Source organism: Macaca fascicularis, chromosome 2, assembly GCF_037993035.2.
Source record: "Macaca fascicularis isolate 582-1 chromosome 2, T2T-MFA8v1.1".
Lineage (NCBI taxonomy): Eukaryota > Metazoa > Chordata > Mammalia > Primates > Cercopithecidae > Macaca > Macaca fascicularis.
Genome location: NC_088376.1, coordinates 112,467,834 through 113,031,165, shown reverse-complemented (window position 1 = coordinate 113,031,165; position 563,332 = coordinate 112,467,834). Strand labels below are relative to the sequence as shown.

Here is a 563,332-nt window from a genome sequence, read left to right as displayed (position 1 = left end):
CATACGTCTCCCAGAGTTATCTTCTATAAGGGCACTTTAGTGACTAATTTGGCCAAATAAGTACAGACAACAAGCATCACACCAGCATATTTGAGAAAATAAAATGTTAATTCCTGCACATCAAATGCCAACAGTCTGAGAGGGCTAGTACTCACAACTGGGCAACCACTGAAAGGGATTAACATTTTAACACAATACTTCTTACTCCCCTCCCCAAGTCCCAGTGCAATGGCACACAAAGCAGGGGATAATACGTACCCTCAATCTCCCAGAGACTTGACAACAAAGAAAGCCAAGGGCATATGACAGGGCTAGAAATACACTTTGCAGGAAGGGTGGAATGAAAGGCTCTGCCTGACAGTGTTTGCTGGCTGCCCCCTTCTCCTAGATGGAAATGGTGATGGTATAGGCTAACAGATTCATACATTCTTATTTCCCCAGACAGACAGCTGTTGCCTAAGTGATACCCTGGTGGGTCACCACAGCCACAAAGCTCAGTACTGCTGCAGAGCATTTTACTGTTTGACAGCTTGATATAGGCACTGGGAAAAGGCTAGAGGGACCGTGGTTATCATCTTGAGCAACTTCACGAAGGCACACCTACCCAACAATATTTGACAAAGCAAGCTAGCAGAAAGTTCCTTTATTTCCATCCCCTAGGCCTACAAGTACCCAGCAATGAAATAAAAGACATTTCACATCAAGTGTCAGGATAGCAAAGAGTTACAAAAAACTCAACCCAAAGTACTTTGGAGTAACCTTCTCAGAGGCACACACACACTCAGGCTCTAAGAGTTGCCAAGCAGACCGTGGTGACTCAGAATCTGTACCAATTTGGTCTGTAAGTAAAACTGGGGGAAAAGATAGACAGAGACTTTTTTTTTTTTTTTAATTTAGACAGGGTCTTACTGTTTGCCCCATGCTCATTTCAAACTCTTGAGCTCAAGTGGTCCTCCTGTCTCAATCTCCCAAAGTGGTGGGATTACAAGCTTGAGCCAGTGCCTGGCCTACAAACACATTTTATCTTCCACAGATATTTACTTTATCTTTTTATTTATTTATTTATTTATTTATTTATTTATTTTTTTTTTTTTTTTGAGACGGAGTCTTGCTCTGTCAGCAGGCTGGAGTGCAGTGGCGTGATCTTGGCTCACTGCAACCTCCACCTCCTGGATTCAAGCAATTATCCTGCCCCAGCCTCCCGAGTAGCTGGGACTACAGGCATGCGCCACCACGCCTGGCTAAATTTTTTGTATTTTAGTAGAGACAGGGTTTCATCTTATTGGTCAGGATGGTCTCGATCTCCTGACCTCGGGATCCGCCCGCCTCAGCCTCCCAAAATATTTACTTTATTCACCCTGAGGAGTCAGGACTTCTTCCCTCACATTCTTTTTTTCTTTTTTTTTTGAGACGGAGTCTCGCTCTGTCGCCCAGGCTGGACTGCAGTGGCCAGATCTCAGCTCACTGCAAGCTCCGCCTCCCAGGTTTACGCCATTCTCCTGCCTCAGCCTCCCGAGTAGCTGGGACTATATGCGCCCGCCACCTCGCCCGGCTAGTTTTTTGTATTTTTTAGTAGAGATGGGGTTTCAACATGTTAGCCAGGATGGTCTCGATCTCCTGACCTCGTGATCCGCCCGTCTCAGCCTTCCAAAGTGCTGGGATTACAGGCTTGAGCCACCGCGCCCGGCCAGCCTCACATTCTTATGTCTCTCATAAGATTGTTTACTATGTCGTAAGGAGCTTAATCCACATCCATTTCCTTAAAGAATTAGTTTTAATAAACTTCAGATATAAAAATAAATTTATTTTCTTAGAATTATCATTGGAGGCCAGGCACAGGGGCTCATGCCTGTCATACCAGCACCTTGGGAGCCCAAGGCAGGCAAATCACCTAAGGTCTGGAGTTCAAGACCAGCCTGGCCAACATGGTGAAACCCCATCTCTACTAATAATACAAAAGTTGGCAGGACATGGTAGCTCACCACCTGTAATCCCAGCACTTTGGGAGGCCAAGGCAGGTGGATCACCTGAGGTCAGGAGTTGGCCAACATGGTGAAACCCCGTCTCTACTAAAAATACAAAAATTAGCCAGATGTGGTGGCGGACACCTGTAATCCCAGCTACTCAAGAGGCTGAGGCAGGAGAATCACTTGAACCCAGGAAGTAGAGGCTGCAACGAGTTGAGATCGTGCCATTGCACTCCAGCCTGGGCAACAGAGCGAGACTCCATTTCAAAAAAAAAAAGAAAAAAAAATTTACCCAAGCGTGGTGGTATACACCTGTAGTCCCAGCTACTGGGGAGGCTGAGACAGCAGGATCTCTGGAACCCGGGCGGTTAAGATTGTAGTGAGCCAAGATTACACCACTGCACTCCAGCCTGGTTGGACTCTGTCTCGCACACACACACACAAAATTTATAATTGGAAATTACTTGACATGTGGAAGAGGGTAAGAGAAAGAAAGAAGGACATCGAATTTCAAACTAATTCAAATGCTACCAAGTGCAGGGTACTATAGTAAGTGTTCCGGATACATTATTCACCATGAGTCACAACTCAAATGTATGTCACTCCTCAAGAAGTTTCCCTGACTACCCCTCTAAAATTGCCACCATGATGCATTCTCCTGATACCCTGCTTCGTTTTCTTTACAGCATTCAGCTATCAGTTATTACATTGAGTACTTAGTACAGAGGCAAAGGACTTAATCACTATTCACTGATAAGAACAAGTTGCTTATGAATTAATGAGTGTTCTCAAAATCGGACAGATTGTCAGAATAGGATCCATCGTAAGCACACAGATTGGAAGCTTTTTTCTTCTCTTCAAAATTGGCATGTAGCAGTTTCTGACACGTGATTAGTACAGTTGTCCCTTGGTGTCCATGGGGGATTGGTTCCAGGACCCACAAGGACACAAAAATCTCAGGATGCTCAAGTCCCTTATATAAAATCATATGGTATTTGCATACAACCTACACACATCCTCCAATATACTTTAAACCATCTCTAAATTACTTATAATATCTAATACCTAATAAAGACTATATAAATAGTTAACTGTACTTTTTTGTTTGTTTTTTGAGACAGGGTCTCGCTCTGTCACCCCAGGCTAGAGTGCAGCAGAGTGATCACAGCTCACTGCAGTCTCAATCTGGGCTCAAGTAATCCTCTCATCTTAGCCTCCCAAGTTGATAGGACTACAGGTTCACGTCACCACACTTGGCTACATTTTTCACTTTTATTTTTTGTAGAGATGGAGTCTCCCTATGTTGCCCAGGCTGGTCTCGAACTCCTGGCCTCAAGCAATTCTCCCATCTGGGCCTCCCAAAATGTTGGGATTACAGAGGTAAGCTACCACTCCTGGCCTGTATTATTTTTTATTGTTGTATTATTAATGTATCTTTTTCCTGAATATGTTCAATCAGCATTTGGTTGAATCTATGGGTGTGGAACCTGTGGACAGAGTGTCAACTGTATTTGGTAAGTGATTCAGTGATGGACACTGAACAAATGGTCAATGAGAACCCTCTTAAATCTAGGGTATACAGTCCTAAGCCCGTCATTCTCTAAGGATCTGATAAGCTTAGACTACTAACAAGGTAAGGACACAACAAAAGTCTTCTCTAATGAGTGCTTGCTCCCAAAGCATTTATAGCATGTCATTTCCATACCCATAAGAGGAGAACTTGGCCAAGAAGAGAAAAGTACGTATAATGAGCCACAATGAGTTAAACAAAGCTGAACAAAGCATCAGGCTACAGAAGGAGAAGAGTTCTCATGTAATAACTACTCTTCCCTGGCAGAGCCTTCTTTTAAGATTCTGGGCCTGGCTGGGCACAGTGGCTCATGCCTGTAATCCCAGCACTCTGGGAGGCCAAGGCAGGCGGATCACTTGAGGTCGGGAGTTCGAGACCAGCCTGACCAATGTGGACAAACCCCATCTCTACTAAAAATACAAAACTAGCCGGGCATGGTGGCACATGCCTGTAATCCCAGCTACTCGGTAGGTTGAGATAGAAGAATCGCATGAACCAGGGAGGCGGAGGTTGCGGTGAGCCGAGATCGCACCATTGCAATCCAGCCTTGGCAACAAGAGCAAAAAAAAAAAAAAAAGATTCTGGGCCCACTGTATTCACACTATTAAGTACAGGCAGTGGATACATTTAAAAAAAAAAAAAATCAAACTACATTCCTGTTTCTTTTCCTACTTTACAGACGGAGGAACTGAAACAACTCAAAGAAAACAACTTTCCCCAAGGAAACACCGTAACAGGAAGGATTCTACCCATTTATAAATTCCTCCCAAAACTACCAGGCAGGGTTCAATTAAAGACATAGATGAAAAATCTAGGTGGCAAGCTGAATCACTCCAGATAGTTCAAACGTAAGGTGAGTACAGATTCTGATTCATCAGCTCTGACTATACGGAGCCAAGGACTTGAGTATGCAACTCCAACTGGCTAAGAACAATGATGAATGCAATAGACACCAACAATCCACTCCTCTCTCTTCCCTGATAGCTCTCTTTTGGAAGTAGTCCCTGCAGGCAGGACCTGATGCCATAGGAGTCACCATCTGAGGTCTTCACCCTAGGTCTGGGTGTAACTACTGACCTAGAATTTCCGTGCTAGGCAGATCCTTGGGGTCACAGACAATCAAGGATCATTCTTTGCATCAGGATTACCATCTCAGTCACACTCCAAGAGGAAACATTCCAGATGTGTCATTTTCCCCCCCCCAACTATTGTCTTTGGAATCTAATCCAAAAGCAACTGGGCTCTAGCTTTTAAAATGCACTCTGTGCCCATTAAGTTTTCTAGAGAAAGCTTTCCAGCCTTTTTAAAGATTTTCCTCACAATTGATGGTTGGAATGCAGTATGCTCCAAAGATAGACTTCTTGTACCTTTCCAAAGTGAAATCATTTGAAACCCTCCCTCCCCATATATAAAAAAATATATCCTTCCAGCATCATTTGACCGAAGTATAAAGCAACCTGGTTGGCCTCCATGCATCCGATGGCATCTTCCAAGAGTGAAAACTCCACGCAGACATAGCCATAGTCGTAACCTGGGGACAGCATTTAAATACAGACGGGAGTGGTGTTAGTGCCTTGCAAACACAAAAGACACACTTAAATCCCCTGTTTCTGAACCCCTTAAACACAAGCCCTCCCAACTAACCCGTCCCTCCCCTACACTAAGTAAAGTTGCTACCCCAAATAGAAAAAAGTACTGAAGGAAAGTCTCGATGTTTCTGGACTTTGAGATTCATTCCAAAATAGTCTTTTCTATTAACCAAGAAGATCCTTTGCCCTCTTTAGCACTGGTGATCTGGTGAAGGTACCCCAGAATTGGGTAATCCCACAGAGAGTTCATGTGGGGACCCGAAACATTTTAACCACAGGCTAAATCTTTCAGAAAAACAAAGTCGACAAGAGCAAGAAAGTATCTAGAAAAAAAAAAAAGTATCCCGAAAGAAAAAAAGCAAATATCCCCAGGCTATGCTAATAGTCACCACTTTTCAAGCAGAAACCACCTTCAAAGACAGAAGTGCTGACAGACTGAGGCAACTATTCTGTTTGGATACCACAGGAGGCTTCTGGTTGGCAGGGGACAGACCATTTCAGGTCTCCTCTTTCTTTCCTTGTTTCAACTCAAGTCATAAACCAGCTAAAATCTTTATAAAAGGAAGAAGGTGTAAAAGCATAAATAAGTACAAATAACTGTGTCCAAATTTGTGCTTATGCACAAAGACTGGTGGTGGGGCAAGCTGGGAGAAAGACAGTAGTTGTTAGCAATCAATACATGTTTAAGAATTGTACAAACCATTAGAGCTATAAAATACCCTTCACCTTACTCCTAAGCAAGTGTCACTTGCAGCACTTTGGGAGGCCAAGGCAGGCGGATCACCTGAGGTCCTATGATCCACGAGACTGGGAAGTCCTGGGATTTATAGGTTGCTGAACTCGAATCTAACCAGTTCCTGTAATTTCCCTGATACTGCCACCATGTGACTACAAAAATAAACTTGTCAATGCAATGCTCCCCATGTGGTTTCCATGCTTCCTCCACTGCCTCAGAGGATAAAGAAGCTCATCTCTAAGAATGACACTGTGTAAATGGAACAGCAAGAAAAAGATGTGATGTTCAGATGAGAAACAAAACTCAGGCAAAGAAAAACACAAAACCCTATGATAATTTTGACCACAAAGTATATATAACAATAGGAAACTGATATCACTGAATCAATGTATCAAAGATCAATAAAACTAGAGCAATAGAAAGTATAAGTTTAAAAACATACCACATTTGGTGAAATGAGTTAAAATTCCTTGTCACATGAAATGAATGGCTTTAAAATGTTTTACTACTAATAATAAACTTTGATTTTAGACTTGTTAAATACTCCAAGTTCACTATGAAACATTACAATGGTATGGGTTGATCCTTGCTTCGAGTTTCAGAAAATGACTAGGAAGAAGAAAAACAATCTACTAGAAACCTCAGCACTACTGTAGGATGAGAAACAGATTTTCTAATCTACTTTCACGACTTTGACCAACATGGATTAAAACTAACCCCTCCAAACTTACCACAAAATCAGTCTCCTCTGCTTAATAACTCTGAAGAAATAAAAGTACTTTAGAGAAACAGCGTGCATATCCTATTAACAATGGAAACTGTTTTGTTACTTAATTCCTTTCAAGTGAATCTTCTTGGTCAAACTCAGTGAACTCCTAATACATAAATCACTCTGCATTTTATAAACAATTCTGAATATTCTTGGGAAACATTATAGAATAACAGAAGGAACTAAGACACCTGTTAGCACCAAATATCCACTGCAAACACTCAAATGTATGTCCACAATCAGAAAGGGTTAGCCACGGAACAAGCAGGTGTACTCTCGAGTGTGTTGATTACTTCTACAGAACATATCAGTGGAGTACCCAGATGTGTGGAAAGCAACCCTCCCCATAGCTGCCCGGATGAAAAACATAGGGAACAAACACCAAAACTGGCAAAGCTCTAAGTTTCCTTTCTGTGCTTAAAGAAGTAACTACTGTGGCCCAGAGACGCACACAGAAACTGTGGACAGAGAGAGAAAAGATTCATGACAATGTTCATACTTTGCTAAAGGACAAGTAGACACTGGGAAGAAAAAGATACAGAAAACATTATGGGAATCTAATATAGCATTTCTAGACATCAACCCTGCAATACCGTATGTTGACAACATACTTCAGATTTAATATTATATTCACAAGCCCAACACTAAATTTATTCTGACTGAAACTTTAGCTATCAAACAAGAACAGAAATTTAAGGTTTAACTATACTGTCTAAAACTTTTACAAAAAAAAAAAAAGGTATTTTGTGTGTTCAAGACTCATGGTTGTGCCATAAGGATTTTCAGCAATTAGAAAAATAGACAATGAAAGTAAGTAATATTTACATAGAACTTGTTGGTTCAAGATTTTATTCTAAATACTTTGTATATACTGATTTAATATTCACAATACTATCTTACGAGGTAAATATTATTAGCCTGATTTTAGCCATGGAGAAGAAGGCAAAGAAAGGATAGATAAATTGGTCAAAGTAACCAAGTAAATACCAATACTGAGTTTTAAATGCAAGCAGTCCAGATTCAAGTTGATGTTTTTAACCACTACACTCTAGCCTCTCACTCTTCAACAAGATCACAGACTAACTTAAATAATCTTAATTCTAAACTCTACAAGCTCAGTTACAGAAAGAGTCCCATATGCCTGAAAACATACATCTATGCCCCTGTTAATAAGCCTAGTTAAGAAATATTCAACTTAGCAGCATAACAGTTGCTTCTATTTTAAAATATCTATGGCAGAACTATTGTGAGTAGACCTGAGTATGCAAATTAGAAAGCATTCTCAGGAGCTGATTATACCAGTTCCCAAAATTCTTCTGAAAAGATGAAAACTAAAATGTCCCGTTATAAATGACGGCTACAAAAATTGTATAGCAATATGGAAAGATACTTGATATAGTATATTTTAAGAGCCTTAAAAATGAACATACCCTTATGGATAATTATGTAAAATGTATATAGGAAAAAGGACTGGAATTAAATTGCATCTAACTCAGGGGTTAAAGACAAAAGTCAGCATGTGAGATAAAAACCATGCACTGTCAAAATCATACTTGAAGACCCCAAGGTGAAGAACAACATACCATCTTTCAATTTAGGTAAGTCCAACATTGCCAGTTTGTCCTCCAGCGCTGCAACAAATCACTTTTCCTTTGGTTGACACCAGATGAAGAGGTTGGCTTGCATTTAAGGGCCATAAGGTATGAAAATATATTGCTTTAAATAACAGAATCACAGCCAGCACAGTGAATGCCCACTCAGAGAAACTTAGAAAAGGAAACAAACTGAAGCCACAAGCAAGTCTCATCCCCACTGCCCAGGCTCACTCCAGGAGTGAGAAAACAGGGTGTGGGAAGTGGGGAGGGGATACAGTTCAAATGAGCACAGGTGGACATACAAAAATCAGAAAATTCACATAATGCAACACAACTGCATACCAAAATGATTACAGTGGTTGTATTGCTGTAGTGGGATAATCAGGGATTTTTTTTTTTTTATTTCCCAAATGTAATTTTACAATTCACAGAAAAGGCACAGAAGATATTCTACCCAGAGACCTAAACATTCTGCCCACCAACCTTGAGATCAGAATTGCTAGGAACCATATGGAATCATCAAGATAGTAAACTCAGTGTTAACCTTCTCATGGACAGATTTATTTTTACCAATGAGAGTAACAAAAAATCTACTTTATTACCCTTTTCTTCCACTGTCACGTGCTGGAAAGAAGGATGGAGGGTCTTTGTGCTTATTTATATGACTATTACAAAACATAGCTAACTAAATTTTCTAACCTAAATTTACAGATCTCATAGAAATGTGAATACTCCTTATACTTTTCTTTTTTTTTTGAGACGGAGTCTTGCTCTGTCATCCAGGTTGGAGTGCAATGGCACACAATCTCAGCTCACTGCAACCTCTGCCTCTTGGGCTCAAGCAATTCTCCTGCCTCAGCCTCCTGAGTAGCTGGGACTACCACACCCGGCTAATTTTTGTATTTTTAGTAGACACGGAGTTTCGCCATGTTGGCCAGGATGGTCTCAATCTCCTGACCTCATGATCCGCCTGCCTCAGCCTCCCAAAGTGCTGGGATTACAGGCGTGAGCCACCGCACCTGGCCGGTTTAATTTTTTAAAATGGGCTGGGCGCAATGGCTCACATCTGTAATTCCAGCACTTTGGGAGTCTGAGGCAAATGGATCACTTGAGGTCAGGAGTTCAAGATCAGCCTGGCTAACATGGTGAAACCCTGTCTCTACCAAAAAAAAAAAAAAAAATTACCCAGGCATGGTGGCGGGTGCCTGTAATCTCCGCTACTCAGGAGGCTGATGCAGAAGAATCACTTGTATCTGGGAGGTGGAGGTTGCCAGTGAACCAAGACCGTGCCACTGCAGTCCAGCCTGGGAGACAGAGTCAGACTCCATCTCAAAATAATAATAATAATAATTTTTAAAAATGAAAATACAACGTTTTCTACACATAGCACAATGTACTGAACTGAGACTAAGAACAATCAATTATGAATTATACCAGCAAGGTATAAGTACCAATCAGTGGGCTGTTAACGTTTTTGCTGAAACTTTGAATATTCTCTGTACTTATGAAAACACCTTTAAGAAATCAATATTTACATGACTTAACCAATTTTCAAAAAGGTTTTTAAAAATTGATATAATTTACCACGCATGGTGGCTCACTATATAATTCCAGCACTTTGGGAGGCTGAGGCGGGAGGATCACGAGGTCAGGAGATCGAGACCATCCTGGCTAACACGGTGAAACCCCGTCTCTAATAAAAATACAAAAAATTAGCTAGGCGTGGTATGGTGGCATGCACCTGTAGTCCCAGCTACTTGGGAGGCCAAGGCAGAAGAATCGCTTAAACCCAGGAGGCGGAGGTTGTAGTCAGCCGAGATCATGCCATTACACTCCAGCCTGGGGAATGGAGCGAGACTCCGTCTCAAAAAAAAAAAAAAAAAAAAAATACAGAATACAAAAATTAGCCAGGCGTAGTGGTATGCACCTGTAATCCCAGGTACTCGGGAAGCTAAGGCAGAAGAATCGCTTGAACCCAGGAGGCAGAGGTTGCAGTGAGCTGAGATTGCACCACTGCACTTCAGCCTGGGCAAGAGTGAAACTTCATCTCAAAAAATAAATAAATAAATAAATAAAAATTGACATAATTCACATACCAAAAACTCATTCTTAAAAGAGTAAATACATACAATTCAGTGATATATTGACAAAGTAGTGCAACCATCACCACTATCTAGTCCTAAGAAGGCTTACATTTAAATCAGACAGAAGACCTAAGAGATAACCTAAGCAAGAAACATGGAACCACGCAAAAATTAATTTACACTGCAAGGGTAGAGAATGTAACCTAGAAACGGTGAGCAGCATAGGTCTCATCAGATGTTCTGTTGCAAGCAGAAGGTTAAAGGCAAAAGCCAATGTCAATGTATTTTTAAATCCTGTAAACAGTTTTTATAGATGGCCTCTATCTGGTGCTCATTTAAGGTAACTGTATAAATAAACTCCCCTGCCTAGACTGAACCTGGGAGTCAAGCAGCCCCTGCACTATACAAGCTGAGTAATGACCCTTTTCTTCTTGTCACTCTAGCAGAAGTACCTCTTCAGTGACTTCTAGCTACCAAAAGGCACAGGAAGCCCTATACAGCCTTATCAAACCTGGAAGACTCAGCCAAAGCTACCTGAGCATTTGGCAAAAGAGGTAAGTGAGGACTACAGAAGCCAACAGCAATTCTATCTAAAGAAGGGTGAGAGAACTCGGCAAGGCAGTGGAACTGACAGAGGGCTGTAAACAGAGTTCAAACACCTTCCCCAACCTCAGAGAGGCAAATTCCATCTCAGCTAAATGGTTTTGAGGAAGAGAATATAACCTGTCTGTGTCTCAAAACTGGTAAGTGGCATCCTCTTCCTCAGAGCCATTTAGCTGAGATGCCAGAAGATGCAAAATCTGGAAACTTCTTTAATTAGTATCTGTCTTCTTGGCTTTATCAACTGCCGAGATTTCTGCGCTCAGGACCATGTCCTTGTCAACAAAAAGTAAGGCTGACTACAAGATTTCTGCCTTGAAAATTTATATGTTACATTATGTTACGTTACGATGTGATGTGATGTGATGTGATGTGATGTGATGTGATGTGATGTGATGTGATGTGATGTGATGTGATGTTCAGACAGGGTCTCACTCTGTCATCCAGTCTGGAGTGCAGTGGTGTGATCTCAGCGCACTGCGACCTCTGCCTCAGCCTCCCAAGTAGCTGGGATTATAGGCATATACCACCAGCCCGGCTAGTTTTTGTATTTTTAGTAGAGATGGGGTTTTGCCATGTTGACCAGGCTGGTCCGTAACTCCTGGCCTCAAGTGATCCACCCACCTCGGCCTCCCAAAGTATTGGGATTATAGGCATGAGCTACCATTTTATTTTACATTCACCATTTTATTTTTTTGAGACAGGGTCTCTCTCTGTTGCCCATGCTGGAGTGCAGTGGCATGATCTTGGCTCACTGCAACCTCCACCCTCATCTCCCTAGCTCAACTGATCTTCCTGCTTTAGCCTCCTAAGTAGCTGGGACTACAGGTATGCACCACCATGTCCAGCTAATTTTTTTGTATTTTTTTGGAGAGATGGAGTTTCACCATGTTGCCCAGGGTGGTCTCGAACTCCTGAGCTCAAGCCATTCACTGGCCTCGGCCTTCCAAAGTGCTGGAATTACAGGTATTTCCCACTGTGCCCAGCGGGAAATTTTAAAAATAAAATAAATAAGCCAAATCCCAGGTCATTCCAAAAATGACCAAATTAACCCTTGTTCCAGAACCTCTCTCACCAGGGTCACCTGATCCCTGCAGCACTGAATCACAGATTCTTCCCTAGGCCAGCCAACAAAAATTAGCTGGGGCCGGGCGCGGTGGCTCATGCCTGTAATCCCAGCACTTTGGGAGGCTGAGATGGGCGGATCATGAGGTCAGGAGATTGAGAACATCCTGGCTAAAATGGTGAAACCCCGTCTCTACTAAAAATACAAAAAATTAGCTGGGCGAGGTGGCGGGCGCCTGTAGTCCCAGCTACTTGGGAGGCTGAGGCGGGAGAATGGTGTGAACCCGGGAGGTAGAGCTTGCAGTGAGCCGAGATTGCGCCACTGCACTCCAGCCTGGGCAACAGAGCAAGACTCCGTCTCAAAAAAAAAAAAATTAGCTGGGCGTGGTGGTGGGCACCTGTAATCCCAGCTACCAGGGAAGCTGAGGCAGGAGAATTGAACTCAGGAGTTGGAGGTTGCAGTGAACTGAGATTGCACCACTGCACTCCAGCCTGGGTGACTGAGGGAGACTCTGTCTCAAAAAAATTAAAAAATAGGCCAGACATGGTGGCCCACATCTGTAATCCCAGCACTTTGGGAGGCCAAGGCAGGTGGATCCCCTGAGCTCGGGAGTTCGAGACCAGCCTGGCCAACATGATGAAACCCCATCTCTACTACAAAAATACAAAAAATTAGCTGGGCGTGGTGGCAGGAGCCTGTAATCCCAGCTACTTGGGAGGATGAGGCAGGAGAATCGCTTGAACCCAGGACGCAGAGGCTATAGTGAGCCGAGATCATGCCACTGCACTCCAACCTGGGCAACAAGAGTGAAACTGTCTCAAAAAACAAAAAATTTACATTAACCACTCATGGTGGCACACGCCTGTAGTCCCAGCTACTCAGGAAGCTAAGGTGACAGGACTGCTTGACAGGAGGTCAAGGGCAGCCTGGGCAACAAAGCAAGACCTTGTCTCTACTTAAAAAAAAAAAAAAAAAGAAAAGAAAAAAAGAAAAGAAAGAAATGCAGAAGGTATAGGGCCTTTGCTACAATGTCACTTTCAGTAGACCCAAAATGCCAGGCAGCAGACCAAGTGACTGACCTAGTCATTGCAAACACCCACTTTCCAAGAATTTTCCTTTTCAAGAATGCAGAAACTGACCATTCACCACAAGAACACTGATAGACTAAAGCAAGATATTGTTTCTTCCTACTAACACCACCTTGGTAATCCTGTAACTTTGTGACATTAATTAATAAACCAGTACTAAAGTAATTCTGTAGCACTTCAGTTACTATAATTTCTTTCTATGTTTGAGCCTTATTAGGAAACATAATACAGAAGCTATATCATTTTTGCTTAAATGATATTAAATCCCTTTGGAAAAATATCACAGCAAGCTTATATACTACGTAGTATGCAAATAAACCTAAAAATCAAAAGCAATTCTGCCTGCATTAATATGTCACAGAAACACTGTGTGAATGAGAAGACCTACAACCATTCCAAGATTTCTGGAGGAAGTGTACTATATATAAACAGAAAAAACAACTAAGTTATATGTCCTTAGTTACATATAACTGAAGTCATAAGATAGTACCAACACTACTATAGCTCCTCCTGCTATGCAGAGCAGGAGAACTGATATTAGGTAGGCAAGGCATGTGATCAGCTGTGATGAGCATTGGCTCCTAAAGCACATAAGCATTAACTCTGTCTACTTACAGAAGGTCCACTTGCTAATTAAGTCACTTTTAAACTATGCAAAAGTTCAAGAATAAAGAATCTAAACAGTTTACTGCCGGTGGTCCTCAGGGTACATTAAAATTATCAGGAGGACTTCTTAAAAGCACAGACTACTGGGCACCACCCCAGAGTTTCTGATTCAGTAGGTTTAGGATGGCGCTTAAGAACTTGGATTTCCAACAAGTTCCCAGGTGGTAAAGAGATGATGATGGTCCAGGATCCACTCTGAGAACAACTGCTCTATAGTTTACTTGTTGATAGAAGCTGTTCATTGTAGTCTTCAGCTTACAAGGTTTCTGCTGATCATTTAAAAATAAAATATAGGCCAGACGCAGTGGCTCATGCCTGTAATCCCAGCACTGTGGGAGGCTGAGGCAGGCTAATCATGAGGTCAGTTTGAGACCAGGCTGGCCAACATGGTGAAATCCCGTCTCTACTAAAACATACAAAAAATTAGCCGGGCATGTTGGCAGGTGCCTATAATCCCAGCTACTGGGTTGGCTGAGGCAGAAGAATCGCTTGAATCCGGGAGGCGGAGGTTGCAGTGAACCAAGATCGCTCCACTGTACTCCAGCCCACGTGACAGTGCAAGACTTCGTCTCAAAAAAAAATAAAAAATAAAATAAATCAGCTTTGTCAGTTTTTCAACTTTTTATTGGAAATAATTTCCAATTTACAAAAAAATTGCAATAATAATAGTACAGGAAAAAGATTCATATATGCTTTACCCAGGTTCAACCTTATTTTTTTTATTTTTATTTTTTTAAGATGGATTCTTGCTCTGTCGCCCAGGCTAGAGTGCAATGGCATGATCCTGGCTCACTGCAACCTCCGCCACCTGAGTTCAAGTGATTATCCTGCCTTAGCCTCCCGAGTAGCTGGGATTACAGGCACCCGCCACTGCGCCCGGCTAATTCTTGTATTTTCAGTACACAGGTTTCACCAAGCTGTCCAGGCTGGTCTCAAACTCCTGATCTCAGGTGATCTGCCCACCTTGGCCTCCCAAAATGTTGGGATTACAGGCGTGACCCATTGCATCTGGCCCCAGATTCAACTATTAATAACATTGTGATCCATCTACTTTATCATTACTCTCTTCCTCCCTTCTCCATTTATAGCAAGTATTTTTTTCAAAACCATGAGAGAAAGTTGCATACATCACAGTACTTTATTTCTAAAAACTTCACTATGTATTTTCTAAGAATGAAGATGCTCTCAGCTGGGCATGGTGGCTCACGTCTGTAATTCCAGCACTTTGGGAGGCCGAGGCGGGCAGATCACTTGAGGTCAGGAGTTCAAGATCAGCCTGTTAAACATGGTGCAACCCCGTCCCTACTAAAAACTAGAAAAATTAGCTAGGAGTGGGGGCAGGTGCCTGTAATCGCGGCTACTCCAGGGGTTAAGGCAGGGAGAATTGCTTAAACCCAGGAGGGAGAGGTTGCAGGAAGCCGAGATCACACCATTACGCTCCAGACTGAGTGACAAAATGAGACTCCGTTTAAAAAAAAAGAAAAAGGCCGGGCGCGGTGGCTCACGCCTGTAATCCCAGCACTTTGGGAGGCCGAGGCGGGCGGATCACAAGGTCAGGAGATCGAGACCACGGTGAAACCCCGTCTCTACTAAAAATACAAAAAATTAGCCGGGCGCGGTTGTGGGTGCCTGTAGTCCCAGCTACTCGGGAGGCTGAGGCAGGAGAATGGCGTGAACCCGGGAGGCAGAGCTTGCAGTGAGCCGAGATCGCGCCACTGCACTCCAGCCTGGGCGACAGAGCAAGACTCCGTCTCAAAAAAAAAAAAAAAAAAAAAAGAAAAAGAAAAAAAGAAAAGAAAAAAGATATTCTCTAACATAACCACAGTAGTTATCAACTCAGTGAATTTAATACTGATACATCATTACCACAATCAAGATATAAAACAATTCCATTATGCCCCAAAATTCCCTCATGCTTCCACTTCATAGTTAACTCCTCCCCCAATACCCTGGCCACCACTATTTCCAATCCCTAAAATTTTCCCTTTTTCAGAATGTCACATAAGTGAAATCACACATACACATCTAGTATGTGGCCTTTTTTAAAAAATTGTAAGCTGACTGGGCGCAGTGGCTCATACCTGTAATGCTAGCTCTTCGGGAGGCCCAGGCAGGTGGATCATCTGAGGTCGGGAGTTTAAGACCAGCCTGGCCAACAAGACGAAACCCCATCTCTACTAAAAATACGAAAAATTAGCCAGGTGTGGTGGCACACACCTGTAATCCCAGCTACTTGGGAGGCTGAGGAAGGAGAATCGCTTGAACCCGGGAGGTGGAGGTTGCAGTGAGCAGAGGTTGTGCCACTGCACTCCAGCCTGCGTGACGGGAGCAAGACTCTATCTCAAAAAAAAAAAAAAAAAAAAAAAATTGTAAGCAAATACACATCAAATAAAATGCACCGTTTTAAAGTGTACAATTCAGAAGCATTAAGTACATTCACAATGTTGTGCAACCATCACTACTACCTAGTTCCAGAACACTTTTATCAGCCCAAAAGAAGTACTATAACCATTAGGGAGGCATTCCCCATTCCCCCAGCCCCTGGCAACCACCAATCTGCTTTCTATCTCTATGGGTGTGCCTACTCTAGATATTTCATATAAACTGAATTGTACAATATTTGGTCTTTTGTGTCTGGCTTCTTTCATAATGTTTTCAAGGTTCATCCAAGTTGTAGCATACATCAGTATTTCATTCCTCCTTATGGCAGTGTATATATCCTTATGAGTCTAGTTTCTTTCACTCAGCATATTGCCACTGAGATTCATCCATGTTGTTGGGTGCATCAGTAGTTTCTTCTTTATTGCTGAGCAGTATTCCATTTTATACATATACTAGAGTTTGTCTAGTCACCAAAAGACATTTTACTTCTGGTACTTTTTCCAGAAATAATCATGTAACTCAAGATAATTTACAGTTCATGGGGTTATAATGTATTTGTAAATGGCAAAAGAAAAATTCAAATATACAGAACACATATAGGTCCAAAATCTCTTATCTACAATTCCAAAATCCCATAAATGTCAAGTTTTTTGGTAAACTTCAACAAAGTCATTTTGAGGCAAGTCCTGGCCTACACCATAATGAGTCGCTTTAGTCTTTATTTACTCCTCTTAGTGACAATATTAATAATTTTGCAGCATATTATGTCTCAGTACACATTCCCCTGGAAGATATAATTTCTATATGATCTATGTAAATTACATTTCTATAACTTGAAAAATTCATAAGCTCATTTAACCTCACAGTTTCTATATAAAATTGTGACCCTGTACTTATACAGCTCTAGAGGAGACAAAAATCACACTAATACATTACTAGAGTCAATGAAGAGGCATTAATCTTCTCTCCCGTGTTATAGATCAGCCCTCCATTACATCAACTAAAAGGACAGACTGTACTCCACAATTCCCCTCTTATGAGCAATATCCATCCTGCATGGTCTCTGCAGGTCATCACTCAGCCTAAAATATTGACTGCCAGTTTTCACCTATGAAAGTCACCTTTTTGGGTGGACATACTGGTTCACATCTGTAATCCCAGCACTTTGGGAAGATGAGGCAGGAGAATCACTTGAACCCAGGAGTTCGAGACCAGCCTGGGCAACATAGTGAGACTGCGCCTCTACAAAAAGTTTAAAAATTAGCCTGGCATGGTGCACACCTGTAGTCCTAACTACTTTGGAGGTTGAGACAGAAGGATCACTTGAGCCCAGGGGTTTGAGGTTACAGTAAGCTATGATTGTACCAACGAACTCCAACCTGGGCAAGAGAGTAAGACTCTTTCTCTTATAAAAAAAAATTTAAGTCACTGTTACTACTAAGATTCACATTTTTTTTTCTTTTTCTTTTTAAGAGACAAGGTCTTGCTATGTTGCCCAGGCTGACCTCAAACTCCTAGGCTCAAGCAATTCTCCCATCTCAGACTCCCAAGTAGTTAGGACTACAGGTGTGCAACACCATGCCTGACTACCACATATGATCTTTTAACAGTAAACACTATAGTTCTCAGAACATCTGATTGTTCCAAGACATATTCTTTAGCAGATATGTAAGACCTAAGCTGCACTGCTGTGAAACATACACTACCCTTTAATGCTCCTCACCTGAGGGGAAATCACAGCTGCTCTTCACAAACATCATAAATAATAATCTATTCCATGCATACAGAGAACCTACTGAATGTCAGTCACTGGTGGAAACAAGAAGGAATAAGGCTCCTGCTGACATTCCTCTCTAGTGAGAGAAATAAGATACACAAAACCACTGAGAAAAGTATCAGTGATAGATCCAATACCACTGACAGATTCAATCCAATCAGTGACCAGTGATAGATCAGTGATAGACCCAACTGAAAAATACCAGTGATAGAAATATCCAATCAGTGATAAATCCACTGAGAAAAATATCAATGATAGATCCAAACAAGGATATGATGGAAAACAACTACCAGATGATTTCAGATTTGAGGGTGACACAAGGCCTCAGAGAGGTGAAACTGAAGCCAAGAACTAGACCCCAGAAGACAAGTAAAGATCAGAGGGAAGAGCAGTACAAAGACCCTGACACAGAAAGAAGTTTATATGGGTCAAAGACAAGAGAAAAGCTCAGTGTGGCTACAGTAAAATAGAGTAGGTGGAGAGTAGTACTGAATGAGATCAGACTGCCAAGGGTCAGCTTATGCATGGGTTTGTAAGACAAAACAAGAAGTTGGGAATTTCTTCCAAGTGAAGATGAATGCCCTAAGAGGGTTTTAGACATGGGAGCAACATGATCTGGCTGATATTGTCAAAAGTTCATCCTGTTTGTCACATAGAGATGTAATACAGATAATATGAAACTGGTAATCCAATCATTTCACTAAAAAATGAAAACAAACAAAAAACACAACTTAATAGAATGCCAAGAAAAGACTGCATTTGCTGAAAGGTGTTTCTCGTTTTATTTTCAAGCACTGTCTTGAATGATTTCCCATGTGTACCAATGTCTTCAGTCTGCCAATTCTAATAGCTACCACAATCAGCAAATTTAAGAACTTCCTCTCTAGACCCTATATGTTAATACAATTTTTACTGTGCTGACAAATTTGACAATTAGACAGTCAACGAATACTAAAGAAACTGGAGTTTGAACGGCTATTTAAATATTAAGACATCTTCTTTCCAAACATATCAATACTTAATGAAAGCACAGTTCATGAAACCAGACTGAGGTTATCATCCTGAGAGTTAAAAAGCATCTCCAGCCTGTAAATTCTACTTTGAGTTCCCAAAGAAAGCATGTATGAGGCATATGCAAAAAATAAATATAACCAACAAAAGTGAGATACCAAGAAGAACAATATATCTACTCTTAGTCATGTTTCCACAAATTCAGGGTTCATGTTTTTAAAACAAAAAAATAATTGGCTCTCTGAGAAATAACACTTCCTGAGCTTGTTCTCAAATTACAGAACAAATTATTTCTGGACTTAATACCGTATTCTTTCAAACACCAAAATTTATTTTGTGGACAATTTTCCTCTGCAGAAGCATTCTGAAGAAGTTATCTAGTTAATGCAAAATTTTTATCCCATGATAAACTGCTAATAGTAAATTATATCCTCAAAATATGACATGTTCTTACTTGAAGATGTCTTTAACTAAATTACTGAAATTCTAAGTTCTGTGAAGACTCATGCTCTATTCTCTTCCATTTAAAATTCTGCAAAATAGGTCACCTAAAGATTACCTTTATTTTTAAACCACTTATTATTATACATAGTTCTAAAAATATTGGTCAAAAACCTTGAGTTCTTGACATTTCACCTTTGCCTACTTTCACTGTAGTAAGATGTAAAGGAAATGACTGAAATTGGTGCTGTGAAATACGACTAGGAGGATATTCTGAAAAGTTTAATCCACCATTCAGACCACAGAACAGATGTCAAAGGGAAAGCTCTTCTGGATCTATTCATGGATTTCAACAAAATAACTGTAACAGGACTCCATTCTCAAAGAAAAACTGAAAATTAAAGAAACCACTAATTTGTACAATTTCTCTAGGAAGTTATAAATTTTACTCTGAAGCAATGAATGTAAAGTTTTACATACAGCAAGCTTATTAAATCCTACTAGGCTCAAACATAAACATTCCACCACCATGAAGAACATCCATAGCAAGTTAAATAATTATATAAAATATATTCAGGGCAATTGCTGCGACACTCTATATATCACAGGCATTCAGAAGAACTGGAACATGCATCCTCATCACCCATGCGTGGACAAACATCCACAAAGAACCACAGCTAAGATTAAAGCTGGTTGTTATTTGGAGGCACCAATGGGAGGCTTCTGGAAATTTTAATTGTTTTAAGAAATTTGTTTCTTAAAACAAATTTTAAGTAGCACATGATGCAGAGATCTGACAGAGACTTGACTCCTCCTAACCCAAGGCCACATGCAAGTTAAGAAACTCACCTGTGTTATACTCCTTCAACTGCAAGTTCTTTACAGGCATGCCATCAGGAGTCCGAAAAGCATTAAGAATCTGCAAAAATATGGCATTTACACTAATGACACAAATCATAATCAAACACTGAATATTAGATTTTCCCTAACGATTTTTATCATACATAATTTAAAGCCATGATACTTTGTAAAAGCAAAGTTAAATTATGAACACTCAAGACATTCACATATTGAATGAGTAGAAGATAATTATTCAAAAATCAGTGGGATACAGTGGCTCAAGCCTATAATCTCAGCACTTTGAGAGGCCAAGGTGGGAGGATCGCTTAAAGCCACGTGTTTGAGACAAGCCTGGGCAACATAGTGATACCCTATCTCTACAAAAAAAAAATTTCTTAATTAGCCAGGAGACTACATGGTGGCTCACATGGTAGCCACATGGTGGCTCACACATGTAATCCCAGCACTTTGGGAATCCAAGGCGGGTGGATAACCTAAGGTCAGGCGTTCGAGACCAGCCTGGCTAACATGGTGAAACCCCATTTCTACTAAAAATACAAAAATTAGCCGGGTGTGGTGGCACACGCCTGTAATCCCAGCTACTCGGAAGGCTGAGGCAGGAGAATCACTTGAACATGGAAGGCTGAGGCTGCAGTGAGCGGAGATCATGACACTGCATTCCAGCCTGGGCAACAGAGCAAGACTCTATCTTAGGCCGGGCGCGGTGGCTCAAGCCTGTAATCCCAGCACTTTGGGAGGCCGAGACAGGCGGATCACGAGGTCAGGAGATCGAGACCATCCTGGCTAACACGGTGAAACCCTATCTCTACTAAAAAATATAAAAAACTAGCCGGGCGAGGTGGCGGGCGCCTGTAGTCCCAGCTACTCCAGAGGCTGAGGCAGGAGAATGGCGTAAACCCGGAAGGTGGAGCTTGCAGTGAGCTGAGATCTGGCCACTGCACTTCAGCCTGGGCAACAGAGCGAGACTCCGCCTCAAAAAAAAAAAAAAAAAAAAAAGACTCTATCTTAAAAAAAAAAAAGGCCGGGCATGGTGGCTCAAGCCTGTGATCCCAGCACTTTGGGAGGCCAAGAAGGGCGGATCACGAGGTAAGGGGATCCATACCATCCTGGCTAACACGGTGAAACCCCATCTCTGCTGAAAAATACAAAAAACAAGCCGGGCGAGGTGGCGGCGCCTGTAGTCCCAGCTACTCGGGAGGCTGAGGCAGGAGAATGGCGTGAACGGGAGGCGGAGCTTGCAGTGAGCTGAGATCCGGCCACTGCACTCCAGCTTGGGCGACAGAGCGAGACTCCGTCTCAAAAAAAAAAAAAAGGGGGCCAGGCGCAGTGGTTCACGCCTGTAATCCTAAACTTTGGGAGGCTGAGGCAGGCAGATCACGAGGTCAGGAGATCAAGACCATCCTGGCTAACATGGTGAAACCCCGTCTCTACTAAAAAATACAAAAAATTGGCCGGGCGCGGTGGCTCACGCCTGTAATCCCAGCACTTTGGGAGGCCGAGACAGGTGGATCACGAGGTCAGGAGATCGAGACCATCCTGGCTAACACGGTGAAACCCCGTCTCTACTAAAAATATAGAAAACTAGCCGGGCGTGGTGGCGGCGCCTGTAGTCCCTGCTACTTGGGAGGCTAAGGCAGGAGAACGGGGTGAACCCAGGAGGCGGGGCTTGCAGTGAGCCGAGATCGGCAAGCCGAGATCGCGCCATTGCACTCCAGCCTGGGTGACAGCGAGACTCCGTCTCTAAATAAATAAATAAATAAATAAATAAATAAATAAAATATAAAAGTAAAAATTAAAAAAAAAAAATTAGCCAGGAGTAGTGGCTCACACCTATAATCCCAGCTACTCGGGAGGATAGTTTGAGCCCAGGAGTTTGAGGCTGTAGTGAGCCTTGATTGGGTCAAGTTTGAGGCTGTAGTGAGTTTGAGGCTGTAGTGAGCCTTGATTGGGTCAAGTTTGAGGCCGTAGTGAGCCTTGATTGATCCAGTCTGGAGTACCCTGTCTCAATAAATAAATAAATAAATAAATATTTTAAAATACTCAGGTACATAAGAAAAGCAGGGCCAGAAGCGGTGGCTCACATCTGTAATCCCAGCACTTTGGGAGGCTGAGGCAGGCGGATCATAAGGTCAGGGGATCGAGATCATCCTGGCTAAAACAGTGAAACCCCATTTCTACTAAAAATACAAAAAATTAGCCGGGCGTGGTGGCACTTGCCTGTAGTCCCAGCTACTCAGGAGACTGAGGCAGGAGAATTGCTTGAACCCAGGAGGCAGAGGTTTCAGTGACCCAAGATTGTGCCACTGCACTCCAGCCTGGGCAAAAGAACAAGACTCTGTCTCAAAAAAAAAAAAAAAATGCCAGGTGCAGTGGCTCATGCCTGTAATCTCAGCACTTTGGGAGGCTGAGGCGGGTGGATCACTTGAGGTCAGGAGTTCAAGATCAGCCTGACCAAGATGGTGAAACCCCATCTCTACTAAAAATATAAAAATTAGCCGGGTGTGGTGGCAGGCGCTTGTAATCCCAGCTACTTGGGAGGCTGAGGCAGGAGAATCGCTTGAACCCTGGCAGCAGAAGTTGCGGTGAGCCGAGATCGCGCCCACTCCAGCCTGGGCGACAGAGTGAAACTGTCTCAAAAGAAAAAAAAAGAAAAGCAGAAGAGCATAACCTTCAAAGGCTCAAGCTCTGAAATCATACTGTGTGCCTTCCAAGCTCTCCACTCACTTGCTGTGTAACCTTTTAGTGTCCAGTTTCTCATGTGTTAAACATAAAATGATATACTGGGTTCATTACAGTCCAGGGCCACAGCACTTCCTCAGCATGAACTGCCTGGGCAGTTCATTTCCCCATATTCAAATGAACTGTTCTCTCACTGCATTCAGGCCTGGGCTCAAAGGCCTCTTCCTCAGTGATGCCTCCCTAACTACACAATACAGAAAACAGCCCCATTAGCATGCACACTTGTGGTCCCAGCTACTCAGGAGGCTGAGGTGGTAGGATCAATTGAACCCAAGGGGTAGAAGCTACAGTGAGCCGTGATTGTGCTAATGCACTACAGCATGGGCAACAAAGTGAGACGCTGCCTCAAAAAAATTAAAAATGGGCTGGGCGCGGTGGCTTACACCTGTAATCCCAGCACTTTGGGAGGCAGAGGCAGGGAGATAACCTGAGGTCAGGAGTTCGAGAACAGCCTGACCAATATGGTGAAACTCCCGTCTCTACTAAAAGTACAAAAATTAGCTGGGCGTGGTGGTGTGTGCCTGTAGTCCCATCTACTCGGGAGGCTGTGGCAGGAGAATGGCTTGAACTGGGGAGGCGGAGGTTGCAGTGCACCAAGGTCGCATCACGCACTCCAGCCTGGGCGACAGAGCAAGACTCTGTCTCTGAGCTACAGGCCGAGCTACCATGCCTGGCCTGCACTTTAGTTTTCTTCAGAGTATTTATTCTCTGACTAAAATTGTGTAATCCTTTTGCTTGCTTTTTCATTATCCATGGAGGCAGTGACTTTATAATATAAACTGCTGTGTCACTCAGTATCTAGAACAATGTCTGGTATACAATAATGCTTACTATTTAGAGTGAATATATTAAATATGTGGTAATTAAATGAACTAATGCTTGTAAGTATCACACAATGTCTGGCACAGAGTGAGCCCTGCCATAGTTCAGACTTAATTTAGTCAGCCAATCCTTTGATTATCGGGCAGTTAGGCAGTTTCTAGTTTTTACTATTGTAAATAAACTGCATCCTTATGTACATACTCCAGAAATAATATGCTCTAAAGGATGTGATCAGGTCTAAAGAGAACAATCATTTGTCATAATTTTTTTTAACCTCACCTCAGTGACTGCATGTATAAATGGTGAAATCTGAATAAACTAATCTGAATAAACTTCATGAATTATACCAGGGTCAGTTTCTTGGTTTAGATACTACACCACAGTTGTGCAAAATATTAACACTTAGGGAGGATGGGAGAAAAATACACAAGACTTCTCTGTGCATTTCTTTGCACCTTCTTGTGAATCTATTTCTCAAATTAAAAGGTTTTTTAATTTTTTTTTTTTTTTTTGAGACGGAGTCTCGCTCTGTCGCCCAGGCTGGAGTGCAGTGGCCGGATCTCAGCTCACTGCAAGCTCCGCCTCCCGGGTTTACGCCATTCTCCTGCCTCAGCCTCCCGAGTAGCTGGGACTACAGGTGCCCGCCACCTCGCCCGGCTAGTTTTTTGTATTTTTTAGTAGAGACGGGGTTTCACCGTGTTAGCCAGGATGGTCTCGATCTCCTGACCTCGTGATCCGCCCGTCTCGGCCTCCCAAAGTGCTGGGATTACAGGCTTGAGCCACCGCGCCCGGCCAAAAGGTTTTTTAATTTTTAATTGACACAGAGAAACAGGAGAGAAGACATGCCTTACCTCTTCTTTTGTGGCATTTTCGGGCACCCCACTTAATCGAATAAGCCTGCTGGGTTTCTCCTCACTTGGGCCAGTCCTATAATCTTGATCCTTAAATTGAAAATGAAAAATTATTTCACAAATAAATATACTTTACTGTACAAAATACAAATCAACATGAAATTTTCTCTATTGTTCTGAGTGCCAGAATGTGACTTCAAATCACAAGAATGTAAATGTGCTAAGACCAAGGCTCACTGAAAGAGTCTTGAAAGTAAAGCGGCCGGGCGCCGTGGCTCAAGCCTGTAATCCCAGCACTTTGGGAGGCCGAGACGGGCGGATCATGAGGTCAGGAGATCGAGACCATCCTGGCTAACACGGTGAAACCCCATCTCTACTAAAAAAAATACAAAAAAACTAGCCGGGCAAAGTGGCGGATGCCTGTAGTCCCAGCTACTCGGGAGGCTGAGGCAGGAGAATGGCGTGAACCCGAGAGGAGGAGCTTGCAGTGAGCTGAGATCCGGCCACTGCACTCCAGCCTGGGCGACAGCGGGAGACTCCGTCTCAAAAAAAAAAAAAAAAAAAAAAAGAAAGAAAGAAAGTAAACCAAAAAATTACGAGACACAAGACTGAATAAGACTTTAATAACCAGAAAGACAAACTAACATATTCTCACAACTGTAATTTTCTCAGCCTGGGCAACATGGTGAAACCGTCTCTACTAAAAATACAAAAATTAGCCAACTGTGCTGTGCGCGCCTGTGGTCCCAGCTACTCAGGAGGCTGAGGCAGAAGAATCGCTTGAACCTGGGAGGCAGGGGTTTCAGTGACCCAAGATTGTGCCACTGCACTCCAGCCTGGGTGACAGAGCAAGACCCCCATCTCAAAAAAAAAAACAAGAAAAATTTCCCTGGTCTGAGAGCTGGAAAATGGGGTGTAAACTAGCAGTACTTCATACCTCTGGTGAGAGAAGATGACTAGATAATTTTTTTTTTTTCTTTTGAAACAAAGTCTCGCTCTGTCACCCAGGCTGGAGTGTAGTGGCACAATCTCAGCTCACTGCAGCCTCCGCCCCCAAGTTCAAGCAATTCTCCTGCCTCGGCCTCCCAAGTAGTTGGGATTACAGATGTCTGCCTCCACACCTGGCTAATTTTGGTTTCTGGTTTTTTTTCAGATGGAGTTTCGCTCTTGCTGCTCAGGCTGGAGTGTAATAGTGCCACCTCCGCCTCCCCACCAACTCTGCCTCCCGGGTTCAAGGGATTCTCCTGCCTCAGCCTCAAGAGTAGCTGGGATTACAGGCATGCACCACCACGCCCAGTTAATTTTATATTTTTAGTAAAGACAGGGTTTCTCCACGTTGGTCAGGCTGGTCTCAAACTCACAATCTCAAATGATCTGCCTGCCTTGGCTTCCCAAAGTGTTGGGATTACAGGCATGAGCCACTAGGCCCGGCCTAATTTTGTTATTTTTAGTAGAGATGGGGTTTCACCATGTTGACCAGGCTATTCTTGAAATCCTGATCTCAAATGATCTGCCCACCTTTGCCTCCCAAAGTGCTGGGATTACAGGCTGAATAAGACTTTAATAACCAGGCGTGAGCCACTCTGTGCCTGGCCTTATTTTTCTTTTCCCCGGTCACATTCTCTCCTGAGGTTGCACCACACTGGTCTCAAGCTCCTGGCCTCAAGTGATCCTCCCACTTAAGCCTCCTAAAGTGCTGAAATTACAAGCATAGGCCACTGTACCGGGCCAAATCTACTTTAAAAGAGAATACCTTCATTGTAAAATTATAAATATAACCCTCCTTGCTTAGATCATATATAAAGAAGTTTTAACATTTAAGTTAATTACGTTAGCTGCAAGAGGATAGTTGCAACATTAATATCAGCTCCTCACATTAATATTAGCTCCTCAGGACTAGGGAGACTCCTAAGTATTATCTCAACAAATTTAAATAAGAAAATGATCCCTAAACGATCACAGGTCTAACTAAGCAAGAGTTGCAAGAGTCAACTCCCAAAGACATATACTTTCAAACTAAATTATCCCAAGGCATATAAATCAGCACCATAAAACAAAATAATGAATAAACACACATCAAAAGGGTAGGGGCAGTGGCTTACTGCTGTAATCCCAGCACTTTGGGAAGCTAAGGAGGGGGCACTGCTTGAACCCAGGAATTTGAAACCAGCCTGGATAATACGTTGCAATCTTGTGTCTACAAAAAAATACAAAATTGCTGGTCAGGCATGGTGGTGCATGCCTATATCCCAGCTCTTTGGGAGGCTGAGAAGGGTGGATCATTTGAGATCAGGTGTTCCAGCCCAGTCTAGGTAACATACCTAAACCTCATCTCTACAAAAAAATACAAAAATTAGTCAGATGTGGTGGTGCACGACTACAGTCCCAGCTATTCAGGAGGCTGAGGCAGGAAGACTGCTTGAACTCGGGAGGCGGAGGTAGCTGTGAGCCAAGATCGCGCCACTGTACTCCAGCCTAGGCAACAGGGCGAGACTCCATCTCAAAAAAGAAAAAAAAAAAATTAACTAGGCATGGTGACATATACCTGTAGTCCCAGCTTCCTGGAAGGCTGGGGCGGGGGAACCCCTTGAACCTGGGAGGTAGAGATTGCAGTGAGCCGAGATCACAACATTGCACTCCAGACTGAACGAGAGTGAGACTCATTCTCCAAGGGAAAAAAAAAAAACTAGCCAGGCATGGAGGCTGGCACACACCTGTAGTTCCAGCTACTCAGGAGGCTGAGGTGGGAGGATTGCTTGAGCCTGAGAGGTCAAGGCTGCAAGGAGCCATGATTACACCACCGCACTTCAGCCTGAGTGACAAAGTGAGACCCTGTCTCAAATATATATATATATAGTTCCTTCATATATACACACACATATATATAAATGGAAAGTGAAGCAGAAAGAAAAGAATAAAAGAAAATAATATATATGATCTGAGCTAAAGGCCTTTTCTCTAGAGATTTACATTCCTACATTCCACTCCTGAATACAAATTTTGCTTTCTAATGGTTGTGCAAGGATAAAAATAAAATGAAAAAAATTTTTAAATAAATAAATTGGTCAGGCACGGTGGCTCATGCCTGTAATTCCAGCACTTTGGGAGGTCGAGGTGGGCAGATCACGAGGTCAGGGGTTCGAGACCAGCCTGGCCAACATGGTGAAATCCCATCTGCACCAAAAATACAAAAATAAACCAGGCATGGTGGCACGTGCCCGTAGTCCCAGCTACTCAGGAGGTTGCGGCAGGAAAACTGCTTGAACCTGGGAGGTGGAGGTTGCAGTGAGCTGAGATTATGTCACTGCACTCCAGCCTGGGTGACAGAGCAAGACTCCGTCTCAAAAATAAATAAATAAATACATACATAAATAAATTTCACCCTTCACAAAAGTCTTATTTAAAAAAAAAAAAAAAAAAAAAAAAGGCCAGGCGCAGTGGTTCACGCCTGTAATCCCAGCACTTTGGGAGGCCAAGGCAGGCGGATCACAAGGTCAGGAGATCGAGACCATCCTGGCTAACACAGTGAAACCCTGTCTCTACTAAAAATACAAAAAAAAAAATTAGCTGGGCCTGGTGGCGGTCACCTGTAGTCCCAGCTACTCGGGAGGCTGAGGCAGGAGAATGGTGTGAGCCTGGGAGGTGGAGCTTGCAGTGAGCCGAGATCGCGCCACCGCACTCCAGCCTGGGCGAAAGAGTGAGACTCCACATTTATTTAAAAAAAAAAAAAAAAAAAGCAGTCCACTCAATCAACATACCTGAAGGTCCCGTTGGGCATCTCGGGCAGTTTTGCCCTCTGGAAAAGACTTGCTCTGGCCATAGCCAAACATCTGGCTTCCTGGCAGCCTATGATCCACATCACGGTACTCCATGCTTCTGTAATCAGTGTCTTGCCGCCCAAGAAAGTCCAGACCGCCTTCTTCTTTAAACAGACCAGCATCTGAACTCTGCTGTTCACCTCCAGAAAGCTGTGACTTATCTTGGTCTTGAACTGGACTCTGGCTGTTCCGAAAGTCTGCTGAAGACTCATGTTCAAAGGCTACACCTTGTGTTTCTCCTTCTCTTGTTTCTGAATGCTCAAATTCTCCCTTCTGAATGCCGAAAGCAGGCCTTTCTATCGTATGGTCATGTGTGGATTCTTCTCTCCTGTTCACATTCATACCAGAATGTTCTCTATCTTGTGTAGAGGGCTGAATGTAATCCAAAATATTTGGATCCACAGGAGGCATCTCCCTATCTTTAAATTCCATACAAGTTCCCATCTCTCTGCCCCTAAAATCCTGATCAGTCCTAGACCGGTGTCTACCTCTGAAATCTGAATGTGGCGTATCCCTGTCCCTAAAGTCTAGATCAGTAGTACCTGAACCTCGGCCTCTAAAGTCTACTTGTGTTCCGTCTTTGTCTCTGAAGTCCAAATCAGATACATCTCTATTCCTAAAATCAGAACGGGACTGTTCTCTGGCCCTAAAATCCAAATCTGATAAATCCCTTCCCCTAAAATCTGCATGGGATCCATCTCGGCCTCTAAAATCTAAATCATAAGTGCCCCGGCCCCTGAAGTCAGATGGAGGAGCATCCCTACCTCTGAAGTCAACAGCGTGAGCATCCCTGTCTCTGTAGTTCATATGAGGTGCCTCCCTACCTCTATAATCCATAGAAGTACCATCTCCACCCCTATAGTCCATAGGTGGTCCTTCTCTATCCCGAAAATCCCCAGAATGTATGTCCCTACCCCTGAAGTCCAACTGTGATGAATCTCTGCTCTGGAAATCAGAAGACGAAAAATCTCCCCCCCTGAAATCATGTCCAGGTCCCTCCCCTCCTCGATAGTCACCATGCGGTCCGTCTCTAGCTCCATAGCTGAAAGAATGCTCCTCTACATTTGCAAAAGGAGGCCCCGAATGCCCCTGGAAATCAAAGGGAAGTGAATCTCTGCCAGGAAAGTTGCCAGAGTGTCTCTCTTGAGCATGACTCTTAAGGGGAGGAGGAGGATAATCCCTGTTCCACCCGGGAGCAAACCTTTCTTCTTGGCTCCCACTGTAGAAACAAAGACAGTGTTATTCATATTGTCCAGAGAGTTTGAAATCTACACACCAGCATATTCTTCTCTAATCACAGCACATTCTTCTGTAAACATTTTTTTTTTTTTTTTTTGGCAGAGTTCTGTAACAAGGTCCTAGATCTGCAGAAAACAGCAAAGTTTTGCTATTTTAAGACGAAGTGGCGGAGTAAACTTTTATGCTCCCATTTCAGAACACGAGGAAAGTCAACACAAGGTTTTCAACATGACTGCTGCAGAAAAAGCTTTCACCCAGTCCTGCAACAGGGAAAATCCGCAATACCAAATAAGCTAACAATGGTGACATGCTACAAAAATTTCCATTTCCTACAGCCAGGGAACTTAAGAATTCCAAGGTCAACATGACGATTCCTATATATCAGAAAAATCAATGCACTGTAAATTTCTTACAGTAAGTTTCAGGAGGTATCTTTTCACTGCTGCATCCAGTGGTAACTAACATTCCAAAATATTTTATTACAGATACAGCATGGACACCACCCAATCAAAATGGATGCAGGCCCAAAGGGAACACTGGTTGTAAATCACCAGTAGGAACAAGCATACCAGTGTTCACCAGCTGAGCATCAGCCCTGGCTGCATCTAAATCCCAGTTCTGCAGTGGCTCCACCAAGAAACACTCTAACCTGGGTCCTATTTAACTACCCAAGGGTATCATAGAAGGTAGTATGAATCATGCCACAAAGTATATGCAAGTCATTTAAGCCACGCAACAGCATCCAGGGGCTTAATGCTGAGAGGGACCTAGAGAGAGCATTAAGCCTTAAAGCATGATCCCCATGACCCAAATGAAGAAGCTGATATTCTGTATTTCAATGTCTCATGCTACTTTTTCATGGCAATAAAATGCATTTTAAAAATAGGCATAAGTATTAAATTTACATTCTCAATTTACAGAACTCAAGAGATAAACAAGATGTGACCTAATCTTTCATCCTACCCAATTTCTTTCCTTTGCCTAAATTTCAGGACATTTTACATGTTTTGGCTTCAGTCCAAGATTCCCTCAACTAGTTTAAGTAGGCAATTAGGCACCTGGGATCCTAGGTAGGGAGACATGAAAAAGGAAAACATGAAAAGACCTGAAGGGTCATCTGTTATTTAGCATTAAAACAAAAGCATTAAGATATTAATACCAGCTCAATTCTTGCCTCCCAGAACATACAGCGTCTATCATAAGGCCCTTCTGAGCTCAGACTGCACTACCATAGTAAAATTCAAAGGACAACTGAGTCTGGGTCACTCAGCTCAAGAGAAATAATTGCAATGCCAAATCCTTTCTTTTTCTTTTTCTTTTCTTTTCTTCTTTTTGATATGGAGTCTCGCTCTGTTGCCCAGGCTGGAATGCAATGGCGCGATCTCGGTTCACTGCAACTTCCGCCTCCTGGGCTCAAGCAATTCTCGTGCCTCAGCCTCCCGAGCAGCTGGGATTACAGGCACATGCCACCATGTCCAGCTAATTTTTATATTTTTAGTAGAGATGGGGTTTTACCATGTTGCCCATGCCGGTCTTGAACTCCTGACCTCAGGTGAGCTACCCATCTCAGTCTTCCCAAGGGTTAGGGTTACAGGCGTGAGCCACCATGCCCAGCCAACCCTTTCTTAAAGTAATAGGAATTTAATAACATTAACCTAAATGCTAGAATGATGTACATTTAATGGATTTTCAGAACATGACGACTTCCACTGACTCCCATTAACACTAGTTATGTCTATGTTGTTCATGATAAGAGGAGCAAGTTGGCCGGGCGCAGTGGCTCACGCCTATAATCCCAGCACTTTGGGAGGCCGAGGCGGGCGGATCACAAGGTCAGGAGATCGAGACCACCCTGGCTAACACAGTGAAATCCCATCTCTACTAAAAATATTAAAAAATTGGCCAGGCATGGTGGCGGGTGCCTGTAGTCCCAGCTACTCGGGAGGTTGAGGCAGGAGAATGGCGTGAACCCGGGAGGCAGAGCTTGCAGCAAGCCAAGATCGCGTCACTATACTCCAGCCTGGGTGACGAGCGAGATTCCATCTCAAAAAAAAAAAAAAAAGAGGAGCAAGTTTAGATGTTCTTCTTAAGCAATACAATTTAACACTAAAATTAAGATGTTACCACTAAATACAATGTCTCCCATGTTTAAAATCAATTCAACTCTCTTGCAGGAAGATTTAAGCTTCATCAGACACTCATGAGATGAGGACTGAGGTATGAAATCCACATGTTTTCTGACAAGAACACATCCAACACAGCCTAAGGATTATCTCTCACCCTTCTAAATTAAGACCAAATAGATTTAGAGTAACTTACTGTAGCAGGGTTCTTAGATCTGTATTTTATACAGACTAATCAAGAAACCGTTCTACTAATATAAAATATCAGTAGTTATGAAAACTATTTTTAACCAAATAAAAACAAATTTTAAAAGAAAAGTTCAAAGGAAATGTAACAAAATCATTTTCCTGTATCTTTTTTGGTTCAAATTAGTTCCCAAAAACTGTGTCTCCCTCCTGGTCAAAGATCTTAAAAAACAGCATATAATGACTTACATTTAAACTAAAATTAAGGTGGGAAGATATAATTTTAAATAAGTTTAAACAAGTCAAAGACAAACGTTCTAAATTTGAAAAAAGTTAGACAACAGAGCTAAATTTACCTAACATTTCTGAATGCTTACCTAAATCACGTTAATTCTATAAGAAATATCCTTACTTACAAAATAGTTACCCATAAATATAAGTAATAAGAGGATAGATTACAACCTAAATATTTTTAAATGTTAACATACAACCTCATTGATCTAGACGAGAGGTCAGGAAACTTTTTCCACGAAGAGCCAGTTCGTAAATATATTGGATTTTGTGGGTTATACAATCTCTGTTACAACTATTCAATTCTGCCATTATAGCTTGAAAGCAGCCATACACAATCTGCTAACAAGAAGAGCTGCTGTTTTCCAATAAAACTTTATTTACAAAAACAGGTTATCAGCTGTAGTTTGCTGACAACTGATCTAATCTTTTGTATTTTTAAAAGAAAAAAAAATACCCAACATCACACAGCTGTTTTAATTTAAAGACCACTGAAGAGAAAATAAGGATCTCTGTCATTCAGCATTTATGAAATACTAGTTTTACTAAACATTATATGGATTTTCTTTCTTTTTTTTTTTTTTGAGACGGAGTCTCGCTCTGTCGCCCAGGCTGGAGTACAGTGGCCGGATCTCAGCTCACTGCAAGCTCCGCCTCCCAGGTTCACGCCATTCTCCTGCCTCAGCCTCCCAAGTAGCTGGGACTACAGGTGCCCGCCACCTCGCCCAGCTAAGTTTTTGTATTTTTTAGTAGAGACGGGGTTTCACTGTGCTAGCCAGGATGGTCTTGATCTCCTGACCTCGTGATCCGCCCGTCTCGGCCTCCCAAAGTGCTGGGATTACAGGCGTGAGCCACCGCGCCCAGCCGGATTTTCTAAACTCAGTTCTCTACCTAAATTTTTCATTGGAACTCCAAGCTTCAAAATAATGAATGAGAACATCTGTTGAATGTAAGTAATAAAATCTTGCAGACTGCCAATCCAAATGAAAATTTACTAGTGGCAGGTGCAGTGGCTCACACTTATAATCCCAGCACTTTGGGAGGTTGAGGTAGGTGGATCACTTGGGGTCAGGAGTTTGAGATCAGCCTGGCCAACATGGTGAAATGCCATCTCTACTAAAAAAACACACAAAAATTAGCCAGGCGTAGTGGCATACATCTGTAGTCCCAGCTACTTGGGAGACTAAGGCAGGAGAATCACTTGAACATGGGAGTCAGAGGCTGCAGTGAGCTGAGATCGTACCCCTGCACCCCAGCATGGGTGACAGAGTGAGACTCCATTTCGAAAAAAGGAAAAAAAAGAAAATGTACTAGTAACAGAATTTTCAACTGGAGCATCAATACTTATGAACGCACACATTTAAAGGTCAGATTTCTTTGCTATGTACCAAGCAAAATCAAAAAGTCACATTCGTGTAGCATTTCATTAACTGTAAACACAATACAAAAGATGTTTAAATACTAGTTAAAATACAGTGTGTATTACACTAGCTATAAAAAAATTAACTCCCTATAAATTTAAAATGCAATCCATTTACAACTAAATGGTACCACCTTCTCCACTCTTCTTGGTACCCAGTAACCCCTAAAATTGAGAGGTGGCTTAGCAAACTGCATCAACATGCCACAGACAAGGCACAGCTCTGAATTCTAGACATAAATTAGTGAACTCAATGCAACTTTTATAAACATTTATGTACATTTCACTAGCTTTCCTTACAAGCCAAATACGTATTCCTTTGCTAAGAGACAAAAAGAAACAAAATATTTGGATATTTTTTAATATTAAAATAATGAAATTAGCCGGGCATAGTGGCACGCGCCTGTAATCCCAGCTACTGAGGAGGCTGAGGCAGGAGAATCACTTGAACACGGGAGGCAGAGGTTGCAGTAAGTCAAGATCGCACCACTGCACTCCAGCCTGGGAGAGAGAGTGAGACTCTGTCTCAAAAACTAAATAAATAAATAAAAATTTAAAATGTTATATGACAAAACATTTGGCATGCTGGGTATTCAGTCTCACAATCATTTTCGAAATTATTTTCCAAATCGATTTTCTATTTTTTTTTGAGACGGCGTCTTGCTCTGTTACCCAGGCTGGAGTGCAGTGGCATGATCTCGGCTCACTGCAAGCTCCACCTCCCGGGTTCAGGCCATTCTCCTGCTTCAGCCTCCCGAGTAGCCGGGACTACAGGCGCCGGCAACCAGCCAGGATGGTCTCGATCTCCTGACCTCGTGATCTGCCCGCCTCAGCCTCCCAAAGTGCTGGGATTACAGGCGTGAGCCACCGCGCCCGGTCAAGTTTCTGTTTTTAAAAAACCAAAAACTATTTCTCCACAGAGAAATCATCTGCATTTATAGTAGCCCAAAATGTTACATATTTATAATTAAAACACTGGCAATTTCAATATTAAAATTTCAGAACTTACCGAAAAGGTCCAGTTCTGTTTGCAGGTCGAGAATCCCCCCACATCTCTTTTTATCAAGAGGGCCCCAATGAGTAGATCCTTTTTCTACCAAATTCTGGTTATAGCAGTACCTGTACAAAATAAACCACAAAAATTAGTATTTTAGAATGTGAACTAAAAGCTAAACTAGTTTCCCACTGCTTGGTTTATCAGGGACCACATCAACAGCAATAACTCTGAAGGTCTTTTGTTTCTTTTTTTTCGAGACGGAGTCTCCCTCTGTCGCCCCGGCTGGAGTGCAGTGGCCGGATCTAGGCTCACTGCAAGTTCCGCCTCCCAGGTTTACGCCATTCTCCTGCCTCAGCCTCCCGAGTAGCTGGGACTACAGGCGCCCGCCACCTCGCCCGGCTAGTTTTTTGTATTTTTTTTAGTAGAGACGGGGTTTCACCGTGTTAGCCGGGATGGTCTCGATCTCCTGACCTCGTGATCCGCCCGTCTCGGCCTCCCAAAGTGCTGGGATTACAGGCTTGAGCCACCGCGCCCGGCCTCTTTTTTTTTTAAGAGATGGAGTCTCGCTCTGTTGCCCAGGCTAGAGTGCAACAGTGCGATCTCAGCCCACTGCAACCTCCAGGTTCAGGCAATTCTCCTGCCTCAGCCTCCCGAGTAGCTGCAGGCACACGCCGGCCCGCCCAGCTAATTTTTTTGTATTTTAATAGAGATGGGTTTTCACCGTGTTACCGAGGCTGGTCTCAAACTCCTGAGCTCAAGTAATCCGCCCACCTCGGCCTCCCAAAGTGCTAGGATTACAGGCATGAGCCACCGCACCCAGCTGGAAGTCACTTTTAAACATTTATATAATAAATTTATAATAATAAAAATACTTTTTTTTTTTTTTTTTTTTTTGAGACAGTGTCTCTCTCTGTTGCCCAGGCTGGGTCCAGTGGCATGATCTCGGCCTACCGCAACCACTGCCTCCCAGGTTCAAGTGATTCTTCTGCCTCAGCCTCCTGAGTAGCTGGGACTACAGGCATGTGCCACCATGCCCGGCTAATTTTTATATTTTTAGTAGAGACGGGGTTTCACCATATTGGCCAGGCTGATCTCGAACTCCTGACCTCGTGATCCACCCACCTCAGCCTCCCAAAGTGCTGGAATTACAGGCGTGAGCCACTGTGCCCAGCCAGAAAAATACATTTTTAATTAAAATGTGTACTCTGGGGTCGGGCACGGTGGCTCATTCCTGTACCTCAACACTGTGGGAGGCCAAGGCAGGCAGACCACTTGAGCCAAGGAGTTTGAGACCAGCCTGGGCAACATGGCAAAACCCCATCTCTACAAAAAATACAGAAATTACCAGAACTTTGGGAGGCTGAGGCAAGTGGCTCACTTGAGGTCAGGAGTTTGAGACTAGCCTAAGCAACATGATGAACTCTCATCTCTACTAAAAATACAAAAATTGGCCGGGCGTGGTGGCTCATGCCTGTAATCCCAGCACTTTGGGAGGTGGAGGTGGGTGGATCACGAGGTCAGGAGATCGAGATCATCCTGGCTAACACGGTGAAACCCTGTCTCTACAAAAATACAAAAAATTAGCCGGGCACGGTGGCAGGCACCTATAGTCCCAGCAACTCAGGAGGCTGAGGCAGGAGAATGGCATGAACCCGGGAGGAGGAGCTTGCAGTGAGCCAAGATCGTGCCACTGCACTCCAGCCTGGGGGACAGAGCGAGACTCCGTTTCAATTAAAAAATAATAATAATACAAAAATTAGCCAGGTGTGGTAGCAGGCACCTATAATCTCAGCTACACAGGAGGCCGAGGCAGGAGAAATGCTTGAACCCCGGAGGCGGAGGCTACAGTCAGCCAAGATCATGTCACTGCACTCCAGCCTGGGCGACAGAGCGAGACTTCATCTTTAAAAAAAAAAAAAACAGGCCGGGCGCGGTGGCTCAAGCCTGTAATCCCAGCACTTTGGGAGGCCGAGACGGGCGGATCATGAGGTCAGGAGATCGAGATCATCCTGGCTAATACGGTGAAACCCCGTCTCTACTAAAAAATACAAAAAACTAGCCGGGCGAAGTGGCGGGTGCCTGTAGTCCCAGCTACTCGGGAGGCTGAGGCAGGAGAATGGCGTGAACCCGAGAGGAGGAGCTTGCAGTGAGCTGAGATCCGGCCACTGCACTCCAGCCTGGGTGACAGAGCGAGACTCCGTCTCAAAAAAACAAAAAAAAAAAACAAAAAAAAAAAAAAAAAAAAACACCACAAACATTAGCCAGGCATGGTGACTATGTGTAGTCCCCGCTTCCTGGAAGGCTGAAGTGGGAGGATCGCTTGAACCCGGGAGGTTGAGGCTGCAGTGAGCCAAGATCACACCACTGCATTCCAGCTCAGGAAACAGAGTGAGACTGTCTCAAAAAAAAAAAAAAAAAAAAAAGTATTCTGGGCACCACAAACTTTTCAATGAACTATGAATGCTTCACATTTACTAAATGAAGTAAGTATTTACTGATTTTTCTAGCGCTCATTAGCCCTTCCTTTTTGGAAACGGCATTGTAGTATCAACCCCACTGTCTCAGACCTGATCGGACACCATCCAGCATGACCAATCAGAATAATCTATCACCCTCACCACAGTCATTGCTTTGAAGACAGACATATACCTCAAGTCAAGATGAGAAGTTATTTCCAGGACCTTTGTTATAGCTACTGAAAAAGAGGCAAATCTTTATGACCTTGGATTTGGCAATGATTTCTTAAATATGACCCCTAAAGCACAAGGAACTTTAAAAGAAAAAGTAGATAAACGGACTTCATCAAAATTAAAGACTTCTGTGTATCAAAGGACACTATCAAGAGAGTAAAAAGACAGCCCATAGGTCATCAAAATGGCAGACTAGGAAGTTTCAAGGTCTCATTCCTCCATAGAAACATCAGAAAAACAAGCAGTAACTGTCTGAACCAACTGTGACTGAGTTTTAGAAAAGAGTCCAAGGTTTACAAGCAAATATCCAATCAAGAAAAAGCCATCTTCAAAACAGAAGGAAAGTTTTGTAGTGTTTTTATTCACCCTTGCCCTACCCCCTTTCCAGCATGGCAGTGGTTTTTGTCTTAAAGCAGAAGAAGCCCAATTCCCAGCTCCTCCCTCAAAGAGCAAAGCAGACCTTATTTGCAAATTATCGTACATATCTGTTCTACCCTGTCTCGGGGGGTATTTGAAGGACACACATAAGGTGCATGCTTCTATTTCAACCTAACACAAAATTCAGGCAGAGAAAGCAGCAGGTATTGCTAATGAAAGCTGCAAAGCAGACTACAGACTAACAGGCACTTGGGGCAAGAGATTACAGATAGATGCCCACAGAAGTTGAGGTGAAATTCTTCGGCAAATTAGGACATTCCAAAGCAACATGTATATGGGGAAATTCAGAAAGCCATATGAATGCCAAGGCAAAATGTATGATCATATAAGACCTAGGCAGGGCGCAGTGGCTCATGCCTGTAATCCCTGCACTTTGGGAGGCTGAGGTGGGTGGATCACTTGAGGTCAAGAGTTCGAGACCAGCCTGGTCAACATGGTGACATCCCGTCTCTACTAAAAATACAAAAAATTAGCCGGGCATAGTGGCGAGCACCTGTAGTCCCAGCTACTTGGGAGGCTGAGGCAGGAGAATGACTTGAACCCTGGAGGCAGAGGTTGCAGTGAGCCGAGGTCATGCCACTGCACTCCAGCCTGGGCAACAGAGCAAGACTCCATCTAAAAAAAAAAAAAAACCCTAAATATAAATTGCCAACCAAGAATTCTGTATATGGCTAAACTGTCCTTCAAAAAAATAAGGAAAAACATTGGCCAGGCATGGAGGCTCACACCTGTAATCCCAGCAATTTGGGAGGCCAAGGCGGGTGGATCACGAGGTCAGGTGATCGAGGCCATCCTGGCTAACACAGTGAAACCCCGTCTCTACTAAAAATACAAAAAAAAAAAAAAAAAAATTAGCTGGGTGTGATGAGGGGCGCCTGTAGTCCTAGCTACTCGGGAGGCTGAGGTAGGAGAATGGCTTGAACCCAGAAGAATGGAGTGAACCCGGGAGGCGGAGCTTTCAATGAGCCAAGAGCACACCACTGCACTCCAGCCTGGGTGACAGAGCAAGACTCTGTCTCAAAAAAAAAAAGGAAAAAAATCAAGACATTCTCAGATAAACAAAAGCTGAGGGAGGTTCATTACCACTATACAGACCCTGTAAGAAATGCTAAAAGGTAATTCTTCAGTCCAGGCGCGGTGACTCACACCTGTAATCCCAGCACTTTGCGAGGCCGAGGTGGATGGATCACAACGTCAGGAGTTCAAGACCAGCCTGGCCAAGATGGTGACACCCGCCTCTACTAAAAATACAAAAATTAGCCAGGTGCGGTGGCAGGCGCCTGTAATCCCGGGTTACTCAGGAGGCTGAGGCAGGAGAATCACTTCAACTGGGGGGGCACAAGTTGCAGTGAGCTGAGATCATGCCACAGCACTCGGCACTCCAGCCGGGGCAACAGAGTGAGACTCCGTTTTTTTGTTTTTAGAAAAAAAAAAAAACGGAATTCTTCAAAATGAATTTTTTTAATTTTTTTTTTTTTTTTTTTTTTTTTGAGACAGAGTTTCGCTCTATCGCCCAGGCTGGAGTGCAGTGGCCGGATCTCAGCTCACTGCAAGCTCCGCCTCCCAGGTTTACGCCATTCTCCTGCCTCAGCCTCCAGAGTAGCTGGGACTACAGGCGGGCACCCGGCTAGTTTTTTGTATTTTTTGTAGAGATGGGGTTTCACCATGTTAGCCAGGGTAGTCTCAATCTCCTGACCTCGTGATCCGCCCGTCTCAGCCTCCCAAAGTGCTGGGATTACAAGCTTCAGCCACTGCGCCCGGCCTTTTTAATTTTTTTTGAGATGGAGTCTCACTCTGTCACCCAGACTGGAGTGCAGTGGCGCGATCTCGGCTCACTGCAAGCTCTGCCTTCCCGGTTCACACCATTCTCCTGCCTCAGGCTTCTGAGTAGCTGGGACTACAGGCGCCCACCACCACACCCAGCTAATTTTTGTATTGTTAGTAGAGATGGGGTTTCACTGTGTTAACCAGGAAGGTCTCGATCTCCTGACCTCGTGATCTGCCCACCTCAGCCTCCCAAAGTGCTGGGATTACAGGCGTGAGCCACCGCGCCTGGCCCAGAATGAATTTTAAAAAGCTAGACATGAAGCTATGTGAAGAAATAAAGATCTCGGCCGGGTATGGTGGCTCACACCTGTAATCCCAGCACTTAAGGAGGCCGAGGCAGGTGGATCACCTGAGGTCAGGAGTTCAAGACCAGCCTGGCCAACATGGCAAAACCCCGTCTCTACTAAAAATACAAAAATCAGCCAGGTGTAGAGGCATACAACTACAGTCCCAGCTACTCAGGAGCCTGAGGCAAGAGAATCTTTTGAATCCAGGAGGCAGAGGTTGCAGTCAGCTGAGATCGCACATGCCATTCATTGCACTCCAACCTGGGTGAAAGAGCGAGACTCCATCTCAAAAAAAAAAAAAAAAAAAAAAAAAAAGAAAGAAAAGAAAGATCTCTGGTAAAGGCAAATACAGGGGCAACTGTAAAAACTAGCATTATTGCAATTTTGCTTGTAACTCCTGCTTTTCATTTTCAATGTGATCTAAAAGACAGATGCATAAAAAATTATTAATCTAGGTTACTGAGATACAATTTACAAAGATGTAATCCATGACTTAACAGAAAAGGGAAGAGAAAGGAGCTGGATAGGAGCAGAGATTTGTATACTATGGAACTTAAGTTAGTATAAATTCAAATTAGATTATAACTGAGATGTTAAGTGTAATTCCCATGGTAACTGCAAATATATCTTTAGAATACACACATAAGAAAATGAGGTTGCCTCCTTATGCACTAAAAAGAAAAAAAGAAAATGAGAAGAGGCTAGGCACAGTGGCTCATGCTTGTCATCCTAGCATGACAAGCACTGGCGGGCCGAGGTGAGAGGATTGCTTGGGCTCAGGAGTCTGAAACCACCTTGGGCCATATACTGAGACCCTATCTCTACTTTAAAAAAAAAGAAAAGAAAGAAAATGAGAAGAGAGTCAAAACATTTTCACTACAGGCCAGTGGCTAACATCTGTAATCCCAGCACTTCAGGAAGCCAGTTGCTTGAGTTTGAGACCAGTCTAGGCAATATAGTGAGACCCCATCTCTATGAAAAATTAAAAAAAAAAAAAAAAAGGCAGGTGGTGTATGCCTGCAGTTCCAGTTACTTGGGAAGAATGAAGCGGGAGGATTACTTGAGCCCAGGAGTCCAAGGCTCCAGTGAGCTATGATCTCACCACTGTACTCTAACCTGGGCAACACAGCAAGACCTTGTCTCTTAAAAAGAAAAAAAAGATAATAAAAATTTTAAAAGGGTGAGTCAGGCGTGACGGCTCACGACTGTAATCCCAGCACTTTGGGAGGCCAAGGCGGGCAGATCACCTGAGGTCGGGAGTTCAAGAGCAGCCTGACCAACATAGAGAAACCCCATCTCTACTAAAAATACAAAATGAGCCGGGCTTCATGGTGCATGCCTGTAATCCCAGCTACTTGGGAGGCAGAGGCAGGAGAATGCCTGAACCCGGGAGGCAGAGTTTGCGGTGAGCTGAAATCGCACCATTGCACTCCAGCCTGGGTAACAAGAGAGAAACTCCGACTCAAGGAAAAAAAAAAAAAAAGAAGGGATGAGGGTTGGGGGCGGAAAGTGGCTAATGCCTGTAATCCCAACGTTTTGGAAGGTTAAGGCAGGTAGATTTTTTGAGCCCAGTTCGAGACCAGCCTAGGCAACATGGCAAAACCCTATCTCTACAAAAAATACAAAAATTAGCCAGGCATGGTGGTGGCACACTTGCAGTATCAGCTACTCAGGAGACTGGGACAGGAGGATCACTTGAGCTGAGTTGCAGTGAGATGAGATTGTGCCACTGCACTATTTTGCTCACCAAAGCCTAGGCAACAGTCTCACGCTCTCAAAAAAAAACAACAAAAAAAAATTTCACTACAAAAAAACAATCAGCTAAATATAACAGTAGTAGCAAAATGGCAAAAGTCCCTACTTATCAGTAATTACTTCAAATGTAAATAGTTTAAACTCTCTAATCACAAAATATTAGTAGAATATATATAATATATATATACATTTTTTTTTTTTTTTTTTTTGAGACAAGAGTTTTGCTCTTGTCACCCAGGCTGGAGTGCAATGGCACGATATCAGCTCACTACAACCACCGTCTCTCGAGTTCAAGCGATTCTCCTGCCTCAGTCTCCCAAGAAGCTGAGATTACAGGCGCCTGCCACTACACCCAGCTAATTTTTGTATTTTTAGTACAGACAAGGTTTCACCATGTTGTCCAGGCTGGACTCGAACTCTAAACCTCAGGTGATCCAGCCGCCTCAGCCTCCCAAAGGGCTATGATTACAGGCGTAAGCCACTGCACCCAGCCTAGGATACATTTTTTAAAAACAGGGCTGGGCGGGGCGCAGTGGCTCACGCCTGTAATCCCAGCTACTCAGGAGGCTAAGGCAGGAGAATTGGTTGAACCTGGGAGGCAAAGGTTGCAGTGAGCCAAGATCATGCCACTGCACTCCAGCCTGGGCAACAAGAGCAAAACTTCGTTTCTATATATATACACACATATATATATACACACACACATATATATATAAAATAAAGCGTAAATGCACATCAGTAGAGACCCTGTATCTACAAAAAATACGAAAATTAACTGGGTGTGGTAGCAGGTGTCTGTAGTCCCAAATACTGCAGTGGTTGAGGTAGGAGGATCCCAAGGCTTGATCCCAGGAGGCAGAGGTTGCTTAAGCCAAGATCACACCACTGCACTCCAGCCTGGGCAACAGAGCGAGACTCAGTCTCAAAACAAAAAGGAAAAAAAAAACACTATGCAACTCTAAGAATAAATAAAGTAGTTATGTTAATTGATACAGGATAAGCTATTATGTATTAAGTTCTAAAAACATGTGCAAGGCGGGGCGCAGTGGCGCACGCCTGTAATCCCAGCACTTTGGGAGGCCAAGGCGGGTGGATCACAAGATCAGGATATCGAGATCATCCTGGCTAACATGGTGAAACCCCGTCTCTACTAAAAATACAAAAAAATTAGCCTGGCATGGCGGAGTGTGCCTGTAGTCCCAGCTGCTAGGGAGGCTGAGGCAGGAGAATGGTGTGAACCTGGGAGGCAGAGCTTGCAGTGCACCAAGATCGCGCCACCGCACTCCAGCCTGGGTGACAAAGCAAGACTCCATCTCAAAAAAAAAAAAAAAAAAAGTGTGCAAAATATTTGCAACCCGGTAATATCTGAGCAAAACAGAAAAGAATATATACAACAGGCCGGGCGCGGTGGCTCAAGCCTGTAATCCCAGCACTTTGGGAGGCCGAGACGGGCGGATCACGAGGTCAGGAGATCGAGACCATCCTGGCTAACACGGTGAAACCCCATCTCTACTAAAAAATACAAAAAACTAGCCGGGCGAGGTGGCGGGCGCCTGTAGTCCCAGCTACTCAGGAGGCTGAGGCAGGAGAATGGCGTAAACCCGGGAGGTGGAGCTTGCAGTCAGCTGAGATCCGGCCACTGCACCCCAGCCTGGGCGACAGAGCAAGACTCCGTCTCAAAAAAAAAAAAAAAAAAGAATATATACAACAAAGTTAGAGGACTGACACTTCCCAATTCCAAAACTCACCACAAAGCTACAGTAATCAAGACAGTGTGACACTGATATAGTATAGACATACAGACCAAGAAAACAGAATTAAGAGTCTATACATAGGCCAGACACAGTGGCTCACACCTGTAATTCCAATACTTTGGGAGGCTGAGGCACAAGGATGGCTTGAGCCCTGAAGTTTGAGAACATCCTGGGCAAAATACTGAGACCTTGTCTCTACAAATTTTTTTTTTTTTCTGAGACCTTATCTCACTCTGTCACCTCAGCCTCCTCAGTAGCTGGGACTACAAACATGCACGACCATGCTCGGATAATTTTTTTGTGTATTTCTGGTAGATACAGGATTTTGTCATGTTGCCCGCGCTGGTCTTAAACTCCTGATTCAGGCGATTACCCCGCCTCCACCTCTCAGAATACTAGGATTACAGGTCTGAGCCACCCCGCCCAGCCTATAAAATTTTTTTTTTAATTAGCCAGGTCCAGCTGGGCGTGGTGGCTCACACTTGTAAGCCCAGTACTTTGGGAGGCTGATGCGGGCAGATCATCTGAGGTCAGGAATTCAAGACCAGGTAGGCCAACATGGTGAAACCTGTCTCTTCTAAAAATACAAAAATTAGCCAGGCGTGGTGGCACATGCCTGTAATCCCAGCTACTCAGGAGGCTGTGGCAGGAGGATCACTTGAACCCAGAAGGCAGAGGTTGCAGTGAGCCGAGAATGGGTCACTGCACTACAGCCTGGGCAACAGAGTGAGACTGTCTCAAAAAAAAAAAAGGCTGCGTGCAGTGGCTCACACCTGGTATCCCAGCACTTTGGGAGGCTAAGGCAGGCAGATCACAAGGTCAAGAGATCGAGACCAGCCTGGCCAACATGGTGAAATCCTATCTCTACTCAGAATACAAAAATTAGCTGGGCGTGGTAGCACACGCCTGTAGTCCCAGCTACTTAGGAGGCTGAGGGAGGAGAATCTCTTGAACCTGGGAGGTGGAGTTTGCAGTGAGCCAAGATTGCTCCATTCTAGGACGGAGCAAGACTCCATCTCAAAAAAAAAAAAAAAAAATTAGCAAGGTGTGATGGCACGCCCCTATAGTCCCAGTTACTTGGGAGGCTAAAATGGGAGGATCACTTGAGCATGGGAGTTTCAGCCTGCAGTAAGCCATGATTGCACCACTGCACTCCAGCCTGGGCAACAGAGCAAGACCCTGTCTCAAAAAAAAAAAAAGGAAAAGAAAAAAAGGTAAGCTGGGCACATCGGCTCATGCCTATAATCAGAGCACTTTTTGAGGCCAAGGTCAGAGGATCACTTGAGACCAGGAGTTCAAGACCAACCTGGGCAACACAGCAAAACCCCCATCTGTATAATTTTTTGGTTTAAATGAGAGAAAATTTGTGCAAATTACATATTTGATAAGTGACTTGTATCTAAAATATATAAAAAATGATTTCAACTCAGTAACAAAAAGAAAAATAGGCCAGGCGCAGTGGCTCACGCCTGTAATCCCAACACTTTGGGAGGCCGAGGCAGGTGGATCACCTGAGGTCGGGAGTTGGAGACCAGCCTGACCAACATGGAGAAACCCCGTCTCTACTAAAAATACAAAATTAGCTGGCGTGGTGGTGCATGCCTGTAATCCCAGCTACTCGGGAGGCTGAGGCAGGAGAATCGCTTGAACCCGGAAGGCAGAGGTTGTGGTGAGTCGAGATGGCACCATTGTACTCCAGCCTGGCAGCCTGGGCAACAAGACTCTGTCTCCAAAAAAAAAAAAAAAAGAAAAACAAGTAACCTAATTTAAAACATAGTAAAGGGGCTGGGCACAGTGCTCACATCTGTAATCCCAGCACTTTAGGAGGCTGAAGTGGGCAGCTCACTTGAGGTCAGGAGTCTGAGACCAGCCTGGCCTACATGCTGAAACCCCGTCTCTACTAAAAATACAAAAACTGGGGCTAGGCGCACTGGCTCATGCCTGTAATCCCAGCACTTTGGGAGGCCAAGGCGGGTGGATCACGAGGTAAAGAGATAGAGACCATCCTGACCAACACAGTGAAACCCCATCCCTACTAAAAATACAAAAATTAGTTGGGCACGGTGGCACGCACCTGTAGTCCCAGATACTTGGGAGGCTGAGGCAGGAGAATCACTTGAACCCGGGAGGCAGAGGCTGTACTGAGCCAAGATCGTGCCACTGCATTCTAGCCTGGGTGAAAGAGCAACACTCCGTCTCAGACAAAAAAATAAAAATAAAAATAAATAATAATAATAATAAAGCAGGGCGTGGTGGCTCACGCCTATAATCCCAGTACTTTGGGAGGCCGAGACAGACAGACCACAAGATCAGGAGATTAAGACCAGCCTGACCAAAATGGTGAAACCCCGTCTCTACTAAAAGTACAAAAATTAGCCAGGCGTGGTGGTGGGCACCTGTAGTCCCAGCTACTGGGGAGGCTGAGGCAGGAGAATCACTTGAACCCAGGAGGTGGAGGTTGCAGTAAGCTGAATTTGCGCCACTGCATTCCAGCCTGGGCAACAGGGTGAGACTCCGTCTCAAGAAAACAAAATAATAATAATAATAATAATAATAACTTGAGGCTGAGGCAGGAGAATCACTTGAACTTGGGAGGCAGAGGATGCAGTGAGCCAAGATTGCGCCACTGCACTCCAGCCTGGGCAACAGAGTAAGACTTCATCTCAAAATAAATAAATAAATAATAAATAAATAAAATAAAATATAGTAAAGGCCAGGCACAGTGGCCCTTGTCTGTAATCCCAGCACTTTGGAAAGTTGAAAAAGGTGGACTGCTTGAGCTCAGGAGTTCGAGACCAGCCTGGGCAACACGGCAAAACCTTGTCTACACACGCACACATACACACACACCACACACACACACACACACACACACACTAGCCAGGCGAGGTGGAACATACCTGTAGTCCCAGCTACTGAGGAGGCTGAGGTGGGAGGATTGCTTGCACCTGGGAGGCGGAGGTTGCAGTAAGCCAAGATCATACCACTGCACTCCAGCCTGGGCAACAGAGCAAGAACCCATCTCAAAAAACAAAAACAAAAAAAAGAAATAGTAACTGCTGATTCATCCCTCACACCATCCCTGACAACCATTTTGTTTCTATGATTTTGACTACTCAAAGTGTCTCATATAAGTGAAATTATATGGTATTTGTCTTTTACATGACTGGCTTATTTCACTTAGCATAATGTCCTCAAAGTTCATCCATGTTGTAGTATGTCAGAATTACCTTCCTTTTTAACACTGAATAATTTTCAGTTACATGTACATACCACATTTTCCTTTTCTATTCATCCATCAATGAATAGTTGGGTTGCTTCCACATTTTAGCTAATGTGAATAATGCTGTTGTGAACATGGGTACAAATATCTCGTCGAGACTCTGTTTTTCTTTTTCTTTGTTTTCAATTATTTTGGATATATATCCAGAAGTAAAATTGCTAGATCATATGGTAATTCTATTTTTAATGTTTTGCCTTTCATTCTTTTTCCCAAAGTAAATGTTGTGGGCTACACAGGATATTCAGCTAAGAGCATCAAGGAGACACCAATAAGCAAGGGTTACTCTGACCACCTACCCACTCCCTGGATCCAACTACAAGTTTTTAAACAGTAGCAACTTTAATATGCACTCAAGAGCTGGAATTAGTGGCTGCAAGAAGCACCCTTGCCCCCCAAAAGATCTCAATTTGAATTTTTTTTTTTTTTTTTTTTTTTTTTTGAGACGGAGTCTGGCTCTGTCACCCAGGCTGGAGTGCAGTGGCGCGATCTCGGCTCACTGCAAGCTCCGCCTCCCGGGTTTACGCCATTCTCCTGCCTCAGCCTCCCGAGTAGCTGGGACTACAGGCGCCCGCCACCTCGCCCGGCTAGTTTTTTGTATTTTTTAGTAGAGACGGGGTTTCACCGTGTTAGCCAGGATGGTCTCGATCTCCTGACCTCGTGATCCGCCCGTCTCGGCCTCCCAAAGTGCTGGGATTACAGGCTTGAGCCACCGCGCCCGGCCGTTCAATTTGAAAATTTTAAGTGTAGTCTGGGCGCAGTGGCTCATGCCTGTAGTCTCAGCACTTTAGGAGACGGAGGCAGGTAGATAACACTTGAGACCACGAATTCAAGACCAGCATGGCCAACATGGCGAAACCCCATTTCTACTAAAAATACATAAATTAGCTGAGCGTGGTGGTATGCGCCTGTAATCCCAGCTACCCAGGAGGTTGAGAATAAAATAAAATTAAAAAATAAAAAGGCTGGGCACGGTGGCTCAGGCCTGTAAGCCCAGCAGTTTGAGAGGTGGGCTGATCACAAGGTCAGGAGATCAAGACCATCCTGGCGAACACGGTGAACCCTTGTCTCTACTAAAAATACAAAAAATTGGCCGATCGCCTTGGCTCATACCTGTATACCCAGCACTTTGGGAGACCAAAGTGGGCAGATCACAAGGTCATGAGATTGAAACCATCCTGGCCAACATGGTAAAAACCCTGTCTCTACTAAAAACACAAAAATTCGCTGGGCATGGTGGCAGGCGCCTGTAGTCCCAGCTACTCGGCAGGCTGAGGCAGAATTGCTTGAACCCAGTAGGTGGAAGCTGCAATGAGCTGAGATCGCGCCACTGCACTCCAGCCTCGGCGACACAATGAGACTGGGTCTCAAAAAAACAAGCAAAAAAAATAAAAATAAAAATTGTTGTCCTGAAGGATTTTCCTCTCTGGGAGAATGTACTTCAGTTAAGTTTCAAATGAAATGTTTTCTTTGATAAAGTAAGATGGGGTAAATAGGGGGAGGTAAGTAAAAAGAAGAATCAACAAGACCTATTCTTTTTATTTCATAATTTTTTTATGATTCAGCAGAGCATTAACAAAAGAAGATTGAAGAATTTAAAAGGAAAAAATAAAAATAATAAATTATTTTATAATTATGGTAAAATATTTGGGTAGGATCGGGTGCAGTGGCTCACACTTGTAGTCCCAGCACTTTGGGAGGCCGAGGCCAGCGAATCACGAGGTCAGGAATTTGAGACCAGCCTGGCCAACATAGTGAAACTCCATCTCTACTAAAAATACAAAAAATTAGCCAGGCATGGTGGCAGGTGCCTGTAACCCAGCTACTTGAAAGCCTGAGGCAGGAAAATTGCTTGAATCCAGGAGGCGAATGTTGCAGTGAGCCGAGATCATGCCACAGCACTCCAGCCTGGGTGACAGTGTGAGACTCCATCTCAAAAAAAAAAAAAAAAAAAAAAAAAATTGAGTATGTAAATAGTCTCACCCTGTTGCCCAGGCTGGAGTGCAATAGTGCAATCTCAGCTCACTGCAACCTCTAGCTCCTGGGTTCAAGCAATTCTTCTTTTTTTTTTCTTTTTTCTTTTTTGAGACACAGTCTCCCTCTGTCGCCAGTCTGGAATACAGTGGCGCAATCTTGGCTCACTACAACCTCCACCTCCTGGGTTCAAGTGATCCTCCTGCCTCAGCCTCCCAAGTAGCTGAGACTACAGGTGCACACCACAACACCTGGCTAATTTTTTTGTATTTTTAGTAGAGACTGGGTTTCATCACATTGGCCAGGATGGTCTCAATCTCTTGACCTCGTGATCTGCCTGCCTTGGCCTCCCAAAGTGCTGGGATTATAGACATGAGCCACCGCACCCGGTCTCAAGCAATTCTTGTGCCTCAGCCTCCCGAGCAGCTGGAATTACAGGCACATACCATACCCGCCTAATTTTTGTATTTTAGTAAAGTCAGGGTTTCATCATGTTGCCTAGGCTCGTCTCGAACTCCTGAGCACAGGCAATCTGCCTGCCTCAGCCTCCCAAAGTGCTAAGATTATAGGTGTGAGCCACCATGCCCAGCCTATTTTAACCATTTTTAAGTGTACCATTTAGCTACAGCCATCACAACAGTGCAGTAAGGACATAAAGATAGACATAAAGACCAATCAACTGAATGGAGTGACCAGAAATAAATCCTCACATATATGGTCAATTTTCTTTTTTTTTCTTTTTTTGAGACAGATTCTCATGTCTCACTCTGTCGCCCAGGCTAGAGGGCAGTGGCGCGATCTCAGCTCACTGCAGCCTCTGTCTCCCAGTTCAAGCGATTCTCCTGCCTCAGCCTCCTGAGTAGCTAGGAATACAGCCACACACCATCATGCCCAGCGAATTTTGGTATTTTTAGTACAGACGGGATTTTGCCGTGTTGGCAAGGCTGGTCTTGAACTCCAGGCAATTGATTTTCAACAAAGGTGTCAAGAACATCCAATGGGGAAAGTATAATCTTGTTCCCAAATGGAAAATGGCACTCCGAAAACTGAATATCCACATGCATAACAATAAAGTGGGACTTACACAACAAAATATATAAAAAATTAACTCGGGCCGGGCGCAGTGGCTCAAGCCTGTAATCACTGCACTTTGGGAGGCTGAGACGGGCGGATCACAAGGTCAGGAGATCGAGACCATCCTGGCTAACACGGTAAAACACCGTCTCTACTAAAAAATACAAAAAACTAGCCGGGCGAGGTGGCGGGCACCTGTAGTCCCAGCTACTGGGGAGGCTGAGGCAGGAGAATGGTGTAAACCCGGGAGGCGGAGCTTGCAGTGAGCCGAGATCTGGCCACTGCACTCCACCCTGGGCGACAGAGCCAGACTCCATCTCAAAAAAAAAAAAAAAAAAAAGAGGATATGCAAATAGCCAATGAGAACATGAAAAGATGCTCAACATCACTTATCATCAGGGAAATGCAAATCAAAACCACAATAAGATACCACTTCACATCCACTAGGATAGCTACTGTTGGGGGAAAAAAAAAAAAAAAAACAGAAAATAGGCCAGGTGAGGTGGCTCATACCTGTAATTCCAGCACCTTGGGAGGCCAAGGTGGACAGATCACTTGAGGTCAGGAGTTCAAGACCAGCCTGGACAATATGGTGAAACCCTGTCTCTACTAAAATACAAAAATTAGCCAGGCATGGCACTACACGCCTGTAATCCCAGCTACCCGGGAGGCTGAGGCATGAGAATCTCTTCAACCTGGGAGGCAGAGGTTGCGATGAGCCAAGATCATGCCACTTCACTCCAGCCTGGGCAACAGATTGTGAGATTCTGTCTCAAAAATAAACAAAATGCCGGGCCCGGTGGCTCATGCCTATAATCCCAATGCTTTGGGAGGCTGAGGCTGGCAGATCACCTGAGGTCAGGAGTTCAAGACCAGCCTGGCCAACATGGAGAAACGCCATCTCAACTAAAATGCAAAAATTAGCTGGGCGTGGCAGCGGGTGCCTGTAATCCCACTACTCAGGAGGCAGAGGCAGGAGAATCGCTTGAACCCGGGAGGCGGAGGTTGCAGTGAGTCAAGATTGTGTCACTGCACTCCAACCTGTGCAACAGAGCGAGATTTTCTGTCTCCAAAAAAAAAAAAAAAGAAGAAGAAAGAAAATAACAAGTGTTGGCCAGGATGTGGAGGATGCAGAGAAACTGAACTGAAACCTGTATTATACAGTATGCTAGGACCGCCATAACAAAATACCATGGACTGGGAGGCTTAAGCCACAGAAATTATTCTCACAGCTCTGGAGGCTGGAAGTCCAAGATCAAGTTGTCAGCCTCCCCACAGCTGGGACTACAGGCGCACGCCGCCACACCCAGTTAATATTTTGTATTTTCAGTAGAGGCGGGGTTTCACCGAGTTAGCCAGGATGGTCTCGATCTCCTGACCTTGTGATCCACTCGCCTTGGCCTCCCAAAGTGCTGCAATTACAGATGTGAGCCACCGCGCCTGGCCCCTTGTGATATCTTCTAACTTTTTAATTTCTCTTTAAAGGTACTATTTCCAAATACAGTCACACTGGGGCTTAGGGCTTCAACACATGAATTTTCAGGGGGACACAATTCAGTCTATAACAAAACCTTTGTGCACTGCTGATAGAATGTAAAATGGTGCAACCAGTGTGGAAAACAGTAAGGCAGTTCCTCAAAAAATGATACATAAAGCCTGGGCAACCCAGCAAAATCCCACAGCTACAAAAATAAAATAAAATAATTAGCTAACCGTTGTGGCGTGCACCTGTAGTCTCAGTTACTCAAGAGGGTGAGGTGAGAGGATAGCTTGAACCGAGAAGGTCAGGGCTGCAGACAGCTGTGACTGCACCACTGCACTCCAGCCTGGACAACAAAGAAAGATGCTGTCTTAAAAAAAAAAAAAAAAAAAAAAAAAATTACACATAGAATTACCATTTGACCTGTCAACTGTCAATTCCATTTCTGAGTATATATACTCCCAAAAGAAATGAAAGTCAAGACTTGATATTTGTGGCTGGGCTCGGTGGCTCACACCTGTAATCCCACCACTTTGGGAGGCTGAGGCAGGTGGATCACCTGAGGTCAGAAGTTCAAGACCAGCCTGGCCAACATGCGAAACTCCTTCTCTACTAAAAATACAAAAATTAGCTAGGCATGGTGGCACACATCTGTAATCCCAGCTACTCAGGAGGCTGAGGCAGGAGAATCACCTGAACCCGGGAGGCAGAAGTTGCAGTGAGTCGAGATCGCGCCACTGCACTCCAGCCCAGACGACATGAACAACATTTAGTCTCAAAAAAAAAAAAAGATATTTGTACACCAATATTCTTTTTTTTTTTTTGGAGACAGAGTGTTACTCTGTCGCCCAGGCTGGAGTGCAGTGGCCGGATCTCAGCTCACTGCAAGCTCCGCCTCCCAGGTTTACGCCATTCTCCTGTCTCAGCCTCCCGAGTAGCTGGGACTACAGGTGCCCGCCACCGCGCTCAGCCAGTTTTTTGTATTTTTTAGTAGAGACGGGGTTTCACCGTGTTAGCCAGGATGGTCTCGATCTCCTGACCTCGTGATCCGCCCATCTCAGCCTCCCAAAGTGCTGGGATTACAGGCTTGAGCCACCGCGCCCGGCCTGTACACCAATATTCATAGCACCATTATATTCACAATAGCAAAAAGGTAGAAGCAACCCAAATGTCCATCAACAGATGAATGGATAAACAAAATGTGGTATATACATACAATGGAATATTACTCAGCCTTAAAAAGGAATAAAATTCTGATACGTACTACAAGATGGATGAATCCTGAAGATATTATGCTAAGTAAAATAAGCCATACACAAAAGAACGAATATTATATGATTCCACTTACATGAGACACCTAGAGTAGTCAAATTCATAGAGACAGAAAGCAGAATGGTGATTGTCAGGGGGTAGTGGAGGAGAGAATAGGGATTTACTGTTCAATGGGTACAGGAACTCAGTTTGTGAAGATGAAAAAAGTTCTGAAGCTGCATTTTTATGATGGCTGCACAAGAAGAAGAATGTACTTACTACTACTAAATGGTACACTTAAAAATGGTTAAAAAGGTACAAGCAAGCAAAAACCAAGAAAACACAAATGAGATACCACTTCGCACCCATTAGGATGGCTGTTATAAAAACAAACAAATAAAAAACCACATACACACACACAAATTTACCAAAAGAGGAAAAACAGAAAATAAGTGTTTGGGAGGATGTGGGAAAATTGGAACCCTTGCGTATTACTGGTGAGAATGTAAAATGATGCAGTCATTGAGGAAAACAGTATGGTGGTTCCTCAAAAAGCTAAACATGTAATAACCAAGTATCAACTGGGTACAGTGGCTCATGCCTGTAATCCCAGTACCTTGAGAGGCCAAGAAGGGAAAACGGCTTGAGGCCAGGAGTTCGAGACCAGCATGAACAACATAGGGAGACCCTGCCTCTACAAAAAAATAAAAATAAAAAAAATTATGGGCCAGATGTGGTGGCTCATGCCTGTAATCCCAGCACTTTGGGAGGCCAAGGCAGGAGGATCACTTGAATTCAGGAGTTCGAGACCAGCCTAGACAACAAGGCAAGACTTCATCACAAAAAATAAAAATTAAACAAACAAAAAAATTAGCTGGTTGTGGCAGCCCATGCCTGCAGTCCCAGCTACTCAGGAAGCTGAGGCGGGATGACTGCTTGAGCCCAAGAGTTCGAGGCTGCAGTGAGCCATGACTGTGCCACTGAACTCCAGCCTGGGCAACAGAGCAAGACCCTGTCTCAAAAAAAAAAATAAAATAAAATAATTAATAATAATAATTACCATATAGCAATTTCCCTTCTGGGTATATACCCAAAAGAATTCAAAGCAGGGACCCAAAGAGATATTTGTACACCAATGATCACAGCAGCATTATTTACAATAGTCAAAAGGTAGAAACAACCCAAGTGTCTACTACAAATGAATTAATAAACAAAATGTGGTGTATACACACAACAGATTAAGCCATAAAAAGGAATGAAATTCTGATACACGCTCCAACATGGATCAACCTTGAAACCATTACACTAAGTGAAATAAACCAGACACAAAAAAGAACAATACTGTATGATTCCATTTAGTATTTGCAGTAGCTAGAACAAGCACACTCAGAGAGACAAAAAGTAGATTAGAGATTAGAAACAAGAGGAAATGGGAAGTTAACTTGTTTAATGGTTACAGTTTCTTTTTTTCTTTTTTTTTGAGATGGGAGTCTGGCTCTGTAGCCCAGGCTGGAGTGCAATGGCATGATCTCAGCTCACTGCAACCTCTGCCTCTCTAGTAGGTGGGGTTACAGGTACATGCCACCATGCATGGCTAATTTTTGTATTTTTAGTAGAGATGGGGTTTCACCACGTTGGCCAGGCTGTTCTTGAACTCCTGACCTCAAGTGATCTGCCCGCCTTGGCCTCCCAAAGTGCTAGGTTTACAGGCGTGAGCCACCATGCCATCTCCGGTTACAAAGTTTCTGTTTGAGATAATAAAGTTTCAGAAATAGTGGTGTTGCTTGTACTACATTGTGAATGTAATTAATACCATTGAATTGTATACTTAACAATGGTTTAAAGGGCAAATTTTGTTAAAATATACATAAACATACATAAAAATATGTATTTACCACAATTTGTTTTATTTATTTATTTATTTATTTTTTTTGAGACAGAGTCTTGCTCTATGGCCCAGGTTGGAGTGCAGTGGCATGATCTACCCTTACTACAACCTCTGCCTCCCCAGCTCTAGCCATTTTCCCATCTCAGCCTCCTGAGTAGTTAGGGCTAACAGGAGCATGCCATCTTGCCTGGCTAATTTTTTTGTTTTTTTTGGTAGAGACAGGGTTTCGCCATGTTGCCCAGGCTCACGGTCGAGGTAGGTGGATCACCTGAGGTCAGTAGCTAAAGACCAGCCTGGCCAACATGGCGAAACTCCACCTCTACTAAAAAAAATACAAAAAATTAGCTGGGCATAAGGCAAAATGCTGCCTCTACTATGTTGGTTTTTGTTGAGTTTTGTGTTTTGGTTTTTTTTGTTTTGTTTTGTTTTGTTTTTTTGAGACGGAGTTTTGCTCTTGTGGCCCAGGTTGGAGTGCAATGGAGCAATCTCAGCTCACCACAACCTCCGCCTCCCGGGTTCAAGTGATTCTCCTGCCTCAGCCTCCCGAGTGGCTGGGATTACAAGCATGCACCACCACGCCAGCTAATTCTGTATTTTTGGTAGGGACGGGGTTACTCCATGTTAGTCAGGCTGGTCTCAAACTCCCTACCTCAGGTGATCCGCCGGCCTCAGCCTCTCAAAGTGCTGGGATTACAGGTGTGAGCCACCGTGCCCGGCCCTGGCTATTTTATTTTTTGTAGAGTCGGCGTCTCGCTATGTGCCCACGCAGGTCTCCAACTCCTGAGCTCAAGCAATCCTCCCACCTCAGCCTCCCAAAGTGCTGGGATTACAGGCGTGAGCCACCAGGCTCAGCCTGGTAATAGAATTCTATAAGGAAAGGTGCTACAACTATCAAGAGAGACCTGGGACCTGTCCTGCAGGTTAGGTAACTAGTTAGGTGCTAGCTTCTGAGACAAGGTTCAAATTCAACTTTCGTGTTTCACCAAAATGGTAACATATTATTTAGTTACTTTCTTCACTGCCAGTCCTACCATCACGCACCAGTTCTCGATACTCCTCCTTACAGACCTCACAAATTCAGTAATGGTGACATACTTAAATCATTCACACCGGTGGCATTTCTCAATAGGAAGGTGGAAACTAGCAAGCCAAGGGCACAATCCAGGGTTCAGAAAATGAACCAGGTGACCACCTGCATGTCTACTGAACTCCTTCACTTAAATCCAGCTACTCTGACCTTCACAGGCAAACCTGGAATATGCAAAAAATACAATTATGCTCACGGTTTATGTACCCTACAAAACAGAGCCCTTCCTTTAAAAAAAAAAAAAAAAAAAAAAAAAAAAAAAAAAAAAAGCATTCCCAAAGTTGAACCCATTAGTCTAACGTCAATTCTAAACTAAAGAGAAAAACACCTATTTACACCGCTAATGGAATCTAAAGAGTGAATACGAGAAGACATCCTTCTCCTTCATTGCCTAACGGGCGCAGAATCCACCAGACCACTCCCCCGCCTCCAGGTTCTACCGCGCCGCCGACCGGGCTCGGAGCTCTTGTGCCCTCCGATGCGGCGGAGCCTCCCTTGTGTCTGTCCAAGTCTGAGGACGAGACTACGCGCTAAGCACAAGAACTCCCTTCCTAGTGATGCCTCAGAATTGGATCTGAAACAGGAAAACCGCAAGAAGAGCCCGCTTACAGCTCCGAAGTCTACGAGCAGAGCCGCAACCACGCGCCGGCCCCAGCCTCACAGCTGGCCGCTCCGCGGCGGGACCGGTAATCTACCGCCGCGCCGGGCCCCGCCCCGGGCCCGCCACGGGCGGCGCCTCCCTCACCTCACCGTAGCTTGGTCTTCTTCCCGAGCGAGGCCGCAGCTGCCCCGAGACACCGAAACCACAGCTTTCAGGCCGCGCAGGCCTGCAACGTCTAGAGTGGGCCCGTCTGCAGGCTCTTCCCCCGCAGGTTCTGGCACGCCCTCTCTCCAGTCCCGGGCCCCTACCAAGGCGGCGAAGCCTCCACTGCCCGCTCCTCCTTCTCCTCAGCCTCCGCCACCGAACCAGCGCCGCGGAGACCGGAACTTCCTCCGCGCGGGGCCACCGCTACCACAAAGGCGCCGCGCCGCTGCCTTCAGCGCTCGGCCCGCCGGGAGATGAAGTACAGCTGCAGGTCCCGCAGACTCTTACTCCCGCCGTGCCCCGCGCGCAGGGGGCTTGCCTTCTGGGGTGGGGCGTACGAGCACGCTGCCCATCGCCATCCAATAAGAAGGCGCGCTTGCCCGCCCTCCTCCGCGGGACGTGCTAGGGGTTGCGGTTGGGCCTCTCTGCTCTGTGACACCTGGTCGGTCTTCTTGTACTTTCCTCTCAGTTTTTTGGGCTTAACTTTCCTGAGGTTTGCACCCTGCCAGCAGCTTGGGTACGGCCCTGGCCTGCCTACCTCGAGGCCTCCTTATTGTCCGTTAGTGTGAGAGAAATGGAAGGGAGCTTCTTCGGAACTAAGTTTAAGCCATCTCCAACTGATTGGAGGGGCGCGGTGGCTCACGCCTGTAATCCCAGCACTTTGGTAGGCCTCGGCGGGTGGATCACCCGAGGTCAGGAGTTCTAGACCAGCCTGGCCAACATGGTGAAACCCCATCTCTACTAAAAATACGAAAATTACCCGGGCGTGGTGGCGCGTGCCTGTAATCCCAGCTACTTGGGAGGCTGAGGCAAGAGAATCACTTAAACCCGGAAGGCAGTGAGCCGAGACTGTGCTACTGACTCCAGCCTGGGCAATAGAGCAAGACTACGTCTCAGAAAAAAAGAAGGAAAAGAAAGATACCGGGCTCAGTGGCTCACGCTTGTAATCCTAGCACTTTGGAAGGCCGAGGTGGGTAAATCGCGAGGTCGGGAGTTCAAGACCAGCCTGGCCAAGATAGTGAAATCCCGTCTCAACTAATAATACAAAACTTAGGCTGGGCGCGGTGGCTCACGCCTGTAATCCTAGCACTTTGGGAGGCCGAGGTGGGTGGATCACGAGGTGAGGAGATAGAGACCATCCTGGCTAACATGGTGAAACCCCGTATCTACTAAAAATACAAAAAAAAAAAATTAGTCGGGCGTGGTGGCGGGCACCTGTAATCCCAGCATTTTGGGAGGCCAAGATGGGCGGATCACCTGAGGTCAAGAGTTCAAGACCAGCCTGACCACCATGGTGAAACCTCGTCTCTACTAAAAATACAAAAATTAGCTGGGCATGGTGGCAGGCGCCTGTAATCCCAACTGGTCGGGTGGCTGGGGCAGGAGAATCCCTTGAACCCAGGAGGTGGAGTTTGCAGTGAGGTGAGATTGCACCAGTGCACTCCGGCTTGGGGCACAGAGCAAGACTCTGTCTCAAAAAAAGCCAAAAAAAAAAAGTTTCATCTGTGTTAAAGGTTTGACCCATAAAGGAAAAGTCACTCGGCTTCCACAGGTCTTGCTAGCTCTTGGGCAATAAATCTGGCCAAGACTGATTTGTGCAAGGTCACAGAGGAACTGGAAGGAAGCTGCAAGTCAGCAATCTAGCAGAAAACGGGGCAACACAACTCGGTTTGCAGATCATTTCCAGCATCTTCAAGCTAATGTTCTTCCAACTGCCAGCTTCAAGTTCTTAGGTGTATTGTCTACATTGTTGAAAGACTTGCTAGTCTTGGCCATCTGGTGTTCCTGTCAGTGGACCCTTAGGGAAGGTAACCTGATTTTATAGCCTAAATTCAACATTATGGGATCAAAAAAGTCTGCTGCAAGAAAAGCCCATTAAGCATTCAAAAATAAAGCAGACTTAGGCCGGGAACGGAGGCTCACGCCTGTAATCCCAGCACTTTGGGAGGCCAAAGTGGGTGGATCATGAGGTTACAAGTACAAGACCAACTTGGCCAACATGGTGAAACCCCGTCTCTAGTAAAAATACAAAAATTAGCCAGGCATGGTGGCCTGCACCTATAATTGCAGCTACTAGGGAGGCTGAGGCGGGAGAATCACTTGAACCCGGGAGGCAGAGGTTGTAGTGAGCCAAGATCACGCCATTGCACTCCAGCTCTGGGCGATTGAGCAAGACTGTCTCGAAGGCTGCGCGTGGTGGCTCACACCTGTAATCCCAGACTTTGGGAGGCTGAGGCGGGCAGATCACGAGGTCGAGAGATCGAGATCATTCTGGCCAATATGGTGAAACCCCATCTCTACTAAAAATACAAAAATTAGCTGGGCTTGGTGGCGTGTGCCTGTAGTTCCAGCTCCTTGGGAGGCTGAGGCAGGAGAATTGCTTGAACCCTGGAGGCAGAGGTTGCAGTGAGCTCAGATCGTGCCATTGCACTCCAGCCTGGTGACAGAGACTCCATCTCAAAAAAAAAAAAAAAAAAAGATACACAATCTCTCTGGTGGTGGTAATGCTATGGAAAAAAATAAGGGAGGGAAGGAGAGTGAGGAGTTCGGGGCGGGGGGAGTTGTAACTTTAGAGCTGTGAGGGAAGGCCTCACTGAGCTCTTGGAATAAAGACCCAAAGAAGATGAGGAACAAAGTTATTGGGATACCTGGGGAAAGAATGTTCTGGACAGAAAGAACAGCAAGGCCAAAGGCCCTGAGGTGTGAGCATGACTAGGATTTTTAAGGATCAGTAAGGAGTCTGAAACAGAATTGTTTTGGGAGAAATGTGAGGTTCAGGAAGGTGTGGAGGTTGCAGTACAGTGGCACAATCATAGCTCACTACAGCCTTGAACTCCTAGGTTCAAACAATGTGGTTGGATTATTGCAGCAGCCTCCCAACTAGCAGTTCTGCTTCTCCCCTTTCCCACCTTCAGTCTGTTTTCCACACAGCAACCAGAGGAATCCTGTTAACGTGGAAGTCAGGTTATGATATTTCTCTGTTCGGAGCCCTCTGACAACTTTCCATCTCCCTTCTTACAGAAACCAAATTCAGCAGCCTACAAGACTTGGGAGGTGGCCGGGCGCGGTGGCCCAAGCCTGTAATCCCAGCACTTTGGGAGGCCGAGACGGGCGGATCATGAGGTCAGGAGATCGAGACCATCCTGGCTAACACAGTGAAACCCCGTCTCTACTAAAAATACAAGAAAATTAGCCGGGCGAGGTGGCGGGCGCCTGTAGTCCCAGCTACTCGGGAGGCTGAGGCAGGAGAATGGCGTGAACCCGGGGAGCGGAGCTTGCAGTGAGCCGAGATCGCGCCACTGCACTCCAGCCTGGGGCACAGAGCAAGACTCCGCGTCAAAAAAAAAAAAAAAGACTTGGGAGGAGCCACAATCATGCCACTGTACTTCAGCCTGAGCAACAGAGCAACACCCCATCTCAAGGAAAGAAAAAATCCAACCACAGAAGGATGGTACTTGCAGCAGTGTGACCACAGCAGAAACAGGAGACAGACCTGTTGGACTGGAATGAAGGAAGAAAGGGAAAGATATGGGAGGAACAGTTTTGGTAGGAAGAGCAGGGGCTCAGTTTTGGGTAGGTTGAGTTTTCTGATAACCAGTAGACAAGTGAGATGTGGAGCTAGAAGTCGGTTCCATCAGTCTGGAGTTCAGGATAAAGATCAGTACTAGAGATGCAAATCTGGGAGGTATCAACATATTGCTAATGTCTAAAGCTACAGGCATGGATGAGATAACCAAAGGAGTAAAGGAGTAAGCAGAGATGGGAAAGCAAAGTTTAAGCCTTGAGCACTAAGGCCACACCAGTGCTAACAGTTTTCAGGGAAGAGGAGGAACAGAACTGTGGGTATTTTGGCTAGGTGAGGTGGCTCATGACTGTAATCCCAGCACTTTGGGAGGCCAAGGTGGGTGGATCACCTGAGTTCAGGAGTTCGAGACCAATCTAGCCAATATGGCAAAACCTCATCTCTAATAAAAATGCAAAAATTAGCTGGGCATGGTGGTGGACACTGTAATCCAGCTACTCAGGAGGCTGAGGCAGGAAAATCGCTTGAACCTGGGAGGTGGAGGTTGCAGTGAGCCGAGATCACGCCACTGCACCCTAGCATGTGCAACAGAGACTGTGTTTCAAAAAAAAAAAGAATTACGGGTATTTTGACTTTGCTTCTCAAACTAGGCCTTTATTGATGGGTCTTTCACTTATCAGATAATACTTTATCCTCTTAAGAGGTATACCATATTAAGGAACTAATTATTATTGGTTTAAGCCTAATCTCCTGGGGTAATAATAATTGCTACACTTTATCACACCATGTGCCTGGCATGGTGCTGGCACTTCATCTATTATTTCATTTAATCCTTGTAATAACTGCATGACATTTTCCCCCTTTTTTTTTTTGAGACGGAGTCTCACTCTGTCGCCAGGCTGCAGTACAGTGGCACGATCTTGGCTCACTACAACCTCCGCCTCCCCGGTTCAATCAATTCTCCCACCTGAGCCTCCTGAGTAGATGGGACAACAGGCATGTGCCACCACACCCAGCTAATTTTTGTATTTTTAGTAGAGACAGGGTATCACCATGTTGGCCAGGATTGTCTCGATCTCTTGACCTTATGACCCACCCGCCTCAGCCTCCCAAAGTGCTGGATTACAGGTATGAGCCACCGTTTTTTTTTTTGTTTGTTTGTTTGTTTGTTTTGAGATGGAGTCTTGCTCTTTCACGCAGGCTGAAAGATCTCAGCTCACCGCAACCTCTGCCTCCGCCTTCAGGGTTCAAGCAATTTTCCTGCCTCAGCCTCCCTAGTAGCTGAGATTACAGGCTCACACCACCACGCCCAGCTAATTTTTTTGGTAGTTTTAGTAGAGACAGTGTTTCAGCATCTTGGCCAGGCTAGTCCCGAACTCCTGACCTCAGGTGATCCACCTGCCTCAGCTTCCCAAAGTGCTGAGACTACAGGCATGAGCCACCGGGCCCAGCCTCCCCTTTTGTAGTTAAGGAAACCTGAGCCCAGAAAGGTTAAGTAACTTGCCATAGCTGAAAAGTGAAGGCTGAAGAAATGTAACAATTAGATGTGTTCTTCCCCATATTTCCTCTCTTTTCTAGCTTTAGTGAAGATGTTAGAACCTGAGGTGCTACAAGGTTGTAGCTAAAGTGTATCCTTGCTGGGTGTGTCGTCTTAATTACTCAGGAGACTGATGTGGGAGGATGGCTTGCGCCCAGTAGTTCCTGGCCAGCCTGGGCAACATATTGAGACTGTCTCTATATAAAAACAAAAATCCAGGCACAGTGGCTCACACCTGTAATCCCAACACTTTGGGAGGCCAAGGTAGGAGGATTGCTTGAGCCCAGGAGTTCCAGACCAGCCTGGGAAACATAAGGAGATGCCATTTCTACAAAAAATTTAAAACTTGCCCAATGTGGTGGCACACAACCGTGGTCCCAGCCACTCAGGAGGCTAAAGTAGGAGGATCACTTAAGCCCAGGAGGTCAAGGCTGCAGTGAGCCACTGTACTGCAGCCTAGGTGACAGAGTAAGACCCTGACTCAAAAAACAAAGAAGGCTGGGCATGGTGGCTAACGCCTGTAATCCCAGCACTTTGGGAGGCCAAGGCGGGTGGATTGCCTGAGGTTGGGAGTTCGAGACAAGCCTGACCAACATGGAGAAACCCCATCTCTACTAAAAATACAAAAATAGCCAGGCGTGGTGGTGCATGCCTGTAATCCCAGCCGGGAGGCTGAGGCAGGAAAGTCGCTTGAACCCGGGAGGTGGCGGTTGTGGTGAGCTGAGATCGCACCATTGCACTCCAGCCTGGGCAACGAGCAAAACTCCATCTCAAAAAAAAAAAAAAAAAAAAAAAAAAGTGGATTAAAACAAAGTTTTAAGTAATAACCTAAGATGTTTTAGTAAGTAGCCACCTTGATTTGGTCTATGAGAATGTCTTAGGCACAAGTCTTAGCAAGAAATATATGAGATATATGGCCACTTGCTTAGCTAAGTAGATGTAATACTTCCAGATGATAGTGGTACTATCTCGTGGAACTGATGTGCTTAACAGGAATAGTAAGATTCTGGAAGAAATCCTGAGGTCAACATGGAGACTGTCAAGAACTAGTTAGGTGGCCGGGCGCGGTGGCTCAAGCCTGTAATCCCAGCACTTTGGGAGGCCGAGACGGGCGGATCACGAGGTCGGGAGATCGAGACCATCCTGGCTAACATGGTGAAACCCCGTCTCTACTAAAAAATACAAAAAACTAGCCGGGCGAGGTGGCGGGCGCCTGTAGTCCCAGCTACTGGGGAGGCTGAGGCAGGAGAATGGCGGGAACCCGGGAGGCGGAGCTTGCAGTGAGCTGAGATCCGGCCACTGCACTCCAGCCTGGGCGGCAGAGCGAGACTCCGTCTCAAAAAAAAAAAAAAAAAGAACTAGTTAGGTAGAAAACTTTAAATTTGGTCGGGCGTGGTGGCTCACGCCTGTAATCCCAGCACTTTGGGAGGCCAAGGTGGGTGGATGCGGATCACAAGGTCAGGAGATTGAGACCATCCTGGCCAACATGGTGAAACCCCATCTCTACTAAAAATACAAAAATTAGGCCGGGTGCAGTGGCGCACACCTATAATCCCAGCACTTTGGGAGGCTGAGGCGGGCGGATCACTTGAGATCAGGAGTTCGAGATCAGCCTGGCCAACATGGTGAAACCCCGTCTCTACTAAAAATACAAAAATTGGCTGGGTGCAGTGGCTCACACCTAAAATCCCAGCACTTTGGGAGGCCGAGGTGGGTGGATCACAAGGTTGAGAGATCGAGACCATCCTGGCCAACACAGTGAAACCCCTTCTCTACTAAAAATAAAAAAATTAGCTAGGCGTGGTGGTGCATGCCTGTAGTCTCAGCTACTCGGGAGGCTGAGGCAGGAGAATCGCTTGAACCTGGGAGGTGGAGGTTGCAGTGAGCTGAGATAGTACCACTGCACTCCAGACTGGGTGACAGAGCAAGACTTTGTCTCAAAAAAACAAAACAAAAAACTGGCCAGGCACGGTCGCTCATACCTGTAATCCCAGCACTTTGGGAGTCTGAGATGGGTGAATCACGAGGTCAGGAGTTCGAGACCAGTCTGACCAACATAGGGAAACACCATCTCTACTAAAAATACAAAAATTACAAAAATTAGCCAGACGTGGTGGTGCACACCCAGCTACTCTGGAGGCTGAGGCAGAAAATTGCTTGAACCCAGGAGGCGGAGGTTGCAGTGAGCTAAGATCGCACCACTGCACTCCAGCCTGGGCGACAGAGCAAAACTCCGTCTCAAAAAAAAAAAAAAAAGAAAAGAAAACTTTAAATTTGTCTTCTGGGCCGCGTGTGGTGGCTCATACCTGTAATCCCAGCACTTTGGGAGGCTGAGGCGGGTGGATCACGAGGTCAGAAGTTCAAGACCAGCCTGGCCAAGATGGTGAAACCCTGTCTCTACTAAAAATACAAAAATTAGCTGGGCGTGGTGGTAGATACCTGTAATCCCAGCCACTCCGGAGGCTGAGGCAGAGAACTGCTTGAACCTGGGAGGCGGAGGTTGCAGTGAGCTGAGATGGAGCTACTGCACTCCAGCCTGGGCGATAGAGAGAGACTTCGTTTGAAAAAAATAAGTAAATAAATTAAATTAAATTAGTCTTCTATGGAGATGAATTCTATAGGGTGTAACTTCAAGTTAATGAAATACAGGCAGGATATTAGCCAGGCATGGTGGTTTATGCCCTGTAATCCCAGTACTTTGGGAGGCCAAGATGGGAGAATTGCTTGAGGCCAAGAGTTTGATACCAGCCTTGTCAACATAGCATAATGAAACCACCATCTCTAAAGTGGAAAAAAAAAAGAAAGAAAAAGAAAAGGAATATAGTCAGAACATTTCTGTACCAAGCAGAGAATGTTATATCTTGACTTAAACTCTCCTTCCTTCTTTCCTTTCTTCCTCCCTCTCTCCTTCCCTCTCTCTCTCCCTCCCTCCCTTCCTCCCTTCCTTCCTTCTTTCTTGACTCTCTCATTCTTGTTGTCCATGGATCATGGCTCACTTCAGACTTGATCTCCTGGGCTCAAGCAATTCTTCCTGCTTCAGCCTCTGGAGTAATTGGGATTACAAGCCTGTGCCACCAAGCCCAGCTTATGGCTCAAACTCTTATAGTGTAATAATTAGAGAAAAAAACTGTATAAATGATTCTTGCCCTAAGGGAGGGAACGTGGACTTCTGAGCTAATGAGGTGATAAAATACTGAGTGACCTGTGGAAACCTGGAGAGACTCTCAGTTAAGGAATAGGGCATTTTCTTATGTCCTTACCTAAAAGTGGGGGACAGGGGGGTGAGAAAAGTTCCCTTAGACTATGTGCAAGAACTTGATAGCCTTACGCAAAGCCATCTTCAGTGAAAGGCCACCGCTTTTTCACCATGTCAGTCACAGGTCAGTGTTGCGGAAGCAGGCTATGGTGGCAGCCATGTGAGACTGGAAGAAAAGCCCAAGGACGGAGCTCTACCCTAACTCCAGTGTAGGGCTCAGAGAGGGACAGGACACTGCCCCCAGGTGCTTGTGGAGCAGGAGGGAAAGTCAGAGGAGTGATTTGACTTTTTCTTTCATCCTATTAACTGTTGGGAGAATAAACCATAAGGCTGTAAAGTGAATTAATTCAGAAAAAAACATGAGCAGTGGTGCCGATCCCTAATTTTTGCTTTTTAAAACCATCTCTAAAAATAAGGGCCTTTTGGGAAAGCCTGTTGTTGCCTGTTTTCCTGTTGTTTTTATTGCTTTGCATCTAGGAAATTACAAATAATGATTCTTTGCAATGGCAAATCCCCTGGGGTACTTTTAAAACAATAGTGATGCCTGGTTCCCCAACACTCCACCTTACTCTAAATTCAATTAAATCAAAATCTCTAGGGCTGGTGTCCAGGCATTAGTTTTTTGTTGTTGTTGTTTTTGAGACAGGGTCTTGCTCTGGTGCTTAGGCTGGAATGCAGGGGCATGATCAGGGCTCACCGCAGCCTCGACCTCCTGGGATCCCACCTCAGTCTCCCGAGTAGCTGGGACTATAGGCACGAGCCATCAAGGATGGCTAGTTTTTGTATTTTTAGTAGAGATGGGGTTTCACCATGTTGGCCAGGCTGGTCTGGAACTCCTGACCTCAAGTGATCCGCCCACCTCGGTCTCCCAAGTGTTAGGATTACAGGCGTGAGCCACCTCGCCCGTCCTAGTTTTTGTTTTATTTTGTTTTGTTTTTTTAAAGCTTCCAGGGATATTCTGTGTGCCGTCAGAGTTGAGAACTACCGTTCTAGAGCATTATACTGATACATTAAAACGTGGCTACAAATACGGTTTTAGAAAAAATTAGTGCGACTTTTGCGCATGCCCACATCCTTTACAGCCTGTGTGGCTGGGCCCACTGATGTCATTTATCCAGTCCCTCAAACTTGCACTGTCCTTCCACAATCAGTGGGAGAAACAACCCTAACGTCCCTTTCTCTCCCTTGAAATGAACTGCTAGCTGGCTCGGAGGGTGAGGCCCAGAGTCCAAGTCTGCGGTCTGTGTGGGGCTCTAGGCTCTAAGGAGGCGCCCAGGTCCCTAGAAGGCGGCGCCGGGTGAGGCAATCCTGGACGCGGGTCGGGACCTGCCCGCAGCTACGCTGGGACGAGGAACCCAGAGCCAGTCCCGCGGCGCGGCAAGCGGCCGGGCGCTAAGGACTACATTTCCCACAATGCACTCCGGGGGCGGGCCGGGTCGGGCTGTGCGGCTGGAGCTGGGCCTTGGCTGCGAGAGGCCGGAGAAAGCTGTCTTCCTGCACTGGCGGCCGGCTGAGGGCGGTGGGAGGGCGCGGTGCCTGCGCTGTGGCCATGTCTGTGTACGCAGGGGGCCGGGGCCCCGCGAAGCTGTGCCCTCAGGCCGGGCCCAGCCGGACACCCTTACCCCCCCAGGGCTCTGGCAGAGGGCAGTGACCGGCACCTTCTGTGCGTCCTGGGCCCCTCTGAGAAACAGGTGAGTTGACTGCCAGCCCACGTGGCCTGGAGGCACCTAGAGACTGGAGAGCTGTCATCTTTGGAGGGAGGGGCTTGAAGACGGCCATCAACGCTATCGCTTGCAGTGGGAAGACTGTGTCTCCCTGGGGTCCCTCAGCTGGCTGGCCCCCAGCTGGGGAATACAAAAGGCGAGATCTGGAACCCATACTTAGGCTGGGAGGGCGAGGTCCGGTAGGGGGCAGTGGCCAGGTAGGACTCTTCCCCACCCCCCACCCCCACCCCTCAACAAACGAACACATATTCGGCCGGTAGAGTCTTCTCAAAAAGCAACAGAGGTGACTGGGATGAGCGGGGCAGCACCTGGAAAGGGCTTGGGGCTTTGCTTTGTTGTTGTTTTTAGACGGAGTTTCACTCTTGTTGACCAGGGTGGAGTGCAATGGTGTGATTTCAGCTCTCTGCAACCTCTGCCTCCCAGGTTCAAGCGACTCTCCTGCCTCAGCCTCCCGAGTAGCTGGGATTACAGGCATGCGCTACCACGCCCAGCTAATTTTTTGTATTTTTGTTTTTTTTTTTTTTTTTTGAGACGGAGTCTCGCTCTGTCACCCAGGCTGGAGTGCAGTGGCCGGATCTCTGCTCACTGCAAGCTCCGCCTCCCGGGTTTACGCCATTCTCCTGGCTCAGCCTCCCGAGTAGCTGGGACTACAGGCGCTCGCCACCTCGCCCGGCTAGTTTTTTGTACTTTTTAGTAGAGACGGGGTTTCACCGTGTTAGCCAGGATGGTCTCGAACTCCTGACCTCGTGATCCGCCCGTCTCGGCCTCCCAAAGTGCTGGGATTACAGGCTTGAGCCACCGCGCCCGGCCTGTATTTTTGTATTTTTTTAGTAGAGACGAGGTTTCACCATGTTGGCCAGGCTAGTCTCGAACCCCTGACCTCAGGTGATCTGCCTGTCTCAGCCTCACAAAGTGCTGGGATTACAGGCATGAGCCACTGTGCCCAGCTGGACTTTGTACCAGTTTGTCTGGTGCAACTGGGTTGTCCCTTGTACTAGGTGAGCCACGCTTTCTGGGCACAAGTTTGCAGAGGGAGGGTAAGCACCCTTTGTCAGGGAGGGAAGTAACCGCCAGAAGTGACAAGGACCAGACTATGATCTCAGCATGGAGTAGGCATCCTGCTGAAGCAGCCATAGCACAGTCTCGAACCTGGGCCTTGTCTGCCACACATCTTGTATCCTGGCACCTCCTTCCCAGACAGACCACTCCAAAGGGTTAAGGTGAAATGAAGTGCTATCCAAGCAGGAAGAGGGAACAGGAGTGGTAGGGAGTCAGTAGGGAGTGGCTCCTGAAGGCCTTCTTGGCTCCAGGGCTGCCTGAGTGAGAGAGGCACACTAAAAGGGCTGACTGAGCCAACTTGTTTGGTGACATTGCTCACAGGCATAGCAGGGCACTTTTAGGAAAAGCAAGGCCTGGGGCTTCTGAGAAGGGTCCCCTAAGAAGGGGCATCTGGGGCTGGTTCTAAGAGACCTCCTTTGCCTAACTTCTTCAATTCTAGCCTCCCAGGAGCTTCAGTTGCTCAGTTGTGGCTCCAGTGGGGGTTGGGGTGGATTTTGCTGTGATTCATTCAGCCTCCCTGTTTGAGTGTCCAGAGTAAGTATACAGAGAGCTGTTTGCTTCATCAGGCCTCTGGCTGGACCCCAGACTGACCTAGGAGATGCTGAGATACTGTATGATCTCAGGTGGCAGGAGAACTGTTGTGAAGGAAGTATCCACTAGCTCTGGCCAGCTGATCCTGCCCCCGCCAACCCTTCCCCAGGCACGTACCATGCTGGGTACCACTCAGCCACTCTGGACTTAGTCAGCTAAAGCCCACAAGGGATCAGTGGAGAGTGGGCCCTGAGGACAGAATAAGTAAGCTATTGTATACCTTGTCTGGTTCTTTGAACCAAAAGTGCAAGGTCACAGAGCAGTGGCATGTGGCAGACCAAGGAGTTTTGTGTTTTTTTGTGTTTTTTTGTGGTTTTTTTTTTTTTGAGACAGAGTTTTGATCTTTCGCCCAGGCTGGAGTGCAATGGCGTGATATCAGCTCACTGCAACCTCTGCCCCCTGGGTTCAAGCGATTCTCCTGCCTGAGCCTCCTGAATAGCTGGGATTATAGGCGCCCGCCACCACACCTGGCTAATTAAGGAGTTTAATTTAGGAGAGACTTCCAGGAGCAGCAGAGAGCCAGTTGTCTATTCCTGCAACTCCAGAGCCAGTGAACAACCAGTTAGCCTGGAGGAACTCCCAGCTATCTATAAGACAGCTCTTTGACCTGACTCCCAACTGTCTATAGACAGCCCTAGCCTGAAGGTGAGTCGCTTCAGGCTAGGGCCCACCTGGCTTTGCAAGGTCAGAAGCATATTTGCCCATATGCCATTGTAAGCTGAGCAAAATCTCAGAGGCCTGATTTACATGGCACAGACCACTGGATTCATGTGGTATTATAAGTGCAGTCACACATGGACTGAATGCTAAGTAAGAATAATCAGGATGTGCTAATGGGAGCAGCTGAGTATGTAATCAAATTACATGGATTATTTCATTTAATCTTCCCACAACCCAAAGAATCAATACTACCATCCCATTTTATAAATGAGAAAACTGATACCAGGCCAGGTTAATCCAGGTCCTTCTAACTTCAAAGCCATTGTTCTTGAACACCTGACTACTACCAATTATAAGTCTTCCCCACGGGCAGGGATTTCCAGAGGCCACATGATAGATGTGATGGAACTGGGCATTCTTCAGAGATCTTTCAGTTTTCCTTTCCATTTTTCTTTTTTAATTGCCTGAGGGATAAAAACACAAGTTTGGCTGGGCACTGTGACTAATGCCTGTAATCCCAGCACTTTGGGAGTCCAAGGCCGATGGATCACCTGAGGTCAGGAGTTTGAGACTAGCCTGGCTAACATGGTGAAACCCCATCTCTACTAAAAATACAAATATTAGATGGGCACGGTGGTGCACACCCATAATCCCAGCTACTCAGGAGGCTGAGGCACAAGAATTGCTTGAACCCAGGAGGCAGAGGTTGCAGTGAGCCAAAATCACACCACTGCACTCCAGCCTGGGCGACAGAGACTCCATCTCAAAAAAAAAAAAATCTCCCTCCCAAAGATGTTTGCTGGCTGGATGTGGTGGCTCACACCTGTAATCCCAGCACTTTGGGAGCCCTAGGAGGGAGGATCTTCAGCTCGGGAGTTCAAGAACAGCCTGGACAACATACTGAGACCCTATCTCTACAAAAATAAAAATTAAAAAATTAGCCAGGCGTGGTGGCACGTGCCTGTAGTCTCAGGTACTCAGGAGGCTGAGGTGGAAGGAGCACTTGAGCCTGAGAGGCCAGGGCTACAGTTAGCTGTGATCACATCACTATTCTATCTCAAAAAAAAAAAAAAAAAAAAATAGAACTCCTTCTGCATGTGGCTTAAAGCCACACTGAAATTTGTGGCAGGTAACCTTCAATCCAGAGAAATAAAGCAGGGCAAGAGGGGTAAAGAGCAGGGATATTGATAAGGTAATGCTTGAATAGCAACCTGAAGGAAGTAAGGGACTGAGTCACATAGATAACTAGCCCAGGCAATGGAGTAGGTCAAGTGGGGTGGAGGGGGAAAGTTCAGCAAGGGCAAAGTTCTAAAGTGAAAGTGCCCAGGAGGCTTAAGGAAAGCCAGGAGGTCACTGTGACTGGACTGAATCACAGTTAGTAGGGAAAAAGGATAGGAGATGAGGTCAAATAAGTAATGGGGAAGGAGTTATGTTGAGTGGGGCCTTGTGCACCACTGTGAGGAAATTGGCTTTCTTACTGAGTAAGGTGGGACCATTGCAGAGTTGTGAGCAGAGGAACTGCATGACCTGAATTTTGTATCAGGAGAATCACGTTGCTGTAAGAAGCACAGATTATGCAGGGACAAGGGCAGAAGAGGGGAGACTGGATAGGAGACTACAACAATCTCCTAGAGTGACACTGGTGGCTTTGACCACAGTGGTAGTTGTGGAGGTGATAAGTCGTCAGATTCTGGATATAGGCATTTCCCACTTAACATCAGTAATCTGTTTCATGAAAATTGGACATTCTGTGTGAAATCATTAACTTAATATATTTTCCATTGATTGACTGATTGAGACAGGGTCTTGCTCTGTTGCCCAGGCTGGAGTACAGTGGCACAATCATGGTTCACTGCAGCTTTGACCTCCTGTACTCAAGCGATCCTCCCACTTTAGCCTCTTAAGTAGGTGGGACTACAGGCATGAGCTGCCCCACCCAGCTAATTTTTTATTTTGTAAAGACAGGGTCTCACTATGTCAGCCAGGCTGGCACTCAGTAATTTTCTATCAATTCTATTTGGAATGTAATTTGAAGCTTTAAATGCACATTACTTTGTTAAAAATATAGATAAGATTTTAATGATGTAAATATACATATTTTCTGTATAAACATACACTGGGCCAGGTGTGGTGGCTCACACTGTAATCCCAGTACTTTGGGAGGCTGAGGCAGGCAGATCACTTGAGTCAAGGAGTTTGAGACCAGCTTGGGCAACATAAGGAGACCCTGTCTCTACAAAAAATTTAAACATTAGCCAGGCATGATGGCACATGCCTGTGGTCCCAGCTACTTGGGAGGCTGAGGTGGGAGGATCACTTGGGCCTGGGAGGTTGAGACTACAGTGAACCGTGATCACACTATTGCACTTCGGCCTGGGTGGCAGAGTGAGACCCTCTCTTGATAGATAAATAAACATAAGCTGAATCAATATAAGTTTGGTATATTAGTTAACTATTGCTGTGTAACAAATTATCCCAAAACTTAGCAGCTTAAAATGACAGTATTTATTATCGCATACAGTTCTTGTGGGTCAAGAATTTGGGAGCAGCTTAGCTGGATGGCTCAAGCTCAGGGTCTCTTATTACTTTGAAGTCACCTGAAGGTTTGACTGGGCCTAGATGATCTGCTTCCAAGATGACTCACTCATGACTAGCAAGTTGGTACTGGCTATTCACAGGAGGTCTCAGTTCCTTGCCATGAAGTTCTTTCCATAGAGCTGCTTACATGTCCTTAAAACATGGCTGATGGCTTTCCCTAGAGGGAGTGATCCGAGAGAACAAGGCAGAAGCCACAATGTCTTTTATGACCTAGCCTCAGAAGTCACACATTGTTTTTTCTTTTTTTTTTTTTTGACAGGGTCTTACTCTGGCACCCAAGCTGGAGTGCAGTGGTGCGATCTTGGCTCGCTGCAACCTCTGCCTCCCGGGTTCAAGTGATTCTCATGCCTCAGCCTCCCGAGCAGTTGGGATTACAGGCGCCCACCACGACACCTAGGTAATTTTTGTATTTTTAGTAGAGATGGGGTTTCCACCATGTTGTCCAGGCTGGTGTCAAACTCCTATCTCAAGAGATCTGCCCATCTTGGCCTCCCAAAGTGCTGGGATTACAGGCATGAGCCACTGTCCCCAACCACACATTGTTATTTACAGCGTCCTTTTGGTTGCATAGGTCAGCCCTGCTCAGTGTGGAAAGGGAGTATGCAAAGGCATGCATAGCAGGAGTTGAGGATCATTAGAGACCATCTTGAAGGCTGACAACCACAGCTGGATATTAAAAACGAAAAGGCATTCTATGGTGAAAATGTTAACCAGAGACATTTTGCTCGATGTGCCTGTATTCTGAAATAGAACTGACAGGATTTGCTCATGGTTTGGTATATGAGGTGTGGGGGAAAAAAGAGAGGCATAAGGGTTGACTCCAAGGTTTTCCTTTTTTTTTTTTTTTCTATGAGACAGAGTCTCACTCTGTCGCCCAGCCCGGAATGCCACAGTGCGATTTCGGCTCACTGCAACCTCCACCTCTCCAGTTCAAGAAATTCTCCTGCCTCAGCCTCCTGAGTAGTTGGGACTACAGGCATGAGCCACCACACCCGGCTAATTTTTTGTATTTTTAGTAGAGACGGGGTTTCACCATGTTAGCCAGCATGGTCTCAATCTCCTGACCTTGTGATCTGCCTGCCTCGGCCTCCCAAAGTGCTAGGATTACAGGTGTGAGACACCGTGCCCGGCTGACTCCAAGGTTTTTCACCAAATAACTGAAAGGATGAGATTGTCTTTCTTGGCCAGGTGCAGTAGCTCACACCTGTAATCCCAGCACTTTGGGAGGCTAAGGCGGGCAGATCACGAGGTCAGGGGTTTAGACCAGCCTGGCCAACATAGTGAAACCCTGTCTCTACTAAAAATACAAAAATTAGCCAGTGTGGTGGCATGCGCCTGTAGTCCCAGCTACTCTGGAGATTGAGGCATGAGAATCACTTGAACCTGGGAGGTGGAGCTGAGATCACACTGTTGCAGTGAGCTGAGATTGCGCCTTTGCACTCCAGCCTGGGTAACAGAGCAAGACTGTCTCAAAAAAAAAAGATTGTCTTTGTCTTTTTCTCTTTCGTTCTTTCCTTCCTTCCTTGCTTCCTTCCTTTTCCTTTCCTTCCTTTCTTCCTTTACTTCCTTTCCCTCCTTTCTTTTTTTTCTTTTCTTTTTTTTTTTTTTTTTTGAGATGGAGTCTCGCTTTGTCGCCCAGGCTGGATGGAGTGCAGTGGCCAGATCTCAGCTCACTGCAAACTCCGCCTCCTGGGTTTACGCCATTCTCCTGCCTCAGCCTCCCGAGCAGCTGGGACTACAGGCGCCCGCCACCTCACCCGGCTAGGTTTTTTTTTTTGTTTTTTTTTGTTTTTTTTGTTTTTTTTTTGTATTTTTTAGTAGAGACGGGGTTTCACCAGGTTACCCAGGATGGTCTCGATCTCCTGACCTCGTGATCCACCCATCTTGGCCTCCCAAAGTGCTGGGATTACAGGCTTGAGCCACCGCGCCCGACCTTTCCCTCCTTTCTTTTCCTTCCTTCCTTCCTTCCTTCTTTCCCTTCCTCCCTTCCTCCATTCCTTCCTTCCTTCCTTCCTGACAGAGTCTCACTCTGTCACCCAGGGTGGAGTGTGGTGGCACAATCTCAACCTCCGCCTCCTGTGTTTAAGCGATTCTCCTGCTTCAGCCTCCTGGGGTAGCTGGAATTACAGGCATGCGCCACCATACCCAGCTAATTTTTTGTATTTTTAATAGAGACAGGGTTTCACTGTGTTAGCCAGGATGGTCTCAATCTCCTGACCTCATGATCTGCCCACCTCGGCCTCCCAAAGTGCTGGGATTACAGGCATGAGCCACTGCGCCCGGTTGTCTTTCCTTTCCTTTCCTTTCCTTTTTCCTCTCCTTTCTTTTCCTTTCCTTCTTTTTTTTTTTTTTTTTTTTTTTTGAGACAGAGCTTTGCTCTTATTGCCCAGGCTGGAGTGCAATGGCATGATCTTGGCTCACTGCAACCTCTGCCTCATGGGTTCAAGTGATTCTCCTGCCTCAGCCTCCCAAGTAGCTGGGATTACAGGCATTCACTACCACACCTGGCTAATTTTGTATTTTTAGTAGAGATGGGATTTCACCAAGTTGGCCAGGCTGGTCTTAAACTCCTGACCTCAGGTGATCCACCCCCCTTGGCCTCCCAGAGTGCTGGGATTACAGGCATGAGCCACTATGCCCAGCCATGAAATTGTCTTTTACTGAGATGGTGAAAACTCTGGGAGAAGTGGTAAGTGCCTGTAGTCCCTGCTACTCGGAAGGCTGAGGCAGGAAGTTCACTTGAGCCCAGGAATTTGGGGCTGTAGTGCATGGTGGGGTGGTGATTCCACCTGTGAATAGCCACTGCACTCCAGACTTGGTGACAGAGCAAGACCCCATCTCTTAAAAAAAAAAAAAAAAAGTGCTGCCACGCCTGGCTAATTTTTTGTATTTTAGTAGAGATGGGTTTCCCCGTGTTAGCCAGAATGGTCTCCATATCCTGATATGGTGATCCGCCCACCTCAGCCTCCCAAAGTGCTGGGATTACAGGCGTGATCCACAGCATCTGGCCTTTTTTTCTTTTTAAAGACAGGGTCTCTACCGGCTGGGCATGGTGGCTCATCCTGTAATCCCAGCACTTTGGGAGGCTGAGGCGGGCGGATCACGAGGTCAGGAGATTGAGACCATCTTGGCTAGCATGGTGAAACCCCGTCTCTACTAAAAAATACAAAAACTTAGCCGGGCATGGTGGCGGGCGCCTGTAGTCCCAGCTACTCAGGAGGCTGAGGCAGAAGAACGGCGTGAACCTGGGAGGCGGAGCTTGCAGTGAGCTGAGATCACGCCACTGCACTCCAGCCTGGGCAACAGAGCCAGATTCTGTCTCAAAAAAAAAAAAAAAAAGACAGGGTCTCACTCTTATCGCCCAGGCTGGAATGCGGTGGCGCGATCTTGGCTTATTGCAAGCAAGCTCTGCCTCCCAGGTTCCAGTGATCCTCCCACCTTAGCCTCCTGAGTAACTGGGACCACAGACACGTGCCACCACGCCTGGCTAATTTTTGTATTTTTGTAGAGGCAGGGTTGCCATATTGCCTAGGCTAGTCTTGAACTCCTTTGCTCAAGTAATCTGCCTGCTTTGGCCTCCCAAAGTGCTAGGATTACAGGTGTGAGCCACCACACACAACCAGGAGCAACTTTTTAAGGAGATGACCTTTTTCTTTTGAGACAGAATCTGGCTCTGCCACCCCGGCTAGAGTGCAGTGGTGTGATCTTGGCTCATTGCAACCTCCGCCTCCCGGATTCAAGCAATTCTCCTGCCTCAGCTTCCTGAGTAGCTGGGATTACAGGCATGCGCCACCACACCCAGCTAATTTTCATATGTTTAGTAAAGACAGGGTTTCACCAGGTTGGCCAGGCTGGTCTCGAACTTCTGACCTTGTGATCCACCCTCCTCAGCCTCCCAAAGTGCTGGGATTATAGGCGAGAGCTACCGTGCCTGGCTAGGAGATGGCTTTTTTTTTTTTTTTTTTTGAGACGGAGTCTCGCTCTGTCGCCCAGGCTGGAGTGCAGTGGCCGGATCTCAGCTCACTGCAAGCTCCGCCTCCCGGGTTCACGCCATTCTCCTGCCTCAGCCTCCCGAGTAGCTGGGACTACAGGCGCCCGCCACCTCGCCCGGCTAGTTTTTTGTATTTTTTTAGTAGAGATGGGGTTTCACCGTGTTAGCCAGGATGGTCTCGATCTCCCGACCTCGTGATCCGCCCGTCTGGGCCTCCCAAAGTGCTGGGATTACAGGCTTGAGCCACCGCGCCCGGCCGGGAGATGGCTTTTTTAAGGAGTTCAGTTTGAGGCATATAACCTTGAGATAACGTTAAGTAGACAGTTAAATGTGTGTGCCTCTTTAAGTCAGAAAAGAGATTGGGGCTGGAGATAAAAAAAAAAAAAATTATTAATATGTAGAGGGAATTTAAAACTATGAGACCAAATGAGATCACCAAGGGATTGAGTGAAGACAGAGAAGAGGTCCAAAGACTGAATTCTGTGCCCCTTTACAGTAAGAACTGCAAAAAGGACTCAGAAGGAATAGTCCATGAGGTCAGAAGAGAGCCAAGAAAGGAGTGGTGTGCCATAAAAGAGGAGAAAATGTTTCGAGAGAGGAAATAACCAAATTATCTATTGTTTATGGGTGAAGTAAGATGATCCTGGCAGTCGTTGGTGACCTTGATGGGAGCAGTGTTGGTGGAGTAATGGAGGTGAGATTCTGTTCAGAACTGGTTTAGAGAGAATGGGAGAAATGGAGAGGCTGTGGCAGGGACAATTCCTGCTTTCCAGATATCCATGAGCTTCATACATTTCCCAGTCCCTCTGGCCACATCACTGGTTCTGGTCAATGTGAGCTACAAAGTATTTAAGAGCTGGTATGTGATCCTCCATCTCTGTCTTCCCCTGCCAGGTGATGCGGAAGGCATGTGTTTCAAATGGCTACTATAGGGTGCTAATAGCTTGGATTCCTGAATCACTGCTTGGAATGGAGCTACTGTGAATTGCTACCAGTCCCACAGTAGATTTTGTGTGAGCAAAAAATACGTCTTTGGGTCTGGGTGCAGTGGCTCATGCCTGTAATCCCAGCATTTTGGAAAGCCAAGGTGGGCAGATCACCTGAGGTCAGGAGTTTGAGACCAGCCTGGCCAACATAGTGAAACCCCATCTCTACTAAAAATACAAAAATTAGCCAGATGTGGTGGTGGGCGCCTATAATCCCAGCTGCTCGGGAGGCTGAGGGAGGAGAATCGCTTGAACCCAGGAGGCAGAGGTTGCAGTGAGCCGAGCTGGCACTACTGTGGTCCGGCCTGGGTGACAGAGTAAGACTCCGTCTCAAAAAATAAAAAAAGATCTTTGGGTATAAAATCTCTAGCATTTGGCATCCATTTGTTACACAGAATAGTCTAGCCTACCTGACTAATGCAAACTCCAAATATTATTTGCCATTTTGAGGGCGTTTGTTTGTTTTTTTATAAAGGGCAACAGAAAAATGGGTTGGTAGCTAGTGGGGAATGTAGAGTTAAGGGGAAGTTTGTTTTGTTTTAACTTTGAAATAAAACAAACATACAGAAAAGTTCACAAATCATAAGTATAGCTCAATGAATTATTGCAATGTGAACAGCCCCAAAGGAGGGTGTTTTTTGTTTGGTTTTTATTTTTGAGACAGGATCTCACTCCCTTTACCCAGGCTGGAATGCAGTGGTATGATCACCGCTCACTGCAGCCTGGACCTCCTGGGATCAGGTGATTTTCCCACCTCAGCCTCTCAAGTAGCTGGGACTACAGGTGCATGCCACTACACCTAGTTAATCTTTTGTACTTTTTGTAGAAATGGGGTTTCACCATGTTGCCTAAGCTGGTCTCAAACTCCTAAGCTTAAGCGGTTTGCCCACCTAGGCCTCCCAAAGTGCTAGGATGACAGGCATGAGCCATCAAGCCCTGCTGTGAGGGGGTTTTGAAGACAGAAGAAATATCACCATATTGGCCGGGCGCGGTGGCTCAAGCCTGTAATCCCAGCACTTTGGGAGGCCGAGACGGGCGGATCACGAGGTCAGGAGATCGAGACCATCCTGGCTAACACAGTGAAACCCCGTCTCTACTAAAAAATACAAAAAACTAGCCGGGTGAGGTGGCGGGCGCCTGTAGTCCCAGCTACTCGGGAGGCTGAGGCAGGAGAATGGCATAAATCCGGGAGGCGGAGCTTGCAGTGAGCCGAGATCCGGCCACTGCACTCCAGCCTGGGCAACAGAGCGAGACTCCGCCTCAAAAAAAAAAAAAAAAAAAAGAAAAAGAAATATCACCATATTGGTAATGGATAAGGGAGGAGGGGAAACTGATGAGGAGGGACAGCTGCTGAAGCCATGTACCTGAGTAGGACAGGGGCTGGGATCTGGTGTACACATGGAGGAGTTAGCCTCTATGGAGCATGAACAGCTCATCTTTAGTAAGAAGAGGGGGCCAGGCCGGGCGCGGTGGCTCAAGCCTGTAATCCTAGCACTTTGGGAGGCTGAGACGGGCGGATCACGAGGTCAGGAGATCGAGACCATCCTGGCTAAAACGGTGAAACCCCGTCTCCACTAAAAAATACAAAAAACTAGCCGGGTGAGGCGGCGGGCGCCTGTAGTCCCAGCTACTCGGGAGGCTGAGGCAGGAGAATGGCCTGAACCCGGGAGGCGGAGCTTGCAGTGAGCTGAGATCCGGCCACTGCACTCCAGCCTGGGTAACAGAGCAAGACTCCGTCTCAAAAAAAAAAAAAAAAAAGAAGAAGAGGGGGCCAGGTGTGGTGGCTCATGCCTGTAATCCCATCACTTTGTGGGGCTGAGGCAGGTGGATCACTTGAAGTCAGGAGTTTGTGACCAGCCTGGCCAACACGATGAAACCCTGTCTCTATTGAAAATACAAACATTATCCGGGTGAAGTGGTGGGTGCTTGTAATCCCAGCTACCTGGGAGGCTGAGGCAGGAGAATTGCTTGAATCTGGGAGGTGGAGGTTTCAGTGAGCCAAGATCGTGCTCCTGCACTCCAGTCTGGGCCACAAAGTGAGACTCTGTCTCAAAAAAAAAAAAAAAAAAAGAGAGGGAAGGCCTAGTCTGGCAGATGAGGCGAGGAGGTGGTGGTGGTAATCTCCGGAAGTTCTTTTCTTTCTTTTTTTTTTTTTTTTTTGAGACAGAGTTTCGCTCTTGTTGCCCAGGCTGGAGGGCAGGGGTGCGATCTCAGCTTACTGCAATCTCCACCTCCAGGTACAAGTGATTCATCTGCCTCAGCCTCCCGAGTAGCTAGAATTATAGGCATGCTCCACCACCCCGGCTAATTTTTTTTATTTAGTAGAGACAGGGTTTCTCCATGTTGGTCAGGCTGTTCTCAAACTCCCGACCTCAGGTGATCTGCCCGCCTCGGCCACCATACCCGCCCTGGAAGTTCTCTTCTAGAATGACTTCTGTCTTCTCGGTGAAATGGAAGGCAAGGTGATTTGCTGATAGTGCTAAGTATGACCATCAGGGAAGGAGATGATGGACATTTGAAGAGACAAGAGATGTGAAGTTAACTAGAGGAGTAGGAAAGTGAGGAGACATAGAAATGTAGGGCATTCCGGCCAGGCGCGGTGGCTCACGCCTGTAATCCCAGCACTTTGGGAGGCCGAGGCAGGCGGATCACCACGTCAGGAGATTGAGACCATCCTGGCAAACACGGTAAAACCCCATCTCTACTAAAAATACAAAAAGAAATTAGCTGGGCATGGTGGTGGGCACCTGTAGTCCCAGCTACTCTGAAGGCTGAGGCAGGAGAATGGTGTGAACCCGGGAGGCGGAGCTTGCAGTTAGCTGAGATCGCACCACTGCACTCCAGCCTGGGTGACAGAGCGAGACTCCATCTCAAAAAAAAAAAAAAAAAAAAAAAAAAGAAATGTAGGGCATTCCAGGCTGGGCGCTGGCTTACACCTGTAATCCCAGGACTGTGGGAGGCCAAGGCAGGCAGGTTGCTTGAGCCCGGGTGCTCAAGACCAGCCTGAGAAACATGGCAAAACCCTATTTCTACCAAAAAAATACAAAAATTATCCACGCATGGTGGCTCACGCCTATGTTCCCAGTTACTCAGGAGGCTGAGGTAGGAGGATCGCTTGAGCCCAGATAGGCCTGGAAACCCTGGCCACAACCCTGGCACTGTCAGGAGCAACTTGCTCTCGGCCTGCAGACTCATCTCTCAGAACCCACTCTGGCTTTTAGGATAGCTTTGGAATTACTGGTCTATGATTACACATGGCCTGTATGTTCTTGCTCAAGACTTAGACGTGCCCTGGTTTCCCTGGCATTCAGCATCCTGGGCCTTGTGGTGTTGCAGTGGTTGTTTTGGATTGCTCCTCTTAGTCTCAGCCTCAGAGGGGACCTCTGTGGATGCTACCGCAGGTTCCTTGTTGAGGGCATGCAGCCTCTTAGTTCCTCCGGCCCACTGTCTGACAAGGCAGCCTGCACCTTGGCCTTCTGGGCTCTGACCCTTGCTGGGAACCATTACTCTTGATTGTCCTGATGGATGGGATTGGGGGGCTAGAAAATCCCCAATTATCTCCCCAACCTTCTTTCTTTGGTTTTATTCTGTGTGGGGTGATGCTGTTGGCAGTGGTGCCCAACCCCCCATGTCCTTCAGGCTCAGTGCAGGAGTGGCCACCAGGCCAGCTATCAGGATACAGGCTCTGCTTCCCTGTCTATTTGCACATGGAGCTTCTGCAAAAGATTCAATTAAAGAAAGAATTACATAACTTGGCTGGGCACAGTGGCTCAAGCCTGTAATCCCAGCACTCTGGGAGGCTGAGACGGGCGGATCACAAGGTCAGGAGATCGAGACCATCCTGGCTAACACGGTGAAACCCCGTCTCTACTAAAAAAATACAAAAAAAAAAAAAGACTAGCCAGGCGAGGTGGTGGGTGCCTGTAGTCCCAGCTACTTGGGAGGCTGAGACAGGAGAATGGCGTAAACCCGGGAGGCGGAACTTGCAGTGAGCCGAGATCCGGCCACTGCACTCCAGCCTGGGCGACAGAGCGAGACTCTGTCTCAAAAAAAAAAAAAAAAAAAAAAAAACATAAAGGTGACAAAAAGAAGAGGTTGAAAATTAGTTCTTTGGGCACATACATAGGAGCTGCCTGACTGGAGCTATGCCAGGTCCAGAGAGAATGTTCTTGGACATACACTGGCTGGCACCACACAAATGCTACTGATGGTGAGGCTGTCTGTTTGGGACTACCCTTTTCATGAACTTTTTTGAACACCTACTTTATGCCATGCTCAGGGAAGAGTCGTTTGCCCAAGATTACACAGCCAGGAGGGGACAAGAGCTCAGTTATTCCCACCAGACTCTGTGTTCTGGGAGGCAGGCTCAGGTCTACTTTGCTCACACTAACACCAGTGCCTCCTGGGCCCCTGGCCTGCCTGCAGTGTTTGCCCCATGAGTTTCTGCCCTTCTAATCCATCCACCTAGATCCCTCTTTCTTAGAGTATTGGTACCTGGAATGGATCCCCTCCTGGGTGAACTATATGTTGCCTGACAAGTGAGGATCCTTCAGCCTGCCATTGAAGGACTCTAGAGGTGACATAAGCCTTGCTACCACCCTTGGTGAGCCACCCAGCTGGCTCTGTTACCACTGACATTCACTTGTGGCCACCTCCACCTGGGCCTGGGGCTGTGGAAGGACAAGGAGATCCAGCTGAATCTATCCTGGCCATCATATGGGCACTGAGAGTTGTCATGTCTATAGTTGTTTTTAATTGTTAAGACAACTTGTGCCAAATTCAAAAGGTACAAAAGGATATTTAGAGAAAAGCAGGGCTTCAGCCTGAAGACAAGCCTGTTGGCTGTGTCTCACTTCTTTCTCTGCAAACACCTAGATATCCAAAAAGAACTATTGGTCAACTCCGTTAATTTTTATTTTTATTTATTTTTAGTTTTAGTTTTTTGAGACAGGGTCTCACTCTGTTGCCTAAACTGGAGTGCAGTGTTGTAGTCATGGCTTATTGGAGCCTTGACTTGCTGGGTTTATGTGATCCTCTCTCCAGTAGCTGGGATTACAGGCACATGCCACCATGCCTGGCTAGTTTTTTAAATTTTTTGTAGAGACAGGGTCTCACTTTGTTGCCCCAGCTAGTAAACTACTGAGCTCAAGTGATCCTCCCTCTTTGGCCTCCAATCTTTGCTAAGATTACAGGAGTGAGCCACTGGATACAGGATACAGAGTTGTTTCAACTCCCAGATCCAAATCCAGCACTTCCTTCCTGTAGTAATATTGGGCAAGCTGCTTAAGCTCTCTCAGTGTCAGTTCTTTCATCTATAAAGCTAGCCTGACGGGAGCATCTGCCTCATAGAGGCGTGATCAAGATTAGGTAACTTAATCCGCAGAAACTTCTTAGCATGATATGCTGACACTGAATAACTGTTAGCTGCTGTTATCAGTTTGTTTAATTATTTACATTTTATGTACTTTTTCTAAAAGACTAGGCTGAGCGTGGTGGCTCTTGCCTGTAATTCCAACATTTTGGGAGGCTAAAATGGGAGGACTGCTTGAGCCTAGTAGTTTGAGACCAGCCAGGGCAACATGAAAAGACCTTATCTCTATAAAAAAAAAAAAAAATACAAAAATTGGCTGCGCACAGTGGCTCACGCCTGTAATTCCAGCACTTTGGGAGGCCAAGGTGGGCAGATCACGAGGTCAGGAGATCGAGACCATCCTGGCTAACACGGTGAAACCCCATCTCTACTAAAAATACAAAAATTAGCCGGGCGTGGTGGCGGGTGCCTGTAGTCCCAGCTCCTCGTGAGGCTGAGGCAGAAGAATGGCAGGAACCCGGGAGGCGGAGCTTGCAGTGAGCCGAGATTACACCACTGCGCTCCAGCTTGGGCAACAGAGCGAGACTCTGTCTCCAAAAAAAAAAAAAAAATTAGGCCAGCGCAGTGGCTCACACCAGTAATCCCAGCATTTTGGGAGGCTGCGGCAGGTGGATCACAAGGTCGGGAGTTCAAGACCAACCTGGCCAAGATGGTGAAACCCTGTCTCTACTAAAAATACAAAAATTAGCGGGGCATGGTGGCAGGTGCCTGTAATCCCAGCTACTTGGGAGGCTGAGGCAGGGGAATCTCTTGAACCCAGGAGGCAGAGGTTGCAGTGAGCCAAGATCGCGCCACTGCACTCTAGCCTGGGTGACACAGAGCAAGACGCTATCTCAGAAAAAAAAAAAATTTAGGCACAGTGGCAGGAGGATGAGATGGGAGGATGGCTTAAGTCCAGGAGGCAGAGGTTGCAGTGAGCCAAGATCGTGCCACTGCTCTCCAGCCTGGGCAAGAGAGCCAGACCCTGTCTCAGAAAAGAAAGGCCAGGCACGGTGGCTCACGTCTATAATCCCAGCACTTTGGGAGGTCAAGTCGGGCGGATCACTTGAGGTTGGGAGTTTGAGACCAGCCTGAACAACATGGAGAAACCCTGTCTCTACTAAAAATACAAAATTAGCCGGGCATGGTGGTGCATGCCTGTAATCCCAGCTACCTTGGGAGGCTGAGGCAGGAGAATCTCTTGAACCTGGGAGGCAGAGGTTGCGGTGAGCCGAGATCGTGCCATTGCACTCCAGCCAGGGCAACAACAGTGAAACTCCATCTCAAAAAAAAAAAAAAGAAAAGAAAAGAAAAGAAAAAATTAGCTGACTGTGGCATGTGCTACTGGGAAGGCTGAGATGGGAGGATTGCTTGGGCCCAAGTCAAGGCTGCAGTAAGCTGTGTTGGTGCCATTGCACTCCAGCCTTGGCAACAGAGTGAGACCCTGTCTCAACAACAACAACAATAATATGCCAAGAGGGGCAGATCACTTGAGGTCCAGAGTTCGAGACCAGCCTGGCCAACATGGTGAAACCCCATCTATACCAAAAAATATAAAAATTAGCCAGGCATGATGGTGCACACCTGTAGTCCCAGCTACTTGGGAGGCTGAGACACAAGAATTGCTTGAGCCCCAGAGGTGGAGGCTGCAGCGAGCCAAGATTGTGCCACTGCACTACAGCCTGGGTGGCAGAGTGAGACCCTGTCTCAAAAAAAAAAAAAAAAAAAAAAAAAAAGACTAGAAGGAAATACACTAATGTATGAACAGTGAAAGATCCTGAATGGTAGGAAAATCTTGATATTTCTTTCTACTTTTCTGTGCTTTCCAAGTTTTTTTTACAATGAATATGTCTTCCTTTTATAATCAGAAAAGGAACAGTATATATATATATATATATATTTTTTTTTTTTTGAGACGGAGTCTCGCTGTGTCACCCAGGCTGGAGTGCAGTGGCCGGATCTCAGCTCACTGCAAGCTCTGCCTCCCGGGTTTTTACGCCATTCTCCTGCCTCAGCCTCCCGAGTAGCCGGGACTACAGGCTCCCGCCACCTCGCCCGGCTAGTTTTTTGTATTTTTTAGTAGAGACGGGGTTTCACCGTGTTAGCCAGGATGGTCTCGAACTCCTGACCTCGTGATCCGCCCTTCTCGGCCTCCCAAAGTGCTGGGATTACAGGCTTGAGCCACCGCGCCCGGCCAGTATATATTTTTTTGAAAGGAATTTTCAGAATCCATTTTCTAGAGATTTGAGTTAGTGGAGTCCTGATAAAGGACACTTTCCTTTACTTAGTACCACTGTTGATTATGCCTGTGACCCTGCCAAAAGCCATCGATGTTGCCTTTGCCCCACAGGAGAACCCAAAGGATGGCTGCTGACATGCAAAGGAAGAGAAGCAGTGAATGCCCTGATGGCACATTGACTCCTTCTGATGGACACAGTGTGGAGAGAGCTGAGAGCCCCACACCAGGACTGGCCCAGGGAATGGAGCCAGGTATGGGCAAGTGTACAGCCTCAGCCAGCTGCCAACCAGAGCAGGCTCCGGGGGGGTGGGGGAAGAAATTAGCATTCCCAACCACTTTTTGCTTTCCACTTATTCATGCATTTGTCAGTCACTCATTGGATATTTGTCAGGTTCTGGGGAAAAGGCAGGAGGCCAGGCTCATTCTGCATGTGGCTTTCCTCTCCACTTCATATTACGCTGTTCGCCCTGAGCTTTCTGGCTGCCATTGTGGGCTCTTCTTCTGTTCCCTGTGTCTACAGCACACCTCCCCGGCTCCTTCTCCCCTCCTCACAAGTTAGGCCTGCTCTGACCATGCTCTGTATAGGACACTAATTATTTCATAATTTTATCTCTTTATGCATATATTGCCCATCTCTCTCTTCCAGAAGATTGTGAACACTGAGCATAGGGCAGTTATATCCCCAGTGCCTGATACAGGGCTGAATTCGTAAGAGAGACTCAAAATATATCTGTTAAACTATTTTGTAAAAAAACCAATAAAGGAAGACTGACCTGGTCCCTGCTGTGAGGCAGTCACAGGCTGTGGAGCCATTACAAGGGGTCAGTCAGAAGCTATGGCCTAAGTAGGGTAGGGGAGCTTTCTCCCAGAGAGATTCATTGAGTATGGGTGGTGCTCCAGACACAGGGTGAGGTGCTACGTTCCTGCACCTTGCTGGGTACCATTGTAGCTGGGGAGAAGGACGATAATTGGCAAGTGCCACAAGAGAAATCAAAGAGGGACATATAGAGTGCCTGGGGTTGGAAGTCAGTAACTAACATCTTCCCTGAAAGCTGAAGTGTGACAATTAGCCAGCCACGTGGGGAGATAGGAGACAGCTGACAGCAGGTGTGGAGCTCCCGAGGCAGGTGGGGGCATGTTGAAACTGTCTAAGAGCAGATCTTGGCCAGTGTGACCAAGATGGGCAAGGGAGTAGGGTGGGAGATGGGAATGAGAGGTAGGCAGATACCAGCCACCACTGCTGCCATGAGTGGTTTCGGTCTTCTTTCCAGTATGATGGGAGGAGACTGGTGGGCTGTAAGTTTCAGAGAAGCATCATCCATGGCAGACAGTGGCAGAAGGGAACAGTGGCTTGACCCTGACAAGTCAGGCAGTCATGCTGGAGTGACCACGTTAGGCACCTTGCTGGTAGGAGTGTCTGCCAGTAGCTACCCCTCTAAGCACCAGTGCTTTTGGCCTGCAGGTGCTGGGCAGGAGGGTGCCATGTTCGTCCATGCCCGTTCCTACGAGGACCTGACTGAGTCAGAGGATGGGGCAGCTTCTGGGGACAGCCCCAAGGAGGGTGCCAGGGGTCCCCCGCCGCTGCCTGCAGACATGCGTCAGATCAGCCAGGACTTTAGCGAGCTAAGCACCCAGCTGACGGGTGTGGCCCGGGACCTGCAGGAGGAGATGCTGCCAGGAAGCTCTGAGGATTGGCTGGACCCCCCAGGGGCAGTTGGCCGACCAGCCACAGAGCCCCCCAGGGAGGGCACAGCCGAGGGGGATGAGGAGGATGCCACGGAGGCATGGCGCCTGCACCAGAAGCATGTCTTTGTGCTGAGTGAGGCAGGGAAGCCTGTGTACTCCCGCTATGGGTCTGAGGAGGCACTTTCCAGCACTATGGGTGTTATGGTGGCCCTGGTGTCCTTCCTGGAGGCAGACAAGAACGCCATCCGCTCCATCCATGCAGGTGAGCCACCTGGAGAGGGAATGGGGTGGGCTCCCCTGGCCAAGGTTCATTCATAGCAGGTTTTGGACCCCTGCAGACCAGAGGGCTGGGATGTGCTATGTGACTGAGGGTAAGCCCCTCTACCTCTCTGAGCCTCAAGGTCCTCACCTGAACAGAGGATAACAACACTGCTGGCCTCATGGGGCTGTGGTGAGGACCAAAGATGCCTCTGACATGGGCTTTGCCTTTGGAGAGAGTGAGAATCTCCCTGGGGAGGTGACAAAAAGAAAGAAAGAAAAAAAAATACATATATGTATCTCCCAGGTCCTGAGCTCCACCCAGCCAGCCCTTGCCAGTTGACTTAGCACTTAGCATAAGAATGTGTGTTTCAGAGGGAGCTAGTCTTTGAAACAAGTGGCAGGGATAGGCCCTGAGCCCTCAGGGAGAAGGAGCAATGGGTTTTTATCCTGAACATCCTTAAGCCCCTACTGTGCGCAGAGCTCTGAGCGAGGAAAGGATGGGCGAAGCGGTGTTCGGAGGGAGCTGCGGCTGAGGCTGATATCCCTCTTTCCCATCCCGCCCTCAGATGGCTACAAGGTAGTATTCGTGCGCCGGAGCCCGCTGGTGCTAGTGGCAGTGGCTCGCACACGGCAGTCGGCACAAGAGCTGGCGCAGGAGCTGCTCTACATCTACTATCAGATCCTGAGCCTTCTTACCGGTGCGCAGCTGAGCCACATCTTCCAGCAGAAGCAGAACTATGACCTACGGCGCCTGCTCTCGGGCTCAGAACGCATCACTGACAACCTGCTGCAGCTCATGGCACGAGACCCCAGCTTCCTGATGGGGGCGGCACGGTGCCTGCCCCTCGCAGCAGCCGTGCGCGATACTGTGAGTGCCAGCCTACAGCAGGCACGGGCGCGCAGCCTGGTCTTCTCCATCCTGCTGGCCCGCAACCAGCTCGTGGCACTTGTGCGCCGAAAGGACCAATTTCTGCACCCCATCGACCTGCACCTGCTTTTCAACCTCATTAGTTCCTCCTCGTCCTTCCGCGAGGGCGAGGCCTGGACGCCCGTGTGCCTGCCCAAATTCAACGCAGCCGGCTTCTTCCACGCACATATCTCTTACCTAGAGCCTGACACTGACCTCTGCCTGCTGTTTGTCTCCACTGACCGTGAGGACTTCTTTGCAGTCTCTGACTGCCGCCGCCGCTTCCAGGAGCGCCTTCGCAAGCGTGGAGCCCACCTAGCCCTGCGAGAGGCGCTGCGCACACCCTACTACAGCGTTGCCCAAGTGGGCATCCCTGACCTGCGTCACTTCCTCTATAAGTCAAAGAGCTCGGGACTCTTCACCAGGTGAGGGAGGGCCTTGAGGGCACTGCTGTAGGGGGACAGGGACATGTGGAGTTGGGAGGCTGTTTGCTCCTGAGCTCTGAGATGTAGCCATGAAGCTGCCCCCATCTTTGGAAGCAGACCAGTGTGCTGGGTCTGTTTTACTCTGGCACCAGAGACTCACACTCTCCATCACCCTATGAGCATACCCCTCTCTACTTTATTACCCAGAAGGCCTGGAAATGCCCAGTATACCCAGGGAAGGAAACTGGAACAGAGGTCTCTCAGGTCCCTTGTCCTAGAGCAACTCTACTTTAGGCGTCAGTTTGGTCCAGCTCAGGAAGCAGAGCCCTCCTCTACTCCCTCCCCCAGCAGAGGGGCTGGGAAGATATGGCCTTCCTTTGTCGCTTTTGGCCCACAGGATTCCTAGTTCACTTTCCTCTACTCCAGATCTGTCACTCTGTCTTGGACATCTAAACTCAACCTGGCTTCTCCAAAGAGGAGTCACCAAAGACACCATGAGCTTAGGGGGTAAGAGGGGACACAGCTCTAGTCTCAGTGGGCCCAGCTCTGTCCTGGAGTGCCTGCTGTGGTGGGGAGACAATGCCCTGTCCTAAGGGAGTATTTGGAGGGTAAGACATATGATAGAGTCTTCCTGGATAGGAAGAGTGTTTCTAAATCTCTAGAGAAGACAGTGGAAGTCATTCCTTTGCAAACCTACTCCCCCCAACCCTGTCTGCAGCCCTGAGATTGAGGCCCCGTACACCAGTGAAGAGGAGCAGGAGCGGCTGCTGGGCCTCTACCAGTACCTGCACAGCCGTGCCCACAATGCCTCTCGCCCACTCAAGACCATTTACTACACGGGCCCCAACGAGAACCTCCTGGCCTGGGTAAGGCAGCCCTGGGATGGGCTGGGCTTCACAGAGGTCCTAGGTGTGGGCCATGAGGGGCATCTAACCTAGATGACGACCCTTTGCCCCTTCTCCAGGTGACAGGCGCCTTTGAGCTCTACATGTGTTACAGCCCCCTGGGGACCAAGGCATCAGCTGTCAGTGCCATCCATAAGCTGATGCGCTGGATCCGCAAAGAGGAAGACCGCCTCTTCATTCTCACGCCCCTCACCTATTGATGGGAATGTGTGCAGGCTCGGCCTTCCCAGGCACACTGGGTGTGGGAAGCCGTAGGAGCCTCCAGATGGGGGCTGGCCTCTCTTGCCCAGCCAGCAGGCAGGGACTGTGGGTTGGTGAGTGCATTAAAGTGCTTTGGGGAAGACACTTGTCAAGCCCTGTCACTTGTCCCTTCGCCCATCCACCCTCACTCACATACAGACACTGGATCCTCCTCCCTAGCTCCTGCACAGGGGCACAGGCACATTTGAGCCCCTCTTCTCCCTCCCTTGCAGCAGCATGAGGCCACACACATTCTCAGTTGGATCTTGGGCTGGGGCTGTTTTGGTTCGGCTGAAGTCTACCATATGTAAAAGGCTCTCAGGCACCATACTGCCCTACCCTACCCCCACCCCCATACTCAGTCTGAGCTTCTGCTGTCTGCCTCTCTTATCACTCCTGGGAGGGGCCCCCACTGCATGCCACAAAAGACTACCCAACCACCTTGGGAGCCCTCGCTGTGGCTCTGTTTAATGGGTTGCTGTAGTTCAGCAGGAGCTGAGCTGAGTAAGATAGAGATGGTCAAAATGGGGGGAATCTGAGCCCTGGTACTGGAGGGAGCCCCTGGTGAGGCAACTCAGTCTTCAGCTGAAATTCAGAATCTAGCCTCCCTTTAGCTGCAGGCCTCTGAGGAAACTGTCCCTGCTTAGGCCTTCCCATGAAGGGCTGTGTGCCTCAGTTCTCCTACCTCAGCCAGTGCAATCCTCCAAATGGTCCCCAAGAGTGAGCTGAGGGTCTGAGAGAAGGCCCAGTTGACCCTCTAAGGCAGTGGGCCTGTCATAATAAGAGCTAATGCTACTGCGTGCACTGGGCTCTCCTTAGTCACCCTAGTCCCTAGTATGGCATAGGCAGACCTGCATGGGGCACCATGGACATCCAGGAGGCTCCGTAGTGAAAGCCGAGCCCCATTTACTCTACCACAGGACCTAGGGCACAGTGCAGAAAGCTTCCACTTTGCTGCTGGGGGATCTTCTAGTTCTGGCCCCAGGGAGCACAAGGCCTAGGAAGTACTTATTGAAGAAAACTGTCCTCTGAATGTGGTCTTCAGACTGTCAGAGAGAATCACCCTCATGCAGTTTCTGAGAGTTGGGCCAGTATTTTCTGCCACTAAAATCAAGCCATGTTGAAGAATAAGCCTGTGTGGGTGGCATGGGCCCAGGGTACACTGGAACAGTTGTATTTATTGTCCCAGAAAATGGCAGCACAGCCCCTGCCCTTGGCCCCACTGTGGCTCACATTGGAATGGACATGGCAGCAGGCTACCAGCCCAGATTCCAAAGCCTCTGGGGAGCAGCTATAGGTTTGGTGGGTGCTGTTCACCCTGCCACACATGCCCTGGTTCTCTTTTATGCCTGTTTTCTGCTTTTGTTCCTCTTCTGCTCCTAGTAAGAACATCAAACCACTGCCTCTGGGGCCTGGGTGATGCCAGGCTAGCTGTCCCTGACTGTTACTGGCATTCTGGTCAATAGTGAGCCCCTAAGTGCCTCTTTTGCTTGCCCTGACTCTTGTAGGTTTCTGTTTCTCTGTAGTTCAGCATATATTCTGGGGAGACCATAGTTGGACCATAGTTGGATACAGACCTAGGACTGTAGGCACCTAGGAGCGTGAGGTATACCTGCTTGGAGATCACGGGTGGGACGACAGGCAAATAAGGAAGGTGTTCCTAGTGAAGGAGCCAGCATGTGCCAATGGAAGGACATGGTAAGAACCCTGTACGGGCCGGACATGGTGGCTCACACCTGTAATCCCAACACTTTGGGAGGCCAAGGTGGGTGTATCACTTGAAGTCAGGAATTCGAGACCAGCCTGGCCAACATGGTGAAACCCTGTCTCTACTAAAAATACAAAAATTAGCTGAGTGTGGTGGCGTGCACCTGTAGTCCCAGCTACTCAGGAGGCTGAGGCAGGAGAATTGCTTGAACCCAGAAGGCAGAGGTTGTAGTGAGCCGAGATTGCGCCACTGCACTCTAGCCTGGGCGACAGAGAGAGACTCCGTCTCAAAAAAAAAAAAAAAAAAAAGGAACCTAATATAACTTGTTTGCAGTGAAGCTGGAGGAGTCCATAAGGGCTGGGGTTCTCAAACTCCAGGTAACCTGCAGTGTGATGTGGTCATATTACAGTTGGAGAGACTACCTTGCTACTGCTAAGGTGATCTTGGGATTAGAGAAAGAGGCTAGACCTAGTCCTCTAGAACAGTGTTCAGAGGGGACTGAGAGCTCAAGGAGGGAAAAGTGGCTAGCATTCCTTCAAGCCGTCAGGTGCTAAGGGCAGTCGAGCAGGTTCTTAGCCAGCTATGGGCCAGGCCTCGTGAGTTTACCTTGGGGGTGCCCTTGTACTTGGCACTTAAGAGCCCCATTAGCTGACTTCCCCCACACACCTTGACTGCTCCCTCCTACAGAGGCGGCAGATGGCGAGACGGGGAAGGGGTGCTCCTGTGTACCCGTGCTGTTGAGAACCAAGGCTGCCTTAGAGGGGACCTCAGCCTGGGGACAGCCATTAGCGTGGCCACACGGTGGCAGCAGAGAACTAACGAATGGTTGCTGCAACCCCACCCCCAAAAAGGGGTGGGTGGGGTGATTTAAGAGGTCTTGTGAAGTCTCCTCCCAACCCCCAGAGATCCTTCTGAAAGTCTGGAGGTGGGATTTGGGTCACCAGAACCCCTGTCTGGGCACCAGGCTGAGAATGTTTCATTTTAGTTTTGCCCTGCCTATCTTTAGATGTGTTGACTGTGGAATGCAGGAACCATGCCACGGTTTTCTCAGGGTGTTTATTCATTTCCTGGCCAATTCTGCTTTGGAAAAGGAGTGTCTTTTGTGTCACCTCAGGGCACAGTATCAACCCTGCACTGGGTGTGGCTGCCCCCAGTTCCATTTCCTCTTTCAGTCTTCAGGTACTCATGGAGCTCCAGGCTGGAAGGAGGGGGAAGTCCTGCACTGGGGATGGAGGCAGAGTGAAGTATCCAGAGTAAACTGTGCTGGGGTGGGTGTAGCACTGGGTCTGTGGAACCCAGGAGAGGGGCCTGGCAAAGTCTGGATCAAAAAGGCTTCCTGGAGGAGGTGCCATTTAGGTGGCAAAAGGAGGAAAGGGAAAGAGTGCTCCTGGAAGGAGGAACAGCACTTACAAAGGTTAGGTTAGGAAGGGGATGCAGGCACAGAAGTATGGACTGAAAAGAGAGTGAGGAGATATAGATACCCAAGCCAGGCTAAATCCTGTTGGACCGAGGGTTCCTCTCTCCCCTAGAATCCTTATCCTCTACAGCCTTGGGGCCCATAGTTCACAGCCCAAAGCCACCCTGTGGACCTTCCCCTTCTTCCAGGGTCCAGGCCCACCTAGCTGAGGGGGCTGTCAGGCTAAGGTTGTCCCCCAGGGGCCTCAGTCTAGTGTTGGTAGGACCAGTTACCAAAGGGCAGCTGCTGAGATCCAGGTGTGGGACTAGGCTCCCCCACCCCCACTCCTCATAAATAGAGGAGAGAACTCTGGGAAATCACCTAATCGGAACTACATTTTCTTTTTCTTTTTTTTTTTTTTTTTTGGAGATGGAGTCTCGCTCTGTCGCCCAGGCTGGAGTGCAGTGGCACAATCTCAGCTCACTGCAACCTCCACCCCCCAAGTTCAAGCAATTCATTCTCCCTGCTCAACCTCCTGAGTAGCTGGGATTACAGGTGCCCACCACCACACCCGGCTAATTTTTGTTTTTAGACCATCTTGTTTCACCATATTGGCCAGACTGGTCTTGAACTCCTTACCTCAAGTGGTACACCTGCCTCGGCCCCCCAAAGTGCTGGGATTACAGGCATGAGCCACCATGCCCGGTCATACATTTTATTTTTAAATTTTTAGCAGTTTTTTTGTTTTGTTGACTTTTGTTATGTTGCCCAGGCTGGTCTTGAACTGCTAGCCTCAAGCAATCCTCCTGCCTTGGCCTCTCAAAGAAGTGCTAGGATTACAGGCATGAGCCACAGTGCCCAGCCCAGAACTACATTCTCACATTCTCATTGCAGAGAATAAGATCCAGCAAGGCCTACAGAGCAGGTTGGAAGTGTCCTGAGAGCCAAAGCTCATGATTCCTCCATATCAGGGGTGCACTGGGCAGAGCCAGGAAGGGGGAGTCCCCAAGGCCCATATTGTGGATTGTAACCCCATTATACAGCTTCTATATACTGAGGCTGCAGAGGAGGTACCAGAATTAGGGTTGGGCCTCCACTTATGTGACTCTCTGACTCTGAGGTCCAGTCAGCAAGGCCAGATCCCATCCTAAGACCCTTAGGGCCCTAGGAGAGCAGGGCATAACACACCTTCCTCTGAGACCATCTTGTTGCTGATAGCTCAGGAGAAGCACATGGAAGAATGGTCCCCACCAGGCGCGGTGGCTCACGCCTATAATCCCAGCAGTTTGGGAGGCCGAGGGGGGCAGATCACCTGAGGTCAGGAATTTGAGACCAGCCTGGCCAACATGGTGAAACCCGTCTCTACTAAAAATACAAAATTAGCCAGGCGTTGTGATGCACGCCTGTAATCCCAGCTATTCAGGAGGTTGAAGCAGGAGAATCGCTTGAACCTGGGAGGCGGAGCTTGCAGTGAGCCGAGATCGCGCCATGGCACTCCAGCCTAGGTCACAGAGCAAAAAAAAAAAAAAAAAAAAAAAAAAGGACAGTCCTTTCCCACAAAGGGTGGCGCCCCATAACATCTCTTGTTAAGTGCCCCACATCTCCCCTCTGGTCTTCCACACAATCCTGGTCTCTGTTCCCCACATGGCGGGCCCCCAGGAAGCCTCTGGGCACTAGCCTCTGAGGGTGTTGCTACTAAGTGCAAACTAGTTCCACCACAAGCAAAGAGCCCAGTGTCCTGCCCCCTCTCGCTGCGAACCAGTCGGTAGTGGGGGGATGGGATGGGACGGTTCAGAGCGGCTCACCTCTCTCCAGGCCGCACCATGCGCATCCACCCACAGGCCGCTGAGAAAAAGGCGCCAAGACGCCAAGAGAAGGTACAGGAGCCAGGCTTCCAAGGGGCGGAAGAGTCGGATGGGTGGAGGGCCTGGGGTAGGCCACGCCTCCCTCGCGGCCCCGCCCCCACGGCCCGACCCCGCCCGCCCAGCCCGGCGCCCTCTGGTCGGCTGAGCGCTAAGCGCCAGTGTGCAGCGGCTGCTGGGGCGGCAGGTGAGGCGGCTGGGGCGTTGCTGTCCGTGCGTCCGCGGGCGTCAGGTGCCCAGACCCGAGGGCCGGGAAGGGATTTGGGTTTCACAGGAACCTGGGACGGGGGTCCGCTATCTTGGGGCTGTCGGGACCGCCGCTTAAAGTTGGCCCAGTCCAGACCTCGAGTCGGGCCCCCAACCAGGTCCGGGTCCGGGCCCGGGCCCAGGCCCAGGCCCGTAGGGATCCCCTAGGGTCCCAGCTCGCCTCGATGGAGCTCCTCCCTCCGCTGCCTCAGTCCTTCTTACTGCTGCTGCTGTTGCCTGCCAAGCCCGCGGCGGCCAAGGAATGGCAGTGCCCGCGCACCCCCTACGCGGCCTCTCGAGACTTTAACGTGAAGTACATGGTGCCCAGCTTCTCCGCCGGAGGCCTGGTGCAGACCATGGTGACCTACCAGGGCGACAAAAATGAGAGTGCTGTGTTTGTAGCCATACGCAATCGCCTGCACGTGCTTGGGCCTGACCTGAAGTCTGTCCAGAGCCTGGCCACGGGCCCTGCTGGGGACCCTGGCTGCCAGACGTGTGCAGCCTGTGGCCCAGGCCCCCACGGCCCTTCCGGTGACACAGACACAAAGGTGCTGGTGCTGGAGCCCGCGCTGCCTGCCCTGGTCAGTTGTGGCTCCAGCCTGCAGGGCCGCTGCTTCCTGCATGACCTAGATCCCCAAGGGACAGCCGTGCATCTGGCAGCGCCAGCCTGCCTCTTCTCAGCCCACCATAACCGGCCCGATGACTGCCCCGACTGTGTGGCCAGCCCATTGGGCACCCGTGTGACTGTGGTTGAGCAAGGCCAGGCCTCCTATTTCTACGTGGCATCCTCACTGGACGCAGCCGTGGCTGCCAGCTTCAGCCCACGCTCAGTGTCTATCAGGCGTCTCAAGGCCGATGCCTCGGGATTTGCACCGGGCTTTGTGGCGTTGTCAGTGCTGCCCAAGCATCTTGTCTCCTACAGTATTGAATACGTGCACAGCTTCCATACGGGAGCCTTCGTCTACTTCCTGACTGTACAGCCGGCCAGCGTGACTGATGCTCCTGGTGCCCTGCACACACGCCTGGCACGACTTAGCGCCACTGAGCCAGAGTTGGGTGACTATCGGGAGCTGGTCCTCGACTGCAGATTTGCTCCAAAACGCAGGCGCCGGGGGGCCCCAGATGGCGGACAGCCCTACCCTGTGCTGCGGGTGGCCCACTCTGCTCCAGTGGGTGCTCAACTTGCCACTGAGCTGAGCATTGCTGAGGGCCAGGAAGTGCTATTTGGGGTCTTTGTGGCTGGCAAGGATAGTGGCCCTGGCGTGGGCCCCAACTCTGTCGTCTGTGCCTTCCCCATTGACCTGCTGGACACATTAATTGATGAAGGTGTGGAGCGCTGTTGTGAATCCCCAGTCCATCCAGGCCTCCGGCGAGGCCTCGACTTCTTCCAGTCACCCAGTTTTTGCCCCAACCCGGTGAGCTGAAAGAAGGGGCCCTTACTTGTGAGCTGCATGCACGTGGCTGAACACAGGCTGCTTCCCTTCCATCACTGAGGGGATCTGGGAGGGGGAGGGCAGGTGGAAAGAAGCATTCTCTCTCACCCAGTTCCTAAGTGCTGGGGTGGTGTGAGAAAGCAGCCAGACAAAGGCTACACTGGAGGCTCGGCTCCCAGCCAGGCTGGCCCTTGTGACTACCTCATTTTGCCCTTTCTCCTATCTGCCCATCATGGCCTCTGGTTTTTTAGTTTCCCTGGCTATGTGAGGATGGGGTTACATAACCGTGTCTCTGTTAGCATAGCTCCTGAATGCTGGGTAGAATGATGGGCATTCCCTCCTACTTGTCCACCATCCATATCCTCAGGGACACACGCAAAAAAATAGCGCCCCCCTCGCCCACCACCACCACCACCACCACCACACACAAATACACAGGGAGATGCTCACAGATTCACAGACTCACAGCTGCTTGCCAACAGTTTCACTTTCCCTTGTTTTGCTCTGCTTTCCAAAGAGGGTGGGACAAGAGTTGTCAGAGAATCTCCCCTTCCTCCACACCCACCCCCATCCTTCTGCCAGCCACCACGTTCCAGGGAGCCTCCTGGGCCTTGGAAGTTGGCAGCTTGTTAGGGAGCCTGCATGTCCTGGGCTTCACTAACCTGTTTGACATGATTGGGGGTGATTGGGGGGAGTACCCAGCACTCATGGGATGGCAGCTTGGTTCTAGAAAGTTCCGGGAGCCTCACTCTAGTCTTGTGCAAGCTACTATAAACATCTGGGGAAGGCCTAGGAAGGGCTGGTTGGAATTGGTCCATCCCAGACTTTTTTTTTTTTTTTTAAACCATATTTGGAGCCCTGCCCCAGGCAGGAAGTCTCAAAGCCCGTGCTGAACTGGGGGCTCCTTCCAACAGACTCTATCTAGGCTCTCTCCAGCCATCGTGTAGGCAACAGCAATAAGATTGGACCAAGGAATGGGACCCACAGCTACTGCTCTCATATTCTCTAGCCATCATCCTGTGGCCCTGGGCCTGCTGTGACATTCTCGACAGACTCCTTTCCACTCCTATTGATGCCTCGGAGATGGGAGGAGAACTTACACCCAATGTGAGGTTGGGGGTCTTTAGCCTCCCTCCCTCTGCTGAGTACATCTGGGTTGAGAGGCTTTAGGGTTGGGGACTCCTTGTCTGGGCCTGGGCAGGCCTGCCTGGCCCCTTCTCCTTCCCAGTGGGGAGTCAGAACCTCTCCCCAGCTTGGCTAGTGGTCAGTGGGTCAGAAGACACCCAGCACGGCTGGGCAGTGCCAGGCTCCAGGAGGACTAATCTTGGTCCCTGCCCACAGTCTGGCCAGGCCCCCAGGAGGTGTGTGAATCACCCTGTACAGTGTTTGCCTAGCAACTGTGGGCATGCAGCCACTGGGGCAGCACCCACGTAGTGGTTGGCCTCAGGAGGCCTGAGGGACTCAGAACTGGTGCCTGTCCTCCATAGGACATTGAACACTTATGTGTTTTCAGGAGCCTGGAGCCCCTACCTAAGCCTGGGAACCTAGAGCTAAGGTCCTGGGGCCTAGAGACAAGCAGGCTAGGGTGTGGGCCTGGCTAAGGTAGGGCTCTATTCCCCGTCAGAGCCCCACCTGTCCCTGAGTCATGCTGGAAACACCTGGCAGGCTTCCGGCTCGGGCCAAGCCAAGCCGATTTCCTGCCTCAAGTGAGGACAAAATCCCAGTCCCCCCCACCCAAGCTGTAGGCGCAGGGTGTATGGGGTTTCAAGGCTCAGCTCCACATCTACTTTTGCCTCCAGGGCTGCTAATCAGTGCTGAGATCTCAGGACTGGGTTAAGTCTCTGTGGTCTGATGGAGACTTCAGAGGCTCCTGCTTCAAGGAGTGCCCTCAGGGCTGGTGAGGGAGAGTCCTGAGCACCTAGGGCTGGCTACTGAGCCCCGTCTGCACCTCACACTCAGCTCCAACACCGTGAGTTCATACCCTGGTGTCCTGGTTTCCCAGAGCTTCCACAGTCTGCCCTGGGGCATGACTGCAGCCCCCAAAACACCCCCTTGCTAAGAGCAGGGGAGAGGTTAGTACCCCTTAGCTTCCAGAACTTAGTTCTGGCACCCAGGCTGTAGGGGTTTGGTTTATCCCTTTTGTACCCTAAAGGGGGGTATAGGAAGCAGCCAAGGGTACAGGAAGACCTTTGGAGTCTAGGGAGAAGGACCATGTTCCCAACCTTGTGCTGGCCAATTAATGCAAGTGGGGAAACCGAAGCCCAGAGGAGACAGGGTTTGCTGAAGTGCACACAGAGAAGCAGAGAAGAGCCAGCAGGGGGCAGGAGAAGACTCTTGTGGAGCTGAGACTTCCAACTTGGTTCCCCTCTTGAGCATTTATGATGCCTTGGACAAGAGACCAAACCTCTTGAGCCTGTTTCCTCATCTGTAAGATGTATGGGGTGGGCCAGCCACAGTGGCTCATGCCTGTAATTCCAGCACTCTGGGAAGCCAAAGTGGGCAGATCACAAGGTCAGGAGTTCGAGACCAGCCTGGCCAACATCGTGAAACCCCATCTCTACTAAAAATATAAAAAATTAGCCAGGGGTGGTGGCGAGCACCTGTAATCCCAGCTACTCCGGAGGCTGAGGCAGGAGAATCACTTGAACCCGGGAGGTGGAGGTTGCAGTGAGCCAAGATCATGCCACTGCACTCCAGCCCCGGCAACAATGTGAGACACTGTCTCAAAAAAAAAAAAAAAAAAAAGATATACGGGGTGGTTGTGAGGATGGAATGGGGGTAACTCACCATCAGGATGGACATGGCAAGGTGGGGCAGGGAGAATGGGGAGCGGGCCTTCCAGCCTGGACCTTCTGCCTGCCCTTGCTACACTGAGAGCCCTGTGGGGGCAATGCGAGATGGTAACCGGCAGGCCCAGGGCCTTCTCCAGTCAGGCCAGGTGAGGGGTGAGAGTGTTGGGCTGCTGTGGCCAGTGACAAAGGCCCCAAAGGGTCGGGGCACAGGGCTGAACCCTGACTCATTCCCTTACCTGACTTTTCCCAGCCTGGCCTGGAGGCCCCCAGCCCCAACACCAGCTGCCGCCACTTCCCTTTGCTGGTCAGTAGCAGCTTCTCACGTGTGGACCTATTCAATGGGCTGTTGGGAACAGTAGAGGTCACTGCACTGTATGTGACACGCCTTGACAACGTCACAGTGGCACACATGGGCACAGCGGATGGGCGTATCCTGCAGGTGGGTCCTCATCCCCACAGCCCCCTGGCCCTGGGTCTTTGTCTCCATCCCCATTTTGCTCACATCTAACCTGTCCTAGGTGGAGCTGGCCAGGTCACTCAACTACTTGCTGTATGTGTCCAACTTCTCACTGGGTGACAGTGGGCAGCCCGTGCAGCGGGATGTCAGTCGCCTTGGGGACCACCTATTCTTCGCCTCTGGGGACCAGGTGAGGTGGGCAGGGGCAGGGCCTGGGGCCAGGGTTGTGGGATCACAGACTGTCCATCCAATCCAGGGAGGCATTGATATGCAGGCCTTACCACCCTAGCCTACAGTGTACCAGGAGGGTCTATAGGGCCCAATCTCCCCCTCCAGGTGCCCCTAGTCACCTGTCTTCTACCCCCAGGTTTTCCAGGTACCTATCCAAGGCCCTGGCTGCCGCCACTTCCTCACCTGTGGGCGTTGCCTAAGGGCACAGCGTTTCATGGGCTGTGGCTGGTGTGGGAACATGTGTGGCCGGCAGAAGGAGTGTCCTGGCTCCTGGCAACAGGACCACTGTCCGCCTAAGCTTACTGAGGTATGGCTTCCCTGGCAGGGCACAGGTAAGAGTGGGACAGGCTGGGCCTGGGGTGGTGGTCAGCAAGTCTTGATCACAATCTTTCTCAGGTCTGGGAGTGTCCTTCATATCTACAAGGAGGGCATTCTTGTCAGAGGGGATGACACATGCAAAGACTTGGAGGCAGGAAAGTGCTTGAATGAGGACTAGCAAGTGACTCCAAATGGCTGGAGCATGGGGCAGGCAAGGGGTATGGCAGGAGACTTTGGGGAAGCAGGTGGGGCTGAGAGAGCCCAACCCCACATGAGGACTCAGGCTGTTTTCCCCATTTCAGTTCCACCCCCACAGTGGACCTTTAAGGGGCAGTACAAGGCTGACCCTGTGTGGCTCCAACTTCTACCTGCACCCTTCTGGTCTGGTGCCTGAGGGAACCCATCAGATCACGGTGGGCCAAAGTCCCTGCCGGCCACTGCCCAAGGACAGCTCAAAACTCAGGTACAATCTGGTCCCTCCCCTCCCTTTCCCTGAAGGGAGCAACCAAGCAGCCCCTTCCCCATGAGACCCTGTTCTCTGCTTATCAGAGGCAAGGGGAGATGGGGGCAGCTGCGGTGGTTCTGACTGTTTTGTGTCTCGGGAGATGTCTCTGTCCCTTTTTGAGTTTTCATGTGCCCTTCCTGTCTGTTCACTCATGGACCAGCCAAGGTTAATCTCTGCCCCGCCGGAACCTTCCTTCCCTGGAGGGAGGCATGGGTGGAGAAACGCCATTCTCTGGCTCAGAGGAGCCCTGTGGCTTGTGGCAGACATGCAGCTAGGCCTGTATAATTCCTGGCTGACCTCAGGGGTTCCCCCTGGTGCCCCAGACCAGTGCCCCGGAAAGACTTTGTAGAGGAGTTTGAGTGTGAACTGGAGCCCTTGGGCACCCAAGCAGTGGGGCCTACCAACGTCAGCCTCACCGTGACTAACATGCCACCGGGCAAGCACTTCCGGGTAGACGGCACCTCCATGCTGAGAGGCTTCTTTTTCATGGTGAGGTCACCTTGCCCTGTCTGTGCCCTTGGCCAGTGCGTGGTACGGGAAGGGAGGGGCTTGGAGTGGAAGACCTATTCCACCTAAGCCACCTCTATATCCTTTTAGGAGCCAGTGCTGATAGCAGTGCAACCCCTCTTTGGCCCACGGGCAGGAGGCACCTGTCTCACTCTTGAAGGCCAGAGTCTGTCTGTAGGCACCAGCCGGGCTGTGCTGGTCAATGGGACTGAGTGTCTGCTAGCACGGTAAGTACCACCAGGCAGGCATGGAAGGCCACAGGGTTCTATCCAGGTGGAGACCTGGACTCTGTCAGGATGGAGGGAAGAGTGCTCGTTACATGGTCAGTGTGGTGTGGAGAGCAGGTCCAGGAAGAAAAGACTACTGCCCTCTTCAGCCCAGAGGCAAGAGAGCCCATCACAGAGTCCAGTGGCTCCAGCCAAGGCTGTGGGGAACTTGTTCCCTCCTTACCCTCTTGGAATGTCTTCCTGGGACCACCTTATCTTCAGACAGACCATGGAGTGGGGCAGGTGGGAGAGATAACAGACAAACTGGGAGAGGGCAACAGGCCCCTGGAGGAAGTGGGCCCAGCCATTACAAAGGGGGTAACCCTGAGCCCAATCTCTTGTTCCTGCAGGGTCAGTGAGGGGCAGCTTTTATGTGCCACACCCCCTGGGGCCATGGTGGCCAGTGTCCCCCTTAGCCTGCAGGTGGGGGGTGCCCAGGTACCTGGTTCCTGGACCTTCCACTACAGAGAAGACCCTGTCGTGCTAAGCATCAGCCCCAACTGTGGCTACAGGTAAGCGCCACTTCTTTGCCCACTCTGGCCTCTGGGGAATGAGAGAGCCAGCCTTGGAGAACACCCAAAGCCTACCATCCTGCCCTCTTCCACAGCAACTCCCACATCACCATCTGTGGCCAGCATCTAACTTCAGCATGGCACTTAGTGCTGTCATTCCATGACGGGCTTAGGGCAGTGGAGAGCAGGGTGAGTGAGTGCTGGCCAGGAGGGAGGAAGGCTGGATGAGTTCCCTGAGCTGCAGCCCAACCTTGTGCTGGGCTGAGGAGAGGAGCAATCACAGGTGGGGTTCCTGGCTAATCACCTATTTGTCCCAGCAGTGTGAGAGGCAGCTTCCAGAGCAGCAGTTGTGCCGCCTGCCTGAATATGTGGTCCAAGACCCCCAGGGATGGGTGGCAGGAAATCTGAGTGCCTGGGGGGATGGAGCTGCTGGCTTTACACTGCCTGGCTTTCGCTTCCTAACCCCACCCCATCCACCCAGTGCCAACCTAATTCCACTGAAGCCTGAGGAGCATGCCATTAAGTTTGAGGTAAGTGTAAGGGATAGGGGCAGGGACAGTTGGGGATCTGAAAGTAGGGGCCAGCCTACTGGCTGGTCCTCATGACCCTCTCTGCAGTATATTGGGCTGGGTGCTGTGACTGACTGCGTGGGTGTCAACGTGACCGTGGGTGGTGAGAGCTGCCAGCACGAGTTCCGGGGGGACATGGTTGTCTGCCCCCTGCCCCCATCCCTGCAGCTTGGCAAGGATGGTGCCCCACTGCAGGTAGGCAGCCCAGCTGGACCTCCCTGGGAAACACGGGCAGAGGGCCTGCAGGCTGGGCCTGAGTTGCCACCTGCTCCCAGGTCTGCGTGGATGGTGAATGTCACATCCTGGGTAGAGTGGTGTGGCCAGGGCCAGATGGGGTCCCACAGAGCACGCTCCTTGGTATCCTGCTGCCTTTGCTGCTGCTTGTGGCCGCATTGGCCACTGCACTGGTCTTCAGCTACTGGTGGCAGAGGAAGCAGCTAGGTGAGTTCTCTGCTCCTACCTTTATTCAGCCCCTACCCCCAATCAATGGCATCTTCAAGTCCCTACATCCTCTCTCTGCCCAGGACTTAGGGATCTAAGTCCTCCCCAGAGGGGTTGGCCCCTGGGAGCTTGGAAAGCCAGGCCACCAGGGATTCTCTTTCCACAGTTCTTCCTCCCAACCTGGATGACCTGGCATCCCTGGACCAGACTACTGGAGCCACACCCCTGCCTATTCTCTACTCGGGCTCTGACTACAGAAGTGGCCTTGGTAAGATAGTGGAGGCACGAGAAGCTAAAGCCACCCCCTCTCCCTACAAGCTCCTCACTCCCTCTCCCCACAGCACGCCCTGCCACTGATGGTCTAGATTCCACTTGTGTCCATGGAGCATCCTTCTCCAATAGTGAAGATGAATCCTGTGTTCCACTGCTGCGGAAAGAGTCCATCCAGCTAAGGGACCTGGACTCTGCGCTGTTGGCTGAGGTCAAGGATGTGCTGATTCCCCATGAGCGGGTGGTCACCCACAGTGACCGAGTCATTGGCAAAGGTGTGGGGGCCAGGTGGGGCTGGGGGCAGAGATGGAGTCTCAAGATGACATAGGCTAGACCAGGCATGGTGGCTCATGCCTATAATCCCAGCACTCTGGGAGGCCAAGGCCGGCAGATCACGAGGTCAGGAGATCGAGACCGTCCTGGCTAACACGGTGAAACCCAGTCTCTACTAAAAATACAAAAAAAATTAGCCGGCCATGGTGACAGGCACCTGTAGTCCCAGCTACTCGGGAGGCTGAGGCAGGAGAATAGCGTGAACCCGGGAAGCGGAGCTTGCAGTGAGCCAAGATTGCGCCACTGCACTCCAGCCTGGGCAACAGAGCGAGACTCCGTCTCCAAAAAAAAAAAAAAAGACATAGGCTAAAGGGACAGTTGGACCAGATTCTGCTCTAACCTTCTCACCAACCTGTGTGACCTTGGTTATACCACTTAACCTCTCTGAGCCTCCATTTGCTCATCTGTAAAATGGATGAGAAAAGTTCTGTTTTCAGTGGGTTCTGGTGTGGATCAATCAGGCACAGGAGGGTTATAGCCTCTGCCATCATGTGGCTGCTGTTTATTTTTGGTTTTATTTATGGTTTTGTTTTTGAGACAGGGTCTCACTCTGTTACGCAGGCTGGAGTGCAATGACACAATCATGGCTCACTGCAGCCTCGACCTCCCCAGGCTCAGGTGATCCTCCTCCCTCAGTCTCCTGAGTAGCTGGGACTACAAGCATGCACCACCATGCCTGGCTAATTTTTTGTTTGTCTTTTGTAGAGATGGGCCTCAAATCGCGTTGTCCAGGCTGGCCGCGAACTCCTGGACTCAAGCAATCTGCCTGCCTAAACTTCCCAAAGTGCTGGGATTACAGGCATGAGCCACCAAACCCAGCCTGTTTTATTATATTTATTTTATTTTAGTTTTATTTTTATTCTATTTTATTATTATTATTATTATTATGAGACAGAATTTCACTCTTATTGCCCAGGCTGGAGTGCAATGGCATGATCTCGGCTCACTGCAACCTCCACCTCCTAGGTTCAAGCAATTCTCCTGTCTCAGCATCCTGAGTAGCTGAGATTACAGGTACCTGCCACAACACCTGGCTAATTTTTGGTATTTTTGGTAGAGACAGGATTTCACCATGTTGGCCAGGCTGGTCTCGAACTCCTGACCTCAGGTGATCTGCCCGCCTCAGCCTCCCAAAGTGCTGGGATTACAGGCATGAGCCACCACCCCAGACTATTTTATTTTCCTTTTTCTTTTTTTTTTTGAGACGGAGTCTCGCTCTTTTACCCACACTGGAGTGCAGTGGCGCTATCTCGGCTCGCTGCAAGCTCTGCCTCCCAGGTTCACGCCATTCTTCTGCCTCAACCTCCTGAGTAGCTGGGACTACAGATGCATGCCAGCACACCCAGCTAATTTTTTTTTTTTTTTTTTTTTGTACTTTTGTATTTTTGGTAGAGACGAGGTTTCACCATGTCGGCCAGGTTGGTCTCGAACTCCTAACCTCAAGTGATCCGCCCACCTCGACCTCCCAAAGTGCTGGGATTATAGGCGTGAGCCACCGCACTTGGCCTATTTATTTATTTATTTTTGAGACAGAGCCTCGCCTGTCATCCAGGCCAGAGTGCAGTGGTGTGATCTCGGCTCATTGCAACCTCTGCCTCCCAGATTCAAGTGATTCTCCTGCCTCAGCCTCCTGAGTAGCTGGGATTACAGACATGCGCCACCATGCCCATCTAATTTTTGTATTTTTAGTAGAGATGGAGTTTCATCATGTTGGCCAGGCTGGTCTCAAACTCCCAACCTCAGGTAATCCACCTGCCTTGGCCTCCCGAAGCGCTGGGATTACAGGCGTGAGCCATCGCACCCGGCCCTGCTTTATTTTTTTTTAGTTTTTAGTTATTATTATTTTGAGACAGTCTCGCTCTGTTGCCCAGGCTGGAGTGCAGTGGTGCGATCTCGACTCACTGCAACTTCTTCCTCCTAGATTCAAGCGTTTCTCCTGCCTCCGCCTCCTGAGTAGCTGGGATTACAGGGGCCTGCCACTGCCACCACACCTGTCTAACTTTTGTAGTTTTACTAGAGACAGGGTTTCACCATGTTGGCCAGACTGGTCTTGAACCCCTGACCTCAGCTGATCCTCCCACCCCAGTCTCCCAAAGTGTTAAGATTATAGGCATAAGCCTTTTTTTTTTTTTTTTTTTGAGACGGAGTCTCGCTCTGTCGCCCAGGCTGGAGTGCAGTGGCGCGATCTCGGCTCACTGCAAGCTCCGCCTCCCGGGTTCACGCCATTCTCCTGCCTCAGCCTCCTGAGTAGCTGGGACTACAGGCGCCCACAACCGCGCCCGGCTAATTTTTTGTATTTTTAGTAGAGACAGGGTTTCACCGTGGTCTCGATCTCCTGACCTTGTGATCCGCCCGCCTCGGCCTCCCAAAGTGCTGGGATTACAGGCGTGAGCCACCGCGCCCAGCCAAAAAAAAATTTTTTTAAAAAGGCTTATGCCTGGCCAGGCGCAGTGGCTCACGCCTGTAATCCCAGCACTTTGGGAGGCCGAGGCGGGCGGATCACAAGGTCAGGAGATCGAGACCACGGTGAAACCCCGTCTCTACTAAAAAAAAAAATACAAAAAATTAGCCGGGCGCGGTTGTGGGCGCCTGTAGTCCCAGCTACTCGGGAGGCTGAGGCAGGAGAATGGCGTGAACCCGGGAGGCGGAGCTTGCAGTGAGCCGAGATCGCGCCACTGCACTCCAGCCTGGGCGACAGAGCGAGACTCCGTCTCAAAAAAAAAAAAAAAAAAAAAAAAAATTTTTTTTTTAAAGACAGCATCTCACTGTGTTACCCAGGCTGGCTTTGGACTCCTGGGCTTACGCGATTCTCCTGCCTCAGCCTCCTGAGTAACTGGGATTATAGGCGCACTGCGCTTTGCTTCTGCTGCTTTTTTTTTGGGGGGGGCGATGGAGTCCCACCCTGTCTCTCAGTCTGGAGTGCAGTGACACGATCTTGGCTCACTGCAACCTCTGCCTCCCGGGTTCAAGCTGTTCTCCTGCCTCAGGCTCCCAAGCAGCTGGGACTAGAGATGGGGTTTCACCATATTGGCCAGGCTGGTCTCAAACTCCTGACCTCGTGATCCACCCACCTTGGCCTCCCAAAGTACTGGGATTATAGGCATGAGCCACCACGCCCAGCCCTGCTGCTTTTTTAAAACGTCAGATTGGGCCAGGTATGGTGGCTTACACCTGTAATCCCAACCCTCACCTTTGGGAGGCCAAGGTGGGTGAATCACAAAGTCAGGAGTTTGAGACCAGTCTGGCCAACATGGTGACACCCAGTCTGTACTAAAAATACAAAAAATTAGCTGGGCTTAGTGGTGGGTGCCTGTAATCCCAGCTACTCAGGAGGCTGAGGCAGGAGAATCACTTGAACCTAGGAGGCAGAGGTTGCAATGAGTTGAGATCGCACCACTGCACTCCAGTCTGGGCAACAGAGTAAGACTCGATCTAAAAAATAAATAAATAAAAATTAAAAATAAAATGTGAGATTGGCCAGTTTAGTGCTCTGAGGTCTGGTTGCCAATGAGAATGTGTGGTATGAACCTTGGGCCCTGGAGCCCCTCTCATCGACTCATTATCTACTTCCCACCAGGCCACTTTGGAGTTGTCTACCATGGAGAATACATAGACCAGGCCCAGAATCGAATCCAATGTGCCATCAAGTCACTAAGTCGTGAGTGGAGCAGAAGATGGGAGGGCAGAGGGAGGGGCCTCAGGCTGGGAGGATTCTTTTTCTCTGTGTTCCCACCTTACTGACTGACTGAGCAGGAGACCTTTATTTCCCATTTCCCCATATGAGCCTTGTAAAGGGATGCCCTGCCCTGTGCCTGACTTGCACTGCTCTGTAGGCATCACAGAGATGCAGCAGGTGGAGGCCTTCCTTCGAGAGGGGCTGCTCATGCGTGGCCTGAACCACCCGAATGTGCTGGCTCTCATTGGTATCATGTTGCCACCCGAGGGCCTGCCCCATGTGCTGCTGCCCTATATGTGCCACGGTGACCTGCTCCAGTTCATCCGCTCACCTCAGCGGGTCAGTGCTCAGCTGGCTCTGGGTTGGGGGCTGGGCAGCAGCTGGAGAAGGAGCTGCTATCCCCTTGCCCACCAACCCACCTGTGCCCCCAGAACCCCACCGTGAAGGACCTCATCAGCTTTGGCCTGCAGGTAGCCCATGGCATGGAGTACCTCGCAGAGCAGAAGTTTGTGCACAGGGACCTGGCTGCGCGAAACTGCATGTGAGAGTCCAGAGTAGCTGGGGTGAAGCAAAGGCACAGGGCATGAGGGTGTGCGGTGCTTAAGGCCGCCTCAGGGAAGGGCCCACTCCAGCCTTGTCCTCCTCTCTCTGCACCTTACTTTTTTTGTCTGCCCAGTACAGACTTGGACTGGACACTGTGGCTTTGAAATTCTGTGGGCGGGTACCGTGGCTCACATCTGTAATCCCAGCACTTTGGGAGGCCGAGGCGGGTGGATCACGAGGTCAGGAGATCGAGACCATCCTGGCTAACATGGTGAAACCCTGTCTCTACTAAAAATACAAAAAAATTAGCCGGGTGTGGTGGTGGGCGCCTGTAGTCCCAGCTACTCGGGAGGCTGAGGCAGAAGAATGGCATGAACCCGGGAGGAAGAGCTTGCAGTGAGCAGAGATCGCGCCATTGCACTCCAGTCTGGGAGACAGAGCGAGACTCCATCTCAAAAAAAAAAAAAAAAGAAATTCTGTAAGGGCCTAGAACAGGTGGGTTCGGGGCCTGGTAAGGGCCAGTCCTAAGTGTAATCCTCTCCCTACCCCCAAGGCTGGACGAGTCATTCACTGTCAAAGTGGCTGACTTTGGTTTGGCCCGTGACATCCTGGACAAGGAATACTATAGTGTTCGACAGCATCGCCACGCTCGCCTACCTGTGAAGTGGATGGCGCTGGAGAGCCTGCAGACCTATAGATTTACCACCAAGTCTGATGTGGTGAGGCCCCATCTGCCCTATAGTCCACATGGCTTTGGCACCCGAGAACACTGGGCCTCACCCATTCAGCTCTGGATAATCTGAGCCCAGGGAGTCCCCGGGGTAGATGACTCCCAAAGCCCTTCTGCCCACCTCTTGGGCAGATGTAAGATGGAATCTGACACCTGCCAGGGCAAGAGGAGGCTGGGAACTCACTGGCTCCTCACAGATAATCCAGGGCCTGCCCAGCCCCAACTCTGGGCAGGATGAGGTGGTGGGAGGAGACAGAGGAAAGACACTGGTGACGTATTGAGGAATGAGCTCTCAGTGGAGGGTGGGGTCTTCCATTTCCAGCTGAAGGACTCTGGGAGATAGAAGCCCTGGGGGACCCACCTGCCCCCAAATTTGGAGTGAGTTGAGTCCCCTTACCTCCCCCTTTCCACAGTGGTCATTTGGTGTGCTGCTGTGGGAACTGTTGACACGGGGTGCCCCACCATACCCCCACATCGACCCTTTTGACCTCACCCACTTCCTGGCCCAGGGTCGGCGCCTGCCCCAGCCTGAGTATTGCCCCAATTCTCTGTAAGTATGTGGAGGTGGTAGTGGGGAGGGAACTGGGCCCCAGAGACATGGAAGAGGCAGGAGACAGAGCTCCTGCCTGGCTTCCTGACTGAACTTCTGGTTGACTCGGAAAGGGAGTCTCGCTGGGCCTCAGTTTCCTCATCTGTGAACTGGTCCCACCCACATGCAGGATGGGACACTGGGAGGACCTCACAGTTGCCATGGTAACAGCATTCTGAACTCAGAGTTGGGGTTGAGGCCAGTGGTTTGATTTTCCCAGCACTCCTCCTCCCCGCCTCCCACTAATGGGGTCTGCTTTCCACCTTTTCCTCTCATTTAATCTCGAGGAAAGATTCCAACCCCCACAGCAACCCCCTCTGGATCTCCAGATCAGGTTTTTTCACTGGATGTGGTTTCAGATTCCCCATTCCTGGAGGGATGGCGGCAGCTGCGTTGTCCTCAGTGCCTACGGGGTGGGTTCGGTTCTGAGGTTCAGCTTCATATGTAGCAGGTGTGCCTGAGCAGTGTCCAGGTCTGCTGGGTTAGAACAGAGAGAACCAGGACATAGGTAAAAGTAGTTGACGCCTCCTGTCTCAGGCTGTGCTCCAGGAAGGATGCGAGTAGCCTTCCTCACAGTCCTACCTGCTTTGGGTTTGCTCTTATTATTCATTTCTTTAATTCACTGCCTACCCGTATCTAGATTGGGCTCCTGGAAATAGACTCAGCTGGAGATTTATGTATGGGGATTTACTGAGAGGTTGGGGGCAAGGGAAGAAGGACTGGGACAGAGAAATGTCACAGAAACTGCAGCCCATCCCACAGGGACTGCTTGAACTGGGATGACCCACCAGAGTTTTCTGAAATTGAGACCAACAGGCCAGGTCTTTGTACCAGGCATTAATCAGTTACTAGTCACAGGCTGTCCCTGGTGAGAGGATGTGAGCTTGGCAGAGGCAGTTCTCTTCTGCCTAGGGCAATTCTTAGAGAGAGCCTCAGTCAAGAACCATCAGCAGGCAACACACCCAGCCACTGGGAGAGGAAAGGGGGATGTGGGTGGTACACCATAGGGTCCACTTCAGCAGTCCAGCCCTTCTCCTCTCTGGGCCTCAATTTCCTCATCTGTAAAGTGGAGACAATAGTACCACCCTCCGAGAGCCTGAGAATTATATGAGATATTGTGTGTAAGGTACTTAGAGTATTATTTCAGGCAGGAATGACATCCCCAAGATAATGGGGCATGCACTAGGACCCAGCAGGTAAACCTGGGGATCCTCTGCTTCAGGACCAGCATGCCACTAGTGCTGCCCCACATGCTCTTGCTTCAGGATTTTTTCTTTTTTTTTGAGACGGAGTCTTGCTCTGTTGCCCAGGCTGGAGTGCAGTGGCACAATGTTGGCTCACTACAGCCTCTGCCTCCCATGTTCAAGTGATTCTCCTGCCTCAGCCTCCCGAGTAGCTGGGACTACAGGCGTGTGCCACCATGCCCAGCTAATTTTTGTATTTTTAGTAGAGATGAGGTTTCACTATGTTGGCCAGGCTGGTCTCGAACTCCTGACCTTGTGATCTGCCCACCTCAGCCTCCCAAAGTGCTGGGATTACAGGCATGAGCCACTGTGCCTGACCGCTTCAGGATTTTTAATTCCTGCCTTGCTATACCCAGGCTTCCTTCCTGGAAGAACTGTGATGATGACCATGGTACCTTGTGAGCTGGGCCTTGTGCTTAGCACTTCACAGGCATCAGCCTATGTGCCTACTGCTCTGTGATCAGAGGACGACCCAGAGGCACAGAGAAGTTAAGGAACTTGCCCAAGATCACATAGCCCAGGGCACAGGGCACAGGAGTCCAAGCTCTTAACACCTGAGGTAGTTGGACCTCTGCCGGGGTGGGGAGGCAGGACTGGAACAGCAATCATAGGGATGAGAAGAGCTGCCCCTGATTGGGCAGTGCTAGGTACTAGGTCCTGTCACCTATCCTCATCCCTGTGTGACCTGCCAGAGGTTTAACAGCAAGTGGGTGGCCCAGAATTCTTGGGTGGAAGTTGCCTTAACCTGACATGCCTTTCCCCCAATAGGTACCAAGTGATGCAGCAATGCTGGGAGGCGGACCCAGCAGCACGACCCACCTTCGGAGTACTAGTGGGGGAAGTGGAGCAGATAGTGTCTGCACTGCTTGGGGACCATTATGTGCAGCTGCCAGCAACCTACATGAACCTGGGCCCCAGCACCTCACATGAGATGAATGTGCATCCAGAACAGCAGCAGTCCTCACCCATGCCAGGGAGTGCACACCGACCCCGGCCACTCTCAGAGCCTCCTCGGCCCACTTGACTTAGTCCTTGGGCTGGACCTGCTTAGCTGCCTTGAGCTAACCCCAAGCTGCCTCTGAGCCATGCCAGGCCAGAGGGCAGTGGCCCTCTACCTTGTTCCTGCCCTTTAATCTTCAGAGGCAATAGGTAAATGGGGCCCATTAGGTCCCTCACTCCACAGAGTGAGACAGTGAGGGCAGTCCTTCTGCAACATGTATTTATGGAGTGCCTGCTGTGGACCCTGTCTTCTGGGAACAGTGGACTCAGCAGTGACCACACCAACACTGACCCTTGAACCAATAAAGGAACAAATGACTATTAAAACACAAATTGTGGCAAATAGTGTGAAAGAATGACAGGAGGCTGCTATAAATAGCTGAATAGAGAGGCAAGGGAAACCTCCCAGGAGGTGACATTTTGCTGAGGCCCTATCACTGGGGAAAAACCACCAGAAGCAGTGTTGAGGAAAGAGAGTTTTTGGCAGAGAGTCACACGTGCAAAGGCCCTGAGGCTGGAAAGGATATGGATCAGCAAGAAGGCTCTAGAGAACGGGGAGGGTGAGCAAGGCCCAGATCCAGGTAATAGGGCCCTGGGGACTGTTAGATGGAACCAAGGAAGTAGGCTGAGTACCCAAGCATGCAGTGACTAGGATGGTTTCTTCCATGAGTCAGGTTGCTTGCTCCCCTTTCCCCAGCCCTAGCACTTCTCCAGGGCTCCCTGCTCGATCTGCAGTGCCCACCGTCACACCAGCTGGGATGGAATGGGGCCTGCCATCGGGGCATAGAGGCTTGGGTCCCTGCAACACTGCAGCATTGATTGTACTTGTAGCCTTAAGAGAGAGGAGCCAGCAGCAAGGCCTCAGCTCCACACTTTCAAGGAGCCAACTTCAAAGTGCCAACTGCCCAGGCTATTTGTACTTGTAAAGGCCACTGCACAACAGTTCATAGAGGGGCATGCTCCTCTGAGAGGGAGACCTCCCCCTCCTCCTCTTCCTCCCTACACTGACTGCTAAGGGGGTAGCTGAGGCGCCAGGGTTCCTGTCCCAGGACCTGGATCACAGTGTTCCTTCTCCCTCAGGAACCCCATAGCCTCCATCCCTTCAGTTAGGAGACTCCAGCTGACTGTAAGAGGGTAGACTTCCTTCCTCGGAGCCCACAGCTCTGTGCCCTGTCACACATGGAACCCTGGGTTTGGAGCAAGAGCTCCCTGCTAATCAGAGTGGGAGTCTCCTTGGGACCAGAGCTGCCCAGCTTTCTCCATCCAGCTGCTGCTCACTCTGCCACCTCAGGCCAGAGAGAAGTCCAGACCTGGGGACCCTAAGGACTCTGAGGACAGGTGGGTAAGGCTTAAAAGGAGATTCTTGCTTGAGTGCAGGGATCCAAAGATCAGGAACCTGTATGCTGAAGGGGGACAGAGACAGACTGTCTGTTTACTGCCGTACCTTGGGTGACTCTCAGTGCCTCAGCAGGCACTGAGGAGGTTGTAGCCTCACATGCTTAGCCACTGACCCTTTGTCTCTCTGGGTGTGCAGGAGACAGTTGTGCACACTGTCTCCTGAGGCTGAGAGGGAGGTAAGTGGAGTATCCTGGAGCCCATCCCCACCCCAGTTGGAAAGGACTGCCTTCATCCCTCCAACTTGTAGTTCTCCCCTTTAACCCCATCCTGGGGTTCTAAGGGTCACCCAAACCTCTTAAGCCCAGGAGTTCCTTCCCCATTGAGCTTCTACAGCTCATGGACCACTGGCTTATCTGTTCATGTGAGGGGCTCAGAGAGAAAGGGAGTCTCTGGACAAGAAGGGAGCTTAGCATGGGAAAGGCTCCCAGAGAAGAGAGATAGGAGAGAAAGAGGGTGTCAAGTGCAGCCAGAATGTAGGGCTTTGGGCCTGCTTCTGGGCCAAGGGCCTCCAGGGCCAGAATTCTCCAGGGAGGGGACCCAGTTAGGCACTTGGGGCCCTGGATTGTGGCACAGCTGCCCCCACTCTCAATTTCTGCAGCCCCTAAGCTCTGAGCTCCATTCTCAGAGCCACCTGATAGTCCCAACCCCATCTGGGGTGTCAGGAGCTGGGACTATTTTAGGGCTTCAAATCAGTGACTGGGCTACCAGGGAGAACAGGGTAGGGAGGGTTAGTTCTAGGTCCCTGGATGGGCTGGGGGACCATCTGGCTTCCAGGGCTTATGAAGGCTGGGCTGCCTCTCCTCTAGGGGAGGCCTGGGCAGTAGCTCAGCTACAGTGGGTGGCCAGTGCAAGGGGAGGGTTGCTAGTGGCCATGGGAGGCCTGGGCCTGCCACCAGGGTGGAATGGTGTGGACGGAGGTTTCTCCTAGGGCTTTGGGAGACCAGCCTTCCCACCAAGAGCTGTGAAGAGTAGGTACCTCTCTGTCCCATCTCCCTCCATCTCAACCCAGTAGGGCTAGAGGCAAGCAGATGCTAATAAAGGCTGAGGCAGGCCAAGGTGGGAGCTGGCACTGAGGAGGCAGCAGATGCCTTCCTGACTGCCCATTGGTGTCACTGTCCTCTGGAGCCTGGAGGTCATGCATGGGGCAGAGTGACCTGCTTTGATGGGGTACCATGAATCTGGCCTAAGATTCCCCTTGTGTCTCGGCCTCAGCCCCAGCCTTTCAGGGAATATTCTGAGGGACCCAAAGGCTCTCTGGGAGTCTATATCACTCTAGGTTGCTAGAAAGAAATACCTAAGACTAGGTAATTTATGAGGTTTACTTGGCTCACAGTTCTGCAGGCTATACAGGAAGCATTGTGTCAGCATCTGCTTCTGTGTAGTCCTCAGGAAGCTTACAATCATGGCGGAAGGCAAAGCAGGAGCAGACACTTCACATAGTGGCAGGAGGAGGAAGAGAGAGAGAAAGACAGAGAGTAGCAGGGAGGTGCCACATACTTTTAAATGACAGATCTCAAAATAACTCACTGTTATGAAGACAGCACCAAGCCATGAAGCATCCACCTCCATCACCCAAACACCTCCCATCAGGCCCCGCCTCCAGCACTGGGGATTGCAATTCAACATGAGATTGGGGTGGGGACAAATATCCAAACTATATTAGGGTCATACCCGTGGGCTCCAGATATAGCCCCATTCCAAACCCAGTCTCATTGTTGCTCTATGGGAGCTCAGGGACCAGGCCTGTGGTGGTTCCTATTTTGAGCTCAGGTGGTAGGAGCTGAGGGAAGTTGCTTATTCCTTGGTAAGGCTCAGCATGTGCCAAAGCAGAGGGACCAGTGAGTACCAGAGACTCCCAATGCCAGGGGCATCTTCACCTTCTCACCTCTCCACTCTCTTTCAGGTTGGTTTAACCACCTGCATACTCTTTTTTTTTTTTTTTTTTTTTTTTTTTTGAGACAGAGTCTTGCTCTGTCGCCCAGGCTGGGGTGCAGTGGCCGGATCTCAGCTCACTGCAAGCTCCGCCTCCCGGGTTTAGACCATTCTCCTGCCTCAGCCTCCCGAGTAGCTGGGACTACAGGCGCCCGCCACCTCGCCCGGCTAGTTTTTTGTATTTTTTAGTAGAGACGGGGTTTCACCGTGTTAGCCAGGATGGTCTCGATCTCCTGACCTCGTGATCCGCCCGTCTCGGCCTCCCAAAGTGCTGGGATTACAGGCTTGAGCCACCGCGCCCGGCCTTTTTTTTAAACAGAGTCTCACTCTGTCACCCAGGCTGGAGTGCAGTGGCATGAACTTGGCTCACTGCAACCTCTGCCTCCTGGCTTCAAATAATTCTCCTGCCTCAGCCTCCTGAGTAGCTGGGATTACAGGCGTGCACCACCATCCCCAGCTAATTTTTTTTAGTTTTAGTAGAGATGGGGTTTCATCATGTCGGCCAGGCTGGTCTCAAATACTTGGCCTCAGATGATCCACCCACCTCGCCCTCCTGAAGTGCTGGGATTACAGGCGTGAGCCACCTCACCTGACCAACCACCTGCATACTTTTGTAGCCTTTCTTGCACTGGGCATTTGGGATCTGGAGATGCATTAGGCAAGGCAAGGGGCTTGAAGCAGCAGGCGGTCAAGATCATGGGATTCAATCACCTTTGAAGCCAGTGATCCCTCCCTCATGCCACAGGTCCCTCATGGGACATTGCACCCTGGACCATGGAGAATCAGAGGCCCCAAAGGAGTCAGCTCCACCCCTGGGCTCCATGGCAGTGGCAGCTTTAGCCAAGCATTAATCCTGCTGACATGTCCCTCCAAGCCAGGGAACCTCCTCTTCAAAGAGGAAAAGGAATCTTTTGGGTGGCTCCAGTCACTCTGTTCACATGGGCTCCTGCCCTGGTCTCTTCGACCCAGTCATCTGTTTAATTTAGTCACTCCCAGCCGGGCGCGGTGGCTCAAGCCTGTAATCCCAGCACTATGGGAGGCCGAGACGGGTGGATCACGAGGTCAGGAGATCGAGACCATCCTGGCTAACACGGTGAAACCCCGTCTCTACTAAAAAATACAAAAAACTAGCCAGGCGAGGTGGCGGGCGCCTGTAGTCCCAGCTACTCGGGAGGCTGAGGCAGGAGAATGGCGTGAACCCGGGAGGCGGAGCTTGCAGTGAGCTGAGATCCGGCCACTGCACTCCAGCCTGGGCGACAGAGCGAGACTCCGTCTCAAAATAAATAAATAAATAAATAAAGTCACTCCCACCATCCACTGGACCTGGGTTCCATAGGAACCCTGAAAGAGGGCAGCTCTGCTCACATTCCCTCTGCAGGTGTGACTAGAGGTCAGCTCTGCTCAGCAGTCATGAAGCCATGTGTACTTTTGGCAGTACCACCTTTGCCTCCACTTTTGCTGGCTTCTGGATGTGGGGGCTGCTCCCAGGGAGGGTGAGGAGCTCTCCCAGCCCCTAAGCCAGCTGTGGGCAGCAGTCAGGGCGGCTGTGCTGTTGCCTTCCCTCTGGGCTGATGCAGCTGGCCATCTTTCACGCAGAGTTACGTAAGCTTGAGTCAATTGGGGCTCAGAGCAGTTCATTGTGGGCTATTTTTAAGCTGCAACACATCACAGCAGAGGGGTCACTGCACTGCCGGCTTGCAGGGAAGGTTGCTTAAACATCTGTTATTTAAATTTCCCTGTGCCTTAGAGCTCAGAAGCCATATCCTCCTGGTACTAGTGGGTTCGACCTTCCACATCTCAGAATAGGAGTGAATTATCTCCCCTCATCCTGCCTAAGGTTCCCCTAGGGCTGGGGTTCTCTGGTGCTTTCTGTCTTCCTCTGGGGTCAGACAGGGGGGTCATGGAGCAGGAGGTGCCAGCTCCTTTAATCATGGTCCTGCCTCTGTGGAATGGGTGTATCCTGGCCAGGGGAAATGTCAGGGAAGCAGGAGGTCTAGGTCTAGGGTTCACAGGTCACTTGGATAGCTCCAGGGAGGAAGGTAAGGTGTGTGGGGCATAAAGCTAGGAGACCAAGAGTGCATCCCTTCCTCCTTGGGGGCCTCAGCTTTCCATCAGCACCAAGAGAGGGTTGAATCACAGGATACTTTTGAGTCTATTCAGAAGTCTGCCTTTGCTTGAGCTGTGCTCCCAGCTGGAATGCCCTCCCTCTGCAGATCTAAATGCTACCCATCTGTCACCTCTGAGGTAGAATGGCTGATGTATGAACCCCTGGACAGTGGCTGGTATGTGAACCCCTGGGGAAACATGCCTCCCTTTTTGCTCCATTATCAAGTGAATGGCTGCACTGGGAGTCCTTTAAGGCTTTTTCTGATCCTAGATTTTTGGAGGTGTTCAGACCCTTCCCAATGCAGTGGAAGGCAGGCAGACTGGAAGGGTGCAAGTCCAGGGACTTGACAAAGCTAGCTGCCTCCTGAGAACACAAGGGAGCCGAAAATAGGTCTGTATTGAAGCAGGTGTGGGAGCCAGCTGTAGAGCTCCTAATGGGGTGTGGCGCTGTGCCTGTCCCCTTGACGCCCTTCTTGCCAGCTCTCTACCATCCTCAAGACCTCCTAAATGGGAGGGTTCCAGCCTGATCCACAGGGGAGAAGGGTTTCTCACGGTGATTTGACCCTCAACCCTCTCTGCAGAGGTTGGGGCCTTCCCAGCAAGCCTGCCTGGAGGGGCGAGGTGAAGTGGGAGGAGAAGGCCATGCAGGTCTTGCCCTCACAGGGACTCTACCTGGCCTCACTCTCAGACTAAGCTCCTCCCAGCTTCTCCTTGCCACCTCCATTCCACCCCACAGCCCTCAGCCTGGGGAATGGGCTCAGTCTGGGGGAGGGGCTCTCCAGGTTGCCATGGCAACACGTTGGCCCTCCTCACTTTCCAGATTCAGAAATAGAATTGGACGCCCTTCTTCCTGGTGAGACACTATTTAAAAACATGTTGGGGGAGGGGCTGAGGGGCGCTATCCCTAGGGGCTGGGAAGAAGGGACCCAGCCTGAAAGTCTCTTTATTTGCCCTGCTACTCCTCTCCCCAGCTGGATGAGATGAGCGGGCTTTGGCCAGCTAAAAATTCTGAGTACGAAGAATTCAGTCTGGCCCATACTCAGCACCACCAGGTTCCTGGGAGGGCCTCCTCTCAGGCTTGAGCTACCTGATAAGCTATCAGAAGGAGGAGCAGGTCCATGCAGGACCCAGCTTGGGTATAGGGCTTGGGGCTGCAGCACCCACAATGGAGTCATTTTAGCTCCCATCCAGCAGGGTCCGTGACTGCCTGGCCTTAAGCATGGCACCCCATGGTGGCAACACAGGATCCTGAAATATGAATCCAGAGCCTGATGGCCTGGCTTCAGTTTCTGGCTCCACTACACGCTAGCTGAGACAGACCTCTCTCCCTTTCTGTGCCTTGATTTCCTTATCTGTAAAATGAGGTATGACAGTGCCCAGTTCATTGAATTGCTATGAGTCTGGGTTATGAGTGCTCCACACTGTACTGGCAGAGAGGAAGGACCCCATCAATATCAGTAATTGTTATTACTACTATAAGGGGTGTTTGCTATAAGGACCTTTGCAGCCAGACATGGTGGCCCATGCTTGTAATCCCAGCACTTCAGGAGGCTGAGGTGGGAGGAAGCCAGGAGTTTGAGACCAGCCTAGGCAACAAAGTGAGAACCCGTCTCCATCCAAAAAAAAGCCAGGTGTGGTGGCTCATACTATCCCAGCTACTCAGAAGGCTGAGTCGTGAGGATTGCTTGAGCCCAGGAGTTCAAGGCTGCAGTGAGCAATGATAATGTCACTGCACTCCAGCCTGGGCGACAGAGTGAGACCTTGCTTCTAAAAATGAAAATAAAAATAAGGGCCTTCTCTATCCTGGCTGCTTCCTTTGGGCCTTCTTTCATGGGCTAGCCACTTCAGCCAGTTCTGGTCCCTTCCCCCAGGAGACTTCAGGCCAGTTGTTTACAAAGGACCACAGTTCTGGAAAGGAGGAGGATTATGCCCCACCTCTGCAGGAGGTGGAGGATGGCTTAGTGGTAAGACAGTCCAGGGGCTCTCAGGACCTCTCTCCATGCCTCTCCAACCCTTCCAGGCACAGTACAGCTCAAGTGTTCCACAGGCACTAGAGGCTGTTACTAGCATCTCTATTGTAAACAGAAAACTAGCTTGCTCAAGCCAAAGATTAATGACATTAATAATGGTCAGCAAGTATGTGTGTACATGAATGTAGGCACACATATGCACAGGCAGACCCTTGGGCTTCGGACATTCGAATGAGGATGAGCAGCTCCCCCTTGGTGTGCAGAGCTATCGGTTTCCATTCTTTTTTTAACTTTTTTTTTTTTTTTGAGATGGAGTCTCGCTCTGTCGCCCAGGCTGGAGTGCAGTGGCCGGATCTCAGCTCACTGCAAGCTCCACCTCCCGGGTTTACGCCATTCTCCTGCCTCAGCCTCCCGAGTAGCTGGGACAGGTGCCCGCCACCTCGTGCGGCTAGTTTTTTGTATTTTTTTTAGTAGAGACAGGGTTTCACCGTGTTAGCCAGAATGGTTTCAATCTGACCTCGTGATCCGCCCGTCTCGGCCTCCCAAAGTGCTGGGATTACAGGCTTGAGCCACTGCGCCCGGCCTTTTTAACTTTTTTAAGAAATTATTTTTAATCCTAGCACTTTGGGAGGCCGAGGCGGAGGGATCACCTGAGGTCAGGAGTTCAAGACCAGCCTGGCCAACATGGTGAAACCCGTCTCTACTAAAAATACAAAAATTAGCGGGGCATCGTGGCGGGTGCCTATAATCCCAGCTACTTGGGAGGCTGGGACAGGAGAATCACTTGAACCTGGGCGGCAGAGGTTGCAGTGAGCCGAGATCGTGGCATTGCACTCTAGCCTGGGCAACAGAGGGAGACTCCGTCTCAAAAAAAAAAATATTTTTCTAGAGACTGGGTCTCGCTTCATTGCCCAGGCTGGTCTCAAACTCCTGGGCTCAAGCAATCCTCCTGTCTTGGCCTCCCAAAGTATTCGAATTGCAGACGTGAGCCACCACACCTGGCCCTGTCCCCATTCTTAACCAAAGGCAGCATCAAGGGAAAGGGGGTGGGACCCCAGGGGGCCTGAGATATGGCAGAGCCTGGCTGTGCCCAGTGCCAAGTTAGCAAGCTGCAGATGCAGCACTGTTGTGTTAACTTTGGTCCCTGGTCACACAGCCTTACACCCCACAGCCAACTGTAAACACTATTTTTAACCTCTGTGAAAACAGTTTCAGAGAACAAACCTACAGTTATATTGTCTACAAACCTGTTTCATGGGTGGAAAGACTGAGACCTGAAAGAACACAGCCTTGCCAGAGAGAGGGAGAAGGCCCAGAGCTCAGAGCTGGTGGGAGGGAGGAGGGCCTGACCCTACCACAGGTTAGAACCTCCAGACCTGGACCCGTGGCAATGTGCAGCTCTTCAAACTGTTGCCTAGGCCTGTCCTTGTGGCTAAAGGGCAGCTCTGAGCCTAGGCTGCTGCTCCAGGCAGGTTCCACTCCTCCCTGCCCTTTTTTCCCCCTCTATTTAAGAAATGGAGGGTGGAATTGCCCACCTCGTCTTGTAGCTTATATTTCCTATGCATCCCCCTGTCCAATTCTTTGTCTGACTTGTCCTTGCTGTATATGCAGCTCTGTGCCCACTGTGTACTCAGTCCTCCACCCACTATGTCCCCACTGTGGAGCTAGCCCTGGGACTACTGTGGTCTTACCATCCTGTAATTGCCACTTGGCTGGCCCTGTGGCTGCTGTGGCCCAGCCCTGTGCCCAGAGCTCTGCCCCCATTGTGGCCAAGATGAAGCTGACACAATGTGACAAGAGCTAGAACATTCTGACTTGAGAATTCTGAGCAGAGGCCCCACCCCCACCCCTGCCAGCCCCATCCCTACCCCTGCAGGATACTGGTCCTGGGTTTTAGGGACATGTGGCTCTGGGGAGGGGGCTCTGTGAGGCGCAGGCAGAGGAGAACCATCTGGAGCAGCAGAGACTGCCAAGGAGCTGCTGTCCCTGGAGCGGGAGCCGGGGAACATAGGGAGGGGAGCTTGGGACTGAGCATGGGCCCCTCACCCGCTTCTGCCTCCTAGGACTGAGTGGTGAAGGGACTTTGCCCCTCATCCAAAGGACCTCTGCCAGGAGCTTCCTAACAGTCTCCCCTGCCTACCTTTTTCCTCTGGCCTTATCCTGGCTGTCCTCACTGTGAGACTAGCCTGGGCAGAATGTGCACCAGGCTGGGAACGATGGGGGAGGCTGGCCTGCAGCTGGCTGACTTCACTGGTGTCCCCTGGCCCCCTGCCTCCTAAGGTTCCCTGGGCAGGCCTCCCTTCTTCAGGAGCATGGGGCCCCTGGTTTCTCACACTCTGTTATCCCCAGGTCACTGTGATGTCACCCCCTCCCCAGAGCCACATGTCCCTGAAGCCCAGGACCAGTATCCTGCAGGGTTAGGGATGGGAGCAGCAGGGGTGAGGGTGGGTCCTCTGCTCAGAATCTTCAAGTCAATCCCCAGGGGGCTGTGATGTGTAAGGTCACCATGGCAATGGAGTGGGGGCAGGGCACCTAGGGCATGGAGCAGAAGGACTATGGAAGCCACCAAGAAGGTGGGGGGCCCTGATCCATCGGGTCCCCAGGACCACCCCTCAGTCAGCAGCCAGCAGCTGGGGAGTGGCCTCAGAGGGTCTCAGGGACCATGGATAAGCTCAGAATCCCTATACTTCAAGCAGGGGTTGTCATTGTCTACTGAGACCATCACTGATGGTGCCTGTGGCCCAGCCTCCCAGGCCTGCATCCCTGAGCCCATTTGCCAGCTACTCCAGGATCCTGCTCTTGTTAGCTCCCGGTGCTGCTGTAAACAGGCCTCCCAGGATGCCCCGAGACTCTCCTCCACTAGCGTATCTCCAAGCCCCATCGTGGGAGCCCAACAACATCTCATCATGGAGGATGTGACCCTGACCTTACCAGTGTGCACGCACAGTGACAGCACTAGTGACATAGCCCAGCGTGGACCCTGCTGCCTTCAGCTTCAGGTGCAGAATTTGGGGGAAGGCAAGCCTCCAGCTAAGGTCCTGGTAGGCTGGGGCAAAGGCCCCTGCAGCTCCGACCAGATAGCCTCCTTGGGCAGCAGGAAGAGTTGGTGGGTACCCTTCCTCCTCCCAGGAGAGAATGGTGCTCCCAAAGCCCAAGGTGCTCTTCTGGCTCCAGCTCAGGATCTAGCCCAAGATCAGGACCAGGGTAAGTGTCCAGCTCAGACTGCTGCCCTAGTTACATTTTCTTTTCTTTTCTTTCTTTTTTTTTTTTTTTTTTTTTTGAGACGGAATTTTGCATTTGTTGCCCAGGCTGGAGTACAATGGCGCAATCTCAAGCCCACTGCAACCTCCACCTCCTGGGTTCAAGCGATTCTCCTGCCTCAGCCTCCCAAGTAGCTGGGAGTACAGGTGCCCGCCATCACACCCAGCTAATTTTTGTATTTTTAGTAGAGACTGGGTTTCTCCATGTTAGTCAGGCTGGTCTCAAACTCCTGACCTCAGGTGATCCACCTGTCTTGGCCTCCTGAAGTGTTAGGATTATTATAGGCGTGAGCCACCGTGCCCGGCCTTACACCTTCTTTTCTGTCACTGATTCCTCCAATTCCAGCTTGGGCTACGACTCCAGCTCTGGATGTGACCCCAACCCCCACTGCAGTTGAAACTGCTACCCATACCATTGACCACCTGACTGACACCACTGCAGTCACCAAGGGCCCATCTCAAGACCTCTTTCTCAGGAAGTGTGGCAATCAGTGGTCAACTGTCTTGGAGTCTTCCAAAATGGTCGCATCTTGCCAGGACAAAGTGAATCTCCACTCTAAAGAGGAGCCTTCCACCCCAGTGCCTAGTCTAGAAGAGCGCCCAGACCATGCCCAGGAGGATGAGGTTACCAGAAGGAAAGTGCCAACCGAGGAGGCTGAGAACCCCATGAAGAAACTTCCAGTCTCTACCTCCAGGCCAGGCAGCCCAATGCCAGGCCCAGAGCCCCCAGTTATCTCCAAGTCCCATAGGAGTAGCCAGGAGATCTGTAGCTCTCAGCCACAGAAGCAGGCCCCCAATGTCTGTGAGAATACCAACTCTAATGTGCCACCATCTGCCTACGAAGTAACCTGCCACAAGCAGTCCCCATTCCAGTCTCTGAAGGAAGCCATGCAGATCCCCTTCTCCAGTGCCCCAACCTGCCAGCTTCAGGAAGCTGTGGAAGACCGTGTGCTGGGATTTGATATGGCCACAGGCAGCACCAGGATGGGGCTGCTGTGTCATGACCCTGTGGGCTCACGGGCAGTGCTTGTGGGCCTCATGCCCAGCCACCCATCCATCTATGTCCCTGAAAATATGCTGTCCACCCAGCTGTTGGCCAAACCCATCCTGTCTCCTGACAGCAATCACTCCAGCTTTTGGTCTATCACACCCATGCTGTCCAGCCCAGTGCCCTCCAGCCTCCGAGAGGTAGCCCTGCTTCCCAAGGAGGCCAGGCTCAATCTGGAGTCATGGGACTCCCCTGGTACTGAGACACCCATCAGGGTTGGGATGTTCACTGGGCCTGTTCCACTGGGGATGCCCCTCCAATTTGATGAGAGGATACTGAGCCATGTCCCTAATACTAGCTGGTCCAAGCCTGATGGTGAAAAAAATGAACCTAGTCATACCATCTGGATGCTAGACCCTTCCATGGCACCCTCTAGGATGCCAGATGCCTCCATAGTCCAGACCAAGAAACTGCAGTGGATTAACTCAGAGCCTGCTGCACCAGCCAGTACCCAGGAAGTGCCCAGATCCCTCCTCCAGGAAGACATAAGCAGCCAGGAAGAGGTCATTCCTGCTCACCCTGATAACCCTCAGGCCAAAGATGCTGGACAGACTCTCACTGGGCAGATCCTCCTTGCTAGACAGCCACCCCTACCTGAGCACCCTCTTACTGATCAACCCCCTCTCACTGGGCAGACACCCCTTGCTAGGAATCCCTCTTTATCTAAAGAACCCCCCATCACCAAAGAGCCCACTCTTTCAAGATGGTCTCCCAACCCTGGAGAACCTGGCCAGGTCTCTACCCAGGAAGATGAGCCCTTAGGCCTGCCTACTCATGTAGGGATATTTCAGGTGCCCCTGACCCCTGAGGAGACCTGTATCTATATAAGTAGAAACAAGGTTGGTGTCAGTAATACTCAGCACTCCATCATGCATCAGCAGCAACCTGGCAACTCCCCTAGGGCCCAGGAGGAGCAGCTTCCCTTGATCACATTTACCACACCTGGCACTGGACGCAAGGTCTTGCCCATGGCCATGGTGGCCACTGAGCCCCAGAATGCCCCATTCAAGCTGACAGCTGAGGATCTTACACGCTTATCAGTGGTTGCACACCTTGGCCTGCCCTGCAGGGCCTGCTATGAACTGGTGTCCACCATGGATGCTCTGCCAGTTCGGTCACCAGTGCTCTGCTGCCACTCACTGGGACCCTTCGAGGACATGGCGGCCGTGGTGATTGATACAGGCACAGGATTCACCAAATGTGGACTGGCTGGAGAGGACCATGTCCTCAGTGTCGTACCCTCACGAGTTCAGCTGCTGCAGCACCCAGCCCAGGGCCAGCCACTGTATGCAGTGCCTGAAAACCAAGAGGGATTCTATTCAGTGCTGAACCGAGGTGTGGTCTATGACTGGGATGCACTGGAGGTGCTATGGCAACACCTGTTCTATTGCAGGCTGGGTGTGCAGCCCGAGAAGCTGGCTGTGCTCATAGCCGACTCACCCATCTCACCACACACCAACCGAGAAAAGGTGGCTGAAATACTCTTTGAGCATTTCCACGTCCCAGCCATGCAGACAGTGCATCAGGCCCTGCTGGCACTCTATGCTTATGGACGTACCACTGGGTTGGTGCTGGGCAGTGGCCATGGTACCTCTTATGTGGCACCCATCCTTACTGGGGATCTGGCCCCACTTGACACCTACCGGCTGGATGTGGCTGGTGCTGACCTTACTGACTACTTGGCCCAGCTGCTGCAGAGAAGTGGCCACTCACTGCCCCAGGTAGGACTGATCAACCAGATGAAAGAAGCCTGCTGCTATGTGGCCATGGATGTGGCAGCTGAGAGGGCCCGCACCCAAGTGCAGGCCCAGGTGAACTTTGTGCTTCCAGACAAGCAGGTTATCACGCTGGGTTCTGAGCGCTTCTGCTGCCCCGAGGCCCTCTTCCAACCCAATCTGATAGGTCTCAACCAGCCGGGCCTCCCACAGCTGGCCCTCCTAAGCATCAGCCGGTTGGAGGCCAAGCAGCAGGAGCAGCTACTGGCCAACGTGGTACTTGACGGTGGCAGCACCCTTGTGAGTGGCTTCCCCGAGCGCCTGAGACAGGAGCTGGGCCCTGGTGCCGCTGTGCTGGGGTCTCCCCACCGTGCAGTTGCTGCCTGGCTTGGGGGCTCCATCATGGCATCCCGCAGCTCCTTCCAGAACCTGTGGCTCAGCCGCCGGGAGTATGAGGAAGAGGGCCCATGGGCTATCTATAAGTACCAGCTGTAAGCAGATAAAAGTTCTGGTTCTGCTTGCTTTAAGCGCCGTGGCATGTTTCAGCCACAGGGTGGTGTGGGAAAAGCAGGAGTCCAGGCATGGGGTCATGGATAGGGGCCCTGGCTCTCCCAAGGCATGCTCTGCCTCTGCACTCTGGAACTCCATGGGCCCTGGCAACCTACCCTTTCTAGACAGCCCTGGAGCCCCTTGACTGGCATTGGCTCTGATCTGGTCTGACCTTTACTGCACCCCAAGGGCAACCACAGAGAGTGGCTGCTGTGGGTTTTGCCCCGTTGCCCTGACGACAAGTGCAATTACCCTTGATTGCCAGCTTGTTGCCATGGCAATTTCAAACATAATGTAATAACCCACACAGCCTGGAGTGAGTCACAGGGTGGGGGGCGGGGGGGTAGCCCCCTCCCCTGGCTCCAGAGGAAAAGACTGCTTGCCTTCCCTATTGTGGGCCCTCTTCTAGGGGCTGAAGCCAAGCAACATGGACAACAGTCAGGCAGTTTCAAAGATGGCTGGGGGCCTGGGGCGGGAGGGTTCTGTCAGAGTTCAGGCTTCTTGGGAGAGCTGCACTGGTAATCTAGGTACCTCCTACAGTCTGAACCTTTGCTGGAGCTCTATGCTGGGTTAGCAGGGGCTTCTATCAGCCAGCCAGAATCTAAGGGCATGGGAGTGCTGGCCTTTGGTACCCTAGGGCAAGGAGTTGGGGGCGCAGATAAGTCCTGAATCCTGGGTAGGGCACCCAACCTGAGCTGAGGGATGAAGTTCTGTGGATACTGAGGCTCACACCTTATTATGCCACTCGGACTTTCTAGCTTTGGTGGGAGCCAGAACTATGAACTTGGGCCCTCTTCTCCTCCTCAGCCTCCCAACCCAGGCAGCCCCTGTCTTCAGGGAACAGGCCTCCTTAGGAGTATCCTCATAAAGGCTACTAGGCAATGCCAATCTCAATTGCCTCTGCTCTTCTCCCAAACTGTGCTCTGTGCTAAAGGACTTCCTGCCATCCCTCTGGCCAGTGGAGTGGTAAGAAATCATGTCCCCTGACCCCATCTGGCTTTGAATAGTAGAAGTAAGAACAAAGCTCAGCATTGGTCCAGTCCCTGCCCTGGAAGAGCTAAGAGGATGGCATTCAGCTGGTGTTACTATCTCCTGCCTGAAAGGCAGCTGGAGGTGAAGCCAAAACATTGAAGCCGGTCCTACCCTGCCTGTGCCTTCCTGTCTGCGGGCTGAGGGATAAGCCATGGCTCAATCCTAGCCTTGGGTTCTTGTCTTCAGATTGCCCTCCACAAATGGCAAAGACTTGTCTATCTTCACATACACCAGAGATCAAGGGGCTGCTCTGGTGGGGAGCCTGAAAACAACCAATGATGTAGGGTCAGCACAGACCCTGCCCGCCCCTGGACATGGTCCAGCCCCCTTCCCATGTCCGGCTCTCAAAGCCTGATTCAGTCTCCACAATCCTGAGACTTGTGTCAGGCAGGAAGGGGACTGACAACTCCAGGGACCAGCTACAGAGTCCACACACACGTGCCAGCAAGCATGCCTGGGTGCACAAAGAATGCAGACACACGTGCCCCTGGGCACCATTGCATACACTATGCTGTTGCATCTCCCTCGGCAAAAGACAGCATACACACACGTACACGTGTGCACACACACCCTGCCACGTGCTCTCACCCACATGCACAGAGCGTGCTTAGGACCAAGAAGAGGTGGAGTACTGCCAGCAGCAGGCAGGGCGCTAAGAAGCCACCCCTTCCCCTGCCTAAACATCCCCATTCCAGCTTCTCCTTGACCCCATGCCTGGATAGCCATGACCCTCAGGAAAGACAGAAAACAAGTGTGTGGCATGTGTGGGGTCAGCAAGCCACAGCTTGGCTACACCATAAAACTCAGAGACCCATTGTTTCAAGAATAGTGGGCAGATGGCAGGAAGGACTCAGTGCCAGGCCATTCATTCACTCTGCAGACATCAGCCGAGCATACTGATATGAGAAACGGGTTCTGCCTTGCAGATACCCAGCCTGCCAGGAGATTCCTACCCAGTGGTGGGGTGGATCCCATAACCCGAGACCACTCAGAACCCAGGGACCCCAGAAGTGGCACCAGCCTGGCCCAGAGGAGGTAACCCCAAGCCAGGGAGGAATGTGAAGGGCTCAGTACCCCCTCTGGAGGAAAATTTTGAGGAACCTTGTTTGAGGCGGTCATTTCCTAAGCTAGCCTTCCAGTCTGAGCCCCAGCCCCAGCTTCTGGACTTGGACAGTCCCTCCTGTCATCGGCCATGGGTGGCCATGCAGGGGAGCCTCAAGATGGCTGAGGGTTTGGGGATGACCCCAACTCCCTCTCCCACAGCAGGGTCAGGAGGCTTGCTGGGAGGAGTGGGGTGGGATAAAGCCCAGCTCCAGACACTGAGAGGCCTGAGTCTGGCTTTCAGATACTGGCCTTAGGATGGTCCTCAGGGCTTGTGAGGGGTGTGGGTCAGGCTTTGGGTCCATGAGCCTCACTGACAAGGGACAGAGAAATGGCCAAGGACTTCCTTCAAAGCTTCCTCCTGGTGGTTCTGAGCCTCCTCCCTCTGATTAGCGCCCAGGCCGGGTGAGATACCTTGGTGCCACAGTTCTCCTGTGTCCCTATATCCCAGGCCAGGCCACCTAGAGTGATGCTAGTCATGAAGTGTTTGAGAGTGATTAGACTGAAAAGAAAGCAGAGGCCACACCATGTCACAGGTGACTTTTATAGTTTGGGAAATTTGGTGCCATACAGGAGGGGGCTGACTGTGCCAGTCACCCTTGCTGGGGCTTATGGTTGGGAAAGACTGGCCTTGCAGGAGTTGGGGGTGGGGTGGGATAGGAGACTTTGCTTCCAGAGTCTAGGGCACTCACTGTTTTCACACTGACTACCTGCAAACAGACACCTCTGTGTATTAACTGCTCCTAGCTAGGGGATGCCAGTCTGTAGGGGAGCCTGCCCTAGCCCGACTGCCCATCTGGTTTTTCTAAGTTGGTCCTGCCTTTTGGGTCGGGTTCGGGGAGCTGGGCAAAGCCCCGGTTCCCTAGAGACTAATGGCTGGCAAGCGATCCTATGCAGCTCAAGGACTCAGGCTTTCCCCCAACTCTCCACTCCCCACCCCTTACATTGGGCATAGGAGGCCCCCTCCGACCCCAGGCTGAGGGCCTAAGGAAGCCGTTGAGAACCTTAGCCAGGGCTAAGCAGGCCAGTGCTCACCAGCACCGCTGCCATCCCGCGCGAGCCTGCTCTCCAGTGGGATTCTGCCCTTAAGGCTCCGCCAGGGTCGGGGCGGGGCCGGTTGGGAGGCCCCGCCCCCAGCCCGCCCCCGGCCCGGGGTGCGAATCCGGTGCCGGCAAGCGGCTGGCGATGCTGGAGGTTCGCTAGCCGAAGCGGCTGCATCTGGCGCCGCGTCTGCCCCGCGTGCTCGGAGCGGATTCTACCCGCCGTCCCCGGAGCCCTCGGCGCCCCGCTGAGCCCGCGATCACTTCCTCCGTGTGACCAACCGGCGCTGCAGGTGCGGGGCTGGCCGGGCTGGGGGCGCTTCCCGAACTCACGTTGTGGGGCCTTGGGGGATTGGTTCCCTGGCTCGAGGTTCGGGATGCAGAGTGCGCGGGGGCGCAGCGAGGGCTCGAGGTCCTGGCGGGGTCAGAGCGCGCGGGCTTTGCAGATTTGGGGGACGGAGTGCGGGGTCGGGCTAAAGTTCCCCATTACCTCGGACGGCTTGGGGATCCTGGGGGGAAGCCTCTGCGGCTCGGAATTATGAAAAGATTAACCCTCGAAGATTCGTGGTCCCCCGTGAGGATAGGGGCCGAGAGCTGAGCCGTCCCTCCCCGTTCCCAGAGCCGCCTCCAGCCCCTCCCAACTGTCCCCGGGCCCCTTCCCTCCCGCTTAGCAGTCACTAATTTCCATGACAACGGAGAGTTCTTTATGGGCGACAACCCGGAGGGGGCTGGGCGGGGCTGCCGCGGAGTGGGGGAGGAAGCTCCAAGCCCCTGGGGACCAGCAGCCCCCCAGCCAAAATTCAGCTTCTAAGCCTTCACCTGGGGGCTAGCCGGGGGTCCAGTGCATGGACCCACGTGCACGGTGGGGGTGGGGGCGCACATGTTCCTGCTGGGAGGTGCGGGGCTTGGTGCTCACACGTGTGCTTTCCGCATGTGTGTTGCTGTGCCAGCGGGGGCGAGCCAGCAGCACTTGGGAAGGGGGTCAGGGTGGCACCACGGTGGGGAGCAGGGCCCCTGGCAGGAGGTGGCTGGGATAGTGACAGCGTGAGCTTCTGCCTTCCCCAGCTTGTACTGTCTGGCAGAGACCCTGGGCTCTTGAGCCCCAGCCCCCTCCCCGTGTAGCTCTGCCAAATTGCTTTTGTCCTCACCTCCCAGGCAGAGCCTGCTCCACCAGGTTCCTTCCTAAGGATCAGGGCCCTCTGTCCCACACTAAAAGCTCAGAGTCTGCAGTAGTCCAGTTCCTGTGCTGTACTCCCCTTACCCCCAAGTCCAGGCTTTGAGCCCCCAGGACTACCTTCAGAGACCTGGTGCCCTCCCCCACCCTCAGAGTTGATTCCTGGCAGCTCCAGCGACTTCTGAGCCTCAGTTTCCTCAACTGGGAAATTGGTGTCTCCACTCCCCTCAAGGTCAGGTTGGTTTCCAGGGTGGGGCAAGGGTCTCCCTTTTCTAATACAGTATTTGGTGCAGACCCTTCAGGTGTCCCTCCTAGGCTGGCTGTTCACATATCTCTGATGGCCTTACTCTCCAGCCCCATGCCCTGGCCACCATTCACAGGCAAGCAAGCAAGCAGTGGCAAGCAAGCAGTCCTCTGCCCTGGGAGAAGGCCAGATTCCATGGTTTCTATTTGGGGAAACTGAGGCATGGGGAGGGGAAGGGCTGTGCAGTTATTCTGTTTCTGGGTTGCTTGTGATGCCATTTCTGGCATTCATGGCAGGATCTGCTGTTGGGGGTGGTGAGAGGGGATTAAGCAGAGCTGTAAGAGGGGCTCTGGGGACCCAAAGCCTGGAGAGCATAGCAGATGGGGGAGGGGTTGGCTGGGAGGGTCTAGGTACAGCTGGGCCAACTGAGAAGAGGGACTATAAAGGGAAGCAACTAGGCATCCAAGCCTCATTTCCATCCCCCTATGCGTCTGCCTTCAACATGTTGGACCTGCTTTACCTAAGCTGCCGTGATGGCAGAGAGATGGGCTGGGAACTGTCCTGACTGGGGGGCTGTAGCAGTTGGCCTCTTCCTCACCAAGATGCTCCAAGGAGCTGGCCTCCTTTTGGCTGTGCCTCCTATGCCAAGTTCAGTGTATGTTTGGGGGATACAGGAGGGTGCAAGCTGGAAGGTCCAGGTACCATGGATAGCTCCTGGCCCAGCGATTTAGAGCACATAGCCATGGAGGCCTTAGGGCTCTGCTGGGCACCCATCCGTCCCCTTCAGAACTCCCGTCCACCTCCCCTTTCCTGCCCTTTGTGCCTGTGTCCCTTTTACTTTGTCATCTCCTTGCTCCTCTTCCATCACAGGTTCTGTCTTTGTCTGTGTCTCTGCCCCATTCTCTTTTTTCTAAATTCTCTCAATCTCCCCACCTCCTCTTTATTGATGGGGACCTGGGTCACAGAACCTTGAAGAAGGAGCCAGGCTAAAGTCTCAGGGAATTCTTGAAGAAGGGACCTAACCAACACATCTCCCCTCCCCCTCCCCTTGTTTTAAAACTTCCATCACCATAGCAACCCTTTACTCTAGTGCCTTCCTCTGCATTTCCCCTCCTCCACCCACAGGGAAGCAGAGCCTCCAGTGGATTCTCCTTCAGGGGTTCAGAGATTTGGACCCCAAGTGCTTGGGAGGAGACAGTTGACCTTTGCCTCTGCCTGCATGTTGAGAGCCAAACTTTCAGGACGTAGCACTGGACTGCATGCCCACCCCCAAGATTGGAGAGACCTCCCCACAATACTCCTTCATTAGATGGGCAAAATTCAGCTGTAGGAACTTCTACCATGATTTAGCTGGAGCCTGAGGCTCAGTCAGGGCAGCCCCTTGACCAGTCCCCTGAAGCAATTGGATGGTGGTCTAGAAGCTTGGCCCTTGTTCCTAATAGACCTTGAGTGAGGTCTTCAGCTCCCCTGTTCCTGTGGGTGACACCTCAGCTGTGAGTTAGGCAGGGCTTGGGCTTCAGCATGTTCATTGCAGCAGGAAATCCAGCCCCAGTCCTTGAGAGAGTAGAGCAGCAGAGAGTAGGGGGTGCCTGCAGGCTGGTGTTCACAGCTACCACTAAATTGGGAGGTGCTGCCTACAGTTGTTGGGAGGCAGCTGGAGGCCTCTTGGGCCTCTCCTGGCCTCCCTAGATTTACTGCAAACTCTGGAGTCCCACATGGCAGGGGACCAAGGTAGCAGGAAAGTCTGTTTATGTCTATGACAGGTAGGGCCTGAACCAGGATGATCTCAGTGGAGGAGGGGACAGGACCCCAATGTGGGGCCTCTGGACCTCTTGGCCTTTATTTTGTTTGGGCTTTCCCTGGGTCAGACTTACCTAAAGATGCAGTAGAGTCCTTGGGGGACCATTTGTCACCAGGGCAGCAACAGAGGACCCCTCAGGATTGCTGGAGGCTCAATTCCCTGAGCCCAGTGGTCGGGCCCTGGGAGCAGGCTGTAACTGGGGAGTGCTTGGCTGTCAGGCTCCCTGAGAGCCAGCTGGAGGGCAGTGGCAGCACCAGGGCCTGCACTCCCCACAAGCTCCCTTTGGGCAGCCCGCAGTGCATACTGTTCAGTTCCTCTGCAGAGAGTGGAGGGAGCCATGTCTCTAGGGAAATGACTGTTGTGGGGCTCCCGTGCCCTTCCATGGCCTAAGTGTACCTGAGGAAAAGCTCAGGTCCTGTGTTGCTGAGAGGAGAGCTCTCCATTGTTGAGTGTTGGGTCTGGGCCATGGGGGTGAGAAATGCACACCCCTTCCACCTGGCCTCCTCCCTTTCTGAGAGCTGTCCCTTGACTGTTCCTCCCAGTTCTCCTTTGTTGCAAGCAGGTGCCCAGGGCTTGGTGCACACACCGGAAGCCTCCCAGGGAGCAACAGTGGATAGCAGATGGTGGAGTGGGGGTGGGCAGAGGGAACCAGGGTGCTAATTGAAAGCCAGGCCCCTCTTTCTCCTCTCCTTGCCCTGGGGCCAAGTCCGGGGCCCCAAGCCAGTATAGTTAGACTGGTGAGGAGGAGGAGGAGGAGTGACTGGCTGAAATTTGGGCAGCCATAGTAGGGGGCAGGGGAGACAGATCTGTTCCCATCTCAGCCTTGAGGCTGCAGGACATGGCTCCAGGCTGACATTATGGGGTGGAGGCCCAGCTTTCTGTGGTAGAGATAGACCCCCATGACCAGCCCTGGGCCCCAGTGGGCATGAGTGCATATGCAGAGCTGAAAGCTGGGGCCAGGATCAGGGACAGGCATGCACAAAACCTCCCGCCCACACCACACTGGTAGAGCCGGGAGCTGTTGGAGTGGGGTGGGGGGTGGGGCATGGAGGTTGTGGAAGGTATCTCAGAAAAGGACCATTTGAGTCTGGCCTTGGAGCATCAGGATTGTTTTGGACAATGTGTTGCACAAACTACCTTACAATGTCAGCAATAACAATGAAAGAAGAGATTCAGTTCTGCTCTCAGCACCTTGCTCATGTGGCAGCTGCTCCACAGGAAAGCCAAGGTGGGCAGAGCTCTTGCCAGTGCCCACACTTCCTACCATTGAGTGGACACAGTTGAGCTGGCGAGTCACCTGTTGTTGGACATTTAGGTAGTTGCTGAATTTTTTTTAATGTTATAAATAACTCTGCCGTGACAAATAGGAATCTGACGGGAGGCTTTTGGGGGAAGGGCACTCTTGCCAGAGGGAATGGTGTAAGCAAAGCAACAGAGCTGGGGCACAGGTCCCTCCCAGCCCTCTTGGGAGACTGCAGTCTAAGGTACCACCCTCCTGCCCAGTACATGGCCCTTAGACTGAGAGGACTGTTGCAGGCCCCCTCCCGCAGATGTTGTGTGAAAATGTGTGGCCGGCAATGGTAACTGGCTATGCCTCTGCTCTCAGCTGTGAGGATGAGATTCTGGCCACATGCTTCTCCCCAGTGGAGGAGATGCAGGGTTGTGGCCATGGTGGCAGACATGCAGTCAGTGACGATCTTCAAAGCCTCTCCTTTGCCTCGCTGTGCCTCACAAGATGGCTTAAACCCTGTCTGGAATGACGCTGATGAAATGCATTTGTGGCCTGGCGCGGTGGCTCACGCCTGTAGGCCCAGCACTTTGGGAGGCTGAAGCGGTGGATCACGAGGTCAGGAGATCAAGACCATCCTGGCTAACGTGGTGAAACCCCGTCTCTACTAAAAATACAAAAAAATTTAGCTGGGCGTGGTGGCAGGCGCCTGTAGTCCCAGCTACTTGGGAGGCTGAGGCAGGAGAATGGCTTGAACCCAGGAGGTGGAGCTTGCAGTGAGCTGAGATCGCGCCACTGCACTCCAGCCTGGGCCACTGTCGCAAAAAAAAAAAAAAAAAAAAAAAAAAGCATTTGTATTCCCTGAGCCCAAGAAACCCAGATTAAGGAATTACAGAGTTTGTTCCCTAATGCTGAAGGCAAATCTGAGGGAGAATTTCCAGGGCTGTGACTCCTGGGAATCACAGCCCAGTGGCTGGCTTCTGCCTGAGAGGAAGCAAGTAGCAGCCAGGGTTGGCCATGGGGCTTTGTTTGGGTCCTGGTCTTTGACTTTGCCTGGCAGAGTTCATCTTGCCAAGCTGCCTCCTCCCTTCTCCACTACCTTGAGGCTGTGAGTGCCTTCAGGTCGGGGAACATCTAGGTACCCCCAGGCCCTAGCTCAGGCCCTGCACATAGCAAGTGCTAATTGGCATGGAGGGAAAACATGCATAGTCAGCAGAGGCAGAGCAATTTCAGTGCAGCCTCAGTGCAGAGCTTGCTGTAGTCTGTGTCACACTGACCAGGCATTATGGAGGCACACCCTGGCGTCAGATCTGTGAAGGTCTAGTCACTAACCCCCCACCCCCACCTTTGAGCGTGGTCTATGAGTGCCTTTTCCTTTAGACACTGGAGTCAGCCCACCCACCACCACAGATGAGGATTGGGCTGTAATTGGCAGGATTGCAGACCTGTGGGACACCGTGCCCCAGGTGGAAAGAGTGCCTAGAGCTCACTGAGCCAGCTGTATCTGTTCTGTTTGGGGGCCTTGCACCTGGACATGACAGCCAAGGTCCCCTGAGGGGCCCCAGTGGGCGTGAATGCATATGCAGAGCTGAAAGCTGGGACCAGGAGCAGGCTTGTTTTGCTCTTCCTGACCAGTATACCTACATACCTCCTGGCAAATCCTTCCCTTCTAAGTCCTAATGCTGCCTCCAAAGCTTTACCTTGCCCCTCCACCCAGATTATCCCTCTGAGGAATCACCCAAGCACTATGCCTGAGTGCAGTATTTACTAAATTAATCGAAGTCATTACAGTAAAATAGTAAAAATTCACACAGAAAATTAATAAACAGAAGATATATCTGCCCTTTTGACATCCAATTCTTTGCCCAGGAGAGAACTCTTATTTCCTTCAGCATTCTTCCAGAAAAGAGTTTGTGAGTGTATATCAGTATGTAAACTTTAAAAAATTTACCCAAGCCAGGTGTGGTGGCTCACACCTGTAATCCCAGCACTTTGGGAAGCTGAGGCGGGAGGATTGCTTGAGCCCAGGAGTTTGAGAACAGCCTGGGCAACATAATGAAATCCTGTCTCTACAAAAAAATTTTAAAAATTAGCCAGTTGTGGTAGTGCGCACCTGGGGTCCGGTCCTAGCTACTCAGGAGGCTGAGGTGGGAGGATTGCTTGAGCCCAGGAGGTTGAGGCTGCAGTAAGCTGTGATCGTGCCACTGCATTCCAGCCTGGGTGACAGAACAGCCGGGTGTGGTGCTGGTGCCGGTAATCCCAGCTGCAGTGGGAGGATCATTTGAGTTCAGGAGCTCTGGGCTGTAGTATGCTATGTCAGTTGGGTGTCTGCACTACGTTTGGCATTAGTATGGTGACTTCCTGGGAGCCGGAGACCATCAGGTTGCCTAAAGGAGGGGTGAAGCAACCAAGATCAGAAACGAAGCAGGTCAAAACTCCTGTGCTGATAAGTAGTGGGCTTGCGCCCATGAATAGCCACTGCACTCCAGCCTGGGCAACATAGTGAGACCTGTCTCTAAAAAAAGAAAGCAAGAAAGAAAAGAAAAGAAAAGAAATAGGTTTTCCAGAATCCCCCCATGTGTCCTGATTCAATCATAACCCCTCCTTTTCTCTTAGAAGGGACCATTATCTGACTCTGCTTATTTCCTAGCTTTTCTTTATAGCTCTACTGCTGTGTTTGTATCCCCAGTACGGGTTTGTTCTGCCTGTTGGAACTCTCTATCGATAGACTCATACTATATGTATTCTTTTGTGTCTTTTTGCATTTAACGCTGTGTAAGAGTCACCAGGTGGTTGGGTATAGCTGTAGTCCTTTTTTTCCATTGCTGTATAATATTCCATTGTGTGACTCTACCACAATACATCCTGTTGGTGGTGGTATTTGGTCTGTTTTCAATTTTTGGCGATTATGTATATGGCCACTCTGAGCATTGTATGACTGTCCTGATGCACGAATATGTGCACTTCTGTAGGCACGTATGTAGGAGTGCAATTACTGGTTCATAGGGTATGTTTGTTTGATTTTAGTGGTTTTACCAAACGGCTTTACAAAGGGGAGGTTGCCTTCTCCTAGCAGTGCTGACGTTCTTCATATATCCACTAACACTTGTTAGCTCTAGACCTTCAGAGATGATTAGCAGGTGGGTGGGTGGTTATAGCCCCCTTCATCTGTAAAATAGCTGAAATTTAAATAAACTGTTTGATAAGCCTTTTTTTTTTTGAGTGTATAGAATACAAAACTATTCCCTTATATATCAGTTTAATACATTTTTCTTATGTAGGCTGTTGTAGTTCAGGCAGCCAAGCTTAGTAGCTGGATGTCTAGCCAGAAAAGCAGGGGTAGGATCTGAGCCTGCCTATCCTCTAGCCCCTCCTGGTATGGTCTCTGCTCCTAGCTTGTCCTGAGCCAGATTGGGGTCTCCCAAAAGCAGCACCTATGTTGTGGAGAAGTGGAGAGTAGTACAGCTAAGCCAGACCCCATCGTGCCTGCAGGTTAGAGCCCGGCAATGCCGTTTGGGTGTGTGACTCTGGGCGACAAGAAGAACTATAACCAGCCATCGGAGGTGACTGACAGATATGATTTGGGACAGGTCATCAAGACGTGAGTGCCGGGCCTGTCAGGCAGGGCTGGGTGGGCTGGTGGGCAAGGGCTAGGGAAGTGGGAGTGGAGTGCAGCTGACACTGAGACCAGGCCTGAGTGGGTGCCTGTCGGCTCCAGTGAGGAGTTCTGTGAAATCTTCCGGGCCAAGGACAAGACAACAGGCAAGCTGCACACCTGCAAGAAGTTCCAGAAGCGGGATGGCCGCAAGGTGCGGAAAGCTGCCAAGAACGAGATAGGCATCCTCAAGATGTGAGTTTGAGGCCTGGGATTGGGGCAGCGTGGGAGGCAGCAGGGAAGGGCTTAGAGGGCAAGTGGCCTCAGGCAGTCCCAGCCTCTGGCCAATTAGTCTGCTGTGGCCGCTGTGGCGACCACAGCCTCTCCCAGGGGTTCATCCAGCCTTAACTACTGGCTCCCCTCCCTGTCGCCAGGGTGAAGCATCCCAACATCCTACAACTGGTGGATGTGTTTGTGACCCGCAAGGAGTACTTTATCTTCCTGGAGCTGTGAGTGTGGGTCTGGGGTCCCAAGATTCCCCAGCACCCAGGGCTTTCACCTCTCCCACCCTCTGCAGCTAAGGAAACCCCCTTTCTGGACGCTTGGCGTCCCAGGTCCCTGTGCCTTGCTCAGCCAGCTGCCTGGTGCAGGCAGCTCACCCAAGTGCTCCTGCCCTACCCCCGATTCTGCCCACACCAGGCTCAGGGGCTGGTGTCCCTCAGGGCCACGGGGAGGGAGGTGTTTGACTGGATCCTGGACCAGGGCTACTACTCGGAGCGAGACACAAGCAACGTGGTACGGCAGGTCCTGGAGGCTGTGGCCTATTTGCACTCACTCAAGATCGTGCACAGGAATCTTAAGGTGAGGTCAGAGCCAGAGTCAAAAGGTCATTTGGCAACTGGGCTGGTGCTGGGGTGGGCAGAACCTCGGGGCCTTGGTCTAGCCTCCGAGGTCCTCATGGTGTCTTCTGCTCACCCACATGCTATTCTCACATCACAGCTGGAAAACCTGGTTTACTACAACCGGCTGAAGAACTCTAAGATTGTCATCAGTGACTTCCATCTGGCTAAGCTAGAAAATGGCCTCATCAAGGAGCCCTGTGGGACCCCCGAGTATCTGGGCAAGCAGGGGGTGGGGCAGGGCAGGGGGAGAATGGGGGGCAGCCTTCAGGGAGCTTCTCTGGGCAGGGGGAAAATGTACTCATCTCAGGAAGCTGGTGTGGATGGTACTGGACCTGGCTAGGCCCGATACTGACCAGCAGATGGGTGCTGTGTTTGTAGCCCCAGAGGTGGTAGGCCGGCAGCGATATGGACGCCCTGTGGACTGCTGGGCCATTGGAGTCATCATGTACATCCTGTGAGTAGACAGACGGACAAGCAGGCTTGCAGTCAGATGGGGTGGGGGCATGTGTCTGTGGCCTTTCTGTGTGACCCTTCCCCCATGCAGGCTTTCAGGCAACCCACCTTTCTATGAGGAGGTGGAAGAAGATGATTATGAGAACCACGATAAGAATCTCTTCCGCAAGATCCTGGCTGGTGACTATGAGTTTGACTCTCCATATTGGGATGATATTTCGCAGGCAGGTGAGGAGGTGCCTGCCCAGTACTTGGTAGAATGCAAGGGAGTGGGGGAGGGGGTCCTGCTCTCAGCTTTCTCTGTGGTATTCTGCTTCTGTCCCCCAGTCCATTCATCACCTCTAGACATTGAGATGGGGTGCCCATGCCTAGCCCCTCCTTGGTTTTGTCCACAGCCAAAGACCTGGTCGCAAGGCTGATGGAGGTGGAGCAAGACCAGCGGATCACTGCAGAAGAGGCCATCTCCCATGAGTGGTAAGCAGGGTCCAGGGGAGGGTGGGAGAGGCCAGGGTCCCCCTCACACCTAGCAGCCACATCTTTGAGGCCTAGAAGGGGTGCAGGCACCTAGAGCTCAGGCCAGCCCAGAGGCTCTGCGTGGTAGCCCCTGGATGCCACATGGAAGGGCTGGGCAGAGTCTCCACAAAGGCTCATTCTCTTAGATCCAGACACACTTGCACCCTTTCCAGGATTTCTGGCAATGCTGCTTCTGATAAGAACATCAAGGATGGTGTCTGTGCCCAGATTGAAAAGAACTTTGCCAGGGCCAAGTGGAAGGTAAGGCTTGGATAGCTCCCTTCTTGGCTCTATCCCAACTATTCCTTCTGGCACTCAGTTTCTTGCCTGCATCACACCCCTGCAGCCACACATAAGCTTTTCTCAGGCCATCAGGTGTGGGTGTAGCCACTGCGATTACCTTAAGTAGGAGTGCTGAGCAGCTGGGTACTTGGCCCTGGGGTGGATGGAGGTGGCCGGGGGTACTATGGAAGGAGTTTGGTCTGGTCACTGCCAAGCAATGGATCCAGCAAGCTTCACCCTTAGCCTTTCTCCACTGTGCTCCTTTCAGAAGGCTGTCCGAGTGACCACCCTCATGAAACGGCTCCGGGCGCCAGAGCAGTCCAGCACGGCTGCAGCCCAGTCGGCCTCAGCCACAGACACTGCCACCCCCGGGGCTGCAGGTGGGGCCATAGCTGCAGCTGCGAGTGGAGCTACCTCAGTCCCTGAGGGTGATGCTGCTCATGCTGCAAAGAGTGATAATGTGGCCCCCGCAGACCGTAGTGCCACCCCAGCCACAGATGGAAGTGCCACCCCAGCCACTGATGGCAGTGTCACCCCAGCCACTGATGGAAGCATCACTCCAGCCACTGATGGGAGTGTCACCCCAGCCACTGACAGGAGCGCTACTCCAGCCACTGATGGGAGAGCCACACCGGCCACAGAAGAGAGCACTGTGCCCACCATCCAAAGCAGTGCCACACTAGCCACCAAGGCAGCTGCCACCCCTGAGCCGGCTATGGCCCAGCCGGACAGCACAGCCCCAGAGGGCGCCACAGGCCAGGCTCCACCCTCTAGTAAAGGGGAAGAGGCTGCTGGTTATGCCCAGGAGTCTCAAAGGGAGGAGGCCAGCTGAGTAGGCAGCCTGGTGAGGGGGGGCGGGGGATGGGCAGGAGGGTGGGAGAGTGGATGAGGGGCTTCTCACTGTACATAGAGTCACTGGCATGATGCCCTCGCTCCCCCATGCCCCCACATCCCAGTGGGGCATACTTAGGGGTCACGGGAGAGCAGTCTCGTCTCCTGTGTGTATGTGTGTGAGTGGTGGGCAGGCCAGTGGCAGGGCCAGCCCCAGCCCCTGCATGGATTCCTTGTGGCTTTTCTGTCTTTTGCTAGCTTCACCAGTTTCTGTTCCTTGTGGGATGCTGCTCTAGGGATACTCAGGGGGCTCCTGCTCTCCTTCCCCTTCCCTTCTTGCTTCACCATTCCCCTAGGCAGGCCCTGCAGGTCCCACACTCTCCCAGGCCCTAAACTTGGGCGGCCTTGCCCTGAGAGCTGGTCCTCCAGCGAGGCCCTGTCAGCGGTCTTAGGCTCCTGCACATGAAGGTGTGTGCCTGTGGTGTGTGGGCTGCTCTAGGAGCGGATACAGGCTGGTATAGAGGATGCAGAAAGGTAGGGCAGTATGTTTAAGTCCAGACTGGGCACATGGCTAGGGACACTGCTCTCTAGCTGTGGGGGTCCTCAGGAGTGGAGAGAATGAGTAGGAAGGCAGAAGCTTCCATATTTGTCCCTCCTAAGACCCTGTTATTTGTGTTATTTCCTGCCCTCCTGAGTCCTGCAGTGGGCTGCCCTGTACCTTGAACCTCATGAGCCTCTAAGGGAAAGGAGGAACAATTAGGATGTGGCAATGAGACCTGGCAGGGCAGAGTACAAGCCCAGCACCCAGTGTTCCAGCCTAACTAGGTCCTTACCCTGGGCCAAACAGGGAGGGCTGATATCTCCTTGCTCTTCTTAGATGTCCACCCCCTACAATCTCAACCCACAAGTCCTCTCCACCCTAGGGGGCTTGCTGCATGGCAATACCCCATAATCTGATTTGGGGGTTTGCCCTTTACAGGGGCAGATTTTCTGCTCAGTTCAACAATGAAATGAAGAGGAACTCCCTCTATTTTTACAGCTCACTTCTATCAGAGGCCCAGGTGCCTCAGAGCCACATTGAGTTGCTGTTGCTGGGAAGAGGAAGTAGAGTTAAAGTCCCCAGTTTCCTGAGGGAGGCTCCTGACAGGTGCCCTTTGTCAGACCCAATCACAGCCTGGACAGGCAGCCACATTGGTCCTCGCCCTTGCTTGGCACTCCTTGGTGGTCCTGCCCTTCTCCCTGCATGCCTGTGGGTCTGCTCTGGTGTGTGAAGGTCGGTGGGTTAACTGTGTGCCTGCTGAACCTGGCAAATAAACATCACCCTGCAAAGCCTCTGGCCACCCTCTTGCCTTTGCTTCCTCTGTCCTACTGGGGAGGAGCCCCTGGAAGGCAGTGGGGAGGGGAGAGGCTGGGAGCAGGTTCATAAGTAGTGGCTGGGAGTAGTAGTGAACAGTGCCCTGTGGATTTCTTGGGCTGAGAGTGAAGATCATCCTCACCACAGTGTATTCCTCAATGGTGGTGGTGGTGGGGGTCCTCTGGACTCTAGAAATCCATGTGAGTAGTGGGTCTTGGGCTGCATTTGGACCGAGGAATACTCCCTGGGCTGAGAGCTCAAGTAAGGGCTGCTGTTTTTGACTCCTGTTGACCGAGGAGCCTCACTCTTGATTTAGGCATAGAGCTGGAATCTACCTGGGCCAGCCACCACAAGGACAGACCCTGCTATTAGCCAAAGATAGCTTCCCTGAGCTGGGGAGAGGGTGTAGGGTGAGCAGTGCACAAAGATTCTATAATGCTCTGCGTTCTTCCTGTGAACACCTGTGCTTTCCACATATGCCCCAAATGAAATCTCACTCTGGGTCTATTTCAGCTGGAGCAGATCAGCTTTATATTATGGGGCTATGCATAAGGTTTCTTCTGGGTAGAGGGAGTAACATTGCTACAGATACTAAACCTAAAAACCCAAAAGTTTACTTACTACACCCCACGTGGGCCTGGGTGAACTTACCAGGGATGCTGCTCTCTGGGAGGACCTCAAAGATAACCTCCTCAAAGATAACTTCTCTGATGTGGGAATAATAAAAAGAATTTGTTAGTCTCTAGTCTTTGAAGCATCTGGGCCTCCAAAATTCCAACCCTACTACAGTCCCAAGCATAACCGATCCTCCTGAGAGTTAAGAGCTAAAGTCAGGGTACTGGCCCTAGTGTCTCCAAACTCAAGGATAGTCATGTCTTACTTGGATGAAGCCAAGGTTGGCCTGGGGTGACCTGAGGGACTGGGGCCTATGTGTCAATCTTTCCAGAATCGCCCGGAACTGATGACTGAGAGGGTAGAGTATTTTGGTCTATGGGAAATATAGACCACAGCGCATGGTCCAGCACTGTCCAGAGCCCAAGGGACCCATCTGGACCATTGTTCTATTCCCTTGCGGCTGCAGTTTTCTCTGCCTTGGCCCAGCCTGCCTCGCGCCAGCTCTGGCGTGGGACTACAATGCGCTGCCTTGCCCTGGAGAAGGGTCCAGCTGGCAGCCTCGCTGCTCCCCGCCTTGATATAACGCTGCGCTCTCAAGTGGCAGGTCGAGTCCTCCCAGAAGACGCCAGAGAGCGACCGCGTTCCGCCCAGGATTCTCTACGGCCTCGGGGCCACTAAGCCCCGCCCCTAGTTCCGCCCACCCGAGGATTTGTCCAATCCAGACGAAATATTTACGCTCCGCCCAAAGTTTTGTGTTGTCACTTCCGGCCTGCTCCAGGAAGTCGTGCTGCGGAGCCAAATTTGAAGGCAGTGGAGGCGCGGGGGAGCGTCTGCGAAGCCGGACCTGTAGCAGTTTCTTTGGCTGCCTGGGCCCCTTGAGTCCAGCCATCATGCCTATCCGTGCTCTGTGCACTATCTGCTCCGACTTCTTCGATCACTCCCGCGACGTGGCCGCCATCCACTGCGGCCACACCTTCCACTTGCAGTGGTGAGTGACTGCAGTGTTGGGGCCCGATGTTTGCCCGGGTACCGCTTCAGGGCCGCGAGGTGTCGGGCCTCCAGGCAGTCCTTCCCCGGAATCCAGACAAGTGATGAGAACCTTCCTCCTAAACGAGGCCCCACGGGAGCTTCCCAACTTGGACAGAAGTGGGTCAGGACAGGCTTTCTGGCAGAGGTGATAGCTGAGCTAAGCCTGAGGGGGACTGAGATGGCTCAGTGAAGACAGATGCTTCCTTGATCACCTATACAAACAGATGTGATTTCACAACCGTTAGCCTGGGCAAGGGTGAGCTTTCACTACATCAACAAATCCTTTTATTTCTTCCAGATAGAAACCTGGTAGGTTTCTGGCAACCCAAGAGGGTAGGGTTACTTGATGGTTTGGAATTAGGACACCCCAGTGTATTCGCCATGTCAGCAAACCCGTTTAACATGGGGAAGGCAAGGAGATGCTCCCCCTATCCAGGGGTCCTGCTGACCGTGTAGGGCCATTCTGTTGAGTGTACAGCTAGTGGGGAAAGATTCCCCTAGCAGATGTGGACAGGCTGGTTTGGACCTCCTAGCAAAAGAGATAAGGCAGAGTTACCCCTGGGAATGGTGGGTGATAATAATCACAGGGGGCTTGTAGGGCTAAAGGCCCTAGGAAGCAGAGAGGCAGGCATGACCCTGATGGCTGCTGGCTTACTGGCAAAGCTTTGTTTAGACCTGTGTTGCTGACAGCCTGAGCCCCATGCTGAGGGAGCCACTGCTGTTTGGTTAGACTAGAAATTAAGCTCGCATCTAAGAGTACTGTACTTTATTTTCTATTTGCCTACTCTATTTTCTTCTATCCTTTTACTTTATTTGTTTATTTTTATTTATTTATTTATTTTTGAGATGGAGTCTCGCTCCTGTCACGCAGGCTGGAGTGCAGTGGTGCGATCTTGGCTCACTGCAACCGCCACCTCCTGGGTTCAAGTGATTCTCCTTCCTTAGCCTCCCGAGTAGCTGACATTACAGGCGTGCGCCACCACGCCCAACTAATTTTTGTATTTTTAGTAGAGACGGGGGTTTCTCCATGTTGGCCAGGCTGGTCTCAAACTCCTGACCTCAGGTGATCCACTCGCCTTGGCCTCCCAAAGTGCTAGGGCCTGTCCTTTTATTTTAAACTTTTCTGTGTACTTGTGTTTTACATGTATCCCTTGAAAACAGCATTTATTTCTTTTTTTATATATTAAAAATTACTTTAGCTTACCCCAAAGATCTTTATTTTATTTTATTTTGAGACAGGGTCTCACTCCGTTACCCAGGCTGCAGTGCAATGGTGCCATCTTAGCTCACTGCAGCCTTGACCTCCTGGGCTAAGGTGATTCTCCCACCTTAGCCTCCCAAGTAGCTGGGACTACAGGTGCCTGCCAGCATGCTCGACTAATTTTTTTTTTTTTGTATTTTTAGTAGAGATGGGGTCTTGCTATGTTGCCCAGGCTGGTCCCGAACCCCTGGACTCAAGCAATCCACCCACCTTGGCCTCCCAAAGTGCTAGGATTACAGGCGTGAGCCACTGCGCCCAGCCTGGGAAAACAGCATTTAGTTGGACTTTTTTTTTTTTTTTTTTTTTTTTTTTGAGAGGGAGTCTCGCTCTGTCTCCCAGGCTGGAGTGCAGTGGCGCAATCTCCACTCACTGCAAGCTTCGCCTCCTGGGTTCACGCCATTCTCCTGCCTCAGCCTCCTGTGTGGCTGGGACTACAGGCGCCCGCCACCGCGCCCGGCTAATTTTTGTATTTTTAATAGAGACGGGGTTTCACCGTGTTAGTCAGGATGGTCTCGATCTCCTGACCTCGTGATCCGCCCATCTCGGCCTCCCAAAGTGCTGGGGTTACAGGCGTGAGCCACCGCGCCCGGCCTAGTTGGACTTTTAAAAGTCCAGTCTGATAATCTTTGTATTTAACTGAACCATTTAGTCTACTTAAAATTGTTGCAATTACTGATTAAATGAAGAGTAAATCTATTGTCTTTAGTCGATTCTGTTTTGTCTTGCCTATTATATCTTATTCTCTCCTTTCTTGCCTTGGTGGGAATTGGTTAAATATTCTGTATTTCTCCATTTTCCCTCAGTTAGTTTGGACGTTATGTACCCCATTTCCATTTATAAGTGGTTATCCTAGAAATTAAGGTATGTATCCTTAACTTACCAATTTCAAGGTTAATCAACACCTTTCTCATTTTCCCAGGCAACTCAAAGAGCTTAGAATAGTAACACTCTCTTCCCACTTCTACATTATTGTTGAATGTTTTAATTGGTGTATTTGTGGTATTTTTTTTGTTGGTGTTATTTTTGAGACAGAGTCCTTCTGTCTTGCCCAAGCTGGTCTGCAGTGGTGCAATCTCTGCTCAGCCTCCTGGACTCAAGCGATCCTCCTGCCTCAGCCTCACAAATAGCTGGGATTACAGGTGCATGTCACCATGCCCAGCTAATTTTGTTTTTTAGAGACAGGATTTTGCCATGCTGCCCAGGCTGGTTTGAAACTCCTGTACTCAAGCGATCCACCCTCCTTGGCCTGCCAAAGTGCTTGGGTTTACAGGCATGAGCCAACACGACCGGCCAATTGTATGTTTTTAAATAAAGTTTTTGTTTGTAATAATTTTTTTTTTTTTGAAACAGGATGCTGCTGTGTTGCCCAGGCTGGAGTTTATAATTGTTTTTTCTTGCAGGATTGAACTTTTTGTTAATGTTCTTCTTTGTCCTTCTTTGTCTCTTGTAACTTTAATTCAAAGTCTCTCTTTTTTTAAAAAAATGTTTCGTTCTGTGGCCCAGACCGGAGTGCAGTGGCGCAATCTCGCAATCTCGGCTCACTGCAACCTCCGCCTCCCGGGTTCACATGATTCTTCTGCCTCAGCCTCCTGAGTAGCTGGGATTACAGGCGCACACCGCCATGCCCGGCTAATTTTTTTTTGTATTTTTAGTAGAGATGGGGTTTCACTATGTTGGCCAGACTGGTCTCAAACTCCTGACCTCATGATCCGCCCACCTCGGCCTCCCAAAGTGCTGGGATTACAGGTGTGAGCCACTGCACCCGGCCTATCTTGTCTAATTTAAAGTCCATTTTATCTGCTATTGGTATAGCCACTTCAGCTCTCGTTTGGTGACTGCATGGTATATCTTTTTTCACCTGGTTTATTTTATTTTATTTTATTTTACTTTACTTTATTTTTTTTTATTTATTTGTGAGACAGAGTCTTGCTCTGTCACCCAGGCTGGAGTGCAGTGGTGCCATCTTGGCTCACTGGAAGCTCCGCCTCCTGGGTTCATGCCATTCTCTTGCCTCAGCCTCCTGAGTAGCTGGGATTACAGGTGCCCACTACCATGCCCGGCTAATTTTTTGTATTTTTAGTAGAGATGGGGTTTCACTGTGGTAGTCAGGATGGTCTCTATCTCCTGACCTCGTGATCTGCCCGCCTCAGCCTCCCAAAGTGCTGGGATTACAGGCGTGAGCCACCATGCCCGGCCGTGTGAAGCAATTTCTTTAATAGGTGCTGGAAAATTATGAGCCATTATCTCTTCATACATTGCCTCTATTCCATTAACTTTTGTATCCTGTATTATTATTTGTTTTTGAGGCAGAGTCTCACTCTGTCGCCCAGGCTGGAGTGCAATGGCTCGATCTTGGCTCATTGCAACCTCCACCTCCTGGGTTCAAGCAATTGAAAAAATTAGCCGGGCATAGTGGCATGTGCCTGTGGTCCCAGCTACCTGGGATGCTGAGATGATCATCACCTGAGCCTGGGAGGTAGAGGCTGCTGTGAGCTGTGATTGCTCCACTGCATTCCAGCGTGGGTGACAGAGTGAGACCCTGTCTGAAAAGACGCCTCCCTTGAAAAAAAAAAAAAAGAAAGAAAACAGGAAAACGCAGGCTATTGGCTGGGAGTGGTGGCTCAAGCCTGTAATCCTAGCACTTTGGGAGGCCAAGAAAAAAAAAAAAAAAAAAGATAGCTACTGTCTTGACTTTGAGAGTATAGATGAATTTTGCCTACTTTTTTTTTTTTTTTTTTTTGAGACGGGGTCTCACTCTGTCCCCCACGCTGGAGTGCAGTGGCGCGATCTTGACTCACTGCAACCTCCGCCTCCCAGGTTCAAGCAATTCTTCAGCCTCAGCCTCCCAAGTAGCTGGGATTACAGGCACGTGCTACCACACCCGGCTAATTTTTCTATTTTTAATAGAGATGGAGTTTCACCATATTGGTTAGGCTGGTCTCAAACTCCTGACCTCATGATCCACCCGCCTCGACCTCCCAAAGTTCTGGGATTACAGACGTGAGCCACTGGGCCTGGCCTGCCTACTTTTAAACTCTGTGTAAATAGAATCATACAGAATATAACTTTTTGTGTCTGGCTTCTCTTCCTAAGTTATGTTTTTGTGATTTATTCATAATATTGTTCTTAGTTGTAGACTCATTGATTGTTGCTGTGTAGTATCCCATTGTGCCTGGTTACCCTTGATTATACGTTGTACATGGTATTTGAAAACTTACAGGAATTTTAGCTGGGCGTGGTGGGTGCAAGCCTGTGGTCCCAGCTACTCGGGAGGCTGAGGTGGGAGGATCGCTTGAGCCTGGGAGGCGAAGGTTGCAGTAAGCCAAGATCACCCCGCTGTACTCCAGCCTGGGTGACAGATTGAGACCCCATCTGAAAAGAAAAGAAAAAAAAAGAAAAGAAAAGAAAATAGAAGAGAAGAGAAGAGAAAATGTATTTATAGGAATATTTGAGGCCAGGATGATGGTATCATTTTCCAGAGAGGACTTAGTTTCTCCCTGGTCCCTAGGAGTAGGGGAGTCTACTAGTAGAAGACTAATTAAAGTTTAAGGCTTGAGCTTTGCTAGACCACCTAGCTATGTTTTGCTTTTACCACTACTTACTTTTTTTTTTTTCTAGACGGAGTCTCGCTCTATTGCCCAAGTTGAAGTGCAGTGGTACAATCTTGGCTTTGGCTCACTGCAAGCTCTGCCTCCCAGGTTCACACCGTTCTCCCGACTCAGCCTCCCGAGCAGCTGGGACTACAGGTGCCCGCCACCAGACCCCTCTAATTTTTTGTATTTTTAGTAGAGACGGGGTTTCACCGTGTTAGTCGGGATGGTCTCGATCTCCTGACCTTGTGATCCACCTGCCTCGGACTCCCAAAGTGCTGGGATGCTGGGATTACAGGCGTGAGCCACCACGCCCCGCCCCTTTTTTTTTTTTTTTTTAATTGAAAAACTTTTTTTGACTGGGCACAGTGGCTCACGCCAGTAGTTCCAGCACTTTGGGAGGCTGAGGTGGGAGGAGCACTTAAGCTCAGAAGTTGAGACCAGCTTGGGCAGCATAGTGAAACCCTGTCTCTGTTCTATAAAAAACAAAAAAACAAACACAAATTTCAATTTAAAAAAATTTTATGGCTGGGTATGGTGGCTCATACCTGTAATCCAGCACTTTGGGAGGCTGAGGCAGGTGGATCAGTTGAGGTCAGGAGTTCAAGACCAGCCTGGCCAACATGGTGAAACCCCATCTCTACTAAAAACAAAAATTAGCTGGGCGTGGTGGCGCATGCCTGTAATCCCAGCTACTTGGGAGGCTGAGGTAGGAGAATTGCTTGAACCAAGGGGGTGGAGGTTGCAGTGAGCCAAGATGGCGCCACTGCACTCTAGCCTGGGTGACAGAGCAAGACTCCATCTCAAAAAAAAAAAGTTATGAGTACGTAGTAGGTATACATATTTCTGGGATTTATGAGATATTTTGATGCAGGGATACAGTGTGTAATAATCACTTCAGGGTAAATGGAGTAGCCATCACCTCAAGCATTTATCATTGTTTTATGTTACAAACATTCCCATTATATTCTTTTAGTTACTGTAAAATGTACAGTAGATTATTATTGACTGTAGTCACTCTGTTGTGCTATCAAATACTAAATTGTATTCATTATATCTAACTTTTTTTTTTTTTTTTTTTTTTTTTTTTTTTTTTTGAGACGGAGTTTCGCTCTGTCACCCAGGCTGGAGTGCAGTGGCCGGATCTCAGCTCACTGCAAGCTCCGCCTCCTGGGTTCACGCCATTCTCCTGCCTCAGCCTCCCAAGTAGCTGGGACTACAGGCGCCCGCCACCTCGCCCAGCTAATTTTTTGTATTTTTTAGTAGAGATGGGGTTTCACCGTGTTAGCCAGCATGGTCTCGATCTCCTGACCTCGTGATCCGCCCATCTCGGCCTCCCAAAGTGCTGGGATTACAGGCTTGAGCCACCGCACCCGGCCCATTATATCTAACTTTATTTTTGTACCCTTACTTACTTTTATTTCTGGTTGATCCTCACCTTGAAAGTGTAGTCTTTGGAATTCCAGCTTAAAATGGGAGTGTTATCAGAGTCCCCATCCCTGAGGGCCCCTGAGCTTTGACTATATCTCTCCCAACCCCAGTCAAAGCCCAGAAGGTTGCCTGAAGGACTGCTTTTGGCCAAGCCAAAAGGGCCAAAAAAAAAGGGCCAGCTGGCTGGAGTCGAGTACCCGTCAGGCCTTGAGGGAGGTTCTGTAACTGTCCGTGCTGCTGCCCTCTTATTTGGGCAGGCATTGGGTCAAGGAGGAGCAGAACAAACCCTTTCGTGGTGAGAATGTTTGCCTGGCTTATGTCCCCAGACAAACCAGGGCTCATCAATCTATTGTTCTGCTTTTCATTCCAGCCTAATTCAGTGGTTCGAGACAGCACCAAGTCGGACCTGCCCACAGTGCCGAATCCAGGTGAGAGTATTAGGGTGGGACCACATCAACTGAAGAGATCTCCTTAGCAGACAACAGGAATGTGAAAAGAGCTCTGAAACTGCAATATATCTGACCTTTTTGGACCCTTCTGGTTTAAGGCCAGTTGAGCCGCACTTGTGTCCTTGAGTTGGTTGGGGGGCCTGCTTACACCCACAGGTAGCTGGCAGATGGACTTGTTGCCTGGGCCAGTTTTCAGTTGGATAGATTTGGCTGGCCTCCTTCACTGTCTTTTCCTCAATGACTCAGCACCTAAAGTTAGGTATCTTTTGAGCACTTAACCATGTAGGTCTGTAGTAATATGACTTCAGTGACCACCAAACCAGCAGCCCCAGCTTGGGGTACCTGCAGGGGTAAAGAGGTCTTTTGACTCTAAAGGATGTACTTTGAAAAGTTAGGTCTGAGAACAGGCCTGACATGCATGTCAGACAGGTAGTCAGACCCATGTACAACACTCTCTTCCTTGCGCATGACCCAGCTACACAATCATACTCTTATCTTGTTCTCCCATCCAGGTTGGCAAAAGAACCATTATCAATAAGCTCTTCTTTGATCTTGCCCAGGAGGAGGAGAATGTCTTGGATGCAGAATTCTTAAAGGTAGCTAGAATTTATCTGATTCTACTGAACTCTAAGCCCTCTGGGAGTTCACTTTCTTTCTTTTTTTATTTTCTAAGAGACAGAGTCTTACTCTGTTGTCCACACTGGAGTGCAGTGGTGCAATCATAGCTCACTATAACCTCAAACTCCTGAGTTCAAGGGATCTCCCCACCTCAGCCTGCCTAGTAGCTAGGACTATAGGGGTGCACCACCATGTTCGGTTAATTTTTTTATTTTATGTATGTATGTATTTATTTATTTATTTATTTTATTATTTTTTTTTTTTGAGACAGAGTCTCGCTATGTCGCCCAGGGTGGAGTGCAGTGGCCGGATCTCAGCTCACTGCAAGCTCCGCCTCCCGGGTTTTTACGCCATTCTCCTGCCTCAGCCTCCCGAGTAGCCGGGACTACAGGCGCCCACCACCTCGCCTGGCTAGTTTTTTGTATTTTTTAGTAGAGACAGGGTTTCACCGTGTTAGCCAGGATGGTCTCGAACTCCTGACCTCGTGATCCGCCCGTCTCGGCCTCCCAAAGTGCTGGGATTACAGGCTTGAGCCACCGCGCCCGGCCTATTTATTTATTTTTGAGATGAAGTCTCACTCTGTCACCCAGGCTGGAGTGTAGTGGCGTGATCTTGGCTCACTGCAACCTTTGCCTCCTGGGTTAAAGCAATACTCCTGCTTCAGCCTCCTGAGTTGCTGGGACTACAGGCACGTGCCACCATACCCAGCTAGTTTTGTGTTTTTAGTATAGACGGGGTTTCACCTTGTTGACCAGGCTGGTCTCGAACTCCTGACCTCAAGTGATCCAGCCGCCTTGGCCTCCCAAAGTGCTGAGATTACAGGCGTGAGCCACTGTGTCCGGCCCTAATTTTTAAAAAAATTTTTTGTAGAGATAGGGCCTTGCTATGTTACCTAGGCTGGTCTTGAACTCTTGGGCTGGAGCAATCCTCCCACCTTGGCCTCCCAAAGTGCTGAGATTATAGGCATAAGCCACTGTGCCTGACCTGAGAGTTCACTTTCTATTTCCACATAAGTGGAGGGTTCCTAGAGCATGGAGATGAAGTTATAGAGGTGAGACTTGGTACAGTTTTCAAGGTGGGGACACAAAAAGCAGTGGACAAGTGATGAGACACAGTCATCAGAGAAATACACTGTGAGGGAAGAGGGGAGCTGTTTGACTGTAAACCCTCCCCTTGTGATTTCAGGTCAATTCCAACCTTAATTCTCTCCTGCGGTCTTGTTTCCTCATCTTTTAAAGAACCTACAGCCATCCTGTATAGCCCACTTTGCTGGTTGGATAGTTAGTGACAGATTAGAAAACTCTTCTACTCCCCAGTCACAGAAGATTTTTGGACTCAGTGTTCCCTAGCCTGCCTGTGCCTCAAAAGTGCCTGGGGAGGCTGGGCGTGATGGCTCATGCCTGTAATCCCAACACTTTGGGAGGCCAAAGTGGGCAGATCACTTGAGCCCAGGAGTTCAAGACCAGTCTGGGCAACATGGGACCCCATCTCTATTAAATAAAAAAAGTTAAAAGAAAAAAAATTACCTAGGGAGCTTGGTGTAAAGTCGGATGCCTGGGCCTTCCCCAGACCAGAGCTCTTGGAATCAAGATTTGCAGCTCAGGTGGGAATGGAGGCAAAAGTGGGTAGTTTCCCTCCTGTAAATCTACTGCTTCTCCTCCTAACCTAAAATTTAGCTTTTTTTGTGTGCAAGCAGGCTGCATTGGCAGAGAACTCTTGAGGAAGTTGGATTGGGATTCACAAATGATCCCTGGACTCTGAGGGTTAATTTACTGGGTATCTGTCAGATCAGAGTTCATTTGGCTCTGGCCCCAGGATGTCATGATGTCCTTGGAACCTCACTGCTTCAGGAACATGGAGCTTTTGTGCTTAGAGCAAGCATGTTCATCGTCATGGTAACTGCTCCCAGTTTTAAGTAGTGTCTTCCCTGTGATGAAAGCAACAAAGGCAGTTTCATTTATTTCCAGCTTTCAAAGCCAGATTTGTGAGACAGGTAGCACCATCTTGGGTAGTTTGGAGCAAGGGCTTGGAAGCCCCTGCTGGAGTGTGGAAGAAGCCAGAGGACTATGGGTAGTGGTGCAGCAGCCATGGCCTAGTATCTGTTCTCAGGCAGCCCCTGCGTGCTCTTCCTTACCCACCACTTCCACTCCCAGCTGTTCAGCCTATACTAACCAGCCCAGCCACCAGAAGCTCCTGCCCCCAGAGTCCTCGGTGGAGAGTTTGACAGCAGGGTCTTGTTTACCCACTGGGCCTGGGCCATACTGTTGGTCACATGTGAAATTCTGAGTCTTCTGTTGACCTTAGATGAGTGATCTAGAGTAAGATTTGCCTGGATTCCATCTAGCTACCACCATGGACCCTTGGTCAAGCATTTCAGTTTTGTAAAAATCCTTGGCTTTCTTTGTTATGGAGCAGGCATCTCTCTTGCTCATGGGGATGTTGAGTTCTCTGGCATCCTGAATAGGAACTGGGTTCAATTCTGCCACAGCTTCTCAGTGATTCTGTGGCATGGCTGTGGAACATTTGCAAGGGCTTTGAGAGGCTCACTTGATCCTCACGACAGTCTAGTTAGAGACTAGACACATGGGAGGTTTCATCCAGGAGTACAAAGCTATTCTGGCATACCTACCTCCATTTGATCCTAGGTCTGGAAGGACTGTGGTACACAGAGCCAGTTCAGAGCTTGGAGGAAAGTAGACTATGAATCAGGAAGACCCAGCGTGGGAGAGGAGGAGTAATGGCCCAGGGTCCTTGGCCATTCCTATTGTGTGTCCCTGGTGAGGCAGCTGATACCCAGAGGGAATGAGACCAACAGAGCAATGAGGCCAAGGAAGCGATAGAAGCTTCTGCTATGGAGACTGATCACAGGGGCCCAACTTTACTTCCCTTCCACTATTCTACCTCTTTACCTGTCCTGGGGCCTTGTCCCTGAGATTATTCCTCCATTTTACCTACTTTTCAAAAGGGCACATAGAGCTAAAGCAGTGCTTATCTTTCCATTGTTAGCTTAGCTTGGCCTTGAGGCACTGCAGGATTCATGCCCTAGAAGGCCTCATTGTTCAATCCTGGGGCTCCCCACAACCTTATGGGAGACAACGTGGAGGTCGGCTATGATGCTTTCCTGCTGCTTATTGTGGGTATTGCCTTTCAGAATGAACTGGACAATATCAGAGCCCAACTTTCCCAGAAAGGTGAGTTAGCAAGAGACAGGGGGTACTGGGAAGCCCCTGACTTGGATGCTGCAGGAAGGGGGCCCTAGGAGGAATGTTTCAAACTGTTTGGGAGAGCCAGGGCCTTTCCCTGCTTTGTATGTCCAAGAGTCCTGCTAGCTCTTGTGGCTGGCAGAAAAAGAGAGGGAAGGGAGGTGACTGAAGCTGTTCACCTAGACCAGGTGAGCCTCTTGTCTCTGAGTGCAGCTTCTTGCCCAGGAACCAAGATGGGAGGGGGCTACCTGATGGGACAGAATATCTTTGGGAGAGGACTCAGCAGCTGAGTTTGACTGGAACCTGCTTGAGTCCTGGGATGATGAACTAACTGGACCCATGAGGGGTGGGGAGTGGGCAGTAAAATATTTTCCTGGCCGGGCGCGGTGGCTCACGCCTGTAATCCCAGCACTTTGGGAGGCCGAGGCGGGCGGATCACGAGGTCAGGAGATCGAGACCATCCTGGCTAACACAGTGAAACCCCGTCTCTACTAAAAAATACAAAAAAAAAACTAGCCGGGTGAGGTGGCGGGTGCCTGTAGTCCCAGCTACTCTGGAGGCTGAGGCAGGAGAATGGCGTGAACCTGGGAGGCGGAGCTTGCAGTGAGCCGAGATCGCGCCACTGCACTCCAGCCTGGGCCACAGAGCGAGACTCCGTCTCAGAAAAAAAAAAAAAATTTCCTAAGTAGTTCAAGCAGCAGAAAGTGGGCTTTTACCTGAATGAAGGCTGTGGCTCAGCTTCTGTGGTTTGGCACGTCCCAGAGAAGGAAGCGGGCCACCCAGCTTTCAGCTCTGAGTCTTGTTTCTCACCTGCCTAAGGGATCAGGCACTGAAGCCAAGGGCCCAAGTTCTTATGCTGATGGATGGACAGGCCTTTCCCTTTCCCCCACCCACTATCCCTGCTCCAGAGAAGGAGAAACGAGACAGCCAGGTCATCATCGACAATCTGCGGGACACGCTGGAAGAACGCAATGCTACTGTGGTATCTCTGCAGCAGGCCTTGGGCAAGGCCGAGATGCTGTGCTCTACACTGAAAGTAGGTCCTCAGGTTTTATGGGTACAGAATTAGTGGGGAGGTATTGCCCCAGAACTGGACTCCCCATTCTGGGCTTATCTTCTGGTTCTGCTTCAGTCAATACCTTGGTTTGGGGAGTTGTAAAATAGAGGCAAATCACTTCTTCCCCTTGCCCTCCCATACTGTACCCATCCATCCCATTAGAAAAGGACCATGTTGGCTATACTTGGGGTTTTGTGCTAGGTAATTTGAAGAGGCAAGGCCTTCCCAGTACCTCACAGAAGGGATGCTCAACTAAGAGCTCATGGGCCATGTTTCCAAAAGTGGTTCATACTCTACTGATGAGGCCAGCCTGAAGAACCTTCCATTAGCACTCCAGTCCTTGGCTGGGCTGCTCTCCTGAGCCAGATCAAACAGCACCCTAGGGAGGAGCAAGGGCCTTTGAAGTCAGCTGTGCTGAGCTGACCAGCCAGATCAAAGTCTGCAGAGTGAACAGTCTTAGACCTAGATGAATTTTGCATCAGCCTGGGTTGGTGAGCCTCTTGCTCTCCAAGGGGCATGAGAGGTGATTGATCTGAACCCATGATTGATATTCTGGCCTTGTAGGCAGGAGCAGTCCTTGCTGGATGCCATTTGAAAGGGAAAGGGAGCCATCCTTGTGAACAGACAAGGCCCCAGGATATTCATTGTCTCTGTTCCTGCTTGGGGGCTGGGTTGGATCACATGGTCTGGCTGGTGGGAGGGAGCAAACTGGCACCTGACTACAGAGCAGGAGTCTCTAATGGTATTCTCAGGTCAGAGACAAGTGGTCTTAGGCTGAAGGTAGGCTGGCCAGCTTCCCCTGGCTCAATTCTTCATTCTTGGCAACTGTCCATGGGTCTGGGTGGTGAATGGTGAGGCCTGGGTTTGTGCTCTGGACTTCTTCAGCCACCTGCACAACATGTACCATGAGGCCCAGACCACTGGACCTTGGCAGCCCACAGTGGGCCTATAAATGCTGGCAGTGGGCTGTGCCTACTGTAAGAAACCTTTCAGGAGGAAGCAGGCAGGGAGGTGAAGAAGCAGCTGGCTTAGAGCCTTTTAGCAGAAGCACAAGTGAGAGTGGGACCCAGGAGCTTTACCTCCTGGGGTTTGGGAGTACATGGTTATCAGCATTTTCAAAACATAAGCTGCAGAGAGTTCTGGAGCAGTTTTCCTAGTGACTTTAGCAATGGCTCCTGAGGGCCTCCAAGCATCAGATATGGGTGTATTTGCTTTTCAGAAGCAGATGAAGTACTTGGAGCAGCAGCAGGATGAGACCAAACAAGCGCAAGAGGAGGCCCGCCGACTCAGGAGCAAGATGAAGACCATGGAGCAGTGAGTTTGGAGCTGGGTCCTGCACTGTGCCTTTGCCCCCAGGGCCTGCAAGTTCTTATGACTGCAACAGGGAGTGGGATTGGGTCATGTCCGAGGCTCGAATCTCCATAGGCCATGGAGGGCTGAGGTCAGCTGGGTGTGGGCACAGATCTTAGCCTCTATGAACTCTTCCACCATTCCAAGGAATGGGAGCCCTTGCCACATTCCTCCCTGTCTCTGTTGCCTGTGGCCAGATGACCTGGTGGGTTTTTCCCTCCAGGAACCTCTCTCCAGGAAATCCCTCACCTTGAGACCCTCTTTCAGCACCTCTTCTTTCTCAGCAGCATCCTTGGAGCTATGCTCATCTCTGCTGTGGGGCCTTTCCTTGGGCACACCCACCTGCTAAACATCCTAGCAGCCTAGCCTGTTACCTTAGCAACGACAGCAAAGGAAGGCAGAGCTGCACTGGGTACCTACCCATCAGCCTCCAGATTGCAAATGCCGTGGGCTGGGTGTGTTTTTCAGGATTGAGCTTCTACTCCAGAGCCAGCGCCCAGAGGTGGAGGAGATGATCCGAGACATGGGTGTGGGACAGTCAGCGGTGGAACAGCTGGCTGTGTACTGTGTGTCTCTCAAGAAGTGCGTACTGTGGCCCCTCTCAGCAAACACAGGAGATAGGCCATGGGGCTCCCGCCATGTCATTGCTTCCCATCTCTTGTAAAGCAGATAGAGCTAAGGGGCAAACTCTGGAGCCATGCTGCCTTTGAACCCTGATTCCACCTCTCAGCAGCTATGTGGCCTGGTGCCAGTTTCTTGGCTTCTTTGACCTTCAGCTTCCTGAATGGAGATAGTAGTAGACCTGCCTCATAGGATTGTTGAGAGGATTGAGTGTGAATCTTTTTTTTTTTTTTTTGAGACGGAGTCTCACTCTGTTGCCCAGGCTGGAGTGCAGTGGCGGGATCTCGGCTCACTGCAAGCTCCCCCTCCCGGGTTCACGCCGTTCTCCTGCCTCAGCCTCCTGAGTAGCTGGGACTACAGTCACCTGCCACTGCGCCCGGATAATTTTTTTATTTTTAGTAGAGACGGGGTTTCACCACGGTCTCAATCTCCTGACCTCGTGATCCGCCCGCCTCGGCCTCCCAAAGTGCTGGGATTACAGGCATGAGCCACCGCGCCCGGCCTGAGTGTGAGTCTTAAGTGCTGTTTCTAAGGGAGTTGACCTAGCTCTCTGAGCTATAAGCCCCATTGTGATTGATATCTAGAGCCTGTTCCCCTTTAGCACTATGATCCTGCCTGGCTTGGATCAAACTCGTATTCTTACTCTGGTGGGTGTAAGGTTGGCAGGAAGGGTGGAGGGTCACTTAGCTGAGAGGCATAGAGGGTCCAAGATGCTTCCTTTAAGACCAGGTGGTAGGCCGGGCGCGGTGGCTCAAGCCTGTAATCCCAGCACTTTGGGAGGCCGAGATGGGCAGATCACGAGGTCAGGAGATCGAGACCATCCTGGCTAACACGGTGAAACCCTGTCTCTACTAAAAAATACAAAAAACTAGCTGGGAGAGGTGGTGGGCGCCTGTAGTCCCAGCTACACGGGAGGCTGAGGCAGGAGAATGGCGTAAACCTGGGAGGTGGAGCTTGCAGTGAGCTGAGATCCGGCCACTGCACTCCAGCCGGGGCGATAGAGCGATACTCCCTCTCAAAAAAAAAAAAAAAGACCAGGTGGTTTAGGGGGCCCCCTAGTGAGACTGGGGCTTTCTGCATGCCCTCTCAAGTCACCAGTGCCTGCAGGACAGGCAGGAGGAAAGAGTCACTTCCTTGCGTTCTCTGCAGGACCCTCCACAGTGCCACCTGGTACTTACTGGGCTCAGGTGTCAAAGTAGGAATGAGAATGAGTTGAGGGGTTGGGCAGTGCTTTGTGTTAGATTAGTGCTGTGGCTCAGTCTGACCTGCAGGTGTTCTTTTCTGGCATCTCTTTCCATGGCCACATTGCAGAGAGTACGAGAATCTAAAAGAGGCACGGAAGGCCTCAGGGGAGCTGGCTGAGAAGCTGAGGAAGGATTTGTTTTCCTCCAGAAGCAAGGTAACTTAGCAGTGAACACGGGTTGAAGGAGAGGCGGCTCTCCTTTTGTCATGCTCACTCTGGTCTCCTGAGCAAGGCCATGGGACCTGATGGCACAGCTGACTCCCTGGGGCAGCTGGATGACTTATAGAGATTTGTTACCAGTCCTTACTGGGCATTGGTCTGAATATGTGACTTGTCCAGTAGGGATAGACAGATCACAGAGGTGTCTGCCAACATGTGGACACTCATGCTCCCCTCTGCTCTTCCCAGCTCCTGGGTACCTCTCAGCTGGCTGGAGAGCACAGGCCCCAAATGTGACAGCGTCAGGGGCCTATTTTTGCACCATGTCTGGAGTAGGAGGGCTCCTGGAACCTCATTCGGTCAGCATAGCTGCTTTTACTTCTGGCATGGTGTAGCCACAGGCTGCAGGATATAGGAAGCAGCCTTTGCTTCTGGGCAGCTCCGGATGTGCATTGCCAGACTGAGGCCTAGCCTCAGAGAGCTGGGATCTCTTCCCATACCCCTAGTCTCTTCTAGACTCTAGGCTACCTTGATCACTCACTGGGGAGCAGCAGGAGGGGGCAGGGAACAAGGCTAACACTTGGCTTGTCCTTCACTCCCTACACTTTCTTATAGTTGCAGACAGTCTACTCTGAATTGGATCAGGCCAAGTTAGAACTGAAGTCAGCCCAGAAGGACTTACAGAGTGCTGACAAGGAAATCATGGTGAGGAACATCCCTGGCTTGACAGGAATGAGGGGTGGTTTGTGTGCCCTCCCAAAGCAGGGCTGGGCTATCTCTGCCCAGGACCCTTGCACCAGTCAGTGGTGGTTCTGGGCCCCTGCATCTTCCTGGGTGAGGGTGTGCCCCTTGGCCCTGGTCCGAACTGGAACCTGGGCCTCCTCAACAGAGGGCAGATAGCACCATGAGTCTTCCCTCATAGTCTGTCCTGTACTTACATCCCTGAGGTCCCTCATCAGAGGAGGGACTGTAGCTGGGGCTTGGCCTCCTGAGCCTAATAATGGGGTATCAGGCCTTGCTCTGTTCCCAGTGGGCCGGCCTTTCATGCATGCTAGTCATGTCCTCTGCATTATCTCTGGACTTGATGCCTCAGCCTTTCTCTCACACACTTTTTTTTCCCTCCCCAAGAGCCTGAAAAAGAAGCTAATGATGCTGCAGGAAACTTTGAACCTGCCACCAGTGGCCAATGAGACTGTCGACCGCCTGGTTTTAGAGAGGTTTGTTGAGCCCTGGGCGGTACAGGGGTCACAAGGTGGGAGAGCCTTCTGGTAACAGTCTTTACTCCTTCTGGCTTTGGTGGGGTGGGTGACCTTTGTGGACCTGATGTCTGCAGACAACCTGCCCTGGAAGCCAGCCAAGATTTAGCTGGCAGGCAGCTTTGAAGCAAATTAGTCTCTGACACGGAGAGGCCAGAGAAGGCCAGAGGACCTAGAAGTGGTCTGAGAATAGGGCAGGAGCACTGACTGTCTTGGGGCATCCTGTTTATGGAGTAGCTCCCCACATGTATCTGTCCACCCTAGATTTTGAAACAAATATGAAACCACTCTAAAATAATTCCCCTACTGCCAGGAGTGCATGCTTTAAAGCTGCCAGCAGAGGGAGCCAAGAGGCAGAAGGATTGGTGTCGCCGCAAGCATGGGCATCTGTTTCTGCTCCTGAGAGTTTCACAGAAACAGACTAGCTGAGAGCATCCTCAAGGCTACTTCCTGCCTGCCGAAAGTCCCCAGCAAGGACCCAGATAGAAGGCACACAACTCCTGTCAGTGGCCCCAGTTTTTTTTTTTTTTTTTTTTTAATGGAGTCTCACTCTGTTGCCAGGTTGGAGTGCAGTGGCATGATCTTGGCTTACTGCAATCTCTGCCTCCTGGATTCAAGCGATTCCCCTGACTCAGTCTCCCAAGTAGCTGGTATTACAGGTGCACACCACCATGCCCGGCTAATTTTTTGTATTTTAGTAGAGACAGGGTTTCACCATGTTGGCCAGGATGGTCTCGATCTCCTGACCTCCTGATCCACCTGCCTCGGCCTCCCAAAGTGCTGGGATTACAGGTGTGAGCCACCATGCCTAGTTGCTTTTGTTTACTTTCTTTACCTCTTCAGTGTGCTGGAAGGCCTGGACTCCTACAGCAGGTCCTTGATGAGTGCCCACTGCATGGCAGGCCTTCTCTGTTCTCTTGGAGCTTATGTTCCAGTGGGATAGATGAGCTGGGAGTTTCGATGGCTAAGCCCACAGCCCACCAGCTATATACTACATTATAGAATCTGGTCTGTAGCTCCCAGATGGGGACAGGCCCACCTCATTCTGAGTAAGCTTCATGCCAGGGCCTGTAGCCCATTTGGTACAGGGAGGACAACAATGGTCTCCCTTGGCTTTCAGGCCAGCAGGACACTAAATTGACAAACCTTCGTAAGCTGGGCTGGGCTTGTCATCAAGCCACATGAGGATGACTTCATTCATTTTTGTCTCCAGTATTTTTCTGGGCATAACTATCGAAGTGGTTGGCTGAGTGCATTGACTCATACCTGTAATCTCAGCGCTTTGGGAGGCCAAGGTGGGAGGATTGCTTGAGTCCAGGAGTTCAAGACCAGCCTGGGCAACATAATAAGACCCTGTATCAAAAAACTCAAAACTGGCCGGGCGCGGTGGCTCAAGCCTGTAATCCCAGCACTTTGGGAGGCCGAGGCGGGTGGATCACGAGGTCAGGAGATTGAGACTATCCTGGCTAACATGGTGAAACCCCGTCTCTACTAAAAATACAAAAAACTAGCCGGGCGTGGTGGCGGGCGCCTGTAGTCTCAGCTACTTGGGAGGCTGAGGTGGGAGAATGGCGTGAACCCGGGAGGCGGAGCTTGCAGTGAGCCGAGATCACGCCACTGCACTCCAGCCTGGGAGACACAGCGAGACTCCGTCTCAAAAAAAACAAAAACAAAAACAAAAAAAACTTAAAACTTAGTCAAACATGGTGGCACACACTTGTAGTTCTAGCTACTCAGGAGGCCAAGGCAGGAGAATCACTTGAGCCCAAGAGTCGAGCTATGATTGTGCCACTGCACTGCATCCTGGGAGACAGAGTAAGACCCTGTCTCTCTTGAGAGACCAGGCACGGTGGCTCACGCCTGTAACCCCAGCACTTTGGGAGGCTGAGTCAGGGGATCACCTGAGGTCAGGAGTTTGAGACCAGCCTGACCAATATGGTGAAACCCCATCTCTACTAAAAATACAAGAATTAGCTGGGTGTGGTGGTGGGCGCCTGTAATCCCAGTTACTCGAGAGGCTGAGGCAGGACAATCGCTTGAACCTGGGAAGTGGAGGTTGCAGTGAGCTAAGATCGCACCACTGCACTCCAGCCTGGGTGACAGAAAGACTCTGTCCCAAGAAAAAGAAAAAAAAAATTACAGTGGCAGGTCTGTTTGTTTTTAACAAAAGCCCATCTTTTAACTAGGCATTAGGCAGCACCAGCATAGTCTATTCTTGTTTTTGTTTGTTTGTTTGGAGATAGGGTCTCATTCTGTTGCCCAGGCTGGAGTGCAGCAGTGTGATCACAGCTCACTGCAGCCTTGACCTCCTGGGCTCAGGTGATGTGATCCTCCTGCCTCAGCCTCCTGGATAGCTGGGACTAAAGTGCTGGGATTACAAGCATGAGCCACCATGCCCATCCTAGGCACAGCATCTTCTAAACTCAGAGCCTCAAGCTCTCAAAAATGGTTGTTGAATCCTCAGCAATAGCATTGCCCTGTCTTCTTTGTGTTCTGATGGCAAGACCCTCACAACTACAAGTGACCTCAAAGACTGCCTCTACCTTTCTCCTGTGACTGCTAATGTGTTACTACAGAGGTCTGGAAGAAGTCTTAAGTTTTCTTGGGCCACCTGCTCGGGAGGCTGAGGTGAGAGGATCACTTGAGCCTGGGAGGTCAAGGCTGCAGTGAGCGATGATCATGCCACTGCACTCTAGCCTGGGCAACAGAGTGAGACCTGTCTCAAAAAAAAAAGTCATGTCAAGGAAGGTGGAAGAGTAGAAAGCTCCAGGAATCCATCTCTCTGTGGCAACAGTTGAGCTGGCTGAAACTATCTGAAGCAACCACTTTGGAAATCTGGTCTAGTAGAACATTTTCAGCATCCAGGGAAGAGGTTGATGAAGAAGCTGGTAAACTTCAGTAAATTTTCTCATAGCAGCTCCACCTCCTGGGCTCAAGTGATCCTCCTGCCTCAATCTCCTGAGTAGCTGGAATTGACTACAGGCATGCACCACCATGCCCAACTAATTTTTTGTAGAGACAGGGTCTCACTTATTGCCCAGGCTGGTCTTGAACTCCTGACCTCAAGCGATCCTCCTGCCTGGGCTTCCCAAAATGCTGGGATTACAGGTGTGAGCCACCTTTTCTTTTCCTCTCCTCCCCTCCCCTCCCCTCCTTTCCCCTTCCTTTCCTTTCCTTTCCTTTCCTTTTTTTTCTTTCTTTTCTTTTTGAAATGGTGTCTTGCTCTGTCGCCCAGGCTGGAGTACAGTGGTGCCATCTTGGCTCACTGCAACCTCCACTTCCCGAGTTGAAGCAATTCTTCTGCCTCAGCCTCCCGAATAGCTGGGATTATAGGCACGCTCCACCATGCCCAGCTAGTTTTTTGTATTTTTAGTAGAGACGGAGTTTCACCATGTTGGCCAGGCTGGTCTTTAACTCCTGACCTCAAGCGATCCTCCCACCTTGGCCTTCCAAAGGGCTGAGATTACAGGTGTGACCCACCATGCCCAGCCACCACCATTTCTTGATTTAAAATTAGGAAAATTAAGAAATTTCTGGCTGGATATGGTGGGTGTACTAAAAATACAAAAATTAGCCAGGTGTGGTGGTGCATGTCTATAATCCCAGCTACTTGGGAGGCTGACGCACGAGAATGGCTTGAACCTGGGAGGTGGAGGTTGCAGTGAGCTGGGATCGTGCCACTGTACTCCAGCCTGGATGACAGCGAGACTCTGTCACAAAAACAAAAACAAAAAAAATTAAGAAGTTTCTTAGGTTTTTTAAGAAACTTCTTAATTTTTATAACTTTTTACTGCAGCAATATTTTTTGTTTGTTTTTGAGACGGAGTCTTGCTCTGTCGCCCAGGCTGGAGTGCAGTGGCTGGATCTCAGCTCACTGCAATCTCTGCCTCCCGGGTTCCCGCCATTCTCCTGCCTCAGCCTCCCGAATAGCTGAGACTACAGGCGCCCGCCACCTCGCCTGGCTAGTTTTTTTGTATTTTTTTAGTAGAGACGGGGTTTCACTGTGTTAGCCAGGATGGTCTCAATCTCCTGACCTCGTGATCCACCCATCTCGGCCTCCCAAAGTGCTGGGATTACAGGCTTGAGCCACCGCGACCGGCAGCAATATTTTTTATTGTGGTAAAATATAAACAAAATTCACCATCGTAACCATTTTTAAGTACATTTCTGTGGTGTCAAGTACAATTACTTGCTGTGCAGCCATCACCACCATCCCACTCCAGAATGTTTTCATCTCCCCAAGGTGAAATTCTATACCCATTAAACAGTAACTCTCCTATCCCCTTTCTCCTCAGCTCCTTCACTTACCTTTCTACTTTCCGTCTCTATCAATTTGACTACTTTAGGAGCTTCATATAAGTGGACTCATACAATATTTGTCCTTTTATTACTGACTTATTTCACTTAGCATAATGTCTTCAAGGTTTATCCATGTAGCATGTATTAGAATTTTCTTCCTTTTTAAGGCTGAATCAGTAATCATATTTAATTTAAATTTTTTTTTTTTTTTTTTTTTTTTTTTGAGACAGGGTGTTGCTTTGTTGCCCAGGCTGGAGTGCAGTGGCATGATCTCGGCTCACTGCAACCTCCGCCCCCTGGGTTCAAGGGATCCTCCCACCTCAGCCTTCCAAGTAGCTGAGATTACAGGCATGTGCCACAATGCCCAGTTAATTTATTTAATTTTATATTTTGTAGAGACAGAGTCTCAATATGTTGCCCAGGTCAATATTGAACTCTTGGCCTCAAGCCATCCTCCCACCTCAGCTTCCCAAATTGTTGGTATTACAGGCGTGAGCTACTGTGCCTGGCAGTATTCATGTTTTAAATTTGCAAGCATTCTTTCTTGCTCTTTGGGTATGTCTGTTTTGCAAAGCATGATGTTCTTGTTTTTTTGTTTTTTTTTTTTTGAGACGGAGTCTCGCTCTGTCGCCCAGGCTGGAGTGCAGTGGCGCAATCTCGGCTCACTGCAAGCTCTGCCTCCTGGGTTTATGCCATTCTCCTGCCTCAGCCTCCTGAGTAGCTGGGACTACAGGCACCTGCCACCATGCCCGGCTAATTTTTTGTATTTTTAGTAGAGATGGGGGATGTTCTTGTTTTATGGTCTCATATTTCTCTTTGTATCAGAGTCAGTAATTGTGCACCGTGGACTTTCTCCTGGGCTCCTCTCCCATACCTGGTAGTCCTTGGCTACTTTGGAGGCCAACCTATGTGGGTAGGGTTTGGGGGAGATGTGCAGACAGCTCACATCATCTTGAGTCTTACCTGAACCCAGGATGCAGAAGGCTTTACTGTTGGGGCCAATAATACTGACTGCCCTAGGTCACTCTACATGGTTTGTTTAGTGTCTTCGAGAAAAGCTCTTTTATTTATTGGCCCAGGGCAGCAGCCTGACTGCCTAGTGTTCTACCAATGCAGATTAGGATGGGGTGGAGCCAAGCTCACAATTTCATCAGTGTTCCAGTTTTCAGGCCTGTTTAATGCTTTTGCAAGGCCCTCCCTTGCCTTTATGGACCCCTCCTTGTGGGTTCTGGCTGCTGTGTCAGTCTCTTGTCCCCTGGCCATGCTTTCTCTCCCAGAATTTTTTTGGAAATCTCTGGGGGCTGATGGTGGTTGCCCTTTCTACTTATTGCAGTTGGATTACCCTTCATATCTGTCATTTTAGGGAGGCATCAGCAGGTAGCCACCACCCCAATTACAAAGTCAGTGTTAGGAAGATCTCTCTTATGGGCCCCAAGGGCCCCTGAACTCTAGGCTGGAGAGAGCCAGGGAGATCTTTCCTTAGGGTAGGGTAAGGCTGCCAGGAGCCATGAGTTCATGGAGGAGACATTGACTAATCCCATGCCACACAGGCAATGAGCTGCTCAAGGCCTTAGCTATGTTCTGGAAAGGGGAGCTTTGAGTGTCTTACCTGACCCGCTGAGGCATCTGGCATGAAGCCCTGTAAGTTGACCATGGGTGCGTGTCCCAAGGGTGATAGTGTCACTCAGGAGGGCCTCAAGCCAGCCTCAACCAGTGAGGGAAGGACTACTAAGCCCTAGGTTCTTCCTCATAGGACAAACAGAAGGTGGGAAGGAAAGAAAGTGGACCTCTGGCAGAAGGGGAAACAGGTTTCAAGCTCATAAAGGAAGAAGAATAGGCCAGGCGCGGTGGCTCAAGCCTGTAATCCCAGCACTTTGGGAGGCCGAGACGGGCGGATCACGAGGTCAGGAGATCAAGACCATCCTGGCTAACGTGGTGAAACCTCGTCTCTACTAAAAAAATACAAAAAACTAGCCGGGCGTGGTGGCGGGCGCCTGTAGTCCCAGCTACTCGGGAGGCTGAGGCAGGAGAATGGCATAAACCCGGGAGGCGGAGCTTGCAGTGAGCTGAGATCCGGCCACTGCACTCCAGCCTGGGTGACAGAGCAAGACTCTGTCTCCAAAAAAAAAAAAAAAGGAAGAAGAATATAGAAACAGTCTAAGAGAAAGCTGGGCCCAGTGGCTCACGCCTGTAATCCCAGCACTTTGGCAGGCCGAGGTGGGCAGATCACAAGGTCAGGAGATCGAGACCATCCTGGCTAACACGGTGAAACCCCATCTCTACTAAAAATACAAAAAGTTAGCTGGGCATGGTGGCGGGTGCCTGTAGTCCCAGCTACTCAGGAGGCTGAGGCAGGAGAATGGTGTGAACCCGGAAGGCAGAGCTTGCTGTGAGCCGAGATCGCACCACTGGACTCCAGCCTGGGCAACAGAGTGAGATTCCATCTCAAAAAAAAAAAAAAAAAAGTCTAAGAGAAGAAGAAATGTGTCCTTATGATCCAGATGTGGATATGGGGAGTGAAGGAGGCACCATGAGAACCTCCTGAGTCTTGAGTTTAGTGTTGTGGATGACCAGGAGGTGCAAGTGAATAAGCCTGGCTTGCCTTGAGCTTGGGCACCACTAGGCAACGCCTTAGGGGATGGCTGGGAGTAGAAAGTCCTGCCTTGGCCGGGCGCGGTGGCTCAAGCCTGTAATCCCAGCACTTTGGGAGGCCGAGATGGGCGGATCACGAGGTCAGGAGATCGAGACCATCCTGGCTAACATGGTGAAACCCCATCTCTACTAAAAAATACAAAAAAACTAGCCGGGCGAGGTGGTGGGCACCTGTAGTCCCAGCTACTCAGGAGGCTGAGGCAGGAGAATGGCATAAACCCGGGAGGCGGAGCTTGCAGTGAGCTGAGATCCAGCCACTGCACTCCAGCCTGGGCAACAGAGCAAGACTCCGTCTCAAAAAAAAAAAAAAAAGAAAGTCCTGCCTTGGGCTACCTTGAGGGTAAAATTCACAGCACCCAGCGAGATCCTGCCTGCCTCTTGAGTTTATCTTTCCTAACCTGAGCCTCAACTTGCTGGGATTGGTAAATGGTGGCAGAATATGGATACTGCAAAAAAGATGGCATGAGTGGTCCTGGCTGCTGTGGTTCCTAGAGGAGGAAGCGAAGCAGCCAGCCTGGAGTTGGTTTGAGGTGGGTTTGTGCAGCCTTCATTTTCACTTGCAGGCAAGGACAGAAGTAGAGCTTCTAGGGTCCTGGACAGGGAAGGAAGAAATAGTCCAGGTTGCCTGGATTGCTTAGCCACCCAGATCAATGCAGGTAGCCTTCCTCCCTCTGATGTGTACATCCCAGTGAGAGTGGGACTGTGGTGCAGCCCTGAAAAGTTCCTGAGGAAGGGAAGAGAGAAGGCATCTTTGGAGCTACCCTTGCCACTCCCCAGGGTTCTCCTTGTATGGCAGGAGCTGGGGAGCCCTGCCAGGTCTGGGTGGGCTGGAAGAATCCTGTGGGCTGTAGTTTTTAATAGAATAAAACTTCACTCCCCCCCCCCCGACACCCACCCGTTATAAAAGTAAAAACACACTCATTGAGAATTTGGAAAATAGGGAATTACAGAGGTAGTTACAGTTGACATGTGGAATATTTCCTTCTACTCCTTTTTCTGCATGTGGGGGTGGGGTTGGGAGTGGTGGGGGGGGGTGCCAAATCATGTAATTGCACTATACATGGAGTTTTGTGTGCCTTTTAAATTAAATTAAATTTTTTTTTTTTTTTTTTTTTTTTTTGAGATGGAGTCTCGCTTTGTCGCCCAGGCTAGAGTGCAGTGGCCGGATCTCAGCTCACTGCAAGCTCTGCCTCCTGGGTTCACGTCATTCTCCTGCCTCAGCCTCCCAAGTAGCTGGGACCACAGGCGCCCGCCACCACGCCTGGCTAATTTTTTGTATTTTTGGTAGAGATGGGATTTCACTGTGTTAGCCAGGATAGTCTCGATCACATGACCTCGTGATCTGCCTGCCTCGGCCTCCCAAAGTGCTGGGATTACAGGCATGAGCCACCATACCCAGCCAAATTAAATTTTTTTAAGACAGAGTCTGGATCAGTGCAGTGGTGCAATCAGGGATTACTGTTGCATGCTTTTTTTTTTTTTTTTTTTTTTTTTTTTTTTTTGAGACAGAGTCTTGCTCTGTCGCCCAGGCTGGAGTGCTGGAGTGGAGTGCAGTGGCACGATTTTGGCTCCGTCTCAAAAAAAATAAATAAATAAATCTAGCATACAAACATTTCTCCATGTTATTAAATTTACTCTCTGGAAACACTACTTTTTGCCTACGTCATATTTAAGCTATGACTGCCAGTCCCCTAGGGAATCATTTTGATGGTTTCTATTTTTATTTTTTTTTTTGAGACGGAGTCTTGCTCTGTCACCCAGGCTGGAGTGCAGTGGCCGGATCTCAGCTCACTGCAAGCTCCGCCTCCCGGGTTTACGCCATTCTCCTGCCTCAGCCTCCCGAGTAGCTGGGACTACAGGCGCCCGCCACCTCGCCCGGCTATTTTTTTGTATTTTTTAGTAGAGACGGGGTTTCACCGTGTTAGCCGGGATCGTCTCTCGATCTCCTGACCTCGTGATCCGCCCGTCTCGGCCTCCCAAAGTGCTGGGATTACAGGCTTGAGCCACCGCGCCCGGCCGATGGTTTCTAATATTGTACCATTTGCCGGGGTAAGTAGCAACATCACAGGGAGAGGAAGGGAGACCTTCCCTCCACATCAATCTGTGGTGACATCTCTGACTGGCTCCTTACATTGCATTCTGAGACATGAGGCTATGTGGTCAAAGGGCAGTAGGCTTTTATTTATACATTTAGGTTTTCTCTGGGTTTTGGCTTGCTTCTTTCTTTGTCTTCCAGACTTTCACTGGTCCCATGACTATGCAAAGGACTGAGTCAAGTGGTTTGTTCTCTAGAGAGTAGGGCTTTTTTTTGAGACAGTGTCTCGCTCTGTTGCCAGGCTGGAATGCAGTGGCGCAATCTCGGCTCACTGCAACCTCCGCCTCCCGGATTCAAGCAATTCTCCTGCCTCAGCCTTCTGAGCAGCTGGGACTACAGATACGAGCCACCACGCCCAGCTAATTTTTGTATTTTTAGTAGAGACAGGGTTTCACCATGTTGGCCAGGATGGTCTCGATCTCCTGACCTCATGATCCGCCCACCTCGGCCTCCCAAAGTGCTGGGATTACAGGCGCGAGCCACTGTGCCTGGCCGAGAGTAGGGCTTTCTTGAGGGGTGGCCTTCAGTCAGGAGTGGGCTCCAGGTCCCTGGAGCTGAGTTGTCTCTGATGCTTGAGGAGCTGTTGTCCTTCTGGGTTACCACTGTGGCCCCAAGTAACCAGGTCATCTCTGCCTTCAGCCCAGCCCCTGTGGAGGTGAACCTGAAGCTCCGCCGGCCATCCTTCAGTGAGGATATTGATCTCAATGCTACCTTTGATGTGGATACTCCCCCAGCCCGGCCCTCCAGCTCCCAGCATGGTTACTCCAAAAAACTTTGCCTAGAGAAGTCACAGTGAGTGGTAGTCCCCGGCACTGTCCATGGGCTGGTGGGGGATAGCTAAGACAGCTCTGCAGGCCCTGTGCTGTTAGCTCTGAGTGGCTGATGGGGCAGTGAGTACTGCCTAGGCTTGGCCATGGCTTTGGTTCCAGCTACCTCTTGTTCCCTTACCTGAGCACTCAATCTGTGCAAACCCCTTCTCTTATTTCATTATTCCTCACCATCACACTTCAAGAAAAAGGTATTGGAATGCAACTTAGAGAATGTAGGGATGCCAGAAGGGGTGGGTCTGGGCCGGTGGAGTTGGAGAGGGTGCTCCCAATACCTTTAAGGCCTGCCCACCAGAGTTCTGAGCCAGGGACTCTGAACTTCCTCTCTATGTTTGCCTCTGAGGCTCATGCCTGAGGGAGGATCATCTCAAACCACAGAGCCCAGGGCCTTACCACCCAAAGGGGTGACCCACAGGGGCAGGCATGAGAAGCTGTCTGGAACTCCAGTGGGGCAGGTGGAACCTGCTCTGGGGTACTGTGGGACCAGAAAAAGGGAGGCTGTCTCCTTGACCAGGTTTGCCAAGTGTGGTTCACTGTGGAGACAAGGACTAGACTCATTCATACAGGTACTGTTCAGGTGAGGCTGGTCAAGGGCTGGGCAGGTTTCCTCTTATTCAAAGACTTTGGACAGAAAGAAGAGAAAGAGAAAGAAATTGAGATGCTAGACAGTGGAGGTGGAAGGGAGCAAGAGGGCAAGCCAGCTGGGCTGTCTAACCTCCCAAACCTCAGGGGCATGGGCATCCCTGTTGTAGATGGCCAAGCCTGGTAGCAATGAGAAACAAACCTAAGACACGTGGGCTGCAGTCCCCAGGGATCCTGTCAGTGTCTGCTGCGTACTCTGGCTTCCTCCTGTTGCCCGTCTTCTGCTGTAAAGGTTGAAGGTGGACATCTGGGGTCTTCAGGCTGCCAGGCCTTTCAGAGACATTTCCACCACCTTCAGGGCCTGTGGAGGTAGCGAAGGAGGTAGTGAAGTTCAGAGTCCCTAACTCAGCTCATCCATTCTGGAGCCTTGGTTGTCATGTAGCCTTACCACAGGCCATTAAGGCAGGAGCAGAGGAGTCAGCCACCAGGCCCTGATCCCATGCCTGTCCTTATGACTTGAGAAGCCACAGGGCCAGCCTTAGATCATCGTCTTCTCAGGCCGGTTGCGGTGTCTCACGCCTGTAATCCCAGCACTTTGGGAGGCTGAGGCGGGTGGATCACGCGAGGTCAGGAGATCGAGACCATCCTGGCTAAAACAGTGAAACCCCGACTCTACTAAAAATACAGAAAAAAATTAGCCAGGCCTAGAGGTGGGCGCCTGTAGTCCCAGCTACTTGGGAGGCTGAGGCAGGAGAATGGCGTGAACCTGGGAGGTGGAGCTTTCAGTGAGCCGAGATCACGCCACTGCACTCCAGCCTGGGCGGCAGAGTGAAACTCCACCTCTAAATAAATAAATAAATAAAAATCACCATCTTCTCACCCACCAGGGAAAATGCCAGGAGAGGGTATCCAGCTGCTGGGTTCCCCAGGAATTGGATGGAAATACAGTTTCCAGCTCTGGGGCTGGGATTGGGAGGCCAGGGCCTGGGGCCATGCGCTATTCTGCCCCAGGCCCTTCCTACACACACTCTTTAGGGAGATGGCCTGGCCCTGTGTTCTGAGAGGAGTTTGTGAGTGATTTTACTGAAAGGCTAACTTACTGAGGCTCTCATGGAGGTAGTGTCCCCTCTCTGGGAAGGCATATCTAGGCCTGAGCTCATAAGATGCCTTTTGCTCATATCAGGGCATGACTGGCTTTCCTCCCGTGGGTGGTGAGTTGGTTGGGCTCTCCAGCCCCATACAGAGCCTGGGACGTGGTGAGGTGCCCGAGGACTTGAGGAGCATTGGAATTTGGCCTTGAGTGGAAGCCACAGGATTGGAACACGGTCCAGTCATCCCCAGTCATCCCTGTCTCTGCCACCCTACTAGCTGTGACTGTCCAGCTGTTAACAGACCTGCACTTGGGGTGGGATCACTGAGGTGCCTTGCCCAGAATGCAGGCATGGCAGCAGTAGTGCCACATGGTAACTCCCCAAGGTACGTGTGCTGAGCCTGGTTCACCTGCCCTCATGTCTTTCTTACCTACCCCTTGCCTTCTCTCGCATTCTTGTAGCTCCCCAATTCAGGATGTCCCCAAGAAGATATGCAAAGGCCCCAAGAAGGTAAGAGCTTTCTAGAAGAAGCACAGTCTAACCGTTGCCAGGACTGGACTTTTGGGAGGGCATGGTCTTGCCAGAGCCCTGTCACTCCTGGTCCAGAACTGAGGTACTTTGGAGCCACCCTTGGGATTCTACTTATTATCCCTCCTGCCTCCTAGTGAGGCATCAGAGATCCTGATCTTGTTCCACCACCACTATCCTCCCTCCTTTGCTGACATCTGGCTTATCAAGTCTGGCCCTGGGGTCTTTCCTGCAGGAGTCCCAGCTTTCACTGGGTGACCAGAGCTGTGCAGGACAGCCAGATGAGGAACTGGTTGGTGCCTTCCCTATTTTTGTCCGGAATGCCATCCTGGGCCAGAAACAGCCCAAGAGGCCCAGGTCAGAGTCCTGTCGCAGCAAAGATGTGGTGAGTACGGCTTCTCACAGTGGCAGGAGCCAACCCTTTTGGGTAGAAATGGGTGGCCAGCCACCCAGCCCATTAGCCTGGCCCACTCATCTCTTTTTTCCACCCTAGGTAAGGACAGGCTTCGATGGGCTCGGTGGCCGGACAAAATTCATCCAGCCTGTATCCTTTTTCTGTGGTGTTGAGCTGAGCTGAGCTGTGGAGCCCATACTATGCCTCACCTATACTCCCAGCCTGCCAGTGCCAACAGCCTCAGGTGTGCAGTGCTGGGCCTCATTCTGTGTACCAGGGCTGCCCAGCCCCGGCTCAGAGCTTTTCTTGCCCTGCATTGCAGTCCTTTCTCCAAGCCTCTTCCTTGACAGCTCCTCCAGACTGACACAGCCATGATCCGCCCATTGCCTGTTAAGCCCAAGACCAAGGCTAAGCAGAGAGTGAGGGTGAAGACAGTGCCTTCTCTCTCCCAGGCCAAGCTGGACACCTTCCTGTGGTCGTGAGAACAGTGAGTCTGACCAGTGGCCAGACACATGCCTCCAACTTGTAGGATTTAAGGACTGTCCAGGCAGGGGGTTTTGTGGGCAGAGCCCCACTTTCGGGACCAGCCTGAGGAGTAAGGGCAGACAAACAGGTGAGGGGGAGTGTGACACCCAGAGGCTGCTCTTCCTGCCCTCACCCTGCCCCACTCCCATGACTGGAAGCTGACATGACCAGCCCACTGATCCTGTCAGCAGGGCCTGCTCCTGTTGCCAGGCTTCTGTTTATAGCCATGATCAGATGTGGTCAGACTCTTTCTGGGCCTGGAGACCACGGTCGCTTGTTGACTGTCTCTGTGGACCAGAGTACTTGAGGCATCTCAGGCAGCCTCAGCCTGAGCTTCTACCTGCCTTTGACTTGCTGCTAGGCATAGCCTGGGCCAAGCAGGTTGGGGAATGGAGGATAGAATGGGATGTATGGAGAAGATGGAAGATTTTCATGTAAAATAAAATTTTAAAAAACAATAATAATAATATCTTCTTCCTGGTTCTGAGAGTGTAAATTTGCACCAACACTTTAGAAAACTGTTTGGCATGACTTTCTAAAGCAGGAATATCACCTAGCCTCAGACCTAGCAGTTCCTTCCCTAGGCATGTGCCTTCTCATGGGGCACAGGAAGACTCTAGCAAAAATGAGATCACTTCTGCTTTTCTCACAATCTCTAACCTAGGCATAGCCTAAAGGCCATAAGTAGGAAAGTGAATGAGTAAACAGAAATCTATCTATACAGGGATACTCACAGCAAATAACCAACGACCACTACCTTCCGTTCCTCCCCACGTTTAAACACTACCAGCCAAATTACTAGCTTTTGACTTTTGGCTGCAAAGGCACTTTCTTTCTTTCTTTTTTTTCTTTTTGCAACAGGGTCTCCCTCTGTCTCCCAGGCTGGAGTGCAGTGGCACAATCACAGTTCACTGCAGCCTCAACCTCCCAGGCTCAGGTGATCCTCCCACCTCAACCTGTAGCTGGGACTGCAGGTATGTGCACCTCACCTGGCTAATTTTTTTATTTTTACTTTTTGTGGAGACAGGGTCCTGCTATGTTGCCCATGCTGGTCTCAAACCCCTGAGCTCAAGCAATCCTTCTGCCTTGGCCTCCCAAAGTGCTGGAATTATAGGTGTGAGCCACCACACCCAGCCAAGGGCACTTTCTTTCAAGTGCTTCACTTCTTGACCCCCAGCCTGAGTGAAGTCCCCTAAATTTCCCTCTCCCACTATTAGGTAGGAGTTCACCTGTTTTCCCAGGACCCAGCATGGGGATTAAGAGCACAGGGAGTGAGTGAATGCTGCAGTGGAGGTTGCCCAGCTGATCTCTAGCATATCTGGAGGAGTATGGGGCTTTGTGGCAAGGAGGTACCATTCTTGGTTATGAGTTTTGGCCCCTCTGCAGCTGACTTGAGCCAAGGAAGTTTAGTGATGTGAAGTGAAGCATCAGGTTAAGAGTGTAGGGGCTGGCCGCTAGCACTGTCCAGCTGAGTGACCTTAGGTAAATTACCTGGCCTCTCTGTGCTCGGCTTCTTCTGTTTTTTTTTTTTGAGACAGAGTCAGTCTGTTACCCAGGCTGGAGTGCAGTGGCACAATCTCAGCTCACTGCAACTTCCACTTCCCGGGTTCAAGCGATTCTCCTGCCTCAGCCTCCTGAGTAGCTGGGACTACAGGCACGCACCACCATGCCTGGCTAATTTTTGTATTTGTAGTAGAGACGGGGTTTCACCATGTTGGCCAGGCTGGTCTCAAACTCCTGACCTAAGGTGATCCACCCACCTCAGCCTCCCAAAGTGGTGGGATTACAGGCGTGAGCCACCGTGCCTGGCCCCTGTGCTCAGCTTCTTTATCTGTAAAGTAGGGATCTGGGCCAGGCATGGTGACTCACACCTATAATTCCAGCACTTTGGGAGGCCAAAGCAGGTAGATTGCTTGAGCCCAGGAGTTCGAGACCAGCCTGGCCAACATAGTGAAACCCCATCTCTCCAAAAATTCAAAAATTAGCCGGGCATGGTGGTATGCACCTGTAGTCCCAGCTACTTGGGAGGCTGAGGTGGGAGGATCACCTGACCCTAGGAGGCAAAGGCTGCAGTGAGCTGAGATCATTGCGCTGCACTCCAGCCTGAGCGACAGAACCAGACTCCCCAAAATAAAAATAAAGTGGGGATCTGTGTTGCGTATAGGTTAAGAACTTATGGCAGCTAGGTGAAATAAGCCAGACACAAAAAGACAACTATTGTATGATTCCACTTACATGAAGTGTCTAGAACAGGCAAGTTCACAGAGACAGAATAGAAGTTAGCATGGGATAGAGGGAGGGGCCAGGGGAGTTACTGCTTGATGGTCACAGAGTTTCTGTCTGGGGTGATGAAAAAGTTTTGGAAATAGGTGTGATGGTTACCAAAAATTGAACTTATGACCTGAATATATGGACATCTTGTGTTCCTGGATTAGAAGACTTAATATTAAGATGGCAATAACCCCCAAAGCATTCTACAAATTCAATATAATCCCTATCAAAATTCCAATGGCCCTTGTTTTTTGCAGAAATTTGAAAACTAATTCTCAAATTTATATGGAATTACAAGAGGCTCTGAATAGCCAAAACATTTTTTTGAAATTGTTTTAGAGAAAAGATAAAGTTCTTCCCAATTTAAAAACTTAACTATAAAACTATAGTAATCAAAAGAGTGTGGAGCGAAGGCATGCACAATGGTGGAACTGGAAGCTCCAGGGGTTGGTTCCTGGATCAAAGCAAGCATTGAGCTGAAAAGAGCAGTGATTATAATCAACCGTTTCAGAACTCTGGTTCCTGATCAGACATTTAACAAGGGGGTTGCTGGATGAAGAAAGTAATGTGAATCAAGCAGCTACTACTCCCATTCCTCAGCCCCACCCGGCTGTGGGGATAACAGCACCAGTTCTGAAAGCAGCTGACTGGTGCCAGAACAGGTCTGGGGACCTTGCCCTCCAAAAATTTGGGGGTTGTGTGCTTTGGTGGACCTGGAGGTACTCTGAGATGCTTGTCTTGGTTTCAGCCTCTTAGATACAATTCCTGCATTAATACCCCACTCCACCCCACCTTGGCAACATATCAGAAGATTTAAAGGACCCGTGCCTTTTTTTGTTTGTTTTTTAAGCCAAAAAATCTTTGTGAGCTCACTCACTAGCTGACTACAGAGATAATAGAAGCTGGGCACAGCGGCTCACACTTTGGGAGGCTGAGGCAGGAGGAATACTTGAACCTAGGAGTTCAAGACCAGCTTGAGCAAAACAGTGGGACCCTGTCTCCACAAAAAATTTAAAAATTAGCCAGGTGTGGTGGTGCATGCCTGCAGACTCCCAGCTGCTAGGGAGTCTGAGGCAGGAGAATTGCTTGATTCCAGGAGTTGGAGACTGCAGTAGCAGTGATTATACCACTGCAGTTCAGCTGGGGCAACAGAGTGAGACCTTGTCTCATAAATAAATAAATGAATTAGGTTGCTGCAAAATAAAATATTAGATTGGTGCAAAAGTAATTGAGGTTTTTAGCATTATAAGAGATAACAAACTTCAGTGACAACACACACACAGGAGACACACACTTTGCATAACTAGTTTGGAAAAATCACAGATGGCTCCAGCCCTCAACAAGCAAAAATTTAGGCCTGGTGCGGTGGCTTACACCTGTAATCCCAGCATTTTGGGAGCCCGAGGTGGGCAGATCACCTGAAGTCAGGAGTTCTAGACCATCTGAGCCAACATGGTGAAACCCCGTCTCTACTACAAATACAAAAAATTAGCTGGGTGCAGTGGCACATGCCTGTAATCCCATCTACTCAGGAGGCTGAGGCAGGAGAATCACTTGAACCAGGGAGGCAGAGGTTGTAGTGAGCCGAGATAGTACCACTGCACTCCATCCTGGGCAACAGAGTTGCCAGTGTCAAAAAAAAAAAAAAAAATTGAACAATCCCTGAGGAATTTGAGAATAAGATTTCCAGAGTTACCACAAAAAAATACTCGGAATATTCCGTTTTGGGTGGTTTTTTGTTCTATTTTTATTGTTTTGTTTTGTTTTTTGAGACAGGGTCTCTGTCACCCAGGCTGCAGTCTCCCGAGTAGCTGGGACTACAGGCATGGGCCACCACATCTGGCAATATTATTTTTTTGAAACAGAGTTTCGCTCTTATTGCCCACGCTGGAGTGCAATGGCACAATCTCAGCTCACTGCAACCTCTGCCTCCCAGGTTCAAGCGATTCTCCTGCCTCAGCCTCCCGAGTAGCTGGGATTATAGGCATGCGCCACCACACCCGGTTAGTTGTTGTTGTTGAGACAGAGTCTCGCTCTGTTGCCCAGGCTGGAGTGCAGTGGTGCAATCTCGGCTCACTGCAACCTCTGCCTCCCAGGTTCAAGCAATTCCCTGCTTCAGCCTCTCAACTAGCAGGGATTACAGGTGCCTGCCACCACACCTGGCTAATTTTTGTATTTTTTTTAGTAGAGACAGGGTTTCACCATCTTGGCCAGGCTGGTCTTGAACTCCTGACCTCGTGATCCACCCCCCACTCAGCTTCCCAAAGGGCTGGGATTACAAGTGTGAGCCACTGTGCCTGGCCTAATTTTGTATTTTTAGTAGAGATGGGGTTTCTTCATGTTGGTTAGGCTGGTCTTGAACTCCCGACCTCAGGTAATCCGTCTGCCTCGGCCTCCCAAAGTGCTGGGATTAGAGGTGTGAGCCACGGCGCCTGGCCTAATTTCTTTGTAGTTTTAGTAGATATGGAGTTTCACCATATTGCCCAGACTGTTCTCAAACTTCTGGACTCAAGGGATCTGCCCGCCTCAGTGTCTCAAAGTGCTAGGGTTACAGGTGTGAGCCACTGTGCCTGGCCAGAATATTCAGTTCTCAAAAAAATTATAAAGAATATGAAGAAACAGGGAAGTATGGCCTACTCACAGGAATTTTTTTTTTTTTTTTTTTTTTTTTTTGAGATGGAGTCTCGCTCTGTCGCCCAGGCTGCTGGAGTGCAGTGGCGTGATCTCAGCTCACTGCAAGCTCCGCCTCCCGGGTTCCCGCCATTCTCCTGCCTCAGACTCCTGAGTAGCTGGGACTACAGGCGCCCGCCACCACACCCAGCTAATTTTTTTTGTATTTTTTTAGTGGAGACGGGGTTTCACCATGTTAGCCAGGATGGTCTCGATTTCCTGACCTCGTGATCCGCCAGCCTCAGCCTCCCAAAGTGCTAGGATTACAGGCATGAGCCACTGAGCCCGGCCTTTTTTTTTTTTTTTTTTTTTTTTTGAGATGGAGTTTCACTCTTGTTGCCCAGGCTGGAGTGCAATGGTGTGACTTCTGCTCACTACAACCTCTGCCTCCTGGGTTCAAGCAATTCTCCTGCCTCAGCCTCCTGAGTAGCTGGGATTACAGGCATGTGCCACTATGCCCAGCTAATTTTGTATTTTTAGTAGAGACAGGGTTTCTCCATATTGGTCAGGCTGGTCTCGAACTCCCAACCTCAGGTGATCCACCCGCCTCGGCCTCCCAAAGTGCTGGGATTACAGGCGTGAGCCACCGCACCTGGCCACAGGAAGAATTTTTTTGACAAACTATCCCTGAAAAACTCTGAAGTTGAAAAGTAAATAGGTTTTCAGTGAGCTAAGATTGTGCCACTGCACTCCAGCCTGGATAACAGAGCAAGACTCTGTCTCAAAAAAACAAAAAAGAAAAAAGTCATCACCAAACCAAGGTCACCTAGATTTTCCCCTATGTTATCTTTTAGGAGTTTTATAGTTTTGTATTTTACATTTAGGTCTATGACCCATTTGAGTTAATGTTTGTGAAAGGTCTAAGATATGTCTAGATTTTTTTTTTGATTTTTGCATATGGATGGCCAATTGTTCCAGGACTATTTGTGAAAAGATTACTCTTTCTCTACTGAGTTGCCTTTGCTCCTTTGTCAAAGATCAGTTGACTATATTTGTGTGGGTCTGTTTCTGGGCTCTATTCTGTTTCATTGGTCTATTTTTGCCAATACCATACTGTCTTGATTTTCTTTCCTTCTCTTTTTTTCTCTCTTTTTTTTTTTTCAAGATGAAGTTTCGCTCTGCTGCCCAGGCTGGAGTGCAGTGGCGCAATCTCGGCTCACTGCAACCTCCACCTCCCAGGTTCAAGCAATTCTCCTGCCTCAGCCTCCCAAGTAGCTGGGATTACAGGCGCCTGCCACCATGCCCAGATAATTTTTATATTTTTAGTAGAAACAGGGTTTCACCATGTTGGCCAGGCTGGTCTTGAACTGACTGAGGTGATTTGCCTGCCTCAGCCTTCCAAAGTGCTGGGATTACAGACATGAGCTGCCACACCCAGCCCCCCACCCTTTTTTTTTTTAACATAGAGACCAGGTCTCACGTGTAGCCAGGCTGGTCTCAAACTCCTGGGTTCAAGTGATCCTCCTGCCTCAGCCCCCCAAAGTGCTGGGATTACAGATGTGAACCACCATGTCCAGTTCTTACTGTCTTGATTACTATAGCTTTGTAGTAAGTCTTGAAGTCAGGAAGTGTCATTCCTCTGACTTTGCTCTTCTTCAATATTGTATTGGTTATTCTTGGCCTTTTGCTTTTCCATATAAACTTTGGAATTAGACCAGATGCAGTGGCTCACATCTGTAATCCCAGCACTTTGAGAGGCCGAGGCAGGAGGATCGCCTGAACCAAGGAGTTGGAAACCAGCCTGGGCAACATGGCGAAACCCCATCTCTAAGAAAAAATACAGGCCAGGCACTGTGGTTCACGCCTGTAATCCTAGCACTTTGGGAGGCCAAGGCAGGCAGATCACGAGGTCAGGAGTTTGAGACCAGCCTGACCAACATGGTGAAACCCCGTCTCTAATAAAAATACAAAAATTAGCTGGGTTTGGTGGCAGGCACCTGTAATCCCAGCAGGAGAATTGCTTGAACCCAGGAGGCGGAGGTTGCAGTGAGCCAAGATAGCACCATTTTACTCCAGCCTGGCTGACAAAGTGAGGCTCTGTCTCACACACAAAAAAAGGAAAACAAATAACTCAAATTTTATTTTTATTTATTTATTCATTTTGAGACAGGGTCTATGTCACCCAGACTGGAGTGCAGTGGCGTGATCTCGGCTCACTGCAATCTCCACCTCCCAGGTTCAAGCGATTCTTATGCCTCAGACCCCTGAGTAGGTAAGATTACAGGTGTGCTCCACCACACTTGTCTAATTTTTGGCATTTTTAGTAGAGATGGGGTTTTGTCAGCATCCACCAAATGCTGACAAGATGTGAAGCAATAGGAATTCTCATTCATTGCTGGTAGGAATGCAAAATGGTATATGGCCATTTTGGAAGACGCTTTGGCAGTTGTTTGTTTGTTTGTTTGTTTTGAGACCGAGTCTTGCTCTGTAGCCCAGGCTGGAGTGCAGTGGGGTGATTTCACCTCACTGCAACCTCCACCTCGTGGGCTCAAGTGATTCTCCTGCCTCAGCCTCCCGAGTAGCTGGAATTACAGATTCTTGCCACCATACCTCAACAATTTTTGTATATTTATTTATTTGAGAGGGAGTCTCGCTCTTGTCATCCAGGCTGGAGTGCGGTAGCGTGATCTCGGTTCACTGCAACCTCCACCTCCCAAGTTCAAGTGATTCTCCTGCCTTAGCCTCTCGAGTAGCTGCGATTACAGGTGTGTGCCACCACACCTGGCTAAATTTTGTATTTTTAGTAGGGACAGGGTTTCACCATGTTGGCCAGGCTGGTCTTGAACTCCTGACCTCAGGTGATCTGCCTTCCTCTGCCTCCCAAAGTGCTGGGATTACACTGCGCTCGGCCTTGTATTTTTATTATTATTATTATTTGAGACAGAGTCTCACTCTGTCACCCAGGCTGGAGTGCAGTGGCCTGATTTAGGCTCACTGCAACCTCTGCCTCCTGGGTTCAAGTGATTCTCCCGTCTCAGCCTCCCGAGTAGCTGAGACTACAGGCATGCACCACCATGCCTGGCTAATGTTTTTGTATTTTTAGAGGAGATGGGGTTTCACCATGTTGCACAGGCTGGTCTCAAACTCCTGAGCTCAGACAATCCGCTCACCTAGGCCTCCCAAAGTGCTGGAATTACAGGTGTGAGCCACCGTGCCCGGCCTAGCCACCACATCTGTGGCATTCTTACAAAGTTAAACGTAGTCTTAATCCCGGCATTGCCACCACACCCAAGGCATCCTTACAAAGCTAAACGTAGTCTTAATGCAGCAATTGTGCTTTTCATTATTTTCCAAAGACCAAAATGAGTGTTTGTTTGTTTTTGAGACTGAGTCTTGCTCTGTTGCCCAGGCTAGAGTGTAATGACATGATCTTGGCTCACTGCAACCTCCGCTTTTTGGGTTCAAGTAATTCTCCCTGCCTCAGCCTCCTGAATTACAGGCACTTGCTACCATGCCTGGCTAATTTATGTATTTTTAGTAGAGACGGGGTTTCGCCATGTTGGCTAGGCTGGTCTCAAACTCCTGACCTCAGGTGATCTGCCCGCCTCAACCTCCCAAAGTGCTGGGATTACAGGCGTGAACCACCGCGCTGGGCCCCAAATAAGTTTTTAAAAACCCAAAGTTAGCAAATGCATTTTAAAAAATGATGTTTACACAAAACTCAGTACATAAATATTTATGGCAGCTGTATTTATAATTGCCAAAACTTGGGAGCAACTTCAATAGCGGAAACTGTGTGTGTAGAAGAAAGGTTCTATAGGAGCTCTCCACGTAGATGTTTATCACTGGACTGGAGGCAGCAGCTGCTATGAGAAAAGTGAAAATTTACTGAAGTTTACCAGCTTCTTCATCAACCTCTCCCCTGGATGCTGAAAATGTTCTACTAGACCAGATTTCCAAAATGGTTGCTTCAGATAGTTTCAACTAGCTCAATTTTTGCTGTGGAGAGATGGATTCCTGGAACTCTCTGCTCCTTCATCCTCCTTGATAAGACTTTTTGTTTTATTTTGTTTCTGAGACAAGGTCTCACTCTGTCACACAGGCTGGAGTACAGTGGCATGATCATGGCTTACTGCAATGTCGACCTCCCGGGCTCAAGCGATCCTCCCGCCTCAACCTCCTGAATAGCTGGGACTAGTAGTGCACACCACCACACCTGGCTAGAGGGTTTTTTTGTTCTTTGTTTGTAGGGACAGGTTCCCACTATATTGCACAGGCTGGTCTTGGACTCCTGGGTTCAAGTCATCTTCCTGCCTCAGCCTCCTATGGTGCTGGGATTACAGGTGTGAGCCAGCATGCCCAGCTCACATGACTTTCAAACAACACACCTTAAACAATCAATAGGTCGAAGAAGAAATCACAAGGGAAGCCGGGCGCGGTGGCTCAAGCCTGTAATCCCAGCACTTTGGGAGGCCGAGGCAGGCGGATCACAAGGTCAGGAGATCGAGACCACAGTGAAACCCCGTCTCTACTAAAAATACAAAAAATTAGCCGGGCGCGGTGGCGGGCACCTGTAGTCCCAGCTACTCAGGAGGCTGAGGCAGGAGAATGGCGGGAACCTGGGAGGCGGAGCTTGCAGTGAGCCGAGATCGCGCCACTGCACTCCAGCCTGGGCAACAGCGTGAGACTCCGTCTCAAAAAAAAAAAAAAAAAAAAAAAAAAAAAAAAAAAAGAAATCACAAGGGAAATTAACACTTTGAGATGAATGAAAATGAAAACACAATACACCAAAATTTATGGGATGCTGTAAAAGGGAAATTTATAACTGTAAAAACCTGTATTTTAAAAAAAGATCTCGCTGGGTGCAGTGGTTCATGCCTGTAATCCTAGCACTTTGGGAGGCCAAGGTGAGAGGATCAGTTGAGCCCAGGAGTTTGAGACCAGCCTGGGCAACATGGTGAACCTCTCATCTCTACCAAAATAAATATACAAAAATTATCCTGGCGTGGTGGTGCAGGCCTGTAGTCCCAGCTACTTGGGAGGCTGAGATGGGAGGATCACTTGAACCCAGGACACAGAATTTGTAGTGAGCAGTGATCATGCCACTGCATTCCAGTCTGGGCTACAAAGTGAGGCCCTGTCTCAAAAAACAAACAACAAAAAGATCTAAAATCAGTAACTTCACTGTATACCTGAAAGAACTAGAAAAAGAACAAACTAGTCTAGGCAAGGTGGTTCACACCTATAATGCCAACACTTTGGGAGGCTGAGGCAGGTGGATTACTTGAGTCCAGGAGTTGGACACCAGCCTGGCCAACATGGTGAAACCCCAACTCTACTAAAAGTACTAAAATTAGCTGGGTGTGGTGGCACGGGCCTGTGGTCCCAGGTCCCAGGTCCCAGCTACTCAAGAGGCTGGGATGGGAAGGTTGCTTGAACCCAGGAGGTTGAGGCTGCAGTAAGCTGTGATCATGCCACTGCACTCCAGCCTGAGAGACGGAGCGAGACCCTGTCTCAAAAAAAAAAAAAAAAAAAAAAAAATTATAAGAGGATATGGTGAACAATTCTATGCCAACAAATTATATAACACAGTCGAAATGGATAAATTCCTAGAAACACAAAAACTAAAAAAACTGTCTCAAAGAAGAAATAGAATACCTGAATAGACCTATAACTAGTAAGGGTATTGAATCAGTCAAAATCTCAGCCGGGCACAGTGGCTCACGGCTGTAATCCCAGCATTTTGGGAAGCTGAGGCAGGCAGATCACTTGAGTTCAGGAGTTCGAGACCAGCCTGGCCAACATGGTAAAACCCCCGTCTTTACTAAAAATAGAAAAATATTAACCAGGCGTGGTGGCGCATGCCTATAATCCCAGCTACTTGGGAGGCTGAGGCAGGAGAATCACTTGAACTGCGGAGGTGGAAGTTTCAGTGAGCCGAGATTGCACCACTATACTCCAGCCTGGGCAACAGACCGAGACTCTGTCTCAAAAAATAATAATAATAATAATCTCGGCTGAGCATGGTGACTCACGCCTATAATCCCAGCACTTTGGGAGGCCAAGATGGGAAGATCACTTGCTTTCAAGAATTTGAGGCCAGCCTGGACAACATGGTAAGACCCCGTCTCTACACAATTTTAAAAAATTAGCTGGGCATGGTGGTGCACGCCTGTGGTCTCAGCTACTTGGTAGGCTGAAGTGGGAGAATTCCTTGAGCCTAGGAGTCTGCAGTGAGCCATGTTTGCACCATTGCACTCCAACTTGGGAGACAGAGTGAGACCGTCTCAAAAAAAAAAAAAAAGAAAACTTTATTTGGCTTACAGATGTCTGGGCTGTACAAGAAGTGTGGCAGCAGCATCTGCTTCTGGTGAAGACGTTAGGCTGCTTGTACTCAGCAGAAGACAACATGGAGCTGGCATGTGCAGAGACCACACGGTAAGAGAAGAAGCCAATGGGGGATGCAATGCGGGGATACAATGGGGGGATGGGGAGAGACACACTTTTTTTTTTTTTTGAGATGGAGTTCTCGCTCTGTCGCCCAGGCTGGAGTGCAGTGGCGCCATCTCGGCTCACCACAAGCTCCGCCTCCCAGGTTCACGCCATTCTCCTGCCTCAGCCTCCCAAGTAGCTGGGACTACAGGGGCCCGCCACCACGCCCGGCTAATTTTTTATATTTTTAGTAGAGATGGGTTTTCACCATGTTAGCCAGGATGGTCTTGATCTCCTGACCTCGTGATTTGCCTGCCTCAGCCTCCCAAAGTGCTGGGATTACAGGCGTGAGCCACCATGCCTGTCCCCCACCTTTTTTTTTTTTTGAGACAAGGGCTGTCACCTAGGCTGGAGTGCACTGGCGTGGTCATGGCTTATTGCACCTTTCACCTCTTGGGCTCAAGAGACCCTCCTGCCTCAGCCTCCTCCGTAGCTGGGACTAAGGAAGCACACCACCATGCCCAGCTAATTTTTTTTTTTTTTGAGATGGAGTCTCACTCTGTTGCCCAGGCTGTAGTGCAGTGGTACAATCTCAGCTCACTGCAACCTCTGCCTCCTGGGTTCAAGCAATTCTCTTGCCTCAGCCTCCTGAGTAGCTGGGATTACAGATGCCCGCCACCACGCCCAGCTAATTTTTGTATTTTTGGTAGATACGAGGTTTCGCCATGTTGGCCAGGCTGGTCTCGAACTCCTAACCTAAGGCCGCCCACCACGGCCTCCCAAAGTGCTGGGATTACAGGCATGAGCCACCATGCCTGGCCCATGCCCAGCTAATTTAAAACAATTTTTGGCTGGGCATGGTGGTTCATACCAGTAATTCCAACACTTTGGGAGGCTAAGGCAGGCAGATCATTTGAGCTCAGGAGTCGGAGACCATCTTGGGCAATGTGGCGAAATCCTGTCTCCACAAAAAATACAAAAATTAGCTGGGGCGTGGTAGCACTGTGCCTGTAGTCCCAGCTACTCCAGAGGCTGAAGTGGGAGGATGGTTTGAGCCTGGGAGGCAGAGGTTGCAGTGAGCCGAAATGGCGTCACTGCACTCCAGCCTGGGCAACACAGCCAGACCCTGTCTCAAAAAAAAAAAAAAAGATCTAAAAATAGATAGTGGTGATAGTTACACAGCATTGTGAATGTACTTAAATGTCACTGAATTACACACTTAAATGTGTAAATGGTAAATTCTATCTTATGTATATTTTACCACAATTTAAAATTTTTATCTCTTTCTATTTTAATGAGAGTTTTAAAAAGCAGGAATGGATACTGAATTTCCTTAAATACTCTTTGGAGTCTATTAAAGATAGCATTTTACTTCAAAATCCAGCCCTGGTTTCTGTACCTAGTACTTCTGTCACACCCAGTAAATGTTATTGAATGAAAACAAACAGGCCGGGCGCGGTGGCTCAAGCCTGTAATCCCAGCACTTTAGGAGGCCGAGGCACTTGACCCCAGGATTTTGAGACCAGCCTGGGCAACATAGTACTTGTTCAAGAATCAGGCTGGGTACGGTGGCTCACACCTGTAATCCTAGCACTTTGGGAAGGCGAGGTGGGAGGATCGCTTGAGGCCAGGCATTCATCGAGACCAGCCTGGGCAAGATAGCAATACCCACCCCCCAATCTCTACAAAAACAAGTAATTAATTAAGAAATTAGCCAAAGCCAGGTGCGGTGGCTCACACCTGTAGTCCCAGCACTTTGGGAGGCTGAGGTGGGCAGATTGCTTAAGTCCAGAGATTCGAGACCAGCCTAGGCAACATGGCAAAACCCCGTCTCTACTAAAAATAAAAAAAGAAAATTTGCACTTTGGGAGGCCAAGGCGGGTGGATCACCTGAGGTCAGGAGTTCAAGACCAGCCTGGCTAACATGGTGAAACCCCATCTCTACAAAAATACAAAAGTTAGCCAGGCATGATGGCAGGTGCCTGTAATCCCAGCTACTCGGGAGGCTGGGTCGGAAGAATCACTTGAATCCAGGAGGCGGAGGTTGCAGTGAACCAAGATCGTGCCATTGCGTTCCAGTCTGGGTGACAGAGCGAGACTCCGTCTCAAAAAAAAAAAAAAGAAAAATTAGCTGGATGTGGTGGTGCATGCCTGTGGTCCCAGCTACTCAGGAGGCTGTGGTGGGAGGATTGTTTGAGCCCAAGACACTGAGGCTGCAGTGAGCAATGATCATACCACTGCACTCCAGCCTGGGCAACCAGAGTAAGACCCTGTCTCAAAAACAAACAAACAAACAAACAAAAACCACTTTAACTGAGTGTGGTGGTGCACACCTCTAGTCCCAGATACTTGGGAGGTTGAGGCAGCAGGATCACTTGAGCCCGGGAGATTGAGGCTGCAGTGAGCTGTGATTATGCCACTGCAGTCCAGCCTGGGCAATAGAGTGAGACTCTGTCTCAAAAAATAAATAAATAAATAAATAAATAAATAAATAAATAAATAAGGACATAGCAGCACTATTCACAAATCCAAAAGTTAGAAATAACCCAGATGTCCATCAAAAGATGAATGGATAAACAAATTGTGGTATGATACATATAATGGACTGTTATTCAGCCATTAAAAGGAACAAAATATTGATACAGGCTATAAACTCTGTGAACCTTGAAAACATTCTAAGTGAAAGAAAATAGACATAAGAGGTTACGTTTTGCAATTCTTTTTTTTTTTTTTTTTTTTTTTTTTTTGAGACTGCATCTTACTCTGTTGCCTAGGCTGGAGTACAGTGGCTTGATCTCAGCTCACTGCAACCTCCATCTCCCAAATTCAAGCAATTCTCCTGCCTCAGCCTCCCGAGTAGCTGGGATTACATGTAGGCACGTGCCACCATGCCTGACTAATTTTTGTACTTTTAGTAGAGATGGGGTTTCACCATGTTGGCCAGGCTGGTCTCGAACTCCAGACCTCAGGTGGTCCACCCGCCTTGGCCTCCCAAAGTGTTAGGATTACAGGCGTGAGCCACCATGCCCAGCCACATATATGGTAATTATTGAATGTGTTTGGTATGTTCGTTGTGGGTGATGAAAAATTATGGAACTAGATAGACGTGATGGTTGAACAACACTGTGGATGCACTAAATGCCACTGAATTGTACACTTTAAAATGGTTAATTTTATGTTACATGAATTTCACCTAAATTAACAACAACAACGAAAAAGAACTTAAGACAGCACTTGGTTTGGCTATTATGAAGTTTCGTGAGAAACAGTGGTCCATCTCCCAGAGAACTGGCCCCAGGTTCCTAAGAAGGCAAAAGGGGCCGGGCGCGGTGGCTCAAGCCTGTAATCCCAGCACTTTGGGAGGCCGAGACGGGCGGATCACTAGGTCAGGAGATCGAGACCATCCTGGCTAACATGGTGAAACGCTGTCTCTACTAAAAAATACAGAAAATTAGCCGGGCGAGGTGGCGGGCGCCTATGGCCGCAGCTACTGGGGAGGCTGAGGCAGGAGAATGGCATGAACCCGGGAATTGGAGCTTGCAGTGAGCTGAGATCCTGCCACTGCACTCCAGCCTGGGCAACAGAGTGAGGCTCCGTCTCAAAAAAAAAAAAAAAAAAAAAAAAGAAGGCAAAAGGACACACCTGTGAAGGGTACACAGGCCCTCTCTGCACTATTTTTTGTGCAACTTCTTGCAAGTCTATAATTATTTCAAAATAAAAGTCTAAAAGGAAAATAAGAACATGTATGAATGTGGCTGCCCCATGCCTCCCACCCTCAGGTCTGACACTCAGAGACTGATCACCTCTTGGAGTCCTGGAACTCATCCCAGGTTTTAGACCCTGATTGGCCTGTCTGGGGCCGGCGTCTGGAGGCAGGATCAGGAGCCTGCTCAGAGCGTAGTTTCACTTTCACTTTTCTTTTCTCCAGAGGAGCCAGGAAGAGAGCTGTGACCAGCAGCGTCCCTTATTCCCTTGGCCTTGGTTCTTGTTTGCACTAGCTACAGCAGGGCACTGGCCCCTACTGTCACCGCCTTCTAAACAAAGACCCTCTCTCTGAGCGCTGCAGCCTACTGTTCGGCCCCAGGTTTGAGGATGGATGCCCTAGATGCTTCGAAGCTGCTGGATGAGGAGCTGTATTCAAGACAGCTGTGAGGCCCGAGGTGAGGGGTGGAGAATGGGGGATGGTCTTCAGACCTTGATCTGCAACTGCTTGCCTCCTGCTTCCCATCCACAGGTATGTGCTGGGCTCACCTGCCATGCAGAGGATTCAGGGAGCCAGGGTCCTGGTGTCAGGCCTGCAGGGCCTGGGGGCTGAGGTGGCCAAGAACTTGGTCCTGATGGGTGTGGGCAGCCTTACTCTGCATGATCCTCACCCCACCTGCTGGTCCGACCTGGCTGCCCAGGTAAGTGTCCTGGGGGGCTGTGGGCTGCCAGACCAAGGTGGGGGCATGGCCCAAGAGGACTCCTGTCTTTGCTCAGGCTGCACTGGCTCTCTCCCTAGTTTCTCCTCTCAGAGCGGGACTTGGAAAGGAGCAGAGCTGAGGCCTCTCAAGAGCTCTTGGCTCAGCTCAACAGAGCTGTCCAGGTCGTTGTGCACACGGGTGACATCACTGAGGACCTGCTGTTGGACTTCCAGGTCAGCTCAGGCCTGCAGCCCTCAAGAGCAGGAAGGGCTGGGCAGTGGTTTTAGCCCTGCTGATCACAGTGTCCACCCAGGTGGTGGTGCTGACTGCTGCGAAGCTGGAGGAGCAGCTGAAGGTGGGTACCTTGTGCCATAAGCATGGAGTTTGCTTTCTGGCGGCTGACACCCGAGGCCTTGTGGGGTGAGTAAGACTGCCTGCCCGGCCTACCGTATTATAGCCAGCAACTGGCCCCATGCTGTCCTCAGCTCCAGGCTTGCTCCAGTGCCCCTCCAACCAGCCTCAGGTCTATACCAGCATGCCTTTCTGATTCTGGTTCCCAGTCCTGCCCTCTGGTTCCTCCAACCTAACCTCCAGACCTGCTCCAGTAACCCTCTCAAATTCTAGTTCCCAAGCCTCTCCTTGCATTCCTTTCCCAATTCTGGCCCTCTGGCCCTGCCCTAGTATCCCCTATCCTTAAGTACAACCTGTAAGCTGCCTCAGTGACCCCTACCACCCCATCTCAGGCAGTTGTTCTGTGACTTTGGTGAGGACTTCACTGTGCAGGACCCCACAGAGGCAGAACCCCTGACAGCTGCCATCCAGCACATCTCCCAGGTGGGTGCTGAGCTGTAGACATTCACTTGCTGACCAAGGAAAGGCTGCCAGGGCCTGTGGAAGGCAGGTCCAGGCACCCCTGAGCCAAGCCTCCTCCTACTCAGGGCTCCCCTGGAATTCTCACTCTGAGGAAAGGGGCCAATACCCACTACTTCCGTGACGGAGACTTGGTGACTTTCTCAGGAATTGAGGGAATGGTTGAGCTCAACGACTGTGATCCCCGGTCTATCCATGTGCGGGGTAAGCCAATCCCATTCCAACTCCAGGCGCAGCACCCAAGCCTCCACTGGGAGTGAGCACAGCCTGGCCCTTGGAATGGGTTTTTCTCCCTCCATCTTCTATAGGGTGCAGCAAGGTCTGGGACACAGATGCAAGATAGGATGGGGTGTGGGAACTACTCAGGCTCAAGGATCATACTGACTAGACTGGACCTCCCTCAGAGGATGGGTCCCTGGAGATCGGAGACACAACAACTTTCTCTCGGTACTTGCGTGGTGGGGCTATCACTGAAGTCAAGAGACCCAAGACTGTGAGACATGTGAGTGCAAGTGCATCTGAGGTAGGGGAGCTTGGTTGACTTGAGGGGCCCGTAGCATTCTGGACTAGACCCTGAGCCAGGTGCCCTTGCAGAAGTCCCTGGACACAGCCCTGCTCCAGCCCCATGTGGTGGCCCAGAGCTCCCAGGAAGTTCACCGTGCCCACTGCCTGCATCAGGCCTTCTGTGCACTGCACAAGTTCCAGCATCTCCATGGCCGGCCACCCCAGCCCTGGGATCCTGTGAGTGGCCCTGTTGCTCCCACCCCCAGCCTCTGTCATTTATTGGGGTCCCATCTGCCAGAGGTAACAATGACCGTTCACAAATCCAAGTTTGATCTTCCAACACTGCAGCCTTTAGAGTAGAGGCTGGTTCCATGGAAGTGCCAGGCACACATCCTGGGGACCCCTGCTACACCCTGATGCCTCAGATCTGTGTTGGAAGCTGCACTTAGATTAGTGAAGCCTCTTGTGCTGCTGTCTGGTACTGGACATCCTCTGGTGGTGCTGCACAGGCTGGCAGCAGGGCCAGGCCTTCCCACCCAGGCTTCTGCTTCCTCTTCTGTGGAACAGGGTAGATGGAGGGTGGCTGGAAGGATTTGAGTCAGGAGTGGAGCTCAGGCTGGGGCTACTGTGCCACAGAGTCCTACCAACAGGTTGATGCAGAGACCGTGGTGGGCCTGGCCCAGGACCTGGAACCACTGAAGTGGACAGAGGAAGAGCCACTGGAACAGCCACTGGATGAGGCCCTAGTGCGGACAGTTGCCCTAAGCAGTGGAGGTGTCTTGAGCCCTATGGTGGCCATGCTGGGTGCAGTAGCTGCCCAGGAAGTGCTGAAGGTAGGCACAGGCATAGGTGTGGGGGGTACTGGGAAGATGTGGAGATCGGTGTGTGTGTCAGAGGGCACCCAGCACCAGATAGCAGCCCTGGAGGCTTCACCAACCTGGGTGTAGCCTCCAGCCAGGATCTGAAGGGGTCAGGAGGTGGCAGCAGTGCCCAGCCTGAAGTGCTGCCCCTAGGCAATGTCCAAGAAGTTCATGCCTCTGGACCAGTGGCTTTACTTTGATGCCCTCGATTGTCTTCCGGAAGATGGGGAGCTCCTTCCCAGTCCTGAGGACTGCGCCCCGGTGAGAGCCTGGGATAGGGGTACAAGCCTTGTCCAAAATCAGGACTAGGGGAGAAACATAAGGAATGGCCTCCCGGTCCTGATTCAGAAAACTCATTGTAAGAAGGAGATGCAGGCCAGTAGCCATCACTGACCCCTATCTCTGTCCCCTAGAGAGGCAGCCGCTATGATGGGCAAATTGCAGTGTTTGGGGCTGGTTTTCAGGAGAAACTGAGCCGCCAGCACTACCTCTTGGTGAGCTGTGGGGTGAGACTGGGAGTGCCTTTAGAAGAGCCAGCCCAGCCTCTCTGGCTAAGGCTGTTCCTGCCAACAGGTGGGTGCTGGTGCCATTGGTTGTGAGCTGCTCAAAGTCTTTGCCCTAGTGGGACTGGGGGCCAGGAACAGCGGGGGCTTGACTGTTGTCGACATGGACCACATAGAGCGCTCCAATCTCAGCCGTCAGTTCCTTTTCAGGTCCCAGGACATTGGTGTGAGTACTGATCCCTCCCCACACTCCTGCATCCCAGACCGTCCTCCCATACAGCTTCCTACCCAACATCTTCCTGCCGTCTTCCCAGAGACCCAAGGCAGAGGTGGCTGCAGCAGCTGCCCGGCGCCTGAACCCAGACTTACAGGTGATCCCGCTTACCTACCCACTGGATCCCACCACAGAGCACATCTATGGGGATAACTTTTTCTCCCATGTGGATGGCGTGGCTGCTGCCCTGGACAGTTTCCAGGCCCGTGAGTGCTTGACTTTGGAGATCAGTCCCTTGCCCACAGCTGTGCCAGCCCCACTTCTGACCCGCTGTTCCCTTGCCAGGGCGCTATGTAGCTGCTCGTTGCACCCACTATCTGAAGCCACTGCTGGAGGCAGGCACATTGGGCACCCGGGGCAGTGCTAAAGTATTCATGCCACATGTGACTGAGGCCTACAGAGCCCCTGCCTCAGCTGCAGCTTCTGAGAATGCCCCCTACCCTGTCTGTACCGTGCGGCACTTCCCTAGCACAGCCGAGCACACCTTGCAGGTAGGAAGCACCCTGGAGACTCCCACCCTACCCAGCTCAGCCCTCAGCTGCAGACCTGTTCTCCACCTGACACCTCACTCTTCCTCCCTCCTCCACAGTGGGCCCGGGATGAGTTTGAGGGACTCTTCCGACTGTCTGCAGAGACCATCAACCACCACCAACAGTAAGGCCACCAACAGAGGCAGATAGGAGTCCAGGGCTCCAAGTACGAGTCTGCAGGACTCAGTCTCACACTTCTTCCTCTCTCTGCAGGGCACACACTTCCCTGGCAGACATGGATGGGCCACAGACACTCACTTTACTGAAGCCGGTGCTTGGGGTCCTGAGAGTGCGTGCACAGAACTGGCAAGACTGTGTGGCGTGGGCTCTTGGCCACTGGAAACTCTGCTTCCATTATGGCATCAAACAGCTGCTGAGGCACTTCCCACCTAATAAAGTGTGTGGCTAGGGGTTGGGATGCTGGGGGCTCAGAGGGACCAGACTGAGCCCAGCAACTTCTACTTACCTACCTAGGTGCTTGAGGATGGAACTCCCTTCTGGTCGGGTCCCAAACAGTGTCCCCAGCCCTTGGAGTTTGACACCAACCAAGTGAGTGGGATTCTCTAGGGAGCTCCAAGATAGAGATGTGGCCCCTCAGAGCAGAGGTTGGCATTTCTGCATTCTGCAGAGATGCGCAGATGCCCAGAGACAGCCATGCTTGTGCACATATGGGTGTCTACATGTGAGGCAAAGGCAGGCACTCAAACAGATCCACAAATGGAGAGTGACCCCTACCCCATGCACCCATACATGCTCACTCACACCCATGCCTCTGCTCCTGTTCTTGGTCTGGCTGCAGGACATGCACCTCCTCTACGTACTGGCAGCTGCCAACCTGTATGCCCGGATGCATGGGCTGCCTGGCTCACAGGACTCAACTGCACTCAGGGAGCTGCTGAAGCTGCTGCCACAGCCTGACCCCCAACAGATGGCCCCCATCTTTGCTAGTAATCTAGAGCTGGCTTCAGCTTCTGCTGAGTTTGGTGAGGCTCCTGGCCCTGGCCCCCCATGCTGTCTTTCAAAGGCCTGAACCTGAACTGTCCTCAGCCTGTGCTGCAGAAGGAAGATAGGCCCTAGGGGATCTACAGCCAATTTGCTACCTCTCAGGCCTCCTAACCTCACTCCTCCATAGTTTCAGGCTTATTCTCTGGTCCCTCAGTAGGTCTTCTCCCTGCTGCCTATACCACATCCCAGTTCTTGTGGCAGATTCTTGGCAAAATAAATAAGTAAATAAATCCATTGGCTCCTGGGGAGTGCCTAGCTATGGCCTGCAAGTGAGGACAGAGTCACAGAGGTCATGCACACAAATGGGTGAAGACTGGGGCTTCTAGAGGGGAGATTGTAGCATTAATTAAGGGGGCTTCTTGATTTGATCAGGGAATAGTGACAGGCTTGGCAAAGACCAAGAATAGGCACAGGGCTCCAGGAAGAGTGCAGGAGACAGGGGCTAAGGACTGCCTCAACATCCCCTCCCCTGACAGGCCCTGAGCAGCTGAAGGAACTGAACAAAGCCCTGGAATTCTGGACTGTGGGCCCTCCCCTGAAACCTCTGATGTTTGAGAAGGTGGGAGCCCAAGTGGCAGTGAGGAGTGGGGCTGGGGAGTTTGTGGAGAAAAGTCAGGAGCTAATAAGGTAGTTTTGGAGCCCCTTGGCCTGAATTCTCCCAGCAAGGCCCTGGAAGCAGCTCACATTCCCTGAACCTCAGCCTGTCTGATCAAGAGGAGATGGGGGGCACCCCCCCACAGAACTGTGTGGAGACCTGTGCAGTGGCACACAGTGGGCCATGGTGAGGGGCACGGCTGCAGTGTTAACACTACTTTGACTTGGACCTTACAGGATGATGACAGCAACTTCCATGTGGACTTTGTGGCAGCGGCAGCTAGCCTGCGATGTCAGAACTATGGGATTCCACCCGTCAGCCGTGCCCAGGTAACCCTACCCCTTGAGGCTCGGGCCTGGAGGTGGGGGCCAAACCCTGGCCCTACGCCTTGGGCCCACACAAAATCTCTTGTTCTTGGCAGAGTAAGCGAATTGTGGGCCAGATTATCCCAGCCATTGCCACCACTACAGCAGCCGTGGCAGGCCTGTTGGGCCTAGAGCTGTATAAGGTGGTGGGTGGGCCACGGCCTCGTAGTGCCTTTCGCCACAGCTACGTACATCTGGCTGAAAACTACCTCATCCGCTATATGCCTTTCGCCCCAGCCATCCAGACGGTGAGCCCATGATACCCCACCCTTAGCCCCACTAGGCCTAGGTTTCCCCTGCACCTGCCCACACAGGCCCCAATCTAGCTGCCAGCTCTCACTGAGACTCAGACTGTGCAGGAGTCCTGAAGACTCCCTCCAGCCTTCTTCCTGCTATGAAGCCAGGCTGGGACCCGTCAGACACAGGAAGCAGCCGTCAGCCATCCCCACCCCCAACCCTCCAAAGCCCAGGATCTGGGGGAGCTGCAGCTTTAACTCATTAGTGGAGCCAGACATCCCCTACAGTCCCCTCCTTCCTTGGAGTACCCCTGAGGGGTAGGTGGGGGGGAGGGGACCAGGGCCTCAGCCCCAGAAAGAGTCTAGCTTCCCCCTGCATGGTACAGGGGCCCTGGCCTACCTCCTGCAAGCTGAGTTAAAGGGTAATAGGCTTGCCACTAGAGGTGTGGTGTCTGCAGCCCTGTGTTTGTGTCACAGGTGTGAGTGCACCCGGGGTCTGGGTATCCCTGGAGTGTGGGTATAGAAGGAGCAAGTTTGCACATCTGTGTGTCAGATGGGAGTGCAGGGCTTCCATCTTCCTGTGTCCTCAATGTGGGTCTGCATGGAGATACATGTGGGCACACGTGTGTGTTCCTGGGCTTGTGGGGATTTGTGTTCTTGTGACTGCAGGGCTGTGAATGCCTCCAGCCATGTGCTCAGGCTCTGCAGCTGGCATTTCCTTGGGGCAAGGATGGGGGTAGAAGGAATGCCCTCACGAGGGGAGAGGGCAGAGGTCATGGGCCAGCACTGGGCTTCTGCTCAGCAGCCTGGGGTCCCTCTGGACATAGTACACAGAGCCCCTTTGTTAAGGCACCCTGCCCCTAACCAGCACACAGGCTGCCTTTGTCCACGGAGTGGAGCAGGGCAAGGAGAAGCCCCCATCTCACCTCTAGCCTAGTCTCAGCTTGACCCCAGTGTTTTCTTGGGGGCTGATAGGCACCCCCTGTCCTTGTCTCTAGATACCTGCTAGCTGCCCTTCTGTCCTTAGCTCTAGGTACCAGAACCCCAAGACTCTTGGAAGGAAAGAGGGGACAGGAGGAGGAAGCCTGTATGCATTGTATCCCTGCTGGGGTCTCTGGGACAGTGGGGCCCTGGTGGTCACTGTGGCCTTTGCCCGTGTCCCAATGAGTAGCCCAAGACACTGGCAATACATATAAGATTGGGGGACAGGATGTGCCCCTCAGCTTCCAGCCTTGTCTCTGAGGAACAAGCAGCTTTATCAGAGGCTGCAGGGGCCCTGCTGTGGGTTTCCTCAGGAAGCACCACCCCCTCATCCCCCACCCTCACGACTGGCCCATGTGATGGATCGTCTGTTTCCCTGTGCGGGCCCCATAGCCCCATTTCCTGTGCTGGCCCCAGCCTGGGCGGGGAGGGGGCTGAGACTCTGGGCCCAGATCCCACCTCCCCCCCACCCTCCACCCCTTGGCTCCTGCTTCCTGCTAGTCCAGCTCTTCCCCTAGGAAAGGCTGCTGGTAACTGGGATGGGGGTTGGGGGTAGGTAAGAAGTCTCTCACTCCTCCTCTACCTCATTCCAGTTCCATCACCTGAAGTGGACCTGTTGGGACCGTCTGAAGGTACCAGCTGGGCAGCCTGAGAGGACCCTGGAGTTGCTGCTGGCTCATCTTCAGGTGTGCCCTGTCCCTACCCCAACGCCCAGGCTCAGCCCAGCCCGGCCCAGCTGGTGTCTGACCTTTCTCCCTCTAGGAGCAGCACGGGTTGAGGGTGAGGATGCTGCTGCACGGCCCAGCCCTGCTCTATTCCGCCGGATGGTCGCCTGAAAAGCAGGCCCTGCGCCTGCCCCTCAGGTGAGCCCACCCGGGGCTTTAGACAGGCCCCACCAGTCCCTGGAGGCTGGGGCTAGGGGCCACACAGCCTTCTGTCTTCCCAGCCCCATTCTGGGCTCCTCACATCTTCCCAAGCATTCTTTTGCCAAATGGAGCCAGCAAAAAAGGCTGGAGGTGGGGTGAGGGCTGAGAGCCTGAGGAGGAGTCTTCAGGAGCTGCCTACTTGGCCAGCCCCATGGGCTCCCCACACGCTGCACAGCCCCCCTTTCACAGCCCACTCCCAAGGGACCCATAGCTTCCTGCCTCCTGCTTGCCTCACCAGCTGCTCCTAAAATAGTTTCAGATGTTTCCTGTCTTGAGTAGCTCTTGCTCCTGGCTTGGGCTCCTGATGGCCTGCCAGCACCCTCTCTAGTCCATGCCAGGCTGCCCACTGCCTGCCACTGCTCACCTCTCCAATCTCCCCTAAACCCCACCCCCACTAGGGTGACAGAACTGGTTCAGCAGGTGACAGGCCAGGTACTTGCTCCTGGGCTGCGGGTGTTGGTGCTGGAGCTGAGCTGTGAGGGTGAAGAGGAAGACACTGCCTTTCCACCTCTGCACTATGAGCTGTGACAAGGCAGCCACCCCATCACCTAGCTCAATGGAGCCCTGGATCCCAAGCACTGCATTGTAAGCCCACAGTAGGCACTCAATAAATGCTTGTTGAAGGAAGGCATAGTGGAGAGGATGGATGATAGAACACAGTGCACTAATGCACACAGGTGTGACATGGGCATGACAGGGACCTTCACACAGAGACAAAAAGCTCTTCAGATTTGTCTGCCTGGGCAGTGCCTCACAGGGCTGGGGCTGCCTCTTAGTGCCTCAGGGGTATGAAGCCAGGACAGTCTAGAAAAAAGGCTTTTATTGTCCCAGGCTGGAGGGCAGGGTCAGAGGTAGCTGACATCATTGCAGATGATGGGCTGGCGACTACGGCAGCTCATGAGGGCTGCGAAGCGTGAGACATCCGCAGGCATTTCAGGTTCTGGGCGAGGTGGGCATGACAGCCGCTTTCCTGCCATAGCTGTCCGCCGAGCCCTGGCCAGCCGGCGCCGAAGCTGCTCGGAGAGGCCAAGCAGGAACTGGGGGGGCCGAGCATGGGCACGGTGCCCACCTCCATCACCTCCTTCACTCCCTGTCTCAGGCAGCTCCATCCAGTTGTGCACCAAGTCAGCAAAGCAATTGTCCCCCAGTACCAGGGGCTGGCGACTGCGACCCCTATTCAGTAGGGCTGCTGTCCAGTCCTCTGCTTCCAGTCCCTGCCAGTGCTCCAGGCAGGCGTCTGGGGTGGACTTGGGCCGTGGACGGTGGACAGGTGGTACACTGGCTACAGGGGCCCTGCTGGGCATGGGGAGGCCACTGACTGAGAGGCGCTGCCTACGAAGGGGCTGTGCTGAGGGTGCTGGGCGCTGGGGAACAGGTAGTTCTTCCTCTCGCCATGTGCTGCCTGACACCTCCGAGAAGCCAGAGTCCCAGTCCAGGGCATGCTCCCTGGGGCCTCCCAAGGCTGCACCCCTGTCTTCTGTCACCACTGCCTCTTCTTCCTCCTCCTCCACACAGCAGACTGAGTCTTCTTCCAAGGCACCTGAGGCCCTAAGCTGGTGGCGGGGCTGCACATCTGGGCCAGTTTGGGGGGTTGGCTGCAGGGGACCAGGCATTGGGGGTGAGCCTGTGTCCCGACCACACAACTGAGGGGAAGAGAGGGCAGAAGTCAGAGAGGTATCACTTGTCACCAGGTCAGCCCAGAGTACAGAGGGTCCAGGAGGGTTAGATAGGCCTGCTGGCCTGGGCAGCAGGGTGCTAGTGAGCACAGGGCAGGCGTGGGGTGCTGGCACTCGAAGCTGGTGTGGTTCTCATTCACCGACCTGGTGGCAGTCCGGCAGGCTGCAGCACGCAGGGCTGGGCAAGTCGACACCCGCCACCAGGGCGGGCGGGCGGGCAGGCAGTGTTGTGGGCCTGAGCAGGGAAGTAGGTCCTGCCCAGGACTGGAGGGGGATTCAGCTTCCAAAGCCCAAAGCGTTTTTCACAGAAAGAGCGCTTGCTAGGTGAGGGGTGGAGAAGGGAGGCATAGGCCAGCCTGAAGTAGGGGGCGTTCACAGCAGTGCTAGCACCTCGTTAGTCCCTTGCCGCCCCATGCCCCACCCCCAAAGAAGTTCCCCTTCCACTCTCTCCTCCCGCGCCGTTCCAGCAGCACGGCCAGCTGGATGCTGTTATCTGATGCTCAGCGCAGTTCCCAACCCTCCGAAATCCGACGCGGACCATCTGAGCCATATGAGCCGCGCCGCCCCCACCCCGCGCCGCCCCCATCCCGCCTCGGACGGGCACGCTGCAGCCACCCCGCACCCGTCTGCTGTTCCGGCCGGGCAGCAGCCTGGCACCCCGCACGCGTCCTCCCTAACCGCACCCGCTCCCGAGCCTCACCAGTTCCCAGCGGAGCTGGCTGAGGAAGCTGTCAAGCCGAGCGCTGTGCATGTCCGTGCCGGGGCCCCAACTGAGCCTACTGGCTCCTCTGGGAACCCCGGCGGAGCCGCGCGGAGAGGGCTGGGCGGGCCGGCCAGCGGCGCCCTCAGCCTCCGCCTGGCTGCGCGGCTCCTCGCTCTCCGTAGCTCCCGCCGCCGCCGCCCCGACATCTGGCAGCCGCGCCCCGCCCCGGCCCCACGGCCAAAGGGGGAGGGGCTAAAACCCGGCGTCCCTCCGGACTCCGCCGCCGTTCTTGTGGGGAAGGGCGGGGTCGTAGCTGGAAGCCGGACGGGGTCGGGCCCGGGATACCCAAGCCCCCAGATGGTTGAGTGGACCCTGCATTTGCTGCGTGACGCAGGACAGGTCGCCTCCGTGCGGGGGCCTCATCCTCCCCATTTCTTCAATGGTGAAATAGCGGTCCCTCTCACGGGGCGTCATGCTGCGCCCGCACATAGGCAGAGCGCCCCGTATGGTCGGACCCAGAGAGGTTGTGGCCCACTCGGGGCCTGACCCACGGGACCCATTCCTGAGGCTGGCCTCGGCACTCCCTGAACAGGATGGAAGTGGGGTTCGGCCTGAGGACTCAGAGAGGGTGGGACTTTGTGGCAGCGCACTGGCGGGGCCTCAGCCGCGTTCCAACTGAGCTAGACGGGACTGCCCTCTAGTGGGGAGTGCTCGGCTAGTCGCGAGTCCAGCGGCGACACGCGACCATCGGCATGCCCTCTGCCGGTACCAGGTGCAGACTGAGGGTGGGTGCTGGGGTGAGCCTGTCTCCTGAGGTTGCTCTATCAAACAGGCTAGGCTCAAGAGTAGTGTAGCTGCAGACAGACTGGACATACCAGCTACAGGAAAATACCAGGGAAGGAGGGCCATGGGCTAGCCTGGGGAAGGGCAATCTCAGAGGAGGTGACATCAGGATGCAATCAAGAGGAGGGGCATTCTAGGCAGAAGGAGCAGCCAGGGAAAAGACCCCGAGGGACAGGAGCTGGACAGGGCCAAACATAAAGAAGGCCCAGGTGTCTGTGATTGGTGGTGGCGGCAGAAGGGAAAAGGTCAGCAAAACCAGACTCTAACGGCCTTAGAGCAGAATGTGGGTTTTGTTCTTGGTGTGATGAGGAGCAATGGGGGCCTCTGAGCAGGAATGACCTGGGCTAGCTCTTGTTTAGATAATCCCAGCTGCTTTCAGAAAAGGATTCTGCAATAAGAGTGGAAGCCCCTGCCGTCATCCAGGCAACGAAGGGGAGGGCCTAGGCCTGGGCAGGGCAGGTGCACTGAAGGGGGGTCACTTTGGGGTATGCTTTGGAGCTAAAATCAAGTCTTGCTGATGCATGGATGTGGGCAGGAAAAGAGGCATCAAGCATGACTCCTACATTTCTGGCATTAACAGCTGGTTGGATGAAATTGCCATAAACTGATCTGGGAAAGACTGGAGAAGAGTGGATTTGGAGAGGAAAATCCAATGATCATTTATGGACATGTAATCCTTGAGATGCCTGATAGACATCCAAGAGGAGTTGCAGAGTCAGCTGCTAGGTGTATGACTCTGGACTTCAGGACAGAGATCAGCACTGGAGCCTTGGATCTGGGAGGAATAGTGAGTGAAAGGATGGTATGTAAGGCCATAGGCCTGGATGAGGTGGGGTGGGAGGAAATGAGTGTAGAGGGAGACAGCAATCAGGACTGTGCCCTGGGACATTCCACGAGGTGGAGGTAGGGGAGATATGAAGCAGAACTATCAAAGAAGCTGAGCAGAAACAACCAGGAGAAATCTGAGAAGGTGGGGACTCAGGAGCCAAGGGGAGCAAGCATTGAATGCTGCCGAGGCAGTGAGGGTGAAGAACAAACCACTGGATTCGGCAGTGCATAGGTCATTGGGAACCCTGACAAGGGCAGTTTTATGTAGAGAGGGACAAACCTGATTAGAGTGTGTGGAGAAGAGAGTGAGGGCTGAAGAACTGGAGACGGCAAATAAAGACAACTGTTTTTTTTTTTTTTTTTTTTTGAGACAAGGCCTCACTCTGTCGCCCAGGCTGAAGTGCAGTGGCATAATCTTGGCTCACTGCAGCCTCGATCTCTTTGCTCAAGTGACCCTTCTATCTCAGCCTCTCAAGTAACTGGGACTACAGGCATGTGCCACCACACCCAGCTAATTTTTTTTTTTTTTTTTTTAAGAGACAGGGTTTCACCATGTTGTACAGGCTGGTCTCGAACTCCTGATCTCAGACGATCCTCCTGCCTTGGCCTCCCCTACAGGCATAAGCTACTGTGCCTGGCCAGAAAACTTTAAAAAATGACATACAAATACAATAAATGGACAGATCTCAGAGTTATAGCTCAATAAATGTTAAAATCTGTAGATACTTGTGCAGCTGCCACCCAGATAAAGGTATAGAACATCCTCAGCAACTCCTGGATGCCATCTGGTGCCCTATCCAATTGATATTCCCAACAGTAACCAGTATTTGTATTTCTATCATAAAGGATTCCTTTTGCTTATTGGCTGTAGACAGCTTTTTTTTTTTTTTTTTTTTTTTTTTTTTTTTTTTTGAGACAGGGTCTTGCTCTGTCACTCAGGTTGGAGTACAGTGGCATAATCATGGCTCACTGCAGCCTTGATCTCTTGGGTTCAAGCGGTCCTTTTACCTCAGCCTCCTAAGTAGCTGGGACTACAGGCCTGGATCACCACACCCAACTAATTTTTTGTAAAGATGGGGTCTCACTTTGTTGCCCAGGCTGATATCGAACTCCCGAGCTCAAGTGATCCTCTCACCTCAGCCTCCCAAAGTGCTGGGATTACAGATGTGAGCCACAACACCCAGCAAGTTTTCAAAGATTTTGTTGATGGTTGGGCTCATTTTTTATAGGCAGATAATGTTCTAATAGAGGGGGTCCAGCTGGAGTTGAGACTCTGTGGGGTAGCAGGTCCTGGGCCCAATTTTCCTGGGTGCTGTGATTGCTCTATCTCCAAGGATTGCATTACCAGTTTCCTCATCTGAACCTTAATCCTCCTCTCCTTCCATGCCCTTAGAGTTGTAATGAATGGGGGCAATGGAAAATGGGATATTCTGAGCCTCTGGAAGCCTGACAGAGGTCTAGAACTCAGTCACCAGGAATGGGCGGGGATAGAATCTGGGAGGCCCAGGAGTCCCACCTGCCCAGCTATGTTTGAGCAACTGACCTGGCAACAGAGTGAGTCAGACAAACAGCCTAGCTTTCTGAAGCCTCCTCTGCTGTCTGTGTCTTCAGGTCATCCTGGTGCTGCTCAGGCTCCTTGTGTTCCTCTTTGCTCTGGTGGTCTCTGGTGAGGAGGTGATGGGTGGGGGAACCCTAGTTTTCCCTTGGAGTCCTGACCCTTCCCAGATAAGCTACCATGGAGGACAGGGATTGGGGGAGAGGTAGGAAAGTATAAGAATCTGAACCCCTGGCCCTCACCCCTTATCTTGGCTGCTTCCTCAACCAAGTTCTCACTCCCCATCTGTGAAATGTTGGATGCTGGATATAAGGAAAGGCCTTAGCTGCGTGGCCCCGTGGCATGGTCAGGCCCTGTAGCAAAAGGACAGGACTATGCTAGTATATGTGGTTCCATCAGCCTGGGGGGTTCCATCAGCCTGGGGGCCTCCAACCTGAATTCTCTGTTCTTCACAGACCTCTGCAGGTTTATAAATGTCTCTGAGAACCAGGGCCCTGGCACAATCCTTCAGTTTTTCTCCTTCAACTGTTCCTCCTACATGCCCACACCCACCCTGGAGTTGCTCAATGTCCAGCCACCCACCACCTTCTTCAACCCACCCAGCTTGGCCAGGTGGCAAGGGACCTATGTGGGCAAGGTAAGGTAATGTGTACAACTGGGGACTGTGGGGGCACAAAGGCAGACCTAAAATTTCCAAGCCCCACATGGCACTGCCCACCTACCCCAGTTGACCTTGAGCAGCTCTGCTCGGTTGGATGCCCTTATGGTGAACCACTACAAGCTGCAGCTGAAGTTCACATGTGGCAACCATGTGACGGAGGGATCACTCTCTGTGAATGTGCATCGGGACCTTAGCCATATCCAGTGTGCTGGTCAATTTGCCAGCCCAGGTGAGGCTGTCAGCAGGGGTGGGCAGGCATGGCCTGAACAGATCTTCCCTGACCTCCACTCTGGCCAACTGCGGAAATGATTCAGGTGCCAGAGACAGTCACACCTGGGGCTCGGCTGTACGCTCTGCTCCTCCCAGACTTAGAACTCTACAGAGCCCAGGTGAGCCCAGGACATGGGATGGTGGGTGACAGGATGGGGGCAGGGGGGATGGAGAGAATAAATTAACCCCTGCCTGGCCAGGCACAGCCTGCAGAGGAACCTTGCAGCAGAGGCACAGATGAGCCTCTACATGATGCATGTTCTTGGAGAGAGCTGCTGAGGGCTGCTCACTCCCCAGTGACCATGGCTGTTCCCACAGGGACATCTCAGAGGCTGAGTTCTTTCAAGATCTGTTATGTGTTCTCAGTTCTCTATGACAATTCTGTATCATTTCTGTAATAAAAATATATATATATAGGTAATGGCCAGGCACGGTGGCTCACACCTATAATCCCAGCACTTTGGGAGGCTGAGGCAGGTGGGCTCAGGAGTTCGAGACCAGCCTGGCCATCATGGTGAGACTCTGTCTCTACTAAAAATACAAAGATTAGCCGGGTGTGGTGGCATGTGCCTGTAATCCCAGCTACTTGGGAAGCTGAGGCAGGAGAATCGCTTGAACCTGGGAGGTGGAGGTTGCAGTGAGCCAAGATTGTGCCACTGCTCCAGCCTGGCTGACAGAATAAGACTCTGTCTCAAAAAAAAAAAAAAAAGTATTTAAAAACAGTAACTCGCTTAAAAGCAAAAAGGATTGAGGATTGTGGCCAGGGCTTGGGCTGGAAGGAAGAGATTGTGACCAGGACCTGGGCTGGAGCCCAGGCTGGGATAAGGGTCAGTGGTGAAGCATGAGAAAATTGGGTGTGAGGCTGGGCGCAATGGCTCACACCTGTAATCCCAGCATTTTGGGAGGCCGAGGCGGGTGGATCACTGGAGGTCAGGAGTTCGTGACCATCCTGGCCAACATGGTGAAACCCTATCTCTACTAAAAATACCAAAATTAGCCAGGCGTGGTGGTGGGCACCTGTAATCTCAGCTATTCAGGAGGCTGAGACTGAAGAATCACTTGAACCCAGGAGGTGGAGGCAGGCAGGCAGGCAGGCAGGAAGGAAGGAAGGAAAGAAAGAAATTAGCTGGGTGTGCTGGCACTGGTGTGTAATCCCAGCTATTCAGGAGGTTGAGGCAGGAGAATCGCTTGAATCCAGGAAGTGGAGGTTGCAGTGAGCTGAGATCGCACCACTGCACTCCAGCTTGGGTGACAGAGTGAGACTCTGTCTCAAAAAAAAAGAAGGAAGGAAAGAAAGAAAGAAGGAAAGAAGGAAGGAAGGAAGCAGAGAGAGAAGGAAAGAAAGAAAAAAGGAAGGAAGGAAGGAAAGGAAGGAAGGAGGGAGGGAGGGAGGGAGGGAGGGAGGGAAGGAAGGAAGGAAGGAAGGAAGGAAGGAAGGAAGGAAGGAAGGAAGGAAGGAAGGAAGGAAGGAAGGAAGGAAGAAAGAAAGGAAGGAAAAGAAAAGAAAATAAGTTGGGTGTAGGCAGGTGCCTGCTGGGTTGCTGGAGGGTTGCTGCTGGGTTGTTGATGGGGGTGCTCAGGGCACTTGGGGTTGAATGGGGTTGCCAGCATCTCTGTTCTGTCAGTTGAGCATTATCAGTGCCCAGGACCTGCCACACTTCCCTGTACCTTTCTCCATCAATGAGCAAGGTTGGCTGCAGGCACCATCCCAGGGCCTCCTAGGCCAGGCTCGAAAGGTGAGCATGACCTGGAATCTGGGGGTGTCCATGGATTGGGTAGAGCTCCTACCTTTTAGAAATTTGTTTATTCTTGGCCTCCTTGGCCTCCTCAACTAACACTGACTTTCTCAGACCTGGACCTGCTGCTCCATGCTGGTTGTCCTCCCACCTTAGCTTGGTTCTGTGCTGGGCTCTGGAGTTCTAGAAAGAAGAGAAATCCCTCTCTCTGGGAATTCACAAGCCCTCTAATAGAAAGAAATGTGTTTAGGGCAATCACACAGTAAAAGAAAGTCTTGGGTAATGGCCGGGCATGGTAGCTCACCCATGTAATCCTAGCACTTTGGGAGGCTGAGGTGGGTGTTGTCACCTGAGTTCAGGGGTTCAAGACCAGCCTGGCCAACATGGAGAAACCTCGTCTCTACTAAAAATACAAAAATTAGCCGAGTGTGGTGGCACATGCCTGTAATCCCAGCTACTCAGGAGGCTGAGGCAGGAGAATTGCTTGAACCCAGGGGATGGAGGTTGCAGTGAGCCGAGATCATACTACTGTGCTCTAACCTGGGCAAAAAAAAAAAAAAAAAGTTCTGAGTAAAGTGGTCAGTGCAGTCTGGAGGTGGCTTTCAGCAACTCTAAGATGATAATTCACATTGTCAATGATTCAGATATCACTCTTGGGCTGTTTGCATCCTAATGGAATAATTTATGGCCCAAAGATATGGGGCTCAAAGGAATACTTGTCAGCAGAGTGACAGGTCATGGGGATCATGGGAAAGAGTGGAAGTTGAGGCTTCTTTTGCAGATCCTAAGTGAGATTGCCTATTTAAGGGGAGGACTGGGCATAGACAAAGAGGTGGACACACACACACTCCGGCTCCTTTTCTGTTCTGGGTGCACCACAGGTCTTCCAGCTGCAGATCTTCTCCATCGGTCATGATGAGAGGTGTTGAGGGAGGGGCGGGTACTGGGATGCCTCTGTGGCTGGTCCAGAGGTGACCCATAGTACCTTTTCACCTTCCTGTTTGGGGGCCTGGTCTTGGAGAAGGCAGCAAGAGGGCCAGGCTCAGCGGCCTCCTTTGCCTATGGATCTGGTGGGCTGGTGGGAGTGGGACTGAGCTGGGAGCGGGGCTGATCTCTGTGTTCCCTGACCCTCTCACCCCATGCAGCAGACAGTGTGGTCCAGACCACGATGCCCTGGAGTTAGCTCACAACCCAGGCACTTCGGTTTCCAGGCTGCAGGTGAAGGCCTTTGAGCAGCACCAGCTGTGGGCCAGTGCCAAGCTCAAGCTCACCATGAATGTGCGGCTGGTCAACCTCTGACCTCCACGCTGCCTCCCAGTGCTTCTGGTGTGAGTACACAGGAACCTTACCTGGGCTGCTGGAGCCACAGCCATGACTCAGGGTGCTGCCAGACTCCCGCCTTGCTGCCACGGCATACTCTCAGGTTCCAAATCCCCGAGACTGCACCTGTGGGCGCCGTGCTGAATATTCTCACTTGTGAAGATCTGGACTCTGTTGACGCCACCCTGGACTACAAGCTGTGGTTCCACAGCTCTTCCAACCCTGCCAGCCTCTGCCTTTATGACAGAGTCCTTGAGGTGCCCAGTCCCAGCTCCCAGACCCACTTGCAGGGTGCTTGCAGTGGGAAGGCATGGGTGGGCCAAGGGTCTCTGAGAGCTGAGACCATGGAAGTGGGGGTGGGAGGGATGGCTGTTGAGCCAACCTGTGTTGCAGTCTGGAAAACAGGATCCGGGCAGGATATTTGTGGATGCCCTGGCCTGCAGCAGCCCCGTGTGGCTCAGGGCTCTCTCAGGCCCTGACTGGACCTCACTTTCTAGTCCCTTTGGCTAGGTGAATGCCACACTGGACTGTGACACTCCTGGAACCTGCTTCCAGCATGCAGCCTTCATCCTGGTGCTCGATTGTGGCCAGCCCCAGATGACCAGTGAGTAACCACACCCGGCCTGGACACCTAGGACAAGGCTGTTCTGTCCTCCTGCTTCCCATGCTCAGGACAGGGTCATCTCTCCTCCTTTAGAATCCAGTAGGGCAGGGTTGTCTCCATTTCAGACCCTGAGAATATATCTCTTAGACCCCCAGCAGAGGAAGGCTTCTGCCCTACCTTTAGACCCTCTCACTCTTTAGACCCTCCAGGGCAGGGCTCCTCAGACTCCCAGTTCAGGGATAGGCATCCCAGGCCAGCTCCTTGACTGCCAAATGACCTACAGCTGAAGCGCCGGTACTGGTGATGGTGACACCCATCAACGAGTTCTCCCCAGCCTGTGCCCCTCGCACGTTCCAGGTTCAGGAGGATGCAGTGCCCCACACTCTGCTGGGCTTTGTGGTGGGCATGGATATGGATTATCCTCATGACAACATTGAGTACTACACCTCTGGTGGTCCTACCACCTTTGCTGTGGACAATCTCAGTGGTACATCCACCCCAGGGCTTGGATGGAAACGGCGAGCCAGAGTTGGCTCTGCAGGCTGAGGCTGTGGTCTCCCCTTCTAGGGGAAGTTTACCTTCTGGGACCTTTGGACTATGAGCAGCAGAGGCTGTACAGGCTCACTGTCCTGCTGATTGACCATGGCCAAGAACAGAACCCCAACTATCACCGCTCAGGCTCCTGTACCATTACCATCAAGGTTGAGGTAACTGTGTCCTAAGGCTTTGGAAATAAATACTTGGAAAGATAGGAGTTCAGATCGCCCTGTGGTGTTCTGTTTTTCCACTCTGTGCCTTGGTTTCTTCCACAAGTTGGCTGGAGAGGAGTGGGGCCTAATTGTGGAAAGCTCTGGAGCCTGTTGTGTGATGCTTTGATCCCTTAATGCCTAGGCTCCGGCTGTGGTGAGAAGAAGTTGAGGGGCTGACTCGGAGGTTTAGGGGGTGGGTTCTACCCACTCCTAACCTGGTTCCTTTCTGCAGGATGTGAATGACCATGCCCCAGAATGTGAGCCCCCATTTCAGGAACTCACCATCTATGCTCCTCTGGGCCGTAGTGTGGAGGTGACCAAGGTGTCATGCCGGATCCCTCAGGAGCCACAGCACCTGACCTATTCCTATAGCATCGTGGGAGGAAGGGGACATGGGCACCACCAGGTTGTGAGTGAGGGGCAGGCCAAGGCCAGCAATGGTCTCTTCCTCCTGTCACTCTGATTTCAGGGAATAGCCAGAACTGATTCATCCTGCAAGAGGCCATCCTGGTACACAGTGACCTTGTGTTGGGGCCCTTCTGGCCACAGCAGCCCTGTACCTATGAGCTACTGATCTGTGTGGCTGATGCAGGCCGCTCCACCCCTGACCTCAGCACCACAGCCACCATTATTGTGCATCTAGTTCACCGGAGGGCCAGCACAGTGGCCACCAGCACCCACAGAACCACAGTGAGGAGGCTCCTTGGGCCCTCAGTGGGGTGGGAAGGGTGGACCTTGGAAAGTGAGGAGACCCAGTTTTTCGGGTGGAACTATGGGAAAGGCAGTTCAGAGGGAAGTGCTGAGTGCAGAGAGCCCAGAGGTGTTGAAGAGCAAATCACGGGTGTGGGGTGGCCTAGCCCAGGGAGGGGTTGGAAGGCTGGATGGTCAGGGCATTTTGGCAAGGCAGTGGTGAGGCTGTGGCCTCCTTTTCAGGTGCCCTCAATGATGACACCCATGCTCGTGACAGACACAGAGGCTTTCTGGCAACCACAGCCCTGGTTTGTGGTGGTGTTGACAGCAACTGGTGCTCTTCTCCTCTTGGCCCGAGACTGGCTTCTTGGCAGGCTCCTCCAGGGGTAGGGATCCTATCCTTGTGCTCCCTACCTGCCCCCAACCCACCTATGGACCCCAGTTGTGATGGGTGGTTTCACCCAAGATTAGACGACAATGCCCAAGTGGGTGGGTGACAAACTGATATTGAGGAGGGCTGCTCTCCCTCCAGAGGTCTTTAAATTAGGGTCAGAGAGACACTGGGAGGAAGCAACTTCCATCACCAGCAGAATCCAGTCTTGAAATGGGGGGAGGGTTGATAAGCTCAGGGCTTGAAACTGTGAGTCTGTCATGCATTGGGCATTTACCCCTATTCCTGACTTCTGCCCTCCACTGGAAAGCTTTCCTGCTCCTGTAGACTCTGAAGTTCCTTGTGGACATAGGACTGAGCCCGGGGAATGGGGATGTAATGATGTGGGCACTGCATACAGACACTGGTTATTCCCAATAAAAGGGGACAGGTGAATGATACTGGTTCCTGGAGCCAGTAGGCCTACTGCCTTCACTGCTTGGTTACTCCTCCTGGCATTTTAGGTTGGCCCGGCTGCTGCAGGCACCCAGCAAACCAGCCCAGGTTTTGCTGCTAAACAGGTCAGTCTCCTTTGCATACTTCTATGCCTGGGAGCCCATCTCTTAAACTCAGGTTGGGGCCCAGAGCTTTGCCCTGTACTTTTGCTCCTACTTTGCCCCAGCATCCAGGGAACTGAGGGATACATCGAGGGTTTCATGGAGGCACCGAAGATGGAGATGTCCCAGGCACCCAGCAGCATCATGAGTCTGGTATGTCAGCTCACCATCTCAAGTAGTGGGCACCAAGGCTGCTCCAGAGTACTCCCCTGCCCCCACCAAGCTTGCCCCTTTTCCCGTGAATGGCTATCCCTGTGGAAGTGCCCACACTAGCACCATAAGGATGGAGGAGGCAGGTGGGCTTCTGGCCTCTAGGGGCAGGTCTTCATCTGCTCTCCTGTGGGCAGGGTTCAATTCATTGCACCTTTTTTTTTTTCCCCTCAGCAGCATTTTGATGGCAGAGCGCAGGACTCCCGTGAGTCCCCCTCTTCCTAAACTATTCTCTGCCTGGGCCCTCACCCAATCTGAGTATCTCCTCCTCTCTTTACCTCATCTCAATATCTCCTCCTACTCCCAGGAACCCACCATCTATCTGCTTTTTTCCTGAATGGGGTCTGCACTCACCCCCACTCACGCTTCATCCGTCCTTTGTCAAATATCTAGGGGGTCAGGAGATGACTCATATCTGGTCTGGTCTCTGCCTACAACAGGAGGAGGGATGATGGTGAGGGGAGAGGCCCCCAGATAGTCCAGTGTCACCAGTGAATTATGGGAGAGTAATCTGGCATTGGCCTTAGGGAAGCTGGTGTCCAGTGTTGGTGAATCAAGGAGGCTTCCTGTGCATTTGAGACAGAGTTCAGAGAATTTGCTGAGAAGGGAGGGAGGGGACAGGTTAGATTCCAACGAAGGTGGGGTGTCACACTGAGGGTCCTGAAGGAATGATCTCCTACCCTTAGGTAAGAGGAAAGGGAGGCAGTTCTCCTGGGGCCAGCAGCATCCCCTGCTCTCCTCTCTCTCCTACAGGTTTTAAGTACAGGAAGAGACTACCTGTTTAACACACGCACAGGAGCCTGGCGCTGGCTCTGAGGCCAAGTAGCTGCTTTACCATGTGTGGAATTTCTTTTTCACACCATCATGGGCTGTGTTTTCAAGCTGATTCATAATAAACAAAATTACAAATAGAAAAGTTCTAGCCTTGTAGCCAACACGTGGGAGAAGCTCCGAAATCTGTGCCTCCTTGTTCTCACTTGGAGAACTCCCTATCTTGTGAGCAGACTCTGGGGAGCAGTAAGGTTTTCCTTTTCTTTCAGGTTTTTTGTTTGTTTGTTTGTTTGTTTTAAAGACAGGATCTCACTATGGTGCCCAGGTGGGAGTGCAGAGGCTATTCACAGGTGTTATAGCACACTATAGCTTCTAACTCCTGGCTTCAAGAGAGCCTCTCATCTCAGCCTCCTAAGTAGCTGGACTATGGGCGCAGCACTGCACCTGGATTTATTTTTATTTTAAGAAGGTATTGTATGATGCTTGGACTGACAGTGTGACTGATGCTGTATAGAGATAATAGGCTATCATCCTTATCAGTGACTGAGGGGCCTCCAATCAGCATATCTACTCAGGGCCACCTACTTCCTTTTCCTATCCAAAAGAGAGAGAACAATGGTGTGTGTGTGTGTGTGTGTGTGTGTGTGTGTGTGTGTGTGAGTGAGAGAGAGGAGATAGGGTCTGGCTTTGTTGCCCAGGCTGGAGGGCAACTGTGTGATCTTGGCTCACTGTAGTCTTGACCTCCCAGGTTCAATCGATCCTCCTACTCACATTCCCAGTAGGTGGGACTACAGGCATGGACCACCATGCCTGGCTAATTTTTAATTTTTTTGTAGAGATGGGGTCTCTCTACAGTTGACCAGGCTGTTCTTGAATTCCTGGGTCCAAGTGATCCTCTTGCTTCAGCCTCCCAAAATGCTGGTATTACAGGTGTCTGGGATTACTGTTGCTTTTTTTGTTGTTGAGATGTTCCTCTTTTTAATTTTTTTCTTAATTTTTAATTTTTGTGGGTACATAGGTATATAAATTTGGAGGTACATGAGATGTTTTGATAAGGCATGTAATGCTTAATAATCACTTCATCGAAAATGGGGTATCCATCTCTGGAAGTATTTATCCTTTGTGTTACAAATAATCCAATTATACTATTTTAGTTATTTTAAAATGTACAATTAAGTTATTATTGACTATAGTCACTCTGTTGTGCTATCAAAACACTAGGTCTCATTCATTTTTCTTTTTTTTCTGGTGCCCATTAACCATCCCACCTCCCCACCCCTTCCAGACTCTGGTAACTATCCTTTTACTCACTATCTCCATGAATTAAATTGTTTTGTTGGCCGGGCGCGGTGGCTCAAGCCTGTAATCCCAGCACTTTGGGAGGCCGAGACGGGAGGATCACGAGGTCAGGAGATCGAGACCATCCTGGCTAACACGATGAAACCCCGTCTCTACTAAAAAATACAAAAAAATAGCCGGGCGAGTTGGCGGGCGCCTATAGTCCCAGCTACTCGGGAGGCTGAGGCAGGAGAATGGCGTAAACCCAGGAGGTGGAGCTTGCAGTGAGCTGATATTCGGCCACTGCACTCCAGCCTGGGCAACAGAGCGAGACTCCGTCTCAAAAAAAAAAAAAAAAAAAAAAAGTTTTGTTTAAATCTTTTTCCTTTTTTTTTGAGACGGAGTCTTACTTTGTCACCCAGGCTGGAGTACAGTGGTAGGGTCTTGGCTCACTGCAACCTCCGCCTCTCATGTTCAAGCAATTCTCATGCCTCAGTCTCCTGAGTAGCTGGGACCCCAGGTGCATGCCACCACACCTGGCTTTTTATTTTTTACTTTTATTTTATTTTATTTTATTTTTTTTTTTTTGAGACGGAGTCTCACGCTGTTGCCCAGGCTGGAGTGCAGTGGCGCGCTCTCGGCTCACTGCAAGCTCCGCCTCCCGGGTTCCCGCCATTCTCCTGCCTCAGCCTCCTGAGTAGCTGGGACTACAGGCGCCCGCCACCGCGCCCGGCTAATTTTTTGTATTTTTAGTAGAGACGGGGTTTCACTGTGGTCTCGATCTCCTGACCTTGTGATCCGCCCGCCTCAGCCTCCCAAAGTGCTGGGATTACAGGCTTGAGCCACCGCGCCCGGCCTATTTTTTACTTTTAGTGGAGACGGGGTTTTACCATGTTGGCCAGGTTGGTCTTGAACTCCTGACCTCAGGTGATCCTCCTGCCTCGGCCTCCCAGAGTTCTGGGATTACAGGTGTGAGCCACCACACCAGTCAATTTCATCCTTTTTCATGGTTGAATAATACTCCATTCTGCATATGTACATTTTATTATTTTTTTGAGATAGAGTCTCACTCTGTTGCCCAGGCTGGAGTGCAGTGGCGTGATTTCATCTCACTGCAAGCTCCGCCTCCTGGGTTCACGCCATTCTCCTGCCTCAGCCTCCTGAGTAGCTGGGACTACAGTTGCTCACCACCAAGCCCGGCTAATTTTTTGTATTTTTAGTAGAGATGGGGTTTCACCATGTTAGCCAGGATGGTCTCGATCTCCTGACCTCGTGATCTGCCTGCCTCAGCCTCCCAAAGTGCTGGGATTACAGGCGTGAGCTACCACGCCTGGCCCATATGTACCATATTTTCTTTATTTGTTCATCTGTTGATGGACACTTAGGTTGCTTCCAAATCTTGGCTATTGTGAATGGCGCTGCAGCAAACACGGAAGTGCAGATATCTTTTTGATATACTGATTTTCTTTCCTTTGGGTACATACCCAGCAATAGGATTGCTGGATCATGTGGTAACTGTATTTATAGTTTTCTGAGGAACCTCCAAACTGTTATCCATGGTAGTTATACCACTGTTGCTTTTTGCTTTTTGAGGACCCCATCAAACTTCAGGGCAATTTGCCAACTGTATGTGGAGGTTTTCTTGGGAAGGATTTGGAGCTTTTGCACTGGGGTGAGGGGTGATGCAGACTTGAGAATCCTGTGGTGTGGCTGGTCCTGGAGGATTAGCAGAATCCCCCTTTTGAGGGTTGTTGACTTTTCTTCCTGATGTTTCTTCTGGTTCCTCTGCTCTCACCTCTCCCTGTGCTGACCTGAGCTATTGCATGTAGCCAGGTGGCCTGCAACAATCTGCTAGTGGGCAGGTCTTGCTGGGTGCAATGTTGGCCCACTCTCCATGCCCAGCCTGACATCAGGTCTCAGGCTTCTGCCAGCTCTCCAAGAGGACCTTACTGTGGTAAATCCAAGTTATCACAGTCTTTCCTCCTCTGTTGAGTCTGTGGGCCCGAACCTCCTCAGGGCACTGGAGAACCTCACTTTCTTTCCTTTTCTTTTGAGACAGAATTTTGCTCTGTTGCCCAGGCTAGAGTGTAGTGGCGTGATCTCAGCTCACTGAACCTTTGCCTCCCAGGTTCAAGTGATTCTCCTGCCTCAGCCTCCTGAGTAGCTGGGATTACAGGTACCTGCCACCACATCTGGCTAATTTTTGTATTTTTTTTTTTTTTTTTTTTGAGACAGAGTCTCTCTCTCTCGCCCAGGCTGGAGTGCAGTGGCCGGATCTCGGCTCACTGCAAGCTCCGCTTCCCAGGTTTATGCCATTCTCTTGCCTCAGCCTCCCGAGTAGCTGGGACTACAGGCGCCCACCACCTCGCCCGGCTAGTTTTTTTTTTTTGTATTTTTTAGTAGAGACGGGGTTTCACCGTGTTAGCCAGGATAGTCTCGATCTCCTGACCTCGTGATCCGCCCGTCTCGGCCTCCCAAAGTGCTGGGATTACAGGCTTGAGCCACCGCGCCCGGCCTAATTTTTGTATTTTTAGTAGGGACGGGGTTTCGCCATTTTGGCCAGGCTGGTCTCGAACCCCGGACCTCAAGTGATCCGCCCGCTTTGGCCTCCCAAAGTGCTGGATTGCAGGCATGAGCCACCGCACCTGGCTAGGAGGGCCTCCCTTTCTGAACCAGTTATGGTATCCCAGGGCCAGGAAGAAGCTGAGTGCCTTCTGTGGGAACAAAACAAAACAAAAACCCTTCATGGGGCTTCCACCAAAGTTAGTGTTTTTGTTTTTTTTTTTTTTGAGACGGAGTCTCGCTCTGTGGCCCAGGCTGGAGTGCAGTGGCGCGATCTCGGCTCACTGCAAGCTCCGCCTCCCGGGTTCACGCCATTCTCCTGCCTCAGCCTCCCGAGTAGCTGGGACTACAGGCGCCCACAACCGCGCCCGGCTAATTTTTTGTATTTTTAGTAGAGACGGGGTTTCACCGTGGTCTCGATCTCCTGACCTTGTGATCCGCCCGCCTCGGCCTCCCAAAGTGCTGGGATTACAGGCGTGAGCCACCGCGCCCGGCCCAAAGTTAGTGTTTTAAGGCACGCCTCAGCAACAGCAACTTCTGGAAGCAGGTCGTTGCAGGAAGTGGTTGTAGGCAGATTTTTCCTGAGTTCTTCCCCTGCTCTAAGGGTTCATTAAATCTTCCTCTGAGAAGCTCCACTTTTATTTTCATTCTACAGATGGGGCAACCAAAGCTAAAGAAAGGCTAAGGCTCAAAAGAGTTAGCTAGTTGGGGCATTTGGGTGTGGGCCCAGGCCAGGTAACTTCATCTGGTGTTCTAAGCCTGAAGCCAAGCCCAGAGTTAGGTGTTCTATATGGGGAGCAAGGTGTGACCATCTTCCTGGGACCATTACTATGAGGCCGGTCATGACAATCCAGGGCAAAAGATGCTGTCATAGGATCTCAAGACAAGATGCTCTAGGACTGAGAAAAGGGAGTGCCCGCTGTGTGTCAGGACTTGTGCTAGGCACTAAACCTCAGGCAGGAAAGCATGGGCAATGAGCCAGAGGCTGCTGTGGCAGCACAGACTGCTGTACCTCGAGGCTACTAAGGGACAAAGCGCGGGAAGCCGGGATAGAGGCTCCTCACACTGAAACCAGTAGGAGGAGGTGCGAGACCCATCACCTCCATTTCTAGAGGTGGTGTGACCTTGGCTCGGCCTCCCCTCTCTGAGCCTCAGTTTCCTCTCCAGAGTGAACTGGGGTTGCACCCCCCTTCTCCCAGAGTGGGTGACAAAAAAACGAATAGCACACCGCTTAGATTCCCTGTGTGTGCGCAAACGTATGAGAAGACGCCGCCGATACCGCACCGGGGCCAGACACGCAGAGAGGCCAAGGGCGAGCTGGCTTCGGAGTCGCCAGCAAAAGCTCCGCCAGCCACAGCGAGAACGAAGCGCATGCGCAAACCCATGCCGTCACAGTCACGTGCCCCACGCTTTCGGCACAGGCACTGAGAGGCAGACTCTGACTGACAGGTGAGCTGACCTGTCAGTGGGAAGCACTTCCCCTGGCGACGAGCAAAAAGACTGTTGATTGGGGATGGCACTCCTCGGGGGCGGGTTCTTTGCAGTCCTGGTTACTATGACGCCCGGCCCCCGCCCCCTCGGCTAGCCGCCATCTTGTTGTTGATCCGTACCCAGTGGGCAGCGCCGGGAGCTGGACCAAGCGGCCGGTGAGAGGCCGCTGTAGCGGGGCTCAGCCGCCTGTGCTGCCTGCCAGGGGGCGGGCCGAAACCTGGAGGCCCGGGGGGCCCAGCTCCCGTAGGGAGCCGTGGGCGCCCGGTACCCGGGCCGGGCGGGTGAGTGACAGGAGCCGGGCCGATAGACCGGCCTGACGCCCGCGGGGAGGGCGGTGGCGGGCGCGGCGTTGGAGTGGGCGCGCGTGGGGTCGGGGCTCCGGTGGAGCATCACTGGAACATCGCTCGAGCGTCCTGACCGGCCGCCCGCCGAGCCTCCTAGATGCTGGCACCGAAGCCGGGGAACAGCCGGTGTGGAGGTCGGAGAGCGCCAGTGCCTGAGGTCTGGCCGGCTAGTAGCGGGAAACCAGCTTCTCTGACCGAAGCTCTGGACTCTGCTGATCCGGAGCGCTGAAGTGTGTCCGGTGCCACCCTGATGCTCTCCTGGGAGTTGTGTTGCTCCTGGCTGAGAAATAGACTTACCTCTTTCTTAGATAGCGCTCCTGCGAGTGATTTTCAGGACGCTGGATGCTAAGACTAGACGAATCAAGCCAAAGCCCCCGCGAGCCAGGCAGGCCGGTGTCACGGCCCTGTGATTCTGGCAAGGGGGACCCTCTGCCTGGCTGCTGCTTCCCGAGACCCGTTCGGAACCTCTCGTGTACCTCGAAGCTCACCGTTTGTTTCCTACCAAAGAGCCTGGTTAAATGTCCATAATGGCTGAGTTCTATTTTGGAACATAATTTCTTTGGTTCTTCACCACCACTTTTTGAAGAGTGGTAATGTCTTCCTCTTTTTGCTTTAGGAGAAAGTGAATATTATGGTGATAACTTGATTGATTTTTTTCTCCTAAAGAGATACTCGCCATAGGAGACAAAGGAAATGTAGGAGTGTCTTAGAATCGGAAAAATAAATGAAACTTTTGTTGTAGATGGTATCTAACTGGCAAATCAACTTTTTTTTTTTTTTTTGCGACAGTCTCTCGGCTCTGTTGCCCAGGCCGGAGTGCAGTGGCGCAGTCTCGGCTCACCACAACCTCCGCCTCCCGGGTTCAAGCGATTATCCTGCCGCAGCCTCCTGAGTAGCTAGGACTACAGGCGCGCGCCACCAATGCCCGGCTAATATTTGTATTTTTAGTAGATACGGGGTTTCACCATTTTGGCCAGGCTGGTCTCGAACTCCTGACCTCGTGAGCCTCCCTCCTCAGCCTCCCAAAGTGCTGGGATTACAAGTGTGAGCTACTGCGCCCGGTGCAAATTAACTTTTAACAGTAGTAAAATTACCTTGCTCAGTGAAAACAGACCTTCAGGCCCCTTTCCTGTGAATGTGGGTAGGTTGGAGAGCCTCAGCAGAGTGTGCTAGTCTAGGAAGAGTTCTGATTGTTACAAAACACATTTCTCTTGACCTGTGGCCTCTGGTTCTTTGCACAGTCTTCTTGTACGTGGTCATACAACATGCCTGCATGAGATGACTAAGAAGTCAAGCGACAATACTTTGTGCACTTTTTTTTTCTTTTTTTTTTTTTGAGACGGAGTCTCGCTCCTTTGCCAGACTGGATAACAGTGGTGCGATCTCGGCTCACTGCAACCTCTGACTCCCTGGTTCAAGCAGTTCTCCTGCCTCAGCCTCCCGAGTAGCTGGGATTACAGGCACATGCCATCATGCCCAGCTAATTTTTTTATTTTTAGTAGAGATGGGGTTTCACTATGTTGGCCAGACTGGTCTTGAACACCTGAACTCGTGATCTGCCCGCCTCGGCCTCCCAAATTGCTGGTATTACTTATAGGCGTGAGCCACTGTGCCCCGCCACGCACCCAGCCTACTTTGTGCACTTCTATCAGGTCTTGTCACCTCTGAATGTATAATTTTGAAAGGCCAGACGTGGTGGCTCATGTCTGTAATCCCAGCACTTTGGGAGGCTGAGGCAGGCGGATCACCTGAGGTCAGGAGTTCGAGACTAGCCTGGCCAAAATGGCGAAATCCCATCTCTACTAAAAATACAAAAATTAGCTGGGCGTGATGGTGCATGCCTGTAGTCCCAGCTCTTTGGAGGCTGAGGCAGTAGAATCGCCTGAACCCGGAAAGTGGAGGTTGCAGTGAGGCGACATCACGTCACTGCACTCCAGCCTGGGCAACAGAGTGAGACTCAGTCTCAGGAAAAAAAATAATAAAATAAAAATAAAAAAAATAATTTTGAAAGAAACTACCTCCTTGGTCAGGAGATCCTTTAGGAAAGCAGGTGCTGAACCCAGAGGAGGCTGGCTGCTTGTTGCTGTTCGACTGAGTTTATACTGCACTTGTGAGGCAAGGGAGAAGTTGAGTAGTCTTTATTTATTTCATTATCCTTCAGGGCCATTTTTTAAATCTTTAGTGTGTTTTAATCTTGGTAAGACCAGTTCCTTGGGCAGTTCTTGAAAAGAAAGAAGGGGGATACTAAAATATTAGGAGCTTTTCAAAATTGTCCCAAGCCCCTGCTTTTTTTTTTTTTCTCCTGAGACGGGGTTTCACCATGTTGGCCAGGCTGGTCTTGAACTCCTGATTCATCTGCCTCAACCTTGGCCTGGGATTACAGGGGTGAGCCACTGCACTGGCTGTCATTTGCATTTTAAGTAGAGACGGGGTCTCAGTTGCCCAGACTGGGCTTGAACTCCTAGTCTCAAGTGATTCTCCTGTCTTGGCCTCCCAAAGTGCTGGGATTACAGGCATGAGCCACCACGCCTGGCCTTTTTTTTTTTTTTTTTTTTTTTTTTTTTTGAGACGGAGTCTCACTCTGTCGCCCAGGCTGGAATGCAGTGGCGTGATCTTTCCTCACTGCAACTTCTGCCTCCTGGGTTCAAGTGATTCTCCTGCCTCAGCCTCCTGAGTAGCTGGGACTACAGGCGTGCACTAGCACGCCTGGCTAATTTTTGTATTATTATTATTTTTTGGTAGACCTGGGGTTTTGCTGTGTTGGCCAGGCTGGTCTCAAACTCCTGACCTCAGGTGATCCGCTCACCTTAGCCTCCCAAAGTGCTGGGATTACAGGTGTGAGCCACCACGCCTGGCTTTTTTAAGAGACGGTCTCTTCAAAAACTCCTAGGCTGGAGTGTAGTGGCCCAGTTGTAGCTCACTGCAGCTTCCAACTCCTGGGCTCAAGTGATTCTCTTGCCTCAGCTTCCCAAGTAGTTAAGACTACACATGTGTGCCACTATGCCTGGCTAATTTTCTTTGTCTTAATTTTTTGTAGAGATGGGGGTCTCACTATGTTGCTTAGGCTAGTCTCAAACTCCTGGGTGCAAACTATCCTCCTGCCTCGGGTACCTAAAGTACAGGCATGAGCCACTGTGCCTGGTTTGTGATGGGCATTTTTAAGTGCAAATGTGTCAGACTGTTGTTATAATAGTAGACCCTCCAGGCCAGGCGTGGTGGCTCATGCCTGTAGTCCCAGCACTGTGGGAGGCCGAGGTGGGTGGATCACGAGGTCAGGAGGTCGAGACCAACCTGACCAACATGGTGAAGCATCGTCTTTACTAAAAATACAAAGATTAGCCGGGCCTGGTGGCGCGTGCCTGTAATCCCAGCTACTCAGGAGGCTAAGGCAGGAGAATCGCTTGAACTTGGGAGGTGGAGGTTGCAGTGAGCCAAGATTGTGCCATTGCACTCCAGCCTGGGCGACGAGCTAGACTCCATCTCAAAAAAAAAAAAAAAAAAAAGTAGACTTTCCATCCACTGTTCTTTATCTTTGCATAATTTATCTGTAAACTTTAGTATTTTTTTTTTTTTTTGAGATGGAGTCTCGCTCTGTCACCCAGGCTGGAGTGCAGTGGCCTGATCTCAGGTCACTGCAAGCTCCGCCTCCCGGGTTTACACCATTCTCCTGCCTCAGCCTCCCAAGTAGCTGGGACTACAGGCGCCCGCCACCGTGCCCTGCTAGTTTTTTGTATTTTTTTAGTAGAGACGGGGTGTCACCATGTTAGCCAGGATGGTCTCGATCTCCTGACCTCGTGATCCGCCTGTCTCGGCCTCCCAAAGTGCTGGGATTACAGGCTTGAGCTACCGCGCCCGGCAAACTTTAGTACTTTTAATTACTTAATTTTTTTTTGAGACAGGTCTTAGTCTGTTGCCCAGCTGGAGTGCAGTGGCTCGATCGTAGCTCACTGCAGCCTCGAACTCCTGGGCTTAGGTGATTCTCCAGAATAGCTTGAACTACAGGTGGGCACTACTGTGCTCAGCTAATTCTTAATTTTAATTTTTTTTTTTTTAATGGACACGGAGTCTTGCTTGTTGCCCAGGCTGGCCTCTAGCTCCTTGGTTGGAGTGATCCTCCCACCTCGGCCTCCCAAAATGCTGGATTACGGATGTGAGTCACCTTGCCTGGCCAATTTCAGGACTTTTTCATACTGCGCAGACTGTGGAGATCCTGCACTGAAATCAGGAACTACTACAGGCTTATGGGATGAGATCTGATGTCCTAATGTGGCATTTAAGGCGATATAGTCCAGCTGACTCCAGCCTACCTCCTCAGGGTTTATCCTAATCCCCACTAACCAAATGGTTTGCTAAACATTCCATATGTACTCTTTCTTTACACAAATCCTCTCATGGCTGAATCCAGTGACCTATGGCCTGTGGAGATGACCTTTTCCTTCAGCTTCTCTCTTGTCCATAGTCCAGCTCCATTTCTACCTACCTCTTTATGAAATGTCCCCAAAACATTTCAGCTCCTGGGGATATATTCCATACTCTTCGAACTGCAGTGGCATTATTGCCCTGAAACAAATATCAAAATAGTATTTGCTCTTTTAAGAATAATTTTTTAGGCCAGCACAGTGGTTCATGCCTGTAATCCCAGCACTTTGGGAAGCCAAGGCAGGTGGATCACCTGAGGCCAGGAATTAGAGACCAGCCTGGCCAACATGGTGAAACCCTGTCTCTACTGAAAATACAAAAAATTAGCCGGGTGTGGTGGCGGGCGCCTGTAATCCCAGCTACTTGGGAGATTGAAGCAGTAGAATCACTTGAACCCGGGAGGCGGAGGTTGCAGTGAGCCGAGATTGCACCATTGCACTCCAGCCTGGGCAACAAGAGCGAAAGTCCGTCTAAAAAAAAAAAAAAAAAAAAATATATATATATATATATATATATATATATATATATATTTTTTTTTTTGTTTGTTTGTTTGTTTGTTTCCTCTGGTAGGGCCTAATCCTTTTCTGACAGGGACTGTATTTTACACTTCTTGTGTCTTTTTGCACCTGTAGATGAGGACCAAATATTTATAAATATGTACTAGATTTGTGTGAGTTGGAAACACCTTTTGTAATTAAACAGGGAAATAGAAGGGAGTGGGCAAGTAGAAATGGAGATTTGGTGGCTGTGAATTTCTACCTCCACCCTGCCTTGCCTTGAAGTGTGTTTTATAGAGGCAGGGCTGTCCCTTAGTGCTGCAGAACAGAGACAGAACTTGCTCAAAGGGCAGAACTAAGGCCTAAAAAGAGCCCTTCCTTGTTAAAATGCCAGTTTTCTAGGAAAACATTTCTGTGAATATGGCACTGGATGCAAACATTCTTAGGCCCTTTTCTTTGCTGGGTCTTGATCTCACTGCCTCCTTGGGCTGCTGTAAATGGCAGTGTTTGCTGCCTGACCTCCTCCTGGTGCAGCCCTGACACTATAAGGAACAGTGATGGGCAGAGTTGGGGAACGACTGCACAGTACACTCCATTTCTGACTTGGAACAAGGAAGCAGTCCGGCATTTTGTGTCTTTGTGGCTGTGGATCTGTGCTTTTGCACTGATTTTTAAATATAGGTTTTCATTTCTCCTACTGTAGCAGAATTTAAGCAATAGATTCTGGGTAGGAAAGCCTAAGACTCTGTGTGTGTGTGTGTGTGTGTGTGTGTATGAAAGATGATAAAGACTCTCAGGTCTGCTACTGTGGTTTGAAGTTGCATTTATTTAGAAGACATAACAAATGAGCTTTCATGGGAACATGTGTTCACTTCAGTGCTGGATCTCTGTTAGGAACATTGTTTTGTTGAGTGCCTAGAAAATCTGCTGATCTCTTTTGTAAAATTTTATTTGTGGGTTTAGCTTATTTATTCCTGTCTCATTATATAAAAGGAGGGCAGGGTAGGGGAGCAGGTCTAGGACTGGACTCTTTTCAAGTCTAAAATTCGATGTTAATGAATAAGAACACCTTATAAATACATAAAAATCTAGGTGTAGGCCAGGTACCATGGCTCATGCCCGTAATTCCAGAACTTTTGGAGGTTGAAGCAGGCAAATTGCTTGAGCCCAGGAGTTTGAGACCAGCCTGGGCAACATAGTGAGACCCCGTCTACACACACACACACACACACACACAAATGTAAAATTAAACGAGCATGGTGGCATGCCCCTGTATTCCTGGCTACTTGGGAGGCGGAGGTGGGAGAATTGCTTGAGCCCAGGGGTTGAAGCTGCAGTGAGCCATCATTGTGCCACTGCATTCCTGCCTGGATGACAGAAACAAGACCCTGTCTCTAAAGAGAAAAGAAAAGAAAAATTTGGGTGTATTATGATTGAATGAAAAATTATTAAACAACTTACTCTGTAATAAAAAAATCAGATGATGTCATATGTTGATGGAAATATGGGGAAATTAGAGACCTCATACACTGTTGGTGGGAATGTCAAGTGGGCCACTTGGGAAAACAGTCTTTATATGGTTAAACATAGAGTTACCATATGACCCAGCAATCTCCCTCCTGGCTGTCTACCCAAGAGAAGTGAAAACAAATGTTCACACAAAAACTTGTGCACAAATGTTTATGGCAGCGTTATTCATAATAACCAAGAGGAGAAGCAACCCAAGTGTCCATCAACTGACAGATAAAATGTGGTATATACATTCAAGGGAACATTATTCTGCAATAAAAAGGAGCAAAGTGCTGATACATGTTACAACATGGATGAATCTTGAAAGCATGTTAAGTGAAAGAAGTCAGATGGAGAAGTTCACATTTATATGATTTCATTTATGTGAAATATCCAGAATAGACGATTCTATAGAAACAAAGTAGATTAGTGATTGCTTAGGGCTTAGAGGTAGTTGTGGGGGATAGAGAAAATGATAGCTTAAGGGTATGGGATTTCTTTTTGAGATGATTAAAACATTCTAAAATTGTGGTGATGGTTGCTCCTATCTCTGAATATCTTATACTTAAAATCATTGAATTGTACACCTTAATGGGTGAATTGTATGTTGTGTGAATAATAATAAAGCTGTTAATGTATTGGCTGGACATGGTGGCTCATCCCTGTAATCCTTGCACTTTGGGAGGCTGAGGCAGTAGGATCACTTGAGCCCAGGGGTTCGAGACCAGCTCTGGAAACATAGTGAGACCCCATCGATACAAAAAATAAAAAAATTAGCCGGGCATGGTGGTGCGTGGCTGTAACCCCAGCTACTGAGGAGTCTTAAGATGGGAGGATCGCTTGAGTCTGGGAGTTTGAAGCTGCAGTAAGCTATGGTTGGGCCATTGCACTTCAGCCTGGGTGACGGAGTAGGACCCTATCTTTTTTTCTCTTGAGACGAAGTCTCGTTTTGTCACCCAGGCTGGAGAGCAGAGGTGCGATCTCTGCTCACTACAACCTCTGCCTCCCAGGTTCGAGTGATTTTCCTGCCTCAGCCTCCCGAGCAGCTGGGATTACAGGCACCTATCACCATGCCCAGCTAATTTTTTGTATTTTTAGTAGAGACGAGGTTTCACGATGTTGACCAGGCTAGTCTTGACCTCCTGACCTCAAGCCATCTACCTGCCTTGGCCTCCCAAAGTGCCGGAATTACAGGCATGAGCCACCACACCTTGCTGAGACCCTGTCTTTTTTTTTTTTTTTTTTGAGACAGAATCTCACTCTTGTTGCTCAGGCTGGAGTGCAGTGGCGCGATCTCGGCTCACTGCAGCCTCCGCCTCCCGGGTTCAAGCGATTCTCCTGCCTCAGCCTCCTGAGTAGCTGGGATTTACGGGCACGTACCACTACGCTCAGCTAATTTTTGTATTTTTAGTACAGATGGGGTATCACCATGTTGGCCAGGATGGTCTTGATCTCCTGACCTTGTGATCCACCCGCCTTGGCCTTCCAAAGTACTGGGATTACAGGCGTGAGCCACCATGCCCAGCCAAGAGACCCTGTCTTAAAAAAAAAGTCATTTCACTGTTAAAGAAAATCCCCTGCACACCAGAAATGGCCAGCTGATCTCTGATCTTTGATCTTTATGCTTTATCATTGTTTTTAAAGAAATTTCCAACTTTATTGAGGTATAATTTTTTTTTCTTTCTTTTTTTTTGAGATGGAGTCTCGCTCTGTCGCCCAGGCTCGAGTGCAGTGGCACGATCTCCGCTCACTGCAACCTCCACCTCCCGGGTTCAAGTGATTCTCCTGCTTCAGCCTCCCGAGTAGCTGGGACTACAGGTGTGTGCTACCACGCCCGGCTAATTTTTTGTATTTTTAGTAGAGAGGGGGTTTCACTGTGTTAGCCAGGATGGTTTCAATCTCCTGACCTCGTGATCCACCCACCTTGGCCTCCCAAAGTGATGGGATAACAGGCCTGAGCCACCAAACTCGGCATTTTTTTTTTTTTTTTTTTGAGATGGAGTCTCGCTCTGTTGCCAGGCTGGAGTGCAGTGGCTAGATCTCAGCTCACTGCTCACTGCAACGTCTACCTTCCAGATTCAAGCAATTCTGCTGCCTCAGCCTCCCAAGTAGCTGAGACTACAGGCACATGCCACCATGCACAGCTAATTTTTGTATTTTTAGTAGAGATGGGGTTTCACCATGTTGTCCAGGATGATTTCGAACTCCTGACCTCAGGCGATCCACCCACTTCGGCCTCCCAAAGTGTTGGGATTACAGGCGTGAACCACTGCGCCTGGCCCAACAGATGTTTATTTCACTTCAGTGAAAAGATTTCTTTTTTTGGAGACAGAGTCTTGCTCTGTCGCCCTGGCAGGGGTGTACTGGTGCCATCTTGGCTCACTGCAACCTCCGCCTCCTGCGTTCAAGTGATTTTTGTGCCTCAGCCTCCAGAGTAGCAGGGATTACAGGCATGTGCCACCACAATGGACTGATATTTGTATTTTTTTAGTAGAGATGGGGTTTTGCCATGTTGACCAGGCTTGTCTTGAACTCCTGACCTCAAGTGATCCACCCACCTTGGCCTCCCCAAGTGCTGGAATTACAGGCATGAGCCACTGTGCCTGGCCCAGTGAAAAGATGTCAGTTAGTTGTAGAAGGTACTCCTATTTCCCTTTCCAGTCAACCCCAGCCTGCTTCCTTGGACACAGACAGGTGCTGATATTTCTATCACTGTAGATTAAATTTGCGATTCTTAGAAGTTTCCAAAATGGAATTGTAATTATACAGTTGATCCTCATTATTCACGGAGTTTGTATTTTCAAGTTTGCAAACCTGCTAAAATTTACTTGTAACCCCAAAATCAATACTTTTGGTGCTTTTGCTATCATTTATAGATATGCACAGAGTGACAAAAATTTTGAGTTGTGTGTTCCCAGCTGAGGTTAGACAAGGCAACATGCTGCTGTCTTCTTTTCAATTACCATATTGTAAATAAGTGTCCTTTTCTTGGTCTATTTAGTACTATGGTTTTTTTTGGCATTTATTTGCTTTTTTTTTCTGAGACTGAGTCTTGCCCTGTCACCCAGGCTGGAGTACGGTGTTGCTATCTCGGCTCACTGCAACCTCTGCCTACCAGGTTCAAGTAATTTTCCTGCCTTAGCCTTGCTTGTGGTTGGGATTACAGACATGCATCACCATGCCTGGCTAATTTTTGTATTTTTAGTAGAGATGAAGTTTCACCATGTTGTCCAGGCTGGTCTTGAGCTCCTGGCCTCAAGTGATCCGCCCATCTCGGCCTCCCAAAGTGCTGGGATTACATTCGTAAGCCACTGCAGCTGGCCTGATTTGCTTTTTGTTGGTGATTTTTAATGGTTGTTTTCATTTTTGTTTATCTTTTTTTTTTTTTTTTGAGACGGAGTCTTGCTCTGTCACCCAGGCTGGAGTGCAGTGGCCGGATCTCAGCTCACTGCAAGCTCCGCCTCCTGGGTTCACGCCATTCTCCTGCCTCAGCCTCCCGAGTAGCTGGGACTACAGGCGCCTGCCACCTCGCCCGGCTAAGTTTTTGTATTTTTAGTAGAGACGGGGTTTCACTGTGTTACCCAGGATGGTCTCGATCTCCTGACCTCGTGATCCGCCCGTCCCGGCCTCCCAGAGTGCTGGGATTACAGGCTTGAGCCACCGCGCCCGGCCCATTTTTGTTTATCTTACCAGAAAATAAACACCAACTTTATTAATGTAATAGCAACAGAAAGGATTTCCAGTTTCTCAGAAGGAAAATAACATGACAATAGCGCAAGTGTTAAAAGAGTAAATGGCTACATTTCTTGTTCTGATAGCTTCCCACCACACACCAAAGGTTCTTCAAGGACAGCTGCCACTGGAGCTGCTGCAAGAACATGTTTTTCACTGAGTGTAGCTTCACGGTCAGCTCCTCAAGCAGAAGACTAAAATATTATTTCTTGGAAGATCTTGGTTGAGGGAGAACATATCAATATGGAGAACAGATCTTTGCTTCTCAAATTCAAGAAGAACCATTAACTAATCTATCAATTTTTTTTTTTTTTTTTTGAGACGGAGTCTCGCTCTGCCGTTCAGGCTGTAGTGTAGTGGCCGGATCTCAGCTCACTGCAAGCTCCACCTCCCGGGTTTACGCCATTCTCCTGCCTCAGCCTCCCGAGTAGCTGGGACTACAGGCGCCCGCCACCACGCCCGGCTAGTTTTTTGTATTTTTTAGTAGAGATGGGGTTTCACCGTGTTAGTCAGGATGGTCTCGATCTCCTGACCTCGTGATCCGCCCGTCTCGGCCTCCCAAAGTGCTGGGATTACAGGCTTGAGCCACCGCGCCCGGCCAATTTTTTTTTTTTTTTTTTGAGACAGAGTCTCACTCTGTCGCCCAGGCCGGAGTGCAGTGGCGCGGTCTTGGCTCACTGCAAGCTCCGCCTCCTGGGTTCACACCGTTCTGCCTCAGCCTCCCAAGTAGCTGGAACTACAGGCGCCCGCCGCCATGCCCGGCTAATTTTTTTTGTATTTTTTTTAATAGAGACGGGGTTTCACCATGTTAGCCAGGATTGTCTCGATCTCTTGACCTCGTGATCCACCCGCCTCGGCCTCCCAAAGTGCTGGGATTACAGGCGTGAGCCACCGCACCTGGCCTGACTAATCTATCAGGTTTTCTCCAATACAGTGTGCCAGAGTGCTCTGTGAAGAATCGTTTTCCATCCCTACCACGTGTCTGGGTGAAGGGAGAGGAGGGGTGGCAAGCTGCCAGTACACTGGCAGGCACTCCTGGTGATGCTCTGGGCTCTGCTCCCTTTCTGCTGGTAGTAGTAGGCATCTTTTCTAGCCTCTGCAGCAGCTTGATATTGCGGGGAGGAAAGGTCCACCCACTAATCACCTCTTCTTGAAGCTGTATTTTTTGTGTTCATAGAAGAGGTCTGTCTTAGAGCTCCCCAAATTGACAATCTTTGGGCAGCCATCTCTTTTTTGTTGTTGTTGTTGTTTTTTTTTGTTTGTTTGTTTGTTTTTTTGTTTTTTTGAGACGGAGTCTCGCTCTGTCGCCCAGCCCAGGCTGGAGTGCAGTGGCGCGATCTCGGCTCACTGCAAGCTCCGCCTCCCGGGTTCACGCCATTCTCCTGCCTCAGCCTCCCGAGTAGCTGGGACTACAGGTGCCCACAACCGCGCCCGGCTAATTTTTTGTAATTTTTAGTAGAGACGGGGTTTCACCGTGGTCTCGATCTCCTGACCTTGTGATCCGCCTGCCTCGGCCTCCCAAAGTGCTGGGATTACAGGTGTGAGCCACCGCGCCCGGCAGGGCAGCCATCTCTATCCTTCTCCTGGATGGTACGCTCCTTACAATAATAGGCACCGGATACCCCAGGGCCCCCACAGATCACACAGCACCCCAGTAAGATACGTAGTTACAGTCATCACATACGCGTACCAGAGTGCAGGGACACAAATCACACATTTGCTGTCACATTTTTCACACAATCTTCCAATGACAACACCAGCCTGCTTGCGGCAAAAGATCAAATCAGGATGATGTTTAGCCATAGTTCCCAATGAAGCCGGCCACCGGAAGCCTATTTTTTTTTTTTTTTTGAGACAGCTTACAGGTATTAGCCACTGCACCTGGCCTTGTTGGTGATTTTGATGCTTAAAATGGCCCCCGAATGTCGTATTGAAGTGCTGCCTGGTGTTTCTAAGCACAAGAAGGCTTTGATTACCTTACAACGAATGTGTTAGGTAAGTTTTGTTCAGGCTTGAGTTGTAATGCTGTCGACTATGAGTTCAGTGTTAATGAATCAGTAATTTATATTAAATAAGGTGTCTTTAAACAGAAACATACCTAAAAGGTTTTATATTGTATGTGTGTAGATCTGGAAGGTTATATATTGATTGGTTGATGAAAATATGACTAGATCATCTTCCCCTGGTTAACAGTTTATTAAAAAAAAAAAAGGAAATGTGACCAGAGGCTTACAGGAATTTAAACATTTATTTTGTCTAGGTGCAGTGACTCAGTGTTCAGTAACTCATTGTACACAGTGACTTTATAAAACATAATTACCATCAGTAATGAGAACTGACTGTATAGTCGCTTGTGTCAGAGCCCTAGCTAAGTGTTCTAGGCTTTAATGTCTGGGAGCCACAGGCAGTGCTTTTGTTGATAAGTATTCATCCCTTAATTCCCTCTCCCATTAAAAGTCATTTCCACAGCTCACCTATTATGCGTAGCTCAGTTTGTAATATTTCATTGTTTCACCATTAACTTCTTGGGCTATGCTGACTTTCGGTTCTCTGAAGGCAAGAGAACAAATTTTTGTTTTCTTAGTAATAATGTACTACATGGTCTTACTCTGTAGGTACTCAATATGTATTTGATCATGTAAGTACTTAAAAAAAATTTTTTTTTTTGCACATTTAAATTTAATGGTCCCTGACTGATTTGGAGACTTTATAGTTGCAATTCGGACAAAAAATTGGTTTGGTGGTGAGTATTCCGTTTGTGTGTGTGTGTGTGTGTGTGTGTGTGTGTGTGTGTGTGTGTGTGTGTTAGAGAGAGTCTTGCTATGTTACCCATGCTGGTCTTGAATTCCTGGGCTCAAGTGATCCTGCTGCCTCAGCCTCCCATGTGTACCACGATGCCTAGCTAGTGAATATTCTGAAACTTATTTATAAAGACTTATGCTCAACTAGAAGATGTTGTATGGACCAGGGCCAAGCAGCATAGTAGGCAGGATATACCTAGGCTATTTTGGTTTCCTTTTTTTGGTACTTTACCTGAAGACAGTGCAGCAAAAATTAAAGTGGGTTCATTAGCATAGAAAATATAATGAATATTAAAAAGCTGCTTCTCTGTTTGGGAAGATGTATTATGAAATATGTGGCTATCTTTTTTTTTTCTTTCTTTGAGACAGAGTCTCGCTCTGTTGCCCAGGCTGGAGTGCAGTGGCGCGATCTCTGCTTACTGGCTCACTGCAGGCTCTGCCTCCCGGGTTCATGCCATTCTCCTGCCTCAGCCTTCCAAGTAGCTGGGACTATAGGTGCCTGCCACCACACCCGGCTAATTTTGTTTGTTTGTTTGTTTGTTTGTTTTTTTGAGACAGAGTCTCGCTCTGTCACCCAGGGTGGAGTGCAGTGGCGCGATCTCGGCTCACTGCAAGCTCTGCCGCCTCCTGGGTTCACACCATTCTCCTGCCTCAGCCTCCTGAGAAGCTGGGACTACAGGCGCCCGCCACCACGCCTGGCTAATTTTTTTTTGTATTTTTAGTAGAGACGGGGTTTCACCATGTGTGCCAGGATGGTCTCGATCTCCTGACCTCGTGATCCGCCCGCCTCGGCCTCCCAAAGTGCTGGGATTACAGGCGTGAGCCACCGCGTCCGGCCAATTTTTTGTATTTTTAGTAGAGACGGGGTTTCACCACGTTAGCCAGGATGGTCTCGATCTCCTGACCTCATAATCCGCCCGCCTCCGCCTCCCAAAGTGCTGGGATTACAGGCGTGAGCCACCGCACCCAGCCAATATGTGACTATCTTATATATTTTGCATGTATCTCCAAAGTAAGTGCTGACCTTTGTGCCAGGGAGCCAATACTAAGTTTGAGTAATTTCATGAAGCAGAGTGTACCAGGCAGGACCAGTTGGACCCTTAAACATATTAACTTGACTGTTTACAGTATTACTTTTCATTGGTAGAATTGGGACTATATAAAGAATTATTAATTGGCCAGCTGCAATGGCTCATGCCTGTAATTATAGCACTTTGAGAGGCTGAGGCAGGAGGATCAGTTGAACTTAGAAGTTCAAAACGGGACCGGGCGTGGTGGCTCAAGCCTGTAATCCCAGCAGTTTGAGAGGCCGAGATGGGCGGATCACGAGGTCAGGAGATCGAGACCATCCTGGCTAACACGGTGAAACCCTGTCTCTACTAAAAAAAAAATACAAAAAACTAGCCGGGCGTGGTGGCGGGCGCCTGTAGTCCCAGCTACTCTGGAGGCTGAGGCCAGAGAATGGCGTGGACCCGGGAGGCGGAACTTGCAGTGAGCTAAGATTTGGCCACTGCACTCCAGCCTGGGCAACAGAGCGAGACTCCGTCTCAAAAAAAAAAAAAAAAAAGTTCAAAACCTGCCGGGTGCGGTGGCTCACGCCTGTAATCGCAACATTTTGGGAGGCCGAGGCGGGCAGATCACGAGGTCAGGAGATCAAGACCATCCTGGCTAACACGGTGAAACTCCATCTCTATTAAAAATACAAAAAAAAAAAAAAGAAAAAAAAATAGCTGGTCGTGCTGGCAAATGCCTGTAGTCCCAGCTACTTGGGAGGCTGAGGCAGGAGAACGGCTTGAACCCGGGAGGCGGAGCTTGCAATGAACCGAGATTGCGCCACCGCACTTCAGCCTGGGCGCTGGGCGACAGAGTGAAAAAAAAAAAAAAGCCAGATGTGGTGGTGGGCGCCTGTCGTCTCAGCTACTTGGGAAACCGAGGCAGGAGAATCTCTTGAACCCAGGCGACGGAGATTGCAGTGAGCCGAGATCATGCCACTGCACTCTAGTCTGGGCGACAGAGTGAGACTTCATCTCATAAATAAATAAATAATGAGAGGTTTTCAGTTTTGATGAAGTTTGATCTATCAATAATTTCTGTTATGATTATTGCTTTCTATGTCCTAAGTGTCTGGGGATACCTTGCCTACCTCTAAGTGTTGGACATTTCTAGCAAGACTTGAAGTCAGGTAGTGTAAGTCATGTAACTTTATTTTTTTGAGACAGGGTCTGGTTCTTGTCACCCAGGCTGGAGTGCAGTGGCACGATCTCCGCTCACTACAGCCTCCACTTCTTGGGCTCAAGCTGTTCTCCCAGGTGAGCTCTGCCCACCTTGGCCTCCCAAAGTGCTGGGATTATAGGTGTGAGCCACCATGCCCAGCCTAACTTTATTTTTTGTGTTTTCACCTAAAAGCATTATAGTTTTAGCTTTTATATTTTGGTCTCTGAGTCATCTTAAGTTAATTTTTGTTATTATGTGAGATTGGAGCTGGTATTTATTTTTCCCCCACATAGATAACTGATTGTTCCATTACTAGCAACATTTGTTGAAAAGACTTGTGTAGGCCGGGCGCGGTGGCTCAAGCCTGTAATCCCAGAACTTTGGGAGGCCGAGGTGGGTGGATCACGAGGTCAGGAGATCGAGACTATCCTGGCTAACACGGTGAAACCCCGTCTCTACTAAAAATACAAAAAATTAGCCGGGCGTGGTAGCGGGCGCCTGTAGTCCCAGCTACTTAGGAGGCTGAGGCGGGAGAATGGCGTGAACCAAGGGGGCGGAGCTTGCAGTGAGCCGAGATCGCGCCACTGCACTCCAGCCTGGGAGACACAGCGAGACTCCGTCTCAAAAAAAAAAAAAAAAAAAAGAAAAGACTTGTGTATTATCTATTGCTCTGTAACAAATTTTTCAAAAATTAGCAATTTAAAACAGCAAAAAGTTATTACCTCAGTTTCTGAGGGCTAGGAATTCAGAAGTGGCCCAGGCTGGAGTGCAGTGGTGTGATCACAGCTTACTGCAGCCCTGGCCTCCTGGGCTTGAGTGATCTTCCCAGCTCAGCCTCCCAAGTAGCTGGAACTATAGGCATGCACCACCATGCGGGGCTAATTTTTCCTATGTTTTTGTAGATATGGGGTCTCACTTTGTTGCCCAGGCTGGTTTTGAACTCCAGGGCTCAAGTGATCTTTCCCTGTTGGCCTCCCAAGGTGTTGGGATTATAGGCCTGAGCCACCGTGCTTGGCTTAGAGGATCTGTGTTCAAGATGACTTATTCGTAAAGCTCTTTGCGGGAGGCCTCAGTTCCATGTGGTTTATCTCTACCCAGGGCTCTTTTTTTTTTTTTTTTTTTAATTTTATCCTACTTTCTTTTTTTTTTTTTTTTTTTTTTTTTTTTTTTTTTTTTTGAGACGGAGTCTTGCTCTGTCACCCAGGCTGGAGTGCGGTGGCCGGATCTCAGCTCACTGCAAGCTCCGCCTCGCGGGTTCACGCCATTCTCCTGCCTCAGCCTCCCGAGTAGCTGGGACTATAGGCGCCCGCCACCTCGCCCGGCTAGTTTTTTGTATTTTTTAGTAGAGACGGGGTTTCACCGTGTTAGCCAGGATGGTCTCGATCTCCTGACCTCGTGATCCGCCCGTCTCGGCCTCCCAAAGTGCTGGGATTACAGGCGTGAGCCACCGCGCCCGGCCCTAATTTTATCCTACTTTCAAGCTAACAAGTTATACCCAGGGCTCTTTGAGTTTCCTCATGGCATGCAGTTATCTCCTCCAGAAATGATCTAAGACAAACTAAGGAAGAAACCATGATGCTTCTTATGACCTAGTCATACACTATCACTTCTGCCATGTTCTTTTCATTAGAATGAGTCACTAAGTCTAGCCTGTACTCGAGTCTAGCTTGTACTCAAGGAGAGAGGAGGATTTCACTTTTTAGAGGGAAGTATGTAAAAAAAATTGATATAGTTTAAAACCACCAAAATTGTCTCGTCCCATTGGTTTGCTTTGGTACTTTTGTCGAAAAACAATTGACTGTTATATCCTGATTTGTTGCTGGCAAAAAACCCACGAACAATTGACTCTGTAGAGATGGGCCTGTTTCTGAAATCTGTGTTCTGTTCCATTGATCTATTTGTTTATCCGTATGCCAGTACCCCACTACTGCAGCTTTATAGCAAGTCTTGACATCAGTCAGTGTAAATAATCCAACTTTATTGTTTATCAAGATTTATTTGAATATTATAATTTCTTTTTACTACCGTATAAATTTTAGAATTAGCTTGTCAATTTCTGTAAAAAAGTCTGCTGGCATTATGGTTGCGATTCTATTGAATTTATAGATTCACTTGGGGAGAATTGACATCTTAACTGTATTGAGTCTTATCCATGTGCTGTATGTGGCATATTTCTTGATTTATGCATTCTTTAATATTTTGCTACATTATTTGATTGTTTTTAGTGTAGAGTTCTTTCACATTTTGTTAAATTTGACCCAAGACATTTGGTTTTTTTGATGCTATTGTAAATGAAATTTTTAAATTGTAGTAAATATACATAAGAAAATGTAGAATTTTAACTATTTTGAAGGGTATGTTGCAGTGATATTAAATATATTCACAATGCTGTTTTGAGAACTACTTTCATCATGCCAAATAGAAACTCTACCCGTTATATGGTAACACCCGATTCTCACCTCCCCCAGCCCCTTGTACGCTCTTAATAATTTTCTTTTTGTCTCGATGAATTTGCCTGTTTTGTTTTCGAGACTCAATCTCACTCTGTCACCAAGGCTGGAGTGCAGTGGCCCAGTCTCAGCTCACTGCAACCTCCGCCTCCCGGGTTTTTTTTTTTTTGAGACGGAGTCTTGCTCTGTTGCCCGGGCTGGAGTGCAGTGGCGGGATCTCAGCTCACTGCAAGCTCCGCCTCCCGGGTTTATGCCATTCTCCTGCCTCAGCCTCCCGAGTAGCTGGGACTACAGGCGCCTGCCACCTCGCCCGGCTAGTTTTTTGTATTTTTTAGTAGAGACGGGGTTTCACCATGTTAGCCAGGATGGTCTCGATCTCCTGACCTCGTGATCCGCCCGTCTCAGCCTCCCAAAGTGCTGGGATTACAGGCTTGAGCCACCGCGCCCGGCCCGCCTCCCGGGTTTAAGTGATTCTCCTGCCTCAGCCTCCCAAGTAGCTGGGATTACAGGTGCCCGCCACCACACCTGACTAATTTTTGTATTTTTAGTGAAGACAGGGTTTCACTATGTTGGCCAGGTCGATCTTGAACTCCTGACCTCAAGTGATCCGCCTGCCTCACCCTCCCAAAGTGCTGGAATTACAAGCTTAAGCCACCGTGCCCCGCCCTGTTTTATTTTATGTAAGTAGAATTATAATTATACAATTTTTTCCCTTTTGTGCCTGGCTTATTTCACTTAGCACAATGTTTTCAAGATTCATCCATGTTGTGACATGCATCAGAATTTCATTTCTTTTTAAGGCTGAATAATATTTCACTGTATGTATATATGACATATCTTTATCCATTTATCTGTTGATGGACATGGGTCATAGACACCATTTGGTTATTGTGAATAATGCTCTGAACATTGGTGTATGAATATCTGTTTTGGATTCCTCCTTTCAGTTCTTTTGGGTATAGACCTAAAAGTGGAATTGTTGAATCATATGGTAATTCTATGTTTAACTTTTTGAGGAATTGCCATACTGTCTTCTTTACATTTTCACCAGCAGTGCACAAGTGTTACAATTTCTTCATATCCTTGCCAACACTTATTTTCTATTTTTTTAATTTTTAATTTTTAATTTTTTTATAACTTGGGTGTGAAGTAGTTTCTCATTGTGGCTTTGATTTGCATTTCCCTAATGACTAATGATGTTGAGCATCTTTTTGCATATTTTTTGGCCATTTGTAAATCTTTAGAGAATTGTCTAAGACCTTTGCCCATTTATGAATTGGGTTATTTTTGTTGTTGTTGAGTTATACAAGTACTTCATATGTTCTATATGTTAATCTTTTATCAGATGTATGATCTGCAAATATTTTCTGCCATTCCGTGGGTGGTGTTTTCACTCTTTTTAAATTAATTGATCAATTTTTTAGAATAGAGATGGGATCTCACGATATTGCTCAGGGTGGTCTCAAACTCTTGGGCTTAAGTGATCCACCTGCATCAGCCTCCCAAAGTGTTGAGATTACAGGTATGAGCCACTGCACCCAGACTAATTTTATTTTTTTAAGTTATTATTACTATTATTATTATTATTATTTTTGAGATGGAGTCTCACTGTGTTGCCCAGCCTGGAGTGCAGTGGCACGATCTCTGCTCACCACAAATTCCGCCTCCCGGTTCAAGCAATTCTCCTGTTTCAGCCCCCCGAGTACCTGGGATTACAGGCACATGCCACCACAACCAGCTACTTTTTTGTATTTTTAGTAGAGATGGGGTTTCACCATGTTAGCCACGCTGGTCTTGAACTCCTGACCTCAGGTGATCTGCCCACTCAGCCTCCCAAAGTGTTGGGATTACAGGCATGAGCCACCGTGCCTGACCAATTATTATTATTTTTTGAGACAGGGTCTCACCCTGTCACCCAGGCTGGAATGAGTGGTATGAATGTAGCTCACTGCAGCCTCAAACTCCTGGGCTCAAGTGACTGCCTACCTGCCTCAACCTTCCAAGTAGCCGAGACTACTGGTATGAGCCAGTGCAACTCAGCTGATTTGTTTAAAAATGAAAAAGTTTTTTTGCAGAGATGGAATCTTGTTATGTTGCCCAGGCTGGTCTCAAACTGAGCTTAAGCAGTCCTCTTGCCATGGTTTCCCAAAATTGTAGGATTTCAGGCCCTTGGATTGATTTCTTTTTTCTTTTCTTTTTTCTTTTCTTTCCTTTTTTCTTTTTTTTTTTTTTTTTAAGGCGGAGTCTCGCTCTGTGGCCCACGCTGGAGTGCAGTGGCCGGATCTCAGCTCACTGCAAGCTCCACCTCCTGGGTTCACGCCATTCTCCTGCCTCAGCCTCCCGAGTAGCTGGGACTACAGGCGCCCGCCACCTCGCCCGGCTAGTTTTTTGTATTTTTTAGTAGAGACGGGGTTTCACCATGTTAGCCAGGATGGTCTCGATCTCCTGACCTCGTGATCCGCCCGTCTCGGCCTCCCAAAGAGCTGGGATTACAGGCTTGAGCCACTGCGCCCGGCCATCTTTTATTTTTTCTTTTCTCTTCTCTTTTCTTCTCTCTTTTCCTTTTCTTTTTTCCCCCTCCCCTCCCCAACGGAGTCTTGCTCTTGTCACCCAGGCTGGAGTGCAATGGCACAATCTTGGCTCACTGCAACCTCCACCTCCCGGGTTCAGGTGATTCTCCTGCCTTAGCCTCCTGAGTAGCTGGGATTACAGGCGCCCACCACGCCCAGCTAATTTTTGTATTTTTAGTAGAGACAAGGTTTTGCCATGTTGGCCAGGCTGGTCTCGAACTCCTGACCTAGTGATCTGCCCGCCTCGACCTCCCAAAGTGCTGGGATTACAGGCGTGAGCCACTGTGCCTGGCCGATTTCTTTCTTTTCTCTTTTTTTTTCAAGATGGAGTCTCGTTCTGTCACCCAGGCTGGAGTGCAGTGGCGTGATCTTGGCTCACTGCAACCTCTGCCTCCTGGGTTCAAGCAATTCTCCTGCCTCAGCCTCCTGAGTAGCTGGGATTACAGGTGCCCACCACCACACCCAACTGGTGTTTATATTTTTAGTAGAGACGGGATTTTACCAGCTTGGCCAGACTGGTCTCGAACTCCTGACTCAAGTGATCCACCTGCCTCAGCCTCCCAAAGTGCTGAGATTACAGGTGTGAGCCACCATGCCTGGCCTTTTTTTTTTTTAGAGTTTCGCTCTTGTCATCCAGGCTGGAGTGCAGTGGCTCGATCTCAGCTCACTGCAGACTTGATCTCTTGGACTCGAGTGATCCTCCCACCTCCGCCAGACTCCTGAGATCCTGGGACTACAGGCACCTGCCACCACACCCAGCTATTTTTTGTGTTTTTTTTTTTTTTGAGATGGAGTCTCGCTCTGTAGCCCAGGCTGGAGTGCAGTGGCGCAATCGCGGCTCACAGCAAGCTCCGCCTCCTGGGTTTAAGCCATTCTTCTGCTTCAGCCTGCCAAGTAGCTGGGACTACAGGTGCCCGCCACCACGCCCGGCTAATTTTTTGTATTTTTAGTAGAGATGGGGTTTCACCATGTTAGCCAGGATGGTCTTGATCTCCTGAGCTCATGATCTGCCCACCTTGGCCTCCCAAAGTGTTGGGATTATAGGCGTGAGCCATTGCGCCTGGCCTTTAGATACGGGGTTTCGCTGTGTTGCCCAGTCTGGTCTTGAACTCCTGGCCTCAAGTGACTGACCTGCCCCAGCCTCCCATAGTGCTGGGATTACAGGTGTGAGCCACAGTGCCTGGCCAATGTAGATTTTCACATAGTTGTATGTATCAGTTGACTATTAAGTGGTATGTGAAAAAGAGATAAATGATAAACCAAAGGTACAGTGACAGTGGCCTTTTTTTTTTTTTTTTTTTTTTTTAAGATGAGTCTCGCTCTGTTGCCAGGCTGGAGTGCAGTGGTGCCATCTCGGCTCACTGCAACCTCTGATTCCCATGTTCAAGTGATTCTCCTGCCTCAGCCTCCCGAGTAGCTGGGATTACAGGCACGTGCCACCACGCCCAGCTAATTTTTTTTTTTTTTTAGTAGAGACAGGATTTCACCATGTTGGCCAGGATGGTCTCCATCTTCTGACCTCGTGATCCGCCCGCCTCGGCCTCCCAAAGTGCTGGGATTACAGGCATGAGCCACCGCGTCCTGCCTACAGTGGCTTTTAAGTTTACTTATGTAGTTACCCTTACCAGTGTTCTATATTTTTTCTTTTTAGCTACTGTCTAGTGTCCTTTCATTTTAGCCTGAAGGACTCCCTTTAGCGTTTCTTGTAGCTCTGGTCTAGTAGTTAGCAACTCCCTTAGTTTTTGTTTATCTGGAAATGTCTTAATTTCTCTTTCATTTTTGGTAGGATGGTATTTTCAGATGTAGAATTCTTGGTTGACAGTATTTTCCTTTAGGACTTTCATATGTTATCCTACTGCCTTTTGGAGGTTTCTGAGGAGAAATGTGCTGTTAATCTCATTTAGGAGCTTTTATATTTGAGGCACCAGTTTTCTCTTGCTGCTTTAAATATTTGTTCTTGTCTTTTGGTTTCAATAGTTTCATAACATGTTTTTGTTTTGTAATGTGTCTCATATGGGTCTCTTTGAGTTTATCCTATTTGGGTTCATTGGGATTCTTTTTTTTTTTTTCAAGAGAGAGTTTCACTCTGTCGCCCAGGCTAGAGTGCAGTGGTGCAATCTCGGCTCACTGCAACCTCCACCTCCCAAGCTCAAGTGATTCTTATGTCTCAGCCTTCCTAGTGGCTGCGATCACAGGTGCACACTACCACGCCAGGCTAATTTTTGTATTTGTAGTAGACATGGGGTTGTGCCATGTTGGCCAGGCTGGTCTCAAACTCCCAACCTCAAGTGATCTGCTTGCCTTGGCCTCCCAAAGTGCTGGCATTACAGGCGTGAGCCACCACGCCTGGACTTCATTGGGGTTCTTGAATGTATATAGTTGACTCTTGTACAGTGTGGGGGTTGGGGTGTCAACTCCCCACAGAGTCAAAAATCTGCATGTAACTTCTGACTCCCTCAGAGCTTAATTACTAGTAGCCTACTGTTGACTGGAAGCCTCACTGATAACATACACAATCAGTATATAATTTGTGTGTTGTATATATTTTTAAATTTTTTTCTTTTTAGAGACAGGGTCTTGCTTCATTGCCCGGGCTGGAGTGCAGTGGTACAATCATAACTCACTGCAGCATTGAACTCCTGAAATCAAGCAATCCTCCCACCTCAGCCTCCTGAGTAGCTGAGATTATAGGTGTTTGTCACCACCACTGGCTATTTTTTTTTTTCTTTCGTAGAGATGGGGTCTCACTATGTTGCTCACGCTGGTTTCAAACTCCTGGGCTCAAGTGATCCTCTCACATTCACCTCCCAGTGTTGCAATTACAGGTGTGAGCCACCGCACCCAGTAGCTATAGGGTTTTCATAAATACCCTTTATTAAGTGAGGAAGTTTCCCTCTATCTTTAGTTTGTTGAGAGGTTTTTTTTTTTTTTTTTTTTTTAGAGACAGTCTTGCTCTGTTGCCCACACTGGAGTGCAGTGGCGCGATCTTGACTCACTGCAATCTTTGCCTCCCGGGTTCCAGCAATTCTGCTGCCTCAGCCTCCCAAGTAGCTGGGATTACAGGTGCCTGCCACCGCCACCACGTGCAGCTAATTTATTTGTATTTTTTTTTTTAGTAGAGACGGAGTTTCGCCATGTTGGCCAGTCTGGTTTCGAACTCCTGACGCCAAGTGATCCTCTCGCCTCAGCCTCCTGAAGTGTTAGGATTATAAGCGTGAGCCACGGCACCCAGCCTGTTGAGAGTTTTTAATTATGAATGGGTACTGAATTTTGTCGGATTTTTTTCCTGTATTTATTGAGATGATTGTATCTTATGGCTTTTCTCCTTATTTCTGTTAATATGATGGGTAGTAACACTGATTGATTCTTTTTTTTTTTTTTTTTTTTTTTTTTTTTTTTTTTTTTTTTTTGAGACGGAGTCTGGCTCTGCCGCCCAGGCTGGAGTGCAGTGGCCGGATCTCAGCTCACTGCAAGCTCCGCCTCCCGGGTTCACGCCATTCTCCTGCCTCAGCCTCCCGAGTAGCTGGGACTACAGGCGCCCGCCACCGCGCCCGGCTAGTTTTTTGTATTTTTTAGTAGAGACGGGGTTTCACCGTGTTAGCCAGGATGGTCTCGATCTCCTGACATCGTGATCCGCCCATCTCGGCCTCCCAAAGTGCTGGGATTACAGGCTTGAGCCACCGCGCCCGGCCTGATTGATTCTTTAGATGTTTAATCAACCTTGCATTTCCCACTTTGTCATGAGCTATTCTTTCTTTTCTTTTCTTTTCTTTTTTTTGAGACGGAGTCTCGTTCTTTTGCCCAGGCCGGACTGCAGTGGTGTCATCTCGGTTCACTGCAAGCTCCGCTTCCTGGGTTCACACCATTCTCCTGCCTCAGCCTCCTGAGTAGCTGGGACTACAGGTGCCCGCCACCTTGCCTGGCTAATTTTTTGTATTTTTAGTAGAGACGGGGTTTCACCGTGTTAGCCAGGATGGTCTCAATCTCCTGACCTCGTGATCCACCCGCCTCAGCCTCCCAAAGTGCTGGGATTACAGGCGTGAGCCACTGCATCTGGCCGAGGTATTCTTTCTATATATCATTGGAATTATTTTGCTAAAAAAATTTTGAAAATTTTTGTGTCTATATTCATGAAGGATATTGTTCTATAATCTTTTTTCTTATTTATTTTGGTAAGGTTCTTTTTTAGGTTTTGTTATTAGAAATAATTGACCTTGGCCAGGCATGGTGGCTCACGCCTATAATCCCAGCACTTTGGGAGGCTGAGGCAAGTGGATCACTTGAGGTCAGGAGTTCGAGACCAGTCTGGCCAACATGGTGAAACCCCGTCTCTACTAAAAATACACAAATTAGCTGGGCGTGGTTGCGTGCTCCTGTAATCCCAGCTACTCAGGAGGCTGAGGCAGGAGAATCACTTGAACCTGGGAGACAGAGGCTGCAGTGAGCTGAGATTGTGCCACTGCACTGCAGCCTGGGTCACAGAGTAAGATTATGTCTCAAAAAAAAAAAAAAAAAAACAATAAATGACCTTGTAAAACAAGTTGGGAACTACTCTCTTTCTGTTTTCTGAAAAAAACTTAAGTAAGATTGATATTTCTTTCTTAAAAGTTTGATAGAATTCACTAATGAAACCTAGTCTGGAGTTTTCTTCGTGGAAAAATTTTTGATAGCAAATTCAGTTTTCTTAATAGATACAGAACTATTCAGATTATTATTATTTGTTTTTCTTTTTTGAGATAGCGTCTCGCTCTTTTGCCCCAGCTGGAGTGCAGTGTTACGGTCTTGGCCCACTGTAACCTCCATCTCCTGGGTTCAAGTGATTCTTCTGCCTCAGCCTCCCAAGTAGGGCAAGTAGCTGTGATTACAGGCCCCCACCACCACGCCGGCTAATTTTTGTATTTTTAGTAGAGATGGGGTTTCACCATGTTGGCAAGGATGGTCTCAATCTCCTGACCTCATGGGCCGCGTGCCTCAGCCTCCCAAAGTGCTGGGACTACAGGCGTGAGCCACCACACCCGGCCTGTTCTTTCTTAAAGATGCTCGTGGCCTTGCCTGTAATCCCAGCACTTTGGGAGGCTGAGGCGGGTGGATCACTTGAGTACAGGAGTTTGAGACCAGTCTGGGCCACTTGATGAAATCCTGTCTCTACAAAAAATACAAAAATTAGCTGGGCACGGTGGTGCATGCCTGTAGTTTTAGTTACTCTCAGGGCTGAGCTGGGAGGATCGTTTGAGCCCAGGAAGCAGAGATTACAGTGAGCCAAGATTGTGCCAGGGCACTCCAGCCTGGGCAACAGCGAGACCCCATCTCACCAAAAAAATAAATAAAAGAGAGAGAGACAGGGTTTCACTCTGTCGCCCAGGCTGGAGTGCAGTGGTGCAGTCATGGCTTACTGTAACCTCAAACTCCTGGTCTTAAATAATCTTGGTGCCTCAGCCTCCAAACTGGGACTGCATGTACCACCATGCCTGCCTAATTTTCATATTTTCTGTAGAGACAGGGTCTTGCTTTGTTGACCAGGCTGCTCTTGAACTCCTGGCCTCAAGTCATCCTCCTGCCTTGATCTCCCGAAATGGTGGGTTTACAGGTGCGAGCCACCATACCTGGCCTTTTTCGAACTGGTTAATGAGAACCTAGGTCATTAATTTTTTGTTTTGTTTTGTTTTTTGAGACGGAGTCTTGCTCTGTCGCCCAGGCTGGAGTGCAGTGACACGATATCGGCTCACTGCAAGCTCCGCCTCCCGGGTTCACGCCATTCTCCTGCCTCAGCCTCCCAAGTAGCTGGGACTACAGGTGCCTGCCACTGCGCCCGGCTAATGTTTTGTATTTTTAGTAGAGACGGGGTTTCACCATGGTCTTGATCTCCTGTCCTCGTGATCCGCCTGCCTTGGCCTCCCAAAGTGCTTGGATTACAGGAGTGAGCCACCGCGCCCCGCCAGGTCACTAATTTTGTTTTTTTTTTTTTTTTTGAGATGGAGTCTCGCTCTGCCGCCCAGGCTGGAGTGCAGTGGCCGGATCTCAGCTCACTGCAAGCTCCGCCTCCCGGGTTCCCGCCATTCTCCTGCCTCAGCCTCCCCAGTAGCTGGGACTACAGGCGCCCGCCACCTCGCCCGGCTAGTTTTTTGTATTTTTTAGTAGAGACGGGGTTTCACCATGTTAGCCAGGATGGTCTCGATCTCCCGACCTCGTGATCCGCCCGTCTCGGCCTCCCAAAGTGCTGGGATTACAGGCTTGAGCCACCGCGCCCGGCCCAGGTCACTAATTTTATAGTTGTTTTTTTTTTTGGAGACAGAGTCTTGCTCTGTTGCCAGGCTGGAGTGCAGTGGCGCAATCCCTACTCACTGCAACCTCTGCGTCCTGGGTTCAAGTGATTCTCCTGCCTCAGCCTCCCGAGTAGCTGGGACTGCAGGCGCCCACCACCATGCCTGGCTAATTTTTTATATTTTTAGTAGAGATGGGGTTTCACCATGTTGGCCAGGATGGTCTTGATCTCTTGACCTCGTGATCCAGTCGCCTTGGCCTCTCAAAGTGCTGGGATTTTAGGTGTGAGCCACCTCGTCTGGCCAATTTTACAGGTTTTTTGTAATACTCTTCAGACTTTAAAACGTTAGCATTGCTTTAGCTGCGTCAGTATAGCATATATTTGAAAAATGTTTTTTCATATATTACCTCAGTCTGAGAAGTAGATAATCTCAAATCTGTTGACAGGGAAAATAGGTGAGGCATATTGAAGGGTACATAATTTGTTAATTGTGCCATTGATTTTTTCACATGGTTTCTGACTCCCAGAATCCTGAGAGCTCTGCATGTTCAGGCTGTTTAATTCCTGATGTCACATGAGAGTCAGGAAAGAAAGTTGAGGGAGTGGAGAAGTTTGGAAACTTCTCTTAAGGAAGTATCTTTGGAATCACCTCTCCGCTTTTTGCTTTTCACTTTTTTTTTTTTTGAGACGGAGTCTCGCTTTGTTGCCGAGGCAGCTCACTGCAACCTCTGCCTCCTGGGTTCAAGTGATTCTCCTGCCTCAGCCTCCTGAGTAGCTGGGATTACAGGCGCCTGCCACCGTGCCTGACTGATTTTTGTATTTTTAGTAAAGATGGGGTTTCACCATGTTAACCAGACTGGTCTTGAACTCCTGACCTCAAGTGATCTGCCCGCCTCGGCCTCCCAAAGGGTTGGGATTACAGGCTTGAGCCACTGTGTCCAGCTTCCACCTGTCTGCTTTTCTAAGTTGGGAAGTTGTTGATGGGTTTGTGTAGGTGAAGGTTAGTCCCCATCTCTGGAATTATGGGTTGTCTATGAGGTAGACAAGTGCTTTTCTAATATTTAAAGTACTTAAAAGTAATAATTAGGCTGGCCATGGTGGCTCAGGCCTGTAATTGCAGCACTTTGGGAGGCCAAGGTAGGAGGATCGCCTGAAGCTGGGAGATGGAGACCAGCGTGGGCAATAAAGTGAGACCTCATCTCTACAAAAAAAGAAAAGGAAAATAGCTGGGTGTGGTAGCACATGCCTGCAGTCCCAGCCACTCAGGAGGCTGAGGTGGGAAGGATCGCCAGAGCCCAAGAATTCAAGTTGTAGTAACCCGTGATTGTCCCACTGCATTTCATCCTGGGTGACAGAGTGAGCCCTGTCTCAAAAGAAAGAAAGAAAAAAACATTAATTCTGGTATTTCACTAGAGGGTTGGAAGACAGCTGGAATCTAATCTGCTTGAAGCAGTCAAACCTGATCGCATTTTGTGAGGCATCATGCTGGTTGTTCACCTCTTCTGTTACAGGTTTTCTTCACATATTTACTTCACATAGTCTCTACATGATGGATGTTCAAATAGATGGTCATTATGTTGCCTCCAGGATGTGTGGTGTCTGAAAGAGGGAGTTCTTGTAGAGTTTGTGCCCTGAAATCTCCTTACACTGTTTTCTAAATGTCTAACTATGTAAGAAATATGTTGTGTGGCCCTTGAGATGGAGGTCCAGTAGGAACACAGGATGCCAGGAACTTGGTCCTTGGAGGAGAGAACTGGAGCTGGTCCCTGGCCATAAGTGGGAGTAACAGCACATTATCTCAAAAGAATAAAACTCATTGGAGCTGTATTTTGTTTTGCCTTAGTCTCTAACTGCAGCTGAATACATCTCAGTGTCTGTGTCTGAAGAATTTCATCTTTGACTATATTTTCAGATAATCTTCAGAGTAGTATAAGCATCAAGGCATTTAAATGATTTCACCCCCAAAGGAAGAGTCTTCCAGATTTTAGCCATGTCTGATTTTTAGATGTATATTGCCTCTTGGTGCCTCTCAGAATTCCGTGATTTAAAACCCCTTTGGAGTCCTAACAGTTTTGTGATGTCACTGAGATACCATAGAAAGACAGAAGGTATTTCTTTTTTTTTTAAATTGTTTATTTATCAAGAGAAACTATTTGCTAGCCCACATATTCATGTTTCATAGTTCAGGAACACAGGTTAGTGACAAAACTAATAGGTAATTCAACCCAAAGAAACTGTTTTTTTTTTTTTTTTGACGGAGTCTTGCTTTGTCACCCAGGCTGGATCTTAGCTCACTGTAACCTCCGCCTCCTGGGTTCAAGCGGTTCTCCTGCCTCAGCCTCCCGGAGTAGCTGGGATTACAGGCATGCGCCACCACATCGGCTGTATTTGTATTTTTAGGAGAGACGAGGTTTCACCATGTTGGCCAGACTGATATCAAACTCCTGACCTCAGGTGATCCGCCTGCCTCAGCCTCCCAAAGGGTTGGGATTATAGGCATGAGCCATTACACCTGGCCAAAGAAACTTCTTTTTTTTTTTTTCTTTTTTTTTTGAGACAGAGTCTCACTTTGTCGCCCAGGCTGGAGTGCAGTGGCGCGATCTCGGCTCACTGCAAGCTCCGCCTCCCAGGTTCCCGCCATTCTCCTGCCTCAGCCTCGGAGTAGCTGGGACTACAGGCGCCCGCCACCACGCCCGGCTAATTTTTGTATTTTTAGTAGAGACAGGGTTTCACTGTGTTAGCAGGATGGTCTCGATCTCCTGAGCTCGTGATCCTCCCGCCTCGGCCTCCCAAAGTGCTGGGATTACAGGTGTGAGCCACCGCGCCTGGACAAGAAACTTCTTATATTCCAAAATCACTGTGCACTCTGAAAGATACCAGATTTTCTCATCTAAAATTCTTTCATGAAGTCATAATTTCTGTAGAAATCTGGGTATGCCTTCTTTCTTGTTTCAGCCACAGCAAATTTACAGAGAACTACAGCTCCCCAGGGTACAACGAATGCTCCAACAATACGAAACTGCAGACGTGCCATGGTAGTTACTGTGCTTGGTATGTCAGCTTCATTACCAGTGTCCTTCCTGGCTGATGGAGAAATGGATGGCCAGCAGCTGTTTCATAGTTGCATAATTCCTTACTCTGGAGAGTCTGGAGAGTTTTCTTGTTTTAAGCTAGTAACCTTTTTTTTTTTGAGATGGAGTCTTGCTCTGTCGCCCAGGCTGGAATGCAGTGGCGCAATCTCAGCTCATTGCAACCTCCACCTCCCAGGCTCAAGCGATTCCTCTGCTTCAGCCTCTCAAGTAACTGGGACTACAGGTGCCCACCACCACGCCTAGCTAATATTTTGTATTTTTAGTAGAGACGGGGTTTCACCGTGTTGGCCAGGATGGTCTTGATCTCCTGACATTGTGATCCGCCCGCCTTGGCCTCCCAGAGTGCTGAAATTACAGGCGTAAGCCACTGCGCCCAGCTACTAGTAACCATTTTTGATAGGGGGTCCTAAATAAAGCCCCTAGGTAATCTAAAAAGGTCAATGCTGTGACAAGAGCTTTGGTTTCACCTTTCCTAGATGTAGGAAATTTTATTTCCATGTTTTCCCTCTTTTAATAGGACAAATGTGAATATTGCTAATATAAGGTAGTAGATTTGTACCTAGGATGAACTCCATGTATAAAACCGGCGTTATAGCCGGCGCGGTGGCTCACGCCTGTAATCCCCGCACTTTGGGACGCCGAGGCGGGCAGATCATGAGGTCAGGAGATCAACACCATCCTGGCTAACAAGGTGAAACCCCATCTCTACTAAAAATACAAAAATTGAGCCAGGCGTGGTGGCAGCCGCCTGTATTCCCAGCTACTTGGGAGGCTGAGGCAGGAGAATGGCGGGAACCCGGGAGGCGGAGCTTGCAGTGAGCTGAGATCACGCTGCTGCACTCCAGCCTGGGCAACCTGAGTGAGACTCCATCTCAAAAAAAAAAAAAAAAAAAAAAAAAACCAGTGTTATAGATAATTGAAATTAGCATGAGTGACAAGAGTTACTATTCTTTTGTTTGTGTTCTGAAATGGAGAGAGAGCAGTTTTATTTTTTATTTTTTATTTTTGAGACGGGGGCTCACTTTGTTACCCAGGCTGGAGTGTAGTGGGGCAGTCTTGGCCCACTGCAACCTCCGCCTTCCAGGCTCAAGCAATCCTCCTGTCTCAGCCCCCCAAGTAGCTGGGACTATAGGCATGAGCCACCAAGCCTGGCTAATTTTTTTTTTTTTTTGTAGAGACAGTGTTTTACCATGTTGCCCAGGCTGGTCTCAAACTCCTGAGCTCAGGCGATCCACACATCTCAGCCTCCCAAAGTGCTAAGATTACAGATGTGAGCCGCCCTGCCTAGCAGAGATAGCAAAGGTTTTTCAAAAGATAACATGGTGAGGAAAAATTCCCCAGTAGGGAGGTGTGTACAGCAGTCTCGCAGTAACCTTAGAGCTTGTTTACCTGTGCCTTAGTCCTGTCAACTTGTCCCCACTGTGCTTAACTCAGTTAAGCTACAGTAGGATAGTGGTGAAGAAAAGGAGTCAGAGTTTACCATTCATGCCAGAAATCTAATCTGTGAGACCAGGCTTTTGCATCTTTCTTTCAGTTGTATGGAAGCTTCTCTCTTGAGCTTTGGTCTTCAGTGGGATTGGTGGTAGGAAGTAAGTCCAGGAAGCTCGTCATTTCATATGTGAGCAGCCTAGACCATCTAATTTTAAGTGCTCTGTGGTTTTTTGTTCCTTTTGGAACCATTTTTCCCATCCTTCTACATGTGTGCTTTCTAGATTTGACCATATTTTCGTTCAGTTGTAAATGTGCTAGGTGAGACTTAGCTGATTCAGGGATGGCTTGCATGTACTATTTAGTCACAGCACAGGTAATCCGGTGGCTTCTTATTAAAGCATAATCATGAGCAGAGAATGTGTCAGGTGAGAAGGATGAGCCCCTTTGTTCCTCCTTTCTTTCTTTTTTTCTTTTTTTTTGAGATGGAGTTTTGCTCTTGTTGCCCAGGCCGGAGTATAGTGGTGTGATCTCGGCTCACCTAAACCTCTGCCTCCGGGGTTCAAGCGATTCTCCTGCCTCAGCCTCCCCAGTAGTGGGATTACAGGCACCCGCCACCATGCCTGGCTAATTTTTTGTATTATTAGTAGAGACAGGGTTTCTCCATGTTGGCCAGGCTGGTCTCGAAACCCTGACCTCAGGTGATCCACCCATCTTGGCCTCCCAGAGTGCTGGGATTACAGGCGTGAGCCACTGCGCCCGGCCCTTCTCCTTTGTTTTTGTGCATTTCATTTTGATTTCCCCTGTATCACTTTGGACATCAGTTCTGAAAATTCTTCACATACCTCCTTTCCGCCACTTCTTAGCACATTTGACACAGCTGATTTCAAAAGGGTCTTTACTAAGAATGCATTTAGGGAAGCACAGATTTCTAATCTTTGGGAATCCAGTAAAAACAGGAAAGAGGTTCAGTGGACTCTAGATTCTCTCCTTGACCTAAATTAATTCTGTTCTTGCTGTTCGTTGATGGGCTGGCACATCTCAGGTCCCTTGCTAAGTTTCCTTTTTTCCTTGTTCCCTGTTTGTTCTTAGCCAGGTGGCCTCAGGATGCCATGGTTTCCTAGCTCATGGGATAGGACCCAGGGATCTAAACAATCTTTCATCTCTTCTTTAGAGGCAAATGACAACATAGATTCCCTCTCTTTCTTCTCCCAGATTACTCTAGATGTCTATACACATTTCTGGTTTCTGAGGGATGTGCCAGTCCCTAGTAGCTTGGAAGGACTGGTTCCAAGTAGGGTTAACAGCCCTACTTACATGAAGAATACTCCCTATGTTTCCCCTCCTCCTCGAAGTACAGGAGGATTGTTCTCTCTCACCCTCATAACTATGCCTAATCTATATCAGTGCCTACAGTTCATATACAAAGGGAAGAATGGGCTTGAATTTAAGAAATCATTAGATTCCTTTGGTTATAAGATTTAGAGAACAAACGTGTTTTCATGTTAGTTTTCTGCTGTAGTGTTTTTGTCCATGATTTTTGAAGGTGTTTTGGTATCTTTTCCTGTCAAAGTCCATGTCAATGCTTTTTTATTTCTGAAATTAATTGGAAATTAGTTTTCTTTTTTTTTTTTTTGAGACGGAGTCTTGCTCTGCCGCCCGGGCTGGAGTGCAGTGGCCGGATCTCAGCTCACTGCAAGCTCCGCCTCCCGGGTTTATGCCATTCTCCTGCCTCAGCCTCCCGAGTAGCTGGGACTACAGGCGCCCGCCACCTCACCCGGCTAGTTTTTTTGTATTTTTTAGTAGAGACGGGGTTTCACTGTGTTAGCCAGGATGGTCTCGATCTTCTGACCTCGTGATCCGCCCGTCTCAGCCTCCCAAAGTGCTGGGATTACAGGCTTGAGCCACCACGCCCGGCCTGGAAATTAGTTTTCATAAAATCCAGAGCTGTATAGCCCAAGTTTTATGTGTTGTTCTTTTCTGTTAGAGTGACTTACCAGTTTATTGTGTTCTTTTCAGTTCAAGTAATTTTATTATTTTTCCTTTGAATTGTATGAGACAGTAAAAAATAAAGACACATTTGCCAAAACCAAAAATACTGTTGCCAGAATTTAATTAGCATTCTTGACTTACCAAGTTTAACTTTAATTACACAAATTTTATGAATTTTAAAAAGGGTATGATACTTTGTCATGATACTTATAGTGCTTAAGTGGATATATTTAATTTTAGAAGAGGTAATAGAAATACTGGATTTATAAACTAAGTTTTAATGAAATGTTGAGGGAAATCTACAAATATACCTGTGAAATGTGAAGGCACAAAAGATGCTTCACTTTATTCTATAAAAATATTGCAAATGTAGCTGGGCATGGTGGCTCATGCTTGTAATCCCAGCACTTTGGGAGGCCGAGACAGGTGGATCTCTTGAGCTCAGGAGTTTGAGACTAGCCTGGGCAACATGGTGAAACCCTGTCTCTACAAAAAAGAAAAAAAAAAAAAGCCAGGCTTGGTGGCACACACCTTTGTTTTCAGCTACTTGGAAGGCTGATGATATGGAAGGATCACTTGAGCCCAGGAGGTCGAGGCTGTAGTGAACCGTGTTGCACCACTGCACTCTAGCCTGGACAACAGTGTGAGACCCTGTCTCAAAAAAAAAAAAAAAAAAAAAAAAAAAAAAAAAGATTGCATATCACACCCAAGTGGTTAATCTGAGGTTGTAAAAATATGTTGGCCAAATAATTTGGAATTCTAACTGAACTTCTTAGAGTTTATACCTGCTGATCTGCATTTTTAGTGTGTGTCTGTGCCTGCCTAACTAAAGAATCTGGTTACCAGGTATTGTCTTGCAGTTGCTGTGGAGACAGTGCCTTCCTAGCTCTTAAAATAGTCCTGACCTTGTTCACCACCATATCTGATTGCAGTCTCTTTCTCTGCCAAGGTTTTTTATTCATTGTCACTTTCTAGGCTTGCTGTGTTGTTGCATTAAAATAGACCAAAAAAAAAAATAGTCATATGATTTCTCCTAAATTTGGTTTAACAAGTTCTTTAGTCTGGTTCTTCTCCTTACTATCATTATTATTGTCATTGAGACAGCGTCTTGCTATGTTGCGCAGACTGGTCTTGAACTCCTGGCCTCAAGCAGTACTTCTACCTTGGCCTTCCAAAGTGTTAGGATTATAGGTGTGAGCCACCATGACCGGCCTGATTCATCTTTTTTTTTTTTTTCTTTTTTGAGACAGGATCTGAATCTGTCACCCAGGCTGGAGTGCTGTGGCATGATTTCAGCTCATTGCAGCCTCCACCTCCTGGGCTTAAGCCATCCTCCCATCTCAGTCTCCTGAGTAGCTGGGACTATAGGTGTACACCACCATGCCTGGCTAATTTTTTTTTTTTTTTTTGTAAAAATGAAGTTTTGCCATGTTGCCCATGCTGGTCTCAAACTCCTGGGCTCAAGTGATCCTCCAGCCTTGGCCACCCAGAGTGCTAAGATTACATGACTACCATGGCTGGCCTGATTCATCTTTTATAGTTGAGATTATTTATGTGTTTGCCTGATTTTTCCCCCTTTTTAATCTCTTTTGTATCATTGATAAAAACAGTCTAGTCTTCCTCTTCATAGGTTGTCTTTTTCCTTCTGTATTTTGCTTTGATTTTGTCCTTGTTGTTGTGGCAATTGTTATTTGGGTACATTTAAACCTATTTTTCCTTCATATATCAAACCTTTTTAAAGTTAAAACACAGAATTTTATGTTCTCTTTATTTGCTGACTTGGAATTCTGTCATGTGGCCAACATATTTTGTTTTTCATAAAGTCACATGACCCGTTTGTTCTGGTTTTTGCTAGGTCTAGATTAGAAATGTAAACTTTTTTGGTTTACAACCCTAATATTTTAAAACAAAAAGAACTTGTCCCTTCATAAACATTTTTTCATATGTTATATATTTATGCTACTATATACATCTGTTATGTATATCATAAACATACATATATTTATTCTGCCAGATTTATTGTGTATTTACTATGTGCCAGGTACTACTCTGGGCACTTAGGATACTCATATAACTGACATCATCATAATAAATAATAAACAGTAAACATCATCAGTAAGTAAAGCATGTAATATGCCAGAAGGGGATAAATGCCTTAATGAAGAAAAGAAAAAGTAGAGCCAATTAAAGGGGGTGGAGGGTGCAGGTGGTGTTGCAATTTAAACTAGGGAGGGTAGGGTAGACCTTTCATTGAGAAAGAGATGTTTTGATCAAAGACTTTGAAGGAGGTGAGGGAGTTGGCCATGTGGATATCTGGGGGAAGAATGTTTAGGCAGAGGGAATGACTAGTGCAGAGAACCTGGGGAGTGTATATATGCCTGATGTGTTTGAGGAACATCATGAAGGCCAGTATGGCTGGAGTGGGATAATAAGCAACGGGGAGAGGGGTGAGAAGTGAAGGCAGAAAGAAAATGGGAGTGGGAAAGAATGCAGAGCTTATGGACTTTTTATTTTTTGACAGTCTCATGGCAAAAAGTAAAATGGCCAGGCACGGTGGCTCATGCCTGTAATCGCAGCACTTTGGGAGGCTGAGGCAGGCAGGTCATCTTGAGGTCAGAAGTTTCAGACCAGCCTGGCCAACATGACAAAACCCCGTCTCTACTAAAAATACAAAAATAAAATTAGCTGGGCATGGTGGGGTGCGCCTGTAGTCCCAGCTACTTGGGAGGCTGAGGCACGAGAATTGCCTGAACCCAAGAGGTGGAGGTTGCAGTGAGCCAAGATCGCACCACTATACTCCAGCCTGGTTGACGGAATGAGACTCTGTCTCAAAAAAAAAAAAAAAAAAAAAAAGACCAGGCACAGTGACTCATGCCTGTAATCCCAGCACTTTGGGAGGTTGAGGCGGGCAGATCCCCCTGAGGTCGGGAGTTAAAGACCAGCCTGGCCAACATGAGAAACTCCGTCTCTGCGGTAGGAGAATCGCTTGAACCCGGGAGGTGGAGGTTGAGGTGAGCCGAGATCGCGCCATTGCCACTCCAGCCTGGGCAAGAAGAGCGAAACTCCGTCTCACACACACAAAAAAAAGTAAAATGGTTTCTTGTTTTAATTTGAATTTCCTTGATTAATTGTGAAGGGAGGATGTCTTTTCACACGTTCATTGACCATCTGAGGCTACTCTTTTGTGAATTGCTTTTTTTCCTTTTTTTTTTCTACTTTGTAGAAATTCTTCATGTGCTCTGTTTATTATTTTGCTAGCTGTAAAAATTGCAGGCCGGGTGCTGTGGCTTATGCTTGTAATCCTGGTACTTTGGGAGGCCTAGGCGAGCAGATCACTTGAGCTCAGGAGTTCGAGACCAGCCTGGGGAACATGGTGAAACCCCCGTCTCTACAAAAAATACAAAAATTAGCTGGACGTGGTGATGCATGCCTGTAGTCTCAGCTACTTGGGGGTGCTGAGGTAGGAGGATGGCTTGAACCTGGGAGGTCAAGTCTGCAGTAAGCCGAGATCACACCACTGAACTCCAACCTGGTGACAGAGCAAGACTGTTTTCAAACAAACAAAACTATCTCCTCATCTGACTCTTATCTTCACTTATGGTTCTCCTATGCGAAAAAATAAATTTAGTTTGGCTGAGAGTGGGAACAGGGATTGCAAATGGGCATGAGAGTTCTTTTTGGGGTAACAGAAATGTTTTAAAATTGGATTTGAGAGATGGTTGTACAATCCTGTAAAATTTACTAAAAGTCATTGTACTGTGCCGGGCGCGGTGGCTCACGCCTGTAATCCCAGCACTTTGGGAGGCCGAGGTGGGTGGATCGCGAGGTCAGGAGATCGAGACCATCCTGGCGAACACGGTGAAACCCCGTCTCTACTAAAAATATAAAAAAATTAGCCGGGTGTGGTGGCGGGCGCCTGTAGTCCCAGCTTCTAGGGAGGCTGAGGCAGGAGAATGGCGTGAACCCGGGAGGCAACGGAGCTTGCAGTGAGCGGAGATCGTGCCACTGCACTCCAGCCTGGGCGACAGAGCGAGACTCCGTCTCAAAAAAAAAAAAAAAAAAAAAAAAAAAGTCATTGTACTGTATACTTAGTGAATTTTATGGTATGTAAATTATAGTTCAATAAAAGCTGTTAAAGTTTAAGTAATATTTGGAATCTGCTTAACTAGGAAGGAATTAAAATTAAAAAATTTTTAATGTATATAATTTTAATATGGCCTAATTTCCATATTTCCAACTTTCTATTGTGGTTTGTGTATTTTCTGTTTTGTTTATGGAATTTTCCCTAGTCTGTGGTCAAAAGGAATTTAAAAACTTTTTCTAGTTAAAGTTTATTTTCTTTTTGAGACAGCGTCTTGCTCTGTCACTCAGGCTGGAGTACAGTGACACGGTCTCGGCTCACTGCAACCTCTGCCTTCCAGGTTCAAGCGATTCTCCTGCCTCAGCCTCATGAGTAGCTGGGACTACAGGTGCATGCCATAACACTTGGCTAATTTTTTTATTTTTAGTAGAGATGGGGTTTGCTGGTCTTGAACTCCTGACCTCAGGTGATCAGCCGGCCTCGGCCTCTCCTGCTGGGATTACAGGCCTGAGTCACCACACCTGGCCTAGTTTAAGATTTTATTTTGCACATTTAGGTCTTTAATATGTTGGGAATTTACTTTGGAGTACTGTTGGAGGTAGCGATGTAGTTTTATCCGTATATAGATCCAGTTATTCTTGCTCCATCTATGACATAAATAATCTTTTCCCCTTTGATTAAATGGGGATTTTAATACTACCTCAGTCACACCCTCCACTCCCATGTCAATTTGTCTAAGATCTCTATTCTGTTTTGTTGATCTCTCTGCAAAATATCACACTTTTAATTGCTATAATTTCATAAAAAGCCTTCCTGTCTGAGAAGGTAAGTTGTCTCTCATTACTCTTTGACATTGCTATTTAGCTACACTTGGCTTTTACTGTTCCACCCAGTAGTGTCAGCTTGTCAAATTCATTAGAAAATTATCTTGGGATTTTGATTGAAATTGCAATGTGTTTCAATATTGAATCCTCCCTCACATAAATGTCTTTTATTATTAAATTTTTTTTTTCTGTCTTTGGTGCTTGAATCAAGAATATGTCTTCTTTTAGATCCTTCAGTAGTTTCATTATTTGTCACATAATTTTTTTTTTTTTTTTTTTTTTTTTTTTTTTTTTTTGAGACAGAGTCTTGCTCTATTGCCTAGGCTGGAGTGTAGTGGCACGATCTCGGCTCACTGCAAGCTCCGCCTCCTGGGTTCACGCCATTCTTCTGCCTCAGCCTCCTGAGTAGCTGGGACTACAGGCACCTGCCACCACGCCTTGCTAATTTTTTGTATTTTTAGTAGAGACGGGGTTTCACCATGTTAGCCAGGATGGTCTCGATCTCCTGACCTCGTGATCCGCCTGCCTCAGTCTCCCAAAGTGCTGGGATTACAGGCGTGAGCCACCGGCGCCCGGCTTGTTGCATAATTTTTAAAGATTTATAGGCATTTGTAGTTTTGGTTGCTATTATGAATGGTATATATTTAAACAGTTTTCATTTTCGAATTGCTTTTTGCTGGTATAGAGGAACATTACTGATTTTTCTTCTCTTAATACTCTTTTTTTTTTTTTTGAGATGGAGCCTCACTCTGTCACCCAGGCTGGAGTGTGGTGGCACGATCTCGGCTCACTGCAACCTCTGCCTCCCAGGTTCAAGTGATTCCCCTGCCTCAGCCTCCCAGGTAGCTGGGATTACAGATGAGCACCACCATGCCCAGCTAAGTTTGTATTTTTAGTAGAGACGGGGTTTCACCATGTTGGCCAGGCAGGTCTCGAACTCCTGACCTCAGGTGATCCACCTACCTCAGCCTCCCAAACTGCTGGGATTACAGGCTCCTATTAGTCTTAACAGTAATATTCACAAATTTGAGTGCACAGCTCAGTGGATTTTTATAGTATTCACCATGTCACCTCCACCTTTGTGCTCCTTCTCAATCAATATTTTCCGAGTAACTGCTGTTGTCTCTGTCATCATTTTGAATTTTGTATGAATAGAATTACACTACATTTTCGTATAAATAGCTTCCTTAGTGTCTAGATTTCTCTTGCCACATCGTATCTGTGAGATACATCTGTGTCGTATGTGACAGTAGTTGGTTCTTTTTCATTTCTTTGTAGTATTCTGTTGTATGAATATACCACAGTTTATCCATTTTAAGTTTTTTACAGAATTAAATATCCTATTTATTAATTTACAAGCCATAATAAAACTTGATAGTCATTTCATGTCACCGACAGCTCTTGCTTTGAAAAAGGAAAACATTAATATACAAATTTAAGCCAGCTGTAATGGCTCATATATGTAATCCCAGAGACTCCAGGGGCTGAGGTGGGAGGACCACTTAAAGCCAGGAGTTTGAGACCAGCTTGGGTGACATAGCGAAACCCTGTCTTTTTTTTTTTGGGGAGACGGTGTCTTGCTCTGCCACCCAGGCTGGAGTGCGGTGCCACTATCTTGGCTCACTGCAAGTTCTGCCTTCTGGGTTTATGCCATTCTCCTGCCTCAGCCTCCCGAGTAGCTGGGACTCCAGGCGCCTGCCACCACGCCTGGCTAATTTTTTGTATTTTTAGTAGAAATGGGGTTTCACTGTGTTAGCCAAGATGGTCTCGATCTCCTGACCTCGTGATCTGCCTGCCTTGGCTTCCCAAAGTGCTGGGATTACAGGTGTGAGCCACCGTGCCCGGCCAACGCTGTCTTTAAAAACAAACTTTTTATTTTATTTTATTTTATTTTTATTTTTTGAGACGGAGTCTCGCTCTGTCGCCCAGGCTAGAGTGCAGTGGTGCAATCTCGGCTCACTGCAAGCTCCGCCTCCCGGGTTCACGCCATTCTCCTGCCTCAGCCTCCCGAGTAGCTGGGACTACAGGCCCCCGCCACCACGCCTGGCTAATTTTTTTTTTTTTTTTTTTTTTTTGAGACGGAGTCTCGCTCTGTCTCCCGAGCTGGAGTGCAGTGGCCGGATCTCAGCTCACTGCAAGCTCCGCCTCCCGGGTTCACGCCATTCTCCTGCCTCAGCCTCCCGAGTAGCTGGGACTACAGGCACCCGCCACCTCACCCGGCTAGGTTTTTTTGTATTTTTTAGTAGAGACGGGGTTTCACCATGTTCGCCAGGATGGTCTCGATCTCCTGACCTCGTGATCCGCCCGTCTCGGCCTCCCAAAGTGCTGGGATTACAGGCTTGAGCCACCGCGCCCGGCCTGTATTTTTAATAGAGACGAGGTTTCATCGTGTTTGCCAGGATGGTCTCGATCTCCTGACCTCGTGATCCGCCTGCCTCGGCCTCCCAAAGTGCTGGGATTGCAGGCGTGAGCCACCGCACCTGGCAAAAAAAATTTTTTTAAGTTAGCCAGGCTTGGTGAATATACTTGTAGTCCCAGCTACTTTAGAGGCTGAGGTGAAAGGATCCCTTGATCCCAGGAGTTAGAGGCTGCAGTGAGCCATGATCATACCGCTGTACTCCAGCCTGGGCGACAGACCCCAACTCTAAAAAGCAAAACAACAACAAAAAATTACATCTTGGCCGGGCGCGGTGGCTCACGCCTGTAATCCCAGCACTTTGGGAGGCCGAGGCGGGCGGATCACAAGGTCAGGAGATCGAGACCACGGTGAAACCCCGTCTCTACTAAAAATACAAAAAATTAGCCGGGCGCGGTTGTGGGCACCTGTAGTCCCAGCTACTCGGGAGGCTGAGGCAGGAGAATGGCGTGAACCCGGGAGGCGGAGCTTGCAGTGAGCCGAGATTGCGCCACTGCACTCCAGCCTGGGCTGGGCGACAGAGCGAGACTCCGTCTCAAAAAAAAAAAAAAAAAAAATTACATCTCATTAACATGAGAAACTTCTTTTTACTTCAATGGAGACATAATTCATTTTGGAGTTCAATGATATGTTCAAGGAGTTTGTTATTGTAACCAGAAAGTCAGCCTAACTATTGTAACTAATATTTTTGCAGTAAAAATTTGTTTCCATTTGTTGCAATTCACTAGTGAGAAAAAAATCAGAATCTCAGCAAGTTCTTTTCATAAATAACATTCTTTGCATTTTATACAATAATTATCTTAAACTGTATAACTAAAATATTACAAAGCAAACCAAGGACAGAGTCTCTATTGTAGCTGAGAGGTGCATAAACCCATAGCAGAGCAGTCGAACCCCATAACCTCTCAGGGAGCAGACACTTTGCAGTTGGCTACCTGAATAAGATGGGGGCTCTATTAGCAATGAAGTAGCAGAGAAAGACGTTATGCAGGCAACCAACATAATCATCATCTATGGCCTTCTCCGACAGTAGTTTTCACAGTAGCCTCTGTGGACACCAGACTTCAGAAGTAACCTCTGGTTGATAAAAAAGAATCAGGGTTGGGCGTGGTGGTTTATGCCTGTAATCCCAGCATTGTGGGAGGCTGAGGCGGGTGAATCATGAGGTCAAGAGATCGATACCATCCTGGCCAACATGGTGAAACCCCGTCTGTACTAAAAATACAAAAATTAGCTGAGCGTGGTGGCGTGCACCTGTAATCCTAGCTACTCAGGAGGCTGAGGCAGGAGAATCGCTTGAACCCGGGAGGTAGAGGTTGCTGGGAGCTGAGATCGCGCCACTGCACTCCAGCCTAGGGACGGAGCGAGACTCCATCTCAAAAAAATAGTCAGAGCTGTTGCTATTTCCAGGGCTGGACACTAGGTGGGGCAAGCCCAAGCCCTTTACCTGCATCTGCAAATCCCACAGGGTTAGGAGTGTGAGGAGACTTGGAAAAGTTAAGTGACTTATGAGGCTCCACCCACACCTTGTAAAGCAAGGCTTCACAGAGCTTGAGAGGATTCTGGGTACTTCCACTATTTCAGATTCCAGGGTTATTAAAAAAGTAACATCAAAACAAAGTTATAGATACGTGGTATATTTACTCTTAGGGAGACTATTTCAAACACAGAAACAATGCCATGACTTTATGTTGACATCATATGGAAACAAAATACCAAATGTCTAGATAGACTGAAGAGTGGACTCTGCCCTCAGTCCTGTGGAAGCTGCAGAAGTTGCCACAGATCTCTCAGTCAGGGGAAGGGCTATTTCAATTTTTGTTTTTTTTTGTTTTTTTTTTTTGTTTTTTTGAGACGGAGTCTCGCTCTGTCTCCTAGGGTGGAGTGCAGTGGCCAGATCTCAGCTCACTGCAAGCTCCGCCTCCCGGGTTCATGCCATTCTCCTGCCTCAGCCTCCCGAGTAGCTGGGACTACAGGCGCCTGCCACCACGCCCAGCTAGTTTTTTGTGTTTTTTTAGTAGAGACGGGGTTTCACTGTGTTAGCCAGGATGGTCTCGATCTCCTGACCTCGTGATCCGCCCGTCTTGGTCTCCCCAAGTGCTGGGATTACAGGCTTGAGCCACTGCGCCGGGCCTTTTTTCCCTTTTTTAAGAAGGAGTCCTGCTCTGTTGCCCAGGGCTGGAGTGTAGTGGCGCAATCTTGGCTCACTGATACCTCTGCCTTCTGGGTTCAAGCGATTCTTGTGCCTCAGCCTCCCAAGTAGCTGAGATTACAGGCACGCACCATGCTCAGCTAATTTTTTGTGTGTATGTGTATTTTTAGAAGAGAGAGTTTCACCATGTTGGCCAGGCTGGTCTTGAACTCCTGACCTCAGGTGATCCACCTGCCTCGGTCTCCCAAAGTGCTGGGATTACAGGTGTGAACCACTGCACCCGGCCTATTTCCTCGGCTCTCCTCCTGCACCACTCTTCTGGGGCACCTGGCACTGTGACCCCTCTCTTTTCCCAGCCACCCAATGACTCAGGCTAGAAAGTTTAGCACTTTCCTTGTGTCCGTAGTCAGAAGCATTCCCAGGGAGAAGCACAGCCAGAGATAAGTCTCCTTCAGCCTGACCGGGGCCAGGACAGGAGCCAGTCTACAGCACTGAACAATGCAGTACGGCTGCAATGACCACCTCCAGAGACCCTGACCTGCCCTCCACAATCCAACAACTCTTTTTTTTTTTTTTTAAAGTATTTACTACATGGTGGAAACTGCCTTGGACCTTTGCTGTGGAAATGAGAGAGAATGGTTTGGTGGTGATGACAGTGAGTTAATAGATGACAGCACAGTGGTATAGTGATGTGGTAGAGCTGGCATAGGGTACCTTAGGAGCCATAGATGTATACCCTATACTCAGGTTTGGAGAGAATGGAGTCTAGGAATATTACCTGGGGCAGAGTTGCCTTGTCCTGAAGGCAGTATTGCCTTGTCCCAGGTAGTATTCCTAGACTTTATTAAGGATAACTAGGCAAAAAAAAAAAAAAAAGTGTATGTGCATTAAAATAGTGCAGTCTGGGGACTGGGAGTACAGAATAATTTATTTTGGTGATAGCAGTGAAATAAAACATAGCTAGCTGCCTGGGCAGCTTTGGGTTAAGATTTTGCAGTTTTGCAGTAGTTTTTTCTTTCTTTTTTTGAGAAAGGGTCTTGCTCTGTCATGCAGGCTGGAATGCAGTAGTGCGATCACAGCTCAGCAGTGGTATTTTTGTACCCCATTTTGTCCATAATTACAAGGTCCAGAAAAAACAACAACAACAACAAAAAAAAACCCGATGGTTTGTCTCTTACACATGGGACCATATTCCTGCTCTACTAATACTTTTTTTTTTCTTTTTTTAAATTTTTTATTTTTTTTTTATTTTTTTGAGACGGAGTCTCGCTCTGTCACCCAGGCTGGAGTGCAGTGGCCGGATCTCAGCTCACTGCAAGCTCCGCCTCCCGGGTTCAAGTCATTCTCCTGCCTCAGCCTCCCGAGTAGCTGGGACTACAGGCACCCGCCACCTCGCCTGGCTAGTTTTTTGTATTTTTTAGTAGAGACGGGGTTTCACCGTGTTAGCCAGGATGGTCTCGATCTCCTGACCTCGTGATCCGCCCGTCTCGGCCTCCCAAAGTGCTGGGATTACAGGCTTGAGCCACCGCGCCCGGCCTACTTTTTTTTTTTTTTTTCTATCTTAATCTTTCTGATGTAGTCTTGCTGACTACATTCCTAATTTAAAAATACACTCAGTGTTACGAAATTTGCCAACTACTTTAAATTTTTTGAGAGAAAATTGACATTATAAAGAGGGAGTTTGAGTACAGGGAGCTTCTTCCTTGTCCCACTGGTTGGTATGGAGTCAGACAGAAAGGGAATGGTCATAAATTGACAATCATAGATTTAAAGTAGAAGAAATCTGAAGCCTGAATTCCTTTGGGAAAAGTAAAACCTTAATGATCCTATAGCAGGGGTCCCTGGGTACTGGTCCATGGCCTGTTAGGAACTGGGCCTCACAGTAGGAGGTGAGTGGTGGGTGAGCAAGCAAGCAAAGCTTCATCTGTATTTACAGCTGCTCCCCTTGCTTGCATTACCGCCGGAGCTCTGCCTCCTGTCAGATCAGCAGTGGCATTAGATTCTCATAGGAGCATGAACCCTATTGTGGACTGCACATGTGAGGGATCTAGGTTGAGTGCTCCTTATGAGAATCTAATGCCTGATGATCTGTCATTGTCTTCCATCACCTCAAGATGGGACTGTTCAGTTGCAGGAAAACAATCTTAGAGCTCCCAAGGATTCTACATTATGGTGAGTTGTATAATTATTTCATTATATATTACAATGTAATAATAATAGAAATACAGTGTACAATAAATGTAATGTGCCTTAATCATCCTGAAACCATCGTCCCCACAGCTGGTCCATGGAAAAATTGTCTTCCATGAAACTGGTTCCTGCTGCCAAAAAAGTTGGGGACCACTGTCCTACAGCTCAGCAAGGAATGGCTTCCTGCCTGGTCCTTGGCACCTTCAGTGGAGAATTTGGGAATCTCATGTGACCTAATTCCTCAGACAGAAACCCTTCCTCTGAGTGAAGGAGAGACCGTTACCAGTACTGGGTATCCTAAGGAGAATCCTTAGGATACCTGAACAAAACAAATTCCCTTTGCCTTCTGTTTTTTTTCTGATCTCATCTTTGGGTGTGAAATAAACCGGGATAGTTGCTTTCCTGATGGTTGTAATGTGCTGTAGCTCTAAAATAAAATCCTTTAGATAACTCAGAAGGGAGGTGAGAACTAGGAAAGGCAGAGAATGTGGGCTTCTGTGCACAAGATAGATGGAAGAGGCCAAGGTTGCATCATTCAGCAAAAATTTAACCAACTACCTTTAATGTGCCACGTAGTATTGTACGTGCTGGGGATACACATAGCAGAGAACAAAACAGAGTCCCTGCTCTCACTCATGGAGCTCCAGGGGAATTGTGACTCACTCAGTGTTTTGATTCCTTCTTCCTCTCTTCTCTTCTGTAGGACAGAATCATAAGCCGAATAGAATCTGACCATTGGCTTTCAGCTGGCCAGGACCTTCTACCTAGCTTTCCTTTTGTGGCCCATGTGCTGCATCCTCTGCCCTCAGTGTGCAACTGGCCCCCAACGCAATGTGTGTTTGTCAAACCATGGAAGTGGGGCAGTATGGCAAGAATGCAAGTCGGGCTGGAGACCGGGGAGTCCTCCTGGAGCCCTTCATCCACCAAGTAGGCGGACACAGCAGCATGATGCGCTACGACGATCACACTGTGTGCAAGCCCCTCATCTCTCGGGAACAGCGCTTCTACGAGTCCCTCCCTCCCGAAATGAAGGAGTTCACCCCTGAATACAAAGGTCAGTCACTGGCCAGTTTAATGAAAGCAGCAGCCTTGGGCTTATAGACCCCTTGCCACAGTTTTTCTTGGTTTGTTTGCCATATTATATCATTGTAGGTCTTTTTTCTCAAAGCACTAAGTCACTTTATTAGGTAAAATTAGGCTGAAAGCATCAGCAAGGTCTTCAGATCTTGAAAATTGAATTTATTAATAGGTGAAGCTGAGAAAAAGTCATAGCATTAAGTTCCATTGGTGGAAAAGAGCATGCTGTTGTCAATGAGTTTTCCCAATTGCTGCAACACTAGTCTAGGAGAGAAGAGGGAACATTTCTCTCATCTCAGAGAAGGAATGGGTACTTCCCAGGTTAAAGTGGTTGGATGGCTGGCAGTGGGGCTGTGTGAAGCCTGTGTCTGTATGTGCTGGGGCAAAGAATTGTTGGTAAGAAATGCAGGGACTTTCTGGGGCCTGGAAATCCTGATATTTGAAGGAAAAATAATTTATTTTAAAATATAAGTAAACTTTATAGAAAAGAACCTCATGAATATTAACTATACCAGAATTAACTAACTGTATTTTAAAATCTGATCTTTGTCAGTGTTTATAAATTTTTATGATTGCTCATTGTGTGTAAGTTTTTTTTTTTACGTTCTGCTTTGTAACTTAAAGTTGTATGATTTCAGTTAGGTTAACACCGTCCTTTACTTAGGAGAGTTTCAATTTAGAAAAACCAGTGCCATAGAATTAACTTTTTGTTTCCTTAACTTTTTAAAAAAATTTTTGGTAAAATGTACCTAACATAACATTTGCCATTTTAAAGTGTATAATTTAGTGGCATTAAGCACATTCACAATGTTGTATAGCCATTCTCCATTTCCTGAATTTTTCATCATTTGAAGTAAACTCTGTATGTATTAAATAATAACTCCGCATTCTTCCATCGTCTGATCCCCTGGTAACCTCTTGTTTACTTTGTCTCTACAGATTTACCTATTGTAGATATTTCATAAAAGTGAAATCGTGCTGGGCGCGGTGCCTCACGCCTGTAATCCCAGCACTTTGGGAGGCCGAGGCGGGCGGATCACAAGGTCAGGAGATCAAGACCATGGTGAAACCCCGTCTCTACTAAAAATACAAAAAATTAGCCGGGCGCGGTAGCGGGCGCCTGTAGTTCCAGCTACTCAGGAGGCTGAGGCAGGAGAATGGCGTGAACCCTGGAGGCGGAGCTTGCAGTGAGCCGAGATCGCGCCACTGCACTCCAGCCTGGGTGACAGAGCGAGACTCCGTCTCAAAAAAAAAAAAAAAGTGAAATCGTTACAATTTTTGACCTTTTGTGTCTGGCTTGGTTCACTTAGCTTAATGTTTACAAGGTTCGTTCATGTCATAGTGTGTATTAAAACTTCATTCTTGGCCAGGCGCAGTGGCTCGCATCTGTATTCTTAGCACTTTTTTTTTTTTTTTTTTTTTTTGAGACAGTCTTGCTCTGTTGCCAGGCTGGAGTGCAGTGGTGCGATCTCGGCTCACTGCAACCTCCAACTCCTGGTGTTGGGATTACAGGCATGAGCCACCACGCCTGGCCAGTCCTAGCACTTTGGGAGGCCAAGGCAGGCGGATCACTTGAGATCAAGGGTTCGAGACCAGCCTGACCAACATGGCAAAACCGTGTTTCAACAAAAAATACAAAAATTAGCCGGGTGTGGTGGTGTGTGCCTGTAATCCCAGCTACTTGGAAGGCTGAGGCGGGAGAGTATCTTGAACCCAGGAGGTGGAGGTTACAGTGAGCCAAGATTGTGCCACTGCACTCTAGCCTGGGCAACAGAGTGAGACTCTGTCTCAAAAAACAAAAACACACTTCATTAATTTTTTTTTTTTTTTTTTGAGACGGAGTCTAGCTCTATCGCCCAGGCTGGAGTGCAGTGGTATGATCTTGGCTCACTGCAAGCTCTGTCTCCCGGGTTCATGCCGTTCTCCTGCCTCAGCCTCCCCAGTAGCTGGGACTACAGGTGCTGCCACCACGCCCAGCTAATTTTTTGAATTTTTAGTAGAGACAGGGCTTCACCGTGTTAGCCCGGATGGTCTCCATCTCCTGACCTTGTGATCTGCCCGCCTTGGCCTCCCAAAGTGCTGGGATTACAGGCGTGAGCCACCGTGCCTGGCCCACTTCATTCTTTTTTATAGCTGAATAATATTTCATTGTAAGTGTATACCACACTTTGTTTATTCATTCATCTGTTGATGGACACCTAGATTGTTCCACCTTTTGGCTATTATGAATAATGCTGCTGTGAACATTGTCTTACAAGTGTCCATTTGAGTCACTGCTTTTAATTCTTTTGGGTATATACCTAGGAGTGGAATTGTCAGATCGTGTGGAAGTTCTTTGTTTACCTTTCGGAGGAACTGCCAAACTGTTTCCCACAGTGGCTGCACCACTTTGCCATCTTACCAGCAGCGTACAAGGGTCCCTATTTCTCCACATCCTTACCAACACTGCTTTTCTTTTCTTTTTGTAGCCATCCTAGTGGGTGTGTGTGGTATCTGTGGCTTTGATTTACTTTTCCCTAATGTCTAATGAATGATGCAGAGCATTTTTTTGTTATTGACTGTTGGCATACCTTCTTAAAGAAATGTCTATTCAAGTCTTTTGACCATGTTGTATTGGGCTGTTTCTTTCTTTTTTTTTTTTTTTGAGAAAGAGTCTTGCTCTGTCACCCAGGCTGGAGTGCAGTAGTGCGATCTCAGCTCACTGCAATCTCCACTTCCGGGTTCAAGCGATTCTTCTGCCTCAGCCTCCTAAGTAGCTGGGATTACAGGCATGCGCCACCACGCCTAGCTAAATTTTGTATTTTTAGTAGAGACAGCATTTTACCATGTTGGGCAGGCTGGTCACGAACTCCTGACCTTAGGTGATTTGCCTGCTTTGGCCTCCCAAAGTGCTGGGATTACAGTCATGCGCCACCATGTCTGGCTAATTTTTGTATTTTTAGTAGAGATGGGGTTTCGCCATGTTGGCCAGGCTGGTCTCGAATTCAACTCAGGTGACCTATCTGCCTCGGCCTCCTAAAGTGTTGGGATTATAGGCGTGAGCCACCGTGCCTGGCCTGGGTTGTTTCTTAATGGGCAGAAAGAAGTGAACCAGTTTTTAGAATATCCCAAGCTTTTTAAATTTTATTTTTATTTTAATTAACCTCAGGGCTTTTACTTATGCTTGAAATGTCCTTTCTAGTATCCTTATCCACACCTGCTCCTCCAATCTTTAGTTTATCAGATCTCCCCAGACACTTCTTCCCTGATATCCTATATTTATTATATTCTGCTCTGGAAACCATATTTTCGATTATAGAGCCTTACTTAGTTTCTTCATAGGACTTACCACAATCTGTATTTTTGTCTATATGTTTGTTTTTCACATTAGTATGGAAGCTCCTTGAAGGCATGGATTTTTTTTTTTTTTTTGTCTTTTATACTGATGAGCTTGGGCCCTGGCATCTAGTAGATGGTCAGTAAATACTTGATAAAAGAATGAGGCAAAGCTTATTTGCATAAATGTCCAGAAGCCTTGAACTTCACATTTAGTACTACAAGCACTAATAGTTGATGATTACAGCTGGTCTTACCAAATAAATGAAAATTTGTTTTTAAACCTGCCAAGATATGAAATATTATTGACACTTTTTCTTAACTTAATTGAGCTTAAACACCTGTGCTGATAGCAGTAATTAGATGTGTGTATGTGTGTGGGCTCTTATCATACATGTATTTCCTAGCTCCGTGTGCTGAAAGGGCCTAAAAGCAGTGGTACTTCAGTAGCAATCAGTACATCTAGCAACCAAATCCTGAGTTTTCTAAATACCATTCTTACAATAAAAAGAAACAGAGCTCCTTGGTGAAATGGTTGGTTCCTGAGTTGGGGCAGGAAAATTATAAGACAAGCCTAGAACATCTTACAGTGACAGACAGTAAAGAAGTGGTCAAAAATGATGTCAGAAGTACAAAGAGCTAACTTTAAAGGAGTTGAGGGGCCCAATCTAGAAGAATTTAAACAACAAAATATCCACAAGTCTATACTGATAGATACATGGATACAAAGGAACAATTCTTCCTTATAGAATTCTAATTTCTTTTTTTTTTTTGGAGACAGAATCTCGCTCTGTTGTCCAGGTTGGAGTACAGTGGTGCGATCTCAGCTCACTGCAAGCTCTGCCTCCCGGGTTCACGCATTCTCCTGCCTGTAGCTGGGACTACAGACTCCCACCACCATGCCCGGCTAATTTTTTGTATTTTTAGTAGAGGCAGGGTTTCACTGTGTTAGCCAGGATGGTCTTGATCTCCTGACCTCGTGATCCACCAGCCTCGGCCTCCCAAAGTGCTGGGATTACAGGCGTGAGCCACCGCGCCTGGCCAGAATTCTAATTTAATTAATAAATATAGAAGGAATGATGGGAATAGAAGTCACCATTAGGCAGACAACACAGTAATACCATTCAGCACACACCATTAGGTATTACACGCATCATTAGACATTACAACACAGTAATAATTGTGGCAGTGTGCAGCGGTGCAATCATACCTCACTGCAGCCTCGAAACCATGGCTTGGCCGGGCATGGTGGCTCATGCCTGTGATCCTAGCACTTTGGGAGGCCGAGGCAAGCGAATCACCTGAGGTCAGGAGTTCGAGACCAGCCTGGCCAACATGGTGAAACCCTGTCTCTACTAAAAATCCAAAACTTAGCTGGGTGTGCTGGCAGGTGCCTGTAATCCCAGTTACTTGAGAGGCTGAGGCAGAAGAATCACTTGAACCCGGGAGGCAGAGGTTGCAGTGAGCCGAGACCACAGCATTGCACTCCATCCAGCCTGGGCAACAAGAGTAAAACTCTTGTCTCAAAAAAAAAAAAAAAAAAAACTATGACTCAAGTGATCCTCCCACCTCAGCCCCGAGTAGATGGGACTACAGGCACGCCACTATACCTGGGTAATTTTTTTTTTTTTTTTTTTTTTGAGACGGAGTCTCGCTCTGTAGCCCAGGCTGGAGTGCAGTGGCCGGATCTCAGCTCACTGCAAGCTCCGCCTCCCGGGTTTACGTCATTCTCTTGCCTCAGCCTCCCGAGTAGCTGGGACTACAGGCGCCCGCCACCTCGCCTGGCTAGTTTTTTGTATTTTTTTTAGTAGAGACGGGGTTTCACCGTGTTAGCCAGGATGGTCTCGATCTCCTGACCTCGTGATCCGCCTGTCTCGGCCCCCCAAAGTGCTGGGATTACAGGCTTGAGCCACCGCGCCTGGCTACCTGGGTAATTTTTAAACTTTTTTGTAGTGACAGGGTCTTGCTTTGTTATCCAGGCCGGTTTTGAACTTCTAGCCTCAAGAAATCCTCCCACCTTGGCCTTTCACAGTGCTGAGATTTAAGAGATCGGATCTCACTATGTTTCCTGGGCTGGTCTTGAACTCCTGGTCTCAAGTGATCCTCCCATGTAGCCTCAGGCATGATACCTCGGCCTACCGAGTAGCTGGGATCACAGGTGTGAGCTCCCAGCTGCAAGATGTATGTGTGTGTGTGTGTGTGTGTTTGTGTGTATTTTGTTTTTGTTTGTTTTTTGTTTTTTGTTTTGTTTTGAGACAGGGTTTTGCTTCATTGCCTAGGCTAGAGTGTAGTGGTATGATCTCGGCTCACTGCAACCTCTGCCTCCCGGGTTCAAGTGGTTCTCCTACCTCAGCCTTCCGAGTAGCTGGGGCTTACAGGCGCCTGCCACCATTCCTGGCTGATTTTTGTATTTTTAGTAGAGATGGGGTTTCACCATGTTGGTCAGGTTGGTCTCGAACTCCTGACCTCAAGTGACCCACTTGCCTTGTCCTCCCAAAGTGCCTGGATTACAGGCTTGAGCCACTGTGGCTGGACTGTATTTTTTTTCATATAAAATTTTAGTCCAATTTATTTATTTATATACTATTTTGAGACAGAGTCTCACTCTGTCGCTGAGACTGAAATGCAGTGGCATGATCTTAACTCACCACAGCCTTGACCTCCTGGGCTGAAGTGATTCTCCTACCTTAGCCCTCAGCCTCTGGAGTAGCTGGGACCACAGGTGTGCTCTGGCCTTTTTTTTTTTTTTTTGTATATTGTAGAGACAGAGTCTCACCATGTTGCCCAGGCTGGTCTCAAACTCCTAGGCTCAAGTGATCTGCCTGCCTTGGCCTCCCAAAGTGCTGGAATTACAGATGTGAGCCACCATGCCCGGCCCTGAAATAGATTAATTTGACTAATAATATCTTCCACTATGCTTCTATTTTCTTTCTTTTTTTTTTTTTTTGAGATGGAGTCTTGCTCTGTCGCCCAGGCTGGAGTTCTGTGGCGCAATCTTGGCTCACTGCAAGGTCTACGTCCTGGGTTCATGCCATTCTCCTGCCTCAGGCTTCTGAGTAGCTGGGACTACAGGTGCCGCCACCATGCCTGGCTAATTTTTTGTATTTTTAGTAGAGACGGGGTTTCACCATGTTAGCCAGGATGGTCTCGATCTGACCTCGTGATCCGCCCATCTCGGCCTCCCAAAGTGCTGGGATTACAGGCGTGAGCCACCTCACCCGGCCTATGCTTCTATTTTCTTTGACTAAATTGGGCTTCATTTGACTTAGAAAGAAGGGATTAATTTTAGTTTAATTGAATTGTACTTTTGAGCTAGCATATTAATTCTTTCCTAGTGAAAATGTAGCCTAAGCAAAGAAAATAAAGTAGATCCTAAGAATTTACTGTGGCTTTCATTTTTTTATTTTTATTTTGAGGCAGGGTCTTGCTGTGTCGCCCAGGCTGGAGTACAGTGGTGCAGTCATGGCTCACTGCAGCCTCAAACTCCTGGCCTCAAGCATCCTCCCATGTTATGGCCTTTAAAGATACCTGTTACTCAGTTTGAGAGGAGGAAGGTGTGAGGAAATACTGAACCAGTGCTAGAGACTGCCACCCCTTCCCTGGGAGGCACCTTGAAGTTCTAACTTGTCATATCCCAATTCTGATGGTGTAATTTAGAGAACATTTATCTGGAAGCCGGGCTCATTTACCTTTTAAGGGATTTTTTCCTTAGCATCAGAAGGACTCCATGAACTGACAGGGCCTAGTTTTATTTCTGGCTTTGGCATATTTGTGGCAGAATGTTTGGCCTTTGGTGTTTTGAGTGTGGATGGATAGGTGGCTGAATCTATATTTATAAAGTGTTTGGGACCGTTAAAGTTTCCTAGCCACTTGGAGAAAGCAGTGTGTTTATTTCTGGCTTTGTTCTTATTTAGCAACTTTAGAATATTTATTTTTCTAAATTTAGTATTCTTCTGATTGTGTTTTGAAAGCAATAAAAATCACACAGTTTCAAAACTGCACAAAGGACTTGAATAGAGATTTTTCCACAGAAGACATACAGATGGCCAGTAGCACATCAACATGATTAGTCATTAAGAAATGCAAATCAAAACCAAAATCAGATACCACTTCATATTAGGTATCTTATTTTACCTAGTATGGCTATAATAGTTTAAAGAAAAAAGGGAAATAACTGTTGGCAAGGATGTGGAGAAATGGGAACATTGCTGATGAAAATGTAAAGTGTTGTAGCCACTGTGGAAAACAGTTTGGCAGTTCCTCCCAAAGGTGAACACAGAAACCATATGATCTAGCAATTCCACTTCTACATATATATCCAAAAGAATTGGGCCGGGCGCAGTGGCTCAAGCCTGTAATCCCAGCACTTTGGGAGGCCGAGACGGGCGGATCACGAGGTCAGGAGATCGAGACCATCCTGGCTAACACGGTGAAACCCCGTCTCTACTAAAAAAGTACAAAAAAACTAGCCGGGCGCGGTGGCGGGCGCCTGTAGTCCCAGCTACTCGGGAGGCTGAGGCAGGAGAATGGCGTGAACCCGGGAGGCGGAGCTTGCAGTGAGCTGAGATCCGGCCACTGCACTTCAGCCTGGGCGGCAGAGCGAGACTCCGTCTCAAAAAAAAAAAAAGAATTGAAAACAGGGACTGTGGCCAGGCATAGTGTCTCACGCCTGTAATCCTAGTACTTTGGGAGGGGGGCAGATCACCTGAGGTCAGGAGTTCAAGTCCAGCCTGGCCAACATGGCAAAACCCTATCTCTACTAAAAAATAGAAAAATTAGCCGGGCGTGGTGGCAGGCGCCTGTAATCCCAGCTCCTCAGGAGGCTGAGGCAGGAGAATCACCTTGGGAGGCAGAGATTGCAGTGAGCTAAGGTCGCACCACTGCATTCCAGCCTGGGTGACAGAGCAAGATTCTGTCTCAAAAAAAGAAAAGAAAAAAAACAGGGATTCAAATGGATTGTTGTAAGCCAGTGTTCACAGCAGCATCATTCATAATAGCTAAAAGGTGAAAACAACCCAAGTGTCCATCAATATAGATAACACATAATAGATGTGATATATACTTACAATGGAATACTATTCAGCCATAAAAAAGAATGGAAGTTCTGATACATGCTGTGACACAGATGAACCTTGCCAACACTATGCTAAGTGAACTAGGCCAGACACAAAAGAACAAAACTTGTATGATTTCACTTATATGAAATATGCATAGTAGGCAAATCTGTAGAGATAGAAAGTAGATTTGGTTACTAGGGCTAGGAGGAAGGGAAAATGGGGAGTTACTGCTTAATGGGTACAGCATTTTTGTTTGAGGTCATGAAAAACTTTTTAGAAATAGATAATGGTGGTGGTTATTCAATATTGTCAATGTACTTAATGCCCACTGAATTGTACATTTAAAAATGATTAAGTGGCTGGGCATGGTGGCTCACACCAGTAATCCTAGCACTTTGGGAAGCTAAGGCAAGAGGATTGTTTGAGGCCAGGAGTTTGAGACCAGACTGGGACTGGTCAGCATAGCAAGTCTTGTCTCTACCAAAGAAAAAAAAGAATTAAATGGCAAATGAGCTCCTGTGCTCAAGCAGTCCTCCTGCCTTGACCTCCCAAAGTGCTGGAATTATAGCGCGAGCCACTGTGCCTGGCCCAAACACCACAATTTTATTTTATTTTTATTTTATTTTTTTTGAGATGGAGTGTTGCTCTGTTGCCCAGGCTGGAGTGCAGTGGCGTGATCTTGGCTCACTGCAACCTCTGCCTCCCGGCTTCAAGCTATTCTCCTGCCTCAGCCTCCTGAGTAGCTGGGATTACAGGCGCACACCGCCATGCCTGGATAATTGTTGTATTTTTAGTAGAGACAGGGTTTTGACATGTCGGCCAGGCTGGTGTCGAACTCCTGACCTCAGGTGATCCACTCGCCTCGGCCTCTCAAAGTGCTGGGATTACAGGCGTGAGCCATCACGCCCTGCCCACAATTTTAAAAGTAAATAAAAAGTATAACTCAAAACAATAATAAAACCTCTACCCAAATGTAACCTGTCTCTATTTCAATCAGTCTTACAAATGCCAAGGAAATTAGGGTTTATGTCAGATGAATTAAAAGACCATTGCTTTTCATTTTCCTAACTTCATTCAAACTAGGTATGAGTGACAAGGTCAAAAAAGGTCAGGACCAAAAAAAATTTTTTTTACTAATAGATTGCATGACTTATTTAATTACCAAATCTTACTTACTCTTGGTAAAGGCATCTTCTGCTCTATCCAACTGCCATTTCTCCCCCGACCAGGTATGATGATCTGTGTCAGCCAGGGGTATGTTAGGGTGCTCAGTGTTATTTGCTTGTCTAACAAACACATTAAGAGGTTTTTAGTACAGCATTATGTGGCCCTGCAAGACGAAAAGGAAAGAGCAAATTATAAAAGGAGAGAGTGATACATATGTAAAATAAAAAGCTTATATTCATCAAGATATACCTTTAAAGAAAATGGATAGAGATATTTGTTTTTCTGTACTGACAAAGATTTCATTTCTATAATATAAGAATATATATATAGGCCGGGCGCGGCGGCTCAAGCCTGTAATCCCAGCACTTTGGGAGGCCGAGACGGGCGGATCTCGAGGTCAGGAGATCGAGACCATCCTGGCGAACACGGTGAAACCCCGTCTCTACTAAAAAAATACAAAAAACTAGCCGGGCGAGGTGGCGGGCGCCTGTAGTCCCAGCTACACAGGAGGCTGAGGCAGGAGAATGGCGTAAACCCGGGAGGCAGAGCTTGCAGTGAGCTGAGATCCGGCCACTGCGCTCCAGCCCCGGCGACAGAGCGAGACTCCGTCTCAAAAAAAAAAAAAAAAAAAAAAAAAAGAATATATATATGAAGGCCAGGTGTAGTGGCTCACGCCTGTAATCCCAACACTTTGGGAGGCTGAGGCGGGTGGATCATGAGGTCAGGAGATCAAGACCATCCTGGCTAACACGGTGAAACCCCATCTCTACTAAAAATACAAAAAATTAGCCGGGCGTGGTGGCGGGCGCCTGTAGTCCCAGCTACTCGGGAGGCTGAGGCAGGAGAATGGCGTGACCCTGGGAGGTGGAGCTTGCAGTGAGCCACGATTGCACCACTGCATTCCAGCCTGGGTGACAGAGCGAGACTCCATCTCAAAAAAAAAAATAATAATAAAATATATATATATATATAAACTTGTACAAGTGAATAAGAGACAAATAACTAAATAGAAAAATGGGCAAGAATAAAGAAAATCAGTAAAAACTAAAGACTGATTCTTTGAGGAAAGCAGTAGTATTGATAAAGCTCTTGCCAGACTGATGAGGAAAAAGAGAAGGCACAAATTTCTAGTGTCAGGAATGATAGAGGTATCATTACTGTAGATTCTACAGATATTTAAAAGGTAGAAGAATATTATGGGCCAGCATGGTGGCTCATGCCTATAATCTCAACACTTTGAAGGGCTGAGGCAGGAGGATTGCATGAGGCCAGTAGTTCAAGACCAACCTGGGCAACAAAGCGAGACCCCATCTCTATAAAAAAATTGAAAAATTAGCCAGGTGTGGTGGCATGTGCCTATAGTCCCAGCTACGTGGGAGGCTGAGGCAGGAAGATCACTTGAGTTCAGGAGTTTGAGGTTGTAGTGAGCTATGATGGCACCACTGCACTTCAATGGGACCCTGTCTCTTAAAAAAAGAAGAAGAATATTATAAAGAACTTTAAGCCAATAATTGTTCTACAATGTAAAAGAAGTTGACAAAACATAGGGAGATACTGTCTCTACAAAAAATAAACCATAAATGCTTCTCACTGATTTTCAGATTATAGAGCCAACTGTGTACATCTGGGAGTGTAAAAGTAGAAATGTAGCTGACAGACAAAAGGTGGGATGTGGAAGTGAGACCAAGTTACTTTTTTTTCCCTTCAAAACCTCTTCCTCAAGTTTCTGGATATATGTATTTTTTAATTGTATTAAGAACACTTGAGAAGAGTCTTACTTGTGTTTTAACTCACTATGGTCCAGAAGACACTACAAACAACCTGTTTGATTACAATGGGCACAAAAAAAGTATTACAGATACAGCATGGCAAACAGAAAGATGTTTTATCTTCGAGATGCCAGGGCTGGAAGTTCTGTGTAGTGAGGCTAGGATAGCCTGATGCTCAGTGTGGGCAGAACACAGATTTTTTTGGACCCTCTAGGAGGGAGAAGTGTTGACGTCCCTTTGGCTGACACTGTCAGGCAGAAGGAAACTAGATCTAAAGGAGGACACACACAGTAAATGGCAGCATAAAGCACTTAAGTTAACTAGAGGGTTAAGTCATGCCAGGTGTGGGTGTCACCTAGAGAACACAGTTCTTTTGAATGGTACAAAAAGTCAGTAATCGAAAGGGAGAAGGCCAGATAAGAGAGGGGGAAATAAACATAGACTTATCCGGGAACAAAAGTAAGCATCAGATTTAGCTTGGGCATGGACAGTCATCTATTTTCTGGAAGTCGCTGTCTGCTGGCCATTGTTCTGACATTGATCTGTAGTTGGTTGAGGGCAGCTGATGTCTTCTTGCTGTGTGGGCAAGTGAGCTCCACCAGTCTGTGCTGCATAGACTCAGCCTGTGTTGACATTTGTTTACCAGTTCCCCCTTTTTTTTTTTTTTTAACAGGCGTGGTATCTGTCTGTTTTGAGGGGGACAGTGATGGTTACATCAACTTAGTGGCCTATCCTTATGTGGAAAGCGAGACTGTGGAACAGGATGACACACCAGAACGGGAGCAACCTCGGCGCAAACACTCCCGCCGGAGCCTGCACCGGTCAGGCAGTGGCAGTGACCACAAGGAGGAAAAAGCCAGCCTGTCCCTTGAGACCTCTGAGAGGTAAGAGGTACATGTCTCATCCTGCTGATACAAGCACTCAAGACATCTCCAGAGTCCTGACACATCATGGGGAAGCAGGGCTCACGGTCCAGGTTGGATAAGATGACTGGTGTTCTTGGGATACCCACACAAGTGTGGCCTCTTCTCTGTGTCATATCACCCCAGTGATGCCTCTTTCTGGGTCTAGCTATAGCTGGTTGAGAGAGGAAGTGAAGCTCTCTCAGCCCTTTGGAATCAGGGACACCTGTGCTGGTGACAAAAGGTTCTCTGGCTTTTTGTTGTGCCTTGCCAGCCACAGGACAGAAGGTTGAAATACATTAGTTCGTAGTGAGGCTCCAAATGCTTTCTGACCTGCAGGATGTCCAAGCCCAAGGGCTATGAGTCCAACTAAACAGGAGTTCCCTAATGGTTTTGTGTCAGACCTCTGAGAATCATATCAGTCATTAACCCTTTCCCTGCAACTAAAATTTAGTTTCCATTGTGTTGGAAATTGATTTTTCTTATAAGTTCAAATTATGTTTTTTTTGTTTGTTTTGAGATGGAGTCGTGCTCTGTTAGGCTGGAATGCAGTGGAATACAGTGGCATCATCTTGCCTCACTCCTGGGTTCAAGTAATTCTCCTGCCTCAGCCTCCCGAGTAGCTGGGATTATAGGCGTGCACCACCACGCCCAGCTAATTTTTGTATTTTTAGTGGAGACGTTGTTTCACCATGTTGGCTGGGCTGGTCTCGAACTCCTGACCTCAGGTGATTCACCTGCCTTGGCTTCCCAAAGTGCTGGGATTATAGGCGTGAACCACTGTACCCAGCCTCAAATTATGTGTCTTGATAATTTCATGCAAGAATTAATATGAACTCCCACTAGGATGGGTATAATCAAAAGGACAGACAATAAAAGTGTTGACAGGATGTGGAGAAATTGGAACCCTCCTACACTGCTGGTAGGAAGGTAAGGTGGTACAGCCACTTGGGAAACAATTTAGCAGTTCTTCAGAAAGTTAAACCAGGCTGAGTGCTATGGCTCACACTTGTAATCCTAATGCTTCAGGAGTCTGAGACGGTAGGATCCTTTGAGGCCAGGAGTTCCAGACCAGCCTGGGCAACATAGTGAGACCCCATCTCTTTAGAAAAAAAAAAAAAAGGCTGGGCGCAGTGGCTCACGCCTTTAATCCCAGCACTTTCGGAGGCCAAGGCAGGCAGATCACAAGGTCAGGAGATCGAGACCATCCTGGCTAACACGGTGAAACCCCATCTCTACTAAAAATACAAAAAAATTAGCCAGGCATGGTGGCAGGCACCTGTAGTCCCAGCTACTCGGGAAGCTAAGGCAGGAGAATGACTTGAACCTGGGAGGCGGAGCTTGCAGTGAACCGAGATCACGCCACTGCACTCCAGCCTGGGTGACAGAGCAAGTCTCCGTCTCAGAAAAAAAAAAAACAAACCCAAAAGTTAAACCAGTAATTCTTCTTTTAGGTATATACCCAAAAGAGTTGAATACATATATTCCCACAAAATTTGTACAAAAATGTTCTTAACATTATTTATATTAGGGTTGTTTCCAGTTTCTGGCTAACCCAAGTGTCCATCAACTGGTGAATGGATAAACAATACATGGTACATCCATGTAATGGAATGTTACTCAGCCCTAAAAAGGAATGGAGTGCTGGTACATGCTACAACATGGATGAATCATGAAAACATTATGTTAAATGAAAGAAACCAGACACACAAGACCACATATGTACAATGCCATTTATGTAAATTGTTCACATCAGGCAAATCTATAGAGAGAAAAGGTAGGTTAGTGGTTGCTTTCTGTTAGTGGTTAGGAGCTGGAAGTAGTGGGAAATAGGGAGTGACTGCTAATGATGATGGTTTTGATTTTAGGGTCATGAAATATTCTGAAAATTAGGTGGTGGTGATGTTTTACAATCTTGTGAATCCACTAAAAAACCACAGAATTGTAAAAATAAAAAAAAAATAACAGAATTATGAACCAGGCATGGTGTCTCACATCTGTAATTCCAGCACTTTGGGAGGCCGAGGCGGGTGGATCACCTGAGGTCAGGAGTTCGAGACCAGCCTGACCAACATGGTGAAACCCCATCTCTAGTAAATACAAAAAAATTAGCCAGGTGTGGTGGCGTGTGCCTGTAATCCCAGCTACTTGGGAGACTGAGGCAGGAGAATCACTTGAACCACTTGAACCCAGGAGGGTTGAACCCAGGTTGCAGTGAGCTGAGATTACACCATTGCACTCCAGCCTGGGCAACAAGAGCAAAAACTCTGTCTCAAGAAAAAAAGGTTTTAGTAAGATGCTTTGTGACTTGACTTAGAAGCTGAAATTGGGAATTTCCTTAGATGTGACAGTACATAGTTCATCTGTGATATCAGATCAGTTCACCAATACATGCTACATACCTGTGCCCCTGAAGCTTTGTAAAGGCCCAGGACACTCCAGTTCTTCTCACTCAGTTTGTTGAACAAGGATACGCCCATGTCAAGGAGTACAGAACCCCATGAGACACTGGCTGAGTGGGTTATGTGTCATTTTCCGTGTCCTCAGTCAGCAGATCCTCTTTGGCCAGGTCTGCATCTTTCATGCAAGTAGAGAGCTTCATATCCACTTCTTAGTAAGCAGGGTCTTCAAATGTCAAACATTCTTTGTTCAGATGGCTTCCAGCCCACAGAAGCCCTTCTTCTGGTGCTTCCCCTTCACTCCCCAAGAGGCTGCTTCTTGACTAATGTCTTTGGGACCTAACTTGGTCGTTCAAGTGACAAAGAATTTTCCCCCAAGTCTGTAGCTGACAATTGATAGTTCTCTCTGAGCAGCGCTCAGAGTGACTTTTCCCCCTACTCTAAAAGAGACAAGGTCTTGCTCTGTCACCCAGACTAGAGTGCAGTGGCATCATCAGTGACTCACTGCAGCCTTGAATACTGGGCTCAAGCCATCCTATCCTTTCACCTCAGCCTCCCAAGTAGCTGGGACTACAGGTGCACACCACTGCACTCAGCTAATTTTTAAATTTTTTGTAGAGATAGGGTCTCACTTTGTTGCCCGGCATGGTCTCAAACTCCTGGCTTCAAGCAATCCTCCCACCTTGGCCTCCCAAAGCGTGAGGATTATAGGTGTGAGCCACTGCGCCCAGCCTAGAGTGGGCTTTTTTAATTGTCCTCCAGAGGTACAGAGGTTGCTTCATGAGTCATTTGGTGAAAAGCTATAGAATAACATCACCTAGAATAACATCACTGTCTGCCTATGTCCAGGTTCAAGGTCCTGCTCTGAAGGTGACAGCTCTACCTGTACTGACCAAACCACTGTCTGGCCTGTTAGCAGAGAGACTGTCATTCCAGGGGTGGGGCTTTTTTCTTCACAGAACCAGGGCTGCAACACCGAGGGTGATACCAAGTATCGTGGGGGCTTCATCCAGACGCAGAGAACTTCCTTGGGTTTACATGGCAAATAAGTCCACCTTTCTGTTTCCTAAAGGGTTTCACAGAAAAGACATGTTTGAATGGCCTCAACAGTGCTGTCACCAGAAGAAAGTAAGGGTTTTATCATTCTGAGAGGCATTGGTGGGCTCCTCTACTTTCTTTTTTTTTTTTTTTTTTTTGAGACAGAGTCTCGCTCTGTCGCCCAGGCTGGAGTGCAGTGGCCGGATCTCAGCTCACTGCAAGCTCCGCCTCCCGGGTTCACGCCATTCTCCTGCCTCAGCCTCCCGAGTAGCTGGGACTACAGGCGGCTGCCACCTCGCCCGGCTAGTTTTTTGTAGTTTTTAGTAGAGACGGGGTTTCACCGTGTTAGCCAGGATGGTCTCGATCTCCTGACCTCGTGATCCGCCCGTCTCGGCCTCCCAAAGTGCTGGGATTACAGGCTTGAGCCACCGCGCCCAGCCTCCTCTACTTTCAGTTAGGTGGAAGTGGGGTCTCTGCCACTACCTCTTCACCAGTGTTGCACAGCTGACCCTTGCTGGGGAGGGTCATCATTTCCAGCACACACCAGCCCTGGTGTTAGCTTGAATCTGTGCAACTCATGCCACACAGTTAGAGGAGAGGCCTGCAGTTCTGGAGAGGAGAGTGGCATTTGAAGTTGATGGGCGTCACAGCGAGATGCTGTCTCAAAAAGAAAAAAAAGAAATTACTGTAATGTTCCACCTCTGCTGTGAGCTGCAGGCTTGCTCTGTAATTTGCAGGGCACATGGCTTCACCAGTAGTGTGGTTTTCTTGGCCTTTCAGTATGATAAACAGTGTTGTTGGTTACTTCAAGCAAAGATTTTTATGTTGGGGCATAATGAAATTGTTGGCAAAGTTCCAGTATTTTCAGTTGAAGTTGCTTTCTCACAAAAACTCCTTTGTGGTTTGATTTATTTTATTATTTATTTATTTTTGAGACATGGTCTGTCTCTGTTGCCCAGGCTGGAGTGTAGTAGCATGATCACGGCTCAGTGCATCCTCAGCCCCTTGGGCTCAGGTGATCCTCCCACCTTAGCCTCCCAAGTGGCTAGCTGGCTGGAACTACAGACACAAGCCACCATGCCCAGCTAATTTTTAAATTTTTTGTAGAGATGGAGTTTTGACATGTTGCCCAGGCTGGTCTTGAACACCTAGGCTCAAGTGATCCTCCCACCTTGGCCTCCCAAAGTGTTGGGATTACAGTTGTGACCCATGGTGCCTGGCCTTGACTTATTTTAGAAATAAAATCTCCTTCCTCGGCTGGGTGCAGTTTGGTAGCATTACGTACATTCACATTGTTGTGCAACTAACTCCCCATTCCTCCTTCCCCCAGCCTGTGGCAACCACTTTTCTAGTTTCTGTCTTAATGGATTTGCAGTTACTTCACATGAGTAGAATCACGCAATATTTATCCTTTTGTGTCTGGCTTATTTCACTTAGCAAAATGTTTTCAAGTTCATATATGTTGTAGCATGTATAGGAATTTAATTCCTTTTTATTGCTGAATAATATTCCATTGTATGTATATCCCACATTCTGCTTATCCATCTGTTGATGGATGCTTGGTTGTTTCTACCTTTTGTTTATTGTGAGTAGTGCTGCTGTGAATGTTGATGTAAAGTGTCTGTTTGGATCCTTGTCATTTCTTTTGGGTATATACCTAGGAATGGAATTGCTGAGTTATAATCTGTGTTTAACTTTTTGAGAAACCACCAAACTTTTTGGTGGCTGCATCATTTTACATTCCTACCAGCAGTGTATGAGAGTTCTAGTTTCTTCACATACTGGACACTTGTTCCACTTTCTTCTTTGATAGTAGCCATCCTAATGGATGCGAAGTGGTATTTTCATCACATAATTTGACAAAAACGTTATTTTACAGATAGTTTTAAGAGACATAGGAAGAACACTACTTGTAACATTTACTCATTTTTATTGGCTCATGGGACCTTCATGCAACCCATTAGCAGGGTCTGTGGGTCTGTTGTTGTAGACAGACCTGTGCCCTGTGCAGTGAGACCCCAGAGGATGACTTGCCTGAGTTTCTTAGTGATGTGTATGTTCTTCCTTCTTAGCTCACAGGAGGCAAAGAGTCCGAAGGTGGAGCTGCACAGCCACTCAGAGGTCCCTTTCCAGATGCTAGATGGCAACAGTGGCTTGAGTTCTGAGAAGATCAGCCATAACCCCTGGAGCCTGCGCTGTCACAAGCAGCAGCTGAGCCGCATGCGCTCTGAGTCCAAGGACCGAAAGCTCTACAGTATCCTCGTTGCCCCTCCTTCAGGAGTGTCTACTGGGTCCATGGGTCATGTGTTGGGGCACCATTCTGCCTATGGCTGAGGTCTTTGTCTAGGGTCCCTCTTTGGTTTCATCTCCCTTTTTCATAGACTCCTCTTCCTTCGTTTACTTCCATCAACATGTTTTTTCCTGCCTTTTGGATTTGGTAAGATTGAAGCTTAAAACTTGGCAGTCTAGAACAGTGTGTCTGATAGAACTGTCTGTAATTCTGTGTCTGTGCTTTTCAATATGGTGGCCACTGGCCATACTGAGTGGCTAAAATGTGGCTACTATGACTAAGGCAGTTAATTTAAATTTTATTAATTAAAATTTAAATCATTTGGTTAGTGTGGCTAGTGGTACTATATTGATCATGTCCACAATCAGAGATCTGTGTATGTGCCCGTGTGCGCTTGTTTGCACATGTGTAGTTTTCCCCTCCCAAGGGATTAATAGTTTAAGGGTGATATATATGACTTTGGTGAGATTTTTATCTGATGATAAACACCATAAAATAGATTTAAAATGTTAAAGATAGCTGGGCATGGTGGCTCACACCTGTAATTCCAGCACTTTGGGAGGCTGAGGCAGGAAGATCACTTGAGACCAGGTGTTTGAGATCAGCCTGGGCAACATAGTGAGACCTCATCTCTACAAAAACTAAAAATATTAGCTGGATGTGGTGGTGTGTGCTTGTCATAGTCCCAGCTCTGAGGTGGGAAGATTGCTTGAGCCCAGGAAGTCGAGACTGCAGTGAGCCATGATGGCATCCACTACATTCTAACTTCTAGCCTTGGCGACACAGCAAGACCCTCTCTCATCTCCAGAAAAGATAAAAAAGTATTATGGCATGGGAATTCCTTTTTTTTGAGACAGAGTCTCATTCTGTTGCCCAGGTCAAAGTGCAGTGGTGCAATCTCGGCTCACTGCAACATCCGCCTCCCGGGTTCAAGAGATTCTCGTGCCTTAGCCACCCCAGTAGCTGGGATTACAGGCGCACGCCACCTCGCCCAGCCAATTTTTGTATTTTGAGTAGAGACAGGGTTTCACCATGTTGGCCATGCTAGTATCGAACTCCTGACCTCAAGTGATCCGCCTGCTTTGGCCTCCCAAAGTGCTGGGATTACAGGTGTGAGCCACCACATCCGGCCTAGAATGGGAATTCTTACAATTGTTAGTGTTTTGAAGTAGTAGACAAATAACAACTGATTATTCTAAGAAACTGAGGGAAAGTGTGCTGAACCTTTTGTACATAGTTAATTTTCACAGCAATCTTTTGAGGAAGGAACTGTCATCATTCCCGTGTTATAGATGAAGAAATAGAAGCACAGGGGGATTAAGTGTTGTGCCTAGAGGTAGTGAGTGGTCAAGGCAGGATTCCAGAGCCTGTGCTTCCAGGGTGTTGAGATATTTCTACACCCTCCTTCATATTTTACCATCATGTGTTTATAGGTAATAGCAGGCAACAGAATTGATTCAGGCCAAATTTAAAAGTTACTTTCAAAAGAATGAAATGTTCATCATCACAGTGATGGTGAGTGTCTATCCTCTAAGATGTGATTACTCTGTGGATGGATTTGAGGCCTGGGCTATGAGACCCAGTGACTTTTGGCAGACATATGATAAGTCTGTACCTTTACACAAAAGTAGAAAGATAAGATTGTTGCAAATGGGATATATTGGAATAAAGACATGTATGTAAATGAATTAGGACCATAGATCGCTTTGAGCAGAAGGTTATAGAACTATTAAGGGATAAATTTATATATATTTGTATTTTATATGTATTTATATGGCCAGGCGTGGTGGCTCACGCCTGTAATCCCAGCACTTTGGGAGGCCAAGGCAGGTGCATCACCTGAGGTTAGGAGTTCAAGATCAGCCTGGCCAACATGGCAAAACCCCATCTCTATTAAACATACACAAATTATCCGGGTGTAGTGGTGTGCGCCTGTAATCCCAGCTACTCGGGAGGCTGAGGCAGGAGAATTGCTTGAACCTGGGAGATGGAGGCTGCAGTGAGCTGAGATCACACCATTGCACTCCAGCCTGGGCAACAAGAGCAAAATTCCGTCTCAAAAAAAATATATGTGTGTGTGTGTGTGTGTGTGTGTGTGTGTGTGTGTGTGTATATATGTGTGTGTGTGTGTGTGTGTGTGTGTATATGTGTGTGTGTGTATATGTGTGTGTGTGTGTATATGTGTGTGTGTGTGTGTATATGTGTGTGTGTGTGTATATATATATATTTGAAACCAATGAACGAGATCTCTGTCTCTCTGTCTCTCATTCACTTGTTCAAATTTAGTGAGAAATGGCAAGACAGAAATATAAATCCGGGCTGGGTGTGTAGTGGCTCATGCCTGTAATCCCAGCACTTTACTTTGGGAGGCTGAAGTGGGTGGATCACTTAGGTCAGGAGTTTGAGACCAGCCTGGTGAAACCCCGTCTCTACTAAAAATACAAAAAATTGACGGCATGGTAGCCAACGCCTGTAATCCCAGCACTTTGGGAGGCCGAGGCCGGCAGATCACCTGAGGTTGGGAGTTTGAGACTAGCCTGATCAACATGGAGAAAAACCCCATCTCTACACAAAATTAGCCAGGCGTAGTGGTGCATGCCAGCTACTCGGGAGGCTGAGGCAGGAGAATCATCTGAACCCAAGAGGCAGAGGTTGCATTGAGCCAAGATTGTGCCATTGCACTCCAGCCTAGGCAACAAGAGTGAAACTCCGTCTCAAAAAAAAAAAAAAAGTTAAAAAAATGAGTCAGTCATGGTGGCATGCGCCTATAGTTCCAGCTACTTGGGAGGCTAAGGCAGGAGGATCACTTGAACCTGGGAGGCGGAAGTTGCAGTGAGCTGAAATTGTGCTACTGCACTCCAGCCTGGGCAACAGAGCAAGATGGCATCCTAAAGAAAGAAAAAGAAAAAAAATAAATCCAGTTTTTTCTAAAGATTCCTATTTGGAAATGTTAGAATCTGGTTTCCTTGTTTTTGTTGTAGTGCTACCAAGATGTCTTCCTTATTTCTTAGGCCTGGGCAAGGTGCTGGCTTGAGTAGGGCCTTGGTTCACTGATGGTGAGGGATGTATCCAAATCTTTAGTTTGCATATTGCCTGCAAGATAGATCTAAAGATAACATAGGCTGGGTGTGGTGGCCCACATCTGTTATCTCAGTTCTTTTGGAGGTCAGGGTGGGAGGATCACTTGAGGCTAGGAGTTCGAGACCAGCCTAGACAACATAGTGAGACCCTGTCTCTAAAAAAAAAAACATTAAAAATTAGGTAGGCGGCTGGGCATGGTGGCTCATGCCTATAATCCCAGCACTTTGGGAGGCCAAGGTAGGCAGATCACCTGGAGTCAAGAGTTCCAGACCAGTCTGGCCAATGTGGTAAAACCCTGTCTCTACTCAAAATACAAAAAATTAGCTCAGGGTGGTGGCGGGTACCTGTAGTCTCAGCTACTTGGAGGCTGAGGCAGGAGAATGGCTTGAACCCAGGAGGCAGAGGTTGTAGTGAGCTGAGATTGTACCGCTGCACTCCAGCCTGGGTGACAGAGCAAGACTCTGTCTCAAAAAAAAATAAAAAAATAAAAAATAAATAAGGCATGCCTGTAGTCCTAGCTGTTCCAAAGGCTGAGGGTGGGAGGATCTCTTGAGCCCAGTGGTCAGTGCTACCGTGAGCTCTGGATCCAGCCACTGCACTCCAGCCTGGGCAACAGAGTGAGAGCGCATCTCCTAAAAAAAAAAAAAAAAAAAAGGCCAGGCACAGGGACTCACGCCTGTAATCCCAGCACTTTGGGATGCCAAGGCAGGCAGATCACTTGAGGTCAAGACCAACCTGACCAACATGGAGAAACCCCGTCTCTACTAAAAATACAAAATTGGCCGGGCGTGGTGGCACATGCCTGTAATCCCAGCTACCGGGAGGCTGAGGCAGGAGAATCACTTGAACCCAAGAGGCGGAGGTTGTGGTGAGCCAAGATAGCGCCATTGCACTTCAGCCTGGGCAACAAGAGCGAAACTCCATCTCAAAAAAAATAAAAAATAGCAAAAATAAACATAAAAGTACTGTAGAGCTTAGGTTAAAAAACCAGAAAACAACCAAAAAACAACAACAACAAAAAGGATGTGGTATATACATACAATGGAAAATTAGCCAGAAAAAGGAATGAAATTTTGATACATACTTATAACATAAATGAATCTTGAATACATTTTGCTAAGTGAAATAAGCCAGATATAAAATGACAAATACTGTATGATTCCACTTATGAGATACCTAGGAAAGATAAATTTATAGAGACAGAAAGTAGACTAGAGGTTCCCAGGGGCTGGGAGGAGGGAAAATGAGGAGTCACTGTTTAGTTCTATTTAATGGATACAGGCAGGAGAATAGCTTGAATCCCCTGAGGCAGAGGTTGCAGTGAACCGAGATGGCGCCACTGCACTCCAGCCTGGGCAACAGGACGAGACTCCATCTAAAAAAAAAAAAAAATTAGGCATGCCTGTAGTCCTAGTTGTTCCAGAGGCTGAGGGTGGGAGGATCTCTTTTCATTTGGGGAAGATGAAAAAGTTCTGCCGGGCGCAGTGGCTCAAGCCTATAATCCCAGCACTTTGGGAGGCCGTGACGGGCGGATCACAAGGTCAGGAGATCGAGACCATCCTGGCTAACACGGTGAAACCCCGTCTCTACTAAAAAAATACAAAAAAGCTACTAGGGAGGCTGAGGCAGGAGAATGGCGTGAACCCGGGAGGTGGAGCTTGCAGTGAGCTGAGATCCGGCCACTGCACTCCAGCTTGGGTGACAGAGCGAGACTCCGTCTCAAAAAAAAAAAAAAAAAAAAAAAACAGAAAAAGTTCTAGCTAGGTGTGGTGGCTTACGCCTGTAATCCCAGCACTTTGGGAGACTGAGGCAGGTGAATCACAAGTTCAGGAGTTTGAGACCAGCCTGGCCAACATGGTGAAACACCGTCTCTACTAAAAATACAAAAATAAGCGGGTGTAGTGGCGGGCACTTGTAATCTCAGCTACTCAAGCGGCTGAGGCAGGAGAATAGCTTGAACCTGGGATGCAGAGGTTGCAGTGAGCCGAGATCACTCCACTGCATTCTAGCCTGGGCAACAGAGTGAGACTCCATCTCAAAAAAAAAAAAAAAAAAAGAAAAAAGAAAAAGCTCTAGAGATAGATGGTTGTGATGGTTGTACAACAGAGTAAATATACTTCATGCCACTGAATTGTACACTTAAAAATGGCTGAAGTAAATTTTATGTATATTTTACCACAGTTTGTTTTGGTTAAGAAGTAATAAGCCAGTGGTGTGAAACCCACATTTGAGAGTTTCTGAGACAAGTACATACTGCATTAGGTAAAAGCGCCCTTTTATAGAAAAACTGGGTTGTGCTTTCCTGGCTGGGGCTGATGGTGAGTGTGGTTGTCATTCTTCTTGACCGTGGCCCAGAGTTCCTCCTGCTTGAGAACGTGGTGCACCACTTCAAGTACCCCTGTGTGTTGGACCTGAAGATGGGCACGCGGCAGCATGGCGATGACGCATCAGCTGAGAAGGCAGCCCGGCAGATGCGGAAATGTGAGCAGAGCACATCAGCCACGCTGGGCGTCAGGGTCTGCGGCATGCAGGTGAGTTACCTCTGCTCAGAGCCTAGGTGCTGCCACTTGCATGATTTGGGTTGTGCTCATACCTGCGTGCGATCTATGCCAAGTGTGTCCTCCTGAGCCCTTCTGTCCTTACCTGTTGACCTTGCTATGGGCCTCAGGTGCAGGACCACTGTGAGAGCCTGCTGCCTTGACATTGGGACACGTAAGACTCTTGCCTGTCAACAAGATGTTCTGATGTTGGAGGAGGGGGCTCCAAAGCTGGTGGCAGGGAACCCATAGGCCTGGTATTGCTTTCTCTTGGTTCTGCAATGGGAAAACCCAGGGTGAATGTGGCCTGCCCAGTTCCACTTAGATAGGTGAGCAGAAAAACTCAGGTTGGTCAAAGTGCTTTCAGACAGTGCTTGCCCAGGGCACTGTGAGCTCTTCAGACTTCCCTGGCATTCACCCTGTCTGTCTCCTGGGGTTTCAGGTGTACCAGCTGGACACAGGGCATTACCTCTGCAGGAACAAGTACTATGGCCGTGGGCTCTCCATTGAAGGCTTCCGCAATGCCCTGTATCAATATCTGCACAATGGCCTGGACCTGCGACGTGACCTGTTTGAGCCTATCCTGAGCAAACTACGAGGCCTGAAAGCTGTGCTGGAGCGGCAGGCTTCCTACCGCTTCTACTCCAGTTCCCTGCTTGTCATCTATGATGGCAAGGAGTGCCGGGCTGAGTCCTGCCTGGACCGCCGGTCTGAGATGCGTCTCAAGCACCTGGACATGGTGCTCCCTGAGGTGGCGTCATCCTGTGGCCCCAGCACCAGCCCCAGCAACACCAGCCCCGAGGCGGGTCCCTCCTCTCAGCCCAAGGTGGATGTCCGCATGATTGACTTTGCACACAGCACGTTCAAGGGCTTCCGGGATGACCCCACCGTGCATGATGGGCCAGACAGAGGCTATGTGTTTGGCCTGGAGAACCTCATCAGCATCATGGAACAGATGCGGGACGAGAACCAGTAGGCCCTGTTCTGGGCCCCCAGAACCCCTTCCTCTCCACCCACAGGCAGGGACCATTGTTCTGAACTTGCCGTGAGGACACACAGACTTGATTTTAAAGGGTTATATTTCTCTTTGGTGTAAACTAAAAGAAATGTTTTTAGCGGTAGCCTGGAATCCATATATATAAAGTGAAGGAGGGTAGACCACACGCCCTCTCAGCCAGGCTCCTCAGCTTTGTGGCTCTGATTGGTGTGTCCAGGCTGCCTTAGGAAGGAAGAGGTGCCCCTGGTGGGCTTGGCAGCAGGGACAGGGTGCCCTTGGACATTGGTTTCTCTTGTCTAGATCTTTGAGGTCTGTGGCTGCAGGGCTCTGCTGATTGTAGGGTAAAGCCCTGGGCTGGTGCAGGGCCCCTCCATGCCCACTCTTCCCTTGTTCCCCAGAAGTAGAGGGCTTTGGGTGCCCATTTCTTGGGGGCTTTCTGGTCTTACGCTGTGGGTGTCAGCTAGCTCTTTAATAGGTGCCCTCAGGGCACCACAGGGCTTACTGCACAAAGCTGGACCCATCCTTGGGTCTGATCTTAGTGTGGGGCTAGATTAATGAAGCTGGGCTGAGGCCAACTTATGGCAGAGGGCAGGCCCTGGGTTCCCCAGGTACCTGTTGGCATGTGACAGGTTGGCACCTGTCCTATTCCTGAAACAGCCAGCCTCTCTCACCAAGTTCCCTTGCCTAAGAAGACCACTCCCTCCTACCCCACTGAAGTGGGGGATAGTCGGTGTCCTAGCAGGCCTCAGGGCCTCTGGTGGCTCTGGCCTAGACAGTATTTGCAGTTCTTGTGCTATGGGTGGGAGTCGTCTTCTTTAAGTTTCGGCAGCTGTGCTGCTGCTGGATGGGCTGCTCCTCCCAGGGCTCAAGGGCTGTGGTCCGCTCAGGGTCTCATTTCCCCAGGCCAAGTTCAAGGCGGCAGCTCTTTGTGAGGCGCTCTTGGCCCTGGGCCTAGAGGGAGAACTTTAAGCTTTTTTGCTCACAGGGACATGGTGTGGGCTCTGGGTGCAGGTGCCCACATTCTGCTAATGAGAGCTTTGTCTGATCAGTCCTGGGTCCATCAGTTTGTCCATGTGTCCAGCTGCCAGCCCCTGTCCCTCGGGATCCTTCCTCTGGGGTGTAGCCTTGTTCATTAGTATATACTCATTCCTTCATGCTTTCCTCAGCAGAACACTCCCACTTCTGAGGTGAGCTTTTGCCTCATGCCCTTCCTCCACAGGTGTTGCCTTTTTATAAAGACCTGATAGCAGAATAAACTGGTGGTGTTTCCCTGTTGACCCAGCACCCTTTCTGTGGGCCTAGAATATGGCCCTCAACACTGACAGTGGGATAGTGAGGGCTTGAGGAGTGACCCTTCTTTTCTCATGGTTTTAGTCATTTTGGCTGCCAGCCCTTAATGGCACAGACCTGCTGCTTCTAAAACAGATGGCCAGGACATGACACCGATTTCAGCCATTGCCAGGGTTAGCACCCTCTCCTTTGAGCCTAGGGTCACTGTTCATTGTCACTTTAGGCAAGTGCCTGTTTGGCATTAAAGGTAAGCCTGCCAGCTGTGAGAGGCCTTGGTAACTGATGGACTCATTTCCTGGTCCTTAGAGATGCAGCTTCTTAAGGGCTCCTTGATGGATGCCATCTCTCCTAGCCCCCGGCTCTGGTGCCACTGGTGGGCAGGTTCCCATTCTTTGGGGCTGGGAGGGACAGCTTGGCTGTTTCTGGTCAGAAATTACGGTTTTCTCTCCTGTACCATTCTGTGGCTTCAGCCATGGGGGCAGTAGCCCTTCATTAGTGTAGACTTAGTCATTCCCTGGTAGGGTGGAGGGTAAGGCATAGGGTCTGGAGCTGTTTGGGACCTTTTGGGGATGTCCTGTGCCTCCCAGGTTCCTAGATTCTGGGAGGAGAGGCTGCCACATTCTGCTGCTCCTCACAGCGAGCAAAGGCTTCATCCACTTATATTCAGTATTTTCCTGGCACTACAAAGAGTGGGAAGGCCTGGGATTTGCTGCTGCTCCCCTAGAGCAGGGCCCCTCTTTTCAGCACTTTGGACACCTGGAGACCCAGCCCTGTTATTTAATGGTAGTGGGCAAGTGTGTGTGCATACTGTCTGCCACTGCTTTCTCCCTGCCCCATGCCAGAGCCCTCTCCCTGCCAGGCCCTGCCTTAGCCCCAACTTGGGACCAAAGTGCAACATGGGATCATGGGTTGGGGTGCTCCGGTGACCCCTCTCTATAGTGCTTCCCTGGGCCAAGCTGACACCAGCCCCTGAGGGTGGGGTGGGACGGGTGGTGCTTAAAAGAGGAAGGGGACCAGTGTAGCAAATTGCTAGGGACCCCCACCCTTCCCTCTCTGGGCCTGTGCAATGGGCGTGGGGATTCCCATCATGGGGCCTGGCGCCTGTGCTAGTTCCGTAGCTGCTGTTCACGCGCTCACTCCTGACCACATGCACGTTCCCTAGATGCAGATTGCTTTGAACTTTAAAGCTGTACAATTTGGTTATGTTTGTGCTGACTTAAAAAATATTTTAATGAGAAAAAAATGGACAACCCTGGGAAGGACCTGGTTCTTTTGCTTCTCGGGGAACTGTAAGCCCCCGCGTTCTGGGAATCGCTCTCTGCTCCTCTTCTTGGAAGCTAAGCCTGTCCCCACCGCCCGAGGTCTGCGCCCGGACACTAACCCGTGGCTCCCGCCGCAGTAGTGTTTGCTTTGGACCTTGCCTGAGGGGTGCTCGGTCCGAGCCCGCTCCTTTCTGTACACCTAGCGCTGCCCGCCCCGCTTGTGTCTGAGGTCGTGTATGTCAAAAATAAAGCCGCTAGAAACGGAGGCGAGTCTGTCTTTGTGAAAATCCCGTGGTCCGGGAGCCTTCCCTGATCACCCTCCCTCGGGGCTGGGCCGCGACGCGGGCCGTGGGGGCGGGCCGCGGGGTGGGGCGGGGCCGGCGGCTGCTGGACGGCGCGAAGCAGGGAACTAGGCCTCACCCTTGGCGCCAGTTCCGCCTTTGGATCCGCCAATGGCCAGCTGACCCGCGGGTCCCGGCCCGGGTCTCCATGGCAGCCCGGCGTACTCGGGCGCTCATTGGCTACGTGTGTCGCAGCGCTGCGACCCAACGCTCCGTCGCCGGCGGCCGTGCCACGTACGCGGCAGCCGATTGGCCCGCGGTGCTCGCGTCACTGCCCGCGCCGGGTCCGCCCTGAGTTCGTGGCCAGCAGCCGTCCACCCGGCGTCGCGTTCTGGGTTGTGGCGGCCCTGGATCCGGCGTCAGGGCGACCGGGAGGACGAGGTGGAGCCAGAGTCGGTCAGACGGGTTGGTGAAGGGCGCGGGGCCGGGCACGGCGTTGGGAGTGCGCTGCAGGGACCGACTAGACGGGCTGCAGGCACCTCAGAGCCCGGGACACCCCCTCAACGTCCGCAGGCGCGATGAAGGCACTGATCTTAGTGGGGGGCTATGGGACGCGGCTACGGCCGCTGACACTGAGCACCCCGAAGCCACTGGTGGACTTCTGCAATAAGCCCATCTTGCTGCACCAAGTGGAGGCGCTAGCTGCGGTAAGACCCTGGGTCGGGATCGGAGTCGCTTTTGGATCTGGCAGGACTAGGGATGGCCAGTGACTAGGGGGTCAGGGGCTCCCGTACCTTCTGACTGAGCCCGCCCGTTGGCCTGCGTTCTGACAGGCAGGCGTGGACCACGTGATCCTGGCCGTGAGCTACATGTCGCAGGTGCTGGAGAAGGAAATGAAGGCACAGGAGCAGAGGGTGAGGCACGGACTCTTGGCCCTTATCCTCGGTCCCCACCCAACTTCCCATCCTGGTAGAACCTGACTGGGGGTCCTCTTCCTTCCAGCTGGGAATCCGAATCTCCATGTCCCATGAAGAGGAGCCTTTGGGGACAGGTCAGTAGAGAAAGGTCCCTTGGGGAGGGTTTAAGGCCAGGAAAAGGGTAAGACCCAGCCTGCATTGGGCCTGTTGAGCCTGAATCCAGGGACTCAGACCTCCAGCAAGGTTGTGACCTGTCCCTTTCCCCCAGCTGGGCCCCTGGCGCTGGCCCGTGACCTGCTCTCTGAGACTGCAGACCCTTTCTTCGTCCTCAACAGTGATGTGATCTGCGATTTCCCCTTCCAAGCCATGGTGCAGTTCCACCGGCACCATGGCCAGGAGGGCTCCATCCTGGTAAGGCGCCAGGTCTTGTTTCTCTTGACACTTCCACCCTCCACGCCCAGCCTCCCCTGCCCCCTAGCCTTCATCTGCCTTCGGATGTTATGGGTACAGAGCTGTGCAGTATGTATCTTTAAGCACTTGGGGCAGAGTCTCTGAGATCTGGAACGGCATGTATATCAAGGCTCAGGAACACTGGACTAGGTCCGAGGTCCCCTTCCTTGCATTCAGGTAACCAAGGTGGAGGAACCCTCCAAGTACGGTGTGGTGGTGTGTGAGGCTGACACAGGCCGAATTCACCGGTTTGTGGAGAAGCCGCAGGTGTTTGTGTCCAATAAGATCAACGCAGGCATGTACATCCTGAGCCCTGCGGTGCTGCGGCGCATCCAGGTGTGTAGTAGGAGACAGCTGTCGGTGGGCTGTGGTGGGGCAGGCCATCACCGCCATGACCCTGCTCACAAGCTGCCCACTCCCACAGCTGCAGCCTACGTCCATTGAGAAGGAGGTCTTCCCCATTATGGCCAAGGAGGGGCAGCTATATGCCATGGAGTTGCAGGGTGAGGCAGGGAGGCCACAGGGTGGGGGTGGTCTGTGGCTGGGCTGAGGGCCCTGATACATCCCTCCCTACAGGCTTCTGGATGGACATTGGGCAGCCCAAGGACTTCCTCACTGGCATGTGCCTCTTCCTGCAGTCACTGAGGCAGAAGCACCCTGAGCGGTTGTACTCAGGCCCTGGCATTGTGGGCAACGTGCTGGTGGTGAGGCCCTTGCCCAGCCCATCATTAACCCCCTCAGTCTTGGGAGACAAGTGGCCCACTTGTATTTTTCCCACCACTCTCAGGACCCAAGTGCCCGCATTGGCCAGAACTGCAGCATTGGCCCCAATGTGAGCCTGGGACCTGGCGTGGTGGTCGAAGATGGTGTGTGTATCCGGCGGTGCACGGTGCTGCGGGATGCCCGGATCCGCTCCCATTCATGGCTTGAGTCCTGCATTGTGGGCTGGCGCTGCCGTGTGGGCCAGTGGGTAAGCCTGTGGGCTGGGCCAGGTGGGGAGAGGGGCGGGGAGTGTGCCTGTCTCCCTGACAAGGCCTATCCTCTCCTGGAGGTTCGCATGGAGAACGTGACAGTGCTGGGTGAGGACGTCATAGTTAACGATGAGCTCTACCTCAACGGAGCCAGCGTGCTGCCCCACAAGTCTATTGGCGAGTCAGTGCCAGAGCCTCGTATCATCATGTAAGGGGATGCAGTGGGGCTGGCCAAGCCCCGGTTTTCCCATCAGCAAGGGGAGAGTGCTGGCCTGACACATCAGAAGACCCTGGACTTGTTATCTGTCTGGGGGGCACTGGGTGAAGCTGAAGCTGTTGGACACCTGCCTTCTCATGTGGACATCATCTGGCAGGATCCCTGCTGGGCACACCCCACAAACCCTACTCCCTCAAGAAGGGCCAGGGCCAGGGCTGTATGGAATAATAATTTAATGCTGACTGTGGCCCTGACTGAGAGTCAAGCTCAGGCACAATTAGGGCCATGGCTGGGCTCCCACCAATGAGGATACAGGCAGGCAAGGAGGTTGAATGTGGTGGTGGTGGCGGTTGCGGGGGGGCAGATACAGGAGAAGGGCAAAGGGAGCTCATAAATAGGGCCCAGCCTGGCTCTGGGTTCAAGGGTGGAGGTTCCAGGATGGCACAGGCTGTGAGGCCTAGGCAGCTGAGGAGGTAGTACTCGTATTGGCCCAGTCCTCTACAGACACGATGGTGGCTTTGCAGAAGAAGCAGTCCTTGTTGTTCATCAGGTGCTGGTTGATGCAGGCTCTACAACAGGGGAGGGGATGAGGACTGCCCTGCATGTATCTACTGCTCTCCCCACTACCAAGCTGTGGGGACCACTTACTTGCACGACTTGTGGCCACAGGGCTGGAACACAGCAGAGATGGGGTGGGCATAGCAGATGGGGCAGAGGTCCTCCTCACTGGTGGGCTGCAGGGAGGAGAGTGAAGGGTGGGCTGGAGTTGGATGCCTGGCTGTGTGGATGTCTGCTGTGCCTATGTAGGAGTGCACACATATTCAAGTGGCATGGACCTGTGCACCATGGTCCCACTCACCAGAGAGGCAGCTGCTGCCTGGGCAGATGCAGAGGTCAGGTGTGCCAGCATCTGTTCCACTTGGGCCAGCTCATCGGCACTGATATAATCCGCATCTGGGGAGTGGTAGGTAGTGTCAAGTCAGAGGTAGATGAGGATGTCATGCCTTTTAAATATTCCCAGCCTAGGACTTTGTTGTTCTTAAGGTTCCTGACCCGATCCAGCCCCAGATCTCCCTGACCCCCCCCACCAGCCCACTCACAGCTCTGCAGGGAGAAGCGCTTCCGATCAGGGGCTGGCAGGGCAGTGCCAGGTGCTGGGGGCTCTGGCTGTCCCAGGAGATAGCATATTGAGCGTAGCTGGAAGCAGGGATCTGCCAGGAGTACTGATGTGGCTCGCTCTCTCCTAGGTAGGGGATGGTGCAAGGGCAGTCAGAAGGCTTGGGGCCTGGCTAAAAGTAGTCTCTATTGGGATTGCCAATGAGGAGTGCCACGGCTTGTACATAATCACCGCCCCCCTGCATCCTTTCCGTCTCCCTGCTTCCCAAGCCCCAAGTCCTGTATTCTAGTAAGGTGCCACACAGCCTGGGGTCTGAGACGGAGTCTGGCCCTGTTGCCCAGGCTGGAGTGCGATGGCGCGATCTAGGCTCACTGCAACTTCTACCTCCTGGGTTCAAGTGATTCTCCTGCCTCAGCCCCCGGAGTAGCTGGTATTACAGGCGCCCACCACTACGCCCGGCTAATTGTTGTATTTTTAGCACAGACGAGGTTTCACCAGGTTGGCCAGGGTGGTCTCGAATTCCTGACCTCAGGTGATTCACCCGCCTCGGCTTCCAAAAGTGCTGGGATTACAGGCGTGAGCCACCGCACCCGGCCTGGGGTACCACTTTAAGAGGGCTCAGGGGAGCCACCTTAAGAGAGTCCATCTGCCCCATAATATATCACTCAAATAAGTCATTTCTAATAAACACTAACAGCAGCTTGGAGACATTCTTCCAGACTCCCCCTTTTACTCCTCGAGGAAAAAGGAGCGGCGGAGAGCTGCCAGCCAAAGGCAGACTGGGGCTTTGGGGTTGGGCTCACTCCTCATCTGGCGGTCATGTGGGGCCATTGGGCACTAGGGGATGCAGCCGCCCCGCCTCCTCAAACGGGAGCCAATAGGAGCCCGAGCCCCGCCCCTGGGGGGAGTATTTAGGAGCCGATCAGGAACTCGCTTGGAGAGGGCTCGGGAAGCCGAAGGGAGCACGAAGAGAAGTGCAGCCCCGCCTCACAACCTGGGAACCGCACAGTAGGGGCCGTCGGCCGGCCAGAACCCGCCGTGCCTCCTCGGCAAGGGCCATCCGGTGCCACCCATGTCGCACTAGAGCAGAAGTGGGTGAGTCCTGGAACTGCGACCTGCACAGAGCTGCTCTGTCCTGTCCCTGGTGGTCGCCGCCATGACCTGGCTGATGCTGCTGGGGGCACTGCTCTGCATGCTGTGCGTTGGGTTAGGCACCCCGGACTCCGAGGGTTTCCCGCCCCGTACGCCCCACAACTGCCCCCACAAATGTATCTGCGCTGCCGACCTGCTAAGCTGCACTGGCCTAGGGCTGCAGGATGTGCCGGCCGAGTTACCTGCCGCTACTGCGGACCTCGACCTGAGCCACAACGCGCTCCAGCGCCTGCGCCCCGGCTGGTTGGCGCCCCTCTTCCAGCTGCGCGCCCTGCATCTAGGCCACAACGAACTAGAAGCGCTGGGTCTCGGCGTCTTCGCCAACGCCAGCGGCCTGAGGCTGCTCGATCTATCATCTAACGCGTTGCGGGCGCTTGGCCGCCATGACCTCGACGGGCTGGGGGCGCTGGAGAAGCTGCTTCTGTTCAATAACCGCTTGGTGCACTTGGACGAGCATGCCTTCCACGGCCTGAGCGCGCTCAGCCATCTCTACCTGGGCTGCAACGAACTTGCCTCGTTCTCTTTCGACCACCTGCACGGTCTGAGCGCCACCCACCTGCTTACTCTGGACCTCTCCTCCAACCGGCTGGGACACATCTCTGTACCTGAGCTGGCCGCGCTGCCGGCCTTCCTCAAGAACGGCCTCTACTTGCACAACAACCCATTACCCTGCGACTGCCGCCTCTACCACCTGCTACAGCGCTGGCACCAGCGGGGCCTGAGCGCCGTGCGCGATTTTGCGCGCGAGTACATATGCTTGGCCTTCAAGGTACCCGCGTCCCGTGTGCGCTTCTTCCAGCACAGCCGCGTCTTTGAGAACTGCTCATCGGCCCCAGCTCTTGGCCTAGAGCGGCCGGAAGAGCACCTGTACGCGCTGGTGGGTCGGTCCTTAAGGCTTTACTGCAACACCAGCGTCCCGGCCATGCGCATTGCCTGGGTTTCGCCGCAGCAGGAGCTTCTCAGGGCGCCAGGATCCCGCGATGGCAGCATCGCTGTGCTGGCCGACGGCAGCTTGGCCATAGGCAACGTGCAGGAGCAGCATGCCGGACTCTTCGTGTGCCTGGCCACTGGGCCCCGCCTGCACCACAACCAGACGCACGAGTACAACGTGAGCGTGCACTTCCCGCGCCCAGAGCCCGAGGCTTTCAACACAGGCTTCACCACACTGCTGGGCTGCGCTGTGGGCCTGGTGCTCGTGCTGCTCTACCTGTTCGCACCACCCTGCTGCTGCTGCCGCCGTGCCTGCCGCTGCCGCCGCTGGCCCCGAACACCCAGCCCTCTCCACGAGCTGAGCGCACAGTCCTCAGTACTCAGCACCACACCGCCAGACGCACCCAGCCGCAAGGCCAGCGTCCACAAGCACGTAGTCTTTCTGGAGCCAGGCCGGAGGGGCCTCAATGGCCGCGTGCAGCTGGCAGTAGCTGAGGAATTTGATCTCTGCAACCCTGGAGACTTGCAGCTGAAGGCTGGCTCTGAGTCCGCTAGCTCCATAGGCTCCGAGGGTCCCATGACGACCTAGACTGCCCAGGGCCCCCACCCAGGCCCCCACCCTCTTGCTGCTCGCCCTGCTGTCTGCTTCGGTCCAGAGAACTGGCAGATGCTGGTGGGAAGCACTGTGCCTGGCCCCCCAGCTTCCTGTATGGGCCTCGAAACACAATGGGCTTTCTCACTCACTGGTAGAGACAGGCGTCGTAGTCCCCAACCTGCCTTCTGCTCTGCCCCTGCACAGGACCCAAAGGCCCCAGGCCCTGCAAGCTGTGCTAGTGCCTGCTTTCCCGGGGACCTCCTAGTGCCCAAATGCCCTGTGAGCCTGAGAGACCCAGGCCCCTGTGGCTTTCAACACAGCACAGCCGTGGAAGTAGCTGTGTTCTTCTACAGCCTGTGGAAGAACCCCTGTAGCAGAGCCCCCTGTCCACCCTCAGGGGCCGAGGCAGCTCTCCAGGAGTGGTGCTGAAGAGCTGACGCAGGGTCATCTCCCCTTCCCAAGGCGGTGGGAGGGAGTGGGCCCACAGGGAAAAGACGACGGCTCTGAAGGAAGATGTCGCCCACACCCCAGGACAGAAAGAGGAAACAAGCCCGCCCTCTGGTGAAATGGGACTCCCTCCCAACCGCCTGAAAGCTTCACAGATTCACGCAGAGTCCAGTGGGCAGGAACTAGGCAGGAAAGGCTCCTCAAGAGACTCCTGGGGGGGCTGGCCTAAGCCCCAGTCAGAGGCCCTGCTCTCTCTGGCCCGGGGCATCCAGCTGTTGTTCTGAAGGCACAGCCCATTCCGTGGGCTTACAAGACACAGTGAAGGGGATCATGGCCTGCGCCCCTGCTTTTCAGCAGTAAAAAGCCCAAAAAGCCTGGAGAGCATGGCCAAGTTGGGAGGGCCGAGCCGGAACTCCATGTCCCTCGAGAGCAGGGGCCTCTTAAGGGCTGGCACTGGTCTCAGCCTAATGGCTGAGGCGGTGCCCTGGCTTCACATGCATCTCACTGCTCCCACTGCGGGAGGGCAGGGAATGGGTGTCTGGGAGCCCTTCATGTGTAGGGCCGAGCTGGGGGCCCCCATGGCCATCCTGGGCCCCACTGCTCCAGAGTTTCTTAATAAAGGCAGCACGTGCTTATTGCTGGAGCCTTTGCAGACAATGGCGGTCCTGTGTGTGTTCAGCTCTCCCGGCGGCCTGGCCCTGTCCACCACAGGATGACACACCTTCCGGAGTCCTGCCTCCCATGCCCGGCCTGAGGCATGGCCACAAACCAGTGGCTCTGTGGGCCAGGGCCACCTGTCCTGCTGGGGTCCCAGATTCTCCTACTTAGAGAAGCTCCCTCTGACCCCTATTTAGGCCGTTCACACCTCACTACCTTCCCTCTGCCTCAAAACCTGATACTGAGGTCCATTTTCCAGATGAGGAAACTGAGGTACCAGGAGGCCCTGTCCAGCCCCTTCTCACCAGACACACCCAGCTCCCACAGGGGCCCACGGTCCCAAACACTCACTCTGAGGCTGGGCCACGCACCAGGAGCTGCACCAGGATGCCCGTCACTGCCACCAGAATGGGGTAGTGGTCCACGCTCTCTAAGCCTGAGGGGAAGGGGAAGAAGGACATGAGCCACCCACACACTCCTGCTGCAAGGACTCCGGGCCTGACACGGTCCACCCTGCCCACTGCCCTCCCTACAGAAGGGTGAGCCAAGGCTGCAGAGCGCCAAGCCTGGCTGTCCGGGGGCAGAATGTGGAATTGGGCATCACTGTTCCTAGCAGAGGAACCAAGGCCTGTAGTGTGTTGGGGTGCAGGGCATCTAGGTCCTCACCAGGCAGCCGTAGGGTGACCACACGATCAAACAGGTTCCTCTCAGCTGTCACTCGGTTCAGCACCTGGTTTAGCAGCTGTGAGGGGAGCAGGAGTCCATTGGTGGATGGGGAGCGCCACCACTGATGAAAGGGGCATTCCGAGGGTCCCACCCTTGCTGCCCAGATGGCCACACCTGTGCAAGACGCCGCAGCAGCATCTCGGAGGTAGGCCGGGTCCAGTCAAGGAATATCTCAGGCACCAGTGTGATAGTCATCTCCAAGACACGCAGCAGGCTGACTGAGAGGTCAAAGCAGGTGGCACATACCTTGAGCTGCCGGCTGTCCACAAAGTTCCGCTCCAGGCGCTCAGCAGCCTGCTGGATCTGATCCACCAACACGTGGACATGCAGCGGTCAGCACCTGGCTCTAGCCCGGGACCAGGCCTCATCCCCTGCACCACCCTAACCCACGAGGCTGCACCACAGCCCACCTCCTGGATCATGCCAATGAATTCAGAGAAGGCCCAGTTGAGCTGATTGAGGACACTGTTGAGGAAGCTGGGCGCCACATCAGGACCCTGCTGCAGGAGGTCCGCCATGTGCTGCTGCAGCAGGGTGGAGGGGCAGGGCTCTGCAGGGGGACAGGAGGTAGCATCATCAGGGACTCCACTGCAGTGGCCTCTGCCTGTTTGCCTCTGTCCTCGCCCATTGAGACTTTGGTATAAGGACAGAAAGACAGCTCCCTAGGAATGCTCAGGTCATGAAAGCAGGGGACAGGGGACAGCTGCCTTGTAGTTAGGACAGAATCTGTCCCCTCCTTCTAGTAGGCAAACTCCAGGCTGCAGTTGTTTCCAGCTCTGACACCACACCATCCACCCCAGGCCTGGAGCAGCCACATAGCCAGAGCCTGACCCTCAGCAAGTTCTGGGTCACATACCCTTCAGATAGGGTCAGACCTAGACAGGGTGGCTTAGACGCTTCCCCACCAGCACCAAGGCCAGCTCCTCCAAGAGCCTACTCTGAGCCCTGCTGCAAACCTGCTGTCCTCTACTGTCCTCTGCTGCCCTTGGCCTGGCCTTGGCATATGGCCAAGGTGGTAGGCGCCAAGTCTGGGCTGGCAGGCAGCAGTAACCAGAGCCCTCAGCTGCAACTGGCCCGGCGCACCTCCCCACCAGCTTGATGCAAATCAATAGTTCCCGCAGCAGCAGGACGGGCCTGGCCCCACTGCTGCTCTCCACTTGCAGCTCAGTTCCACCCTGGAGGCAGGACCACAGCAACTGGCAAGGACTTGCTGTGTGACTTAGCACAAGACACTCAGCCTCTCTGGGGACACCCTTCAGATCAAAACACTGCCCACAAGGGCAGAAACAGACTACATGAGCCAAGAAGAGCCACCACGAAGGGTGAAGACAGTGTGTGGTAGGCACTCTGCAAGGGCCAGGCCTAGGGTAAAATCCTCAGGCTCATGATACTTGCCCTCTGCTCCCAACTAAATGTCCCTTCCTCCAGGAACCCCCATGAATACCCTCTGGGCACCTGGCCAACCTCCAATCTGTGCTCCCACTGGACTCAGGTGTCCAAGGCCGAAGCCAAGGCCAGGGTCTGGCACCAGCAGAGAGCAAAAAAGAAGCAGAAGGACATGGTGCTGGGACAAGGCTGGAGGTCAGGGAGCTAGCTTTGAGGGCAAGGGACAGAGTATTCAGTCTGCATGAGCTGCGGCAGGCCAGGAAGATGGTGCCACCTCTCACCATGACCCATGTAGAGCGTCCAGGCCCAAAGGACACATGTAGGACTGTGGGCAAGGTGGAGGAGGGGGAGTCCCAGCCCGAGCATCCTTGGGCTGGAAGGAAGCAAGGAAAGTGGAAACCCCAGGGGACAAGTAGGGAGTCTGGGACCCAATGGGGGAACCAGAGAGGGGCTGAAGAACTGGAGAGTCTGAAAGAACCCATGGGTAGGGGGTAAACACCCCCGCCTGCCTTGCTCATGACTCCACCAACCCAGATACTCACTCTGGAGGCTGGGCAAATTGGCATCCTCAAGTTTGGTTTTCAGCAGATGTGGCAGCCGTGTATAGCGGTACCCGAAGCCACAGCCCTGTGGAGGTGGGGGTCGGTGCTCAGGTCAATGGGACAGGGCACCCTCTCCCTTCAGCCAGTCTCAGCCACCTCCCCTTGAGTCAGGCTTACCCTCCAGAGCCGCACCAGGATCCAGTTGGTCTGGGCCCAGGGCCGCTGCTCATAGGGTGCCAGGAGGTTCCTCACCATGGCGATACGCCTGTGAGGGCAAGGAGGGGAGAGACATGGGGTGAGGCTGGGCACGGTGCTTGTGGCCAGGGTGTGTGCCTCCCAGGCCCCACTCACTGCTCCTCAGGGATTCGCTCCACAGCCCGCAGGGAGTGTGGGTAGCACACGTAGCTGGCCAGGGCCTGCATCAGCGAGTCTCGGATGTCTGCGGGGAGACGCCGTGCCTCAGTAGGGGCTTGGCATGAGCCCTGGACCCATGTCTCATGCCCACCTGGCCACATTTTTCATAGAAGAAAGCCAACCAGAGGTGCCATCCCATCCCCTTCCCCCTGTACCCTCTGTAGGGCCCCTCACCAGTGCCCACGATGCGTGTGTCAGCAAAGTGTTTGGCGAGAATGGCAGCCAGGCGGGTCAGTGTCTCTTCATAGCCTGCAAGGGTAGGAATTGAGACGTGTTGGCTAGGAGTGGGGGCTCCAGAGGCAGGCATGTCAGCAGGTTGGGTGGGCTTGGGTAGCAGGCTCTAGAGCTGGCTCCCAAGCCCAGCCTGGACCCAGGCTGGCATCTGGGGACATCAGGCAAGGCATTCATTGGTGGCTGTGGAGGGGCTAAGGCATAGGCTCACTGTGAGGGGATGACAGGCCCTGGCAGGAGCCCTGACCTGGGCTCAAACCCATCTCAGCACACACACCTGATGAGCAGTCAAAGCTCCTTGGGCACCCACAGCTCTGTCTTTGTTTTTTATTTTTATTTTTTATTTATTTATTTTTTTGAGACGGAGTCTCGCTCTGTCGCCCGGGCTGGAGTGCAGTGGCCGGATCTCAGCTCACTGCAAGCTCCGCCTCCCGGGTTTGCACCATTCTCCTGCCTCAGCCTCCCGAGTAGCTGGGACTACAGGCGCCCGCCACCTCGCCCGGCTAGTTTTTTTTTGTATTTTTTAGTAGAGACGGGGTTTCACCGGGTTAGCCAGGATGGTCTCGATCTCCTGACCTCGTGATCCGCCCGTCTCGGCCTCCCAAAGTGCTGGGATTACAGGCTTGAGCCACCGCGCCCGGCCTACAGCTCTGTCTTTGAAGACAAAGCCTACACCGAGGCCTGGGGCTAGGCAGGGTGTGGGCTAGGGGCTATGACAGCTCACTGCCTGATCCAGACATACACAGTACAGCTTAGCCTGGAATCAGTGGGCTGCGAGAAGCCCAGGTTCGGATGTGGACCGTAGCAGGGTCCACCCCCTGCTGTGATTTACCAAGACAAACCATTCTGCCCCTGACCAACTGCCACGCTTTGTGACCAGTGCCAGGGAGTCAGGGTGCAGGGCCAGCTGGCTGCTGCACCACAGCAGTTGCTCATAGCACTAGGAAGGAAGTGAAAGCCAAGGGGTCTCCACCCACTGTGTTCCATCTTGTCTGTTTTCCTTTGCCAGGGAGCTGTTGGATCTGTGGCTGCAGGTCCCAGGGCAGGGTGCAAACATTTGTTTGCTGCAGGGTGAACCACAGAGGAAGCTCCTCCCCTCCCTGCCCCCCACGGATGTGTGTTGCTGGGCCACAGAGGTCTCAGACCAGGGCTCCTAGGGCTCACACTAGAGACCCCTTTTCTGCTTCTGCCCCAGCCTGAATGGTTCCATCACCTGGGAGCTCCTCCATGCTGTGCACGGGACCGAAGTAATTCTTGAGAGCACTGTAGCTGTTGATGGCCACGCTCAGGTAGAACTCGGGCATGAAGGCAAAGAGAGACCCTGTGCGATCACCGTGCTCAATGGTCTGCAGGCAGACGCGCAGCAGCCAGTAGATGTCCAGCATCTTCTCCTGCAGGAGGCACATGGGGTGCTGCTGGGTTGTGCACCAGTGGGGTCTTGGGCTCATGTCCTGGCCTGGGGATCAGGAAAGGCCTCCCCAGGCCTATGACAGCACAACTGAGACCTGGATTTCAGGAAGCACGAGCAGTGGCTTAAGCAGGGCAATCGAGTCCTCAGCAGGCAAGAGGGACGCACTCAGTCTGGAGGGCGTATTACTGCAACCCAGCCAGAACTCTGGTCAGCATATTTGTAAGCAAGTTCTTTTTTTTTTTTTTGAGATTGAGTCGCCCAGGCTGGAGTGTAGTGACGCCATCTCGGCTCACTGGAACCTCCGCCTCCCAAGTTCAAGGGATTATCTTGCCTCAGCCTCCCAAGTAGCTGGGACTACAGGTATGTGATACCACACCCAGCTAATTTTTGCATTTTTAGTAGAGATAGGGTTTTGCCACGTAGGCCAGGCTGATCTTGAACTCCTGACCTCAGGTGATTCACCTGCCTCAGCCCGTAAGCAAGTTTTAGGCAAGAGAGTGCTGTGACCAGAAGTCTGTGTTGAAAAGTGGAGTACAAGATGCATGGAGGGCCCAAGAGAGCTGGCAATGGTAAGCAGGCAGGCAGAAATTTGATCTGGAGTGCAAAGGAGAAGGTGGTGGGAAGGCAGGGGGCAGTGTGACTGGTGGAACAGAGGTCACAGGAAACAGACAAAACCTGCTGAGGGCCCTGCTCCCCACAATGTGGTTTCCACAGAGTCCATGTCAGGGAGCCCAGGCAAGAATGCGGCCTCAGGTTCCAGCCCAGACCCACAGCACCTGTGTGTCTTGGAGTGCGGTCGGAGCACCTGGGCTTCACACCAGCTCTCTGATGTGCCCTAAAACCCAAGGAGCTTAGGAGAAGATGTAAGCAAGAGTTTAAGGGGCGGGCCTGGGTGCAAACCTAGGCAACGATGATCCTGCTGCTACAGAAGGCCAGGGAAGATTGGGTCTGGCAAGGGGATGGCAATGGCCCCATGAGAGCTAAGGCATCAATGCAAGGGAGATGGAAATGTGCCAGCTGGATTGAGATGGGGGCAGACAGAGACCCTGGTGAGACTGTTTCAGAGGTGGGGAAGAGCCCATGCTAGAGGGAGATGAAGGAGAAGATGAAGCAGCTAAGACAGAGAAAGAAGGAGACAGCATAACTTTTGGGCACATGTAGAGTCAAGGCTGGAGTGCAGTGGCACAATCACAGTTCACTGCAACCTGGAACTCCTGAGCTCATGTGATCCTCCTGCCTCAGCCTCTAGAGTAGCTGGGACTACAGGTATGTGATACCATGCCCGGCTAATTTTTGTATTTTTAGTAGAGATGGGGTTTTGCCATGTTGGCCAGGCTGGTCTTGAACTCCTGACCTCAGAGTAGCTGAGACTACAGGTATGCATCGCCATGCCCCGCTAATTGATTTTTTTTTTTTTTTTTTGTAAAGATGGGTTGTCCAGGCTGCTCATGAACTCCTGGCTTCAAGTGATCCTCACGCTTCAGCCTCCCAAAGAGCTGTTCTACAAGAGTGAATCTTTCCATTAATAATGGGATTAGAAAGACACAGGTGAGTTAGTGCTGAAGATGTGGAGAATGAAGGCGGTTCAACATAATAAAGACCATATGAAAAGCCTCCATCTAACATCACACTCAATGGCAACAGACTGTAATCTCTCCCTCCCTCAGAACAAGAACAAGACAAGTGTGCCACTTTCTCTACTTCTGCTCAGCATACTCCTGGAAATCCCAGCCACAGCAACTAAGCATGAAAAGGAAAGGAAACCACACTGGAAAGGATAAAGTAAAATTATCTCTGTTCACAGACATGATTTTATAAGTAGAAAATCCTAAAGATACACACACACACAAAAAACCCCAACTAGGATTAATAAATAAATTCAGCAAAATTATAGGATACGGTCAGGTGCAGTGGCTCAAGCCTGTAATCCTAGCACTTTGGGAGGCCGAGGCAGGCAGATCACCTGAGGTCAGGAGTTCAAGATCAGCCTGGCCAACATGGTAAAACCCCATCTCTACTAAAAATACAAAAATTAGCCGTGGGCAGTGGCGGGCATCTGTAATCCCAGCTACTCAGGAAGCTGAGGCAGGAGACTTGCTTGAACCCAGAAGGCAGAGGCTGCAGTGAGCTGAGATTGTGCCATTGTGCCACTGCACTCCAGCCCAGATGACAGAGACTCTGTCTAAAAAAAAAAAAAAAAAATTGTAGGATACAAAATCACTATGCAAAATCACTATGCTGGCGTGCAGTGGCAAGATTTTGGCTCACTGCAACCTCTGCCTCCCAGGTAGCTGGGACTATAGGCATAATGGGATTAGAAAGACACAGGTGAAAACCTGCAAAGTAATCAAGAAAACAATCCCATTTACAATAGCATCAAAAAAAGAATAAAATACACTGGAATAAACTTAACCAAGGAAGCAAAAGACTTGAAGCTATCTTGAAAACTACAAAATGCTGCTAAAAGAAATTAAAGATCTAAATAAATGGAAAGCCATCCTGTGTTCATGAACTGTTAACATTGTTAAGATGTCAATACCACTCAAAGGAATCTATGTATTCATGCAATCTCTATCAAATGCCCAGTGGTATTTTCTGCAGAAACAGAAATACTCCTCTAAAAATTAATATGGAATTTCAAAGGACCTCAAATAGCCAAAACAACCTTGAAAAACAACAAAGTTAAAAAAAAAAGAAAAAAGAAAAACAACAAAGTTGGAGGTCTCACTTCCTGATTTCAAAACTTACAGCAGGCTGGGTGTGGTGGCTCATACCTGCAATCCCAGCACTTTGGGAGGCCGAGGCAGGCGGATCACCTGCGGTCAGGAGTTTGAGACCAGCCTGACCAACAAGGTGAAACCCCGTATCTACTAAAAATACAAAAATTAGCTGGGTGTGGTGGCGCATGCCTATAGTCCCAGCTACCTGGGAGGCAGAGGTTGCAGTGAGCCAAAATCTTGCCACTGCACTCCAGCCTGGGCCACAGAGCGAGACTCTCAAACAAAACAAACAAACAAACAAAAAGATATGCAAATGGCCAATAAGTGCATATAAAGGTACTATTTGCTATAATATCACTAATCATTAGGAAAATGCCGAACCACAATGAGGTACCATATCCTACCCATTAGGATTTACTATTAAAAAAGTAGAAACTGCCAGGTGTGGTGGCTCATGCCTATAATCCCAGCACTTTGGGAGGCCGATGCAGGAGGATTCCTTGAACCCAGGAGTTTGACAACTGGGCAACATAGTGAGACCCCGTCTCTACCAAGAAAAAAGCAGGGCAGAAAATAACAAGTGTTAGTAAGGATATGTATGGAAAAATTGGAACCCTCGTGCACTACTGGTGAGAATGTAACAGGCATAGCCACTGTAGAAACAATATGGTAGTTTCCAAAAAATTAAAAAGCAGAATTGGCTAGGCACAGTGGCTCATGCTTGTAATCCCAGCACTTTGGGAGGCTGAGGCAGGCGGATCACCTGAGGTCAGGAGTTCAAGGTCATCCTGACCAACATAGTGAAACCCCATCTCTACAAAAAATACAAAAATTGCCAGGCGCAGTGGCTCATGCCTGTAACCCCAGCACTTTGGGAGGCCGAGGCTGTCAAATCACCTGAGGTCGGGAGTTCAAGACCAGCCTGATCAACATGAAGAAACCCCATCTCTACTAAAAAAAAAATACAAAATTAGCCAGGCATGGTGGCGCATGCCTGTAATCCCAGCTACTCAAGAGGCTGAGGCAGGAGAATCACTTGAACCTGGGAGGGAGAGGCTGCCATGAGCCGAGATCGCGCCATTGCACTCCAGCCTGGGCAACAAGAGCAAAACTCCACCTCAAAAAAAAGAAATAAATAAATAAAAAATTAGCCGAGCATTGTGGTGCGCGCCTGTAGTCCCAGCTACATGGGAGGCTGAGGCAGGAGAACACCTGAACTCAGGATGTGAGCTGAGTCGCGCCATTGCACTCCAGCCTGGGCAACAGAGTGAGACTCCATCTCAAAAATAAAATAAAATAAAATAAAAAACAGAATTACCATATGATATAGCAATTCCACTTCTGGGTATATAACCAAAAGAATTGAAATTAGGGTCTTAAAGAGATCCTTGCACACCCATGTTCATTACAGCATTATTCACAGTAGCCCAAAGTAGAAGCAACTCAAGCGTCCATCAACAAAGGACTGGATACACGAAATGTGGTGTCCATACAGTGGAATATTATTCAGCCTGGAAAACGAAGAAATTCTGACACATGCTATAACACAAATGAAGCTTGAGGACATTATGCTAAAGCCAGACACAAAAAAACGAATAGTGTATGATTCTCCCTAGATGAGGTGCTTAGGATAGTCAAATTCAGAGACAGAAAGTAGGATGGTGGTTGCCAGGGGCTGGGGAGGGGAGAACAGGAGGTTCTGTTTAACGGGCACAGAGTATCAGTTTTGCAAGATGAAATGAGTCCGGAGATTGGCTGTACGACAATGTGAACAGACTTAACACTTAAAAATGGCTATCATGGGTGGCCGGGCACGGTGACGCACGCCTGTAACCCTAGCACTTTGGGAGGCCGAGGTGGGAGGATCACACGAGGCCAGGAGTTCGAGACCAGCCATGCCAACATAGCAAAACCCTGTCTCTACTAAAAAATACAAAAATTAGCTAGGCACAGTGGCACGCCTATAATCCAGGAGAAGTGCTTGAACCCAGGAGATGGAGGTTGCAGTGAGCCAAGATCATGCCATTGCACTCCAGCCTGGGCAACAGGGTGAGACTCTGTCTCCAAAAAAAAAAAAAAAAAAAGCTAAGATGGTAAATGTTATGTCACACATATTTTAGCACAACTAAAAAAAGGCAGAGAGATGAGAGGGAGAGGGTCTTGAGAAGATAGTGTGGGAGAGGGCAGCCAAACTTCTGAGGGAGGTGGGCAGGCAGAAAATCTCAGGACAGAAGGGAGAGGAAGTTCTCGGCATGGGGCAGTAAGCACAGTCATCCAGGGTAGCAAGAGAGTCAGGATTGGGAAAAAGGTGGAGGTGGTTTGGGTTTTGGGGAGGAGCCATGAGAAGAAACAGCAAGCAGAGATGATAGAAATGGGGACCCCAAAGGCCTCAATCACCCAGTCATGCAGGGGTACGGCCAAGAAGACAGCAGATACCCTGAACTGGGCACCTTAAGAGATCCTCAAGGCATTCACTGGTGGGGGAAGAGATGCCAGGAGAGGCAGGGAGAGGAAACAAGTCCAGAGGGTCTGAGGCCTGGGGATAAAACTTCAGTCATAGCAGGAGTGCCCCATCCATCCGTCTGTCCATCCATGTATCTGACCAGGCTGAGTGCCTTGGGAGGGCAGAAGCTCGTCTTTCTGATTTATTAATGTGTGTGTGTCCCTAGTGTCCAGGACGGCACCTGGCACACACCAGGTTTTGGGTGCATGTTATTGAATGAATGAGCAAGTGAATGAGCGAGTGAGTAGAGAACAAGCCAGTGGCCTTGGGTGGTAATGAGTCAGACAGAGGCAGACACAGAGGGTGGGGTGTGGCTCCGGGAAAGACTGCAGAGCCCCTGATGCACTGGGAGAGAAGGAGGGGAGCCAAGAAACTGGGAGGGGGTGGGAGCAGGGGAGGCAGACAGAGCAAGCTTGTTCCTCGAAGGACAGGTCTATGAGGCGTACTGAAAGTCCAGAAACAGCGCTTCCTCAGTCCACAGGGCATGAGGAGTACAGGGAACATGGCATGGGGTGATGGAGTCTGAAGTGGGAAGGGACATGTGTGTGCCAGAGGCCCGCGAGGGCAGGGGCATCAAGGGCCCTGGCACAACCTGGCCAGTGAGGTCGGGGAGGGGCAGCTGCAATACTGGCTTACCTGAGAGTAGACAGTGGCGTGGACCCAGGCAAGACGACGGCTCAGGTGGTCCAGCTTTTCTGAGAAAACCTTCTGGCTCTTCGTCAACTCTGCAAGGATGTCCTTCCTCTGCCACCCAAGGGGAAAGGAGGACAATCAAGACATGGTCCCATGCTCACGTCCACCCTAACCCTAACCCTGCAGGCAGCCTAGGAAGGGCCCTCTAGTGCCTGGAGTGGGCAAGGGATTGGGCTCCCTTTTTCAAAACCTTCTTCTGCCACTGACCCTCTGGTGACCCTGAGCCAGCCTCAGAACAGGGCCATGGTGGTCCCCTCATGACATGGAAGTAAGGCCCAGCTGGGGGTCTGTGAGCCCCTGGCCAGAGCACCCAGGGAGCTGATATCAGAACCACTGCTCCCCCAGCTGCCAGGCCCAGGGATCTGCTGACAGGTGGGGGTGGGTGGGAGCTGTCAAGGAAGCTCAGCCTGGGCACACTGGGCCCCACCTTCCTAGGCCAGGGCAGCTACAGCAGAGGGCTCCGGAGGGTGCAGCGGAGCCAGGCCCCGCTTCCTGCTGACTCTGCAAGTGGCCGAGGAAGCACTCAGGGTCAATGCATAATTTATGAGGAGACTGGGTGTGCTTCAGCACTTATTGGGCCCAGGGGGTGGGGGGCACCTAGGCACAGGCCACACTGGTGATAGGTGCCAGGCCTTGCTGCCAGCCCCACTCTCACTGGCGTGCTATGGCCAGGGTTAGGGTGGGGATGAGAACTACCAGGGCAGCCCCCAGAACCAGACTTCATCTGTGGTTACTCATACGAGTAAGCAAGCTGCCCCCCACCGAGACTATGTGGGCCTTACCCGCTTGGGGCACCGGCGGAGCTTGTCCTCTGTGTCCCTCAGAGCCATAGCGTATTCATTGACATCATCGGAGACACCCACCATCTACACAGCATGGGACCACGTGTCCAGAGGGCCCCTTAGGCACTTCATCCAGGCTTCTTCAGACCCAGTGTGGACCACCCCAGCCCTGCCAAGGTCCCAACCTGAGGCCCAGGGTGGTCCCATTCCCACAACAGTCAGCAGGTCAGACTGAGGCAGCAGGAGCAGAAATCAGCCTCACTGAGGCATGTGCTCCCATGCACGGTCTTGCATAGGCAGCCCTGCAGGCCCATGTGCATACAGGCATACACACACACCACCAAACACGCACACCACCCCCCACCCAACGCGGGGTCCAAGAGTGCACGACCTTGCCCAGCTGCTGGTGTACGCTGAGGTTGTACATCATGACTGCCCCATCTAGGACTTCCAGCAGCGAGTTCTCGGTGAGGGGCTGCTCAGGCTCCTCGGGGGGCCGCCCCAGCAGCAAGCCCTCGTTCCAGTGGCTGCCTTCAACTGGGGAGTCAGGGAGGGCAGGGTCAAGGGTAGGGCCATCCCGGCTCTCCTGAGCCTTCCTCACAGCAGGAAAGGAAATTGTCTCTCCCATTCCTGTGCCCAAGGAGGGACCCGCAGGGAGCCCATGGGGGCATGGGGGTGGGGTGGGGTACAGGGCAAGGCCTGCGGTACCAGGACCTATTTCTGTGGCATTGATCTCCTGCCCTCAGAGTGTGATTCCTGCACTCCTGGGATGCTGCCAGGCCACAGGGCTGGGAGGGCACGGGGTGTATTTTGGCTTTGCCTGGGGCGGGGATTGTACACTGTCGAAGGGTCCTTTGGGGACCTGCCTGACCCCACCCAGCACCTACTGTCCTCACGGGTCCTCTGTTCCACGCTCAGTGTGCGGACCTTCACTTTCTCCGAGGTGCTCAGAGGCCGCCGTGGGGTCATGAGGCTCACAGCCGCTGTGCTGAGGAAGCGGTTGGCTCGGCCCAAAGTTGGAGAACTGAGCCAGCCGGGCCGGGGCAGGGGCAGTGGCCCCCCAACAGCCAGGGCCTGCATGGGGCGCTGCAGTGAAGAAAGGAGGCCAGGACGAGGGCTGGCTCAAGGTTCCCTTGGCCCACGGGGCTCGAGAATCATGAGGGAGGGTCCATGCCTCCACCCACAGCGAGGGACCAGCCTGGTGAGAAACCCCTTGCCTGCATGGAGTGGGAGGTGGCCCTGGATGAGACTCCTGCCCCCAAGATACAGGTAAAGCCCAACACAAATCCCACCACCTGCAGCCATTGCGGCACCTGGGCCATAGCTGGGGCTGGCTCCTCATCCTCGTCTAGGTCATCCATGGTGGTTGACTGGAGCTCCAGTGGGTCGATCACAATGTTGGCTTTGGAAGCAAGGTCATCTGGGAGGAAGAGCAGGAGGGTTCTCAGGCCAGTGGTGGTACAAGAGGCCACAGTGGAAGTGCCCAGGATGGTGAGAGAGCCCAGCACGCTGGGCAGGAGGCCTTGCAGAGCCCGGTTTAGCACCGTATCTGTCCCTTATCCCTCTGCCTGCTCCACCCAGCCTTCACTCTGAATCTCAAGGGCCCCGTCTAGCTGCCACTCAATAGCAGGAGGCCTTCCCCATCATACTCTTCTTTTTCATTTATTTTCAAATTGACTTTCTTTTTTTTCTTTTTTTTGAGACGGAGTCTCGCTCTGCCGCCCAGGTTGGAGGTGCAGTGGTGTCATCTCGGCTCACTGCAAGCTCCGCCTCCCGGGTTCATGCCATTCTCCTGCCTCAGCCTCCCGAGTAGCTGGGACTACAGGCGCCTGCCACCATGCCTGGCTAATTTTTTGTATTTTTTTAAAATTAGAGACAGGGTTTCACCATGTTAGCCAGGATGTTCTCGATCTCCTGACCTTGTGATCCGCCCGCCTCGGCCTCCCAAAGTGCTGGGATTACAGGCCTGAGTCACAGCGCCCAGCCCAAATTGACTTTCTTTATTCTTCATAGATGTAAGCCCATCATGCCCTTCCTGCCAGTCCCCGGTTTTGTTTCCCAGGACCTCCTGTTCTCCAGGGCCTCCTCTACTCTGACTACTCAATAAACAAAAGGAGATGCCAGGGCTGCTTCATTCTGGGCACTCCCACTGGGAGCCAAGCCTCATCCCAGGTTCATCCCCACTTCCATGCTAACAACCGACCCCGCCTTCACTGCCTCCAGCCCAGGCCTTGCTCCCCGCTAAACGTGCTGTGTCCAACACAGAATTTCTCATCCCCACCACCTCCTGCAGCCACTCTCCCTGATGGAGCCCTATCCACACAACCTCTGGCAGGAAGCCTGGGGTCATCCTGACTCCTCCCCTCCACCTGTGCCCTCTCCTACCTCCCTGGGGCAGGCCCTTATCTCCTGTGTGTGGACACCTGACCTCCCTGTCTCTCAGCCCCTACACTCCGGTGTCCACACTGCAGCGCCAGAGAGAGGTTCTGACAGCACAGACACACTCTCATGCCTGGCTCAGGGCCTTGCTCTCGCTGTGCCCTCAGCCCTGCACCAGAGCAGCTTGTGCTCATCCCTGAAGGCAGCTCCGGCAGCACCTGCACACCCCAACCACACCTCACCAAGATCCCTGGTCCCCTGCCAGGCACGCCTGACCCCTATGGCATGGGTGCCGGAGGGAAAGAGAAGCTGCCCAGATGCGGGGCAGGTGGATCAGTATCTCCCAGCCTGAGTGGGTGGAGACTCGGGCACCCTCTGGTGGCCATAGGATGGCTCAGCATCCACAGCTAAGCAGGCTCAGGGACAGTCCCCAACCTGGCCCCAGACCTGTTCTCAACCCACAGGACTGCACACACCTTTGAGGGTCTTCCGCAGGTGCGAGAGGAGGCCCCCCAGACGCTGCAGGTCAAAGTAGTCCACCTTGCCATTATAGAAGACCTGGGGAGGGATGTAGGCCTCTGCGAGGAGTTGAGGAGGCCAGACCAGTGGTCAGGGCCCAGCAGGAAGACCCTCCCCACAGCCCTCCCCTCCAATCTGGCCTAGCACAGCCTGGGAATTCTGGGCTTGGCCACCCACCCACCCAGACAGACAGAGGAATCAGAGCCCAGACCTCCTCTACCTCCTCCCCACCCCTGCCATTTCAGGTCAGAGCCAGCAGCTGCATAACTTGGGGTCATGGGGGTACTCATGGCAGCTGTTCACTCGGGAGAAGCAGAGAGGCCCAGTCTCAGCCCTGTGGGATATCCCCCAATCGAGGGCAGGTAAGGCTCCCACTGACCCTTGGGGACTCAAACACAGGGCCCCCCAGCACCCACCCAAGGCAGCCCTATAAAGGACACACAGAGAAATGGGGGGCGAGGACCAAAGAAAAGAGCCCATAGCGGTAAGAGCCCGTGGGACAGTCAGAGCTAACACAGGATCGGCAGGCCTGGGGTGCAGGGCTCTTGCTGCCCCAGTGGAGAAGGCACCTGCGGCTAGGTAGGACTCAACCAGGCAGGATGCTGGAGACAGCTCCCCACAGGCCCTCAGCTCAGCACTAACATTAGGGGCTACCTTACGCCTGGCTCTGTCTAGCCTCACTGACCTGGGGCCCCAGTGCCACTCACCCTCACTGAAGGAAGCATGGGGATTGGAAGCCTTGTATTCATCCCAATAGTAGCGCAGGGCAGAGATCAGCCGGTGTAAGAAGCAAACCATATACTCAGGGGGGCAGAGCACGGGCATGTTCTGTAGGCACCAGGCATGAAACATGCATTGGTACCAACCCAGAGCTTCGCCCATTCCTCATCCAAGGTCCTGCCCGAGGGTCAAGGGTTTAGCAGGGAGGGAAAAGCAGCAGAGAAAAGCTCGGGGCTAGGCAGGGACAAGGCAGTCCGAGAGGCACCAGGTGCTGAGGGCGTGGCCTGTGTAGTGCAGCCAGGGGTCCACAGTGGGCTGGCCTGGAGGACACCTACCCCCCGGCCACTGGCGTTCTCCTGCAGAAACTTGCGAAACTTGGTCAGGAAGATGTACCTAGAAGCTTCGCCCTTTGAGGGAGGGAAAAGTGAGGCTGTGCTGAGCTGAGAATGCAGGCCCAGACTGGGCTGGCTCAGTGATGCACCTTCCCCCAGCCCCTGCCATGTGAACCAAAGCCAGTCCCCACCCTCTGGGTCTTAAAGCCCAGTGCAGCATCCCTCCCCACAGGGCCCCACCCAGGGCTCTGGGAGTCGCTCACCCCATTGTCATCTTTATTGTCCAGCAGCAGCTTCAGGATTTGGACCTGTAGTTCTTCCACCACTGGAGGTAAAGTGAGGAACATGGCCCTCAGGCTCATGGGTGGATGGGGAGCAGGTTTGGGCCAGGGCTCCACCACCAGGGTTCCCCGAGTCCCACCTAGACATGGGCACCTCCAAGCGCCTTCATGTGCATACACACACCTCCCACCCTACCCTGTGCCCAAAGCAGGCCGACCTTCGATGCGCTTCCTGAGCCGCTGGCAGCCCCGTTCGTAGGCTCGCCGCCGCAGCCGCTCCTCTGCGGTCTCCTCCTTCATCTCTGTGCTCTCTTTGCCCTAGGCAGGGGTAGCAGGTGGAATACAGCAGGGTCACGCAGGACCTAGCCAGGCCTCCTTCACTCAGAACACCCACACCCCATCCCCAGGGCTCCAAGGACCAGGGCCAGTGAAAAGGTCTCATGCTAGGTGCCTGGTGGCCAGGTGCCCAGGCCAGCCCTCACCATGACCTCTGCTCATCTCATTTGGGGTGCACCCACCTCCCTACTGGAGCGGTGGGGCCACCAGGTGGTGGGAATGAGCTCCTGCAGGCCGGCCTCCTCCACACGCAGGGGGCTCTTGATGTAAAAGAAGACGACGGAGCGGAGCACATCGAAGCTGGCGGGTGTCAAGGCAAGGCTCTGCTTGCCCAAGGGCACTCTGCACACCCTCAAGAGTCCTCCCCGGGAGCCCATCCCTGGATGTGCCTACCGCAGCTCTCCCACCACCACAGGGGCATGCTGCTGCTATGTGTCTGACCCCCAGGGCATGCTCCCTGACAAAAAGCTGTGGTGGTTAAGCCCACCAGGTCCAGTACAAAGCAGGTGCACAATAAGGGCTTGTCACAGGAACACATGACTGTCGGATAAGCTGGAGAGAGGGCCTGGGGGCCTTTTCTCAGGCCCCAACTCTGACCTCTGTGTCTTCCAGCTTTGTATCTGCCCCCTGGAGGCTGGAAGACCCCAGACCAAGAAAACGGCTATGAGCTCAGGCTTCCCAGTCAGGGGCTCAAAGCTATGCTCTCTCACTCACTCATGCAGTTCTCAACAATTTTGGGAAGCAGGAAGAGCTGCCTCCTTAAAGATCTTGCAGGAATCCCCAATGTGGAACATGAACAAAAGTGCTGGGCTGTGGCTGAAGAGGGCAGGCCCTGTGGCCCCTCCCACACCTCCACATAGCCCGAGTCTGCAGTCATTCGGAACCCCCTGGCTAGGCTGGCTGGCCAGTCTCAGTCCTTTGCTCTCTCGTCCTTGCTCTGTAGAGAAAGTGCCACATGTTGGGCAGCTCTGGTCCTCCTGATCCTCCGAGGGGACCCCTGGCCTGATGGACACTCTCCTTCCTGGCCTCTGCTGAATCCAGAGGGCACCCCATGTCTGGCCTGCCTGGTAGCAAGGAAAGGATACAGAACATTGCTAAGCAGAAACTTGCGGGACTTCTCATGCCTCAGGATGGCGATAGTGAGCCGCAGGTAATGGATCTGTGGAGAGGGGGTGTTCAGAGTGGACAGGCGAGTCCCAGGGGAATCAGGGCAGGGGCAGGGGCTCCCACCTGTAGGCCCAGGTCTGGGACGATGGGCGAGAACCGGTACAGCCGAAGCAGGGACATCATCAACTGCTTGAGGCAATCTTGTACCTCATAGTCCTGGGGGAACAGATGCCAAGGCAGCCATGATTGGGGCCTTTTCCAAGATTCTCCCTGTATTTTCCCGACCCCAGTGAAGATTGACTGCCAGGCCTGAGGCCTGAGGTCAGGAGCCTCACCTCCATGAAGAGCCACAAGAGGTCCAGGACCTGGTGCACCACGGACTGTGCCTGTGCGGGTGTGCCCTTCTCCACGATGCCCAGCAGGAAGCTCATGAGCACAGCCTCCACCAGGTACACCTTGCGCTGCACCAAGGCCAGGCACTGGTGAGGTGGCAGCCTTCCACTCTGGTCAAGGCACCCCTGCCCTGGCATATGGCCGAGGCAGAAGCCTCAGGCACAGAGCCTTGAGCCACTTGAGCAACACCAAACATAGGTGAGCCCTTCCAGGGTCTGACTGAGGGACAAGAAGGCCATTGCCCCGTGGCTCCTCTAAGGGCTTGGCACATGCAGTTTCCTTGGCCTGTGATGTTATGATCCTTTAGTCTTCCTTCCAGGACATCCCCTGATGCCCTTGGTTGGCAATGTCCCCGTTTCCCTGGAGGACTGACTTTGAGGTCTGAGGGCCCTGGTCACATGGGGCCCCTACCAGGTAATGCTATGGGACCTCGGACACCTCAGTACCGCAGCCCCAAGTGAAGGCACATCTACCATGGGCGTGTCTAGCATGGCGTGTCTCCTCCCCTCCCAATGCTGCTCACCAGGAGCGGTGCAAAGCGATGGAAGATGTGGGCCAGTGTGAGGAGGACGGTGGGCTGGCCCCGCAACCGCCACTTGGAGCTCTCCTTGTCCAACAGCCGTCCCTCCTGTGTGGAGGGGGGAGGAGGGAGAAGTGTGAGGGGCAGGAGGCTGTGGAGGTCCCCCAGCCCGCCAGGCCCAGACCCCAGCTCACCACAGGATCCAGCTCCACACTCAGCACTGCCCGGAAGCAGCCCAGCAACCTCTGTGCCCGCACTAGGTCAGCACTCGGTGGGTCCTGCAGGGGCCGGTAGCCCGCCACTGGGTAGGTGCCAGAGTTAAGCCAGCAACGCCTTATCTGTGGCTCAGACATGCCCACTCCCTCTCCACTGCCCACTCCCTCTCCACTGCCCACCCCCTCAGGGGCCTGGGCTCTAAGGCAGGGCTGGTTTGCATCACAACTTGCCCACTTACTCTCCCTAGGGAGGACGCTTCACATTCCTCATCTGTTCAATGGAGACAAGGGCACCCAACCAACCAGGCTACTGCAAGGAAAGTTGTCTTCGACACCCTACATGGCCCCCCACTAACTCTGCAGCAGCCAGGGCCTGCCACCAGCCCATGGCATCCCTGGGGTAGGGAGTCCCTCATCCCAGCTCCCCCAAGAGCTTCTGAGCAGCCCACAGCCATCTTCACAAAATGATATCGCAGAGGACGGCTGCCAAAGTTGAAGGCCACGGACTCCTTGAAAGAGAGGCTGATGGCTGGGAAGTAGGCCATGCCCAGGCCCCTGGACAGGTTCTCAAAGGCAGTGCCCAGTGATACACCATTCCTGGGGAGAAGGGTGGGTCTGTGAGCCAGTGCTAAGGATGTGGCTGCCCACCCTCAGGCTATCAAACTCAGCCTGGCCCCTTACAGGGCCCAGGAAACTGGGGGCAGTCTTGGGAGGCCCCAGGGACCAGGCCTGGGCATAGAGACAGGAAACTCACAGGCAGAAGGACAGAGTGCCATCATCCAGGTCGATCAGGCAGCTCACAATGTCCCCCGCTGCCCACGCCTGCCATGAGAGGAGGCCTCATCAGATGCACAGAAGCCCAGCAGCCTGCTGGCTCTGAACCCCAGCTGCGTTTCCAGAACCACCCAGGGGAGACTGGCCACAAGGACAAAGGACCTGGGTCCCTGACCCTTCCCTGGTGCCCTATAGTCCTTATGGCTTCCCAGTGGCTCCAAATAAGCTGTAGTGACAGTCATGGGGCGGATGACCCACAGGGGCTTGGCTCTCACCTTGCCATAATTCGTCGTGGTCACGTTCCACTTGCGCACGCGGTTGCCATCATAGGCATAGGAGTTGTGTGTATCTCCAACCCCCTCCTAGGGAGGAAATGCCTGTGAGGTCCCTGGTGAGGCAGGCAGGGGCTGGGCTAGAGCCCACCAATCACCAGCCTTGGACACATATGGCTCTAGAGAAGGGAACAGATGATCTGAGGGAAAGAGTAAGGGGTGTTCTCTGAACTAGGGTGCCTGGGATGGGGTTGGACATGTTTCTTCTCCAGAGGGTAGTCCAGGTTGGTTAGGGTCCTGGGCAGTTCTGAGGGGATCCAGAGACCTGATGAGGCCTGCGGCAGGAGAAGCTCTCCCTGGGCCCAGGGAGGGGTCCCCTCCCCAACTTGTACCTCCTGGTTGAAGCGGCAGCTGATGGTGCACCAGCCGATCTGCATGAGCCCCTGGGAGGAGATGAGGACCTCGTAGACCCATTTCCCTGGAAAGAGCTGAGTTAGGGCCACGAGGTGGACAAAGACTGCCTCTTGCCTCATGCCTGGGCCCTTAAACTTTCTCCCAACTACCTAGGCCACAGCAGGGTAAGGTCTCACCTTTGTACACGCATGTGGTAGAGCGGATGGTGCCAAAGTTGCTGTGTCCAATCACCTAGGTGAAGAAGAGGGGTGGTGGGCTTGCTCCCAGGCACACAGAGCATCTCCCCAGGGGAAAAAGACCCCATCCCCAACTGAGCCAGCCCTGGTGGTATTTGCCTGTGGTGGCCAACACTGCACTGTGCCTGAGGATGGTGGGAGGGGGTACGCTTGTATCAGGAGGGATCCTGGGCCAGGGCAGGATGAGAGAGGGACTCAAGGCTGTGCTGGGAAGGGCTGGGGGCTGAGGCCACATCAAGACTGTTTCAGGGCCGGGCGCGGTGGCTCACGCCTGTAATCCCAGCACTTTGGGAGGCCGAGGCGGGCGGATCACAAGGTCAGGAGATCGAGACCACGGTGAAACCACGTCTCTACTAAAAATACAAAAAATTAGCCGGGCGCGGTGGCGGGCGCCTGTAGTCCCAGCTACTCAGGAGGCTGAGGCAGGAGAATGGCGTAAACCCAGGAGGCAGAGCTTGCAGTGAGCCGAGATCGCGCCACTGCACTCCAGCCTGGGCGACAGAGCGAGACTCCGTCTCAAAAAACAAAAAACAAAACAAACAAGACTGTTTCAGGGCTTTGGTGGGAGAGTTTGAGGACTGAGAACACAATGGTCTGGGGTCATGTCAGGGCAAGTTTTGGCTGCAGCTCCATCAAGATGAGTAGAGAGACTAGGGCCACATCAGGAGGAGCTTGGGGCTGTGTCAGAAGGGACTGGATCTGGGTCTCCAAACCTCACTCTCACTCACCCCCAGCAGGTCATCATCCACCAGGAGAAGCCCCTCAAAGCCACCTGTGTGGTCCAGGACCACAGTGGATGGGCCAAGCCGCCCTTCAACCTGTCCTGAAAAGGGGAGAGGTGGGATCAGGCAGGGAAGAGCATTTGAAAGGATGCATAGGGTGTCCTGAGCTCACCAGATGTCTCCAGGTCCCCTAGGTCCCAGCTCTGCAGCTCCCAACCCCACTACAGAGGCGGCCACATACCCTGGCTTTCCTCCTCTTCATTGTCCACCTGTAGCAACTGGTCCAAATGTTCTGGCAGGTTCTGGAAGTTCAGGGGTTTCCTGGGGAGAGTGAGAGGCTGCCAGGGGTCCACAAGTCCTTGAAATCAGCCAGATGACACTAAATCCCATCCTTTCCCCTGAGCTCACAGTGTGGCTGCCTAGACTCCAGAAAAAGGGCTGTGCCTAGTCCGAGACTCTGGCACGCAGGTCAGAAGGCTGAATTATCCACTAAATTCAAAAGTATAACCAGTCCAGGCCGGGCATGGTGGCCCATGCCTGTAATCCCAGCACTTTGGGAGGCCAAGGCAGGCTGATCACCTGAGGTCAGGAGTTCGAGACCAGTCTGGCCACATAGTAAAACCCCATCCCTACTAAAATACAAAAATTAGCTGGGTGTGGTGGTGTGTACATACAATCCCAGCTACTTGGGAGGCAGAGGCAGGAGAATCACTTGAACCTTGGTGGGGCAGAGGTTGTAGTGAGCCGAGATCGTGTCATTGCACTCCAGCCCGGGCAACAAGAGTGAGACTCTATCTCCAAAAAAAAAAAAAAAAGTACAATCGGTTCAACCTGGTGCACTTCAGGACTGTTAAAAAAAATAGGCCAGGCGCGGTGGCTCACACTTGTAATCCCAGTACTTTGGGAGGCCGAGGCAGGCGGATCACAAGGGCAGGAGATCGAGACCACGGTGAAACCCTGTCTCTACTAAAAATACAAAAAATAGTCAGGCGCGGTGGCTCAAACCTGTAATCCCAGCACTTTGGGAGGCTGAGACGGGTGGATCACGAGGTCAGGAGATGGAGACCATCCTGGCTAACACGGTGAAACCCCGTCTCTACTAAAAAATACAAAAAACTAGCTGGGCGAGGTGGCGGGCGCCTATAGTCCCAGCTACTCGGGAGGCTGAGGCAGGAGAATGGCGTAAACCCGGGAGGCGGAGCTTGCAGTGAGCTGAGATCCGGCCACTGCACTCCAGCCTGGGTGACAGAGCGAGACTCTGTCTCAAAAAAATAAATAAATAAATAAATAAAAATTAAAAAAAAAAAATACAAAACATTAGCTGGGTGCGGTGGCGGGCACCTGTAGTCCCAGCTACTCAGGAGGCTGAGGCAGGAGAATGGCATGATCCCAGGAGGCGGAGCTTGCAGTGAGCCAAGATCGCGCCACTGCACTCCAGCCAGGGGGACAGAGTGAGACTCAAAAAAAAAAAATAGGGGCTCACTCTTGCAATCCCAGCACTTTGGGAGGCTGAAGTGAGCAGATCACGAAGTCAGTAGTTCAAAACCAGCCTGGCCAACATGGTGAAATCCCAACTCTACTAAAAATACAAAAAGTAGCTGGGCTTGGTGGTGTGTACCTGTAATCCCAGCTACTTGGGAGGCAGAGGCAGGAGAATTGTTTGAACCCGGGAGGTAGAGGTTGCAGTGAGCCATGATAGCGCCACTGCACTCCAGCCTGGGTGACAGAATAAGACTCAAAAAAAAAAATAAGTCTCCAAAAAAAAAATACATATATATATATGTACACATATATACATATATAGTGTATTATATTTACATATAACTATCTATATACATATTTTATATACTATATAGTAGCCCTCTCTAAGTCTTAATTCCTTCATCTGTAAAAACAGAATAATGGCTTATGTCAGAGATGCTGTGAAGAGCCCAGGGAATAACATGTGCTGTCTGCATAGCACATAACCTGCCCACTCTCAAAGGTGGCTGTGTTGATGATGTCTGGAAGAAGGAGGCTGGGAGAAATGCTGGTTCCCAAAGTGGTCAGTACCAAGGCTACCTAGTCCAGCCCTTGCCCCTAGGCCTGTGGTTCCTTTGGGGCAGATTCCAGTCTCGCCACCACCCAGCCAGGGGAGTCTGTGTTGAATGGGACATGTCCTGGAAGTATGAAAGGCTCAGCCCTCTGAGCTGCTGGATGGCTTTGTCCTGTACCCGCCAATCCATAAATGATCAGCAGAGCACATGTCCCACCTACTCGAGCCAAAAGAGTTGGGAAAAATCTGTCTGGGTGGCCCCCTCATCCTCTCAACACACATGCCTAGAGGGAAAAGGGTACTGTCTAATGCCAGTCAGTGCTGTCCTGAGCTCAGCTCCCAAGAATAGCAGGGAGTGAGGTGGTGGTAACCAGCAGGACTCAGGCAGAACGGAGGCCCATTACATACCTGGCTACCCACAGGCTGCCACCACCTGCTCTTCCACCTTTAATGCCAGTTTCTCCCTACTCATCCACACAGACAGAAGGCTCTGGAAGGGGACGAAGATGGGACAAAGCACCCTGACAAGGTAGCCACTACCCAGGCTCAAGGATCACATATTCCCCCAGTGTAAGTCACTCCCAGCCCTGAGCTATAGGAGCGGAGATGCACAAAGGGCCCTCCCCACTCCTGCTCAGTCCCAGGCCAAGGCCAGGTGGTGGCTATGCAGTTGGGGTGCTCAGCTAGCGGCACAGAAGGCTAAAGCCAACCCCATCTCTGAATACCCCAGTGGGCCCAAGGATAAAGCAGCCTTCCTCAAAAGCAGTTATAGGCCAAGCATGGTGGCTCACACCTGTAGTCTCAGCACTTTGGGAGGCTGAAGTGGGAGAATCACTTGAGCCCAGGGGTTTGAGACCAGCCTGGGTGACACAGTAAGACCCTGTCTCTTAAAAAAAAAAAAAAAAAAAAAATTAGTTGGGTGCTGTGGCATGTGCTTGTGGTCCCAGATATGTGGGAGGCTTAGGTGGGAGGATTCCTTGAGCCAGGGACTTTAAGGTTGCAGTCAGCTATGACTGTGACATAGCGAGACCCTGTCTCAAAAGAAAACAATTCTTAACAAGCCCACACTTGGGACGGCTACTCTTGTATCAGACCCCAAAAGTCGTGTGCCTGATCCTGACAGCAGACTGCACATATCTGTGGGCAGTCGGCCTGAGAGCCACCACTGAGTGCCTGCAGCGCTGCCCATTTGGCCAAGACTAGCAACTTGCCTGACCTTTTTGGATCTCCTAGGCCCCAGTTCAGGGCCCTGAAACCCCATAACCACTGACTGATGGCCCTACCACCTGCTCTCTCTCCTGGCGGCCACAGCAGCAGCAGCAGCAGCAGCAGGACCATCTCTGGTATCACATGAGGTAGGGATCAGATGGCTCTGGGAACAGGCCAGGACTGAGTATGGGGTGGGGGTGGGCAGGAACTCTCTGCAAGCAGAAACTTTCTGACCACCACAGCTACTTAAATGGAACAGGTAATGATGCTGCCTTTTGGACCTGCCTAAAGAGCAGAAGTCGTGAAAGACAGAACAGCTAAGGCTGCTGAGGGGGTGAGAGACAGGGACAACCGTGCCTCACTGCAGGGAGGGAGAACCTACTTGATCCTCTGAAGAAGTAATCTGGCAACAGTCTTAAAAGTGACTGCAATTCAAACACTCTAGCCACACGACTCCAGCCCTGGGCATCCTCACAGCATTGTTTACAAAAGCAAAAGTCCTTCCAAACTAGGGCAGTTGTATGGGCCACAGCAGACCCCCGGCCCTAAAGACGCTCAGTAAGATAAATTGATAATGTGGAAAAATACTCTCGGGATAACATTTGATGATAAAAATAGGATGCAAACTTCTATAAACTTTTGGAAGTGAGGGACATGTCCATTACCTTGAGAGTAGTGATGGTTTCACGGGTTATATGTTAACACTTATCAAATTGTATACTTTAAATATGTGTAGTTTATTGTATATTAATCATAGCTCAATAAAAATGTTTTAAGAACTAAAGGTGACAAATTTTTTTAAAGTTTTCTATACAGCATAATCTGAACTACATACATTATGAGATAAAGAAAACAGACATGAAGTTAAAAAGCTTCTGCAGAGCAAAGTAAATGATCAACAAAGTGAAGAGACAGCCCACAAATGGGAGAAAATATTTGCAAACTACCCATCTGACAAGGGATTAATAACCAGAATATATAAAGAACGCAAACAACTCTATCGGAAAAAAACTAATAATTCCATCAAAAGATGGGGAAAATATACGAATAGGCATTTCTCAAAAGAAATCATACGAATGGGCCAGGCATGGTGGCTCATGCCTGTAATCCCAGCACTTTGGGAGGCCGAGGCGGGCGGATCACGAGGTCAGGAGATCAAGACCATCCTGGCTAACACGGTGAAACCCTGTCTCTACTAAAAATACAAAAAAATTAGCCTGGCGCGGTGGCGGGCACCTGTAGTCCCAGCTACTCGGGAGGCAGAGGCAGGAGAATGGCGTGAACCCGGGAAGCGGAGCTTGCAGTGAGCCGAAATCGCGCCACTGCACTCCAGCCTGGGCGACAAAGTGAGACTCCGTCTCAAAAAAAAAAAAAAAGAAAAAGAAAAAAAGAAAACATACGAATGGTAAACAAGCATATGAAAAGGTATTCGCTGGGCGCGGTGGCTCAAGCCTGTAATCCCAGCACTTTGGGAGGCCGAGACGGGCGGATTACGAGGTCAGGAGATCGAGACCATCCTGGCTAACACGGTGAAACCCAGTCTCTACTAAAAAATACAAAAAACTAGCTGGGCGTGGTGGCGGGTGCCTGTAGTCCCAGCTACTTGGGAGGCTGAGGCAGGAGAATGGCATGAACCCGGGAGGCGGAGCTTGCAGTGAGTCGAGATCTGGCCACTGCACTCCAGCCTGGGCGACAGAGTGAGACTCCATCTCAAAAAAAAAAAAAAAAAAAAGAAAAGGTATTCAATGTCACTGGTCATCAGAGAAATGCAAATCAAAACTACAATGAGATATCATCTCACCCCAGTTAAAATGACTTATATCCAAAAGACAGGAAATAACAAATGCTGGCGAGGATGTGGAACAAGGGAACCCCTGTACGCTGTTAGTGGGAATGTAAATTATGATAGTGCAATCACTATCAAGAACAGTTTGGAGGTTCCTTAAAAAACTAAAAATTGGCCAGGTGTGGTGGCTCATGCCTGTAATCTCAGCACTTTGGGACGTCGAAGTGGGAGGATCACCTGAGGCCAGGAGTTCGAGACCAGCCTGGCCAACGTGGTGAAACCCCCATCTCTACTAAAAATACCAAAATTAGCAGGGCGTGGTGGTGTGTCTGTAATCCCAGCTACTCGGGAGGCTGAGGCAGGAGAATCGCTAGAACTCGGGAGGCTGTAGTGAGCCAAGATCATGCCACTGCACTCCAGCCTGGGCAACAAGAGCAAAACTCCGTCTCAAAAAAAAAAAAAAGCTAAACTAAAAACTGAGCTACCATAAGATCCAGCAGTCCCATTGCTGGGTATATACCTGAAAGAAGGGAAATCAGTATATCGAAGAGATATCTGCATTCCCATGTTTGTTGCAGCACTGTTCACAACAGCCAAGATTTGGAAGCAATCTAAGTGTCCATCAGCAAATGAATAAAGAAAACATGGTACATATACACAACGGAGTACTATTCAGCCATAAAAAAGAATGAGATCCTGTCATTTGCAACAACATGGATGGAACTGGAGGTCACTATGTTAAGTGAAATAAGCCAGGCAGAAAAAGACAAACATTGCATGTTATCACTTACTTGCGAGAGCTAAAAATTAAAACAATTGAACTCATGCAGGCAAAGTATTGGATGGTTACCAGAGGCTTGGAAGGGTAGTGTAGGGCTTGTGGGGAGATGGAGATGGCTAATGGGTACAAAAAAATAGAATTAATAAGACCTATCTGGTAGCAGAACAGAGTGACTACAGTAAATAATAATTGTACATTTAAAAATAACTAAAAGAGTATAACTAGATTGTTTATAACACAAAGGATAAATGCTTGAGGGGATGGATACCCCATTTCCCATGATGTGGTTATTATGCATTGCATGCCTGTATCAAAGTATCTCAGGTACCCCATAAATATATATACCTACTATATACCCACAAAAATTAAAAATTAAAAATGTAACACAAAGAAAACAGAAAAGAATCACATTTGAATGGTCATGTTAAAATAACAAGATAGCAGGTGCTTTTCCTTCTTTTTTTTGAGACAGCGTCTTGCTCTGTCACCCAGGCTAGAGTGCAGCGGCATGCAGAGGCCAGCTCACTGCAGCCTCAACCTCCTAGGCTCAAGTGATCCTCCCACATCATCCTCCCTAATAGTGGGACTACAGGTGCACGCCACCATGCCCAGTTAATTTCTTTTTTTTTTTTTTTTTTTTTTTTTGAGACGGAGTCTCGCTTTGTCGCCCAGGCTGGAGTGCAGTAGCCGGATCTCAGCTCACTGCAAGCTCCGCCTCCCGGGTTTACGCCATTCTCCTGCCTCAGCCTCCCGAGTAGCTGGGACTACAGGCGCCCACCACCTCGCCCGGCTAGTTTTTTGTATTTTTTTAGTAGAGACGGGGTTTCACCATATTAGCCAGGATGGTCTCGATCTCCTGACCTCGTGATCCGCCCGTCTCGGCCTCCCAAAGTGCTGGGATTACAGGCTTGAGCCACCGCGCCCGGCCAAATTTCTATATTTTATTGTAGAGATGGGGTCTCGCCATGTTGCTCAGGCTGGTCTTGAACTCCTGGACTCAAGCAATCCACCCACCTTGGCCTCCCAAAGTGCTGGGATTACAGGTGTGAACCACTGTGCCTGGCCCTCTGTCTCTAAGTTTCTGCTAAAATGTACTTGTAACTTTTATACTGACTACACTTCAAAGTATTAAACTTGTAAAGAAAAGGCCCTGGAGGGGTTTGTTCTTTACAAGATCAGTCAGAAGCTACAAGGGGCCAGGCTGAGGCCAAGGTGTGGGCAGGTACATGCAAGGCCAGATGCTGGGTGTGGAGTAGGTGCCAGGTGCTAGCTGGGCATGAATGCGCACCTGCTCCCTGACCTCTGCTCCCTGATTCTCAGAAGGAACTAGCACTGCCTGGAGACAGGAAGAAGCAGACAGAGTATGGAAGGCAGACTCTCTGGCCAGAGATCTTGCAGCCAGGAGCACAGTAAGAACAGAGCCTAAGCCTATCTGTCCAGAGCCCAGGCTCCCTTTCCCTACAACTGCAGCCTCCCTGCTCTGGTCTGGTCCAGCGGAGTGAGGAGGGGCCACCCACCCAGCCATACCTGCTGGTGGCTGCTGGGGGTACATGGTCAGAAGAGGAAAAGATGCGGTTCAGGTAGTCATTCAGCAGCTTCTCCTGCACAATGCCTGAGCCACAAGTCAGAAGGGAGAAAAGGGCCACATGATCAGTGTAGCTCCTGGCCCCTGCAGGCCCCAGAGACTTCTGGTCTTAGGCCAGCCACAGATGCAGCAAGGCCTGAGGCCTTTGTCCCTTCCTTCTCCTCCCAACAAGAGGAGCCTCCTTCCTTCCCTGCCAGCCCTTACCTGTGACCCTGGATTTCTCAGCATCTGAGGTCAGCCTATAGCTCTTGCGGGAGAAAGACATGCCGGCCCCCTTGGATGCCATCCTTCATCTCTTATGGGCAGCCAGTGGTCCTGGAGGCTGAGCCAGACACAGAGCCTGTCTACTCAGGGCCAGTCAGGGGCCCCCAAACCTGACCTCAGTCCTGCCATGGCAGGAAGGCTTGGGAGCAGGTGAGGCCAGGGGCATGCACACTAACATATAGGGCAGGAGAATGCAGGGGCTCCCAGCTTCCTACACAGGGAGGGTAGCCGGGGTCTAGGCCCATGTGACAGGGACCACTTCTTGTTCTCCAGTGTCCCTGTGCCCAGCACAGGCCTGGGCAGAGAGCAGGTACCAGATACATTTTTGCTGAACCATAACTAAATGTCTCAGCTCTGTGGAAATCAGACCAAAATGTCATAAGTGAGGTGTCCTGGGGCAGAGCCCCTGTTTCCATCTCAGTTGTAAGCCATCCTGAGTCCAGCTCACAACCAGAAGCGAGAGTCCTACACATTCCCCCAAGTGCAGACCACCACTGGTCTGGTCATCTCTAGCCATAAGTCCCACTTACTCCCCACAAGGCTGGAGGCTCTTTCCTCAGCCCTGGGTTCCTCCCTTCTTTTATCCATGGTCCTGATAGTTCCCCTGTTTCCACTCACACATGGGGCCTCCCACCTCATCCAAGCACCACCTTTGCCCAGGCCTCATGGCAAACTCCACTGGTCCTCCTAGTGCATCTATCCCTCATATCATGTTGCTGCTGCAGCTGCCCCAGAACCTGCACTGAGTCCCTGGTGCTGGTCTCACTGATGTGTAGCTGTGCTGTCCAACACAGCAGCCATCATCCACATGAGGTTACTTAAATTTAAAGTTGTAAAAATTAACAATTAGATTTCTCAGTTGCCTTAGCCACATTTCAAGAGTTCAATGACCGCAAGTGGCTAATGGTTACTTTATTGGACAGCACAAAGGTAGGACATTCCCACCACCATATAAAGTTCTATTAGACAGCGCAGGTCTAGAGTTTCGCTCTGCAGCACTGCCTTAGCCAGCACTCCCTACTCTGCAGCTCAGCCTCTTATCTCACCCCAAACAGACCCTCTACTCCCGCCACAAACCCTTGTGGGTCTGCACCACGCCTGCCCCTCGGGAAGGTGGTTTTCCCGACCTCGGGCCCTCGGTGGGCGTCCGTGATCGGTGCCCCTTCACTACCAGAGTAGTTGAAGGTCTGATTAAACGCAGTCATTCATTTGATGAGCAAACCTTCGAGACACCCACTCCGGGTGTCAGTTGCTGAGGACCCAGGTGAGAGACGGACCTTGTCCCCGCCCGGGGACTCCCTGTCACGGCTATCCCATCCAGCCCCGCCGGGGTATTCGGGCTCAAAACCTAACCTACTCCGCCGTCTGGGAGCCCAAGGACAGCGAGGGCGGGGTATGGCTCCCCCAAGTCGCCCCCGCCTGGCCCCAAGCTCCAGAGGACCTGCCAGAACAGCTCCCGCTCGGAGTTTAGCACCACGATCCCTGCGCTGCAGCTGCCCTCGCACTGGACTAGCCTGGACCGCGAAGGGAGCAGCCGGAACCCGCCAGGCTCAGAGCCCAGCCGCCCCTCACTCACCCCGAGCCTCGGCCGCGGCGACCCGGCTCACAACATCCGCCCAACCTCTTGGCTACGGCGTCCGTCCAGGGCCAAATCACGCGCACGATCGCGCGCAGCGCCTCCAGCCGCGCACGCGCACTGGCCCGAGCCCAGCCTGCGCTAGTGGATCCCCTCCAGGGCCTCCCACAGGGTTGTTCCAGGCCTCAGCTTTGCCGGAAGGCCACACCACCTCCGACCTCCGCCTGCTCTGGGGATGCTCCCAGCCCTGCTGCGGCAGAATGCGAAGTGCTAACCGGAATCCCTAGGCCACCTGTCTCCTACCCATACTTGGAGGCCCCGCTCAGACGGTCCTTAAAATGTCTGAAAGGCCGTTCCTGCCAGAGTCCCTGCTACCTGTTACCTCTACCCTTATTTAGTCCTAGTGGACAGCCTCGCTCATCCCTGGGATGACACTTCTGGCGGGTGAGATTGGCCTCCCTGGGCTCTGCAGCCGGGCGTGGGCTGACCTGCCTACAGCTGGGGCCTGATAAGGTGGCAGCAAAAGGGTGGAGGGGAGGCAGTGTTGAAGCTGGGGCAAGTAATTTTCCCCAATTTACAGGGAAAAACTGAAATTCAGAAAAGTTTAATGTCACCCAGGGGCTGGAACCCAGAACTTTAGCAGCTCTCACTTTCACAATGCCCTTGGGCGACTAGGCTGCAGAAGGGTTTCACCCCAACCCCAGGACACCTCAAGTGTCCCCACCAAACCTTCCTAACACCTGTCCACTTAGTAGGGAGGCCTCTCAGGGGATTAGCTGTAACTGACCCTTGCAACTGACCTATGGGACCTGAGGCCTGGCCCCTCATGGCTCCTGTCACCAGGTCTCAGGTCAGGGTCCAGCAGCCCTGACCTGACATGTGGAGCCAGAGCCACCCAATCCCGTAGGGACAGGTTTCACAACTTCGCGGATGGGGCTGTGGTGGGTCACAGTGCAGCCTCCAGCCAGAAGGATGGAGTGGCTCCCACTCCTGCTGCTTCTGACCCAATGCTTAGGGGTCCCTGGTGAGTGCCTCCCACCCTGATCTCCATCTACCTTCAGGAGGGGGTTGGGCCCATCCTCCTAGGATGAGAAAAAAGCTGGGGAGCCAGAGGCTCAGTGTACATGGGGCAGTGACCTTGGCCTCTTGAGCACAGCTGGGAAGCCCTAGGAACACACATACATTGCCCACTTAGGCCTCTATTAGCACATCTGCTCTAGCACTGAGGCAGTGTTGGGACCACACAGATGCATGCACACAGCAGGTAGTGACCTCTCCTGAGCCTGATCTACCCCTCTAACCTAGCATATGCCTCTGTGCAGGTGAGAGCCCAGATTTGGTGTCTGAATGCCTAGCCAGGGCCCCTGGCTGGGTAATGTGATGGCTCTGGGCCTTAGCATTCTCATTTGAGAGATGAGATGGGGCAGGCTCCATCACCAACTGCTCTCACAGAGCGTACATGTTAGATCTGAGCCCGGTGCCTGCCACTAAACAGAGGCACTGGTGATAACTACCAAGTCTGGGCCTGCTTCCCAGGGGAAATTTTTTTCACAAGTATCTGTGCAGGGCAGCTAGACTGGCCCTTGAAAGTGCATACAGGGTCCATCCCAGAACTCTTGTAGCTTTGATCCCCTGCATGAACAAAGTATGGACATACCAATACACATTACTGACATGTATGCCCACCTGACCCGCACCCACTCATGCCCACTCTGCAGGGCAGCGCTCGCCATTGAATGACTTCCAGGTGCTCCGGGGCACAGAGCTACAGCACCTGCTACATGCAGTGGTGCCCGGGCCTTGGCAGGAGGATGTGGCAGATGCTGAAGAGTGTGCTGGTCGCTGTGGGCCCTTACTGGACTGCCAGTGAGTGGCCACTGGGCCTAGATAAGACTGGGGGCAGGGCAGGCTGGGCTGTGGCGTTACCCTGTGCCTTCTCCAGGGCCTTCCACTACAATGTGAGCAGCCATGGTTGCCAACTGCTGCCATGGACTCAACACTCGCCCCACACGAGGCTGCGGCATTCTGGGCGCTGTGACCTCTTCCAGAAGAAAGGCGAGTAGGGGTGGAGAGGGACAGGGTGGGAGATAGGGGACCTCAGCCCAAGTTGATTTTCTGTCTCTTGCTCCCAGACTACATACGGACCTGCATCATGGACAATGGGGTTGGGTACCGGGGCACCGTGGCCACAACCGTGGATGGCCTGCCCTGCCAGGCTTGGAGCCACAAGTTCCCGAATGATCACAGGTGAGACAAACACCTTCCCTCCGTCCCGGCCTGGAGCCTTCCCCCGGCACACACTATAGTGCTGTTCTGGGCCCTCAGATACACGCCCACGCTCCGGAATGGCCTGGAAGAGAACTTCTGCCGTAACCCTGATGGCGACCCCGGAGGTCCTTGGTGCTACACAACAAACCCTGCCGTGCGCTTCCAGAGCTGCGGCATCAAATCCTGCCGGGAGGGTAAGCGGCGCCGGGTCAAGCTGGGAGAGTGGAGGGACAATCCCACGCCCGTCCACCAACCCACTGGCTGTTTGTCTCCAGCCGCGTGTGTTTGGTGCAATGGCGAGGATTACCGCGGCGCGGTGGATCGCACGGAGTCAGGGCGCGAGTGCCAGCGCTGGGATCTCCAGCACCCGCACCAGCACCCCTTCGAGCCGGGCAAGTACGTGCAGGCGGTGTCGGCACCCAGGGGGCCGGGCTAGGGAAGGTCCAGGACTCCAGGGGCAGGGCTCCGTGTAGGGCAATTGGGCGGGGCCAGACAAGCCTGAGTCCCAGGGTCTTGTTCACGCCCCATTACCGCCCCCAGATTCCTCGACCAAGGTCTAGACGACAACTATTGCCGGAATCCTGACGGCTCGGAGCGGCCCTGGTGCTACACTACGGATCCGCAGCTCGAGCGAGAGTTCTGTGACCTTCCCCGCTGCGGTAGGCGGTGGGAACCGGGCCTGGGAGGGTACCTGGGAACCTTGGGGAGGGGCGTGGCTTGACTGGGGAGGGAAGAGGGGCTGGTCGTGACCTGAGAGCATATCCCTTGGAGTACCGTACACCTGCGAAAGGCGGGTTTGGTCCCAGCCCCAGAGGGATCTCAGCTATAGCTCGGGGTCTGACCTATCTCGGTCCATCCAAGGGTCCGAGGCACAGCCCCGCCACGAGGCCACGACTGTCAGCTGCTTCCGCGGGAAGGGTGAGGGCTACCGGGGCACAGCCAACACCACCACCGCGGGCGTACCTTGCCAGCGTTGGGACGCGCAAATCCCGCATCAGCACCGATTTACGCCAGAAAAATACGCGTGCAAGTGAGGTGGGGGGCGGGTGTTGGGACGTGCTGCCGCGGGTGAGACGGGAGGAGGGTAGTCACGGGCTTAGGGCTGGAGGCTGGCGGGCTAGGACTGAGTGGAGCGCCTGCTTAGAGACCTTCGGGAGAACTTCTGCCGGAACCCCGACGGCTCAGAGGCGCCCTGGTGCTTTACACTGCGGCCCGGCATGCGCATGGCCTTTTGCTACCAGATTCGGCGTTGTGCGGACGACGTGCGGCCCCAGGGTGAGGCCCAAGCTTGGGGGCTAGAGCCGGGGCTGGAAGCCTGGAACCGGAGGGCCAGGGCGAGGTCTTGGCCTGATGGCTGCCCCCACCCGCCGCAGACTGCTACCACGGCACAGGGGAGCAGTACCGCGGCACGGTCAGCAAGACCCGCAAGGGTGTCCAGTGCCAGCGCTGGTCCGCTGAGACACCGCACAAGCCGCAGTGAGTTCCTGGTGCTCCCGGCCCCGCCAGGGCCCTAACCCCGGGGCGGCATGTTTTGGTGTCTGGGACCAGAGCCTGGAGATGGTTGACACTACTCTGCCACGATTTTGCTCCCGCTCCTAGGTTCACGTTTACCCCTGAACCGCACGCACAACTGGAGGAGAACTTCTGCCGGAACCCAGATGGGGATAGCCATGGGCCCTGGTGCTACACGATGGACCCAGGGACCCCATTCGATTACTGTGCCCTGCGACGCTGCGGTGAGCACTAGTGATGCTTCCCCCATGACCCTGCCTCAACCCCCACCACCAAAGACTGGCTCCCTTAACCCCAGTGAACTTTGTCTTTCAGCTGATGACCAGCCGCCATCAATCCTGGACCCCCCAGGTTAGGAGTTGGGCCAGTTATGGGTCAGGCCCTTTAGCCCACCACATCCACACAGTCTGGGTTTCATCCAGCCCATCCCGTCCCACAGACCAGGTGCAGTTTGAGAAGTGTGGCAAGAGGGTGGATCGACTGGATCAGCGTCGTTCCAAGCTGCGTGTGGTTGGAGGCCATCCGGGCAACTCACCCTGGACAGTCAGCTTGCGGAATCGGTGAGGCACAACTGCTTGTCTCCCACCGAGAGCAGCTAAGGTTGTGTCCTCTGTAGTTATCCCACTGGGGGTTGGGAATCTATCCCTGCCCCTAGAGGTCCTAGCCAGAAGATGGCAGGTCTAGCATCTGTCCCAGGACTCTGTTCCCTGTCCTAATTCCCCACTCCTCCAGGCAGGGCCAGCATTTCTGTGGCGGGTCTCTAGTGAAGGAACAGTGGATACTGACTGCCCGGCAGTGCTTCTCCTCCTGGTGAGCCTCCCTTGTGTTTGGGGACCCAGTCTCATCCCACCTTCCCCCTTCCCCAGGCAAGCTAACCAGTGAGCCTTGTGGCAATGGACTGAGAGTCACAAATGACCTAACAGAGCTTCTCTCCCAGCCATATGCCTCTCATGGGCTATGAGGTATGGTTGGGCACCCTGTTCCAGAACCCACAGCATGGAGAGCCAGGCCTACAGCGGGTCCCAGTAGCCAAGATGGTGTGTGGGCCCTCAGGCTCCCAGCTTGTCCTGCTCAAGCTGGAGAGGTATGTGGACAACCTGGGAGGGTGTGAGGTGGGACTGGGCCTTGTGGCCTCAGACCCTGAGTGCCCCCATTCTTGCTAAAGATCTGTGACCCTGAACCAGCGTGTGGCCCTGATCTGCCTGCCCCCTGAATGGTATGTGGTGCCTCCAGGGACCAAGTGTGAGATTGCAGGCTGGGGTGAGACCAAAGGTAAGAGCACAGTGCACAGGACTGCTCGTGGCCAGGAAGCCCAGCCTTGGATCTTCCTCCAGGGCCCTCTCCTTCTCCCCATTCGCCTCACTGCAGGTACAGGTAATGACACAGTCCTAAATGTGGCCTTGCTGAACGTCATCTCCAACCAGGAGTGTAACATCAAGCACCGAGGACGTGTGCGGGAGAGCGAGATGTGCACTGATGGACTGTTGGCCCCTGTGGGGGCCTGTGAGGTTGGTGGCAGGGCCCTGGGCCAGCCCTGGGAGGGTATGGAGGGGCTAGAAATGAACTATTTTATCATGAAGGGGGCTAGTCATTGCTGTGGCCCAGGGCCCTCATCAGTTCTCCTACTTGCCAGGGTGACTACGGGGGCCCACTTGCCTGCTTTACCCACAACTGCTGGGTCCTGGAAGGAATTATAATCCCCAACCGAGTGTGCGCAAGGTCCCGCTGGCCAGCCGTCTTCACGCGTGTCTCTGTGTTTGTGGACTGGATTCACAAGGTCATGAGACTGGCTTAGGCCCAGCCTTGACCCCATATGCCTTGGGAAGGACAAAACTTCTTGTCAGACATAAAGCCACTTTTCCTCTTTACGCCTGTACAGATGCTTCTTAGCCTCTGCTTCCAGGAAATGAGTCAGTGACTCCTTGCTAGGGCCTGGGTGGCTTGAGCCCAGCACACCCTGGGCTAGGTGATCTGTCCCTGGGACTACTTTTGCCCATGGGTGCCGTGGAAAGGCAGGGTCTCACTAGTCCCCCAGACATACTCTTGGGAAGGGTGGTGCAGAGTCGTTGCTAATGGAAGGGGCTGCAACAGGGAAGCTAGGCTCGTACAGAGTCCTGGTTGCCAGGACAGGCAGAGGCTAAGCCTCTCACTGTTCCTTCCCGTCTCACACTGGAGGCAGATGAAGCCCTTGTGGCTACCACACCCAGAACCTAGGGTCTCTGCACACCAGGGTGGGAGGTGGTGTTGGGATTGGCTTGGTACAAAGTACCAGCAGGAACCAGGCTCTGTGTCCTAATTTATTATGACTACATAGCCCACATTCCTCTGCCCACGCATCCGTGGAGTCCAGAGCCCAGAAAGCCTCCTGTTGCCCTGCCAGACCTTGGAGCTCCCCAAGAGCGAAGTGTGGCATAGGCTGATCAGCTCATGCAGAATGGCAGGGCTTCAGCTGCCCAAGTGTGTGCGTAGCCAGAGCACAGCATTCATGAAGCTGTCTGACTCCACCTCCACCTCTGATAGTGCGTGGGTGCTTTTGGGATAGAGCAGGAGCCTGTAGAAATTAGTCAGCAACATTTAAGGTTGGAGGGTCCTCCTATGCTCACCTGCCCACCAGCTGCCAGGGCCTTCCTGCTGCACTCACCGAACAGGCACATTCCGGGTCTTGAGGGCACGGTAATACTCCATGCCCTGCTTGAAGGGCACACGCCGGTCCTCCTGGCCCAACATCAGTAACAGTGGTGTCTTCACCTGGGTGTTCGGAGAGGAGTGGGGAGCTGTGTTGAGCTGGGCCCTGGGTTCTGGATGGATGGGCAGCACACAGGGCAAGGAGGGGGCTGCATACCTGAGGGATGTATTTGATGGGCGATTTGTCCAGCATCTCAGCCCACACGCTGAGGTCTGGCAGGCAGTCACTGCTGAAAGGAAAGCCAGCCTCCACCACGCACCTGCAAGACACTGAGCTGATGCAGACCCAGGAATTCTAGGCCTGCAGGGCTCCATGAGAATATGAGGTAGAGGAGGGAAGGGCAGGGACCTGTGGTGTATGCCTACCAGTCAGGGATGTCAGTGGAGCCCAACATGGAGGCGATGTTGATCACAGGGTTCCGGGCCACGCAGGCCCTGTAGGTTTCTGGGTACTGACCAATCAAGTGGCAGGAGATGAAGCCACCATGGGAACCACCCATAAGGGCCACATGGCTTGCATCAAAGTGTTCCTCCTGGAGCACCTGTTCCACTGCAAACTGTAGGGTGGGGCAAAGCATGCTGCAGCCAGCTGCCCACTCAGCTGAATGGGGGCATCCCCCTGGCAGCCCATGTTTCAGCCTGTCCAGAAGCCCCAGCCCCTGCTACCTGGACATCCTTCACATCCTGGTGGCCCACATTGCCTGGGAGGGAGAGGATGCTGTCCTGGCCAAAGCCCGTGGAGCCACGATAGTTCACTGAGGGCGGGGAGAGACCAGACAGTGTAGTCAGGCAACATTCCCAGCCCCCTGGACACCCTTTCCACACATCTGTGAAGTAGGCCCTGGGGCCAGCTATACCACAGACTGTCAAGGGGAAGGGACCCAGAGATTTGAGGCTGCCACCGAGTAACCACAGTGCCCTTCCCCTGGAAGTCCCAAGTTAGTCCTTGTTATCACTATGCCACAGAACCAGAGGCTGGGCCCCGGCAGTTCCTGGTAGTGGTTACTAGGTCTGGGCTACAGAAAGACCTGGAGACTAGAGTGGCACCCATGGTGCTTGTACAAACCAGGTCCACCCCTCTCACTCCACCACAGTCCTAACAGAGCTGTGGGTCCCTGCTCACTCACCTAGTAGTACCGCAAAGCCCATCTTGCAAAGCATGGCTGGGAACAGCATCCAGGCAGTGACAAAGGATGAATGGGGCCCCCCTGCAGACAGGGAGCAGAGGGTGAAAGGGCCAGCTAGGAGGAGGGCTGGGAGGGCAAGGGCTCTTTAACACCAGATGCCTACCGTGGGGCATAACCACCATGGGCACCTGGGTCTTATCTGGAGGGTTGCAGGGCTGCAGTAGGATTGCTTCAAAGTCAAGGCCAGCTGCAAGGAGAGGGCAGCAGTCAGCAGGGCCAGCCTAGGGGCTTCCCCAACCAAGGGCCCATCTGTAGCTGCAGGTCTGGGGCTGACCTCTGGGTCAGAGACCTGGCCAAGGTAGTCCACACCATGACACATGGACCCCAGAAGTCTCATGCTTCTTCTGCCCTCGTCAGGGAGCCCCACCCTGCAGGGACAGCATTCAGGATGAGGTGTGGTCACTGAGACTTGTATGAGGCCTATTTTCTTTGGACCTGGGTCTTCCCACCACACATGATTTGGCCTGGTGGAGCCCAGGTGATACCCAGAGCAGGCGCTCAGATGTCTAGATGCTACTTCCCATGCCCATCCACAAGAGGAACAGAAAACCTCTTAGAGGTCATCCCCAGAAACCCCACAATGTGAGACAGGAGGTAGCAAAGGTCACCGCAGAGGCTTTGTGCTGGGGAACCTGGAGAAGACATCCCTCTGCCCCTGGCCCAGCTCACCATACTGCACATTCTCTTGCTCTGGGGGTGGCTGTAGCACCCGGATGCCCCAGTGGATGTCAGGAATGGGCTCGGCCTCCTCCAGGGACACCCACAACACTGACTGCTCCTTCCCTGCAGAAGGCAGGAACCCAACTTTCTGCCAAGGGGAAGGAATATATCACAGGTGGCCTGGCTGCCTCCCTGCCCTTCCCTTTTGCCCACAGTGGGAAATAGGCAGCTCTCACTATGCTGGGCCCTCCACCCACCTCCAGAGGGTATAGCATGGCTTCCTGTTGTGGGATGGTATATACCAAGGTATTCACACTCATACAATCACACACAGGCACACCCTTCCCTCCTCAGCTTTTAGGCTCTGTTGTCTCCTTAGATCTATAATACCAGGACTGGGTACTTCCCCAGGCACCTTGTTCTGTACAGAGCAGATTCTAGCCTAGTAGTTCGTCCCTGTGAGTGCCAAACCCTCATGGACCATGCCAAGCTGGGCCTGTGTCTTGGCCCATCTGTATGCTGACCAGCCATGGTCAGACTCGGGGGCCAATTCCCTGACCTGATGAGCTTGGCCTGCCCAGACCCCCTGCCTCCACGGCCTGGGACCCACCGACACTCACCAGGGTTGGAGGTAGGCTGGGTGTGGAAAACTGTGCCACCATGAGGTCCCGGTCAATTGTGAGCAGCTTCCAGCTCCCACCTGACCCTCCTGGAAAAGGCAGATGCCACTAAGTGCTTAGCAGGAGCCATCACCTTTCTTACCTGCTTCTCTTTAACAGAGTCCCAGGCTGGAGATTCTATGGAAAGGTGCCCAAGAAGGTACCCAACTGCACATGGCCCTGGATGAGCCTCCTGCTCTCAGTCCCTTGTTCATCTGACAGACACTGGCTGGGCTGGGAACTGCCAGACCTTGAGATACATCAGACCATGCAGACACATCTGCCTGTCCCTTGGTGGCTGCTGTGTGCAGGGTGGCAGCTGGGACCGGGGAGTGTGCTGATTTGGGGCAGTGGTGTCCAAGCAGATTCTGAAGCAGTTGTACAATGAGATGTAGCTTTGGAATAATATTTTGGTAGCTTTGTGGAGGAGCGGGTACAGTCAGGTCAGGTGGAGGACTCAAAACACATCTCAAGGGCAGAATCACCAGGCCTAAGTATGGGGAAGATGCAGGAGTCAACACTGGGCTTTTCCTGGGCCCTGAGGTGGCAGAGCTGCCTCTGCCTGAGACAGGCACCCAAGGTTTGCAGAGGGAGAAAGATGACTCTGGCAGATCTTGGTAAGAGAGAGTTTTGTGGGTTTTAGGAGCAGAGGTAGGGGCCATGCTGAGGCTGGGCCAGGACACATGGAGCAGAGTTAAGTGCTAAAGGGCAGTAGAGCAGGGAAGCTAGTCTGTTGGTTGGGTAAGGGTCTGCACGGACAGGGCCTTTGGGGACCTGTTAGTAAAGGCTGTGGAACAGTCAGTGGTGCTGAGTGGCTGAGAATGCCATCACTGCCCCACATGCTGGAACTCCAGTCCCCCACTGCCTGGCAGGCTTGCTCACCAGCCCTGTCCTTACCACCATCCCCAAAGCCTTGCTCACCAGCTGTGAGGGAGGTCACAGTGCCCACTTGGGTGTCCACAGCAAACAGGTCCTGAAGCAGAGAGGAGGCCACATGTGGGACCACATCCAAGAGTACTCCCTCTACCTATGGGTCCCTCCCCCACCTCCTCTCTACCGTCTTGGAGAGCCCTGGCCAGACCAAGGCTGTGGACAGCTATGGTGATGGTTACTCAGTGCAGTAGGGAGTAGCGTGAGGGCTTGGGTTCAAATCCCAGCACCATCACAACTTGCTGGGTGACCCTGGGCAAGGTAAGGAATGGCTTTGAGCCCCTTTGAGTTGGCACGAGCACCAAATATCACACCCAAAAGGAGCCTGGCACACTGTGGGTGCCTTTACTCCATCCCTGGGGGAAGGGCTCAGTCCTGTCCCCATCAGCTGCCATTACAGTGTGTTCAGGGACCCACCCCAGTGGCAGTCCCCTTGACCCCCAGCTAGAAATGCCTGGGAGGGGTTGCATCTCTGCCTCAGATGAAAAGGCCTGAGTTCTGCTGTGGTGTACCAGGCCAGCCTGTCCCTTCCAAGAGAAATGAGTCCAGGATGGGCAGGCAGGGTTTTAAGGGGCTGATGAGACTTTGTGGCTGGGCATTTCACCCAGGGGCATGCACGTGCTATGTCTCGGGGCGCAGGGCTCCTGGGGGTTGACCACAGGGGCTGCCCCTCAACACCATCAGTGTCCCTCACCTGCCGGCTGCGCTGAGCCGAGTCAAAGACCACTCTCTGGCTGTCAGCTGACCAGCATCCCAGAGGCAGAAGGCTGCAGTAGATCCCAGAGAAGTTCTCTGTAAAGACAGGAGGGCTGGGGCTGCATCCAGCAGTAGAGGTAGGGAGGGTCAAGTCTACAAGGCAGGCTAGGGTACTGGGGAATTCACCCAGGGCCCTGCTCAGGCACCAGTCGGGCCCCTGCAGCTTGTGGCACACATGGGGGCACCCTACGCGATGAGGAACTGCCTGAGTGGTGGCTGAGGGGCAGAGGCCTCTGGGGACCCAGAGAGGCAGAGCTCAAGAGCTCCAGAGAGAAACCGTGGGTGCTGAGAGGAAAAGCACTTGCTCTCCTGAGTTGCTTCAGTTGAGCCCAGGTAGGTACCAGGTGCTTTAACCAAGATATCATTTGTCTGTCTTATCTCCACTGTGGTGCTTAGCACAGCGTCTGGCACAGGGGGCTCAGTAAATCCTACCCTTTAATATCATCACTCACTTAACGTTCACTATAATCCTATGAGGCAGGCAGACATAATCACCCCTCCATGAAGAAATGGGAGCTCAGGGAGGCCAGGACCCTGTCCGAGGACATAGCTAATTTAGGGCAGAGCTGGGATTCATACTACGTTCCCACCACTGCATCCCTGCAACCCAAAGAGAAGACAAAGAGGCTATCCCTCATCCACTGAACTCCTGGAACTGGCCGGGTGGCCTGAGAAAACAAGAGACTCATCCTTGAGATGTTCCAGGAGAATCCAAGCAGAGCTATGAACACTCAAGACAGGAGTCTCTCAGCCAAGAGCCACCCTCCTGAAGACCCAGCTGACTTCAGAGCTGGACAAAGGTTGCTGGGGTTAGGATGGCGGACAGGATAATATCATGCCCTTGGGTCCAGAGCCTCTCAAGTGTGACATTCCAACCTAGTGCACTTCCTGAGACCCACTCGAAGGAATCATGGTTTTGGTTTGAACCAGCCATTGGAAAAATAAGAAAAATCTATTTATGACCTGCAGCACAGGAAATAACACATCATCAGCTTGGGCCACTCTGATCTCAGCTTGGTCCTACAACTCCTTGCTATCGAATTGTTCCCTATGGTGACAGCCCCACTCCCTGAGGATGCTGGGCATAGGGCTGGCCCAGCAGGGAGGGAGGGCCCTCAGAAGGAACCTAGGAAAGAAGAACGGGGCGGGATGCAACAGATGGCAGGAAAGCAGAGCTACAGGCCCCACTGCACCCACCCAGCCAGGTATGCCTTACCTCCCAGCTGCCGAGGCACAATGTCTACCACCACTGAGGTAACCTTGGTATACCAGTCATACTGCAAGAGAACACAATGGTCAGGCCCAGTAGGGGACAGGCAGTTCCCTTAGGGCACAGTGCCCCGTGCCTATCCCCTTTTGCCTCAGGTAGCCCCAGGAGAGGAGGGAACTGGAATAAGCCTGATATATCTCTTTTCTGGTGACCTGGACCAGATGCCCAAGGGGCCTCAGATAGGCATGTCCCTCTGACTTTTACTAGGGGCTCAGAGCTCTTCCTGGGGAGGGTCTGGGATTGTGTAACTCCCCACTATATCCCAGCCCCTTGCAGAGCCTGGTTACATGCAGTTGAGAGCCAAGGGGAGGAGCATTCTTGCAGATCAGCATTCTCTCAAGGTGGCGTGCCCCAACAGTGCAAAGCTCTCCATGGCAGCACTCTCAACCTCTAGGCCCTGCCTTGAGAGGACAGGCAGAACTCACACTGCTGCTGCACTGAGGACAGAAGGGCACCTACTGAGGGCCCATGGGGAGATGATGCTGGCCCTTCAGCTCTCATCCACCATCCCATCTTCTTGCTGACCATCCTCCCATCCCCGCCACCTCCAGCTCACCAGGCACAGCTGGCTGCACTGATGATGGGGGATCAGAGATGGGTACTGCAGGTAGACAATGCGACATTGGTCTGGGCTCAGCCGGGGAGAAGAGACAGCCAGGGAATCATCTGAGAGGAGCTCTGGGCCAGATGGAAACAAGAGCATCACGCAGGCTGGCAGGGCCAACATGTGTCAGCAAAGCACAGGTGGGCATCAGCCACTTACCACACTTCCCCCCGATGAGGTCCACATAGTACAGGGCTGACCTGGAACCGCGAGACAGACATTCAGTCTCAAGGCCAGCTGGGCTGCAAGGTCCCTTGCCTTGCCCCACTCCCTCACCTGCGATTGGTGCAAAAGCGGATGCCCAACCGGAAGGGCTCATGCCACCAGCCCACAAACACCACACCAGCATCTCCAGGGGCCCAGAATGCCTGCAAACAAGATCACAGGGCAGAAGTGAGCAAGGGATGGTAGCTGAAGAAGGGCCCCAGACTCCAGGAGGGACATAGGCTGTTGCTGCTGACCTGTCCAGGGGACACATTCTCAGGGACCCCCTCAAGCACAGAGATGTTGCCACTCTCGACATCCAGCACGCAGAGCACAGGGATGCTTTTGGAAACCATGTTTTCTCCCCAGTCTTCGTAAAACACAAACTGATCCCCCTGAGAACACAAGATACTCAATGCCCAGCCTGTCTATAGGACCTGCTCTGCTTCCTAGAAGCTAGTGCCTCCCCAGGTCTGACAAGCACAGTATGGGAAGGGAGCACACTGAGCCCCAGGGCTGCCCTGCTGGGCCTTCGTGGATTGACCACGAGCACCTTGATGGGTTGGTCTGGCTTCTTCAGCCTGGCTATCTCATCATCGCTGGCACTGACGTCCAAGGCTTTGGTCTGAAAGAAGGACTCGGCCTTGGGGCGCTTCCTCTCTGCCACATACAACAAGTGTGTCTCCGAGTGCGACCAGGACAGGCAGCCAAAACAGTCTGGGTGCAGGGAGGGCCAATCAGGGGGGGGCCCAGGGCTACGGCTACCCCTCCTGTCCACCCTGCCTGCTCACCAGCCAGATGCCTCACCATCCTCATAAACAGGCCCATGTTTCTCCAGCACTGATAGGTTGAAACTCTTGAGCTTCCGGTTCTTCTCCCAGACCTGAGGACATCTGGGCATTAGGCTGTTTGCCCGCTAACAGAGCCTTATCTGTGGGGCAGAGCCTCTCTCTAGTCACCCACTACCTGGTCCCATGTAGACTCACCTCCAGGAACTGCTTCTCTTCCCCAGGGCCCGTGCCTCCAGCCTTGCGCAGCACAGCTTTCATGCTGCCTGAAGGAGACTCTCTGCTCAGCAGTCTGTGGACATGGGGTAGCACAGGTCAGGAGTATCTTGCAATAACCCCTTCCTGCTCCCTTACTGGGCACCACCTCTTAGGAGAGATTCTTGAGGCTCTGGCCCCACACCAGCTTCTGGAGCACCTTGCCTTTCCTCCCTGAGGCAGAGACTCTACTCTCCCCAGCTCCCCCAGGCCACCACAGGCTCTAGTCCAGGTGAGTTTGGAGCAAGCCTCCGTTGCTTATCAGGCCATGTCACCAGAAACTGAATGAGCTCCCAAGGGGGCAAGAATCTGGCTCCTGGCCTCCCTTCTAGGCACATGGTGGGCATTCACAAAAGACTTGCATTGCAGACGCTGTGGCCTTGCTCACAAGATTCCTTCCTCAAACTTACTCCCCCCGGGTCTCCACACTGTTGCCTGCAGGTCCGGCAAACACCACTGAGTCCCCGTCATGGAACACCAGGTATTGGCGGCAGAATCGAATGTTCTCCATGCGTTCCAGGTCCCTCTGGGTCCACTCTGTGAGGAGAGGCATGAGGCTGCTCACCTTGTCTTGGCTACTCCTGGCTACTGCCCCCCAGCCCACCTGACCCAGGAAGGCCTAGATCTTCCTCAGTCTCTCAATCTGTCTCCAGACACTGACACCCTGGCTGCGGGCTGGACAACACTTGTCCACAACCCTAGTCCAGGCCTCCAGAGCCTGAGCTGACAGCCTCTTTGAGAGAACCCCCTAGTAACAGCACCCACCCTGGAATCTTGAGGGCAGCCTGGCATGTGTATGGGATGGAGTGTTGGCGGAGCACCCTACAAAGTCCACGCCCTGAGCCCAGGTTTGAATTCTACCCCTACACCATCATCTCGTGCACTCATGGGCACCATCCGATAACGCCCCGCACGCCCCCGCCTCCCCACACACCTGTGTGCAGGGACCTGTGGGAGTGTATCCTCCAAGTACAGGCCGGCTCCCCATACACCCTTACACACTGTCAAGCAGCGAGCCCTCCACACCCGCTTCCTTCCCACCCCAGTGCGCGACCCCGTCGCCAGCCAGTTCCCCTTCGCACACACACCAGTGTGCACCGTCCGGTACTGGCCGCCGTACTGTGTGGTGACCTCCGGGCCCAGGCAGGCGGCGCTCAGCGCGGGCTGGCGGCTAAGGCCCCGATACAGAGCCGCCGCCTCCTCGGGCTCGCTCAGCAGCACCTGCGCAGGGGACACACCAGGGTCAGGCCCGGTCCGGGCTGCAGGGACCACGGGGACCGCGGGCCGAGCCCTCACCTGACGTTCCATAGTCTCCTCTCTGCCGCCTGGGCGCGGCGGGGCGGGGGGGTGCTCGCGCCCGGAAGTGAGGCTTCCGGGGGCGGAGCCTGGGACCGCCCGGGCTGTCTCCGCCCCTGCCCTGCGGCAATCTGGGAGGGGGGGCTTTCGGCGAATAAGCGAGAACCGTTGGCAAGGGGCGGGCCTTGACGGTGAGAGGACCCGGCCTGGCAGCGAGAAGTCCCGGGTGGAGAGAGCAGGGGCGTCGAGAGGAGGAGCTGGCCTTCCAGGGGCGGACTAGTCAAGTTGGGGGCGGGGCCGTGGGCCAAGTCCCGGGCCTCTTACCGAGGGGCGAGGCGTTGGATCTCGGAGGAGAGAGGGCGGCCCTGTGGAAGCGGAACCCGGGAGCCGGGCTTCGGGGGGGGTAGAAGGGCCTACGAGAGAAGCGGGTGAGACAGGACTGCGAGGCGGAAGCAGCGCGGTCGGACGGGCATGGCCCGAGCACCTGAAGGGCGAGGCCCGAGGGGAATGGGACCAATGAGTCTCTGAGGATGAAGGGCGAGGCGGGCGGGTCCAGAGTGCAGCCCCGCGAGGAATGAGGAGCCGGGAGCCCGTGAGGGTGAGGGCGGGGAGGGGGGAGCCGGCCGCATCGTGGATCTCCCGCGGCTCTGGGGCTGACTGTAGGGTTCCTTCGGGTCCACTACCAGCCGACATTCACTAGACAGTGCCAGGCCCTGCCCTGGAGGGACTCCCAGGCAGACGAAGAAGAGAAAGGCCAGAGTCCGGGCGGAGGGCGCAAAGCAAAGCCCTGGGGTGCGGGGCAGAGGGGCGAGTGCCAACTCTCAGGGTGCTGCCTGGGCTTATCAGTCACCAGGCCTGCCGCAAGAGCTATCTATCCCCGCAGCCTTTACCCACCCTTCTCAGTGGCTCCTTGTTGGGGACTGTGAGCCGGTGGGTTCCTTCCCCTCCTCCCCAGGCCTCAACCTGAGCTCTTGGGTGTGGGGACCCTGGTGGGCTCAGACTCCACCAAGGTCCAGGGAGCTTCCTGTGGAAAGAACCTAGGCAGGCAGGCTTCCTGTGCACGTGGCACAGGATTGGCTGGGCTAAGGTGCCAGCAGAGATCAGGAGAGGCTGGACAGTAAGGATGTCCCCTCCATATACCTGAGTCTGGCTGGTCTTCCACATCAGGGCCCTGGCTCCCTGCTCCATGGTGTGCTTGTGATTGAGAGTCCACCTGTCTGGCCTGCAGCTTCCCCTTTCCCATCAGCCGCATCATTACTTACTCAAGATTACTAGTTAAGTTAAAAAAAAGAGTCCTGGCCGGCCGGGCGCGCTGGCTCACGCCTGTAATCCCAGCACTTTGGGAGGCCAAGGCGGGCGGATCACGAGGTCAGGAGATCGAAATCATCCTGGCTAACATGGTGAAACCCCGTCTCTACTAAAAATACAAAAAATTAGCTGGGTGTGGTGGCAGGCGCCTGTAGTCCCAGCTACTCGGGAGGCTGAGGCAGGAGAATGGCGGGAACCTAGGAGGCGGAGCTTGCAGTGAGCCGAGAATCGTGCCACTGCACTCCAGCCTGGGTGACAGAGTGAGACTCTGTCTCAAAAAAAAAAAAAAAAAAAAAAAAAAAGTTCCGGCCGGGCGCGGTGGCTCACGCCTATAATTCCAGCACTTTGGAGGGCCGAGGCAGGTGGATCACCTGAGGCCAGGAGTTCAAGACCAGCCTGGCCAACACGGTGAAATCCTGTCTCTACTAAAAATACAAAAATTAGTGGAGTGTGGTGGCATGCGCCTGTGATCCCAGCTACTTGGGAGGCTGAGGCAGGAGAATCTCTTGAACCTGGGAGGTGGAGGTTGCAATGAGCCGAGATCGTGCCATTGCACTCTAGCCTGGGCAACAAGAGTGAAACTGTCTCAAGGAAAAAAAAAAAGAGTACCAACTTTCTGACGCCACTGCATTTGTGAGTATGTACAGGACTGTATCAAGGCCAGAAACAGGAGTAGAACGAGTGGCCCCAGCCACCAGTTTGGGTGGAAAGATTGGAAACTAGGCTGTTCATCAAGCATTGTTTATGATAGGAACACTGGGAACATAGCACCTGTTCCTAAAGTTGTGTGTGGTAGACTGGCTACGAACTCATGTATCTCTCTGGAGGTTGAGCACTGGAAGACGAACATTTAAGTACCTGAAATAAACATGTGGAAATAAACAGAAAGCTAGAAAACAGGATATATTGCACCTTCTGGCTTCGGTTTAAAATGAAGACTGGAACAACAAACAGGAAAGAAGGACATGCATCAAGATGTTAACTCTGGGGAGAGGGCCAGAGGTGGAGCTGGGATTCTTGTTTATCTGTGTTAAAAAAAAAAAAAAATCTAACAACTCTGGGTGACTTTGGTAAGGAGGTACTCCTGACCATCTGAGGAAGGCCTAAGGTCTGACAGCCAGCAAGAGTTTGGGGGTCGGAAAAATCAGAGAAAGGCAGAGAGGTGTAGGGCTTGTTGGCAGCACCAGGGGGCAGCATTTGTTCACTGCCTCCGTGGAACCACAGGAACACACAGAAAGCTGTGTGTGCAGCCAACACACCTAAAGGCCATGGAGGTGCTGTCCCTTAACAGCCTGCACACTGACTGCCTGCTCCAGGTCCAAGCTTGGGACCTCCCCTTGGGCACCTTTGTGGAGGGCCCATTGTCTTTGGATGGCTTGGTGTGGACTCAGCCCCATGCTGTGCCAGCACTTCTGCAACTCTGTCCATCCTTTTCCCTTTAACCATGGACAGGATTGTCGCAAATTTGGGGATTTGCTCCTTCAGCTAAGCCTTCCCACTTGAGAAAGCATTCCAGAAACAGTCTGTAGATTGTTTATATCAAGTCCTTTTATTCTGATACCACAGAATTACCTTGTCACAATACAGGGGGAGGGACACTGAAGTACCACGAGTTCTCACAGAGCACAGGAGGACAGCACACAATTCACAAGGTCATGTGGAGGACTCGGGTCATTGCACTTACAACTGTAAACTTGTTTGTTTGACTTTGTACAGCACTCTTCCCCCCTCAAATAAAGAAGGAGAGAAGGAAAGAAAGGGAGAGAGGGAGGAGGAAGGGGAAAGCAAAAACCAAGACATGAAAGCTAGAGGAAAAGGTATTGAGTGGCCACCACTCTCCAGGGTAGTGCATTTGGAGAGAAGGAGCTGATTTCACCCCGGAAACTGAATGAGGCAGAAACATACACACACACACACACACACACACACACACACACACACATATGTGCATACACACACAATATCTCACAACTTCCATGGCTCTCCAGTGCCACCCCAGTGCACATGGCAGCAGGGCTGCTGGCACCCAGGGAGACAGAGATGGCATCTCCGAGGAGTTTTAGTTGATTAGGCCTGTCCCTCTGACCCTGTTGGAGTCCATGATGACAAGTATTTACAGCACGGGGGTGGGTAACAGGAGAGGGGAGGGGCCAACAGGGCCAGACCATGCTGTCATGGCAAAGGACCTGCCTGGAAAACTCCCTACAGGCTCCAGAAGACAAGGCATAGTTGCCACCACTGCTCTTCTTTCACTGTGGGCCCTGAGACCACATGCTCTGCCCAAGGACTAAAAGGATGATGGTAGGGGGAGATCTGTCACTGTAAAGTGAGTGCACTGGGCCCTGAAGTGGGCAGAGAGAGGAGGCAATGCCCTTGCTCATGATGCTGGGGAGAGGGGTATGGAGAAGTCCTGGGCTGCATGCTAGAGACTCCTTGCCCATTTGGAGATGTGTCTGTTGCTCTCTACTTTCCAAGGCACCGAATGCTGGTCCCTCAGCTTCTGGCTGCATTGTCCCCAGAGTCACAACTGCATCCATGCAAGGGCCAGGAAGGACAGTCCATGGACCAGAGGCCTGCTCCAGCCACCTTCACAGAGGGGCGATGATGTATGCTGTGGGTACAGTGAGGGATGAGGAGTGGCAGATGTCAGAATTTCAAACTCAGAGGGCTTTGCCAGAAAGGAAATTTGCTGAAAAGTCAGTACTTTAGAGCGTTGAGACTGGGCCTGCTGGAGGCTGACCTCCTAACATTTCCCTGCCTGTTCCCTGCTTCTTGTCCCATCCCCTGGCCTGTAGTGGAAAGGACTATTGCCTTGGTCTCCAAGGCACATCCCCACACAGACCTGGTCCTGGGTGGCCAGAGGTGTTAGATGATGGCTTCCCTCTGCCCTTGCTCAGATGGCTGCATTCAGTCCATACCTGATCTCTGGGATGAGGCAGGTATTCCATGGGTTGGGTGAGGTCAAGTTCCAGAAAGGCAAGGTTGTTAAGTCCAACACAAAGGTTGGCAGCTTCCTGTCCCATCCATAGCTACCAGAGGTGAGCGAGGAGCCCTCTCTGAAGGGATGTGTAGACCTTATAGAAAAGCATGAGAAATGCGGACCCCTGAGAAATGCATCGTGCAAACCAGAGCACTCTGGATGAAGGTCAGGCCTTGAAGGGCCAGGCAGCTACTGCCTGCCGCACTCCTGGCTCAGTGGTAAAAAAAGCTGATGAGCAGCAGGACGCTTGGGCTTTGGAGAAGGGGGTGGGCAGGGAGCATAGATCCTGGGGACAGATGCAGAGAGGGTCACACAGGACCTTCTGTAAGATTTGCTATTGAGAAACTTCACAAGAAACTTAGCTTGAAGCCATTGTTTATATGAACAGTTGCAGATGACCATTGTCAACTGTTCTCACCACAAGTGCCAAAGGCCCAGCTCTTCCTGAGCATCCATTGACCCCCTAGCTCCAGCCCAGATCTCCTGCCTTACAGTCCTTTGAGCCTCCTAGCCACAGAGGAGAGGCATGAAACAGGTGCAATCTAGAGCTGGGGTCCCTCAGGCACAGCCTGGCTCTACTCTTGCCTCTGCCTCTCTGGCCATGGATGCTGCCCAGCTCTGCCCTTGTGTAGTGCCCTCTGGGAAAGGGCTGTCAGATGCCTCTGGCTCAGGGTTGGGGTAGGAAGGGGAAAATGACAGACAGAAATCCTATAGCAAACCTTCAGAATGTCCATACACACACATCCTGTGCAGGCTCCTACCATTGAGTCTGCTCTGGGGACTCCTTTTTACCTGCTATCCTGGACAGAGAAAACTGCAGGGTATGTGGGGGCCTTATACTGCCTGCCCTGCAGCCTGGCACGCTCAGGCAACAATTCTGGCAGGTCCTCACTAGCTTGTGCAGAAGTCAACTAGAAGTGCTCCTGAAGGAGAGGTTCTGAGGCAAAAAGAACTCCAAGCAAGAGGGTCGAGCATTTAAAATGGATGAAATCGTGCAAAGAGGCTGCGAGCTGTGCATGCTCCACTGCGGGACAGGCGGTGACTCACCTGGCAGCAGCGAGTCCTGCCACAGGTCAAACATGCCACAGACTGAGAATTTCACACACACAATGGGAGCAGGGGTGGGTAGGAGGGTGGGGGTGATATGAGCATATCTATCCAGTTTCTCAATTGCGTGTTTGCAATTAACTCCTTATACATAACATGGAATTTATTAAATATTAACAGTTGTCATTGAGGGTTTATATTTCATTGCATAGAACGTTAGAGATGAGACTTGTGGCTGTGCCCCAGATGAAAGGAGGCCCCCAAGGGAAGGGCCTTGGGGAGGAATGCCGCCCAGTCCACCAGATGGATAGACAGTGCCACATTCCCCTGTACAGGGCTCTGGGTCTTTCCCTTGGCTGGCAGAAGTCCTGGCCCCTCTGCTCTGAGTACACCCACTGGTGATGGCTTAAGAAGGACTGGAATTGCACAGTAAACAGAGGCAGGCTGGGGGGCCTCCCTAGACCTCGCCCTGGGGTTGTGCTCTTGGTGGCCTGCTGCCCCCTATTGCTTCTAAGTCAGCATTCTCCCTGTGCTGAGCAGGGGCAGAGCAGAGAGGAAACCGAACCATCAGTCACAAGGTGGTGTTGGAGGGGGAGAGGCAAGGGAGTGAGCCAAGAGAAGAGAGAAAGGGGAAGAGAGAAACAAAAGAAAAATGTTTATGAGGTATACACGTAAATCAAACTGGAATGATTAAGGCTGTTCTTGAAATCAAAAGAAATCCCCAGGTGTACGGATGAGGAGCCGGCTGGTTGAGACAATGGTGGTGCCGCTGGGATGCTCACGATGGCTAGGGGGATGGCTTTGAAATGGTGGCAGTGTGCTAGCACGCTGCCACCCACGGGCTGGGAGAAGCCTCAGCCGGCGCCCACGCTGCTTTTCGGTGCTATGGCCTCTTATTTCAGCGATGAGACAGTGTTAGGTCCTAATGTTTGTAAAGTTCTCCCAACCCCATGCTGGCCACATGGAGGTCTGCTCCAATGTCACCCAGAGGGCAGGTGACAGGGGCAGGGCCCTGTGCCACAGAGGGATCCGGGCCAGCTGGAATGTGAAGGAAACGGAGCTGGAGACCCCAGCCCTCAGTCAAAGCCCCGCTCCAAGGCTGTGGAAAAACTTCTGGCATCTTGGAGGGAGGGCAGTGTGTGCCCAAACTCTGTGTATAACGCATTGGAAGCCTGGCCGGCCAGGCCGCAAAAGGCGGCTGTGGGAAGTACGGCAAGACAACGTGGTGGCAAGGTTTCTAGAGAGGGTCCTCCCTCCCAACGAGAGCTGTGCCTTGAAGGTGGTGCCCTGCAGAGAGCAGCATCTCTGGAAAGACAATTAAAGGTCCCCCGGCCAATGGTCCAACTTGTCCAGCAGATGCTTCACCCAGGCAGCTGCTGTGAGAAAACATCACGTCCTCAACTGAGGCCTGCCTGCCACGTCCCACCTGGTGAGTCTTTAGGCCAAGGGTGTGCCAGATTGTAGATGCTTGAAAGAGAAAAGGAGGGAGGGAGGAAGGAAAGAAGAAAAGAAAGGATTCTGTCAAGAACTGTAGATAGGTGCTTCTCACCCTCACATTTCTCTCAGCCATCTGCCTGTGCCAGTGGCCACCTCCTCACCCATGAGGTGCCATGCCACTTAGGCTTGGGGAAATGGGTGCTTGGGCAGGTTGGAGGTCACAGAGAGGACAGCAAGAAAGAAGAATCAGGTCAGCCAGGAAGGGACACTTCTTTTAATGTAACAAAAGTTCCTTTTTTTTTTTTTTTTTGGCTTAAGAGTGATGGAGATGGGATTTGGTTTGAAATGGCAAACCTCTCCAAGCCCATCTCTGAAATTGTCATAAAGAACTTCAGGAGAGGAATACTCACGGCAGCACTGTCCACTTGACCCAATCATTAGCCGAATGCTAGAATTCGAGGGAGATTTCTTTAACTATAAGGTGAGTGGTCTCAGTGGCCCACCCACACCATGTGGCAGGACGCAGAACAAAGCTGTGTCTGTGCTTCCTTTCCCTGTTCAGGAACCATACCCTGGCCCCAAACCCAAGGTAGGTACTGCCATGAATCCAGGCCATGGGCTGTCCCTCCTTCCCCTCCTCTTAGCATCACTTGTGATTTCACATCTGTTCCAGGGCAACTCCAAGGAAACATCGGCTAAGTGGAAAGCTGCAGGAAGCCCGCTGTGGGAGGGTGAAGGCAGGAAGAACGCTGAGGACTGCATTATGGCTACTGTAATTAGAATAAATTCCAGGCTCCTTACTTGGCCTGTACAACCCATCCCAGCTGGCTGCCACCCCCTTGCACCTCTCCACTGCACTGTGGCCCTGGCTGTGCTGGCCTTTTCCCTGTCCCTGGTGCCCCCCCGTCCCATCCCAGCATCCGATCATCCATCAGTGCTGTTCCCTCCCCTTTTTTCATCCCACAGCAGCCGTCCTCCTCCCTCAAGCTTCCCTCACATATCTTCACATATCTGCACTTTGACTAGAGCAGACCCCACTGCTTCCATAGCTCTGCCTTGCTGGCTTTATAACACTTATCCCTTTCAGAAAGTACCTTTTTAATTGAATTTTATTTTATTTTTATTTTTATTTTTATTTTTTTTGAGACGGAGTCTCACGCTGTTGCCCAGGCTGGAGTGCAGTGGCGCGATCTCGGCTCACTGCAAGCTCCGCCTCCTGGGTTTACGCCATTCTCCTGCCTCAGCCTCCTGAGTAGCTGGGACTACAGGCGCCCGCCACCGCGCCCGGCTAATTTTTTGTATTTTTAGTAGAGACGGGGTTTCACTGTGGTCTCGATCTCCTGACCTTGTGATCCGCCCGCCTCGGCCTCCCAAAGTGCTGGGATTACAGGCTTGAGCCACCGCGCCCGGCCTGAATTTTATTTTTAAACTTATTTATTCTCTATCTTCTTTAATGGATTGTCAGCTTCAGAGGGCAGGGAGTTGGTTTTGTTCTCTGCCATATCCCCAGAGCCTGGAAGAGTGCCTGGCACATACCTGGGGCTTGACAAACATTTGTTGAATAAATGGATGGAAGCCTGGGCCTTTCCAGAGCCCCACTGCTTTTCCAGAGAGAGGTAACCTGTGAGGTATCACACCTAGCTCCTTCCCTCCCACAACCAATGCTGGTCTGGGCCCAGCATCTGCTGGCCCCAGGGCTCCCTTGAAGTGACCTGCTCATTGACGGCCAGGCCTCACCATGGATAACACATATATGCCTGTGCACTGTGAGAAGCATCCTGAAGGGGCAAGGAGGGAGAAGAGGAGGGCCTGAGGGCTATGGGATGGTGGTCAGTGGTCCTGGCTGTGCACAGAGCTGTACCAACAGCCAGGCAATTCTCCTCCCACCCAGGATGATGCACTTCCTCCTCCTCCCACAGAGGCAGGGTCAAGGCCAGGGCCAGGGCAGGCTCCAGGAAGTGGTGTCCCATCCTGCCTTGGCCACTGCAGCCCAGACAGGGCCAGGGCTCCCATCCTGAGGCCCTTCTGCCCTCTCCCTGAGCTGACTTAGTCTGGGGCTGAGACTTCCTTTCCTCTATGTCCCTTCCTGTCTGCCTCTCTACTCCTTCCACTCTTCTATCCTGTGGGCCACAAGCTCAGCCTGTGAAGCCAGGAGTGTTTTGACTTCATTCTCAGAGCTGCAGATGCAGCTCTGCAGGGTTTGGGGACTCTAATGTCTTCCAAGTGGCTGGAGCAAAGGCACCAGCAGCAGACATCAGGGAAGAAGCATGTTCCCCTACAGGTGCCACAGACCACCATGTCCTTCAGGACGACTTTGAACTCAGTGCTCAGCACACAGACTTCAAGTTGTGGGGTGCAGTTGGCCGTGCTGGGCTCTTCTCCAAGGGTGCCACCTGACTTATCCGGCAACATCTCAGGCAGCTCTGTGGCCCCTGCCTCTGCGGGGTGGAGGGCTGCTGACCCATCACAGCTGAAGGAAACCCACCAGGCTCTTCCCAGTTCACACTTGTCAGAACTGGCTAGCTGTCATCAGCTAGGCCTTGGCCCTTCACCCCTCCTCTGGCCCATTTCACCCTGATCCTGATACTCACTGTTATACGCAGAGTCCAGAGCTGCGCCCAGACCTCTGACTCCAGAGATTTTTCCACAGCAATGATACCTCTCTTCATTTCTTCAAGAGCCTGTGGAGCATTTACAGAGGAGGGCTGGAGAGGAGCTGCATCCCTGGAGGCCTACCTACAACCCAGTGCCAGCCCAGTGCTATGACAGCCCTGCAGGGGATAGCAGATGGTTTGAAAGACAAGGGGGCATTGGCCCTGGCTTTGGCCCCTCCTTTGCTGGGGACTCCTACTGTGTTGGCCCCATGGTAGGGGCTCTGTGCACAGCGTCCCTCCTTCTTCTCCTCCCACATTCAGAGAAGGGAACATTGCAGCTCTGGGCACTGAACCAGCCGAAGACCAGACTCCTCCCAGAAGACCCCTTGGGACTTAGAGCCCCACCCCCACCCCCAGTTCCTTGGGCCTTTCCCAGAAGAGGCAAGGTACAGGCTGCTTGTACTCACCATGCTGGGCATGGTCACCAGAATGAGGAAAATTTTTTGCCAAAAGCAGAGACAGCTGTGACATAGAAAGAGGAGACAGCCATCAGGAAATTGGGCCAGACCCCTCCCAGTCAGGGCCACTTGGCACAGTGAAGCCAAGCTCAGCCCAAGGGGCAGGGACTGCCTGGAGAACAACTGGGCATCAGCAGGTGGGCCCTCTGGCTGGCTTCTGCCTGGGTGACTGAGTCTGGAATCATCTCACAGACCCAGCCTATACCACAGCAGCCACCCACCACAGACCCAGTTACAGGCAGTGCATACCTTCCGTCAGTTTGCCAGCTTGCTCTGCTGCCCCGCCAGGGAGGATCTTGGAGAACACGCTCTCCCCATCGGCACCTGGCTGGCTGGCGGGAGCCCCTGGGGTTCCTCCAAGCCTGGCTCCAGCCTTCACACCTAGGAGGAAAGAAATCACCATAATGAGCTATGCATGGCCTGGCTCTTTAGGGTCTGAGAGGGCAAGTAGCCACAAGGGAATCCAAACACAGGTACCCCATGAGGTGGGAAGGTGAGAAGGAGGCTAGGGGAATAAGGAGAAGAAGGTAAGAACAGGAAGACAAGGGGTGGGAGGAGGCAGAAAAAAGGAGGTTGAGGAAGGCAAAGAAGAAGAAAGGGAAGAAAAGGCAGAGAAGAGGAGGAAAGGGGAAGGAAGGAGGGAGCAAGAAGCCATGGTCCCCACCCTATGCTCACCAGTGCCTTCCAGCTTCTCTGCCCAGAGCTGCTTGGGCCCTAAAGCCCCTGTGCTGGTGACCTCATTGGCTTATTCTAACCCCAGGCTTGTTTTCTGCTGGGGCAGTCTACAGCCCGTGGGGTACCTTCTCAGGGATTATTGAGGATATGCAGTGTGAGGTGCATATACCACCCAGGGCACAGGTGGTATAGAGAGAGAACAGCCTGGGTGCTCTGGGCCATAGCCGAGGGTGCCAAAGGATAGGCTCACCTGCAGGTCCAGGTCCTGGCGTTGGCTGGGCCTGAGGAGCCCTCCCCTGTTGTGGTGCTTTGGCTGTCCCTTTAGAGCCATTTGTCTGTTCTGCCCGTGGCTGCAACACAGAACCTATAGCTAAGATTCTGCCCATGCCCAGCCTGGAACCAAAGGGATGTCCAAGCTTCATTCATAACATCTGCCCTGGTTACAACCCATACATGGGAGCTCTGCTTACCGGTCCTGCTGGTTGAGGGCCTGTGGCTGTGGTGGGGCCTGGCTGAGGCTTCCCTGCAGGCTGGCTGGCAGCAGGGGCTGAGCCCCGGGCGGTTGGCTGGCTCTGTTGCTGCAGCCGAGCCTGCGTCGGAGCCTGCTGTGGGGGCTGCAGCCCAAGACCTTGCTGCTGCTGCTGCTGCTGCTGTGGCTGTGGCTGGCGCGATGCTGCCCCAGAGGGCATTTGCCTGGATGATGGTGACTGTGACTGTTGTGGTCCTGGAGCTGCCTGCCGACCTTGCAACTGTGGCTGTGCCTGGGGTTCTGCTTTTGACTGCAGTGCAGCGGGCCCGGAGTGGGCTTGCCGGGAGCCCTTCTTGCTGTCAGAGGCATGATGGTATGCGGATGGAGCACGGGATGGCTGTGAGTACTCAGCAGAGCTGGGGTACCCAGGCTGACCCTTCTTCGGCATAGCTGGAGCAGAGCTGGGCTGAGAGTGGGGCCGGGCCTCATGGCGACCCAGGTCCCGAGCGTGTGGTTTGGCAGCACGCCGTCCTGGCTCCTCACCAGTGTGGCGGCCTGAGTGCCGCCCGTGGTCACCGTGATGCCGGTGTTCCTTGGCTGAGGCATGGCGGCCTGGGCCACCCTCATCATGAGGCCACAGGCCCTCCTCAGGGGGTTCATCGTAGTCATGGTAGCTGTGCCTGGCAGGGCCTCGCTTCTGGGAGGAGGAGGAAACTGCATGGCCCCCGTGGTGCCTGAACCGGTCAGAGCGGGCATCCCGGGGCTTATCAAACCAGTCCGTCTCCTCCTGGCCCAGGTGATAAGCTTCAGAGACCAAAAACAGAATACCATCAACCCCCGGGCTGGCCGCAGGGGGAGGCCTAGCTGAAGCCATGCAAAGAAACCAAGAGAGTGGGTGCCACAGCCACAAGCAGATCAACAGGCCCCCAGCCCACCCTCCCGCAACCAGGGACCAGGGCACAGATGGAGCAGGCAAGGGCAGCCTGCCTGCAGCAGGGCCCAGCAGATGAGGCACCAGACCAGACCCTGCTGGGACATCTCAGGGCCCAGGGCCCCACAGGCAGGCAGGCCCCCCAGGTGCTGAGTATCCGCAGAAATCACCCCTGGCTGCCATTACCTTCGCTGTCGGAAACCACGCAGTGGGAATCATCCAGGATGTAGCCCTCCTCACGCTTATATGCGTGGGCCCGAGGTCCGTCCTTGACATGCTCCTGGACATCAGGCATGGAGTGACTGGAGCAGAACTGTGGGCAGGTATCCCCGCTGGGAGGGAGGGGCCCTCCGGCAGGGCGGGGCCTCCCCAAGGGGCTGACGGGGCTCTCCTCTTCAGAGGCCTGGCTCCGCATGGGGGGTCGTGCCCGGCTGTGGGCCATACTTAGGGATGAGGGCTTGGGGCCCGCTTTTTGAAGTCGCTCCACAGCCTCCCGTTCCCTTTCATACCCCTTGCCCCGGCCACTGAAGTCGTGGCTGGACAGCTTCTCCCCACTGTATGCAGAAGGTGCCCGGGACCGGCTGCTCCCACCATAAATGCGGTCGTCCTCCTCCACTGTGTCCCGGGTGGACATCCCATAATATCTCTGCTGCTCATACACGTTCTTCTTGAGCCCATAGGTGATTTCATCCTGGAACTTCCTGCCCCGAGAGACCAGGCTGCTGCTGACTGCAGGTGGGGGGTAGGACGCCAGGTCTGACTCCACATCCTTGGCCTCTTCAATAGGTGAGAACTTGGAGATCTTTTGTTCCATGCCCTGCTTCCGGTGCTTGCTGCGCTTTGAGGAGATGGCAGCTGGAGCCAGGCTCTTGGAGGGATGCTTGGGCCCCATGGGCCCTGGACCATACTTCTCTACTCGAGCCCCATGCCTGTAGTCACTGTCACCATAGTAGTGGCTACTGGCTGGTCGACCATTGCTCTCCATGCTCCGGAGGTGGCCACCCTTCCCGCGGGGGTCGTATGAGTCCTCCTCAGATTCCTCTTCTCCTCTGGCATAGCAGCAGGGCAGTGTAGGCCCCTCAAGGACACCTGGTTCTCCAAGCTCCTTCCCTGGACGCCCACTGCTGCCTGGCCCCAGGGGCTCCAGCCGCTGGCTATCAGGAGCAGTAGAGGTGCTGTCCTTGGTCAGTTCACTGATGTCATCGATCATTACGTAGTTTCGAGGAACGTTCTGCTCCAGACTGGTATAGTGTGAATCAGAGGGGTAGGTGGGGGCTGGGCTCTGGCTTGCACTGCCACGTTCACTAGCCCGGGGCACCTCAGGGACCTTGCCCTGCTCATAGCTGCTGCTCACTGCTGAGCCACTGTAGCTGGTTTCAGATGGGGCTGAAGACATGGCCACAACGGGGCTGGCGATCACCTCATAGTTGGTGGGCACCTTCTGCTCCAAGTCAGCTAGCGATGTCTGGTGTGGCTTCTGCAGTGGGGCACGGCTATCAGCGGGGACTGGAAAAAGGGTGCTCTGTGTGGTTGGCATGGGTGTTTGACCTGCGTAGTGGCCTGTGGGATGGAAAGCCTGCTGGTTTGGCAGGCCAGGCTCAGCTGGGTAACTGGTGCCAGGAGGAAAGGCAGGAGCTGGGTATGTGTTGGGGCCAGGGTAGGTGGGGGCCTGGTGGGCAGGGAATCCATTCTGAGTTGGCCCACCACTGCCTGCAGAATACTGTGGGGTCGGAGGCTGGAAGCGGGGCTGCTGGAAGGCAGTGGGACCAGAGGGGGCGGCAGGAGCAGTGGCAGTGGCAGGGAAGTCCACGTACTGGCCAGCGGGAGTGGTGCAGCCCTGGAGCCGCAGCTGGTTGAGTTCACTGTCCGACAGGTAGTCACGATGCTCACCAAGACCACGCAAGGGTGGGTAGTCACGGCCACCCCGGTCTTTGGCCAAAGACTCTTTGCGTTGTGTGATACCCAGCTCCAGGTACTTGAGCTTGGCGTCAATCTCCTTCTCCTCCTCATCCAGCTCCGCCTGCTTCTTGCGCAGCTTGGTGGACTCATGCTCCACCAGCCGCAGGTCCCGGTCCAGCTCCCGGAGCAGGCTGGCCTTGGTAGCAGGGACAGAGGTGGGCCCCGTCAGCCCTCGCTGCAGCAGGCTGGCTGCATACAGCTGTGGGGAGGCCTGGCCAGCCAGGGGAAGGTGAGCCTCCTCTGGAGGGGGGCTGGGCAGTGTCCGCTTCACCTTGCGGACCAGGCTGTTGGGTGGCAACGCCGACACCTGAGACAGAGGGAAGGGTGGGCAGCACTGAGACCCAAGGTGTGGTGACTTGACGGGGTGTGGGGTGACAGAACCCAGGCCTGGGCTGGGGAAGGAGCTGGGTTCCATCCTGCTGGTGCCCTGATTTACCAGGCAGCCTGGAGGCCTACCCTGCCCACCCATAGGCCTTGTTTTCTTTGCCATGGAGGGAAGATCTGTGATATTTTACAGCCTTTCTCTTCCCCAGAGCTCTGGGAAGCAGGAGGGTAGGGGCAGGTTCCCTTCATGCCAATGTCCTGTACTGGCCCAGCACATTGCTTTGAGAACCCCTGCACATCTTCAGTGGGCCTGCCATCCTCTGCTTCACATTGAGGTGAGAATACAGCTGTGGCTCTGGGTCTGGGGCCTAGCAGCTGACAGGGGTTGAGATCAGTGGAGTATGAACAGGAGGCATGGAGTGGAGAGGGTCCTGGGCCCGCCAGGCTCCCTAGAGGATCATGGGAAGGGACACATGTGGACTGTATGCCAATCGTGGCAGGCTCTAAGTCATTCTGCATCCTGCTCTAGTCCTCTCTAAAGTGGCAGGCTTCTCAGCTGCCTGCCCACCCTCTTCCTCTAGTGCCCTGCACCACCCTCTGCCAAACCCTTTGGGCTGTGCTCTTGGCCTGGTCCCCAGCTCCCTCCATGTCCCTCGGTCAACCTGCTGTTCTCTGGAGCCACCAGCGCACCTGTAAGTCCTCTCCAGCCCTACCTCCAGCAGCATGGCTTCCTGGTCAAGGTTCCCTAACAGTGCCTACCCTAGATACTCTGCATTGCCTGAAGGTCCACATTGCCTGGCAGTTCACTCTGCCTTCTCCCTTTTTCTCTAGCTCCTAGCCTTCCCAGAATGCCCCATACCCTTGGGTTTCATGGACCACCCAAATTCCAAAATATACTGGGAAGTGACTCATACAGGATTCTTACTTTTTTTTTTTTGAGACAGAGTCTCACTCTGTCAGCCAGGCTGGAGTGCAGTGGCACGATCTCGGCTCACTGCAACCTCTGCCTCTCAGGCTCAAGCAATTCTCTTGTCTCAGCCTCCTGAGTTGCTGGGATTACAGGGGTGTGCCACCACGCCTGGCTCATTTTTGTATTTTTAGTAGAGACGGCGTTTCACCATGTTGGCCAGGCTAGTCTTGAACTCCTGACCTCAGGTAATCCACCCGCCTTGGCCTCCCAAAGTGCTGGGATTACAGGCGTGAGCCACCGCGCCCAGCCGGATTCTTACTTTTTACCTTGCCAAGTAACTACCTAAAAACCTCCCAACTATGTCCACCATGTGTCATAATAAAAATTAGAGTGTGCCCCCAAAATTTCAGGGTGGGCCTTTTATGGAATAAATTTAGCCTTTTGAACCCCTCACTCTGTTATCTCTTTTCTTATTCTGGCCACGCATCATGAGTGCCTATCATGGCCTGGTCTCACATGGCCAGCCCATGGGACCTCTGTGCCTGCAGCAAGGACCACCCTGCCTGTCTGACCTGCCCTCCCTGCCAGCCTAGAGTCCCTGATCCCACCCACACCCCTATATGGCCTGCATATACCAAGACTATTCACTACCCAAGATCACCTCCACAAATCCATTCTAAGGCCCCACTTTTCTCCTCTCTGCATCACACCCTGAAAATGGGCAAATCTACCTCACGATGCCTCTGGTTCCTGACTCCTCTGCCAGATCTCTTCCTTCAGCCCATCATCCCACATTCTGCCCAGGAAACTTTCCAAAACATCTGCTTTGTCCCATCTCACCTGCCTAAAACCTCCAGAGGCTTCCAGGGTCTTTAGGAAAAGCCAACCCTCCTCAGCCTGGCACTCAGTTGTTGGCATTAGGCCCTCACAACCCCCTATTCTCACTTCTGCTGCAGCCCACAGCCAAGCCACTTCTCACAGTCCCCTTCCATCACTGGCAAATAAAGCCACAGCCAAGGGTTATTTTATGCTTCTGAATCCCCTATCTAGGGGAGCAGACAGGTGTGTAAACAGATTTACCGAGGGCCAGGTAGGGGCAGGGAACACCCTGGGGCAGAGAGCACACTGCAGCCCGCTGGGATGGGCCCCTAGTGCTAGGCCATGGGGGCGTGGGCTTCCTGTGTGGCAGTGGAAACCAGGCCAGGACTGAGAGGATGAGAGCACCCCTGCCAAGTCCATGTGACTGATCTTCTTAGGAAACGCCCATAGATGAAGTTTGGAGTGGAAGGGGTCTAGACTAGAAGTGAGAGCTGAAGAAGCCTGAAGTGGGGAGGCAGCAGGGGTGGACCAGGTATGGATGGTGAAGGGACAGTGCTGGGAGGAGGCTGAAGCTCCTAGTGGGGTATATGGCTGGAAGGCTGTGGGGGCCCATGTGTGTGTCTGTATCTGCCAGGCTGTCTGCCGGGCTGCAGGCTCTATCAGATGTGCACCAAGGAGCATCTGCTCATTGACACCTTCCCCTGGGCCTCTGGGGCCAAAGATGCCTCTACTCCCACCCCAGAAGAAGCCCCTCCCTGTGGGGGCCCCTCAGGCTAGGCAGAGACCCCTGTCCCACCCTGGAACAGCCCCTGTTCCCATACCTGGCTACCCAGTCCCCCCTGGTGCTGGTAGAGGGAGAATCTCTCTTTGGCAGACTCTTCAGCGGTGGGGCTGAGGGGCTTAGGGTCAGACAAGGACCGCTGCAGGGTCTTCATGGGGCGAGGCAGCGTCTGCTGGCGGAGAGCGCTGTCAGCCGTGAAGTGCTTCTGGGGACTCACATGAGCCTTGTTCAGCCTCTCACTGGAAGCAAAGGAGGTGTCCAGGAGCCGGTGAGGGGACAGGGGTGAGACTGGTGAGTAGAGGACCTGAGGGGACTTGGGAGGCTGGCGGCTCACAAGCTGTGAGAGAGACTCCGGAGGCAGGTGGGCCTGGTACCCAATCTCCAGGGGATCTGGCTTCTTTTTTTCAAATCTGCCCAGAGGCCCTGGGGTGACGATCTGGATGCCAGGCAGGTAGGGGCTGATGGCAGTTGGCCCTACAAGCTGCGGCCCGGCTACACCCTGGGCCTGCCCATCTGGCTCCGTCTGGCAGGCCAGGCTCTCCCCGCGCCCAGTCTTCTCTGGCGCCGATATGTACCTGATGATCTCCACCTTGGGATCGGTGGCAGCTGTGATGTGGATGGCTGGAGAGACCCTGGGCAGCTGGTCAGGCTCCGTCTGCACAGAGCAGTCACTGATGGTCTGGATGCCCACGCTGCTCATGGCCCTCACAGTGGCAGCAGCACTGGATGACGAGGCAGTGGCATCGTGCTTGCTGTCAGAGCCTGAGTCTGAGTGGCGGGGAAGACGAGACCTGCGGCGGCGCACTGGCTGCTCCCACTCAGCACTGTCCTCGTCGTCCGTCTGCACGCTGCAGTCAGCACTCCGCCGTGCCCGGCGTCGCCGACTCAAGAGGTAGCGGCCCTCCCCATCCTCATCGTCTGTCTGCACGCTGCTGTCGGTAATCCTCCTGACCATACAGGGCTCAGCCACAGACTCTGGCTCACAGGCATCCCGCAGGCGTGGCATGGAGTGCCGCTTCTTGATGCCACCACGGCTGGCCTCCCACTGCTCCTCTGTTTGCAGTGACATGTCTGAGGCAGAGCTGGGGAGACCCCGGTGCAACACAGGCTCACGAGGTTGGCCAGGTCCTTCAGGCCCTGCCATGGCAATGAAGGCTGCATGGGTAAGTGGGGGCCAATACTGGCCATTCTGGGCCAGCTCAGCAGCCGCTAGGGGAGGTCCTCGGCCAGGTGCCTCACAGGCTGCAGGAAAGGGAGCCTTCTGCCGCTGCTTCTGCTCCTCTAGCTGCTGCTGCAGCTGCTGCTGCAGCTGCTGGATCTGCTCCAGCTGCAAACGCTGCTGTGCTAGCTGTTCCCGCTGCAGTGCAAATTGAGCCTGGCGTTCCTCTTGCTGCTGCTGCAGCACATGGTGCTTGATGGTCTGCAGTTCCTGCAACTCCCGCTGCACCAGCAGCTGCTCCTCCTCACGGTGTCTCTGCAGCTCCACACGTTCCCGCTCTAGCTCCTCTTGCAGCCGAAGTTGTCGCAGCTTCTCCAACTCCACCCGCTCCCGCTCTAGCTGGAGCAGCTGCTCCTGTTGCTTCCGCTGCCTCTCCTCCTGTGATGCTTCCTCTTTCTCGAGCCCTGACCGGCTGAGGGCCCCGCTGCCACCCCCAGGAGCAGCATCTACTGGTGGCTTCCGGCCAGCTAGTGGGGCAGGAGCTGGGGCTCCTGCAGCCTCCTTGATGGCAGCAGGGGTGGTTGTGGGAAGAGGCTCTTCTCGTACAGCCCCTACTGGTATCTCTGGCCTTGGAGGGCCCCCAGCCCCAGAGGCCTTGGCAGCAGCAGGTTTCCCCAGATAGACAGGCCCTTCTGCAGGTGGAACACTGGAAGCAATGGGAAATCTACTTGGTGCAGGATATCGGTACAGCCCTGTGGGTCCAAGAGGTACCCGGGGGGCAATCATGGGCACACGTGTCAGACTGGTGAGTGGCACGGCTGTGATTCCACCAGATGCATAAGGCCTGTACATGCCACCACGCACCATGGGCCGCAGGACTGAGGCAGGCTGGGTGGTGATGGGCAGTGTTGCAGCAATTGGGGTATTGATAGTCGAGTAGATCATGCCATCAGCTGCACGTACAGTGGCTGTGGACGGCAGCAGCTGTCTGACTGCTGTTCCCTGGCCTGCTGCAGGCCCATACTGGGCAAAGTTCCCAGGACTTGGGTGGCCCTCTGGAAAGGTGGGGTTACCAAGGAGTCCAGGTCTGAGGGGAGCCAGACTCTGCGGAGCACTGAGCCCGGGCCCGTGCTGAGGCTGGTACTGCACAAGGTCAGGGCCACCACCACCAATGCCATGCCGCCCACCATACTGGTCCATGGAGTTGAGGGCAGCGCACATGCGACTGATTTCACGGGCTGTGGTGGCACTGTACTGGGCCAGGCTGGCCTCCTGGAAGCCAATTGCCTCTCCCCGTGGGCCGTACCTGTGGTCTGAATAGATGTTTGACACTGAGCTATAGCGCCGCATGGGAAGCGGGTGAGCCAAAAGGTCTGTAGGATGACGCAGGTCCGTGACTGAGCCATACTGCAAGCCCTGCCCTAGGTAGCGTCCGTCCGCAAAGCCCAGACTGTAGGAGTGCTTCAGCGAGCTGAGATCCATAGCTGACTCTCGTCCAGGACCCTGGAAGAGCTGCCCGATCCTCTGGGCATGGTAGTTGAGGCCAGCCTCAGCCAAATTGGTGTCAGACATGGAGGAGTACAGCCTACCAGGCAGGCCTTGTGGGTAGGGCCTCTGCTCCTCATGGGGCCCAGGCCCCACAGCCCCCTGTGCCCGGTAGGTGGGGGGCTCAGGAGGCTCAGGGTCCCGGGGACCATAGAAGGGGCCACTGCTTTGGCCAGGTGGGGCAGCATCTGCCATGCTCTTCTCAGGCACACTGGGGGCTGGGTGGAAGGTGCCAGTGCAGCTGCTGCCAAAGGGGAGCTTGTAGACCATGTCACAGCATGCCAGCTGGCTCTCAGGCCTCATCCCGGTAAGGTCCAGGGCACCCGCAGGCTCCTCTGGGAGCAGTGTGGTCACAGTGCCTGCTGTGCCCTCTCCCATCTGTACCACCACTGTGTGTGGCTTCCTGGCACCTGGCAGAGCATGTGACCGCAACTCTGCAGGGGTAGCCCGGTGGGGCTCGGCACCCAGCTCTGGCACTGGGCCTGGCTTGAGGCCAATGCTCTGGGCGGTGCCCATCTGAGTGATCAAAACGTCCCTTCTGGCCAGAGGTGCTACTTGGTTGGGCAGATTATATCTGGCAAACTTGGCCTCCCTGGGTCTTCCCCGGGGCCCACTTCGGTATGGGGCTGTCTGGACAGCCTGCTCTACTTGTTTGACCTGGGCCAGGCACACAGGGCTACCCCCACCCTGGCCAAAATCAAGGCGGCTCTGGTAGGGGTCTCCATAGACCACAGGCTGCTTTTGTTGAGCCATGAGCACAGACGAGGCCATGGTGATGCTCACTGTGGTGGCAGTGGCAAGGAAGGTATGGGTCTGCTCCTGGGCATTGAGGTTGATAACCAAGGGCTGCACGGCAGTCGACTGCCGTCCTGGGATTGGATCCAGGGCAAGACCATACTTCCTCGCTTCCACAGCAAGAGAGGTGAGGTCCATGCCCTGGTCAGTGAGGATGATGGGAGTGGGCTTGACAGCTGTGCGGAGGTCTACCACTGCAGTGCCAGGGGGCCTGGGGCCTGGCTCAACCCTAGATGTCCCAGGGACAGAGGAGATCCGGCACAGGGAGATGTTCTCAGCAGGGAGGGCACCCCAGCCATATAGTGCCAGGGGCCCATCCGCACCAGCACTGGGTGCCCGTGGAAAGCCAGGTGGCCCAGGTGGCTCTGGGGGCAGCTGAGACACACTCGGAGGTGTTGTCTGGCTGTAGCCATGGGTGGTGGGCTGGATTTCAGTAGGTGAGCAGAGCGGGGAGGTGGAGGCACTGGCATGTACCATTCTGGTCTGGCTGGAGGCGTCTGATGCCAGTGTGATGACCATAAAGGGAGCCTCCTGAGAGGACTCCTGCCACACCAGGCGAGGCGTGCTGGGTCGATGTGGTGTTTGTGTGCCCTGGGCTACCATAGGTGATGGAGTGGGGGCACCAGGGCTCCGTGGCATGTCTGAGGCAGGGGCTGGACTTGGCGTCTGTGTAGAGAACTCTGCTGTGGCCCTTGGGCCCAGCTTGCCAGGGGAGAATGTGGGACTCTCTGAGGGGGAAGATGGGGAGAGAGGTGGGCTGGAGCTTGCAACATAGGAATATGCCCGGGAAGGCTGAGGAGTGCCACCCTCACCATCACTCGCACTCAGGGGCTTCTCTCTAGCAGCCTGTCCAGCTGCAGCAAGGCCAATGGGGGCCTGGGGTAGATCCTCAGTTTGGGACCCATAGTTTGCAGTGGTTGGGCTGTGTCCATAGCTGTGGGCTGTGGAAGATGGTGAAGGACTGCGCTCGGAGCCTGATGGGGAGGCTGGAGTCATATATCCTCGTGGCAGCCCAGCTGGACAAGGAGCCACAGCTGTGGTGGCTGGGGTCCCAGGGCCCTGGGAAAAGGGCATGCCTACCTCCTTGGAGGTTAAGCTGGGGGAGGCAGGAGAGCTGTGCAGCTTGAGGGGGTCCTGAGTCTCCTTTGCAAAATGCTGAGTGACACGGACATCAGGAATAACTCGGCCCCCGCTGCTGTCTGAGGAGGTGGGGGTAGAGAAGGACACAGGGGCCGTGAGCTGGGTGGGACTGGTACCAGGGGTAAGGGGGCCGCCATTTTGCTTCATTGGGTCCATGTATGCACTCTCAGCATTTAGAAACTGCTTCTCCTTCTTTTTGTCCTCAGCAAAAGCCAGGTCTCGTGAGGAGGCCTGCCGCATGCGGACTATGCTCTGTGATGTCTGAAGGATTTCTTCATACATGGCTGCTCCCAGGCTGGCTGGCGTGCCCTCTGCGACAGGCTGAGCAGCCCGGCCATAGTCACGGTCTGCAGTGTCTTGATATTCGAAGGAGCCCAGGCCCCTGGGGCTTGTGGGCTGAGAGGGGCCGCCATGGGGTCCCCGGGCCCCTGCCGCCTGGCCTTGCTGCCTCTGAAGCAGCTCAGCTTTGCGCATCATCTCCTCATAAGCCTCCTCGGCGCTCTTGAGGGGCCGTCCGGAACTGGGAGTGGTGGAGCTGCCAGAGGGTGTCTCGGTTGGTGAGTAGAGGGACATGAAGGTGGGCAGGTTGTACTCACTGCCTGACTTGTAAAGCCGGCTAGGGCCACCATCCAAGGCCTCAGCCTCAGAGTCAAGGGAGGGCGAGGGTGAGTACTCAGAGCAGGAGGAGCGGTGCAGCTCCTCCATCTCGGCCGCCTGCCTCAGCTCCTCCGTGGGGGAGGCATCCTCAATGGGTGACAAGTTACTGGGTGGTGTCTTGGAGCGCTCTCGCCTCCGCTGGGCCCGCAGTTCTTCCTTGTCCCGCCGGGTCTTGCGGGCCGTGCTGCGGATGCGCTGCTGCTCCACCTCCCGCATCTTCTCTTGCTCACGCAGTAGCTCCTCTTCCTCCCGCAGCTCCTCCTCCTCTGAAGAGTCCTCAATGGTGGGTAGCAGGGGCCCATGGGAGCGGTGCCGGGCCTTGCGCTGCTGCTTCGCTTCTTCTAGACGCTGCCTGCGGCTGGGGCTGCTGTCACTGTCCTCCTCTAGGGAGGACAGAGAGGTGGGAGAGGTGCCTGAGGTGTAGCTGGGTGTGGAGGCAGGCAGTGTAGAGGAGTGCTCACCACGGGAACGGTCCTCAGGGGAGCCCGTCAGGCTCTCCATCTCCAGCTCGGGCTCCCGGTCCAGACTGGGGTCTGGGCCTTGGCCCAGGTCCAGCTCATGACTATAACTGCCCGTGCTGTTGAGCTCAATGGTCTTGAAGCGACGGAGCCCACCCTGCAGGGCCCCACTGCCATCGGTAGCTTCTGCTGGGCCTCCCTCAGGGAGCAGCTCCTCATAGCCTGTGGTGGCATTGTGGGGCAGGCGCCTCTTGGGCAGTGCTGCTGGTTCTTGGCTAGGCTCAGGCCTGGGTCTGGGGCCACCCTTCTGGGTGCCATGTTTGGCCAGGCCACGCCCGGAGGTGGCAGTGTCATCCTCCTCCAGGTTGTCTTCCTCGGCGCTCATCTCCAGAATCTGCCGTCGCATGAACTCCTCATCAGTCAGTTCTGCTGCCCGGGCTGGGGGCTGGGGTGGAAGAGGTGACAGGCCACCCTCACTGCTGTCCTCCACATAGTCGTGCCTCAGTTGGCTGCCAAAGTCGTCTGAGGACTCAGCAGTGTCCTGCTTCTCTCTCCGGCGCCTCCACTCAACAGAGTCTTCGTCTTCCTCCAGGATATCCTCCAGCTCCTCATCAGAGTCAAAGGCCTCAGGCGTGATGGACAAGGAGTGGGGCCGCTGCTTCTGCTCCTCGCCAGTACTGCTGGAGAGTGGCTTGCTCCGCTCACCACTGGGGGCCAGGCCCTGGGCCTGCAGCAAAGGCCGCATGCTGCTCCCCACCTTGTGGATCTCGGAGGGGCTGGGTGGATGTGGCCCTGTCACCCCTGCACTGTCCAGCTGTTCCACCTCCTGCTGCACGACTCCTGTGATCTCACTCTGGGAGCTAGAGATGCCGTCGGAGGAATAGCCTGTGTCACTGAGGCTCTGTGGGCTCCGAGACATGTCCTGAGAGTAAGGCTTGCCCACCAGGTCCTGCAGCAGGGTGAAAAGCAGACACTGACTCCCCATGGCAAAGCCTGTGGTGGGAACCCAACCCTCCCTGTCAATCCCAGGACCCTGGGGAAGAGTCTGTCCATTTCCCAAGGGTTTAGGGCCCGCCACCCACCCTATCTCCTTCTGGCCTTGAATAATCTGAAGGATCCATGGCAGGCCCAAACCAGCCCTTGGTCTTCAAAGAGAAACTTTACTAGATCAAAGAGTATCAAAACCCAGCAAAGCATCTAACAAGGTGCCGGACACAGCACCAGTGTAAAACTCACAGTCTCCAAGCTTGCCAGAACCTCATCTAGACTTTCCTCCTATTGTGTCCCTTCCCTCCTGTGTGGCCCCAAGGCACCTGTCCTGAGCCTACAGTCTCAGCCACCCAGGGAGGTAAGCCTTTCCATAGACTGTCCTATCTGAAAGCTAGGGTCTCTGGGAAGTGAATGGGACTGACCTCCGCCTCCCCACCCTTGGGGGCTTCTGGAACAGCCTTGACGACAGGGGTGGCAGGTTCAGCCCTCCTCACCCCACTCTTTACTTTAGGAGTCCCAGGGGTTGGGGTAGTCTCTGGAGGTGGCTTCGGCATGGGCTCAGCTTTAGTGGGGACTCCGGTCTTCTTTTCCTGGGCACTGCTTGGGGTCTTGCTGGGTTCAGAAGCCCTGAGGGGCTTGGCCTGGGGGCTGGCCTTGGTGGGCAGAGGGCTGGCCTTGGTGGGTAAAGGGCTGGCCTTGGCAGGCAGGGGGCCTGATGGCTGGCCCAGCCCCTGTGACCCTTTCTGCTTCAGAGGGGATGCTCCAGATGCACGGTGAGGGGCCCCCACAGGGGGCTGCTGTGAGGTGGGTGGCAGCACAGGGGTCGGCTCTCCCAGGCTGCCCTCCAGTAGCCGCTTGGTTTGGCAGTTCAGACACAGCCACTCTGTTTTCTGCAAGGAAATGGAAGACGGGGTTGATGAAAATTAAAAAGACACTGAAGTCCTCAAATAATATTTCCATAACTATTTCTGTAACCTTAGGGAGGAGAGAACTTTCAAAGCATGACACCAAAGACATAAGGAAAAAAAGACAGATCGATTTACTACCCCCAAATAACCAACTCCCCTATCCTTAAGATGAACATACACAAAGTCAAAATGTAAGTAACAACCCCAAAGAAGAGTACTTTCCTTGACCCACAGAGAACTTTTCACCCAGCCAGAAAAGGGGAAGATCTGTGGGGAATGGGAGGGTCTAGCCCTAAGCACAGGTGGAAGCTGAGGTCTCAATCTGAGGGAGCAAACAGCTCCTAGCGGGCAGTTGAGAACTCTTGCAGAACAGGAGTGGCATCCAAGCATGGAGCACTTCCTGGAGGCACTACTCTTCCCCTGCCTCCCAGCTCTCAGGTCTGACTCCCTCCTTCTCCACACTCTTCCCCAGGTAAGGGCTATGCTAGACAGGGTGCAGACTCCTGGGGCCAGGGGAGGCTATCTGGGAGTAGCCCTGCTTGGTGGAGGACAGAGGGGCTATGCAGTCCTCCCTGCTCAAATCCCCAGCCCAAGTCACCTTGTCTAAGGCCAGCAGAGACCCTTAGGTAGAGGCTTCTTCCTGCCCCCAGGGCACTGGACTGTTCCTTTGATGGGGACTATGTGTGGTGGTCCTTGTGTCAGGGGCCCTGCTCCTTCCAGAGCTGGACTGGGATCAAATTCTCAACCATCAGTCCACCACTCTCAGGATCCTCTACTGTTTCAGGCCCAGGGTTGGGAGCTGAAGACAGCCATGACTCAGCAGACAGACAGGCACTGGCATGCAGCCTTTCTGGAGCCCACAACCCCAAACAGGTCATTTACAAGTATGACACAGGTATTAATGGTGAAGCTCCCAGAATACAAGAAGCGAAGTCCAAGTCTCCCAGCCCCAGCTGCCTTGTACAGGTGTAGGGTTTGGGCATCTCTGTGGCCTAAATGGGTGATTCCTGAAGCAGGTCTGAGGCTGACAGGGGCATGTCTCCCAGTAGCCTCCTCCAGAGTCAGGGTTCCTCCTTGGCAGGATTTGAAGTCCTTCCCTGGCCCACATGCGATGGGAAATGAGAGTTACAGGGGAGCCCAGAGCAGGGTCCCACAGACACCTGTGCCTGTTCTTACTCTGAGGCACAGAGCCTTATTACTCCCTCCGTCCTGCAGGGAGCTCACTCATGCCAGGTGCCTGGACATATAGGCTCCCACCAGCAACTCTGTCACTGAGATGGACTGTAAGAATCACAAGGTCACAAAGCCAGAGAACTGGAAAAGGAGGTGACCCTTGGCCCTTGCCACCCCCAGGAAGGCTAACAACTTCAGTACCCTCACCTCACATGCTGCCTCTTACAGCCTTGGAAGTCTGGTACCCCTAGGGTGCCTGCCTCAGCCTGGCATCCTAGGGCCACCATGGCAGATAACATGTCAATGATTCTGCCCTGGTTTGCTGTCCACAGAGAGCTACACTCCACTTCTCTTCTCTAGGCTTCAGCAGAGGACAGGCTGGGCAGGTGGTAGGGCCTTGGTGTGTGCTGAGGGACAGGCTTGCTCCGCAGGCTGGTTACTCAGGGTCGAGACTGCTTCTTTCCCACTGGAGCTTCTGCTCTTCCCCAAGGCCCAACCCTATGCACAAGTCCCAGGCAGAGGAATGGGGCAGTGGCCCAGCTGTGGAGGGGAACCCTTTAGATGCCCTACATACATATATTCACTCTGTTCTCTGCACAGCCCAGCCCTAACACCACTTTTGACTCCCTTGAACCTTATCTGACGCTCAATGTATCTCCACAAAAAACCCCACGAGGCAGTAAGTGCTGGCCACTGGCCAGGACCCGGGCTCACTTGGCCTGGCAGGGTGTACCCCCAGAAGTGCCTGGGGAGAATTCTGGATAGGTTGAGACCAAGCCCCAGAAGAACAAGACATAGGAGAGCACACAGCCTGATCCAGGAACCCTAGCTCACACGCCCCCAGCATCACCTGTGTACACAATGGAAATTCCCCCATGTCAGAAAGGACTGTGAGGTGGCAAAATGACCCCGGAGAGATGGCAGGGCTATAGGCAAAGACCAAGAGAGAGAGCTCTGGAAATAAGCAAACAGCCCCTTCCCCAGCCCTATGGTCAGCATGATGGGTTTAGGATCTAGGCCCAGTGGGCTGGACCAAGGCAATGCTGCCCTAACTCCACTTTGGAGCCCTGTGCACACCCATCCCATGTTAGGCCTCTTAAAGTTTGGTTATCTGCCCTGGCCTACCTTGGTGGCCTGGCAAACCCCTAACTCCATCTCTGGCCTGGAAACCCCACACAGAAGCAACAGTCTAAATGAAACAAGTCACCTTGGAAGGGTGGTCTGGATGGAGGAGGCAGACCTAATGCTAAGTGCTCTCACCAAATGCTGGAGAGGCCTGCTTGCCTGAGCCCAGAGGCCCAGCCCTCAGCAGAGATGTTACCTGTGGTCACATGCTCCCTGGGGCTTTGCTCCTTCATACACTTATTCACGGAGACAGCCAGGTTGCAGGTTGCCTGGCAGGCCCTCTTGCTCCTGGCTCTGCTGTAGTAGGCAGTGGGGAAGGGAGAGCAGGCAGGAAGAGGCGTGTAAAGTAAGGGCTAAAAATAAACATTGACCTGGCTGCTGGAGGCCCTTCACAAGCCCCCTGGGAGTGGGGAAGAAGGGTACAGGGCACTGGTGCTGGTAGTAGAGCCAGGGGAGACCTGGCCCAGGCCCAAGTCTTCTGGGGAATGAGAATCAGGTGGAAGGCAGGCCATGTAGAATCTCTGTGTCTGGGGGTGGGGACACAGTTGCTGGGGTTCCAATTTCTTTATTCATTCTATTCTCACTTTCTCCAACCCCAACATACCCCTACCTCCATCCCAATAGTTCATTTCCTTATTCTTCTGCTCGTTTCCATTCCCCAGTTTCAGTGTTCATTTCTCATTCAGCCATCCATTGATTGCACAGCCCTCTTGTACTCGGCCTCACTCAGCCCATGCCAGCCCCAGTCCTTGGGAAAGTGCTGCCTGCTTACCCCTTCACCTGGCCTCTTTGACAAAAGGGCAGGGGATGGATAATGGGGTGGCTCTGATGACTACTTCTGTCTCACTCCCTCTGTCCAGTTCCTTTCTGGGGCAGAAAGGTACAAATTCCCTAAGGACAATCATTACCTAACAGTGGGAGAGGCAGGTGTGTATGCCATCAGATGGCACTCAGTGGTTCAGGGCATCACTATTTAGGGTAAAGGAGGGGAAATGAGATGACTGAGTTAGTGGGGTACCTTCTAGGCACGTGAGAGCTGCTGCCTTCTGGGACCACTTGCTATTGTGCCTTGTGACTCGGGACAGATCCTGCACTGTCTGCTATCGTCTAAATAAACCTGCAGTCCACGTAATCTTTTCATGTGTGGAGCTGGCCTGCATGCCAGTATGGTTATGGTGACACCAATCCCAGTCAATGCCCTATGGCCAGCTGCCTGGCCCTAAACACCCTCAGCCCTGCTGCCAGACCAGGGGGCTGTGAATGAGAACTCTAGAGAAAAGGATGCCCAGGGGTCATCTTGGAGGACACTGGACCACAAGGATGGCCATCACTGGTGCTGCTATTCCTCTCCTGACTCTGCTACCCTGAGCCTCCCTGTCATTGGACATGCCTAAGCTCCTTCTTTCTCGGCCTCTTCCTCTCATAAAATAAACCGTCCCTGGTGTCCCCAGTGTGTATCCTTGTGGCTGGGCTGTACCCCCCACACTCCCCAGCACAAAATGTGTTCATTCCCTGTGGGGCATCCCTCATGATACCAAGAGCTTACACTGGGCACAGGGTCCATCCACAGCCAGATAGGGGCTCGTGGGGACGCTTCCTGTCTCACACAGAGACCCTCTTTTAGGACACTCCTGTTCCAATATCCTGGCTTAAGGGCCGACTGTGTCAGGCCTTGCATAAGTATCTGAGGTACAGCATCTCACCTGGTTCTCACAGAAACCTAAGAGGGAGTATTGTGGTCCCTATTCTACATGGGAGGTAACAGGGCCTCTGGCCTGATGCCCCTGCTGCAACCCCTGCCCCAATGAGCAAGCCCAGCCCCACATATCACAAGTGCAAGGGACTTTGCCCAGGGAGGCCCGACTTCTCGAGGGCACAGCTGGAATTTTGGCAATGATGATACAATAAGAGACTGGTAATGTTACTGTCACAATTCCAATTCTACTAATTTCTTCACAAACTCTATTTTGAACTGAAAGTCAATCAAAAATTAAGCCAGAGGGTACTATTATCCTTCTAAAAGATAAATAGGTAAAAAAAAATTGGAATCAACAACTCTTAATTTTATGAAATGGCTTACTAAATAGCACTATGGTTATTTTTTTCAGAGGAAAGTTCAAAAGGAAAAAGGATCCAATTTTACTCCCTCCTCTACTGTGTGCTCTGAACTCCCAATCTAGAAAGAAAGACTTTTACAGCTCAGAAATGTTCAGGAAAATTTCCAACCTATGGGGAAAATTCCCAACCCATTAGCCCAGATGGTTGACTCTGGCCTCAGGTGGAGTCCCAGGAGGTCTAACAGGGCTGTGGGGAGCTATGAGTGGGGCTCCACTGGTCTGTCCCTTCTTTGTGCACAGAGACACAGCACAGTCATTCTTGAGCCAGCAAGGTCCAGAGAGAGACAGCCATGGCAGACCCACCCTTAGGACCCGGAGAAGGACCTGCTGGCCTTACCACCACACTCCCAAGGCAGGGTAAGTGTCTCTGGCAAGTGCTGAGAAATCAGAAACCTCTAACCAAGAACACACAAAGTAGGTCACAGGGAAGCACAAAATTGCTCAGGATGCCAAGTGGCCATTGGCTGAGGTGAGATCCAAGACAGCCCACGGCCTGGTTAGGGGCCTCAATAAAGAAAAGCAATGCTGAGGGAATGGGGAACATATCAACACCAGCCCCTCGTTAGACCCAAGTCAGGTGAAGCTACACAGAGGTTTTGGTCATTGTGTGGGTAAGGCAGGATAAGGATGGAAGGACTAAGGCTGTGACCATGGGTGGGAGAGAGGCCAGATTCTTGTGACAGTGGGGAGACAGAGCTGGCAGGGTTTGGTCCACGGAGCAGGTGCAGAGGTTAAAGAGGAGGAGGTGAGGATGACCCCGAGCTGCTGGCTTGTGTCTCTGGTGGTGGATGGTGGTACAATCTCTATGGTGGGAACCATGGGAGGGGCATTAGGGCCGCCTATCCACACCTTCCCCAGAACAGCCACAGGCCCTCTGGGGACAGCAGCATTGACAGGGAGAGCTATGAGAAAGGAGTTAGAGAGACTTCATCACCCCTGACTGCTGTCAGGAGCAGCCTGGGCTGGGGATGAGGTAGGACCGGGACTAGGACCAGGACATCCCCCAGCTTTGCTTTCAGGCCCATGGGACCCATCAGACCCTGTGGAGACGAGAGTAGTCCTGGCTAAGGAGGGGGCAGTGGGGCGGGACATGGAGACAGCAGGAAATTGAGAGGAGTGTGATGGGGGGAAACACTGGCCATCAAGAGACAGAAGCTCCAGGGTCCAGGAAAGCCAGGACCAAGCAGCTAATGAGAGGCCTAGGTCAGAATCCAGACATTTCATCTAGTCAGTGTGTGGACGAAACTCTTCTGTTTGGGCAGAATCAGCACTTCCCATGGCCTGGCCCAGGGGCCGCCAAGAGGAGCTGTCAGGAACATTTATGCTCCTGGACAGAGACAGTTTTCCCCTCCCATTCATGCTCATTCTGCTTAATAAGGAAATGTGGGCTGGAAGGTCTCTTGGGGACAGGAGTCCTCCAGGCCAGGCCAACTCAGAAGTCCACTGGGGCTCACAATAGCTCAGTGTCAGGGTGCCCCACGTGACCAGCAGTGAGCTTGTGCCTGGAGGTCTCTGGGCAGAGCAGCCAGCTAGGGTTCTCCTGGTCTTGTGGTGACACCCTGGTGCACCCCTTCCCCCGAGCCAGTGAGGCAAAACTGTCACCAGTGAGCCACCAGACCTAGAGCTTGGAGAGTTGGCTTCGTGGCACCAAGAAGGCCACATGGGTGCCACATGAGGAAGTCAGTTGTCTTGCTCAGGGCTGCCCTTCCCTGCATATTGGAAAGTGTGGCCTTTGATGGCCAAAGTAGTCTTCCTGTCACCCTGGGGTCTCATGGGGACTCCTGTGGAGTCGTGGTCCAAGGGAATTCAGAACAAGGTGCCACAGAGGCCATGGCAACACCATGCTCTCCTCTCTTGTCCCATCCTGGGCCAGTGGTGGTTTGCACTCCACACACCCCTGCGCCACCATCAGCTACAAATGGCTCAGCCCAAGAGACCAGAGGGCTCAGGTGGCTGCCCATGTGCAAGATGCAAGGCCTTGGCTCGAACATCTCCTAACGTGACACAGCTGGGAAACACATTCACCTATCAAGACTGAGGGCACTCTAAGGAAGGAGACACACCAAGCTATACCCAAGGCAGCACGGTAGGGATCACATGGGTGGCCCTGGGCCAGGAAGAGTGGGCCACAGGACTGAGGGAGGAGCAGAAGCAGCATCTGCTCCTGGCCCAGGCTGGTCTAGTTCTGCCAGGGCACCTTCACCTTCTGAGCCTCTTGGGCTGGACTCCAGACTTCGAGAGAACACTGAGCCTTACACTGGGCCTCCTGCTCCCTCCTGCCTAGCGCAGCACAGTGCCCAGTGCCCTTCCCTGGAGCAGGGACTGCAGAGAGAACAGCCACAACCCCAGGTCTGTCTCAAACCTTCCTGTGGGAAAAAGGAGCATCTCTGAGCATCCCACCAGCAGCTCTAAGGAGAGCCCAGGCCCACCCTGGGTAAAATATGTAGACCAAAGGCTGTGACTTTGACAAGCAGACATCAACACTTATGACCTCAGAAGAGACAATCAAGGTTGAATACTACCTAGCTGGGCTGGAGCCTGGACAGTGGGACATGCCCTGCCCCATTGTGAGAAAGCCTCCCACCTGACCCTGGACATGGGACACAACCGTCTACCCCATGGCCATTCAATCCCTACCCTTCTGAAGGTCACAGGTCCCTGGCAGTGTGGGACCTCAGGCTCTCCTATCTGAGCAGGGGAGGGTGGTGTCTTTCATCAGGGCCATGCCCATGGTAGCTGGAAATGGGGAGGCCAGCTCAGGGACTCTGGGATCAGCCTTAGGGCACTAGTCAGAGTCAGTAGGCACCATTACCCCCAACTACTGTGCCAGTTAGTTCTCTGAGTGAAAGTTAGTTCTGAGTAGAACTGGGGCCTGAGGTAGGGACAGGAAAAGGAATGCAGCCCCTCTGCAGCATTCATTGTGCAGGGGCAGCCCCATGGCTGCTGCAGACCCAGTACTCTTTCTGGTTCCCATGCCACCCACTACCCAGGCCCAGCCTCTCATCAAGGCTCAAGGGAGCATGCTTGGTCTAGCTCTTACCTCCACCAAGTGGGGTGTTGGGTTAAAGCCACACAGGTTGCACACCTGGAGCCTGCAGGTAGTGCATGTGTTATAGTTGGCTGGGCTCTTGCTGCCCACATTGAGCTCGGCTTGGCACAGTGGGCAGGTGGCCCTTTCCTTCGGCATGGTCTTTGGCTTGGCAGCAGCCTTCGATGCTGCCTGATGTTCTGCTCTTCCATGCTTTGGACTGGTTGTTCCCCCAGTTTTCGGCAGGGCTCCAGGTCCAGATCCAGGACCCGTTCTAGCCCCAGGCTCAGTTTTGGCTCCAGGTGCTGGCCCAGGTCCGGGCCCTAAGCCCAAGGGTTTTGGGCCAGCCTCCTTGCTGGCATCACTGAAGACGATCTTGGGTGACCCCTTGCTGGGGGCAGGCTGGCCCTGGGTGTCAGCCTCAGGTTGCACAGACATGAGGGTGCTCGCCTGGGTTAGCAGCGACGCGCCAAGGCCAAAGAGCTTACCAGTGAGGCCCTCCTGGGTCTGCTCGGTGGCACCAAGACCAGTGGGCACTGCAGTGGCACTTTTGGCTGGGGCCTCTCCTGCAGGTGGCCTGGGCTCAGCTGTGGAAGGCTTGGTGGGTTGAGGGGGCTGAGGAGACACCCTCCCCACCTCTGGAGGGGCAGCTGCTTGGGCAGGCTCCGGCACTGAGGTGGCCCTGGCCATCTCACCCTGGTGGGACCCAGGCTGTAGTCCTCCTGGACCCCGAGATCTCTCTTGCTCTGGCTTCCCCAGGGGCTGTTTGGCCGGGGAGTGGGCAGGAGACAGGGCTGGGGAGTGCAGCTGCTGCTGGCTCTTGGAGCGAGGTGCAGTGGTCATGTCCATTCCCAGAGCCCTCTGCATCTGACAGTTCAGACAGAGCCACTCCTTCACCTGAAGAGAGAAGCAAAATAGTCAGTAGGGTGGCCAGGACTGGCAGTACTCATGGCTCAGGTCAGTGCAGGTCTCACAGCAGCCAAGGCCACTCCTAGCACAGGCAGGAGCACCAAGTCCTGCTCAGGTATTTCTGGGCTGCCGGGGGCAGGGTTGAAGGACAGATGGCACTCCCCTGCCCTCTAGGAGTTGCCAGGCATGTGAGGCAGAGCGGAGGCAGTCCCATCCCCCAACCCCACCCCAACCACCAACCCACTGCCTGCCAGACCCTCCTGCTTGAGAGTCATCCCTGCCACCCCCTGGCAATGCCTCAGATCTGTGCACCCCAACCTCCTTGCTTGGATGAACCCAGTAGCCTTCCCCTGCTTCCCACTTCAGGCCATTTGCACACAGCAACCAGACTGATCTTTTAAAACCTAATCCAAGAGGAAAGGCATGGCCCTAGAGCAGTGCCTGTACGCAATGGGTATTCAGTAAAAACTCGCAGAATGAATAAATAAGTGAAGAGTAATACATGGGAGAAGAAGGCATAGAGAATAAAAAGAACCCATGATTTCTATCCTGAAGGAGCTTAGAGTCTAGCTGAAGAAACAAGAGACAGAATGAAAAATCTTGAAAACAAAATAAGTGAGGGTAAAGTAATGCAATGTAAGTGACTGATGTTAAGTAGAATTTTTAAAAGCCTTTTTTTTCCCTTAAGGAAGATAGCTTTTTAAAGAAATGGGATAATTCATGCCTCCAGAGCAAAGGAGACACGTGCCACTATCCACATGATAAACACATAGTTTCCTTCTGTCATTAGCCCCATGCAGGGATGGGCACATGACCTGGCAAAGAGTCAGTTAGAGCCCTCCACGTTATCTGGTAATGAACAACAGGAGAGAGGGCCTTTATTCCTTTTCCTTTGGATTACTAATCAGAAGGATATAGCTTTGGAGCAGTAGTAGTCTTCTTTCCCAACATATGGAGAGATGCTAAGAATGACATCCATAGATGGTAGGAGTCAAGGAAAGGAGAAAGGAGTAGATCTGATGACTTCATTCCATTCCCTGGATCTGGCTATGCCTCAAGTCTACCCTTGGACTTCCAGGTACATGAGCCAATAATTTTTCTGCAAAAAGCCCACATGTAAATCAGAGCATCTCACCAATAGGATCAAACACTCCAAGTGGATTTCCACAACACCTTGGGAACTCTTCAGCACAACCCTGTCACCCACCCCAGCCTCCCCCTCTCTCTGGCCTCTTTTCCTGCCATCTCCCCTTGGCTGTCTCACTGCAGATGCTCTAGGCTGTCTGCTCTGCCAAGTGGTCCCCTGAGCTCATTTCTGTACCAGGGCCTTTGTACTCCTTATTCCCTCTGCTCCCTGGCCCAGCTTCTATAGATTTCAGATGAGGTATCACTTTCCCACCAGGGACTCCTCTGGCCACACAATCTAAAACGCTCTCCTTTAGCCAGGTGCGGTGGCTCACACCTGTAATCCAGGTACTTTGGAGGCAGAGGCAGGAGGATCATTTGAGGTCAGGAGCTCGAGACAGACTGACCAATATGGTGAAATCCCATCTCTACTGAAAATAGTAAGAATTGGCCGGGTGTGGTGGCGAACGCCTGTCATCTCAGCTACTTGGGAGGCTGAGGCAGGAGAATTGCTTGAACCCAGGAGGCGGAGGTTGCAGTAAGCCAAGACTGTGCCACTGTACTCCAGCCTGAGCAACAGAGCGAAGGTCCATCTCAAGATAATTAATTAAATAAATAAAAATAAAACACCCTCTGGGTACTCTGCATCAAATCACCCAGCTTATTTTCTTCATAGTGCTCATTCTTTCTCAAAGTGTCTACTAATTTGTTGTTTATGAGGTATCTCCTGTCCCCCAAAGCAGCCCATGAGCTCTCGTTGATAGGGTGTTCTTAGGGCTGCACACAACATGTGGTACAGAGCAGGGCTCATCCCAGAGGGGCTTGCTTCATTCATCCTGGCAATTTGGTCATGCGGGTCACAGCTCAACAAGGTGGAAGTCCCGAGATTTGGTGCCTCAATGAAAAGGCTCCTCCTCATCAACCAGAGCCAAGGCTGGAGGCCAAGGTTGTTCTCTGTCTGCGGTTGCAGCCAGAGGTTCTGAATGCACCCTGTTGGCCACCCATTCATTATGAAGGGAAGGTGTCGTCTCATCTCTGGGGCAGAAGGCCCCTTTTATTTACTCGCACATGTGACTCCAGCCCTGCTCTCTGCCTTGAGGCCCCAGGGCTACTGCTGCAGGTTGACTTGCCAGTTAGGGGGCCTGGGCTCAGGTGCCTTATCCCAGCAACCCAAGAGCAGCAGCCAAGAAGAGGAAGAACACTGCACTTTGGCGAGCACCCTCTTGTGCCAAGCACCACAAAGGGCATGTTCACAGGCATTCTCTCATTTTGTCCTCACAGGAGAGAAAACCAAGATCTGAGATGTTTTAGCAACGTGCTCTCAATGGTTCCCTGGCTAGGAAGTGTTGCTGCTGGCAAGATCAGCCCTGACAGTTCTGTGCAGCTCCTAAACCGCAGCCTGGACAGCCTGGAGCCTGGTGCCTTCTGCAGTCCTGCCTCTTCCAAAGGGCAAATCAGGCTCTAGAAGTCAGCACTGCAAACCCTGGCAGAGCCCTCCACAGGCCAATCCCAGTTCTAGAAACTCTAAGAACAGTGATGCTGAGGCAGTGAGGTGAGAAGCCATCCCCCTAGCTGGGAACCATTAACCCACCCAGATGCTTTTTAAGAAGCAAGGCAGGCCGGGCACGGTGGCTCATGCCTGGAATCCCAGCACTTTGGGAGGCCGAGGCGGGTGGATCACGAGGTCAAGAGATAGAGACCATCCTGGCTAACACGGTGAAATCCTGTCTCTACTAAAAATACAAAAAATTAGCTGGGCATTGTGGCACACACCTGTAGTCCCAGCTACTTGGGAGGCTGAGCAGGAGAATCACTCAAACCCGGGAGACAGAGGTTGCAGTGAGCTGAGATCATGCCACTACACTCCAGCCTGGGCAACAGAGCAAGACTCTGTCTCAAAAAAAAAAAAAAAGAAAAGAAAAAAAAAAAAGAAGCAAGGCAGCTTTGTCTATTTGTCTATGTTTGGGCAGAGAAAGCCAGAGAGAAAACAATTTCAGTCCCTGAACCCAGTCTAAAGACCTTTTTAGAAAGGTCATTCTTGGGAGGGAGAGGCTTATTCCCATCAAAGTGGGAGTTCCCAAGAGCAGGCCATTTCTACTCATTCGGAGAGGAACTCTGGAAGGGGATTACTCCCCAGAGGGGAAGCTCAGCCTCTGGCCCAGGGTGGCAGCCACAAATTCAGTTCTTGCTGTGGGTGCCCAGCCCACACCCAAGGTCCCATCGCTCTCATTCACCTGGGCACTGCAGCGTGTCCTGAGGTGAGACTTATTCCTGGGAAAGGGGATTTAGGAGGTAAGGCTTCTTATCCTGGGACTTTGGGGTGACTCTCCCTGGGGTTCTGAATCAGGCTGAACAAAGGCACATGCCAAACCTCCTGCACTCACCACCAGAACTTTCCTTTCCCCAGCCCCCATCATCCAGGCTGTGGCACAGGCATCTCACCTAAAATAGAATTTCTCCAAGAAAAGGCTGAAACGCCCCTCAGTGACTCATCGCCCAGATGGGTGCAGCTATTTCTATCCAGCCTTTTCCAGACAGTGAGGAACCTTGACCGCACCCTCCCCACAACCCCTCCCAGGCTCAGGCCCAGCATGCAAGGCCTCCTAAGGAGGACACTGGCTGAGGGAGCTTTCTGAGGCCAGCAAGACTTCCCCCTCTCTGCCTCCCCAGGAGTTTCCTGGGAGGAGCCCAACCTAAGCCTCTTCCTCCCTACTGCAAGGCCCTATCCCCGCCCACCCAGCCTGGGTATACATGAATAGTTCTGTGGCAGACTCCCCTGGCCTCAGTGCCAGTACAATTAGAGCCTTCCTTAGCTGCACACAGTGATGCCTCCTCATCAGGAGGTTGAACCCAGAAGGCTCCCTGTGGCTCCTAGGCCCTCTCAAGCTGGCTCTCCACTAGAATCAGAGGGACTATACTTTTACCAGTGTGACAAGATGCCTCAGCTAGGGTTCTGCTATCTAATACCTCCAAGATCCTGATCTGGCACATGGGCAGGAGATGTGCAGGCTACCAGCCATGAGCCTCATGTCTCAGGAGCCTTCCTGGGGCTACCCTAAGGTGGACAGCTCTGCCAGACATTAGCTTTGATCGAGCTGACTCTTCTTGCTAGCAAGAAGCCCATCTTTCCATCTCCAAGAACTGGTAGGGACCTCCATGGAAGCCTGTGCACCCTGGCCCAGCGGGGGCCTAGGTGGCAGTAAGGATGGGAAGGCTCAGTGCAGTACAAGGTCAAGAGGTGGTTTAAGAGGTGGGAGAAGCAGAAGCTACAGGAAGCCTTCCTACAGGCTTTTCAGGGAGCCACTGCCACCTGCTCTGCCATGAGTCTGCTAGGGAATTGGAAAGGTAGGACCCTGTGGGCTCTGTAGCTCTGAGAGGACTTTCTCCCTGAGAAGAGTCTTTCTTAGCTGCTTCCTTACTCAAACTATTCAGTGTGCAGAAGGGCAGCTAAGGTGGTACTGGCCAAGGATCCAGAGGCTTGAGGCCCAAGCTGGAGGCTATATGAACTCTAAGTTGAATGAGCAGCTATGATCTGTCTGCAATGGTCACTCCCTGCTAATTCCTCCACTGGGCTCTGGAGCAAGGAGGGCAGTTCTGGGAAGAGCTTCTACATCTTCCCTGCAGGAACACTGGCTACACAGAGTGCCTCAGCCCTCAAGAGTGGGACTCAGACTTGCTTGCCATATCTGGCCCCAAAGGATGCTCACAGGGTGGAGTCTACCTCACGGTCACCTCCATGGCTGTCAGGAAGCTCTGAGAGCCCCCCGAAGTCACAAGTTCTCTTCCCACTCCCCTCCTCTCACCTCCCCCAGCAGCAAGGAAAAGGAGGGTTACAGACGTCACTCAGCCTTCTTCCTGTGGAGAGACCCAGCCCTACCAGGGAGAGCAGGCATTCAATGTTTCAGATCACTCAGCACTGACATCATGCCTGATGCCGCATTCATGCTTTTCATTTTGGTACAAGTTGAAACATCACAGAAACAGCTCATAAAGGAGCCCTCTCCGCAGGAATCTAGAGGTTCCTGGGAGGTCCCCACTGGCCAGTGTGACTATATGCCTTTCTGGGTTATGAGTCACTGGCCAGGTCTCAGCAGGAGGAACATACCTTCCCATGCCCCCTGGACAACAAGGACAGGCCAATGTGCAGAAGGGCAGCTAAGGTGGCAGCTGAGAGGGAAGGAGTTAGGCCTGGCCTGGATATTCACACTGGTACAGCAATGGACATGTCGCCTGCCCCATCTAGCATCTTACTGTCAGCTGGCTGACCTCAGGGTTAGGAAGCAGGTACCACAGGGTCCCAGTGGGCAGGGTCACACTGATCCAGAGCTGGACCAGCCAGGGGAGGCCTGTGCCAATCTATCAGAGCCCTGAGGAAGGTCTTGGGAACTTGCCCAGCACCTGAGGTCAGGATCTGGGGAGTGGAGGCTGAAACTAATCGCTCCTGGGGCTAGAAGGCCTCACTGGCTTGGATCTCCATGAAAGGAGAGGATCCATCCCCTTGCTGATCCCTGGACACATGTGTCTCTCTGCCCTCAATATCTCTCAACCCCTCCCACACTGCTCTGGACAGCCTCCCCTCCCCCACAACAACAGGACAATCCAGTGCACCCTGTAACACACCCCATCCATGACCGGCCATCTCCCCTGCACCCTCCCCATACACACTCCTCTTAGTCCCCAGTCACCCTTTCCAGGAGAGGCTGGACCCTTGGACTAGCCTCAACTTCTCCTTAAAATCCCCAGGACCCTTTGGTTCATCCCCGGCTTTCCCTCCTGGTTTCTGCTGCCCTCCCTCCAGGCCCCTTTATCCTGGCTTGCAAGCCCTTGGCCCTCACCTCTTAAACTCCTGCTAAATGACTCCCATGGTCACTCCAGATGACCTGCAACCCACATGAGGCTGAGCTGCAGACCGCTTTTCAAAGCTCACCGACCGGAATAATTAACCTCTGTACATTGCATTATATGTAAATTTTACCTAAAAAAAAGAAACCTTAAATAAATACTGAACTCTAGTTAATGATATGCTTGGTGAAGTGCTTAGTGGGAAGTATACTGATATCGGCGATGTACTTTTTTTTTTTTTTTTTTTTGAGACAGGTTCTGGTTCTGAAGTGCAGCGCCATGATCACGGCTCACTACAACCTCCACCTCCCAGGCTCAAGTGATCCTCCCACCTCGGCCTCCCGAGTAGCTGGGACTACAGGCATGGTGCCACCACATCCAGCTAATTTTTGTATTTTTTTGGTAGAGGCAGGGTTTTGTCATGTTACTCAGGCTGGTCTTGAATCCCTGGGGTCAAGCAATCTTCCCACCTTTGCCCCTCAAAGTGCTGGTATTACAGGCATGAGCAACCATGCCTGGCACACTGCAATATACTTTGACATTCAACAAAAAGATGTATGGATAGATGGACAGACAGAAAAACAAATAGATGGTAGAATGGATATGTGATAAAGCCAGGAAAGGAGGGGTTCATTATAAATCCAGATAGTAGCTTTGTGGGTGTTCCTTGTACAATTCTTTCAACAACTTTGTGGCTTGAAAATGTTCATAACATGATGTTGGGGGTAAAAGAGTTGTTGACCTGGTTGTTCTGTGTTGCTCCACCCAGCAAGGCATCAAGAGCTCCTGTGATGGGCTCTTGGCAGTTGACTCCCTACTACTGCCCAGATATTCTCCCCTCCTGGATCCCTCGGCCCTCCACTTGCTGGCCTTTCTACTCTTCTTTGCTTATCCTTGCCAGCCACCTTTGCTGGGTTCTTCTCAGTGCTGGGGAGCCCAGATCCTGGCACCTCTTCTCTCTGTCCACATCTCTTCTATGGCACTTTAAATGTCATTATATGCTTGTGAATATGAAACAGAAGTCTCCATCCCAACCTGCCTGCTTCATGCCAGGGTCTTAGATGTGTCAGGCACCTTCAACTTGGTAATGGCCCAAACAGAAAAACACCCTGTCTCCATCTCTTACCCTCCACATCCAATCCAATTCTGTCTGTTTAGGGACCCAAACACACCAGGAATCTCTCATGGCTCTTCACAGTCATCATTGCCACTACCCCAACCTCAGCCTCAGCCCCTTCTGCCACTCTGGTTTCCAGCGCCCACCCGCTACCCCTACAGGCTGTTCTTCACATAGCAGCTGGTGGGGGGTGGTGGTGTATATATATGTGTGTGTATGTGTGTGTGTTGTTTTAGTGTATATGTATATATATGCACATACATATACAGTGTGTGTTAAAATAAATATAAAATTGCCATTTTAACCATCTTAAAGTATACAGTTCAGTGGTATTAATAATTCATAATGTGTAACCATCACCTCTATTTCCAGAGGGTTTTTAAAATTTGCATTATTTTTGGCCGGACACTGTGGCTCACACACTTTGGGAGGGTGAGGTGCGTGGATCACTTGAGGTCAGGATTTCGAGACCAGTCTGGCCAATGTGGTTAAACCCCATCTCTACTAAAAATACAAAACTTAGCTGGGCGTGGTGGCACATGCCTGTAATCTCAGCTACTTGGGAGGCTGGAGGCGGAGGTTGCAGTGAGCCGAGATTGCGCCACTGCACTCGAGCCTGGGCGACAAAGCGAGACTCCGTCTCAAACGAACAAATAAACAAAAATTTGCATTGTTTTTATTGTGGTAAAATATACATAAATTTACTACCTTAACCATTTTTAAGTGTACAGGTCGGTGGTAATATATTAATAATGCTGTGCAACCATCACCACCATTCATCTTTGTAATTCTTTCCATCCTGTAAATCTGAAACTGTGCCCATGAAACTCCCCATTCCTCCAGCTCTTTTTTTTTTTTTTTTTTTTTTTTCCTGAGGTAGAGTCTTGCTCTGTTACCAGGCTGGAGTGCAGTGGCACTATCTCAGCTCACTGCAACCTCCACCTCCCAGGTTCAAGCAATTCCCCTGCCTCAGCCTCCCAAGTAGCTGGGACTACGGGCATGGGCCACCATGCCCGGCTAATTTTTTTTGTATTTTAGTAGAGATGAGGTTTCACCATGTTGGCCAAGCTGGTCTCAATCTCCTGACCTTCTGATCCGCCCGCCTCAGCCTCCCAAAGTGCTGGGATTACAGGCGTGAGCCACCGCACCCGGCTCCCCGTTCCTCCAGCTCTTGACAACTACCATTCTACTTTCTGTCTCTGTGACTTTGACTACTCTGACTACCTCATATTTGTCTTTTTGTGACTGGCTTATTTCACTTAGCATAATGTCCTTAAGGTTCGTCTATGTTGTATCATGTGTCAGATTGTCCTTCCTCTTTTAAGGCAGAGTGATATTCCATTGTGTGTATGTATCTATATATATATTTTTTGCTTATTTGTTCATTTGTCAATGGGCTGTTGGTTGTTTTCACATTTTAGCTATTGTGAAAAATGCTGCTATGAACATGGGTGTACAAATATCTCTTCAAGACCTTCCTTTCAATTCATTTGAGTGTACACCCAGAAGTGGAATTGTTGGATCATATGGTAATTCTATTTATAATTTTTTGAGGAACTGCCATACTGTTTTCCAGAGTGGCTGTACCATTTTACATTCCCAAAAACAGTGCACAAGGGTTCCAATTTCTCCACATTCTTGCCAACATTTATTTTCTGGGTTTTTTTTATAGCAGCCATCCTTAACAAGTATGAAATGGTATCTCATTGTAGTTTCAATTTGAATTTCTCTAATGATTAGTCATGTTGAGTATATTTTCTTTTTTTCTTTTTCTTTTGAGACAGAGTCTCACTCAGTTGCCCAGGCTAGAGTGCAGCGGTGTGATCTCAGCTCACTGCAACCTCCGCCTCCTGGGTTCAAGCGATTCTCCTTGCCTCAGCCTCCTGAGCAACTGGGATTACAGGTGCCCACCACCACACCCAGCTAACTTTTTGTATTTTTAGTAGAGATGGAGTTTCACCTTGTTGGCCAGTCTCAAACTCCTGACCTCAGGTGATCCACCCGCCTCGGCCACCCAAAGTGCTGGGATTACAGGCATGAGCCACCACAGCCAACCTATGTTGAGTATCTTTTGGGAGGTTATTGACCATTTGTATATCTTCCTTGGAGAAATGTTTCTTCAAGTCCTGTGCCCATTTTGGTTTTCAGAGACAGGGTCTAGCTATCTGCCTAGGCTGGTCTCAAACTCCTAGGCTCAAGATGTCCTCCTGCCTTAGCCTCTAAAGTAGCTGGGACTACAGGTGTGTGTCACCACACCTGACTCCTCTTTGCCCCACGCCCTTTTTTTTTTAGACACAGTCTGGCTCTGCCACCCAGTAGTGCAATCTTGATTCACTGCAACCTCTGCCTCCTGGGCTCAAGCAATTCTCCTGCCTCAGCCACCTGAGTAGCTGGGACCACAGGTGCCCACCACCATGCCCAGCTAATGTTTGTATTTTTAGTAGAGATGGGGCTTCGCCGTGTTGCTCAAGCTGGTCTCAAACTCCTGAGCTCAGGCGATCCACCTGCCTCAGCCTCCCAAAGTCCTGGGATTACAGGCGTGAGCCACTGTGTCTGGCCTCTTTGCCCACTTTTAATTGGATTTTTGTTAGTTTGTTTATTTTTGTTGTTGAGTTGTAGGACTTCTCCGTATATTCTGGATATCGATCCCTTATCAAGTACATAATTAGCAAGTATTTTTTCCCATTCTGTGGGTTGCCTTTTTACTCTGTTGATAGTGCCTTCAGCTGTAAAAAATTTTAAAATTTTCATGAAGTCTATTTTGTCTATTTTTTCTTTTGTTGCCTGTGCTGTTGGTGTCATATCCAAGAAATCACTGCCAAATCCAATGTTGTGAAGCTTATCCCCTATGTTGTCTTCTAAGAGTTTTATAGTTTTAGCTTTTATGTTTAGGTATTCGATCTATTTTGAGTTAATTTTTGTATATGATGTAAGGAAAAGGTCCAACTTCATTTTTTTGCATGTAGATATCCAGTTTTCCCAACACCATTTGTTGAAAGATTGTTCTTTCCCTACTGAATGGTCTTGGCACTCTTACCAAAAATCATCTGACCATATATGTGAGGGTTTATTTCTGGGCTATGTATTCTACTCCATTGGTCTACATGTCTCTCTTTATGCCAGTACCATACTGTTTTTATTACTGTAACTTTGTAGTAAGTTTTGAAATCAGGAAATGTGAGTTCTTCAGCTTTCTTCTTCTTTTTCACAATTGTTTTGGCTATTTGAAGGGCCCTTGAGATTGCATCAGAGGGGTGTTTTTTTGTTTTGTTTTGTTTTTTGAGACGGAGTCTGGCTCTGTCACCCAGGCTGGAGTGCAGTGGCCGGATCTCAGCTCACTGCAAGCTCCGCCTCCCAGGTTCAAGCCATTCTCCTGCCTCAGCCTCCCGAGTAGCTGGGACTATAGGCGCCCGCCACCTCGCCTGGCTAGTTTTTTGTATTTTTTAGTAGAGACGGGGTTTCACCGTGTTAGCCAGGATGGTCTCGATCTCCTGACCTTGTGATCCACCCATCTCGGCCTCCCAAAGTGCTGGGATTACAGGCTTGAGCCACCGCGCCCAGCCCAGAGGGGTGTTTTAAACACACATCTGACCTTCCTACTTCCACCTTCCCAAACCGTGGGAGTGCATCAGGAGACCCCAGCAAGCCAGCAGGACCTGCATGCCTTCTGGTCCTGTCCTGTGGTACAGCTGTCCTGGACCTTTGCTCCCAAGCCCTCACATGGACCAAGCACCTCCCCTCAGGCCTCCTCTTTTCCAACTGCCTCCTGTCTAGCAGTTCTAACATTCTACAGCCTAATGCTCACTCTTTGGAGAAGCCCCCAATAATTTTTTTTTCTTTTTTTTTGAGACAGGGTCTTACTCTGTCGCCTGGGCTGGAGAGCAGTGGCATGATCATTGGCTCATGCAGCCTAGACCTTCCCAGGTTCAAGTGATCTTCTCATCTCAGCCTCCCAAATACTATAGAGATGGGGTTTTGCCATGTTGTTGCCCACACTAGTCTCGAACTCCCGGGCTCAAGCGATTTGCCCATCTTGGCTGCTCAAAGTGTTGGGATTACAGGTGTGAGCCACCATGCCCAGCTACTTCCAGGAATCTTGTCTCAGCATCGTACCAACAGCACCCCCCACAACCTTCCCCTCCTTGACCCCAGATGTGATTGTGTGTTTGCTTGTGTGGTTCTTGGTGGCAGTGGTGCCTCCTGCACTGGCCTGAAGGCTTCACAGAGCTGAGCAACACATCTGCTTCATTTCTACCTGTTTCTCCAGTGTCTGGGACAGTTCCCGACTATCAGTAGGACTGAAAAGCACTGTGGAGGGAGGCAAGGACAGGAAGAAGGGAGAGGGCTACCCTCTGACTCAGTAGGTTAAGCATGCCTGTCCAGGCCAAAGGCTGAGCAAAATAAAGAGTGGAAGCAGCAAAACCAACAGGTTACTAGCCAGCAACTGGGAACTTTACCAAGATTTCCTGTTCCCTGCCTCTTCCTGCCTCTGGCTCTCTTTCCATCACCTCCTTTTCCTGCCTCCCCTTCTTGTGCCTTCTTCCACTTCTTCCCACTCCTACTTTATTTATGGATTTCTCTTTTTCTCTACCATTTTTACTGCATGTTCTTTTTATTCTGTTTCCTTTGCCCTTAGATATGAAAACAAGTGTTTTAGGAGTAAAATTTCATATTTTCAGATCTGAATTAATTTTACATTCATTCTTAGCTTAACTTATGGCCCTCTTCCATAACTAAAAGGTAGAATTCCATGCCTGTTGTCTCCTCATGGCCCCAGTGGCTCTGGCCTCCACCCTGCATGGTCCAAGCAAGTAAGTAGGCCAAAGGTCCTGTCTTCTGGGAACATGGACCACCCCGGGGCATGCACTAAGCAACAGGGCTGGCTGCTCCAGAGTGACTGAAGTTTGGAGAGCATTTCTCTATTGACTTGGAGACTGTTTAGGTCAAAGTGGCTACTCTAAAGCAAATTGCCCAAGGACTAGCTATTTGGTGGGAGAAAGGCCTCCTGGAGAGCCTACCACCTAGAGGTCCACTTCCATTTTGTTTGGAGGTGAGCACTGGAAGGCTGGGCAGACACACCCCTAGGCCCAGGAAAGAGGAAGACACCTTTACTTCCCCTCAGTACACTGCTGGTCCCATATCCTGAAACCTGCTCCTCATTCCTCTCTGGCCCAGGCAGCAGTGTGGCCAGAAGGGAGCAGAGGGAATGAGACAAGGCTGCTGGCTGCAGCAAAGGGATCTGTGCTGAACTCACAGCACCACCCCCGAGCCATCTGGTGCCCTGGCCCTTGCCGGAAAGCAGTGGGATGCAGGCAGGAGAGAGAGAGGCTCAGAGCCCCTGCATTTTCTCCCTCCCTTCTCCACGCCACCCACTCTGGGAAACTGCGTAGGCTCATGGCTTGCCATTGGGTAGCAATAGGGGATGGTATGGGTTAAACATCCTTGGCTTGGCCTCAGCAAAGTCCAGACCTTGGAATGGGTGAGGGAAGACCACGCTTACTCCTCTGTAGTTTTCCTAGAGAGGCTTATAAGTAATTCTGACTAGAGCAAGGGTGGTGGGAGGCAGATGGACCACCTTGGCCTGGAAGGCTGGGGATGGGGTGGCAGCCCTGCTGCTCCCCACAGGGGCAGAGGGTGGGCCCCTTCACTCTAGATGGTGCTCTGGGAGGATTCAGCTGATCAGACTGGAGGCTCGGGCATGCAGGCAACGCGGCCTCTGTACCACACTCACTCCTGGGATGCCGCTCTGAGGATGAGGACAGACTGGCATCTGGAGGAGCTCCAGGCTAGGATGTGCTTCTGGGGCTGCTCTGAGTGGGGCATGGAAGCCCCTGAGAGGCCTATAGAAGCAGGCTGTGCCTGCTCCAGGCCATGGTTCATATTCTCCAGCAACTCACTCCCATCCCCACTGCCCACCCCAACTGCACCTTCCCATCTTCTACTTAGCAGGCTCAGGCCCATGCCTTGTCTCCCACTCCCAGCTGTTGGAATAGAAGCCCAACAAGGGCAACACGGGCCACCCTTCTGGTGCAGAAAGGGGTGGCGGGCCTACATGTAAGTCACTAAAGAATGGAGAGGTGAACTCACAGGCCTGAGCAGGCATGGGCATTAGAAAAGCCACTGACGCCAATCCCTGGATTCCTGCTTTTCCTTCAGAGAAATCTGACATTCAAGAAATTCAAGTACTTGTCTAAAACCCCACATCTATAGAGAGAAAAGGAGAATGGTCTTCCTGCCTTCTCCTCATCAGTGAGGACTGAATGCTAACACCTCTGGCCCCCTGGCATCAGTGCATTGTCAGAGGGAGGATCTCTTGTGAGTGGTGAGAAATGTTGAGGCCTCAAACAGAAACACCCAGTCTTTCTCTGTGGTTTCGGACAGGTTAGATTACTCACTTACCCTGAGCTACCAGGACTGGGGAAATCCGGAAAGAAATGGCCCCCACCAAGAAGAGTATCTGGGACTGCCCTATTTGTTCTGAACCAGCTTCAGCCTGAGCAAAATGGACTATGAATGGGGAAAATGAGGCTGCATATCCCTGGGGGAAAGCTGGAGACCAAGCCACTGGTCTAGGTCCACAGCTCTTTTGCTCCAGAATAACCCAGAATAAGCCAAGACTTTCTAAGACTCAGTCTCCTCATCTGTAAACAGGGACTGTGCTCTGAGCTCCTTCCCCAGTTTCCATGCAGTCTCAACATGCTCCAGGCTCTCAGAAACCCACCAAACTACATGCGCAGGCTTCCTCCTCTCTGTTGGATGGGCAGAATGGTGAGTACCATGTCAGTCTGTGTGAGTGTAGTAGCTCTCCAGCAGCCTAGGGCTGATAGGGGAAACTTGGGTCCGCTGGCCAGAAAAACAGTGATTCCAGATCTCAGACACTGCTTCTAGCCAAATGGGGCTAACTGTGCGTGATTCCCATCTCCAGACCTGGTCTGCTGTTTCTGAAGTACTCAGCTAAAGTAATAACTCTGACTGATGCCATCATACACAAAAACAAAAACACCAAGTCCTGGTGACCACTGCCCAGTGGGGCCAAGTTCTTTCCTTTCTGTGCATTTGTCCTCATGCAGCCATTCGGCACAACTGTTCAATCACACTCCAGATCTATGCAGCAGCTTGAGTTCCACACCAGCCAGTGAGTCTCTATTAGTGACACACATGAACAAAGTTCCATTATCTGTGGTCACATTTCAAAGTTCCAAGCAGTTTCACTAGTGGTCTTGGAGAGGCCCTGAAAGCCTCCATGTCACTTGTGTGGCCCACGTCCTTCTCTGGGACTGCTATATCCCTCTGTCCACTGGAAAGTTGAGGAACAACACATCCTGCTGACATGCCCTGGACACAGCACCCAGGCTGCCGGACCTCCTCAACCAGGCTCAGAGTGACTACACTAGCAGCTCCAGGCACACTCCCCAGTCCACACAGGGTCCCCAGGACACTCTCCAGTGGCCAGGGTCTGCAGTGCATCTGCGCTGGGTCTGGCAGTACCCCTATCTTTTTCTACTCTGATTGGGCCACTCCTGGGAAGTGAGGAACTGAAAAAGAAAGTGAGTGCTATAGCTGAGTTTCCTGGAAAAAGTCACTCTCTCTGACCCCCTGTCACCCAGACACCTAACTTCAGAACCAGCCCCTTACACATGCCCAGAACTTCAGACCAGGCAGGAGTTCAGCCCACAGACACCAGGGCACTCCCAGCCTTCTTGGCTGACATAACATCAAGTTAGAAGTGGCCAGGACAGATGTAGTCTGACTAGAACAGATCTAACAGCAGGTGTGTGAGCAAAGCCTGCAAACCTGTTTTCTCATCACATGGAAGCATGACCAGGAAGGTGAACCTGCTCTTAGCAAAGTGACAAAGAACAACTGCACTGGTTCAAGAATTATGCTTTGCCACCCCTCGGGAAGATGTGCCAAGGATTATTTTTCCTTGACAAGAACAACACTGAAAGCCAACTCTGGAGAAGTGAAGGTTCTACCTGAAAATCCCAGCACAAAAGGGTATTCACAATGTGTGAACTTGGAGAAGGGACCAGGTCAGCAATTCCCAAACTGGGTGCCATGGAACAGCAGCTCCTAAGATGTTCTGTGAAAGCAAGTCTGGGAAAGGCTGCCAACCACAGTCCTGTCCTGGAACTCTGTGGTACCCCTCAGGACACTGAAAGTCCTAAGGAATCTCATAGTAAAGAAACATTTCATTTGTCCGGCCCAGCATTTGTTTGAAGTATTTGGCTGAGATCCACCCCTCACAAAACACTATGGATCTGCAGTAAGTGTGAGGCCCCATCTTCTCCTGGCCCTGAGCCTCAGCTTCCTCCCAGCACAATGAGGCAGATGAACTGAGTGTCTCCAAGGTCTTCCTACTCTGCTGTTTTTCCAGGCACAGTCAAAGACTGGCTCCCTTCCCACCTCACTGAAGGTCCTGGGCTTGGACAGCCTACAGACAGGGGCCATGGTTTGGTGAGGAATGGGATGCCCACCAGGAGCCTGGAGCCACCATGTGTGACTCTTCCTTATCCCCACCCACCTCACCCGGAGTTGTCCAGGTGCTGCAGTGCATCTCAAGGGAGCTGGAACCCAGAGGGGCAAGGCCAGCATAAGGAGGGGGTGTCCCATAGTGGTACAGTCCACCTGCCAAGCCTCCCTGTTCCTGTGAGGGGCTTCTGGCTTCTCACTGGCAGAAACACACAGGTGAGCTTCCCTGGCCTTAATCGTATTGTTCTAAATTCTGAACAGCAAGCGCTTACCTAACTGAACAGTGCAGGATGGCCTGTTTCTAATCACAGATGCAATAATCACGAGCGTGCACGCCTCCTCAGGAAGCCTCCACACTCCAGGAGCGACTCCAAAGGCACTGAGTCATCTCCCCACACCGACAGCTCCTTCCTCAGAATCTCACACTTACCTCTCACAAACCACACATCCCACACCCACAGCACCTCATGGCATATATAGACCCTGACCTGTGAACAATTATTCTCACTCAGCCCCCTCCCACATGGTCCAAACAGCTCCAGCTGCTGTTAATTCCAGAGGCAGCCATGCCCGTGCCTACAGCCAGCCTCTCTCCATTCTATCCAAAGACAGATCCTTATGGGGAGAAACAGAGGCTTCCACTCCCAGAGGAGTAGGAGGAAATCAGCAGACCTACTCTGTTCATTTTAAAGCGACGGCCCCGATTCACTTGGTGAGACATCCCACAGTCATTGAAAGCATCCTGAACAAAGCCAGGCTGGGGCTGTGGACCCAGAGTCCTCTTGTCCTCTTGGGTGAAAAAGAAGCCAAACTCACAGAAATGGTCTTACAGTGGCTTCTTGGCGAGTGTGGGACACTGTCATCCTTGGTGAATGCTTGGTTCCCAGCCTGGTTCTTTACCCTAAGGTCATTTCTTTAGGGATGGGGTAGCTGCCCCACCACCTCAGGTCCCCAGCTGACTAGAACTAAAGCCCAGAGGAGGTGCTTCCCAGAGCAGTTTCCTGCCTCCCATGAAACCTTTCTCCCCTCACCAGCATCCCCCTCTAGAGACTGTTGTCAAAGAGAGAGGCCTTCTGGCCTAGATCAGGGAAATTTGCCTCCCTCTGTATCCTATAGCTGCTCATGGCCCACTCCAAATAAGTTCCATTGGGAAAAATTGTTCATAAGAACAATTTGGTCCTCTCGAAGGCCATTTTTCCAGACCAAACTTGGACCAGGTTAGAAAGTATCTTCTACTCTCAGACTCTGCCCAAGCTTTCAGGGGATGCAGAAATCCCTTGGGAGATCTGGGACCAGGCCCTGTTCTTTGCTGCCACATCTTGGAACCAGGACACATCCCTGCAGGAGGACACAGATGCTGGTGATCAAGGGAAACGACCAGGAAAAGAGAGTTGGTGAAAGAGGGGAAGGAAACCAGGGGAGGCATGCTAATGAGGTGGCAGGTGAGTGGGGAGCCGGCGCAGAGGTGGTTACCTGGGTGAGATGAGGGTTGGGGTTGAACCCACACTGGTTGCAGACCTTGTTGTGACACTGGGTGCAGGTGTTGAAGTTTGGCTGGCTGGGGGTCGACGTGAGGTCCGAAGTCTTGCATATGGGACATAGTGTGCTGCTGGGAAGGGGAGCGATCTGAGGGACGGAGTAGGGTGATGTAGGGGTGCTGCCTCTGTCCGGTGACACTGAGGGGGACCGCCCTGATCTCTGTGTCCTGCTGTCTACCTGCAGTGTCCTGCGGGGACCATCAGCCTCCTGGCCTGCTGGTCCCTGTGCCCTTGTCTCCCGGGGGCTCTCTTGGCCAGGAGTGGTAGCAGAAGCTTGTTTCGGAGTTGGGGAAGCTGCTCTCTGGCTACCCAGGGATTCCTTGGGGTCCAGTCTCCGGGAAGTGCTGAAATGACATTGAAAATGACTGTTAGAGATACATCTTAAACAATCAGCTTGCAGAGGTCTCTACCAAGCTAGGTGACCCTGCCAAGCCCCATCACTACCCTCCTCCTCCTGCCCAGAAGAATCATCATAGCCCTCATTTGCTGTGTCCTGTGCTGAGCCTTGACAAGCATCTCCAACTTGAACCCTTGGCACCAGGGCATGAGGCAGGATCAGAACATGTCCTCTCACATTCTGATAAAGTACAGACTCTGATTCAGTAGATCTGAGTAGGGTCTGCATTGTAAGAAGCTCTAAGGTGATGCCAGTACTCTGGTCTGAGGCCCATGCTTTGAATACCAAGATTCTAAACCTACACATTAGAAATACCTGGATGGGCCAGGTATGGTGGCTCAAGCCTGTAATCCCAGCATTTTGGGAGGCCGAGGTAGGCAGATCACTTGAGGTCAGGAGTTCAAGACCAGCCTGGCCAACATGGTGAAACTCCGTCTCTACTAAAATTACAAAAATTAGCTGGGCTTGGTAGTGACACCTGTAATCCCAGCTACATGGAAGGCTGAGGCGGGAGAATCACTTCAACTCGGGAGGCAGAGGTTGCAGTGAGCAAAGATCGTGCCACTGCACTCCAGCCTGGGCAAGAGAGTGAGACCCGGTCTTAAAAAAAAAAAAAAAAGGGGGGGGCCGGGCACGGTGGCTCATGCCTGGAATCCCAGCACATGCGGATCAAGAGGTCAGGAGATCGAGACCATCCTGGCTAACACAGTGAAACCCTGTCTCTACTAAAAATACAAAAAATTAGCCAAGTGTGATGGCGGGCGCCTGTAGTCCCAGCTAGTTGGGAGGCTAAGGCAGAAGAATGGCGTGAACCCAGGAGGTGGAGCTTGCAGTGAGCCGAGATAGTGCCACTGCACTCCAGCCTGGGCTACAGAGTGAGACTCTGTTTCAAAAAAAAAAAGAAAGAAATAGCTAGGGTGATTTTTAAAATTCTGACTCCCAGACTGCACCCCGAATTATATAAAAATTGAATTACATAAAATTCTGTGGAGGCAGGACCCTGGCATTAGTATTTTTTCTTCCCTAGGTGATTCCAACATGAGCCCAAGTTACTATACTGAGATACTATACTGGCCGATCTGTTATATCCTGCCTTGAACCCCTTCAGAGGCTGAACCTAGATCGCTGGGGATGGGGGATACTGCAATGCCTAGTTAATGCCATCTCCTGTACCAGGGGCCTGCCTCTACACAAAGGAGCCTTCCTTCTGGTAGCCCTCTGGCAAGCCTGATGCCAGACCAAATCTACCAAGATGGGATAAAGTGTTACTTTTCCACTAGTGTGAAGTTGGGTAGGGTTGGAGTTCCAGGATCCAGCCTTGAGGAACCACTGAGTGAGATCCAATGCGTCTAACCCTCACCTCCATCCCAATCTGGCTGCAGAGGAGCCAGCAGTGTTGGGTAGTTCCATGAGGTAGAAAGCAAATTGTCAGGCTAAAAGTCAATCATATATTCCTTCTCCTTTGACCCAACTTAAGTTCATCTCTGCAATTTTCCTCTTTTCTAGTTTGAAAGAGGATGAGCACAAAAAGCCAAAGGCAATGCTTTATACTGCTTCCCTGAAATTCTCTTCCTGCTTTAGTCTGTACTCATTGGGGTGAATGCCGGCACTCAGGAAACAGGGCTGACTTGCTGAGAGCAGTGTGGAGGCCTAGCCTGTGCAGGAGACTGCCCTGGTAGCTTCTGCCTCAGTGCCCCAGGGTCTGACTGACAGGAGAAGATTCTAAGTTTGCTGCCCCCATCTGAAGGCCATCTGCTTGCCAAAGAGTTAAGAGCCAACTGGTAGGGCATCTTAGGACAAGTCATTTCAGGGGGAAGATGAGGAGCCCGCCTGGGGACACTGACCCCAAGATACTTTGCAGTCCTTCCTCCCTTCTGAGGAACTGGCAGGTAGAGAAACATATCCTTGATCTAATAAAGACTCTCCTAAAAAAAAGAAACACTAGGCCGGGCGCGGTGGCTCACGCCTGTAATCCCTGCACTTTGGGAGGCCGAGGCGGGCGGATCATGAGGTCAGGAGATCGAGACCATCCTGGCTAACACAGTGAAACCCCGTCTCTACTAAAATACAAAAAATTAGCCGGGCGCGGTGGCGGGCGCCTGTAGTCCCAGCTACTCGGGAGGCTGAGGCAGGAGAATGGCGCGAACCCGGGAGCCGAGATCGCGCCACTGTACTCCAGCCTGGGCGACAGAGTGAAGACTCCGCCTCAAAAAAAAAAAAAAAAAAAAAAAGAAACACTATTACAGTGTTTAACATTCCTGTCATCAGCCATCAATAGCATAGACCTAATCATCCAGTCACAGACCCACCAATTTCTTCTTCAGCAAGACAACCAGAGTTTGAGTCCAACCCCTCAGGGCCATCTTTGCCACCAGCTATGAAGCCTAGCATGGTGGTGGCCATAGCATCTGTGGCCCACATTGGGAACCTGGGCTTCTCTGAGCCCTTTCAGTATACTAATTTCTAGGTATCCTAAAGAAATATTTCCCACTTGTCCAAATTAAGTTTCATTTTTTACTTAAATTATTTGGGACTGGAGTTTAAAGGCAGCCCTTGAAAGCAAATCAGAAGACATTGAGAGCCTTTTATAAACATGTGAATGGGCTGTGGCCCCCACCCCTCTCCAGGCTGTGCAAGCCTTCTGAGAAATGTAGCCACTTCTATTGTATTTGTGTTGCCCAATAAGTAGCAGGCAATCTATATACACAGCGACTTTTTAAATCAATGTTGTATCACGGTGACATTTTTTATGAAGATTAGGGTTCTAAACTCAGCCGTGGTGACAGTGAATAAACAAACAATGTCTTCTGCACCCAGCAAAGTCTGCATGCGAGGGCAATGTTCCTGGCATTGATGTGTGCCCACACGCCTCATGGTAGCCATCATGACACCTGGAGATCGCAATATATGCCCATGGTCTTTGTACTCTCCTGTCTTCCTAGATGCTTCCTTATACCCTCTCCTTGATCTTCAAGCTTCCAAACACCTCCTTCTGTCTCTTAACTGCCACTGATGACCTGCTCACCATCTCACAAAGAAAGTTGGACCCACCAGAAGAAACCTGCACAACTTCAGCCTCCCTATTCCTGTCCCCCAGTGTTCACCTGCCTCCTGATCCCAAGGCCCACTTCTCACCTTCACAAATTCTCCCCTCTCCTTCATCATCCATTTCCCCCTCTCTATTGGATCATTTCAATTATCATACAAACAAGCTTCTCCCATCCTAAAAAACAAAAAAGTAGAAGCAGCAGCACTTTGCTCCACTACTCCTTCAGCTACTGCCCCATTTCTCTCCTCTTCTTTACAGCAAAACTCCTTAAAATAATTATCTCCACTTGCCTGACAAGGTGACTTGCACCTGTAACCCCAACTTGGGAGACTGAGGCAGGAGGATCTCTTGAGCCCAGGAGATCAAGGTTACAGTGAGCTAGGACGATGCCACTACGCTCCAGCCTGAGTGACAGAGCAAGACTCTGTCTCTAAAATAAATAATAAAAGAACTGCCTCCACTCACTACCTCCCACTCCTCTCCTCTCTCCCTCTCAACCCACCCCTCCAATCTGGCTTTTGCCCATCACTCCACAGACATTCCTCAGGTCACAGTCAGTAGGGACCTCCACATCGTCAAATCCGACAGTCACATCTCAGTTTCTCATCTCATTTGACCATCAGCAGCACTTGATCCCAGATGATCACTCCATCCTTCCTGAGATAAGTTCTCTATTTGCCTTCAGGAATACCACCTTCTCCTGAATTTCCTCCTCCTGCCTGGCCACACTTTTCTAATCTCTTTTGCAGGTTCTTCCTCATATGCCAACCCCAGAACCCCACTCCTTACACTGGAGAGACCCAGGGCTCAGTCTTTACACAAATGTGCTTCTGTGAGTACTCACAATCCCTAAGTCTCAAGACTTACCCAGTCTCAGGGCTTTCAATCCACTTTCCACTGATACCCACTAAATGTCTATCTCTGGCCCAGAACTCTGCTCTGAACTCTTCACCTGTTTAACTGCCAACTCCACATCTTCACAGAGATGCCCTGTAGGCATCTTCACCTTGACACACCCAAGCTGAGCCCCTGATCTTGCCCCTAAATGTGGGCCTCCTAGTCTCCCCCTTGGTGCCGTCTCTGCCTCCCTTCCTGTCTCATCCTAAGTCAATCCAGCAGTATATCTTGTTAGTTTCTGAAGCTGGCCACTACTACCTACACCCTCCTCCTCACCCCACCTGGTTTGAGCTATTCTCAGTTGCCAGGATAAGGCTTTGTGTGTGTGTGTGTGAGAGAGAGAGTCTCCTTCTGTTGCCCAGGCTGGAGTGCAGTGGTGCAGTCTCGGCTCACTGCAACGTAGCTGGGACTACAGGTGCACACCAGCACACTTGGCTAATTTTTTGTATTTTTAGTAGAGTCAGAGTTTTGCCATGTTGGCCAGGCTGGTCTCGAACTCCTGACCTGAAGTGATCCACCCACCTCGGCCTCCCAAAGTGCTGGGATTACAGGCATGAGCCACCACGCCCAGTCCCGCGATAAGGCTTTAAATACACGAGTCAGGCTTTGCTTGACTTCTCTACTTTGCTTAAGCCCTGCACTGGCTTCCTTTACCTCCCAAAAGAAAAGCCAAAAGTCTTACAATGGCCCACAAGGCCCCATGAGATTTAGCCCCTTTCCCTCTGGCCTCCTCTCTGATTACCCTCTCCCCGACTCCACTTCCCTTATGCCAGGCCCACTCCTGACATGTGTATTTGGCCATTGGATTTGCTGTTCTTTCTTCTTCTTCTTTTTTCTTTTTTTTGTTTTGTTTTGTTTTGTTTTTGAGACAGAGTCTCACTCTGTCACCCAGGCTGGAGTGCAGTGCCACGATCTCAACTCACAGCAACCTCCCCCTCCTGGGTTCAAGAGATTCTTCTGTCTCAGTCTCCCAAGTAGCTGGGACTACAGGCATGAGCCACCACGCCCAGTTAATTTTTGTATTTTTAGTAGACACAAGGTTTAACCATATTGGCCAGGCTGGTCTTGAACTACTGACCTTGTGATCTGCCCGCCTCAGATTTGCTGTTTTTTCTGCAGACGCTTGCTCCCTCTCAAGTCTTTGCTCTGGTGGCATACTTTCAGGGACACTTAACCTGACTGTATTTAAAACTGCACTTGTCTCCCCTGCCTCTTTGTTCTCTGTGGCACTGAGCACCTTCTGACCCATCATATAACAAATTTATTGCTTTTGTATATCCTCTGGGATCCCTGAATTAAACTGCCAGTTCTGTGTGGGCACGGCCTGCGTGTGCTTTCCTCACAGCTGTGTCCCAGGGCCTACCACAGTGCCTGGCACAAACTGGATACTCGATATGTATTTCCTGAATGGGTTGACTGTAGGCACTAAATGACTCAGAGTAGTAAAATGTGGCCCCAAAGTTTTAAAGCTGAGGAAACACGGCAAGTGCCTGGCATGGCACTCGGCCCTTCTCTGGGTCTGACTTCATGCAGGAGAGAACTTCAGGAATAATACCTAAAGTTCCTCCCCACAGCAGTTGGCTACACCCCCAGCCATACCATAGAAGGCTCTGCTGACAATAATTGTGGTAATGCTGACCGAGCCCTCACCATGAGCCACCTGTCACATAGTAACTGCATTAAGCCTCACAGCAAATTCACTGAATAGCATCTATTTTGCCCATTTTACAGATGAGAAAACTGCCATACATAAAAGTTAAGTAACATGCAAAGCCATCATGACTTGCAAATGGTGGAGCTGGGATTCCAAAATCTAGGTCACCAGTCCATGTCCTTAACCATGTCCCACACTGCCTTTCAGGGGAACACCATGTAGCTGTAGAGGGGGTAGAAAACACTGCAGTTTGGGTTCTTTGGATTATTTTTTCTGAAGAGCTGCTTACATGGAAGCTCCCTGGGAAGAAGTTTCACCATTTTGCTCCCCACTATATCCTTAGGACCCAGCGCCACGCTTGGCATTGAGTGGACACTCAATAAGGACATGCACAATGACCAGAACAATGTGTGAACAGTAGAATGGGCTCACGGAGTGGGGCTGGGCTAGGGCCATGACACCATTCACCTGGGACTTAACTAGCAACGCTGAGAGACTCATAGAGAAAATGACTCCAACAACAGATGTTCATTCATTCAGGCATTCACATTTACTGACCCCTGGATTACTTCCAGGCCCTATAATAGGTATTGATGGTATAAAGGAATTATATCTCTTCAATGGAAGGTGGGTCCACAGGTGTTCATATTGTTATTCTTCACATCTTATACATGTTGTTTAAGTATTCTTGTATTCTTTATAAACAGTCATTTAATATTTAATTAAAATAATTTTTTTAAAAAATGATTCATATAGGAGTCCAGTCCTCCAAGAGCTTCTGGTCTAGAGTAGAGACAGATGTGCAAACAAATCCCTGCAAGACACACTGGTCCAGTGATGGACAGAAGCAGAAGTCTTTGAGGATGAGAAGACATTTAAACTGGGCCTTAAAAGATGGGCTGTTCGGCCGGGCGCGGTGGCTCAAGCCTGTAATCCCAGCACTTTGGGAGGCCGAGACGGGCGGATCACGAGGTCAGGAGTTCGAGACCATCCTGGCTAACACGGTGAAACCCCGTCTCTACTAAAAAAATACAAAAAACTAGCCGGGCGAGGTGGTGGGCGCCTGTAGTCCCGGCTACTCGGGAGGCTGAGGCAGGAGAATGGCGTAAAAACCCGGGAGGCGGAGCTTGCAGTGAGCTGAGATCCGGCCACTGCACTCCACCCTGGGCGACATAGCGAGACTCCGTCTCAAAAAAAAAAAAAAAAAAAAAGATGGGCTGTTCATGCCAAGGTGACAGGGCATGCTAGGCAGAGGCGACAACATGCACGAAGACTCAGAGGCACAGCAGAGCATGCTCAGTCTGAGTAGCTATGCAGGGTAAGCTTGGAAGACGTCAGTCTTTGCTGCTCCCAGCACCTAGAACAGCTCCCAGCAATCATGTGATAGTGTGTGTTGAACTACCTGAGCCAATTGGGAAGCTAAAAGCTAAAATGAACAGAGCCTGTAAGGTTTTCACATAGGGGAATGTTTAGGGTCTTTTCAAGAAGATGATGAGGTAGGGAAACCAATGAGAATAAGGCACTGGCCCAGGAAATAGTCTGCGTGGCAAGAGGAAGGGAAGGTACAGCAGCAGGTGTTCTGGCTTTGGCTCCAGGGAGAAGTGTTCCTTTAAATTGAGATGGGGAATCCAAGGAGAGAAGTCAATTAGTGGGTGAGAAATGGGAAGTGAAATCACAAAATCACAAGTTTGGGTTTGGTTGTGTTGAGGTGGGGGTAGGGGGTAAGAGACATTAAGAGATGGGTCACAGCTTCAGTTCAATTCAGGTAAGTGTAGATATTTTTATCTGGGAGACTTATAGGTCTTGTTCACAGACAATTCTCAGGCTAGAAATCACCCAGAGAGCAGTGGTCCAAGAAAGCTTTGTAGGGAGGACCAAAGCTGGTAGGAGTAGAGGAGATGTCAGAACCAGAGAAGTCAGAGAAAGGAGAAAAAAGAGAATGACCCCACAGGGTTATAGAAGTTTCCATGAGGAGGAGCACTCAACAATGCCCCCTGCCATGATGAATCTACATATATGAAAGCCAAGAAGTCACAGGAAGAAAGGCTACACCCATGAGGGCTACACACCATAAATGCCCAAGTCCTGTCCCAAACCAGTCCAGCTTAGGAAGGGCCAGTTCCTTCTCTAGCTGAACACGAGGGCCCACTGTGGCAGGAGCTCCAGGGGTCATAACTGTCTGTGCCATACACCTGAACACACGTTCCATGGGAGCCACAGTGACTACAACCATCCAAGGCCTCCTCGGGAGGAAAGAGGTAAGCCCTCCAGGAGGCTCTTCTTAAGAGACACAAACAAAGGTCTCCACCAAAATATGGCTGCTGGGCAGGAGAAAGAAGGGAATGAGGAAGAAGAGAGGGAGGTGTCCACAGGCAGGACCCACAAGGAAGACTTGGTCTCGTGGATGTGGCCTCATCAGCAGAGAGGCCCCTTGAAGCCAGTGCTCCTCCCAGCAGCCATGGGAGCCCTACTGCTGGGGAGGGCCAGTTTAAGGGTGTGTAAGCAAGGAGGGGAAAGGGGTGCCGCCATAAAGGACACACAGGAGACAGGCAGGTGCAGGAGGGAAAGGGCAGAAAGATGAAGGAGTGGCTAGAAGCCAAACAGGGAAGACTAGAAATGCCTTATCTAGGGATATATATATATATAATTATCTATATAATTTTTTATTTTACTTTAAGTTCTGGGACACATGTGCAGAACGTGCAGGTTTGTTACATAGGTATACATGTACCACGGTGGTTTGCTGCATCTATCAACCTGTCATCTAGGTTTTAGGCCCCATATGCATTAGGTATTGGGACAAATATATTTTTAAGATGGCCAAGAAAGGTAAACAATGTAGAAACAGCCGGATTTCTACCAGCTTTTCTTCCTTTCAGCATTTAAGGCTATTAGTTGATCAGAAACAATCTTAACTCAGGGCTGTTTGCCAAGGCAGGAAGGAGCACCCTGTCCACAGGAGGGCTGCTAAGAAGGGGAACAGAGCAAATTCAGTTAGCCTCTCCCGTACCAATCCTTAGTACCCTGTGGCCTCCTGTCCCATCCCATGACCACTGCTGGGAGACATAATCCCAACTGCACGGGTGAGAGGCTAGGCTCCCCTCTGTCAGAAGCCCCCAGAAAGGCATGAGGACAGCAAGCGTCAGTGACTAAAAAATGCTTCAGACACCAGGGACATCTATAATGGCAGAACCACCAGGAGAGATGTGGCTGCCCTGATACACAGTGGGAAGGAGAGCCTGACCAGGCTGATTCAGATCAGAAGGAAAAGCAGCCAGGCATGGGGCCAGTGCAGGCGCCAGAGGGAAAACCAACCTGGGCTCCACAAGGCAGCATTCCAGAGCATGCCCCCCACCACCTTCAGTTGAGGATTTGAAAGAAATGTTTCCCATTAATAAACGGCTGTCTTTGTTCACCAGGAGGGCAGTGAACTTAAAGAAACTGTTTCTCTAAGTCAGAGTGTACAGAAAAGCCCCAAAGCTTCAAAAGAGGTTTTGATAAATTCATGGCTGACCTTTCTGTAATGGGCAATTAGAGATGGGCAGATGCTGTGGGAGGACCCTCTCCTTTGAGGCCCAGGGCAGGAAGGACTACTGGGCTACCCCAGTGGTTCCTGTGCACCCAGGCAGCAGAGGCTACAGAGCAGTGGGTGCTGGGGCCAGGTCCAGTGTCCTAGAGCTCCTCTCTCAGGAATGGATATGAAAATCTAGAAAGTTTAGGCTTAGAAAAAAGATTCCAGTTTTTGCACAAGAAAACATGTCCTGGCCTGCCCAGCCTTCAAGTCAGTGGCCTCCTGCCTTTTTAATCATGTGCCTCTATCAATAAAACATGTTTCAGCATCTCCAACATGTGAATATTCATCTACCAATTATATAAATGCTTATTTTTTATAAAACCCACCTCCCCAAATGGAAAAGTTTTAAAAGATGGATAGACAATAAATGTAAATAGAAATTTCCATATGTTCTGCCTTGTCCCTCCCCTATCCCTCAACCCCTTGGCATATGTGTCCTAGTTGAGGCCACTGCTACGAAAATTCTTTTTTTTTTTTTTTGAGACGGAGTCTTGCTCTGTCGCCCGGGCTGGAGTGCAGTGGCCGGATCTCAGCTCACCGCAAGCTCCGCCTCCCGGGTTTACGCCATTCTCCTGCCTCAGCCTCCCGAGTAGCTGGGACTACAGGCGCCCGCCATCTCGCCCGGCTAGTTTTTTGTATTTTTTAGTAGAGACGGGGTTTCACCGTGTTCGCCAGGATGGTCTCGATCTTCTGACCTCGTGATCCACCCGTCTCGGCCTCCCAAAGTGCTGGGATTACTGGCTTGAGCCACCGCGCCCGGCCGAAAATTCTTAAACTCTCACTCTCCAGTCCTTAAAATAGTTTCTGTTGGTTTCCCAGACCAGATTCAGTCCTACCCTCCACCAGGCTCCATGGAAAGTGTACTTAGGTCAGTGACAGGGAGGCCCCCAGCCATCAAGGGCTGGCCTCATCAGCTTCCTGATTGCCCTATGGGCCAAAAAGAACTTGGAGTACTGACAGCAACAGCACAAGGGTAAGGATCTCCATAACACGCAGCCACAGCCACAGAAAGAGCCCAAGAAGATGGTATCATGGGCTCAAAGCCTCTAAGGTGCTGTCTGCTGGCTGGGTAGGTAAGGTACCACACCCAGGGTTCCTGGGCAGGATGAGAGGTCATGCCACAGGCAAGAGCTCCCTTGAGGCTGACATCTTCTCTTCCTAACTTCCCAGCCCCTATAAGTTGTAGTCCCACTCTGATGGTAAGTTTTCAAGACCCTAAAGACTCCAGATAACCCAGAGAGCTAGGTCCTTGGTAGAGCTGGGGACAAAGCACCATGATGGCCCAGTGATGCTAGGTGTATACTGATGCCCTTGGGCAGACATGCACTCAACACCCCTGAGCAGACAAACCCATATGAAGGAACCATCAGTGTTACCAGGTACCTGCCACCTCCACTCATCCTTTCCACTCAGAAATGTCTGGCAGGTGGGACTCTTCCTGTGGCCAAACAACAAGGCTCAATTTGTTCCAGGCCAGCCTGTTTGGGCCAGAAGAGAACATGTTTAAGGCAGTGAGCTCTGACTGCTGTGCTGTTGCTGAGAGAAAGAATCCAGCATGAGACTGCAGGTGGGTCAGCAAGGGGAGAATGTGACAAGAGGGACTGGTAGGAACAAGACTTGCTGCCATTAAACATAGGCTAGAAGAAGCTGCCAGCATCAGAGGGGGAGACTACCAGAAGTCTGAGAGCAAAGGGAAGCCAGGGCATAACTGCCACAAGAGTAAACCCTGGAGACCTCATTCCCCAGCCCTGGGGCCTGAGTGGGTCTATTAGATTAAGAACATCTCTCAGAGCTGGGTGCGGTGGCTCAAGCCTGTAATCCCAGCACTTTGGGAGGCCGAGACGGGTGGATCACGAGGTCAGGAGATCGAGACCATCCTGGCTAACACGGTGAAACCCCGTCTCCACTAAAAAATACAAAAAACTAGCCGGGCGAGGTGGCGGGCGCCTGTAGTCCCAGCTACTCGGGAGGCTGAGGCAGGAGAATGGCGGGAACCCGGGAGGCGGAGCTTGCAGTGAGCCGAGATCTGGTCACTGCGCTCCAGCCTGGGCGACAGAGCAAGACTCCGTCTCAAAAAAAAAAAAAAAGAACATCTCTCAGGCAAATTGATTTGCTTTTGGTTTCCTCTGGGACCAGCTAGTCTCCAGAATCCAGAGCAAGGATGGGAAATAAGGGTAACTTTCCTTTAACCCCAATGAATTGGTAGTGACTGCCTGGGAGGTAGGTTCAGGAAGGATTCACGGGAAAGATTGTTACCATCAATTAAGCACAAAGGTCATGGGCTTGTCATCCATGATGTAGAACAAAACCAAACCCTTAGACCTGCCTCAAGTGACATCCATATTCTTGTAGTGTCTCACTAAGAATTGCACCAGGCCCACCTCAGGCCAAATTCTAGAAAGAGACCAGTGGGTATACAGTAGTGGTTCATGTAGAGTCTACCTTTGATCTTCCCCTCAGTCCCATTTTCACCTCTATCCCATGGCTTTTCCAGAATAGCAAGAGATATATGTGGCCACGAGTCAGCTGAAGTGTCAAATGCCATGAGTTCAGTATAACTTTAAAGACTGAATGTTGGCCAGGCGCAGTGGCTCACGCCTGTAATCCCAGCACTTTGGGAGGCCAAGGCGGGTGGATCACGAGGTCAGGAGATCGAGACCATCCTGACTAACATGGTGAAACCCTGTCTCTACTAAAATTTCAAAAAATTAGCTGGACGTTGTGGCAGGTGCCTGTAGTCCCAGCTACTCAGGAGGCTGAGGCAGAAGAATGGCGTGAACCCGGGAGGCAGAGCTTGCAGTGAGCCAAGATCGCACCACTGCACTCCAGTCTGGGTGACAGAGCGAGATTCCATCTCAAAAAAAAAAAAAAAAAAAAAGACTGAATGTCTCTTGCACCAAGGTGCCTGTAATAGGCACTGTGTGATTGATGGCTCATCTGAGGGCAAGTAAGTGGTGGTGAGGTTACTACTCCTTTAATCACAGCATCTCCATGTATGTCTTATAGAATTTATCTCTAGAAGTTTTTATTCATTCATTCATTTAAAAAGAACTCATAGAAACCACGTCTCCTGAGTTCTTGAATGTCTGAACACATCTTCATGACCTTTACACTTGAACTACAGCTGGGCACGGGGGCTCACGCCTGTAATCCCAGCACTTTGGGAGGCCAAGGCAGGCAATCACCTGAGGTCAGGAGTTTGAGATCAGGCTGGCCAACATGGAGAAAATCTGTCTCTACTAAAAATACAAAAAAAAAAAAAAAAGAAAAGAAAAGAAAGAAAGAAAAATTAGCCAGGCATGGTGGCACATACCTGTAGTCCCAGCTACTTGGGAGGTTGAGGCAGGAGAATCTCTTGAACCCAGGAGGTGGAGGTTGCAGTGAGCTGAGAATGCACCACTCCACTCCAGCCTGGGCAACAGAGCAAAAACTCTGTCCCAAATAATAATAATAATGAAAAAATAAACTTGAACACGTTGGCTGGATATAAATTCTGGGTTTACACTTTCTCTCCATGAGGACTTTGGAGATATAGCTAGCCCCTCTGTTTTCTATCATTGATTATTACTGTGGAGAGCTCTGGGTTTTATATATATATATATATATAAACTTTTCCCCTCTGGATGCAATAGAACTATTTTTTTCTCTTTGGAATTCAGTGACACCAAGACATGTTTTTGGGTTAAATATGTATATTTTTCCTAAAATTCAGTCTGGCCTTTCTTTTTTTCTTAGATGGAGTTTCACTCTTGTTGCCCAGTCTGGAGTGCAATGGCACTGTCTCTACTCACTGCAACCTCTGCCTCCCAGGTTCAAGAAATTCTCCTCCCTCAGTCTCCTGAATAGCTGGGATTATAGGCATGCAGCACAACACCCAGGTAGTTTTTTGTATTTTTAGTAGAGATGGGGTTTCTCCATGTTGGTCAGGCTTGTCTGAAACTCCCAACCTCAGGTAATCTGCCTGCCTTGGCCTCCCAAAGTGCTGGGATTACAGGCGTGAGCCACCATGCCCAGCCCCCAGCCTTTCAAACAAAAGATTTATGTGTTCTTTTATTTCAGGAGGAAAGTTTTCTTCTATTTTATCTTTGAATATTTTTGTGTTCCATTTGTTTTGTTCTCTTCTCCGGAGATACCAATTACACCTATTTTGAATTTCCTTTGTTTTTCTATTGTCTGAACTGCTGGCAACCCATAGTTTTCCCCTCACCTGCCACACTCTGCTCAATTCCTTGGGTAACTCCACCTCCCTAGTAACTCCTTGGCATCACACAGGGTTCAAAGATACTCCCTAAGCTTGTCCGCATATGTTGGCTTTGCTAACCGGTCCAATAGATTGTTATTTGTTTTGGTCCTCTGGACTCTGACAAGTATCCCCTCCTAAAATCCTCCATCCTGGACGGATTTTGATCCTGGACTTGAAAATCATTGTTTGGCCTGGCGCGGTGGCTCACGCCTGTAATCCAGCACTTTGGGAGGCTGAGGCAGGCAGATCACAAGGTCAGGAGATCGAGACCATTCTGGCTAACACGGTGAAACCCCATCTCTACCAAAAATACAAAAAATTAGCCAAGCGTGGCAGCATGCGCCTGTAGTCCCAGCTACTTCGGAGGCTGAGGCAGGAGGATGGCGTGAACCTGGGAGGCGGAGCTTGCAGTGAGCCAAGAGCATGCCACTGCACTCCAGCCTGGGTGACAGAGCAAGACTGTCTCAAAAACAAAACAAACAAACAAAAATCAATCTTTGTTTGTTGTATTTCAGGTTACAGGTGTTTATTATTTTTGTTGAAGGTAGAGTTTTCTTTTCTGTTTCTTATTCTTCTTGCAGTTTTTGGAAGGAAAAAATGTCTTTTTTCCTACCTAGTCATCAGACTTGGGTAATAGCTCATCAGCAGGAAATTCCTAGGGGAGCTAGGACAGGTGGGAGCCCATGCTGGGAGCCAAGAGAAGCAGAGGAGGGAAGAGAAGGCAGGCAGGTGGCCAGGCCAGAGTCACCACCCAGAGCCAAGACCTGGGTCAGCAGTTCCTTGAGGAGCTCCCCCTATGATCTCCTAGACTCTCCAGATGACCCTGGCCTGGGACACCAGAAGAACCCAAGACATTGACACTTCTCTGAGAAGTCACAGTGCATTCCTGCACTAAGACCTTCCTGGCCTTTCCAGTCTACAGTGACTGGGGCACCTTTTAAGAGTGTTCTAAGGCCGGGCACGGTGGCTCAAGCCTGTAATCCCAGCACTTTGGGAGGCCGAGACGGGCAGATCACGAGGTCAGGAGATCGAGACCATCCTGGCTAACACGGTGAAACCCCGTCTCTACTAAAAAATACAAAAATCTAGCCGGGCGCGGTGGCGGGCGCCTGTAGTCCCAGCTACTTGGGAGGCTGAGGCAGGAGAATGGCGTGAACCCGGGAGGCGGAGCTTGCAGTGAGCTGAGATCCGGCCACTGCACTCCAGCCTGGGCGGCAGAGCGAGACTCTGCCTACACAACTTTGGGTTGTGTAGCATAACAGTGTTCTGACCCAGGTCAGCTCCTAAAGCTAGGAAGCTCAAATCAGGAGACTGAAGTCATTACATAAAGCTGAGCCAGCTTTTCCCAGGTTCCAGCTACTGCAAATCCTACTACTGCAGCCTTTTACCAAGGGGACAATGCTGTGCTTGTCAGCTCTCTTCAAAACTTTGCTGCAATCTGGAAGTCAAGATAAACTAAGAGAAAACTGCAAGCCTTTGTGAGTAGGGAGGAAGCAAGCCACTTCCCATAGTCCTGCCCCCAACAGGGCAGAAGCCAGGACTCTGGCCCAGAAAGCTCAAGTTCCTGACCGGTCATCACACCCAATACTGATGACAGACTCAGCACTCAGCCTGCCCTTAGGGGCTGCCTGGACATATCTTTATCCCACAAAGATGGCTAAGGGTATACTTCACACTCAGCCCTGCTCTAGGCACAGGAAGAGAGATACAGGCCAACAATGCAGTTGGCAAGATCACCCAGTGTCTGCGTCACTTTGCAGACACTAAATGCATGCATGAATTCACTGAACATCCGCTGTGCTCAGGGGACTGGACTGGCCCCAGAAACATCCCAGTGTATGAGGCATCCCAGAGCCTCCTGTTTGAGACTTCCAGGGAAACCCTGCCTGGGACCCCTTAATACATTTCTCATGGGAAATCAGTGGAATTAAAAAATAATGCCTATTGTCTATTTTGTGGGAGAAACACCAAACTAATATCTATTCATCCTATGTTAAAAACCTCTCTGTCCAGAAATCAGGTCTGCTTTTTTTTTTTTTTTTTTTTGAGACAAAATTTTGCTCTTGCTGCCCAGGCTGGAGTGCAGTGGTGTGATCTTGGCTCACTGCAACCTCCGCCTCCCAGGTTCAAGCAATTCTCCTGACTCAGCCTCCCGAGTAGCTGGGATTACAGCCCTCAGCCACCACGCCCAGCTAATTTTTTGTATTTTTAGTAGAGATGGAGTTTCGCCATGTTGGCCAAGCTGGTCTTGAACTCCTGATTTCAAGTGATCCACCCGCCTAGAAATAACAGGTAGTAAAATGAGAATGAAACCCTCTGAACTCTACCTTTGCCTTGCAACTTCAAATTTATTGCCATCAAAAGAATACAAAGCAAGTGTTACACACAAAAGCATGGGAACTTGAATGTGCATGTGTGTGTGTGGTGGGAGGGGTCTGTGGTCCGGGGGCTCCCAGAAGGAGAAATCAATGTGGGCTGGCAGAGTCCCAGAAAATCCTAGAGGAAGCCATGGGGAAGGGGGGTGGTTCCAGAGAAAAGTGGGCCATCTGGCTTTCCTCTACACACAGTGACCACAGAGTCCTTAGAGTTTGGCACAGGGCCTGGCCCAGAGCAGGGCTCAGTAAATGTTTGTGGACTGAATGGCCCATGGGCTCGGGTGATTGATCAGGAAAGCAGAGGCTCTGTGTGGTAGCAGTGGCTGACACACTGAGCATAGAACACAGAGGACCCACTGCAATAATCCCGGGTCCTGCAAGGGCATCCCAGGCCGATGATAGACAAGTCTGGGGGAGAAAAGACTCTGAAGCCTGGTACAGAGACATGAGAGTAGGCCCTGCTTAGGAGTCTCACTCAGACAGTCTGTTTGAAAAAGGCCTGGCTTTCCTATGGTAGCTGCCATGATCATAGTCACACGTGTGAAAGCTCGCACCAGTTATATTATGCTAAGTGCTCACTCTTCCCACCTAATCCCACCATATGCATGTCAGGCACAGCAGCATATCCGGGGTTACCACCCCACCCTGGACACACTTGTCCACAGCCTTCAAAGCACTCTACCATGTGGCTCCTCCTAACTAGGCAGTTTTTCCTCTTCTTGCACTGCCTTCAGCAGGGATTCCTGAGGCTCCTCATCTGACCCCCACCTCTACCAGCTCATGCTGTGTTCTCTTTCTACAAGGCAGTTTCCTTAAAAGCCAATTCAGGCCAGGCGTGCGGTGGCTCACACCTATAGTCCCAGCACTTTGGGAGGCTGAGGTGGGAGGATCCTTTGTGCCTAGGAGTTTGAGACCAACCTGGGCAACATAGGGAGATCCCATCTCTACAAAAAATAAAAAAAAATTACCCAGGCATGGTGGCATGTGCCTGTGGTTCCAGCTTCTTGAGAGGCTGAGACAAATGGATCCCTTGAGCCTAGGAGGTTGAGGTTGCAGTAAGCTATGATTGCACCACTGTGCTCTGCAATCCAACCTAGGTGACAGAGTAAGATTCTGTCTCAAAAAAAAAAAAAAAAAAAAAAAAAGTCAATTTAACCTTCAAAACCTGGTTTAAGTATCCTGCCCGCTATGGACCCTCACAAGATTCCTCAGTTCCCAGAAATCTGCTGTGCCTTCCTGCAGACTTTTCATGGCCTCATGAGGGAGGGCTCCTTGTGTGCTTGTGGGCTCCCTCTGGACTCCCTCTCTCCCCTCACCTGCATGCAGCATGAAGCTAAATGCCCAGACAGGGTTGGTGTTAAGGACGTATTGACCCATTGACTGTAATTCTTTTTTTTTTTTTTCAAGACAGAGTCTTGCTCTGTCACCCAGGCTAGAGTGCAGTAGCACGATCTCGGCTCACTGCAACCTCTGCCTCCCGGGTTCAAGCAATTCTCCTGCCTCAGCCTCCTGAGTAGCAGGGATTACAGGCACCCACCACCACGCCTGGCTAATTTTTGTATTTTTAGTATAGATAGGGTTTCACCATGTTGGCCAGGCTGGTCTCAAACTCCTGACCTCGTGATCCACCCGCCTCAGCCTCCCAAAGTGCTGGGATTATAGGCATGAGCCATCACGCCCAGCCTGAATACAGTTCTTTATAAGGCTTATGAAAGATGATGAGAATGATTAAAAAATGCCATCTCAAGACAGTAACTGAGACTCAAGATTCCAGCAGGAAAAACAACCCCTCTTCTAAATAATATCTACTGCAACATCAAAGGACATTTAAAAAGGAAAGCCATCCACCACTTTTCAGCCTTTGACATTACCATGTCCATGGTTCCACATGCCTATCAGCCTAGTTGCAGAAAAATGTGCATAGATGGTGGCTTGTTTCCTTTCTTGCCAACTATGCAGTCTTTCCTCTGTGGTTTTCTTGTTTTTCACTTTTGAGGGGTCTAACTCAGAAGGAGAAATCTAATACCTATCTGTGGCACTTTGGTTCCTGCCTTTCCTTCTCTCTCAGCCTGTGAGAGTCAGGAGGGTGCTAGGGGTTCATTTCCAGATTCTCCCTGTGGACAATTCCCCTGTTGGTCACTTGGGGAGATTGCCTCCTGCAGGCAGAGACCACCCAGTGAGAGGCTTCCTGCAGATGACCGCCGTCACTCCATACCTTCCTCCCATTCTTCCCTCCTGCCTCAGAGATTGATTCTCAGTCCCCCTCACTGTTCAGCCTGATGTGGGGTAACAGCCACAAAGGCCCGGCCTAAGGCCAAAACCTCCCATCCAAGGAGCCATCAATCCCTTTCAGGTGACTGGACCCACCCTTGACTAGAAGAGGCCCTCCCCCGGTAGACCACCAGGAGCTCCCTCCTCTACTCTCTTCCCCTTTCTAGGGCTCTGCGTCTGGGGAGCACAGATTCAGGGATGCCCATGTTCCTACCTGACATGTTTTCACACATTGAGACCATTAAATTCAGCTACTGTGGCCTAAATTCCATCAAGACAGATGCTCTCAAAAAGGAAATATCCGCCTGTTGATCTGAGAGTGGTGACTAAAACCTGAGAAAAAAGCATGATGAGCTACTGTGTGCACACGTAGTGTGTGCTCACACGTGAGTATGCACATGCACTGTGTGCATGTGTGTTAGAGCATGTGACAGCATATGTGATCACACTCTCCATGGCACGTAGCTAGCCACTGACTAGTGAGTAATATACTGCCAAGCAGTCCTGCTCCCAGAGAGAAGGGCAAGTCTCTGAGGGACTAGCCCAGCCCTGAGTCACCACACCCAGAATGCCTGGGCCGGATTGAGCCAACAGAGGGGCCAGGGCTACCCCAGCATGAGGAAATGCAGTGCCAAGTGCCCAGTAGGCACTGAGAAAAACATTAGCCTTGCCTTCCTCCCTTTCTTCCTTCCCTGGCTTGACAACAAGTGGAGTGGGCAGGAAGCCTGGATTCTTTTGCCAAAATCTTCAGGGTAGTGGGAAGTAATAAGAAGTCCAGGCAGCAGTGCTAAGGGAGAGATAATGGTAGAACTGTATGGCCTGTGTCTGACAAAAGAGGAGACCAGGGTCTGAGAGCCAAGCTCATGCAAAGGCCCCCTGGCCCAGATGATCAGGCAAGTGCACGGAGGTTCGTACAGCCCTGCTGAGGGAATAAGAATAATATTGCATACTGAGGCGCCCACCACCATGTCCGACTGATTTTTGTATTTTTAGTAGAGACAGGGTTTCACCATGTTGGCCAGGCTGGTCTCCAACTCCTGACCTCAGGTGATCCGCCCGCCTCGGCCTCCCAAAGTGCTGGGATTACAGGTGTGAGCCTATACGCGGCCTGCAAATAATATTTTGGCATGGCCAGGTTTTTACCTAGCAGAAGGTAAAGGGAATGTCTGGGGAAGGTGCTGGGGACTCAGGGCAGCTTGAGAGTTCCAGAGAACAGAGTGGGGTACCGGGGATGGAGGATGTGAATACAAATCCAAATACAAAAGGGGGAGGTGGAAGGGGTCAGGGCTCCAATGGTGGCCAGAGCAGCACAAGTGTGTGGCTTTACCGCATGTCAGGTCCTCACTGGGAGCTTCACGGCCCCTGGCACTGGGCTGCACTGCAGATGCTGGCTACCTAGTAGTGAGCAAGGCAGACAAGGCCACTTATTTCATAGGACTCGTCTTATGGTGCAGGATACAAGCAAAGACCAAGAAGACAAATAGGTAAGTCCAATTCATTCAGAGTATGATAGGTGCTTAGAAGAACAATATGAACGAGAAAGAAGAGAAACTACCCTGGTGGGTCAGGGGGCACTTCTGAAAAGGGGACCCCTGAGCAGAGTCATGCAAATAAATAAATATAGATATAGATATATATAGATATAGATTTTTTTTTTTTTAACGGAGTTTCGCTCTTGTTGCCCAGGCTGGAGTGCAATGGCATGGTCTCCACTGCAACTTCTGCCTCCCGGGCTCAAGCGATTCTTCTGCCTCAGCCTCCCAAGTAGCTAGGATTACAGGCACCCACCACCATGTCTGCATGGCAAAAGCCTGCAAATATTAATATATTGGGAGAGGCCATGCCAAGGCCCTAGGAAGGGCATCCCAGAGGAAGAAATGACAGGGTCTTAGGCTTTGAGGCAGGGTTGTGGATTGCAGGTGGGGAGCAGCAAGCAGGCTAGTATGGCTGGAGGGGTATAGTCAGGGGAAATATGGGGAGAGGTGGGGTAGGGGATGTAGGTGTGGGAGGCCTGGAAAATGGGAGCAGACTGTGTTCCTGGACCCATTTGGAAACCTCAGCATCTTGTCCAGTGCTCAAATGTATGTCCCTCCTCCAGCTGTCCACCAGCCTGTTGCAGCACTCAAGAATCCATGCATCATTCACACTAGCCAAAAGGTGAAAGCAACCATGTCCACTGATAGATGAATGGGTAAAAAAAAATGTGGTATATACATGCAGTGGAGTATTATTCAACCCTAAAAAGGAAGGAAATTCTGATACACGCTACAATATGGAGGAACCTTCAAGAAATGATGATAAGTGAAATTTGCCAGTCACAAAAGGACAAATACTGTAGAATTCTACTTACACGAGGTATCTAGAATTGTCAAATTCATAGAGATAGAAACTAAAACAGTAGTTATCATAAGCTGGGGGAAAATGAGGAGTTACTACTATTCAATGGGTATAGAGTTTCTATTTGGGATGATGAAAAAGTTCTGGAGATGGATGGTGGTGATGGCTGCACAACAATGTGAATTTATCTAATATCACTGAATTGTACACTTAAAAATGGTTAAAATGACACATTTTGAGCTGGGCACAGTGGCACGTGCCTGTAGTCCCAGCTACTCAGGAGGCCGAGGCAAGAGGATCACCTGAGCCCAGGAGTTGAAGGCCAGCCTGGGTAACATAGTGAGATCCTATCTCTTTAGAAGAAAAAAAAAAAAAGGTACATTTTATGTGACGTGTATTTATATATTTTAACCACAATAAATAAAACAAAACAAGATAAAACAAAAGGAATGAAGTACTGATACATGCATACTACAATGCAGATGAACCTCAAAAACTTTAGGCTAAGTAAGAGAAAAGCCAGGTACAAAAGGACACCTATTTTATGATTCCATTTATATGAACTATCCAAAATAGATAAATCCATAGAGACAGAAAGCAGACTAGTGGTTAGAAGGGGAGGGGGAAATGGGGAGCAACTGTTTAATGAGTGTAGGTTTTTCTTTTGGGGTGACAAAAATGGTTTGGAACTAGATAGAGGTGATGATTGCATAACATTGTGAATGTATTAAATACCACTGAATTGTTCACTTTAAATTGGTTAATTTTATGTGATGTGAATTTCAGAGAAAGAATTTACGTGTAAGATCAGAGAACACTTCTAATTGACTGCAGAGATCCTCACCTTGCTCCTACCATGAGGTAGGCTTCACCTAACACACCAACAAACCTGCAGACCTTCATCCTCTTTCTGACCCACAGGGTCTACTCAGCACTCCTCATACATGAGGCCCCTCTTAGACAAAGCTCCAGTCATTTGCTCATTCAATAATCGTGGTATAATCTAACAGGTCTACACTGCCTAGGGTGGCAACCTCAGCAAGCAACTCCTAAGATACACCTTGAGAAGTCAGGAACCGAAGAAGGAATTGGGCAAGGCTGGTGGCATCTGCTCACCACCACTTCAACTGGCCCTACAGGAGGAACAGTTTACCTAGATCCCACAGTAGCCATGTAGCAACCACCAACAACCAGAGATGAGTGAGTTACAGAGGCAAGCACACTTCCTGTGACAGCTCAGAGACTGTCCCCAGGCCTAGTGCAGAGCAGGAAGGCAGCAGGGTGGGACCTGGGCCCCTCAAGTTCCCAGGCTGGTTGTCCTGGAGGGGCCAGCAGTGGAGGGGCATGACTTGAGGGGCCCAGCCCTGGCCACAGATGTGGAAGACCAGGCCCCAGCTGTCCAGTGAGAGGCAGGTATGGCCAAGTGGGTCAGGCTGATCTGCTGGCCAAGCATGAAGTGCCAGGAGCAACCCTGCAGGGAGCTGCGTGGGATGTCAGCATCTTCCATGCCATGCCCTGACTCACAGCACACCTCTCCCTTCACTCTGCTCATGAGCATGATCTGAAGAAGAGGCAGAGTGTGCAGAAGAGAGGAGGCCAGACTGTGGGAGAAGATCAGGAAACTGGTTGTTGTTTTAGCATGCGCCAGACATTTCACACCCATCAGTTAATCATCCTCCTAAGAGCACTGCACTGGAGGTACAGACGAGGAAATCGAGATTTAAACAGAGGGTCAGGTGCGATGGCTCACACCTGTGATCCCAGCATTTTAGGAGGCCAAGGTGGATGGATCACTTGAGGTCAGAAGTTCAAGATCAGCCTGGCCAACATGGTGAAATCCCATCTCTACTAAAAATACAAAAATTAGCTGGCCATGGTGGTGTGAGCCTGTAATCCCAGCTATTTGTGAGGCTGAGGCAAGAGAATCACTTGAACCCAGGAGGCGGAGTTTGTAGTGAGCCCAGACAGCATCATTGCACTCCAGCCTGGGAGACAGAGTGAAACTCTGGCTCAAGAAAAGAAAACAAAAAGGATTTAAAGAGAGGATGTGACGCACATAAGGCAGAGCAAGGATTGGTACCTAGGTCTCTCCTTCCCCAAGCCGATGCTGTTTCCCTTGTATTGTTTCATACTCCCATGACCCTTCCTGACTTGAGGCACTGCCAGCTGCCCTGGGGCAGATTCAGTCAGAATGAGTTGTCCTGCTGCCCTAGGGACACAGAGGAGAGCATCAGGGCACAGCAGGTCAAGAGGACCTGAGGAAATCACCCTGCAATGGATGCTCCTCTTTCTGATCCAAGGGGCAAACTCAAGGGCACTCCAAGGAAAGAGCTGGCAGAGTTCAGTGGATGAGGAGCCCTTGGCTTCAGCCCCTAACCCAACTCATCCAAACACAGTAGGCTAATTAAAGGGGTCCCAAGTAGAGAGGCTCTCAGGAAACAGGGCCCACTTCCCCACATCTCTACTAGAGCAGGGCTTGTCGGACAGGCAGGGCCAGTGATGGTGAGCTCAGGGAACATCAAGTTCTCCTGCTTCTCTTATAGCTCAGTCATAGAACAGAACTGGGGACCACGCAAAAGCAACAGATGGAGTCCTCTCTATTTCAGCCAAATGCTGTGACTCATTTAAACAAATCCTACAGTTTTCAGAAATCTAATAACTACCTCCTATTGAAAAATAAAAGAATAAATACGACTGGGTGTGGTGGCTCACGCCTGTAATCCCAGCATTTTGGGAGGCTGAGGTGGGCGGATCACAAGGTCAGGAGATCGAGACCATCCTGGCTAACACGGTGAAACCCCGTCTCTACTAAAAATACAAAAAAATTAGCCGGGCATGGTGGCATGTGTCTGTAGTCCCAGCTACTTGGGAGGCTGAGACAGGAGGATGGCGTTAATCTGGGAGGCGGAGCTTGCAGTGAGCTGAGATCACGCCACTGCACTCCAGCCTGGGCGGCAGAGCGAGACAAAGAAAAAAAAAGAATAAATACTTCAGAAGCAAACCATGCTAGTGATATATATAAAAACTGGAAAACTGTTCTGGTGTCATTCTGAGACTGGATATAAACCAGGTTACACTCAGAATCAGCCTTCACTCTGAAAGCGACACCATGGAGCAGCTTCCGTAAGAACGATGGCCTCCAGAGGAATTAGCTCCTGGTCCTCCCATCCAAGCCTTGGGCTCTATTTGCCAGACTTGGCTTCACCCTTAACTTTTTGGCCAAGACACAGAGTCACAAAGTGGCACTGGAGGAAGGTGCTATACTCAGAAGACCAACCTCAAAGAAGCCATGCTCTTATTCAGGTCTCTCCAGGCTTCCAGCCACTGATACATCCCATGAAACCTTGGAAAGGAAGGCAGAGCTGAGCACATGTCATGCCCAGAAGTACAAGAACCTCCTTAACTCCTGCACAACCTTCAAGGGGAAGGTCTCATATGTGACATCCAGATGGCTCTAATGATTGCTACCTGCACTGCAAACCACCTCCTCTGTCCCTCCAGTTTTTCTGGCCGTATTTCTAAGCCACTAGCTGCCTTTCTCTGGAGCCCAGGACACTCCCTACTTGCCTTTCTCTTGGAGAACCAGCTCTCCTGTTTGCTGCCCTAGAGGAGTTTCTCTGAGAGAGTTGATATCTACCACTGGCTACTGACCATATCGCAGGAGCTAAGTATAAATAAATGGGGCTTCTTGCCCTGCCTTGACTAAACCTTGGGGATGGCTCCTCACCTACTCCTTCCTCATTCCTGGGGGGCCATTCTTCTGTCTCAGTCACCTCTGTCACTGGCTCCAAGACGAGGCCTCTGGGTTATGACTACAGCCTCCACTCATTCCCAGGGCTACAGGCTCCCCTCCTCCATGCACACCATACACAGTAGCCAGAAGAATTTCCCTAACAAACCTCAGCAATCTTAAGGGTTCCTCTGCTGCCTTTATTTATTTATTTATTTTTTAGAGATGGGGCCTTGCTCTGCCACCCAGGCTGGAGTGCAGTGATGTGATCACAGCTCACTGGAGCCTCAACCTCCCCAGCTCAAGCAATCCTCCTGTCTCAGCCTACAGAGTAGCTAAGATTACAGGCATGCTTTACTACAACCAGGCAATTTTTTTATTTTTATTTTTACCTTTGTGAAGACAGGGTCTTACTGTGTTGCCTGTGCCGGTCCCAAAATCCTGTGCTCCAGCCAAAGAATTTTGCTTGAGCACAGGATCCTTCCACCTCAGCCTCCCAAAGTGTTAGCCTCCCAAAGCCACCGCACCTGGTCCTCTGCCACCTTTAGACTCAAGTCTAAATGCTTTAGCCTGACATTCCAAGCCCTTGGCTTCTGATCTTACCACCCTACTCAATCTCATGTATGGAGATCCCTTAGCCCAGCCCTCCTTTCCAGTCAGGCTGGCCTCCTCACAGCCCCTGCACACTGCACAGATAATTATCCTTTCACTGACTTCCTTACCTGGACCCCCATTCCCTAAACACTCCCCCATTCCCCTGCCAACATCCCAGCCCTAGGCCCAGGCTCAAGGCCTGGTTCTTCAAGGCCTGGGCTCAGGCTGCCAATTCAGGATCTGCCTCTGAGCTCCTCTGTCTCCTCCTCCAGTACTGACACAGCTGTTGTCGTGGGAATCATCGACCCACCATTTCATTCCCAATTCATACATTACACAGCAAATTACTTGATGATGAGCTTGCCTCTCACTGAGGTTTGCTTGCCACTCACTGAGGTTTCTTCTGGCTCCTTGAATACAAAGGGCCTATCCCTGTGCAGGCCCCGGCAGCAGGCCAGGGCCTAAGCACAGAGCAGGCCTTCCTCGTTGCTTATATGGGGAAGCAAATTCAAGGTGTTTTGCTTCTTTTTACTCCACTGGACAAATCCTTAACGACAGAGTCCATGTTACCCACCCAGGAAGATTCCTAGGGCCATGCATGGAGTAAATAAGAATTGATAAGGAAGAACAACATTTGGCTTTATGCTGAGGAGTTACAGAATATTTTAAAATAACTTAGGAAAGGACTTCTAGAATGGTGGAGAGAAGAGGCTGGTAAACAATTTCTCCAACAAAACAACTTAAGTGGAGAAAATTATAACGAACAATCATTTAAAGTCTCTGCTAACTGTCCTAAGGGCATACAGCAAATGGAAAAATATTCAATCGAGAAAGTCTACTAAATCTTGGTAAGAACAGTGAGAGTCTGTGGTGTTTGGACTACAACTCATTCCCTCCCCCATCCCTAGCTCTGTCTTATGAAAATGCTATTTCAGATGCTCTACCCCCAGCAGGTATGGCCAAGAAGATGGGGCTCCCTTTCCTCCCAACTTCCAGTTTAAGACTACAATTTCACCCCAAGAGAGGCAGACCTCCAGGTTTCTCAACACCCACCCCCAAAAAGGTTCACATTGCTGAAGCTGTATTCCAGGGAAAGATATATCCAAGAAAATACCGCTTAGGATCACTGTCAACCCCAGGGATTAGGAAGGCTGTGGACATGCACTAGGCCTCATTCACTCATGAGCAATCAGAGCAGGATGTAAGGCAGATTTGAAAACATTCCCCAAGCAACAAATGTCTCTATCAATAAAAGGAGGAAGCCTCACTGGTACGAAGGACCTCAGCACAACCTCTGACCAAACACTGATGGAGCAATAAAGCTACTCAGACCCAGGGGCAAACAGGCTTAAAAGCAAAATTACACACATCCCTAGTTGCCTGGAAGACTCTATACATACCCAAGGCTCCAACCTCTCAGAAGCAATCAAAATCCAACCTGCTAGTTTCTGGCTGACTGTGGGGCAAAACGTAAACTCCTTGAACTGTGATAGCCGCCTCCAAAACATGTGTATATCCAATGTATTAAATATTAAAAAAAAAAGAAATAAATATGTAGTTTTATTTCTTCCTTTCTAATATATATGCCTTTTATTTCTTTTTCTTATTGTATTTGCCTTATTGCAATGACTAGAACTTCCATTACTATGTTGAATAACAATAGTGAGAGTATATCTTTGCTTTGTACACAGTTTTACGGGGAAAGCATTCAGTTTTTCACCATTAAGTTAATGGTTGTTGCCAGGCACAGTGGCTCATGCCTGTAATCCCAGCACTTTGGGAGGCCGAGGTGAGTGGATCCCTCTGGCCTGGGCAAAATAGCAAGACCCTCTCTAGAATTTACAAAAAGGCCAGGCATGGTGCCTTACTCCTATAATCCCAGCACTTTGGGAGGCCAAGACAGGAGGACTGCTTGAGGTCAAAAGTTCAAGGGTAAAAATCTGACTGGTCAAAGAGGCTTAAGCACAAGAGTTCATCAACTGTTGACCTTTGATCTCTGACCCAGGGGTGACCCCTAGGATAAAAAATTAAAACAAGAAAAAAATCTGATATCAGAAATTGCACACTTCAGGGAAAACAGACTCCATAGAGTCAGTTTAGCCACATCACTAAACAAATGACCAAGCAAACAATAGCAACAATATCAAACCCTGAAAGAGGGCAGATTCAATAACAAGTTGTACAATATATTACCTAAAATGTCCAGTTTTCAACAAAAAATTATGAGACATGCAAAGCAACAGGAAAATGTAACCCATTCATACACAGAAAATGAATTAAGCAATATAAACTGTTTTTGAGTCTATATGTTGAACTTAGCAAAGACTTCAAAGCAACAATTACGAATATGTTCAAAGAACCAAAGAAAACCACATCTAAAAGAATTAAAGGAAGCTATGATGTCAAAGTCTTATCAGATAAAGATTATCAATAAAGAGAAATTATAAAAATAAACTAGAAATTATGGTGTTGAAAAGTACAATAATGAACCAAGTGCAGTGGCTCATGTCTGTAATCTCAGCACTTTGAGAGGCCAAGGCAAGAGGATCACTTGAGGCCAGAAGTTCAAGACCAGCCTGGGCAACATAGTGAGACCCTGTCTCTACAAAAAAATTTTAAAATTTGCTAGGCATGGTGGGGCACACCTGTAGTCCCAGCTACTGGGGGTTGGGGAGAGGGGGCTGACGTGGGAGAATTGCTTGAGCCTGGGAAGTCGACGCTGTAGTAAGATGTGAATATGCCACTTCACTCTAGCCCAGGTGACAGAGCAAGACCCTATCTCTAAAAAAAGAAAAGAAAAGTACATTAATGGAAACGAAAAAAAAAAAAAAATCCTACATTTGAGCTGGCAGGAGAAAGAGACAGTGAACTCAAATATAGATCAGTAAGGTTGGGCAATCTGAAGAACAGAGAGAAAAAAGAATAAAGAAAAATGAACAGAGCCTCAAATAAATGTGGGACACCGTTAAGTGTATCAACATATGGGAACACAAGGATAAGACATAAAGGAACATAAAAAATGTTGGAAGAAATAATGTCTGAAAAGTTCCCAAATTTGATGAAAACATTAATCTAAACATTTAAGAAGCTCAACTGACAATCAAGAGTTTAACATCCAGCAAAACTATCTTTCAAAAATGAAAGCAAATGGTTTAACTTTTGAAAATCCATTATTGTAAACCAACACATCAACAATACAAGGAAAAAAATCTAATAATATCATCAATTGACACAGAAAAAGTATTTGACAAAAGCTAACACCCACTCATGACTTAAAAAAAAAAAAAAGTTTCGGCAAACCAGTTGCAGTGGTGCAGTCCCAGCTGTAGTCCCAGCTACTTGGGAGGCTGAGACAGCATGATCACTTGATGTTAGAAGTTCAAGGCTGTAGTGTGGTATGATCACATCTGTGACTAGGATTGCACTCCAGCCTGAGCAAAAGAGCGAGACCCTCTCTAGAGTTTACAAAAGGGCCAGGCATGGTGCCTCACGCCTGTAATCCCAGCACTTTGGGAGGCCAAGCTGGGAGGATTGCTTGGGGCCAAAAGTTCAAGGCAACACAGTGAGACCTCATCTCTACAAAAAATTAAAATTACAAACATTGTTTTTAATTTTAAAAAGTCTCATCAAGTAGGAATAACAGGGAATTATTGCAACTTCATAAAGAGCACATACAAAAAAACCAGAGCCACCATTATACTTTTTTTTTTTTTTTTGAGACTGAGTCTTGCTCTGTCCCCCAGGCTGGAGTACAGTGGTGCAGTCTCGGCTCACTGCAAGCTCTGCCTCCCAGGTTCACGCCATTCTCCTGCCTCAGCCTCCCCAGGAGCTGGGACTACAGGTGCCTGCCAACATGCCCGACTACCTTTTTTATTTTTAGTAGAGATGGGGTTTCACCATGTTAGCCAGGATGGTCTCAGTCTCCTGACCTCGTGATCCACCCACCTCAGCCTCCCAAAGTGCTGGGATTACAGGCATGAGCCATCACACCTGGCCACCACCATTATACTTAATGGTGAAAAACAGAATGCTTTCCCCATAAAACTGTGTACGATGCAAAGATATACTCTCACTATTGTTATTCAACATAGTAATGGAAGTTCTAGTCACTGCAATAAGGCAAATAAAATAAGTAGAAGAAATAAAAGGCATATAGATTAGAAAGGAAGAAATAAAACTACATATTTCTTTCTATTTTTAATATTTAAACACAACCAGTTGGAAAAACTATATATTTGCAGATGACATAATTGTCTATGTAGAACATCCTAAAGAATCCACCAGGCCAGGTGAGGTGGCTCACGCCTATAATCCCAGCACTTTGGGAGGCTGAGGTGGGCAGATCATGAGGTCAGGAGATCAAGACCATCCTAGCTAACAAGGTGAAACTCCGTCTCTATTAAAAACACAAAAATTGGCCGGGCGCGGTGGCTCAAGCCTGTAATCCCAGCACTTTGGGAGGCCGAGACGGGCGGATCACTAGGTCAGGAGATCGAGACCATCCTGGCTAACACGGTGAAACCCCGTCTCTACTAAAAAATACAAAAAACTAGCCGGGCGAGGTGGCGGGCGCCTGTAGTCCCAGCTACTCAGGAGGCTGAGACAGGAGAATGGCCCGAACCCGGGAGGCGGAGCTTGCAGTGAGCTGAGATCCGGCCACTGCACTCCAGCCTGGGCGACAGAGCGAGACTCCGTCTCAAAAAAAAAAAAAAAAAAAAAAAAAAAAAAAAAACACAAAAATTAGCCAGGCGTGGTGGCAGGTGCCTGTAGTCCCAGCTACTGGGGAGGCTGAGGCAGGAGAATGGCGTGAACCCAGGAGGCGGAGCTTGCTGTGAGCCGAGATCACGCCACTGTACTCCAGCCTGGGCAACAGACCGAGACTCTGTCTCAAGAAAAAAAAAAAAGAAAAAAAACAATCTACCAAAAAAAACAATGTAAAATTATTAAGCCAGTTCAGCAAGGTTGCAGGATACAAAATACACACATAAAAATCAATGACATATCTATATACTAACAATGAAGGTGAAGAAATCAAAATAAAAATACAACACCACTTACAATAATTCCAAATAAAATGAAATACGAATATACTTAAAAAACATTTACAGGGGCTGGGTGTGGTGGCTCATGCCTGTAATCCCAGCATTTTGGGAGGCCAAAGTGGGAGGATGCCTTGAGCCCAGGAGTTCAAGGCTGCAGTGAGTTATGATTACGCCACTGCACTCTAGCCTGAACAACAAAGCAAAACATTGTCTCTCAAAAAAAAAAAAAAAATTTGTGGCCAGGGTGCTCACGCCTGTAATCCCAGCACTTTGGGAGGCCAAGGCACGTGGATCACAAGGTCAGGAGATCAAGACCACCCTGGCCAACACGGTGAAACCCTATCTCTACTAAAATACAAAAAATTAGCCACGGGTGGTGGTGCACACCTGTGGTCCTAGCTACTTGGGATGCTGAGCCAGGGGAATCACTTGAACCTGGGAGACAGAGATGACAGTGAGCTGAGACTGTGCCACTACACTCCAGCCTGGTGACAGAGCAAGACTCTAAACACACACAAAAAAATTGTAGGATCTGTATGCTAAAAATTATAAAATGCTGATGAAAGAAATTTTTTAAAAACCTAAATAAATGGGAAGATATACTATGTTCATGGACTGAACATAGTGTAGAAAAGAGTTCATTCTGCCGGGCACAGTGGCTCACGTCTGTAATCCCAGCACTTTGGGAGGCCAAGGCGGGCAGATCATGAGGTCAGGAGATCAAGACCATCCTGGCTAACACAGTGAAACCCCATCTCTACTAAAAATGCAAAAAATTAGCCGGGCGTGGTGGCGGGCACCTGTGGTCCCAGCTACTTGGGAGGCTGAGGCAGGAGAATGGTGTGAACCCAGGAGGCGGAGCTTGCAGTGAGCCGAGATTGCACCACTGCACTCCAGCCTGGGCGACAGAGCAAGACTTCGTCTCAAAAAAAAAAAAACAAAGAAAAGAGTTCATTCTTCCCAAATTAATCCATAAATTTAATTCAAGTCCTATCAAAATCTCCATAGTATTTTTCATAGACATAGACAAACTCATACTGAAATTTACATAGAAAGGCATGGACCCTGGAATACTAAAATAATCTTGTTAAAAAAGAATAAAGTGGGAGAAATTATTCTACCCAATTTAAGATTTCTTGTGTAGTTACAGTAATAAAAACAGTATACGATTGGTGGAAGGATAAACACATAAATCAATAGAGGATTTAGAATAGAGAATTCAGAAATAGATCCACACAGATATACTCAACTGATTTTTTATAAAGCTGCAAAAACAACTCAATGGAGGAAAGATAGCCTTTTCAACAAATGGTGCTAGAACAATGGGATATCCATATTTGTTTTTAAAAATAAATTTTGGCCTAAGCCTGAAACCTTATATAAGAATTAACTAACAATGGCGAATAGACTTAAATGTCAGGAAAAGTTTCAGGATCTACAACTAGACAAAGAGTTCTTAGACTTGATACTGAAAGCATAAGCCATTACAGGAAAGACTGACAAATTAGATCTCATCAAATTTAAAAGGTTTTGCTTTGTTAAAGCCCATGTGAAGAGAATGAAAAGAAAAGCTACGGACTGGGAGAATGTATGTGAAACTACATATCTAATTTTTAAAAACTAATATCAAGAATATATAAAGAACTCTCAAAACTCAACAGAAGAAAAAAATTTAGAAAACAGCAAAAACATGAACAGGCATACTGAAGAGGATATATACATGGCAAAAAGGGTATGAAAAGATGTTCAACATCATTAGCCATTAGGGAAATACAAATTAAAACCACAACAAGATTCACTACAGACCTATAATGATAACTAAAATGAAAAACAACCAAATACTTACAAAGATGCAGAGAGACCGAATCACTCTTACGTTGCTGGTGGAAATGTAAGTGACACAATCAACCTGGAAAAGTTTGGCAATTTCTTTAAAAATTAAGCATGCGACTACCAAATGACCCAGTGATTTTATTCCTGGACATTTATACCAGAAAAATGAAGACTTACGTGTGCACAAAAATCTGTGCATCAATGTTCATAAAAGGTTTACTTGTAATAGACCAACACTGGAGTCAGCCCAGATGACCTTCAACAGTGAATGGCTGAACAAACTGTGATACATACATACCATGAAATACTACTCAGCAATAAAATGGAATGAACTATTGACAGATACAAGTGGATGAATCTCTAGGGAATTATACTGAGTGAAAAAAGCCAGCCCCAAAAGGTTACATATTGTATTATTCCACTTTAACTACATGTTTGAAATGACACATTTTATTTTAATGGAGGACAGATTTGTGGTTGCCAGGGATTAGGGATGGGGTAGAAGGGTTGGGCAAAAGGAGGTGAATGTAGTTGTAAAAAGAAAACACAAAGGATCCTTGTGCTTAAAACTGCTCAGTATCTTGACTGTGGTCATAGATACACAAACCTACACAAGTGATAAAATTGTATACAACTTAAGCACACACAAATAAGTACAAGTTAAACTAGAAAAATCTGAGTAAGATTGGTGGATTTTATGAATATCGGTTATAAATACCGCACCATTTTGCTAAACATTACCACTAAGAAAAATTGGGCAAAATGTAAAAAGAATCTCTCTGTATTATTTCTTAGAGCTGCATGTGAAACTCAACTTTTAAAAAATTGAGAAATAATTGGTAGGGAAGGTGGCTCACAGCTGTAATCCCAGCAGTTTGGAGCCTGAGGCGGGTGGATCACCTGAGGTCAGAAGTGCGAGACTAGCCTGGTCAACATGGCAAAACCCCGTCTCTACTAAAAATACAAAAATTAGCCAGGCGTGGTGGTGCATGCCTGTAATCCCAGATACTCGGGAGGCTGAGGCAGGAGAATCGCTTGAACCCGGGAGGCACCCAGCCTAGTGTAACATTTTAGTTATATATTTTTAAATTACGTGGCCCGGCGCGGTGGCTCACGCCTGTAATCCCAGCACTTTGGGAGGCCGAGGAGGGTGGATCACAAGGTCAGGAGATCAAGACCATCCTGGCTAACACGGTGAAACCCCGTCTCTACTACAAAATACAAAAAAAACTAGCCGGGCGAAGTGGCGGGCGCCTGTAGTCCCAGCTACTCCGGAGGCTGAGGCAGGAGAATGGCGTAAACTCGGGAGGCGGAGCTTGCAGTGAGCCGAGATCCGGCCACTGTGCTCCAGCCTGGGCGACAGAGCGAGACTCCGTCTCAAAAAAAAAAAAAAAAAAAAAAAGTTACACTAGAAAATGCCCACTTAATAAAAAAAGAAAGTAGTAAATTACAGTGGAAGAGATAGATAAAAAAGCATGAGACAAATAATAAAAAAGCAAAATGCCAGATATAAATCCAACCATATCAATAATGTTAATTAAATGAAAATGGATTAAATAATCTAATCTAAAGGCAGAGATTATCAGATTTGATTTTTTTTTAAAGAATCCAACAAAATGCTATCTAAAGGAGATATTTTAGATTCAAAGAAACAAATAGGTTGAAATTTTTTTTAATGGGCAAAGATTATCATGCAAACAGCAACCACAGAGTGCTGTAATGGCTATACTAATACCAGACTAAACAGACTTTACAACACAAAACAAATGTCATTGAAAATGAAGATTTGGCCAGGCGTGGTGGCTCACGCCTATAATCCCAGCACTTTGGGAGGCCAAAGTGGGTGGATCACGAGGTCAGGAGATCGAGATCATCCTGGCTAATATGGTGAAACCCTGTCTCTACTAAAAATACGAAAAAAAAAAAAACATTAGCCAGGCGTAGTGGTGGGCACCTGTAGTCCCAGCTACTCAGGAGGCTGAGGCAGGAGAATGGCGTGAACAAGGGTGGCAGAGCTTGCAGTGAGTCGAGATCACACCACTGTACTCCAGCCTGGGTGACAGCGCAAGACTCCATCTCAAATAAATAAATAAATAAATAGGATTGCAAGAGAATACTATGAACAACCATAAGTCCTTAGGCAATTTAGATGAAATTGACAAATTCCAAGAAAGATGCAAACTATCAAAACTGACTCAGGAAGAAAGGAAAAATTGGAATAGACCTATAACACATAAATAAACTGAACAAGTAATTTTAGAACTTCCCATAAAGAAAAGCTTATGCTCAGTTGTCTTCACTGGTGCATTCCACTAGCCATTGAAAAAGAATTTATTTTTTAAAATTTTTATTTTATAATAGACAGGGTCTTGCTCTGTCATCCAGGCTGGAGTGCAGTGACAGGATCATAGTTCACTGCAGCCTCAAACTCCTGAGTTCAAGTGATCCTCCCACCTCAGCCTCCCACAGTGCTGGGATTAGAAGCATGAGCCACTGTGCCCAGCCAAAAATAAATTAATATCAACAAAGATACTACAAGAAAACTACAGGTCAGTTTTCCTTATGAATAGAGATGCAAACATCCTTAAGAAAATACTAGCACACTGAATTCAGCAGCATATTAGAAGGATTATACATCCTTCTATTGGGCTTTGTTTCTGGAATGCAAGGTTGATTGAACTTTCAAAAATCAATCAATGTTCCGGGCACAGTGGCTCACACCTGTAATCCCAGCACTTTGGGAGGCAGAGGTGGGCAAATCACTTGAGGCCAGGAGTTTGAGACCAGCCTGGCCAACATAGTGAAACCCCGTCTCTACTAAAAATACAAAAATTAGCCAGGCGTAATGGCGCACACCTGTAATCCAGCTACTCTGGAGGCTGAAGCAGGAGAATCTCCTGAACCTGGGAGGCAGAGGCTGCAGTGAGCCAAGATTGTGCCACTGTACTCCAGCCTGGGGAACAGAGCAAGACCCTGTCTCAAAAATAAATAAATAAATAAATAAATGTAATACCCCATATTAATAGAATGAAGGGAATGAAAGGAAGAAACCGTATGTTTATCTCAATTGATGCAGAAAAAGTATTTGACAAAAGTCAATACGCATTCATGATTCAAAAGACTTAAGCTAGAAATAGAAGGGAACTTTCTCAATATGATAAGGGGTATTTATGAAAAGTTCACAGCTAACACAATACTCAACAGTGAAAAACTAGAAGCTTTCCCTCTACAATCATAAACAAGACAACAATGTGCAAGGATGTTTTACCATTTCTATCTAACATAGTACTGGAAGTCCTAGTCAGAGCTATCGGGCAAGAAAAAAAAAAAAGACATCCAAATTGGAAAGGAAGAAGTAAAATTACCTCTACCTGCAGACCACATGATCTTACATGTAGATAACCCTAAACAGGCCACAGAAAAAGTTTGAACTAATAAACAGCTTTAGCAAAGTTGAAGGATACAAAATCAACACACAAAAGTCAGTTTCATTTCAGCTGGGCCTGCAGTTCCAGTTCCTCAGCAGGCTGAAGCAAAAGGATTGCTTGAGCCCAGAAATTTGAGCCTGTAGTGTGTTATGGCTGCAAATGTAAATAACCACTGAACTCCAGCCTGGGCAACACAGCAAGACCCTGTCTTGAAAAAAAAAAAAATAGGCAAAGGACTTGAATAGACATTTCTCCAAAGACTTACAAATGGCCAGTAAGCCATTGATTAGAAAAATGCAAATCAAAATTACAATAAGATACTACTTCATACTCTTTTAGGCTATTACTAAAAACAAACAGAATAAACAGAAAATAACAAGTGTTGACAAGGATGTGGAAAAATTGGAACCCTCATACAATGATGGTGGAAATGTAAAATGGTACAGCTGCTACAGAAAAATTTTTGGCAGCTCCTCGAAAAGCTAAACATAGGCCGGGCGCGGTGGCTCAAGCCTGTAATCCCAGCACTTTGGGAGGCCGAGACGGGCGGATCACGAGGTCAGGAGATCGAGACCATCCTGGCTAACACGGTGAAACCCCGTCTCTACTAAAAATACAAAAAAAAAAAAAAAACTAGCCGGGCGAGGTGGCGGGCGCCTGTAGTCCCAGCTACTCCGGAGGCTGAGGCAGGAGAATGGCGTAAACCCGGGAGGCGGAGCTTGCAGTGAGCTGAGATCCGGCTGCACTCCAGCCCGGGCTACAGAGCAAGACTCCGTCTCAAAAAAAAAAAAAAAAAAAAAAGCTAAACATAAAATTACCATATGATCCAGCAATTCCACTCTTAGGTTTATATCCAGAGGAAGTAAAACCAGGGACTTGAACAGATACTTGAATGCCAATGTTTATTACACCATTATTCACAATATAGTAGCCCCCACTTATCCTCAGGGGACATGTTCCAAGACCCCCAGTAGATGCCTATATGCACAAAGTTGTTTTTTTTGTTTTGTTTTGTTTTGAAACAAAATCTCGCTCTCTCTTCAGGCTAGAGTGCAGTGGCGCGATCTCGGCTCACTGCAACTTCTGCCTCCTGGGTTCAAGCAATTCTCCTGCCTCAGCCTCCCAAGTAGCTGGGATTACAGGTGCGTGCCACCATGCCCAGCTAATTTCTGTATTTTTAGTAGAGACAGGGTTTCACCATGTTGGCTAGGATGGTCTTGATCTCCTGACCTTGTGATCCGCCCATCTCGGCCTCCCAAAGTGCTGGGATTACAGGCATAAGCCACCATGACCGGCCTTGTTTTTTCCTACATATACAAACCTATGATGAAGTTTAATGTATAAATTAGGCATAATAAGAGATTCACAATAACTAATAATAAAATAGAAGTTACAACAATATACTGTAATAAATGCTTTATGAAAGTGTTCTGTTTCTCAAAATATCTGATTGTACCATACCATGGGTAACTAAAACCACAGAAAGCAAGACTGCAGATAAGGGGGGACTACTGGAGTCAAAAAGTAGAAACAACCCAAGTGTCCATCAATAACTGAATAGATAGGCTGGGCACAATGGTTCATGCCTGTAATTTCAGCACTTTAGGAGGCTGAGGTGAGCAGATCACTTGAGGTCAGGAGTTCAAGACCAGCCTGGCCAACATGGTGAAACCCAGTCTTTACTACTAAAAATACAAAAATTAGCCTGGCATGGTAGCACACGCCTATAGTCCCAGCTACTTGGGAGTCTGAAGCATGAGAATCATTTGAGCCCGGGCGGGGAGCCAAGATTACACCACTGCACTCCAGCCTGAGTGACAAGAGTGAAACTCTGTCTTAAAAAGGAAAAAAAAAAAAAGGTGGCCGGGCGCGGTGGCTCAAGCCTGTAATCCCAGCACTTTGGGAGGCCGAGACGGGTGGATCACGAGGTCAGGAGATCGAGACCATCCTGGCTAACACGGTGAAACCCCGTCTCTACTAAAAAAATACAAAAAAATAGCCGGGCGAGGTGGTGGGCGCCTGTAGTCCCAGCTACTCGGGAGGCTGAGGCAGGAGAATGGCGTGAACCCGGGAGGTGGAGCTTGCAGTGAGCTGAGATCTGGCCACTGCACTCCAGCCTGGGCGACAGAGCGAGACTCCGTCTCAAAAAAAAAAAAAAAAAAAAAGGTAACAGGTGCTGAAGAAAGGGGTGAATGGGGAGATACTGGTTAATGGTCAGAGTTTGCGGTGAAGAAAAGTTTTAGAAATAGACAGTGGTGATGGTTGCACAACATCATGAATATGCAGTAATTAATGCCACTAAATTGTACACTTAAAATGGTTAAAATGGCAAATTTATGATATTTATATTTTATCACCATTTTTAAAAGATTAATAATGTGACCAGGCACAGTGGCTCATGCCTGTAAATCCCAGCACTTTGGGAGGCAGAGGCAGGAGGATTGCTTGAGTCTAGTAGCTCGAGATCAGCCTGGACCTATATCTTATCTCTTCAAAATAAAAAATAATTAGCCAAGCATGGTGGTGCATGCCTGTAGTTCCTTTGGGAGGCTGAGATGGGAGGACTGCTTGAGCCCAGGAGGCTGAGGCTGCAGTGAGTCGTGATCACACTACTGCACTCCAGCCTGGGCAACACAGCAAGATCCTGTCTCAAAAAAAAATTTATAATGTAATATATAATAAACCACTGAATTATACTCTTTAAATGGGTAAATTTTCTGGCATATTAATTATATCTCAATAAAACTGTCTTAAGAAGATTTAATATTAATCTTTCACAAACTCTTCCAAAAAATAGAACAGGATAAAACACTTCTCAATTCATTCCATGAGGCCACAATTACCCTGATATCAAAACCACACTTAAGTTGGATGTGGTGGCATGCGCCTGTAGTCCCAGCTACTCAGGAGGATAAGATAAGAGGATCACTTGAGCCCAGGAGTTTGAATCTAGCCTCAGAAACATAATGAGACCCTGTATCTAAATAAAATGAAATAAACAAAATAAAATAATTAAATTAAATTTGTAAAAAAAAGACATAAACATCACAAGAAAACTATAGACCAATATATCTTGTTATTATAGATGCAAAAATTATAAACAACATACTAGCAAAACAAATCCAGTGACATATAGAAAGGATTTAACATAATAACCAAATGAATTTTTCTCAGACATGCAATTATGGTTTAACATCTAAAAAATCAATTAATATAGCATATTAATAGAATGATGGACAAAAACCATCTATCAAGATTACAAAAACTACATGATCATCTTGATAGATGCAGAAAGCATTTCACACCTTTTCCAATTCAATACCTTTTTATGATTAAAACATTTAACAGACTAGAAATAGAAAGGAACTTCAATTTTTTTAAAGTGCATCTGGCCAGGCGCGGTGGCTCACGCCTGTAATCCCAGCACTTTTGGGAGGCTGAGGCGGGCGGATCACGAGGTCAGGAGTTTGAGATCAGCCTGACCAACATGGTGAAACCTTGTCTCTACTAAAAATACAAAAACAAAAAAAGAAAAAAAAAATCAGCCGGGCGTGGTGATGGGCATTTGTAATCTCAGCTACATGGGAAGCTGAGGCAGGAGAATTGCTTGAACCCTGGAGTCAGAGGCTGCAGTGAGTAGAGATCGTGCCACTGCACTCCAGCCTGGATGACAGTGTGAGACTTCGTCTCAAAAAAAAAAAATTGTAAAGTGCATCTTTTTGTAAAACGCATACCTAAAATTATACTTATTGATAAATGGATAAAATGTGGTACATCCATACAATGAAATATCACTGGGCAATAAGAAGGAATGAAGTACTGGCTGAGTGCAGTGGCTCATGCCTATAATCCTAGCACTTTGGGAGGCTGAGGCAGAAGAATCACTTGAAGCCATGAATTTGAGACCAGCGTGGGCAACATAGAAAGATTCTGTCACTATAAAAAAAAAAATTAGCCAAGCATGGTGGTGCATGCCTGTAGTCCTAGCTGCTTGGCAGGCTGAGATGGGAGGATCTCTTGAGCCCAGGAGTTTGAGGTTACAGTGAGCCATGATCATGCCACTGTACTCCAGCCTCCATGTCCTCTGGGTGACAGAGTAAGATTCCCTCTCTAAACAAATAAATGAATAAAGGAATGAAGTGCTGATACACACTACATATTACATTCTGGATGAGCCTTGGAAAACACACTAAGTGAAAAAAGCCAAACCCCAAAAACACATATTGCATGATTCCATTTATATGAAATGTCCAGAATAGGCAAATCCACAGAGGTGGATAGTAGATTACTGGTTGCCTTAGGCCTGGAGGGTAAATAGAGGGGGAAGAATGGAAAGTGACATTTTGGGTATGGGGTTTCTTTTGGTGATGAAAATGTTCTCAAATTGTAGCTTTGGGCCGGGCGCGGTGACTCACAGCTGTAATCCCAGCACTTTGGGAGGCTGAGGCAGGTGAATCACGAGGTCAGGAGATTGAGACCATCCTGGCTAACACAGTGAAACCCTGTCTCTACTAAAAATAAAAAAAAAATTGGCTGGGCAAGGTGGTGGGCGCCTGTAGTCCCAGCTACTGGGGAGGCTGAGGCAGGAGAATGGCATGAACCCAGGAGGCGGAAGTTGCAGTGAGCCAAGATCATACCACTGCACTCCAGCCTGGGCGACAGAGAGAGACTCCGTCAACAACAACAACAAAAAAATTGTAGCTTTGGTTGTAGAACTCTAAGTCCACTAAAAACCATTGGATGGCACAGTTAAAATGGGTGAATTCTATGGTAAGTGAATTATATCTCAGGAAGATATTTTTAAAAGAGTAGCCAGGCACAGTGTGGCTTGCCGTCTATAATCCCAGTTACTTGGGAGGCTGTGGCAGGATTGAGGCCAGGAGTTTGAGACCAGCCTGGGTGGGCAACAAGGAAGACCCTGTCTTTAAGAAAAGGATAGCTGAAACTGCAGCCCCCAAATATGCAATATTCATTTCTAAATTGTAAGCATGTATTACTGTGCTAATGTATTAAGCATCCACAAAATTAGAAAATAACAAGTGATGTTTAAAATGAAAAAATAAAACTTAGGTGTGAAACCTGTAATGATTTAAATGCCTTTCATTGCTGGGAATCAGGACAGTAACCCCACTATGCCCAGCAGTTCTCAGCTCACTCTATGTACCAAGCTCTTCCTTTACATAATACCTGCCTAACAACCACACAGGTGGGTATTCTTATCATTTCCATTTTTTCCAAGAAAGTTAAAGATTAAAGAAACAAAGCTGCTGGGCGTGTTGGCTCAAGCCTGTAATCCCAGCACTTTGGGAGGCCGAGGCAGGTGGATCACCTGAGGTCAGAAGTTCAAGACCGGCCTGGTCAACATGGTGAAACCCTGTCTCTACTAGATATACAAAACTTAGCCGGGCGTGGTGGCGGGCGCCTGTAATCCCAGCTACTCAGGAGGCTGAGGCCGGAGAATCGCTTGAACCCGGGAGGCAGAGGCTGCAGTGAGCCGAGATCGTGCCACTGCACTCCAGCCTGGCAACAGGAGCGAAACTTCATTTCAAAAAAAAAAAAAAGAAAGAAACAAAGCAAGCTGACGCGGTGGCTCACGCCTGTAATCCCAGCACTTTGGGAGGCCAAGGTGGGCGGATTACTTGAGGTGAGGAGTTTGAGACCAGCCTGGGCAACATGGTGAAACCCCTTCTCTACTAAAAATGTAAAAAGTAGCCAGGCATGGTGGTGCGTGCCTGTAATCCCAGCTACTTGGGAGACTGAGGCAGGAGAATCGCTTTAACCTGGGAGGTGGAGGTTGTAGTAAGCCATGATTGTGCCACTGCACTCCCAGCCTGGATAACAGAGCGAGACTCTGTCTTACAAAAAAAAAAAAAAGAAAAGAAAAGAAAAAAGAAACAAAGTAGCTGAAGGTCAACAGAACAACAGGCAGCAAGGCTAGGACCTGGCCTGGGAACTCCTGGCCTCTAAGCCCTACTCTCATGATCTCAATCCTCTGAAAGGAAGTGCTTCCTCTGAAATGCACCAAGAAGGCCAGTTCATAGGAAACATGTCTCCTAGCTGTTTGCCATTTCATAGAAGATAAAAAAGGTTCCTAGTAAGGTAGAATTTGAGTTAAAGCCCTGGAACAAACTCTTGTAATCTGATTGTCTGGTAATTCAAAATTCGTATTCCTGGGGTAAATTTAGAGGCAGAAGCCTCTCACAAGCCGTAGGGAAACAAGCAAGATAGAGAAGAAATTCGGGAGCAGGACATAATCAGTAGCCAACATTAAGTACTGCCTAGAACAGTGTTTGGCATGTAGCAGGTGTTCAATACATATTTGTTGAATAAATGAATGACCCCAAGCACTATCCTGTCCTGGAGAGGAGGTCTGACCCGAGGTAGAGATGGACTGCACTAGAAAAAAATTTCAAATTCCAAACACCAAAACCCTTAATGGAGAAGAGTTCCAGAGAGATGGGAACCACCCTCCTTCCGGATTGGGGTTGAGTCTCTGAAGGGACATAGGCAGCATATACCAATGTAGGGCACCATCTGGCATCAAGAAGAAAGGCAGGATGCTGGCTGTAAATGACTGCTCATGCTGCAATGGCCCTGCTCCCAGGGAACCTCTGAAAGCAGTCTTCTGCTCAGATGAGTAACAGTCTGAGCAAGGCAGACTGCCCAGATATGAAGGTATGAATAAAGAAAGTGAGGCCAGGCTCAATGGCTCATGCCTGTAATCCCAGCACTTTCGGAGGCCAAGGTGGGTGGATCACCTGAGGCCAGGAGTTCAAGACCAGCCTGGCCAACATGGTGAAACCCCATCTCTACTAAAATTTCAAAAAATTTGCTAAGCATCGTGGTGGGTGCCTGTAATCCCAGCTACTTGGGAGGCTGAAGCGGAAGAATCGCTTGAACCCAGGAGATGGAGGTTACAGTGAGCTGAGATCGTGCCACTGCATTCCAGCCTGAGTGACAGAGCAAGACACTGTCCCCCCCCCCAAAAAAAAAAGAAAAAAAAAGAAAAGTGAATTCACACCTCATACCAAGGAAGAAACAGGGAATTTCCCAGAAATTCCTGCATTCGAGAGACAGCCCTGGCCGGAAAGGGAGACAAGAGCCTGGAAGCTCTCTGGAGTCCAAAGGCAGAACCTAAGTGACAAGGCCACTGTCCTCCCCAAGTAGGATGCTGCTGCAGCTCACAGTGCCCTCAAAGACGGAGCAAGTAGGAATCCAGCTAGAACAGAGGATACAGTGGTTTACTTGGAGATTCACCTGGGACATAGGGGTAGCCAACAGCCCCAAAAGGCACCAGGGGTTACTCTAATTCAGTAAGAGACAATCTGGGACCAAAACAGCTAATTCTCTGAAAAGTGGGAGGGTGGGGAGAAGTATCTCCCATATTGTTCAGTGAAAAAAGCAAGGTGCAAAGCAATGCATTTAGAATGATCTCATTTCTTCAAAAAAGTATGAGTGTGTATATTCACAATAGGTTCACAGATATAAATGCATATTTCTAGGATCTTCTAAAAAGATCCTAGAATCCTCTAAAAAGATCCTAGAAATATGCACAGAAAAGTAATAATGCTGGAAAAGGATGGGGCAGTGGAAGTTGACCCCAGGTGGAGATGGACTGCACTAAAAAAAAAGGGCAGTAGATCTTGTACTTCAATATATGACTAAATTGTTTGAATATTACTCCAAGAATGTGTTTGTGTCTTACTTGTATAATTTTTTTTTTTTTTGAAACAGAGTCTCATTCTCTTGCCCAGGTTGGAGTGCAGTGGTGCGATCTCGGGTCACTGCAACCTCTGTCTCCCAGGTTCAAGTGATTCTCCTGCCTCAGCCTCCCTAGTAGCTGGGATCACAGGCATCCACCACCATGCCTGGCTAATTTTTGTATTTTTAGTAGAGACGGGATTTTGCAATTTTGCCCAGGCTAGTCTTTGGCAACTCATGCCCGACCTCAAGTGATATGCCTGCCTTGGCCTCCCAAAGTGCTGGCATTACACATCCAGCCTAACTTGTATAATTTTTTTTCTAATTTTAAGCCAAAAGAAAAAATTCCAGAAGAATCTCATCAACATAGTCAAAACTAAAAAGTACTGGACATATCAGAACTCAGAAGAGTAATATAAAAAAGGGACCCCAGCTGGGTACGGTGGCTCATGCCTGTAATCCCAGCACTTTGGGAGGCCAAGGCGGGCAGATCACTTGAGGTCAGGAGTTCAAGACCAGTCTGGCCAACATAGTGAAACCCCATCTCTACTTAAAAAGAAAAAAAAAAAATTAGCTGAGCATGGTGGCACATGCCTGTAGTCCCAGCTACTCGCTGGGGCAAAAGAATCGCTTGAACGCAGGAGGCGGAGGTTGCAGTGAGCCAAGATTGTGCCACTGCACTACAGCCTGGGTGACAGAGTGAGACTCTGTCTCACAAAAAAAAGAAAAAAGAAAAAAGAAACCCCACCTCTACGAAAAACACAAAAATTAGCCAGGTGTGGTGGCAGGTGCCTGTAATCCCAGTTACTAGAGAGGCTGAGGCAGGAGACTCACTTGAACCCAGGAGGAGGAGGTTGCAGTGAGCCGAGACCACGTCATTGCACTCCAACTGTGGTCAATGGTGTCATAATCACCTGAAAAAAGCTACTATGTGCAGGCTTTCCTGTCCCCACCCCTGCAATGCACTTCCTGTCTCTTCCCTCCACATCTCTTCTTCATGAACTCAGCAGACCAATGGAGTCAGCCCTGGGGGTCCCTGTTACATCTGTGTGCAGGTCTGGTCTTGGCTTCCTAAAGGTGTAGCTTGTGCTGTTGGGGTTTCAAGAGGTTTGTCTTTCAACTAAACTGGCAACAAAGGCTTCCCTATGAACCCTGTGACAGGCTGGTATAGCTAATGAGGGCTACTGCCCTTGCTGTACACCTGCTTAGAGAGGGGAAGTGGGCAGTAACCTTAGATGAAACAGACCAAGCCTCCAACTCCAGGAGAAACACCTGGGTTCACCCACTGCCAAGGCTTCTCCACAGTGAGGCCACAATTTGCTATGGTGACCCTGAGCTCCATTCCTCCCCAGTGTTTCCTGATGGGTAACACGGAGTTCTTGCCCTTGAGAAGCCTGGTGAGTGAGCCCCAGTAGCTACTGATAGCCTCTCAGCACTGCTTTGCTATGAGACAAGGAGGGAGCAAGCTTTTCCTTGCACCCACTCCCAGTCCCAAGTTTTTGGACTGCTATGGTTTAAATGTTTGTCTCCTCCAAAATTTATGTTGGAACTCAAACTCCAAAGTGATAGTATCAGGAGGTGGGGCCTTTCAGAGATGATTAAGTCATGAGAGCAGAGCCATCATGGATAGGATTAGTAACCTTATAAAAGAGGTGGAGAGAACTAGCTAGGCTCTTCTTTGCCCTCTGTCCCTCCTGCCAAGTGAGGACACAACATTCGCCCCCTCCAGAGATTGCAGCAATAAGGTGCCATCTTTGAAGCAGAGACCTGACCTTCACCTGACACTGAACCTGCTAGTGCCTTGATCTGGGGCTTCTAGCATCCAAAATGATGAGAAAATAAATTTCTGTTCTTTATAAATTACCCAGTCTCAGGCATTTTGTTATAGCAACAAGAACAGATGAAGACATGGACTAAGGCCACAGCCACAGGCAGAGGCTCCATGTCATGGTGAAGGTATACTTATAGAAAACAGAATGGGACCAGCAACAAGGACCTGGCTGGGGAGCAAAGGAAGTTGGGGACTCCAGGGTAGAAAACAGCAATCAAGCACACTCATGGTCCCAGAACAAAAGAAGGGGCCCCTGAAGCAGGACTCTGGGAAGAAAGAATCTGAGAGGATGGGCACTATGCATCCAAAAACATGTTTTTAAAAGTACTGTTGGCTGGGCACAGTGGCTCATGCCTATAATCCCAACACTTTGGGAGGCTGAGGCAGGCAGATCACTTTAGCCCAGGAGTTCAAGACCAGCCTGGGCAACATGGCTAAACCCTGTCTCTACAAAAAAAAAAATACAAAAATTAGCCAGACGTGGTGATGCACACCACTAGTCCCAGCAACCCAGGAGGCTGAGGTGGGAGGAACATTTGAGCCCGGGAGGTTGAGGCTGCAATGGGCCATGATTGCACCACTGCACTCCAGCCTGGGCAATGCAGCAAGACTCCATCTCAAAAACAGAGAGGCCAGGAGCAGTGGCTCACACCTGTAATCCCAGCACTTTGGGAGGCTGAGGCAGGTGGATCACCTGAGGTCAGGAGTTCGAGACCAGCCTGACCAACATGGAGAAACCCTGTTTCTACTAAAAATACAAAATTATCTGGGTATGGTGGCACATGACTGTAATACCAGCTACTCGGGAGGCTGAGGCAGGAGAATCGCTTGAACCCAGGAGGCAGAAGTTGCGGTGAGCCAAGATTGCGCCATTGCACTCCAGCCTGGGCAACAAGAGCGAAATTCTGTCTCAAAAAAAAAAAAAAAAAAAAACAGAGAGAAAGTACTGCTGCTACCTCTCTACCTCTCCTCAGGGGGGCAACAACTATTTTGGTGTCCTCCCATAGTGGCAGGAGCAACTAGCTGGACAAATAGCCCCAAAGCAGGGAGGGGCAGTCAGCTCCTGTTGGAGCCCAGAGGAAAAAGCTGGGGAGGCATTAAAGGGGACAGGAGAGGCAGAACAACCAGCCCCAGCAATCATAGCAGGAGGATGTCCTGGCTAGAAGTAGGCTGTGTGTACCATTGCCAGAACATGTCCCTTTGCTCCCCTCCATCTTTCTGGTCCATCTTCCACTGAAAAGTCATGTCCTGTTTCTTTAATCATGAGCCTCAGGGCCTTTGCACATGTGGTTCCACCTGCCTAAAAGGATTGACCTCCTTTTCTCCCCACCTACCTATTTCCTTGATTCCTATTCACCCCTCAGACACATGCCACACACATGTCTTCACCTGGCATCACTGCCTCTGGGCATGAGTTCTCATGGCTTCTGGTCCTACTCCTTCAATAGCATTTTGATTTTGATTTGTATGTGATTAAAGTTAGTCTCTCCCATTAGGCCCTTATCTCCTTAAGAATAGGGCTGCATTTTCAGCTTTGCGCACCACTACATCCGAGACCCTAGCATAGCGCCTAGGAAAGATAGAGTGGAGACGTCTCCACGAGCCTGGGTCCCTGAGGTACTCTAAGACTTGGCCTCCCCCAGTCTCAGAATACCTGAGAGTCATCCCCAAAAGAGGTACTTGGCAGAGGCTGCTGCCTATTCACCGGCCTTTCCCCTTTCTTCTGCACACACAGCTGAGGGATCTGAGGAGCCCATGAAAATGCAAGGTGGCTGGGTGCGGTGGCTCATGCCTGTAATCCCAGCACCTTGGGGGCCGAGGCAGGCGGATCACGAGGTCAGGAGATCGAGACTATCCTGGCTAACATGGTGAAACCCCATCTCTACTAAAAACACAAAAAATTAGCCGGGCATGGTGGCGGGCCCCTGTAGTCCCAGCTACACGGTAGGCTGAGGCAGGAGAATGGTGTGATCCCAGGAGGCGGAGCTTGCAGTGAGCCGAGATCGCGTCACTGCACTCCAGCCTGGGTGAAAGAGCGAGACTCCATCTCAAAAAAAAAAAGAAAAAAAAGGGACTGGCAAGAGCAGCACAATTCCATCATCTATGAAAGCAGAGACTGAGATGAGCCCTGCAGGGACAGCTCTAAACTGGAGAAGCTGGCTCAGTGGACAAACAGGGACTGAAGGCCTCAAGACCCTTGGGGGCCAGGCTAGAATAGAATGAACAGGGCCCTGAGGTTAGTCTTGCCTTAAGAGAGGAGGGGGAGAGAGGAGAGGAGAAAGAGAGTGAGAAAGATGAATTTACCTTTCAGAATTTTCCCCTGAGTTCATCTCTTATCTCTGTCTCTCCTGCCCAACTGTAGAGGCTGCCTTTAGGACCACCCCCCAGATCTGCAGAAGGTCCTGTGCAGATCATGTATGATGCAGCCCCACCTGCACTTCAGCTCAGAGCTGATGCTAGTCCCTGGCCCACATTGCCCCCCTGGAAACCTAAAACGGGAGAGAAAGGAGAGCAGGCAGAGGAGCATGTGAGCCATGGGTTGCCAAGATTCCACCAGCCTGGAGAAGCCCAAATGGCCAGGTTACAGAAAGAGAAAGAAGAAGCAGGGAGATAAAGAAAGTAGGGGTTGGGCGCAGTGGCTCACACCTGTAATCCCAGCACTTTGGGAGACCGAGGCGGGTGGATCACTAGAGGTCGGAGTTCAAGACCAGCCTGGCCAACATGGTGAAACTATGTCTCTACTAAAAACATAAAAATTAGCCAGGCATGGTGGTGGGCACCTGTAATCCCAGCTACTCCGGAGGCTGAGGCAGGAGAAGCCCTTGAACCACTACTCGGGAGGCTGAGGCAGGAGAATCGCTTGAACCTGGGAGGCAGAGGTTGCAGTCAGCCGAGATCACACCATTGCACTCCAGCTTGGGTGACAGAGTGAGACTCCATCTCAAAAAACAAAAAGAAAGAAAGAAAGTAGATACAGGGGATGGTTTCCCTGATGCCTCATCTTTGTCCAAGACCTGGTTGCAAACTACCCTTGAGTTCCAAAGGATACCACTTTGATCTTAAAATATCACCCACTTTTGAACTGAGGCTGTCCAAGTTGGATTGTGATATTTCCCTCTAAACGTGTTCCTTGATCCATCAGCCACACCCTACTCAGCTGCTCCCACTGACTTTGAGGCCCTAGGGAGCCCAAACCTGGGTCTGAGAAGAGGTTCCATTCTCAAACAAAAGACTTTTTAAGATCTCTTATGGACAATAAACAAAATCATTGCTTTTTGTCCTCAAAAAGTTTTTATGTCGGCTGGGCGCGGTGGCGCACACCTGTAATCCCAGCACTTTGGGAGGCCAAGGCGGGCGGACCACGAGGTCAGGAGATCGAGACCATCCTGGCTAACACGGTGAAACCCCGTCTCTACTAAAAATACAAAAAATTAGCCGGGCGTGGTGGCGGGCGTCTGTAGTCCCAGCTACTCGGGAGGCTGAGGCAGGAGAATGGCGTGAACCCAGGAGGCAGAGCTTGCAGTGAGCCGAGATTGTGCCACTGCACTCCAGCCTGGGCGACAGAGCGAGACTCTGTCTCAAAAAAAAAAAAAAAAAACTTTTATGTCAGATTAATTCCATCATATTATAGACTAAAGTTTTCCCAAGAAAAGAGCTCCTACAAGTCCAATGGTCAACGCTATTTCAGTATTGAAATACTGAAATAGGGGGAGCGAAGGGGGCAAGTGATAGAACTCTGCATGGGAGGTGCCTGGTGGTGCCCAGGAGATGTCCACTGAGCACTGGAGAACCTGAGCTGAAGACAGTCTGGAACCATCAGCATGCAGCACCTCTCAAGCAGAAGCCCTGTGTGGGGGCCAGTGAGAGGGAGAACAGAGATGGTTCAGGGCTGAGTCCTGGGACTTAGGCGGGCAGAGCAAGTGGTGCCACAGTGGAGACTGAGAAGTAAACAAGGAGGCACTACAGAAACCTAGAAGGGAATTTCTAGGAGAGTGTGGTCAAAAGGATCTGAGCCCCACAAAGAGGTTTACACAGATAAAGACAGGAGAGCATCCACTGAACCTGGCCATTAGGTTATCCCTGAAGCCCTAGGAGCAGCATCAGTGTGGGATGTGGTGTGTGGTGTGTGCACGTGTGTGTGTGTGTGTGTGTGTGTGTGTGTGTGAGCGCGCCTGTGTTGGGGCAGAGCAGCCATCACCTGAAGCTCAGGCCTGCCCAGCCACAAAAGAAACCCTGCTCAAGTGTGGCAGGACATCAGCACTCTGAGACCCACAGTGAGAACTGTGGAGAAGTCTGCCCCTTCCTCTATGTGGCTTTAGCTGAGCCCTCCGTGCTCATACAATCTGTGGGATCCAACTAGCTTGATTGTTGTGTTTCCTCTGTGAACTCAGAGCCTGCGCAGATTCTGATACACAGCAGGGGCTAAATGCTTGTTGAATGAATGGACAAAGAAACAACATTCTCAAAATGCTGTGTGCTCTGGGGAGCAAAGCCTTCTCTGAGGATAAAGCAGGGTCTCTGGAAAAGCTAATTTATTGGGATATGGGGAGTTGGTGGTGCTGCCTCTATCCCTTATGCCTAAACCCACCCCCATGGCATGCCATCGAATAATAATCAGTACACTTTACCAGAATCACTTACATGGTGTGGGTCTTACTCCTGATGGCTGTGTGCTCCATATGCATCTAGAACACGTCGGCTTGTTTACAGAGTTATCCCCCATGTCCATGGCAGTTGGAGGAAGAAAGGGATGAACAATCTCTGTCCTCATTCCCTACTATACCCTGAGGCCTCTGGGGCCTGGCTCAGAGTGAGTGCACTACCAAGGTGGGCTGTTCCAAGTAGTCTCACTGTGGCAGAGGCTTTGCCACCAAACTCCCTCCTATGAGACCTGGGCTCTTCTGGCCCTGGAGCCTTATACCCCAAAGCTACTTGAAGCTGCCCATCCCCAACTCCCCAACCCCAGTCTACTCTGTCTACTCTACCCAGAGGCCTGTGCCCTGCAACAGAAGCAGGAAGTATGCCATTCTTACCCACTGGATGCCCTGACCCTTCACTGTACACATGAAAGTTTTCTTCTTCTTTTTTTTTTTTTTTTTGAGATGGAGTCTCACTCTGTCGCCCAGGCTGGAGTGCAGTGGCACGATCTGGGCTCACTGCAAGCTCCGCCTCCCGGGTTCACACCATTCTCCTGCCTCAGCCTCCCAAGTAGCTGGGACTACAGGTGCCCACCACCTCGCCCGGCTAGTTTTTTGTATTCTTTTAGTAGAGACGGGGTTTCACCGTGTTAGCCAGGATGGTCTCAATCTCCTGACCTCGTGATCTGCACGTCTCGGCCTCCCAAAGTGCTGGGATTACAGGCTTGAGCCACCACGCCCAGCCTAAAGTTTTCTTATTCTAAAGTAGCCACGGAGATTCACCAAGCAGAGGCTGGAGCTAGGAAACCCAGGCTCCTCTTCCCTGTCCTGCCCCTGACTTGCTATGGGATGCTTGGAAATGCCCACTACCTCTCTGGAATTAGTATTTCCATCCCACCAGTGATCTTAACCCTCTATTGGCCAGAGCTACACAGAATTAAAAAAAAAAAGAGGAGTGTATTTTAAAAATTCCTGAGTTACTACTAAGTACTGTTACTATCTTTTCAAAAGCAATGCATGTCGCTATCTGAACTTCTTGTTTTTTTCTGAGTCACGAGTAGGGACTAAGGAAAAGGAAGCTGAAGGAGTGTGACTGAGGCCCACGTTCCCTGCCAGACTTTGCTGGAAGGCTCAGCTCTGGTACTCCTGGGGTTGCTTCTGCTCCATTTCACAGGCCTGGGAGCCCTAGAGTCAGTGTTCATGTGGGACTGCAGGTAGCACAGGATGCTTTCCAAAAAGGCAAACTTCTAGTTTCCTCTTTCCTCTTGCCTCTGAAAACAAGTTATTAGCACTACCAGGCAGGCTCAGAGGAGTGAGCCAGGGTCTTGGCATTGGAACGGGAGGTGTTGTCCCCAAGAGTCCCCACCAGGCTCTCTGGCTAAGTTGAATACAGGGAGAACATGTTTGCTTTCCTCACTCAACTCTCAGGAGTGTAGGGGTTTTTCTTTGTTTTTTACTATCTAGAAAAGGAGGTGATTGTGTGGCTCTGGCATCTGTCCCTGGAACTTTGGATGCTCTTCCCAGGCCTCCTCACTCCCAAATGGGGGCCTGAGTAGGGACAGCTGAGAGGCTGGTGCCTGCTGCTCTTCAGTCTCTGTTTCCACAGCTCAAACCAAAGTAAACAACAGAATGGCCACGTAGGTGCAAAGTACTAATGACAGCATGGACCCTTGGGTGGGCTCCAACACACACCCTAATAAAGCTGGGGAGGAAGGGATGGGGTGGAGGGAAGCAGTGTGGCAAACCTGGTCTGTTGGGAGCACCAGATCAAGCCTCCCTGTTCTGTCTACTCCCTTCCTCCCTTTCTTCCACTGGCTTAGCCTGCATCACAGCTCCCCAAAAGTGCCCTGGCAGGAAACCCCTCTGACTCTGCTCTATAGGTGGTGTATCTTAGACTGCCAGGCAATCAGTGCTAAGTACCATCATTTGCAAAAAGTGCTTTCAGCACAGGAAGGGAGCAGAGATGAGTGCTTGGCCATTGAGAAAGTCCTATTCCAGTCTGCTGGCTTCCGAGCCAGCTTCATGTGCTACAGCCTGCATCCTGATCCCTAAGTCCAGAGAAATATACATCCCAAAGTCAAATTATGGTATCTCTGCTCAGCTGCCCAACAGCAAATCACAACCCCAGAGTAGCAGCCCCAGACCTGAAACTCCCTTCCTCCTGCCCTCTTCCCAATACCCAAAATCTGTCAAGGGGGGCCTGTCCCACAGGACTGTCACTCCAGCTGAAGGCCAACACCCTCCACCTGGCTACATAAAGTTTATTGAAGAGGAGTGAGGGCTAAAGAATCAAACTGACACTTTTCCTGTAGTCAGAGACTATTCTCTGTGGCTCTGGTGGCCTGAGCTTCATCTCTGGCTAGCTGCAGATTCTAGAGCCAATAGAATGAGCCAGGCCTTTCAAGTGAACTCTCCAGTCTGAGCCTCAGATTCTATATTCTGTTTTAGCAGCTGTCTGTGAAGATGAGGAGGATGGACCACAGTAGGCCCCTGGGCCCTCCAAGCATCCCCCACTGAGTCAGAGATCCCAGAGGTCAGGGACTATACCCTCAATAAAGTTTAACTCAAACATGATCTAGGGTAGGAAATAAGGGCATAATCTACCTGTTCATCTTCCTATCCTCAGCCCTGGGCATGGAACCTGACATCAACTAGTAGGCACTTAATGGCAGGCCTCATGCTGAGTGCTTTCATTTCCAACATTTCATTTGATAAGGTAAATATTTGTTTAATTGAATGCACTTGATTCACTCTCTTAGAACCCTAGTATTGCCCCAATTTCCTCCTCTCCCATATCTCTTTTTCAGGGTACTTGTAGGAACCAGGTGGCATTAATATGAAAGCATTTGCAGGTGAAGTGCTACTTAATTTTTTCAGCCCAGACTTGAATACCCAGCTGCCTACCTAACGTATCACTTGGGTGCCTCTAAAAAACAACTTGTCCAAGAACAAAATCCTGGTCTAGACCCATTCCTCCTCCTCCCTGTGTACACCAGATGCCCAGGCCAAAACTCAGAGCTCCTCCTGACTCCTCTCTTCAACTCTTCACAGTCAACCCTTCAGCAAACCTTCTGGCTCAATTTCCAGAATATATTCAGAAGTTGAGCACTTTTCATCACTCTTACTACTCAGCCCCTTCCCACCTCCCTGTCCTGCAAACCCCCCACACCCTACCATGATCATCCTCTCATGCCTGAATACTACTGCTTCTGCCCTTGGCCCTCAGTCTTAGCAACACAGAGAAAAACAACTTATACATTTACCATTTTGTTTCAGCAATCCTACTTCTAGGAAACTATCTCACAGACACACTGGTAATATTACAAAATGCCATATTTACCAGATTCCTCACTGTGGTTCTTTTTGTAAGAGCAAAAGACTGGACACAGCCCAATGTCCATGGATAAACCATGGCACATCCACATGGTGAGGCACAGTGCAGATGCAAAAAGGAATCAGGAGAATTTCTATATTCTGCTACAGGGTGATCTTCAAGATTGATTACATGGAAAAAAGCAAAGTACAGAAGAGTACTTAGAGTCTGCTACCTTTTACATAAAAAAGAAAGGTAAACAAATATATTTTTCCCTTAAATTTGCAAAAAGAAAGAGTGGGAAAAATCTGATAAAAATTGTTTCTTACCAGAAAGGCAGAGAGAATAAAGTAGAGGGAACAAGATGGAATTAGACTTCTCTCAATATACCTTGTTTTATTTGGAATCATATGATAGCTTTTTTTTTTTTTTTTTTTTTTTTTTTTTGAGACAGAGTCTCGCTCTGTAGCCCGGGCTGGAGTGCAGTGGCCGGATCTCAGCTCACTGCAAGCTCCGCCTCCCAGGTTTATGCCATTCTCCTGCCTCAGCCTCCCGAGTAGCTGGGACTACAGGCGCCCGCCACCTCGCCCGGCTAGTTTTTTGTATTTTTTAGTAGAGACGGGGTTTCACGGTGTTCGCCAGGATGGTCTCGATCTCCTGACCTCGTGATCCACCCGTCTCGGCCTCCCAAAGTGCTGGGATTACAGGCTTGAGCCACCGCGCCCGGCCTGATAGCTTTATATAATTTTTAAAAATTAAATTTTAAAAAAAGTACGGTATATGCCATTGTTTTCAATTCCTTACTTTCCATCGATTTCTCTTCTTTGCCATGTGTCTTTGCAGTTCCTCCAACTAGAGGCAGAATATACTTTTTCCAGCTGTGGCAGACTGTATTTTCCAAAAATGGTCTCAGCAAGATTTCCAGTCGCACATGTTCTTACAGAGTCCATGTCCCCTCCTTTTAAACCTAGGCAGGATCTTGTGACTGCGTTAGTGAATAGAATGTGGCAGAAGTGACACTGCATGTCTTTTAAGACTAAATCATAAAAGTCAGTATGGTCTTCCACCTGTCTCCCAACCCCTACCTTGCCCTCTCCCCACCCTTGGAACTCAGCAGCCATGCTGTGAGGCAGCCCAAACTAGCCCATATGGAGAAATCATATGGAGAAGCCCTGGGGCTCCCAGCTAACAGCCAGGATCAACTCTCAAACATATAAGGATGAGCCTTCAGAAGATTCTAATCTCTGGCCTTCAAGTCTTCCAGCCGAAGGTCCAGACATTGTGAAGCAGAAACAAGCTCCATTCTACTATGCCCTGCCCAAATTCCTGACCTGCAGAATCTGTGACCAGAATAATGGTTGTTTTCCACTACTAAGTTTTGGGGTAACGTGTTACACAGCCATAGTAACTGCAGTACAACTCCTTGACTTGGGTTTAACCATGAATTGCTTGACTAAAGGAATGTTAGCAGATGTGTCATAATATCAGAGGCTTGAAATGTGCTGTGTGGTTAGGCATACCCTCTTGTGTGTCTCTCATCACCATAAGAAGAACATGCCCCAGCTAGACTGCTGCTGTCCAGGGAAGATGAGAGACACACGGATCTGACCTGGACCCAACTGCAGCCTGGAGCCCAGCCTAGGTCAGTGAATTCTAGCCAGCATGCAGATGCATGAGTGAGAATTAAAAATTTGCTATTTGAAGCTACTGATTTGGGCTGGTTTATTGTGCAGAATGATGGTAACAGCAGAAAACTGATCAAAAAGTAATCCTTACAAATTAAACACAAACTGGAAAAAAAAGAGCTTAATTTTATATCCTCTTAATCATATAACCACACAGATAAGAATCATTTCTAATCACTCTAAAACAGAGAACTATATATCCCTGAAAAGGGATAACCTAAGGGAAAAGGGAACCACAAGGAAGTTTTAAACCATTCATGAGTATTATCGTTAATAAAAATATCTACATTATTATTTAAAAACAATCCATTGAAAGGAGCATCAAGCATGGAGTGAATCTCCAGTTTGGAGGGCATCTTGAGGGTAGGACTGTGTCTTTTTCCTTCTTGTGTTTCTGCTGTTGACTGCAATGTTTAATAAATGTTTGGTGCATTAAAAAAAAAAGGTTGACAGATAATTTTATAGAAGAATTTCAGCTAATTTGCAACCTATTATTAAATAATGGATCTAGCTAAGGATCATTAGTGAATGCCAAATTCATCAGGCAAAAAGTTGATAAGGACTTTATAATGGATTAATCACTGATACTACCTGAATCTCCTAATCCATCTTTTTTTCTTTTCTTTTTTTTTTTTTCCTGAAACACAGTCTCACTCTGTCACCCAGGCTGGAGTGCAGTGGTACGATTACAGCTCACTGCAGTCTTGACCTCCCAGTTTCTTTTTTTTTTTTTTTTTTTTTTTTTTTTTTTTTGAGACGGAGTCTCGCTCTGTCGCCCAGGCTGGAGTGCAGTGGCCAGATCTCAGCTCACTGCAAGCTCCGCCTCCCGGGTTCCCGCCATTCTCCTGCCTCAGCCTCCCGAGTAGCTGGGACCACAGGCGCCGCCACCTCGCCCGGCTAATTTTTTGTGTTTTTAGTAGAGACGGGGTTTTGCCGTGTTAGCCAGGATGGTCTCGATCTCCTGACCTTGTGATCCGCCCGTCTCGGCCTCCCAAAGTGCTGGGATTACAGGCTTGAGCCACCGCGCCCGGCCGACCTCCCAGTTTCAAGTGATCCTCCCACCTCAGCCTCCCGAGTAGCTGGGACCACAGACATGTGCCATCATGCCTGGCTAATTTTTTTGTATTTTTTGTAGTGATGGGGTCTCACTACGTTGCCCAGGCTAGTCTCAAACTCCTGGGCTCAAGCAATCTACCCGTCCCAGCTTCCTAAAGTGCTGAGATTACAGGGATGAGCCATTGCACCCAGGCCTGATCCATCTTTTCGTCACTAAAGCAGGTCAAGGAGACAGACATAGTGCCTCCTTCTGGGATGCAATAGGAAGTACACAATACCAATGAAGAGTTCTTTCCAAAAAGATTGAATCTATTCTGATCTAGATCTAACTACCAGTTTATAGGAAATATGGGGACACTAGGAAGCAAGTAAAATAACCTCAAGAGGATGTGCTTAGCCAAAATCAAAGTGAGAGGTTGTCTAGGATAAATGTCCTGATGTCTTCACCAAATAAATGGCATTTGAAAACAAAAGGAGCAAGGAGACTGTTAGCAACTTAGAGAACACATCAACCAAATGCAATATGTAGACTTTGTTTGGATACTGTTTGAACAAACCAACATGTCATTTTTGGGGCCAGGCACAGTGGCTCATGCCTGTAATCCCAACACTTTGGGAGGCCGAGGTGGGCAGATCACCTGAGGTCAGTAGTTCAAGACCAGCCTGGCCAACATGACAAAACCCCATCTCTAGTTAAAAAATACAAAAATTAGCCAGGCATGGTGGTGTGCGCCTGTAGTCCCAGCTACTCAGGAGGCTGAGGCAGGGAGAATTGCTTAAACCCAAGAGGTTGAGGTTACAGTGAGTCAAGATGGCACCACTGCACTCTAGCCTAGGCAATAGGGTGAGACTCCGTCTCAAAAAAATAAATAAAATAAAATAAAATGTAGGGCCTGGCGTGGTGGCTCACGCCTGTAATCCCAGCACTTTGGGAGGCCAAGGTGGGCAGATCACAAGGTCAGGAGATCGAGACCATCCTGGCTAACACAGTGGAACCCTGTCTCTACTAAAAATACAAACACTTAGCCGGGCCTGGTGGCAGGCGCCTGTAGTCCCAGCTACTTGGGAGGCTGAGGCAGGAGAATGGTGTGAACTCGGGAGGCAGAGCTTGCAGTGAGCCGAGATCACACCACTGCACTCCAGCCTGGGCGACAGAACGAGACTCTGTCTCAAAAAATAAATAAATAAAATAAATAAATAAATAAATAAAATGTCATTTTTGGAACAATAAAGAAAAATTAAACATGGACTGGGTATTGGGTTATAGTAAGAAATTAAAGTTAACTTTGTTGGTTGTGATAATACCATTGAATTAAATAGAAAAGCACCCTCTAACTACTAGAAGTACATCCTAAACTATGAGTGAAATGATATATTTCTATTTTGAATGAAAATCCTCTAGCCAAAAAAGGCCAGTGTGGTGGCTCACACTGTAATCCTAGCACTTTGGGAGGCCGAGGCAGGTGGATCACAAGGTCAGGAGATCGAGACCATCCTGGCTAAAATGGTGAAACCCCGTCTCTACTTAAAAATACAAAAAATTAGCTGGCGTGATGGCAGGCGCCTGTAGTCCCAGCTACTTGGGAGGCTGAGGCAGGAGAATGGCGTGAACCCGGGAGGCAGAAATTGCAGTGAGCCGAGATCATGCCACTGCACTCTAGCCTAGGCAGCAGAGCAAGACTCTGTCTCAAAAAAAAAAAAAAAAAAAAAAAAAAGTGGAGGAATACAGATAAAACAAGTTGGCAAAATGATAATAATTGTTGAAGCTAGGTGGTAGGTTTGCAGGAGGGACTTCAGCCTACCATCCTTTCTCCTTTTTTTCTTCTTTTTTTTTTTTAACCTTTCTCCTTTTATGTGTGTTTGAAATTTTCATCTGCAGAGCACTTGCTGCTCCTGGAGATACCTACCCTATAGAGCCAAAGGCCAGTGCACCCCAAAGAGAGGCCAGCATAACATAGCTGACCAGGAAAGGACAAATCTGCACAAGGGCTTCCTCTGCAGAGCACAGGGGCTGCCATGGTTAGGGTGCAAGGGGTGGTTGCCTGTCCAATCCAACCCTAGCTGTCATGTCACCTGAACTATGAGTGACATAGTCTGAAGGACAAGGGGCCTTCCTCTTGCAGCATGAGAACACCCTTCCTACACATTTATGAGTGCTCTCAGGCAGCTACTCCCACTACTCAGCCATCATCACTCCAAACCTGAGCTGGCAAGGCCTTGGCCTTGAGCATCCAACACTGGCCACCCCACTCCAGGTCAGATGCAGGGGTTTAGAAAGTAGGCTCACAGGGCCCTAGGAAGGGGAGAAGTTCTCACAGTATGGTTCCTGAAACAAGCACATTGACTTAGTTATTACCCCCAGTTCATGGAACACAGTCAGGTTCCAAAAGAGTCTCACTAGGTTGGAAAGGATCTCTAAGTATAACCAGAGAAAACAGCAGAGACTCATGCAGACCTCCACAGATTCACACTTGGGCTGTGTAAGTCCAGGATGGAAGGCTCCAGACTTCGTGTGAAGATGCCCGGCATGAGGCTGGATAAGTGTGGGAGTAGCTTCCCAAAAGCTCTCATAAAGGTGTAGGAAGGGTGTTCTCATGCTGTGAGAGGGAAGGCCCCACGTCCTTCAGACTATGTCACTCATAGACCAAGTGACATGCTGAGCCCTGGGCCCTGTTCTCTAAGTCCTCTCTGTCCTTTGAGGACACTGACAGCCTTGGGCAGGGCAGTCCAGGCTGGCAAGGGTCTGAGTCCCATCGCAGCCACAGGAGCTGGAGAAGTGAAGTCCAGAGAAGAAAATCAGGACTGAGGAAGTAAGCACAGGGTCCTCAGCCTTGGCACATAGCAGGCACAGTGAGCGCCTGCTAAACCTGTGAGCAAAAATAAGTCAACGGTGCTGGAGAGCAGAGCCAGGACTAGCAGATAGGAGGTGTAAGGAAACCTGTTTCAGACAAACAGGAAAAAAGAATTCTCCAGCAATAGAATCATCTGCCTGAGAAGAAACAAAGGCCGCTGATCTTGGGTGTTCACACCAAGGCAGAGCTCTAGTCCATACAGAGTATGACAACAGACATTCTGGCATTCGTTGGGGGTTGGATACAATGCTCAAAATAAAAGGGTATCAGAGGCCGGGCGCGGTGGCTCAAGCCTGTAATCCCAGCACTTTGGGAGGCCGAGACGGGCGGATCACGAGGTCAGGAGATCGAGACCATCCTGGCTAACACGGTGAAACCCCGTCTCTACTAAAAAATACAAAAAAAAAAAAAAAAAAAAACTAGCCGGGCGAGGTGGCGGGCACCTGTAGTCCCAGCTACTCGGGAGGCTGAGGCAGGAGAATGGCGTAAACCCGGAAGGCGGAGCTTGCAGTGAGCCGAGATCACGCCACTGCACTCCAGCCTGGGTGACAGAGCCAGACTCTGTCTCAAAAAAAAAAAAAAAAAAAAAAGGGGTATCAGAGCAAACATATAACCTGCTGAAGCCAAACCACACTTCCGAAGGAAGCAGCCTCACATACTGGACTTTGACATTGGAGAGCTGGCCTGAGCCCACAGAACCCATACAGCTGCAGAAGCTGCAGAGTGCACCACATCTATCTCTTCATTCTACAAATGAAGGAGTCTGCTCAAACTGGAGTCTGCAGATCTAAAGTCTGTTTCAGGCTAGCCCTTCCCATGCCCCATCCTTCCCCATCACAAAGCATTTGCCAACCCCAGTTCCCCTGGAAATCATGGCCCACTGGCTGCTGCTAGAGCACCTGTAGAAAGTGGGTGGAACGGCCGGGCGCGGTGGCTCACGCCTGTAATCCCAGCACTTTGGGAGGCCGAGGCGGGCGGATCACAAGGTCAGGAGATCGAGACCACGGTGAAACCCCGTCTCTACTAAAAATACAAAAAATTAGCCGGGCGCGGTGGCGGGCGCCTGTAGTCCCAGCTACTCAGGAGGCTGAGGCAGGAGAATGGCGTAAACCCAGGAGGCGGAGCTTGCAGTGAGCCGAGATCGCGCCACTGCACTCCAGCCTGGGCGACAGAGCGAGACTCCGTCTCAAAAAACAAAAAAAAAAAAAAAAAAAAAAAGAAAGTGGGTGGAACAACACTCAGGAGATAAGCAGCCGAGCACAGCTGGGAACAGGGAGCCTGCAGCAGGCTCTGCAGGTCTGGGTAGGAGCCTTGATGGCTGGCCAACCAACCCAGCACGAGGAGGCCATCAGCTTTTCGAGAGCCCCTGCCTACCAGAAGCAACCCAGAGGCAGGCTGCCAGCCAGCCCCTCCCCTGGCTCCAGGTTTGAATGTGCAGTCATCTTGTTCATTCTGAAGAATCGCTGCCGCACAATGGAAGGGCAAGCCTCTTCATTTAGAACTGCTACAAAGTAAATTAAAAAGTACAGAAGGTACTTTTGATTTAGACCTTGTTTTCTATGCTCAGTGGGGCTGAAGAACACTGGGAAGCATAACCCTTCCTTTTTACACATTTCACAGAAATCAGCCATCGGGGCTGGAAGAGACTATGGAGATCATCTAGTTAAATCTCTCATTTTACAGATGAAAAAAACAAGGACATATCCAATGTGCATAGCCAAGTTTGGGCAACGTCATGATTGATTAAAACTGAATTTCTGGCTGGGCGCGGTGGCTCAAGCCTGTAATCCCAGCACTTTGGGAGGCCGAGACGGGTGGATCATGAGGCCAAGAGATCGAGACCATCCTGGCTAACACGGTGAAACCCCCTCTCTACTAACAAATACAAAAAACTAGCCAGGCGAGGTGGCGGGCGCCTGTAGTCCCAGCTACTCGGGAGGCTGAGGCAGGAGAATGGTGTAAACCCGGGAGGCGGAGCTTGCAGTGAGCTGAGATCCGGCCACTGCACTCCAGCCTGGGCAACAGAGCGAGACTCCATCTCAAAAAAAAAAAAAAAAAAAAAAAACGAATTTCTAACCCCCAGCCAGCATGCTTCCACTATTCTTCTTCCTCCACATCATCCTACCCTGCCCTTTAGTCAAATGTCCTACTTTCTGACCCTTTCCCACTCCTCAAAGCCGTTCCCATCATCTTGCTAAATCTCCCATCTTCACAGAGGAGGAGGCAGGGAAGTCACACAGTTTTCCGCAGCATTCGGCATTTTGGTTTGCTAAAGTCTGCTAACTAGCTGGCTGTTCTTCTACATCACTCCTCTTAGGCCTTTGGAGCTTCCCAACAGAATAAGTGAATGTTATGAATGTGTTTTGTAAGCTGTAAAATACCATACAAATATATGCTCTACTATTTTAGAACATGAAATAATGTAACCCCTTTTAATCATACTCTCATTTCTTTTACCTCTGTGAGACAAAGAGAAGGCAGGAGCAATCTCTAATTTAACGAAGAAGAAGTTGAGGCTAAAGATCTGGACAAGAGTTCTCTCTCCCCACACCATGGGCCCCTTTAGGGCAGAGCCTATTTTGTGCTCCTTCTTTTATTCCTCACGCTTCACCCAGGGATAGGTATCCAAAAGATGTTCAGCAGAGTTTCCTGAATACATGGATAAAATTTTACTTTAAAATTGTTCTACTTCTATGTAGAATCTAACTGTAAAAATCCCCACAACCACTCCCATACACAAAAAAGTGTAGGTGACAGGGTAGGAGGCATATGGGAAGGTTGAAGAGATATTTCAGTTAGATAGGAGGAATAAATTCAAGAGATCAAGGCCGGGCATGCTGGCTGGCTCATGTCTGCAATCTCAACACTTTGGGAGGCTGAGGCAGATGGATAACTTGAGGCCAGGAGTTCAAGACCAGCCTGGTTAACATGGTGAAACCCAGTCTCTACTAAAAATGCAAAAATTAGACAGGCATGGTGGCACACACCTGTAATCCCAGCTATTCAGGAGGCTGAGACATGAGAATCACTTGATCCCAAGAGGCAGAGGTTGCAGTGAGCCCAGATCACACCACTGCAGTCCAGCCTGGGTGACAGAATGAGACTTTGTCTCAAAAAAAAAAAAAAAACACAAGAGATCTACTGTACAACATGGTGACTATAGCTAACACCAATGTATTACATTCTTGTAAATCACTGCTAATAGATTTTAAGCATTCTCACCACAAAAATGGTAAGTATGTTAAGTCACGACTATGTTAATTCACTTGACTTAGCCATTCCATAATATATCATAATATGTACATATTTCAAAACATCAGGTTGTATATAATACATATACAGTATATAATTTTTGTCAATTTAAATAATTAATTTAAAAACATTTTTAAATGGGAGTGACCCTTGTTACCTGCCTGCAAACACAAATGTAACAGTGTAACTATTAGGAAATTCCTCACCTACCCTTTCTTCCAAGTACCCAAACGCCTTAGTGGTTCTTCCAACATCTTTGGGAGGTTTGGCTCCCCACACAAGCCAGTGGCATTGAAGAGCTCGGGCTCCTCTGTATACAGGGGGCAGTCCCAAATAGGACTGCATGGGGTGATCCTTGCTGCTGAGGCTCTTGGATCTTTTCAGTGTTTGGGACCAAGACCCAAAAGCCATCCCTTCTATTTCCCCTCAGGGAAAATCTCTTTGGCCCTGACAGCAGTCCCACCCACTTCAGGGGCAGCCAGGCCTTTCCAGGCCATTCAAGATTTGATCTGATCCTGGGGTGATCTAGAGTTCCCTGGAGGCTTCCAGTGTGCCTCCATGTGACCCTCTTGTTAGAAAGAAGTAGGAGCACCAGGTCTCTGCTAGAGCAAAGCTGTCTTTAGAACCCTATGTGCCCGTAAAGACGAATAAGAAGGAGAGATCAGAGCAGCCCTGTGGCCAGCCTGGGAACCCAAGGCACAACACATGAGTCAGAGAGTATCCCATCCCACAGCACAGCTGACCAGAACCTAAAGTATAAGACAAATGGGCCAAGAGAATGCCAGGGGACAACAGACACCCACTAGAAGCCCAATCTGTACAGAAGGAACCACAGAGAATGAGACACCAAAATTCTATCACCCCTACCACAGGCAGGAGCCCACAGGCCAGTGTCCCAATTCACTCCACAGCTTCAACCACTATGCTAGTGAACGGAGATAGCAGAGGTCCCTCCAGAAAAGGAGCTTGGACAAGTGCTACAAATGCAGGATCAATACCAGCATCACATGCTCCTGGCACCAAATGGAAGGACTGAGCAGGAGTCCCCCACAGTTAGATTGTCCACCAAGTCCCAGCTTACCCAGAAGGCTTCATGTCCTAAAGTGACAGTCAGCCCTTGCTGTAGGCATGCAGGGTTTAGCCACCATTTTATCATTTAAAAAGTTAGTCCCCAGGCAGTAAGTAAAGCCAGGACAGGCAAGGCCTGCAGAAGCTGAAAGGCCAAGCAGGTGGAATAAGAAATATAACGCCTAGCAGAATGTCTGTGATAAGGCAGTCATTCAGTAATGGTAGTTATAACTGCTATTACAGTGTTGCAACCTACCTTCACAGTTAGCCCCAACTTACTGCACATGGCCCGCAGGCTCCAGCAGCAGGTTCCCCTCACATAGCCCACACATAGTAGGTCTGGCCCTCCACACCCCACAACTAACAAGAGGAAAGGGCCCAATTCAGAAATGCAGGACCTGTGATAAGGGGAAAGATTTATTAAGCCCCCAAATCCTAGCAGCAGCCTTCTACTCACATATGCAGGGAGGGCTCCCCCAAACTGGGGTGAAAGGCATGACTTTTCTGGGAAAAAAATAAAAATAAAATAAGCTTTCCTCTGAAAGCTTAGGCTTCTTAAACTGAGAACCAAACTGACTCAGAGGAAGGAGAGTTTTAGAAAAGGAACAGAAAAGTAGTCCACTGCATTGTTCTTTGGCTCCCAATTAGCCCAAACCCTGGCTCTGCTTTCAGTGAACTCTCAGCCTCTCCATGTCTGAAGCCTTCAAGAAACCATTTTTTAAAAAGCTAGACTTTCTTGACCAAAAGAATAAAATCTGAATCTGATTAGCTTCTAGATAGAATTCCCAGTATACAAGAAAACTATGGGACAGAGGAACATCTTAAATGACACCACAGGGATGCAATCAGCATAATTCTGAATATGAGAAACCACAGGACAAATGACACAGTTCTCTAATAATAAACAGCAAGGAGAAAAAAGGAGAGAAAATGCATAAAGAAACTAGAGAGATGCATCAGACAAATTCAATGTGTAGACCCTGTTTAGATCACAATTCAAATCAATTGTAAAAGTAAATCATAAGACAATCAGAAAAATGGAATCCTGACTGAATATTTGCTGAGTTTAAGAAGAGATCATTATCCTATTTAGATGTGGCTGTGGTGCTGTGGTTAGGTTCATGCAAAGCCCTTATTTCTTGGGAATACAAACTGAAATACTGATGGTGAAATTTTGGGATGTCTGGAATTTGCTTTTGTAGGGGGTAGGATGTGAGAGAGATAAATTAAACTCAATTGGCCATAAGTTGATGATGGCAGTGGCTAAGCAATGGAAACAGAGAAGTTCACTAGACTATTTCCACTGCTTTCATGTATGCTTGAAATTTTCCATAATAAAAAAAAATTTTAAGATAGCATTTCTCGGCCAGGCACAGTGGCTCATGCCTATAATCCCAGCACTTTGGGAGGCTGAGGCAGACAGATCACCTGAAGTCAGGCGTTTGAGACCAGCCTGGCCAACGTGGTGAAACCCTGTCTCTACTAAAAATACAAAAATTAGCTGGGCATGGTGGTGGGTGCCTATAATCCCAGCTACTCAGGAGGCTGAGGCAGGAGAATCGCTTGAACCCAGGAGGCGGAGGTTGCAGTGACCCGAGATCACACCACTGCACTCCAGACTGGGGGACAGAGCAAGACTCTGTCTCAAAAAAAAAAAAAACAAAAAACAAACAAACAAACAAAAGATAGTATTTCTCCTCCTAATCTCTCCATTACATTTTTACATTTTTTAAATCAACAGCACCTTATTAGTCTTAATGATGCCGCGAGCAACTGTATTATCAAAAGTAACCTGCTTTCCATGGAGAAATGCAAAAATGGTTGCCCTCTGGGTAAAATTTTGACATCATCACCATTCAGATGTAAGTTTACTTTAAGTCACACTCCATGACATACCCTCTGTGAGATCCAGCCACTGGGGACAAAGAAGATCTCTAAGTGACAAAGGAGCATTATTTCCAGACCTGGCAATGATGTCCTTTCATTTTATCTTTATAAGTTAGTGTCAGATTTTTCTAGAGGCTGACTTGGCTGATAAAATGTAACAAGTCTGGCTAATCCCAGACCAGAGATACTATGCCTGACAAATCCATTTTGAAAAAGGAATTCTGGGTATGGTTCTCAGAGCAGCCTTGCCCACCTTCCAGTAAACAACAAGGTTCTCTGTGCCTAGCTGCCTTTGGCTTAGGGTGTCTGTCTCCTTAACATATGGGCCAGAAGTGAGTAGAGGCGACTTTGGCATTGATTTGGCATTCTGATGGGCAGTGAGGGAGAAGGGCCTCTCTTGGCTTTGCCCTGGCTTTCCCCCACCTCAGCCTCATTCTCTGGTCACTGTCCCTGCCTGTGTAGATCACATTCTTTATGCCATTTCTCTCTATCTCTACCTCTCCTAACCCAGTCACTTTTCCAGCCTTACATCTCTACTTCTCCTAAAGCCTAGCTCTGCCTCTCCACTCTTCCCAATTAACAACCCTATAAGCACTGCCTATTTGACATTTCTCAGACACTGAGCTGCCCACAGTGTCTCTCTTAGGGTTCTTCCATGATTTGGCTCTTCAAGAGCTATCTGACCAACCAGTCTGTGAGTTGCTGGAGGACAGGGAAGCTCTATATATACTTTCCATACCCACCACAAAGCCAATAACTGTGCTTGATAGCTCTTGATAGCTGACAAATACACCTTAGCTGATGGACTAGATATCAATTTGCAAACAACAAAACATGTGCAAGTCCGCAGAGCTGGTGTGAACTAGATAGGCTGCCACTGGTCTACATGGCTCCTTCATGCAATTATTTTAAAAAGTACTTTCTGAGGTACCGATAAAGTTCTGTCTTGATCTGGTAGTGTGCCATGAGTGTATGTATAAACAAAATCCCATCAATATGTGCGTTCCACTGTACATTAGGCATATCTCCATAAATAAGTAAATGAATTAATGAGTGAATGATGCCCCTTCCTTTAAAAGGATGCAGCCTACACCAGGGCACACAGCTTGGAAAGTGGAGCCTGGGATAGAGTTCAGCTTTCTCCCAAACCAGCACTCCTTGGAAAAGACATAGATTATATAATTGTACATGGCCACCTTGACACCAGAAACAGAGAGACCTTCCTTGAGGGATTCTCTAATGCCCAAAGCTCCACATCATCCCAACAGGCTAAGAGGCAGCACTATGGGTGTGGCAGCACTGCTACTCATGGGATTCAAGTCAGGCTTTTCAGTGGCAAATGCTGGAGCCACCTCCTCACAGAGTCCAAGTCAGCTCAGTATGAGGATGAAAAGACTAATTCAGCCTGGGATGACAAGGTAATATGGCAATAGGATTTAACTCCCCCAGAATCATCTCCCTTTTTCCTGGCCCTCTACCCACCTCTATGAGGTTTCTGACTGCCCCAAAACTCAAAATCTTACTGAAAGCAAATATGTCTCTGTGCTAATGCTCTTTCCTGAATGCCCAGAAGCACATCTACAGGGCTTTTTCCTCATCAATGGGCCAATCTGTTCAGTAGCATCTTAGACGAGAACATGCTAAATTTGGCATCAGGTACCTGAGATGCTCTAGTGAGAGGAAGTAGAAGCCATTGTGATACTCAAGGAGAGATAAGCCATGGAGGTGCTGCTCAGCTGAGGTGCTATGATAAGCTGAATATCAGCTGGAGGAGTAAATCCCACCTCCTAATGGTCTCTGGTTCTCACTTCCTGAGCCTGATAGTCGCAGGACCTCAGCACCACAGGCCCAGGTATGAGCCTTGCCCACAGCCAGGTAAGATATTGTATGACTACTAAATCCAGCAAGAGTCCGTGGTTCCCCTCACCCACAGCGGTTCATGGGTCTGCCCTGCAGCAGAATGTACAGATGAAGTAGAAATGAAACACTAAAAAGGCATATGAGCAATAGACATCAGCCTCCTTACAGTCCCTCTGAGCTGCCCAGGTCTTTCCAGAATTTTGTATGATTGGCTCTGCAACATCTGATAAACTACAAGCAGAGCAGCCTGTTTGGTTATCAGAAGAGAAATGACAAATTCCCCATACAGGGAACTCTCAACAACAAGGTGTTTTTCCATTCAGCTACAGAAGCTTTCCCTTAGAAGAAGAACACTAAAGCCTGGGTGAGCCTCCGTCAAGCTAAAACCCAAACAGCAACTCAACACGCAGCAAAATGGACAGTGTTTGCAGTGCTAAGAGCTGTGTGCTATCCAACTGCATTACTATTATAGCTAGTGTAAAATGGACAAATCCCACCTCTAAAAAGGATGCTCACAGGCTGACCTGTCTGCCGCAGGTTTCAAGCTACTTAAGAGCTTTTCATTACTGTTTGTTGTCTAAGAAATGACTTCTGAGGAAATAAACACACAAGAGATACAGTCGGGCAGCCAAAGAATAAAAAATTATGCATTCTCACAGTTTATGTGCTCCCACACAGAAAAGCCAGGGCAACATATATCAGCAGACTCACATGGAGCTGGAAGCACCTCCCTCCCACCCCCTGGGGGTTTTGCTACTCCCCAAGCCTATTTGGTGCAAAGATAATGCCTTCCATTTTATCCTGTCATCTCTTAGTAGTTTTCCTGAGTTTTCAGTCTACAACTTATTATATATTGGCATTCCCTTACAGCCTTCACTGCCACTTGACTGTTTTTGCAGGACCTGAGTTGGCATACATTTAAAACAAACTGGTTTCACAGTATTTAATCAGGTATGTTCTGTTTAAAGCATTCTGTGTGGCTTTCAGCTTTTCCACTGGTTTGATCTAAATCATAAGGTAACAAGAACATATCTGGTGCTGGATGACTCAATAGCATTTTTGCTTCACCCCAAAATGTTTCCCTAAACCTTGGTGAAAGCACATGATCCTATTAGTATTGTTGGGCCTAAATAAGCACCTCTTGGTGTCCAGTGGGCAATTTTCCTTTCCCCCAAAGGTGATTACAGCCACTAAATGCCCAAGGAAAGCCCAAGACCAAGTTCATGGTTCAACTATTTTCATCTCTCTGTTCCTCGCAGTGACACTTATCTTCCCTGACAGCCACTCCCATTGTGCTCTTTCCTCGGCCCAGCACAATGGACACATGCAGACACCAGCAGACAGGGAGGACGTTTTCCATCCCATTGCTCCCCTGTGCGGAGGGACCAGGCTAAGGTTACATAAGCCCCTCCTGAGCGGTCAGGCCCGAGCGTTGGGGAGAAACGAATTTGGGGTTCGTGACGGAGTCACGGTCTGCAGGCCCCGACTGACCCTGCGCTCGTCATCCTGCCACGCCAAAGCGGGGCAGCTGGAAAGGAAGGGCCGCTTCCCGCGACCACCCAGTTCACACCAGTCCGGCAGGGTTCAAAGTGCGGCCGGACGTCGAACCTCGCTGTCCACACTAGATCGCGGGATCTTGGGCCCGGGCCCCGGCCTCAGGCTGCAGCTCACCGCCCCCCGGGCGCCGAGACACGCGCTTACCTGCCCGGGCCAGGGCCGGGGCCGGGGCCGGGGCCAGGGACCGGTGGTACAGCGGTCGACCGCGCTGCTCCAGCCGCGGGGAGCTGTCCACCGCCGGCCGGTGCTGAAGGAGGCTTTCCTGCGCCGGGGCTGGGGCCGGGGCCGGGACCGGGGCCGGGGCCGGCGCCTCCGGGCGGCAGCGGCCCGTCGCCAGCGCCGCCCTCCAGGCTGGCCTCGTTGCCCATGGCGGGCAGGCGGGCGGGCGGGGTCGGGGTCGCGCTGCGCCCGGGCCGGCGGCTGCCTGGCAGTGCTCACACTCTCGGCGCCGCCGCCGCCGCCGCCGCCGCCATCTCCCAGCTCGGCTCGCGCCGCCGCCTGCCGCTGCGCATGCGCGTCTCGCGGCCCCCGTCCCTGCATACGCCCCCTCCCCCCTGTGCGCGCTCCCGCCAGCCCGCTAGGACGTGTGTCCACGCGCCAGCCTCGGGGTCGCTGGGAAACGGCCGCCGGCGCCCGCGCATGCGCTGTCCAGGACCCACGCGGCTGTCGCGTGCTGAGAAGGAGCCGGGCGGGGCCCGGCGGGATCGCTGCGAGGGCCCTGTGAGGAGGGGCACCTGCCACTAGAAGCGGCCTCGGGGTCGTCGCGCTGAGCCCTGCTTTGGAGCCGGGGGCGCTTTCCGCCTCGGTGAACTCGAGAGTAGCAACTCTCCTCCGGGTAACTGGAGTGCCACAGCGGGCAGACGTCGTGACGACAGGCCTCGGAGAGGAGAGGGGCCCAAGGATGGCTCAAAGGATGCATAGGAGTTGGGAAGGCAGAGGAACAAGTGTGTTCAGAGATGCGAAGTCGTAGAGGGAAGGAGAGGGAGGGTGCTTGGTGGTCGGGCCGGATTGTGAGGGTCTCTAAGGCCAGCTGGGGAGTGGAACCTTTATCCAGATGGTGATGGGAACCATCTGGGATTCACACTGAGGAACTGGAGTCTCAGGAAGTGCCCCGGGCACAGATGGAGGGTGTGACAGGGCTGCGTGAAGCCAGCTGGGAGGCCACCTCAGTCAGCCCTGGGAGAGTGACCTTGGGGAATGGAGAAAAGGAGTTTATGGTTCTCAGGCCTGGAGCTGTGGATCCCAGGACTGTCTCTCAGGATAATGTTGCCTCTGCATTATCCTGAGAGCTTTCCGAATTACTTCCCCGCTGCCTCACATTTACAACCGGTGTCTGCCCACTACTCAGGATTGTGTGCTTTGGTGGCTTCTCACACAAGCCTGTACTTTCCTATGGGAGAATATTTCCTAGGAAATGCACCCTATATTCCAGTTCATCTCTGGCTTCATAAATCATGACTGTGTAGAAAGTCTTGAGTAACTTGAACCCATTTTACAAACCCATTTAATTCTCCTAATGTTGTGGAATATATCACATAGGGTGTAAGCAGTTCTTTTTTTTGTTTGTTTGTTTTTTTGAGACGGAGTCTCGCTCTGTCGCCCAGGCTGGAGTGCAGTGGCCGGATCTCAGCTCACCGCAAGCTCCGCCTCCCGGGTTTACGCCATTCTCCTGCCTCAGCCTCCCGAGTAGCTGGGACTACAGGCGCCCGCCACCTCGCCCGGCTAGTTTTTTGTATTTTTTAGTAGAGACGGGGTTTCACCGGGTTAGCCGGGATGGTCTCGATCTCCTGACCTCGTGATCCGCCCGTCTCGGCTTCCCAAAGTGCTGGGATTACAGGCTTGAGCCACCGCTCCCGGCCGGGTGTAAGCAGTTCTAACTGAACCTAGAATAATCCAGGGATCCCAATGAATGCTGATAGCCAGCCTGCTGCGCAGACTGGTGGCTGTGTCAGTTCTGGTGAGGAGGAGCCAGGACCCTCCCTGGGCCTTCCCCTGTGCCCTCCAAGCTGCTCCCCCTCCACTCCTGGCCTCTGGGATGGAGCAAGTAAGAGAAAGAGGAAATGCAGAGCCCCCACTTCCTGACACTTTCTCCTGACTTTATACCTCCCGTCTTTTGCGCTAAACTGCCTGGCCCCTCTGGGATGACCTAGGATGAAGAGAGCCTCTCTTCCTGCAGATGATGGTCCTTGCCGTGTTTCCTCCTGTGCTGCAGGATGTTTGATACAGCTTCGTGAGTGGTGACTACATGTGCACATTTAGGCTCCAAAAGAGTCCACATCTCAGCCCTGATAGGACCCTTGGCAACTGACTTAGGCTCACTGAGCCTCCATTTCCTATTCTGCAAAGTTAGAATCTTAGTAGCTCCTCGAATATGAGGGATTGTAAGGGTGAAGTGGCTGATGTAGATACTTAATTTTTTTCTTTCTTTTTTTTTTTTTTTTTTTTTTTGAGACAGATTCTCGCTCTGTCACCCAGCACACAGGCTGGAGTTCAGTGGTGCGATCTCAGCTCACTGCAGCGTCCGTCTCCCGGGTTCAAATGATTCTCTTGCCTCAGCCTCCCTAGTAGCTGGGATTACAGGTGCCCACCAACACTCCTGGCTAGTTTTTGTATTTTTAGTAGAGACAGGATTTCACCATGTTGGCCAGACTGGTCTTGAACTCCTGACCTCTGGTGATCCACCCACCTTAGCCTCCCAAAGTGCTGGGATTATGAGCATGAGTCAGTGCACCCAGGCTGATGTAGGTACACCACCAGGACAAGTGACTGGCACATATATGACAACTCTGTTATTAGTTGTCTCCCTGGTGTTGGTCTGGGATGTGGCAGTCTTATGCCACATATTTCCTCCTGGGGAAGAATATGCTCACAAACATTATGGGCAGGCCAGTGGCCTGACCTTGTCCCAACCCAGGCTGTTATAGCTTCACAGACCCCAGTCAGTGTGGGTTGGGCTACTTGAAATGGGGGAAAGGATGTTTATTTTTTGTTTTTGTAGAAACCACAGGAGCTATGGCTTTCCACAGATTTAAATCAACATGCCTCTGGTTCCTGTGTGGTTAATTAGCTCTACCCAGCCTGAAGGCCTGGGGAGTTGCCCTCCTCAGAGTGGATTCCTGGCTGTTAGCAGACCTTCAGGGTCTCTGCTGCCTTGGTGACAAAGGGCACAGCACAGGGGACCCAGGAGGACCTGAAAATGTAGGTTAGAGGTGCCCCTCCTCTCCTCTCAAACTCTCCCAGTTCTGTTTCCTTTGAGGAGCATCCCCAGGAACATGCCTGCCCTGTGTTCATTCACCCCTAACATTCAGCCCAGGGACTCCTACGGACCATGGGATGGTGTTGGCTTCTGGTTATCTGGGGCTCTGATTCAATCTCCCATTTTCATTCACTGTCCCAGAGGCTATTTACCTCCTCTTGATCTAGACTGGGGCTCCTCAACAGCAGGACCTTGTCTGACTGGTCCTATCCCCTGGGCTGGCCTTCAGCAGGCCCTCTGAGGCTGATGGTTGTGCTGGATTCTCCACGACGCTCTGAGCATTTCCCTCACCTGTGCCTCTAAGGGGTCCACCAATCACCAGGCTTAAAAACACCCAGAGAGATCTTTGGCTTTAGCTGCTGACCTAATAAGTAACAGGGAGAGTGCTGGGATTGCATTTGGTTTCTCCTCATGGAGGGGTTGTTGATGAGCTGTCTTCACTCATCCAGGAGAATTCACTAGGGTTGACTGTGCTTTATGACAAATGAATAAACAAACCTTTCAGTTTGTGCAAGCCAGCTGTGTGGTATGTCAAGTATCGCTTCCTCCTGGGTCCAACTGCTGCCCCACCAGGGACAGGATGGACCTAGAAACCCTGCAGGATTTTCCCAGTCCCCTAAGCTTCACTTGCTGAAATATCTTCCCACTTCAGCATAACATGTGACACATGGCAGCCATTTTGGAGATGGCCAGATGAGAGGACAATCAATCCACATGCCTAAATGGAACTGACGGACACCCCCCAGCTTGCTTCTCCAGCCTATGCTCTCAGACACTTGCAGAAGACCAGAGGGAAAATGGAATCAGAAAACAATAACAACAACAAAAAACCATCCAGGGCCATGCACAGTGGCTCACTCCTGTAATCCCAACACTTTGGGAGGCCAAGGCAGGTGGACTGCTTGAGCTCAGGAGTTTGAGACCAGCCTGGGCAACGTGGCTAAACCCTTTCTCTACTAAATACAAAAACTAGTTGGGTATGGTGGCATGCACCTGTAGTCCCAGCTACTTGGGAGGCTAAGGTGGGTAGATCACCTGAGCCTGGGAGGTCGAAGCTTCAGTGAGCTGTGATGGTGCCACTGCACTCCCACCTGGGTGACAGAGCAAGACCCTGTCTCAAAAAAAACAAAACAAAATGAAACAAAAAATTTCAGGTGGGAAAAGGCCCAATCAGAGCCAGCCCACTGCTGGGATTAGTGGAAATGATTAGTCACCAGAAGGCAAATCGTGGAAGAATGAAGAGATGACAGGACCTTAGGAACTACACCCAGAGGCCAGCTGTGCCATGGGCAAAGCACCATGCAGGTCATCCCCAAGAAGGGGAGAACAGGTAGAGCTCAGACTCTTCCCTGCTTCCCCATAAGTCCAGTTCAGCCTGGGCTGATCCTTTCAGCATGGCAGCCTCCATGGGGAGGCACCAGATCCAAAGATGAAGATGTCTATGGGGGTGAAGAAGAATGGCAAACTTTGCAGGCAAGAGTAGGCATTAGAGAGATCAGAGGAGGAAGACAATAGAGAAGGATGACACAGGATAGGCTACATCTAGAGGATATAGTGCCATGGACTTTGGACTATTCCAGAGAGGCTGAGAGAGCTGGCTCCTGTCTACAAGGCTCCTTGAACTCTGCACCCTTCTTTTTGCTAAAGTGCTGCTGAGGCCTGTCTCACTTCCCAATGAGAAGCGACTCAGGAAATTGGCTCCCTGCCCCATTCCTTCTTTGGGAGAGAGAAACAGAACTGAAGAGGAAGGAAGGAAGCCCAAAGAAACAGAGGTTTTCTTTCCTGGCCGAGGTTTGTTGGCACTGCCCACTAACATAGAGAATAAGGCGGTTCCCTAAGCAAGCCTTAGGCTGGCATGAGGCTACAAACAAGTGATTGTATCTTCATTCTGCTCAGCAGCCCACCTGGGCTGGCCTGGGCAACCTCATTGGTATACTGAGGTCTTAAGCTGGCCATGGCCCTTGGGAAAGCAGGAGAAAGGAATAAGCCTGGAAGATACAGAATTTGCTTGATGCCTTGCCTACATAATTCCTTTACTGTTGCAATTTGCAACTCTTTGCTTGCATTATGTGAAAAAAGTTGGTAAAAAATTGTCAGAAATGTTTACCACCAGCCTAACCCCACCACCCATGCATTGCTCCCGAGAAAGCTAATTAAGGCCCATTGCTATTAGAGTTACATGATTCTGAAGGTTTGTTATGACAAGAAAAAATAATGAAGACACGGTTCCTCCAAGTCGTAAGCATCCAAGTCAAAACATACTGCATCCCAGCCGAGTGTGGTGTCTCACGCCTGTAATCCCAGCATTTTGGGAGGCCAAGGCGGGCGGATCACGAGGTCAAGAGTTCAAGACCAGCCTGGCCAAGATGATGAAACCCCGTCTCTGCTAAAAATACAAAAATTAGCCAGGCACGGTGGCAGGCGCCTGTACTCCTAGCTACTCAGGAAGCTAAGGCCTGAGAATCACTTGAAACCGGGAGGCGGAGGTTGCAATGAGCTGAGATCACACCACTGCACTGTACCTTGCGCGACAGAGGAAGACTCTATCTCAAAAAAAAAAAAAATCCTGCATCCCTTGTCCCTTTGTGTTCCCCCAGACAAGCCTCTGGGCTGGCTTTGCCTGTCTCATGCATGCATGCGCTCATCCCCCTTCAGCCGGCGCATACCTGACTCCTACATAATGCCAGGCCCAGAGAAGACTGTGAGACCTGCCCTTGAGGAGCTCTGTTTGCAGGAAGACAGCGATAGGCACACAAATTGTTTCCAATAAACTATAGAAAATGTCACCAGAATCTCTATTGTGATCCTGTCCCCATCTATCTCTGTTTCGTAGATTGGGGGAGAACAGGCCCGGGTGGAAAGTCATGCACTTATGCCCTCTCCTGACCAGCCCAGATGTCCCACCCCAGACAACAGCAGTTCAGGCATGACTCTGACTGCTCATGGGAAGGGGCAGCTTGCTCAGCCCCTCTATCAGACTCAGTTCTGCATGTCTTTAGGGAAGTCTCTCAGAGAGGTCCCTACCTCCTGACTCCTCTGTGGTTCTTCTACTGCAAACCCAAGGACATTTCTGAGAATCACCCTTTACCATCAGGAATCTCAGGCCATGGGACATAGCCACTCTCTCCACTGAGCTCTATCTCTGTCCTAATCAGAATGGATTGTAGTAGGGGCTTGTTTGTTCTATCATCTTTACCAAGTGCCCAGGGAGCTCCCAGAAGCCACTGGAAAAGCTTCTGCCTTCCAGGAAAGATAGACAGAATGGGGTAGGGAGTGAGTCTCTGATAGTGAAGCAAGAGCCTTGTGGCAAGGAGAAAGGTCCATAGGGCCAGGCATGGTGGCTCATGCCTATAATTCCAGCACTTTGGGAGGCTGAGGTAGGCAAATGGCTTGAGCCCAGGAGTTCAAGACCAGCCTAACAACATGGTGAAACCCATCTCTACAAAAAATACAAAATTAGCCAGGTGTGGTGGCATAAGCCTGTAGTCACAGCTACTCAGGAGGCTGAGGCAGGAGGATCACTTGAGACCGGCAGGCAGAGGTTGCAGCAAGCTGAGATCATGCCACTGCACTCCAGCTTGGGCAATAGGGCGAGACTGTCTCACAAACAAAAAATTGGCACTTTTTGAGCTCTAGGATGAGGACAGCACTGTGCCAGGCCCCCAGGATACAGCAGAAGCCAAGACTGCTAAACCCTTCTGGCCTCACTGAGCTTGTGATTTCAAAGTCTGGCCTTTGCCTGTCTGCTGCTCAAACCAGGCCCTGAACCTGGAGGACTTGACTTCTGGCCCTCAATACAGGACCACTGCCCTGTCCTGTAGTGGTGGGTGTGGTCACAGCATCACCAGGCCAGGCCATGAGCACTAAAGTCATACTCAGGCATCAGGGTTGTCTGAGGAGAACCCCTCTTGGCTCCTCCAGGTTCTGGGCTGGGTGGTAGCAGGTATCAGTCAGGTAGCCACATCTGGGTTACGACAGCTATGTATGTATTATTAACCCCTCCAGCTGGAAGGCCTGGAATGGACATCAGCTTTCTGAGAAAGCAGTCTTTCTGACAATGAGCTGACAGTGCAGACTGAGAATTCCTATTAAGGCTGGACAAAGGACATCATCTGCTACCAAGAGAACAAGAAAGGCCACATATTCAGCTGAGATTCCAACCAGGCCCACCTTCCATCTCCAGCTCTGCTCCAAGGATCTTCTTGGGGCTCACAGGGTTGACACATCCCTCTCCTAGCCCTGCATGATCACGAGCCTCTCTGAGGAGGATGGAGTTCCAGGAGTAAGCTCATGTGCTGCCTGAACCCAGGACAGGGTTTGGGGCACAGTGATTGCTGAGTCAGAGCCACTGGGGTCACACTCAGTACCTCTTCAACCTCTCATATGCATTCTAATCATTACATTAGACACAGGAAGGCAGAGTTGCCCCCTGCCCCAAGCATACCATGTGCTCCTCAAAGAAGCTCAGGAATACACATCTTCAGCATCCCCCCAGGAAACTGTTAGGAAGATGCATAGGAAGAGAGCAAAAGACAGGAGGCAACTAAACAGCCAAACAGGTTTATTTACAGAAATAAGCCTGCAAGGGGTCCCAGTCAGGAGTCTGCCTGGCAGTCAGCATCTGGCTCTGATCATGACAAGCTGAGGCTTTTGTAACAAAGTTTCTGTTGGGGAGGGGTTGGGGAAGTGCTGGCTGGCTGGGACTGTTGTGGACTTTTCCAGCTGGGGGTAGATGTAGTTAGGGCCCTTATGCTCTGTTGAAGCTATAGGCAGGGTTGACATTTGCTTTGTTTCTGAGAACACAGTAGCCAAGGTTGTAAAATGGCATAACTATTGTTAGTCCTCATATTCTCCCCCTCTTTGTTTTAATTATCTCTTTGGATAGGGTTTTTAGCAGAGGGGCAGCTACTCGTTCTGACTGCTTCCTGCTGGTTTAGGGGTGATGGTGTCGGGGGAGGTAGCCTTCCTCTGGTGATGAAGTCATTCGTTGTTGGTGTGGCAGGAATGCCACCTTTATATGTCCCATTGTGGTGGCCCGAGCAATTGAAGTAACTGTTTCTAGCCGGGCGCGGTGGCTCAAGCCTGTAATCCCAGCACTTTGGGAGGCCGAGACGGGCGGATCACGAGGTCAGGAGATCGAGACCATCCTGGCTAAAGCGGTGAAACCCCGTCTCTACTAAAAAATACAAAAAAAAACTAGCCGGGCGAGGTGGCCAGCGCCTGTAGTCCCAGCTACTCGGGAGGCTGAGGCAGGAGAATGGCGTAAACCCGGGAGGCGGAGCTTGCAGTGAGCCGAGATCCCGCCACTGCACTCCAGCCTGGGCGACAGAGCGAGACTCCGTCTCAAAAAAAAAAAAAAAAAAAAAAGAAGTAACTGTTTCTAAAATGAACTTTTGAAAACAATTTAGCAGCCGGGCATGGTGGCTCACGCCTGTGATCCCAGCACTTTGGGAGGCTGAGGTGGGCGGATCACGAGGTCAGGAGATTGAGACCATCCTGGCTAACACGGTGAAACTCCATCTCTACTAAAAATACAAAAAATTAGCCGGGCGTGGTGGCAGTCGCCTGTAGTCCCAGCTACTCGGGAGGCTGAGGCAGGAGAATGGCATGAACCCCAAAGGCGGAGCTTGCAGTGAGCCGAGATCGAGCCACCGCACTCCAGCCCAGGCGACAGAGCAAGACTCTGTATCAAAAAAAAAAAAAAAAGAAAGAAAAAAAAAGAAAACAGTTTAGCAAGCAGGGTAAAAACAATGAAAGGGCTGACGAAAAGGAGTACCCAAGGGATGAAAGAACCGAAAAAGTTATTGGCGGGTTGTTTGGGTAGACGTTCTGCAATCTAGGTTTGGATATTCCTTCTTTTACCAAGCTAGATTTGTTTGTAAAGAAACAGCATTCTTGGCTGGGCACTGTGGCTCATGCCTGTAATCCCAGCATTTTGGGAGGCCGAGGCAGGCGGATCACCTGAGGTCAGGAGTTTGAGAGCAGCCTGACCAATATGGAGAACCCCTGTATCCACTAAAAATACAAAATTAGCCCAGTGTGGTGGCACATGCCTGTACTCCCAGCTATTTGGGAGGCTGAGGCAGGAGAATCGCTTGAACCCAGGAGGCAGAGGTTGCAGTGAGCCAAGATCATGCTATTGCACTCCAGCCTGGGCAACAAGAGTGAAAGTTCATCTCAAAAAGAAAGCAAGAAAGAAAGAGAGAGAGAGAGAAAGAAAGAAACAAAAGAAAGAAACAGTATTCTTCTTGTAGGAAGAGGCATAGACCTCCCTTTTTTGCAGTGAGGATGTCTAGTCCCCTATGGTTTTGAAGTACTACTGCTGCAAGGGAGTTTATTTGATCTTATATATGATCCAGTTGAGTTGCTATTTCCATTAGTCCCTCCTTTAGTTGGGTAGACAGGGGAACTGAAAAAGCTATAAACTTGCGGAACTAAAGCCTATTGCAGAAGAGATTCCGAGAGCAGCGAGGATTGGAATTAGCTGGATTGCCCTTTTTATTTTGGTGCACGCACACGTGTGTGTGTATGTGTGTGTGTGTGTGTGGTGGGAGGAGAAATTCTTGGTCCTTTGTGGCAACAGACGAGGGAGGCGTAACTAAGCCAAAGTGCAAGTTCCAGTCCAATTAGCAGACAGGCAGCTGTAGAAATTATGTCAACATAAGAAGAAATAAGGGCTGGAGGGGGCTAGACAGGCAGCAACATCTGCTTAAAATAACAGGTGGTGCCGGGCGCGGTGGCTCAAGCCTGTAATCCCAGCACTTTGGGAGGCCGAGGCGGGCGGATCACAAGGTCAGGAGATCGAGACCACAGTGAAACCCCGTCTCTACTAAAAATACAAAAAATTAGCCGGGCGCGGTGGCGGGCGCCTGTAGTCCTAGCTACTCAGGAGGCTGAGGCAGGAGAATGGCGTGAACCCGGGAGGCGGAGCTTGCAGTGAGCCGAGATCGCGCCACTGCACTCCAGCCTGGGCAACAGCGTGAGACTCCATCTCAAAAAAAAAAAAAATAATAACAGGTGGTAGTTTGAGGCATCCCGACCTGATCCTCCTTCCCGTTCAAATGACACAAAGGAGGAAGCTAGGTGGGCATCGGTTAATAGTTGGAGAAGGGGGTAATGAGTTACCAAAGGTATTTCTGAGAATAGTTTGTGTTCAGATGAATCGAGAAAGAATCGGGTTGGACCCGGAAGGGGAAGAAGTTGGCATTTGGATTTTTCATGTCTACCATAGATATTGAATAAAGGCAATGTATTAGCTGGCCCTCACCCACTGCAAAAATCTGACCCTTGAGGCTGAGTGCAGTGGCTTGCGCCTGTAATCCCAGCAATTTGGGAGACCGAGGTGGGTGGATCACTTGAGGTCAGGAGTTCAAAACCAGCCTAGCCAACATGGTGAAACCCCGTCTCTACTAAAAATACAAAAATTAACCAGGAGTGGTAGTGGGTGCCTGTAATACTGGTTACTTGGGAGGCTGAGGCAGGAGAATTGCTTGAACCTGGGAGGCGGAGGTTGCAGTGAGCCAAGATTGTGCCACTGCACTCCAGTCTGGGCAACAGAGAAAGACTCCATCTCCAAAAAAAAAAAAAAAAAATCTGACCCTTGGTTACATTCATAAGCGTTATTATATGTAGGGAGAGAAAATCTGAAGGGGTAAGGGGGAGTGGCTATGGCTGATGAGTTGGGTCACTGATGAGAATGGGTCACTTCCTCCTGTTGTAGAGGAATAACTAGACTCTGTTGTGTGAGAGAGAGAAAGAAAGAGGGAAGTTACAGTCCGAGCATTTTAAAGACCCTACTGGAACTCCGTTTAAGAAGCAGGTGAAACATATAGGAGCCTGAGTAGTGAGTAGAGTGGTGGTTCCCACAGGTCCTGTAACCACGTGACTTTGGATAGGTGATAAAGTTGTTAGTTGTTTGAGAACGGCCTGACGTTCCTTTTCGGCTATGACCGTGACAGGATTTGTACTTCATTCCCAGAATGCAGATCCTAAGGTAGTTTTGGTAATGGTGAGGGTTGCCAAGGAATTGGCCCAGGCTTCTAAAGGTCCAGGGAGATAATGGTATATTGGGGACAAGGGCAGCATGCAGACCCAACAGAGGTCTGTGGAGCCTAAGTTGGCCTATTTTAGTAAGTTGTAAGATAGCTGCAAGGTATGGTTTAAGTAAAAGGAAAGAGTGGTACTAGAAGGAGACAAAGAACAAAAGAAAAAAAAGGATATTTGAGATGGGGTGTAATCTGCAAAAGTTTCCTGCAGCCATGCCTCATGAAAGGAGGAGAAATAAATTATGAGCGGTGGGGGGAGCCTGGATACCAGGAAAGGTCTTCTACAAGGCAGCAAATAAAATTACTGGAAGAGTTGGAGGTTAAAGAATTGTGGGGAGTCAAGTGATCTTGAGTTTGTTGGGTCCTGTAAGAAAACAAGAAAATTGAGACATGTTGAGTTTAAGAGGAGGAGCCCTTTTAAGTTTTGAGAAATGTATCCAGGGAGCTATGCCATTTAATTTTGTTGCAGTGGGGGAATTGGTGGTTGTCAAAATGCCACCTTTTAGTAACCTGTGATGATGGGTTTTATTCCCTTAAGTCCAGCCTGACTGAGGGGATATTGGGGTTGTGAAACAATTTGGGAGGGGTCCTTAAGTTTTATTAGAAATGGCTGGTGGTATATGGCAACAGTGGGCTGAGAAGTGTCCCATACCATTGGGCTAACCCCTTGGACTGAAATTGTTGAGGACTGGGTTTGGGCTTCATTGTTTTCTGGCTGGCAAAGGAGCAAGTATGCAGGCACCTGAGGTAGGGCATTCAATTGTAATGTGGCCCCAGATTTATTGAGTATATCTCTTCTAATAAGAGGTGTAGGACACTGTGGAATTACTACAAATGAGTGAGTAAAGGCAGTATTGAATAAGGTGTGGTATAATGGAGGTGTTTGAGAGTGAGTGGTAGGGTGGCCATCAACCCCAACTACAGAAATGGGGGAACAATTTAGGGGTCCATCATACTCTGGAAGAACTGAGAAACTTGCCCCAGTATCCAATAAGAAGGAGATTGGCTTACCAGATGCCATCCTAATTACCCCGGGTTCTGGAGACTCACATGGCATGGGTACAAGCAATCCCGGGCACCATCAGTCTTCGGCCGCTAGTGCCAACAAAGAGGAGAGGTGTCCCTGCGTTGGGTTTGGGGACTGACTGGAGGGTGCTGTTGAATGGGAAGGGCATTCTTGTTGAGAGCGGTCCATTTTCCAATGTCCCCATATGCCACATATAGGGCAAGGCTTTGTTGGAGGTCATGGGTTTGGGCAGGCCTTTGCCCAATGTCCCAGATTGCCGCATCAAAAACAGGTGCCAGGGCCCTGAGAAGGTGATTTTTCCTTCTAGAGGGCAATGGCCAGCATCTGGTATTTAATCTTAGCCTGTTTCTCCTTTTGCACTTTATGTTCTTTCTCCCTGTTGCTGAAGACCTTGAAGGCCAGATTTAAAAGGTCCCTTTGTGGGGTTTGGGGTTCCTCCTCTAGTTTTTGCAGCTGTTTCCTGATATCTGGCGCTGACTGTGAAATGAAATGTAAGTGAAAATAGGTTTGACCCTCTTGTGATTCAGGGTCTAGTTTTGTGTATTTGAGCATAGTCTCTAATAACTTTGATAGGAAAAGAACTGGATTTTCATTTGGGCTTTGGGTTATTTCTCTAATTTTTTTCATAATTTACTGCCTTATGGGCACATTTTTCCATGCCAGCCAGGAGACAAGTGACCATATGGTTATGGCATTGGATGCCAGGGTCCCCCTGTTGGTAAGTTCACTCAGGATCAGCTAGGGGAACAGCAATGGCCGCAACAGAATTATGGACTGTATTCTGCTGATCAAGTGTGTCAGCATGGGCTTCAGCAGCTAGCCAAATGTGCTCTTTCTCATCTGGGGTGAGAGTGGATAACATAAATGTCGTGCCAAGTAAGATTATATGACTGAGTAATATAAAGAAATTCCTTCTGGAAGTGGGATGGGCCAGTGGAAAAAGAGTCAAGGAGCCTCTTAATCGCCAACATGTCTGAGATTGAAAAGGTAACATGAACCCTGACTATGCCTTCTGCCCCGGCTACTTCGCAGAGGGAAAGGGTGGCCAGGGTCTGATTTTTTTTTTTTTTTTTTTTTTTTTGAGACAGAGTTTCACTCTTGTTGCCCAGGCTGGAGTGTAATGGTGCAGTCTCGGCTCACCACAACCTCTGCTTCCTGGGTTCAAGAGATTCTCCTGCCTCAGACTCCCAAGTAGCTGGGATTACAGGCATGTGCCACCACGCTGGGCTAATTTTGTATTTTTAGTAGAGATGGGGTTTCTCCATGTTGGTCAGGCTGGTCTTGAACTCCTGATATCAGGTGATCTGTCTGCCTCGGCCTCCCAAAGTGCTGGGATTACAGGCATGAGCCACCACACCCAGCCCTGATTGTTTTTTGAACAAGTGACAGCAGGATAGGGCAATGAGGGTGGTGGCGATAGTGCTGGTGGCTCTTGGGGAGCCTGGGGCTGGAGATATGGTGGACATTCCTCAGCAGGGTCAAAATTCCTTTCAGGGGCTGAAGGGGAGGGGTGAAAAGGGGACTGGGAGTTTTCATTTAGCAATAAAACTTGATGAAGGGAGCAAGACTGATAGAGGGAAGGTTTTGAGTGTAAATACATGAAATCTTAGATATAGGGGACCTCAGACCAGTTGCCATTTCATTGTAAGAAATTGTTAAAATTGCTTGGGCTGGGCCAGGTGCGGTGGCTCATGCCTGTTATCTCAGCACTTTGGGAGGCCGAGATGGGCAGATCATGAGGTCAAGAAATCAAGACCATCCTGGCCAACATGGTGAAACCCCATCTCTACTAAAAATACAAAAATTAGCTGGGCATGGTGGCATGTGCCTATAGCCCCAGCTACTCAGGAGGCTGAGGCAGGAGAATCACTTGAACCCGGGAGGCAGAGGTTGCAGTGAGCCAAGATTGTGCCACTGCACTCCAGCCTGGTGACAGAGCAAGACTCCATCTCAAAAAAAAAAAGAAAAGAAAAAGAAAAAAGATTGCTTGGGCTGGGCGTTGTGGCTCACACCTGTAATCTCAGCACTTTGGGAGGCCGAGGCAGGCAGATCACCTGTGGTCAGGAGTTTGCGACCAGCCTGGCCAACATGGTGAAACCCCATCTCTACTAAAAATACAAAAAATTAGCCAGGTGTGGTGGTGCATGCCTGTAATCCCAGCTACTAAGGAGGCTGAGGCAAGAGAATCTCTTGAACGTGGAAGGCAGAGGTTGCAGTGAGCTGAGATTGTACCACTGCACTCCAGCCTGGATGACAGAGCGAAACTCCACCTCAAAAAAAAAAAAAAAAAAAAAGATTGCATTGAATTTGGAGATTGAAAGTGCCACTTTCCGGCCAGTAACTGCCATTATTCAATTTGTACTGTGGCCAGGCCACAGTGCAGAAGAAAATTAACTGTTTAGGTTTTATATTGTCAGTAAGTCCCAGTTGAATGTTGATTTTGTTGTTTTTGTTTTTGTTTTTTTGACAGAGTTTCGCCCAGGCTGGAATGCAGTGGTGAGATCCCGGCTCACTGCAACCTCCACCTCCCAGGTTCAAGCAGTTCTTCTGCATCAGCCTCCCAAGTAGCTGGGACTACAGGCGTGTGCCACCACACCTGGCTAGTTTTTACATTTTTAGTAGAGACGGGGTTTCACCATGTTGGCCAGGCTGGTCTTGAACTCCTAACCTCAGGTGATCCACCCGCCTCGGCCTCCCAAAGTGTTGGGATTACAGGCATGAGCCACTACACCTGGCCTCTCTCAAGACCTTTTGCAATAGAAGTGGGAAGTGGGCCGGGCGCGGTGGCTCACGCCTGTAATCCCAGCACTTTGGGAGGCCGAGGCGGGCGGATCACAAGGTCAGGAGATCGAGACCACAGTGAAACCTCGTCTCTACTAAAAATACAAAAAATTAGCCGGGCGCGGTTGTGGGCGCCTGTAGTCCCAGCTACTCGGGAGGCTGAGGCAGGAGAATGGCGTGAACCCGGGAGGCGGAGCTTGCAGTGAGCCGAGATCGCGCCACTGCACTCCAGCCTGGGCTGGGCGACAGAGCGAGACTCCGTCTCAAAAAAAAAAAAAAAAAAAGAAGTGGGAAGTGATCCTGGACTACTGGTTCCAATTCCCTAGAAAGGGAGCTGGTCTGGCGTGAGCTCTGGACCATTTTGGCAGGCCCCAAACTTGGTTTTGCCCTCTATAGCCTAAGGATGTGACACCATGCGGACAGAAGACAACAGCACCCTCACCCCTGGCCCTGGCCAACTCCCAACTGCATGTTCCCTGCTGTCCCAATGCGTGCCTGGAGCTGTGAAAACAGCCTTGGGAAAGGTGTTTCCTGGGGCTTCAGGGTACCCCCACTCAGGGAAAGAGTAAGTCGCCAGCAGCCTCATCCCCCGTCTGCTTCTAGTGCCAAGTAGGGGGATCCAATCACACAAGTGGAGGCACCTCATCTCCATCCAGTACCCTCCCAGATCTCACAGTACCCTATCAGGCTACCCCCCTTAGGTGGTGCCCTCAGGAGCTCTTTGGCTGGAGGAGGGAGAGACAGAGAGCCTCCTGTAAGCGCTGAGCTCTATCTATACGGTGTGCAGGTCACTCGCTGGGCTCCGCGGGGCACGGGGCCTGGAGGCAGGCAAATGCTAAGGCGAGGGACTGCGCACAGGAGGGCTCCTTATTGGAGCCCTCTGAATTCAAGGTTTGCTGACTTGGGTCTCGGGAGCGGAAGCCTGGGCCCCAGACTCGCCCCTCTTATTGCCTGCCGGCTTCCCTTGCCCAGGGAGAAGGGCACTGGCGAATCACAGGTTCCCCGGGTTGCAGCTACACTCGCCCCGATGCCCTCAGGGGCTGTGCGGCAGTGGTGGACAGAAGACAAGTCTAGGCCGGGCGCGGTGGCTCAAGCCTGTAATCCCAGCACTTTGGGAGGCCGAGACGGGCGGATCACAAGGTCGGGAGATCGAGACCATCCTGGCTAACACGGTGAAACCCCGTCTTTACTAAAAAAATACAAAAAACTAGCCGGGCGAGGTGGCGGGCGCCTGTCGTCCCAGCTACTCGGGAGGCTGAGGCAGGAGAATGGCGTGAACCCGGGAGGCGGAGCTTGCAGTGAGCTGAGATCCGGCCACTGCACTCCAGCCTGGGCGACAGAGCGAGACTCCGTCTCAAAAAAAAAAAAAAAAAAAAAAAAAAAAGAAGACAAGTCTAGTTACACCACCAGCCCACGGCCGCGCTCAGACAGGCTGCCAGCGGTTGGGCTACTCGCGGGCTCCGGCCCGCCCGCCCCACGGCCTTAGCCCTGCCCACAGCCTCGTTCGGCCCCGCACTGCCCGAGACTTTCGTCCACTCCCGAGCCGTCTCAGCTCGACCCACGGCCGGCCTCCTGCGGCTAGCGCTTTCCGGGAGCTGGCGGCGTTCTTAGCCCCGCCCACAGCGCGACTCTTCAGCCCCGCCCACCGTTGGCGGCTTAATCCTCTGGCGCCACCTCCTGGGAGGCAGCGGACACTGTTTCCCTCTTCGGCACAGAGCTGCTGCTGGCAGTCCACTCTGCTGGGCTCACCTGGGGGGCATCTGGAGCCACTACCAAGGTTGGAAGATCTTCCTATCCCCAGCCCGAACCTGCCCAAGGCCATGCGTCTCGCCACACGGAGCCTTCACCGGGACATGGACGGAATAATTCCTCCGATCCGAACTGAGACTCTAGGATAATTACCACCAAAGGGGTAGTGGAGCTACTAACCAGGGCCCCAGCAACCGGCTCTCCATGCTGCCCATGCCCTAGGCTGTCCTTGGGAGGGCCCCTCCTGCAGGAGCTCCCGAACTCCAGCTGATGGGAGCTTCCCCACAGGGAAATGGTACCCAGCATTTCTCCATAGGTGCTTCAAATAATTCTTTGCTGCTCTACAACAGAAACAAAATTTCATGATCAGAATTAAACCTGGCCGGGCACGGTAGCTCACGCCTGTAATCCCAGCACTTTGGGAGGCCGAGGTGAGTGGATCACCTGAGGTCAGGACTTCAAGACCAGCCTGGCCAACATGGTGAAACCCCGTCTCTACTAAAAATACAAAACATTAGCCAGGCGTGGTGGCGGGCGCCTGTAGTCCCAGCTACTCAGGAGGCTGAGGCAGGAGAATGGCGTGAACCCAGGAGGCGGAGCTTGCAGTGAGCCGAGATTGCGCCACGGCACTCCAGCCTGGGCGACAGAGTGAGACTCCGCCTAAAAATATATATATATATAAATTAGGCGGCTGTGGTGGCGGATGCCTGTAATCCCAGCTACTCCTGAGGTTGAGGCAGGAGAATCGCTTGAACCCGGGAAGTGGAGGTTGCAGTGAGCCCAGATGGCGTCACTGCACTCCAGCCTGGCCGACAGAGCAAGACACTGTTTCAAAATAATAAAATAATAATAATAATAATAATAATAATAATAATACCTAAAGTGTTTGGGTCACACTTAGAACTGAACACGCCTCACACTAGCCACAAGACCCGGACCAACTAACTCCCTTGCCCTCTCTGGGCCTCAGTCCCTTTGCCTCAAGGTAGTTGTCAAGAAAGTGAGCAAAACAGGGAAAGAGTCACCAATGGATTTGGATTTTTAAGATATTGAAATCCCAGGCCAGGCGCGGTGGCTCACGCCTGTCATCCTAGCACTTTGGGACACCGAGGCGGGTGGATCACAAGGTCAGGAGATCGAGGCCATCCTGGCTAAAATGGTGAAACCCCGTCTCTATTAAAAATACAAAAAAATTAGCCAGGTGTGGTGGCGGGCACCTGTAGTCCCAGCTAGTCGCGAGGCTGAGGCAGGAGAATGGCGTGAACCCGGGAGGCAGAGCTTGCAGTGAGTCAAAACTGCACCACTGCACCAGCCTGGGCAACAGAGCAAGCAAGACTCCATCTCAAAATAATAATAATAGTACAAAAAATGAGCCAGGCGTGGTGGCACGCGCCTGTAGTCCCAGCTACTTGGGAGGCTGAGGCAGGTGAATCCCTTGAACCTGGGTGGCGGAGGTTGCAGTGAGCCAAGATGGTGCCACTGAACTCCAGCCTGGGCAACAGAACAAGACTCCGTCTCAAAAAAAAAAAAAAAAAAAAAAAAGGAAATCCCAGCGCTTTGGGAGGCCGAGGTGGAATGATGACTTACTTGAAGTCAGGAGTTTCAAACCAGCCTAGCCAAGATGGCAAAACCCCATTTCTACAAAAAACAATACAAAAATTAGCCGGGTGTGGTAGCACATGCCTGTAGTCCTAGCAACTTGGGAGGCTGAGACATGAGAATTGCTTTAACCTGGGAGGCAGAGGTTGCAGTGAGCCAAGATCACGCCACTGCACTCTAGCCTGGGCCACAGAGCGAGACTGTCTCAAAAAAAAAAAAAAAAAAAAAAAAAAAAAATGAAAGAAAAGAAAAGAAGGAAAGGAAAGGAAAGGAATGGAATGGGAGGGGAGGGGAGGGAAATAGGCCTGATGCGGTGGCTCATGCCTATAATCCTAGCACTTTGGGAGGCCGAGGCGGGTGGATTGCCTGAGTTCAGGAGTTCGAGACCAGCCTGGGCCACATGGTGAAACCCCATCTCTACTAAAATACAAAAAACTAGCCAGGCATGGCAGCTTGCACCTGTAGTCCCAGCTACTCAGGAGGCTGAGGCAGGAGAATTGCTAGAACCCAGGAGGCTGAGGTTGCAGTGAACTGAGATCATGCCACTGCACTCCAGCCTGGGCGACAGAGCAAGACTCAGTCTCTTAAAAAAACAAAACAACAAAAAAAAAAAAGAAAAGAAAAGAAATAGAGAAATGAAGCTTACTCTCGAAAGACTGATGCTTGAATTGGGCCTTCTATGCTTTAGGGGAGCTAGGAAAGGGCCTCTCCTAGGAGCTTGTTCAACCTGTTGGCAACAAGGGGAGGCAAGGCTGTGGGCTGCAATGAGGTAAGTAGTGTGGAGCCTCCAGTCCCCCCAAGACTGGTGGTATTCTTTTTTTCTTTTTTTTTTTTTTTTAGACAGAGTCTCGCTCTTGTCACCCAGGCTAGAGTGCAGTGCAATGGCGCCATCTCAGCTCACTGCAAGCTCCGCCTCCATGGTTCATGCCATTCTCCTGCCTCAGCCTCCCGAGTAGCCCGGACTACAGGCGCCTGCCACCATGCCCAGCTAATTTTTTTGTATTTTTTAGTAGAAACGGGGTTTCACCATGTTGGCCAGAATGGTCTCATCTCCTGACCTCATGATCCGCCCGCCTTGGCCTCCCAAAGTGCTGGGATTACAGCTGTGAGCTACGGTTCCCGGTCCCAAACCGGTGGTATTCTAGAGGCCAGGTTGGCCTAAACACATCACAAGATTTTCCAGCTAACAGCCCTGATCCCAAGACTAGCTCAAAGATCTAGGCCCAAGGCAGTGCCTTTACGCCAAGAGAAAATGCAGATTCCTCTAGAATTTTCCAAGACCAGCACTGTCTCCAAGCCAGGCCAGAGTCATTCCAGGTCAGAGGAATGTGGGAAGGTAGATTCCTGCAGGTCTGATGTTCCTTCTTTCCTGCCCTCCTGTCTACGACCCTCTAACCCCAGCTTAAAAGACCTGAGCAGTCCTCATCCAAATCAAGGAACAGGGATCTGGCAGGAGTGCCAGGGGTCAAGGGTCTGCTGGGCTAAAGAGGGTATATTCCCCCATCCCCCAAAGGAGGCAAGGCAGGGCAAGGCCAGAGGTCCTTCTGGCCTTAATGTTCTCTGCCAAGATCAAGTATTCCCTTACTTGAGTTCAGAACAGTGAGTCCACTCATTACCCAGTGGCTTCAGGTTAGATGTTAAGCAAAACCTCCTGAGGTCAAGAGAGTAAGGATGGGGTAATTTCCTGGGCCCCTGCTGCTAGGCCTAGGGAGTGAAGTGTGTGCTGGGGACAGCCTTTCCCAGCGCTTAGCGTGGTGCACATTCAGGTCTTAACTCCAAGTAGTTGTTGGACCTTCAACAACCCCCGACCCTGGGACTCAGCTCTTATCTGCCTCTCTGGGTCTTGAAAGCTTTGAGCAGAGGAGCAGGGGGCATGGTAAGGAGCCAGTGATGGCAGAGTTGAGCCCAGAAGAGGCACCAGTTGTTCTGTGACCAATCACTCGATTCTGCCCCTTTGCTCCTTGAAATACAGCTGCTGCATCTCCTGCCGCCCACACTCCGGGCAGTGTCCTAGGACAACCCATCTGCCCCTTCCTGGGCACTGAGTCATGATCAGCCTACCCAGCTGGCCTGTCCATCGCAAGCCAGACACTGAAGGTCACCCCCCAACCCCCAGAACCTACAGGTCAACCAAGGCAGAGCAGCCTGGCCAGAAACTATTGTTCCCACCCCGAGGCCAACACAAACCTGCCTTGAGACTACCTGGGAGACTAGCCATTCCCAAGCCCACAAGACAATGTGGGCAGGAGCTGGGGTAGAGCTGCAGCCAGAGGCATCCCTAGGTCCCCATCTTCAGAGACCTGGCCTGAAGGACCCCTACCCAGGAGGTACAGGGGCTGACCCACTCTGGGGCAGAAAACCTGTGACATCTTTCCCACCATCCTCCTTCCCAGCCAGTCTCACTGGGTTCTCTGCTATTCCCCACCCCTTACAGATGGGGGACTGAGGATGAAGACTTGTTTTAGCTGGCTCACAGGCAGAAGAGGGGCAAAGGGGGCATTACATGTCGGCAGAGTTTCTGGAGTGCACACCCAGCCCTCCCAGCACATAAATGGTAAGGCTTACGTGGAGGCCACTGGGCCAACCCCAAGTGGACCTGGCTGAGTCTCCTCTTCCCCCTGTCACATGAGCCCCCAACCCCTCATGTCCAGGAACCTCTCCAGATGCCAGGGAAACAGATGCCCAGAGGCAACAGCGTTGTAATAAAGACACTGCTTTTATTTAGTTTGATATGTTTCTTTACAGAATGCAGAAAACACATCTTAAAATCATATAGAAGGAAATAAAAACACATCAGTGGTTGGTGAACACTTGAATGTGAGATTGGCTCTCCATCTCACAGAGTCCAGCGGCCATCAGCAGCCCAGCACTCAGGGGAGCAGGCTGCCTGCAAAGGCATTGTTGCTGTTGTTATTCTGTTCACTGCCCCATCGCCTCCAGTTGCTATGGCAACTGGCCATTCTGGGCCAGCCACGTCTCTTGCATGGCAGTGCCCAATGGTGGAGTTGCTAGGGGCAACGGAGCTGTTTGGAAGGCCTTTCAAAGCCCTCACCTGGAACATTGGGAATTGTTTATTTTTTGATGAGGTCATCAGAAATAATCTCACCAGGTCAGATCCCACTTGTGCTCCTGTCTCTGGGGGCACCAAGGAAACTCTGACTTGGAGGCATGAGCCCAGTCACCAGTGGTCCACTGAGCCTGCATTTACAGGCTCCCCCACAGGAGCACTGCTCAATCCAGAGTACCCCTGGGGAGTGGGGCAGGGGAGAGGGGCTGGGCCCTGTGGGAGAAGGCGCAAGGGGAAATGCCCTCTGGAGAACAGTAGGACGGAGACCCCTCCCCCTCCTCTCAGCCCTCCCCTCCTGAGGCAGCACACACCAATCCTCTGCAGAAGTCGATATGGCTTAGAAGTAGCTGCTCCGTGTGCAAAGGGAGCCTGGGTCCACCCACCCACCCTCAATCAGGGAAGGGATACATTATTGCAAAAGGCATTCCTCCCTAAAAGGTACCCAAAATAACTCTCAGACATCAAGAAAAGTCATGCTCAAAATGGTTTCTTCCACAGGAGAATCAAAGCAGAGTGGGCGCCCCTGAGTCATGGGACAGAGATGCAGATGGACGGACGGATGTTCTGCTAAAAAAGGCAAAAGAACCCCAGTGTAATTCCAGAATTTAAACATTAGGAAAAGTAGGGGGAAAAAATCAAAATAAGCAAAGCCGTCAGTTCCATGGAATCAACACTAAGAGCTCGTACAAACTGCTGTAAGCATCACCATTTTTAATCTTTTTAATAAAACAATTTGAGGCTGTATAAAAACTTTAGTAAAAAATTAGCTTTGAGAGCTCACAGATTTTTTATTATGAACTATTGCTGGCACTCCTCCCCAGCCACCAGACCTTTTCCAGTAGTTCAGGCCCAAGGCCTGGGACTGGAGTGCCAGAGAAAAGGGATGGGGTGGGTCCAGGTAGGGTTGTGGACTGTTAGGACAAAGCGGCCAAGGTCAAGTGAGGAAAGAGCATCACATGACATAAAAATATTGCATCTTCACCAAAATGTCCCCCACTGAGTGTTTCAAAAAACCGTGGTATTCCTTTTAGGAGGAAAAAAAAAACCAACAACGCACGCACAGAAGGGTAAAACAAAATAGGTTGATGTGGTCGAGACCTTCGACCTCCCGGGTGACCCCACAAGCAGCTGGCCCATCCTGGAGCACCAAAGTTGGGGGCCACAGCCACCGCTGCCTCTTGGAGTCCCTTTTTCATGGAAATGAAGACCCCTTGGTGGTGGGCCACTAGTGTACGTGGGCTGGAAGTGGGGATGTCCATGGCCCAAGAGACCCCTCCAGCTTCCAGCCCCTGGCAACAGCGGGAGAGCAAACCCAGCACCAAGGACCTGGCATGAGCCAGGGCCGGGAGGCCCCCAATCAGGCTCTGGAGTATCAGAGCAACCAAGTTGACGTAGTGTGAAAAAATAGGATTCCTTTGATAAAAAATACTGTCCCTTGGTCTTCTCTAAGTTTGAAACACCCTGGGAGCTTATTTTTAGCAAAGCAATTCCCCATACCCACCCAAAAATTATACATACAAGTTTAGGTAAACAGCAGATTAAATGTAAAAACTTAACCTTAACTTCTGAAAGTCCTTTGAATTTAATCTTTAGTTACTGTTTTCCATGTTACATCCTGCAGCTAGACACACGTGAATAGAAAAAACAGTACAGTTAGTGTTAAAGGCAAAACGCAGAGAGCCAGGGGGCCACCCGGCACTGCCTGCGAGTTCATTCATGGTTCCTCGCTCCCTCCACCTCCACTCCACATGGTGCTTTCAGAGCCAGCCATCAAAAACGAAGCGAAGAATTCTCTATGAACAAACCAAAAGCTGTTAGGCAAAAAATAAAAATAAAAAAGTCCCCAAAGTCTCTCCAGCTGCTTTGGGGTTTGGGAGGACCAGAGAGGGCGGGCTTGTCCAGGCCCGTGTCAGTGTGTGCTAGGTCAGGTGTCGGCTTCCGGTGGGTGATGGTCTGCAGGCCACCGGTCTCCACAGACAACACCATGTTGTCTCCAGGCCCCTGCCCTACCCTGCCTCCACCCAGGCGCTTGCGGGTTAAGGAGGGACATAGGGAGGAGGTGACCGGTATGGGGTCATGTTCTTGGGACGGGAGCCCTTGCCCTCCATGGGTGCTGTGAAGGGCGGTGGGGGCTGGTAGGGAGGCGCATTGGGATCCTCATCCCGCAGGGGCGTGTACTCTCCCACGGTGTCCTGGTTCAGAGGAGTGGTCTCGGGCACACTCTGGTTGGGGTACTCGGGAGGGGGTAGGGGAGCCTTCTCCTCCTGCAGAATGAGTGGCATGCTGGAGGAGGGTGGGGGCTTGGAGTCGTCCAGTTCGTCCGCAAAGATGATAGGCACCCCCTTCTTGATGAAGGTGGCCTGGTCCTCAAGGGTAAGCTTGCCCTTCCGCTTCTTGCGGTAGCAGATCATGGCAATGATGCCAGCAATGAGCAGGATGGCTGCGACCACCACGGCCGGAATGACTGTGTGCAGGTAGACATCATCCTCACTGCTCTTCTCAGGGTCCCTGTCAGGCACCTCTGTGGGCGGCGCCTCTGAGGGCACTCTCCTGGGTGGTGCCACAGGAATAAACTGTAGGTGCCGACAACTGCCAGAGCCCATCACAGCGATGCTCGTGGCCTTAAAGTCAGGCTCTAGGGCGTTGGAGAAGGCAGGCCGAGGTTTTCCATCATCCTCAGCGATCCGGCGGCTCAGCCCAGCGATCTGCTCCTTGGGGCAGGGCTCCAAGGGCAGTGTGTTGTTGGTCCATTCCACCACGATGGAGCCCCGGGTGATATTCTGCAGGGTGACGGTGCTACAGTTTCGGTCTCCAAAGGCGAAGGCCAGTTTCTTTACCAAGGCAATCTTCTTGTGGATGTCATTCAACACCAGTGCCGGGTCACCCACAAACTTGGCCTTGAACCTTACAGGAGCCCTATCCCCTTGGGGGCGCCTATGGACATGGATCTCGAAGGCATCCACAGCCGACAGGCCCCCCTTGTCTGTGGCATGCATGAAATACTCGTGTTTGCCCACGTGGCTGCTGTCGGGAAGGCCATACATGAGCTGGCTGTTGCTGTTGAACTGTACCCAGGACTTCTCGCCCACCAGCTGCTGCTCCCGCAGTTTTAGGGTCAGTTTCAGCTTGTCAGTGGTGGTGTCCTCATGGTCGTAGAAAGTGTCTGACGGGATCTTCACCTCAAAGTAGGTGCCAACCCAGGCATCTACCCTGTCAATATGGTTCTTGAGCTCTGGGCGCTGGTTGGGTTCTCCGCCACGGGGCACTCCACTGGTGGTGGTGCGAATACGAGTAGGCGGTGAGGCAGTTTCCAATCTGGTGATAGGAACTTTGGTGGTGACCCGGGGCACTGGCCGGGGTGTCCGTGGTTTCTTGGTTGGCCTGCGAGTTGTGGTGGTGGAGGAGTCAGTTGAAGGCGTTGCTGGTTTTGGTGTGGATACTCGTGGCTTCTTGGTGGTGGTTGTGGGAGGGGTAGCAACTGCAGTAGGCTCCACATAGCCAGGAATGGTCATCGTTGGGCGAATCTGGCCAGGAACTGTGGTGCCAGCTTCTGACACCCGAGTAGGCTGGATGGGGCCTAGGGTTGGGGTCTGAATAATGGCGCCTCGAGTCCGGATGGTGACCGTGGGTTTCCCAGGAACAGGATCCCTGACTGGAGGAGCCATGGTCTCTGTTGGAGGAGCAATGGCTGGAGATGTGGGTGTTGGCACGATCCTGGATGGGGGCTCCTGGATAGCCGTGGTTGGGGGCCCAATGGCAGTGACAGGTGTGGGTGTGGCATGGATCTGCCTCCGGATGCGTTTGGGAAGAGGGGGCTTCTTATTGGCGATGTGCCAACCCACCACAGGGTAGCCAAGCTGAGCAGACATAGCACCCTCCCTGGCAGGAGCCTCCACACCACGAATGTCAGGCACACTGTTCTGGTTCAGGGAGCAGCCCAGCTTCCAGGAGAGAAGGGCCCCATTCTCCACCACCTTTTTTGCATTTCCCGGGCCAGCCATGAAGGCCGACATGTCAAACAGTCTGTTATTCACCACCGGCACTAATTTCATATTGTGAAGCTCTACTTCTGAGAAGCTCCGCATCCTGTGCAGGAGGTCAATCCTTTGCTTTGGGGTCATCTTGGTGAGGTCGGCATCCAAAATCACCGTCAAAACAGTCACGGGTTCATCCACAGCACAGGCAGATGATACCACCTCACCAGGGTCTGGGAAGGCTGTCCTCACTGACTGCAGCTCACTGTGGTCTTCAGGGTAGACCTCAATGGAGAACACACTGGAGGTCTGGGGGATGTGACTCCCGTTGGCCCCCAGCCGTGCAGCGCTCACCGAAATGTAATGCACACCCTTATCAGTGTCAAGGGGGAGGCCCTCCAGGGTGTGGCTCTGTGGGTCCCAGTGCAGCCAAGATGGCAAAGCCTCCTTCCCTGCTGCTGATACCTAGAAGAGACACAAGCATAAATTAAAAGTACTATTGTCACTGCATAACCTGAATATGATCGCAACAGTTAACCTGAATTGTATGACAAGCTTAGGGTGTAATTCAGAATGCCTGCTGGGGAAGCTAATTCCTCTCCCCTAGAGAGACACAACTGAGTTTCTTTATCTGTCACAAGACTAGGGCTATGAGATGGGCTAGCTTGGGAGGCAAATATCTCACCCAAGGTCACACAGTGGGGAGACAGCAGTGCTGGCACTCAAGCACATGTCTCATTCCTGAGAACTGATGCCATGGTGCTCACGACTGTTGTGGATTTTATAACAGTGACACACCCTGCCACCTACTTGCCCATTCTACCTGCAGAATCAAATCACATCCCAGCCCTCAGCAATCCTTTCCACCCTTGCCTCAGACTTCTCCCTGACCCTCTGCAGACACCACATCTTTGCTCAGGTCACATGCCTGGCCTGGAGGATGCCTCCTGCCCCAAAGTGGAGATGCATACAGGTCTGGGTACAAGGGAGGGTTCAATGCCCTGAAGGACTCACTTTACATCATCACGTTACATTCAAGTGTAGTGGGGCACATTTGTGTAGCAAAGAAAGTTAGTTGTATCTAATGTTTTCATTTACCCTGCTTCTCAAATCTTAAAACAAACTGTGATGCCCAGGGAGCGGGGACTAGAATCAACTATTCTAGAATAGTGCTTATTAAAGGAATCCCAAGGAGCTCTGGTCTCTCTAAAAGAGAGAGGCTCTATAGTCAATCAAGTACAGGAAATATACAGAGCCCTCTTCTGCCCTTGGAGAGACCAAGCACAGAAGCAGGCCTAAGGAGCTCATCACCTTATTCCAACTCAACAGCATCTCCCAGACTTCTTTCAGTGTGGAAGTCCCTTTCCACAGAGATATAACTGATCATACTCAGAGCACCCACGGAAATGCCACCATAGAAACCTCCACCATCAGCTGACAAGAGGAAAATATGACTTGGCTCTTGCCCTGGCCCCATGTGTGGCTCCTCTCACTTTTGGGAAACACCTACTCCTGCCCCAGTGCAAGAAAGGTGACACCCCCCATTCTCTGGTTGGCCTGAAGGCACTCTCATCTCCATTGTCCTATAACAAGTCCAGAGACAAAGTGGCCAACACACAGTACATCTCACTGCCAGCCTTAGCCCAGGACTACCCTTCATAGCCACTGCTTGTCAATAGAGTTCATTCATGGTTCCTTGCTCCCTCCACCTCCACTCCACATGGTGCTTTCAGAGCCAGCCATCAAAAACGAAGCGAATAATTATTCTCTATGAACAAATCAAAAGCTGTTAGGCAAAAAATAAAAATAAAAAAGTCCCCAAAGTCTCTCCAGCTGCTTTGGGGTTTGGGAGGACCAGAGAGGGCGGGCTTGTCCAGGCCCGTGTCAGTGTGTGCTAGGTCAGGTGTCGGCTCCCGGTGGGCGATGGTCTGCAGGCCACCGGTCTCCACAGACAACACCATGTTGTCTTCAGGCCCCTGCTCTACCCTGCCTCCACCCAGGCGCTTGCGGGTTAAGGAGGGACAGAGGGAGGAGGTGACAGGTGTGGGGTCGTGTTCTTGGGACGGGAGCCCTTGCCCTCCATGGGTGCTGTGAAGGGAGGTGGGGGCTGGTAGGGAGGCACATTGGGATCCTCATCCCACATGAGGATCCGTCCCTGTGGCAGGAAAGCTAAAGCCATGACTGCTGGGTTCCCCAGTGGCTCTGGTTCCCTGAGCTTCCTCCTGCCAAAAGACAAGGTACTTGAGTGATTTGGAAAGGAGACCCCAGGCTTGTCCCCAGGTGTCAGGCAGCAGCAGCCTTATCAGAAACTAGATAATTTCCCCCCTTTAAACTAATTTAAACAGATTACCTACACCCAGCAAAAACGTACTGGAAAGCTGGGCATGGTAGCTCATACCTATAATCCCAGTACTTTGGGAGGTCAAGGCTCAGGAGGATTGCTTGAGGCCAGGAGGCATTAGAGACCACCCTGGTCAACACAGCAAGACCCCATCTGTATTTATTTCTTTTTTTTTTTTTTTTGAGACGGAGTCTCGCTCTGTCGCCCAGGCTGGAGTGCAGTGGCCGGATCTCAGCTCACTGCAAGCTCCGCCTCCCGGGTTCACGCCATTCTCCTGCCTCAGCCTCCCGAGTAGCTGGGACTACAGGCGCCCACCACCTCGCCCGGCTAGTTTTTTGTATTTTTTTAGTAGAGACGGGATTTCACCGTGTTAGCCAGGATGTTCTCGATCTCCTGACCTCGTGATCCGCCCGTCTCGGCCTCCCAAAGTGCTGGGATTACAGGCTTGAGCCACCGCGCCCGGCCTGTATTTATTTCAAAAAAAAATTTTTTTTAAACCATGAGATGACTGACATTGTTAGGAGTTGTTATTATTGAGCCAGGCATGGTGGCTCACCCCTGTAATCCCAGCACTTTGGGAGGCCAAGGTGGGCAGATCACCTGAGGTCAGGAGTTCAAGACCAGCCTGGCCAACATGAGGTCAGGAGTTCAAGACCAGCCTGTCTCTACTAAAAATACAAAAATTAGTCGGGTGTGGTGGCGTGTGCCTGTAGTCCCAGCTACTCAGGAGGCTAAGGCAGAAGAATTGCTTGAACCTGGGATGCGGAGGTTGCAGTGAACTGAGATCATGCCACTGCACTCCATCCTGGGTGACAGAGTGAGACTCCATCTTAAAAAAAAAAAAAAAAAAAGGAATTATTATTATCGGGGTTATCATTTCCTAATTGCTCTCTGAGCCACTCATTAAGGGTCAGCAAATTGTGTTTCTTTTGTGATACCACATTCCATCAACTATAAGATGTGCCATCATCTAATTAAGAATCTCCCACCCTGTCACTCACCATCAAACATCAGAAATGTTAAAATATCTGTAAACATGGGTATCTTCAAACTCATGAAAAACACTAAATATATTTTTCTTCTAAAATCTTTTTTAACTATAAAAATCACACTTATTGGCTGGGCATGGTGGCTCATGCCTGTAATCCCAGCACTTTGGGAGGTTGAGGCAGGTGGATCACTTGAAGTCAGGAGTTTGAGACCAGCCTGGCCAACATGGCAAAATCCCATCTCTACTAAAAACACAAAAATTAGTCAGGCATGGTGGTGCACACCTGTAGTCCCAGCTAGTCGGGAGGCTGATGCACAAGAATTGCTTGAACCTGGGAGGCGGAGGCTGCAGTGAGCAGAGACCACACCACTGCACTCCAGCTTGGATGACAGAGCGTGACTCTGTCTCACAAAAAAAAAAAAAAAAAAAAAAAAAAAAAAAAAATCACACTTATTTCAAATGTTTTGGCTGAAAAACCTAAGCTTTACATTTTCATTTATGTTAAATAAGAAAACTGCCACATCCGTATGTAAACACATAAAATAAAGGTTGAATGCTCTTGTTTTGCAAAACAAACAAAAAAAACCACCCATGAAGCAAATAAGTAAGGCCCATGAGACTTTACAGGAGTGTGACAGGAGTAGGGTCCTGAGAGGTGGAGAGTAGGTGAATTAGGGTGTGGACCCCGGTTTTTGGTCACCTGAGGGTTATTTCCTAACTCTACTCCATCCCAGTGGCCACCAGTAGGACAGGAGCTCACATGGCAGAGGGAGGATGAAGAAAGGTGACAGGGAAGGCCTGGAATAGAGGTCTGGGTAAAGTCAACCAAGGAGAAGCCACCTGCAGAGGAGACTGAACAAGGTTGAGAGGGACTAGAAGAAGCTCTAGAAGGCCGGGCGCGGTGGCTCAAGCCTGTAATCCCAGCACTTTGGGAGGCCGAGACGGGCGGATCATGAGGTCAGCAGATCGAGACCATCCTGGCTAACCCAGTGAAACCCCATCTCTACTAAAAAATACAAAAAACTAGCCGGGCGAGGTGGTGGGCGCCTGTAGTCCCAGCTACTCGGGAGGCTGAGGCAGGAGAATGGCGTAAACCCGGGAGGCGGAGCTTGCAGTGAGCTGAGATCCGGCCACTGCACTCCAGCCTGGGCGACAGAGTAAGACTCCGTCTCAAAAAAAAAAAAAAAAAGAAGCTCTAGAACCACGGGACATTCCTGAGTGGCTAGGTGCTCCATCAGTGTTGATAAGTCAGCAGCCTGGTGCCTCTGCAAGTCTGTCTTCAACTACACAGGGCACTTTTTTTTTGTTTTGTTTTGTTTTAGACAGAGTCTCGCTCTGTCACCCAGGCTGGAGTGCAGTGGTGCGATCTGGGCTCACTGCAGGCTCCGCCTCCCAGGATCATGCCATTCTCCTGCCTCAGCCTCCCAAGTAGCTGGGACTACAGGTGCCCATCACCACACCTGGCTAATTTTTTGTATTTTTGGTAGAGACAGGGTTTCACCGTGTTAGCCAGGATGGTATCAATCTCCTGACCTCGTGATCTGCCCACCTCGGCCTCCCAAAGTGCTGGGATTACAGGCGTGAGCCACCGCGCCCGGCCACAAGTGCGCTTTTTAACAGAGAAAACAGAGAAGGGCTTCCCAGCCTGGCTCACTTCCTATTCTGCTGACCCCAACAGCCAAAGTTCTGCTATCAGGCAGTTCCTACAGAACAAACTCAGGCCATTCTATAGGAAGGCTCCCACAGCGAAGCCATCCTTGGAAGTCATACACTTATTTTAACTATGCCAAGTAACTTTAAAAAATGTTAATATCATGTAACAAACAACAAACACTAAAGGAAACCTCAGGTTTCACCAAAGCAAGTTATAATGCTCAATTTCAAATTGGGAGATAGGAGATGAGAAATGAGCTTTACTTTGACTACTGAGAACAAATTATTTCACTATTTTATTTATTTATTTATTGAGACAGAGTCTCACTCTGTCACCTGGGCTCGAGTGCAGTGGCACAATCTCAGTTCACTGTAACCTCTGCTTCCTGGGTTCAAATGATTCTCCAATTTCAGCCTCCTGAATAGCTGGGACCACAGGTGAGTGACACCATGCCCGGCTAATTTTTTTTTCTTTTTCTTTTTTTAGAGATGGGATTTCGCCATGTTGCCCAGGCTGGTCTCAAACTCCTGGCCTCCAGTGATCCAGCTGCCTCGGCCTCCCAAAGTGCTGGGATTACAGTTATGAGCCACTGCACATGACCAAATTATTTCACTATTGTCTACCCATGGCTTTTGCAGCCATGTAAAGTTTACCCATGTCTTTGGAGCAAGTCATGTCAGAAAAACAGAGCTGATATGGTTCACATACCGCCCAAATCTCATGTCAAATTGTTACCCCCAGTGTTGGAGGTGGGGCCTGGGGGGAGGTGACTGGATCTTGGGGGCGATTTCTCATGGATCGTTTAGCACCATCCCCCTAGTGCTGTTCTCATGATAGAGTTCTCACAAGATCTGGTTGTTTAAAAGAGTGTAGGCTGGGAGCAAAGGCTCATGCCTGTAATGCTAGTACTTTGGGAAGCTGAAGTGGGTGTATCAATGAGTTCAGGAGTTCAAGACCAGCCTGGTCAACATGGCGAAACCCTGTCTCTATTAAAAATACGAAAATTAGCCAGGCATGATGGCAGGCACCTATAATCCCAGCTACTCGAGAGGCTGAGGCAAGAGAGTTGCTTGAACCCAGAAAGCGGAGGTTGCAGTGAGCCGAGATCGCGCCACTTCACTCCAGCCTGGGCAAAAGAGCGAAACTCCATCTCAAAAAAAAAAAAAAAAAAAAGTGTGTAGCACCTCCTCCAGCCTTCCTCCTGTTCTGGCCGGCTATGTGAAGTGCCAGCTCTCCCTTTGCTTTCTGCTATGATTGGAAGCTTCCTGAGGCATCCCCAGAAGCAGAAGCCACTATGTTCCCTGTAAAGCCTGCAGAACCATGGGCCAATTTTAAACCTCTTTTCTCTATAAATTAGCAATCTCAGGTATTTCTTTATAGCACCACGAGAATAGACTAATACAAGAGCCAAGCCTTTCCAACCTAGTCACCTGCTTTTCCCTCTGCAATTTTGGCTCCCCAGAGTCCTGAAGTCCCAGCCGTTATCTGGCTGCAGGACAGGTGTCTAGATCTACAGCCCAGAAGCAGGCAGGCACTCCACGGTCATGGGTACTACTCAGGAAGAAAAAGTATTAACCTGAATGTTCTAAAACCCCTGCATCTCCAGCAGTCTTGGTACTGGTGACATCAGGCCCAAGCAGCACTTCCAGTGGCAATGATTCTTTTTTTTTTTTTTTGAGACGGAGTCTTGCGCTGTGTCACCTAGGCTGGAGTGCAGTGGCGCGATCTCGGCTCACTGCAAGCTCCGCCTCCCAGGTTCACGCCATTCTCCTGCCTCAGCCTCCGAGTAGCTGGGACTACAGGCGCCCGCCACCACGCCCGGCTAGTTTTTTGTATTTTTAGTAGAGACGGGGTTTCACCATGTTAGCCAGGATGGTCTCGATCTCCTGACCTCGTGATCCACCCGCCTCGGCCTCCCAAAGTGCTGGGATTACAGGCTTGAGCCACCGCGCCCGGCCTGATTCTTTATATACATATATATATATATAAGGGTCTCACTCTGTTGCCTAGGCTGGAGTTCAGTAGTGTGATCATGGTACATTGCAGCCTCAACCTCCCAGGCTCAAGCAGTCCTCCCACCTCAGCCTCCCAAGTAGCTGGGACATAGGCACATGCCTGGGTTATTTTATTTTTTTTATTTTTTGTAGAGACAGGGTCTCATTATATTGCCCAGACTAGCTTTAAACTTCTAGGCTCAAGCAATCCTCCTGCCTCAGTGTCCCAAAATCCCAGGACTACAGGTGTGGGCCACCATGCCCAGCCCTTAAATATACATTTTTTGGCCGGGCGCAGTGGCTCAAGCCTGTAATCCCAGCACTTTGGGAGGCCGAGACGGGCGGATCATGAGGTCAGAAGATCGAGAGACCATCCCAGCTAACACGGTGAAACCCCGTCTCTACTAAAAAATACAAAAAAACTAGCCGGGTGAGGTGGCGGGCGCCTGTAGTCCCAGCTACTCGGGAGGCTGAGGCAGGAGAATGGCATAAACCCGGGAGGCGGAGCTTGCAGTGAGCTGAGATCCGGCCACTGCACTCCAGCTGGGTGACAGAGCAAGACTCCGTCTCAAAAAAAAAAAAAAAAAAAAAAATATATATATATATATATATATATACATTTTTTGAGCCAGGGTCTCACTCACTGTCACCAGACTGGAGTGCAGTGGTGCAATCACAGCTCACTGCAATCTCAAACTCCTGGGCTGAAGTGATCATCCCACTTCAGCCTCTTGAATAGCTGGGACTACTTGAGCCAGGTGTGTGCCACCAGGCCTGGCCAATATTTAAAAACTTTTTTGTAGAGATGGGGTCTTGCTATATTGTCCAGATTGGTCTTGAACTCCTGGGCGTCAGTGATCCTCCTGCCTCGGCCTGCCAAAGTGTTGGGATTACAGGTGTGAGCCACCATGCCCAGTCATGATTCATTTTAATAGAAGGGCTACAGGAAGCAAATCAAACTTAATTTCCACAAGGAACCTAGCCAAGTCACAGGCACACTGGCACCTCTGCATTTTCAAGGCCATTTGGGGAAAGCCCCTACCTGGAAAGTCTGAATATGCCTGAAGGTTTGGCAGCGTCCACAGTCCCCAGAGGATTCCACTAGGAGCCCCACCCTCCCAAAAGGACTCAGCTCAGGGCTTAGCTCATCCTGGAGGTGCTTGGGGATAAAGCACCTGCTCTACCCTAACAAAGCAGGAGCCCCTCAGTCCACAGGAACTCTGGATACCTCCTCAGCTTTCAAAACCTACAGGCTCTAGATCACTTCTCTTCCTCTCAAGGCCTAAGGGTGAAACAGGATATGAAAGTTCCTTCTCACAGATGCGGTCCAAAGACAAGCCAGGACTCATCCCCGTAACAGTGGGGATAACAATCCTCATTCTCCCACTCCATGAGAAGGTCCATCTTTCACTGCAAATCCCAGCTCCAGGCTGGCTGGCGCTTGACCCAACCTTGGCCCCAGTGTCCTCATCTGTAAAATCAGGGAAACAATCCCAACCTCATATGATTATAGTGCCAGGTACATGATGGACTCTGCCAATAATGGTTCCTATGTCTCCCATGGGCTCTGAGAACAGTAATTTGAGGCTGCTGCATAAAGGAGCCCAGGGCATGTCCAGGCTCCTCTTCCTAGTTCTCCTTCCCAACTGACCTTGGACCCAGTGCAGAGTGGGGTCCTGTTCAACTCTTCATACCACAAAACAGAAGCTCAAAGTATCTAAGGTAAGTGGGGAGGCAACAGGCAATGGGGGAGCCAAAATCATATGCAGAAACAAAGCTGAGGCTGGGGAAGCTCAGGGAGTTGCCTGTCAACCCTTGTCTGCCAGAAGTAGATGAAAAGACTAAGGGGCATGGGGGAAGTGGGGGACCTGCTGCAGGTGAGAACCCAAAGACCTGCTTTCACTTCTTCAATCTAAAACAGGTGGACTAGGCCAGGCACAGTGGCTCACACCTGTAATCCCAAGCACTCTAGGAGGCCAAGTCGAGAGGATTGTTTGAGGCCAGGAGTTTAAGACCAACCTGGGCAACATAGTGAGACTTTGTCTCTATAATTAATAAAATGGGTACACTAAATCCTGGCACATTTACGCATGGGATTTTGACTATCCTGACTATCCTTAGAGTCCTTGGTTTGCCAATACTTTAGAGTATAAAGATTTCTGCCACCGGGTACAGTGGCTCATGCCTGTAATCCCAGCACTGTGGGAGGCCGGGGTGGGCGGATCACCTGAGGTCGGAAGTTCGAGACCAGCCTGATCAATATGGAGAAACTCCATCTCTACTAAAAATACAAAATTAGCCGGGCGTGGTGGCACATGCCTATAGTCCCAGCTACTAGGGAAGCTGAGACAGGAGAATCGCTTGAACCTAGGAGGCGGAGGTTGCGGTGAGCCGAGATCGTGCCATTGCACTCCAGCCTAGGCAACAAGAGCGAGACTCCATCTCAAAAAAAAAAAAAAAAGATTTCTGCCTACTGTAACATAGTCACCCACAACTAATCCTCTAAGGACTGCCAGGCCAGGAAGGGCAGAAAAGAGACAGGAACTGGGGCTGTGAGGTCCTTAGCAGCAGAAGCACAGAGGCACATGAGGTTGGGGTGACCAGCTGGTCCCACCATGGAACTCCTCCAGCATTTCAGGTCACTCTACCAGCCAACACTAAACACCAACACTGCCTTGGAGCTGGGAGAGGCTGTCTTGAAAGAAGCCTTCAGACAGTTACTAGGCACATCTGCAGGAGGCAGAAACTGCACAAGAAAGCATGATTTAACGAGATCACAGGCTCTAGCTCACAGGCCACCCAAAAGGCCAGGAAACCTTCCGGTTTCAGCAACCCTTAGAGACAATGTGCTTCTGAGATAGAAAGTGAGTCTAGCATTAAGGAAAAAAAGATCTTGAAAAGCCATATAACCAGCTTCTGAAATCCTGACCCACAAAGTACATCCCAAAACATTAAGAATCAAAACCACAAAACCTGGGCAGATCCACAAAAAGATCCAAAGACTGAGCTGGGCATGGTGGCTCACACCTATAATCCCAGCTACTCAGGAGGCTGAGGCGGGAGGATCACTTAGAGGCCAGGAGTTGAGCCCAGCCTGGGCAACATAGCATGACGCAGTCTTTAAAAAAAAAGGGGGGGGTGCGGGGGCAGGTGTGGTGGCTCAAGCCTGCAATCCCAGCACTTTGGGAGGCCGAGGCGCATGGATCATGAGGTCAGGAGTTCAAGATCAGCCTGGCCAACATGATGAAACCCCACCCTCTACTAAAAATACAAAAAAAAGGCCAGGCGCGGTGGCTCACGCCTATAATCTCAGCACTTTGGGAGGCTGAGGTGGATGGATCACCTGAGGTCAGGAGTTCGAGACCAGCCTGGCCAACATGGTGAAACCCCATCTCTACTAAAAATATTTAAAAAATTAGTTGGGCATGGTGGCAGGCGCCTATAATCCCAGCTACTTGGGAGGCTGAGGCAGGAGAACTGCTTGAGCCCGGGAGGCGGAAGCTGCAGTGAGCCGAGATCGCGCCACTGTACTCCAGCCTGGGGGACAAGAGTAAGACTTTGTCTCAAAAACAAAACAAAATTAAATTTAAAACAAAAAAAAATTAGCCGGGCACGTTGGTGCATGCCTGTAATCCCAGCTACTTAGGAGGCTGAGGCAGAAGAATTGCTTGAACCCAGGAAGGGGAGGTTGCAGTGAGCCAAGATCGTGCCACTGTACTCCAGCCTGGGCGACAGAGTGAGACTCCGTCTCAAAAAAAAAAAAAAAAGCAAAGTTCTAAAACTGTGATGCCCACAATAAATCACCATGACCAACGACCAGGGAACTGCCAAACTTGAACATTTTGGTCACTCCTCAGTCTCTGAGACACTCCCTCCAGCTGTTTTACTGGTGCTCTCCTGCACACAATAGATCATCACACACTGACTTTGATAAAGATACAGCACCTGTAGGCACTAAACACCATCAGCCTGGGCAACACCGGGAAACACCATCTTTACAAAAAACACAAAAATTAGCTGGTTGTGGTGGTCCCAGCTACTCAGGAGGCTTAGGTGGGAAGACTGCTTGAACCTGGGGAAGTCAAGGCTGCAGTGAGCTATGATTGCGCCACTGCACCCTGGCCTGGGTGATAGAGCGAGACCTGTCTCAATAAAACGGCTGGACGCGCGGTGGCTCGTGCCTGTAATCCCAGCACTTTGGGAGGCTGAGGCAGGTGGATCACGAGGTCAGATGATCGAGCCCATCCTGGCTAACACAGTGAAACCTCATTTCTACTAAAAATACAAAAAAAATTAGCCAGGCGTGGTGGTGGTTGCCTGTAGTCCCAGCTACTTGGGAGGCTGAGGCAGGAGAATGGCATGAACCGGGAGGTGGAGCTTGAATTGAGCCAAGATCGCACCACTGCACTCCAGCGTGGGTGACAGAGCAAGACTCTGTCAAAAAAAAAAAAAAAAAAAAAAAAAACAACCACGAAACACAAGCAAAGTCTCTCACCCCAAGCCAGTACCACTCCACACCTGAAGAAAGAGCAAAGGGGTGGAGGAGCTTCTATTACTTAGTTCTCATAAAAGCAGGTTTCCACCCACAGTCTGAGTCAGTTATGCATAGCTGAAAAACAAAACTGAAGAATTAGGCTCTCTCTAGGGCCAAATAACTATAATTGGCTTATGAAACCAAGAAAACACAAGCTTTATCATTCAGGGCCCACAAGATGATGTCTTATCCATGCAGGAGTCGCAGGACTTAGAAATGGCAAGCAAAGACTCTAGACAGATAGACGAGCACTTTCACAGCTGATGATGGCCAGTACAGAGGGATTCTAAGAATAACATATAATCGAGAAACTGATTTGGTGAGCATTCCTTCTCACTACAAATCTTTTGGAGAGAACTTTGGGTCTTTGTGGTGGCACCTTCCACCAATACCTCTGGACATGTCAGCCCCCAAGGTGCGGGCTGGGCCCTTCGCCGTGTCCCCCAACAGATATGCCTAGGGGTCTTTTTAGTGATCCATTTCAAAGTGATACAGACTGCTGCCTTGTGACATCCCAATGCTGGACCTGTAGAGGCCTGCCTTGGCAAAGTCCCTGCCTTCCTTCAGACGTGGTCATCAATTCCCAACCCCTCAGCTCCTTCATCCCTAGTCAGGCTGCAGAGGTGGGCCAACCTGCAGCCATTTATGGCTGGGTACCATAGACAACACCTTGGAGGCACTCCCACATAAGGCCGTCAAAGCCTCCTCACTGCAAGCTGACTGTGTGTCCTCTGCTCAGGGAAGCAGGAGATGGACCCTCTGATGGAGTATAAGCCTTGGTGCTGACTCACACTCAGGGTTATCCTGTGTCTGTGCCATGGACTAAGACAATGAGATAAATCTGCTCTGTGGCCTTCTGCTAATGAGGAACATGGGCAGTCACATGGCTGTGCTGCAGAGAGATGGCACAGACCAACAGGAAGAGCCTCTAGCTTAAGGTCAGAGGGCCAGGCCTTTGTCCCCACCTGAGGTAAAAAATCATGAGGGAAGTTAAGTACATGTGGCCTTAGCAGAGCCACGCCCACAAGAGATTATCATTGGTCCTGCTGTTAGACATGCAAACCTCAAAGCAGAACCTGGCCCCTGCCACAAACACCAAGGCCACTGGATCAATACTGAACACACTGTTCAGCCCAGTCAATGCCCTTGTGGTCTGAGCTACGAAGCATTTTTATCTCATGTTCACTGTTCTCATCTAAAAGCAAAAATTAATCTTCTTCCCCAAAAAAGTAAAGGGCAGCTTAACATAGTTAGAGCCATTAATAAAATCCTCAAATCAGTCCTTCAATCTGAAGCCCTGACATCATCTATTTTACTTTGTCATGTTCTCTTTCAGTCTTTGTCAGTGATTTTTTTAAACACAGAAGCCTATATTTTCACTAAGCATTTGAGTTGATGAGTCTGGGCAAATGCCATTCTGACAGCCCACCCCCAAGGATGCCTTCCATCCCCAACCAGCATTTCCCGGTGTGCTTTGTTCACAAGAGGTCCATTCAGAAATGGGGAACACCCACTCGAGGCAGGAAGAAATTGCAGTTCATCTCACACAGGCGGGTTTGCCACAAAGCTCTCAAGCATCCAAAGAAATGCTCCTTTCATGAACTCCCCTTCCTAGTCAAAGAGAGTGCCCATTGTTCTCAGGGGAACAATTGGGGGCCCATGCCAGCAGCTGAGAGCACAGTCCCAGGAAGGGCTGCTCCCAGCCTGCCGACATCTTGGGCTGAGGGAAGGTCCACATTGTCTGCAGGCAAGAAGGCTAAAGGGAAGCAGGGATGAAAAGCCATCCTTGCAGGATCTACCAAAATGAGACATCTGAGGGGTAGCCTGGGCATTTCATGGATGTAAAGATGTCTCTCCCTGACTGCCTTCGAGGAGAGGTTAGAACATCTCCTGGCATATAATCGCACTTCTCAGCCAGGCCCACACTCAAGTCAGAGGAGAGGTACCTGCAGGGATCCAGCACCAAACCCAAGGGAGACAAGAGTGGCTCATACTGTGGCCAGCCCAGGACAGGCCAGGATCCACTGAGCAAAGGCCAGGCTGGCTTCTGTGGGACCCATCCCCACAGACCCTGATAAGGAGAAAGGGTCCTCTCAGCTCCAAAAGTAGCTGTGAGAGCCAAGGAGAGTCAAGAGCTGGGTTGAGCTTTGTATACAGGCATCCAGTCTGATTCAAGGGAGCAAACATCAAGACTATCTGCTTTAGGGTGTCCTAAGGCCACAAGAGAGGAGACAGGAGCCCCATGGCACAGATCTCTCAGAAAAGCTATGCTGGCCATGAGGCCCTCGAGGCAGCCCACAGCCCCTTCTCACACGTCTGGTCAAAGCAGTCCATGTTTGAGTTAAGCTGGGGTCAATAACAGAACATCAATTCTCAAGGCAGAACTGGAGAACAGCAGGTTAATCAACAAGTGCCGGCCAGGCTGAGACTGGACAAGGGCTGTCAGAACATGAAGGAGTGTCAGGTGTGGGGCAGAGCAAAGAGCCAGGATCTTGGGGCTATACCCTCCAGGCAGGTAGGTCCCTTCTTTATTGTCCTGACCCTGCAGACTGATGTGTAAAGTATACACCAATAAAAAATGTAGCAAAGCATTTGCTTCAGGCGCTTTGTTGGGTATATCAACAGACTGACACCAGGAAGAACAACCTCCTGAAATAAAGTAACCAGCAGCCCACACAGGTCAGGCCAGGCTTTGCAGGCAGTCAACACAGCTCACTTAGAATGAGAACCTAATTTTCTAGCCCTTCAGCAGACCAGCATCTAAGTGTGCTACAAATACGGGATTATTCTACCACCAACCCCCATGCATATCCCCTAACCAGTCAGCAGGTATGACAACTATGCCATCTAATCTCACCAGGTCTTGGGACAGACCATGCAGATCATGTTCCACCTGAGTCTTCATTTGGCAACTCAGCCCTGTCCAAACAGACTAACCCTCATCGGGACATCCCACATGGAGCTTAGGAGGAAGCAGGCCAGGCTCAGTACCTCCTACCTCAGTTCTTCACCAGCTTCTTCTTCCTCTGATACTTGAGGAAGAACGCCTTTGAAAAGCCCCTTACGGACGCACTTCTCTCTCCATTTACTTTCACTCAAATTGACAGCCCTGCCACATGTGGGCACTGGCCTTTCTCTGCTGAGGAGCCCAACTCCATGTGCTCCCAACAACTTCTCAAATTCCCCACATGGAGCTCTGCAACCCACCACTGCCCCACATGTCTTCCCATTGTTGCTCCACCTCTGTTAATGCTTTATCACATAGCAAGACTTCAATTAGGCATCTACTTCAAAACAGATCCTATGCCAAGTATCTAGAACCCTACACAGGGAACAATGATAGCTTACCAGAGAGACATCACCTTTCACTCAGATTCTCCTTTCACTTTCACCAAGGTTGGCCCTGATCTTCCAAACCTGTGGTCCTGCAATCTTCATTCCAAAAGCCAGAACTGTAAACCAGCCATATACTTAGCAAACAGTTTCCAGCCCCATGATAGGTCAGCTTCTGCTCTGGCTCAAAGATGCCCTCATGCATGGCAGGTTGTGCAAACCTGTCTCATCACATGTGACACCATCCATGTCAAGGCATACTCAGTGTCTCTCTCTCTCTCTTCCACAGCCCTGCAGTGTCGGAGGTGAGAGGCAGGGTAACAGACAACTGCGAGGGAAGTCTTCTAAAACTGACTAGAACATAGCATTAAATTATAATTCCAAAGCACGCTGCCATACAAAATAAACACAGGTCAGTTACCTGAAGATAAGACCTTATATCCTACAGGCTCAAGAAGCCTCTTGGGGGCCAGGCGCGATGGCTCACGCCTGTAATCCCAGCACTTTGGGAGACCAAGGCAGGCGGATCACAAGGTCAGGAGATCGAGACCATCCTGGCTAACACAGTGAAACCCCGTCTCTACTAAAAATACAAAAAAATTAGCCGGACATGGTAGTAGGCACCTGTAGTCCCAGCTGCTCAAGAGGCTGAGGCAGGAGAATGGCATGAACCTGGGAGATGGAGGTTGCAGTGAGCCGAGATCACACCACTGCACTCCAGGCTGGGCGACAGAGCGAGACTCCATCTTAAAAAAAAAAAAAAAAAAACCCTCTTGGGTGCTCCCTATAAACTCTGTCCCTACAAGCTATGTGCTCTGGGATAAGTCACTTAGCTACCACTTTGTCATCTAAAACTGGAGCCACATTATCTGCTGAAAGGCTCACGGAAGCAAGGAAATTCCAGTGGCAATGAACTCACCTGGCACCCAGATCTGGACCCCCAATAACATTCACCACAAAAAGAAATCAGGCTCCTTGAAGAAATGGCTGAGGGAGGGTGAATACAAGACGGGCCTGGAATATCTTATCCCAGAAAGTACGGAAGCACTCAAATGACTGACAGGGGCATATCACAAGAACACAGGAACCAACTTAAAGGGGCTCCCAATGGTCAAATCTGGGACAATTTGACCACCACAATAATCAAGATGAGCAATAAACTATTGAATATTAAGAAACACTGAGTTTGTACTAATAATGGATCAATAAACACACAGTCAAGAGTTAGAGGGACAGGGCGGGGCCCCTTTCCAATGCAAAAATACAACAAGAAGTCATTGAAAGTGTGTGTGTCACAGGGCCTGAGGCCTCAATACACGGCAAGACCATAGTACACTGTGGGGCAGCAGGTGAGCTTAGTCTCTTGCTGCCCCAACACAGGCTAGCATTTCTCCCCGCATACAGCAAGGCAGGCTTTGACAATTCAAAACGGGTTTGCAGGTGCTGAATGGGTGCTCATTCCCTTTGCCAGTCTACAAACATTTGAGGGCCTACTATGTGATGGAAGGCAAACATGACTAACAAAAAACCAAGAATTTCAAGTACAGAAATCTGTTTAGAAGATGACATAGAGTTTTGTGGGAAAGCTGCTTTTACCAGGGTGGAAGGAAAGGGCTCCAACAGATGATGTCCAAGTTGAGCCTGAAAGATGTGGCTGTACCCATGACAAAAGAAGACAGAATCAAAAGCTTGGGGTGGACCCTAAGCTAGGTGTGTTCACTGGGCAGAAAAGGACCAGTGTGGCTGGGACAAAGTATACAAAGAAAAAGATGGGGGAGAGGAGGTCATAGGCCAGATCGTATGGGGTTCAATTCTGGATGCAGCTCAATAAAAAGGGATTTTGAATAGATGTAAGCTTTAGAAAGATAAAGACATCTATTGACTCAATATGGAGAACAAATTGAGAGGTCAAGAACAAAGGCAGGGGGAGCCTAGGAAGAGGTAAGCAAGCAGTAGCTTGGATGAAGGGCAGTACCAGTGAGCCCAAGATATGACTGGGGTCACCTCAACAAGCATCCTTAGGACCCATATATGAAATGCTCCTCACACACTCAAGAATAGTGGGCAGGCTGGGTCTGATGGCTCATGTCTGTAATCCTAGCACTTTGGGAGGCTGAGACGGTAGGATCACTTGAGCCTAGGAGTTCAAGACCAATCTGGGCAACAAAGTGAGACCCATTTCTACAAAAAAATTTAAAGATTACCTGGGTGTGATGGCACACACCTATAGTCCCAGTTACTTGGAAGGCTGAGGTGAGAGGACTGCTTGAGCTAGGATGTGGAGGCTGCAGTGAGCCACAATAGTGCCACTGTACTCCAGCCTGGGCAACAGAGCTGTCTCCCAAAAAAAAAAAAAAAAAAAAAAAAAAAAAAAAAGAATATTGGGCAGCCATTAAAAGTTACATTCCCAAATAACATTTAATGACTACAGGTAAAAAGAACTCAAGCTACAGTGAATGAAAAACGTTTAAAAAAAAAAAAAAATAGGCCCGGTGCAGGGGCTCATGCCTATAATCCCAGCACCTGAGTTCAGGAGTTTGATACCAGCCTGGCCAACATGGTGAAACCGTTTCTTTTTACTAAAAATACAAAACTTGGGTTGGGCAAGCTCACCCTTGTAATCCCAGCACTATGGGAGGCTGAGGTGGGCAGATTACGAGGTCAGGAGTTCGAGACCAGTCTGGCCAATATAGTGAAACCCTAGCCAGGCATGGTGGTGTGTGCCTATAGTCGCAGCTATTCAGGAGGCTGAGGCAGAAGAATAGCTTGAACCCAGGTGGCGGACGTTGCACTGAGCTGAGATTAATAATAATATATATATACACACACACATACACACACACATTTTTATATTTTTTAATATATTTTTATATATATACACACACACATACACACACGCACACGTATATATACACACACACACATATATATATATGCCGGGTGTGGTAGCGCATGCCTGTGGTCCCAGCTACTCGGGAGACTGAGGCAGGAGAATTGTTCGAACCTGGGAGGTGGAGGTTGCAGTGAGCTGAGGTTGTGTCACTGCACTCCAGCCTGGGCAACAGAGTGAGACTTTGCCTCAAAAAAAAAAAAAAAAAAAAAAAAAAAAAAAAAAAAAGGTTAAAAAATATATCCACTGTGATCCTAGGTCTGTCTAATATGTTAAGATGTCTGTGTGTGGCCGGGCGCGGTGGCTCAAGCCTGTAATCCCAGCACTTTGGGAGGCCGAGACGGGCGGATCACGAGGTCAGGAGATCGAGACCATCCTGGCTAACACGGTGAAACCCCGTCTCTACTAAAAAATACAAAAAACTAGCCGGGCGAGGTGGCGAGCGCCTGTAGTCCCAGCTGCTCGGGAGGCTGAGGTAGGAGAATGGCGTGAACCCGGGAGGCGGAGCTTGCAGTGAGCTGAGATCCGGCCACTGCACTCCAGCCTGGGCGACAGAGCAAGACTCCGTCTCAAAAAAAAAAAAAAAAAAAAAAAAAAAAAAAAAAGATGTCTGTGTGTGTATGTGACATGAACATCTCCTGATGAGCACAGAAAATGGTAGACTTCACTCCGAATGCTAGAAATCACAGATTTTCTTTTTCCCTTTCTATATTTTCCACAATGTACATTTATGCATCATTATTATAGTAAGAAAAAAAATTCCTTTAATATAAAGAATTTCTAAATCCTGCTTTACAGATGCAGAAACCAAAGCTCCAGGAACAAGATCAGGCTTTCTGACCTTCTGACTCCCGAACCCATATAATCCTAGTGGTTAAGACTGGAAAGAAAAGTCACACATCTTCATCTGTTTTTCTACAAGCTCATCAGCTGTTAAATGGTCTGCTTTCCACAGATAAATAGGCTCAGATAAAATCCTGTTCTCTCAGTAAAATCTCTTTACCCCCCTGGTAAATAAGCCTGTTAAACATCTCTCTGCCAAATACAGCAAATCTCTAGTTTGCTGTATCAGTTCAAGGCACTTCTGGCTAAGATTAATCCATGTAAAACATTCCAATGGCTACTGGAACAAAGGCAACCCAATGCAGGGTATGGATATTCAGGATTAAATCTGAAGCTGGGCAAGAAATGTACCCTCCAGAACTACCACTCTGTATCTAATGGTCAGATTAGCATCTGGCTTGCCGGGATATTACAAAGATTATAAGGAAACTTTATGCAAACACTCTGCAAACTAGAAAGAGCTCTGTAAACTGCTACATGTGAGCTGCTACATGGGCCAAGATCTTCAGAAATACAGTTGCCTCAGAGACCTCAAGGTCACTCTGAGAACAAGTCACGGCTTAAAAAGAAGGGGACCAACAGGGCAAAGGAGGTGAGCACAAAAGCAGGCTGAAGGGAAGGTCCACCCAGATTCAGGGAAAAGGGCACAGACTCACCTCTCCAAGGAAAGAGTGGCATAGAACTTGTGGCCATTTCTAATCTAGAAGCCTAGGGATTGTGGGTCAGAGGGGGCAAGCTGGTAAACACCCATCAGAGCCTGTATGTGCTTTGATCAATGAAGTAAAATGGAAGTGTTGCTGTGCAAGTTTCCAAGTCTGGGCCTTAAAAGATTGGCAGCTTCCTTTCCTATTTCTTAAAATATCTAATCTTAAAATCCAGCTATCGTGCTTTGAGGACACCTAAGCAGCCCACGGAGAGGTTTACATGAAGAGGAAACAAGGACACTGACCAACAGCCCCAGCTAAGCTCCCTAACAGGCAGCATCAACTTGCCAGCCATGTGTTAGCCAACTTAGAAGTGGATTCCCCAGCCCCAGATGAGCCACTCTACCTAGTACCACGTGAAACAGAGACAAGGTTCCTTACCTCTGAATTCCTGGTCAAAAATTCCTGGTTGAGTGAAACAAGCTGGTTGTCTTAAACCACTGTTTTGGTGGTTTAAACACACCAACAGAAAGCCAGAACACTAAATGTATGTAGAAGTCTGAATGCAGAGAAGATACAGAAAATACCTAACAAAGTATAGGTCTTAGAATACTTTTAGTTCACATGTAGGCCACACCTCTAGAGAAGGAATGCTGCAGGGCAGGAACCAGAAGTTTTCAAGACCAGCCTGGGGGACAGAGTAAGACTCTGTCTAAAAAAAATTTTTTGGAACTAATTTTTGTATTTTTTGTAGAGTTGGGGTTTCACCATGTTGCCCAGGCTGGTCTCAAACTCCTGGGCTCAAGCAATCTGCCTCCCTCAGCCTCCCAAAGTGCTAGGATTACAGGTGTAAGTCATCAAACCCAAACTAAAAAAATATATTTTTTTAATCAGTTGGGTGTTAGGAGGCTGAGGCGGGCAGATCACCCAAGGTAAGGAGTTTGAGACCAGCCTGGACAACATGATGAAACCCTGTCTCTACTAAAAATACAAAATTAGTCGGGTATGGTGGTGCATGCCTGTAATCCCAGCTACTCGGGAGGCTGAGGCAGGAGAATCACTTGAATCCAGGAGGTGGAGGTTGCAGTGAGCTGAGATTGCATCACTACACTCCAGCTTGGGTGACAGAGAGAGACTCCATCTCAAAATTAACTAATTAAAATATATTAAAATTTAAAAATTAGCTGGGCATGGTGATGTGCACCTGTAATCCTAGTTACTGAGGAGGCTGAGGCAGGAGAATCGCTTGAGCCCAGGAGGCAGAGGTTGCAGTGAGCCAAGATTGTGCCACTGCACTCCAGCCTGGGCGACAAGAGTGAAACTCCGTCTCAAAAATAAATAAATAAATAAATTAGCTGGGTGTGATGGTGCACACCTGTAGTCCCAGCTACTTGAGAAGCTGAAGAGGGAAGAAGGCTTAAACCTGGAAGGTTGAGGCTGCAGTGAGCCATGGCTGTACCACTGCACTCCAGCCTGGACAACAAAGCAAGACCTTGTCTCAAAAAAAAAATTGTAAAAGAATATTTCTTTCTTGACATATGAAATTCAAAAATCTGTTTCAAGTCAGAATGGGACTACAAGTGTAAAAAACTAAAAAAGAAAAAGTATCCACAGTAAAGTTTTATTGCCCATTCATTCACATATCGTAAAGGCTACTTTCACACTACACAGGCAGAGTTGAAGAGTTCTGACAGAAACCATATGGCCTGCAAAGTCTAAAATATTTACTGCGTGGCACTTGGTGCAGTGGTGCATGTCTGCAATCCCAGCACTTTGGGAGGCCAAGGCAGGAAGATGGTTTGAGCTCAGGAGTTGGAGACTAGCTTGAGCAACATGGCAAAACCCCATCTCTACAAAAAGTACAAAAATTAGCCAGGTGTGCTGGCATGTGCTTATAGTCCCAGCTACTTGGAAGGCTGAGGTGGGAGCACCACTTGAGCCTGGGAGGTCAAGGCTACAGTGAGCCATGATCACGCCAGTGCACTCCAGTTTGGGTGAAGTGTGTTGACTTCTGCTCTAGAAGATGTTCATAACCCGGCTGGGTGCGGTGGCCCAAGCCTGTAATCCCAGCACTTTGGGAGGCCGAGACGGGCGGATCACAAGGTCAGGAGATCAAGACCATCCTGGCTAAGACGGTGAAACCCCTTCTCTACTAAAAAATACAAAAAACTAGCCGGGCGAGGTGGCGGGCGCCTATAGTCCCAGCTACTCGGGAGGCTAAGGCAGGAGAATGGTGTAAACCCGGGAGGCGGAGCTTGTAATGAGCTGAGATCACGTCACTGCACTCCAGTCTGGGTGACAGAGTGAGACTCCGTCTCAAAAAAAAAAAAAAAAAAAGATGTTCATAACTTGAGGGGTACATGCCACCCACCTGTCCGTGAAACAAACTCACTCAGGACCTAGGGGAAATTCCACGGTTCCACAAAGTCAGACAGAGAGATGGTGCTTCACACAAAAGCTTCCTATTTCACCTGATTTCTATCCTGGGTCAACCCAGACACTCTTCTCTACACGGGCCTCAGATTCCATTGTTCTCTGGATGGCTTCTCTAAAGGATATGGGGCAAGGCTGAAGTTTGGGTACTAATTTTGGTTCTTAAGTGATCAATTACATTAGCAAACACACATCAGCAAATTAGAGCAGAACTCCTATATTTATTTATATCTTATTTTAAAAAGTAAGTTCAAAGCATAAAAGTCCTATATTTTTTGGGTTTAACTCTGTGATTTATGAAAGGTAACCTTTTCCTATACATGTGACAGACCCTTCCAACAAATCCCTAAATCAGTTTTCAGTAGAACTTCCAGAGTAAAGGTGACATGGTGATGTCCTCAGAATGGGAACAAGAATAAAGATTAGGATGCTATTCTGAGTATACAGGGATCCTCTCATGAACATCAGTGGCTGTCCCTCTTCTAAGGGGGTACTGGAAGAACTGAGCTCGGAATTGGTGGAGCTTAGACTTGAGAAGGAAAAGGCACCAAAACTAAAACGGAAGATGAGAACTCTTCCTCATTTACCTCTATATCCAGTCTCACCTTGATGATGTCTCCACTGGAGGCAATCAAATCTGTTGGAATGGTCACTCGAAATGAGCGCCCGACGACAGCCGTGCCATCAGGAATGCCAACCACTGTGGGAACAGCCTCGTGGAGGTCTGAGAGCACTGAGTGCATGGATGCCTCAAGCTGGTTATCCCAGTCCCTGACAGCCTCTGAGGGTTCACTGGGCCAGTGGGACTGAGCCATAGCCACAGAGAACAGGATTTGTGCCATCCCCCAGAGGGGGAGCAGCAGCGAGAGGCCCACAGACATCCTCATTCGAGGCCCAAGTTTGCTCAAGTCGATAGTCTTGCTAAGTAAGGAAGCAAGTGACTTGGTCCCAGAGCTGGGTCCTCACCCTCTGCACACCTGCTCCATCCCAGAGCACACAGAGCCTGAAAAAAAAAGAAAAGCAGATTCAGACTTGAGCAATTCCAGTGGTTCAAAGTCATATACTATCCTCCAGGAGTTACTACCAAAAACATCTACCCTTAGTTGGATCAAGGCTCTTACCCTCATGCTCTCTTATACAGAAGCCACCAGTTTCGTGCAACTCCTTAGCACTGGAAATGTGGCTGGTCCATTAAATGTAAAATATACACTGGATTTTGAAAACTTTATAAAAAAGGAATGTAAAATGCCTCATGAATACTTTTAAAATATTGATTGCAAACTGAAATGATATGTATTTTAGTAATATTTTGAATATAGTCAGATATATTCAGTAAAATATATTAAGTAAACAATAAGTATTAACAAAGAATAAATAATAAAGAAATGTAATAGATAGGACAGGAGTGGTGGCTCACACCTGTAATCCTGGCACCTTGGGAGACTAGGGCAGGCGGATCACTTGAGATAAGGAGTTCGAAACCAGCCTGGCCAACATGGTGAAATCCCATCTCCACTAAAAATATGAAAATTAGCCAGGCATGGTGGTGGGCACCTGTAATGCCAGCTACTCAGGGGGCTGAGGCAGGAGAATCGCTTGAACCCAGGAGGTGGAGGTTGCAGTGAGCCAAGACTGAGCCACTGCTGTCCAGCCTGGGTGACAGAGCGAGACTCCACCTCAAAAAAAAAAAAAAAAAAGTGTTAAACAAAATATATGATTGAAATTAATTTAATCTGCTTTTATTCATGTGGCTACCAGGAAAATTTAAGTGACATATGTGGCTCATGTTATATTTCTGTTGGGTGGCACTGCTTTAGACCTAACTTCCAATTTACAGGAAATATGGGAGCCATGCAAAGAAAAATCACACAAACTAGAATGTGGGATCTTCTACAAAACAGCTGGCCTGGTATCTCCAAATGCTGACATTCCTAAACATAAGATGACTGTTCTCAATTTAGAGACAGCAACCAGACTTGATGGGTGTACCTTTTTGGGGGTGGAGGAGTGGGGACAGAGAAGGCTCTTGCTCTGTGGCCCAGGATACAGTACAGTATTGTGTTCATAGCTCAACATAACCTTGAACTCCTGGGCTCAAGTGAATAGATGGGACTTCAGGTACACACCACTCCACTCAGCTAGTTTTTAAAATTTTTCTGTACAGACAGTGTCCCACTATGCTGCCCAGGCTGGCCTCAAATTCCTGGCCTTAAGCGATTCTCCTACCTCAGTCTCCCAGGATTAGAAAGGTGAGCAATCTTGCCCAATGTGTACATCTTGACTGGATTCTGGATTTACTTTTTTTTTTTTTTGAGATGGAGTCTCGCTCTGTCGCCCAGGCTAGAGTGCAGTGGCACGATGTCCACTCACTGCAAGCTCTGCCGCCTCCCGGGTTCACACCATTCTCCTGCCTCAGCCTCCCTAGAAGCTGGGACTACAGGCGCCCGCCACCACACCCGGCTAATTTTTTTGTATTTTCAGTAGAGACAGGGTTTCACCGTGTTCGCCAGGATGGTCTCGATCTCCTGACCTCGTGATCCGCCCGCCTCGGCCTCCCCAAAGTGCTGGGATTATAGGCGTGAGCCACCGCGCCCGGCCTGGATTTACTTTTTAAAAAACACATGATGCCAGCTCCCAAAGGGGTAATTGAGGAATTTTGCATGTAAACTGGAAATGGGATTTACTGTTAATTTTCTTAGGTGATCTGATGGTAGTATGACTCTATAGGGAATTATCCTCAATCTTATGAATTGTATTTTGAAGTACTTAGGAATGAAGTGTCAAACACTTTGTAACTCACTTCAAAATGATTCAAAGAAAAAATATATACATGTATATATAGAGATACAGCCATGTAGCAAACATAACAATGAGGCTTAGAAAAATACTTTTGAGGCTGGGCGGGCGGGCGCAGTGGCTCATGCTTGTAATCCCAGCACTTTGGGAGGCTGAGACAGCCAGTTCACTTGAGGTCAGGAGTTCAAGACCAGCCTGGCCAACATGGTACGGTAAAACCCTGTCTCTACTAAAAATACATGCCAGGCATGGTGGCTCACACCTGTAACCCTAGCACTTTGGGAGGCCAAGGCAGGTGGATTACCTGAGGTCAGGAGTTCAAGACCAGCCTGGCCAACATGATGAAACCTCGTCTCTACTACAGATACAAAAATTAGCTGGACGTGGTGGTGTGTGCCTGTAGTCCCAGCTACTTAGGAGGCTGAGGCAGGAGAATCCCTTGAACCTGGGAGGCAGAAGTTACAGTGAGCGGAGATTACACCACCGCACTCCAGCCTGGGTGATAGAGCGAGACCCTGTCTCAAAAGCAATAAACAAATAAACATAGACATACATACATACCTACAAATACAAATACAAAAATTAGCCAGGTGTGGTGGCGCGTGGCTGTAATCCCAGTTACTTGGGAGGCTGAGGCAGAAGAATTGCTTGAACCCAGGAGGTGGAGGCTGCAGTGAGCTGAGATCATGCCACTGCACTCCAGCCTGGGTGACAGAGCAAGACTTCATCACCAAAAAAAAAAAAAAAAAAAAAAAAAAGAACTTTGAGCCGGGCGTGGTGGCTCATGCCTGTAATCCCAGCACTTTCGGAGGCTAAGGTGAGCGGATCACAAGGTCAGAAGTTCGAGACCAGCCCTACCAAAATGGTGAAACACAGTATCTACAAAAAATACAAAATTAGCTGGACGTGGTGGCGCATGCCACCTGCTACGTGGGAAGCTGAGGCAGGAGAATCACTTGAACCCAGGAGGCAGAGGCTGCAGGGAGCTGAGATCGCGCCATTGCACTCCAGCCTGGGCAACAAGAGAAAAACTCCGTCTAAAAAGTAAAAATAAAAATAAAAACTAGGCCGGGCGCGGTGGCTCAAGCCTGTAATCCCAGCACTTTGGGAGGCCGAGACGGGCGGATCACAAGGTCAGGAGATCGAGACCATCCTGGCTAACACGGCGAAACCCCGTCTCTACTAAAAACACAAAAAAATTAGCCGGGCGAGGTGGCGGCGCCTGTGGTCCCAGCTACTCGGGAGGCTGAGGCAGGAGAATGGCGGGAACCCGGGAGGCGGAGCTTGCAGTGAGCTGAGATCTGGCCACTGCACTCCAGCCTGGGCGACAGAGCGAGACTCCGTCTCAAAAAAAATTAAAATAAAAAAAATAAAAAAATAAAAAATAAAAACTTTGAAAAGACTTAAAAAAAAAAAAGTACCTGCATAGAGAAATGCTGCACCTGCCCACTCCTCACACCCACCCTAGGCACTAACTACAGGACCCATTTATTAAACACATATTTGCAAACTCCACTCCAGTAAACAAGCCCCACACCCCCAAGAAAGTGACTAGAAATCTGTACATTTTACTCTGGGCCCCATCAGTTTCAGGTAGTTCAGGACACTTACTCTAGGCTGGCAGGCACACAGATGCCTTTCAGAACTTACTGGCCCACAGGTGACAACAGCCATCATAAGCAATTTCCATTCTAGAAAAAGATTAAACTCTGCCCTGAGCCCATGCTATTAAGAGGTCAAGTGACATTTTCTGACCTGAGTAATGCAAAGTAAATAAACCCAAAATTTCTAAAGAAAACAAAGCCACTACGGCCAGGTGCAGTGGCTCACACCTGCAATCCCAACACTTTCAGAGGCCTAGGTGGGTAGATCACTTGATGTCAGGAGTTTGAGACCAGCCTGGCCAACATGGTGAAACCCCATCTCTAATACAAATACAAAAATTAGCCGGGTGTGGTGGTGCACGCCTGTAGTCCCAGCTACTCAGGAGGCCGAGGCAGGAGAATCGCTTGAACCCGGGAGGCAGAGGTTGCAGTGAGCAGAGACTGCACCACTGCACTCCAGCCTGGGTGACAGAGCGAGACCCTGTCTCAAAAACCATACATACATACATACATACATACAAAAACAAATACAAAATTTAGCCGGGTGTGGTGGCAGGTGCCTGTAATCCCAGCTACTTGGAAGGCTAAGGCAGGAGAATCACTGGAACCCACTAGGCAGACGTTGCAGTGAGCGGAGATTGCACCACTGCACTCCAGCCTGGGCAACAGAGCAAGACCCTGTCTCAAAAACAATACATACATACATACATATATACATACATACAAACAAACAAATACAAAAAATAGGTGTGGTGGCAGACGCCTGTAATCTCAGCTACGCGGGAGGCTGAGGCTGGAGAATTGCTGGAACCCAGGAGGCAGTGGTTGAAGTAAGCTGAGAATGTACCATTGCACTCCAGCCTGGGCAACAAGAGCAAAACTCCATCTCATTAAAGGAAAAAAAAAAAAAAAAAAAGGCAAAATAAACCAAAAGCAAGCAGAAGGAAATAATAAAAAGCAAAAAAACCCAATTAAACTGAAAACAAAAACAGAGAAAAACCAATGAAACAAACAACTAGTTATTTGAAAAGATTAACAAAATTATCAATCTCAAGTAAGAATGATAGAGGAAAAAAGAGAAGGCAATTACCAACATCAACAATCAAGCAGAAGATACCACTAGATACTGCAGGCATCAAAAGAAAAATAAGGAAACACTATAAAAAACTCTACACAGACAAATATGAATCAAACTAAACGAACAGATTCCTCTGAAAAAATACAAACTACAGCCAGGCACGCGGTGGCTCACGCCTGTAATCCCAGCACTTTGGGAGGCCAAGGCAGGCGGATCACGAGGTCAGGAGATCAAGACCATCCTGGCTAACATGGTGAAACCCTGTCTCTACTAAAAACACAAAAAATTAGCCAGGTGTGGTGGTGGGCGCCTGTAGTCCCAGCTATTCGGGAGGCTGAGGCAGGAGAATGGCGTGAACCTGGGAGGCAGAGCTTGCAGTGAGCCGAGATTGTGCCACTGCACTCCAGCCTGGGCGTCAGTGCCAGACTCCATCTCAAAACAAACAAACAAACAAACAAACTACTACAACTCATCTAATATGATATAATTTCTATTAAGACAATTTTTCTACAGACGCAGAGAGGGATAAAATGTTTTTAAAGACAGAAGTCCCAGCTACTCAGGAGGCTAAGGCAGGAGGTTGGCTTGGGCCCAGCAGTTCAAGGCTGTAATAAGCCATGATCACACCACTGTACTCTAGCCTGGGTGGCAGAGTGAGACTCTGTCTCAAAAGAAAAGAAAAAGAAAAAGGAAAAAAAAAAGGAAAAGAAAAAGAAAAATAAAGAAGAAAAGAAAAGGAAGAAAATTATTAAGGAAATTGAATATGTAATTTTTTTTTTTTTTTTTTTTTTTGAGATGGAGCCTTGCTCTATTGCCTAGACTGGAATGTAGTGTCACAATCTTGGCTCACTATAACCTCCGCCTCCCAGGTTCAAACATTCTCCTGCATCAGCCTCCCAAGTAGCTGGGATTACAGGCTCCTGCCACCACGCCCAGCTAACTTTTGTATTTTTTTTTTTTTTTTTTTTGAGATGGAGTTTTGCTCTTTTTGCCCAGGCTGGAGTGCAATGGCGTGATCTCGGCTCACCGCAACCTCCGCCTCCTGGGTTCAAGTGATTCTCCTGCCTCAGCCTCCCGAGTAGCTGGGATTACAGGCATGCGCCACCATGCCTAATTTTGTATTTTTAGTAGAGACGGGGTTTCGCCATGTTGGCCAGGCTGGTCTTGAACTCCTGACCTCAGGTGATCCGCCCACCTCAGCCTCCCAAAGTGCTGGGATTACAGGTGTGAGCCACGGTGCCCGACCCTGAATTTGTCATTTTAAAACTCCCACAAAAAGAAATCTACAGGCCGAATGACATGAGTGGTTAGTTCTACCAATTTTTTTTTTTTTTTTTTTTTTGCAGAAGGAGTTGGCCAGGCTGGTCCTGAACTCCTGACCTCAAGTGATCCACCCGCCTTGGCCTCCCACAGTTCTGGGATTACAGGCATGAGCCACCACCAGGCACAAACTCTTCCAGAAAGCAGACGAGGAGGAAACACATCCTGATTCATTTTGTTTTAATACACTGAATTTTATTTCATGTTTTACCTATTTTTCTTTTTTTTTTTTTCATTTTTCTTTTTCAGAAATGGGGTCTTGCTATGTTGCCCAAGCTGGATTTGAACTCTTGGGCTCGAGCAATCCTCCCGCCTCAGCCTCCTGAGTAGCTGGGACTATAGGCATTTGCCACCACACTTGCCTCCAATTCATTTTATTAAGGTAGCATTATCCTGATACCAAAATCTAACCAAGATATTACAACAAAACTATAGACCAGTATCTATCATGAAAACAGACACAGAAGTCTTTAACAAAACATGATCAAACAGAATTCAGCAAATTATATTAAAAGAAACATATACCATGACCAAGTGGTACTTATTCCACAGATGCAAGGAAAGCTCAATATCTGAAAATTAATCAGGTCAGTATTTGAAAATTAACCATATTAACAGGCTACAGAACAAAAATCACATGATCATACCAATTGATGCAGAGAAAGTATCTGACAAAACTCAACACCAATTCATAACAAAAAAACTCTCAGAAAAATAGGAATGGAGGGGAACTTCTTCAACTTGATAAAGAGCATCTACCAAAAAACCCCACAGCTAACATTTACTGGTGACAAACTGAGTGTTTTATCCTTAAGAACAGAAACAAGGCAAAGAATGTCCACTATCACCATTCGTACACAACATAATGCTAGAAATTATAGCTAGTGCAATAAAGTGAGAAAAAAAGTATAGTGGCTAGGCACAGTGGCCCATGCCTGTAATCCCAGCACTTTGGGAGGCTGAGGCCAGTGTATCACCTGGGTCAGGAGTTCAACACCAGCCTGACTAACATGGTGAAACCTCATCTCTACTAAATACAAAAAATTAGCCGGTGTGGTGGCAGGCACCTGTAATCCCAGCTACTCAGGAGGCTAAGGCAGGAGAATCACTTGAACCTGGGAGGCGGTGGTTGTAGTGAGCCAAGATCAAGCCACTGCACTCCAGCCTGGGCAACAAGAGTGAAACTCTGTCTCAAAAAACAAAAAAAAAACAAAAAAAAAAAGTATGGCATACAGATTGAAAAGAAAAAATAAAACTGCCCTTATTTGCAGATGACATAATTGTCTATGTAGAAAATGCCAAGGAATCTGTAAGAAAACTCTTTACAGTCCTGGCCGGGCGCGGTGGCTCAAGCCTGTAATCCCAGCACTCTGGGAGGCCCAGATGGGTGGATCACGAGGTCAGGAGATCGAGACCATCCTGGCTAACACGGTGAAACCCCGTCTCTACTAAAAAATACAAAAAACCAGCCGGGCGAGCTGGCGGGCGCCTGTAGTCCCAGCTACTCGGGAGGCTGAGGCAGGAGAATGGCGTGAACCCGGGAGGCGGAGCTTGCAGTGAGCTGAGATCTGGCCGCTGCACTCCAGCCTGGGCGACAGAGCGAGACTCCGTCTCAAAAAAAAAAAAAAAAAAAGAAAACTCCTTACAGTCCTATATTAGTTCTATAATAAGTGAGTTCAACAAGGTCACAGAACACAAAAACATTCAAAAATCAATTGTATTTCTATATACTGCAATAACCATGTGGACACCAAAATTAAAAATATAGTATCATTTAAACTATTCAAAAAATTACTTAGGTGTAAATCTTTTTTTTTTTTTTTTTGAGATGGAGTCTCGCTCTGTCACCCAGTCTGGAGTGCAGTGGCATGATCTTGGCTCACTGCAAGCTCCAACTCCCAGGTTCACGCCATTCTCCTGCCTCAGCCTCCCGAGTAGCTGGGACTACAGGCACCCACCACCATGCCCGGCTACTTTTTTTTGTATTTTTAGTAGAGATGGGGTTTCACTGTGTTAGCCAGGATGGTCTCGATCTCCTGACCTCATGATCCACCCATCTCGGCCTCCCAAAGTGCTGGGATTACAGGCATGAGCCACCGCGCCCGGCCCACTTAGGTGTAAATCTAACAAACATGTACAGAATGTGTATGCTGAAAACTATGCATACACCTGTGATCCCAGCTACGCAACAGGCTGACGGAGGAACCCAGGAATTTGACACCAGCCTTGGCGACATAGTAATTTAAAAAAACAATAAGGGCAGGATGCAGCAGCTCATACCTATAATCCCAAAACTCTGGGAGGCTGAGGCAGAAGGATCACTTGAGCCCAGGAGTGAGAAACCAACCTGGGCAACATAGTAAGACCTCATCTCTGCAAAAATTTTTTAAATTAGCCAAGTGTGGAGGCATGTACTTGTGGCCTCAGTTACTTGGAAGGCTGAGGTGGGAGGATCACTTGAGCCTGGCAAGTCAAGGCTCAGTGAGTCACTTTCACACCACTGTACTCCAGCCTGGGCAACAGAGCAAGACCTTGTCTCAAAAATAATGGTAATAATCTTAAAATTAAAAAAAAAAAAAAAAAAAAGGCAGGGGGCGGTGGCTCACGCCTGTAACCCCAGCACTTTGGGAGGCCGAGGCGGGCGGATCACAAGGTCAGGAGATTGAGACCATCCTGGCTAACACGGTGAAACCCTGTCTCTACTAAAAATACAAAAAAGTAGCTGGGCGTGGTGGCGGGCGCCTGTAGTCCCAGCTACTCAGGAGGCTGAGGCAGAAGAACAGCACGAACCCAGGAGGCGGAGCTTCCAGTGAGCCGAGATCGCACCACTGTACTCCAGCCTGGGCGACAGAGCGAGACTCCTTCTCAAAAAAAAAAAAAAAAAAAAAAAAAAAAAAGGCTGTATTGGTGGAGGGACAGATACATAGACCAATGGAATACAATAGGGAATCCAGAAATAGACCTACACAAATATACCCAAGTGATTTTTGACAACAATGCAAAAACAATTCAATGGGGAAAAAATTGCCTTTTCAACAAATGGTACAACCCAGATGTCCTTCAATGGGTGAATGATTAAACAAACTATGGTACATGCATACCATGGAATACTAATGAACAATAAAAATGAATGAACTATGGATACGCTCAACAACTTGGATAATTTCCAAGCAATCTTGCTAAGCGAAAAAAAAAAAAGCCAACCCCAAAAGGTTACATACGATATGATTTCATTTTTATAACATTCTTGAAATGACAAAATTATAGAAAGAGAGAACAGATTAGTGGGTGCCAGGAGTTACAGAAGGGGGTCAGAGTGTGAGGGAGGTAGACGTGGCTATAAAAGGACAACATAAAATATCCTGTGGTAATGGAAACGTTCTGTACCCTGACTATACCATTTTCAATATCCTGCCTGTGATATACTGTACTACAGTTTTGCAAGATGTTACCATGGGGGGAACTGGGTAACTGTACATAGGATCCCTCTTCTAACAACTGAATGTGAATCCACAATTATCTCAAAAAATCTTTTAAATCTTAAGATAAATTTGAATGTGAATTTTAAATCTGACAGTGAGACTGTCTCAAAAAAAAAGCTTTAAATTTCTTTTTTTTTGCGACAGGGTCTCACTCTGTGGCCCAGGCTGGAGTGCAATGGCACAATCACAGCTCACTGCAGCCTCAACCTCCCAGGCTCAAGTGATCCTCCCACCTCAGCTTCCGAAGCAGCTGGGACCACAGGCATGTGCCACCACACCTGGCTAATGTTTTTGTATCTGTAGAGACAGTTTCACCATGTTGCACCAGCCTGGTCTCAAAATCCTGGGCTAAAGCAATCCAACCACCTCGGCCTCTCAAACTTCTGGGATTTCACCATGTGCCACTAGGCTTGGCCAAGAATTTTTAAGGCCTAAAGGACACCATAAAGAAAGAAAAAAATGGCTAACCACAGCCTGGTCAATGCATGTGATAGGTAATGAATCCTTATCAAAAAACATCAAGCAACCCAAAACAGTAAAAATAGGCTGAAGATAGGACGAACGAACCAACAAGTAATTCACACAGAAGAAAACCTGAATAGCAGTAAACTTACAAAAAGGATGCTCAACCTTACCAATAATCAGGGAAAAGAAAATTAAAGTAACAGCAAAAACCTTTCCACACCAATCAGATGGGCCAAAATGTTCCAATGTGACACCACTGAGGAGACAGGACCATATGGCTGTTGGTGGGAGTGTGAGCTGCCCCAACACCTTGGAGAAGACTCACCATTCAGCTGGGCCCTTCCACTCCTAGGCACACAGACAGAGAAAACTGCAAACATATATGGAGAGATGGCACAAGCATGTTCACTGCAACACTGGAAAGTTAAAAATAATCCTAAAGTCGGTAGGCCAGGCACAGTGGCTCACACCTGTAATCCCAGCACTTTGGGAGGCCTAGGCAGGCGGATCATGAGGTCAGGAACCCGAGATAAGCCTGGCCAACATGGTGAAACCCCGTCTCTACTAAAAATACAAAAATTAGCCAGGTGTGGTGGCAGGCGCCTGTAATCCCAGCTACTTGGAGGCTGAGGCAGGAGAATCGCTTGAACCCGGGAGACAGAGGTTGCAGTGAGTCAAGATCACGCCACTGCATTCCAGCGTGGGGAGACAGATCAAGACTCTGTCTCAAAAAAAAAAAAAAAAATGCGCCGGGCGTGGTGGCTCAAGCCTGTAATCCCAGCACTTTGGGAGGCCGAGGCGGGTGGATCACGAGGTCAGGAGATCGAGACCATCCTGGCTAACATGGTGAAACCCCGTCTCTACTAAAAATACAAAAAACTAGCCGGGCGTGGTGGCGGGTGCCTGTAGTCTCAGCTACTTGGGAGGCTGAGGCGGGAGAATGGCGTGAACCCGGGAGGCGGAGCTTGCAGTGAGCCGAGATCATGCCACTGCACTCCAGCCTGGGAGACACAGCGAGACTCCATCTCAAAAAAAAAAAAATGCTTAGTGAAAAGTGCCCACTGCAGAACACAGAATACCATTAAGGTAAAATGTTTATGGGAGGCTGAGGCAGGAGAATCGCTTGAGCCCAGGAGGCAGAGGTTGCAGTGAGCTGAGATCGCACCACTGTACTCCAGCCTGGGCAACAAGAGCAAAATTCTCAAAAAAAAAAAAAAAAAGAAAGAAAGAAAGAAACAACATTAAGGTGTGACAAAGCAGTTGGGTTGCAGATACTTAGGGGTATATGATGTTAGGCTATGTTCTCTACTGAGTACTTGAAACACATGAAGGTACAGAGCTTGACTGAATCCTGTTATCTCAAAAATTTTTTAAAATCCTAAAACAGCCAGCAACTCTTGCTCTATTTCACTATCTTCTTAGGACTAGAAAGCCCTGTCTTCATGTACATGTTCAGCAAATTCTGAACAACAACAAAAAGCCCTATCTCAGCCCCTGGGCTTCTGCCCTGCCCATCACCCCATCTCTGTCCACCTCTATCTCTTAGTGTCTGTGTCACACACGTTTACACAAACCCCTGACCCAAAAAGCAATGTCTGCATACATCCTTAGTTCCTAAGACACTACTTCCCCCTTAAAGTCTCAGAAAAACATACTGAGCTGCTCTACAAAGGTATGAGAAAGCAAATGAAATTCACCTGCCATAGAAAGTTAGGTGTCTTACAATTTAGCACAATATAATTTTATTGATTCCTCTCATCAATGTGAGATAAGCAATAGGAAAAACATTGTCGGCCGGGCGCGGTGGCTCAAGCCTGTAATCCCAGCACTTTGGGAGGCCGAGACGGGCGGATCACAAGGTCAGGAGATCGAGACCATCCTGGCTAACACGGTGAAACCCCGTCTCTACAAAAAAAATACAAAAATCTAGCCGGGCGAGGTGGTGGGCGCCTGTAGTCCCAGCTACTCGGGAGGCTGAGGCAGGAGAATGGCGTAAACCCAGGAGGCGGAGCTTGCAGTGAGCTGAGATCCGGCCTCTGCACTCCAGCCTGGGCAACAGAGCCAGACTCCGTCTCAAAAAAAAAAAAAAAAAAAAAAAAACATTGTCCTCTTTCCTCTCTACTACCTTGTCCCACACTCCAAGGCCCATGGGACCAGGTGGCTCTCACAGGATTTCAGACCCATTCCTCAGCAGGAACCTTCCCCCGCTGCCATCAGTAGATGGCTGGGTCACTTTTGCCCACCACAGGCTCACCAGCAATGTTAAGTGCCACACTCACCAAAAGGGACCAAATGACCATGTACATAGAGGGTGAAGCCCTATGGGCATCAGTTCCAAGAACCATTTAACTTCCAGTGATGTCTGAGGGGTCCTCCACCAGGAATTCCTTCTCAACAACCAGCGTTCCCAGTACTCTGGTGAGGATGTTCTCCTCAGGTCTCTAGAAAGTGTTCCAAATTGAACGTTTTTCTTCAACTCTTTTCTGTGTAGTTTTGTTTTGATTTTTTGGTCGCCCAGGCTGGAAATGGTATAATCACAGCTCACTGCAGCCTCAACCTCTGGTCTCAAGCAAACCTCCTAACAGCCTCTCAAGTAGCTGGAACTACAGGTGTATGCCACCACACCAGGCTAATTTTTAAATTTTTTTGAAGAGATACAGACTATATTAACCAGGGTGGTTTCAAACTCATGGGCTCAAGCAATTCTCCTGCCTTGGCCTCCCAAAGTGTTGGGATTACAGGTGTGAGTCACTGTGCCTGGACTACAGTTTTCTTTACTGCTGCATCGTGTGTGTTTTCTTTACTGGCCTTTTCCTTATGCATTTTAATCCTTTTTTTTTTTTTTTTTGGAGAGGGAGTCTCGCTCTGTCACCCAGGCTGGAGTGCAGTGGCGTAACCTCGGCTCACTGCAATCTCTGCCTCCCGAGTTCAAGCAGTTCTCCCTACCTCAGCCTCCCAAGTAGCTTAGATTATAAGCACCTGCCACCACACCTGGCTAATTTTTGTATTTTTTAGTAGAGACAGTTTCGCCGTGTTGGCCAGGCTGGTCTTGAACTCCTGACCTCAGGTGATCCGCCCACCTCGGCCTCCCAAAGTGCCGGAATTACAGGCATGAACCACTGTGCCCAGCCGCATTTTAATTCTAATTTAGTAAATGGCTCAGCTCAACCAACACCCTCACAAGACTGTAAGTTGTGGGAGAGCAGGGATACATCTGTTGCAATCACTAATATGTGCCCAGTACTCTTCCAGTGCCGGACATATACCATACACCTAATAAATGAATGGGGAGACACAGGACCTTTCTTTTAGCTTTTTTTTTTTTTTTTTTTTTTTTTTTTTTGAGGCGGAGTCTCGCTCTGTCGCCCAGGCTGGAGTGCAGTGGCACGATCTCGGCTCACTGCAAGCTCCGCCTCCCGGGTTTACGCCATTCTCCTGCCTCAGCCTCCCGAGTAGCTGGGACTACAGGCGTCGCCACCACGCCCGGCTAATTTTTTTGTATTTTTAGTGGAGACGGGGTTTCATTGTGTTAGCCAGGATGGTCTCGATCTCCTGACCTTGTGATCCGCCCGTCTCGGCCTCCCAAAGTGCTGGGATTACAGGCTTGAGCCACCGCGCCCGTCCCTTTTAGCTTCTTTCCATCATCTTTAGTCTTTACTTCACTTATTAGATCCAGCTGATCTTTCACTATTCTAAGCTGATTGTGAATTTTAAAATTCTCAGCTTATTTGAAAACAGAGTCAGTTATAAGACACACCCTGCCTTACCAGGAACTTAAGCTGTCTGCTATCTGCGGACACATGACGACATGGGGTATCTGTTTCATGGGCATGACTAAGTGCTCTGCATTTAGCAGGCGGGCGATGTTCAGGGCACAACTCCATCTACTATGTGTTGGTTTTCCATGCTCTAAGGAGAAAAATTCTTTTGCAACTTGGTAATAAAACACCCTTTTGTCTTTCTGATGCTGGCTTCCTATAAGCAAGGGTCATGTCTGCCTGTGCTAGGAATCTGATAGGTAGCATCCGTATACTTATATCAGAATGTACCTCTGGAAGTTTTTTTTTACACAGTTTCATACTCAAAAACTCGGTCATTCAGATAGAGGCACTACAGAGATCCTCCACCTCGTGGTTCAGAGACCAAGCTTCAAACAGAGGTAAACACTCATTTGTGGTTGCCTACAGCTTGGTGGCCAGAAAATGTGGGAGAAAATAGTGTGGGAACCACAGAAAGATTCTGGCCACAGCCACCTAGTCTTCCTGACACAGCTATCCACTGTAACACCTCACACTCATTCACATTATATCCTCTAAAAGAGTAGGAAGTGCTCAAGGCAGCCCAAGAACATGTCTTAGCTGGATTCACCACTGGCTGAGAGGAGCTACCGAAGCTCTCCTTTTTGAGTAGTGGAAATGGGAACCTTATTCCTCTATGCCAGCACCCAGTGCAGTACCCACAACTGAGTCTAAGCTCTCAGCACTGCCCCAGGCCCCAGACCTTGAGACTCACTGCAGATAAACACCCTCAGCCAGAAGAACCAGAGCTAGTTGGGGTAGGCCCAGTAAGTGGCTCGCATCTGCCAATGACCAGGCGCTCCCTTCCTCCCAGTTGTAATATGTGGGACTCTCAAGTGATGGGCAGAAGTAAAATGCCAGGCCAGGCACAGTGACTCACGCCTGTAATCCCAGCACTTTGGGAGGCTGAGGTGGGTGGATCACGAGGTCAGGAGTTCAAGACCAGCCTGGCCAACATGGTGAAACCCTGTATCTACTAAAAATACAAAAATTAGCCAGGCATGGTGGCGGGCACCTATAATCCCAGCTACTGGGGAGGCAGAAGCAGGAAAATTGCTTGAACCTGGGAGGTGGAGGCTGCAGTGAGCCAAGATCACACAGCTGTACTCCAGTCTGGGTGACAGAGGAAGACTCTGTCTCAAAAAAAAAAAAAAAAAAAAAAAGTAAAGTAAAATGTCAAGTTATCAATGGTACCTAAAAGGTAGTGACTTTTGTAGCCAAAGTATATTAAAGCTGCCCTAGAGGCAGGTATATTTAAAGTATATATCAGATCAGTTGTCAGGGAAATAACTAGGAAATCAAAACATTATACAGTAACTGGCAAGCACACCAGGCATCCAAGGGTAAGGTTCAGCAGGTAAGGATCCCACTGGACCCTCCCGTCACCATCACCAATACCATTCGCCAGGAAGATGCAAACCAAAGGATGTTGCTTGGTGGAAGGAAAGGGGAGATGCCCATGAAGAGCCAGGCCCTTATGACCCCATTCTGTCCAGACAGCCTTATGGAACAGACAGCTCTGTTCCACTCAGACTGCCTCCCCAGAGCTATGAGTGCCCCACGCACACAGGGAGCTCAGTTAATAAATGCTCTCCACTCAATAGATGTAAGGAACAAATGCACATTTGGCACCAACTCAATTTGCAATAAACTTAATGTTTCCTCATCCACAGAAAAACTCAGTGAAAGAAACTTTCAGATATATATTTTTTGTTTGTTTGTTTTGTTTTGTTTTTTGAGACGGAGTCTCGCTCTGTCGCCCAGGCTGGAGTGCAGTGGCGCGATCTCGGCTCACTGCAAGCTCCGCCTCCCAGGCTCACGCTATTCTCCTGCCTCAGCCTCCTGAGTAGCTGGGACTACAGGCGCCCGCCACCACGCCCGGCTAATTTTTTGTATTTTTAGTAGAGACCGGTTTTCAAACCGTGTTAGCCAGGATGGTCTCGATCTCCTGACCTCGTGATCCGCCTGCCTCGGCCTCCCAAAGTGCTGGGATTACAGGCGTGAGCCACCACGCCCAGTCCTCAGATATATATATATATATATATATATATATATATTTTTTTTTTTTTTTTTTTTTTTTAACTACCTTTGTTTAGTTTTAAGACAGGGTTTCACTATGTTGCCCAGGCTACAGTGCAGTGGCTTTTCACAGAAACAATTATACCTCACCAGCCTTGAACTCCCCAGTGATCCTCCCACCTCAGCCTCCCAAATAGGAGACTACAAGCACAGGACCTGGCTCTGAAACTTTCAGACATTTTACCTAAAAACTCTGAAAGAACAGCTCTCTACTAGTTTTTGCTTCCCAAGAATAAAGGAAAAGTTGGGAGACTCAACCCATTATTAACCACACAAAATTTGGCAGAGGTAGCCCATCCCACCACTCCTAGGAGCCCCTACTCCCAAATAGCTACGTCACCTAAAAATAGTACTTATGCTGTTAAATTGCTATCATTTGCCACAGTAATTAAAACATTTAAAGAATGGTCAGGTACAGTGGCACACACCTAGAATCCCAGTACTTTGGCAGGCTGAGGTGGGCAGAATGCTTGAGCCCAGGAGTTCAAGGGCAGCCTGGGCAACATGGCGAAACTCTGTTTCTACAAAAAAGTACAAAAATTAGCCAGGCATGGTGGCGCATGCCTGTAATCATAGTTACTTGGGAGGCTGAGGTGACTGAATTGCTTGAACCCAGGATGGTGAGACTGCAGTGAGATTACAACACTGCACTCCAGCCTGGATGACACAGCAAGACCCTATCTCAAAATAAATAATAAATAAATAAAAATAAAGAAAATGGGATATTCATTTTATTTATTTATTTTTTTTTATTTTTATTTTTGTTTTTTTTTTTGAGACGGAGTCTCGCTCTGTTGCCCAGGCTGGAGTGCAGTGGCGCGATCTCGGCTCACTGCAAGCTCCGCCTCCCGGGTTCACGCCATTCTCCTGCCTCAGCCTCCCGAGTAGCTGGGACTACAGGCGCCCACAACCGCGCCCGGCTAATTTTTTGTATTTTTAGTAGAGACGGGGTTTCACCGTGGTCTCGATCTCCTGACCTTGTGATCCGCCCGCCTCGGCCTCCCAAAGTGCTGGGATTACAGGCGTGAGCCACCGCGCCCGGCCCGGGATATTCATTTTAAAACCAGATTAAAATAATAAAATTCCATGTTCCTGTTGTAAATATTTTGGAAAACACAAAAAGCAGAAATATTAACCACTTCAGGTTCAATCTAGCAAAAAACACTTTGATACTCAGAAGTTAAATATTAACTGTCAGTCCAACATTAATGTAGTTTCTGAAAGGTTAACCAGTTTAAAACTTCTAAATATGATGGCCAACAGGATGTACTCAACACAATGGAAAACAATGGTGTGAAGTCATTGTTTATTTGAGCTCCAAATATCAAAAAAAAAAACCCGTCAGATTTCTCTGCTTCTAGTTAAAAACAGGCCTTTTTGACTCCTTGGCATCAGATGAGAAACGTCTAAAGCCAAGTGACTGGTGAAGATTCAAGGTATCACCCTAAAATTGCTCAGTTCAGGGGGTAGATAAGGTTTCCCTGACATGGGACAGGTTCCTACCTAAACTGCAGGCAATGTGGAAATACCACCAGCGATATGGAGGCAGCCCCAGGACCATCAGGGAGCTAGAGGACCAACCAAAGGAAGTCAGGGTCACATATACAGCAAGAGATTTAAAGGTAAAAATATGTGGGAGAAAAAATACCACCCCTGAGAGGCAAGCACTACACAACATTCTATCAAACAGAAAAGCTACTTTGAACACTTCTCTCACTTGGAAAATTCTTGCAAATTCTCACTTATCACAGATAAACCAAGGGCAGTGGCTTCTGCTAGCGGTGATTTGGTTTTTTCCAACAAAGACAGGAAGCAAAGGTTTTAAACCTGGGTATAAATCCACCCAGGTGCAGACATGTTCTAGGGAAAGGGAAGAAAGGCAAGGTTCAAAACCCAGGGCTGAACAGTCATTCTCCACTGAACCATGGCTTTTAATCTGAGTAGATTTTAACATGGTACATGTTGGGGCTCACTGAAAGAATTCCTTCTACATTCCACTGAAGTCCATATACTGCGTTAAACATTATTCATTACCGAACAGTATACTTGACTTTGAAGATGGTTAAGTTTTATATTGTGCTTTTTACAATTTAAAAAGGTGAGTTTGGGGTTTGTTTTTTTGTTTTGTTTTGTTTTGAGAGACAGTCTCTCATCTATCACCCAGGGTGGAGTACAGTGGTACAATGAACCTCTGTAACCTCGAACTCCTGGGCTCAAGTGATCCTTCTGCCTCAGCCTGGTTCACACCACCATGCGTGGTTCATTTTTTAATTTTTTTTTTTTTTTTTTTTTTGAGATGCAGTCTTGCTCTGTCACCTAGGCTAGAGTGCAGCGGCACAATCTCAGCTCACTGCAACCTCTGCCTCCTGGGTTCAAGCGATTCTCTCGCCTCAACCTCTCAAGCAGCTGGGATTATAGGCGCCCACTATGACGCCCGGCTAATTTTTGTATTTTTAGTAGAGATGGGGTTTCACCATGTTGGCCACGATGGTCTTGAACTCCTGATCTCAGGTGATCTGCCCACCTCGGCCTCCCAAAGTGCTGGGATTATAGGTGTGAGTCATCAGGCTGGGCCATTTTTTTAGTTTTTATTTTGTAGAGACAGGGTCTCACTATGTTGCCCAGGCTAGTCTCAAACTCCTGGCTCAAACAATCCTCCCGCCTCAGCCTCCCCAAGCACTGGGATTATAGGGACAAGCCACTACACCCAGCCCCTAAAAAAAAACATTTTTAATGGTTAAGATGGCATATTAAAACGTAAGCCTGGGCAACACAGTGACACCCCCATCCCTACAAAAAAAAAAATTTAGGCCAGGCGTAGTGGCTCACACCTGTAATCCCAACACTCTGGGACGCCGAGGAAGGCATATCACAAGGTCAAGAGATGGAGACCATCCTGGCCAATATGGTGAAACCCTGTCTCTACTAAAAATACAAAAAAAATTAGCCGGGCGTGGTAGGCGCACGCCTATAGTCCCAGCTACTCAGGAGGCTGAGGCAGGAGAATTGCTTGAACCTGGGAGGCGGAGGTTGCGGTGAGTCGAGATTGCGCCACTGCACTCCAGCCTGGGTGACAGAGTGAGACTCAATCTCAAAAAAAAAAAGTAAGTAAAATAAAATTTTTTTAAAAATTTTAAAAATTAGCGAGGTATATGGGCATGCACCTGTAGTCCCAGCTACTCGGCCTGAGGTGGGAGGACTGCTTGGTCCAGGAGGTCAAGACTGAAGTGAGCCATGATTCCACCACTGTGCTCCAGCCTGGGTGACAAAGCAAGACCTTGTCTCAAAATAGATAAATAAATAAATACACCATCTTTGTTACGTATATTTTGCCACAATATTTTAGAAAACATCACTTAGAGTTACATCAATTAGACTTCAGAAGAAAATAATTTAGGAGGCTTTTAGGGGCATATCCCCGTGATGACATGCTCCAGTCCTTTAATTACCAGTGCCCAGGTAAGACACTGAAGACAGAAAAGGATAAACTGAGGCCAAGGACAAGGACCAGGCCTAACCATCCATTTCGGTTTCTGGTTTTTTTTGTTTTTTGAGACAGAGTCTCGCTCTGTCGCCCAGGTTGGAGTGCAGTGGTGACATCTCGGCTCACTGCAACCTCTGCCTTCTGAGTTCAAGCGATTCTCCTGCCTCAGCCTCCTGAGTAGCTGGGGCTACAGGTGCCTGCCACCATGCCCAGCTAATTTTTGTATTTTTAGTAGAGACAGGGTTTTACCATATTGGCCAGGCTGTTCTCGAACTCCTGACATTGTGATCCGCCCACCTCAGGCTCCCAAAGTGCTGGGATTACAGGCATGAGCCACTGTGCCTGGCCCTAACTGTCCATTTGGCTGCAGCAGCTAGAGTGGGAGGTGGAGTAGTGGTGGGGGAATAAGTATGAGAGGTGGGTGGCCAGACTCAGCAGAATCCAAGTGGGAATGAATTACCACATCCTTGTACCCGTGTGGCATCCAAAAATGCAATTAAAGCAAACTACAATTCTCTGAAGACAGCCCAACAATTAACACTTCAGCACATGTTTACCAACTACCTACCCTGTGCTAGGTGTGAGGCTTTATTTGCTACAGATGCAGTCTTTCCAAGTTTCACACAAAAATATTCAATTAAGGTTTATATACATTACTAAATCAGGAAACACAAGTGGTAACAAACCAAGTATTTATACTAATACATTATAAACAGTCATTTTCCAAGTGCTTACTGTAACAGAAACTAGAAGTTGCCTTCTGACTTCCCGAAACTCCCCCTGGCCATCCTATCCCCTCCCGAACTCAGTACAAAGGTACAGTGGGGCTATGCTGGGGGGGGGGCAGGATGATCAGTGTCTACTGGGGGTCAAGGCTGGATGCCAATGGTTCCCTTGAGAGAAAAGGGGGAGAAGAGGTCCACTACAGGAGTCTTGACAGCACTTACTCTGCTGCTTTCTCTCCAAGTAGATGCCTGGCACCAAGCAGGTACTCAGCAGATGCCCGCAGAGTACAGGAAAGGAACTTCCACTAAATCCCCTAAATAATTCACCAAGTGGCCAGGCGCCAGTGGCTCATACCTGTAATCCCAGCACTTTCGGAGGCCAAGGCAGGCGAATCACAAGGTCAAGAGATCAAGACCATCCTGGCTAACGGTGAAACCCCGTCTCTATTAAAAATACAAAAACTAGCTGGGCGTGGTGGCACGCATCTATAGTCCCAACTACTTGGGAGGCTGAGGCAGGAAAATCACTTGAACCTGCGAGGCGGAGGTTGCAATGAGCCAAGATCACGCCACTGTGCTCCAGCCTGGATGACAGTGCGAGACTCTGTCTTCAATAATAATAATAATAATAATAATTCACCAAGCATAATGGCAATGATCACCTGATTTCACACTTTGAAGTTCAATGCTGAGCTTTCTGGTTTTTCCATTACACTACAAAAGATTAAAAGTAAGTGCCACAGCTCAAAATTAATATGCTAATCTAGCAATGATGAATTAAATTTAGAAAAAGTGTGCTGGCTGCTGGCCTTTCTGACCTAATTGGCTAATTAGACTCCAAAAACAGAGAAGTGAGGTGAAATGTCAGCGAAACTCCAGGCAACCCAGCCCTTGACCCTGCCAGCAGCTCTGTAATAAAGGCCTGGGGCCCTAAGCACAATGCCTCAGGAGCCAAACGGGTATGTGGGAGTTCTTGCATATTCACTATAGAGTATTTATCTAGGCAAATGCTTCAATCTTCATTGTCTGAAGTTGTGACTTGCTTTTAGCCCCATTCTTGTTTTTGGCTACATTCTTCATGTTCAACCATCAAAAACATTTCACCCATGCCAGAAACTGCCATATCAACACACTTTGTTTATAAAAGAACAAGACAAAACTAGCACCCACTCCCTTTGCTCAGGTTTTCCTTCCTGCTAACAGAATTCCTTCCCTCCCACAGATGGTTCTAATTGGCCCTTTTACCTGCTTCAGCCTTACCACAGCAACAAATTCTAAAAAATCACAAACTTCTCTAACTGACGTGCTTCCAAAAACTAGAGCAAAAGAGCCAAAAGACATTCTTCCATTCTCGCAATCCCTGCTCTGCAAAGCCACAGCCATTCTATGATCAGTGAAATGACAGGCCAGGCCAACACTATGGACAATGATGCCCACCACACCTGATTTCAGAATCAGGCTTGCATAGAAGGACATCAGAGAGCACCAGCTCCCAGTGACCTGGTGAACACAAGGCTCCTGAGCCAGGCCCCACTAGCTCCCACATTGCTGGCCTTCCCCAGCAAAGGATGTTGGGCTGCTTGTTAAAGACCATAGCACATATCTGGAGATATGTCCAGTTCGGGCTCTTCTTATACAAAGTAAGACCAAGAAAACCCATTATTCTCAAGGGCTTTCCTCCTCCTCAAAACTTCAGGGGATCCTCAGCTGCTATCTGCCACACAGAATTTACACCCAGATTAACAAGACTGAAGAAATCCTTTAAAATGCCCTTGCTCTCACCTTCTTCTGTCTCCATCTCCTTTCTGTGGTCTTTGATCATTCTCTCAGCACACAAGAAAAAGCGGAATTGCATTCCATACTAATTATTTGGAAATTAATTCCTGCATTTTAGAACCCAAGGATTAAAAATGAAAAGCAGGCAAGGCAGTGGTTCATGCCTGTAATCCCAGCACTTTGGGAGGCTAAGGTGGATGGATTGCTAGAGCCCAGGAGTTTGAGACCAGGCTGGGCAACAGAGAGAGACCGTCTCTACAAAATATTTTTAAAAATTAGCTGAGTGTGGTGACGCATGCCTAAAATCTCAGCTACTCAGGAGGCTGAAGTGGGAGGATTGCTTGAGCCTGGGAGGTTGAGGTTGCAGTGAGCCGTGATCATGCCACTGCACTCCAGCCAGTGTGACACAGCAAGACCCTGTCGTCTCAAAAAAAAAAAAAGAAAACAAAAATAATGATTTACATAAAGACTGGAAAGGAATTCTGCAGGGTATTTATGTGCTCACATCAGAAGCCAACTGAAGATACATGAGAAACGAAGATAAAGCATCTGAAGAATTAAGCTGTGGGCTGGTGGGATCTCCATCCACCTGAACTGTAGGAGTCAATCCATGCCTGAGTGGCCCAACCTAGAAATTCAGGAGATCCCAGGGCTATTTGGAAGAAGAAAACACCTTCCACGCATCAGCAGATTAAGGCCACCACTGAGGCCGGGCGCGGTGGCTCAAGCCTGTAATCCCAGCACTTTGGGAGGCCGAGACGGGTGGATCACGAGGTCAGGAGATCGAGACCATCCTGGCTAACACAATGAAACCCCGTCTCCACTAAAAATACAAAAAAATTAGCCGGGCGTGGTGGCGGCGCCTGTAGTCCCAGCTACTCGGGAGGCTGAGGCAGGAGAATGGCGGGAACCCGGGAGGCGGAGCTTGCAGTGAGCCGAGATCGCGCCACTGCACTCCAGCCTGGGCAACAGAGCGAGACTCCGCCTCAAAAAAAAAAAAAAAAAGGGCCACCACTGAAAAGTACCTTGGAGCTGCTACTCCCCCTCCCCATCCAGTACTTAGAAATATATAAATTACAACAGCACCCTTTTGATAAGATGAAGATCTCCTGCATTTATCCCTTTTTAAATTTTCCTTTAAAGATACAGGGTCTCACTCCGTCACCTGGGCTGGAGTGCAGTGACACAATGATGGCTCACTGCAGCCTCGCCCTCCCAGGCTCAAGTGATCCTCCCACCTCAGCTTCCCAAATAGCTGGGATTACAAGCATAACACCACCACACTTGGCTAATTTTTTATCTTTTGTAGAGATGGGGCCTCACCATGTTGCCCAGGCTGGTCTCAAATTCCTGGGCTCAAGCAATTCTCCCACCTCAGCCTCCTAAAATGCTGGGATTATAGGCATAAGCCACCACATTCAGTCCAAATCATTATTTCAACTGGGAGCTAACTATTTAAAGATCTTATTTTGTAAATAAAAGATTTATGTCTTGTAGTTGTGTATCTGTCCAGTGAATCTTACATCAAAAGTTCTGTGGTCTTAAGAATAGACTTGGGGCCAGGCCAGGTACGGTGGCTCAGGCCTGTAATCCCAGCAATTTAGGAGGCCAAGGGGGGCAGATCACAAGGTCAGGAGTTCAAGACCGGCCTGACCAATATGGTGAAACCCCATCTCTACTAAAAATACAAAAATTAGCTGGGCTAGGAGGCCCATGCCTGTAATCCCAGTTACTCAGGAGGCTGAGGCAGAATTGCTTGAATCTGGGAGGCAGAGGTTGCAGTGAGCCGAGAACACACCACTGCATTCCAACCTGGGCAAAAGAATGAGACTCTGTCTCAAAAAAAAAAGAAACAAGGCCGGGCGCGGTGGCTCACGCCTGTAATCCCAGCACTTTAGGAGGCCGAGGCTGGCGGATCACAAGGTCAGGAGATCGAGACCACGGTGAAACCCCGTCTCTACTAAAAATACAAAAAGTTAGCCTGGCGCGGTGGCAGGCGCCTGTAGTCCCAGCTACTCAGGAGGCTGAGGCAGGAGAATGGCGTGAACCCGGGAGGCGGAGCTTGCAGTGAGCCGAGATTGCGCCACTACACTCCAGCCTAGGGGACAGAGCAAGACTCCGTCTCAAAAAAAAAAAAAAAAAAAGAAACAAAAAACAAACTTGGGTGGGAGCGGTGGCTCATGCCTGTAATCCCAACGTTTCGGGTGGCTGAGGCAGGAGGATCACTTAAGCCCAGGAGTTTGAGACCAGTTCTGGCAACATAGTGGGACCCCATCTCTATTAAAAACAGAAAAAAAATGCCGGGTACGGTGGCTTACGCCTGTAATCCCTGACTTTGGGAGGCCGAGGCAGGGGGACCACCTGGGTCAAGAGTTCGAGACCAACCTGGCCAGATGGGTGAAACCCCGTCTCTACTAAAAAAAATACAGAAATTAGCTGAGCATGATGGCAGGCACCTGTAATCTCAGGTACTCGGGAGGCTGAGGCAGGAGAATCGCTTGAGCCGGGGAGGTGTAGGTTGCAGTGAGCCGAGATGTCGCCACTGCACTCCACCCTGGGCAACAGAATGAGATTCTGTCTCAAAAAAATAAATAAATAATAAAAATAGAAAAAAATTAGCTGGCCATGGTGGTGTGTGCCAGTAGTCACAGCTACTCAGGAGGCTGAGGCAGGAGGATTGCTTGAGCCCAGGAGATCAAGGCTGTAGTGAGCTATGATCATGCCACTGTACACCAGCCTGGGCAACAGAGTGAGATCCTGTCTCTAAAATAAGAGGGGAAAAAAAAGGCCGGGCACAGTGGCTCACACTTGTAATCCCAGCATTTTGGGAGGCTGAGGTGGGCAGATCACTTGAGGTCAGGAGTTGGAGACAAGCCTGACCAACACAGAGAAACCCTGTCTCTACTAAAAGTACAAAAATAACCCAGGCATGGTGGTACACACTTGTAATCCCAGCTACTTAGGAGGCTGAAGCAGGAGAATCACTTGAACCTGGGAGAGCAAGACTGTCTCAAAAAAAAAAAAAAAAAAGAAAGAAATGAACAGTGACATGAATGTATTACACCACATTGAATAAGTTATTAATATGAATATAAATAACCAATTAATGAGTAAACATAGGAGATGAGAAAAGCTCTTCCTTACAGTAAGGTGACAACAAATGCAGAAGGACTAATGGACTCAGAAGCATCATTGAATGCTGAAGATAGAGGGTCAAAATTTGATGAGGAAAGCAACAGGATATTTACATAGTCTCAAGTGTTCCCCCCATAAATGACTTATTAATTACAAAGGAGAAAATATCAACTTTTCATGGAGAAAACTGCCAAGTGTCTCTTTAATCAGAGTTGATCATCAAAACAAACCTGCACCTTGTGCCTACTCATATGGCAATACCAAAGATGTACTGGGACAACTGAGACAAAGTGAATATGGACTGTAGATTAGATAACAGTATTCGGCCAGACATGGTGGCTCATGCCTGTAATCCCAGCACTTTGGGAGGCTAAAGTGGGCAGATCACTTGAGCTCAGGAGTTTGAGACCAGCCTGGGCAACATGGCAAAACCCCGTCTATACAAAAATCAGCCAGGCATGGTGGTGTGCACCCATAGTCCCAGCTACTCAAGAGGCTGAGGGAGGACGGCTTGAGCCTAAGAGGTGAAGGCTGCAGTAAGCTGAGACTGCACCACTGCACTCCAGCCTGGGCGATAGAGCCAGACCTTGTCTCAAAAAATAAAATAAAAATAACAGAACAGTATTCTACTAGTCTTAAATTTCCTGATGTTGATAGCTATACTGTGATTATGTAATATAATATTCTCATCCTTAGGAAATACACAGTTAAGAATTTAGGAGGGCTGGGCACGGTGGCTCACGCCTGTAACCCCAGCACTTTGGGAGGCCAAGAAGGGCAGATCACATGAGGTCAGGAGTTAGAGACCACCCTGGCCAACGTGGCGAAACCTGTCTCTACGAAAAATACAAAAATTAGGTGTGGTAGTGTGTGCCTGTAGTCCCAGCGACTCAGGAAGACTGTGGCAGGAAAATCGCTTGAATCTGGGAGCTGGAGGTTGCAGTGAGCCAAGATCGTGCCACTGCACTCCAACCTGGACAACAGAGTGAGACTCCATCTCAAAAAAAAAAAAAAAAAAAAAAGAATTTAGGAGTAGGCCAGGTGTTGTGGCTCACGTCTGTAATCCCAGCACTTTGGGAAGCTGAGGCGGGCAGATAGCTTGAGCTGAGGAGTTTGAGACCAGCCTGGGCAACAGGCTGGTCTCAAACCCCGTCTCTACAAAAAAATACAAAATTAGGCCAGCATGGTAACCTGCACCTGTAGTCTCAGCTACTCTGGAGGGAGGCTAAGGCAGGAAGATCACTCAAGCCTGGGAGGTGGAGGTGGCAATAAGCCGAAATCTCATCACCGCTCTCCAGCCTAGGCAACAGATCAAGACCCTATCTCCAAAAAAAAAAAAAAAAAAAATGTAGGGGTAAAGAGATATGATCTCTGTCAATTACTCACAGATGGTTCAGAAAAAAAGATATAGATAGAAAAGAGAATGACAGAGCAAACACAGCAAAATGTAAACAAATGGTGACTCCAGAGTATTTGGGAGTTTCTTGAATTATTCTTGCAATTTTTCTGTAAATTTAAAGTTACATTAAAAAAAATTTTTTTTTTTTTTTGAGACGGAGTCTTGCTCTTTCACCCAGGCTAGAGGGCAGTGGCGCAATTTCGGCTCACTGCAAGCTCCTACTCCCAGGTTCACATTATTCTCCTGCCTCAGCCGCCCGAATAGCTGGGACTACAAGCGCCTGCAACCAAGTCCGGCTAGTTTTTTTTTATATTTTTAGTAGAGACGGGGTTTCACCGTGTTAGCCAGGATTGTCTCTATCTCCTGACCTCGTGATCCGCCCGCCTCGGCCTCCCAAAGTGTTGAGATTACAGGCGTGAGACATGGCGCCCCAAATTTTTAGAAGTTACTAAAATAGCCGGCCACGGTGGTAAGAGAAAGGAATACGGGTCATGGTCCAAGTCCCCTCTCAGGATGTCCGTGCCAAAGCAGGTCTATGCACTGACAATTGTGAAGCAAAGTCAGCAGGTAAGCTCTGTTATCTGTGATAGCTATATAACCCTCGCCCCACCCCACCCCACTTACCTCAAACCCCAGCGCTTTGTCCAGTAGGAATCTGGATTTCAGGCACTAATCCCCCAGACAGCATGATTCAAAACACATACCCCACCAGGTCCCAAGCTCTCCCAAGTTTACGAAGGGAAGTGAGGATATTTCAAAAGTATTTTCCTCTAGCAACATTACAAACACAAAATATACCAAAAAAAGGATTGTTTGTTTTAAAAGTGACTTGGGTTATAATGGAAGAAAATGTTACACTAGGGCCCAAAATTACTACATTGAGCTATATTTACTTAATATTAAAAATAGATTCTATCTTCCCTTCCCAGGAACCTTCCCTCCTAAAGCAAAAAAAACCCAAATCAGACCATTACCAAGTTCAGAGGTCCCAGAGCTAAGGGCAAAATGTGGGCAGGCTGCATCCGGTGTTTCCCAGTATCTGATTCCCTACTATTGGTTCCCACTATCTCACAATGATGTCATCAGCTGTCTGGTCCTCCCCTTTGACTTAATGCAATAAAAGTAATTCACGGGCCAGGCACGGTGGCTCACACCTGTAATCCCAGAACTATGGGAGGCAGAGGGGGGCGGATCACTTGAGGTTGGGAGTTCGAGACCAGCCCAACCAACATGGAGAAACCCCTTCTCAAATGAAAATACAAAATTAGCCAGGCATGGTGGCACATGCCTGTAATCCCAGCTATTCGGGAGGCTGAGGCAGGAGAATCGCCTGAACCTGGGAGGCGGAGGTTACGGTGAGCCGAGATCGCGCCATTGCACTCCAGCCTGGGCAACAAGAGCAAAACTGTGTCTCCAAGAAAAAAAAAAAGGCCAGGCGCAGTGACTCACGCCTGTAATCCCAGTACTTTGGGAGGCCGAGGCGGGCGGATCACCTGCCAACGAAACCCTGTCTCTACTAAAAATACAAAAATTAGTGGAGTGTGGTGGCATGTGCCTGTAATCCCAGCTACTCAGGAGGCTGAGGCAGGAGAATCACTTGAACCCAGGAGGTGGAGGTTGCAGTGAGCCAAGATCATGCCATTGCACTCGAGCCTGGGCAACAAGAGTGAAACTCTGTCTCAAAAAAAAAAAAAAAAAAAGTAATTAACATGGAGGTAAAATAAATTCCAACACCACACTAGGACACAAGTGAAAAGCAGGTCTCCTTCCCAGGTCCTCAGGTGAGCAGACTGACTTTCCTCAGTAGGTCTCCACATATGACACATTGAATGTGTATCTCTAAACACATAAACAAGCACATCTCTTTTTATTTCATTCTTAATGTTCAAATGAAACCAAATTCTTCAAAACTGTTCCTTTTTTTGCCAGGCATAGTGGCTCACAACTGGTGGGCGGATCACAAGGTCAGGAGTTCGAGGCCAGCCTGGCCAACATGATGAAACACCGTCTCTATTAAAAATACAAAAAAGGCCGGGCGCGGTGGCTCAAGCCTGTAATCCCAGCACTTTGGGAGGCCGAGACGGGCGAATCACGAGGTCAGGAGATCGAGACCATCCTGGCTAACACGGTGAAACCCCGTCTCTACTAAAAAATACAAAAACTAGCCGGGCGAGGTGGCGGGCGCCCGTAGTCCCAGCTACTCAGGAGGCTGAGGCAGGAGAATGGCGTAAACCCGGGAGGCGGAGCTTGCAGTGAGCTGAGATCTGGCCACTGCACTCCAGCCTGGACGACAGAGCCAGACTCCGTCTCAAAAAAAAAAAACAAAAAAAAAAAACAAAAAATTAGACGGTCATGGTGGTGCGCGCCTGTAATCCCAGCTACTCAGGTGGCTGAGGCAGGAGAATCGCTTGTTTGGGAAGCAAAGGTTTCAGTGAGCCACGACCGCACCACTGCACTCCAGCATGGGCAACGGAATGAGACTCCGTATCAAAAATAAGTAACTGTTCCTTTTTCTAATTTAGTAGAACTGAGAGACCTCAGCCCTAGTGGGTAGATCCATCTCTTCATTCACCCCTATTGTGTATGGTACATTTAAATGTCTAAATATCCTGCGTATCTTGCTCTCCGGGGTGTTCTCACACTCATCCTTGCCTTCTTCTTAGAACATATCTAAGGATGTAATCCTAGATGTGGAATTGCTGGGTCAAAGGATATGTACATTGGAATTGTTAGATTTGGCAAAACTGTCCTTCAATTTACACCCTCACCTAAAGATACAAACGACTTTTCCCTTATTTTCACTAACATTTAAATATTGTCAAACTATTTCATTAATAACATAAGACGGAAGAGGAAGGAGGTGGGGCAGTTTGAAATAACACGAGACAGCAGTTTGCCCTGCCTTTATTGATTTGATTAACGGGCATGGTGGGCAGCAGATGTCATAAATTCAACCTGGGAGTAATGGTACTTAATAGCCAGTATAATACAGGAGGATGAGCATCTAGACAACTAATGAATCAAAACATGATGTTATGTTTTTCTAGTAAAACTTGAGTACCTCAGGAAAATTGCTATCAAGAATTTATGGGGCTGGCCAGGCGCAGTGGGTCACATCTGTAATCCCAGCACTTTGGGAGGCCGAGGTGGGCAGATCAAGAGGTCAGGAGATCAAGACCATCCTGGCTAACATGGTGAAACCCTGTCTTTACTAAAAATATAAAAAATTAGCCGTATATGGTGGCAGGCGCCTGTAGTCCCAGCTACTCAGGAGGCAGAGGCAGAAGAATTGCTTGAACCCGGGAGGCAGAGGTTGCAGTGAGCCGAGATCACGCCACTGCACTCCAGCCTGGGCGACAGACTGAGACTCCATCTCAAAAAAAAAAAAAAAAAATTATGGGCTAATTACTCCAAATAATAACATATACGTAGTACTGTTGTTGCTTCCATGTGGTTTCCTCCCAGGTATCTCTCTGGACCAAGGCAACTCCTGGGCCAACCCTAAAAGAACTCAGGGCTCAGGGTAGTGAGAACACAGATACAAGTGCTGAGCACACGAAGGGCAGGAAACGGAAGCTAGGGAGTAATTTTGGGTTCTCAAGTCTAACCTTTATACTGTAGTTTCACTGTTCTGGAAAACATTAACCTTTTCTAAATTTATATTGCCAAATCTAAGTTTGTTACTTGTCCTACTACTGAAGACAGGGTCTAAGTTTGTTACTTGTCCTACTGCTGAAGACAGGAGGCCAGCTGTTCTATAGGTTGCACCCTCCAGGGCCTTGGTGTACTGGGGGTAGAACCGTCTGTCCTAGGCCAGTGCCGCCATCTGGGATAGACAGGCATGTGCCTAGGCAGAGAGGAAGAACCCCATCTCTACAAAAAATACAAAATTCTCAATAATTAAAACATCAGGCCAGGCACGGTGGCTCACACCTGTAAATCCCAGCACTTTGGGAGGCCAAGGCAGGTGGATGGCTTGAGCAATCCAGGAGTTCGAGACCAGTCTGAGCAACACAGAGAAACCCCATTATTACTAAAAATACAAAAATTAGCCGGGCGTCGTGGCATGCGCCTGTAATCCCAGCTAATGGTTAAGCTGAGACAGGAGAATCACTTGAACCCGGGAGGCAGAGGATCCAGTGAGCCAAGAGCCAAGATCACACCACTGCACTCCAGCCTGGGTGAGAGAGTGAGACTGAATCTCCAAAAATATATATATATATATGTGTGTGTGTGTGTGTGTGTGTGTATATATCAAATACTATATATCTAACAGTTCACTCTTAGGTATATACCCAGAAGACACTGTCAAGAATATTCATATCCAGCTGAGCGCAGTGGCTCACACCTATAAACCCAACACTTTGGGAGGCCGAGGTGGGCAGATCACCTGAGGTCAGGAGTTCGAGACCAGCCTGGCCAACAGGGTGAAACCGTCTCTACTAAAAATATAAAAATTAGCCAGGCATGGTAATGCACATCTGTAATCCCAGCTACCTGGGAGGCTGAGTTAGGAGAATCACTTGAACCCAGGAGGTGGATGTTGCAGTGAGCCGAGATCATTCTACTACACTCCACAGTGAGACTCTGTCTCAAAAAAAAGAAAAAAAAATACAGTGGTATAAATCTCCCTTGCAGAACACTCATCCCTCCCCTCACCACCCTGGCTTCTGCTGGCAGTCTGACACCCACCCACTCCTACAGGCGGTTCCAGAGCAGTGCCTCCCTAGGCCTCTCCCAGAACACAGCCCATGCCTCCCTGACTCTGGAATTCCTTACATTCTCTTCCTAAAGGACAACCCTCAGAAAGCTTGAATTCAAAACAAGAAAATAGACTGGGCATGGTGGTTCACACCTGTAATCCCACCACTTTGGAAGGCTGAGGCGAGAGGATCACTTGAGGCTAGGAGTTTGAGACTAGCCTGGGCAACATAACAAGACCCTGTCTCTACAAAAGAGAAAGAAAAAAAATAGGCTGGCATGGTGGCACACGTCTGTAGTTCCAGCTTTGCAGAAGGCTGAGGCAGGAGGATTGCTTAAGCCCAGGAATTCAGGCTGCACTAAGCCATGATCATGCCACTGCACTCCAGCCTGGGGGACAACAGTGAGATTTTGTCTCAAAAAAAAAAAAAAGAAAAAGAAAACAAAACCTGGTCTACCACCTGAGGTCTAAGCAACCTAAGTGGACATAAAGATGAAAAAATCTGAATTTGGCTTCAAAATTATTTAAGTATTTACAAAAATGAAATTAAATGTGAAATAATAGCAAAACGAACAAAAATACTGCAGGCACATGTTAAGTGTCCTAGTACTAGGGAAAGGCTTGATAAATTCTGGTATACTACATGACACTTTCTCTTGGGGCAAATTCCACCTCAAAGACTCAGGCCAGGGTTTCAGGGTCGTTACAACAAAGATAAAGGTCAGACACGACCATGGCCTTTTGTCTCCAAAAGGTTGCAGTGAGCTGAGATCGCACCACTGCACTCCAGCCTGGGCGACAGAACAAGACTCCGTTCTCATAGCGCCAGCCAATCACGCAGTGGCTCTGTCTCTCAGGTGAGCACTGAGTTACCCTCACAAAAGACACAGGCTTGGGCTGCCTACCAAATTTCAGGGCAAGCTGGAGTAGGGTCTGCACACAAGAAAGACAAGACCAGCTGACAAGTTCCTGGGCATGGAGTCTGAGACCATCCTACAATTAATCAACATTCTGCCCCTCCAAGTGCTCAAAACTTCAGCCACCTGCCAGCATAGCAGCAGCACTAGCAGTGAACACACATCCTATCCTGTAAGGCAAGTCTCTCTACCCAGAGCTTGAGACCAGCAGGTGAGGCCATGACCACAGCCCACAGAGCCTTCCATATTCACCTCAGCCCACCCGGCTTGATAACATAGATATGAAAAAGACTCAATTCCAGCTGTGCTAACTTCTCAATTTCTGGGCTATGCCCTACAGGGAGAAACAAGGAACTGCTTTAAAATAGCATTCAAACACAGAAAAAGTTTTTAAACCGAAAAATCATAGGACAGAGTTTGAGGCAACCATTTAAAAATCAAGAGTGGGGCTGGGTACGGTGGCTCATGCCTGTAATCCCAGCTCTTTAAGAGGCTGAGGCAGGCAGATCACTTGAAGTCAGGAGTTCGAGACCAGCCTGGCCAACATGGCGAAACTCTGTCGCTACTAAAAATTTAAAAATTAGCTGGACGTGGTGGCGGGTGCCTATAATTCCAGTTACTCGGGAGGCTGAGGAAGGAGAATCATTTGAACCTGGGAGGCACAGGTTGCAGAGAGCTAAGATTGCGCCATTGCACAACAGCCTGTGCGACAAGACCAAAACTCCGTCTCAAAAATATATAAATAAATAAATAAGATCAAAATAAAATAGGCCAGGCACAGTGGCTCACACCTGTAATCCCAGAACTCTGGGAGGCCGAGACGGGTGGATCACCTGAGGTCAGGAGTTTGAGACCAGCCTGGCCAACATGGTGAAACCCCGTCTCTACCAAAATTACAAAAATTAGCTGGGCATGGTGGCAGGCATCTGCAAGCCCAGCTACTCGGGAGGCTGAGGCAGGAGAATTGCTTGAACCCAGGAGGCAGAGGTTGTAGTGAGCTGAGATTGTGCCACTGTACTCCTGCCTGGGTGACAAGAGTGAAACTCTGTCACAAAAAAAAAATTTTGGCCGGGCGCGGAGGCTCAAGCCTGTAATCCCAGCACTTTGGGAGGCCAAGACAGGCAGATCACAAGGTCAGGAGATCGAGACCATCCTGGCTAACACGGTGAAACACCGTCTCTACTAAAAAATACAAAAAACTAGCCGGGCGAGGTGGCGGGCGCCTGTAGTCCCAGCTACTCGGGAGACTGAGGCAGGAGAATGGCATGAACCCGGGAGGCGGAGCTTGCAGTGAGCCGAGATCCAGCCACTGCACTCCAGCCTGGGTGACAGAGCGAGACTCCGTCTCAAACAAAAAAAAAAAAAAAAAAAAATTAGCCAGGCGTGGTGGCAGGTGCCTGTAGTCCCAGCTACTCCGGGGGCTGAGGCAGGAGAATTGCTTGAATCTGGGAGGCGGAGGTTGCAGTGAGCAGAGATTGTGCCACTGCACTACAGCCTGGGTGACAAGAGCAAGACTCCATCTCAAAAAAAAAAAAAAAAAAAAAAAAAAGCAGCAATGGCTTCCTGAGCTCCCAGCCCCTTGGCACCCAGTGATCACAGCAAACTGGACACAGAGACCACAGTAAGCCTGACACTGAGGCAGAAGACTGTGCCTTTGGGCACAGCCCACAATGGGCCCCATTCTCCCTGGAAGCCCATAGCAGGATGGAAGTGGGGAGGCCAGGACATTCCTCCACCCCCTCACACAGATGTAAAGGGCACATGCAGCTCAGGGCAGCAGAGCCCTCCACAGGAAGAAAGCATACGGAGCCATTTTCATCTCCAGCTATTAGAATCAAAAGGAGACCCTCTCCTCCAAAATAACAGAAGTACCATATGATCAAATCAGGTAATCAGATGACCTACATAGGAGATCCCTCCCTAGTCAGCAATGGTCAACTAGAAGGGAAAAAGGCTCAGGGCTCTGAAGAGACGGGGGACCCCACAGGACCTGTCAGGTTAGGACTGGCACTATGAGCAGAAGAACCAACGTCTCCTGCTAAGATTTCCTCCCTACATGAAAGAATCTGGTCAGTTTCTAAACTACTTTTAAAACTGGAAAAAGCACATCCTCAGACTTACAATGTTTTAGGACTATACTGCTGACCCTTCTGACAAAATATTATTCTATTTTCTAGGTAAGCAGATGCAACAGCTGGTAGCACAAACCCAAAGCAGGAGAGAGTGAGACAGGAATCCTACTGTTATCTATTTGTGACTTTAATGAATTCTATTTTTAGGTCTTTAATAAAGAGCCTCTCTTCTAGTCTCTTCCTACCAAATTTCTCCACTCAGGCGATTCAATCATTCCAACACTGCTCAAAAGTCTAAAAATATAAGACACTTCTGGGCTGGGCGTAGTGGCTCACCCCTATAATTCCAACACTTTAGGAGGCTGAGGCAGGAGGATCCAGCCTGGGCAACATAGCCAAGACCTCATCGCTACAAAAAAATTAAAAAATTAGCTGGGCATAGTGGCACATGCTAGTAGTCCCAGCTACTCAGGAGGCTGAAGTGGGAGGATTGCTTGACCCCAGGAGGTCAAGACTGCAGTGAGCTATGATTATGCCACCACATTCCAACCTAGGCAACAGGGCAAGACCCTGCCTGTCAAAAAACAAAGAAAACACAATTTCTTCAATCATACCTCACATAAGAGGTAGAACTTCCTCATTTTCTCCAAGACTTAGAATCTACCCCCTGCTCGGCCGGGCGCGGTGGCTCAAGCCTGTAATCCCAGCACTTTGGGAGGCCGAGACGGGCGGATCATGAGGTCAGGAGATCGAGACCATCCTGGCTAACACGGTGAAACCCCGTCTCTACTAAAAAATACAAAAAAACTAGCCGGGCGCGGTGGCGGGCGCCTGTAGTCCCAACTACTCGGGAGGCTGAGGCAGGAGAATGGCGTGAACCCGGGAGGCGGAGCTTGCAGTGAGCTGAGATCCGGCCACTGCACTCCAGCCTGGGCGGCAGAGCGAGACTCCGTCTCAAAAAAAAAAAAAAAAAAAATCTACCCCCTGCTCAAGGGCTACTCATCGGACTGGTCTCCAATATAAAAAATCCTAGAAGGCAAGGTATCCTTGACCTCCCCAGAGGTCAGGGCAGATTGGACATAAAGATGACCTACAGGCCGGGTGCAGTGGCTCACGCCTATAATCCCAGCACTTTAGAAGGCCAAGGAGGGCAGATCACCTGAGGTCAGCAGTTCGAGACCAGCCTGACCAACATGAAGAAACCCCATCTCTACTAAACATATAAAAATTAGCCAGGCGTGGTGGCGCATGGTGTATCGTTCCAGTTACTTGGGAGGCCGTGGCAGGAGAATCACTTGAACCGAGGAGGGGAAGGTTACAGTGAGCTGAGATCACACTATTGCACTCCAGCCTGGGCAACAAGACTGAAACTCTGTCTCAAAAGAAAAAAAAAAAAAAAAGATGACCCACCAGCCCAAGCAGGAGTGTTTACAGGACATTTACAGTAATCAGATGCATGTTTTATGGAAACATTCCATAGTAAAATTAGGGCCCAGAAAATGGATGGTACCCAGGTTCTGATTAATAGCCAAATAAAAAGGAAATCTTATTTGGAATTCCATTATTGACTACATCATTTTTCTTGGCAAAAGCTGGCTAGAGAATCAATCCACCCCTGGAGAACAACTGAGCTAATTAACAGAGGTGTTTATGACAACCAAGGCAGAACTGGTTCACTTCTGCCATAGACAGCCTTGGGAATCTTAAGTAAATTTCCCATCAACCCCTAGGATGCCTGCGGGAAAATGTTCCCAGAACAGTGAAGAGGCTAAACAGAGATACCTGCAAAATCAAAAGAATTTAATTCCAATTCCACTACTCTGTTTTAATACATTTACAAACTCTTCCCTCGGTATCCATGAGGCATTGGTTCCAGGATACCAAAATCCACAGATGCTCAAGTCCCTTATATAAAATGGTGTAATATTTGCAAATAATGTACGAACATCTAATGTAAATGGTATGAAAATAGTTGTTATAACGTTTAGGAAATGATGACAAGGAAAAAGTTTATTCATGTTTCACACAGATGCAGCCATCCTTTTTTCCCAAATATTTTCAATCCACAATTGGATGAATCCACAGATGTGGAACCCACAGATACAGAAAACTGTGTACCGATTAGGAGAAAGAACTCTGTAAGAGGTGCTTGTTTGTAGATTCTCATACTTAATATACAAAAACAACATCCACAGAAATGAAGAGTAAATGCCAAAACAGAGAACCAAGCTGGGCACTGGCTACTGTTTCCCTGAATACGACATATCCTTCCAAGTGCTTCATTCATCCTTGAGCTCCCCACAACTGGCACACTCCCCTATACTTAGGGTATCCAAGGGCCGTGACTGCCTCAGCAAGAATGAATCGGCCGGGCGCGGTGGCTCAAGCCTGTAATCCCAGCACTTTGGGAGGCCGAGGCGGGTGGATCACGAGGTCAGGAGATCGAGACTATCCTGGCTAACATGGTGAAACCCCGTCTCTACTAAAAATACAAAAAACTAGCCAGGCGTGGTGGCGGGCGCCTGTAGTCTCAGCTACTTGGGAGGCTGAGGCGGGAGAATGGCGTGAACCCGGGAGGCGGAGCTTGCAGTGAGCCGAGATCACGCCACTGCACTCCAACCTGGGAGACACAGCGAGACTCCGTCTCAAAAAAAAAAAAAAAAAAGAATGAATCTGTGGCTGCTGATGCCCCCAAGGGCAGGGAACACTGAGACTAGGTCTCTACGTGGCTATAAATATCACAAATCCATGCAAGTCACAGAAAAAGGACTATAGAAAACGTGCACAATACTTAAAAATAAAAATCATTACAAATCTGCCTTACTTGACATTGATAAATGTGCTTCTACAAAATTGTAAATCACAAGTCACTTCTTATGATACTAAAACCTCTTTTAAAAAACTTTATGCAGAGATGTTAATTGCAACATTATCTATTACAACCAAAGTAAGAAATAACCTCTTTCCTGTAGGAGATAGCTAAAACAAATAATAAGAAAAAAAATAACAAAAAAAGAACCAAACTGTCTAAGAACTAGGGACAGACTAACCATTAGAAATGTTATATTCGCTGAGCACAGTGGCTCACGCCTGTAACCCCAGCACTTTGGGAGGCCAAGGCAGATGGACCACAAGGTCAGGAGATCGAGACCATCCTGGCTTACATGGTGAAGCCCCATCTCTACTAAAAATACAAAAAATTAGCCGGGCGTGGTGGCGGGCGCCTGTAGTCCCAGCTACTCAGGAGGCTGAGGCAGGAGAATAGCATGAACCTGGGAGGTGAGGCTTGCAGTGAGCCAAGATCACGCGACTGTACTCTGGCCTGGGCGACAGAGAGAGACTCTGTCTCAAAAAAATAAAAAGAAAAGAAAAAAATGTTATATTCAGGGCTGGGCGTGGTGGCTCACGCCTGTAATTCCAGCACTTTGGGAGGCTGAGGTGGGCAGATCATTTAAGGTCAGGAGTTCGAGACCAGCCTGACCAACATGGAGAAACCCCATCTCTACTAAAAATACAAAATTAGCCAGGTGTGATGGCACACGCCTGTAATCCCAGCTACTCGGGAGGCTGAGGCAGGAGAATGGCGTGAACCCAGGAGGCAGAGGTTGCAGTAAACTGAGATTGCACCATTGCACTCCAGCCTGGGCAACAAGAGCAAAACTCCATCTCAAACAAAAAAAGAAATGTTGGCCGGGCGCGGTGGCTCACGCCTGTAATCCCAGCACTTTGGGAGGCCGAAGCGGGCGGATCACAAGGTCAGGAGATCGAGATCACGGTGAAACCCCGTCTCTACTAAAAATACAAAAAATTAGCCGGGCGCGGTTGTGGGCGCCTGTAGTCCCAGCTACTCGGGAGGCTGAGGCAGGAGAATGGCGTGAACCCGGGAGGCGGAGCTTGCAGTGAGCCGAGATCGCGCCACTGCACTCCAGCCCGGGCTGGGCGACAGAGCGAGACTCCGTCTCAAAAAAAAAAAAAAAAAAAAGAAAGAAATGTTATATTCAGGCCAGCATGGGGGCTCACGCCTGTAATCCCAGCACTTCGGGAGACCAAGATGGGTGGGATCACCTGAGTTCAGGAGTTCGAGGCCAGACTGGCCAACATGGTGAAACCTAGTCTCTACTGAATATAAAAAAATTAGCTGGGTGTGGTAGCACGCGCTTGTAGTTCCAGCTATTCAGGAGGCTGAGATAGGAGAATCACTTGAATCCAGCAGGTGACGGCTGCAGTGAGCAGAGATCAAGCTACTGCACTCCAGTCTGGGCAACAGAGAGAGACTCTGTCTCAAAAAAAAAAAAAAAATCTATACTCAAACTTGGTAAAAACATTGCCAAGGGCCATCTTTGGAGGAGACCCAGGAATCGGGGGAATCACAAATGCCTCTGGAAAGGCGAACCACAGGCTAAGAGGATAGATGGAAGGAAGGTTTCTTTCCCTCCTTTGTATAATCCTTTTGAACTTTTAATTAAGTTTGTACCATGTGTTGTATTCCCTATTTACAGAAAAAAAAAAACAGGATGGGGGCTGGGCGCAGTGCCTCACACCTGTAATCCCAGCACTTTGGGAGGCCAAGATGGGAGGATCACGAGGTCAGGAGATCAGCCTGGCTAACACAGTGAAACCCCATCTCTACTGAAAACACAAAAACTTAGCTCAGCGTGGTGGCGGGCACCTGTAATCCCAGCTACTCAAATAGGCTGATGCAGGAGAATCGCTTGATCCCAGGAGGCAGAGGTTGCAATGAGCTGAGATTACGCCATTGCACTCCAGCCTAGGCAACAGTGCGAGATTCCATTTAAAAAAAAAAAAAAAAAGGCCGGGCGCGGTGGCTCAAGCCTGTAATCCCAGCACTTTGGGAGGCCGAGACGGGCGGATCACGAGGTCAGGAGATCGAGACCATCCTGGCTGACACGGTGAAACCCCATCTCTACTAAAAAATACAAAAAAAAACTAGCCGGGCGAGGTGGCGGGCGCCTGTAGTCCCAGCTACTCAGGAGGCTGAGGCAGGAGAATGGCGTGAACCCGGGAGGCAGAGCTTGCAGTGAGCCGAGATCTGGCCACTGCACTCCAGCCTGGGCGGCAGAGCGAGACTCCGTCTCAAAAAAAAAAAAAAAAAAAGGGAAGGGGAATAAGGGATTTTTCCTTTTTCTTTTTTTTTTCTTTTTGAGCCAGGGTCTCACTTTGTCACCGATGCTGGAGTGCAGTGGCGTGATTTGCTGTGACGAAAGCTCACTGCAGCCTCAAACTCCTAGGCTAAGGCCCACTGGCTCACATCTGTAATCCAGCAGTTTGTGAGGCTGAGGTAGGTGGATCGCTTAAGCTCAGCAGTTCCGGATTAGCCTGGGCAACATGGCAAAATCCTGTCTCTACAAAAAAAATTTTTTTTTTTTTTTTTTTTTTGAGACGGAGTCTGGCTCTGTCACCCAGGCTGGAGTGCAGTGGCGCGATCTCGGCTCACTGCAAGCTCCGCCTTCCGGGTTTACGCCATTCTCCTGTCTCAGCCTCCCGAGTAGCTGGGACTACAGGCGCCCGCCACCTCGCCCGGCTAGTTTTTTGTATTTTTTTAGTAGAGACGGGGTTTCACCGTGTTAGCCAGGATGGTCTCGATCTCCTGACCTCGTGATCCGCCCGTCTCGGCCTCCCAAAGTGCTGGGATTACAGGCTTGAGCCACCGCGCCCGGCCTTTTTTTTTTTTTTTTTTGAGACAGAGTCTCACTCTGTCATTGCCCAGGCTGGAGTGCAGTGGCCAGATCTCAGCTCACTGCAAGCTCCGCCTCCCAGGTTCATGCCATTCTCCTGCCTCAGCCTCCCGAGTAGCTGGGACTACAGGCACCCGCCACTTCGCCCGGCTAGTTTTTTGTATTTTTTAGTAGAGACGGGGTTTCACCATGTTAGCCAGGATGGTCTCGATCTCCTGACCTTGTGATCCGCCCGTCTCGGCCCCCCAAAGTGCTGGGATTACAGGCTTGAGCCACCGCGCCCGGCCTCTACAAAAAATTTTAAAAAATAATAAAGATAAAAATAAAAACTCTTGGGCTCAAAAGATCCCCCCACCTCAGCTTCCCGAGTAGCTAGGACTACAGGCGCGTGCCACCACACTCAACTAATTTTAATTTTATTTTTTTGTAGAGACAGGGTCTCTCTCTGTTGCCCAAGTTAGTCTCAAACTCCTGACTTCAAGTAATCCTCCCGCCTTGGCCTCCCAAAGTGCTGGGATTATAGGCATGAGATCCGCCTCCTTTTCTTTTTTCTTTCCACCATTTTTTTTTTTTTTTTTTTTTTTTGAGACATAGTCTCACTCCATCGCCCAGGATGGAGTGCAGCAGCACAATCTCGGCTCACTGCAACCTCTGCCTCCCAGATTCAAGATTCAAGCAATTCTCCTGCCTCAGCCTCCCAAGTAGCTGGGATTACAGGTGCACACTACCATGCCTGGCTACTTTTTGTATTTTTAGTAGAGACGGGGTTTTACCATGTTGGCCAGGCTGGTCTCGAACTCCTGACCTCAAATGATGTACCCATCTCGGCCTCCCAAAGTGCTGGGAGTACAGGTGTGAGCCACTGCGCCCAGCCCTTTTCTTTCCACTTATTTCTTGAGATGGAGTTTCACTCTTGTTGCCCAGGCTGTAGTGGGATGGCGGGATCTCGGCTCACTGCAACCTCCACCTCCCAGGTTCAAGTGATTCTCCTTTCTCAGCCTCCCAAGTAGCTGGGATTACAGGTACCTGTCACCACGCCCAGATAATTTTTGTATTTTTAGTAGAGACAGGGTTTCACCGTGTTGGCCAGGCTGGTCCAAAATTCCTGACCTCAGTTGATCCGTGCACATCTGCCTCCCAAAGTGCTGGGATTATAGGCATGAGCCACCGCACCCGGCCTCTTTCCACTTTTATCTTCCACACTACTTAAATATACGTATTATCCAATAGAGCTTTTCCACCGCTATTAATGTTTTAAAATTCTAAGTCAGGTGCGGTGGCTCATGTCTATTAATCCCAGCACTTTTTGAGAGGCTGAGGTGGGAGGATCGTTTGAGCCCAGGGGTTTCAGATCAGCCTGGACAACATAGTGAGATCCCATCTCCACAAAAAGTTAAAAAAATTAGCCGGGCATGGTGACATGCCCCTGTAGTCCCAGCTACTTGAGAGGCCAAGGTGGGAGGATAGCTTGAGCCTAGGAAGTCGAGGTCTGTAGTGAGCTGTAATCATGCCACTGCACTCCAGCATGGGTGACAGACGGAGATCCTGTCTCAAAAACAAATAAATAAGCTGGGCACAGTGTCTCATGCCTGTAATCCCAGCACTTTGGGAGGCCAAGATGGGCGGATCACCTGAGGTCGGGAGTTCAAAACCAGCCTGACCAACATGGAGAAACCCCGCCTCTACTAAAAAATACAAAATTAGCTGGGTGTGATGGCGCATGCCTGTAATCCCAGCTACTTGGGAGGCTGAGGCAGGAGAACTGCTTGAACCCAGGAGGCAGAGGGTGCCGTGAGACAAGATCACGCCACTGCACTCCAGCCTGGGCAACACAGCAAGACTCTGTCTCAAAAAAATAAATAAATATAATTCTGTGGTTATCATTTTGGCCAGTATGTGATTATCCCTCAACTTTCTTTTGCAGAAATGTCTCTTTTCTTTTTTTTTTTTTTTTTTGAGACGGAGTCTCGCTCTGTCTCGGAGTGCAGTGGCTTGATCTCAGCTCACTGCAAGCTCCGCCTCCCGGGTTCACGCCATTCTCCTGCCTCAGCCTCCCGAGTAGCTGGGACTACAGGCACCTGCCACCACGCCCAGCTAATTTTTTTATATTTGTAGTAGAGACGGGGTTTCACTGTGTTAGCCGGGATGGTCTTGATCTCCTGACCTCGTGATCCGCCAGTCTTGGCCGCCCAAAGTGCTGGGATTACAGGCATGAGCCACCGCGCCCGGCCAGAAATGTCTCTTTTCAAGTACCTTACCTCACCTTCTAGTGCTAGGCTGCTTTAAAAGCCTTATCTTCCTGGAGAGCAGAGGCCCTGCAGGAAAAGGAGGAAACAATATTGGTGAATGCCCACAACTGAAATAGAATTATACCACACCGACCAACTCCAGAGGAAGTGGGGAATGTCACTGAGTCTCCTGCCCACACCACCAATTAGTCACCCTTCTTTGTCAAAGGTCACAGTAAGAAAATGAAACATATTCTGTACAGTCAATCCAGAACCAAAAATTATAAATAATAAAATTAATTTCAGCGTATTTTAGACAGTGGGTTTTTTTAAAACGATTAGCTCAAAAAGGTATAACTGAGAAGCAAAACCTCAACACTGCAAAACCTCAAACTTGGCTCACTGCAACCTCCACTTGCTGGGTTCAGTCAATTTGCCTACCAAGTAGCTGGGATTACAGGTGCATGCCACCACGCCCAGCTAATTTTTTTATTTTTTTAGTAGAGAAGGGGTTTCACCATGTCGGACAGGTTGGTCTCGAACTCCTGAGCTCAGGTGATCCAACCGGCTCTGCCTCCCAAAGTGCTGGGATTACAGGTGTGAGCCACTGCGCCCGGCCCAAAACCTCAACACCATTAAATGTATCTCATGACAAGCAAGATAAAGACATTTGGTCATAAAAGTAATTTTTTAAATATGCAGCTGATTGTTCCCAGTAGAATCCTGCTTTTAAAACATAAATATAAATTAAGTCAACATACTGCTAAAGTTTGTTCAGATTTAATCACTCCAACACAAAACACAGACCAGCTTCACCAATCATAAACCGACACCCTCGGTTTATGATCCTCTACTAATGCATCTCATCCACCTTCCTACCCTGGATCCTGCGTAAAACCAAGAAAACACTCAGCTATGGCCAGGCGCGGTGGCTCACACCTGTAATCCCAGCACTTTGGGAGGCCGAGGTGGGCAGATCATGAGGTCAGGAGATCAAGACCATCCTAACACGGTGAAACCCCATCTCTACTAAATATACAAAAAAAAAAAAATGGCCGGGCGCAGTGGCTCAAGCCTGTAATCCCAGCACTTTGGGAGGCCGAGACGGGTGGATCACGAGGTCAGGAGATCGAGACTATCCTGGCTAACACAGTGAAACCCCGTCTCTACTAAAAAATACAAAAAACTAGCCGGGCGAGGTGGCGGGCGCCTGTAGTCCCAGCTACTCGGGAGGCTGAGGCAGGAGAATGGCATGAACCCGGGAGGCGGAGCTTGCAGTAAGCTGAGATCCCACCACTGCATTCCAGCCTGGGCGACAGAGCGAGAGTCCGTCTCAAAAAAAAAAAAAAAAAAAAAAAATTAGCCAGGCATGGTGGTGGGTGCCTGTAGTCCCAGCTGCTCGGGAGCCTGAAGCAGGAGAATGGCATGAACCCGGGAGGCAGAGCTTGCAGTGAGCCGAGATTGCACCAATGCACTCCAGCCTGGGTGACTGAGCAAGACTCTGTCTCAAAAAAAAAAAAAGGGGGGGGGGGAGAAAATGCTTAGCTATCAAACCTAAAAAATTGGAAAATAGAGAACCCTATTCATTAAGGCTAAATTAAGCCTTCTGGTTGGTATAATTTTGTAAGCTACTCTAAATTCCTATATATAGAAATTGCTGGCTGGGTGCGGTGGCTCACGCCTGTAATCCCAACACTTTGGGAGGCCGAGGCAGGCAGATCACAAGGTCAGGAGTTCAAGACCAGCCTGACCAACATGGTAAAACCCCATCTTTACTAAAAATACAAAAATTAGCTGGGCGTGGTGGCACATGTCTGTAATCCTAGCTACTTGGGAGGCTGAAGCAGGAGAATCGCTTGAACCCGGGAGGTGGAGGTTGCGGTGAGCCAAGATCGCGCCACTGTACTCCAGCCTGGGCGAAAGAGCGAGACTCCATCTCAAAAAAAAAAGTAGCTGGCCGGGCAAGGTGGCTCACGCCTGTAATCCCAGCACTTTGGAAGGCCGAGGCAGGCGGATCACCTGAGGTCAGGAGTTTGAGACCAGCTTGACCAACATGGAGAAACCCTGTCTCTACTAAAAATACAAAATTAGCCAGGCGTGGTGATGCATATCTGTAATCCCAGCTACTCGGGAGGCTGAGGCAGGAGAATTGCTTGAACCTGGGAGGCGAAGGTTGTGGTGAACCAATATCGCACCATTGCACACCAATCTGGGCAACAAGAGCGAAACTCCATCCTAAAAAAAAAAAAAGAAAAGCCAGACGCGGTGGCTCACGCCTTTAATACTGGCACTTTGGGAGGCCGAGGCAGGCGGATCACAAGGTCAGGAGATTGAGACCATCCTGGTTAACACGGTGAAACCCCATCTCTACTAAAAATACAAAAAAATTAGTCAGGCGTGGTGGCAGGCGCCTGTAGTCCCAGCTACTTGGGAGGCTGAGGCAGGAAAATGGCATGAACCCGGGAAGCGGAGCTTACAGTGAGCTGAGATCGCGCCACTGCACTCCATCCAGCCTGGGCGACAGAGCACGCTTGTAATCCCAGCACTTTCGGAGGCTGAGGAAGGCAGATCACTTGCGCTCAGAAGTTCAACCCCATCTCTACAAAAAATACAAAAATTAGGGCGGGGAGCAGTGGCTCATGCCTGTAATCCTAGCATTTTGGGAGGCCGAGGAGAGTGGATCACCTGAGGTCAAGAGTTTGAAACCAGCCTGGCCAACATGGCGAAACCCCCTCTCTACTAAAAATACAAAAATTAGCCAGGCGTGGTGGTACATGCCTGTAATCCCAGCCACTTGGGAGGCTGAGGCAGGCGAATCACTTGAACCCAGGGGGCAGAGGTTGCAGTGAGCCGAGATCACACCACTGTACTCCAGCCTGGGCAACAGAGCAAGACTCCGTATCAAAAAAAAAAAAAAAAAGAAAGAAAGAAAGAAAAGAAATCAAGTATGCTCTCATCTGCCTCCACAAGCATGAACACACATTGACTCTCATGGGTTAAGATGCCTGCTATGCCCAAGAGGAAATGCAATACCCCAGGTTCAAGTAGGAGATAAAGTTGGGTTTTCTTTAATTTTTATTTCTTGAGACCGAGTTTCGCTCTTGTCATTCAGGCTTTCGGCTCACTGCAACCTCCGCCTGAAGGGTTCAAGCGATTCTCCTGTCTCAGCCTCCCAAGTAGCTGCGATTACAGGAGCCCACCACCATGCCTGTCTAATTTTTATATTTTTTAGTAGAGATGGGGTTTCTTTTTTTTTTTTTTTTTTTGAGACGGAGTCTCACGCTGTTGCCCAGGCTGGAGTGCAGTGGCGCGATCTCGGCTCACTGCAAGCTCCGCCTCCCGGGTTCCCGCCATTCTCCTGCCTCAGCCTCCTGAGTAGCTGGGACTACAGGCGCCCGCCACCGCGCCCGGCTAATTTTTTGTATTTTTAGTAGAGACGGGGTTTCACGGTGGTCTCGATCTCCTGACCTTGTGATCCGCCCGCCTCGGCCTCCCAAAGTGCTGGGATTACAGGCTTGAGCCACCGCGCCCGGCCGAGATGGGGTTTCAACATGTTGGCCAGGCTGGTCCTGAACGCCTTACCTCAGGTAATCCACCTGCCTCGGACTCCCAAAGTGCTGGGATTACAGGCATGAGCCACCACGCCCGGCCTGGAGATAAAGTTTTTTGTTTTTTTGTATTTTTTTTGAGACAAGGAGTCTCGCTCTGTCACCCAGGCCGGAGTGCCGAGGCGCAATCTCAGCTCGCTGCAAGTTCCACCTGCCGGGTTCACGCCATTCTCAGCCTCAGCCTCCCGAGTAGCTGGGACTACAGGCGCCCACCACCACACCCGGCTAATTTTTTTATTTTTAGTAGGGACGGGGTTTCACTGTGTTAGCCAATATGGTCTCCATCTCCTGACCTTGTGATCCGCCCACCTCAGCCTCCCAAAGTGCTGGGATTACAGGCGTGAGCCACCGTACCCAGCGATAAAGTTTTTAATGATCAAATGCCAGGCCTCCTTTCCCATGAATCGACTGCAGTCTAAGTGGTCCCTCCAAATCCCACCATCCTCAACAGTAACCAGACACAAGCAACTCTGTGGGCCACTATACCAAGTAGTCAAGAAGGAATTTAAATCCTTGGTTATGCTTGGTCTTCTGGCCCAGGCATTCCAGAACGTAGCTCCTCCCCTATCACGGCAGGACATCCCCTCTGTACTATCTTTTCAGTCTCTCCTTTCTGATGGGCCCTTCTCCCTCCCCATCTCTCCTCTGTTGGCTGACTTAACTGCCAGAGGTCCTGGCCCCCTCCCTCTCCCTGACACTCCACCAGCAATATCTTTCTAAACACAAGTCTGGGTCACACCACTCTACTAATTAAAAGGCTCCCTAGACTCCTGCACCCCGCATACAAAGTTGGAACTCCTGTAAACAAGGCAGGCCCAGAGCTCCCACCTGCCAAGCTGGAGGACTCCCAAGCACTATTTTAGGTGCTCATGTACATGTGGTTCCCTGTGTCCAAGCCTTGATGTCCCCCACTAATTCCTGCTGGCCCTGAAAGCCACAGCTCAGGAATTCCCTCTCCACTCAGGCTACTATGCGAGCACGCTTAGTGGGCAGACACTATTAATCATGGGTTCCCCGGTCCCCACTGCCCCCTAAACTGAATTCCTTAAGGGCAGAAGCAGACTCTTTTACATGGGTTCCTACGATCTACCACAGAATTTGGCAGGTAGTGAATCAAAATACTTGTTAAAATGAAAAAATGCTTTTGCCAAATCAATTTTTAAGAACAGTGACGATTTGCACTGTGCTTCTTTTACCAAAGGCACACATCAACACAAGTTTTTATATCCCATAGGATCTTTACATGATGGATCCAACTCCCTACTGAATCTGATTTCTCCAAAATACAGCTCCTCAGCCTCTTTGAAGCACACAGGCCATGCGCTCTTCTTCCTTAGTTCACAGCCAAAAAAAAAACGCACAGAAGTTCAACTAAACTTCTCCATACTCAAACTATGGATTTTTATGCCTCCAAAATGTAGTAAGGTGAAATTCTTTTTTAGAACAGGAACATTCCAAAATGTCTCTGAACACTAAGCATAGAACCTGGTAAAATTACAATACCCGATCTAGACCAGACTTTCCAAAACACCTGAAAGCACATCCAACTCTTTATCTGGAATTATGTCCTATAAACACCACCCTCCCTTCACGAAGTCTGGCTTCTATGCCAGGAGTCACTTCTACTCGCTTATTTAGGGAAGCAGCAGGATGGAATCTTAAGTTAGAACTCTGCGCTACGAAGGTGCTGTCCCAGGCTCTTGCCCCAATCAGTCAAAACTTCATCGTCACCATTAAAACTAATTCTGAAGTAACTCGATTTACAAAAACAATAACTTTTCAAGTTATAGAGATTAAAGGATGCATTTTAAGTTACCAGATGAGTCTGTAGGAAATTAACTTGGAATTTATGGCAAAGATTCCAAGTCGAGATGACATTTGCTATGGAGACACTATCCAAATACACTCCCAGGAGAACCTGGTCTGCCAAATACAAATGAAAAGGTAGTAAGTAAGTAGGCTTCCAAAGGAGCTCAAGTAAGGGTGAGGGAACCCACCAAGGCTCTAAGCAGCTCTGACCGAGCAGTGGTGGCAGCGGTGCCCTTCCCTGCCTCTGGCGGGGCTCGACGCCCACAGTCGGAATCCGGCCCAAATGGGCCACAACCCCTATTGGAAGCCCGGGAGGCGGCCCGCAGGCGGCTCACGACCGCGGCCAAAGCGCAGGCTCCGCGTTCCTGGGAGCGCGGGCCGAGCTAAGGCCTGGCCCACCGCCGCGGCGCGCGGCCCGGGCCTTGCAGCCGAACGCTCCGAGCCTTTGCCTGTGGGACCGAGAGCAAAGGGGCGGCTCCGCCTCCTCACCCACAAGGACGTCCGCGGCCGTGTCCCCGCCCCGGGCCTAACAGCAAGCAGCAGCAGGTGTTCCGCGGAAGGCTCAGCCAGCAGCAGGGATGGGGGCCCGAGCAGTCAGGCACAGCGGCTTGGGGCGGGCAGTGCACTCACCCAGCGCCGGCGGGAGGACGGCGGCAGGTGTTCGCTACTCCCGGCCCCAGGACGCCGCCACCGCCGCTCCCCGGGGACTCGGCGCAAAGCTACCGCCTCTGCCGCTGCTGCCGCCTCCAAGCCTAAGGAGCGAAAGCCCCGCGCCGCGCCGCAGCCTCCGCGCGAGCACGTACCGGGCGGTGAGAGGGCGCTGAGCGCGAGGGCGGGGCGCACGGCCGGAGCCTAGCAACCCCCTGACACGCGAGTGTTCCAGCCAATCCAGCGGCCAGCTCCGCGCGCCGCCCGCTTCTGCCTGCGTCGGCCGCGCCGCAGCGCGCCGCACCCGCGCGCAAGCCCCGCCCCGGCCCGCACCTCTCTGTTCATTGGCTAACCACGCCCCCACCGTGAAAGTCACGCCCCATCATGGTAGCCTCGCCCCCATGGCCAGGCAAGTCCGTTCCAGGACACACCCCGGCGGCCGGTCCGGGTGGTCCGGAGCCTTCAGGACCAGGAGTATGGGGGAGGGGTGCCCCGCCCAACTTCAGGCCTTTGGCCCTCTAAGACTAGTCAAGGGATAGTTAGGACTGCGAACTGGCCCGGCAACTGGCCACCCGTCGACTGCGTTCAGCGCTCCTAATTTCCTTCGAATGCAAATCAAGGGGTATTTCTAAGCCATGAGAACAATCAGGAAGCGTTCTCTCAGTTCTCTCAATTGCAAAAGATGAAAGCCTTGCTGCCCGGCCCTTACACGGATGGGAGACTGAGGCCAGGGATAGGAGGGGCGGGAAGCTAGCTCACCTCCTAGAGCCTCGCCCACAGCAGGCTGGGGAGTCGGAAAGCGCCTCAGGCCTAACGCTCGTCCCCTCCCCCTGCCTGGAACGCTGGAATCCGACGCCTGCTCTCCTGCCCAAAATAGCTCTAACCCGCAGGCGCTGGTCACTCACTCCTAGTGGCCGGCATTCTTTGGGTGGGGGAAGAAATAAGAGACGGGGGTTGCTGCCTGGAACATTCAAGGGGAGGGTCCTAAAGTAGCTTTCGCTCTCCCCAGGACTTACCTGCAGCCCCCCACCCCCAAAACCCCAGACTTTACAGTTACTGAACCTGACAGTTACCGGATGGGTCTGGGAATGAGACCTGTGATGGACTCTGCTTCTTCTCATCCCCACACCATGGGCAGGATGGGTCCATTACCTCCTTGGCCTGTGGCCAGCCTGGAATTCCAGGCCTGCACTCTTGACAGCAAGCACATACTGAACACAGAACTGGCTGCCACCAGCCATGGGCTTCTCCCTAGATCCCAGAGAGCTCTGGGGCTCCCTTGCTTTCGCTCCCTCCTCAGGAGTGTCTGGAAGAAGAAAGTTACAGAGAGAAGAAAGGAATGCCCCATCTCCCAAAAACATACCTTTTTGCAATTATCTATACTTCAGTGTCTAGGCTCCAAACCTCATTCACAGAGACAAGAAAAGGAAGGGGCCAGGTGCTGTGCTCCTGCCTGTAGTCCCAGCACTATGGGAGGCCGAGGCAGGTGAATGGATAGCTTATGCTCGGGAGTTCAAGACCAGCCTGGGCAACATGGCGAAACCCCGCCTCTACAAAAAATACAAAAAAAAAAAGAAAGAGAAAAAAAAGGAATTTGACCAGCCGCGGTGGCTCACACGTGTAATGCCAGCACTTTGGGAGGCCAAGGCGGGTGGATCACCTGAGGTCAGGAGTTTGAAACCAGCCTGACTAACAAGGTGAAACCCCGTCCCTGTCTCTACTAAAAATACAAAAATTAGCCAGGCATGGTGGCAGACGCCTGTAGTCCCAGCTACTCAGGAGGCTGAGACAGGAGAATCGCTTAAACCGGGAGGCAGACGTTGCAGTGAGCCAAGATCTTGCCACTGAACTTCACCTGGGCAACAGAGCAAGGCTCTGTCTCAAAAAATTAAAATTAAAAATTAAATTAGTCAAGTGGGGTGGCACATGATCTGTGCTCCCAGCTACCTGGGAGGCTGAGGTGGGAGGATTGCTTGAGCTCAGGAGGTTGAGGCTGCAGTGAGCGGGTGTTCACACCACTGCACTCCAGCCTTTGCAATAGAGGGAGACCCTGTCTCCAAAAAAAGTCGGGGGGGGCTAACCATGCAGAAAATTATTTATTTGGGTTTCTAAGCAAAATGTATTCTATTCTCTCATTCACTCCTTTGGCTCAGACAGTGTACCACCCACCCCACCACTGTGCACTGCTTTGCAGCCATACGTTCTGCTGCATATTTTTGTGTCTGACTATATAGTTATATATCTCAGGCCTGTAATTCCAGCACTTTGGGAGGCCAAGGTGGGTAGATCTCTTGAGCCCATGATTCAAGACCAGTCTAGACTGTCTAGTGAGAAATCATCTCTCCAAAAAAAATTTTTTTAATTAGCCAGGTGCTTGAGCTTTGAAGGTTAACACTACAGTGAGCCATGATCACACCACTGCACTCCAGCATGGGCAACAGACTGAGACCCTGTCTCCAAAAAAAAAAAAAAGAAACAGGCCAGGTGCGATGGCTCACGCCTGTAATCCCAGCACTTTGGGAGGCCAAGGCAGGCGGATCACAAGGTCAGAAAATCGAGACCATCCTGGCTAACACGGTCAAACCCCGTCTCTACTAAAAATACAAAAACAAATTAGCCGGGAATGGTGGCAGGCGCCTGTAGTCCCAGCTACTCAGGAGGTTGAGGCAGGAGAATGGCGTGAACCCGAGAGGCAGAGCTTACAGTGAGCCGAGATCAAGCCACTGCACTCCAGCCTGGGCAACGACAGAGCAAGAATGCATCTCAAAAAAAAACAAAAAACAAAAAACAAAGAAGCAGCATCACTCTTCAGACCTCACTGATCATTCACAGATGCCAGAGTAGCGCCTCATCTCCCCATCTTCCTTTTTTGGGGGTTGCTCTTGCTATGAAATATAAGGACTGATTATGGTGGCCTGCAGGGTCCCAGCACTCATGCCCAACCACCCCCAGAGCCCCACTGGAGAGAGGGGCTCCACTTTAATTATCTGGCGCTCAAGGATAGGATAGGCCTTTGCTAGTACTATGGGCAGAGAGAAAGAACCAGAGCTTGCCTAAAGCCCTCATAGCCAAATCCTTTCCAGTCCTTGCCTTCCCAGGTTTGGGGTTCAATTAAGGGTGCTGAGGCCCCAGGCTGACTGGAATGCTTTCCTCCTCCCTCTTCTCCAGCCCTCTAACCTTGGCAGATCCCAGGCCAGAATAGCCAAAACTCTGGGCCTCATTGCTGTCTTTCTTCCTTTTTTTTGAGACAGAGTCTCATTCTGTCGCCCAGGCTGGAGTACAGTGGCGCAATCTCAGCTCACTGCAAGCTCCGCCTCCCGGGTTCACGCCATTCTCCTGCCTCAGCCTCCCGAGTAGCTGGGACTACAGGAGCCCGCCACCATGCCCGGCTAATTTTTTGTGTTTTTGGTAGAGACGGGGTTTCACCATGTTAGCTAGGATGGTCTCGATCTCCTGACCTCGTGATCCGCCCACCTCGGCCTCCCAAAGTGCTAGGATTACAGGCGTGAGCCACCGCCGGCCAATTTTTTTGTGTTTTTAGTAGAGACAGGGCTTCACCATGTTAGCCAGGATGGTCTTGATCTTTTGACCTTGTGATCCACCTGCCTCAGCCTCCCAAAGTGCTGGGACTACAGGCGTGAGCCACCGCGCCCTTTCTTCCTTTTTGTTCGGAGTAAGGGTTCCCCCAACCCACTCTTTCTTTAGGCCTTAAAAGTCAGGAGGCTTAGGCTGAGCACGATGGCTCACGCCTGTAATCCCAGCACTTTGGGAGGATGAGGAGGGCGGATCACCTGAGGTCGGGAGTTCAAGACCAGCCTGTCCAACATGGAGAAACCCCGTCTCTACTAAAAATACAAAATTAGCCGGGCATTGTGTCATATGCCTGTAATCCCAGCTACTCGGGAGGCTGAGGCGGAAGAATCGCTTGAACCAGGGAGGCAGAGGTTGCAGTGAGCCGAGATCACACCACTGCACTCCAGCCTGGGCAACAAGAGGGAAACTCTGTCCCAAAAAAAAAAAGTCAGGAAGCTTGGCTGACCAGACCTGAACAAGCCACTTAGGGGGCCTAACCACCCCCCACCAGAACCCAACCCGCCCCTACTGGAGTCCATACCAAAGCTGACACAGAAATAGCTGTCTTCATGGTCCCCTAGCCTGGCTTGGGGCTGTAAAGTTAAGGCCTCGTTACTCCCTTTAGTTCTTTTTTTTTTTTTTTTTTTTGGAGACGGAGTCCCGCTCTGTGGCCCAGGCTGGAGTGCAGTGGCCGGATCTCAGCTCACTGCAAGCTCCGCCTTTCGGGTTCACGCCATTCTCCTGCCTCAGCCTCCCGAGTAGCTGGGACTACAGGCGCCCGCCACCTCGCCCAGATAGTTTTTTGTTTTTTTGTTTTTTTTTTTTTGAGACGGAGTCTCACTCTGTCGCCCAGGCTGGAGTGCAGTGGCCGGATCTCAGCTCATTGCAAGCTCTGCCTCCCGGATTTAGGCCATTCTCCTGCCTCAGCCTCCCGAGTAGCTGGGACTACAGGTGCCCACCACCTTGCCCGGCTAATTTTTTGTATTTTTTTGGTAGAGACGGGGTTTCACCACGTTAGCCAGGATGGTCTCGATCTCCTGACCTCGTGATCCGCCCGTCTCGGCCTCCCAAAGTGCTGGGATTACAGGCTTGAGCCACCACGCCCAGCCTAGTTTTTTTTTTTTGTATATTTTAGTAGAGATGGGGTTTCACCATGTTAGCCAGGATGGTCTCGATCTCCTGACCTTGTGATCCGCCCATCTCGGCCTCCCAAAGTGCTGGGATTACAGGCTTGAGCCACCGCACCCGGCCATCCCTTTAGTTCTAAGAGTCAAAGCCATTACCCTCAGTGGGAACTGACAGCCCACTCTAGAGCTCAGCACAAGGTCCTCAGTAACTCATCTTCCAAACCCCAACAGAGCCTAGGCCACTCCAGGCCAGGCTTGGTGCTCACAATCAGTTGGAGGGCAGAACCAAAAGTGAGGTCTGGGCCAGGCTCGGTGGCTCATACCTGTAATCCCAGCACTTTGGGAGACCAAGGCAGGTGGATCATTTGAGCTCAGAAGTTCAAGAGCTGTCCATAGCCATACCACCCTGAATATACCCAAGCTCGTCTGATCTCAGAAGCTAAGCAGGGTCGGGCCTGGTTAGTACTTGGATGGGAGAAGTTTGAGACCAGACTGAGCAACATGTTGGCAAGACCCCCATCTCTACAAAAAAGTAAAAAGTTAGCAAGGCATGATGGCACCCACCTGTGGTCCCAGATACTCAGGAGGCTGAGGTGGATCTCTTGAGCCTGGGAGGTGGAGGTTGCAGTGAGCTGCAATCATGCCACTGCACTCCAGCCAGGTGACAGAGCAAGACTCTATCTCAAAAAAAAAAAAAAAAAAAAAAAAAAAGCTGGGTGTGGTGGTTCACGCCTGTAATCCCAACACTTTGGGAGGCCGAGGTGGGTGGAACATGAGGTTAGGAGTTCCAGACCAGCCTGAGCAATATGGTGAAATCCCGTCTCTACTAAAAATACGAAAATTAACCAGGCGTGGTGGTGCACACCTGTAATCCCAACTACTCAGGAGGCTGAGGCAGGAGAATCACTTGAACCCAGGAGGCAGAGGTTGTAGTGAGCCGAGATCGTGCCACTTCACTCCAGTCTAGGCAACAGAGTGAGAATCCATCTCAAAAAAAAAGACAGAAAGAAAAAAAAAAGAAGAGGTCTGGATTACTCCCAGGAGCAGCTACTCAAAGGACTCATGCGGTATGGACTGGGGAGGACTGATCAGGAGGCAAAGAATGAGGATGTTCCGGCCTGACTGTCAGTTCCCAACTCTCTTGGGCCTTCAGCCCCCAGTGTTTCCTCCACATAGACCCTCAGCCTGAGGATTCAGGAATATTATCTGATTAAGGTTTGTCTCCTCCACTGAAGTATGAGCCCTTGATGCCAGAGACCAATTTGCTTGGCCCCACATAGCAACCACCACTTAACAGAAAGTGGCATATAGCAGAGGCTCAATTTTGGTTTGGGAAGGAAGGAAGCAAGGTGCTACCTGCTTAACCTCCTGGTCAACAGTTATCTCCAAGGGTCCATGCCCTGTGCAAGGCCCAAGGCAAATGTCCTAGTATTTGCTAGGGGCTCATGTGACTTAAACTAAGACCTCGATTCTAATTAGAACAAATCCAAGGGACATTACCTGGACCAAACTTTCCTATGGTCCTAGGATTCCAGGGCTTTTTACCCTGGCATGTTTCTGAGAAGCTGAGGGTCAAGGACCAGTGCTCATCCTCAAATTTTTCCCAGGGGAGGGAGGCCTCTGCTGCTGATTCCTCTCTCCAGGCCTGACAGAAAGGGGCAGGGGCTGGTGCTGGTCAAGGGTGGAGGCTCCTGACCCAAAAGCCAGGCCCACAGGCCTGCCTGAGGCAGAGGGCTAGCTAGCAGGGCCAGCCAAATCACGGCAAGGGAGGAGTCCCTTTTGTCTGGATTTAACAGAAGGCAGATTGTTTGGCAGCTCTGGCAGAAAGAAAGGACTGATAAGTTCATCCCAGAGAAACTGCCAGTAGGCGTGTTTGTGGGTCACCACCGGTCTTCCCAGAAGCCAGTTTCTCCCCTTGCAGGGCCCTCCACTCCAGCACTTCCACCAAACCCCTCCACATATGACTGGTAAAGAGCATTCCTCCAGTCAACTGGGCCACAGCTTCCACACCTGTCCCTCTAGAAACATAAAAGTCCTATGGGGCAGGAACCCCATAGCAAGAGGGAGTGTTGGTTGAATAAATAAAAGACACCTTTCTTTCTTTATGGAGTTTCGCTGTTGTTGTGAACTCCCAACCTCAGGTGATCCGCCTGCCTCAGCCTCCCAAGATGCTGGGATTGCAGGCGTGAGCCACCGCGCCTGGCCTATTTTTTTTTTTTTTTTTTTTTTTTTTTTTTTTTTGAGATGAAGTCTCGCTCTTGTCTCCCAGGCTGGTTTGTAATGGTGCTATCTTGGCTCACTGCAACCTCCGCCTCCCGGGTTCAAGCAATTCTCCTGCCTCGGCCCCCAGAGTAGCTAGGATTACAGGCACCTGCCGCCACGCCCAGCTAATTTTTGTATTTTTAGTTGGGACAGGGTTTCACCATGTTGGTCAGGCTGGTCTCAAACTCCTGACCTCAGGTGATCCACCCGCCTCGGCCTCCCAAAGTACTGGGATTATAGGTGTGAGCCACCACGCCTGGCCTTATTCTTTTTTTTTTTTTTTTTTTTAAGACAGAGTCTCCCTCTGTCACCCAGGCTGGAATGCAGTGGCGCAATCTTGGCTCACTGCAACTTCTGCCTCCTGGGCTCAAGTGATTCTCCTGCCTCAGCCTCCTGAATAGCTGGGAATACAGGCAAGGCGCCTGCCACCACGCCTGGCCATCTTTTTTTTTTTTTTTAAGACGAAATCTCACTCTGTCATACAGGCTGGAGTTCAGTGGCTCCATCTCTGTTCACTGCAACCTCCACCTCCCCGGCTCGAGCAATTCTCCTGCCTCAGCCTTCTGAGTAGCTGGGATTACAGGTGCCCGCCACCACTCCCAGCTAATTTTTATTTTTATTTTATTTATTTATTTGTTTGTTTGTTTTTTGGAGACGGAGTCTCGCTCAGTCGCCCAGACTGGAGTGCAGTGGTGTGATCTCGGCTCACTGCAAGCTCCGTCTCCCAGGTTCACGCCATTCTCCTGCCTCAGCCTCATGAGTAGCTGGGACTACAGGCGCCTGCCACTACGCCTGGCTAATTTTTCTTTTTTTTTTTGTATTTGTAGTAGAGACAGGGTTTCACCATGTTAGCCAGGATGGTCTCAATCTCCTGACCTTGTGATCTGCCCGTCTCAGCCTCCCAAGGTGCTGGGATTACAGGCGTAATCCACTGCACCCAGCTTCTAATTTTTGTATTGTTACTAGAGATGGGGTTTCACTGTGTTGGCCAGGCTGGTCTTGAACTCCTGATCTCAAGTGATCTGTCCACCTTGGCCTCCCAAAGTGCTGGGATTACAGGCATGAGCCACTGCACCTGGCCTCAGCAGGGGCTTATTCTTTACATGGACACACTGGGAAACGTGACTGATTAGCTAACATTCACCTTTTATTCTTTTATTAGTTCACCTCAAGATGGCCACAGGACCACTCTCATCCCAGAAACGTCGAGGATTCCCTACATTAGAGGTAGGGCTCTCAGAGGCCTTTCCTGTCTCTGTCAGCACTCAGCCTAGAAGCAAAAGCTATCTTTTCACCTGGATCCAACACTTTCCAGTGTTTCCGGAGCATACTCATCAGCCATGACAGCAGGGTCAGAGTCAGTGTTTGCTTGGTAGCCCATCAATGTCTCTGACTAAAGGGCCACTGAGGGGTGCCCAGGCCAATGAGAAGGATAGGCCCAAATAAGATCTGGCCAGCTCTGAAAGGAAGAGGTGTTTCTGCCGTAGAAAAGCCCCAGCTGACCCCTGAGCCAGATTTGGACTGACATGTGATGGAGAACAGAACAATTCTGCCAAACTGGACAAATATGGGTGGTGTCCCCCACGACTCTGGATTTAGGGGCTAGCTGGTCAGTAACTGAAGAGAATGAACAAACAGACCCCCCAGTTTTGCTTGCTTCCACTGACTGCCTGGCTAGACTAAACCTAATCTAGTGTTTAGTCCAGTGCTCAAGGCCACAGATACAGTGTTTTGGGAATAGGCATGCAAAGTCAGCCTTGGGGGATTATCTTATCCCAGAGCCAGCACGGAGCGGAATGCAGCTAAGGGAGGGGGCATTGGACATGTATGTCCACCCACAGGGAAGGTGTTTCTTGGCTGGGTGTGGTGGCTCACGCCTGTAATCCCAGAACTTTGGGAGGCCGAGGCGGGCGGATCACCTGAGGTCAGGAGTTAGACACCAGCCTGACCAACATGGAGAAACCCCATCTCTACTAAAAATACAAAATTAGCCGGGAGTGGTGGCCTATCCCTGTAATCCCAGCTACTTGGATGACTGAGGCAGGAGAATCGCTTGAACCCAGGAGGCAGAGGTTTCAGTGAACCGAGTTCGCGCCACTGCACTCCAGCCTGGGCAACAAAAGTGAAACTCGAACTCAAAAAAAAAAAAAAAAAAAAAGAATAAAGAATAAGCCCCTGATGAGACTCAGAGCCAAGTTCACTGTATGACTTTGCAAAGCTGCTTGCCCTCTCTAAGCCCCTTGGTCACCTCATCATCAAGTGACTTCATATGTGGGCTGTGGCCCTGTCTGCTCACTAAATGTGACAGAAGACCAGATTATGTGACTGAGTCAGGGCCAGGGGTGAAACATCCATCCATGCCTTGTTGAATCCACAGATATTTACTGAGTCTATTGTATGCTAGGAACACTGCAAGAAATAAAAGGGATAAGCCCTTCCCTTGTGGAGCCCAAATTCCAGACAAACAAGACAGTAAATGAAATAAGTAGATACAAATGTAATAATCAGGTAGGGGATGAGAGGGAAGCGGGGAATCGGGGTGTACTGTGTGGTGCAGAACATCAGGGAAATCCACTCTGAAGGCAGAGCCTGTAGGAGGTGAAGGAGGAAAGCCTGCAGTTTTCTGGAGAATGAATGGAGAAAGGCCACAGTGAAGGCTTAGGAGAAAGTGGTCAGGGCAGGCCTGAAAGACCTTGGAAATCCCCAAGGCCTGAGCAGCGAATGAAGTGGTGATAAAGGAGAGAAAGCAACAGATGGGAGAGCAGACACTAGCGCTAGATTTAACTAGGCTGGACTTTGCCAGAAAGGTAGGATCCCAAGAGCAAGGGGCATGGAATCTGAAAGATGGGAGCAAGGAGGAGGAGGAGGAGAAGGAGGGTGGGAGGGCCAGGGCAGGCAGTGCCCTCAGGCCTCCAGGAAGGAATGCAGTTGGGTGAGGGGTGAGGGGACAGCAGCTGAGCTCCAGGCCTGCAGCCCTTCCTTCCCTTTTAGGTGGGGAAAGAAAAGTGGGAGCACAGAGGAGGGGTCAGGGAGGAGAGAGCAGGCAGAGTGGAGGCAGAGATGGGGGTCATGTGGACGAGGGACAACAGGCACCGGGGAAGTCAAGTCAGAACAAGCATTTAGAGAGAAAATTTCTCACTTTTCCTGCCTCCACCTTCCCTGGAATGCAGAGAGGCCACTTCCCTCCTTCCAGCCCCAGGAGAGAAAGGTGGAAGGGGAAGGGACATGGTGGAGGAAAGGCTACCTTGGGGCTGGATAACTCCTGTTATACTCTGTATGTAAGGACTTCAGGGGAGACCCAGCATGGCCCATCAGAGAGGGCCCAGTGTCAACTGCCTGGGGAAAGGAAACCCATGGACTGGGCCAATGGCAGATGTGGGAGAAAGGAGAGAGTGGAGAGGAGAGGGCAGCTGGCGAGCAGGGAGCAGTTGGGGAAGGTCCTGCCTTAAGATGGATTCCAGGGCAATCCCCCATCTACCTCTCCCAGAGATACTGCTTGACACAAGCATGCTGGAGGCCCTCAGGACAGGTGCAGGGTCACCTGGTAGGCACAAAGCCCTGGCTAGCTGTCCCATCCATCTCTGGGATGCTCTGGGCCAGTGACCCTCAAATGTCCCTCCCAGCAGCTGTCACTTAACCAAGCTGGACAGAAGTCCTGGCTGGGGTCGCCCACGAATATGTGTGACCCTCAGGAAAAGGTCTATGCCCATCAGATGAGTTAACTGTGCTGGACCTGGTAGGGGACCCCAGGGACTAGGAAGGCCTGGAGTGGGAAGTATTAGGGGCTGAGCTCAGAACTGGCCTCTAAGGTAAGAAAGAGAGAGACCCCAGCTTGAAGTCTAGCCTGTGGGCCTTCAGGGGTGGGCATGACTGGCTATAGCATGGCTCTCTGCAGAGGCACTGACATGTCCCGAATGCCATACAAAAACCCATTCATGGTGTGTGGAGGGTTTTTCTATAAAAGGTTAAAAGAAATATTTCATCATCTCTGTACCCTGGGATACTTAAAAGAATGTAGCAGCTGATACAATATAAAGGGGAGGACATGTAG

At 49.9% G+C, this 563,332-nt stretch overlaps 16 protein-coding genes, 1 long non-coding RNA gene and 1 pseudogene across 184 annotated transcripts in view; 12 read left to right on the top strand and 6 right to left on the bottom strand.

Annotated features, from left to right (window-relative positions):
* The window catches only part of RBM6 (RNA binding motif protein 6), a 124,928-nt gene extending 68,463 nt beyond the window's left edge, over nt 1-56,465 (bottom strand). For 4 of the 44 annotated variants that reach the window (XR_012431183.1, XR_012431179.1, XM_045386233.1 and 1 more), the window contains exons 1-6: nt 56,219-56,465; nt 34,701-34,810; nt 28,373-29,651; nt 24,615-24,704; nt 20,191-20,260; nt 4,995-5,068 (exon numbers count right to left, since the gene is read on the bottom strand). Coding sequence is in view for 20 of the 44 variants with exons in the window: in XM_045386233.1 (XP_045242168.1) it covers nt 4,995-5,068; nt 20,191-20,260; nt 24,615-24,704; nt 28,373-29,651; nt 34,701-34,744 (1,557 nt within the window). In the remaining 24 variants the exon portion in view is untranslated. Of the gene's footprint in view, nt 1-4,994; nt 5,069-20,190; nt 20,261-24,614; nt 24,705-28,372; nt 29,932-34,700; nt 34,811-51,480; nt 51,618-56,218 lie in introns of all 44 variants that reach the window. The other 40 variants (XR_012431180.1, XM_065540595.1, XM_074032241.1 and 37 more) reach the window with 30 other exon arrangements.
* Nucleotides 56,466-56,663: 198 nt separating this feature from the next.
* Nucleotides 56,664-88,321, top strand: MON1A (MON1 homolog A, secretory trafficking associated). Of its 7 annotated transcripts, none has more exons than XM_065540616.2 (7): nt 56,664-57,248; nt 59,300-59,851; nt 83,904-84,043; nt 85,255-85,740; nt 86,306-87,071; nt 87,790-87,937; nt 88,036-88,321. In XM_065540616.2, the coding sequence occupies exons 3-7, from the start codon at nt 83,917-83,919 to the stop codon at nt 88,174-88,176; spliced, it is 1,668 nt and encodes a 555-aa protein (XP_065396688.1). In that variant the 5' UTR covers nt 56,664-57,248; nt 59,300-59,851; nt 83,904-83,916; the 3' UTR covers nt 88,177-88,321. The 7 variants fall into 7 exon arrangements, with proteins under 7 accessions (XP_065396688.1, XP_065396689.1, XP_073888365.1 ...); XM_005547165.5 differs by lacking the exons at nt 56,664-57,248; nt 59,300-59,851 and adding exons at nt 66,017-66,285; nt 71,486-71,623; XM_065540617.2 differs by lacking the exon at nt 59,300-59,851.
* Nucleotides 88,322-93,342: 5,021 nt separating this feature from the next.
* MST1R (macrophage stimulating 1 receptor) lies at nt 93,343-110,176 on the top strand. Of its 42 annotated transcripts, none has more exons than XR_012431165.1 (20): nt 93,343-94,843; nt 97,904-98,092; nt 98,172-98,300; nt 98,478-98,648; nt 98,962-99,122; nt 99,488-99,653; nt 99,762-99,898; nt 100,288-100,449; nt 100,545-100,638; nt 100,770-100,979; nt 101,067-101,213; nt 101,294-101,459; nt 101,626-101,727; nt 101,801-101,940; nt 105,640-105,720; nt 105,896-106,077; nt 106,170-106,279; nt 106,835-107,000; nt 107,425-107,561; nt 109,613-110,176. XR_012431165.1 is itself a non-coding variant. In XM_074032230.1 (20 exons), the coding sequence occupies exons 1-20, from the start codon at nt 93,614-93,616 to the stop codon at nt 109,866-109,868; spliced, it is 4,176 nt and encodes a 1,391-aa protein (XP_073888331.1). In that variant the 5' UTR covers nt 93,343-93,613; the 3' UTR covers nt 109,869-110,176. The 42 variants fall into 42 exon arrangements, 21 of the variants coding, with proteins under 21 accessions (XP_073888331.1, XP_005547226.2, XP_073888330.1 ...); XR_012431164.1 differs by having other exon boundaries at nt 99,467-99,653; XR_012431166.1 differs by having other exon boundaries at nt 99,467-99,653; nt 100,767-100,979; nt 101,825-101,940.
* Nucleotides 110,177-127,138: 16,962 nt separating this feature from the next.
* On the top strand, nt 127,139-139,349 carry CAMKV (CaM kinase like vesicle associated). 2 transcript variants are annotated; one of them, XM_005547161.3, is made up of 12 exons: nt 127,139-127,287; nt 134,934-135,042; nt 135,160-135,291; nt 135,471-135,545; nt 135,759-135,897; nt 136,036-136,156; nt 136,317-136,392; nt 136,483-136,619; nt 136,787-136,865; nt 137,078-137,165; nt 137,455-137,566; nt 137,660-139,349. In XM_005547161.3, exons 2-12 carry the CDS (start codon nt 134,948-134,950, stop codon nt 138,016-138,018), a joined length of 1,413 nt encoding a protein of 470 aa, XP_005547218.1. In that variant the 5' UTR covers nt 127,139-127,287; nt 134,934-134,947; the 3' UTR covers nt 138,019-139,349. The 2 variants fall into 2 exon arrangements, with proteins under 2 accessions (XP_005547218.1, XP_005547217.1); XM_005547160.3 differs by having other exon boundaries at nt 137,455-139,349.
* A 1,413-nt stretch (nt 139,350-140,762) lies between these two features.
* Nucleotides 140,763-170,704, top strand: TRAIP (TRAF interacting protein). 13 transcript variants are annotated; one of them, XM_065540592.2, is made up of 16 exons: nt 140,763-140,974; nt 145,895-146,022; nt 147,668-147,725; nt 148,259-148,342; nt 151,516-151,555; nt 152,476-152,603; nt 153,844-153,938; nt 154,443-154,556; nt 155,907-155,994; nt 156,613-156,702; nt 157,126-157,214; nt 166,939-167,091; nt 169,261-169,309; nt 169,563-169,712; nt 169,821-169,871; nt 170,081-170,704. In XM_065540592.2, the coding sequence occupies exons 6-16, from the start codon at nt 152,583-152,585 to the stop codon at nt 170,201-170,203; spliced, it is 1,023 nt and encodes a 340-aa protein (XP_065396664.1). In that variant the 5' UTR covers nt 140,763-140,974; nt 145,895-146,022; nt 147,668-147,725; nt 148,259-148,342; nt 151,516-151,555; nt 152,476-152,582; the 3' UTR covers nt 170,204-170,704. The 13 variants fall into 13 exon arrangements, with proteins under 13 accessions (XP_065396664.1, XP_015301405.1, XP_073888323.1 ...); XM_015445919.4 differs by having other exon boundaries at nt 152,439-152,603; XM_074032222.1 differs by having other exon boundaries at nt 140,763-141,271.
* Nucleotides 170,705-185,485: 14,781 nt separating this feature from the next.
* UBA7 (ubiquitin like modifier activating enzyme 7) lies at nt 185,486-194,238 on the top strand. Of its 7 annotated transcripts, none has more exons than XM_005547154.5 (24): nt 185,486-185,707; nt 185,794-185,962; nt 186,061-186,195; nt 186,276-186,382; nt 186,706-186,796; nt 186,901-187,036; nt 187,237-187,334; nt 187,427-187,573; nt 187,987-188,169; nt 188,350-188,457; nt 188,610-188,690; nt 188,770-188,925; nt 189,014-189,179; nt 189,259-189,464; nt 189,563-189,627; nt 189,717-189,900; nt 189,978-190,052; nt 190,303-190,486; nt 190,985-191,067; nt 191,340-191,432; nt 191,525-191,716; nt 193,279-193,371; nt 193,448-193,548; nt 194,010-194,238. In XM_005547154.5, exons 1-24 carry the CDS (start codon nt 185,652-185,654, stop codon nt 194,137-194,139), a joined length of 3,039 nt encoding a protein of 1,012 aa, XP_005547211.2. In that variant the 5' UTR covers nt 185,486-185,651; the 3' UTR covers nt 194,140-194,238. The 7 variants fall into 7 exon arrangements, 5 of the variants coding, with proteins under 5 accessions (XP_005547211.2, XP_073888315.1, XP_045242190.1 ...); XM_074032214.1 differs by having other exon boundaries at nt 186,039-186,195; XM_045386255.3 differs by having other exon boundaries at nt 185,486-185,719.
* Nucleotides 194,239-194,413: 175 nt separating this feature from the next.
* On the bottom strand, nt 194,414-196,168 carry INKA1 (inka box actin regulator 1). Of its 3 annotated transcripts, none has more exons than XM_074032226.1 (2): nt 195,988-196,168; nt 194,414-195,643 (listed from the first exon to the last, which is right to left on the bottom strand). In XM_074032226.1, exon 2 carries the CDS (start codon nt 195,222-195,224, stop codon nt 194,457-194,459), a length of 768 nt encoding a protein of 255 aa, XP_073888327.1. In that variant the 5' UTR covers nt 195,225-195,643; nt 195,988-196,168; the 3' UTR covers nt 194,414-194,456. The 3 variants fall into 3 exon arrangements, with proteins under 3 accessions (XP_073888327.1, XP_073888326.1, XP_045242191.1); XM_074032225.1 differs by having other exon boundaries at nt 194,414-195,607; XM_045386256.1 differs by having other exon boundaries at nt 194,414-195,254.
* A 327-nt stretch (nt 196,169-196,495) lies between these two features.
* Nucleotides 196,496-207,344, top strand: CDHR4 (cadherin related family member 4). Its single transcript, XM_065539324.2, is given in 18 exon segments — nt 196,496-196,618; nt 199,273-199,335; nt 199,542-199,853; nt 199,944-200,106; nt 200,175-200,266; nt 201,773-201,979; nt 202,865-203,211; nt 203,307-203,460; nt 203,714-203,807; nt 204,091-204,294; nt 204,375-204,514; nt 204,789-204,937; nt 205,024-205,246; nt 205,490-205,632; nt 206,141-206,197; nt 206,299-206,386; nt 206,621-206,652; nt 207,205-207,344. Coding segments are annotated over 18 exon segments (2,646 nt in total). The 3' UTR covers nt 207,260-207,344.
* Nucleotides 207,345-212,637: 5,293 nt separating this feature from the next.
* On the top strand, nt 212,638-285,964 carry IP6K1 (inositol hexakisphosphate kinase 1). 10 transcript variants are annotated; one of them, XM_065540587.1, is made up of 8 exons: nt 212,638-212,700; nt 221,011-221,132; nt 224,905-225,041; nt 258,222-258,572; nt 270,577-270,787; nt 276,315-276,496; nt 281,969-282,144; nt 282,593-285,964. In XM_065540587.1, exons 4-8 carry the CDS (start codon nt 258,350-258,352, stop codon nt 283,124-283,126), a joined length of 1,326 nt encoding a protein of 441 aa, XP_065396659.1. In that variant the 5' UTR covers nt 212,638-212,700; nt 221,011-221,132; nt 224,905-225,041; nt 258,222-258,349; the 3' UTR covers nt 283,127-285,964. The 10 variants fall into 10 exon arrangements, with proteins under 10 accessions (XP_065396659.1, XP_065396656.1, XP_065396661.1 ...); XM_065540584.1 differs by having other exon boundaries at nt 212,638-212,826; XM_065540589.1 differs by lacking the exon at nt 224,905-225,041.
* Nucleotides 277,281-279,594, top strand: LOC135969722 (uncharacterized). Its single transcript, XR_010585125.2, has 2 exons — nt 277,281-277,409; nt 279,353-279,594. It is a non-coding gene; the product is annotated as an uncharacterized lncRNA (long non-coding RNA).
* A 369-nt stretch (nt 285,965-286,333) lies between the features above and the next one.
* On the top strand, nt 286,334-293,433 carry GMPPB (GDP-mannose pyrophosphorylase B). 3 transcript variants are annotated; one of them, XM_005547141.5, is made up of 9 exons: nt 286,334-286,687; nt 286,814-286,894; nt 286,983-287,031; nt 287,166-287,308; nt 287,525-287,683; nt 287,772-287,850; nt 287,924-288,051; nt 288,135-288,317; nt 288,399-293,433. In XM_005547141.5, the coding sequence occupies exons 1-9, from the start codon at nt 286,559-286,561 to the stop codon at nt 288,528-288,530; spliced, it is 1,083 nt and encodes a 360-aa protein (XP_005547198.1). In that variant the 5' UTR covers nt 286,334-286,558; the 3' UTR covers nt 288,531-293,433. The 3 variants fall into 3 exon arrangements, with proteins under 3 accessions (XP_005547198.1, XP_005547197.1, XP_073888314.1); XM_005547140.5 differs by having other exon boundaries at nt 288,135-293,433; XM_074032213.1 differs by lacking the exons at nt 287,525-287,683; nt 287,772-287,850; nt 287,924-288,051.
* On the bottom strand, nt 288,752-329,700 carry RNF123 (ring finger protein 123). 14 transcript variants are annotated; one of them, XR_012431148.1, is made up of 39 exons: nt 323,298-323,347; nt 321,662-321,779; nt 321,400-321,484; nt 314,303-314,382; nt 314,068-314,162; nt 313,280-313,334; nt 313,082-313,167; nt 312,693-312,779; nt 312,398-312,465; nt 312,115-312,240; nt 311,623-311,737; nt 311,432-311,536; nt 310,851-310,976; nt 310,639-310,731; nt 310,494-310,567; nt 309,591-309,708; nt 309,291-309,390; nt 309,055-309,116; nt 308,795-308,866; nt 308,447-308,567; nt 307,697-307,798; nt 306,155-306,261; nt 305,729-305,927; nt 305,233-305,378; nt 304,842-304,925; nt 304,003-304,110; nt 297,946-298,237; nt 296,676-296,750; nt 296,439-296,526; nt 296,265-296,352; nt 296,088-296,172; nt 294,570-294,709; nt 294,274-294,377; nt 294,100-294,175; nt 293,785-293,869; nt 289,636-289,778; nt 289,395-289,489; nt 289,184-289,269; nt 288,752-289,104 (listed from the first exon to the last, which is right to left on the bottom strand). XR_012431148.1 is itself a non-coding variant. In XM_015445911.3 (39 exons), the coding sequence occupies exons 2-39, from the start codon at nt 321,741-321,743 to the stop codon at nt 288,993-288,995; spliced, it is 3,936 nt and encodes a 1,311-aa protein (XP_015301397.1). In that variant the 5' UTR covers nt 321,744-321,779; nt 329,681-329,700; the 3' UTR covers nt 288,752-288,992. The 14 variants fall into 14 exon arrangements, 9 of the variants coding, with proteins under 9 accessions (XP_015301397.1, XP_045242196.1, XP_045242197.1 ...); XR_274648.5 differs by having other exon boundaries at nt 297,946-298,123; XR_012431149.1 differs by having other exon boundaries at nt 297,946-298,123; nt 311,623-311,733.
* AMIGO3 (adhesion molecule with Ig like domain 3) lies at nt 290,589-293,433 on the top strand. Its single transcript, XM_005547143.4, has one exon. It carries the CDS (start codon nt 290,809-290,811, stop codon nt 292,321-292,323), a length of 1,515 nt encoding a protein of 504 aa, XP_005547200.1. The 5' UTR covers nt 290,589-290,808; the 3' UTR covers nt 292,324-293,433.
* Nucleotides 323,415-328,945, top strand: MST1 (macrophage stimulating 1). Of its 7 annotated transcripts, none has more exons than XR_012431153.1 (18): nt 323,415-324,321; nt 325,016-325,163; nt 325,240-325,352; nt 325,430-325,544; nt 325,623-325,759; nt 325,841-325,961; nt 326,106-326,224; nt 326,427-326,595; nt 326,710-326,840; nt 326,939-327,041; nt 327,165-327,301; nt 327,393-327,428; nt 327,517-327,637; nt 327,814-327,887; nt 328,015-328,161; nt 328,243-328,349; nt 328,446-328,585; nt 328,711-328,945. XR_012431153.1 is itself a non-coding variant. In XM_045386263.2 (18 exons), exons 1-18 carry the CDS (start codon nt 324,228-324,230, stop codon nt 328,870-328,872), a joined length of 2,178 nt encoding a protein of 725 aa, XP_045242198.1. In that variant the 5' UTR covers nt 323,415-324,227; the 3' UTR covers nt 328,873-328,945. The 7 variants fall into 7 exon arrangements, 2 of the variants coding, with proteins under 2 accessions (XP_045242198.1, XP_015301398.1); XM_045386263.2 differs by having other exon boundaries at nt 327,810-327,887; XR_012431154.1 differs by lacking the exon at nt 327,814-327,887 and having other exon boundaries at nt 327,944-328,161.
* APEH (acylaminoacyl-peptide hydrolase) lies at nt 329,362-338,416 on the bottom strand. 3 transcript variants are annotated; one of them, XR_012431150.1, is made up of 22 exons: nt 338,372-338,416; nt 338,164-338,296; nt 337,486-337,612; nt 337,019-337,112; nt 336,840-336,915; nt 336,586-336,749; nt 336,290-336,427; nt 336,105-336,196; nt 335,988-336,028; nt 335,781-335,902; nt 335,171-335,231; nt 333,893-333,990; nt 333,190-333,241; nt 332,230-332,318; nt 331,619-331,732; nt 331,053-331,136; nt 330,890-330,970; nt 330,429-330,517; nt 330,129-330,319; nt 329,920-330,022; nt 329,719-329,825; nt 329,362-329,628 (listed from the first exon to the last, which is right to left on the bottom strand). XR_012431150.1 is itself a non-coding variant. In XM_005547149.4 (22 exons), the coding sequence occupies exons 1-22, from the start codon at nt 338,381-338,383 to the stop codon at nt 329,523-329,525; spliced, it is 2,199 nt and encodes a 732-aa protein (XP_005547206.1). In that variant the 5' UTR covers nt 338,384-338,416; the 3' UTR covers nt 329,362-329,522. The 3 variants fall into 3 exon arrangements, 2 of the variants coding, with proteins under 2 accessions (XP_005547206.1, XP_073888312.1); XM_005547149.4 differs by having other exon boundaries at nt 331,619-331,757; XM_074032211.1 differs by lacking the exon at nt 336,586-336,749 and having other exon boundaries at nt 331,619-331,757.
* Nucleotides 338,417-341,209: 2,793 nt separating this feature from the next.
* Nucleotides 341,210-456,844, bottom strand: BSN (bassoon presynaptic cytomatrix protein). Of its 2 annotated transcripts, none has more exons than XM_045386264.3 (12): nt 456,489-456,844; nt 388,157-388,565; nt 370,231-371,115; nt 362,290-362,757; nt 355,164-361,826; nt 350,517-352,596; nt 349,401-350,203; nt 349,181-349,280; nt 348,505-348,636; nt 348,205-348,259; nt 347,735-347,824; nt 341,210-345,173 (listed from the first exon to the last, which is right to left on the bottom strand). In XM_045386264.3, exons 1-10 carry the CDS (start codon nt 456,710-456,712, stop codon nt 348,219-348,221), a joined length of 11,805 nt encoding a protein of 3,934 aa, XP_045242199.2. In that variant the 5' UTR covers nt 456,713-456,844; the 3' UTR covers nt 341,210-345,173; nt 347,735-347,824; nt 348,205-348,218. The 2 variants fall into 2 exon arrangements, with proteins under 2 accessions (XP_045242199.2, XP_065396653.1); XM_065540581.2 differs by lacking the exon at nt 456,489-456,844 and adding an exon at nt 456,279-456,402.
* LOC123571720 (uncharacterized) lies at nt 456,715-457,838 on the top strand (annotated as a pseudogene).
* A 19,660-nt stretch (nt 457,839-477,498) lies between these two features.
* Nucleotides 477,499-552,591, bottom strand: DAG1 (dystroglycan 1). Of its 24 annotated transcripts, none has more exons than XM_045386268.3 (4): nt 552,475-552,591; nt 546,285-546,341; nt 504,087-504,502; nt 477,499-482,307 (listed from the first exon to the last, which is right to left on the bottom strand). In XM_045386268.3, the coding sequence occupies exons 3-4, from the start codon at nt 504,384-504,386 to the stop codon at nt 479,905-479,907; spliced, it is 2,703 nt and encodes a 900-aa protein (XP_045242203.1). In that variant the 5' UTR covers nt 504,387-504,502; nt 546,285-546,341; nt 552,475-552,591; the 3' UTR covers nt 477,499-479,904. The 24 variants fall into 24 exon arrangements, with proteins under 24 accessions (XP_045242203.1, XP_073888308.1, XP_045242201.1 ...); XM_074032207.1 differs by having other exon boundaries at nt 504,105-504,502; XM_045386266.3 differs by having other exon boundaries at nt 546,290-546,341.
* Nucleotides 552,592-563,332: the final 10,741 nt, after the last annotated feature.

Excerpts from the sequence above, each read along its gene's own strand:
- RNF123 (XM_015445911.3), bottom strand. The coding sequence starts at position 321,743 with ATGGCATCCAAGGGGGCCGGCATGTCTTTCTCCCGCAAGAGCTATAGG. Across the intron at positions 307,799-308,446 it reads CCATGCTTCCTTCAGTGAGG|AGGCCTACATCCCTCCCCAG; the intron begins GTGAGTGGCACT and ends AACTCCTCGCAG. Across the intron at positions 305,928-306,154 it reads CAGCCCCAGCTATGGCCCAG|CGCCCCATGCAGGCCCTGGC; the intron begins GTGCCGCAATGG and ends TCTTCACTGCAG.
- AMIGO3 (XM_005547143.4), top strand. The coding sequence starts at position 290,809 with ATGACCTGGCTGATGCTGCTGGGGGCACTGCTCTGCATGCTGTGCGTT.
- MON1A (XM_005547165.5), top strand. The coding sequence starts at position 71,571 with ATGCCTCAGCCTCCCGAGCAGTTGGGATTACAGGCGCCCACCACGACA. Across the intron at positions 71,624-83,903 it reads GCGCCCACCACGACACCTAG|GAGAACCCAAAGGATGGCTG; the intron begins GTAATTTTTGTA and ends TTTGCCCCACAG. Across the intron at positions 85,741-86,305 it reads CATCCGCTCCATCCATGCAG|ATGGCTACAAGGTAGTATTC; the intron begins GTGAGCCACCTG and ends TCCCGCCCTCAG.
- APEH (XM_005547149.4), bottom strand. Across the intron at positions 333,991-335,170 it reads TGTGCCTCGGCAGCTGGGAG|AGAACTTCTCTGGGATCTAC; the intron begins GTAAGGCATACC and ends CTGTCTTTACAG. Across the intron at positions 330,971-331,052 it reads CATGGTGGTTATGCCCCACG|GGGGGCCCCATTCATCCTTT; the intron begins GTAGGCATCTGG and ends CCCTGTCTGCAG.
- DAG1 (XM_045386268.3), bottom strand. The coding sequence starts at position 504,386 with ATGAGGATGTCTGTGGGCCTCTCGCTGCTGCTCCCCCTCTGGGGGATG. Across the intron at positions 482,308-504,086 it reads AGGTGAGACTGGATATAGAG|GTATCAGCAGCAGGGAAGGA; the intron begins GTAAATGAGGAA and ends TGTCTCTTCTAG.
- MST1R (XM_045386239.2), top strand. The coding sequence starts at position 93,614 with ATGGAGCTCCTCCCTCCGCTGCCTCAGTCCTTCTTACTGCTGCTGCTG. Across the intron at positions 98,093-98,171 it reads CGGATGGGCGTATCCTGCAG|GTGGAGCTGGCCAGGTCACT; the intron begins GTGGGTCCTCAT and ends AACCTGTCCTAG. Across the intron at positions 102,005-105,639 it reads TGACCGAGTCATTGGCAAAG|GCCACTTTGGAGTTGTCTAC; the intron begins GTGTGGGGGCCA and ends ACTTCCCACCAG.
- INKA1 (XM_045386256.1), bottom strand. The coding sequence starts at position 196,038 with ATGCACAGCGCTCGGCTTGACAGCTTCCTCAGCCAGCTCCGCTGGGAA. Across the intron at positions 195,255-195,987 it reads GCCAGCTCCGCTGGGAACTG|TTGTGTGGTCGGGACACAGG; the intron begins GTGAGGCTCGGG and ends TCTTCCCCTCAG.
- TRAIP (XM_005547156.5), top strand. The coding sequence starts at position 140,877 with ATGCCTATCCGTGCTCTGTGCACTATCTGCTCCGACTTCTTCGATCAC. Across the intron at positions 140,975-147,667 it reads CACACCTTCCACTTGCAGTG|CCTAATTCAGTGGTTCGAGA; the intron begins GTGAGTGACTGC and ends TTTTCATTCCAG. Across the intron at positions 169,872-170,080 it reads GGACAAAATTCATCCAGCCT|ACTGACACAGCCATGATCCG; the intron begins GTATCCTTTTTC and ends CAGCTCCTCCAG.
- BSN (XM_045386264.3), bottom strand. The coding sequence starts at position 456,712 with ATGGGCAACGAGGCCAGCCTGGAGGGCGGCGCTGGCGACGGGCCGCTG. Across the intron at positions 371,116-388,156 it reads CCAACCCTCATCTCACCCAG|GTGAAGGAGTGGCTCTGTCT; the intron begins GTAACCACCTCT and ends TTCTCTCTTCAG. Across the intron at positions 352,597-355,163 it reads AGGGGGGACTGGGTAGCCAG|GTGTCGGCGTTGCCACCCAA; the intron begins GTATGGGAACAG and ends CCTCTGTCTCAG.
- IP6K1 (XM_005547152.4), top strand. The coding sequence starts at position 258,350 with ATGTGTGTTTGTCAAACCATGGAAGTGGGGCAGTATGGCAAGAATGCA. Across the intron at positions 258,573-270,576 it reads GTTCACCCCTGAATACAAAG|GCGTGGTATCTGTCTGTTTT; the intron begins GTCAGTCACTGG and ends TTTTTTTAACAG. Across the intron at positions 270,788-276,314 it reads TCCCTTGAGACCTCTGAGAG|CTCACAGGAGGCAAAGAGTC; the intron begins GTAAGAGGTACA and ends CTTCCTTCTTAG.
- MST1 (XM_045386263.2), top strand. The coding sequence starts at position 324,228 with ATGGGGCTGTGGTGGGTCACAGTGCAGCCTCCAGCCAGAAGGATGGAG. Across the intron at positions 325,353-325,429 it reads TGACCTCTTCCAGAAGAAAG|ACTACATACGGACCTGCATC; the intron begins GCGAGTAGGGGT and ends TCTTGCTCCCAG. Across the intron at positions 328,162-328,242 it reads GTCCTGCTCAAGCTGGAGAG|ATCTGTGACCCTGAACCAGC; the intron begins GTATGTGGACAA and ends TTCTTGCTAAAG.
- GMPPB (XM_005547140.5), top strand. The coding sequence starts at position 286,559 with ATGAAGGCACTGATCTTAGTGGGGGGCTATGGGACGCGGCTACGGCCG. Across the intron at positions 287,684-287,771 it reads CGGTGCTGCGGCGCATCCAG|CTGCAGCCTACGTCCATTGA; the intron begins GTGTGTAGTAGG and ends CCACTCCCACAG. Across the intron at positions 287,851-287,923 it reads ATATGCCATGGAGTTGCAGG|GCTTCTGGATGGACATTGGG; the intron begins GTGAGGCAGGGA and ends CCCTCCCTACAG.
- CAMKV (XM_005547160.3), top strand. The coding sequence starts at position 134,948 with ATGCCGTTTGGGTGTGTGACTCTGGGCGACAAGAAGAACTATAACCAG. Across the intron at positions 135,043-135,159 it reads TTGGGACAGGTCATCAAGAC|TGAGGAGTTCTGTGAAATCT; the intron begins GTGAGTGCCGGG and ends TGTCGGCTCCAG. Across the intron at positions 136,393-136,482 it reads GGAGTCATCATGTACATCCT|GCTTTCAGGCAACCCACCTT; the intron begins GTGAGTAGACAG and ends TCCCCCATGCAG.
- UBA7 (XM_005547154.5), top strand. The coding sequence starts at position 185,652 with ATGGATGCCCTAGATGCTTCGAAGCTGCTGGATGAGGAGCTGTATTCA. Across the intron at positions 187,037-187,236 it reads CCGGTCTATCCATGTGCGGG|AGGATGGGTCCCTGGAGATC; the intron begins GTAAGCCAATCC and ends GACCTCCCTCAG. Across the intron at positions 187,574-187,986 it reads CACCCCAGCCCTGGGATCCT|GTTGATGCAGAGACCGTGGT; the intron begins GTGAGTGGCCCT and ends TCCTACCAACAG.